This window comes from Pomacea canaliculata, linkage group LG7, assembly GCF_003073045.1.
Source record: "Pomacea canaliculata isolate SZHN2017 linkage group LG7, ASM307304v1, whole genome shotgun sequence".
Lineage (NCBI taxonomy): Eukaryota > Metazoa > Mollusca > Gastropoda > Architaenioglossa > Ampullariidae > Pomacea > Pomacea canaliculata.
The window spans coordinates 18359828-18861105 of record NC_037596.1 but is presented as its reverse complement, the minus strand read 5'-3'; the positions used below and the strand labels follow the sequence as shown (position 1 = coordinate 18861105).

The 501278-nt window shown below is 43.0% G+C and overlaps 29 protein-coding genes and 2 long non-coding RNA genes across 76 annotated transcripts; 22 read left to right on the top strand and 9 right to left on the bottom strand.

Annotated features, from left to right (window-relative positions):
• The first annotated feature begins 41321 nt into the window (after positions 1–41321).
• Positions 41322–43251, top strand: LOC112569272. The gene is made up of 2 exons (XM_025247012.1): positions 41322–41639; positions 42902–43251. The coding sequence occupies exons 1-2, from the start codon at positions 41546–41548 to the stop codon at positions 43231–43233; spliced, it is 426 nt and encodes a 141-aa protein (XP_025102797.1). The 5' UTR covers positions 41322–41545; the 3' UTR covers positions 43234–43251.
• Positions 43252–48359: 5108 nt separating this feature from the next.
• Positions 48360–49758, top strand: LOC112567494. Its single transcript, XM_025244186.1, has 2 exons — positions 48360–48453; positions 49316–49758. Exons 1-2 carry the CDS (start codon positions 48360–48362, stop codon positions 49729–49731), a joined length of 510 nt encoding a protein of 169 aa, XP_025099971.1. The 3' UTR covers positions 49732–49758.
• A 12828-nt stretch (positions 49759–62586) lies between these two features.
• LOC112568945 lies at positions 62587–260269 on the top strand. Of its 9 annotated transcripts, none has more exons than XM_025246525.1 (8): positions 62587–63163; positions 64065–64414; positions 72606–72950; positions 245926–245988; positions 251045–251092; positions 254216–254311; positions 254601–254780; positions 255407–260269. In XM_025246525.1, exons 2-8 carry the CDS (start codon positions 64225–64227, stop codon positions 255574–255576), a joined length of 1092 nt encoding a protein of 363 aa, XP_025102310.1. In that variant the 5' UTR covers positions 62587–63163; positions 64065–64224; the 3' UTR covers positions 255577–260269. The 9 variants fall into 9 exon arrangements, with proteins under 9 accessions (XP_025102310.1, XP_025102316.1, XP_025102315.1 ...); XM_025246522.1 differs by lacking the exons at positions 62587–63163; positions 64065–64414; positions 72606–72950 and adding exons at positions 219851–220433; positions 221063–221404; positions 224645–224986; XM_025246523.1 differs by lacking the exons at positions 62587–63163; positions 64065–64414; positions 72606–72950 and adding exons at positions 219995–220433; positions 221063–221404; positions 224645–224986 and having other exon boundaries at positions 255413–260269.
• On the top strand, positions 76513–164660 carry LOC112568946. 2 transcript variants are annotated; one of them, XM_025246532.1, is made up of 4 exons: positions 76513–76908; positions 80325–80665; positions 85974–86351; positions 164113–164660. In XM_025246532.1, the coding sequence occupies exons 2-4, from the start codon at positions 80374–80376 to the stop codon at positions 164457–164459; spliced, it is 1017 nt and encodes a 338-aa protein (XP_025102317.1). In that variant the 5' UTR covers positions 76513–76908; positions 80325–80373; the 3' UTR covers positions 164460–164660. The 2 variants fall into 2 exon arrangements, with proteins under 2 accessions (XP_025102317.1, XP_025102318.1); XM_025246533.1 differs by lacking the exons at positions 76513–76908; positions 80325–80665; positions 85974–86351 and adding exons at positions 138549–139102; positions 145243–145584.
• Positions 105325–111205, top strand: LOC112568951. The gene is made up of 2 exons (XM_025246539.1): positions 105325–106920; positions 110803–111205. The coding sequence occupies exons 1-2, from the start codon at positions 106830–106832 to the stop codon at positions 111132–111134; spliced, it is 423 nt and encodes a 140-aa protein (XP_025102324.1). The 5' UTR covers positions 105325–106829; the 3' UTR covers positions 111135–111205.
• On the top strand, positions 128202–130762 carry LOC112568950. Its single transcript, XM_025246538.1, has 2 exons — positions 128202–128637; positions 130294–130762. Exons 1-2 carry the CDS (start codon positions 128541–128543, stop codon positions 130641–130643), a joined length of 447 nt encoding a protein of 148 aa, XP_025102323.1. The 5' UTR covers positions 128202–128540; the 3' UTR covers positions 130644–130762.
• On the top strand, positions 154305–158828 carry LOC112568948. Its single transcript, XM_025246536.1, has 2 exons — positions 154305–155304; positions 157954–158828. Exons 1-2 carry the CDS (start codon positions 155205–155207, stop codon positions 158403–158405), a joined length of 552 nt encoding a protein of 183 aa, XP_025102321.1. The 5' UTR covers positions 154305–155204; the 3' UTR covers positions 158406–158828.
• On the top strand, positions 196811–212520 carry LOC112568947. Its single transcript, XM_025246534.1, has 4 exons — positions 196811–197646; positions 198790–199131; positions 211263–211491; positions 212186–212520. The coding sequence occupies exons 1-4, from the start codon at positions 197559–197561 to the stop codon at positions 212196–212198; spliced, it is 672 nt and encodes a 223-aa protein (XP_025102319.1). The 5' UTR covers positions 196811–197558; the 3' UTR covers positions 212199–212520.
• On the bottom strand, positions 259202–288805 carry LOC112568952. Of its 2 annotated transcripts, XR_003100258.1 has the most exons (6): positions 288679–288805; positions 286236–286292; positions 277723–277959; positions 263230–263291; positions 262550–262805; positions 259202–261300 (listed from the first exon to the last, which is right to left on the bottom strand). It is a non-coding gene; the product is annotated as an uncharacterized LOC112568952 (long non-coding RNA). The 2 variants fall into 2 exon arrangements; XR_003100259.1 differs by lacking the exon at positions 286236–286292 and having other exon boundaries at positions 288679–288783.
• Positions 263317–274656, top strand: LOC112568943 (zinc finger protein 37 homolog). The gene is made up of 5 exons (XM_025246521.1): positions 263317–265322; positions 265748–266687; positions 270211–270293; positions 272041–273811; positions 274521–274656. The coding sequence occupies exons 2-4, from the start codon at positions 265913–265915 to the stop codon at positions 273475–273477; spliced, it is 2295 nt and encodes a 764-aa protein (XP_025102306.1). The 5' UTR covers positions 263317–265322; positions 265748–265912; the 3' UTR covers positions 273478–273811; positions 274521–274656.
• Positions 282258–283654, bottom strand: LOC112568949. The gene is made up of 2 exons (XM_025246537.1): positions 282996–283654; positions 282258–282658 (listed from the first exon to the last, which is right to left on the bottom strand). Exons 1-2 carry the CDS (start codon positions 283180–283182, stop codon positions 282333–282335), a joined length of 513 nt encoding a protein of 170 aa, XP_025102322.1. The 5' UTR covers positions 283183–283654; the 3' UTR covers positions 282258–282332.
• Positions 288806–301082: 12277 nt separating the features above from the next.
• LOC112567859 (highly reducing polyketide synthase cla2-like) lies at positions 301083–351761 on the top strand. 5 transcript variants are annotated; one of them, XM_025244718.1, is made up of 14 exons: positions 332877–332925; positions 333078–333168; positions 333522–333656; positions 333831–333991; positions 334477–335184; positions 335447–335643; positions 337886–338368; positions 338590–338999; positions 339460–340090; positions 340937–341097; positions 341273–341475; positions 341703–341884; positions 343059–343233; positions 351494–351761. In XM_025244718.1, exons 3-12 carry the CDS (start codon positions 333533–333535, stop codon positions 341868–341870), a joined length of 3246 nt encoding a protein of 1081 aa, XP_025100503.1. In that variant the 5' UTR covers positions 332877–332925; positions 333078–333168; positions 333522–333532; the 3' UTR covers positions 341871–341884; positions 343059–343233; positions 351494–351761. The 5 variants fall into 5 exon arrangements, with proteins under 5 accessions (XP_025100500.1, XP_025100502.1, XP_025100503.1 ...); XM_025244719.1 differs by lacking the exon at positions 332877–332925 and having other exon boundaries at positions 332927–333168; XM_025244715.1 differs by lacking the exons at positions 332877–332925; positions 333078–333168; positions 333522–333656; ... (9 more) ...; positions 343059–343233; positions 351494–351761 and adding exons at positions 301083–301316; positions 301429–301583; positions 301856–302059; ... (1 more) ...; positions 323615–323789; positions 344238–351467.
• A 3077-nt stretch (positions 351762–354838) lies between these two features.
• On the top strand, positions 354839–361216 carry LOC112567860. Of its 2 annotated transcripts, none has more exons than XM_025244721.1 (9): positions 354839–355002; positions 355146–355232; positions 355743–355939; positions 356095–356255; positions 356986–357669; positions 357869–358065; positions 358332–358811; positions 359059–359468; positions 359952–361216. In XM_025244721.1, exons 3-9 carry the CDS (start codon positions 355810–355812, stop codon positions 360344–360346), a joined length of 2457 nt encoding a protein of 818 aa, XP_025100506.1. In that variant the 5' UTR covers positions 354839–355002; positions 355146–355232; positions 355743–355809; the 3' UTR covers positions 360347–361216. The 2 variants fall into 2 exon arrangements, with proteins under 2 accessions (XP_025100506.1, XP_025100505.1); XM_025244720.1 differs by having other exon boundaries at positions 354840–355002; positions 355800–355939.
• A 635-nt stretch (positions 361217–361851) lies between these two features.
• LOC112568702 lies at positions 361852–363823 on the top strand. The gene is made up of 3 exons (XR_003100154.1): positions 361852–362254; positions 362971–363035; positions 363708–363823. It is a non-coding gene; the product is annotated as an uncharacterized LOC112568702 (long non-coding RNA).
• Positions 363824–364213: 390 nt separating this feature from the next.
• LOC112568701 lies at positions 364214–368911 on the top strand. The gene is made up of 6 exons (XM_025246137.1): positions 364214–364292; positions 364843–365567; positions 365898–366099; positions 366253–366725; positions 366872–367272; positions 367838–368911. The coding sequence occupies exons 4-6, from the start codon at positions 366286–366288 to the stop codon at positions 368158–368160; spliced, it is 1164 nt and encodes a 387-aa protein (XP_025101922.1). The 5' UTR covers positions 364214–364292; positions 364843–365567; positions 365898–366099; positions 366253–366285; the 3' UTR covers positions 368161–368911.
• Positions 368912–369353: 442 nt separating this feature from the next.
• LOC112568123 lies at positions 369354–374938 on the top strand. 3 transcript variants are annotated; one of them, XM_025245234.1, is made up of 8 exons: positions 369354–369525; positions 370647–370749; positions 371141–371300; positions 371720–372465; positions 372604–372809; positions 372957–373415; positions 373747–374126; positions 374363–374938. In XM_025245234.1, the coding sequence occupies exons 3-8, from the start codon at positions 371141–371143 to the stop codon at positions 374764–374766; spliced, it is 2355 nt and encodes a 784-aa protein (XP_025101019.1). In that variant the 5' UTR covers positions 369354–369525; positions 370647–370749; the 3' UTR covers positions 374767–374938. The 3 variants fall into 3 exon arrangements, with proteins under 3 accessions (XP_025101019.1, XP_025101020.1, XP_025101021.1); XM_025245235.1 differs by having other exon boundaries at positions 370605–370749; XM_025245236.1 differs by having other exon boundaries at positions 369355–369508.
• A 516-nt stretch (positions 374939–375454) lies between these two features.
• LOC112568121 lies at positions 375455–381369 on the bottom strand. Of its 2 annotated transcripts, none has more exons than XM_025245228.1 (9): positions 381116–381369; positions 380635–380724; positions 380337–380454; positions 379759–379919; positions 378704–379576; positions 378307–378521; positions 377501–377989; positions 376779–377149; positions 375455–376354 (listed from the first exon to the last, which is right to left on the bottom strand). In XM_025245228.1, the coding sequence occupies exons 1-9, from the start codon at positions 381137–381139 to the stop codon at positions 375954–375956; spliced, it is 2742 nt and encodes a 913-aa protein (XP_025101013.1). In that variant the 5' UTR covers positions 381140–381369; the 3' UTR covers positions 375455–375953. The 2 variants fall into 2 exon arrangements, with proteins under 2 accessions (XP_025101013.1, XP_025101011.1); XM_025245226.1 differs by having other exon boundaries at positions 375456–376357; positions 381116–381280.
• Positions 381228–384418, bottom strand: LOC112568125 (GTPase IMAP family member 4-like). Its single transcript, XM_025245237.1, has 3 exons — positions 384316–384418; positions 383845–384067; positions 381228–383247 (listed from the first exon to the last, which is right to left on the bottom strand). The coding sequence occupies exons 2-3, from the start codon at positions 384016–384018 to the stop codon at positions 382705–382707; spliced, it is 717 nt and encodes a 238-aa protein (XP_025101022.1). The 5' UTR covers positions 384019–384067; positions 384316–384418; the 3' UTR covers positions 381228–382704.
• Positions 384419–384649: 231 nt separating this feature from the next.
• On the top strand, positions 384650–391231 carry LOC112568122. 5 transcript variants are annotated; one of them, XM_025245233.1, is made up of 8 exons: positions 384650–385083; positions 385257–385383; positions 385614–385774; positions 386172–386876; positions 387408–387610; positions 387997–388485; positions 388804–389201; positions 389643–389846. In XM_025245233.1, exons 2-8 carry the CDS (start codon positions 385260–385262, stop codon positions 389714–389716), a joined length of 2154 nt encoding a protein of 717 aa, XP_025101018.1. In that variant the 5' UTR covers positions 384650–385083; positions 385257–385259; the 3' UTR covers positions 389717–389846. The 5 variants fall into 5 exon arrangements, with proteins under 5 accessions (XP_025101018.1, XP_025101016.1, XP_025101017.1 ...); XM_025245231.1 differs by having other exon boundaries at positions 384659–384911; positions 389663–391231; XM_025245232.1 differs by having other exon boundaries at positions 384659–384911; positions 385230–385383; positions 389663–391231.
• A 1956-nt stretch (positions 391232–393187) lies between these two features.
• On the top strand, positions 393188–402433 carry LOC112568376. 2 transcript variants are annotated; one of them, XM_025245658.1, is made up of 8 exons: positions 393188–393465; positions 397283–397408; positions 397739–397899; positions 398211–399032; positions 399234–399436; positions 399706–400173; positions 400420–400811; positions 401003–402433. In XM_025245658.1, exons 2-8 carry the CDS (start codon positions 397285–397287, stop codon positions 401371–401373), a joined length of 2541 nt encoding a protein of 846 aa, XP_025101443.1. In that variant the 5' UTR covers positions 393188–393465; positions 397283–397284; the 3' UTR covers positions 401374–402433. The 2 variants fall into 2 exon arrangements, with proteins under 2 accessions (XP_025101443.1, XP_025101442.1); XM_025245657.1 differs by having other exon boundaries at positions 397270–397408.
• A 1587-nt stretch (positions 402434–404020) lies between these two features.
• On the bottom strand, positions 404021–408442 carry LOC112568323. The gene is made up of 4 exons (XM_025245576.1): positions 408330–408442; positions 407628–408008; positions 406871–407152; positions 404021–406531 (listed from the first exon to the last, which is right to left on the bottom strand). Exons 1-4 carry the CDS (start codon positions 408406–408408, stop codon positions 406200–406202), a joined length of 1074 nt encoding a protein of 357 aa, XP_025101361.1. The 5' UTR covers positions 408409–408442; the 3' UTR covers positions 404021–406199.
• A 1367-nt stretch (positions 408443–409809) lies between these two features.
• LOC112569064 lies at positions 409810–414897 on the top strand. 3 transcript variants are annotated; one of them, XM_025246716.1, is made up of 9 exons: positions 409810–409899; positions 410367–410561; positions 410869–410992; positions 411277–411402; positions 411571–411765; positions 411912–411959; positions 412641–412763; positions 413396–413420; positions 413916–414897. In XM_025246716.1, exons 4-9 carry the CDS (start codon positions 411288–411290, stop codon positions 414106–414108), a joined length of 699 nt encoding a protein of 232 aa, XP_025102501.1. In that variant the 5' UTR covers positions 409810–409899; positions 410367–410561; positions 410869–410992; positions 411277–411287; the 3' UTR covers positions 414109–414897. The 3 variants fall into 3 exon arrangements, with proteins under 3 accessions (XP_025102501.1, XP_025102502.1, XP_025102503.1); XM_025246717.1 differs by lacking the exon at positions 409810–409899 and having other exon boundaries at positions 410550–410688; XM_025246718.1 differs by lacking the exons at positions 409810–409899; positions 410367–410561; positions 410869–410992 and adding an exon at positions 410664–410688.
• Positions 414898–418558: 3661 nt separating this feature from the next.
• On the bottom strand, positions 418559–429653 carry LOC112568459 (patched domain-containing protein 3-like). Of its 5 annotated transcripts, none has more exons than XM_025245764.1 (7): positions 429341–429653; positions 428813–428847; positions 424452–424559; positions 423121–424134; positions 422780–422986; positions 421158–421957; positions 418559–420927 (listed from the first exon to the last, which is right to left on the bottom strand). In XM_025245764.1, the coding sequence occupies exons 3-7, from the start codon at positions 424486–424488 to the stop codon at positions 420124–420126; spliced, it is 2862 nt and encodes a 953-aa protein (XP_025101549.1). In that variant the 5' UTR covers positions 424489–424559; positions 428813–428847; positions 429341–429653; the 3' UTR covers positions 418559–420123. The 5 variants fall into 5 exon arrangements, with proteins under 5 accessions (XP_025101549.1, XP_025101550.1, XP_025101548.1 ...); XM_025245765.1 differs by lacking the exon at positions 429341–429653 and adding an exon at positions 429235–429319; XM_025245763.1 differs by lacking the exon at positions 429341–429653 and adding an exon at positions 429181–429298.
• A 523-nt stretch (positions 429654–430176) lies between these two features.
• Positions 430177–438361, bottom strand: LOC112568460 (patched domain-containing protein 3-like). The gene is made up of 7 exons (XM_025245769.1): positions 437540–438361; positions 436731–436926; positions 434934–435920; positions 434330–434536; positions 433121–433914; positions 431669–432177; positions 430177–431139 (listed from the first exon to the last, which is right to left on the bottom strand). Exons 2-7 carry the CDS (start codon positions 436810–436812, stop codon positions 431070–431072), a joined length of 2649 nt encoding a protein of 882 aa, XP_025101554.1. The 5' UTR covers positions 436813–436926; positions 437540–438361; the 3' UTR covers positions 430177–431069.
• A 1344-nt stretch (positions 438362–439705) lies between these two features.
• Positions 439706–441632, bottom strand: LOC112568379 (transcription termination factor 4, mitochondrial-like). 3 transcript variants are annotated; one of them, XM_025245670.1, is made up of 2 exons: positions 441506–441632; positions 439706–441099 (listed from the first exon to the last, which is right to left on the bottom strand). In XM_025245670.1, the coding sequence occupies exon 2, from the start codon at positions 441053–441055 to the stop codon at positions 439784–439786; it is 1272 nt and encodes a 423-aa protein (XP_025101455.1). In that variant the 5' UTR covers positions 441056–441099; positions 441506–441632; the 3' UTR covers positions 439706–439783. The 3 variants fall into 3 exon arrangements, with proteins under 3 accessions (XP_025101455.1, XP_025101454.1, XP_025101456.1); XM_025245669.1 differs by having other exon boundaries at positions 441462–441568; XM_025245671.1 differs by having other exon boundaries at positions 441527–441546.
• A 92-nt stretch (positions 441633–441724) lies between these two features.
• LOC112568381 (39S ribosomal protein L37, mitochondrial-like) lies at positions 441725–448237 on the top strand. 2 transcript variants are annotated; one of them, XM_025245672.1, is made up of 9 exons: positions 441725–441852; positions 442159–442344; positions 442790–442948; positions 443120–443217; positions 444144–444280; positions 444805–444923; positions 445372–445554; positions 446655–446797; positions 447628–448237. In XM_025245672.1, the coding sequence occupies exons 2-9, from the start codon at positions 442221–442223 to the stop codon at positions 447919–447921; spliced, it is 1257 nt and encodes a 418-aa protein (XP_025101457.1). In that variant the 5' UTR covers positions 441725–441852; positions 442159–442220; the 3' UTR covers positions 447922–448237. The 2 variants fall into 2 exon arrangements, with proteins under 2 accessions (XP_025101457.1, XP_025101458.1); XM_025245673.1 differs by having other exon boundaries at positions 441735–441852; positions 442187–442344.
• Positions 448238–448382: 145 nt separating this feature from the next.
• LOC112568378 (nuclear receptor subfamily 1 group D member 2-like) lies at positions 448383–455917 on the bottom strand. Of its 9 annotated transcripts, XM_025245660.1 has the most exons (5): positions 455165–455917; positions 454354–454440; positions 453831–453941; positions 451411–452363; positions 448383–450254 (listed from the first exon to the last, which is right to left on the bottom strand). In XM_025245660.1, exons 4-5 carry the CDS (start codon positions 451991–451993, stop codon positions 449260–449262), a joined length of 1578 nt encoding a protein of 525 aa, XP_025101445.1. In that variant the 5' UTR covers positions 451994–452363; positions 453831–453941; positions 454354–454440; positions 455165–455917; the 3' UTR covers positions 448383–449259. The 9 variants fall into 9 exon arrangements, with proteins under 9 accessions (XP_025101445.1, XP_025101448.1, XP_025101444.1 ...); XM_025245663.1 differs by lacking the exon at positions 455165–455917 and having other exon boundaries at positions 453770–453941; positions 454354–454876; XM_025245659.1 differs by lacking the exon at positions 455165–455917 and having other exon boundaries at positions 454354–454876.
• A 1445-nt stretch (positions 455918–457362) lies between these two features.
• On the top strand, positions 457363–461448 carry LOC112569081 (peroxisome proliferator-activated receptor delta-like). The gene is made up of 3 exons (XM_025246748.1): positions 457363–457841; positions 458667–459601; positions 460018–461448. Exons 2-3 carry the CDS (start codon positions 458695–458697, stop codon positions 461010–461012), a joined length of 1902 nt encoding a protein of 633 aa, XP_025102533.1. The 5' UTR covers positions 457363–457841; positions 458667–458694; the 3' UTR covers positions 461013–461448.
• Positions 461449–462808: 1360 nt separating this feature from the next.
• On the top strand, positions 462809–469332 carry LOC112569083 (nuclear receptor subfamily 1 group D member 2-like). Its single transcript, XM_025246750.1, has 3 exons — positions 462809–463167; positions 465691–467007; positions 468151–469332. Exons 2-3 carry the CDS (start codon positions 466649–466651, stop codon positions 469145–469147), a joined length of 1356 nt encoding a protein of 451 aa, XP_025102535.1. The 5' UTR covers positions 462809–463167; positions 465691–466648; the 3' UTR covers positions 469148–469332.
• A 2286-nt stretch (positions 469333–471618) lies between these two features.
• Positions 471619–477375, top strand: LOC112569079 (retinoic acid receptor RXR-like). 3 transcript variants are annotated; one of them, XM_025246745.1, is made up of 4 exons: positions 471619–472467; positions 473345–473474; positions 473860–475168; positions 475799–477375. In XM_025246745.1, the coding sequence occupies exons 1-4, from the start codon at positions 472421–472423 to the stop codon at positions 476782–476784; spliced, it is 2472 nt and encodes an 823-aa protein (XP_025102530.1). In that variant the 5' UTR covers positions 471619–472420; the 3' UTR covers positions 476785–477375. The 3 variants fall into 3 exon arrangements, with proteins under 3 accessions (XP_025102530.1, XP_025102531.1, XP_025102532.1); XM_025246746.1 differs by having other exon boundaries at positions 471622–472464; positions 473343–473474; XM_025246747.1 differs by lacking the exon at positions 471619–472467 and having other exon boundaries at positions 473343–473478.
• A 1699-nt stretch (positions 477376–479074) lies between these two features.
• On the top strand, positions 479075–501077 carry LOC112569078 (monocarboxylate transporter 14-like). Of its 4 annotated transcripts, none has more exons than XM_025246741.1 (12): positions 479075–479231; positions 491828–492538; positions 492810–492953; positions 493510–493658; positions 493833–493999; positions 494379–495015; positions 495276–495374; positions 495637–495930; positions 496124–496337; positions 496541–496720; positions 497108–497233; positions 497422–501077. In XM_025246741.1, the coding sequence occupies exons 2-12, from the start codon at positions 492139–492141 to the stop codon at positions 497649–497651; spliced, it is 2640 nt and encodes an 879-aa protein (XP_025102526.1). In that variant the 5' UTR covers positions 479075–479231; positions 491828–492138; the 3' UTR covers positions 497652–501077. The 4 variants fall into 4 exon arrangements, with proteins under 4 accessions (XP_025102526.1, XP_025102527.1, XP_025102528.1 ...); XM_025246742.1 differs by lacking the exon at positions 479075–479231 and adding an exon at positions 479349–479818; XM_025246743.1 differs by lacking the exon at positions 479075–479231 and adding an exon at positions 483527–483830.
• Positions 501078–501278: the final 201 nt, after the last annotated feature.

The following is a 501278-nucleotide window of genomic DNA, read 5'->3' as shown; positions in this document are numbered from 1 at the left end:
CTCATCTGTCGGTGGTGGTGTGAAGACAATGGAGAGTGTGCTCCTGTCTTGGGGATGCTCTGTTCAATGCACAGTCTGACCATATGAGAATTAATTCATGCAGTTTTTGTTAAAATTTAATAGAAGGAGTGTTTTTGTCCCTCACCGAACATTTTTCACATGATATTCTGCGTATAGTCTGTTCATCTAACACAAAACTAGTCAGCTCTGGAGACGATTTATCTACAAGATGAAAAGACCGACTGACCTCGAGTCCACTCGTCATCTGGTCGAGTTGATGCTAAACAATGATGTGGCAGCAAGAAGCACCAAGTCGACCCACCAGTCTGATGATGTTTGAGTTGAGGGCGTTGCGAAATAGTAGGGTTAAGTCTCACATGAGAACATTCCACGACATACTCTGGTATCGACTTGTACACATGTTCCAAGGCCCTACATTTCGAAAATAGGAAGGTGAAGAACGCGTTGAACTATCGTGGGGAAAAAAACCAGAATCAATAACAGGAACCAGCAAGAAATGGTGGAAGTTATTAAAGAAGCCAACAAGAAAATATGTGAAAGACGGCAACTAGAATAAAGCAATTGATTGCAGACGGCACCTGCACAAACCAAACAGAAAAAGCCAAAGAAGGTAAATCAAGTCAAACGAATGCAACAGAGCTCAAGTGAGAGCATTGACAGACAGCAAGAAAATGTCAGACAATATACAAGTAGTCCATCACAGACAGAAACAACAACAACTTGAAGAAAGAGCAGATGACTGCGTAGTCTGCCACAGCAACAGCAGCAAGAGGAAACATGGACAGACAGAAAAACATCGGAATGAAAGGGAACGAATCACAGCTCAGTAAGAAAAACAACACGATGGAGTGAGGATTAAATACCAAACTATAAACATCTCCAGAAGGTCGTAAACTGACTGCATCCCGAGACCCAATGGAAATAAAAATAAGACACACAGCACGTGTAGCAATCCCTAGGATGTAAGGACACCATGATAGTGCAGACACTAAAGGTTAAGTGTATTTTACAAAGTATAATTATATATACTCCAGTATTTCATGTATAGGGATATAGGCATTGAAAACAATTTTTGAACTCAGAAAATAGTGATCTCTTACAACGTAATAAGTAAAGAGGGTTTGTATACCATCGACTAAATGTTTGAAGATAAGATTTATTTTTTGTAACAGAAGAAACCGTTGATGATAGACAAAATACCTTCTTTCATTGATCAAACAGCCACACCTTGCGACTACAAACAATGCTTTACACGTAAACAACTGAGTACACTTTCAGTCCTCGTTCTATCAGTCAGTAGAATGTTACTTTGCCCTCGATGACCTTTGTGTACAAAGCACGTGGTGCCGTTGGCTTGAGGTTCTGCTAATCAACAAGATGGTGGTGCGGGAAGGACACCAGTTGCATGATGGTAGCACGTGACACAAATTATTAGTGAGTTGTATAAACCATTCACGCTATCTCGGATTAGGATAGGAGGTGTCCAACAGATGTAGAATGGATTTACTAGTTATACAATTTACAGGAGGAACTTCCAGTGTTACTAGGTGCTACCCAGGGTGAGAGCCAGACCTGTCAGGTCTCTGGCTGCACTTGACTGGATGATCACCAAATCTCGGGGCTCACACAGAAGGTCACTCAGTGAGCGAGCAAAAAGTCACACGGCAAGAGTTTTACAGATGATATGGCCTGGTAACATTTGCTTCTTGTTCAAAAAATAGAACAAAATTAATAACGAACTTGTTGATGTCAATCATTTGTGTTCTGTTTAGTGCATCGCTCTGCTCGTCGACAAATAATCGATTTTTTTCTCAGCATCTCAAGATAACTAACTTTTTTGGGTGGGGGGTGTTTTCAGGGGGGATGACTGTTTCATCGTTTCAAGGCGCCCCCCGCATCTGGCAGCTGCAGTGTTCTGACGAACCGTTGGATGCGAATGTCGACATCTTCTCGATGACGTTATACGAGGTGGGCACCAACAACCCCGTGCTGGCCTCGGTCAACCTCAAGACACGCGAGTGCTTTACCTCCGACCACTTCTCCTCCTGCGACCTGGACGAGCGAGGTGCACGCAGGTCAAAGCTCAAGACGCTGATTATAGGGCTACGAGTGGAGGAGACGCGGGTGTACGGGTGCAACCTCACCTGCCTGCGAGCCAAGGCCTTCGGGGGCGTCATTGCCTGGACCTACGTCATCAGCGCCAAAGGCCAGTCCAGTTGTATATGTGTTTGTTCTCTTGGTTTGTTTGGTTGTTTATTGTGGGTTAGACTGTGTATTTACCTAAAGGTATTATCTTTTTCTCTTCTTCTATCTGTCTCTCTCTCTCACACACAGAAACATACACACGCACAGACACAGACCTGCGCTCATGCACACACCATGCGATATTATGTTCACCTGCTTGTCTGTCCACCTAGATATTCCTGCATTTATAAACATCAGCGTAAATACTATACAAATACTTTTTTTAAAAGAACTGGATGAAGACTCCGTGTCAGTACATCAAACAATTTGAATTTGTGCACGTGACCAGGTGTGAGTACCGGGTGCAATACCCGGGTAGTTGTTTGTGATCCACTGTTGTGTACTTCTCCTTGAGGACCTTCACCCTCACTGCAAGCACCATCATGTCTGCACTAAAGTGCTGCTGAACTGTGCATTTCTTCTTCTTTCTTCTAACCCTTCATCACCGGTGCTGCGCCATCTAACGGCAGATATTAATAAGAGCCAGTGAGCTCCCCTGGCAGACGGTCGCTCGTTAGGACCTGCAGTCGTCTATTGATTCATCTCGCATCTTCCCGTCCACATGAAACTCGAGAACCAATTTCTTCCCGCAATTTTTCTTCTCAAGAAAAATAATCCGTGGCACTGAGATGGCAGGAAGATTAATTAACATTAAGGATTGTCTTCACTTTCTCACTGACTCTCACTCTCTTCTTCGTGCATTTGTGATTATAACAAACAGCGCCCCCTGTCAAAAACACCATCTTCACACAAGTCCACCCTGACACAGTCTCCACGCTGCTCATGTACTCAAACAACAACTGGTCACGCTTCACTGGTCACTGGTTTCTTGTCCTCACCTGTGGGACGATTGTCGGGTTTGTTTGTCAAAGTAACAGAATTGTACAGTTTGCTCTGAGTGAGTGAGTGAGTGAGTGAGTGAGTGAGTGAGTGAGTGAGTGAGTGAGTGAGTGAGTGAGTGAGTGAGTGAGTGAGTGAGTGAGTGAGTGAGTGAGTGAGTGAGTGAGTGAGTGAGTGAGTGAGTGATTGAGTGAGTGAGTGAGTGAGTGAGTGAGTGACATTAGTGTGAAAGTTGATCAGGAATATTGATAAGGCTGTCAGACATTAGGGACGCACAATGACACATTTGCACATCAAAATCTGTGCACAACATTTTTATCAGCTCTAAATCTCAGACTTTTTAAAAATTTTTGTTTGTTATTTTGTTGAGATTTTTCATTTGTTTTAAAGTAGAGTGGTTGCCGTACAATATACAAGCTAGGTTATCTGACCTCAAAAGAAGCTGACAAGTGTAAATGTTTTAGATGCTGTGATAATTTAATTATTCTGATTAAACGATAACAAAACTCCAACAAAGGGACGTAACTGTGTTAAAATATTTTAGCGGTTATTTCCTATTTTCGCGAAAATGATAGGAATTCGTGTGCGAAAAAGGTTTTACTTGGGATACAATTGCACTGATCGGGGTACAGGTATCGATCTCGTGGAAAGTCAGAGTTATAGTTCTTGAAGACATGAGAACTCTGGCGGGCAGATAACTGCTATTTTCTTATCTGCATAATGGCGCACTTAGTGGCCCTGACTGCTGTAAGTCATCGCTGATGTTCATGTGGGCGTTTCACAGTATGAGGATGTGGCAATATTTTAAATGTTGAGTCGATCTTTACAGTTCTGTTTGTGTGATGTTGGAGTTCACTTTTGTTAGAGAGGACGATCCTTGGAGCTGCTGGTGCTGCCACCCGGATATTTGTATGTCGGTGATACCATTGCGGGTGTGTGAGCCAGTCGTTTACTACTACTATTATTTTATAATAATAATAATAATAATGATGATGATGATGATGATGATGATGATGATGATGATGATGATGATGATGATGACGAATTCTTGTTTGGTTTTCTGCTATCTATAGAACTGTGTGTACTATTAGACACAGCTACATGCTACAGTCCGTAAATCAACATCCGGATAATATTCTTTCATTTGTTTTAAAGACCCTCCCGAAGCTTACCTCCCTGTTTGTTTAACAGCTCATTTTTTTCTCTTTTTTTTATTCTCTTTTTTCTCCGTCTCTCTTCATGATAACTGTCGTGCAGCAGTCCCCACATACCCGCACACACCATCAACCACAATGACCTGCTGTACACAAGATACAATGGTGTGGAGGCACATCACGTCTGCGGTGATGGAGACCGTTAGAAGGTGCCCCCGGACCAGTCTGCCAGTAGATGTTGCCACTGAGTCCCGCACGAGCAAGATGCTCTCACCACAATGGAGGTCAAGCGAAAGGTCGAAAGTCCTTTGGTAGTGAGGCGCGCCTAATCCGATAGAGACATGCCTGCACACCCGTCTCGCTGTACTCCCGTCAGGATCGATAACAACGACATCCCTAGCTCACAGACCCCACAGTTGCGCCCCTTAAACCGCTCTTCCTCCAGTAAATTGCTCACCATTATCTGCAGACTGCGGCAGAAAGAAGACATTTGACTCCGTCTCTACCCTGTTGACCTTAACTACAGTTAATATTGACCTTAACTACAGTTAATATTAACATTAATTACAGTTTTAACTACATCCTAAGGTGTGCCTTCATCTGGCTTTACAGGCTAACAAGGAAATGTTTCTTAACTCATCATTTTACTATTTAGGACTTTTTTTCCTTTCTAAATTTGAATTTCACCGCTAACGATGTATCTGAAGAAAGGGTTAACAATATTGGTATTGTTATTAATGTGTGGAAATTATACTTTCCCAATAATTGTTATTAATATTAAAACATAATATTATGTGTATTAACACACACACACACACACGATATCGCACGCACACACTAGTCACATGCACGTGCACGTGCCAAGCTATAATATTGGAGAAAGGGGGGAGGGAGAGAGCTGAGTACGTGAGAAAGGGATGGAAGGAGGGGAGGTCAGTCTGAGAGCCAAGGGGAGAGCAGCCTCTTGCCATTCAGTGATTAGCTTCGTTTAATAAGAAACGAGACTTGCTCAAGGCAGAACATCAGCCGACCATCAAGATGAGTTATAAATAAGCCTTTTACGTGTCTATTCCGTGATTATGTGTGTGAATGTGTGTCTGTGTAAATGTTTGTGTGTGTGAATGTCTGTGTGTGAATGTTGGTGTGTGTGAATGTGTGTGTGTGTGTGTGTGTGTGTGTGTGTGTGTGTGTGAATGTGTGTCTCTGTGTGTGTGAATATGTGTCTGTGTGTGTTTGTTTGTGTACAGTGTCACCTTTGTACTGATTTCGTTTTTGCCTTTTTAGTTTTTTTCTTATTTTATGTTCATTCTTTACTTTACTTCGATGTTTATTTGTTTCACTGTTTATTTGTTCTCCTTTTTTCCATTTCTTTTTCTTTTTCTTTTGATTTGTTTGTTACTCATTTGAAGAAAATTGCGAAGTTCATACCGATTACTACGAAGGATACTTTTTTCATATCAAGAGCGAGAAAGAGAGAAAAAAGTATAGCGGGCATCACCAGCATTGAACCACGAAGTTGATGTAACGTTGAGCTGAAGATAAGTGAGCCAGAGGAGTGCGTGTCGGTCGTATCGATGTTTCGATACACACGACGCCATGATGTACACGTCCAGCAGGTTCTGCTGCATATTTTTGGAATGTAGGATTCGGTGTCACATGCATAAAAACGTGCCAGACAATCGGTTATCATTGACTGCCAGCCTTTGTTTTTGTCTCCTGACGCGGTCTCCGAACGGCGCGGGCCAAAGGTCGGATGGTGGCAGTTAGTGGGGAGGGGGAGCAGTTTGGATGTGTCTGGTGTCATGGGTGAAACTTGTTTGTCTGGACGCGTATTTGTCTACACTTGTGAAAAGTAGAAAAAAAGGACAATTGAAGGTCCAAGAGATTGGATAATGATTGAGAGAAGGACAGGCAGACTACTGTGTCACGTGTCTGGTGCATCCTCTATTACAGACACTAAAGATATTTATCCTGAATGTGTTACCTTCTTGTAATGTGTCTTCTTGAAAATCTTAATAAATAGTTATGGCTGTATGGGTTACCTACATTGATAACATTTAATATCAAATATAACTAGCCATTTCGATGTGGTTTTAAGTCAAGGAGTTAACTATGTGCAGTTTCCGTCAACCCCATCCTCCAATCTGTCTTTCTATTTATCTTTTTTTAGAGAATTGCATGCGTTTCTATGCGTTTTTTTACTGTTTGTGTTTTTGGTCCACTTCAGTCTTAATATTCGTAGTCAATAAGCTTCAGCTTTTGCCCTGGTCTTCCTTTTAAAATCAAAGCAGAATACTAAATTGCTTTGCATCACCTATTTTATTCCAGTCAATCATTTATCAAAGCTAAAAAGAATTAAATAGTTACAAAAAAACATAAATCCCAAATAACAATTAAATTCCAAATTATTACTGTGATATGTTTTATGCAGACCTTATCATTTAACAACGATTTTGCTTTCACCCGAATAAAAGCTAACTTTTATTTTTCGACCATTAGCTGCTTCCTTCTTACCAGCTATTTTATCTAAACTTCTTTCATTAACCACTACAGATATTTTTGATATTAAAAAAATCCCATCGTCCCTCTCTCCAGAACATCATAAGGAAACGCGTTGTTGCACGTGGATAATATAACAATACATGGCGTTCACATTACATGGGCGCGGTCCCAACACTGTAGCAACTTTACCTGTAGTTAGAAATTCGAAATTCAGTTCCTCCGATTTTAGCGAGGAAGTTTAAACTCACTTTGCTCATGTTGTAGCTTTTATTGCTCATCGAGTGGCGATAGGCAAGTCTTACAAGGTATGACCAGTCCATGCCTTCATGTAAGGAGCCAGAGTGTCAGGTCACGTGGCCAAAGCAGATGACTTGGCGCTGAAATTTTGGTAAAAAGCTAAAACATATTTTTTTCCAGCACACGAAGATGAATGCCGAGTTAAAAAACTGCAATACATTTCCTGAAATAAGCTTTCATGCGTGAGTGAAAAAAGTCTTTCATAGATGAGTTTGATTATTCTTTCATTGTCCATGTACCTTTATGTTTATTCATCATCAGTCATAAACCAGTTTATGCCTGTTTATCTGTCTGGTATCACAAATGTAATTCCCCATAGCCAGGGTGTAGACATTTTTCACTAGCAGAAGGAGGTATAAAATCCACGAACAAACCAAAATAAAGAAAAAGACATTTTTTTACTCGAGAGAGAGTTAGGGTGAGCTCCAAAGCTCAGAACTCGTGGAGTAGTTCTCCGTCTGTTCACTAGTATTCTGTTTATTTATTTGTGTTGTTGTTGTTGTTGTTGTTGTTGTTGTTTTATTTATTGAAGCCGCTGAGACTAATAAACAGTAAGACACATAAGCAATGGTGTCTCCGACTAGACTCTCGTGTAAATATATCGGCTGGTGTCTGCCTGTGGGTCCTGTTGTGGCGTTGGCTCGCTGGATGTTGGCGATCGGATGGCGGTTGGCATGTTGGGATCAGGGGAGACCACTGCAAGTCGATTGTGGGGCTTAAGTTGTCAGTGCGCACGCGCGAGGCGCTGTTTGTTGTCTAAACAGAGTGGCCTCCCTTCTGGCCGCGGGCTTAGTGCAGGCTGGGGGCCGTCACTGCAGGCGGCCTCTGGTGGTGATGTAGTGGTGTGCGTGGCTAATGGCGCTACACTGCTACTCAAGGTAGCCTAGCATGTCACGCCATCTGTCACCTGTATGCCGACACAGGGGCCGCCACTGCTACAAATCTCGTCACCCTTGTCCTCTAGATGGCACAGTTCAGCCTGAACAGACACTTGTTGTAACCTTTGGATTCACTTGGAGAAAAGTTCTGAGTGAAATTGTGACACGAGTAATAGTTTGATAACCCAGGGACATTGTTGGGGATCCAAATGATGGCCTCGAGACAAATATCTCACTCATCCTGACATCTCAATAGTGATATTGTTTATAAATACTGATTTCAATGTATCTGTGTCACTATTACATCTTGATTTTAATTCCAAAATAAAATAACATTCTTTGCATTCATATTTTAAGTTAAACGTATCAATAAAAATATTGCATTTACATCTTTATTTAAAAAATCACAATGTTATGTCCAAAGACTTATTCAGATATAACAACAATATAAGAAAGCCGGGGATTGATGAGTGGGATTACAGTTTAACTTCGGTTCATCAATGAAGGACACGTCATCACAAGCAACCTGCCCTGTAACCAGCTGCTATATGCAGTGAAATAACATGGTACCCCAGGCGGGATCTGATCGCTGGACTTCAAAATTTCAGTGATGACAAAACACTTAAATGTATACACCACCAGACCGACTGTAGAGGTAAATCCCATAATAATATACAGCAAAGCCTGTAATGAGGGTTTCAATGACATCACCACTGTAGTCCATGTTAGCACTGGTATGTAGATGAGGTAAGAGAAGAGGAGTAGCATGCATTGTCAACACTCGCCACTGCCAGCCAAAGCGACTGATGTTGTGAGTGAATACATCCACTGGACAAATGAACATGTGTACGTAAGACATCACTTGCTCGTGATTAAATCGAAATCGATCAACGAACACAGCGGCCATTGTCAGCAAAGAAAATGTTGTTAATATTTTATGTTTCTGTCCATGATATACTGTGCTGATAATAAAGTTGCTCAACTTGTGGGATGTGTTTGTAAGTGAGTGAGTGTGAGTGAGTGAGTGAGTGAGTGAGTGAGTGAGTGAGTGAGTGAGTGAGTGAGTGAGTCAGTCAGTCAGTCAGTCAGTCAGTCAGTCAGTCAGTCAGTCAGTCAGTCAGCCAGCCAGCCAGTCAGTCAGTCAGTGGATTCATTTAGTCCTCCAGTCAATGACTCGTTCAGACTATGTTCGCCAGCTAACCACTCTCCATGCGTATTTGCACGAAAGAAAAAAAAAAAATCCAGACCTGGGGGTATTCGATTTTCTTGACTCGGTTTTCGTGATCGCAGCTCGTGATCAAGCCTTCTGCTGACTTTCCCCCCATGTAAGCATTTATCTCAACAGCTGTTCAAATATTCTCAACTTCTTCCGAATCCGCCAGTGTACATCCGGTGTGATCAATGTCTCTCTTTTTTCATGGCGCAGTGCTTTGCTGGCGAGCGACTTTTTCTCTCCTGTCTTTTATATAATGCGTAAATGACGGTCTTGGCTGGAGCACACCCACGGCTCTCAGCTTTGATCAAGAGGGTATTAGGCTCGGGCTGCTGGCATCGCGTGCCCCAAGACTATTACTCCTCCGCCAATAGAAAACGGATCAAAGGGGCATAATCCTCTTTATCTGGCCAGCGATCTGGCGAAGACAAGACCTGCAATTGCGCGCGGGGCATGAGGTCTTGGAGCCAGATACTGGCTAGATGTGTTCCGCCATCATGGTGCCATGCAAGTCCAGTGCAACTTGCTGCAGGAGCACTCGTCTTGTACTCATTGTTGCAGCATCTGCACTTCTCATGCAGCGAGGATTTGCAGCAAGAAACGGTGAGTACAGCTGACAGCAGCTCACGTGTTGTTTGGGGAGGATGGTTGGGAAGGGGGAGTTAATCTGTCACAGTGTGCGTGAGAGGGATTGTACTCCATCCTCTTGTGTCCGTGTTACCGATGGCTGACTATCGTGTAGATAACAAAACAATGATTTTAATGATGTTAATCAGATATTCGTGTGTGAGGCAGAGCAGGACACTCTGTGGCAATGTAGTCTTAATCTTCTTGTCTTGGGATGCAGGAGGAGGAATAATGTTGATTTTGATGTGGTTACTGCTGTTTCAATGTGTTTATTGTTGCTGATGATGATGTTGAGGAGGATTAATAATCGCGTTTAGAACTGCATGTGAACTATTTAGGAAGTTCAGTGTAACTAGTGCATACATATGAAGTAGATAGCTTGCAATCAGCTAGAATGAGGTTGGATAAGAAATGAAATGTACATAAAGTAATTCAAATCACATTAATATTTCTCACAGAAGTGAATAGTGATGTGAACATGAATTTGACAAAGCATTAGACGATAGCATGTTGTAAACCATTTGCCTAGGACACAGAGAACTGTACACACGATAGTTCCACAATAACGATATTGTGTTCAGGAATACTTTTTCCACCAGGATATATATATATAGAGAGAGATGAATGTAAAAACATGAATGCTTATGGGTAACCAACATACAAAATCGATGTAATCACAAATAATTAGATATGCATGATAATACACAAAATGCCATCACATCAACATTAGTCTCTGCAATCTTTATCTCCCGTTCACTGTCCTCACCCGCTCCTTCCTTTCATTATCACCCACTGACTACTCTGTTAAAGAACGAACAAACAAACATATTGCCGTGTCTTTTATAGCAGTAGCAGCGATGCCTTTTTACTTTAATAGTTGGTCATGTGATCCGGCTGGCTTGAATGTCACCGCAGATGTTTCTTGAAATTAATTGTAGTTAGAAACAAATCTCGTTCTGTGCCAGACTGATCAAAAACCTTCAAGAATAAAAACTCGAATGAGTGACGGGGGAAAAAAAGGCAAAGGAAAAAGTAAATATCAAGATTTAAAATAAACTGAAAACGTGAGTCACTGATGAGCAAACAGATATACAAACAGACAGACTGGCGAATAGTCTGTGTTGGTAGACAACGGTGCACAAGTAGGCAAACAGAACGATCGGCATCCAAAGGCAAAAGAAACAAAAATCGACAAAAACGCAAATTAACTGCGCGAGTGCTAACACATAAAAATTTGGGTGAGGAACCAAAATATCTTTCTATTTCAGTGCCTAACGGGTTGTAACATCAACACATCCTCCATCCTTTTCAACCAATAGAAAACCTCCACGTTTTCCAGAGCACGTGGTTCATTTTTCTTTAAAAAAAAATGAAACCATAGCTTATCGCGAGACAAAGCTTTGAGAATTGGTGACTGAGGAGAGGATGTTGTTAACGACTGGCGCACATCAACAAAAAACGCCGTCGTCTTCATCGATTGGCTGAGTCCCGCTAGGCGGCGCGCGCACACGACACTCGGGTACATCCGCGGCGACTGATCATCGCTCCTCTCGATACCTTACAGGTTGCATCGACCTTTCGTGCAAATACCACGCTGTGCCCACGGTTACAGGTTTTTTTTTTTTTTTTGTAAAGGATCGTTGATTTGATTTTGTTTTTATCACTTTTAAACCTTCTCTCTTTTCTTTCATCACTCCCGTCTTTATTCTTTTTTTTATTTCTTTTTGTTTTTTTTAAATTTAAAACAAAGAAAAGGAAGGGTACAGACATGTTTACATCGCATACACGTGCGTATGTTTGCGAGTGTGTGAGTTTGTGTGTAGGATATTATCGTGCAGGCCTCACCTTAAAGAAGTAGGTTTTTCATTTTAATTATGGCCTGTTAATCTTTAAATTGTCAGTCCACCATCCACACTCTCATTAACAAGCTGAGTATTGTCTAAGTAGGATTCGGCAGTGAAATATTGATGAGGCAGAATGCGAGGGTTAAACTTTGATGAGAGAACAAACAATGTTAAATGATAGAATAGAGGGTGAGTAGCATTTAAATGTGGCTCCTCATTGAACTGCGTTCCCCCTGACCTCCTACCCCAGAAAATGGGTTGTGTCTTCACTGTGCCTCCCTACTGCAAAATAAATTGCTACCATTACATTTAAGTCGATTATGTCTTCCAAGGAAAGCAGGTTTCTCTTTCTTGAACTTCTCCAGTTAAATTCCTGACTCCGCCCCCTGCGCTCCCTCCGCCCCTGAGACATTTTAGACAGATCATTTTCTTGGGAACAAATTTCAGATACATTTTCTATTGTAGGCCGTGTACAAGTTTTCCAGGACCTGGAAAATAAAAACAAATTTAAAGAGAATTGGATTAATTTCCCGTAAATCAGTTAAGGTAAAGCAAAAAAAAAAAAAAAAAGAATGTCTTCTGGTTTTGATTACCAAAATACTAGACCCACAATCACTAGGATGGAGAGCTCAGATTATAAGACCAAGAGTGGGGTTTACCAGGTATAAGTACGAGGATGAGAGCTGTACCTGTGTATTTTAGTGAAATCCCTACTTTAGCTTTTCTCTTGTATGTCTTTGACAATAAAAGATAATGCCAGTTCCCCAAAGTTATCAGTGCTGTCATCCCCAGTGTCTTGCAAGTCTTTGTTGCTTTCTACAAATATTTGTAAATACTATTTAAATAGGAATGACAATCATCGATAGATGTATGGACGGATGGATGGACAAAAGAAGTGCAGACATACAGACACCTAAAAGAAGTTCTACCCTTTCTTACCTTCACCTCGACTCCTAGAGGGTACTGCGACAAACATAGTATATTTCTCTATGGGATAGAAGTAAACAATGAGGAAAACACGTCTGTAAACATTCAAGTATCAGATATGTAGACACACAACCCTCAGTAACAGCCAGTGAGCTTTACTCATCACAGACCATCACAGAATGAGAGGAGTGAGTGGTTCAACGGCGGACTGGCAGGCTACTCTAGCGTCCTGACCACGGCGACCACGAGTTATTTCTCTCTCTCCTCCATCAGACCCGCCATAAGGCCCGCCGTCCAGACACCGTGAAACATGCATCATGGGAAGATGATCGATGCACTTGGACAAAACTAGCGCCATCTAGGCTGCTGGTCGCTAGGCCGCTAGGGGGCGCGGTGTGTGCGCGAGACCTGATACCTCTTATCGACCTGATCAGCAGTTACGCTCACGTCATCAATCGCAGTGCCCTCATGTCCTCTGACCATTCTCTGAGGGTGGCGATGGAGATGGGGTGGATGGAATGTGTGGAGGGAGGAGGAGGAGGAAGAGGAGGAGGAATGTCTGTGGAGGAGATATCACAGCACAACAGCCCTCATCAAGTGCATTTTCAGGACAACAGCTAAAAAGAATCTCAGCGATAAATGACATTCCGAGTTCCGAATATTAAAAACTATTTATTTGTATTACAAAATATATTTGATTTTAAGTAAGGCAGGAAGCAAATTAGGCAATTGTCATCCCTAGGCTGACATTTTGTAATCCTCACGAGCTTGAAAGTTCTGACTTGGTAATTCATCTCCTCCAGTAACTTTGTGTACCTGGTTTTTTTTTTAAGGGTAAGAAGTTAAAATATGTTAACACGTTTTAAATGTCGACTGTCATCTTCCATCCCCTTTATCTTAGATAACATCCACATCATCGTCAGCAGTAGAGGTGCAGAGACGACCGGCCTACAGGTGATGGTGTGTTTCAGGTCTGAAGTCGGCCATGTTCAGGGATGTACCCACCCTGCAGGTGCTGGAGTGTAGCGGGGACGCGGTGGAGGCAGGACTGGACTTGCTGTCCATGACCATCTACCTGGCGGGGTGGGGCCGTGACACCCCCTTCCTGGTGTCTGTTAACCTACGGAATGGCGAGTGTTCCATTGCCGAGAACACCTTCTCCATGTGTGATGTCAACACGCTGGATTCTCGAAAAACATCCCTGCAGACCCTGGTTTCGAACCCCGAGGATGGAAAGTCTAGGCTGTACGGATGTAATGCCACTGTCTATCAGGTCGGTGGGAGGACTCACACCATGTCCTGGTTTCTGACCGTTGTTCCGATCAGTAAGTGAGACATTTCTCTTATTTTGTGTGGTAATCTTCGGCATCCTGCATTCTTTGAAACTGGGAGGAGAAATTACACACAAAAATGAATCTATCCCGAAGCTTTCACACATAAACCACCGGGCTTTAAGTCTGTCTGTCTGTCTGTCTGTCTGTCTGTCTGTCTGTCTGTCTGTCTGTCTGTCTGTCTATAATGAATACTAATTGTGTTTTCCTAAATACTTATCTTATTGTATCCGTTCAGCTGTTATTGTTGATGTAGTTACTGTAAAGAAAAAAACAAAAACAAAACAAACAAAAAATAACAGAAAGAAGCAAATGTTCGTCACACAATTGTCACAAACTTCTCTCTGTCTCCATTTTTCCCGTGTGTGGGAGGCTGGCGGAGGCTGGCACAAGACTGTAGCGCCGTCCGATGTGTACAAGGGAAGTAACCCGGTATATTGCATGACGACAGGGTAGTCTGCTCGCTGATAACGGCTGCTGTCAAGATTGATCTCCTCTTGTCTGCATCGGCCTCACCGGGTCGCCACCACAATCATTTGTCCATATTCCTGAAAATACGAGAATGTTGCCAACGTTCTGTGGGACTGTCTGGCTGGCTGGCTAGCTGGCTGGCTGTTAATCATTAGCGCATGAGTCTAAAGTCAAGCGCTGAGCAGATGTTTGTCTAGCAGCAGCAGAGATGACCAACGGAAGCTGCTGAAATATGGTGAAAGACAATGCACACTCTGACCGACACATCACAAACCAACTGAAACATGACGTCATGATTTTCAAAGAGAAAGTTTGGTATAGGTGACGTCACAGTCCGCGTGTGAACTCAGCTCCTTCATGAACTCGGCTTCTCTCGCCAACAGTCTGTCTCCCTTACCCGCATTGTCTATTTATTGTCGTGTTATAAATCAAAGAAAACCTCTCTTTGCTCATCGTATTTACAGTCGCACTGAGTGCATCGCAAAGAGAAGTTGAGACACTATACAGCTCAAAATTAAGGAGACAGACTGATATATTATGTCTGACAGTCAGCACTCCAGTACAGTCCTGCCACCGCCTGAACAATCACATCGTGTGAAGCATTGTCTAATAAAATAATAAACATCATGGCCATATTAGGTTTATGTGGCCCCCTTGATACGTAGAAAAGCAGAATAGAGTTCGTTGTAACCAAAGAAGCTAGTAATAAACAAAACTGCAAAGACTGTGACAAAATATTAAACTTTTAGTTTTATGTTACGATAAATTAAAAATAGGTGTTGGGGCATAAATAGACGAGGAATTTAAAAAGAAAGAGCTTTAAACTAAAATTAAAAACTGAAATTTCGGCTTTTGTGTGAAGACAGTACAGTATACAGTACAATATACAGTACAATATACAGTACAGTATACAGTACAGACACTGACTGCCGCTGTACGTGACCCTGGTGACCTCACTAAGCACAGTTACAATGATGTCAGACCACAAAACATTGGTTTCAAGCAGTACAGAGTCCGGACAGTGTCATAAAAATAATAGCAATATGACAATAAACAACGTGTTCTCCCGGCTGATAAGCTTCATAAAAAGATATCAGCAAATACAACAAACTAAGCCATTTACACAAAATATGAACGAACATTATTTGTACATAAATGTCAATGGTTATCCTGTTTTTCTGGTGTGATGTTCCCTTGATAAGACACCATAAACGAAACGTTTTAAGAAATATATTTTTATGAACACGAGAATGTCGACAAACACGAGCGCAAGCAAACGGACAAACGTTAATGCGAGAATGTTGACAAACAACAATCTCAGCGATGCTCTTCATTCTTTTCTCCGACTTTGTCAATAAGAAAGAAAGAAAGTGATTTAATCCTCTTTGAGTTTTCCGTTGAAAATAATGACACAAAGCGTCTTTGGTGGGTTGTGAGACCACGTGTTGTTGACGTCACTAGCTCCGGGTGGGTGACTCCTCCTGGACGAGTGATTCCCTGGTCATGTGACATCCTGCAGTCATAAGACTTAAACAAAGCGTGACATTTTCACAAATGTGACATTGGAGCATTAATGTGACACTTTCATGGAACGTTGAGCAGAATGCGACACCTCCATAGACTGTGTCAGTCTGCCATGTCAGGACACGTTGCAGTCTTGTCAGTCATCATCAGCTCATCAAGGCGCACACTGTAACAGTCCACAAGTCACGGCTGAAGGTTTTATTTTCTCTTATTATCGCTACAGTTTGTTTATCATCATTCAAAAGTTGCCGGGTAAGTCTACATCAGGCTGGCAAGCCTTCTGCTCACTGAAGCGTGACATGTCATGTCATATGTGACACACTTTGCTCTCAGCAACAGGTCACGCCCACCTGCTGTCATGTAACGGCAAATCACTTTTATGAAGTTGTTATTAATTTGTATTTGTTTGTATGTTTATTTTTGATTGTTGAGAGAAAGATGGTGAAGTGCTGGTGAGGACCACCTGTACATGTGACGTAAGAATGTTCTGGAAGGTGAGGAATCGTTGTGAGCGGCGTGACGATGCCGGCAAGTGACACAAGTGCTTGTTAGCCTGCTTCAGCAGCTTTGTACAGCCCGGAGCTTGTTAGAGTGGTGTGAGTAATCCTCTCATGCTCTTTGTCAGCATCGCGGGCCGCGTCTGTAGGAACGGTAACTGGTCACGTGGTTGTTGTCTCATCGCCTTTGTATTCGCTCCAACACGCTTGCAGATGCACCAACGCGCGCGCGGACAAACACACACACACACACACACATGACATTCACACACACACACACGAGTGCATGTACGAACGCACATACACATTCACACGAGAGCTTCATCATCATCATCATCATCATCATCATCATCGTCGCGGTCGTCGTCGTTGTCGTGGTTTTTAACAAAAGATAGTAGCACACACACCTTTCACCCAGGCGACAAAGATGGGGGTGACACGGGATGGTGGAGAAGGTTACCTAGATTTTCTCGCTGTCAAAGATGTCAGAGAACGGGAGACCAGATGTGTCTACTTATTTACTCTAGCCATTGTGTGCACGTTTGCGTACTTAGCCTTGGTTGATTTATCCGAATATGTTTTTTGTTGTTTTAGTCTAGCTTTATGATGTAGCTAATTAAATGGTCGTTGGTCAACAAAATATCTAGTGTGTAAATATCTGATGTGACAATATTTTATCATCATTCTGTTGGTTTCGGACCTGGACTAAATAAAGATGGTTTGAGTTACAGTTTGTAGCTGTCTGGACCTGCAGCTGTAACAATATTTTGATATAACTCATCTCGACCTCAACCATACTGTAACAATCCTGAACCTGGGTCTTTAGTCTTTTGTCAAGATAGTTATGTTTTACATTTTGTATCAAATTGTATCCAACCATCTGAGAGTAAAAGAGTAAAGCTAGGTCGGACTGTGATGGAGATGAAGGTCGCTAGTAGGTGTTAACCTCACTTGTGCAATAAAATGTTTTTCGCCAGTTTCCTCCGATGTAATAAAACATTTGGTGTGTCACTAACACATCCACACCGTCTGTCTGTCGGCCTCTCATCATTGCCTCTAGCACTTGAAGGAACCGTGGAACCAGAGAGCCTGCAGTTCTCGCCATCCCCACTCCCTCCATCCTCTTCCCCCCAGCCTCGCCTGAAGTCGAAGATTTCGTTTTGAGGCGCGAAAAATTTGCAAATGGTTCTACGATTCCTGAAAGTGGTGTCCATAGCAACGGCTCTTTGGGGGGTCACATGTGGCCACTGATCCGACAGCGCGACAAGATCGCTCTCCCTACACAGCTTTCATCTTTGTGGGTGGTTATCTCCGCTTGGCTTCGTCCGTTGGCGCGCTGAGCTCCCTTTGGCCTATTACGGTGTTGCAGGAGACGGAGTCCTCACGGGGGTGTGTGTTACACGTCACTGCTTCCCCATTTGATTCCCCGCCCTTTGGCATCACAAGAAAACTGTTACTGCAGCTGACTGCAACAGTGACGAGATGGACTGTAGCTGGGTCGTGGATGTTAACCGCCGAGCCTGTTGTTATGTTCGCATTTAGACGAGGGTTTGCCGAGAAGTCATTACTCAGCCCGTCCTCTCGGGGTTCATTCCCGCAGTTTGAAGGTGGAGTTTGATGGGCGGGTATGAGTTTCCCGGGGATTAGCGCCGCACAGACCAGGGAGGCGACATGTCATCCTGCAGTACTAATTACTTCTCTCCACTCGCCCATCGATGTCTCCGGAACAAAGATCTACAGGTCAAGGAATCCATTCTTCGGGGTCAAGCACTGAAAACGGCGAACTCTCCATGGTGCAGCAAGTGCGGCTGGCGCAAACAACGTTTCTTTCTGCAAGTTTTGATGTTCTATATATGGAAAAGGTCACTCACTCACTCACTCACTCATCACTCACTCACTCACTCACTCACTCACTCACTCACTCACTCACTCACTCACTCACTCAAGGAAGTAAAAACTACACAAAAAATTTAGGAGGGAGACATTTCAAAGTCTCGCTCACAAATCCACTCTACATTCCAATCACTGACGAAAGGTGTGAAGCCTACTGGGTCGTCATTTCATGACCTAGCCTCTGGAGGACTCACCATTTTCACGTTTAGTTCCCTTGCAGCCTGATTTTACCTAGTCACCCGTTCCTCCCACCGCGAGCTCGTTGTACCTTCCACCTGACAAATTGCGCTGCCGCTCATGTCCGTGAAAAATTCGATTCGGAAATGGCAGTGTTCCCTAAAGGATAGATTGGCAGCACGCTCTGAAGCCAAGCCTTCAAACACATCCATCGTGTCGTCGAAGCGGCCTCAAAATCGACTGACCTGCGACCTCCACAAGACGCTGACCCTGGGTGTGCCAGCCACCCAAGCTTGATGGAGCTGCTTTGTGTTTGGCGGGCGCCGGCAGCTGCGTTGCGTACTTGCATCACATGATATGCAGCATCTCGGGATATGCATCATGGCCGCAGTGGGCTCTTCCGGGCTAATGACAGCCGTGTGTCGCTCTAGGTCCCTATGATATGTTTGTTTGCCTGTCAGTCTGTGTGCCTGTCTGTCTGTGTACTGCCTGAGGGTGGAACGCTCCATTTCTTTATGATGTGTGTGACAGAACTCACACATAAATACACATACAAACTAACACACAATTATAAACATTCACACACTAACACACATAAGTACAACTAACCACTAGCAATATCAATACACATCGATACCTTCATACAAATTCACATTCACATAAATACCAGCACATATAAAAACTATGCTCATTGTAAACAGCAAACACATCAACACATGAATGTACATAAATGTATACCTGCATATACGCATGCGCACTTGCACATGTACTTTACCCACGTGACCACCGTCGTGTATACAGTTGAGGTTGACCTGACCTTTGGTCAGAACACTTGACTCTAACCTTGTTTCCTGTCATACAGAAAGCGTCTGCTTGTAGCATTCTTTTTGCCGAGACTCGTTAGACGTTTTAAAATTCGTTTTTAACCCCTCGCAATCCAACTTCGTGCCAGCATCACAACCATCTCTAAGCCTGGATTCCACCCTCCCCCTACACTTCTTCCTTCCACCCCCACCCCCTCCTGTTCCCCCTTCACGTGACTGACCCCCAACACCCACCTCCTCCTCCCGGCTTCTGTTTCCCGAAAGGGAGTGGAATCTGATGGCCGTGTGTTGTGACCAGAGATAGGGCACGTGAGCGTATGCTGGCGCACGCGAGCTGTTCACGTTCTGGGAGGCACGAGCATCTGATCAATGGGCGGGTAGGAGCCACGCTCAGCCTCCGAGCCCCTCGCTCGCCTCCCACCCTTTCCGTTGGTGCCCCGCGACTCAGACGGGTGTCTCCGGTTGCTGGTGAGGAACATGCAAGCCCCCTGCTTCCTAGCAATTTAGCGTCTCGATGTCCACCGCTAGTCCTCCTCCTTGGGGGTGGTAGGGGGGGAGGGGAGGGAGGAGACAGGGGCAGTCATCCCCTGCACAACGCCATTGGGCGGGTAGTTGGGAGGTTAGGCTAGTAAGGGTATGTTTAGACGGGTGGGCGGCGTGGGCAGAGCACCTCGTCCTGATGATTAGGTCAATGGAAGCTGAAACTTTTGTTGTCATATTTTTATACATAAGATAAAGAGGTAGGTCATATGTACAAGGGTTTACTAAAGTATTTTAAATTCTAGTCTAAAAATTGTTTAATACAAAAACTTTTCCGCTTTCACTGGAATCTGTTTTGTTAACTTTCCTAGACGACATTGGCATGCCTGCGGGTGGTCGACTGGAGGGATTAGTTGATTAACACAAATGAGGAATGCACGGCCAATCGACTCTGGAGTTAAAAATACCTTTAACGGCCGCTCCGTTTAAAATGATTTCTGTGGCCAGACGCCGAGAAGCGGATAGTCATCAGTGATTGCAGATGAAAGGCCGCGAGATACCTGCCATTGACCGCCGGGTATTGAGCTCTTTGAGGGCGTAGTTAGTCCTCATTGAGGGGGATGGTATTGCACCCTCTCTCTTTCTCATCCTTCTCTTCCCTTCTCTGTTTTAAGGGGATTCTTTTTTTATGTGTGTGTTTGTGTGTGTGCATGTGTACGTGCGCATGTTGTCTTTTTTCTTATGTCTCTTCGAGAGACAAAAGAAAGGCTGAAGGACAGACAGGCTGGTAGAAAAACTGTTCTAAGAGCTTGTATTCAGCCATTGCGTGTTTGTCATTATTCTTCCTTCGGACTGATTGTATCTTTAACCTAGGACTCACAAGAAATCATTTAAGTTCTGGCAGATTTTATTTTTATTGCAAAACACTTTTGCACTCAATAAATTTGATTGGTTGCCTTAGGACCAGCTTTGCTGAACGTGAATGGAAATTGTCTCAATTCATTAGCCGAGCGTGGAGAAGTCGTTTAGACGCCATTTTTATGACGGTTGGTGTGTGTGTGTGTGTGTGTGTGTGTGTTTCTCCGTGTGTGTCTGTGTGTGTTTGTGTGTGTCTTTGTGTCTGTGTGTTTCTGTGTGTGTCTGTGTGTGTCTTTGTGTCTGTGTGTGTCTCTGTGTGTCACTGTGTGTCTGAGGACGGGTGGTGGGTGGGGAGTGAATGGGTTGGTTGGAGGAGGGCAATATGGTGACAGGTGGATGAGGGTGGGTGTGGGGATGGTAGGAACTAAATGTCACCAAACATAGAAGCGTTGACACAGTTTCACCAGCCCTTAAAGTTTATGATGAAGTACTCGGGATGGATGAGGTTTTCTGGGCTCGGTGAACCACCCACCAGTGCTTGCTGAAGACCTGGTTTCCAAGCAGCGTGTGTACAGCCTCCAAAGCTGGGGCGACACCTTCAGCTGCACTCACGTGATGCTGACGGCCATTGTTTCATATTTCCTGGCAGCAGCTTCCTGATATAACATTTATCATTTTGATAACAGTTTGGGTGTTTGCGGCTGCAACACCAGTGAGAATACCTCTCTCATTCTTCCCTACTGAAAGGCTTTGTGGTTGTCCTCTTTGTCTCTGTGTAGCTTTTGTATATTCCTGAATGTTACAATGAGTGATTCGAAATGTGGCTTTTCTGTAGCTCTTCTCTGTTTTTTTTTTTTAAATGCAGCTATTTTTATTTATAGAAAACATAAAAAGATATAGATTTTAAAGATGTAGACAACATCTTAGTTATCAATGTGAATCCTTATGTTGCACAACCTCAGCAAATCTTTTTAATTGAATTTTTTTATCATTGCTATTAACATTGACTTTTATATTTTGCTCTTGATTAAGTTTTGGATATACGTTGTGGCATTTGATGCTAAATCTGTAAAGCTGCATTGTGATGTATTGTCAGTCGGTTATTGTCCGCCATACGACCTCCGCCATACTTTCTTTGATGACAGGCTGCTTCTTCTCTTCCCTCGTCCAACATTGCTGTCTTTATTGGTTGGACACAGTAGTCAATGTTTTATCCAATCTTCTTCTATTTTCGTGGAATTCTGTATTCACGCTTTCAAAGCAGCCATTAATAATACCCGATAATGCAGTGATATCGCAGAAGAATAGTTGCAGGAGAAAAGCAGGCAGCGAGCAGCATTTTTCTTAATCCAAAAAGTTTTCAAAACTAAAAAAAAAATTGTTAGCAAATAAGATTAGGACATTCTCTCCTTGGAGATGGTGGAAATGTGATTAAATGGCACCTCGGCTAGCATGCAGGAAACATTAGCGCGTGCTGGCCACAAAGCGCACGGTGCGCCACTGTCCCCGGGTTAAAGTGAGCCTAAAATAAGCCTAAGATAAACCTAAAATAAACCTAAAATAAGCCTCAGAAAGTCCGGAAAAAGCCCACAAGGACTTAGTCCGTAATAATGCATTGTTATCGGCTCTCATCTGACGAACATTGTCTCGCTAGACGTCAGCGGGCGAGGACTGGACACTGACATTGACACAACGCCAATCACGTGCACCACGTGACGTGGGGTCTTTACGGACAAGGGGCTGTCACGTGTCTGGTTGGGGTCATTATCCCATCACAGATCACGAACGCTTCACCTAGGCTCCCCCTTCCTCCCAGTAGATATAGTTTAGTCTTGAGGGATGAGTGTCCTGACGAAGACGCCGATTGTTGAAGGAACGTCAGATGTTTACACAAGCACTTGCGTTTGTTTACTAACACCCAGACTTTTGTCTACAATTGTATTTCTTGTGTAAAGGTTAATACTGTTTTCACGGAGCTATAAATATTGGTAGGAACATCATGCTAATGATGTATTGATACTTGGCAAGGTGAGAGTACGTACATTCTTCAGAAACCTGTCATCAGTAGGTTATATTCAAGTTGTTTTTGTTTGGTTTGTTGTGGCTGCTTTTATTTTAGAGGGAGTGATGTGCTTTTTTGTAAAATCTATTGCCATGTTCAAAAAAGCACATCATAGCACTCAGTGAGTCTCTCGGATATGTTAATATGCAGGTCAAAGTTGAAAGTGAAGGCCACATTGTCATTACGGATGTGCAGGACATGACAGCGCGTGACAGTACCTGAGTTTGATCCCTTTGATGTGCAGCGCACCACGAGTGTCGTCCCGCAAATTATTATCTGTCAGAGGTAAAGAGTTGTTTGCCTGACAGATTTTGTTATTACCTGTGTTTCAGGGTGTCACGATGAGGTCACCAGTGCGCTCTCTCCTCCTCCGTGACGTTGACTATCACTACTCATTACCTTTGATAAATCACAAAGTATACCGTCCCGGCTTAAATATCATTCAAGGAGAGGGTTCAAAAGTATTCAACTCGGCTATGTTTTATCACTAACAAGCAGTTAAGGAGTGGAACCAACTTACATCTATGACCTTTTGACCTGCAGACCCTGCTCTCTCTCTCTCTTTGTCTGTATCTGTGTGTGTGTGAGACAACAAAATCAAAACATTTTCCACAAAGATACGTTCTTTATAACCTTTTAGAAACAAAACAAAAAACAAAAACAAAAACAAACTGATACCATGTACATTTGACTTAAAATCACATTAATAAGCTCAAAAAAGGAACGCCGTTGTCATGCAAGTGCATTGATGGACCGATGTCTGTACGCCGAGACTCACTCTTGGCCTTTTGCGAAGTGATCCGCTGTTAGTCTCGGCGAGCAGTAACAAAGAATGTGAATAAACCGGAAACTATGTCGTCTAATGCCTCGTTTGAGCAGTTAACTGGACAAAATCGTCTGCCAGCAGTTCAGGGATATTATTTCGTTCCGCTGTTATCTCCCTTGTGACGTCACGAAGCATGAAGCCCTCGCGGCCATAACCTAGAAATGGGTACGTGACCACAACTCGGGTGGGTCCCCTCTCCTGTCACTTACTCTCCGTGTGACTATCAGATTCTGGCCTCTGTTCACTCAGGCACACAAAGAATAATAGCTTTATATTTCTACATCAAGGGGGAGATTATCCAAATCAGTTGGTGTAACTTTGTTAGGACAACGACAGGTGCGACTCTAAACTCAATAAAGCTAGAAGTATTGTTTAATGTCATCATAAATGTATATTCAGTCAATCATTGTAAGAACATACATTCGGAATAATGAAATCAGCCAACGTGGCGCTGGAAAAGCAGCTCCATCTATCGCCCTGGGATGATTTATTTAAATGGTTGAGCAAGGATAGCAAGCTAGGTTTAAATAGATAATTGTGTATTGTCCGCGATCGGCATCGTAAATGTCCGAATGTTCTGTGAGAGTAAAGGGTCCCCCTTCCTGATATACACACGTGACCATGTTGTCCTAAACATTACCACGTGAATCGCACATTTACACCACAAGGAAAACGATTATACACAGGTACGTGAGTTGTACGTCCTCCGTGTGTCAGTGTGTCAGTGTGTCGGAGTATCTAAATGCACCTGAAATAGTAGTGCGCCATTCATTGTCATCAAGTGACGTATATTGATGAAGATTTGTGTCGCCTCTCCTTCAGGAATGTCACAAGTCTTTGCTATACTTGGTTTTATGTTGTTGTCACTACACAAACCCTCCTGGCATCTGACACAAATTGTATTTTACTGAGCAGCCGCAGCCAGCAGGTGGCCGTGACGTCATCACAGACCATGACACATCAAAGGTCAACATTATAGTCGTCGCCCTAGGAATATGGTCAGGAACCCAAAGGCTTACAGCGCCTCAAACGCCTCGTCTTCTGGGAAAAAAAAATTTAAATTACACGCACCTACAATACACTTCATGCTTTTGACTAGTTAATTGTTTTCTTGTACTTTTTTTTTTCGGCGAGTGAAGGGGGCGAGAGGTATATCAAAGGGTGTTTAATACTGCATGGCACTTTTGGAACCACCAGGGTGTGTTTGGTGTCAAGCTGTAGCTATAAAATGACACACCATGCGGTATTATGCAACTGTCTTTTGTACAAAATGTAACCCTGTCTACTATTGGGTCCTTGTATGATGTGGTGTTAAAGATTTTACTTCGTCGGATAGATGCCTGTCTCCTCTCTCTTGCTGCCTTTCTTTCAAAGAATTGTGTACCCGTTTAGCAGCTGACTAAAGATATCAAAAGGTCTCTGCGCCACAGGGGTTTCGAACCGGAGATCGTGCGCGCCTGTCACTAGATTTTATGGAAACTAAATTTATTGTAGCTGAGCCTATGCAATATGTGAGCTTGCTGATCTTGTACACTAATGTTATACACTAATGTACGATGTACACTGTCCAGTGTACACTGTAGATTGAACGATGTGCATTCTGGACTGTGTTTGATAGATTGTACACCGTAGACTGCGATTGTTGATAATTTATCATTTAAAAAAATATTTATCATTATCGTTTCGTATTAACTTATTTTTATTAACTTATACGTGATGTTTTCTAAAAGCATATATTCATTTAAGATTTGTATTATACCAATTTTTATCTCACAACATTCATTGCATTTGCCGGTAGTGTTCTCATCATTGGTTGTATTTGCCGGTAATGTTCTAACGAGTGGTTGTATTTGCTGGTAATGTTCTAACGAGTGGCTGTATTTGCCGGTAATGTTCTAACGAGTGGTTGTATTTGCTGGTAATGTTCTAACGAGTGGTTGTATTTGCTGGTAATGTTCTAACGAGTGGTTGTATTTGCTGGTAATGTTCTAACGAGTGGTTGTATTTGCCGGTAATGTTCTGACGAATGGCTGTATTTGCCGGTAATGCCCTCGCTAGTGACGCTCCAGACGAAAGACTCGAGAATCTTTCGCTCGTTATGACGTAATCCGCTTTCATCTGTCTGCGATTCAACTTTCCTTACATCGCTCTCCAGCGGCATCTGCGACATCTTCTGCCTGTTCTAGTTCACCGACCACACCCATCCACTCTCACTCCTTTTTTGAAAGCAGAACTGAGTCTGAAGGAGGGGTCAGAGGTCGCGGGAGGAGGCGCTGAAGAAGCCGCAGACGTGGCGGCAGGCCCGACCCCGGCGTTTGGTGGGAGCTTGCTTATCAGTACGGTGTGCATCGCTAAGTTTCATTTGACACGCTTGTATTGAGCGGTTTCTAAGCGCTTGGGCTGCTGCAGCCTCGCGCACGCGCGCTGGCCCGCGAGAGGCGAGAAAAAGAGTTCGCCAAGGGGAGAGCAACATCTCGTGCAAGAGCCGCGGAACTCTCGCGCCGTCCTGCGCTCAGCTGATGTGTCCGAGTGCCTGGGAAATCAGAGCAGCAGGGAGTTAATTGGCGTGGAGTTTTGTAGTGCTTGGATTTGGCGTGTACAGAGTTATCTTTTCTTCGCACTAAGCTCGCGGAAACCGGGGGGCTTCGTGAGGTGGGTGAGGGTTGCACCCCATCTGGTAACTTGACTACTGAGTGAGTGAGCTGCACGGATCAGTGGTTCTCTACCGTTAATTTTAATTAATAATATTAGTTAATTTCAGAATTTAAAACAAAATAAAACGCGACATGCTTTGGCCATTATCTTAAAATTTGTTTATTGGTTTCCTCCTCGCACGGCATCACTACGTGGCTCCAGAAACCCGTTGTCGCTAGTAGTCCCTCCTGTCATTTGCTTTTCATAACTTTGAAAGATTTATGCCAGGCATTAGTCACCCAGCTCATGTTTCATGCAAAGAGAAGACATTGAAAGAGTGGACGAGAGGAAATAACTGCAGTTGACTAGTGAGCATCGGCAACTTGGTGTGGCGCGTGCGACACTACGACATTGCCAAGTCGAGGTTGTTGCTGCACGACCTGTCATGGATACCTCCATTGTCACCCACAGTGCACGTAGTGTGGCACTCACTTTGACTCTCATCAAAGTTGTCTCCGTGTTGGGCGAGTCTTCTTTCTCCGAAAATGGTGAGTATTTTGTCTTTCATGTCGTACAAACATTAAAAACTCGTCCTCTTCTCTCTATTCACTTTATCTAGTTTTTCTGTGCTTATATTCTGTCACTCGGTTACTGCATCATGATTCATAAACATCAGCCAGAAATATGGCTTTGAATGTAGCTTGGATTGGGGTGGTGACGCTACCCAGGGTGTACCTACCCCGGGAGGTGTCATTGGGATGAGGCTGTGACGGAAGGGAAACCACTCGTCTACAGTCAGCTGCTAGTCACTGGGTTGACCATGTGAATACAACATTTCTTGTCATTATTGAGATCAACATTAATGGGTGAACAATTCCCAGTCTTCACCTGATGTTCATTTGATTGCTTCCGCATATAAATCTGTTATGGTCTTACTTTACTCTTTATTCATGTACGTGTCTACTTCTCTCCTGATTTTACATATCTTCTTGTAAGAAGAACCACGCCTACAGATTTGCACCCGCGTAAAACATCATTCTCTCAGACTATGTACAATTTTCCATTGAACTCACAAAAAGCAATAACGGGTACATCTATGTATTCTCAGTCAATGAGCCATAAGTATTTACAATATATTCATAGATAGACAGATGGAATAACTCCCATTTTCCTTGTCGCAGGACTAACTTTCGAAGAATTCAGAGGAATTCCACATTTACAACAAATTGAGTGTTCCGCCCGACCTCTGGACCTGACCTATAACCTTTACTCTATGATCCTGTACTCGCTGCCCAGCAAGTCCGTGCTGGCGTCACTCAGGCCGTGGATGGACGAGTGCCTGACGTCATCCAGCTTCTCCTCCTGTGACATCGACAAGCGCAGCGTGCGCAACACCCGGTTGCGGACCATCGTTACCATGGGAGACGAGGTGGACACACTGTGCTTCGGGTGCAACCTCACGTACTCCAAGGCAGACTTACCCATACAGGTGGCGGTGTGGACGGTGCTCGTGAAAAGTAAGTGATGACATGTCCCCTCTCTCTCCTCCTTCTTCTCTCCTCTTCCTCCTCCTTTTACCGCCATTCCTGCCATCCTTGCTGGGCCCACAAGCAGTTGGTGTGGATGAGGTCCGTTTCACCGTTTTTCAGAATACTCACTCAGATATTTTTGTTCTCTGTCTATTCCTCGATTTCTCTCTGTCTCACCCTCTTGCCTCGCGCTGCATCCATCAGTCAAACTGTTATTCATGCACTTCATTTGGCGGAATTGGCCAAAGCTTTTATAACATTGCCCGCCTTCGATTCCTGGTTCTTCCCTTTTAAACCTCGCCATGACTTTGTATACCTTTGACCTGCCGCTCACCCCATACGCTCCACAGTATACACACAATATGTAAATATAATATGTATATTTGATGTATATATCATATATTGTAGAGAGAAAGATATGGAGAGGAAGGAAAGAGAGACTAATGGCTTATGGAAGTAAAGTATGACCACGAAAATAAAAACAAAGCCACAGTAAGAATCAGGGTGGTAGATGTCATGTAGACAGACACATGACGTATGTGTCACGTGATGGCTTGCACGTGCATTAGAGAATGTATTTGGTGACTTTGTAGTTGTTACACTTTTTGACATGCTCACAACTCTTTTCTTTGTCTTAAAATTATTTATTTCCTTAATTTGTTGTTCTGTATTGTAGCTATACTATTACTATACTTATTAATCCTTTCTTCTTTTTTTTTCTTTCTTCGATTCTTTCTTCCGTTATTCCACATTCTTTCTTTCATGTATACCATTGTGTGAACGTAAGTATAAAATCTTGCTTTGTGGGGGTTGTATCGATGAGCATAGACATACACGTATAATATACAACTTATTATGTGACACAGCAGTGAATATACACATCAAACAGACACATAGCCATCTTTGAGACTTGAATGTGTATCCAGCAGTGCCGTAACCTGTAACCTGTAACCTGTAACCTGTAGTCTGTTTACCCTGTGTATCCTGTTTACCCTGTTTACCCTGCTAAGTTCTTGCAGCTTGTTTTCATTTAATTTGACAGGCATCGTGAAGAGTTCTATTAAAACATGATCAAAGTTAATAATTCCATTAATTTCAGTTCATCTGTGAAGCCAATGTGACAGACAGGCAGGTGTTGCGCCTGCAGGCGACAGACAGGCAGGTGTTGCGCCTGCAGGTGACAGCTGAGAAATGTGTTCAACAGATTGCTGATCATTCTCCTCTATCTTCCCATTTGCACCCTGTTCCTCCAGGCGGGTGACAGGGCCACCCAGACTATGATTTGATGGTTGCAGTGTTATTATTGATGCTGAAGCTTTCCCAACAATCTCCAAAAGTCACACATAAACATGGCTGTCTGGCTACTCCTGTTACTATGACAACTGGCCAAAGGGTACTTTGTGCTAATGGAGACTTGGTTGCTGTGGCTATCAATCATTTTTTTCTTTCTTCCCACCACTAATCTATCCGCAACACACTCACAGCCAGCGGGGTGCACCGGACATTGTATGTGCATCTGACTACAACATCTACACATACTAGTCATATGTCTTTTATTCCTTCATCTACTCACTATTCTCACTAAATACAATAAAATAATATTAGTTCCCCCTGACTGAATGTCTGTTGAGGTGAGCAATGTCGTACCCACGCATTTGAATATAAATTTCTCCGAGCACTCAAAATTAATTTCAGTAGCAAAAAAATCGCAAAGCTAAATGGTTTTCTGTTTTTTAAAAATATTTATTTCTCTTATAACAGAGATTTAATGACCCAGAGCATTTCTGTATTGCACTCTTGGGTATGTAGAGAAGAGCTGACAACTACATGTCGTTTTTCCCAAACTTGGGACAGCAAATGGAAGTCAAGCCTGGGTGTGTGTTATGTGAGTCAGTAATGTGTGTTTTGTATGGCTATTTGTATGTGTGTGTGTGTGTGTGTGTGTGTGTGTGTGTGTGTGTGTGTGTGTGTGTGTGTGTGTGTGTGTGTGTGTGTGTGTGTGTGTACAAGTGTGCGTGTAAGTGTGTATGCCTGTCATGTGTGCCAAGATCTGCATGATGGCGAGATACTCATATATGGCCCTGGTGTTGCTGTCATCAGTCCACTTCTCAGACATCAGTGAGCTCTACTCAGCATCTCTGCTACTGAACACTACCCTAATTATCATTTTTATACAGATCATTTTCTACCCTGTGTTTCAAGTTTCAGTACAATCTTGCTAAAGATACTAGAGTCATCTAGAAAATGACTAATTATTATTTTTTTACATATACTTTCCTTTCACTATGTTGTTGAATCTTCTGTTCACTTGTCTCTTCCAAAACTGTTTTTGTAATAAATTCAATCTTTCCTGTAAACTCATTTTTTACATACACGTTCGTCCATTCTGGGGACATTGTTCAGCCATGTTTACCGACCCTGGACTAGCAAAGACCGTTGTATCACAGTTCTGATGTTTTTCTTGTGATGCGGCCGAGATGTTGGTGCTGCTGCCACCCGACTGATCAGCTCAAATAAACCTCAGGTCGACAGAGGTATAAATGTGTGGACATTGAAAAACATAACTGTTGTTGATGGCGACATCCAATGGTGCACACAGATGTGTAGAATCATTATGTTGAAATATGAAGACTCACCCGCTCAAAGCCATCGGTTGTACCGTGCACCTGATTTACCTGTCAGGTGTTGATTATACCTTAAACGCGTGTACTCTTTGTCGGGTGATTTTCTGAATAATTGTCATTATCTTAACTGAATAAGGTAAATAATAGTAAGGTAAATATGTACAGAGTATATGACTTACTAGTCAGACTAAATGGTGGTCTACTCTGATGATGACGATCTTGTCCTGGTCTCGTGAGTTGCTTGTCACACTAACTAAACAATTGAACTCTTTACTGGCTTTTACACATTGTGCTATACATCGAATTATCTTTATTAAGTGTTTGACGAAATACTTATTTGTAAGGTTTACAGACAAGTGCTTAGCACTAAATTCTCGTTATTGTATATACACAGCCCCGTCACTTTATATTTTATTACTGTATTACACTGTGTGGCAATGAAACCTCTGTGGCTATTGTCTATTCATCGCTGTGTCCTCCTCATCACTGTCTCCAGCAGACAGCTACGTGACCGCCGAAATCTTGTTACTAATGTTTCTTCTCATTCTGCGTGTCCATTTTTTCTCCATTTTTTTGTTCATACATTCCGAGGATGTCGACAGGAAGGCCTCGGCGTTGTTTCCGGTGACATGGAAGCAGGTTGCTCCTTGTCCAGATTATCGCCTCTTTCTTGCCACTAATGGTGGCTGTGACGACATCCGACCTTCACCCTGGTGTCCCCATTTACCTAGATGAGTCTCATTTTGTTTCCTTCTGTTTTTGGATGGAGGAAACAGCGGCACGTGCGTTTACATGAACGCTGTCATCTTACTCCTACTTCATCGACATTTTAGGCACTGCTCTTATCGATTCAGATTACCGAGCTTCCAACTTTCGCTCCTGTTTCTATTTTTTTATCTTTTTTTTTTCTTTTCTTTTTGCTTGTAAAAGAAGGCTAATGCATATTTCAGTATTCAAGGCCCAGTGGGCTTCATTCAAAGTTGTATTTCTGAAGTTCAGACAACTACATTAAGACATTTCTTCCGCTTATGAGTATCCACACGGGAGGCAACCCTCCTTTGGAGTTGTGGCCCGCCAGTCATTTCCTGCAGGAGTAATCAGGGGGAAGGGGCTGCAGAGGAGAACTTGACGACCAAAATGGCGGCCACTCCAGGCATGTCTGGCTTCGTCGTGACGCTCTTTCTTCTTCTCTACCGGAGCCCCACAAGTGCTGAAACGGAGAAAAACGGTGAGTATTTTTCAATGCATTATTATGTTTTATCTTTTGCTGTAATTAGGGTACATTGTTTAAGAAACCCGATTGGCCAGCTCATTGTAAGATGTGTGGTGTAGTGGGGACCTAGGATGTGGAGGGATGCTACCAGCCTCTTTCTGTTTCGATCTGTCCTCTCCTCTCGAGTCTTTTGTTCTTGTCCTCCTCCACTATATCTGTGTGTGCCTGTGGTTACCGTCATGGCAACTGCAACATGAGGATGATAAGGACGACGACGATGATGACGATGATGATGCCATACAGGAATGCATCTAAGTACGAGAGCAGCTTGATAAACACAAAGTAGTGGAGATAAACAGAGAAATAAGCAGAAAGCAATCAAAGAAGAGGTTATGTAGGAATTCTAATAAATGTACACAAAGCTAACAAAAGACCTCTGGGAATGCTCTTTTCAGGCATTAATTGTTATTAATATTTTAATGATGTAAGTGATCACTAGCGAATTAGTTGATTTCTGTGGATCAAGTTAATCTAAGCCTACTAATTTGAACTGAGCCACGATATGTTGCCCTGACTAACCTCATATTAACTGTAAATGGGAATAAATAATTAGTTAATAGGAAGATCCAATTCATCCAAGTTGAAAAAAAAAGATATTCACAGACCAACGATTTTTATTTTGTCAAAGCTGTGACATGACCCATTGCAACGCATGATCCACATTCCAAATATTTCGAAATCATTAGTTCAGTAGTGTTATCAGCTTGGTCCATTGGATTACATAATCCTGTGTAACACAGTCCAGATACATATTATAATATGTACAGTTGCTTGCAACACGTGTACCTGTTACCTGTGTGCCTCACAGAACACCTGAGGTTGGGATGCTAGACAAGCCGCATGCGCACAAAGCCTTTAATCTCCACAAACAGCCTCCGCTCCCTGCAAGCTGCTGCCATCTGGTCGGCCTCCATCAATCCTCCTTCTATCCCCAACTTAGTTTTCGCTGTCTCTGCTTAAAACGTCGATGAAATACTTGGTGGGCTGTCTCTCTGCCTCTGCTAATATGATCTATCATTATGCCTTCGACATTTTGAAACTATCGACCTGCCGCTAGGGACTGTGGGATGCTCTCTAAATCATGTCTCCCAGACTTCACCAGGCATCGAGCATTAAGAGCTTAAAAACCGAGAGAATCGGTCTTCATAATTATATTTATTAGTTTTATCTAGGAGTAAATTAACCAGGATACATATTCAAACATTGGAAAGGTCATGTTTGTTGTATCGATCACGTGTAGTACGGAGGGACAAGGACAGTCGCGGTTCGTTTGGAATATCGTGTTAGCTTGAAGAATCCTTCTCTTGACAATGTCAAATTTTCTCTTTTTTGACATTTAAAAAATATTTCCTTTGTGGGGACACATGAAGGACAGTATGCTGCGCATGTACGATGCAAGGCATCGTCAGTAGAAGAAAAAACTTATTGTATCGATACATTGCACTGTTGCAATAAAGACAGGTCATCAAAACACAACCGAAAAAAGTTATGAAAAAATATGAATGCTACTAACATAGTCAAGTGTTTGTGTACTATCAAACACAAGTAGCCAGAAAAATTGACTGACAATAGCAGACGATGGAATGGCTCCTCGTCCGACTTTGCCAGCGTTGACATCAAATGCAGGAGGGAAACAGATGGAGAGGGGGGAGAGGTCCCTCCTGATGTTTGTTGTTGCTTGCGTTTTTGTTGGTCTTCATTCTGCTCGCTGTTGATGATTGTTGCTGTTGCTCAGCTTGCCAGTCCTTTTTCTGTTATCTAATGATGCTATCTTGTCTGAACGTATTCTCTATTGGAGGATTTTTTTTATTTTTGCTGTTGTTTTTTGCCGACGTTATTTTTAGTCTACATGGTCATACAGCTCGCTTGCAATTTTCATTGTAGCAGGATCACGATCCAATGTTACTGTATAATACTGTATGCAACATTGAAACCAACAGACTAGAGACTTTAACAGAAAAAATCAGAGCTACTTTACAACAATATACGATTTAAATTAAAAGAAAAATAAAAAAAATGAGAGGCATCTCACGACAGACAAAAGTAACTGCTGTCTCAATGATTTCACGGATCTGCTCAGCAACTCTCTATGGACACAGGTTTATGTCTTTGTTGGTCTGCATACACAGTATTGTGAAAACATCGCTGGCTTAACGATTTAACAATATTTTATAAATTCGGCAAACATTTATCAGAAAAATTGTATCTTTAGCTCTGAATGGTGTAAAGAAAGTAAGACAGACAATAATTTAGTGGTTAGAGACCATAGAGAATAGATGATGAAGACAAAAGCATCAATGTCCAGCTTCTAACACTCGTGCTACATCCTCAGAAATCGTACCTCTCCACACAAGAGCAGCCAGTTATTTTCTTCATTTAACGACGATTTCCTCAGTGGAGGAAGGAGGGACCAGCCGGCGCTCTGCTGGAAACCATGTCATGTCCTTACTGACCCTGTCCCCTCACACCACTCACTTGATTGCTAGAAAGAGTTTATGTTCCTTTGCCGTACAGCAGTCACATGACTGTTGGAGAGTGTCATATCTTTTGTTTCAACATCTTGGTGTCTTTGTTCTTTTTTCACTTCTTCAATATTGTTTTTAGTTTGTTGTTGTTGTTTTATTTGTTTCTTGTGTACTATCGTTCTTATTTTCTTTTATTATTTGGTCTTTGAGTTTGTGTTTATGTTTTATGGTTTTGTTGCGTTCATGTTTATTTTTTTATTATGTATTTTTAGTTTTTTGCTTCTAATTTTATTTCTTTTTTGTCTTCTTTGACGTCTTCTTTGTGTTTTGCATTCTTTTCTTCTTTCCCTTCTTACTCGTCGCCCATGCCATTTGTCATCTTCTCTCTTTGTCTCTTGCTCATTTCTGTCTCTCCAATCCTTTATCTCTAAGACTGTTATGCCAGTCGATCAACTCCTCCATTTAATTTCTGTCCACATCTCATTTTTCGTTTGAAACACGCGTGGCGCCAGGCTGAGTGGCTGGGCGTGCGGTCAGCGCCATCTCAGCCTCTTCATTGCCGGCCAAACGTGACAGTCGCAGTCCGCTGTGTCTCACCATCCTCTCACCGCAAGAAAAGGCGGATAGAGTCACGTGCTGATCACGTGCTGGCATTGTGGGATTGCGAAACGGACGAGTGAGTGAGGAGAAGGGTGGCAAGACTTGCAGGATGGCATCTCTATAGACACCAGGCAGGTCAAGCTGGACGTGGTGCCATCTGTCGGTACATCCCTTGGTCTTTGTTGTCCTCCATAAAATATTGTCTACCTCGAGTGAATACAATATTCTGTATGTCACATAAATGCAGTCTTGTGTACACTGTGCAAGTGCAGTGGTGTGTACGCTATGTAAATACATTGTTGTGTACAATGTTGATGATGAACAGGAGGACAGTAGTCAGTCAGTTCTTATTGTTGTATGTAATCTCTGGAGAAACGATAATGTAATAAACTTTCACTTGTTCAGTTACGAAAAGCTGCATGCAAAAACAAAAACAAGTTGATAAATCTGCTGTCATATATGTCGGTATCTCTACTTTAAGACCTACAGCCAATTGACTAACCTTCAAAGTAACAAATATTGTTGTTGCATATCGTACCATCCTATTATTTTGTCCATACTCGGCACGAAGAGATATCGTGGCATTATTTAAGTCCAGCAGTCAGCATGCCCTTATAGACATTGTTTGTCTTTTTTTCCTGCCGTCTGGATGGCAGCACCCTGACCTCCTTCTTCCGCCCTGACTCTCATGTCGACCACGACTACAAGAAATGCCACTCTGGTCGCCAGCCACTAAGCAAATAAGGTCTTCAGTGGCGGTGCGAGGGAGGACTTTGTATTCCGGCCACGTGTCTCTTGAGTAGCTCTTGTTTCCTCCACTGACTGCCCCGAGATGTCGGCGGACCACCAGCGAGTGTTTAGCGTGGACACAACAGGCCGCAATGTGCACTGGGACACGAGGGGGACAATACACCAGGGACACGGACAGACGGACAGCAGGCGTCATCATCATCATCATCATAATCCTCATGAGCATCATCGTTATCGTCATCGTCGTCGTCATTACATGTCGTCTTGATGACTATAATATTTTGTTGTTGTTGTCACCGACACCATTCTGTTGTTGCTGCTGTTGCCATTCATTGTGCTGGGTGTGACAACAATCCAGATGCTTCGCCTGATGTGACGAATAACACATCGAATTTTGTGTCCTCATGTCTTGCAAACAATTTATTTTAAGAGTCAATTGGATCTTGATGTTTATGTTTTTATTTTCTTACAACATGCTATCGCTGTCCATGACAACGCATTTTTAAAAATCGGTTTAAACAAGGAAGTGTAATATGAAACTTCTTAGTCTTACAAAAATTAAGCTGCCTGTATTATTTCTCCACATGTTGTAAAGATATACAAATTAAAATCAGTAATCTGTTTTTCTTCTTTTTTTTTGACTTCTAGGTATGTCAGTGACGAACTTTCGGGAGACTGAGACAATACAGGAAGTGCAATGCTCCGGGGATGTGCTGGAGCCTGACGTTGATCTGATGACGATGTCGTTGTTTCTGTTCAGCAACAAAACCATCCTGGCCTTCGTCAATCCCTGGAAGAGCGAATGTCTGACCAATACCGGCTTTTCTTCGTGTCACGTGTCCTCCGGCCGCTCACGTCAAACGCGCCTCAGAACGCTGGTGATGGCGCTGCCGGACCGCGCATCCGTGACGTACGGCTGTAACGTCACCATCGCCAAGTCCGGGGGCGTCACCGGTACCGTGTCTTGGTTTCTGACTGTTCGTAACAAACGTAAGTCGCTCTCATTGCTGACCGAAATGGTCATGGCTGCACATCTAATCTTCCTTCATTTGTTCCCCTTGTTATTATGCGTTCATTGTTTTTCAATGTGTGACATCACGATTATAATACAAATGTTACAGTAACCGGCCTGTGCCATCATGACTGAGGTCTGAACGTTGTCCTTGCAATACCCAGCAAAACATCCGCCAAATCATGTCCATGCTCTGTCAATGTCAATCCTTTGCAGCTCTGATCATCTCTCTGCCAGGTGGTGGGTTGTGTACAGGGGCGAGGTGAACAGGTGGGCGAACTGAATGTAAAACTTTTGCAGGACAGACAGGTGTAACTCTGTGAGAACAAACTACATGATTACATTCATACATCAGTTAAGCAGACACTGCGCTCGCGATGATGTAACCAGGTGCCAAACGGTTGTTTAACGGTTGCTGATTGTGTGAGACCTTAGTGATGAAAGTGTTGTGAGCAACAGGGAGTGTGATGCACTAGTGGCACTCAGAATATTTTACATCTGAGACGGTTACAGCTGTTACTACTGCGGGCTGAATATTGCGAGCTTATCCAGTTCCTGTCTTGTGTACTTCTGTACAGGTTGTTGTACAGGTATGTGTGTATGTGTGTGTTTCTAGTAACTCCTAATCAGGTTGTGCAAACTAATTTACCTTACAGCTTCGGGTATGTGCGTTATTTAGGGATACGACTACTGTAAACATGTGTATCAAGGTACAAATACACCTCTTAGAATTTAGGTACTTGAATGGCTCTGTACAAATCTCTGAATTAAGATATATATGTACACAATCCTATACATCGTTCCACCTGCGTTGACTGTCAATCTACTTTTGTAAAATCCTGGAAACACACTCACTATATTCATGCCATATCAGGAGATTTTGTCTCATTTTCTCAGGTTTACCCAAGTATAAATTGGTGGGCATCGGTGCTGCCGTTGTACATACACACCTGTTCATACAGGTGTAGCTGGATGCGGCGGAGTGGAAGGTTTTGGTGGCTGCGAGTGATGTTGTCCTTTGTGAAACAAGAGTTGCAGGCGGTCAATAGTGTCATCTACACAAAATGATATTTACTTTACAGAGATAACAGCTGTAAAGCCAATTATCGTCCAGCCGCCATATACGCAGTCCGTGAGCAGGTCTGTGTGTGAGAGCAGGTGGACGCAGTCAGGCTGCCAGACTCACCAGTAGCACCAATATTTTTGTAACTCAGGGAGATGGATCGTTAAGTCTGCAACAATCCCAGTAGGGATTGAAGGTTCTTTGTAGATGGCAGATGACACATGGCACAGTCAGTCTGCTGGGATCTTATATTGTCAGTGTGTCTGCTTGTCAGTGCATGCGTGGTTGTGCGTGTGTACGTCTTTTATTCCTGGCTCGTGTACTTGTTGTGAGTCCTTCAATTGCCGTGAATAATGAGATGGATTTTTGTTCATAACCAGCAAGCAATGTATAACCCCGTTTCTTTGTAGATAAATAATATTTGCCATCATGAATCTTTATTTTCCACTCTAAACATTTTAACTAATAATCCGTTGACACTTTACCCGTAACACAATCAGATCAGGCTGTTGTCATAACCTTGAGTTTTGGAATTGAACACTGCCCACGTCTGTTACAACACTGCTTCTTAGTCACGTGATGTTGAGCAACACTGCTGAAGTGTCCTCACACCTGTTCTGTGACACAAGTACAGCACGCAGGCAGCCATCACAGCACCGGATCACATTTCCAGCCATCAAAATTCAATTAAAGTCTTGGATAAACCTCACCCCAGCTCACCTCCCCTCCTCCCTAACACCTCCACAACCTCATCTTTAGATCAGGGCACCAGAGTGGTCTGCCCTTTGTGTTTCTCCTGCCAGCTGTTGTCACTCCTGTCTTTTCACATCTAGCTTGTGTTTCTGCTGGTCCTCTACCGACGATTTCTGTAGCAACTCTTGAATCAATTTTTCTCTTTCTTCTGTCAACACCAGTCCCTCCACATATGTAAGCAGAGCGATCCTCATGAAACATTTGAGCAAACTCTATCCCGGGGCAAAAACCGTTGGAAAATCAATAGAAAAACGTTAGCATTCATTACACGTCCCCCTCATCGCGTCACAGGCGGCGCAGCGAGAAAAGGGCAATAACTCGTGTTTGCGGCTCTAAATTATCTGTCAAAATACAATCAGGGGACATAATCGCTTCTTTGCGTGGCCTGCAAATGAGGCAGGGAGGTTGAAAGCGTGTAGACTGGCTGACCACTCACTAGGGGCAAACTTCTGTATGAGGCCGAGTCTCAGGCCAGTAGCTCGGGTACGTAGCTTGCCTCACCAGTCTTTTGTGAGGGCTTCGTGAGGGTCCTGTGAGGGCAATTTGAGGGCTTCGTGAGGGTGAGCACTTTTGAGGGATTGTGTCGTGTGCATAACTAGTCTGTCACCTTCTGCAATATTTGTAATTGATGGATGTCTCAAATTTTCATTAAAGTCTTCTCCTAATTTGTTGTACGGGTAGGATGAGGTGGAAGTTGGCATCGGTGTGTGATATGACAGTAGATGTGCTTGTAGGGATAGTGGTAATGGTAGGTGATGCAATATTTCATAGTAGACTATAATAATGGTTACTGAACATTTGGTTTGAACCACCCACACACACGTGCCGTTTTTTTTTTCTGACTGAGAAGTAGGGAAACAATGAGACAGAGAGCAGTTGTATGTCGGAGACAGACACAACAGGGCGCAGGTGTCAAAGACGAAGTAACGGTTTTTTCAAACTTGCGGAGGGAATAGGGGCAGGGTTTCTTCTTGAGCCTCTTGGTGAGGCAGTGTTTATGTTTGTTTTAATGTCCTGTCTTAGAGTGAAGTTATTTATATCGCAAGGATTTTTTTCGTCCTTCCCTTTATGATGTTTTAAAAATCCCCATTTTAGTAGAATTATTCATTTAGTTGTTTAAATGTTTATAAGTCTTTGCAGTTTAGATCGTGGATGACATCTCGAAAATTATGGTACATATTTTTCATTTTCTTTGAATATATTTATTTTTAAGCTTCTAAATGTTTGCTTTAACGTACAGCGAATTTCAGAAAATATTATGATAGGATAGAAAAAAAAACCTTTGTTTCATTTCTAAATAAATCACACTGGTGTTAAGAAAGGGAAGCTTCTGAAACAGGGCAACAGATTTATTATCATAAGTGCACTAGATGTTGAGGTCTCCCGTCATATTACCAGTCACGCCTGGAAGATCAGAATTCTTTCATCAGCATCCACACAGACATTTCCTGTCAGGCGCTGCTCGCGTCACGTGCATGATGGCGGCTTCCATCTCTTTGAAGTGCAGGCGCTGGCGTCGGGACCGTTAGGCCTGAGCGAGGCTGGATGGCCTGACACCGTGTCAAAGATCGTCTGCCGGCGACTACCTCCAGATTGGAGAAACTATTTTCACTGGCCTTTGTCAGCCTTCAAGTGCCGGGGATTATTACCCAGGCTCCGGCTGCTGCATGTTAAACTGCAACGGTCAGAATTACAGGGCAGACAGCCATGGTCCAGTGGGCTAATGATGTAGAGAGAATGATGGGATAATTTGTACATCAATCAATTATACACCTACTCAAATACTATCTTCCTCTCTCGGTCTTCCCTATGTGCACACACACGGACACATGTACACAGACATACGAAGACATGTTCACACAGGTGGAATAAAGGTGTGGTTTGTGTGTGTGTGCGTGAAAATGTCATCACATGACTTAATATCTAACATCGGCCTAACCTCTAGCAGACATCAGTAGACGATGTTCATTTTGTCACCACCATAATTAATTATAATTTTTTTAAATATCTGGCCAAAGAGGCATCGGATGATGTTCATCTAACTGACGCCAGTTGCCTCAAAGATCCGTTGTTGTGTAGAACACACTGATGAGAGGTCATTCCATTGTGAAACCTGTCTGTCCATCTCTTTGATTGCCTCTTAGCTTACCGAACTTTCTGCAATATATATATATGTATAATGTAAATTAATTTATATATCTAAAACAACGTGCATGCAGTGTATGTTACTGCACATGTATATTATTATATATTGTATACCGTGCATTTATAGTCACCTAATGGTACAGAAAATCATTGTATTACTCCTTCAATAATAATGTTGTGTATCACGTGACAGACTGAATATTCTCACATGTAAGTCTATGCTCCTAGCTTGCACCGAGAAGTTCCGAAATAGCTGGTGAAGGAAAAGCCGAGTTTTATCTAATAACATCGCATTATCGCCACGCTTTCAAAAAGGCTGACAAATTGTAATTTGATCCCCGCTCAGCCCAAAACATCTTGCAACATTTACTACCTCCATGTGCTCGAGATGAGAAAAAGCCCCGAGGCCAGCGAGGGTCATTTGAAGAGGGTATGAGTGAGAGACAAAGACAATACCGAGTGAGAGACTGAGAACAGGGCACACATTTGTGTAATAAAGAATTAAGCAGTGAGAGAGAGAACAAAAGAGAGAGAGAAAACTAATAGACAAAAGACAAAGACGGTCAGATAAAGAGAAACACCAAAGTAAAAGAAAGAGCGTTGAAGACAATCAGTTTCAGAAAGACAATAGAGAGAGAGTGAGAGAGAGAGAGACAGAGACAGGGAGTCGTGCCAAATTACAGAGAGCGAGAAGGAGAGTTCATGTTTTAATATTTTAAAAGCTAATGGCTCCAGTATAAATGAGTGGCATCTCTTCTGTCTTGGCGGAAATTAAACATTGGACTAAGTGTTCTGTTTCGCTGTGCACACTCGCCATTGCGCGTGCATGTTGGAAGGAGCACGCTCTGGCGTCTGTGTGTGTGTGTGTGTGCGTCTGTGTGTGTGTGTGTGCGTGCGCGTGTGTGTGTGTGTGTGTGTGCATGCGTGTCCCAGAACACATATTTGCAAAGGAACTAATACCACCACGAAGTCGGGTTTAAAACATGGACTCTCTCTTTCCTCTAACCTAAAAGCCATTTTCCCACAAGAAAACAAATGCTCCGCGAACTATCCCAAAGGGAGGACACAGCATTTGTCAGGCTTCTCCTTTCCTCGCCTTTCCCTCTGAGAAAAGAGCTCTTTGAAAGGGAGGTAAATCCAGCTGGAGAAACCAGAGCGACCGCGCCTTATTAAGACGGATGCATTCTGTGGTGTGTCGTTCGACAAGATGGCTGCCCTACAAGACGGGTCTTCCTGCAAAGGAAAAATCTTCATTCTGACCGTTCTTTTAGCCTGGACAACAAACCAAGTTCTTGCAAATGGTAAGCGAACTATTTATTTCTTGTGCTTTTCTAAGCGCAGGGATACTTGCTGCATTTCTGTGACTTGTAGTTCGTGCTGCCACACCTAGTGAACAATGGACAGTCAGTCCTCTAGCAAAGTCAGAATGTGTAGAAAGATGCAACTGATATGGTACAACTCCTGCCTTGTCCACGATTTTGTCTCTCCGAAATAGTCAAATTATGTTTATTTGTCAAAACTAAAACAGTTTCATGTTATTCAAAAGCTGGAGAGTTCTTACAGTCTGCACATTCTCTTTATCCTTCTCTCCTTTCTTTCTCTTTTTCTCTCCTTCTTCCTCAAATACCTCTCTGTCTCCTACCCTCCTCCATCCCTTTGACTCTTCAAAAGAATCCTCAGCAAACAATATTGACGTGGGCCTCTCAAGTCCTCGGTGGCAAAGGAGCGTACGCCCGCCATGTTAAGAGAAAGTTCTGTGCGATGAATGCCTTTAGACTCTAGCAATTCCTCTCTGGGCGACATCATTCTTGAATGCAGAAAAGATCAGAGAAGTTCCATGCCGAGGATTTCTAATAAAATTGTGTCCTTCACTCTCTTCCGCCTCGTTATGCCTGACCATGAAAAAAAAAAAAACACGCGTGCGCACACACACACACACTGTCACAAAAAACAGTCATACCTTTTCTTTCTTTTCATCCCCACACACAGACAGACACAGACACATATGACATGGCATCTCTGATGCTAATGATTCATGATGATTATGAGATGGAGGAGATACAAGCATATTGATAGTACAAAACAACAAGTTCAACAATACTGATAGAGAGAGTGGGAGAGGAACGCAAGAACACACCAATTCTTGAGAGGCAGAGATAAACACAGTGAGAAGCACTCAGTGGATGTATAAACACACGTTCTTTGTCGTTTTTAAATACAAAATAGCTCACACACACACCTACCACCACACACCACCACCACACCACCACCACTACACACATCTAGTTAGGCGGGTAGCTATTATTGTCTATCTATCCGGACTCTTTTTCGTCTTCCAATCTGCCCACTGACATCTGAGCCTGTCTGAAGATGTCTCCAGGTGTCCCAATGTCTTTCGCCTGTTTCAATCTGTTTAAAGTGTATTTACGAATAACTGTTGACGCTTACAGTAAGCATGACCTGGTCATGTCCAGTATTGTCTGGTCACAATATCAAGTATTGTCAGGTTATTATGTTGAATGTTGAGCCTGCGTGGCCTTTCTGATCACACTCACCTGTACAGGACTCAGGGCCAGACCATTCCCACCTGTCCCGTGGATCGTGGAGATCGAGTGCTCGGGTCGCACGCTGGACGCTGATGTGGATGTGTTGTCGATGTCGCTGTACGACAAGGACGCCAACGAGGTGTTGGCCACGCTCAACCTCAAGACCGGGGACTGTACCACGACTCGCAGGTTCTCGTCCTGCACGAGAAGTCAGCGGGCTCGCACGACTCCCGCATCAGCATTCTCTTTGCTGACATCGCTGGTGACGCCACCAAGTCAGTCGGTTGTGACGTCACCACGCTGCGCTCCGGGGAGAGGCCGAGCATCACGTCATGGTTTTTGTCGGTGACGCCGCCACGTATGTATTCTGCTGTTTGATTGGTTGAAATAATCTGTCCACGTGATGGTTCAGCATCAATGATGTAATCAAACTACCTAATGAAACTACAATCCTGCTCTGTCAGACACTTCCCTTGTCGTCGTAGTCGTAATGTTTTCAAACATGTTTTCCTTGTCACACAGAAGTACAGGTGATTAGCAGACTTTGTCCATGCAGTTCACTTTAGACAAAATGAGTTTATTTATATTGCACGTGCACATCACTACACTTCTACAATCCAGTCATGGAAATTCCAACTCGTGGTTTGTATAAATATTACTGTCACAATCTGTCTGTCATAACATGGGTCTGAGAATGTTTCAGTTAAAAGAAAGAAAGGCAAAAAAGCAAGAAAGAGAGGCTGGCACTCAATATGCAGAACAGAAAAAAAATAGTTCCATACAAACTGCGCATCTTCTTTGGTATCACGGAAAGATGGTTTTTCTGTTTACAGTGGGAAATGTTGCACTCCACCCCTAGGTGTGTTTACCTTGATGACTTTGCTTGCTTCCCCTGTCTGATAACGGTGATCCCTAGTTACTGAGCTTCTACCTGTATGACCATGTGTAGTGTATCCATTAACTGATATACTCGCGCACATGATAATGAATAGGAATGTGTGGACAGGAGGAGGTCATAGTATAGTCATAATATAATCTGTACAAAAATATTGAGATTTTCCCAGTGGGTTTTATACACAGTTTACCCAAATTTTGAAGACACCTTGCACTTGAGAACTGAAACTCATGACTCACACACGCTCAATGTGTTTATAACTAACTTCTTTTTGTTTGCTTTATTTTATACTCAAGTGGTCCTAGGTGTCAATTTAGACAACTATAATTGTAAATTAATGAAGGATGATGACAATTAAAAGAGAACGAAAGGTACTAATTACTAAGATATCTGGAAACTCCTTCTCTTACTCCTATCTGTCTCGGTAATCCAACATGTCAAGTAAATAAGCTTTGGTTCCAAGGTACATCCTACAACAACATTTCTCTCACTGAAGTTTGAGGTTTATTCTGGTTAAGTTATTTGTAAGACACGTGTGCATGTGTGTGTGTTTTGAGAGAAAGAGAGGGACACAGTGCTGTATTTTTTCAGAGACCTTTGCCTCCCCCTCCACTACCATCAATGTCTATTTGCGTACCCTTGACGAGTACCCTGGTAACTGAAAGTGCAGACCACCTTGTCACACAGCACATTATTTTTATTATCATCAGTGTCATCGTTTACTCCAAGGCAACATCCAAATTCAGGTCCTGGGACCATCACCAGAGAAAACAAAAAGTCATGTCCTCTGAACGACCGAGTTCCCTGCGTATTTCAATATTTACTAGAAATATTACTTATTTATTTGTTGACCTCACTTTTCTGAATCTTGTGCAGTTTTCTTAGAAGTTTCGATTGAAAGCTTAAACCTTGTTGCCTTGCAATATTGTCTCGCGGACTGACTGACCTTTCTTGAGTGGGAGGGTCAACTGTCTGTAGTCACCTCACCGATGCCCATCACCACGTTGATGTGAGTGAACCCGACGTGTCCCTCCTGTGCACGATCACACATGGTCATTTTGCTTCCCTCCCATTGATGGGTCCCTGGTGTCTAAATAAAATACAATGTATTTGGTGGCAAAGGGGCCCCGGGACACCCTCCTTGACATCGTGCACGTCAGCTGCCAGCACGTTCATCATTCATGCACTCTGTGTTCCTCCTCCTTCTCTGTCTTCCTGAATAATTGAAACGACAATGGCGGTTATGTTTTGGGAGGAGTCGATTTATGGCCACGCGCGCTTTGATGTCCTGCAGTCATGTCCGTCCTCTTATGAAATTAGATGGAGAAGCTTAACAACAACCAATCTAACACCACAAAAAAAGTTTTTCTTGCGAGTGGGAGACATGGTCACACACTATTTTATTACAAGAAGAGACATTTTGACTTTTTTGCTTTCTTTTGTGGGCGGAGGGATGGTTTGTTTGTTTTTCTTTTTGTCTGTGTGAAAGCTTTTTGTTAGTCTCTTTTTTCAAATATGCCGATTCTCACTGGAGAGGCGTTCTGGAAACCTTGTCCGAATTTCTTGCAACTTTATTGTTGTCCTCACAAATGGTTGTAATGACACTGGAGCATGAAGCAGTACTTGATGGAAGACAGATGAGAAGTTTGCTGTTACAAGTTCTCGTTACTTGATCTTGAAATTCCGGGTGTCCTTCTCTTACAATTCTAAATCTCCCAAGGGTCGGTCTCCATCATGGAGTCCAGTTTCCTAGAATATTGGTGTTTGTGAAGAGAGGGTTTCCATTGTTTCCTCTCCATTTGTACCGATCATGCCGCACACTGTTCACCTGTTCGATGTTTGAACCGACACCCCGTGTTATGAGTTGCACATGTTTGAGGACATTGCACAGAAATATATTTCTGTTTGATCTCTGATACGATAGAAAACGTGACTTGGCCGTCCTCTACCATCCAAACAACAATCCCAACTTATGATAAACCACCTTTCTTTGACTGTGATAACGATCAAAGGACCATCATTTATTTTTATTTATTTATTTTTTTTTTTTTGAACTCTGAACCGCTTAGGCCGTGCGTACGGTTGTGTGATGCCATTCCACAGTATTGCCATTATGGCTAATAACACGTGTCATTCATCATTTTGTTTCAATAAAGGATGCTGGCTGACTGAAATAATGATATTTTTATGTACCAAGTACTTATTATAAAGTCTGTGGGAAGTTGAAGACACAGTTATCGCACATCGCTGTCATCACACTGTAATATAACATCGTCGTACTGTCGCTGCTGACGAGATCTTTTATGGATATATCAGTCCTTCTCTCTATTTATCCATCCATCAGCCCACAGTTCATTAGTGCATCCTTCTGTCTGTCTGTCTGTCTGTCTGTCTGTCTGTCTGTCTGTCTGTCTGTCTGTCTGTCTGTCTGTCTGTCTGTCTGTCTGTCTGTCTGTCTGTCTGTCTGTCTGTCTGTCTGTCATCATATGAGAACGACTTTCATCTCCTCCTTACACACGGTGGATTAGCCAACTGGTCTGCTGTCTCAGACTCTGTCCTGTGGCGCCACCAATCGAATGTCTAATAAGCGACTGAGCCGCGGAACAACACAAGGGTGACACCGCTGGTGTCTATGGTTGACCTCCCAACCACAGTGACTACATCCGCGCTATTGATTGCAGACCTTCCCCACCAGCTCCCTCACCCTCACCAGCAGCAATAAATATGGAGGCCTGAGTCTCGTTTGTGAATTCTGCTCACGACCACAGATTGTAGAGAATGTGGCTGAAGTGAGCAGCATGAAAACATCCCGCGCTGACCTCATCACAGCCATTGTTGTTTTTGTTTTCGTTGTTTTTGGCTGGACAGACACTAAAGCTTGACCTTTAACACCTCGTCAAGATACCTTTAGCTTCTTCAAAACGGGAATAATAATAATAATAATATAATAATAATAATAATAATTTTAATTTTCTGCACACATATTGATTTAATAATATGTTTATTTGTTTTTGAGTTCACGCAATAGTTTCTATTCGTTGTTCATTATAATATGTGGAATAGGTCGTTGTACAAATACATTGTACAATACACATCGTGCCTTACAAATCCACATTCTTTTAATTTTCTTTGTGAGAAATGATATCTGCTCTCGCCTCTCTCTATTCTCACTTTCTCTTGCCGTTCTCTTACTATAACATTTCAAGTTTCCTCCAGTAATTGCTTTTCTCATCGCTTTATGATGCTACCCGAGGTCGCTTCCACGTTTGTCTAACGAAATGATGATACGAGTCCAGTTACATGAGCTGAAGGATGTGACAAGAGTACATACCTGCTCTCAACTTCGCTTTCTGCTGCAGTGAAATGAGGGAAGAAACTGTGTTTTGGCTGCTACTTGACACGACAACCACTCCAGTTACAAGGCACATCGATCGTACTCTCATATCCAATATTTCCCTTTCATCTTGATGGTCCTTACAAATGGGTGCATGTTAGGCGCCATATTACCTGTCATCTAGCCGCTGCCCGTTATTGAAAACGTGACTCAGTGTCTTAGCTTCTTCATCCTTCTGTCTTCTTGGTCCTTCTGTGCGGGCTTATCTTCCTTCCTAGTACTTACTTCACTTGTACACGCACGCACGCAGGCACGCATGAGAAACATGCACACACACACACACACACACATGAATACAGATGTAAACAGACAGACAAACAAGTCAGTATGGCAAGAAGGAGGGTACAGACCTGACGTCCCTCCCTGTCAGCCTGTAGAAGCAGACGGCAGTTGGCCAAGGCAGACCGCCATACTCTCGCGCTGCTCGCTGCCTCAGCGGGGTCTCCCGAGAGACGAACAATAAGGCAAATAACGCGGCTAATTTTCTGCAATAACACATCAAATTATCTTCCCAATCGCATCGCCAACCACTCCGTGCAGCTTTCAGATATCCCCGAGATCAGGCGCGGCTGTGACCAGGAGCCGCTTTGGCTGGCGTCAAACACAACCGACAGTCTTGGAGTCACGTGGTACAATATTGGTAATTTCACGCTCTGATTAATCACTGGCCAAACTTATAATATCTTTAACATTATATACTTTCTATGTTTTTAGAAATAAATGTTTGATATGAAAATATTACAAATTTTCTTGTTTGGTTGCTTTCGTATAAACAGTAAACTTTATTTCTTTATTTTATTTATACATTCCATGTACATTTTTAACATTTATCATTTGCAAGGCAGGAACCTACTTTTCACGGAATGAATTATTTATTTAAGTGTTTCACTTATTGACGGGTCAAGAGGTCAGCTAATATTTATTTTAAAATTACAATCGTGTTCCCCATTGTTGTGTTACTGTTAATACTGAGCTGCACAATAACAAATGGTTCTCGCGGTGCACGGTGTCGCGTCGGTCGCCCCAAACGTTTACAACGCGACACCAAGCGGAACTTTTCTTCTTTCTCGTCACGTCGCCTCCTCTGCAACTGACGACCAAAGGGAAATTACTCTTCTCCCTTTTTCCCCTCTTCGCATCTCTACGTCATAGTGGGTGCGAAGTTCCACAACGGAGGTCAGCCATCATGGAGGTACCCGCTTCCTCGGCTGCTGTGAACGCTGTGTGGCTTCTCGTCGCCTGTTTCTTGGTGTTGCTGGAGGGAACCTTCACCACCAACGGTAAGCTTGCAACGGTTGTGTTTGTAATTACTCTGACACACATTCCCCCATTGCCTACCCAACCTACCTACCTACCCGTCAGCTTTCTTGATAACAAAAAGTCTTCTCACACTTCAGACATTGTTTTACATGACGAGGTGACGAATGGTCAGCCATGATAGACGATTTCCTTGCTGTATAGTTGTTTGTATTTACTCTAAACAAACATCTTGCCTGTGTTGTTTGTGAGATGTATTGTTGTAGCTGACTTGGTAGACATGTTGTCAACCCGCTCAGGTACCCAGTGCCCGCTCTGTCTCTCTCTCTCTCACATGACCTCACGTGACATATTATTATCTGCCTCAAAAAGCTGCCATTGGATGTCAAATTAAGCAAAGACAGCAATTTTTAGCAAACGAAACAATTAAGAGGCTGTGCCAGCAGCTGCGGCTCCCAGGATGTCAGCATCTTGATGTTGGTGTCGTTGTAGAAGCTTGGTGTGTGAGTAGTTGTAGCTGTTGGTGTGTGTCTAGTTCTAGTATTGCATGCGAGACTAGCTCTAGCACTGCTTGTAGGGCTAACTCTACACTTCTTACAGGACTAGTTCTAGAAGCTTCATCTTTGACTAGTTCGAGCACTGAAATAAGTATTTTAGCAAAGTAAGTATGACAAGTTTTAGGGCTGCAAGTGTGACAAGTATGTATGATCATCTCTAGCACTGTACGTATATCTCTCGCATGTATGTATGTATGACTATCTCTAGCAGTGTATGTGTGTTTTGGTTGTTTTATCTGTTGTCAGTTAATGCTTTAATATTTTCTAACACGTATACCACATTAGAAAATATTATTACCTTCATACTGAGCATCCACTTGTTTGTCAGGCTTCTCGTCCGGAATATTCCATGGCATGGCCACCATCCTGCAAGTGCAGTGTTCGGGCGAGACGCTGGACGCCGACGAGAACCTACTGTCGATGGCGCTGTACACGCTGGCGGACGAGGTTGTCGTGGTGTCGGTGGACCTGTCCAGTCAGGAGTGCACCACCAGAGGCGCCTTCTCCGCCTGCATCATCGACAAACAGGATTCGCGCAGGACCGCCATCAGGACGCTGGTGCAGGACTTGCCTCAAGACGGGTCACGTGAATACGGATGTGACGTCACTAGTGTCAAACCTGGAGGTCGCACGCGGATACAGACCTGGTCCTATACACTTCACAACGAGAGTATGTACATGGCTTTTGTTGTTCAATGTCTCAGAAACAATGGTTCGGTGTGTCTCTGTTTTACTATCACGTGATCACAACGAATGTAATGTTTGCCATCATTAAAGCGGCCTCGGAAATTCCGCAATTAAACAAAATCAAAATCCAAACAAATCATGACATACATTTACACAGGTAAATATCGCCTCATTGAATGGACTATCTGTAATTTAATAATTACTTTGCCATGACTGTGGGTCAAAACCCGTTCACTCGTGTTCATAACTGTCGCGGATCCATACAGACACGCGCATCAAGATCTGGGGCACAGGGACGGGGTCTCATCACAGAAGGATAAAGAGGTGAACGAGTGGGTACCGGAATGACCAGACACCAAGTATCTTTATTTCGGTATCTCTGTCTGGTATCAGTGTATTTAAGCACTTTTATGTTGGTGTCTGTCTGGTAAGTCAGTTCCTTGGTATCGTCGCTGACTATTTTAGTCTCGAAGTGCGGTGTGTTATCTTGATGTGTTTTCCTGAGAGTAGTTATATCCCAGAGGTCACTAGCACTACAGAGTTGGTAGCTATATTGCAGTATAGCCATGTGGCTAGAGGTAGTAGGTAGAGGCAAGACACGGTGGTCTGTAGGAGAGGTTGTGGACGCCATTAGTGTTTGGTGTAAAGACAACGCGAGTGTTTCACCAACACAGTGTCCTCGACAATGTTCATCAGAATAAAACAAAGTATTGCACGAGGATGATGTAAAAACAAGATACATTTCAATGGTTTTACGATCCTCTAAGTTTATTGGGATAAGTATATTACATCGAGTAAACAACAACAAACTATCTAACGGACAAAACGTGTTGTTGACTTTGCTAAGTGGAAGACAATTAACAGGTCACACAATTCTAAAGGTCAAGGTTCATTACTTTTACGGGAGTGCATGTGATGTCACGTTTGTAAACGCAGGATTTGTTTTGAATGTTACAACAGACAGACAAACAGACACACAACACTAGCGCCGCGTCTTGCCGGTACAAGGGAAGCAACTCTTTAGTTAGCGAGAACATTTATTTTTACCAGTGAACGTGTGGGGCCGGCATAGACTTGTTCTTCCTACAGGATGTGTGTGTAGACTGTAACGATGTGTGTGTAGACTGTAACGATGTGTGTGTTGTAACAATATGTGTGTGAGTGTGTGTAGGCTGTAACAATGTGTGTGCGTGATGCTACTATAACAGTGTGCATATGTGTGCGTGCGTACGTACGAGCGAACATAATCTATTCGTCAGTATTAGCGGCTGATGTGTGTCTATGTGTCCGAAGTGTAAGTCGTTTTCATCGCACACATCATCTGTAAGAATAGCGGACCTGCTTTAGTAGCTAGGTGTCTGTCGTCCGAGATTTATCATCTAACAAGGCCGCTAGTTCAGGGCTAGAAAAGAAGAAAACAAATACAAACACTGATGACGGGAAGGTGGGAGAACACAAAGCGGTGTTTCTATTGAACTGAGTGAAAGTGGGAACAGTTTGTGCTTACTTCATCTCTAAAGGTAAAGGAAGACCAGAGAATAACGGGACTACACGAGATAATTGACCCCCGGACCTGCCATGCCGTTTGTGTCGGTGGAGGATGAGCCTTGCGGCATGGCGACCACACAACATCGATTTTATGTGTGGACCAGGAGGCTAGACAGTCATTTGTGCCGCCTAAATATACTGCAGGAGGCAGGGAAAACAAAGAAGACCTTGTTAACGACTGGGGGATGTAAGAAGAGACGAGAGGGACGACTCGGTGAGGAAAAAACAGTTTTTATTACGAGCAGAGCTTTGCCAACATGCCGAGTGTTCAGCGAAATTATGGGACAGCTGCGTCACAAACACAGGAGCAGACAGGAAGTCAGTGGCTGCCTCACTGCTAGGTTTTAGGAAGTGACGTCAGACGTTCCCTGTTTGACATATTTTTACCTCCCCTGTCGTTCAGTTATTGCAATCAGGTGAATTATTGATAAGACACTTGTGCACCTCATATCCGTTCCAAAACAGTTGAATGTCTGTGATAATCTGTGAAGCTAATCAAAAATAAATCAAAAATAAACAGCAGTGTCATAGCTGGCAGGATGTGAGCGTTCCGTGTGAACATTCAGACCGGAAGATGCTTCAAAACCTGCTCTACCCTGCTCATCCAAGTGTTCACAACACGTTGCTGTTATCTATGCTCATATACACTACTCCTGTTCTCACGCATGCGCTTTGCACGCTCGAGATGCTCTACAAAAACTTTATTTCGCCTTGTTGCGTGCATGGCTGATAAATACCCTGCACCCAGCGGGTGGCAATATAATCACACACAGACAGCAAGCAGTGGAAACAAGAAAAGTAGAATAACACCGAATCATTAATATAACAACCAAACCTTTGCCTCATAACAAACTCAGGGCTTAAAGGCGTATAGTCACCTAACAATAATTAATAGAAGTTAGAAACATTAACACTGATAACTATATATTACAATAAAAAATTATCAGTTACATAAAAGTATAAAGAAAAAAACGATATCAACTGTAATGTACGGATTGATAGAGAACAAAGAACATCAATGACATCGGGTGGTGTCAGCAGGTAGACGTCACGTGAGTCAAACTCACCTGCTGACAGTCTCCTGACTCAAACTTTATCATGAACCTCCTAAACTACCTCGTGTCACATTTTCTCTTGTGTCACCTTCACCTGAGATTACTTTTCATCGACCTCGTGCTGCAGTCAGCTGTGTGGAGGGACTTTAAAAGTGTAATTACTCATTGAACGTGACTTACCTCCACCGTTGCCAGGAAGCATCGCCACAGGTGATCCCGTTACTGTGCCTGTCTTGTGACTGCTGTACTATACAGTAGAGTATGTCTGCTCTACTACACAAGTTGTCATGAAACACACGGACTATCGTCTGACCTTCCATTTAATCTCTCGATCTTTCTCTCTCCGCCATGTTTGATGGAGTTATTTCCCTTAGCACTGGGGGCAGGAGGCCTCGGATGCTGGTTATTGTTATTTTACTGGGCTCATGGTGCGCTTCTACAGAAATTTTCTGACTTATATATTAAACACAGTATTAGCCCTGTAGTGTCTCATGTGCCTGCGTTCCATTTTTATCCCGTGACTGGAATTATTTTCCGTTGGCTGCGTAGATGATGCTGTCCCTAAGATTCAAGAATGTTTTGTAAAATCTCGGTAATTTATTTTAATACATAGCAAAGGTGTAGTATTCGCACGTTCTAACAACCATTTGCAGGTAACATCACCACACCTGTCTTAGTCTACATGTAACTGTATTATTCATCATCTTATTGAACTGTTTGACGTTTGAAGAACAGAGAAGTACACACACACACATAGAAAGACAGACACACAAACAACGCCGAAAAGATAGTATAAAAGTCTGTGGCATACAGTTTTATGACTATCAGAGAGAAACACCTTGCTACCCTGAGTATCGATCATCTTGATACACCCTCGCATACCGTGCCCCACAGTGCATCGCGCGCTGTTTATGACGTCATTACGTCAGAACAAGATGATCGACGCATGCGCCGGTACACGCACGGATGTGTGTGTGTGTGTGAGAGAGAGAGACTCCTACCCTACTCACTTTTCTACTGTCGCTCTCTCACCCATTGTCACTCACTCTCACTTTCATACTCCTTCTCTCTGTCTCTCACTTTCTCTCGCTCTCTCTCTCACTTCTGTCATTTACTCGACTCTCTCTCTCGCTCATTTTCAGTCCATTTCTCTTTGTCTCTACCACAATTTTCCTCTCTGTGTTTGTGATGTTAAGAGTTCATTTTCCATCTTGTTTTTGTTCACTTTTTAAAAAATATTTCTGTCCTTATTTGCTTTAACAGTTGCATTAATGTTTATGTTTATTATCTGTTCTTACCTTTCATGTTCTTCTTTTTCTCCTCTTGTCGATGTTTTTGCTGTTTTATCTATTCCTCCTCATGTTCATGTAGTTTGTTTTTGCTGACGATTAAATTTGTGTACATGTTCATTTTTCTTGTCATATTTCTCTGAACCTTGTTTCATTTTCTTGTCATTCTGTCACGAGAAATTGTGAGAAGTATTATATCGGTATCAATCGCATCTTCTCACTCACTTACTCACTCATCATCCACTTTCCTCTCACGCAGATACACATTTTTCTCTTTCTTTCATTTTCTCTCACTTTATTTCATTTTTAAATCATTTTTCTTCCTTCTTGTGTTTTGTTTCTTTCTAACATCTTTTGCCTCGCCATCAGAATTTTGCTCAGAAGTAGTCAAAAAAAAAAAAGAAAAAAAAAGTCGCCAGCATCTTTGCACATTACAAGTATCTCAGTGCAGGCATCTCCACAAGAGCGTCTCAAATTAATTTCACGGCTGCTATAAAAGAAGGCCGCTATGGAAGAATTAGATTTATGGCAGCTTTTTCAAAGCTGCTCCGTACACCGGCCTGTGATGTGCGCATGCGTGCGAGATGTCTCCATCGCCCGAGTGAAATCAGCTTTAAGCACGCATCCGGGCATGCGCACTGAAATGGGATCGATGTCCTTTTATCTTTTTTTTCTCAAATATGAAGAAGTCGGTCATTACTGAGTACCTGTGTGTGTGTGTGTGTCAGCATGCGTGCTTGTGTATGCAAGGACATGAGTCTGGGGTCCTGCGAGTCTGGCTCACAACATGTGCTTTGCATATGTATTGACATAACATCCGGTCTCTTTCCACTATAAAGTGCCGAACTATATTAACAATTTGTACTATATTTACAATTAACATTATATTAACTATATTTACAATTTATACTATAATTATTATATTTACAATTCGCTCTGTCTCAGTCAGCCGATCTCGGTTATTCATTCATCCCGTGTAAGATGAACACTTTTTGAGGGAACCGCCCTAATGGCAGGTGTCTGGAAGGAAACATCAGGGTGGTGGTGGTGTGGGTGTGTGTTTTCTTTCCTGTCACGTCTGTGAAGGTTTGCGGTCAACGACGACAGACATCTTCACACACCTGATATTGTCCTGTTTCTTCACTTTTCTTTCTCTCCTTTGGTCAGCCTGCTTCTCTATCGTCTCTTGTCCTTCTCCCTATCCTGCGTTGGCTTCCTCAGACCCCCAATCTGCCCCAGCATGTGTGCGCACCCCAGGATGCGCGGGGTAATAGACTTGCCAGGGTAGGGGGAGGGGACTCTGGGGGTAGTCAGACCGCCAACAATAGACTGAACCCTCCCACCCCAACAAGACATCGATTTCTGCGAGAGCCGGCGAGGAAAAGCGCCTTAACTGCAGGCGATGCCATCGTGTAACGCAGCAATTATCTCGCAATTCCTTGCCACCTCACTTACCTCCCCTGTTCATCTATCAGCCGCGACGCCTTCCAAAGGGAAGCAACTCTTTTCACACTATCGCCCAGTTTTCTCTCTCTCACACAGGTTTCCATGAAAAACGAGTTTTCTTTTCTTGCTTGTGCTCGGTTTGCCACGCTGCGCGTCTGACAGACTTAATTTGAGCCTCGAACTGACGAAATTTGGGTTACACGTGCCGAGACTTCATGAAGCTACTGAGCCAGGTCTTCTCTCCATCTTAACTTTCCCCTCCCCAGTCCCTCCTCGTCCGTGGCGCCAGACCCGTTTCTTCTCTAGCCAAACCCTCCCTGTGCAATAAATTGTTTCTCAATTTAAAACAGTGACAATTTTTTTCAGTGATACAGATTCCTCTATTTATGCAGTTTTTACGATAAATGATGTTTTTAGCAATAAAAGTGGTTTCTAAAGCAAAAACATCTTTTGTGTTGTGTTTGAATCGCATTTGTGCTTGAGTGAATTTTATGTTCACACTGTGTGTTTCTTACTGCGTGTGTGCATGTCTGTACATTTAGGTGTCAATGTGTTTGAGAGCGTGACTGTACAACAATGTTTTGAATGATTGCCTGCCACACTTTAGTTTATTCTTCTCCTCTCTGTCTCCGTCTCGCTCTCTTTCCCCAAGGTATTGAATCATAATGTACAGATATGAGAGCCTACATTGGTGTACACACTTGCCCATATTTTATACACATCTACATTTTGTACAGATGTGATGTTTGTACATTGATTATCCTATAGCTTGTGCAGACATCATTTAGTATTTTGTACAGATAATATCAGACATACTTTCCAGACATCAGTTTATGTGTTGTACTAGAAACGTGTTTATAATTTGTTTACAGACTTGAGCTTACATTGTCTACAGACATATCCCTACATGGACTATCCATTGCTGTAATTATGCTCTCCTTTGTCTTACATTAATTGATCACTTTCAACACATCAAAATTACAAAACACCCTAATGAGATGTACGGGTGGCTTCATTTCCGTTGCTAGGTACGCGGTAGTCCCGCAAGGGGCGTTGACCGTGAGGACGTCCAGACAGGTTAACTACAGCCAGGAGACACAGCACGTGACATCCGTCTATCACCCTGACCTTATCGATAGTTTGATCGATTTGTGTAGCTGTTTGTATCGCTTTCCCTCAATCACATACAGGGTCTGTCTGCACGTGAGTGCGTGTGTGTGTCTCTGTGTGTGCTTTTATCTGTGTGTCTCTCTGTGTGTGTGTGTGTACTTTGTGTGTGTCTCCTTCTAAGAAGTCTGTAGGAGGATGTGTGTTGGAGAACCAGTGAGGACACACGGACAGGACTGTCGAATATTCAGTCTGACTTCGACTAAAGACCTTCTTGTCTCTTAAAAATCTTCCAATATTCTCCGGAAACTAACAGTTTCAATCAATGTACAAACATCACATCTGTACAAAATGTAGATGTGTATAAAATATGGGCAAGTGTGTACACTAATGTAGGCTCTTATATCTGTACAAGATAATTCAATACTTGCGTATTTTCCGACTGTTTTATCTTATCCTGCTTTCCCCTCAGTCACACAACCTCCTTTAATTTGTGCAATTTTTTTTTTAATGTGACCATGGCTATGCAAACTGTGCAACTATTTCCAGAGTGTGACCTTTAAGCATGAAAATTTCGATTCTTTTTGCGGAAACCTTCACCTTAGAGTAATAAACACAAGAGTTTTCACCAGGCTGGTGTAATGTGTTTAATGTAACTGCTTCACAATGCATTTGTCTTTCCCAGTCTTGTGGATTCCATGGGTCTGTAGTGAGATGAATGTTACTACTCACCTATTGCTGTCAGTAGTATGTATCCCATAGTAACCGGACATTGTGGAAGTTGTGTTTAGCTTTCGTATGAAAGGAAAAATAGATAAATTTACCATAAAAATGAAAGCCTTAGTAAAACCTTTTACACGTGTAAGAAACAGTTGCAAAACATAAAAAAGAGAATACAAATTAAGAATTCATGACTGGATTAGTTTGAGGACTGCAATGTATCTGGTTGGACAGTCCCTTCATAATAAAAACAAAATAGCTTAATTAGAAGATAATCAATCTTAGTAGAATATGGAGAAAAAAATACAAAACTGATGACGTGTCTAATGCTGATAGTAAGCCACAAAAAGATTTGAAAAACCCAAAGATGACCGGGCAGACACTAGTTATAAAGCAGCTACTGTCAGTTTGATATATTGACAGCGGAGAGGGACTGGAGAGAAATCACGTGAGTGAGAGAAAGAGGAAGAGGAAGAGAGAAAGAGCGGGGTGTGTAAATACCGTAAAATAGGCTCACAAATATATTATTTTCTCCTGTCATAAAGATTTATCCCCCTTTTCCGAGGCTATGAAGGTGTTGCTGGCATCGTAAATCGTCCTGCAGCACGTGGAATATGGCTGCGCCAGCTATTACCATGCTGCTGAAATTTGTCTGACATTCGCCGTCAGGCATCGAGACTTGGGTTCCCCTGTGATGACTGAAGACAAGCGGGACAACCATTGGTCCCGCTCCAAAGTGGTTCTGCTAAAAGGCACTTGATTCTACTTCACACTGAACCCATTTAATTTCAATGACATTTCACTGTAATGTAAGACCATTGTAGTAAGCCAATAACATTCAACACTATCACAAAAAATGTCGCAAACATTTACAATAGGCTCCTGCTGAAACCTAGCTATTTAAATATATTTTATTATTTTAAATTTTATTCTTCTATTACTTGACATCCTTAACACAGGTTGGGAGGCCGGAATGTTAAACCACAGGAGGATGGGTTGACTGATCTGTTTTACATCCTTCAGGTGAGTCGCACGTCTTTAGGGTCGGAAAGGTCAGCGCAAATATGTCTGCCTCCACCGCTTCACCCTCGCCGATCAAAAGCAAAACTGTTGCGTAACGTCACCACACCGCACGCTACGTCACATCAAAGCCTAATGTATCGGCCTGGCTTTACTCAGGCGGAACTTTCCCCTCGCTCCACCTCGGCCTGAAGCAAGGAAACTGCGTCTTTGTCGCCGCCTGTTTAAACCCGGGCTTTCACGCGCGCAGGTGCTCTTCCGTCGCCCTTCCTGTGGTTTCCTAGCAACCAGACGGTTCTGTTGTTTCAGCCATGGTCGGCAGTGGACGGCTTCCCAGGCCACGTATTTCTGTCAGTCGACACCATGTGAACGACCGAGGGGACAACCACTGACGCCGAATGATGAGTGTACACAGTGAACACGTTTGGAAAAAAGGGAAGAAATGAAATAAAATGTGTCAAGAACAAAGAAATAAACAAGAAAATTATCAAAGTTACGTCCAGCAAAAAAAATGGTAGACGAAGTAAAGTATGAGAAATGAGGAAAAAAGGATGAAAGCAAACAAGAAAGAGAAAAAGCGCACAAATAAAAAGAAAGAAAGAAAGACTAGAAGTACGGGTGGGAAAAGGTTAAGAATGAGATCGGAGTATGATTTAAGAGAAGGAAGAAGGAAAATGAGAGCTATCAATAAATGTGACCTGCTGTTTGTCCCACACGCCTGTGGAAAGCGCGCCACCTGTAAAGAGTAATGAAGGAGATAAATCACCCAACATCTCCCCCTGCCGCGCAAGAGCCGAGTGCGAAAACACGTGTCCAGTCTGTCACGTGACAGTGTGGTCACCTGGTCATGGCGTTTGCGGTGTTCCAAGCTAATCTCTATGACTGGTCACGCCCTTCTCACCGGTCAACCTGTCTTACCAGTCAGACCCTCTCTCTGACAACCTGTGTGACTGGTCCCCCTGTCTCCCCTGTAATCTATGTTGCTCTAAAAAAACAACCGGAAGTATCCGTCACCGACCTCTCTAGCTGCCATGGCAACGAAACGCTGACTGTTTTAACTTGTCTTATCTGATGATGTAACTCGGTCTTCTCTCTTGTCTCTCGCTTTGGATGTGGTCCTACCCCTCGGTACCACACATTTGTATCCTCTGTAGAACCCGAAGTAAAGGAGAGGGAAAGAGTGTGCTGCTGCCGCTGCTGCTGTTGTTGTTGTTTTTGTTGTTTCAATTGTTGGAGATTTGTTATCACCTAGCAGGGTAAGGGAGACGACACTCTGTATGTTTGTCTCTAAGTTTGAGGAAAGGGTCAGATTTGTATTGCCATTTTCTCCTTTTTATGTGTGTTCGGCTCCCAGCTCAGCTCTTGCGTATTTTTTTTTCGCTTTATTCACTTTTGCAAATCCCGAGCAACGATATCTTCATCGCTCGTTTACCTTTACCTGAGTTGTTTATTCACTCATTAATTTACTGTCATGCTCGGTGTTAGAAAGGTCGCCCCGGACTTGTTTGCCCAGAGACTGCGGCCGTCCTGTAATCACCTGGTATACAGGGGTCTGCGCATGTCGGCCTGTAGTGTTTGTAGTCTGGTAGTGTAGCTGATTGAGTGTTTGTAGTCTGCTAGTGTAGTGTTTGTAGTCAGGTAGTGTAGTTGTTGGAGTGTTTGTAGCCTCTGATAGTGTAGCTGGCTTGGCGCATGGGGTCAAGATCATCTTCTCTAAATTTCGGGAGTCTGCGGCACAAATAGTCCTGACCGTTTTACTTTTCATATCTTTCACACACACACGAGAGAATTGCCATAAACAGGCTGAGGTTGAAACCCGTATTTACTTCCAAGAGGTCATGGGCGCTGTTTCTGTTGTCACGCGATCTAAGAAAAAACTGTGATCATAGTTTCTAGAAAAAACTATTTTTGTAATAAGTCCGACTCGTTTTTATCCTTAAATTAGAAAGTCTTATTAAAACTAAAGAAAGTTGCGCTTTAACAATGAAATCCTCCTCCTCCTCCTCCTCCTCATCATCATCATCATCATCATCATCATCATCATCATCATCATCATCATGTCAGTCAGTCAGTTGCTAACCTTACCTTGTGCCTTTCGCAAAGAGACCGCTATCCTTGTCCTTTGTTACTTTCACATCGTCTCACATCGCCATATTGCAAAAGGTCGTCTGCAACCGCCATGATAGTAACATTACACAAGCAATAGGATGGAGTCATAAGGAGTGAAGAAGAATCAACCAAAAAAAAGCTAACTCTGGAATCCTGTAAATAAACGAAAACAGTCTTCAGATCCTTAGTTTATTGCCCTCCCAGAATTGTGCTTGACAGACCAAAACTGTCCCCAATACACAGTCTAGACCCTCAGGGCGTCTCTAGGGTTCGTTGCCCTATAAAAAATAGTTTTACACACATGACATCAGTCAAATTCCCTGTATCTTACAATTTCTTTTGTTGGCTCATGCAGTCTTTCCTGATAGTTATTATTACCACATTTCGTACATTTTATTTTAACCTGAGACTATGTGATAGTGAGCACAAAGAAATGTCTTTAAATGCTACCAACAGGGTGACTTGTTTCCATAGTTACACATTCTCTACTGCAATCATTCACCCAGCTTTGAATACTATCTCCACAGTCATGCTTATTCACACATCTACTTTAGTTTCTTCTATGTCTCGTCCCGTCTTTCTTTCACGCACACAAACCATTTTTGTCCCTCCTCCCCCACCACACCTTCTCTCTTTCTTGGAAACCTTTTACACAACCCCCCGTCCTCCCCATTCATTGGCAGGCGCTAGGTGCGAAGCGGCTTGCTTCCTGCCATTCAATTTACAGACCGAGTCACGGACCTTCATATTAAACAGAAAACCGATCTGTATCGAGCGGCTTTTTATCGGAGCGCAACACTATGCTTCCGTAAATGGACAGACCCATTAAACAAGGTGCGCGAGCCGCAGGAAGCGCAGCCCAGGGGGGAGGAAGCTCGACCCACGTCATCGCCAGACACACGGAGGGCTGGGGCCTCGTTCTGCTCCCATGTTCTTGGCTTTTTTTGTTTTGTTTTTGTTTTGTTTTTGTTTTGTTTTTGTTTTGTTTTGTATGTTTTGTTTGTTTTGTTGTTTGTTTTTTGACATCCTGTGTACAACAGCAAGGAGTCCAGTAGCCTCGGGTACTTATCGTGCAGTACACGTTGTACATTGACAGTTGATATACATCACACAGTGAACTCCTTACATTGATATTGTATGTTGTGTGACGTGCGTGTATCACACAGTGTGCACATTACACACTTGAATATTCAGACTGTACTGTGTATAGACTTTATGTTTACATTGTATGTCTGTAGTACAGTTTATATACTGTATGATGTATGTTTTAGCAAGGTGTGTGATTATGAGGTGCATATTGTGCAATTTCATGTTAGACAGAGTACTAGTGTCTTCCATGCTATACAATGTACATATTCATATTGTCTACACTGTGTAGAGTATTCAGTTGCTATGTGTAGAGCGCCTAGCTGTACATTGTACATATTATTGAGTGTATCTGCTGTACGGGGACTACAACCGCTTTAAACACGATGATACTTGTCCAGCTATTGTTAACCATTGTTAACATGATTAGAAAATGCGTGGTTTTGACACCACAATGCTGATCTCAGTTTTGGAAAGAGCTGTTCAACCTTCTACAACATCACAAAAGTTTGCTGAGTGTGTAAAACCTTATTGCCATGAGTTCAGGGTAAAGGTCATTCTGATAATGTATCGTGGGTGGCATTAGTTGAAGGCAAGGTGTATCTATATGCGGTTATAAAAAAAAGGAATTCACAACATATTTGGTTAACAACCTTTAAGCAGCTCCATCGCTAGTAAGTGTGCACTACCTTTACAGTCGTGTTTGACTTGGGCTCTAGCGAGGGCAACTCTTTTAATGAAGGCCTTTGTAACTTGGCAATGTAACTCGGTCTCTCTTTCTTTCTCTCTGGTACAGTCTTATCATTTTTTCTTCTTATAAATGCATTTAGTGTGATTTCCTGTAATTGCTTGGCTTTCTTTGACTTACAGTGGAAACGGTATTAATAACAGTGGAAACATTAATAAGAAACAAACAGACCACTTTAAAAACTATAACACACTATGTGTTTATAGACGTTAGAATTTTTTTAACATTCTTTTTAAAACAGCGTTATATAATGATCCAGTAGCTTAAAAACATTATTATATAGTAATATAGATAAAAAAAATTATAATTACTAAGTAACACTGCTGTAAAAGTACAAAACAATGTCAAAAATTGGATTTATTGAGATTTTTTTAGTTTTTAGTCAGTAAAATGTTTGCAGCTGTCAAGTTACACACTAGGAGAATGATTTTATTACAATGTAGTCAGCCTCTTATCACGAAAACAGGGAACACAGAAAGGGAGGGAATCACTTCAAAACAGAAATGACGGGCTGCAGACACGAACTCAGAAATTTTTAAATAACAATTCGGACAACACGCAGCTTGCGTGTTCAGTTTCCACGATGATACAAATCTTTTTTATTTCCATTTCTTTTACCTTCTTTCTCGTCTTTCGATCTCTCTGGTGTTGTTGTTTTTTCAGACATAAATATATATTAACATCATTGCCATGGAAATAGGTACAGTTTTTTTATAATTTTTTACTAACGATATTTAAAGAAATTAATTGGTAGTATGGTAGTGAAGGGTGTGCACACGGCGGTTTGCTGGCGCCAGTGAGTGTAGAGGAACCTGTAGTGTGCGACACCACACAGTAGAGCCACACCGTGGTGTTCACAGCTTTTAACCGTTGGTATCTGTATCAAAAATGTTCTGAATGTTTCATGTGAACAGGGCCCATGAACGCTGTCAACAGGCGACCAGCGACAGCTTTGCGGGTTGGTTTTTTTTTTATTTTATTTGTTTTGTGGAGTTTTTTTGTGACCAGCGTCGGTAAGAAAGCGAGACATATCGCGATCTACACGTGAGAGAGACAGAGAGCGTGTGTGTGTGTGAGTGTGTGATGAAGACAGAGGAGGACAGAGTGAGACAGAGAGAGAGAGACGAGAAAGTCGAGGCACAGCGCGCAGCCTTAAAAAAATGGCGCGACTAATGGCACTAAAGCACTCAAGGGACGCCACTCATTTCTCATCGGAGAAGGGGCCGATAACTGCTGCCGGCGGTGGGCTGGCAGGCATTTGCAGGAGATGGCGAGGCGACTGGACACTTTGTGCCCTGTGCTTCTTCTCGCCGCATGGCCGCTCTTCTTGCGCCACGTCCACGCCTACAGCAAGTCCAATGGTAAGTGACACCTGTTCCTCCCACTCTTGTCAGTGCCAGACCTGTGTGTCACTGTCAGTGTCAGGACACTGACACTGCCGTTCATTACTTCAGACGCTGTCTGCATCCATGTTCCTAGCATCTCTTGTGTTTTAGGAATTAATGAAAAAGGCTTTGAAATACCACATGATGATGTTCACTCAGGTAAACGATGTTGTTTACGGCATTTGAGAACGGGAGGGATTAGAGGGAGAGAGGAGGAGAGAAAAGAGAAAAGGATTGTTGGGACACACCCTCCAGTGGATCGTTAGGTACAAAACAAAGTCGTGAGTACAGCCATGTAGGTAAGCAGGTAAATATACATAAGTGCTCGATCATACAAGTAAACAAGGCGGTGGGCTATTGATCAGAGGTAAAGGACAGATCTGAGAGACAGCACCTTACAGGTGGTTGTTGCTGTTGCTGTCTGCAAGATGTCTAGCACGGCATGTCTCTTATCACTTTACATTCCTTCGTTTCTGCGCTTGCATGCTTTTTATTCATTACTTCCGCTGTCTGCAAGTGAGTAAATTAAAGGAATAAGGTCAGGGACATTAGGTGCTCCCTTTTCTGCTTGTGTGTGTGTTATGTATGTTTGTAAGTGTTTATTTATGTCTAAAAACATTACTGACGTCACTGCAGTACCCGTATGTTTACTTCTTACTGTGTTATACTCTAACCCTAACTCACACCCGTCCACCTGTTAGTGTTTGTGGCACCTCTTTCTCTGTCTGTCTTTTTTTTAATTATCTCTTTCTACACGTTCCTCTTTGCCGTTCTGTCTTTCTGTTCCCCACCTGTAACTAGGACAACGGACATTATGGCCTTTGTCCACGTCCCATGTTGCCATGCGCGTGCTGTCACCCTCTGACCCTCATTTCAGCGACGGGTCTAAGGTCAGGAGTGTTCCGTGACATTCCCTTCATCCAGGAGGTGGAGTGCTCGGGCGCGGGGCTGGACTCCGACACCAACCTCCTGTCCGCCTCCCTGTACCGCCTGTCCGACAACGCCATCTTGGCCTCCCTCAACATGGGCACCAAGGAATGCACACTTCCTCCAGCTTCTCCTCCTGCGAGATTCGCGACACAGACTCCCGGAAGTCACGTGTGCGCACCCTGGTGATGAACCTCAGTAGCGGCGAGTCGCTCAGGTTCGGGTGCGAGGTGTCGAGCATACGAGCAGGGGAAAGGGTTAAGGTGAACTCGTGGTTTTTGACTCTGACAGGAGCCAGCAGTGAGTACACTCAGTTTTCTCCTAGAGTAAGTTTTGTTGATACAGAAACTCGTCTGTGACTATGTCACAACGCCTTTGTTTATTTTTTTACATTTTCTTATTTTATTTTCTTTCTCTCTTTTTAAACTTTTTTTCTTTCATTCCATCCATCGTTCTTCTTTCTGATGCGTGTTTCTGCTTTCTTTACTTTCATTTACATTTTTATCACATCTGTCGTGTGTGTTGCTGTGGTGATCATTAGGAGAGAAATAAGGAATGACACGTGAAGACAACTTTCATCACGTCTCGTCTACTGATGTTATCATCACATGGTGCAGCAATCCATTTACATTCTTTCCCTACTTCCGTGTTTCTTTCCTTGACACCAAGCATCATGAAAAAAACACGAAAGTTAGCTCAGACTGTGTCTTTGTCGGTGATGGTCCCCAACTGATATATTTTGACTCAAAAATAACTTTGTGATGTTAGAACAGAGCGGATGTCTGGGAGACTCACTGCCATTTGTTTTTCTTTGTCCCTTTTTCTTGTTTGCATACTTTGAATATACTTTCTTGCAGACTAACTTTCCTTTGCACGTGTGATTGATTGTACCTGTCTGCTCTGTCTGCTCCTGAGAAAGAGCTTTCGTGAAGAAGTGTTGTTGTGGGATGGAGAGAGGGAAATGGAAAGAGAGATGGGGGAAGGTGGATTGAATGCATCTTAGGACAAAGAAAACCTGAGTCACGTTGATCTTCTTTAAACACGGGAATGTTTTTAACGTTCCAAAAACAGTGTGAAGGAGTGAAAAAAGGAAAGAGAGAGAGAAAGTTTATCTGTCAACCTGCGACGCGCCTCGTGTGTGTGCGTGCGTGCTCGCTTATATATATATAGAGTAGTGTGTAAATATATATATATAGCTGTGTATGCATGTGTGTGGTGGGTGTGTGCGCGCGTGCCTGTAGATGCATTTTACGGTTGAACCAAACTGAACGCTTGATCCGTTAAGTTAGACGGTGATTACAAGGTTTCAGGGGAGAAAACTGCAATTCCTATAATTACAGAAATCAACGGAAGGTGCGTCCCGATATATGCAAAGGGAGGTAATAGCATAGCCGCCTTCTCGGCTGCGGGGACTTGAGGCGAATAATCGATGGCCGGCGATTGTTGCTGGTGTGTGGCGCACAGTGCTGTCCTCGTGTGACGTGCTCAGTGTTGTCCTCGTGTGACGTACACCGTGCTGTCCTCGTGTGACGTGCTCAGTGCTGTCATCGTGTGACGTGCTCAGTGCTGTCCTCATGTGTCGTGTTCAGTGCTGTCCTTGTGTGACGTGCTCAGCACGCTGGCCACGCCTGACTCCTCTGACCTCATGTGGTCACTGAGAGGACTCACTGTTCACTCACATTACCGTCATGCTGTGTCCATGTTCACATGTGCGATCACGTGATGGTGGGGACGGTCACAATAGTGTCACGTGGTCGCTAAGCTTGCACACATTGCCTCTGTCTCTTTCACTCGTTGTCTTTCTCTGACTCTCGCTTATTGTCCCCCTAGCGGTGTGACTTTGTCTCTCTGTCTCCCGCACTTCACCTGAAAATCACGTAACAACCTGTAATATCAACAAAACAGAAATGTGTAAATAAATCGTCTATAACGTGACATATTTTTGACACATATGCTGCTGTTACATTTACACGTGCGACACGTCAATGTCAGAGTTTGTCTGTTTTACACAGTTACAGGACTGTTGGCTCGCACCTTACTTAATCAACAATTACTTTGATGTAGTTACAAACGACGTGTCTGACGATAGCGAATGACGAACATCATTAATGAAAACACCTCCTGGAGAGGAATCCTAGGTGCATGCGGTATCTTAGTCTTTAAACTGTAATTAATATTCTCTGTTAAAATTCGTGATTAACATTCACCTAATGTTGTTATCATGCCGCGTTGTAATAATTACAATTGAAAAGTTTCACTAAACAAAGGTGGGTTATGGTTTTAACCGTCTGTCTCTAACATTTTATGGGTGTATGATATTTTACTTTGAGCTGAAGTCAGCGGGTCTGTGCTCACTAACATTGATAGATCATGCTGAAACATGTCGCCATAGTGTTTAATAAAACTGTAACATTTAAAAAAAAATAGTAAATATTTATGTATGTCACTCGCACAAACACAACCCTTTCCTTGTGTTTTCTTTGTCGTTAATGTGTTAATCATTACGTGCCAACTACGGCTATCAGTAAGACAATAGACTTAAGCTTATATATATATATATCTAACAGACAGATACACACTCACCCGAACACACACAAAACAAGCACGCACGCGCACGCGTATGTTCACAAGTTTCCGGCCTTCTAGTGTCTAACATCTCAGAACTTACCTGTCGTGCTTTGTGATTTGTGACATCACCACCTGAATGATTTGTTACGTCACAGCTGTAAGCCTATGGCATGGACTTTATTTAGAATAGTGACAGCATTCAAAATAATATTCTGATTAGAGTCTGCCTGAATACCATTCAGTTAAACTAGTGCTCAACATTCCACTGATTGTCTTTCCTTGTGTGTGTGTGTGTGATAATTATGGCGTCTGACAACAACTAAATATCAGGGTGTAGTAAAACTATAAACACATACACACATCTACATTTAGAGTGAACAGTTCAGGTCGTCAACAATGTGTAATCAGTTCGTTAGGACTACCTTCAGAGTTGGTCAAGACTGACTTTAACTGGTTATTTTAAAACTTCAATCCGGGTCTTTGTCGTTTTCACGGGTGTGTCCACGTCACTTTCATCGACAGCAACAAGGAGGCCGTCAGTGCAGGTAACCCGAGCCCCTGGCATCACATTCGCAAAGAAGTTACCCGCCTAAAGACATTAACACCTCAATCCATCATCATGAAAATGTTGCAGGAAAATTACTTTTGCAATCGGGCGGCGGACTTCTGAAACAAGGCGCGATTATAGACTTAGATTTCTACAATAGCAAGGGAGACAACCTGACAAGGGAGATAATCACCCAGGGTGACTCACAGCCAAGGGTAGAGGGCGCTCAGTCGGAAGAGAATGGACAGCAGGAACAAGGCAGGGACTATGGAAGGATGCAGTTAACGCACTTCGTAACTTTAGAAAAAGGTTTACAAAAGTAACTACTCTGTAAAATTTTTAATCTCATGTTAATGAATTATTTTAAGGTATTCTACTACGAGAGAAAAAAAACTACACATTCGACATATTTTGCAATATGCACATTTTTATGTCAATGTTTACCATACAAACATAAGTGTTAAGTTATTTCAGATTATTTATTGTCTGTAACTTTGAAGTTAAAGCTCGGGTACGGTTCAAGGAACTCCAGGCATCAACACACCCACCAATCAATATCAGTACACAAGACTATACTCCGGCAAAGTAACGGAAACAGATTGACTTTCAAAGGCCTTTCTTTGCATCATACCTCCTTCTTCTTCTTTCCTGGTCAAGAAAGACAAATCTGTTTTTTAAACACCCGCCACTTTGGTTGTCTGCGCTTTGCTCCATGTTTGAGCTCTGGAGAGCGTGAGTTGGTCTGTGCCTGGTGAGACTATCATAGCTAGTCTGGTCATTGAATGAGTCATGGTAGGTCTAGCATCTTTCTAGAATGAAAGGAAGTCTGACACTCAAGTTCTCCGTTTGCTGAAAGTCTACAGGTCAGAGGTTACAGAATGACATTTACCTCAGACTCCATTGTGGTTTCTAACGATACGCATTCCAATCGCAACAGCAACAGTGATTTTTGTACAAAATTTTAGTGGAATATTCAGATTCCTTAATGAATCGATGGCTTGTAATGCATTTTTTACCCGCTGACACTCCCTCAACATCTCCTACACACCTCTATTCAGACACGCAGCCTGTGTGTGCGCGCGCATGCGCATAAAAAGTAGAAGTGGTAGTGAGCGAGAGCAAAGGGAGAGCACTCCAGTTTCAGTGTCCCTTGTTTTCTGTAAGGCGCTTACGTTTCTTTCAACAGTTCCCCGGAACACCATTTTTTATGCCATCGAATTTACAAGAAAGAAGGAAGAGCATGCATTTGACATCTGATCTCATTTGATCTCATCTCACCTCATTTCAGAAGAGAGGAGATGGTAGTGAGAGAGAGTGAGAGAGAGAGAGCGAATGAAATAGCCGGAGCCATGGAGACGCAGAAATAGAGATAGAGACAGAGACAACTAGAGATAGAGACAAGAGACACAAGGGAAAGACACAGAGAGAGAGAAGAGTTCAAAGCGTACTTTTTCCCCTCATCACAGCTCCATGATCTCTTTCAACCTAAAGTCAAAAAGCCACAACAGTGTTATGCAGGGGAGAGCACTTCGATCATACCTTTATTGGCCTTTTGCGATTTTTCTAACCAAAACGAAAAAAAAAAAAAAATAAAGCAAGAGCACAGAGAAAGAGAGAGAAAAAAAACGAGGAGGGATGGCGGGTGTAGGAGGGGAGGAGGGGCAAATCGTTAGCGGTGCGATCAGGGAGCGCGGGTCGCCGGGAAGTAAAACAGAGTGACTGCCGCTAGATCACAACATGGAGGCCACGCCGCGCCCTGCCACTCGTCTGTTTGTGGTCGTCGTCTTCCTGTCGTCCGCCAACTTGGTGCTGTCATCATCAGACGAGAAGAGCGGTAAGTGCATCTACTTTTGGTGTACAGTTTCACCGATTTTTCTGTTGTTGACCCCGTGTTTGGTGTGTTTGTTGACTGAGTTGACGCTGTAGTCGAGTTCTGCCGAAACAGCTCTGAGAACGGACAAGAAAGTTGTTTTTACTTCTTCATTTCTGTTTGGAGCATCGTTATTATCTGCATGTTTGAATATGTTGTAGTTTCACCTCTTGACCTTTGAATGTAATACTTAGATGTGGACATATATATATATATGTGTGTACATTCACAATGTTTCTTGGTGAGAGAAATAAAACACTCGCTCTATCATCACCAAATCACGTTTACCAGATAAGACTGTGTGCACTTAAATGATCTGAAATGACCTGTGGTCAAATAAAACAAAGGTTCTACTGAAATGATAGAAAACAGACAATCTAACGTACATCAAGGAACAGCATTATTCCCCAAGTACTTGGCTGTACAGTATCTCCATGATACCTCCTAAAGAGACGCACAACATTTTTAACTGTTGTTGTTTGCACACGACACTTTTTTTCCTCCAGGCCGTGCGCAAATAGGCGCGAAAGCGGTTCTGGAGCTGGAGAGCCCTCGCCTCAATATTTCCCATCGACCACCGCACATACCGCTCGATACGGACATCCGCTTTCAATTTGTAAATTGTTTTCCCTGAGGTGTTGAGTGTCGCATATCCTTGTGTTTCTCCCACTCTCAAGAGCTTCAAGCGGGAGGCAGATGCATTCCCCAGTCGCCACGATTCCACCCAGCCCCGCGCTGCCGGCAGCAGTGAAGAAAAGGAAAGATACGAGGGTTAATCTAAGTGTCGGCCAAACAGCCAAGCAGCTTGCCCCCGGGCCACCAGACCGTAACCTTACTCACTATTTTTCATCTTCATCTCAACTTGGCAAAGTTACAAAAAAGTAGTGCAGAACATGATTTTCTTCCTTTTAACACACAACTCTGATATTTTTTATTCGTCCGTTTGTTCCAGCGCTCCTTTGATCACTTTTAAATCATGTGTTCGCTTATTTGATTCTTTAGTTCGCTCGCATGTTCCCTTGTTGTTCGTGTGTTCGTTTCTTTCCTTGCCTACTTGCTTGTTTGTGCGTTCGCCCACTTCTGCTGTATTTTTGTTTCGTTCCTCTTCTACCACAAACAAGTCTCGTGCTGCTGGTGCAGGCCTCCCATCTGATTGGCGAGTAGCACCCATGTGATGTGGACGCACAAAGCGATTTTTCTTATTAAGATCCTTGTCCAAATGTGTCTGCTTGATGTCAGGGACACTTAGCAACTAGTTAGGAAGTGATCGAAATCGTTCTGCTTGTTATCAACAGCATCGTGCCCAACATCGTGCCAGCTTTTTCATAAATTTTATAGAGGATCTTTGGAAGGAGAAATGGTAGCCACGTAAAAGCTTACCAACCGATCATCTAGCTCTCCTAGCAACCAGCTAGTTCTACTAGCAACCATCTGGCATTCCTAGCAACCAGCTAGGTCTACTAGCAACTAGCTCTACTTTTTAGCAGTAAGCTCTGCTACTATTCTGCACGTTTGCAAACATCTAGTGCTGGCGGTGACAATACTTCCAACAGCGTTTTCAAACCTGTGTTTTAGGGGAGGAAATCCATTGTGATAATTGTTTCCTAACCCCGAAAGCAGTTGCATAAAGCGAGTGTAATTGATCGATGGATGCATCGCTTTCCTATACTGAATGACTGAATAATCGATCAGCTAATTCCTCGTCTTTTAGCTACATCCCCGTCCTTTCTTGTGCTGTAATCGTTCTCTTTCAAGGGGCATAACTGCAGCGGGTTATTTCACGGGGGGATAACCATGCAAGTCGATAGACGTGCGCGGCCAACTTCAAAGCGTTTTGCAGCACGTGAAACAGTTCGTAAAGCAGTTCGCCACAATCAAGTTCAAGGCAATGCTGACATTTCGAATTAGTTTAAAACAACACTTATTTGATAGCATCCGGGCCTCGTGGTTCTACATGACATAGAACTGTATTGACAAGTGTATGACAACACAAAGATTGTTGTCTGTGCACAGAAAACCTTCTGTGATGATCGTGGTGGTCAGACATCACAGGTCTTTGTGTCAGTGAGAGAACAAGAGTTTGTACAATCGCCATGTTGCTGATGGTAATGGTGCACACAACGAAGACACTGCGCATGCTCAGTCGTTGATATATGACTTAAAGGGAAAAGCAAGTCATGTGTAACAAACTGACAAACGACTTTACAAAAAGAAATAACCCTCGAATGGAGTGACATGTGTTGACACAGTTTGTACTTTGTGAAGTGTGTCCACACAGCAGGCCCATCATCCACACCCATCCTCCATTCTCGAGGTGGACGCAAGACAATTGTGTTGTCACGTGTCGTCAGCCCTGCCATCCACAGACTGCCAGCCACTCAGGCTTGTGGCAGATGAACTAAAAGCTGAGGTCATTTTGGCCAGTAGAAAAAAATCTGCTAACAATCCCGCAACATCGCTGATCACTTTTCTTGTCAAACTGGTCCTCAACAAAATTGTGACGACTGCTCCAACCTCGATCGCTGCTTTTCATTTTGTTTTCTACCTTGTGTCCGCCTACATTGTGGATCAGAGTGTGTTTTCTTTCACAAATATGTTTGGTTTTATGAACTGTGTTATGGGTGCTATTGTCACAAAACGATTGACATGCTACCCACAGTTTTGAACGTACATAATTCATAACATTTATTTCTATCTTTTAAAGACCAACATGAATAGTTTCAGTTTTCTTTCCCAGATGTCAGTAGATGTAGGCGATATAAACCTCACTTGTAAAATTCATCCTTTAAATCCCGTCTGTTATGATAGTTCTAGAAATGAATGTGCATGAGCTTTGCATTGTTGTTTCCTTCTTGTGTTTCTTCCAAGTCTTCTGTGTACCCAGTACATAGTTATTTTTAGTAACCTCCCTATTATTTCTAGATATACAGGTTTTGTTTTTAATTCTCATTTTCTCATGTCTGTGTGCATTATTTTTATTTACTGTTTATTAAACTGTTACTGACCCAGTTTTTTTTAAAGGGACATCAAAAGAAAAAAAGTCCAGTTTAAAGAGCTTCTATTCTCGTGAACATTTATTTTCTAAATATTCTTTCCATTTTTTTTTTTTTACCTGCCGTTGTTTCTCATTCACTTGTATTCCGTTCCGGTCATTACGCTGTGAATGACAGACGGTACAGACTAATCACAGACCGGGTAGGTCTTCTCTCAGACATTTACACTCTTGGTCTTACAGACTTATTATTACAGGCGCCTACTTATCCAGCAGCCATGTTATTTGAGAATCTCAGACGCCTTGTTATTATTAATGTCCTGTTATTTTAGACTGGTAATTGCAGGCTCATGTCCATGCTCAGCACAATTCTGTAAGAAGAGAATGTCGTCCAGATATAAATGTTGTAAGATGTTTATCAAAGCGTTTAGTCAACAGACAAATGTAAGCAGATCGTATAAATCCTGATAAATAGTTCCACACCTGTTCTAACACCTGTCTGCCCTCCTTTCAGCGTTCAGAGTCCACCCGTTCTTTGACGAGCCGACCATCCTGGAGGTGACGTGCAGCGGGGAGGTGCTGGATGCTGACGCCACCCTCCTGACCATGGCGCTGTACCGGGTGGACAACAGCTCCCACATCATCGCCACCGTCAACCCTCTCAAGAACGAGTGCTCCACCACCGACGTCTTCTCCGCCTGCGTCATCAGCTGGCCGGACTCGCGGCGCACGCAGCTCAAGACGCTGGTGCAGGGCGTGACGCACTCCACGCTGATTGGCTACGGCTGCGACGTGACGAGTGTACGGTCCGGCGAACGCGCTGTGACGTCAGCGTGGAGGATCGATGTGAGGGGAGTGAGTGAGTACGGTTACTTCCGCTCGTGCGCGCGCACTCATTCGTTCGGTTAGAAGGGCTGTGATTCATCGCACCTTTTTTCTGTCTTTTTTCTGGTGGGGGAGAGGTTGTGGTAGGGCGCCAGCCCCACAGATTGCATAACTAGTCACCCGGTGACGTAAAGCAGAACACGGCAGTTAATGCTCGTGACTCGGGTTTTTGGAGTAAACACACGGCGGCAAGATATCTGTAGGCAAGGATGTGGGAGTGGTTCAGAAAACAACAAAGCTCTGTAGAAAATAAGTAACTTACACATCGTGTGCTTTGATGTATTTTTCTGGAACGTACCGATGTCTAGGCCGTCACTCCCCCCGACACATACAAGCAAACAACAACAACAACAACAACAACAACAACAGTCGATCTGCCAAAGTGGTCCGAAGGGACCGTCAGTGTCACTCCTCGCCATTGTGACGTTCCCAGTGTCACTTATCACGCCGCCCATCCATCCAGCGCCATCTTGTGACGTAAGCGATAAAAGGCAACTGTTACTCCCGCCATCATTTGCTATCTGCGCATTAAGTCGCGTGTTGCTGCCAGTCCTATTGATCAACGGCGTCGTTTAACTGCTCCTCCACCCTCCCCGTATTCTTGCGAGGGCTTGGGCAGGTCATGATTCGCCCCCACCCCACTTCCTCTCCCTCCGCCACCCCACCCCACCCAGCATCACACCCTCTTCTCGTGTGCGCGTGTCCATCTCCGTGAGTGCATGCTCATTTGCATATGTGTATATCATTTGATAATGAAGGGAGATTTTCTTTATTTGGTAATTTTTCTTTCGTTCTCTCCAGTCGCCAGTGCAGTGAGGACTGCTTGTCTTGGGTCCATTGTCGTCTTCTTCTTTCTCTCTCTCTGTCACCTGTTTACATACCTGACTGGCAGTGATATTCCACTTGCTGATGGATCAAATCATCCACTTCAACCTCCCTCTTTTATTATTTCTGTCTTTTTTCTGTTTCTTTTCTTCTATTCTTTATCCCTCTTTTCTTTCTATATTTATTTATTCCTTTACAATTTCCTTCTTTTCACTTCTTTCTCTCTTTTTCTTACCTCCTGGATTTTTTTATCGTGACGTGCACAATACGAGGAAGTGAGGCGACAGTTATGCAAAATTTAGAAAAGATTAGCAGCTAAGTATAACAACAGTTTGGAGGAATCAAAAGGTGTATGTCGGTCTGTGACAGCCAGTGACACTAGCAGGGTAGGACAGTCATCAACTGTGAGGGAAAAGTGCAGGAGACCGATGCCAGGCGGTGTCGATGCTGGCAACGACGGAGATGATAGTTACAGGGATGTTGGTCGACATAGTTTAAGTCACGTGATTCATTCCCTCACATGGGATTTCAAATTTTTGACCTCGTGTGTAAAGCGAGCGTGTGAAGGAATGAGTCAATGAGCGAGTGAGTGAGGAAGTGAAAGAAGTAGACATAGAATGGGTGAATAAGGACTTGCGATAAAATAAAATGCAGGGCGCGTGCAGTCTTTTAGTGATCGCGCACGTTCATGCCACGGCACGTGCATCCTGCGCTGGTCGTGTCGCCTGATGCGGTGCCAGGCCGCGGTGGGGGCAGGGTATGGAGGATGGGGGTCAAAGGGGACAGGAGGGTGGGGAGTGCTGGCATCGTGATGGTGGTGGTGGTGGTGGTGGTGGTGGTGGTGGAGGGGCAGGAGGCAAGGTGGCGGTGGGAGGTGTAGGAGACATATCACGTAGAGGCGATAGTTGCCTCGTGAGCTGTCATCGATCAACATGGCAATCTGCATCCTCGCTTTGATGCTTTCTTATCCACTGCAGCCCCACAACTGCGTGTTCATCCCTCTGTCTCTGTCTCTCCTCTTATGTCCTTTTAAACTCTTTTATCTCACTCTCTCTGTCTCCTTATCACACAGCTCTCAAGTCTATCATCTCCATATTTCTAACCGCAAGTAGATGACACATTTGCTAGAATATTCTTGCTATATTCTTTTTTAGTGAAGAAACAGATAATAATTATAGTTCGTTATATAAGGGTTTTGCAGAAGTTTCAAAACATGTTGTCAACGGGGCTTGTTGCAATATTAAATGCCTCTACAGAAGTCGAGTAAACAAAGTGAAAAACAAAAAGACTTTCACCCTGTCTCTCACATTGTCATCACTGAAGGTATTAAGTAAGACAGACTTTTCTGATACAAATACTCCTTACAGTGGTGAGAAGAGAGTTCACACAGCTATAAACTCATTATGTAGGATGTGACAGTATCATTTCAATGTATTCATAAGGTTTGACCCCGGTGGTCCCTCGTGCGCTGTCCGAGATCCCGGGGTCATTTGAGGTTTTGAGTCTTACCGAGGATTTGTGTGACTGCTTTTTATAAATTCTTTTTTCCCCATTTTCACCGCTTTGATGGCCAAAGCCGTCTTCAAAGAGAACTTTCCAGGTCCCGGAGTGAAGCAATGAAAGGATTTGTCGCCGTGAGCGTTGCGCGACTTGACGGCCAGGTGAGGACAGGTGAGGACAGGTGAGGACAGGTGCACGGCCTGTCAAGACGCAACTTTAAAGCTGCTGCAGAATAGTGCAAGGGTTCACTTCTCTTCAAAGTTGTATCCCTGAAAATGTCAGGGTGCATCTGTCTAAATGTGTAGATGATGTTTACTTGGCAACAAGTATTGTCGAGATACACAAGTAGGAATGTGTTGTGAGCAAATACTTGTGGATGGGAGTCGCGATACAGTGTCCAAACATACATATCGACATGCACTGTACAGATACCGGTCTCCATATGTATTGCTAACATATCGACTGTGTAATAGTGGTCTAAGTGTATAATTCTCATAATTATTCTCCCTATATTACTGGTGTGTTTCTGTCGAAATGTTATATCAAAACATAAGGTACAAATACTCTGGTTGTCATGCACTCGAAACTGCTGCGGTCAGCAGGTGTCAGTCGGGTGTTAGTCGGGTGGTCAAACAGTGTTGGTCGACAGGTGCTCCTCCACTAGACTAGATTGTAGAAATCCTCGTGAACAGTTCGATCTGTGGAGAAGAGAATGTATGAGATGGTTTGTAAAAGTGTAAAAGCAAGTGTTAAGAAATTACCATTTATAGGGCCGTGTGCAAACTAAAATAATAAGATTTAAATGTCAAAGGTCAACCGTTCAGAAACGTGTGGCTCAAGGCATGCATGTAAAACTGTTATTTGTAATATTATCGGGTTTCGTGTGTTGGTTCATGCACGGACACCCTCTTGTGTCGACATCAAACTGTTTACTATAACACCGTGCATCAAGTGCACGCTGACAAACGCTCCTGGTCATGGACTCAGTCCACTGACATCAGAAGGCAAGGTGTGAATACCTTCGTGCACGCGCTTAATATCAGGTGATATGTTTCTGTTGCCTAATCAGTCAATATCTTGTAGATGATGATGATGATGATGATGACGACGACGACGACAATGATTGGTGTATGGCTTTCAAATGAGGCCTAGCGGGAGCTCCATAGCGAGGCTCGCCACAGCGCCATCTGCAATTCTGATGGCGGCCCCGCCCCGTGCCGTTTTAATCCCGCATTAAGCCCCGGCCGTCCTCCTCCTCTCCTCATGGATTAATTGACGTGAAAGACACGTGCGGCCGCCAGTTAAGCGAGGGAGAGCGCGTGCTCTCAGTCCACCACTACCACCACCAGCATCAGCAGCAACGCCATCGCACGGCCGACAGGGAGGCTACTCCTCGCTATCAAGACGCGGAAGAGGGAAGGGACGATACTCTGACCACTGCCGGAGCCGGGGCGTCGTTGTCGCGGAGCGTTATCTACTCCTGACCCGGGCGATGCGGATCTGAGGGTAACTAGTCGCAGCATCACTGGTGGAGATGCCGAGGCTTGGAGGAGTACTGGTGGCGTTCGTCATCTCCCTCGTCAGCAAAACAACCGACAGCAAAAACGGTTAGTTGTTTTTTATTATTATTATTTTTCATAATGTAATGATGTCCGTGCGTTATCCAAAGTACTGGGTTTTTTTTTTCTGTCTGCATGTTTACAGTTGATCAACCTCTGTTTCTTTGCTCCTTACCTACCGGCATGCGTATGAAAATATTTTAGAATTCACGGCAGGAAAATATCTGATGAACTGCATGTTGCATGTGTGTTTATTATTTCGATGGAATACGTTTCCAGATTAGTTTTTTTTCTGAACATTGTATGTTTATTAGATATTTGCATAGAATGTATGTTGTGCAGAACTGGTTGTAGTGAAGTCTACTTGTGCAGTTAAAAACTGTTAGTCTGACTCGCAATGTTCCGGTAAAAATGTGATATAGATCGCGGTAACCTCGCGCTGCTAATATTCACAAAAGAATACTCGGTCAAAGAGAGACAGAGACGTGAGCAGAAAAGGAGACAGAGAGATGAGGACATGTTTAAAAATGTTTGAACAGTTCGAATTTGTCGGTCTCCTCCAAATGCGCCATAAAACCGCTTTTGCCAGAATCTTTCTTGGAGCTCTGTGGGATGCAGAAGGAAAGGGCATCTGGCAATATATAAAACTAAAGGTATCCATCTTGAGGGAAAGTTCGTCGATAGAACCTTCAGTGCAGCCACATGGTGCCTCCTGGAAGGCAAAACACAGTAGTGGGCAAAGATGTTTGGCCAGAAGAGCGCTGGTGGCGAGACAAAGCCGTGGCAAGCGCGCTTTTCGGCAACTTCTTTCATCTTCGTCAATCCCAGTATAAAAACATGTTTTTCCATTTGAGGGACAAAAAGAGCGCGGTATGTGTGCAAACACCAGGGCGGGCGCGCTATTCGAGGCCGAGGTATAGATCCTCCCACTTGCAAGTTCTCTGGAACCGTCTCTAGACTATTAGATCAAAACCCGGCGTACGTCATTTTTCCTCCGGGTGGCAACGAAGTTAGAAGGTTTTACAAAATTAACCGTCCTAGCTCTGTCCCGGTTGCCATGGCAGCCGGTAAGCGGGAGACGACAGTACGGCAAGATTCTTTCTAAAGCTTCCAAAGAAGACAAAATCCCAACCTGTTGGTTAGCTTGATATTCTCATTCACTCGACACCCTCCACCAAAAACAAACAAGATGGCGAGTGTTTTTGTCGACTGGCATCTTATGGAGGACAGGAGAGGAATGCGACATGGCGGCTAAATTAAAAGTCGTTAAGCGGCCGCGCACTGCACACATGTTTTTTTTTTTTTTTCAGGCTGAATCGAAATTGAGATTCTGGACGATTTGGAATCGTAAATGAAGCATCGTTATATCTATTACATACCCGATTGAAGATACGATTTCTTGGCATATTATTTGTTGTGTTTGACAGTTCGGACTCGGGTACTGACCAGTCAGGGTCACTACAAGAGTCGCTGCTTGTCCATCTTGTGGCCAAACTGTGTATTTGTGAAATTACCTGAAAATTGTGTCACAAACCAAAATTCAGAGCTTGCTGTGTAGCTAGCATGGTCTTTTGTGTATTAAGTGTTTTGTCCAAAGTTTAGTGCACGATGAAGTGGATGCGACTTCCTGTTGACTGTGTAACCTGTCTTCACTGCGTGTTGTCTCGCCCAGTGTACTACCCTGCCATGTGCTTGGAAATAGTTCTTCGTGTGTCAGACATGAGATGGTCTCCCAGTCCAAACATTTTTCTTTTTCACCTTACAGTAAATGTGAAGTTTTCATAAACTGTTTTCTTCCATCAAAATCAGCTGATGACATGGGTTCACAGGGTTTGATAATTTTCATCTGTGGTTGAAAAAGAGTAGCAGATGGATGAATTAAAGTTTAGTGTTAGTTTACGACAACAGTCTCTTTAATTCAATATATTACACAAAACAAAGACGAAAAACAAATTAAGGATCGAAGAAACGATGCAAATAGAATAATAGATTATTAAATACCACGAATGTTTGTTTGTTTGTTTTTTTTTTTTTTTGTCTGTCTGTCTGTCTGTCTGTCTGTCTGTCTGTCTGTTTGTTTGTTTCCCTGGGTATTTGTCTGTAGCGGATGCGTCATGCACTATGTCAGGTCGGAAGTAATTGTGTCGAGTGCATGTCGGGACCGTTAGTCGTGTGCTGGCTATCACTGGATGGCGAGCAGCTGCTGTCCGTGTCGTCTGTCACGACGATGCTAAATGAGATGACTGCATGCTGGGCCACTAGCACTAACCTCACAGCAATGTGTGTTGGTGTGTAACGAATAGTCACAGCTCGTCAGCACGTGTGCCAACCAGCAGTCCCATCCTTCGTGTGATCGTTCGATTCCTTTCGTTTACTCTTTATTTCTCCTTTTGTATCTTGTCTTCAGTTTTTCCTTCCTTGTCTGCCCTTTTTTGTTTCTTCCTGTGTTTCTTCTTTCTTTCTTTCTCTTTTTTTAGTTGGTTTAGTTTTGTCCTTGTTACTCCTCGAGGAGCATATGGCCGCTTCTTCTTTTTATTTAGTTAATCCATTTATTCGTCCCATTTCCGTTTGACCTTTATCACTACTCTCCTTCTTTCTGTTCCTCCAGTTGTCAGCACCCACGCTCAGGGCGCACTCTCTTTCTATCCCTGGTGAACACACAAAACACCCCTAGTCACAAATACAGCAAAATTACATTTATGTAAATCTTCATTAGTAGAAGTTTTTCCCCTGAGACATGTCTCAGTTTTCTTGGTTTTTGATAGTATTTGAGAGAAACTAGGTTGGGTAGATGTTCATGTAGTCTTGTTAGTTTAGCAATACACGCCTATTATTTGTTTTTTAAATTGGTGTGAGTATTATTTAATAAATATATATTATTTACTGTAGAGTAAGGCGGTTTCAATGTAAGTGTTGACCGATTGTAAGATATTTGAAGCTAGTTTTTGCTTTTTGTGACACAAGTGTGTCTCTGTTTATCTACCTGTAAAATTGTTTACCGCTTAAAACGGGTGGATGGTCTAAGCAGTAAAAGTCTTTCGTTTGCTCTGTCTTTGACTGCTAAATTCTCCTTGGCCTCCAAGCTTCGTCATAATGGATGAATAAAACTAATGACTGTTCACTTAGCGGCTTCTACCTGTTCGTGGCATTGTTTATGAATGACAAGCAAATTAGTGTGCATGCGTGTATGAGTGTTCATGTGTGTGCTTGCGTGTCAGTCCGTGCGTGTGTGATGCATACACTTGCATCCATTAGCTGCTAAGTTCACGTGTGAGTTCATATTGGATCCACGTTCTTCGTCATGTAAGTCCAGGATAGCGATAAAACATTGATGACTTTGCTCTTGTTGTTAAAAATGTTGCTACCACAGTAAATTATTAATTATCTGTAAAACTGTTTTGTTCTACAACTACCCACCCGCTCCCGTTGCCGTGCTACATGGGTACCTGCTATCTCTGCTGCAGCCCTGAGCGCCACGCCATTCCTCGGGATTCCGGGAGTTATAGAACTGGAATGTTCTGGAGAAGTCTTGGATTCGACAAAACCTTGGTGTCCATGCTGCTGTTTACGCACCGCGATGACCGTATCCTGGCAACGGTCAACATCGTCACCAACGAGTGCACCACTTCCGCCATCTTGTCGGCCTGTGTCATCTTCAAACAGGACACCCGCAAGACGAAGCTCAAGACTCTGATCATGGATTTAGCGCCCAACCACACCCGCAAGTACGGGTGTGAGATCAGCAGTGTGAAGTCTGGAGACAGGGCCAGGACCGACACGTGGCAGTACGAAGTCCTGGGGCTCCGTAAGTTCCTCCTGTGTGTCTGTGGTGTCAGGTCTGAGACCACACACAGATTTTTATTTATTTGTGTGCAGTGCTCAGACTCACTATATCTGGTCAGTACAGTCCGCTAAATATATAAAATATGATTCACTGACCACCACCCCACCCATCTCTCCCTCCACTACACTTTTCTTGTTTGAGAACTTTCACGTTTCCGATGTTCGCAATACCGACTTCATCAAATTAGAAAAAAAAAATGGACAGAAGGACGAGGGATTGCATTCACTAGAAAATCAGGCTTTTAACAAACGATGTATTCTTAAAATGTGAGCTTTATTACAGCCATTTGTCGTTGATGAGAAGAAAATGGATTTATCCAACTCCCATCTTTAAAGCTTCTTTCCATAAAAAAAATGGTTCGTGAAGATGGTCCGTTGTTAATGACTCCTCCATCTTGTTTGTCCTGGTTACATGCTAATGAGCTGTGTGATACTTACTGAATGTACCGAGATGTACTTATGATGCTGCGTGCATTTGATCTTTCTCATTAATTCTGTGGATGACATTCTGATGGATTAATTCTGTGGTTAGTAAGAGGAACATCCTACAGCTTGGTGCCCTTTGACCTTATTGCTAGAATCACTTCACAGGTCTGACCTGCCTCCTGTGTGGTTGCTAAGGTGACATCTACATCAGTGTAGATAGCGAACAGATTTCCTGTCTGAGCCGAGAACTTGTGTTACTTTTTTGTCGAAGCAAAGTCGGAGAGATGTCAGTAGAAATAATGTTTTTCTCTTCTTTGCTTTGTGCTGCATTTGATACTTTGCAACTTTGAAGATTCATTTTGTTTTTTAATCCAAAATTTGAGACTCGCACACCGTGGGACTGGCACACCATTAGCTAATTAGATAATTACCAATCATTAGCTACTTTTTACGATGGCATCGCATATTGAGCATGGTCATCTGCAACTATTGATATTACGAGCAATCCTGCGGGGAGTGAGGGAGAGGTTAAATTCTTTGTCTGTCTGTCTGTCTGTCTGTCTGTCTGTCTGTCTGTCTGTCTGTCTGTCTGTCTGTCTGTCTGTCAATAAAACCTCACTTTATTTGTTGACTGTTTACTGATGTACTTAATGACACGACCATGTGAAAGTTACATGTTATAAGTCAATATTTAAATACAGCAGTTTTATAACTTTATATACGGGGAATGACAAATACAAGTTTGTAATCGCTTGCACTAAAGTTCTAGCCTCTACATCTCATTGACTAGTTGCGATAGAATAGTTTATGTCTACTTCAGTATGTTACTGAGATGACCAGATCACCCGTATGTCCACCTCACTGGCTACAGGTGGGTGGCTACTATCACATTTTGATTGGTTACACATGGCTACAGAAAATTTACTAAAAATATTAGTTTTTACATGTTTAAGTACTGAAATAATTATACACATTAGTCAATGATCACACAAACAACACACAGTCATTTCAAGATTTGTCACTTGTGACATTTAAGGAAACTGAATAATTTTATCAGCTTACAGTTTACGCAAGAGGTTAGTAAGCTAATGATGTTAACGGTTTGTCACTGGTGATGATTGGGTCTGTTAACCTGTCAGTGCTGAGTCATGTACAGCCTTCAGTCTGCATCCACCCGACTCTCCTTCCACCCGGGCATCGCTGTCAGTGCAGGCGCACTGAGCTTTGGTCTTCTGTGGCTTTGGGGACACGAGACTTTCTGTAATGATTGGGTGGATACCCGGTCCTTGGTCTTGTAAGTCGACCGACTGGGATCATCTTTAACTAAACTGTTTATACGTGTAGCTGAAGGAGAGAACTGAGTATCCATGGGTACTCCATGCAGCTAACGACTTGTAATGACAACACACATCTCAACTCAATCCATTGAAAGTTCAAAAGGTCATGCATTACTGCATGTAAGAGACAGGTACCCGCAGTCATCTCTGTCTGTCTTCTTCACTCTGTGTTCGTTGCTCGTAGCTGAGCCTCCGTCGTCTTGTCACTCGATTCGGCACCGTGTGACTCGCCATACATCCGGGTATTGATCACACCCCGCCATGCATGCATCCATGCAGGAATATAGATAGTGAATGGGTGGGTCTATTTATACATCTGTCAAAACCCTGGACTGACGCTCCATTTAGACATTTCCAAAATGACGAGCACTTTTCCCGCATCCATTGACTGTCTTTGTCATGTTTTTTATTCTTCCTGAGTGAGAGAGAGAGAACAAATACTGAGTAACCCTCTAGTACTCTAGGTACATGTGAGCTCTGCTATTCATTTGTCAAACTACGAAAACATGTATGGTAATGATTATATAGAGTGGAGTTTAGTGTGTAGTGTATAGTATTGGTATCTATATATAATTTTACATACAGTAGTGTTCAGCAGATGATCGCTGTATCGACATTGCTAGGACTTCGCGAACATTCTAATTTGAGAAGGCAAATGCAGCCAAACTAGAGAGCGGGACACTGCCGTGCTCTGTCCTGGACATGATGAACCACTCACTCCACTGTTTCTATAGCCATTAAAGTGTTTTAGTGTAAGAGGGTAGCGTAAACAACAACAAAGCCAACTTCCGCTGTGTGTAATATCGCGGATGAGCACTTTACCAAAGTCTTCACACATGTCGATATCACAGACATCATCAGTGCCAGCCTTTCACGGTCAGTCGGTGCAAACACTGGCTGGAGCCACTGGTCAACCACACTGTATGGACTGTACGCATGCGCAGTTGGCCGCCAGGATCGGCGGCTGACATGTCATTACTCTCTTCCTGCGTCTGGGACAGGAAGGAGGGTTTCTTTGTTACCAAGTCTAATTAGCTTTGCTGAGGAGGACAGGGGAAGACGGGGCCGGATGGTGGCAGGAACGTTGACGAACAGACGTCTTCCTGCTGGAGGCGATATTGATTGCTGATGAAAAGATAGGCAAGGAGATGTATGTTTGATATGTGACGGCCATATCGCAAACACGGGGAGAGGGACAAGTAGTGGGGTGACTGGTGCGACAACTAGTGGGGCGAGCTGGTGAGACTTGTGGGGTGACTGTGAGACAACTAGTAGGGCAGCTGGTGAGACAACTAGTGGGGCAGCTGGTGAGACAACTAGTGAGGCAGCTGGTGAGACAACTAGTGGGCAGCTACTAGCGAGAGAACTGGGCAGGGATGTGAGAACTGCTGGTGACATGGTTTTACTCGCAGTCATCTGCATACACGCCCCCTGGTGTTGACATTGTCTTGAATATAAACAAAAAAGTGAGAGGGAGAAACAAAACGAAATAGAATGTGTCATAACTTTGTTTACAAATGTTTGCTTTGTCTGGTGTGAAGACAAAACGACTGGCAGGAATGGGTGACGAAAGAAAAATTGAGCGATTGAAAAAAAAACAAAAAAACAACTATTATCAAAGCTGAACGAGAAGGTCAATAGACAAGCACTGAGACACACACACACTATAGACATATAGGCGAACACAAACGTATACGTTTCTCGGAGTGGTGGTACAAACACGCGATCGGAAGTATACCTCCCCCATTCCCCCGTCCCTTCCTGCCCCCACCCACTCCTTCGCTAAAGACGTTCGTGATGGCAGCCACACGTCTGAAGCACTACCTGTTAAAAGTCGTTAATAATAGATGTCCTCGGAATTTTCCGAGTTGCACTGGTCCACTCCAATCACACTATGGCCAGCTATTACCACGCAGTTACTGCTTTCACCCCTGCTTGCTCAAAGAAGTCCGGGCTTTGATCTTGGAGCAGCTGTCCCCTCCACGCACACACACACCACCCCCAGCCACCCTACACCTCACTAGACCGCCATCATGACCCTCCCGACCTCCCAGCCTCTCTCACCCCCTCCTCCCTTCTCCTCTAGCGTCATCTGTCGAAGGTTGGTGCACGTACTCTTCGTCCGTATCGACGTTGTGGCAACCAGGGGAGGCCACTGCTGCCTCGGCTTCCTTTGCTAGGCGCCGGGCAGATGAATATGTACAAAGTGCGCACACATTACGCGCATTCTTCGCTAATGGAGGCAACGATGCCAGCGGTGGTGCGCGGGGCCCGTGCCATGATTGCTTTGATTATCGTGGCTTTTGTCGACCAGGCACGCGCCAGTAACGGTAAGTTGAGATCATCATCTCTGGTTGTCGTTTAACCCCACTTTTAGTCATTGTCTTTTCAGCGATGACGTCACACTTGACAGTTAGTATTTGCATGTTGCGGTCAGAAGGAGGCCTGCCCACCCGAAAACCTTCTCTCGTAGCTGGTGTTAGTCAGGACTACGGCGTCGTGCGGTGTGAAGAGTGAGGTCATCAGGCTACAGACATGCATGTTCTCGTCAGCGATGATGGTCGTTATCACTGTGTAGTTTGTTTGATGGATTGATTATAAAACTATTTTTTGACACAAAGTAGTTGTTAACCCGATGCATTTGATACTCGGTGCTTGTGAAACCATCTGTGGCCAACCATCATCGGCAAAGCACAGGTGAAGAAGAAGCGATCTCCAGTACCTGTCGGTGTGTGAGATGAAGCAGTCAGTATCCAAGGTCCTGACGTGGCAGTCAAGATGTTAAACTACTTCGTGACACCGATGTCGCAGGAAAAATTCCCTTCTTTATGATTCTGTATTTGTTGTTGCACAAATTTGATGTTCGGAATAGAAATACAAAGCAAAACAAACTTGTCTTCAGCTATCTCTGAAGCAGTTTGTGCCGTGCATGTCTGTAGCCCTGCTGTTCCTGTCCTTCCTCCACTCCCCCATCCTCCGTACTCCCATCCACCTTTCTTCTTTTGTTATTTGTCCTTATCTGACACTCCAATCGTCTTACCACCTGCCGGTCGCCTCATACTTAGCTTTGTCACACACTGAGTGCTCCATCCTATTTTTGCCGAAAGGATTACGAATATAATTACCATTGTTATAGGAGGAGCTTAAAATTGCATTTTATTTTTCATTATGAGAGAAGAAAGACTAAATAAAACCTGTAACATTTTTGAAATCGAGTTTATTTCTTGCATCTTTTGAGATATCCTAAATACTCATCGTTTTCTTTTGTTGTAAATTAGACCCTAACCTGTAAGAATAAGCATCTTGTAAAGTTGATGTCATATTTTGTCCATGTACTAAATAAAATTTAATTAGACGCTTTTAGGAGAGGATAGGAGATAAAAATGAGAGAAAGAGTTTTTGTGATGCTATATTCTTTCTGTGATCGTAGCTAGAGGCAGCTAGTCTTTCTTCTCTTTACTTTGAAGATTCCCACGTCCTTTAAAATTGTATATTCTTCACATCAAGGAATGAGTGTCCGACCATTCCAAGGAATACTGGGAATACAAGAGGTGCAGTGCTCGGGCGACGTGCTCTCCCCTGACACCACGGTCCTGATGATGGCGCTGTACACCATAACCAAGGGAGGCAATGAGATGCGGAGCAGTGTGAGGAACAGTAGCATCGTCTTCGCTTCTGTCAACCTCATGACAGGGGAGTGCACCACGTCGGGAGTTTTCTCCTCCTGCTACATAGACCGGAAGGACTCCCGCAGAACGAGGCTGAGCGCGCTGATCAAGGACCTACCCGAGACTGAAGTTCGCAAGTATGGATGCGAAGTGAACAACGTCCGCACGGGTCAACTGTCAAATCTCATTTCCTGGGTACTGGAGGTCAAGGGCGTCAGTGAGTACCTCCAATCCATTGCAGGAAGCAGGGAGCGGGGGAGGGTTGCGCCCATTAACTCGGGCCAATTAATGTCAAGTGATAATTACCGATCGATGCTGGTGTCATTTAAGTGGTATTAATAATGTGAGGTTGATGTCATGTGAGATGGGTTGGCTGGGTTTCGCGGAGCAGATGACCGGGTACGTGGATAACGAAGTGCGTTTATTGTCAGTTGTTTCTTTCCTCTAACGTCACCAAGACACATGCACTCAGTTAAACCCTTCATTACGGGTATCTGACGTCACGGTGCAGCTCGGTCACTGAACCGTGGCTAATGGCGTTTGCTTCTCTCTCTGTTCACGGATCATTAGCTGGGGTCATTCTAATTTGATTGCATCACACTTACAGCACGAACTCACTTTATTTACTGAGTCGATGTCTCTGACGAACGTGGATTTCTGTCCGTCGGTACATTTAATCGCGAACGTTCGTGAGGTTTAAACTGTCTAACGCAGGGTATGTAATGACAGGAATCATTGAGTGCGATATTCTATAGCAGACAGACAGACAGACAGACAGACAGACAGACAGACAGACAGACAGACAGACAGACAGACAGACAGACAGACAGACAGACAGACAGACAAACAAACAATACACTTCAATCATTATCATTGAGATTTTTCTCCCTCTGTCTCTCCCTAGCACACACATTATGTATATAAACATATGTGTGTTTTGAGATATATATATATGTGTGTACGTGATTGCTCTCAAACACACACACACACACAGCGCGCATACCCATGTTGATCTTACAAATAACAGCTCACACACACACACACACATACACACCTATGTACTTGCCATGTTACATGTAGGCATATTCTAATCGCCCCCACATGTTCATAAATCTTGTTTTTATCTCGGTCGAGCTCACGGTCTTACATCTCACAGCATTACGACAGCGGCTGTCGGAGGAGGAGGATGTCTCTGCTTCTCCAGATACAAACTGGGTTTCCTCTTTTTTTTCTTATTCCTCTGCTTCAACAGACGTAGACTTAAAAAATAAGAGTGACAACCTGCTTTACGAAGATTATCTAATATAAAATATGTTTTCTAGAAAGTCTGGCTCTCTCTTTCTCTCTCTCTCTTTCTCTCTCTCTCTTTCTCTCTCTCGCTCTCTCTCTCTCTCGCTCTCTCTCTTTCTCTCTCTCTCTACCTCGTTACCGAGGAAGCAAAATGTCAGTGAACATGATGTCTATAGAGAAGAAGAAAACCTGGATGTTGTTTGCGTGAGTACAAACCATATTTACCGTCAACCCCTCGTCTTACTTTCACTCCGCGTCTCTCACATTACCTCCCCAGATTTCCTGGCCGGCAGTGATGAGTAAATATCTGCTGTAATCAGTAATTTACTTGCGGTGCCGTGCTAACAGTCCTCCCAGTGAAAGCTCTGCACTCATTTGTTCGTTCATTAATACCTTGTTCTGTCCGTCCGTCATCTTACCTAATCTCACCATCGTTTCCTTCCTCTGCTGCCAGCTCGTCCATCCCGTCGTCCCCCTCCGCCCCCACAAAAATAAGTTCATCCTCCTGTCTAACCGATTTCTGGTCAGCTTTGTCTCTCTCCCTCACCCTGTTTTGGAACGAGTCGCTTTTTGATAAAACAACAGTAATGCACTTGAGCTTTTTCTGGTCTTTGTTGTTTACTAAACATCTCTTGTATCAGCCATGGACGGGGAGGTAACTCCTGGCAGGCAGTGAGGTCAGGCAAGGGAGGGTAACACACAGTCGGAGAGAAGGTGACAGAGGCTGTAATGTCATCTAGTCACAGGAATTTTATTAGTCAAATAATTTTTAAGGCAGTCTGTGTACACCTGGTGGTATTTACCGCAAAAATATTTTTAGATGACACCAAAGCGGGTTTCCAGCATCAGCGCTCGCTCATCGGAAAGAAGAAAGAAAGAAAAATATGTTTGTCACATAAATTACCATGGTTTCATTTTTGTTTGTTTGTTTTTCCTTTCTTTCTTTCTTCAGGGCTTTCCTATATTCAGTTTTTATTCATGTTTTCTCTCTTTGTCTCGTCCTTTGTTTCTGTCAGCGTCTTCTGTCGTCTGCTCTACAAGACTACAGAAGCCTCGCGACAGGTAAACATGAGCCGTACATCAAGCCATGGACACAAATAGCTTGCTGGCTTCTGGTAGCAGGCAAACACCAAACTTTTTTGTCAATACGAACTAACTCAAAATCGCTAAGAAAGTCGCAAAATGAAAGAAAATTCCTCCTGCTTTTTTTAATTGCTTCGAAATGGGAACATCGAGCAATGAATGTGTCTTTTGAACTTCAGGCAACCATCGGGTCTATTTTTCTTGTTGACTTCTCGCGAGGTTATCCTCTCCTACCGGAAATCAGAAGCTCGCGGTCTCTTGCTACGAATGCAGATGTTCATGCCATGGGGATGGTGGGGATGGAGGTGAGGTGATTCTCCCATCACCTGTTGTCTAACAGGTGTATTAATCACAGGGCTGGAGGAGACGGGAGAACCAGTCACCAGGCAGAAAGAGAGCTGATGTGACTGTGTGAGACTTGATGTAAAGAAAGATGACGACGATGAAAGAGTGTGAGCCTTGATGATTGGGTGGCTGGCTTTTTACTTTGGAGTTGTTATGGAGACGGGTATACTTGCTTGACCGCACTTTGGTGAAATAGAGCTTTTGAAAGATGTGAGATGTGGCTTTATTATCATCTTTCTTTTTATTTATTGATCTATCAACTATCGACCTACTTATGCAAAAATTCGGTGGCAGTGTGTGCGTGCTTGTGTGTGTGTGTACGCGCGCGTTCGAGTGCTTACGAGATACATAAGTACATGCGCGTGAACTTTTGAACTTGATATAGATGACTTGGAGGGTGGAAATGCCCTTATGTAAAGAGATAAGAATTTGGCTGTCACTTTTTTATTTATTCCCATCTTCCTCGAAGAAAAAATTGTTTCTGTGAAAAATTCAATGCTGTTTTCACCATGTTTACCTGAAAACCGGAAGTGATATTCTTTGCCCAGCTGCTTGGCCCACCAAGCCTTTGAGAAGACCCAGCGAAGCGCTGGCTGCCAAACTAAATATTCGCCCTCATGCCAGGGTTTTTGACTGGGAATGCAAATACTTCACTTGGTATGCATGAAGAAGTGTTACTCCTTCTACCCGCTGCTAGCCCCGGGAAACGTTCAATAATGCAGTTGCAGGGGAAATCATTCTCTCTCACTGCCAGCCATCACAGATGCAAGCGAGGTAACTGCCTTTCTTTGAGTCTTTGGCGCCAGTCGCAGTGCCGCACCATGAGTGCAGCCGCTTGCGTCCCTGCAACATGGCTGCGTGCGTGTGGACACCATGCCGGAGGTCTGTGCGCACTCCCGCACTCCTCCTTCTCCTCCTTCTCTTCCTCCTTCAGCTGCACAGCACAGGTGGCAACGAGGAAGGTAAGTGTCATTTCGAAAATATTTTTTACGACTTTTTAACAAAGAAAAGTTCAGACTTTTGTGTTTAATGATTTCTTCCTCTACCTCTCCTTCCTGCAAGCTCCTCGGTGTTTGTCTTGAGTTTGTCTTCAAGCGAGCAGATGCAGGGTGCAGCGTTGCCAACGAAACAAACAAACAACACGCCTTTCATTATACACACGATATGAAGGGACAGGCAACAAATAGAAATCCTGTGTATAGAACACTTTTTTTCCTTAGAGAACATTTTTCACATGCATCACTCGGTCTTTTATAAAATTAATTTATAGAAAAAGCTGTTTCTACACGTACCAAGTCTTGATGGAAGAAAATGAAGCAGGAATTTAATGTTGACAATGTGGCGGATAGAGAAGTGATAGACTGAAGGAGGGTACAGTAAGCTGTGGGTAAGAATGGCAAGCCATTAATGTCAATAAAAACAATTTCCACAACATAAACAGTCGGCAAACAGCCATTGTATCAGCAGTTTATCGAGTTACTTGACATCGTTAGCTGCTCCGACAAGACTTTATTCACACATCACATCGGTTATCTACTCTGTAAACATCCATCTGTTACTCCATGTAGTAAACTGTCTTGTCTACCAGCACTTCATTTGTTACAATTCGAGTTGCAGTAATAATAGACAATTAGTGGTTGAAATTTTTTTACCTTTTTATCGTCAATATTTTCTAAGCTTAGTTATCTATCCCATGAGTAATTTACTATTACTTTAGGGTCATCAGAGTCGTGACCTATGACATCAATTATTCATCACAACACTAATCATTGAGTCAGGTGTCAATGAGACATAACGATAAGTCAGCACTCAGGTAATTTATTCCTAAATTGTTGCACCTGTAATCTCCTACATGACCGTGCATGACCGCACCATTCACTCAGATGAAGATAAGGCTTCACTTGACTCTGTCACGTGACCTGGCAACACGTTGTAAACAGTTACCTTGTCACCTGACCCCAGTGTTATGAGGCTGGTTACACCGGCATCTGCAGCTGGCCGGCGGTTAGCCTCATAGACGCTGATTGGTGCCTTATCGATGACCACTTGACAGAGTGAGCCATTCCTCGACACGTGACTCACTCCTTGTTTAGACATTAGTTTTGACTGGTCACGTGAGTTGATTCAAAGTCTGGAAACACACGCCAAGCAAGTGTTGGCTACAGAAGTTTAATGTTTAGCAAAGGTTGTTGAGTGTGTTAACCTTGTTGATGACATGGTAGATGATTCTTAACATGTTTGCCAGTAAATACGAAATATGTCTTCACGATAAACACTAGAACATCAACATCGGAGGATTAAAAAAAATTACTCAGAATCCAAAATAATTCCGGAGTTAACTTTGATAAAGTTGTTATAGTAAGACAGGAAATTATCTGGCTATGATAATGATGATGATTGATGATGATGATGATGAGGAGGAGGAGGAGGAAGATTGTTGATTGTTGTTGATGTTGATGATGACGATGATGATGACGATGATGATGATGTACAGTCAAGGAAAGCACTGTGAGCTAAACGCTTTGTTATATTTTTCCAGGAATGACTGTTCAGACGTTTCAAGGGATACAATCCATACAGGAAGTGTCGTGTTCCGGCAAGGACCTTTCCTCCGACACCGACGTCTTCTCGATATCGTTGTACTCTGGCAGCGACCTCCTTGCGCAGGTCAACGTCATGAAAAATGAATGTACGACTTCCGGGTCGTTTTCCTCATGCATTATTAACGAGCGCGACTCGCGGGCCACCGTGCTGCGGACTCTGGTGACGGACCCCGACCACAGGAGGACCCGGGACTTTGTTTGTGAGATCAACAGTCTCAAGGCGGGCAGCAGGTCGCAAATCTTAACTTGGAAAAGGGCGATAACCAGGCTGCGTAAGTTGCTATTGGACTGAATTCCCTCCGCTTTGTTTGTCAACACGAAATCCATTCCCTTCTCAAGTAAGGCGTGTTACTCAATACTCATAGTCTTTGAGTGGAGAGTATAAATATATAATTTACTGAAAACTTACATTTTGTTTTAGTGACTGTTACGATGCTGAGATATACTATCATGATGTTAGGAGAGGGTTGTAGTTCGTGATTTATATTTGCTGAGTCCTTTGTTACGTGCGATGCTCACCCGATGTATCGCGGCTGTAGTGACCATCATGGCGGGTAGGTGGACGTCTTCGCTCGGACACACTCGCGACATCTGTTGGCAAGGATGGCAGTCGCTAGTTTTCTCGGGGCATTGCATATCCAACCAACCCGTATTGTATGATGGAGACCGAATTCTCTGGCATAGGTAACCATGAAGGACAAAGCTGATACGTCCAATACCTTTAACATCATCATTATTTGAGGTATCATTGGTGATATCGTCTATGTTTTTATCTTTATGGTCATTATCCCTTTTAGTTCAGATGTTGATAGTGCGCACACACACACACACATGTACATACACACCTACACACATACATCTGCGCGTGCTAAGTCGTTTCATTGTTATCCATTTAATGATCTTTAATGTATCACACACAGGCATGGATGCACAAAAAGAGACGAGCTCACATCTGTTAGCCAGCACACAGGAGGTTGGGTTGCGAGCTGCATGGGTCGTAAAGATGAAAGGATGGCGAGGTCTCAGGTGGCCGGCATGTTTACGGCGGCTTTGTTTCTTAATGCTCGCAGATTACTATTGTTTTCACAGCGCCGACACAAAACAGCCTCGTGTTCATCAAGACTTGTAAACTAATGCACCCAGCGATCTCAGACCTACATACCCTGTGTTTTGTGCCAGCAGGTCTCGGCTTGCCGACTACCACGTGTCTTTCCTGCGTGCTGTCTGGCACTACGCGCACCACCAGACAGTGCATGCCGGGACGGTCGTTTACTGTTTGACTCCAGCAGTTTCAGGTCATCCCCTTTCCCTTTCCCCTCCCCCCAACCAACCGCTTCCTCCATTTTGCCTGTCGTTCTGCTGGAGGCGGGGTGGAGCGGAGCCAAGAGGCCGATGGCTTTGTTCTGAGAGATTGACATTTCGGCAAAGATCAATATTTCCTCACAAAGTCACAAATATTGCCCATGCGGTTTCCCCAAGTTTGACAGAAAGAATGGTCGCGAGTCTCAAGCAGGATATGGCTGGCTTTTAGCGTCAACTGTTGTTATCTTGTCCTTCAGGATGTGGAAAAAGCAAATGTAAATTACAAAGAGTTATTTCGCAGCACCGAAATATTCCTCCATCCATATGTTTCTGGTGTGTTGTTCTCAAAGAATAACGGTCTCATGAGAATCATCGAAACCTTTATTTACTTGTTTATATGCAGATACCTATTTCTCATCCTCTCTCTCTCTCACACACACATTATTTTATATATCTCTTCTTTCTACTTTATGTACTTTCATAGATTGAAATCGTGGAAAGGAATAGACAATGATGCAGCTTTATTGACGATATCGATAACGGATACAGACATGCTTCACTGGGATGTCTGCTAGTGACTGGCAAATGGTTATTATTAACCTAACCCTATTCCTGCTAATAATTTTGAAATGTCGCTGTTCAGAAGGTGACAGCGCAGAACATTTCAGTTTCCTATCGACCTTCATGACAACGACAACGATGAACGTGGCATCGCCACGAGACAGAGCTCCTACCAGTGACAGGGGCAGATAATTCGATATTTCTTTTTTTTCTGAAATGCGAGATACGGAATTATTTAACTTGGTCTGTCGCCCACTTTGGCCCATAAATCGATGGTGTTTGAAATTCAAAAACCAAATGCCATGGCACCTGCAAGTGAACCGTGTAAACACACTTCATAACGGCTACGATAAAACTCCGCTTGGGCGCTGGGTAAATGATAGGGGTGGAAAAGCCCCATAGGCTCTGGGGAAATAACTCTGCGCTCCTATCAGCCACCTAGGAATCAAGGGGGATTATCTTGACGGCGCGAGGACGTCAGTACGGCAGAAGACTGGCACAGTGGAACAAAGCCACAGAACTCGTGGACCGACCAGCAGCTAAGAATGCTGGGAATGATGCTGCCATGTCTGGCGCTGACATTTCAATTTTCCTGCTCTTCTGCACAAGGAGAACGAAATGGTAAGTACATGCTCTTCATATTTCTCTCTTTTCTAAACTCGTTTCTAGGGTTAGGAGGAGCCTCGCGAGTAAATTTCGTGAGGACAAAAATGTAGGAGAGAAATTCTCCATTTCAGAAGACAAGGCAGGGATGGTAGGAGGACAGTCTCGACCGCCAGTGTCTCTTGTCTCTAGAATGCTAATCGCTTGATATGGATATGGGACAGTCCTGAAATTCAGTATGGAATCAAACAGTTTTATTTTTTTCTTGAAACCTGTTGGTTGACTGAAGTCTCTGCCGAGGATCAATGTGAAGCTTCACCAGGAGCCTGGAGTCACGATGAAGGTCGAGCGATGTGTCAATATTGCTTCACACAGTTCTCGCAGTTTCTCGTGAAATTTCCTCCGAAGTTCAAACGATTATTAGCTAGTCTTTCTTGCTGGCAAAAACTGAATTAAATGGATTATAATATCCAGCAAAGTCTTTCCGTCTGTCTTACAAACGGACTGTCCACTTGTTGCAAAAATAATCTTATATTTATTTATTTTATAGAATCCTCTCTATACCATTGTGTCTAGTCGTTGGCGTTTCCTCTTTCCCATTCTTTTCTCTTTTCCTGAAATCCTTCTCCATCCTTTTCTTGTCCACCATGTCTGTTTGCAGAACGTATGGCTCTCACGTTCATTTTTCTTCGCCTGTTTCGTTCACCATAGGAAATAAAATAAATAGGCAAGTAAATATTAATGATCGCTTGAAACATAATCGTTTGACATAACAGGCAGGAGTGCTCTCTAAAAAAGCAGTGTAAGCCGATACCTATGTTGCAAGATGATGGTACATTTGACAACTGCGCATGTCAAGACGGCCAAGCGAATTTGTGGCCAAATGTGCAAAATCCAGTCACATACTGTATGCCATGTGTCTGGCTTAGAGTGGCCTTAAAGCAATTGGATCCCTCGCGGATATTTCGAAATGACCACGCCTGTCAAAACGCGAGAAAGAGCGGAAAAGAGGGATCAGGCCGTGTCAGGAGGGCCAGCCACGATGTTGTCGATATTCTAGAATTTCCAGAAACAATTCCATTATTTTCTGCATGGGTATCGGAACACGTTCCATTGTTGTATAAAAATTATTAAAGCTACCCGAGCTTCAGCATTTTGTGAGAAACGAAGACTACTTCATCTAGCTTCGTGGTCTGTCGCATCCCATTATTTCACCTCCAGGCCGCGTTGAGCGTGAAATGTTTGCTCGATAATTAGCGCTCGTTTAATTGGTCAGCTTCTCATTTCGTGTTTGTAGCTCAGACTAACATTTCAGAGGAATTCACAAGCGTGTTTCTCTGTATTTTTAAATGCATCCATCTTTATTTTAGTCAGTCAGTCTTCTTGGATATATTCATGTCAGAGTCTAGACATCGCATTTCTTTTTGGCTTTGCGTCCATCTTTTTTTTCTCTCTATCTCTCTATCTCTCTTACCATTTTTCAAAACCTTTACAAGTTATTTACTCTTCAAAGATCTAACAAAATAATCAGGTACCTATTCCCACGTCCTTTGACCTTTGGTGTTTGTCTCACAGGCATGCGCGCGCATGCGTTCGAGGGCGATGACACGATCGTGGAGGTGGTGTGTTCAGGGGAGGAGCTGGAGTCTGACGCCACCCTCCTTTCCCTCATCCTCTACGCTGACGACAACGACAACCGCATCTTGGCCTCCGTCAACCCCTTGACCGGCGAGTGCACGACCTCTGACACCTTTTCCTCCTGCGTCATTGATGCGCGCGACTCGCGACACACCCGGCTGCGCTCGCTGGTACTGGACCTCAAAGAAGGGACTTTCCGTACCTACAGCTGTGAGGTCACGGCCGCCAGGTCGGGTCATAAGACAAAAATTATTCTGTGGAAGATCCCGGTGTCTCGCAATAGTGAGTATTTAGTTACCTTGGTCTTTATATCCAACCTGTGTTGAGCTTGGTCAGCATGTCGATGTTGATGCGATGGTCGGTCTGGGTGGTCATGCTTATGTTCTTGCTTGGTCCTGGTCCTGGTGCAGTGTTTATCCTGGTTACCATAACAACCTAACTGCGTTTACCCTGGTCGTGTTCATTATGATCATCTTTAAATCCTGATGATCATGTGAACTGCTGCTAATCCTGTGCCAGGTGTTTATTTTGTGATCATGCTAAATCCGGTTCACTGAGCGATAATTAATACCGTTCATCAAATTTGTTAAATTAATCGTGTTTAACATGTAATAATAGTAAACTTGGTGGGTTTTATTAATCCTGATTATCGATTACAATGATCATATTAATAATGTGATTTCATCCTGGTTACCATAATTTCTGTGGTCATAGAAATAATGTGATTTAATCCTGGTGACCTGCTTCATCCTGGTAATAATGCTGATCCTTATCTCATACTGAATCCATAGGTGTTCAGATGAAAATATTTTAGAACACCGTGTATGTAATACATTCAGCAAACACTTGGTGTGGCGATAGTTTGGTAGACTTGGTGACATGAATGAATTATAATGTGGACCGTGTGATTTCAAGTGAATAGAGAATGTGACTTGGAAGCGGAGCAAATTGATATTCACATCGCTAGGATGACTACAACTTGATATTAATGTCTCCACAATCACTCCGATATACATCCACGAAATGCTGCATCACTACAAACTGATACACACGTCTTCATACTCTTTATTAGTTTTATCTTATCTTTTATCTTTATTTATTACTTATCCACAATCACTATTTTCTCCTTCGCTCTCAACCTACCAAACACCTACTATCCTCACTTTATATACGTTTCCAATTTTATTAATACTTATCCTCAAAAGATGTACTTGCCATAAAACTTTTTTTTACATTCCAGTTAAAGTGATAATTAATCAAACTTTGTCATTTCCGATTTACAAACGGCTTATTGGTCTAGCGTGGAGAATCCTATGGCGCCGCCACAGAATGTGGATTATTCACGCTCCAGTGAGCCGCCGGGCCGTCAGTCAATCAGACAAGCAGGCAAGCGAGGAATAAAGGAAGCAGACATGCAGTCAAGCAAAAAGCTACATACACGACGATTTGAATCCACTAACCTGTAGGTCACAGTCCGCGCGGCAAGTCCGCCATTTCTCATTTTCTCCCCTCGGTACCCTTGGGTTGTCGTTGTCGCTGTCGTGCTCGGGGTGGTGGAGATGAGGCGGTCGAGATGACGAGGAGTGGCCAAGACGGGGATGACAAAACAATTTTAAAAAGTCTTTTTTTCTGTGGGAGGTCAACTTCAGTTATGTCCACTTGTATACTAGGATCTGTCCGCACCACTACCTATGGGAATCTCCCTCTGTAATGTTTATTTATCAATGACAACATATGCGCATGTCTCTTTGTTTTGGTTGGGCTGGTCACGTGTCATATACTAGTATCGTGTTCTTATGTCAAGGAACGCAAGACCAAGCCAGTGGCGTGAGATGTGCTCACCATCGTATATTGTTTCTAACACCCAGTCATCAGCTGCAAAAGTCCGAAACTTCTTTCTCTTACACAGACACACTGCCTCTCTCACTTCCTCTTGTCTTCCTAGAGTCAGGAAGGCTATACTCTTACCACGATATATCTTAGCTTTGCTTTTATAGTATAACCGTTAAGTATAATTATGGCGGTGGCCTCAACGATTTATTTCAATTTAACCCTGTCTTTCTGTTTGTCCTGTTTAGTTGTCTAACTGGCTGCCTGTCTGTCTGCCTGTCTGTACGAGAAAAGTTGTTAGTTCTCGATCGCCACTAGGTCAGGGGATGAAGGGGGAGGGGCATTGCAACTCGACTTTTTTCACCGCGTCTGTATTTTTTCCCCTAAAATCGTTTATCTATTTTCCTCTCCAGCAAATTGTAACATAAGACTGGAGGAGGAGAACACTGGGCCTGTCCAGCGGTTGCGACTGTTGCAGTGATTTTTCCCCTTCACTCGATACTATCTCGCTCTTTTCTCTGCTGTAAATTCTATTTTCTAAATCATCCTTGCTTAAGTCTGTAGTGTAACATGGGAAGGATTTTCAAATACTTGGGCATAACTTCCTCGTGGCCAGCTGTAATTAAAACCTCAGCCATAAACACGGTTATCCACTGGTTAGATGGCGCGCCTAGCCCAGTCCCCCTTGTTGGGCTTGATTTTGATGTTGATGGATCGTTACTAATCTGCTGCGAAGGATAATCAGATCGCACGAACAGCGGGTCCCTGCTTTCTAGCCGTTCATTAATCACACGGGGGCGGAAGGAGGGGGAAGGGGAGAAAACTCCAGGGACCAAGTTGCGTGGCACTCGATGGCGCACTATTTCAAAAGGCAAAAGGGGAAGACAACGCGTTTTACTATCGAAAATTGAAGGGAAATTACTCTTGCCTCCCCGCCTTACTGGAAACCCCCCGGACCCTCCGCTCTCCTCCTCACAGCGGCTTCAGGAAGAGGACGGCCAGGACTGGCTTGTCAGTTGCTGTGCATCACGCAGGCATGATAAGGCTAGGACATCCAGCAGCAATGGTGGACATTCCCAGCAGGCCGTTGCTGCTGCTGCTGCTGCTGTTCTGCATCCTGGCACCGCTCGTCATCAGTGGACTGACCGACAGTCACGGTACGTACTTCTACTTTATATCTCCCTCCCACGCTACCCCATCATCTTGTTCTACCCTCCCTTCTACTTCAATGTTTTGTGGAAATTATCCTGATGTCGTTCAGCTGAATAGCTTTTTAAAACATTTCACTCGGTAGCCTGGAGTAGTAGTAGCTGTGTGTGTACTGAGTGAGAGAAAGATGTGTGTGAGAGAGAGAGGGAGAGAGAGAGAGAGAAGAAAGTCTGAGGTTCAACTTAATGTTCCACCATTGCCTGCCAACCTCCAGTTTCCATCTTAGGATTGGAAAGTGTGGGTGGGGGAGAAGGTCGAGAAGTTCATTATTCTGTGACAGTTTGATGAGCTCAGACCAAAAGAGCCTACAGATATATTTGTCCCGAGTTTTATTTTTAAGTCTTCATCATTCCAGTCTCTAGGCACAAATCTGCATATCGACACAATCTGGTTTTCTGGATTCTCTTCCAGAAAAGAAAAGGCAAAAAAAGAAAAATAAATATAAAATTAAAAAGAGAGTTAGTTGCTCACATCTCTGGTTTCCGTCCGTATGATCTGGAAAGAATTAGTTTTTAATTAAAATTGAGAACTGCCATTGTGATTAGTGGATTTCGTTGACCAGTAGTAACATAACAGAACTAAGATCATGAATATTTATATATAAAGTACGTATAAGTACTAACCGTACTAACAGTGCTAACATAACAAAGGCATGAGTATACGCGGATAGGACATTGCCCTCTCCATTGCTCCTATTTGTTTCACTAAATTATTTACTATGTTGTAATCGTCTAAATGTCAAGTTTATTATCGCCATCACTCACACCACTGTTGTCACTGACACAAATGTCACCTCTAAATGCTGACTTTGTAGTCATTCTAACGATCCTCCTCCTACTCCCTCCTCCTCCTCATCCTCCTCCTCATCATCATCTTTATCATCATCTTTATCGTCATTTTCATCTTCTTCTTCATCATCATCATCATCATCATCATCATCGACGTCGTCGTCGTCGTCATCATCATCATGGAAGGAATATACTCTCTCGAGTGACATTGTCTTTTTCGTTGCACTTCATCATCGTTGAAGAGTGCTAGAGTTTCCTCTCGTCTGCACAGCGTTTTGCGAGAAAAGGGAAGCAACTCTTACAAGGGAGCAAATCCAGTAATGTAGAAGCTTCTCGCTTTGACAAATGCTGGAGTTATCGTCTCCTTCGTCTGGAAGCTTTTCTCGCGATGGATGGAGCCTTCATGGCGTCTGTTTGCAGGACACAGGGCTTAACACTAAAATGTGTGTGAGTTCACAGGTGCGGACATGACTGGTGATAAACGATTACAACGGAAAGAAACAAAGGATAAACATTTTAGTCTGGATTTTCCTTCGCTTTAATTACGAGCGAGCGAAGAACACCTGCAGCCAAGCACCTTTTGTTTTCCCATAGAGTTGTTGATATGTGTGCGTGTTATTGTTTACTAGCGCTTCACATCTTGTAATCAACTTCGAAAACAAGTAAGGATAGTAAAACCTCGAACACAAACACCTGACCACACCTGTGTTCCAGCATTGCAGCAACCCTAGATGTACGTTTTACAAAGTTTTAAAGAGGTAGACGCGAGCGCGCGCGCACACACACGCACGCACGCACACATACACCAGATAGCAGGAAGAAGTAAACAAAGTTAAAAATAACAGTTACACATTCTGTTCAATTAGTACCTTGATGAGAATCGAACCCTGCAGGTAACAGTGCCTGTGCTACAGGAGCTCCTGTCAGAGTAACAGTGAAGCTGTGGAACTGCTCTGTTATGCTCAAGTCGTGAAACTTAATAGGGGTCAGAGGTCACTGACCAACATTACAGGGAGGCTTTGATGTGGGACTTTGCAAACGGTATGGCAGATTAACTGCTTCTGCAAGACGACGATAAGACTGATGCAGTGGTCGTAAAATGCGTTTAGCATAGGCTGGCCTTAGCAGCTAGGCTTGCACAGGGTATGTAAGGCAGGACAGCACGCACACACACACACGCACACTTAGATACCCACACCTACACCATCACTACCACCATCACAACACCTACGACACATCCCGCGCGCGGATACACATACAAACACACTGAAAGTTTTCAATTACACAGATGCGCATGCGCATAGAAGGCTGCCTCTCCAGCAATTTGTTTCCTAACACCACAGACTCGGGTATCCTGCAGGCCTGCTGTGCAGATTGCTAGATTGTACAATAAATCAATCGGGTGGCTCTTTAAACTTTGCAGGACGTTGTTTGAGCCGTCACGGCCTCGGTCACGTAGCCACTCGGCGGCAACCGTTAGGTGACGTCACTGTTGGACACCCTGTGACGGTGCGTGACGTGAGCTGGTTACGGTAGCGCTAGCCTAACATCTGATCCTCGGGTGGAAAGCTCTTCCATGATTACACCTTTTGTCTACCCATACCTGTAAATAGTCCCGAGACAAACACCAGCTACCCATGGAACGGAGTACCCTTCCTTTCTACCTTCGGGTAAAAAATGGTTAGACAAAGAATAAAATCACGGCAGTCATGCACAAATAAGTATTAAGTCTGAGAACATGTAAGCAACAGATAGTAAGGAACATCCATCGGTCACGTCAGCACAACGATCAAATGTCATGTGAGACGTAGGACTGGTCGCGTCAACACATCATCATCATCATCTTCATCATCATCATCATCATCATCATCATCATCATCATCATCATCATCTCTTATTTAACAACAAGGTAAAGTTGAAATAATGTAGTGAAGCGTGTTACACCTGTAATTTTGACAGTAATTTTTCTTGCAGGACTGATAGTGAGGGCATTTCAAGGAGTGAGTTCCATACCGGAAGTGGAATGTTCAGGGCAAAGGTTGAACCCTGACACATCTGTCTCGGCGATCGTTCTCTACCAGTCGGTGAGGGGGATGGTGGCCTCAGTGAACTTAATGAACCGAGAATGCCAAACCACCGACAGCTTCTCCTCCTGCGTCGTTGACGACAGCAACTCGCGCAACACCCGCCTGAGGACCATCGTCATCGACATGCACGACAACGAGCGCAGGAACTTCTCCTGCCAAGTGACCATTTTCCGCTCGGGAGAAGGGTCCAAGATTATTTTCTGGAACCTCCAAGTGGAGAAGTTTAGTAAGTACAGCGTTGTGCTCGTAAGCTCGTGCTAAAGACCGGGTGCTCCAGGTGGGCGGTGCCTTCTTCTCACCCTTTCCGAAACTAGACCTCGGGTATGTGCGTACATATGATTGTGGGTTGGAAAACGTATAGCGCAACTGCTGTAATGGTTAAATTTATTATTCAACATCTTTCACTTTGTACAAAAATGATGGTCAAATTTTGGAACTCTCTTCCTCATCACATTCGCCACTCGGACTACCAGGCTACATTCACACGCTCTCTGTAACAAAATGCCAATCTGTTCACTAAGTGCTATCCCTGAATTACTATCTTAACTGCCTGGCAATGTCGCCTGTCGTGCTAACCGTCATGTCACGACCCCATCTTACACTGTTTATATTATCTACATCCCTGCATACCTTCATCATTGCTTTACCTTCTACTCTTGTACCTCATCTTGATGCTGTTCAGTGTGTCTGTAGTACCTCACTGTCTACTGACTGTTATCTTTCATTTATCATCATTGGTCTGCGCAGAGAATTTAAATTTATCTTGTCATGGCGGTGCGCATATCAGTTAACATTTTTATTATTATCATCATCGTGATAGAATTAATATACACTTCTCGAGTTAGATTGTCTTTTTCGTTAGACTTAATTATCGTCGATGCACACCCCGGATACGTGTGCAGACCACGTGACAGAGTTTCCTCTCGTGTACACAGCTTTTTGTGAGAACAGAGGCAGCAACATCGTCATAAACATTTCCTACAGCTTCTTTACTAAACCTTGTGCCGACATAGAGATCACATGCTATCAAATATGCAGCGAGTATGGACAGACATCAGGTAGTACACATCACCACATAATGTAGTCACGTGAGTAGCTTTTGTATTATTATCATTATTTTCACGTGAGCTTCTCCTTTCCGTCTAGTTTGCTAGACAGCGTGCGTGTATGTGTGTGTGTGTGTACATATGTATATATGTTGGATTTTTATTCCATATCACGCCTATAATATCATTCATATTTACTGTTGTATATTTTTTGCTACGGGTTCTTGTCTACTTTGATTGAACCTGAAGGTGACCTAGACCTTGCTCTCCTGATTCTGGGTCATGCTGTCTTTTTTTCTGATTTTATTCTAAAGATACTTTCGCTACAATCATAAGAATAAACTAAGAGAATAAAACAAGGGAGCTGATTACTACTCCGGTCCTTCGTTTCCATTTGCATGTTATTTTTCCTGCATGCATTTGCGATCAAATTGTCGCCCCTTAGCGTCCGCGCGAGGCGAGGGTGGGAATCGATGATGGACGTTCACATCACATGACTGCCATGTGACTTCTTTTTGCCCTCAATGCTCAAAAATACTTCTCTTTTTTCTTATTGACCCACGAAGTTCGTATTTTGCCTGTGGCTCAATAGGATCTCTCTTACAGGGTTATTTCTCCTTCCGATGCTTTAGCTGGAGTTTCTCATAAAGACTAGCAAATTGTAAAATAAATTATATTATCGACTCGGTTAAAATAGAAATAAATTTCACTAACTTCAGTTGATCTCATTCCTTACAAAGTAGTAAGTCAGGCCTGTCTATACCACGCTTGAATTCCATTCTCCACAGTCACTGTACATAGAGATGTGCGTTCCTTTCCTTCATATGCCATGTGTACATAGCTTAGTAAATCTGTGTACTATGGCATGTCTATATGTACATAGTGGTTATATACAGTCTTCCGTTGTTTGGTGCCAGTCGCTTTGGGGAGCAGATGAATAGACCCGGAGCTGCTATTCTTTTCTTGGGCGAGAAAAAAACAAGGTCCTGCAAGGAATGACTCCTCCCCTTCTTGACCTTCCTATTATCTACCTCCATCTCTGATCACCAAGGTGTTAACCTACATCTCAAAGGTACCCTAAAGAACAGTTTTGAACAATTCGTGCCGGGTGGCAGTCCAACCACACCAGCTTATCCTGCTTGTAGGAGTTCCTGGTGTCCTGCCACTGTCTAAACTAACCATATTACCATGTCTTCTGTACATTCGTACCTTAAACCACTTTCTTTTCATTTTTTTTAATTTTAAATGATCTATTAAACGTAACCTTCATCAATGCCAGATTTGATACCTTGCTGTATCACGTAATTATACTTCACCTTCGACACTTCAACACTTGCTTTGTTGTTATACGGCTAATGACAAGTCTCCTGACACAGTTGGTAGCGATCTACCCGGTTGTGATGCCATACACTGTAAATGTCCTACCCGTTGTCGGTCGATGTCGAGGCTAAACATTGAGCGAGGGAAGGGTGACATCGATCGTGCCAGTCGCTCATCACGAGACAAGTGGCGAGGATAGCATCCTGCTATTTTCACGCTTTGTGCTACAAGGGAGACAATCCTTCAATTTGGCGGTTCACGTGGGAGGGTGGCCAGGATGTACTCCGGCAGTAGCTGCCCTGTCACAGCTCAACGCATCACGTGTGTGCCCTCATCACAGAATAACGCGCTCATCAGCTGCAGTTGTTGTGAGACCGCGGCGGGCGCACGTGCTTGTTACACGCAGGTCACAGGTCACAGGTCACGGGCGTCGTAGACTTTTTGTTGGCTCCAGGCTACAGTCCAGGCTTTAAAGGCTGAATTTCTTATCTGTCACGTGACTTCACCGAAAAAGGAGGGATAGTGCTGTGTGTCTCATCAACTCGAAATTTGGAGTAAACGATTGCGGAGTGATGTTGATGGTGTTGATGATGGCCAAACCTAAAGGTGCAAAAGCCTTGTGATGTGCCTTCCACATTTGCCGAGCTTTGACACGGCAAACCACTTTCATCCGAGTATGTTGGGTGTGCATGTGTGTGAGAGAGAGAGAGAGGAGTAGTGAGAGGAAGGTGTAAGAAATTTAATTTGTGTGTTTGTGCGTGCGTGTGTGTGCGTGTGTTCGTGTGTTTGACTGCCTACAGTGGGTGTCGTAACCTTGGCAACATTTTAATTCATCGAGTGATAAGAAAATGGCGCTGGAGAGGAAGGGAAAATCAATTTCGTCTCGGTCTTTTTGACTTTGCTGTTTCATTATTCATCTGATAACAAGGAATTTAATTCGAAAAAATAGCATTTATTTGCGGAGGTGCCATTAAAACATTGTTTATATCCTCGTCTGAATCCTCATCGACATTTAATTGGTTTAGCGAGAAGAAATTATAATCGTCCTGTAACAGAGCATGAAATATCTTTGTCATCCACTCACTAACTATTCAACCATCATGGATACACTGGATATTAGTCTTGTGTCAGTACCATCACACGTGTATACTGCAGCAATGCCTACCTTCTGTTGCTACCTGTTCTAGACTGTTTCCTATCTCTAAACACCTTGTGTTGCTACTTCTAGACTATCTCTTATCTATAAACACCATTCTGTTTTTACTTTCTAGACTTCCTATCTATCAACATCATTCTTTCCCTATCCAGTCAGGTACAAATCCAATACCAACATCCTGCTTCTGTCAAAGTCTTGCTGCAGACAATTGTGCAGCACCTAAGGTAATACCATCAAACACTGTTGGATAAACAATGTGTCGACTACATATTTTAAACATAATTTTATAGTCAACATAGTTTATACAATATTTTCATATACCGCTACACATATAAGCGTATATCTAACATATCTTGGTGTAGTGTGTATCGGTAGAAGGTGATCTACAGATGCACCCTGTCAGCCAGCATCATCTACATCACAGTCGCTCCTGGTATTGGAAAATAATGACAACTTTTCTAACACCACGGTTTATTGCTGTTAATTGGCATTTAATCAACGGTCGATGTAGAGGAGTGAGACAAGCACAGTGTCAGTCGCTGGTGGGGAGAAGGTCGGTGTATCGGCGCTGAGACTACGACTGCAGCAACATCACAAATGTCATGTTAGCACCGTGTCCATCTCTGTCACTTGCCGGTTAGCGTTGCTATGAAACCACGTTTAGTTTTCTCCTAATTATCACATTGATTGAATCATCAGCGCGGGCGACATTGCAGTAGATGACAGAGCGGCTCTCAGTTGAAACAGGTCTTGTGGGGCAGCGTGTTGGTGAAGTCTCTGTGATGGTTGTTGATATTGAGGCCAAACTTTTTTTTTTTTTTACTTCCAAATATTTCTGTCGGTTTATTGTCATTGTCTTTAATGAATCTTAGGTCACAAGTCTCAAATGGGGTGTTCAGAGGACACTTAATGAGGACTTGAGACCTACAAACTCACACTAAACAGCCTTTGATTCCTCGGGTACTTTTCTTCAGCAGGGGGATGAGGGAGGGGTGTAAAACATTGTGCTTGTGTAATTGTTGCCGTGTACTTGCAGCTTATAAAGATGTGCACAGATGTGATATTTAATGGTGGATTCAACAGAATAAATTCAAGGTGTTTGACAATATTTTGGTGATCGACCTATGGACTTTTAAAGTTCATACAAGGGTCTGGTCCTGACACTAACTCAAGAGAGTCAAATATGTGTCACCACACACACACACACATTTATATATAAACACAGACACAAGCACACATATATCTGAAATCTTATCATCATCCTCACCACCGGTGTACAGACAGCTTCCAGTGCCCGGATGTGTTTTTGTGATGACTATTGTTAGCAAACTCCGTGACCCCAGCTCACGCGCCTGCTCTTAAATCTACCCGTGACCTCACTTGTCAGCGGCCTTCGTTTCTTCCAAACTGCATCTGCACACGTGCGGTGAGTGGCATTTGATGATAGCACCACCCATGCAGGCGTGCGCCTGTCGGCCCCACTCGTGACTGCACCGCACCATGGCGGAGCTTGCAGGGCTAATCAATAGGCTGTGCGACTTGATTGCTTTATCTGCCTAATTTAGTTTGCGCTCAAAACGTGAGCCTGTGAAGGGGGGTATTTACACTCACAGAGTTACCAAGCTCCACCAGGCACCACCAGACATATGCATCGATTTCCGTTCGATAAATTTCCCGCCATCCTCCGTCGAAAGCTACGGGCTTATTAAGGGGGGATAATTGCTTGGGCCTGACGTTCAAGGGAAGTAAGCAGGGCATCGTGCGCGCTCGCTCTCTTCCTTCATCCACTGCTCGTCTTGGGTGTCAGTCCAGCGCGTGCACTTCGCGTGCGGTGATGGCGGACAGACGCCAGGCCAGGATTTGGGAGTTTGTGCTTCTTTTCGTCTTCCTTTTTGTCGGATTCGACGTCGTTGCAGAGGAAAATGGTAAGTGATATGTTTCTTGTATTTATGTGATTTTTGTTTGTTTGTTTTTACACTTATATTTGTCTCTTGCAATGCCGTTCACGTTCCTTCCATAGCTTGTTTTATACATTTAGAACCCTTCATTCCTTCCCCCCACCAAAAAAATCTCTTTATATGAACTTCGCTTACCTCAGTAGTGAAAGGTCTGAAAAATCCACTCTAAAACGAACTTCACAATTATTATTTTTTTTATGGTCGAAAGTAAATGTAACACTGTTGTGTTCAGACATAGTGACATGTCTATTTCTTCACAGAGTTTGCTTAAATCAGTCACAAGAAGAGCATCCACCCTGTATTCTCTGTATAAATAGGCGGTGACATGGCCTCCCGGATATCAATTAACGAGTTGTAAACAGGATTTGTCTCCATGGTGTAGCATTTGTACAGGTGAGGTTATGCAACCCAGCAGAAGCCTACATAGACCTGCTACCCTAGAAAATTTGATTAAAGTCTTACCGGTTTACAGTAATTTACATATCACACAGTGTCCTGCAAAAAAAAAAAGAGACTAAATTCTTGAATGTTTTCCTTCTGTCAGCTGGTATGTCTGTTGTTCCTGATGGTAGTGCAGTTAGTGGTGCTGTTGCTGATAATGTTAGCTTAGTTTTGTCACTGTCCCGTTATTTGTTATTTAAATTAGTCGTGAAATTAATGATTATCCAGCACTTAAAAAGATGGACATGTCATCATCGCATTCTTAAGACATTTTTCCACTAATTTCTTGACTATTCATAACTTCGTATGCACAGGCTACAAAATTTAAAACAATAATAAATAATTTTCTTGAATAAATAAATAAATAATTTTCTTGAATAGGTCATGGCGCTTGACTGCTGAAACATTCCCCTATGTAAGATAGTTAACAATGTTGTTAATTTTATAGTAGTAATTTTTTTAATTTCTTCCCAGTAAATTATCTATCATTACCATTGTCAAGACAAAATTAACAAGTGTGTCAGTTGGCTGTGGCTTGTGATGTTGAAGAGACTAACCTCCTCCTCTCAGTGCCTCCCATAAGTGCTCCTCGACTTGTTTTTGACTTCCGCGTGTTCGTCAGGTGCCATTAGAGGTGTCAGCTAAAGATGAGGTGGTCTGCCCTACCTAACCATCTCCACTGTGCCAATCAATAGTTCATTTCCCACAATTCAAAGCAAACTGGATTCAGCAGCTGAGTCTGACTGCAGCCCGCCCTCTAGTGGAGGCCACTTGTATGGTAGTTGCATTTCCTGTCGGAATTCACCTTCTGAAGGAGGGGAAGTCGCTTCGTTTAATGCTTTATCAAATGGCTGGCAGTGTTTCCAAACTCTGCGATATTCAATGTCGTAACTGCTATCAGGATAATTGCCATTCCACCGAAACTGTAGAGAAGGCTGAAATAGTCTGAGAAAATGTTAGCAAAATTATGGAACTTTTCTTACAGCCATGGGAATGAAGTTCAGAAATGTTTCTATCGTCTGAGGTGTATTCCATTAGGCATCTCAATGTACTCGGGGTATGCTCTCCCTCTCTTCTAAGCTTTCGGGATGAGCGAATCTAAAACAAGAATTAATTTTTTTTCATACAATGTAAGGTTAAAAAACCGAATGACATTTAAATGTATTAAAATACAGGGATATTTGCCAAAAATCGAACATAGCAACTCATTTCTAGCATTTCTTCGGTTAAAATATTTCGTTTTCAGTTGCAAGAAGTTAAAGTATTTTGCAAGTAAATGTAAGATTAAGAACGTTTGATGCCATTGCTAAATTTTCGTTCAAAAGTCGACAATATCATCGAGGAATTGATAATATTTTTCTATGGAAAAAAATTGGATTTTAACTTGGGAATCACAGAAATGTATTCTTCATCTTTTATTGAAGGTCGCATCTGGCATGAAATATAGATCACTGTTCTAGGTGCTGTTCCATCTTGCCTGCACAAGAAGGATGTTGTAATGGAAACTGAATTATTAATAGTTTTCTGCCTGCATGGATTTCATCCGCCCCCATTTTTCTTTCAACAAGGCATTAATATTCCGAATCGAAATGCAATTTAGGGGCGTTTTTGAGCGGAACTCTTGCAGGATATGAGTTCACTATCGGTGTGTCGGCACGAGAGCGTGTCGTGGGTAGACAGGAGGGTGGCCACAGGGTCTTGTGTGCAGGAGGGAGTGTAGCAGATGTAGCAACACCAGTCTCCATCCTGTGCTTGTGTAGCACAATTTGTCAGGAACCTGACTTAGTATTTCTATTCTATAATTTGTTTTTAAAGTGTTTATCGGCATTTTTCCATAACTCGCAAATAAAAAAATTAATAACCACTAAATTGAATCGACAGAGCAGCAAAGAGTTAAAAAGGAATAAAGATTCAGATACAGATACAGGGTATGGATGTCATGTGTATGTATGAGCACACACACAGTTCTTTCCCGATGGCGAGCTCTTACATAAGTACACATAGCATGTCCATATATACACATGCACACACATGAGAGAGAGAGGGAAAGAAAAAAAAAATAACGGCAACGCCAGACAGAAAGGAAAACAGATTGTGACAGAAATGAAGATGGATGGGAAAGTAGCCCGACAGTTGCGCAGCCAATTAGTTGGATACTCAGGGAGGTGAACTGATAGGCTGACATATAGACAGACTGACTTCCGAATAAAACTTCATCCCCTAATCTTTCTCTCCTTCACTTGTTGTCCTTATTATTTTACCGCCCTCTGTCCGGTACGCACCAACATGACCATTAGTAATGAAAGAAAGAAGGAATAAAAAAAGAAATGTACCCTGCAGAAGGAATAAGGAAATAACTGTAACCTACAGAAGGAATAAAGAGATAAATGTACCTGCAGAAGGACTAAAGAAATAACTGTAACCTATAGAAGGAATAAAGAGATAAATTTACCCTACAGAAGGAATAAAGAAAGAACTGTACCCTACAGAAGGAGGATAGGTTGACCCTGAGGATCACAAACATCATGGTGCTGAGGAGATTTGCACCCTGGGTGCACTGACTGGCCTGCTGGTTCATTTGGTGAAGAGAATAGAGATGTCAGCGACGGTGGCTTTAACGGTCTTGGCGAGGACAGTTATCGATTAGCATCTTAAAGATTTAGTCTCATTGTTCTGGTTCTTCACTTGCCTTTTACACCCTTTTCACTTCTTTCCTTCCGTCTTTCATAATCTGTCTTTCTGATGGCTGGTTGGTCTTTCTTTCTCTTTCTTTCTTTGTTTTTCAATTTTTTCAATTATTTCCCTTTTGTTTGATTTTCTTTTTGTTGTTTAAGGATTCTTAGTGTAACTATATATTATCTTTTTTGCATTTAGATTTTTATCTTCTTGGCTAGTTGTCTTTCGTGTATCCAGGTTAAATAGTAACCCATCTTTTCTCTCAGATCTTTCATTCAGAGAAGGGTAACTTGAAGGACCTCCAAATACACAAAAATTTCATTGGTGAACGTTTACCAGTTTTTAAAATGAACTAAATTATGGCCAGTAAACCTTTAGCTTCTTAGGATATTTAGGACAATTAAAGCAACAGTCAGTGCGTGTGTGTGATTGTAAGCAATAATCTTTTTCTTTATTTACTCTGTTTTTCTTTATTTACCCAAAACATATAAAAAATACACACAATAGCACATATATGTATGTACGTAAGCATGCCATATGTTGTGAAAGAAGTACAGTCTGTTTGATGTATTTGTGTCATCAAGATGTCACCCATGGTGTTGAACACAAGGCATGGTGATCTTCCTCATGGGAACTTTATTTTGATATTCATTTGATTTTCATACCCCTTTTTTAAAACAAATATTTACAATCGTGCTTATTCCTAATTATTTATCCTTCCTTTCTTCATAGGAATGAGTGTATCCCCTTTTTACGGCCAGCCTACCATACTGGAGGTGCAGTGTTCAGGATCCGGTCTGGAGGCCAACTCCAAGCTGGTTTCTCTCGCTCTGTACGGGAGCTCCAAGAGCAGCATCGTGGCCTCCGTCAACTTAGTGAACAAAGAGTGCTCCACCTCCGACACTTTCTCGTCTTGTGAGATCCACAGCAACGACGACCGCAGGACGGCAGTGAAGTCGCTGGTGTTTGACCTGCGCGAGGGCGAGGAGAGACAATATGGCTGCGAGGTCAACAGCCTCAGGCCCAGAGGCGGTCGCAGATCTCCAACTGGTCGCTGCTGGTGAAAGCGATGAGTAAGTGATGAGTGAGTAGAGGAGACAAGTCATGTGTTACAGAGGAAAGAAAGCTGTTTTGATGATTTGTAAGAACACTACTTTTCCTTCAGTTTTTTTTTTTTTTGTGTGTGAAAATGAGGAGAACGGTGAAGTGTTGACAGGCAGCTTTTCATCTCCTTATGTCTCTTCCTCTTTCTCAAACACTCGCAATCCCTCCCCTCTCCACAAATACGCATCCACGTACATCACACGTACACAGGTAAACACGCAAACTCGTGCTAAACCAGGTGGCGGTCATGTCTCAAACTATTTGCTCTGGTTGCAGACGATGTTAAGACAACTAGTTTTACTTCTATTGGAGCTCTAGGTTACGAATTCTTGTCTCGCCTGTTGTACAATTATTAAAACTTCTAAAGGTGCGTGTGTGTCCCACACAGGTACCCGCACCTGTACGGCATGCATGCCATGGACGGCGCGCGCACACACACACAAACAAACAGACCTACCGAATAGAATAAGAAGAATCGTGCATTAATGCACTCGGGGTGACTCAAACATGCACAAGGCTGTAGTATTTGCTTTGAAAGCTAATTAATTATTGCAGTGAATTTATTGTTGTACAGGGATGCTGCTTAAATATACACTTGAATGTACTTGTACAGGGATGCTACCTAAATATACAAAACTGTAGTGTTTGTACAGCCAGAACTCAAATATATACATGGCTGTTACCCTTGTACAGAAATACTACTCAGGTAGACATATACATAAATACTGTGTAGTACTTCTACAGTTCAGTATGCTGTCAACTTTCACGGAGATAAACTCGTTTTATCCAAAGTGGTTAGAGCTGTGTTTTTAATCCACATTCTTGTCTGCTCCTGGTAAATACCCCGGAGGCACCCGTTGTAGAATAGTGCATTCAGTAGTTTGTTGTATACAATAGGTACCGCCTGTATAGTAGGTCCTGTCTGTACTCAGTCGGGTGGCTGTAACCTAGTCTACCACCTCGTAGGTCGACTGATACACATTGTATACAGTCACTGATGCCTGAGGTACGGTGATGGTTGTAGATGGTTCCTATTACATATCCTGTACACTAACATGTGGATCATGTAATGTATTGTGTGATTGCTGCTACAGTCCATGAACACAGGGACGACAGTTCCGCTTGCGTGCTGTAACCCGGGTACCTGTCATCTGCCGGAACTGACTCCTACAATACATCTGTTAGCTGATATTGGGATTCCTACCTCGGGTGGACTTTAGTCATCAGCTATTGATATCCATTGGCTTTAGATAAGTCGGTGTCGCTGGTTGGCTGTGTATTTCTCTGATTTCGTCATCTCAATTTATATTCGTGTGTGTCTGTGTGATGGAGATGGAGGGGTAAATATTTTGTGGGAGGGGGAGGTATTTTTATGTGTGATTGTATCTGTGTACACGTGTGTTTGTGTGTGTGGTTGTGTGTGTGTGTGTATGGTGGGTGGTGGTTTATGTCTGCGTGTGCGTGTTTGTGTCTGTGTCTGTATTTGTGAGAGATAGAAAGACAAGAACTGTGTCTGTACGTGTATCAGGTTACGCGCGTCTTGCCGTTGCTAACGATTGGGCGACGTCACGGCTGCAGCACGGCAAGTAGACAGCAGCTCGGGTTTCTGCTGTACACTACACACCACAACCACTTTTTTTTTTGGCCGCACAAACTGCGGGTGGAAAATGTGGATTTATTAGTGCCGTTTGACTGATGGCGCGAGAGTCCGAGAGGGACTGCGGGATAATTCGCAAATCAATAGAAATAATCCGGCCAACCTTCCTCCTGTCCATCTGCTTTCCTGTTTTCTAAACCCTCCCACCAGGCAGTGTAGGGATCGTCCGCACCTCCTCCCCTTCCTCCGCCTCCATCTCCCTTCTCAGACCCGCCCAGCGATGATCGTAGTCGGCTGCAGAGAAAAAGATGAGGCAAGGGGCGCAACCGCGTTATCTACCTGTTTGCTTAAGGGGAAGTAACTCCTAGCGACGGCCTTCTGGCAGTCCAGGAAAGCTCGATGCTGTTGGGTGTCTAATGAGGGAATAATACGGACTGCCTGGCCTGGCTCTAAGCGCGGGATGGGCCCAGCACCAGTCTCAACAGTGACTCCAGCCATGGCAGTGTCGACACTAGCAGGCAACAGCAGCATCGTCAGCTGCCAGATGGCGCGGGTGTTGATGGTGTGTCTGCTTCTTCTGTGGACGCTGGGTTCTGCGGAGACTAGAATCAGTGGTGAGTCCAAGAACGCAATTTTCTCACTTTAATTTATTGTATGTGATATGTCGAGACTATCTTCAATCAAATCGAGACCAGATTTTTAAATTATTTCTTAGCTGTGGCGTGCATCGTGTAGGGTTCGAGTACAGAAAGTGTAGTTATTGCAGTTTTTAATTTTTGTGATCAAAATGGCTTTTAAAGATTTAAAAAAATTATAATGATGGAGGTAAAATCTTTGCAGTTTCTGGTCTCTCGAGCTCATCCATCAAGTATATACTTTGTTTTGTCCGACTGTACATAATGGGAGGATGCGCGAGGGGCTAAGACAGTCTTTTCAATGCGGCGGCACGAAATGTGTCGTCTGCTAAACCTACCCTGACGTCACGGAGCGTGGCAGATATTGACGCAGGCGCAACAAGACTGGCCTCATTACACTCGCCTTGTTGACGGCCTCTCAAAAGGGCGAGTGTCTGCAAATAACCCTCCCAACGATCGGCAAGCAAATATGCAGATGAGATCGTGCACGTGCGAAAATGAGAGAAATCACGGAGCATGCGCACAGAAGTAGCTGTACATTATGTCAGTCCCCTCCTCCTCCTCCCAACATCGTTGTCCGCTGTTCTTGCAGTTTATTCTTTCTGACATGCATTGTAGGTTATAGTGGTGTCTACATGTTACTTCTACAGACAGACCGACACACGGTGGGTTATGAGACATACGCTGCCCCTCATGAGAGAAAATCTGTTTCATTGTGATTCGTATCTTAATGCGGCACTCATTAATACCTCGCAATATTGAGATTCCATATAACAGTCTGGGATAGAAGACTTCGATTGTTTGCATATACGGATGCTTGTTTTTTACATATATATATATATTTATCCTTGTTATTATGAGAAATTTAATGGGTAAAGTAAGTGAGTCAATATATTAATTTATTTAAATTATTGACAAGGACTGACTCTGTAAACGTTGTTGACATTGTGGACATTGTTGTACCTGCCATTGGTGCTATTACAGGATTGACTTACCGTCCCTTTGGAGGGTCCCCCTCCGTGCTGGAGCTTCAGTGCACGGGGAAGGTCTTGCCAGGCGACCTGAACCTCGTGTCCATCTCGCTGTACGAGACTCGCAACAAGAACAAGAGTCTGGCCTCCGTCACCCTCCTCCTCAACTCCAAGTGCACCACTTCCGACATGTTCTCGTCCTGCGAGATTGACGCCCAAAACACCCGTAACACGGCCGTCAGGGCCCTCCTCCTTGACCTCCGACCCGGCCAGGTCCGAGAGTTCGGGTGTGACGTCACCGTGCTGGTGGGCGCCAGGTCGCAGACGTTAACGTGGCAGCTAGACGTGAGGGCGCTGCGTGAGTAGAGTTTGAGGTCTTGAGGCATGTGTGAGTAGAGAGGGAAGGTCTACCCGATTTTTTTTTCGCTGTATGTGTGTGAAGTCTGTGTGTGTGTGACATCGTGTGTGATTGTGTGACATGGATGCCGACAGGTTCTACGCGTGTGTGTGTATACAATAAGCCGCTGCCTTCGTCTTGAATTTCCAGCCGTTGACAGAAATGGCGCGAGGTGTCACCCGGAGCACTGCATGACATGAATGTTTTAGCGCTGCATCTCGCTGACCTCTAGCCCGGCCTCACCCACCCGCCTGTGGCTTCTCAACACGTGTACACGGCCCAGGCTCCATCGTGCCAAAACTCGCCCCAGGCGGGAGACAACCCAATCGATAATTTGTTCGGGGGCTTAATCCGTCAGGCTTCAAGTTCTCTTTAAATGACCCTCCGTGTCAATGTGGGTGCACGCGTGTCTACGTGTCTGTGTGTGCGTGTGTCTGTATCGGCGTGTCTGTGTGTGTGTGTTGCGCGCGCGATAGAATTACAAGCAAGCAAACACAAATACAGACATACAGACAGACAGAAAGGTTGTCCTGCGATTGTCCTCCCTGTTTTTTCTGTGCAAAGTCAGGACAACATGGAACTGTTATCGTCAAGATTAACACTAATCACTCGTTTTTGTTGATTATGAGGTCTGATTGTGTTTTGAAGGAAGGCTTTTTGCGTTAATGAGAAGATGCTTCATAGAGTCACCTCCCTTAGTTGCCTGTCACGTTGCGTACAAAGCTGGGTGCAGCCCCCTGGCAGGCAGTCTTACCACACTTACATCGTCTTTCCCTGGGTGAGGTCAGCCAGGAGAAGTGCATTCAATATTAATTGTATGGTATGTCAGTTGAGGAATGTCATCATATGGAGTCAAGGAGTGCGACCCTCCATCCTCATCACACACACGCGAGCACAACCACGCAAACATCTATTCACGCACACACGCTGTCTGACGTGTAGGCCGCACGTGCACACAATGCTTTGCACTGCTTGACTCGCACACTGATGCCCTCGTGCACTCGCTTACCCAGTGGAGAGAAACGTAAAATATAAGAGAGAACATGGAAATCGATTAAATAGGACGAGCGTGGAGCTCGGCAATGATGTTTCCTCTTAGGACATCTTAGATGATATCTCTGTAGACCCCACTCTCCCCGCCCCCATCTTGCCTACGTCACATAGGCATCCATGCACGTGCACACGTTTATTTCTATTTCCTCACTCAAGATGAAACAAAATGTTTCATCAGCATTCGTCAGCCAGAACTGATTAAGGAAATGAGTGAATGGTGACCCTATCTAAAAAATTCTCAGTAAAAGTAATTTGCTTTGATTTAATCATACAGGCTTTCACACAAACATCACTAAACTCATTTTTTTTCTCACGTTCTCTCTCTCACACACACAGTAGAAAGAGAGATGTAGAGATATCTGCAGGGCATTGTCAGTACTTAAAAATTAAATTGACTTTTCGATTCTGCAGACAATTTTGAGTCCGATCGTGCCATCTCATTTAATCCTGTTCGGAAATTTATTTCAAAGTTGACTGCGTTTATTTCCTCGGCATAAAATCTCTCCAGCAGAAAGTTTTAATGGCACTTTCCTGTGCAGACCGATAGGTGTGCTTTGTGTGTCTTGCAAGGCCGGCCTGTCACGTGATTCTTATTCCGTGTTGAATGTTTAAAGACCAAGGTTAGCGATTTGGTGTTTGTCGACCTCTCCTTGTTCACGCCGCGCCATGATTACGTGTCATTTGGCTGTAAATAATCAGCAACTAATCGATAGTCCGGGGCTGGTGATGGAGAGAGGAAATGATTGACATGAGTACTGCGAGGGTGGCGACACCACAGCTGCTGGTACAGAGAGTTGCAGGTGTGCAGGTACAAACTAGCCTCTTAGTGGTATACACACCTACACTCAGTGGCATACCTCAGGGGTATACCAGCATTCAGAAGGTTGACTACCTTTATTACCTGAGAAATACCTCACAGCAAGAGCTGAGGGCAAATGTTGAAACAATAGAAACAAGTGAAATGTTTAAGATATTGAGCACATGCAACAAGGCTTGATGCTCAACATGTGGGTAGGAGGTAGATGGTAACAATACCACATCTCCACTTACACATCGAGTCTTAAGGTAGCATGGAGCTGAGTGGATGGGTGGGTTTCTTCTTTTTCGGCCTTTCTCTGAATTACGTTCTATTTCAAGACATTTGCCTACTTCATTAACATAGTATCATAACATATTAATTATCTGCAGATCAATCACTGGGTGATTACTGACTTTGTTGATATATGGGTATTCTGATATATAGATATAAGGGTAGACGGAGGTTAGACATCAACATGCTAACGGTTTGCTCTCTCATTGCATTTGGTCAAGAAAGTCAGACCACGTCCTTCTGACTGAAATACCCGGCTTTTCCACTTTCCTGTCTTTTGGTATGGAACCACATCTGCTTCTCCTTCTGTCACTAAAGGGGTCAAATAAAGAGCAAGTTAATTATAGAAAGTTAAGGCCAGACACCGGTCGAAAAATTGTCAAAAATTTTACATTTTGGCCATTTTCAGATTACTTCATACTGTCAAAGTTCATATTTTGTTTCTATTCACTCGCCAAGTGGTTTTTCATAGAATAATCTAGAAATATGTCTATTTTGTCAATGAAAACATCTACTTCTATCCTATTTACTTTTCCCGAGCGCAGAATTAGCGAGAATAGAGAATGTTTGAGACATAGCAACACACCTCGCCACGTGGGCAACTGTGTCACATCGTATATCGGTCGAAAGGTCATGACATGAATTTTCAAACAAAGGCTGAGTCAAAACCCTTAGAAGGCCCCAAGCTATGATACAAGCTCTTTTCTAGACGACACAAAGGGTCGGAAACTTCCTTATATGGACGCATGCGTAACATACTTTGCATATAGCCAATCAGAATTCACTAATGCCGACCTAGACGGGGTCATAGGGCACACGAACACGCTTCGGCTGTGCTCGGGTATCCCACAAGGCAACTGTCATGGCCTCCGGATGTGTAAACAAATGGCGACGCAATTCAAAGCTTGTTCTGGGATATTTTCTTTTCTAAGACATTAACGTTAATATTACATGTTCATTGTGCCTGTCAGACGCTCATTTCTTCTCACAATACCACGTGCAAAAAAATAAAAACCACGTGGACATTCTTAGACCGTCGTAGCAGCTAAAAAAAGTAACTTAGTGAACCGAATTCGGCTGTCGAAAACACCATCAGTCATGTGGTAAGCGAGCTGAAAATAAAGCGAAGTTTTCATTTCTGCTGCAAACCTCGGTAGTAATCAGGACTAGATGCGAACATTTACACATTTGAGTCAACTTGCAATACTAGTTATTATGTACTTTGTCAGGAATGTAGGAAACAGAGCTTACATCATTTGCACAGAAAACAAAGGTTGGGTGGGGGTTGGATGGTCTTACTCCAACCAAATGTAACAGAATGTGAAGACAATTATGTATAGCATTCCTAACAAACAATGAAAACTGCTATCTAGTCAAGTTTGAAGCCATTCAGTGTCTAGAGAACACATCATTGTCAGCCCCCTAAAAGGCCATGCAGACAGCTGGTGCTTTTCCCAGAAATCTTTGACAGAAAATAAGATACCCCCTAGCTACAAAAATCAACCATCTTTAATCCATGTGACTACAGATGTAATTCATAAAATAATCCTAGCATACAGAGGAACAGAACATGAGCAGCTGCTTAAATTCTGGTGCACCAGTGATGTATCTCTAGATTTCATGAATAGGTTATTCTTATTCCTATTCGCCCCCAGTGGAGCATAGGGCTGCAAGAATTGGTTATACTCCCCTATAAGCTTTTGAAATAATTTCTTTAATTGATGTTCATCCCATCACCCTGCAACTGAAGGCTAAGAAAGATAAGAGTGTTTCCTACTAATGCTGCTACTTCAGTAGATGCTCGCAAAAATTGGAAGCAATATGCGACATCATCACTAAATGTTAGAGAGCAAAAGACCAAAGATGGCAAAAACCATGAAGCTAGTGGACACTGAACTTTTATATAACTAACTAAACCTATAACTGTGTTGATCAATGTTTGCAAACACCATTGTTTTTATTACTGTGTACTTCTCTGAAGCCTGGTCAGCAGTTGGGTACACAACACAACCATGTTGACTTTTCTAAATGTGAATAAAATAATTAATTTTATTAGTAATGTTAAAGTTATATGTAGTAACACATTGAAAGATGGTTATATTTTTCATTCAGCAGGTAAATTACATGAAAGGCTTAGAGAAAACAAAGTTACTAAGCTTGATATTTCTGCTCGCGCTTTTTCCATTCATTGTTTTTGTTACAGTTAGTTTACTTAAAATCCCTATAACTTTATATTGACATGTGATACAGGCCTAAAATTTGAATGAAGTTTTCTACATACATATGTAAACATTTCAGTGAGAGCTTTTTAAAAAATATTTAGTGGTTTAGTAGTTACTAAGCTTTCACTTTGTTTTCCTTCGCTTTTTCAGTTTCTTGTTTTAGTAAGCTTGTTTAGTTCAAAAGCTTATAACTTTATATTGGCATGTGATACAGGCCTAAAATTAGGTTGAAGTTTTCTTTATTCATATTTAAACAATTCTATGAGAGCTTTTAAAAAAAATATTGAGTAGTTTAGAAGTTACTAAGCTTTCAGTTTTTCTTTCCTCGTTTTCTCAGCTTCTTGTTTTGGTTAGAGACTGTTTACTTCAAAAGCTTACTCCTTCTTTTTGACAAGAGATATAGATCTGCAATTTGGTTGAGCTTTTCTTCATACAAATTTAAACATTTGTAGGAGAGCTTTTTACAAAATATTTAGTATTTTGGTAGTTATACCGTTTTAAATCAAAATTTCTTAAAATTTAACACAGTGTTTTACAAAAAAATTCATAAAAAAAAAACTAAGCCGATTTTGCAAAATCCCCCTCCTACGTTTGTAGATCTTACTTTTAGGTAACTATTTCAAACAGAATTTTGAGTCTACTCACAAAATTGGCAAAGTTATAAGCTTTTTAAAATGTTTGTTTGGGCGCCATTTTGGATTGTTTCCATGGCAACCGATCGCGCGACGAGTGCAGTAAAACAATTTTTTTAAACTTCATTCAAAGGCTAAACAGCTGGTAAAAAAAAATCCGCGCTATCCCGTGAAACAAAAAACTTTTTTTTTCGACCGGTGTCTGGCCTTAATTATTGAAAGTTAATTATAGAATATTTTCAGTCGTTTCAAGCCTTATGTGTTGTCCTGTGCGTGTTACTGTGGGAGGTATCAATGAATTGTGCATTAATCTTTTCTCTTGCTCCTGACGAACTACGTGTAATTTGTTTTTCGAAAGAGGAAGCTTTTACACAAGTTTTAAATAAGCTTTCTTGTTTTGGCATGAGTCAGCTGTCGTAAAGGTGTAAGAAATACTTCTTCTGCATAAGTAAACTGTCTTGATTGGTGTCAGAAATACCATTGACAGCTGGTGGGCTCTTGAAGACAGGCAATTTTTAATTCTGGAGGGTTCTTAAACACTTAGACCTTTTGTTTTGGTCAAAATCTCTGAAGGTTCACTGTGACAAGTTTATCAGTAGCTTGATGCTCGGTGTGCACTGACCCGCTCTTCAGCTGTTTGTCAAATTTATTAATTAACCACTTCTTCCTCTGTACTACCTCCCCTCCTAATCCCCCCCTCATACCACCCCCAGCCTTCCAGTCTTCCTCTGTGTGCTCTGTCCCCTCCCCTCCACACTTACCCCCTTCATAAACCGTTCTTTCCTCTTCTTCCTGTCTCTCCTCTCAGTGTGGCATCTTGGCTCAATCATCTTTTATCACTCTAGGAACAAAAGCATGAAGGTTATTTACCTTGGCAGGTGAAAGAACACCTGGATCGAAACAATCATTAATTATTCACTGTGCTGCTTGCTTGCCTCCTGCCCGCTGCTACATAGCTGCCAGAGAAAAGAGAGATCAAATACAAACTAGACTTTATCCACCCCGAAAGATTGACAACGAAAACATATTTCCCATGAGCCATGGCAGCTTCTTGGATCGATGGCGCGGTGTTGTTGTATGATGACAGAATACCTTCCCATAATACACTCGTTTCTCCCCCACTTTTTTTTTTCTTTTGTCCTCACGCACTCGGTTTGTGTGGCTGCTCCAAGGCCTGGGAGAGAATTCAAGCGGTTCTTGATTAAGTGTCGAAGCAGATTCAGATTGGCTCGTATATTCCACAGAAGCCGGGGGTAGACGAGGGTGGAGGGTGTTCAACCCATTTTCCACCTCGCTTTGGCGACACGCACAAATCAGGGGCAGCAAATGCGTTGTACTGCCCTCTCCCAAGGGAGGCCACTCCAAGTCTGGCTTGCGTTTCAGGGGGAGAAAATCAGTTGCAGGCACTGAGCCGTCATGAGCAGACGAACTGGGGAGACGATGGTCCAGCGGCGGTGGAGACACAAGGCGGTGATGTGGTGGACTTTGTGCATCGTGAGTGGCACAGCAGGACTAGAGGCTGACAGTGGTGAGTTGCGTCTTCATCTCCCTTCAATTTTCGCCAGACTTAGACAGCAGGAAATGTCTTTCTCACAGATGTCAGTCCATACCAGAACAGTCACTTCCACACCATCAGCTATACACCCTTCAGCTTTCTCTCTCTCGACTAGATGCCAGACGAGCAATTCCAGAAGAGCCATTTCAGAAGAATTTAAATAATAGCACAAAAGCTGCGATAGCTAAAGACAGTGATCGCCAGCCATAAACGGCCAACAATGATAGCCTGCAGAATGTCATTTTAAAACTGTCGTGTCCTGTAAATACAACTCAGAAATATTGCAGTTTACAGAAGCGGAAAGCTAGCTTCGCGAAGCTCGAAAGATGTCTCGATTATAACAAACTAAAATAATTCAAGGTTTTTATTGACACTCACCAGCTCCCTCCTCTCTTCATCTATTCCTCCAATCCACCAAGAAATGGCTCAGAATGTAGCCCAGCATTCATGTTAGGGTAGATGGCAGTGTTTATGTACTGAAGTCCATCCTAGTACACCCTACACACGACTGGAAGTCGCACTCAATGTGGTTTCTTAGCTAGAAAGTCACTGGTAGGAATTGTATGGAACTGTGTGTCCAAGTCCAGTCGCAAGTGGTTGATAGTTATCTCAGAATATCTGTAAATCTTAAATGCATCGTGGAAAGCTCTAGTGTTGAGGGTGGAAAGCACTAGTGTTGATGGTGCCTGTAGTTTCTCAGAGGAAAGCACTCAGTGTCCTTGCCATCCTCACCGAGCAGTTAGCAGTAAGACTGTCGTTAAAGTCCTCAGTAAGCCCGTCTCACTGTCTGTAGCCGACTATGTTAATACATTTTTAACAAGCAGTCCACGGAGACCTGTGCAGGTGTTTTTTTTTCTGTAGAAACAAGTAGGTGTTGTCAGAGAACAGAGAAAAGGGAAGAAAACAAATAAGAAAACAGCGGCGGGCAAATCCAAGGAGAGATATACACATCTCGTCCTTTACAGCAGTAATCAAAGATTTATGGTCAGCAGTTATTAGTAATCCGCTCGAGGACAAAGCACGATCTCTGTCTGGGTCATAACAATCATGAATTATAGAGCTTAGAGAAGCTTTTGGTCATTGTAAGGACTTTGGCTCAAGGACTGTAAACCTTGTGTAGGGTGCACTTGTACCTTTGTCTTTTACTGGCATTATTGTCTAGGAGATGCTAGTGGCAAAAGTATTATAACTTTCTCCTTTTAGACAAGCGTTTACGAGGATTAAAATGTTTATAATGGAAAGATTTGTATTTTTTATATGTAACCACAGGTTTATTGTACATCAGTTCACGCACTTCCTTTAAAAGTACATACCCGTGTATATGCATGTTTATTAATGCAGAATTTGTGTAAAAGATGATAATAGAGAATAATCAAATTTAAATTTAGCCATTGAAAGCTAGAAACTTTTGGTCGATAATCAATGCTTACAAAAATGTCTCATCTAGAATATTCCTCCTGTTCTTTGTCACTAAATTCATTCGCGATGACCGCAGTGTGGAAATGTTCTTCATCTCGCTTGATATCAGTTCATGTCTGCTGTTGACTGACAATTATTTACAAAGAAAGCAAAATTCTCACAGGAAGTTATTTTACTCTTTCATAGGGATGAGCACGCAGACGTTTCAAGGCGACTCCTCCATTCTGGAAGTGCGCTGTAGCGGGCAGACAATTCCTCGGACGCCAAGCTTGTCTCCCTTGTGTTGTACACGCTGAAGGACAACAAGATGGTGGGGTCGGTGAGCCCGATGGCTGGAGATTGTTTCACTTCCGAGAGTTTCACCTCGTGCGACATTGACCCAAAGACTCCCGCCATGTTGCGGTTGCCACCCTTGTGCTTGACCTCGGGGAGGGGGAGTCGCGAGAGTACGGGTGTGAGGTCACCTTACTTGCATCCGGGGGTCGCTCCAAAATCACCTGGTGGTCGATGGTAGTGCGGGCGGTAGGTAAGTCGTATCTTTTGATCTTCGCCGAGAGCAGGTAGCCGTAAAGTCGGTTTGTGGTGTGAAGTTTGTATTTTTCTCTTTGTATTCAGTCTTACAGGCGGTGTGAGGAACACTGCAGACATGCATGGAAATACTACCCAATCTGTCTTCAAACATGTTCGCTGGGGACGTTTTGGTGAAGCCAGGTGCAATAATTACTTTATTGAGGTGCAGGGGATGCTGATGCGGTAGTCTTCCCCTTCAAAAAACAATTTTCACCGCTTTCCCTCATCTTAGCAAACAGCATCCTCGGGCTACTCAGATAGAAAAGATTATTTTTACCTCAGTCAGACACCTAATTATATCTGACAATCAAAGTCAATTTAAGAGCAAACCCCACAGCAAACCATGCTCTGCCAACAAACATGAAATGTGACCCTTCAAACAATTGAATCACAACTTTAATGTGACAACATACTTCAGTCTGACAACAAATTAGTGTGACAGCTGCGAAATGTTGAAACAAATGGTTAGCTCTATTCAATCAAAATATCAGTTCTGTTTAGGTAAAATATTAACTCTGTTCAGGAAAAGTATTGGCTCTGTTGGGTCAGCTCAACCGTCAGATGTGACTTCCACTTGTTTTCGTGGAAGACCCTGTTCGCCGGTCTACTAACCGAGCCCTGGGTGCCGTGACCTGTCGAGTGTTAGTCCTCGGTTCACTTGAATGCCTCGTGATCTGTTATGGATGAATGCTTACAACTTTTTTGATTATATAATAACTTATATACTTTCTGTCTCTCTTTCTGCCTGTCTATCAATTGAGACTTAAAATATAGATAGTAATGTAAAAGTTACAGTTGACAGATGACCGTCCAACTCACTAGGAGGTCAGTGTAGAGTTTTGTAGAGAAAGAAAAGCTTGTCTACAAGGTGACCACAATATCGACCAGTCTGTTCACACATGCGCAGCATGTTGTGTTACGCCGTGGCAACCGTACTGTTGGCGTCAACCGCTGCCATGGAAACAATTAATGGCGAATGATGCAATGCCAGCGCCTGGTCTTTAATGCCATGAACACAACTGATGGCAAGCGATGCCGCGGGGTCAAGTCTCTTAGAAGTTTGAGATGTTATGTCACAAGTAGAAATGTTATGTCACAAGTGGAGATGTTATGTCACAAGGGGAGATGTTATTAACAAGGGGAGATAACTAACGACTCAGAGTGTCTCATAAGAAGTGGAGACAACTTTACCTTTTATGAAAGTTAGCAGAACAGAATAGACTAGAGGAAGGTTGATAAATTTTACAGGTGAGAACAGAGGAGAATGTGACGAAACAAGTTGTAAAAAGGATAACACACGTTAGCAGGTGTGACAATGTAGCACAGGTGAATAGTTTATTACAGGGTGACGTAACTCAGCAGGATGTACAAGCGAAATGTACTTGTCCTTTTCTCGCTCTTTCTTTGCAAGTTTTTTTTTTTCTATCTTTCTTTGTTCTTGGTTATTTTTTTTCTTTCATTCTTTTATTGTTTTTGTCTTTTCCCCTTCCCGATGGCTACAGTTCACATTGCTGCAAAATAATGCATCGCCTGTTAGGATGGGTACACAGACACTGGTATCGACAGACAAGTGAGTTTCAATTATTCAGCAACTGAAGGCGATACAAGTCTTCCGGTGCCAGTCCGCTTCCCCCGTAATGCGGTGCAGCCATGCACGACAGGTCTCGTGACCACGTGTGGAGATGGTGATGTCGGCGTTTGCAGTCGCTGATAGAACACCTGTCAGGTACCTTATCTTTCCAAGCTTTGATCATCTAAAACGAAGTCGTTTGAGGAGTTATGTCTGATGGAGAAAAGGAGGTATACGAAGAATAGAGATTAATTGCTGTTTACTGTTGTAGGGGGCTTAGAGAGGATCTGTGGTATGTATATCGTGTTCTATATTTGTGTAATTTATATTTATATAATATTATTGTCTAACTACAGCTGGGGAGGGAACCGAAAGTCAAGCTCACTGTGAATAGGGAAACGACAAATATGTAACTAACGGCCTCGGGTCCTGAGGATACCTCGGTCAGTGCACACGATGTTTGGATACTGAAGGGAAGGGAACAACACTCTTAAATTAACGAGGGTTAGTGCTAATTAAAGTTCATGTTTTGGATGTTGTGTAGACACGCACTGTGACGCACTTGTAAATGTTCCCAGCAGTGACGTGTGCTACAACGGTTATAGCACTTAGAAGATTGTGACTGCACTGACATGAACACAAAAAAGTATGGAGTACTCGGAGAAGAATCATCCACATGTCACACACACACACACACACACACACAGACACACACACACACACACACTCACACACACACACTCACACACACACCTTCTCCGTCCTCCACGCATTTCCTTGCGCGCGGTTACTGCCCTTGTCTCGCAAACAAATTGCATGCAGTTGCATGCGCCGCGGGTCGATACCGAGGATTCGCTTTCTTTTGTGAAGGGCAGTTTGTGTCTGTGCCTACAATCGTTACCTTCAACGTGTTTCATGTTGTGAAGTATAGACGCTTGATGTTAATTGCAGACAACTAGTAACAAATGAGTCGTCATGGTAGTGCATTCCAGGGCGTGGTGGCTCGTGAGGTGAGCTGCACCCTCTGCTCGCCTCGCTCTCGACACAAAAAGCAAGTGGTACCTATTGTTGTGACTAAGCGTGTGGACGTTAACCTATGCAGCCTGGCATCCTTGTCGCCAGTTTAAGACCGTTGAAGGGCTTGTTTCAGAATAACATTCAGGAGTTGGTGAACCTAATGTCACCGGTGCATATCGATAGTTCACTTCCACAGTTCTGGGAAACGAGAGGCTGCTGGGTGCCGAGGCTCCGCGACTGCCGCTCACGCGAGAAGGCATCACACTTGATACTGGCCTGAACTCAACTCACACTTTCACAATTTGGTTGCTACGGCTCCTAGGAGAGAAAGAGAAATCTTAGGACAGACATTTATAAATAAACAAAAATTATTTATTTATATTTATGTCTGTTTGTGTAGGTGTTTGTAACGGCGTATAGGTTGTAAATACCTTTGTTCGCCGATTTACATACAGATATAAGAAATATATATATTGATATACACACAAATGTGATTATACATATATATCAGAGCAAGAGTTGCTAGACCTGTACGATGTGTTTATCGTGTGTTTGTCATGACCACACAGGCTCTGCTGTCACGTGATGCTAATTTCCTCCATGACTTGCATGTGTTCTCTCTCGATGCTGACGCCAAGCGAGAGACAGATTGTCATTCCCCCAGCATGTGGGTGTTAGTCCCTCCTTCCTACACTCCACACCACTCCATGACCACAGTGGTCAACATGGAGGTGGGCATTCACAGACGACCACGACATCAGTCAACGTAATGGCCGGCCAGAGCCTCTGGTGGGGCAGAGTTCAACCAGTGTTGGTCTGGTTGCCCCTAGCAACAATTCCCAGCAGTATAGAAACCTTGTTTCATGACAATAGTGAGTGCTAATATGTCAATTTGCTAGACACTAAATCATTGCGATTTGGCTGAAATGCTGGAATTTAGTCTCCAACCAGTACCTCTTTGTTATCTCCCTTGACACGCCTTGGACATTTTTATTCTAGTGGAGTGCAAGTGATACTACAGAGAAAAAGACAGAGACTGAGAATGGAGAGACAGAGAGAGAGACTGAGAGTGAGATAGACACAGAGGGTGAGAGAAAGAGAGATAAAGGGAAGAGGAAAGGGTGAATGGAGAGTAGAGAGAAGGGGAAGCTACCGGGTACAAGGGGAGGGGGCGCAGGCTGTTTGTGGCCGGTGAGGTGAGTGGCTTTGCGCTGACGGCAATGCAGACACATGGGAGGAAGATGGCTGCCGCTGACACTTAACCCTTCAGTGGCTGACATCCGCAGCACGGTGCCCAGCCTCCTCACTTCCCGGCTGCTGCCAGCCATCCCCATGTGTCGTCAGTCACAAGACAGCTTTGGCCCTCCATCCTCTCTCACTTTGTCCTCCCTTGTCCAATGCGCGTGCACGTGCGTGTCTCTGTGTGTGCGTGTGTGCGTGTGTGTGTGTTTGAGTGTATATCTGTGCATTATTTATGTATATATATCCAATATATCGATGTCAGGAAATCATATAAGCGCATATTTACACATGCACACACCTGGCTAGTAAAACGTCTTTTAATGCAAGTGGACAGTTAACATGTAACGCTGTAACGTCTATGACGTCATGGTTGCTGGTCATTGTTCCGCTCCTACTAGCCGTGACCTGTAACATTAGCTGTAATGCATTGGTGTTTAGGTCGTTACTAAAACCACATGCTGTGTAATACAGTCTCAACGAATTTCACATCATTATTACTCCTGTGGTTAGTCTTCACATGAATGGAGTTGTGACATGTCACTGGAACTGCAGCCTGGCATAAAGTCCTCTTTATTTCGAGATGCAATACACTCTTGTAATTGAGTCAGGAACAATTACCGGGATTCTCCTCTTTCTCCTTCTCATCATCAGCATAATCATTATCATCATCAGCAGCAGCAGCAGCAGCAGCAGCAGCAGCAGCAGCAGTAGCAAGACATCAGTAACAACACACTTCTAGGTGGGGGGACCAGCTAGGGGACCCCGCGTCCTGTCGTGTTATTACTTGCTGAGTGTCTCAGTGAAAGTAAGTTACCGTCAAATAACGAGGGCCGTCTCGCTACTTTTCCCATCTCTCCCCCTCTCATGGCCTCTCACTTCTGCTTGTAGCACGCTTACTGCCCTCGCCACACTGTGGTGTTGGTAGTGGCGGTCGTGGTGATAATTACGGTAGTGGTGGTGTGAAGTGGAAGTGTGGCTATCATTATATGACATAAACCATTTGTTTGTATTTGGCTTTGCATTCCTATTGTCAACGCGCAAACCTCCCAATAATACAACATAATATCAAGATTGGCTACATCAGCAACATCAGGACAGAATGGTTAGGAAGTGGGAGAGACAGAGAGAGGGAAAGAGAGAACAAAAACGGTGTTTCGATAACGATCAGTCTTCCGCCCGTTTTGAACCAGATGGTGTGCTGTAGTTCCCCGTAGTCTCACAAATTCAGTTTGACGCGAGCGCCTTGGCCAATCCCCGACTTTCGAGAGCTCATTAAAGGGAAGCAACTGCAGACAGTTTGCAGTTTGTCTCAAGGGGAATAACTGGAGCCGGTGGCCGCGCGGACGGAGAAGACGAAGAACAGAAGCTATCATGCTCTCAGAGCGAACTGGGTGTCATGGCTGCCACAGCATCTTGCCAGGCCTGCGTTCGTCGACTTGCTGTCCGTCTGGTCTGCATTCTGGGATTATTCTGCGCTGCGGAAGGCAACAAAGGTAGGTGCACATGATGTTTTCACAGGTACAATGTTGATTTGTAGTTACTCATCCCATTACCCACCCTTCCACCCACTTTCCATGGAATGTTGACTTCCTCTGTACACAATCTTCAAAAGCTAGTGAACAGGTCAGCCATCGTCCAAGTGTAAGACTACCCGTCCTGCATGCTGGTTGCCCACCCAACTATCAACACCCAGAGACTTGTAGAACCAGTTTGCTTTAAACCACCTCTTCTGATCAGATGTCAAAGGCCTTTCGTGCTCTTGTCATCAAATGCAACATCATCACGGACTCTTTTGTGTGTCTTTCCTGGATGGAGATTGACGATTTGATGACTTTAATTTAAAATGAGCATCTTTTTTTCGCTCTTGCTTCCCCTCACGTGACGCAGCTTACAGGAAGGCCTCTGTTTCTAGACAACAGAAAAGAGGAATGCAGAACAGGTCAATAAAACTGTAGTTTTCATCGGTTTTGACATTTTGAAGCACAAGACAAAAAGTGATGCCAGGCGAAGCTTCAGCTCACCAGCTGCTGTTGCACAAACAGGTTTTTGTGGCTCGGTGATTGGGAGACGTCAGGTCGACTCTGTCCTGATTGTGACACTGAGCATGTCACCCTCAAATGAAGGAGGATTTTAATTGTGTGGTAACTGCTTCCCACCTCTTTTTTTCTCGGGTATCTGAATGTCCAACCCTTCCTGTTTTCACTCGAAGAATGCCTTTTCTATGCCCTGTGCAAAACGATAAATATCTAATAAGAGACAGCTCCAGGTTTTAGCGAATTTTCGAATTTATTTTCACATTGTTTTGTGGATTTTCCAGTTGAGTTTGAGTCCCAAGCGAGAAGTGAAGATAAGCTAAACTGCTTAGCAAATTTTAAATAAAATGTTTTAAACTTTTTTTCTGGAATAAATATGAAAAGATGAATCAGCACGCGCACAAGCGCACTGGTCGTTATCAGCTGTTAAAGGCACAAAATTTCTTCTTACTTTGTGAGTGTGTGGTTAGTTACCTCAAGGACTCATAATGTTTAAAGTTTATAGCCGAAAAAAAATTATAGACGCTAGGATTTTGACAACCCACTGCTCTCCCTTGCCTGGTCAAAGTCCTAGACTACCAGGGTAGACCAAGTCATTATTTTCAGCCATTTATGATGTTGCAATATTACTAGCATATCTGTTCATATGTTTTTATTTTGTAAGTGAATTTCCCATTGATGTCATATACAGTTTAGGCTAGCTTTTTGACACAGTCCCTAGAGACTGTATTTTAGGTTTCTGTGCGAAACATGCATCGATTGGTGGCGCTTTGTGAATGACAGAGCGACAATAAAGGGCAAGCAGTGTTATCAGCTTGGTCCCGCCATATTGTGTCCCTGCTGCACCTCCATCTGTTCTTGCTGATGCTTTCCGTTAGCAAGGCACGTGAAAGTATCTAAGAAAGTTCCTTTTTTATATTTTTTTTTTTATTCATTGTTTTTTTTACCTCAAGAATCACGAAACTGAACGGTAATTATTATTCATGACTGTCATAATATGGTTTCAAAGGAAAAGTGAGACAAAATTTCTTCCAGTAATGTCCTCGAACACCAGAAAACCCTTTTAAGTTAAGGTCAAGATACTGTAAGTCAAAGATTATATTTTTTACCTTCCAGGAATGAAAGTAAGCTCCTTTCAAGGCTTACCCAATGTGCAGGAAGTGACGTGTTCAGGTGAAGAACTTGACCCGCAAGTTGACCTCTTCAACATTGCCCTCTTTACCCTGAAGGACATCCACGTTCTGTCGTCCGCCAACCTCAAGTCCCGGGAGTGCACGACATCGTACGAGTTCGCATCCTGTGAGATCGACACCAAGAACGTGCGCAGGACCAAGGTGACGGTGCTGCTGGTGGGGCTGCGCGACAGTGAGTGGCGCTCATTCGGCTGCGAGCTGACGGGCGTCAACCCCGACGGTCGCTCTCACATCACCTCGTGGTCGATGGAGATCACAGGGACTCGTAAGTAGCCGCCAGAGGGTGCTGCTGCTGGTTCTCCCGACTCTCAGGAGACCCTGGGTAGTGAGCGTCGTTAATATTTCACTCTTCTCCGGTCGACTGCGGTCAGCTCCGGCCTTCCCACGTGACATTTCCCACTTCCTATTGCGTCTGAGAATCTCTGTCTGTGTATCTCTATGCATACTTGTATACACTTACATCTTGATATTATAATACACGATTTTAGTTCGAAATGCTATTTAGCATTTAAAGAACGATTGGGTGGGATTGGTGCAAAATAGGTTTGTCGTTTTGATTTGCCTGTTAATAGTTAATTGCCAGTGAACTAAATTAATATAAATGAAGTAAATGTGTTAATCAGAGGACAATGATTCAGTCATCTCGCGATGTGTGATGGGACATAACACACCAAACTTTTTCTGTTATTTTTCATGCATCATTTAATGCTGCTGGATGACAACCACGAACTCAGAGGCTAACTCTGTCCTGTAGTCACTCTCGGTCCTTGCGGTGTCTGCATCTCGTCAAACGGTCCGATGTGTATGACGATGACAGTACACGGTAGTCGCAGGTAGTTATGATTCTGAATTTCTCCTCCATCCCTTACTCTCGGAGAAACCATGCAGTGGATAAAGGGACATAACCCATGTCCTCGTACCGTCATGGCTTGCGTCCCTTGTCTTGAAATGTTCTAAGAAGCGCCATGCATTTCTTATTATACTCGCCGCTCTTTCTTCTGCCCTTCCTTTCATTCCAGCTTTCATTTTCTCTCTCACCTGTTCTCTAATCAAAAATGGTTTTCCTTTTCTTTACACTCATCCAGGGAAATCACAGTGTCATTGTAAGAATGTTAACCCGGGTACTCTGCTTTGCCATGCCAAGTTCAGTCGTCATGTGATTTTCATTGTCAACATTCTATTCATCATTTCAGTTGAGTCAAGCTTATTTATGCGTGTTGTTGGTGTATGAAATCGGTGGAACACGTAGCATCAACATTACCGGGCCCACCACGTGACCAAAGAAAAAGTTTTAGCGATAGCTTCTCATTCGTCCTCATTCATCTTCTCTTCTCACTATCGATGTTTGAATTTTATTTTGTTTTTTCGCTCACTTGTCATTGTTTTCTCTACATTGCTCTATTTCTTGCTTCTATATAACATTCTCTCAAACGATGACCTTAAACGCGTTTGTGGGCACAAAATACGGAGGTTGAAAGGTCTCGAGCGCAGCCTTCTTATTGTGGAGCCAGTGGTATCATCCTTAGAAAGACGCGAAAAGACGTTTATTTTAAAATAAACATAAATACGCTTCTGTGAAATTTGCACTAATCAGATATAAATTTGACATTTAAGTGATTGAAACAGTATATTAAGACCGAATTTGGATGGTGTGCATGTGATTAGAAATCGCGCGTGTGCGTACACACGGACACACACACACACGCACTCTTTTTCTCTTTCTTTCTTTCTCTCTTTCTCTCTCTCTCACACACACACAAACGGCGATCTCGACGACAAATGTGTTTGTTTGCTATTAGAGTTAATTCATTTTCTTTTTTCTCCTTGTTACAAAAGATTAACGATAACATGTGATGTAGGTTGATATTGTAAAGGATTAGTGGTGACTTGTCATGGCGGAGTTCATCTGAATGGTAGTCATGGTGACAAGAAAAGTCGTTATGGATACCGATATCAAAATCAATCTGATTCTCGTGTCAACTGAAAACTTATCAGACAGAGAAAAATGTCCGTTCCTGTTTTATTATTCACTAATCCCTACCAAGGCAGTTGTTTCTGTTTTGATTTGTGTTATTTCGTGTTGTTTCGACTCCTGTAACATGTCTAACTTTCATCTTCAATCATCAGATTGTGTCGATGACATGTGTGTATGAACTCAAGACCGACAATTATTTAATTGCACACAACTAGATGACACGAATGACCCTGGCATGTCTGTCATTAACTGATAACTTGTGATCATCCATGCATTTCACAAGAGGAAGACAGAAAAGAGCAGGGAGGGAGAATGCTGTGTATTGATTTGCTGTAAAGATGCTGTAACTTATTCTTGCTCCCACACACACTGCCAGCCACTGCCATCATGTCTAGTCAGGACTGTACTCAGACATCAGTGAGCTGCTGGCCGGCAAGATGGAAGTTGCGATTGAACAGTAGTCAGCTCGGTGTCCAGGGAACTCTGTAACGTTATAATGTTTGTTTTCTAGCTTTGCTTTTTTCCTCACACTCTGTATGCGCTGAGTCTCTGTCCAGTCTCCTGTGGAATATGTTGTTTCCCTGTTTATGGACTCCAGAACATTCTTGTACACGCAGGCACACGAGGTTGGTACACACCGGCGTACACCAGTCCCACAGTCACGTGACAAGACGTCGGTGGCGTCCTCTGGACGTGAGAAGTTTCACTTATGACTACGAGGAAACTATGAGGATATAAGAGCGATAATTGGCATCAGAGGAATGGGAAGATAATCGTTCATTGATTCACGCTAACTGCTCAGATGCACTGGGCTGTAGCCGGTCAGGAAGCGAGTGTAAAACGCTCCTCCACTCCCCATATTGGGCGTTACCTTTCACATCACATTTCATCACGTGGGCTGCCTCGGTCTCGCTAACTTCATTCTGAAAAAACATTCTGCTGAAATGCACGAAGTCCACTGTCCGGAGCAGAACACTCGAACAAACAAAGGTATACTGACAGACAGGCAGTCACATACAAAGAACTGACAGTCTTGTTCCAAAGCAGTTTTTATGATTTTGCATAATAATGTTACCGTCTATCATTTCCTTGTATATCAATCATGGAAGCCAAGAAAGGTGAATGTAGAAGATTTATTTATTAGATACGAAGATGATTTAGTAGATACGTAGGCTGTTTACGTGATTTGATTAACGGGAAGGACGAAATAAGCAAAACGGTGAAGTGATTGAAAGTGGGAAAAATAAAAGAGTAATTGAGAGCGGAAACGATGGAGTAATGCTAAATAACGGTTTTACTAAAACAACTTGTACATCATGCACGTACTTTTACTTTTATGTGCATGTGTGCGAGTATGTTTGTATTCAAGACTGCGCGAATATATCTCCCTCAAAATCATTGCAAGCACAGAATTACATTACGAATAACCACATTACAGCCAAGAACCATTCCTTCTACAAGTATGTCAGTCTCCTTCTCAACATAGGTCTTGGTTTATATCCTTCCGTAATTCTTTTCATCTTATTGATTCGTTGGTGCGTATGATGGTTTTGTTGCAACTCGTCCCTCCCTGCTCCTGTCTGCAAAATTTGTTGATGTCCCAAAGGCAAATGAAGGCGGATGTTGGTGTATGTGTACAAGCACGTGTTATAGGGAGAGATTAGCGGATTGATTTCTTCCCAGACAACCCTTGTTCGTAATTTTCTTTGCCCTCCACAAGCAAGTGTACGCATGTGCTTTCCATTGATCAGCGGCACTGGACTTGGGGCAGGGAGATATTTAGGAAAGGGAAGCAACTGGTGCATAAAACGAGACCATCGAACACGTATAATCAAGGGAAATAACTCGCGGTTACTTCCTTTTTGAGCTTTCATCCGCTACTCGCCGCTGGTCGCGGGGATTCGCGGGACATAACCGTGCTTTACAAGCGCTGTCAAGCACGCCCAGGGGAAAGCACTCGCGATGCTTTCCCTTATTCACTGTTTTTTTCGCGGAGGACCAGACGGTCAGTCGTTTTGAAACATGGCTGCGTGGCGGACGGACGCGACCACCGTACTGTTGTTGCTGCTGTTTGTCTGCAAAACTGAGCAAGGAAACAGTAATGGTAAGTAAAACACTTTGGATTTTCCTATACTTGTATGCTTTTGTTGATGTGTTTTTTTTCCTCTCCATTTTGCTTATTGGGTTGTAATTTTTTTTGGTTGAAATACGAACGTTGCTAACCTTCATACGGGATTTTGAAAACAAACACATTTTACTGGTTTTTACATTGATTTATCTCCACCAACCTAACGATATGAATGAGGGAAAAAAATAAATGTCATTATTGGCACATGAAGAATAGGCACGGCAAGTATCGCAGGGAGTCAGGAAAAAGCCTGAGTGGATCTTATGACTGTTATCGACCTTCAGTCCTTTGAAGTCGTACCGCGGCCAGGCCATCACTGTATCATCGTGCGGGCCGCCAGCCTCACTCTTTGATTCTGGGCTTGGGTTACTGGCAACACCGACACACTGCCTGGGGACAAAGCTGCTTTCAATTAACCACAACTGCTATGGTTGACTACTGCTTGCACTCTGGGGGCGACGATGGTGGGGTGAGGCTGGGGAGAAGGGAAACAAAGCGAGACATAACGAGTGGGTTGTTGCATGTACATTGTTGTCGCTGTGAGCTTTCTATCTTTTGATTATCGTTTTACCATAAAAATGGTGTCATGCATGTCAACTTTTGTAGATGAGGATAAGTGATGGATGTCTTCCCCGGTTTCTCTTCCCTCTTTTATTAAAAACCAAATTGTGCAGACTACGGTCACGTTTGGAGCAGCCTCTGTAACATCAGACCAACCTTGATGCTATTTTTAAAAAATAGACTATATCTACAGGCATCGGTCTTGTCTGACAGAACCAGAAAGTCTGTAAAATATGAGACTACTTCTGCCATCCAAGCCATCCAGCACGTAGAGAGGGGAGAGAACCTCGCTCTACTTTCCAGTCTTTATTTTCAGCTTGCGGACAATTTTATGAATTAATATTGGAACGTCTCCGCCCATAATCCTGTTTGATCTTCTTCTTTCTTGCAGGAATGACAGTCAGGTCTTTCCAGGGAATTAACTCCGTCGTGGAGGTGGAATGTTCTGGCGAGAGTCTGGCAGCAGACGTGGACATATTGACGATGTCTTTATTTGCCTCCAGAGCGCGCGACTTCAACGCCTTCGTCAACCTCAAGACCAACGAGTGCCGGACGGCTGGTCAGTTCAGCTCCTGCAGGATCGATGAGCGCAACTCACGAAAGACCCGGCTGAGCACATTAGTGCTGGACCTGAAGGTCGATGAAGTGAGATGGTACATTTGTAACATCACCACCCTGAAGGAGGGCCGCTGGGTAAATGTATTACTGTGGAGCGTGGAGGCCAGTCGCGAAAGTAAGTGGAGACGTGGACGTGTTGGTGGTGTACGCGGTGTTAGCACCTAGTGACGCGGATTACAGCTGCACACGGCACTAATCCACTTATTACATTATGTACATGTTTCTATGGATACACTCAGTCCTGTTCATTCTATTGTACACGTTCCTATGGATGCACGCGGGTCTGTTCCTTCTGATGTTACGTACATTGTGCTTTATTTGCACACGGCTCTACTGATTGTGACGTTCATTCATTGTTGCACGTGGTTGTACTGCGTTACTACATTCCACGTGCCTGTTCATCTGTCTGATTGCATATTGTAGATTCTCTGATCATCCTTACATCTTCTCATTGTTTAATGTGTCACGCGAGTGCTTAAAAAAGTTTTCTAACGCAATGGAAGACATGTCACCACAGTCCAATCAACATCCACGCTAACGGCGGGAAAAAAGCAAAATAATAAAATTATTCATGTCCCCCGTTTTCGTTTAAAAATAGCTGTACAATCACATTTTTATCAGCATGATTATTGTTCTATAAAAAGTGCTCCCCTCACACATAGTTTCATCAAAGTCGCTCACTCAGTCTTCTGCAGTGTCATCTTTTCCGAAATATTCTGTTATCTTCCGAGATTTTACTGTTCTGTCCAAGATTGAATTAGTAGAGCTGGTATATCTTAATTAGTAAGATGCGTCCTTGCCATTCCCTCGCTGTACGCAGCACTTTGAAATTTGGAAAAACACACGTGAGAGGGTAAAGGTCAGCCTCCCTGTCAGCCAATCGCTGTGCGTTTCTTCTTGTTACCAAAGACACGATAATGTTTATTTATCAAATATACCATCAAAATTAAAAACGGAATTTGATTACTCCTAAGAATATGCCGAACAGATTTTATAATTGATTGAGTAATGTTCGAATCAGTAATTACAGCGATTAAAAATATTGACTCCGGGCTGTCTTTGAGCATCTGAATTCCGCCATTTTCCTGTAGAAGTCGGGATGATTGCCGTGGGCTACCTTGATTAAACTGTACCTTATGACAACAGTGTACTTTCCTATTATTTAATTGACATAAAAACACACTTTCACTAAAATGAACCTGTACAAAATTTGCCCTCATTGTTTTTGCGGACCTGTGCTACCAAACTTGCTGTCTTAGTTGTTGAAAGAAGCTACTGGATTCTTTTGTCATGGCCATTGCTGTGGAAGAAGCGGTTGGAGCGACGACCTGTGTGTGTTAGAGGAGGAGAATGTTTCAGCTGCTGATGGGTCGGCAGGTGCGGACTTTTCTCCGGGTGGCTATTTACTGGGTGGGCTGGTAGGTGAGTGTGGACTGTTGTCCTTGTCACCCCGCAACAGTCTCCTCATTATCTCGTGAAGTACATCACCAGACCCTCCTAGTGTCAGCGCACAATCGCGATGCACGCTGGAATATGCAGCAGGTTTCCCGGCGTGCCCCGCGCGAATAGCTGGAGAAATCATAGCTCTTCGATTGGTTTTCAGTGCCGTTCATCAATCACCTTTCATGTTGACGTCCCCACTTGTCAGAATCGATCTTGTTTTAGATGGTGTAATCAAATGGTTCGGGTCTTTCATCTCTATCACGTTTGTTTGTGCAGATAATGTAGTCTGCCTTTGGACTAACTTCTCTCCCTTCTTTCTGCATTCCTCCCCCTTTCGTGTGTATGCGTGCATACGTGCGTGTGGACGCGTGTATTTATGTGTTTTTAAATCTCTTCTGAGTTTTCTGTCTCCCTTTCTCACTCTCTGTGTCTCACTGTCTTTCTGTCTGTCCTTCCTCTGTCATTCGTCAGACCAAGCGGCTGACAGCAGGAACATCGCTAAGCTCACTTCAAGCATCCAGGACACGCGCCCAGTCAAGTTTCTCGCCGTCGACAAATATTATCTAACGAGGTGCAAGCATGTGATTGTCGTGCGACTGTCCCAGGCGCCAGACATTGAACACGCCTGCTAAAAGCCTCGCCACAGTTTGTGCTCCTCCATAAAGTCGGATGCGGCTGCTGCACACGGCCAGTGATGCTGAGAGCTTGATTGCCGCTGGCCATTAGTCTTGATAGGCAGCACTCGCGCCTTGCACGTGCGCTACAGTCCATGCTCGCTGGCTGGTCGCCCGGCTGGCTGCTGACGTCACGCCCTCGACTGATGCGCGTTGGTGCGTGGTGCTGCCCTTCCTCCTCCCTGTTGCTGAGGCATCGCCAAACCCTTGCCTGGCATGGGGTGATTTTTAGTTTTGGAAGTCACTTTTGCTTGGAATTGGTTGCTAGTTACTGTCACGCATGGCTGGTCACATGGCGGCGCTGCTTACTTAGTCGCTGGCTGAGTCTGGTTATGACTGCTTGACTTGACTACTGCAGCCACGTGGTTACTTGTAGCAAATTATTTTTATTTGTCTTTCTTTCTCCGAAGCCCATTACCTACAGCTTGCTTACCATTGGTGATTGGTAAAATAGTTTTTGGCATTTGTGGTTGGTTTAAGCTGCTTGTTGCTGAATGTTGCCGATTACACGCTACATTGTGTTTGTGTCTCTTAATGAATACTGATCACTGATTGCCTGAGGTCGGCTATTTGTTAAGGACTTTTGAAAAGAAGAAATGAATGCAGGGATCGAGTTTGTTTCTCGGTAAATGGAGGAATAAAACAGGGTGTGGCAACAGTAGCATTTAGAACAATGGCTGAGCCGTAAACTAATGACGATAACAAAAATGATTACGATGACGACAATGATCCTGAGGATGATTAACACAAAAGAAAACTTTTTTTTGGGGGTTGTACCGAAGGATTATCGTATTCTCTCTCTCTCACTCTCTTGTATATGTATACAAAGGTAACTCCATTTACCTAACACATATTTACACAAATGAATCCATGCACGGTTGTGAGCGAGCAGCCGAGAGCAGTTGGCTGAAGATCAACACTCGGGTGGAGGAGGTGGGGTGTGGGGGAGGAAGGAAAGTGTCCTCCAGCATCTGGCTGCTCAAAGGAAATCGAATGAAGGCCGAAACGCGACCGAAACTTGATCTGAACTCGTCATATGTTAGCGTAGCGGCGCGCTGGCTTGGCGACTGGAGGCGAGTAACAAGTCTTTGCACTTTCATGCTGGCACGCCCACCCCGCTAGCGCCATCCAGGGCCAAGCAAGGGAAGCTACTCTCAGTGCTGCCACTAGCTGTGCGTGGCTGCCTCGCTCCTGGCGCCCAGTGCTTTCTACAGACGATGTGAACGTCCTGTCATCATGGTCGCCACGGCCGGCCACACTCTGGTCACATTGCCACCCCGGATACTCCTTCTGCTGGGTGCGTGCTGCACCGTCGTCATGGCCGCCAGTAACGGTAAGTCTTCCTCGATTACTTTTCTTATTTACCTTCTGTGAATATTTATCGTATTTTTGTTCTAAGCGACTGCTGCATCTCTATATCATACTTCGATAAATAAGTTCACGAACACAATAACTTTCATCTTTTCTGTCATCATCTTCTTCTACACCGTTACATCTTCCGTTACAGTCCTCCGACTGTTGTGACCGAGCCATGAAGACAGGCTTTAGCTCAAAGACAAAAAGGAAGGCTCGATAAATTGTTACAGTAATTTACTGATGCTAGTGTTTGAATAATTGAGTCCTTTTGATGACGAGTCTTTGGTAAGTAAACAAAGAAATATAGATCAACAGCTACCTACAGGATGTGATGGTATGGATGAAGCTGATGACACAGGTGTCTGTGTGTCTTCATTTCTTTGCCTGCAACTGTTGATCTTAAGTTGCTGGGCTTTAGATGTTGTGTTTAGTAGTCTGTCATCCTTGGCATGCATTTATATTTATATTTTAGCTGGTCGATTTAATTATGTATTTATTTTCTTGGTAAAATATGTTTCCTTAGTATATCCAAGTACTCACTCACACAAACCTGTGCGCGCACAATAAATGCCTTTCGTTTTCACGAAAAAAGACGAGCAGCTACATTCAGAAGCGAATTGCCAGTGAATAAGTCTGTAAAAGGGAGATGTGAATTCCTGATTATCAGTGATATCTCTCTTGTCATAAAATGTTGATGGCGGGTAACGAACTCACAAAACGCACGCGCGCTCCACGCTCAGTAAACAGTCTGTAGGTCTCGCTGCTGAAACTTGCCACAAAAAAGTCCACACGGACAAAATAGAGCAGCAGGCCCAGCTGTGTATATGAGGATATATTTATTTTCTTGTGAAGAGAACAAGCAGGAGAGAAGGAAAAGCTGCTAATAAGACAGCCTCCCAATCAATGACTTTCTCCTCCGATGAGAAAATAGGATTCTGGGTGGCCGTGTGGGTGACTGCGGCGGACACGCGATCCCCAGTGTTGGGAGATGAGACTCCACTTGTTAGTGTCGTTCGTATTGTCGATGCTGGAGGCAGATGAAGCCAATTAGCAGGGATGCAGACGGCGGAAAGCACAGCAAAGCAAAATACCTTTATACGCGCATCGATTGCGCGCGCAGGACTTCCGGCCACGTCACGTGATCTCTTCCTGTCTAGAGGCCTTGCCGAGGTTGCTCCAATGCAAGGAAAAGAGTCTCAACCGTCAATTAATCGATCAGCAAGAAGTTTACTTGTTTGTCTGTCTGTCATCTTGGATTCTTCTATTGTATGTGTAGGATGTTGTGTTTACTGAACCTGTGTCTTACAGATCGCAGTCACATGACAGTCCTAACAAATTGTGTAAGATGTTGTAGCTACTAGAGAAGTTTGTAGTGTTTCAACAGAAGAAGCAGGAGCTGTTGAAGGTATCAGATGAGGTATCAGTAGCTTCAAGATACAGTCCAAGAATGACAGCGAGGCTGGCATCTACTGAGTGTCACAACTAAAAATGTCGCTTGTGAAGAAAGGGTTCATCGGAAGCACAATGTCTGTCTACACTCAAGAAAACAGTTTTTCTATCTCTTCAAACTTCGATCGAGCAAAAACAATGCAGATGACACATGTATTGAAGTTTGACATCTCTTTGGAAAAATACAGATCGTGTCCTTACAGACACAGTCACAGCTCTGTGGGTAATCCTTTACATCCACATGACTATAGCTGTGGTAATGTGAATACCTACATAGCTAGAGATGAGAAGAGTATTCGAAACTGTGTTTGCATTGATCGAAGGACGAGAAGACTGTAAAGATGTAAAGATATAAAGATGAGAGAACTGTGGTTGTACAGACCCCAGGGTAACAATTTTGTGGCGCTGTACAGAAGGTTGGAATCTTGGTACAGAGACAGCTGGCTCCAGCTGCAGCTTTCTTGAGATTGATTCTGCACCACCAGCCATGTGGACTATTTGTGCACCACCAGCCATGTGCTGTATTTTCGATGAGCTTTTCTTCTTTATTCATCTCTCCACCCTTTGTCATATAGTTGATATTTGAAATTTAAAACAAATTATATTCTTGCGTAAACTTTCATATCGATAGTAATGTGAAAGACTCTCGTAGTGGATATCATAGTTCGTTTGCATTTTTTTCCGTGGAAAAGGTTTCCACTAACCCAGACACAGTGAGTAGATTATGTAAGCGTCTTCGGAACTCACATCCTAACACGAATTTTTAAAATAACTAAAATATTTATGTTTCTAAATGGCATAAACACCGGTGTACCTGACTACCTGTGGGAACCCAATACAGTCCGTACACGAAGACAAACATGCATGAGCTGTATGCACGTAAACATTGATAAACTTTTTAGACAGGAAACACGTGACTTAATCAAGTACTTGAGGATGTGTAGGGGCGTGGTCTTACCCGCTTATTATTTCATTAAAACAAAGCGACACAACCATGCCGGGTGGCATACCTTAACACAAAGCTGGCAGAGAGAGATTACACCTGAAGCAGAAGCCAGGTGGCAGTGAAGACATTTCACGTCCTTACAGCAAAAATCCGCTACGTGACGTGAACACTACGTCAACATTACGTTGTCAGTGAAAGAAGCTGCCTTAGCTTCAGCTAGCTGCCCTAGTCACCATGGAAACCATTTTAAAGTTGCGATCACAAAAGTGATTTAGCAAGTTGGCTCTTTTTTAAATTATAGTTTGAAAAGTTCCAGCGAGTATTTTCTTGAAACTAATCGCTTTAGTCTGCAAGTGAGCGCCGTGACTGGCGGCTCCGTCTAATCACTTTAAGCCCATGCAATGCCTACACGGCAATATAAGCTGCCACTGGATCAGGGACAAAAAGTTGTAGAGAACACACTTATTTCAATCTTTGAATAATGTTTTGTATGAAGATGTTGTCTTCTCTGACGCATGTCCATCCAACTGACAATGTATGCTTGGCATTGTACCGAAATAAATTTCTCATCGGCGTGTTAATATTCACACACAGAATATTGTTGACATGACTAAATTAAGATGGATTTGTCCACAAGAATAAAATGTCGCAACCACAGGTGACTTTACTCATTAGAGTTGGGTCAGATATTTTTCTACATCTCTACTGAGTAGCTTGCTTGCATTCCTGCCCTGCTGTGGCAAGGAGACTTTGTGGACAGGTACCAGGGTTCAGTTTCCTAGTTACACTGCATTGCATGGCCTCCTGTTTGCGCCAACACATTGGAGGAGTATGTCGTTTGTCTAGCACGGGCCACGCCATCACGTCCTGCCTTCCTCTTGCTTGAAAATGCCCCAGAAGGGCTATTGATGCATTTCGAACAAATTGGTTGCAAATCAGATTTGTGGTCACAGCGCGGAAATTGCCGGCAGAAGAAGGCGAGGTTCTTTTTAACAAGGAAAAAATCATTGCGCCGTTTCTCTGCTCTTGCCCATTGCAGACCCAGTTATTTCCCTTCTCTTTGCAAAGGAATGGTATAGATTTCTCCAATATCGATAGACATCTAGATTTTTCGATCATTTTCCCCCTTGCTTGTCTTCCACTTATTCTTTTTTTCCTGTTCACTAAAAGAGTTGTTTACTTCTGGATCAACACTATGGATGCCAGCAGACTTTCAAGGAATGTAGAAACACTGGGCATGGGGAGTAACTTTGAGATTCAAGCAATTGAAGAAACCATAATTTGCCAGCACAAAGGGGGATAACACTTTTTTGCCTGTAAAGCAAGAGGGTGACCTGTCGACACACTCGCAGTGGCTTTAATCAAACGACACAAAGCTAACGAATAATGCAGGCTGACAAAGATTATCGGATCATCAGTGGAGGAAAAAGCAGTCAATACCAGGCACGTGGACACAGAGGCATCTTTGCTGCCCCAGTGAACACGGAAAACATGTTGGCTCACATCATGACCACCAGCTTCTGTTTCACAAAATTGTCGCTGTCATTGATCGAGCTTGGAGATGCTGTTTGCCGGTGCTATTGCATGGCGGGAAGAATGGCGGTGTAGCAGGAAGGGACAACACTGCCAAGTCCTGAGCGCCTGCTGGCCTGCAGCAAGTGGCCAATGACATCACAGCTGGATGCTGGACCACTCCTGTGGCTTTTGCTGCCACCATTGTCCATTGTTCCCTTCAGCATCACTTCTTTCACAATCACATCTTCCTACCTTTGGAACGACAGTTAAAGCCTGCCTTCAAAACTACAGTTATAATACACCTACATAAAATATACATCAAAAACATTAAACAGATCATGAATAGAATAAACATCTATAACAAACAAGAGTACAATAAACATCTGGCAACACCGAGGAAACAAAGAAGCACACAGTAGTAGGCATCGTCTGCTAGTGGAGCTCGCATTGCTTGTTAATATTGTATTCAAGACGTATTGACATGATATAGTTGTAACACAACTATTGTGGAGTAAATCTGACAAAAAATATGGTTTCAGGTAAAGTTGTTCATAACTGATGAAAATCTTTAAAAAGCTAATCAATCAGTTAAATTAGTGAATCGCGACGAGGGAACAGTATTTCTTCTTGATACGAGAAAGTCATGTGTCATTTTCCATTTTCTGTTTTTTGTTTTACTCAGGATTTGTTAAAGTTATTGTCTTTCAGTAGTTTCACAATTAATGTAAATACATATTTTTATATAACTTGATTAGATGGAAAAAAAAACTAATTCCTAACTGTAATTGCTGGATCCTCAGCAAAAATGTAGGAAGGCAAACATTTATCAGAACGAGAACCACGACACAAGTTATAATAACAGTACTCATAAGCTATTGCTTCTATTGATAATATCAATCCTTGCCGAACAAGACTTGTCAGTAAAATATTCAACATAGTCATGGCAAGGTGTTGCGTTGGTCATTGGAGTCAAGACTTTCAAGGTTTTCAAGCTTTATTATTATAAAAAAAGGAAAAGTATAACCAAATTTATTAATAGAAATAATTCAAAGTAAAGTGATCAGGTCTACACAGTGAGATAGAATGTTTACAAGTAAAATGCACTATGATATCGAGTGTCCACCATTAACATTTGTTACAATCTTTCATGCTTCTTCACATCCAGGGTGGAGGCCTCGTTCCTGTCTTCAGCTGGCTTTTCTCTCCCTACTCTTATTTTCTAAACAAAAAATCCTGTTTCTATTCATCGGTTTGAGTATGAGACCCGGTTTGTTGTTGTTGTTTTTTTTGTTTTGTTTGTTTGGTTTTTTTTTTAATTTTTTGTTTTTTGTTTTTTGCTGTTCACTAGGGTTTCTGTTTTTAACTGAGAGGTATGTGCTTTTCTCACAATAGTCATTTGTGTGTTTTTTGACGATTGTTGATCTGTTGCTTTTGGTGATGTATTGTTGTGTCTTAGGCTGCTCCTTTCTTTGCAAGTGTGTGTGTGTGTGTGTGAATACTTTAAAACTATTAAAATGCAGTCGTCTACAACACTGTTTGAAGTAAAAGAGTAAGATGGGGAAATAAATGTGTGTAAGTTGTTACCATAGCTGTACACAACGATACACAACACTTCACAACGCATTCACACACACAAACCCGCACGTATAAATAAAACCACGTGACGTGAGCACAGTCATCTCGCAAGGTAGCGAGGTGAGGTCAAGGGTCAGACGGAGTTTACCTGCAACCCCCAGTGACGTGGCACGCGCCACCATACCTGTCTTGTGGCCTTGTGACATGTGCATCTCGTGATTCCGACATCGATCAGAGAACATCTGACTATCATCGATTGCTCAGCAGTAAACATTAAAAGAAACGAGTGGAATAAAGCAGTTCTTTCTGTTTCTTAAAGAACAAATTGCTAGGAAATGTAGACGTATTGAGGATGTCTTATTTGAAAGCGTTTGTTTACTTTCAAAGTTTGAGTTTTAATCTTTCATCTTTTGTCTCCAGCTTTCGCAGTTTACGGAGAGAACACAATAACATTGGAACCTTTATCGCTTAGTTGAAGAAAGTATATTTTGACGATAGATTTCTCCATGTATGCACATATGAATATTTTTATGTTTATAGAAAGTGCTGCTAAACATCTGTGGAATAGATTTCATAAAATATTGTCTACAATGCATCTTCGTTTCACTATAGTTTTCATTTTTGTCTTCTAGGAATGAGTGTCAACAATTTTCAAGGCCTGCAAGATGTTCTGGAAGTGGAGTGTTCCTCAGAGAGAGTGGAAACCTATTTCGATGTGTTCACAGTGTCGCTGTTCTTGCTCAAGAACGATAAGATCCTGGCCTTCGTCAGCCCCAAGTCCCGGGAATGCACAACGTCCAGCTACTTCTCCGCCTGCGTGGTGGACTCGGTGAACCCTCGCTTGTCGCGGGTCAAGACGCTGTTAGTTGACCTCCCGGAGGGTCACACGGAGAGCTTCGGCTGCAACGTCACCAGCCTCAACCCCCAGCGCCGCTTTGTGACGACATCGTGGTCCCTTGACGTCAGAAAAGAGAGTGAGTAGGACTGCGGGAGACATGAGCATGACGAGGAGTGAGCAGTGCTCAGCGGAGTTGTTCTGGTGTAACTGGGCAACTGGCGTGTCGGAGTTTTTATCTAATATTTCTTATATTTCTGTTTATCTGAATCGGTCTGACTTGCGGGCTGTCTGGCTGGGTTTCTGTCAAGGAATATTTCTAAAGCTAATTTCCTATAATTTACTCTCAGCCATAATCACGAAAGATAACTCCCTCTGCACACTGTGTTGTAGTCTCCCCTGAATTTAACTACGGCACGTCTTCAAACTCTTTCTTTCTGGCGAGCTGTCAGTCCATCTCTGTCTCTCTCTCTCTCTTTCTCCCCTCGCTCTTTCAGTCGACATTTTACTACACCATACCGTGAATGGATAACTCCTTTGTCAATGCCAGAGCTACATCGGTTATGTTCCCCTGAACTTGTCTGCGACATGAGAGCTTCAGCTATCGATCAGTAGAAACGTTTCCTAAATGTGAGTAAGTCATTTCTTGGCATAAAAATACACTTAACAGCAATGTGGATGCCGAAAGACAAATCGATCAACTGTAGTTTTTAAAATAACAAACGGATACATGAAAAGCATTTTCTGAGGAACATGTGCTCTGGGCTCAAGGGAGGAGCGAGAGATGGTAGCTGTAGGCTCAGTCCGGGTAAAGCGATCACGTGACTGTCGTTAGCAGGAGAGAAAGCATGAGTACTGGAAGGTATTTGTCATGTAAGGACTAGGAGATGGCCACGTCACTGTAGCCATGAAGGAGAAGAGTTGGGAGGCAGCTGCAGAATATCGACTGACAAATTGCCACGAGGCAGGGGACACCACTCCAGTCCGGAGCTGCCGAAGTTCTTTAACTTTTTTTTTTGAATAAAAGGGGAGAGCAGAGCGCTGGCACCAACGATCTCTAATGATTGGCTTGAGGGCCTTGTTAACCAGCGACGCATTGTCTGATATTGCGACTGTAGGGAGTATGAGTTTTGAGACTTGGCGAGTAGAATATGCGACTATTGCGACATTGTTGATAATATCACCTCTCGTAAACACAAGGCGAGAGTATAGAGGGATGTGAGGTTTGTTTCAAGATTTGTCTGCCCTAGGGCCTTGTGAACTTTTTCTTCCTGCTGTTTCTACTTTGGAATACGATTGCTCCATTTGTATCTGCAGCAGACCACATATACCGAAGAAGACTTAGTATTACTCGATGCAGTTTGATGGTCTCGCGGTTGTGCACTAAATGAAATCACTTTCAAAGAAAAAAGATGAATGATGGATGATAAATGTAGATTAAATTACAAGAGAACAGGGTATCTCAGTGATGTTTTGCCCCAAATCGTGTCTCGTGCATGACTGAACTGATTTTCTCATAATCCCGCTGCGATCGATGCTCTGTGTGAACAAGAAAACAAATGTGTTTCCTCTTTTGTCCTCTGTGGATTCCATCTCCACATGCTCCTCGATTTGTGGCTTCTGCTCCATCGGTCAGGGAATTCTTTCAGTGCGCAGTGCAGAGGCTGCTTCGTCGAGTGATGTTTCAAGTTTTCTTTTGTCCTCGAGATGGCGCCTGTGTGACAAGGGGGCTGGTAACAAATGTCTTTACACAATTCGTGTCTGGCTGCAAGTCACGGGAGACGACTGCTGACTGCAGGCTGTTGTCAGGCACGTCCAGCCAATCAATGCAGTAGATGGTGAGGGCTACCTGGGGACATGCTACCCTTTTCAAAACTCACCTACACAGCAGGCGGAGACAACTTGTAAGATCCACTCACAGATAGCGTCTTACTTTCTTTTTCTTTTTGTTGACACTCAAACAACAGATGTAGACCCTGCCGGCTCCTGACTATCCTGAGGGATGTTGACCCTGTATGTCACACACACAACTGCCCTGTACACATTTCATCATAGAGCAATTCAAAAAATAAAGCTGTACCAAGTAAGGTCAAAGGTCAAAGACCATGGTAAGCTCACTAGAGTTAGGGTTAAAAATGTCATTCACAAGCAAGAGGGACATGGGTGATGAAGAGACAAACTTTTTGGAAAACTCGGGAGTAAGTTCCTAGTTGGTGGGAGGTAAGTTTTTTTCCCCCCTTGAATCAGTCTTGGAATGCTCCGTTCTATGAAAAAAGTAAACGACTCTTTTCATCAAAGATCCATAGACTAAAGATATGCAGAAAAGTTTACATATGTATCTTATTTTGATATAGATTGGTGTGAATGTTTATTAATATATATATATTATTCATACATACCACGGTAAACAGGCAGATAGGTAGACTACCGTGATTATGTGTGATTGTATATGCATGTACGTATTTGCGCAAGAAGACCAGTTCTCATGTTTTTTCTCTATCAACCTCTGGTCTCCGTCTTGACCTTTCACCCCGTTGTTTCGTTAATCAGGAGAAGCAGGATGTCAATATAGTGACGAACATCAGTCCTCAGTGAAGGGCGATAACTCTGTGAGAGCAGCACCATGCCCGCAATGCTCCAATCACGCCTGCAGCCATCGCACAAAGCCGCTAGTCACTTGACAGGAAGTGACGTATCGGCAAACGTCACCCCCGTCCCAACCCCACCTCCACTCACCCGCCGCCTGTCTGTGAGTCTCGTCGCCACGCGGTGATGGTTTGTTATCGATCTCCACGTTGATGCCAACAGGGTCGCTGACAAGTCTGTTTCTATACGGCGAGAGTAACAAAAGGGAGATAATTAGTGCGTTTTGTATGCAGACTATTAAGTAGCACACGTAGGGAGACAATCTGACCGGACCTTTCACGTTACTTGACCCCAGCGAACCCCAACCGACAAACATATAAAAAATAAACAAACACAAACACATATTTACGACCTCTGCCTATCGTTCAAGTTTTATTTACAAATGTCGGCGTCTCTCGTCTCGCGATGACGTGGAGTGGTCTGCCCCTCCAAGCAGACGATAACGGTTATTTATGCTGGTTACCCTGTCATGTTTGCTTGAACATAGAGTTGTCTGGCCACAGAGTGCACCAGTTATTTGCTCTTCTTCCTCGTCGTCGTAATCGGGGTCTAGAGTGTTTAAGCTGTCTGGTCAAAAGGCAAGCAACAAGCTGTCCAACGCTGACGTCATCTGGATATTGTCTCCCTTTTCAGTCGCGGGCTGACTTGCATTGTCTTAGTCTTTCTTTCCTTTTCTCCTGTCCTCTTCTTCGATAAGAAAGTTTTCTCTCCTTCTTTCTTTCTGACTTTTTTACGAAAGTATCTATGAAAGGTAGGACGAGTAGCAGTAGTGATGATGCCAATAATAATGCGGACGAGTTTGTAGGTGTCTTGTGACATGACTTTTTCTACAAATTTAAGATTCTTTGAAAATTATACTGTCAAAAGTCTTTAGTATTTTACGATAGTGTGGATGATATCAACAATGATGATGACGACGATGATGACAGCGAGGAAAATGACAAAAGGCCGATCTACCGGGTGTCGTATCTTCGTTTTATGGTTTGAGACTAATAAAACCTGTAAAGGTCATCTAGCACTTTGAGGTCTTTGGGGAGGTGAGATGCTTGAGACCTCATTTTTCTGAGGGTGATGTCCTTTTCTTCTACCTTGTCCTTAATCCTAATCCGCTGCTTTATTGAGAAATAAGAAGATTTATTTTTTCAAGGCCATGGTTTCATTAATGCTTAAACGATAATTGTTTCCCTTGGCAAATGTCTTGTGGATGTCCAGTGGCTGTTCTGAATGTTTGCAGCGCCGCCTACACGCATTGTCCTCCGATCCTGGTGTCCTTGAACGTAGAAGTCTTTCTTGACTTCTTGTTTACCAACTAACCCATTGTCCCATGGCTCAACCTTCAGAATGTATTTGCAGTAACAGACACACAGTTGATTATCTTCGTTTCTTGTTGTTGTAGCAATAGTAACATAAGTAACACTCCTTATTGTTTCTTGTTGTAGCAAGACCAACGTGCGAGACACTCCTCATTATCGCTAGTTTTAACAAATGTTGCTGACATATCTTTTTATAAAGTTCATTGAGTAAATTATGCAAAGCTACCTCGTTCTGTCATGTAAAGACATTATTAGTGACTTGAGACATATTTTAAGGTGAACTGCTGGAATAATCACTTGAGAGCTTTGTTAAAAAATAACACACGTGGTCTGATTATTGTGTTAAATAAAACCACAAACCTCGGAGGCTTGTTGAAAAAAGTGAATACTGTAGTAGGATCTTGCCTGTAGTTTCTATTTGAATAGTGTGACTATAGTCAAATACTTGCAGTTTGTTGAGCTGAGCATCCAGTCCTTGTCCTCTGCGCTGAGTTTACGACAATCAGCATTCAATTTTGCATTGTCTTACTTGTACAAAGATACTACAGAGATAAATTTTGTATAGTCTCCTGGTGCACGAAGGCCACCTGGACACCTGACTTTATAACTCAGGTTCAGTTAATCTTACAGAATACCTTTCTATATTCTGTCAAGACTACCAGGTACACTATTGCTGCCTCGTGCACTTAAGCAACACCTCTCAAACTAACTTTTTTTCGCATGCTACCCAAAACTGCATGTTTCTCTATTTCGTTATCTTGAGACAAAGAGGAAAGAACTCGCGACAATTCAATCTGGCGAAGGCAGATAGAAACAACTGCGCTGAGCTAGATGTTAGTGTCAGGGGAAATCACTCACAAGCCTAAGTATGTCCCCGCTGGAGTTACTTGCCTGTCGGGCACGCGCCTGCACATTTGTTGTCGGAGCTGCTGTTGGCCAGGATGTGGTTCGCCGAGAGGCAGTGGACAGACAAGCTGCCAAGATGCAGCCTCCTCTTCATCGTCATCACAATGGCCGTCTCATCGCTTGCACAGCCAAACGGTAAGTCTCTTGAAATTTGTGTCCATCTCTCTATTTTTTGTCGTCAGTTCTTCGTCTGAATTGTTTGATATTTTGTCTATGTGTCTGTCTTGTGTCTCCATTGCTGTATCTCCCCACACAGCCAATGGACACTAGGAGCCTGCGTTTTCCCTCCCTCAGCTTTTGGCCTCTCTGTCACGCAAATGTCTAAGTTGTCTGAGGGACCTATTAGCAGCCTGCACAGGTGGAGATGGGAGAGATGGTGCCAAAGCCTTTCAGCCCCAAATGTTACTGTAGTCTGCGGTGCAGGGAGTGGGGGAGAGAGGTGCTGAGCGACAGAGAGGGGGGATGCTTCCTGTGGAGTGAAGTCTATTTAATGGACACCAACACAAAGGTGTAACCAGGATGTATAGTGTTAGTACAGACCCGACCTTTTAGCTTGAGATCACAAAACCAGGACAAAATGCCTGAAAGCTTTCCCAGTAATGATTTTTTATTGACGCAGCTGCCATCGTGTGCGTTTTGCTGTCTGTTTGCTCTTTGCGAAATTGCAAAGTCCATTGTGCCGCCACCTTTACAGACCGCCATATCTTTACCTGCTAACTCCTCCACTTGCACAGTCTTTGTGTCCTCGTGTTCACTGGAAACACACAGACACACATACATGACCACACACACAAACACACACTGCACACATATACACACAAACAAACACACAAACAGACTGCACGTTGTAATAAATAGCAGTTGTGTAGACTGCAATGAATAGACTAAAATGCTAGGACAATGGCGGTTCTTAAAAATGCCGGGTCGCCTTAGACATTTTTTTGAAACCAGCTGCAGGGCTCATCTGCACAAAAGACAAAAATATTCCTTTTTTCTGTCCACCTTATTGATTCTGGCTGTTATGAAAGCAAGCAGTCAGGTTAATGTAAAGATTTAATGATGGCGACATAAATAAGGTAGGTACAGCACTTGCCGCTGTAGACAGATCGTGGTAAGTATATGCATCACTAGGTAAGCTAATGTAGCAAAAACCCACCAATCCACGTCAAGCAGCAGGCTGAGAGACAGAGACGAGAGACCTTGAGCAAGGTAGAGACGGAAGGACATGTTGATGGCAGCTTTGTGCAGAGAGAGTGTCTGGCACTCCCACACAGATAATACATGATACAGCTTACAGGATAAAGATAGACAGTTTCTATGTTTGTCTTCTATCAACCATCAGGAAAAATGACCATACCTCCTTCACTTTAATTGTTGTCCTCGTCTTGTTGTCTGAAGACATGACAGCACGCTCCGTACGAGTCTCAGTATGCGCTGTACAAATCACACATTATTATTATTATTATTATTATTATTATTATTATTATTATTATTATTATTATTAGTAATACTGGTAGCCATAATGTCAACCAAATCAAAGTAGTTTTATTTTTCTATTCTTGTTAACACTGTTGCAAGTCAGAGAAGGTGGTACCCGGGTTCTTCAGCTCTGGCTGTGTGCGTGTGTCGGTTCCATGCTTTTTGCTCATTTATGTTCAATCACTCGAATGGGATTAATTAACTAATTACATTAACTACATTCTTCAAAGGCGAGCTTTTGTGAATGTTTTATTTGGAAGTGCATTAACACTCCACTCGCCTGCCGAACTGTGATAAGATAGATATTGTCAGACACAATACTACTGCAGAAAAATGTCATGATAACTACTGTCATGCAGAGTTTACACGTGTAAAATGTACTACTCGATATAAATGAGAAAGATGCTTATTTATATCATATACCTCATATTATAAAATGTTTTTTAAAAGCATGTTCCCTATACATCCCTATATATACATATATATATATTGTTCAAAAACTAATTTTTCATTCCTTTTAATTGAAATCGCTATATCGTACACGTCTTTATCAGAATTCCTGTGTTTCATTCATTTTGGTTTCATCCGTCCTTCATTCTGTCTTTCTGTGTCTTTTCTGCAGGAATGACAGTCGGCCCATTCCGGGGACTGCACAATGTTCTGGAAGTGTCCTGCTCCGCAAACTCACTTCCGCCGGATATGGAGGTAGTGTTGATGACGCTGTTCACGGTGCGTGACGGTCAGATGACAGCCTATGCCTCCCTCCAATCCGCGGAGTGTCAGACGTCACGTGCCTTTGCCGCCTGCGCCATCAACCCGCGTAACTCACGCGCAACGCACCTGCGCAACCTCGTGCTAGACCTGCGTGACGGCATGTCGCGAGAGTATGGCTGCAACATCACGGTGACCGCCAACCGCCAGGTCAAGTTCATCACTGGACCATCGTTGCTAGTGGCCGACGTAAGTGGAGTCCTGCGGATAGGGCCTGCCACCCGGAGTTCGCGCACCCGGCCTCACAGTAGTCTTTGTTCCCAGCTTCTGTCGTCGTCACAATATCTTTTTTTTCTCTTGTAATGTGGGGAGTTTAAGGGTATGTTATAACGGATCACGTGACCAACTGGCGAGCTTCACGGGGATGTATTTATTGGCGATGCATATCGATGTGTTGTATGTTTGCATAGCGAAGTAAGAAGGTAGTGTTGTTTGTAAACAAGCCCTGGTTTTTATATGAGACATCGTGTCCTTCATGTCCAGGAACACAGCTGTTGACATTTGGACATCACGGTCTGTCTAGTACCAGGTGGCAAAACCGACATTTTTCTTTCAGAAAACTTACCATCTCGTAGGTCAAATTTCAGTGTTTTGCGGTCAACACGTTGGTTGCTGGACACAGCCAGCTCTGTCTCACTTTACATGGTTAATGAAATTCTCTTGCTTGCCTGTTGTCGCCATGGTAATTTAAATACCAGAGTCTCAGAACACATTTCTTGTTCAGGAAGTTATGTCACGAGTTTGTGTAATGTTAGGTTAGTGTCACCCGCCAGTCGCTCGAGACTCACTCTCTCTCACACACAAACACATGCATACACAAAAACAAAATCATTTCCATTGTTAATAATGTTAATAACCTGAATCAAACAGAGACCGAGAGACATAGTAGTTTTTTTTTATTGATGAGGAGTAATCTCAAACCTGTTGCAAGACACAGACAGCGAGCTGTGAAAGTCTTCTGACCGCCAAATATTCAGTATCAGTGGATATGTGAATACTAAGTGTATCAGCTGCTATTTATTGTCTGACCACAAATCACATCTGTGTCGTGCAAGATGGATAAGCAAGACGTGGTGCAGGGTCTGGGACCAATTATTAACCTTTCTATCTCCTTCCTTTCTCCTCCTTTCCTTTTAGGCCTTTACTTTTTCAGTTTTTATTGCCGTTGACATCTCTAGGTGATGACGATGATGAACATTTCTTTGATTTTGTGCAGGCGGCACTTTTTTGTAATAATCTTTTTGATGTTGCAGGGAGAACCACATTGCAGACCTTCACTGTCACTTGAGTATTTTCCATCGCTTGTGACATCGCTTGTGACATCGTATATTTTAACAGTGACATATTTAATGCTGATCATTTTCTTCCTACATAATATTCACAGTGACGTACTGTATGCTTAGCATGCTTCGAGGATACACGTGACGTATTGGGGCGTGACCAGGCTGTTGCGTGTCGGTTGTATATTTAGCAGCTACTCACACCACGTGACATGTTGGGACGTGACCAGCACGTTGCGTGTCGGTTGTATATTTAGCAGCTACTCACACCACGTGCCTCGTGTCTCGGACTTAGCATATTATCGGCATCGCGTGCCACTCATCGTCAACTTAGCAGCGATGCTGACATTGCCTGTCTCTTGTGATGTATGAGGTGTTGCTGACATCGGGTGTCTCGAGCCGTTTGTTTATCTTCATCAGTCCGCTGACATCGCGTGCACTGTACACTTAGCATGCGCCCGACATTGAATGTAAGTTCTTGTGTGTGTGTGTGTGTGTGAGTGAGTGAAGAGAGAGAAAGAGAGAAAGAGAGAAAGGAAGACAAAGATGGAGTACTCTCAGAATCAGAAACACAAAGTGTGAGGGGAGATGGGAGGGTCAAAGTAAGAGAGGCCGCGAATGCGTGAGACGATAGTACTGGGGGGTCCGTCACATGGGTGGCATGTCACGTGACATACACTAGTGATGTCATACAACACGTGACGTTTTGCCATACATGGCTAGGATTACCATACATGGCATATCCTTCAATGGCTGCAGTAGGAAGATACTCGAAGGGACTCGATATTCACCTCGCCTTCACATTATGGTTTTTGAGGTGCTCGTGCCCTCCTTGTCCCCTCCCCAGGTTCCCACACCACCGTGTTGCTGTTACCTGACTTGATTTCTGTGCTAAAGCTTAGCAAATTCTTCGTTAGAAGCCCGTTTAATCCCAGTAATATCCCGAGGGCTGGAAGACATACGGCTTCCTTTGTTTTTCCGTTCCTCGAGTTAGTTTTCTAATCTCCCTTGTCCTTATCCGGTGACATTTGTCATGGCTCCTGTATCTCAACGACTACTGCTCCGACTGTACATCAACATCTTTCTGTCTTCCTTCTCTCTGTCTCTCCCTCCTTTCCTCCTTTCCGCGCGTCCATTGACTGCAAGGCGCGCACAGCCTAACCTATCATGTCTACAAGCCGCAGTAATCCGATTTCAAGACTAGCATTACAATGCTGCCTCCACCGCCAAGGGTAAGCAATCCCGCCTTCCCCAATGAGCACCATCACCAAGGGAGACAACGGCCTGCTGTACCCAATCATTTTCGACAAGCGTGAAAGAAGACCCGTGGGTGCGTTTCCACGCGCAACCACTTCTCCCACATCATGGCGGACGCACGGCAGCAGCTAGTGGTGCTGAAGCCCTGTCTCGTGATGCTGCTGCTGCTCTTCTCCTCCTGCTTCTGCTCCAGCAATGCAAGCAATGGTAAGTCACATTGTTCAACATTGTTATTCCCTTATTTATCTTTGTTCAAAGTGTATGCTTCCACTTTTCTTTCCTTTATTTCTTCTGCTTTCTTCCATCACTGCACCGATTCTGATTCTGCGAACGTGGAAAAAAAAAGAAGAAAAAAAGTTGAGGTTGAGGAAAGCTTCCAGCATAAGCTTTAGTGCCGAGCCCATTATCTCAACATTTTGCGTGCAGAGTGCCGCTGGACCACCGAGAAATTCCTTTTAGACCTCACAGAGCTAGCTAAACCATTAAGCTAACGGCTTTTGTCTCATAATCTGCACAACCAGCACCAGTCTAGCTCTGTGGTCTAATCCCATCAGCGACTGCGATGTCTAGAAGAAGTGTTCGCGCTTTGCTGGTCAAGTACGAAAGATAGCAGCAGGGGGGTGGATGGGGTGGGAAGGAGATGGGGGTGTGGGGGACAGTTGCAGGGAATTGAAAATTGCAGGGATTTCAGGATATCGACAACTCCAACACGTCACTTGTGGAGAGCTGTGTCAGCCAACATCGTCTTTTGTTCCTCCTTCTCCCCTGGTCGTCCACATCTCCTGACAGGAAAATCAAGAACGCATGAGAAATTGAACAATGGCGGCGCGCTTGGAAACAGAACAAATAACATTGAATGCCTGGGAGAGATTTGAGCGCAAGGGTTCAGAACAGGACAGAATATCTCCAGTAGATAAAATATTCTAATTATAAATCATAACGGATGCATAGGTCAGTCTATGTTTACCTACAGATGACACCACTGGTCACCACCAGCTATTATGACACATGTATCTCACCAGGACTGACGACTTCCTCAAAGGAGAAGAGAAACTGCGAGAAAAAAGATGAAATTTCTGAGAATCTCGGCAGAGACTTCCGCCTACGGTACGCGGTCGACAAATTACAGGTGATAATATCAGGTGTGCGTTCCTTAAATGACAGCTGATTTTTATCAGGTGGAAAAATGCTTTGCACCCTAGAACACGAGATCCAATTATGAATTTTTTTTTAAATCCAGAGGAAGATGATTAATAACCTGACGGAGTGAGGGATAAAAGCTGGCAACAAAAAGCTGGACCGCCTATCGACCGCACGGCGTTCCGATCATTAAGTTGACATTTACAGTTGAAAAAGAAGATGGAAATCAACAAATAGCTTAGAATTTGAAAACAAATGCAATTTCCAAGCTTTTGGTGTTTTCTCCTGCGCTGTTGTTTTGTGATCTGCTAACCTGCCTGAACTTTGCATGGTAACCAGGAAACTACAGGAATAAATAGTCTGACAGTCGCTGGCCGGATAATCACGAATATTTTATTATGTACTGTGCAAAACTACAAAGCTGTGTCTTTTCCTTTCTTCCTTTTTATTTCTTGTTTCATTCATCATTTTTTCTTTACTTGTATTTAATGTTTATCGTTAGTTTCAAAAACAAAGCATTCATGAGGTTTATAAACGATCCTTTAAAAATTCCTACACGGGCATCTCCATCGGTACAGGAGTTGAGGTTAGCCAAGTTAATTCTGGATTTCCTCCATCTTTACACTCTACAACAAGCATAAAGGCCAAACGAAGTTTCTAACAAAAAATTACCCATAGAAAAAAAAATTAGATCGATTTTCAATTTAAAAATGAGATCGGAGCGAGCTTTGTGCTCCTACAGGGGCAGATAACCAGATCTCTTCTCGATTCGCGTGGTCACATGACCGTGATGCGGATATTTGTTTACAAGGCCGTGCGGTTAATGTTTGTTTACAAGTCCATTCAGTGAACGTTTGTTTACAAGAGCCTGCTGTTGATAGTGAAGGTCCTCGCGGCTCGTGATTGGAGGAAGACGGACATTAACCCCTCGGCTCATCGGAGGTCGAAGTCTACTCAATCAGCCCCCGCACTGACACGTGACATCCTGCCTGCCGTCCGGCCGCCCAGCAGACGTGTCTGAAATAATTGACAATCCTCGCACCACCGCAACGTGCAGGTCATGTCCGCCATCATGAGACCTCTGAGGTCAAGGACACTTCACTACGAGGCTGCGAAATCTGAGAAGAGACACTGGTCCACACTTCGTCGTGTGTGTTGAATAAGTTAAAACTCCTCCTGGAAAGGTTTAGGGGGATGTATAGGTGATTGTTGTCAGGACTGTGTCCTAGCCTTGCCTACACGTGACCTGTTCAACTTCAAAATTAAAAACATTTCAGATGCTGTCCGATGTCATGTGACTAATATCCAGAAGTGGATGTCAATGGCATCGTCGATACCAAACGATGATTAACATGTTATCATGAAAAAGAGTCAGAAGACAGAACAGTTTGCATTTCTTGACTGCTAAGGCTACCTTTACTCAAAGTCTCTTCATTTTGTTTCTAAAGTTGCTAGCTTTGTTGTTCGTCTGTTTATATTGTTGTTTTCTATATTCAGGTAAACTTTCTACAAAAACCGACATGAAAAATATCTAGAACCAGCGCGGCTACCTTTGTGATTAAACTGTTAAAATGTTTAGTATTTTTGTTTTTATTATTAGCATAACTATAATGTTTTCAAGTCTCATTATAAAAATAATATAATTGTTTAGTTTTGACAATTTTAATAAAAAGAACGAGTTTAAATTAATTGAAAGTATTATTATCGGTTTTGCAGGAATGTCCTACAAAGACCACTTCCATGGTGTGAGCAGCATCGTGGAGGTGGAATGTTCGGGGGTGTCGTTGCCGTCCAACGTGGACCTGATGTCCATCACCATGTTCGCGATGACCACTAGCCACTCCTCTCACACAGGGGGCATCATTGCTTCGATCAACTATGGCGGCCGCAAGTGTCTGACGACAGATGTGTTCAGCTCGTGTGAAATAGATGAACGCAACTCGCGGTCCACCCGACTCCGGACACTGGTACTGGACCTGGCGGTGGAGGCCACCCGCTGGATTGGCTGCAACGTCACTGGATTCGAGTCCAGTAGTGGTTTAGTCAAAATAGTCTCGTGGTCGCTTAATGCCAAACGAAAAAGTGAGATATTTCTATCAAGTCGATGGTTAATTATTCATTCCTTCAATACTCACACTAACACTCACACTCTAAAAAGACAATGGTAAAAAAAAATAATAATTAAAAAAATTCTTTACTCAAAACATCTAAGTACACAAACTGAAACTGATTTTATATTCTAAAATGTGTTGCAGTCTCTATGCTTACCTCATACCATAGTTATCTCGACATGACTATCGCTACTTTAATGGCCTGTCGTCTGCTAACAGACGGAAGAACAAAAAGATCAGAAGAGGCATCAGTCCACAGAAAACAAAATCTCGGTCAAATATGGTTTCAATTAGAGAGCTGGCGCAGTCCTCTCGTGAAAGGACATTGTTATTTCATTAGTCTGTTTTCCATTACGTAGGCCGTGCTAAAACCCACTCCATGAATAATTAGTCAGTGTTTTCTTAGCGCTCTCCTTGCTGCGGAGATCGATTGTGTATATCACTGCGCACACGTACCACCGCCTGCCCGCACTTCTTTTCCTCCACGTCACGACGCCCACTCACACCTGCTGCTGACACACACGTGACTCGTCAAGTAGTTCCTTTACTCATGCAGGTAAAGACATGAGTCTGGTCCTACCTGACGATGTCGACATGTTCGGTCTGTTCGTGAGTGAGTGTGAAGACGTGAGGCAGATGACTGAGTGATGCTGTTGTAAGATTGGTAAAAGGAGGATGTAGGATGGTGGTGTTGTGGGGGTGAGATTAAGTAGAGTATTCATGAGGCTTGGGTGTCAGGGATGGAGACAATGACACAGGGATGAGTGAAATAGTCGGTGGTCACTTTGTTTTGCTTCCCGTGGTGTATGATGCAGGGGGTCTGCTTAGGGGAATATCTATCTATCCGGTCTCTCCTTCCTTACCCTTGTTTCAAATTACAAATAAGTAACTTTAAGAGTGGTTGAAGGCGGAAAATGTTTTGTTTAAAAAGTAAAAAAGATAAAATAAACAGGTTTGATGTAGTATTATAACAAAGTTCTATTCCTTTGGTCACCTGCGCTCTTGGCAGCTTGCGACCAGCTCTTCTGCTTCGTGTTCGTAAGATAACCTTTTGTTTTGCAATTAATATTTTCCTAGAATTGCTTAGATTTTTTTAAAAATTCCGTTAATAACTCTTACTTACATTATCCGTAGTTTTAATTAGTTTTAATTAAATTGCGTCTTTGGCCTCGTTTACAACCAGATATATATCCATACCTACACCTGGATCTTGTCTGAGTGTTATGGCTGTTATTTTACTCATCATTGGTATTTAGTGTACAGTTAGTGGTGGTGAAGATATTGTAACATCTTTCACTGTGATGTTAGTTCTAGAGACATCTACTGGCTGTTGAGTGATGTGTTGGTCCTGATGTAGAGACGATGACACTAGTCAGTGCGCCTAGTGCTGGTGGACATACCTTGGTTTCTATCAGCTGTCTGTGGTGATACAGATATCATTATTATTTACTGTACAGGTGGTGAGGATAAAATACCGTGTGTCTACTCACCGTGTGTTTAATGATACCTTGATTATAAAGACACTCGTCATGTAGTCAAGCTTATAACGATACCGTGACACTACTCGCCGTGTAAATAATAATTATACAGATATTGTGAAGTTACTCCTAACTTAGTTAATAATTTTAAAGATACTTTGTTCACCGTGTTATCATTGTTACTAAACAACATTAATGTTACAGACGTATCTTGTCTCTGCCTACTTTAGTTGCTGTTTACAAGTATGTCCTGTCCATTCAGTATACAGAAAGACTCGCCAATGTTATTATTGTTGTATCGACAGCATCTTGTCCCCGAGGTGACTGGCTGTTCATTAGCCTCCCCTGCGTTTCCCCAGCAGCGCCTGTGTTTGTATTACACCTTATTAACGAGTGCAGGTGAAGGAATTCGATTTTGTCATTTGCTGTTATGGTCACCACTCGGCACGCACGCCTTGGCACTGCTCTCTTGGAGAGGCCGGCTATTCTCCATGGTCTTGTTCGGTCCCTTGATGGGCGCGCGACACGAGCGCCACCTATTGGTATGCAGCTCAAACGAGCTCTTCAGCCACGGCCTGTCTCCTTTGCAAAAGGGAAACAACTTCATCAAGGCGTCTCTCACCTCCAAGGGCGACCACTCTGGTGAAAGTCGATCTCTACCGCCGTGTCTCCTATTTAGCTCCTCCCTCCTCTCTCCTCATCCCTCCTGCCCTCCTTCCGTCTCGTCAGCAAGCAACTGGACTCCCGCTGACGTCTATGTGTAAAAAAAACATGGCGGGGATACGAGCAGGAGGCAGACTGATGGCAGCCAGGCGGCCGGCGTACATACTGATGGTGGTGCTGACAGTCTTCCTACGACCTACCCCAGCGCACGGAGACGCCAACGGTGAGTATCATTCCTCGACATTTGCCTCTAGAAAAAAGTTCCATGATTAGCTTTATCGATGTTTGATCTCGAGCAATCTGCGGGAGTTCCATTGTCACCTCGAGGCTGTAACGTGCGGTGAAGGTTGTCTGGTCCTTGGGCAGTTGAGTGCAGTCCTCACCACAGCCATGAATAGTCATCGATGATTGGTCTATAGACGATGTCGATAGACGGACAGAGGAAAACTCCAGCTGTTGGCAGATAACCACTGGTGCCTGGCGCCACCATTTATTTTCTTAAACTTTCTTCTCCTGCGTTGGAGACTAATCAGAACTTGTAGTATGTACATATTTTTCACACTACACTAAGAGGTAGTCTCCGAACACATCAGAGCTATCGACAACGGCTTTATTTGTTATCCCTTTCAGTTCCTTTTTCCAGATTTATTTTCTTTCTTACTCATGTCAGAATATGTCTCCCTAAACGTCTACTAGCCTGTCTTTTGTTTGTTCTTGTTCTCTACATTTATCACCTTGTGTTCTATTTCTTATCTTGTTTTTCCTTGCTGTCTACCCCCGTCTGTTCAGTCTATTGACTGTAGAGGCAGGAGGCAGCAGCCTGGCCGTTGTGCCTGCTTGTGATGGAGCACAGATCGACGCTGCATCGTCTCCTCCATGACTGTACCATAAATATTCACGATGCCAGCCTCCCTCGTCTGCAATCCCATCTTAGAGGATCTCGCTGACATCTCCCCACCCTCCCTACACCACCTCCACCACTCTAATCTTTCCCGACATCCCCTTGAACAAACCCACACACAAACAAGATAAACAAACTACACAGCGTTTACTTTTATCAAATTTAACAGTTTTTTTTCAAACTTAAAAAAAATCAAATTATAAACCATCATTTCTTATTCATGCTTAATGGAAAACAAAATAAAAATAAAGATATGTTTAGGAATAAAACAGAAAAAAAGAAAATCAACAAAAGAACGCATTCTTATGAACTCTGCCCACATTTCTATTTCACGGAAACATCGAAGAATGATGGAGCCTTGGTATGTGGTATAAACTTCTGTACATCCCTCATTAATCATTCTATGGTTGACCAAAGGTGGTGTCTGTCACACTTTCTTAATTAGGTATGTTCATTATTCATTTTAATTATTATTTGGTAGATATATCAATAGGTTATGAAGTAGGGCAGTATACAACTATTTAAAGCCATATTGTGGGAGAAGGGAGTGACAGAATGTATTAAGGGGGGATGGGCAAGTCAATTAAAAAAAATACTGAGTTTTTTCAAACGTGCATATTGTGGTATAGAGATGTTGTAGACAATGCAAATGCATTTCTCATCCTGTAGGAAAGTCGCTGCCTAACTTACATGCAATGTTACATATCAACAACTCGTGACAGACAACATTTAAATGTCCCTAAATATTTTTTGCTCATATTATGGACAAATAATTGCATCTGCTCACACGTGTTCGGAGAGTATCTTGTTACCCAAAATGAATCTGAATCCCCAAAGTTTGCTGAAGGTTTTAAATACAGACAGTAACATAAGTCCAATGTCCTACATTTATTTTGTCTAGCTGTTTTCTGTGGAATACATTTTCTCTTCATTTGAATGCAGTAAAAGGAAGTATCATTTTGGCATTTATTTTTTTTTATTTATTTTTGAACAAAATTAAAACAAAGGATATTGTCGTTTTCTGTTCGGTGATTTCTCGTTCAAAACGTGTGAGTTCTACAGATACTAAATTACTTTGGATCAGGTTTCCTGTCTTCAAACACCTGATTAGTCGTCTAGTCCATTTTTTAATTAGGGAAGTCCGATGTTTTCAACGGGGAGTCGTATTCCGCTCTGTAACCGACCTCCGTTGCTTACTTACTCCTGCGTTTTTAGGGTTTTTAAAAATCATTACTGTCTGATCGATTACATTTTAATAGTTCTCAGATTAAATTTTTAAAAAATCAGTTTCCCTTTTACATTGTAATGGCTTTTTTAGAATCCAGTATGAGCGAGGATTGCTAAGGTGTTTGTGGAAACCTAAATACATGTACTGCTGAAGTAATATGTTGCATAACATGGAATCAAGATGAAACTTGTTGGAATAATTGTGATTTGTTTAATCTAATTTGATTCTTTTGTACCCAATACACTCTGCTGACTTTGTTAAATCCGTAGAAAAAATCCATACATAGGACAAACATCTAAAAACATTGCTTGTAGAAAGATAGTTCTTCGAAACAGAATGGTCCTTAATTTTTTTATGAAAACAAACGGACGATAAAAGATGGATGCAGGATGAGAAAGCAAACAGAAAACCTTCAGCCAGGAGATTATCATATTTTTTATTAAAAAAAAACCAACTGAGTAACAGCAGCAACTGTAGGACAAGTGGAAAGGCATCGCCATCATAGTGAGTTCTAAAAGACTGTCAGCTTGAATAAAATCATTATCCTTTATGGACAGGTCCATGTCATGGGGGACATAACAAAGCGATCAAAGGTATACACATAAACTATATAGCAGGCAATAATATTGTCATCAACAATAAGCCATTCACATTTATCTCACACATCGCTTTTTTTACAAATACAGAAAATGAGTAGAGAGTACTAGAAGATATCTGGTGAATAGTTCTCTGATGTAGAGAAATGCCTATTAAAGAACAGAAGAGAATTCTTGTATAAAGGTCTTCAGGCTTCTTGCCTACAAGAGTGTTCTATAGTAAAGTTGATTTGCTTGACTATACCATTATTCTAGAGCAGATGTTTTTTTAGTTGACTACAAGAGTATTGTAGAGCAAAGATTCTATACTTGACTACAGGAAATTCTAAACATGAGCTTTCTTCCCTGACTACACGATATTCTATGACATAGATTATTTTAGTCAAGTTACAAGAACAGAGACATCTCCGGTAATGTTAGAGGCTAGAGAGAAATTTTTATTAAAGAAACTCCTGTAGGGTTGAGAGCAACTGAGCAATCTGATGAGTAGTTAGCTTGCTTGTGTGTGTGTGTGTGTATTTGTGTTTGTGTTTGTGTGTGTGTTTGTGTGAGAGTATGTGTTTGTGTGTGTGTGTGTGTGTGCATGCGTGCTCAGCGCTTGTGTGGAGTAAGTGCGTGGGTGCACGCAAGGAGGTTTAATTGCATACTGTGTCTTTGCCTCAGTGGGGAACTGAATACAGTGTTCAAGGCAGTAAACGCGGTATTAATGCTGTCACAATCCCCAATACTGTAATTAAATCTTCAGCTTTCTAAATAATGTGCATTTATAAACCTAACTCTAAAAATCTCTAGCCTCATATTTTGGACATATCGTGTGCTTTAAAAACTTTCGACTGTCACGCGAAGGTTGTGCTTTTTTCCTGTTTCTTTTTATTTTCTTCTTTTTTTTTCCCTACAGGGATGAGTGCACGAATCTTCGAGAACATTCCTACCATCGTGGAAGTGGAATGCTCAGGAAAACCGTTGAGCTCTGGCAACGACCTGCTGACCATGACGTTGTATACGTCTCAAAATAATCAGGTCTTGGCGTCGGCAAACCTCAAGACTCACAAGTGCGTGTCGTCACACCTGTTCGCCTCGTGTTTACTCAACGACCGCGATTCCCGGGGGACGAGTCTCAGAGTTCTCATTCCGGACTTGCAAGAGGAAGAAATTCGCAATTACGGGTGCACCGTTGCCTTCGAGTCTTTCGGGTGGACAAAGTCGGAAACGTGGTACTTGAATGCAAAGCGGAACAGTAAGTAGTGAAAAATGTGATTTGTTGGGACTGATTACTGAGCTTGCCGAGGTGCAGGTTGGTTGACTGATTTTACCGTTCACGGGCAGTTAAACTATTCGCAATGTTTTTGTGTCTTTTTTTTTTTTTCTTTTAAACATACAATTGCTCGCTGCTACACTCGAGTAGGTTCCATGGCGGCCATTTTGCTAGGACGTGATCTGCACGCGCAGTCATCGGGTACTTTGTCAAATACACTCATCTGCTAGCCAGTCATCCTTATCGTACTACACTGACACCATTATTATAATAATCGGCGTTATCGTTGATAGATTAGGATCGATTCTTAGCAATAATTATTTGATAATCTAATAATTTAATTGATTACAAATTCTTTTTTTTATTATTTTCGGTGTTTGCGAACACCAGCTCTCATCCCAATGCCTCATCGTCAAGTGGACATAAGTAGACGGTCATAACATTGATTTAGCATTATAAGGCTACAACATGGAGTATTTATACGTTTATATGTTACAGCATTGAGGTTCATCTGTCAGACATCCCGGTGTCGGGAGGCATCACACAGTACACAACATCACTCGTGAAATGGCTCACACCTTCTTCACTCTGCTCTTCACTCCAACCATTTAGTTTCTTTTCTTTCTTTCACACTTGTCCACCTCTCTCTTTCTCTCTCACGCCTGACTGCTATCTTCTTTAAATATATATTGTTGGGGGTTTATTTTGACCGCGTGCGTCTACCATACATTTTTTCCATTTTGATGGACCCCCGCTCCCACTCACTATTTTGCAAGAGACAATCGAGATGAAGCTGGTCATCTTCAGCTATTCGCTGGCCTGAAAACATTGCCTTGGATATTTTTTATATTATTTTACCCTCCAGGCCAGTTTTTTGTATAGACTCGGTTGCAATGACTGGAGTATCGCACAGAAAGGGAGGCGAAAAATCGAAGATACAGGAGGAGGTGGTGCAGGCTCGTGCAGCTGTCAAAGACGGTCCTTACAGGGGGTGGGAGCAGGGTGGCAGCAGGGTGGGGAGAAATTGAAGTGAGAAGGGAGGCGAGTGAGGCAATGAGATTTAGTCAGTTGCAAAAGGAAACCTCTTGTGAGAAGGATGCAGTCAGTTGTGTGCCACATCCACTTTGTCAAGGCGGTCGGAGGAGGAAAGAAAAGATAATCAGCTATCCCTGCCGCTCCTTTCAAGCTTGAATGACGTTGCACGTCGAAAGGGAGAGAACTGTGTCAGGTTTCAAGGTATAGGGAAGGGATCTAACTCCTCGTGCGTGCCTTTTTTTTATTTATTCCTGTTGCTGGTGCTGCGTGCGCATTTGGCTGCCTTTGGAGTGATGTGCCCTTGGCATTCTAGCAGTCGGAGCTATGCGGTGGACACAATGGCTTTACGAAAACGGACTCTCGTGTGGACGAAACAACACTTACTCGCTTTTGTTTTCATGGCAACGCTGGTGTCACGCGCGCAGTCAGACTCTGGTGAGTGTTGATCAACATTTTCTAAACATTTCTATAATTAATCTTTTAATTGCCTTTTGATGGGAGTTGTGGGTGAAGCCATCAAGGCATGGAACAAAGTGGCTGGAGCGACCACCAGGCCGTATTTTCCCAACATGTCTCGCGTTCTTGTCGGCATGTCTGAAAGGCAGAGCAGCCGGCAATTTTTGCGCACGCCACCATTGTAATGTAGTTGTGGAATCCAATGGCGTGTTGGCGCCATATTGAGATTGCCATATCGACCTTGGTTCTTTCATTGTGCTCCCTCGCCAAATATCAATCCCTGCTCTCCCTGCTGCTCTTAAAAAACTGCCCGCCTTGGCACGTCAGCACATGTAGCCACTGACTACACGGGTAGGACTGCACCCTGTAGCACCTTCTGCTTCAAAAGCTTTAATTTAGAGGACCTAAACATTTCATTGAAAACCACCCACGTTGTCACAAGTAAACACACACGCACATCAAAATTGAAATAATAAGACAAGTTTGATAGTAAGTTACTTCCCTGATAGAGTCTTTCTTCTTTGATTACTCTTAATTGCAAGAGAAAGAAAAGTCAATAACAATGTGTTTTGTGTGAATTGTACAATTGATTTGTATTCTTGAAAATATGTTAGGTGGACATGTCCTTTTAGTTGTAGCTATCCTTGCTTATATCTATACTCCTCTATATATATATACACGAATGTACTTTTCTGTGTCTATCAAAATACCTGTCTTGTACGAGTAAGACTAATACTTTCTCAGTGGTCTCGGGTACTTTCAGTACCCGCTTGCCTCCCCAACTCAAAGACTGCTCAGTTGACAAAACTCGAAAACCATTCAGGTCACGTACACAACAAGCGCGCTCACCATGGAAACACTACCTGCCTCCTAACTTTGACATTTTTGTCTCCAAACTCCCTCGGAGCCTGAAAGAACCAAGGTCAAAGGTCAAGAAGCGATCTTTGCAGGGAATCAATGACTACTGCTTGTTATGTCATTTGTTAGAGGCTTGTAGAGAGGAATTCTAGACACGTCTTGTCAGTAGAAACGTGTGCAATCTCTCAAGTCCTGCAAGGAGTAGGCTTGTGTTAACAGTTCCTCCTTCTGCTTGCAAAGTGCGGTGGCTGGAGGTCTGTCAATATTATTCGATTTGTAACGGTGGTGCTGTAGCTACGGGTCTGTCAATATTATTCGATTTGTATCGGAGGAGCTTTTAGCCATAGGTCGGTCAATATTACTTGATTTGTAGCTGTGGTGCTCTAGCCACGTGACTTTCGCTCGGCTTGCTCGATAAACGACCTTAAAAACGCTTTGCGCGTGTGAAGAAGGCTTATTGTTCTTGTGCAATTAAAATGCTGTTTGCAGGAATGCGTTTTGGAGAATTTTACGACATTCCCTCCATCTTGGCTGTGGAGTGTTCCGGAGAGGCGCTTGACTCCAACACGGTGCTGTTGACGATGACGTTGTACTCACCGGCTCATGACGTCAACAGTCGCTTGGCGTCGCTCAGCTACGTGCAGACAAAATGTCTGACGTACCGCACGTTCACGTCCTGTCTCCTGGACCCCCGAGACTCCAGGAAGACTCGCCTGCAGGTGCTGGTGATGGATATGGAGGAAGGCGAGTCCAGGACTTTCGGGTGCACAATAGGGTATGAGACAAACGGGTGGACGCAGAGCGTGTCGTGGTCTTTGGTCGTGAGGAGGAACGGTGAGTGACCCCTGACCTGTAGCTAGCGCGCGCTCTCCACACCTTTATAGGCTCTTACAATAACATGCCGCACAACAAATACTTGGCATTATTGTTTGTCTGTGTGTGTGAGAGAGAGAATGAGTGTTAGAGAGAAAAACAAATATACAGTTAATTAATGACACATTTGATGTCTATTAATAGTATTTGCTCTCGGGCAACATCGTAAATGTCAAACACGCTCAACTGCCTTCCTTGCTAGGGTAGGCACTGAAAAAAAATTTTGCCTCAATTATCATCATCATCATCATCATCATCATCATCTGTGAAGAGAATGAAATGCAAAATCAAATCATGTAAGTAGGTAGGCATTATTTTAATAGCTTAATCTCTTAATTTTTGCCGGTTCTTACTTTCTATTCACAAACGATTGCAAGCAAATGACAGACGATGACATCGTCATGTTTGTACACGGTCGGTGGCCATTACAATCCACTGAATACACGACTACATATCGTAATGATCTTTAATCGTATTGTCCACAGAAAAATGTTATGTTTGGAAACACATTCGGATCCCACTTCAATTGTATTTACACATACTACCACATGTTTGTCTGTACTTGCTGCCACACAAAACCTCTACAGTTGCTGTATACTACACCATGTTCGGACTAAACTTTGTCAAACACACAAAGGGTTCTGAGTACGACTTGTTTTATGTATTATTTACTACACCTTGCTCCGTTGTACTTATTGTCCATGCTACACTGCACTGTTTCCTGTTACATTAATACACCTTGTTACATGCTACATTATTACAATGTACTACCTGTTACAGTACTTACTACACCTTGTTGTAGACGACAAACCAGACAACTCTTCTGCAGCTTCGTTATACTCGACAAAAGTATTCAAGTGTTTGATGGACAGCAGCTGTATTGACAGACATGAGTGAATGAAAATGCTACTTGTCTTCTGTCTTTTCCTTTCGTGAATACATTTCTTTCTTTCTTTCTTTCTTTCAAATTCGCGCTAGAGCTTATTTTATTCAGACAATGCAAGTGTTCACTGCTATTAGAGAAAAGCTCTAAAGCTTCGAGAGGATGTAGTCAACATTGCATAAACAATGGTTAAAAGCGAACGCGAGGGAAAAGGCGCGCACACATACGCACAGACAAAAGGAGCCGAGCGAGAGAGAGAGATGCGGGTGGGAGTAAGGGAGAGAGAGAGGAGAAGATGGAGATGAAGATGGCGTGCCAATTTACCGATGGGCAGCAGCGATGTTAATAAAACATCCATTCATCTGTAATCCGCTCTCAGACGAGAGAAGTTTATTTCATGTACAGACCGGCTTAGTCGTGTTCGATCAGCAACGGTTGCCGGCCCTGGCGGCCAGAAGCGGTTCTCGCGCAGTTCTGTCCCTTGGCTGAAATGGCAGGGTGTGCCAGGCCCTCCCCAGGCTCTTGCCAATGCCCAGTCGATGTGAGCACGCGAGCAGCCGTTGAAATCAATCTTGTCGTTTTCATGAGAGAAAGAGAAAGGGTCACGTGGAAAAACATTGCAGGCGGCTGAAGGCTCTTTTCTACAGGTGGCCGCCATCTTTGTGTGCGGCCACCACGATACAACTGTCCACTGATATGTGCGGACAGACCAGACTGCTGCACCTGCGCACCTATCCATCAGTGTGTCTATACAGACCAGCTAGAGCCAAAGATGAACCAAACACACGGCATCTTGTGACGTGCTGACTGGTGTATGTCACTGCGGCCTGTCGCCATCTTTACTCGCTGTTACACAATATTTCTATAACTATTAATATTTAGGTGTTATTTCAGCTAAAGGGGCCCTTAATGCACTCAGAACCAATTTACTAGTAATCACCAACAATAACTTGTAAAGACTTTTCAAAGCTACTTTTTAAGGTGACATGACACAGAGCAACCTCCTTCATTACTGTGTCATGTCATGTCATGTCATGTCATGGCAGTACATTTCCGGACAGAAGTGAATTTATTATGGTGCTGACAGTCGGCTTGTTGCAATGTTGCAAAGACCTGAAAACATGTTGTTCTTGTAATTAACACAGAATAAATATTACCGGACTGTCCTCCCGCGTGACGTCACAAGCTTCGTTTGCTGGACTCGGTGACGTGGATAGGGACGGGGATAACGCACCTTGACGTGGGTGACGTGGGTTCGGATCTGGGATCCGATACTCCTCTTTATGTTTACAAGATACTCCTCTCTCTATATATATATGTTCATACAATACTCATTACTCTGTATATGACATCTGCTTGCACGGAGGGTTTATTCGTGTTGTCTGTTCCACTCTCTGTGTGACTCGTGTATGTCAACTCGTTTTTTTTTTCTACATTTGCTTGTGTGTGTGTGTGTGTAGGATGGGGTGGGGGACGGAAAGTGTAAGTGTGGGTGTGAATACTTATAAGGCTACATTTACTCTCCGCCTGATGTGTGTGCTTGTGAGCCTTGGTGTGTGTGTAGGTGCTGTGTAAAATTATTTGATGGGAAAAGGCGGTGAATAAGTAAATTTATTTGTAAAATACCCTGCTTACTGCTGATTACTTGTTTCTCATGAACTGTGGGAATTAGACCAGGGTCAACTGTGTTTTAATTTTTAATTTTCACCCGAACACTAATCAGTTTATGAAACCTATTTTTCCCGTGATCTACTATATAGCAACTATCTCATGTTGTACTATATAGCCAGTATCCCATGATGTACTATATAGGAACTATCCTGTCCACAAGATGAATGTATGTTTTCTTCCATTTATCTGGTCCGTTACAAATATTGTTTGTTGTTTCCTATCAGTTAAAACTAACGCAAATCACTCTTTCTAATTGACCACTTACAAACACTACCACTACTTCTAAATTCCCATCACAAGCACTGTTTCTCTTTTTTTATAATTCCTGTGATAATGACAAAGTGTCCAGCGGACAGCTGTCGTGTGGCTTTGTTTCCATGCTGGGATTAGAACTGTGCTGTGCCAGTGATTAGTGCGGGAGACAAAGAATTCTAGTGTTTCGCTAAAATAAGCTGCAACACTCGCCAAGTCTCGTGGCCCCCATCCAACGGTGGTCAGGGGGAGGCCATCTGCCGCTGGCCACTCCTCGCCGTAAGCCGTTATGCAAATGTTGAGGGGAGGGCACTCCATCCGACTTCAGCCGCCGCCAGGACTCAAACAGTCGTGTGTCACGTGACAGCTTGGCTAGCAAGCACGTTTGACGACAAGCCAGGGTTCCAGCGGACATCGTCAGAACATCGCTCAAGATGGCGGTGCGAGGCGTCTGCAGTAGCTGTGCGTGCGTGGTCATCCACCTGACACTGACCATCGTCTGCTCCCTGGAGTCTCCCAACGGTGAGTTGTCATCGCTGTTGTGGTGACTGTGGGACTGTAAGACTGTCTGTCTGTTCATCGTGGCTCTGTCTCTCTGTCGCTCTCTCTCTCTGTATAACAATGCTCAGCTGTGTGGTGTGGAAGATGGCGTGTACTGTGGATGCTAATGGACCATCACAGGACGACTGTTTGCAAACACCAGACTACTGTTCATAAATATGCAGCCTGACGCTCACTTTCCTATCGATCCTTACTTCCATTTCGGTTGCAGTAGTTGTGGGGAAACAAAATCGGCATCGAATTTCCCTCCTCATCACACATACACAAAACCTCCTCAGTGCAGTCTCTCTCTCTGTATTTCTCTCACTCTCTCCTTCACATCCCCACCACCACTTTCTCTATCCATCTTTCCTCCTATCTTCTTCCTCTTTCTTTCTGTTTCTCTCTCCTGCCCAGTGCTCCGAAGTCTTATTCACAGTATCAAGAGACTGCCTCTTGCTGGCTAACCTCCCCTGACGTCGGACTTCCCTGCTCTCCCTCGGTTAGACAAAAAAGCAGCCAGTCTGCAATTACCGGATTGGAATAAGATATTGATTTATGTGGTTTTTTTTCTTTTGCTGAAGTAATTTGCCGTAGTAATTATGGGTTACTGTCCCACAGAACATTTGATAACCACATACGTCTTTGTCGCTGTAATGGTAACGGTTACCCTGTGTTCACAACAGACCACCCATTAGCATATAATCGCTTATACGGCCACGCAATATTCAAATGTATAGACGCATTTTGGCTTACACAGACTGATGTAAAGTGTGCGAACTGACAGACAGAGTGAGAGAGGAGCGAATTTATTCAAAGCAATACTTCGTGCAGATGTCCTTAAGAAAGTGCAAAATGAAAGAACTAAAAACGAATGAATGTATAGCAATATTTCAGACATTAGTAGTCAGGATGGATGAACAACAAACAAATGAACCCATAGTTCAGTAAAGTCTAAACTATAATATTACATTTTTTACAGGACTTTCCGTAAAACTGTTCGAAAACAACCCCGCCATATTGGAACTTCAGTGCTCTGGCGATGTTTTGCAGCCGGCTTCCAATATCGTCACCATGGTGATGTACACCGCAGAGGACAAGGAACCAATAATTTCCATCAATGTTGGCAAGGACCAGTGCCTGTCCTACAAAATGTTCGCCTCGTGTGCCGCTCTGGGCGAGAATTCTCGAAAGACTCGTATCAGCGCCCTCATCCTCGACCTGCTAGAGGGTGAGACGCGGCATTATGGGTGCACGGTGGGGTTCGAATCCCGGGGCTGGACGGACAGCGTGTCATGGCGGCTGCAGGTCTACAGAAACAGTAAGTCCCGCCTGACCTCTCACCCCATCCTGCCACCCATTTCCCACAGAAAGCGATTTATTTCCCCTGCGCTGCTGCCGGCACTGCTCACTGTCACAGCAGCTTCATTAACCGGAATTGTCTGCCCATGGATCATCGGCTGGTGTACTAATTGTTTCCCTTGCTCGATAATATGGCGCCGGTATTAAGAAACTTAACTATGGGAATGGAGAGGCTTATGAAATGTATCTTGTCGGAAGAGAGTGATATGGAAAAGTTTCATGCGAAACTCGCATTCGTGTTCAGACACCGTGGGACCTTCTGTGGGTGGTGCTGCGAATCTTTTATTTGGGCGGAGAGGTCTGTGAGTCGGTGTGTGGTCTCTTGTGGGTCTCTTGTAAAATAGTTATGTGGGTCTGTGAAGTCTAGTCTGTTAATCGCTCCGGTGGTGGGTCTGGGGTCTCTCAGCATTTGTAAGCTAGGAAACAATATATAGGCTTTTGGTTAGATGTCTACATTATAGACTATCAGTGATAAACACATGATACGATTGTGTGCCTGGGTGTGTGTATACTTGTGCGTATGTGTGTGTTCGTGTGTGTTCGAGGGCATTCGTTTGAGTGAATAAGAGAAGCGCATGTCTTGTATATCGGTCATGTTTCCCACCTTTGCTTCAAGAACTTGTCATGCAAGACCTAATTCTCTTGTAGAAGGTAGCAAATCTCATCGACTATTGTGCCAAAGGAGAACAGTAAATGGTTCAACGTGTCTAGACGCGGCATGAGGAAGGCGGAGCCCAGGATTTGTATTGTGATGCCCGATCTATCTTGACAGATGAGGAATTCATTGTTTTGATGCCTTATGTCCCCTGACTTATCATGAATCCTCTTTTAGTGGACTGTTGTTGGGTGGGCAGAATGAGCTTGCTAGCCACACCACCATCAGGCCTCACACCAACCGTCTTATGTTCCCCAGTTGACCACCATGCTCCCCAGCTCTTCCATTGTCAAGTACTGTAATGACAAAGTTTTCTTTTTTGTTTGAGGAGCCTGATGATGATAAAAAAAAATGTCTTGTCATAATGAACAAGTGTTGATGCATGACGCCGGGAGACAAGTCCCGAGACCCTCCATTGTGGTCAACACTAATGCACTGAACTCGCTGACCTTTGACCTCGTCTTCTGGCAGGCCTGTGTACGATCTTGATGCCAAGAGTGAGTTTTGGTCCTTGAGCATGGCCTCAGGTGACAACTGTTATCAATCTGTTAATGTTCGTGGAAGTGTCATTGCTTTCACCTCCAGGTCCCTGGTGACGTTCAGCCAGATTAAAGTGACGCGCTGCTGGCTACACCAGTCGTCAACATGGCGGCCCTGTCATGCAATTTATCTTCCCCACAATAGGAGTTATCAGCCCTGACACTGCATTTGGCCAACTGCAGAATGTCTTCCTTCATACTACCCCCCATTGTCATTCGTCCCCCACATGTTCCCCGTCCCCACATCATCACCGTCCCCCACATCATCACCGTCCCCCACGACATAGCCGTCTTGCCAAGAGTGACGTTTGTATCAGTTTAGATGAGAAAAAAAACCACTTTGGCTTATTTTCTTCCAATGGCGTCACACGTCGCACCTCTCATCGATCGATGACATTTTTCATAAGTCGCCGTGTGCGTGCCGGACTGAAACAAAGAACTGTCTTCTCGCCATTTAGTCTCCTCGTTCTTATTATCTGCTGTCGACTGTGACGTCATGTTTCTGGACATTTCTTTTAGGTCAACCGGGGCTGAGTGGGAAATCGCAGATAATTGATTTTGAAACCCACGAAGGCTATCACTGAGAACGGAAATTTGTGTCAAGGCCAGCTACAGAAGTCGGGGGGAGACTGAGGGGAGGGAGGAGGGAGGGAGGGCACCGTTAGTGACCCTAGAGTTGTCTGCCAGCTGTCTTCGGAAGGAGACAAAGCAGCCAAAAATTTCCGCCGGCTGGAACCACTGGACTTTATTAAAGCGGCCATAATTAAGGGATTTGGGCTTTTTGTAGGGCCGGGGCTTTCATGGCTTGAGAGTGATTTGACCTCTGCGTCTGAAATGTTGCTTTTCCTTCTTTTTCCTGTTGTTTTTCGTTTCTTACTTTTTTGAGTTCTTACTTTTGGGCTTTTTAAAATTCTTTCTTAACTTTTTTCTTTTTTTCCGTTGTTCTTTCTTTTTCTTTCTTTTTTTTTTTTTTGTCATGTTTTCTTTATGGCTGCTACTGTTACCCCTCCGTTGTAGGCTGGAGGTTCCTGTATTGACGAGGGTACTGCAATGATAGCTCCACACGTTCCTTCATTGTTCCTTCTGTTCGAGTTTAGAGGTTGCTATGCATATCATTCACTCACACAAGCAGCCCTCATCTGATGCAGCTTTTATTCATCTGGACATCTCTTGCATACTAACAATATTCAATAGAAGCTGATGGAAAAATCTTTCTTTTCCTACAAATAATATTTGATGCTATATCGTACTCCATGAATGTTAAATTTGATCGTATCGTACTACATACGACTCTGTTCTTCCCCACTCGTGATTAAAAGTGAAACTGATAATCTTGTTAGAGAAGCAGACGATAATAATGGCATAACGGCACTTTAAGTACACCATATCATTGCAATAATATGGCTATCTTTGTGATTATTTATGAACCGTATTATTTCTCTATTATAAGTAATTATTAACATACTCATTAACAATCATTAAGACAATTATGGAGTAATTATTGCACTGCTTTGTTAGTCCTAAGAAACATAAGAGCATGATGACTGTAACTCTAAGGTCTGGTCACAAAGGTCATTACAGTTGGGTAGTGGATTCAAGTTTCTATGATCACTCAGTGATCTTTCAGCTGATGGGCAGCCTGTAGTGACCGTGGTTGTATAGCTGGTTCATGAGGATGTGAGTAGACATCTTTCCTGACTATCTATAGTCTGATGTTTGTGCGAATTAAAACGAAAGGAGGCTTGATGACTTCTCAGCTCTAAATAAGTTTGTAGATGATGAGGGTTTTTTTTTTTAGAGCAGTCAGGTTTAGACAATGAAAAGTGGTCAGTGAAATTTCGTGCTGGAGACGAGATGCGAGTGTATTTTCTGCGCCTAGCCTCTAGCTGCCATGTCCACACAGAACTGTTCATAAAATGTTCACGTTCACACAGAGTGGAGACACCCACCTATTTCATCGCCTCTCAGTGTCCACGGTATCGTCTACTGTCAGTGGGAGTGCATGCCAGGGGGAGATAATGTTTATGAGAACTTCGCAGTGGGATTCTCCTCCTTGGTAATGTGCTGAACTCGGCGCCGGTCTATTGATCCCGGTGAATGTAATATCATTTCACGTTGACACACTTCAACTCTGCGTGAGAGACTGAGAGAAGGAGAATAGTTATACCTCCCACTCCCTGTCCTTCTCTCAGCCTTTCTTTCCTTCTCCCACTCTGTCTTCTCTCCTCATGCATAACTCAACATTAAACACAGGCCTGTCCTCGCACCACGTGATACCCGGACTTTGCAACACGTCGCAACCGCTGGCCCAAGGGAGACAACTGTGTCAGCTTGGCTTGCGTAAGAGCGCAAGGGAAGTAACTGTAGTTTTTCAAGGGACGTCAGCGAGTGCGAGGCGCGCTGTGGCGGAGGCTGTCAGTCGCATCACAGCGGGTTGAGCGAGTGCAGCAGCTACACACTTGTAGCTATGAGGTCGGTCTTCCTCCTCTTGTGTTGTCTTCCTCCAGGATACGCCGCCACCGGTAAGTCCTCGCTTTTCTCCTGCTGGTCACGTGGTTCATAGGAGACTGCGGTGACTGATGTTTCATTATCTCGATATTTCATGTGACAGTTTTGTGGGCGACATGGCTCTTCACAACCGGCTCAGATAATTTGTGATACCTTAGACAGGGGAACTAGTCTGGTGCTGAAATAATTGCATTTCAATTTGCTTCATCCTTGAATTATGTTGTTGTTGTTGTTGACAATGTGACGGTAAATATCGCGACAATAAGTGACGCAAAGGTAAATATCGCTAAATAACATTCCGCCCTTTGTAGTTTGTTGCAGTGAAATTAAGGTTGTCAATTTGTAGTTTAGTATAGTAAAACAATTTAAAAACTTTGCAGTCGAACATTTTCTGTAGGAAATAAAGTCAAACTAAGTGTTTATGATCATGGAGCTGCAAGTATTGGTTGAAACCAGAATTAAATCGAAATAATTCTGTGGTTTTTGGTTGAGATCTCGGGTGTTTCATAAATTAAAATTGTCGTCCTGAAATATAAAAAAATAGGGTCAGACATTTATCTCGAAAAGACATCTAACGATTCAGAATGTTGCAATTTTTTTATCAGAAGACAGAAAACAATTTCAGAGATCAGTTTTATCAGTAAACATCCATGTCAAGATTATGGAATCTTGGACAGAAACAGAGAGGTGAGACAGAGAGTAGTGAGATACAGAGTGGGAAGCAGGGAAATCATTACTGAGCTGAGTGGTACTTTACTCATTAACCAGAAAAACTGTTGCCATGATCGATTCATGCAAGGAAAGTTAATTAATAAACGGGTGGATCATAAAATGAAGGAGAAAGATATGAGTAGCTGACAGGCTATTAAACGTAGGAGATGACAAAACCTAAGTAAGCGGCTGACTCACAGACATGCGATGTATATAAAATCAAATATGTATACATCTATACATATCTACATTGTAGAAAAGCGGAAGAAGGAATAAAAGACAGGAAGACAATACTAACGCTCGTCATAGCCTTAAGCCTAAAAGAATTAAAGGACAGTTCACAAGACCTCGGGGCTGTAGTTATCAGCTGTCGTCGCCCCTGAACGACACTGTTGAGTAGGTGGCAGGAAAGGTTAAAGGGCGATTGATTGCAGTAGTCGCCTGCATAATGAAGCAGCGACTTCGATTTCTGCTCTCGCTTCCCGAGCGTGGACTCGGCGAGGGACTGCCATTTTAGGGGACATAAATCAGTCTTCAAATTTCGTGAACCAGCAGAATTACCGTGGCGGTTGAATGCACTTTTTTTTCTTCTTTCTTTCTTTCTCTTTCCTCCCCAATTCCAGGGCTAACGTCGAGGACTTTCGAAGGATTCCTGGCGTTCAAGAAGTGCAGTGTACGGGGGAGGAGCTGAAGGGGGACGTGGGGATCTTCTCCCTGACCCTGTACGCTGCTGACAACAAGCGGTCTCTGTCCTCTGTCAACCTTGTCACCAAAACCTGCTCCGCTTCCAGCGTCTTCGCCTCCTGCTTCATCGACGACAGCGACACCCGTAAGACTCGCATCCGGGCACTGATCACTGATCTGGTGGAGGAGGAGGTGCGGGAGTTCGGATGCAACCTCACGACCTTCGTGGGCTCGTCTAAACAAACAACGTTCGTCAACTGGTGGTTGCCGGTGAGCAGGCCCAGTGAGTATCAACTCAGTATCAACTCAGTATCAACTCAGTCTGCCGGCATAAATGTTTAATGGCGTCAGCTTGGGTCGACCTCAGGGGCACCCAGTGCACTTATACAGAGGTCACGTCGGCGGCACCCTGCTGCGCATGCTTCCCTTACTGTTTTCTTCCCTCTGTTAATCCGAAAGCTTGCATCCAAGCATTGTCACTCAGTGTACACAAAAGACAGAGCATAGTAAACAAACAACTCTCACGGTCGCTGGTGTTTTGGTAATTACATGGTACCCAGGTTATTTATAGGCTATTCCTACCTCATTACTCACCTCATTACTTCTATAATGGTGTCTAATTACCTATAAAATCACTGTCGCCTTACTTACATAGTTACTCTCTGGTTATACTTACAAGGACACATAAAATCAATCTCTTCCTTGCAAAAAAAAAAAACAAAACAAGAAAAAAAAAAAAAAAAACAACAACAACATAAAAACAAAAAAACAACAACAAAACAAACTAAAAAAAACACCCACACACAAAAACAACTTTAATCAAAATAAATCAAGACGAGACTAAACAGAAACACCAGCAAAGGAAAAGACGATTACACACTGAGGTCACGTGGTAGTTGTTTTCCATTTTTAGCCTTTACTCGTTCTTCTAAACCTTTATCGTCCTCATCTCTTTCTTTCTTCCCTTATTCATTTTCGTCTTATTCATCACCGCTGTGGTGGTAGTAGAAGTAATACTCCAGTCATTTGGTGTGTCGGCGATGTTAGTCCCTTATTGCAGTCCTAACGTCACTGCCGCTCTGTTATCTCCCTTCTTTACGAGGGTTGGGTGGCTGGCGCAGGGGGAGGTAACTCTCTCCGCGTCCTCCGTGAACCGTGGGGCGCCCGCAGCGCGACTATTGATTACGTGCAGTCGCCAGGCCGGGTACCCTGCCTGTCCTACCCCTTGCATGACGACAGTCTTCTCGGTTCTCTCCCCTTGGCACCTTGCCATCTTTGCAGACTCCAAGTAGCTCGCCTGGGTATTTTTTATTATTATTCTTGAGAAAGAGTGACAGAGGCAGACTACTTTAAAAAAAATGTAGATAGTGATAAAGCTGGAGTGACAGAGCGAATAAGTGAGACTTAGGAAGGAAGGGTATTGGAGGACAGAGAAATGAAGCACGGACGAAGGGACAAACACGCGGACAGAGGGAGACGGACGAGTGGGGCTCAGATGCGGAAGATGGCCGTCTCTTCATGTTCTGGGCGGCACATGTCGGCTTGTCGATCGATGTCGACAGACAGCTGAACCTAGCGGTGCAGTTTGACAAAGCTCTTGGCCGGGTGCGGTGGGTGGAAAGAAATTATTTTTGAAAATATCGGAGTGAAGTGAGTGCAACGCGTGACTTGCTGACTGTACCCAACCTCACCATGATGAGGATAGTCCTCCTCATCACGACAAGGAGAATGAGGACAGTGGCGACGAGTTCGCGATTAATAAGTTTTCTTGCTGATTTTGCAAATATTTTTTTTAAATTTCTTTTTTTTAGTTCTTTCTTCAAAATATCGATCATTCAGAATGGATTATTCTTTCTAAACAAGCTTCTGAGCGAATTATTTAATCAGCAGCATCTCTCTAGTTTGAAAGTAAACGTCTGTATAAACGAATGATATTGGACAACATAATGACAGACAAACACAGGAAACAGCAGAGACATGCAGACAGGTAGGAGACACTGTGCCAAGAGGGAGGATGGAGAGAGAGGGACAGAGAGGGAGGATGGAGAGAGAGAGGGAGGATGGAGACAGAGGGACAGAGAGGGAGGATGGAGAGAGAGGGAGGATGGAGAGAGAGAAACAGAGAGGGAGGATTGAGAGAGAGAATGGGAGGATGGAGAGAGAAAGAGAGGGAGGATGGAGAGAGAAAGAGAGGGAGGATGGAGAGACAGAGGGACAGAGAGGGAGGGAGGAACACACTGAGTGGTGGCACTGCCGTCATTGTCCAATACAATAAGATATTGATTCGCAAACTGGCGGAAGTAATTAACATCTCTTGGAAGCATGAATATTTCATTTGCGCGGCACACACGTGCAGTTCTAGTCTGGGTGTAATCAGGGTCCTACAACAGAGATTTATTGTCGGGAATTTTCTTGGCCTCGTGTTGTGTCTGCAGTTGTCCTCGATTTAGCGATGACGTACCTACACGAGCCTCGTTTTTGTCGCTGAGGAAATCAGAGAAAGCCGCAAACACAATGTTTTCCTCTCTTTCAGCTTCCACAGAATTTTTCCCTTGATTGACATCTAAGAAATCAGAAATAATGAAAACTCCAAGGTTTGTTTGTTTTATTATCCGCCGAGATAAAAGCATCCACACAATATATTCTACCCAAAGGGCACGACCCGTATATGAGTGCATATACTTGATGTTTTAGTTTTTTCATTTATGATTTTTTTTTTCTTAGTTTTCTCTCGACTAACTCCACAACGCAAGATTGCAGATATCGTTTGGTAATCACCATTTCTTTAAAAATTCGTGAATTTTGTAAACATATGTTTGTACGTATGCATGTGTTTTATATATATTTAAAGTAATGATGAAGAGAGATAAGACCTGCATATGTATTTATTACAAGATTAATCAAGTGATGTGTTACTAGGCCTTTGATAAGTCGCTAGATATGTCAGTGGACTATACTTGTCACGGATGTGTCAGTAGTCGTCTGATTAAAGCCGCTGCCTTAACATTTACAGATGTCGAAATGGATTTAGTCTGTGTTTATACTGTTAGCCCACGTTCACTTAACAATATTGATAAAGCGGATCTTAACGACGAACACATTCTCTCTATATATCTATATATGGCTAATCCATCTGTCATAAAACCCTGAAGGTATTCATAGAGTGTATCTACCTGCTTTGCTGAGATATTATCAGTTCTATCTGTCTATCTGTCTGTATGTCTTTTTGTTTCATACCGTTTTGTTTACACGCACAAGCGTCGGAAGACGATTCCTAACCCACACTTCCATCACATCCCATGGCAAGACTCAGTGTCTGTGTGGACAAAGCTTTGTCCATCATCTACAGACACGTGACAGCTGCCGGCGACACTGGATGAAATGAGTTACACCGAGGTCGTTAGACTAATTATATTACTCGGAGGTAGAAGTTCTCTAGAAAGGTTACTCTGCGTTAACAGATAAAATACAGTACTGTGTATTATTTTTAAATACAGAGCAAAAACCGATTTTGTATATATTGTTGTTTGCCTGTTTGATCAACTATCTTTTATTTATCAGAATTCTATCTTCTGTCAAACATATGGTGTTGACGTGGATAAATAACGTGTCCATACTGAAATATTATTGTTGAAGCTACTGAGATACCTTTATTGTACTTTTGTACACGGTGTTCTATGTCACAATGGAATTGTCACTGAGTCTGTGACATGAAACAAAATGGCATCCAGGAGGTGATAAGGGGTCAGATATAAATAGAGTCTGTGACATGTAACAATGGTAGGACATGAAGGGGTCGTATTCTGTAGCAGAGAAGTATGTCCAGGTGTGATTCGCGAGGTGAGCTGTCATCAGACAAGGTGACTGCGATGCCAGGTTGTACCTGCTGTACTGCTGTGTACTGCTGTACTGCTGTACTGCTGTGTACTACACTGTAATGCTGCCGACTCCAGGCTGCCCGTTGTCACAGGCTCAGAGCTGTGATGCTGAAGGAGATGCCAGACGCATCATCCAGTCCACTTGATGCTTCGGTCCCATGCGACAGTTTGCAGGGATTGGCTGCTTGTCCTCTCTCAGAGCCCGGATGTTCACTACCGTAAACTAACGGCTCCCGAGATGGCTCTCAAACGTGGCCCTAGGAGTGTGGCAGGCAGTGTTCCGGAAATCGACTGCCGCCATATCTTCTCTCCCCCCTCCTTTCACTATTCTACTTTCTCCTCCCTCACTCTCCTCCCCTCCTCTCGCGCTGGGCTTTAGCCTCCAGCACATGGCGGTCAAAAGGACAAGACCCAGGAAGGATTGAACTACATCTTTCTCTTTCATTAACGACAGAATTTGAAGTCGAGAGACATTTTCACCTTAATGAATGCATAATTCATAAGATTTAACTCGTCGTGTCTACGCATACATTGAATATTCACTTTGTAAAGGACATTTTGTGGTATGTCAAACTATGTCACTATGTAGCAAATCTTGACATCACTAAACGATTGAAGGAAACTATTCCTTCATGCTAACCTATACAAAGTACATAGATTACTGAACACACTACTCTGAGCACTAATACTTGAAAGAAAATGATTTGAAATTTGAATTCGTTCTTGACTATCTAAAATGTTAAAAATGTCGAAAAATATTTGCTTGTCTGGGCTTTTACAACTTGGATGGCATCTGTACTCCGTGCAGAGGTAGGTGTGACAGCAATGGATAATAGTTTTATATTCTCTCGATGCCTGATGCTGTTTAATGGAGATTCATTTTTCATGGCGGGAGTTTGATTTACCTTATCTCGACATCAGTTGACAGGTGATTTATGACGACAAGGTAGAATCAACAGGCTGCATAGTATTACTGTAGTGTTGAGATACATCACGTGATGGCAAGCAACCACTTAGTGAGATTACCAATATATTATGGTTGAAAACATGAAAACAGTAGCTTGATACTATGTGACACAATGTCCAGCCGGCATTGAAGGCAAGACAACAAATATCTTTCTCGTCTTCATCAGCCGATACGTGGTCTGTCCGACAAGTAAATACGAGGCAAGTCCGGGAAGCTGAATGTATGAGTTATGTCCCTTGTGTAAGGATGGATTGAGTGTGATTGTGTGTGTGACCATCACCACTCGATCCCCCCATCAACACTGGCTGATTGCTTTTGTTCTGTCACAAGACTGGGTTTGAGGGTGTCGATGTCACTAATGGAAAAGCCGGGTGAGATTGTGGAAGAACACTCACTGGGATGGACATTCGGGTGCACGGTGCAGGTAGCACTAGAAACTCGGGTACCGCGCTCTTCTACTGAAAGCAAGTGATAGTCGTGTTCACTAACCCTGACCGACCTAGTCTGTCCCATCTGAGCCTGTCTGTCCCATCTGAGCCTGTCTGTCCCATCTCAGCCTGTCTGTCCCATCTGAACACGTCTGTGTCCCATGTGTTCCTCACCCAGAGTTCCACTGGGTGCACACGTGTTCGTCACGCACATTGCAACATGGCTCCACTCCACTACACTCCTCGTCTCGCTGATTCTACCACAGCTACGGTGGGCTACATTTCAGTCACATGTCAGCACGACTACAACGACTGCCGCTCAGCCAGTGCCGGGGGCATGGGATCGAAAAACGGGTTTCAAGAGTGACGCCCCTTGAAATCAGCTCTTCGTGGCGGTTTCCTATGTCGGTGGGAGGGGAAAAGATGAATGGGGCGGCTGAGAGAACTTTCTTCGTCTTCGAACCATGTTCGCAGAGGTTCCGGAGGGAAAAAGCTGTGTGATAAATGGCGGACGCTGCGCGGTAGCTTACAGCACTCCCCTCCCTCCCCCCTCTCTCTCTCTCTCGAGTCACTCAATTCACGCGCGACCGAGGCAAGGACGAGAGTTCCTGTTATTTGTGGCGAGAGAGCACACCTTTGGAGATGCGATATCGATTTTCATAGTAAGGACTAGATTTTTAGCAGTGCCAGACTCTTGATATTTTGCGGGGCCTGCCGTTGGAGGAGTTACAGAGGGAGCTAATTACAGCCCTTCTGTCTGCCGGTGAGAAAAATAAAGAGAGGGGAAAAAAAGCGACTTTCGCTGCATCCAATCCAGAAGAAGACTGCGTCTGGACACGAGACGATCTGGACAGCTGACAGCTGCGGTCTTTGTGTGGTGGACCAGCACCAGAGAGCGCTGGGTAGTGGCGGTCTTTCTGTGGTGGACCAACACCAGGAGGCACCAGGTTGCTGGCCATCTTTGTGTGGTGGAGGCAACACCAGGAAGCACCGGTTACTCGTGGTTACAATGGCTGCAGTGTCTTTCATCCATGTTCCTTGGAGTTTCGATCTCTTGCTGCTGTGCCTTCTAGGCGTCACGCTGTCGGACACAAAATCTGGTGAGTTTATTTTTGGTTCTTTATTCTGTAAGTAGTCATGTGTTCAGATGATCGGGATAGCTACTTTGTTTTTCTCATCTTTATGCGTCCACTCATCCCTCTTAATTTGTGGGTTTATCAACTATCGCTCTATGTCTATCTCTAGCTTTCTTCTGTATTAACTATCTCTCCTTGTCACTGTCCATCTTTTATATCAATGATCTCCCCATCCCTACATCTGTCTACTATATCGACTATGTACGTCTGTCTATCTCTAATATCAATTTTGTCTCTATCCCTGTCTGTCTACTATATCGACTATTTACTTCGGTCTACCTATCTTCTATATCAACTATCTCTCCTTGACTTTGTGTAGGTGTTTCTCTATGAACCATCGTTATGCTTCTGCGTCTATCAAATCTCTCTCTCCCCCTCTGGACATCACCACACACGTTAGTGTCTATAGTTATCTCCCCATGTCTCTGTTTCTACCTGTTTTTGTCTATTTGCCTCCCTTCCTGTGGTATTGCGTATTTTTCTTGTCCCATTTTTATTATGCTGGTTCAGTGTGCTGACAGCTTCAAGACAAAATAAAAAATAATGTTCTGCTAGCTTGCCCACTGACAATATTAAAAAGGATATAAATAGACATTTCGGAAGTTCGCATTTCGCAGTAAAGTCACACAGGAAATGAGTTATCAGAGAGGAGGAAGAGAAAAAGGAGGGGGTAGAGGTCATGGGGTGAAAAAGAGATATTTTTTTAGTGTTGTAACTGCTGGGGAGCGAACACACGGAACTGTATCCACCGCACATTGGAAGCAGACGCCGGCCATTAATTCTCTGACAGCCACAGAGAATTCTGATAAGTGCACTGGCAAACTTGGTGCCGACATTATCGACAATGTCGTCAAACATTCAGAAAAGAAAATCAACGATTGCAGCGGCAATACAAACACAGGGTCCAGCTGACGGCCACTTCCGGTCGCGCACGCTCACCTTTCCCAGGCTTCCCTGTCTGACTTCAGAATGCCAGTGTACCTCCATAGATTGGGTGGTCGGGGGTATTGTACTTTCCAGCTAAATGCATTTTAAAAGGCAGATCAACGTTCTTTCTAAGGGATAATTTAAGTTATATTCTCAAACTTTAATGTTTTTAGCTCGAAAAAAGATTGAGTTCTGAATCACTCCTCTCTGATATCCCAGTCGTAGTAGCCAGGAGCTTTTAGGTGAAACCATGTCTGCAATAAATATGTCAACATTATGTCAGCGACTAACCTGGAGTCCTGTCAAACTTACAAATGATTTATTTCCACCATTTTCAGGATTGTCGGTTGCCCCGTTTCAAGGTTTGTACAACGTACAGGAAGTGACGTGCTCTGGAGAGACCCTGGACTCTTCCATGAGCCTGATGTCACTGACCATTTACCTCGTCAGCGATGACAAGCTGCTGGCGTCGATGAACATCGCCACCGGTCATTGTCTGACGAGCACAATGTTGTCGGCCTGCGTTTTTCACGCCACCGACAGCCGCCTGTCGAAGCTCAAGCTGCTGGTGCTGCAGGCGGAGGGCGGAAAATCGAGGTTGTATGGATGTAACGCCACGGCTTTCATGTCGGGTAGATCGAAAATTCTCTCCTGGTCACTGTCAGTAACAAGCCTGGGTGAGTACAGGGATTGGTGTTTCTTCTATCGATCTCCGCATTGATCGTTTTCAAAATCTCTTGTCCATGTTTTTTTTTTTCTTTTCTTTTCCTTCCTTTTTTTTTTTTCTGAGTGTGTGCGCGGGCCGTTTTTAAGGGTGGTTGGGAATACAAGGGATGCTGTATTGATCCATAAACACAGGAAACGTGCCAGTGCCAAAGGCGCTCACAGAATGGCTGAGTCGGCACAACTTCAGATTACTTTTGCCATGTAGAAAATGAAATGGACCGCTCTGCCCGAGTTTGTTCCCGAGTTGGATGGAAGTGATAGTGGAAGCTAGGTGATGAGGCTTGTAACCGACCCACCCTGTCCCTGGCGGCTCCCAGAGATGTTTGTGTCTACTCCATGGATGCTTGTGCGCCATCCACATCTACTGATGGATGGAATTTCCTACAAAATCTAGCTTTCTGTCATGTGACTATGTCGCCTGCATTCAAAAGCCTTTTTCTAGCTCGCTTTTCGGGATTAAATCCCGGACACATTGCAATGGTAACACATGGGGATGTGGGGGATGGGATGATGGGTCTGCACACTGCAAGCCACTCACAAAGGAGTCGTGGTCTTTGTTCAAATACGAGACTGCTGCTATCTCTGTGCTGCTTCTACATTCATTGTTGTCCTCCTGTTCTGTACAAATCGCAAAGTGCCACGTGTCTTTGTACAATCGATTAAATGCAATACACTTCGCAGTCTTTCACACATGTGATCTGGCTTGAACATGGCTTGAAGTGATTGGTGAATATGGAGTGATGGGGTCTAGTGTGTGTCAGCGCGGAGAGTGTTTTTGTAATGTGAGGATATCCATGTCCCTTGGAATCTGGTGTTATTACTTAACAAAGAAATGCACTATATAGACATGGTGCTACTTCTGTGGGCTTTTTCTTTCTAAACACATGTTTATCTTTCATTACATTTTTTAAAGCTACTCGCGCCATGTTGATTGTGATTGGCTGGTTTTCCAATAGCACGTAAGCGTGAGAGTGACAAGCAATCCTTTATTCTCTTTTTTTTCTTTATGGTAATCAGTAAAGTGGTTAATAATGTGAATGCAGTTATGTCTTAGCTTGCGGTTTCATGGCTTTATACTCGGATAATTCCTGGTCACGGCTCGAAACACTAACTGCAGAAAGAATATGGTGGAAGAAGGTCCACGGTAAGCTGGCGGTGCAGAGGATGGTCGGGGGATGGCGGGGAAAGGGGGAAAGAAATGGGGAAAAAACAGCGGCAAAGATATCCCTGCCTGTGTATAAGGTGATGTTTTTCCTGTATTTTTTTTAAACATAGCATTAAAGGGGAATAACCCACTGTGGTTGCTGCCAGCGGCAACCGCGATTGTCTGCCTTGCTTTCAAACCATTTCCTGCGATGGCAGTGCGGTCGCATTTCCAGTGTTTAACTACGCAGCTTCCTGCACGCGGTGCACGCTGGGAAAGAAGGTGGAGGAGTAGGTGGTCTCAAATGCAAATGATACAAGGGGAAGCAACACACACACAGGCCGTCTGGCTGTCAGCTGAAGGATTCTGTTGTCGCCGCCAGCTCCATGCAGACTTGAACCAGTGGCTCAGCTCTTGTGATGGCGGTTGGTTTCTCCTCTGTGTGGCTGCTGGGCCGCTGGTTGCACTGGTGTCAGTTGGTGGACCACTGGCATGCATTCTGTAGGTCGGTGGTCCAGTTTGCTCATCCTTCTGATGAGTCCGTGGGCAAGTTGTGTCTTCAGGATGATAACTCTGGTAAGAATGTCTTCCTTATCAGCCGCTGGAATTTTTTTTTTCTATTTAGTATCGCTTTTTTCTTGGCTATGACTGTCAGAAGAAAAGAGAAGCCTCAGTTACCTGAGTAATGATTATGGTTTAATGTCAATGCAAAATGAGTGATTCAATATTGGCAGTCCTGTCAGAATTGTTTTCCTTGAATTTAAAAGGAATTTGCAGGTGTGCGCTGTACAAAGTAGTGCTTATTTTTTCAACAATTAGAATGAAATTCGCCATGGAGTCTGTCAGTCTGCAAATGATTTTTATGGAGTGCACACTGTTTTAACTGAAGGCGAGAACTCGTGCTGTGTAAGACAGGTAGAATTGGCAAAGTTTGGAAACGTTAAACTAATATTTTTATAAATTAATTTTCGCTAGCTTCTCCTCCACCTGAATTAGTCTGTTATTTACATCTTCCTACCACACTACCAACCAGCAGGTCTGTCGGTGAGGCGCTTTGGCGGAACTGACGTGGTGCAGGAACTGGAGTGCAGTGGAGAGGGCTTGGTGGCAGATGCCAGCCTCGTTTTCATTGTCCTCTACTCCGCGTCAGACAACGCCATCTCCTCCGTCAACGTCGCCACCAAACGTTGCTCTACAACTGCCAGCTTCTCGTCCTGTTTCATCGACGAGAAGGATTCGCGAAAAACTCGACTGAGGACCTGATCATCAACGAGGAACTCGATGTTACTAGGAGATACTCCTGCAACCTTTCCTTTGTCACTTCCGGTTCCAGGTTAAAAACTGAGTCGTGGAGCCTAAGTGTTGAGAGCCTGCGTGAGTCCTGACTAATTTCAATATTTTCTTCTTTGTACGAGAGACCTTCTTTTTTTGTTTTGAGATCGCATTACCTAGAATTTATAAGTTTCTGGGGAAATGTCAGATTTTTAGTGCTAAAGATGCTGATATCGGTTCTTTGCTTGGCTTTCACCTCCTACTGACAATTGTTTTTGTTACTAAAGGTTAGGTATCCTTTCGCAGCTTAGCTTTCACCTCCTACTGAAAATTCTGTTCAGTTATGAGAGATGTTGATATATGATCTGTTGCTATCCTTCTGGTACTTTTTTCCTTTCTCCTGAAAACTAATTTGTTGACACGCCAAAAAAAAAAACTCGGTAGACAGGTCGTTTTTATTATTCTCGTCATGTTCCGTGTCTTCTTGTAAAGATCATTGACTTAATACAAAAAGAAAGAAAGGAAAGAAGGAGTGTAGGTCGAATTTTCAACCAAAATGTTTGATGAGGCATGCTCTCTCACTCTCTGTCTCTCTGCCTCTTTTTCAGTACATGTATTCTCTCTCTCCTTCTCTATGTATTTCACAGTCTGTCTTCGTCTTTGTCTATCTGTTGCTTATCGCTCTGTCTGTCACTCCATCTGCTTTATTTGCCGTCTCTCTCTATATATATAATCTTCTGTCTCTTTCATTATCTCTATGTCCTTGCCTCTTTCTTGCTCTTCATCTCACACGCTTACTGTGTTGCGACAAGTGGAAGGTAAAGAGTTTAAAGGGAAATAACCGTCGTATGCTGCTGTTCGCAGGTTGTCTGTGGTTGTCTGCCTTGGTTTCGTAACCGTTCCTATTCCGTTACCTTAATGTCCGGGGTTAGAGGACGATATATGGAAATAAATACTGATAGGCTATATTTGACTATCTGAAAAGTGGATTTTATTGCAATAAGTTAATTATTGTTGCTATAAAGCAGACGTCCAAGCAAAGTCTTCGGTCGCAAGTTGATCACTGGGCGGGGGCTGAGAAGGCAGGCATTAGCTGTATTAACTTCTGTGTTGTCAGTAAGGATTTTGTCCTTATCTCATGAAGATAAATGTTAAAATAGAAATTGTCATTGATCTTTTTTTTTTTAATCTGTAAAAATATCTGTTTACATTTTATTCCAGTGTTATCGTTAACTTTAAAAAAAAAAATCCGTCTGGGATTTAGACTTATTTTTGTTGGTTTGCCTGCCTGGCCTGGGTATCAGAGCTAGCAGACGCGACAAATGAGATTTCTCTATTGCAAGGGACAAAAAGATCACGGGTGGTGTTCCGTTTCTCCCTTGTTGCTACCTTAGAGATAAAAGTGGGCGAAAGATAGTAAGCTGAAACCGAGCTTAAAGATGGCGAGACAAAGCTGAAGAATGTGTTAGGTTTTTTTTTTTAATTTTTATTTTAGAATTACATGGCCACAGAGCCACAGTTTATGCTGTGTTTAGTCTGTGGACATGAGGGATGCGTGTAGTTCTGTGGTCTCCGTGGCTTCCCGCCAGGCGCCATGTCACTTCCAACATGTCACGCGTTTCGGAAATGGCGGAAAGTTGGTTGGAGAAGTTTGCCGCACGGTCTGATGGATGATCAGATATTGTCGTAGAGCATGATGGATGATCAGAGCGAGTGAGGTTTGGGCAAAAGGTCGACGAACCACCCTACGAGATCAAAGGAAATCGACCGTGGGCGACTTGTCGTGTCCTTGTCGCGGGAGACGAGGAAGATCAATGAACGGACAGAAGATCGAAAAAGCCGCACAGTGACCAGTGGAGCAGACAATAGAAACCCTCCTCCCTTTCTCCTTCTCTCATCCTCTCCCCCTGTCTTTCTTCTCTTCTTTCTGTGACCATCGTGTGTGCAAACATATCACTACCACAACTTAGTCAAAGATTACAGTCGCCGGAACTAAATGTTTGTTACATTTCGTGACATATCCACAGACAATACAATAACAGCAGAACTAGAATAAATGTTCTCTTCTTTGCTGCTGACGCAAATTCAGACAAAAGAAGAAACAGCTGAACAGATAGACAGCAGGCACGCAAACCCAGAACAGTCGACAGGAGTGTATTAACAATTCTGTATTAAACTGTCGCAAACACCACCAAGTCACGCATGGCTGCACCAGCGTCTACACTCTAATGGCGATGTAGCGAGACCTTCACATTATTGCCGTCCACGCTTGGAGTGTTTTCATTATTGACTCTGGCTTTGCACGCCTGGTGAATTTTCATTGTTAGTTCATCGTTTACACGCATGGAATGTTTTCTCTATTGACTTCGAAAATTAGGTGTACTTAATTTGTCTTCCCTTGTTCTGGGGCTTAGCTGAATATTTTAAATCTGTTGGAATATTTTTTCTTCCTTTTTTTCCTTATCCTTTACATTTTTGTAGCAAACACCGTCCATCATTGTCTGACTCGGTCCAACATCTTCAATACCTCAGTTGGTAAGGGTAGGAGACATAATACAACACTAGTCACTAACATATCAAAATGTATTAAATTACAACAATAGCCATAAATGTTTAAAAATTTTTTAAATAACTTAGTACAAAAAAATAGTTTTTGTTTTGGCTGCTTCAGATGTACTAGTGTCTACACTGACATGGTGGCTCGATGCCTCGTGAACAGTCTAAGCCTTTCTGCTTTTAGAAAAAAAGGAGTCTTCTTTGTTAGTATCTCCAGTGTGTGTGTGGTTTGCTTTACTTTTGTTTTGTTTTGTTTTGTTGCTTTTTTTTTTTTTTCTAATTTTTTGTTGAATGATGAATCCTGTGTCATGCATGCGCGTGCCTTAGTGAGTTTGGTGTGCATGGTTGAGTGGGTAAGGCGGGAAGGACAGAAAATTTACATAAAAGATCGATGGAGGTGGCTGAAGATGCTGCAGTAGAAGCTCTTTGCTGATAAATGTCTTTGCCTGGAACCTCCGGCCTCTCCACTCCTGTCGTCTTTCAAGTCTGGCATCCGCCTGACTGCGAGTCTGCGACACGAGTGAAGAGGGCCAGGGACTTGTAGTCAGGCTCCCAGTTGCTTTTCATTGCCTTTCACTTTGCTTCCTACATCTTGATGGTGTCAGTAAGCTTGGAAAGTTGAGAAGCAGACTGTGAGTTCTGCTTGGTAAAAGGTCATGAAGACGGTTGTGCATGCTGGCAAACACACCCGGCGAGCAATATTTCCTCGGATTTTTTTTTTTTAAATATTGTCATCTTCGAGATGATTGCTGACTTTATGTGTAAGAGTGTGTGTCTCTTGTTATTAATAACTGGAAATTCCAGAATATCGCGTACATTCTTCTGCATTTTCTTTTTGTATTGCTGAATATCATATGTACATGCGAAAATTCTCAAGATCATCCTGAGCACTCCCAATATTTTCATCTGTTAAATTGATACATTAATTTTTAATGCATCCTCTTAGTGCTCATCATTATCATCATCATCATTATCATCATCACAATCTACTTCAAAATTATCACTTATTTGCTTTGCTAGCTGACATTCGTGTTGGCATTTTCACTGGCATTTTTTCTAAGATGTGTCTACTCCTTCTGTCTGGAATTTTATTCCTGTGGTTTCTTTCTCTGTTTCTTGGTTATTTAACAAAGGTGTTGCAACTATACTTTGTCCTATGTAAGCTAATGAAAGTTGTAGAAGTAGGTCAGGTGAAATTATCCTGTTCACTCCATGCTACGTCTGCTACACACCCAGTCTGGCGAGAGAAAAGACATCGTTTAAACACGGAAAGAGAAATAAAAGGAGCCAGTAAATGTCACAGAAATTTCTGCCTCCCAACAACATCCCTGAACTGCTGTCCGTAAATACAGTGACAATCAGGCTGCTGGCGGAGTGGAGGAGTGGGGGAGAGTGTGTGGGGAGGAGGGTGGAGACTGTTTTCATCCAAAGGAAATGAACTCGCAGGCTGCGCGACAAAAAGGGAGGTAACCCCCAGCCGACCTTAACAAGCGGCTTTCCTCCCTTGAAGCAGCTGCGAGGTGGCGAGTGGTTCACCATCGCCGTGAGTGTAGTCTCGGCCAGCCGTTGATGAAGTGAACGACGCGTGTAGTCTCGGCCAGCCACTTCCACAGAATGGCGGACCGTTACATGGCAGCTGTCAGCCTGCTGGCTGTCGTGGCTCCGGCGGTGCAGTCAGTCACAGGTAAGGCCAAGCTTTTACCTCCGTCAAGCAGGTGCTTAGACAATCTTTTCTCTATCAAACCGAGACTTGATTTATCTTCTTACTTTGATGTGCTGATCTTCCTTCTCCTTTGATGCGCACAGAGCGAGTGAGTGGGCACGAGAGAGAGAGAGAACTGTTGGTTGAGGGTAAATAAATCCACCAAATCTTTGCAGATATCGACCTCGTAAGAAAACCTAAATCATGTCTTTGAATTCTTACTTTTGAGTACGGGGAGGGCTGTTTTAACAGATTGACTGCCTCCCTTTACAGATCAACAAAGCCTGTTAAAGTCCGGCCTTCATTTGCAATGCATGAATTGATAATGTGTCAAAAAGAACCCTGGTAGAAAGCGGAAGAGGGAGGAAGGGTGGAAACACCCGTATGCAAATCTCTTTCACCCCCTCGTTCGCTCTGGCTGTTGCCTTCATCTTGTAGAAGATAATTTCTCCTGAGTGCACTCGTCATGTCCACTCATTACTATTTGTTATGATAACCAAAAATCAGTAAAGTGTTGACTGTAGGATTTAGGTTTCATCACTAAAACTCTTTCAAGTAAATACTGGATATAGTTAGGCTTTCCAAATAGTGTTGTTAAATGTATGCCACCCGCACACACAGCTTGTCGCTAAAACAAATACAGTAAATATAGTGCACAGAGGAAAAACAAAACTTGAACTAACATTATGGATTCCCTGGGGAATGTCAGGAGGGGAAAGTCTGTTTAAAACAATCGATGTGCCGCGCAGTGGGCTGCATGTTTCTAGTTGTCAGCCTGATTATCTTTTCTTGTTCCTGGTTATCACCTGAAATATCTGTGCAGGACTGACCGCGCACACCTTTCTGGGCTTTGAGCACGTGCAGGAGGTGACGTGCTCGGGTCAGGGGCTGGACGCCAATGTCAAGGTCCTGTCCATGGCCCTGTACACCAAGCTGGACGACGGGCTCTTGGCCTCCGTCAATCTCGCTGACGAAGAGTGCATGACAGCAGGCGGTGGGTTTTCTGCCTGTTTCATCGACGAAACCGACCCCAGACGCACGCGGTTGTCGTCGCTGGTGGTGGACTTGCGGGAAGGGGAGAGCAGAGAGTATGGATGTAACGTCACCGGGTTTGTAGGCAGCGGGCGAGTCCACATCCGATCATGGAGTGTGGCTGTCCGGCGTTTAAGTAAGTATACGCAGACATTTTCACGTCTACCCTCGCCCCCTGCAGGTCCCAAGGCGACTTCGGTCGGGCAGGTAGAGTCTGTACGCTAAATTAGTCCGGGTGGATCTCTGGCTACCACCCGCCCCACTCCCATCAGGTACCCTCACCGCATCCGCTTCTTACTCTCGCCGCTTAAGCGCCGCTGGGGAAAAAAAAGATAATTTGGTCTTTTGATGACGGAATGGTAATTTCCCTGTCGATTAGTCCCATAGGCGGGCCGCAGTATTGATCCACTGGTGGCCGCAGTTGTCGGCCTTGGTCGGTAGCCATCTTGATAAGGGGGCTCCCTTCTCCCGACCTGATGATCGGGCGGTTTCCCTGGAGACCCCACCCCAACCCTCCTCAAACCCGCTTTCCTCTCATTCTTCTTTCTCTCTCTCCATCTTTCCTGTCTTCTTTTCATGGCTGTTCACACGTGCAAGCTTGTGTTCATACGTTCAAACTTGCAAGCTTGTGTTCACATGCTCCAACTTACAAACGAGGTTTACAACCCTGTCTGGTATGTTGTCAGCTGGTGTGCCTGACATTTCTGCACGTGCAAGGGACTGGATGACGTGTACTCAGCTTCCCACAATGCCATTTGCACCACTGGCTAGGTGTTTGCACTATAAGCTGTCTCAAGACAACCTACTAGCCTATACTGCGTGTGTGTATATATATAATAGATCAACAGATTACATAATCATTCCAACATATCAATGTGTGTACATAAGTAGATAAATGTTTATACAGGAGGATATGTTTACATAAAGACTATGTGTACAGATCTGCTCACAGGTAATGCATGTCATGCCAGGTGTACACCCTGGGTACCTGTGTGCTAACATTGGAGAATACAACGTGCACGGCTTCACTTGTATAGTTCTTGTTTGTTTACCTGCTCGTGAGAAGGGATGGTAACTAACTCTGAAATGTTTAACTGACGGTATGTTTATCACAGACTTTCGGGTCAGATGCCATATTGACGGTCACGTGATGAAAGGCTTTTCTCCGATCGACATTGTTATTAAGCTGATTATTGCATACTGATTATACTGACATACATGTATATGGTATTTCAGTTGTACGGAACATACACAGAATTGCAACACTATTGTGTAGTGTTTACAGTGTTAATAAACTAGATCACAGAATATTGTGCGCAGCTGCAGGTGTACACACACCCGAGTACACACTGCACTCTGTGGTTCTGTTACTCGTGGTCGCCAGTAATTACTCAGTCACACCAGTCACGCACCACTGACTGCCCCATGTTTCCATATCACCAAGTGTGATCGAGAGGATCTGCCATTCCACCCAACACAGTAACGCGCTTGTCTCCCCCTGTGAGCTCTCCGCTCACGTGACAAGAAGACACGATGGTGTGCTACGATGGCGATAAATGATTTTTTTCTGCCAGCAGTGGTAATGAGCGTTTCTAGGACATGGTTAAACGTGTTTATAAGCCCAGTGCACACACGATTACCTTCTGATTTGTGTCATCACAGGCCAGTTGGTGGTGGGGAGGAGGAGAGGGAGGGTTACATCAGTTAGTGGGGGCGAGAAGAGTGCACGTGACAGTTGGTCGGTGGGGAGGAGGAGGAGGAGGGTGGCTACATCAGGTGGAGGGGGCGAAAACAGTGAACGTGACAGTTGCGTGCGGAGTGAGGGAAGGTCACCTGTGGACAGGCTTCCTGATCGTCCTCAGTACCCTCCCTTTGATATGGGATCAGAAAGTAAGGTTTGCCCAGAGCTGTCCACTCGTACATCCCTTTGTGTCGAGAAGCCAGCTTCCAGTGAAGCAAATTACAGCTGTGGAGACACGCACACAGACACAGAGCAACATAGCAACACACATATAGACTAATGTATACACACTAATTAATTTAGACATACTAATGAATATATTTTAAGATGCAACGAAAATGCAGTTTCAGCGTGGTGCTACCTAATTTCGATATTTTTCTATTCTGTCGCTGCATGTAATTTTGACAGAAATATTGCTATTTCAAATTGATATTTTAATTTATTGTGGCTCACGCGAGATAATCTAATCTTTGTTGTGTAAATTGTCTGCCCACTTGCCCACAGCATTGTTGCAGCATGCGCGGCGATGAGAAGGTAAATATGTTGCAGGTTTTCCGATAAAACTCCGTGTTTGTCGTCTGTACACATCTTATTAGACAATCTTGATTGGCAGCACTTTATCGATGCGGACTGTCTGGCACTGGCCTGGCCTGTAATGCGAGCTCTCTGCTGCTAATAGCCTCTCTCCAGTAAACACGTTTTTCTTGCGTAGAAAAGGCGCGTGGCTTTGTCTTCCACCGCAGCCCTCCTTCCTTCAATGATTAACATGTTCGCACGTGCTCATCCGGGCTCTCGGGCGAGTTTACGTCACAGATTTCCGAGGCGTTAGGAACAGGAGCGGTTGTCATCAAAAACGGTTACTTTCTGTCCTGCTGGACGTTTTCTGGCGCACCATAGCAACACCATAGCAACACCACGGACGTGACGTCAGAGTAAACACGACCTTGACCTCGGTGATTCGTTTCCCATGTCGGTGTCTTTGTCAACGCCCAGCGCCGGATCCTCGCTACTATGGCAACGTCCATTCTTCCCGAGATGAATTTGTCTTGTCGCTTGTCTGTTCAGGTGTCTGTGCGATGTTTGCGCCTCATTCACACGTGTTCACATCGTCCTTGTGGAGGCTACAAGTGCACTTAGCAAGTCTCGCCATTGTAGCTAGTCACACAGCAGAAAAAACATTATTTAAAATACAGAGCATTAAGAAAGTAAAATAACAGAAATAAGATTAAAAATAACAATCAATAAAACTTAATGTGACGGTATGATGCTGGCCACTCCCATGCACTTCGTGTTTTGTTTTCTTTTATTTATATTCTGTTCGCGTTTTATCCTTGTTCACTTCCTTCTCGGGTAGACTTTTCTCAGACAATGTCACGTGGTTTTGTAAGGTTCCTTGGGTTTACCTGTGGCTTTGACCACCTGAATGGTTTAGCCTCGTATTTCTCTCTGCACTGTAGGGAAGGCGTTACCTTTTAGTCGTCAAGAGGACCTCGACATTCGGAGGTAGTCCACTGCCTATGCCCACCCCTACCCCCTTTCACTCTCTCTCACAAACAGACAGACACGCACTCATGCACATGCAAAGTCTCACACGACACCACAGATGACAAACACGTGAGTGCTTACGTCACAAACTTTTTTACTATTTACTATTTTTACCTCGCCCTCTGCCTCTCACCATGTCTCTCTATCTTTCTTTCACTCTGTCTGTCTCTCTCTCTCTCTCGTTAAATAGACGCCATGTTTAACGACTGTGAAGGTAGTGGTCCGAAAGTTATCTCTCCTTTTACAGCATATAATCTATATTCACGTCCCTAGTTTTGTCCTGTCTTCCGACCTTTGAACCTCCAATCCTACACCACCTCCCTCTCCGTCCATCACCGTCTCCCTGTGTGCTAGACAACCCCACCCCTGCTGTCTTCTTTAATTAAAATCTTGTCCCCATTGAAACATAGAGGTAATAAAAAAAGAAATTACTAGAGGGCAAGGGCAGGCTATTCTTCTTGTACTAACCGTGGATAGATGTCTGGAGACACCAAGCTGTTTTGATGACGTCCCTTGATGAAACTGCCCCTGTGTGCTCCTGGCTTGGCGGAGGCTAAAATTGAACCTCGCCTCTCTGGCTCCTGTTGAGTCAGTGGCCGTGTCGCTCACTTAACGAGGGCCTCCCCCTAGATTACCCATCCACAAAAGGGAGAGAACTTTATGGCTTGTCTTGAAGCCGGCATTTTTGTCACGCGCTGAGCGCAAAAAGTGTCGACGTCATCATCACGCCCACTTTACAGACGTAAATTACCGGACTTCCTACTGCCTCCACTAGACGGCGCCTAGTTTCAGCCAGAGTGATCTTTTCTTCCACTACATCCTTGCCTTTCCTGCTTAGATTCTGCACGTGTCTGACTCAGGAGGTCAGGGGTCAGGAATCGCAACTTGCTTCGGCGACCAATTAAATTTTTGTTCAGGGTTTAAAAAAAATGTAACAGCGTGCGATGAAAGGGAGGCCACGCTGTAGTGCAGAGCTCTCCTGGCAGCTTTAGCTACACTCTTGCCAAGATGGCGGACACGAGATGGGCTGCCACTGCGTTGGGTGCTTTTCTGTTGCTGCAGTTGCTACCACCTGCAATCGGATCTTCCAGAACGGGTATGTTTGCCTGCACTGCCCTGACCTGTACGTAGTACTGGGTGGCAGATGACGGCGCATTTAACTGACTTTCTATGCTCGATGCCGAGTGCTGTTCTTCTGGTGCGGTAATGTAGACAGGCAGGCAGAAAACATTTTTGCGCACGGCACGCAGACATCTCGGTTGTCAGATGGAATCTATTGATGTGACTGATGAAGGAGTGCAGTGCAAACAATAACTGCCAATTGTATGATATTGTCGGGGATGTTTCATATTTCTAATGTGTCACACTTCATTGATTAACCGGCCGGTGCGGACGTTTTACAATAGTGTATCGCAGGAGAGAGAGGCTGGCACAACTCTGTTCTGTTGCAACTTGTTTTTTGTTGTTCTAAAAACGAGAGCTGCTAACCTCGCTTTCACTTTGCTTACTCACCGTTTCGATCGAAGGACACGGATTTTTTGTGTGATTAACATGTTTTGTATTGTTTGCACTGCCTGCTCCATGATCAGTGAACATCTTGATATTCAGTTCAGTGGATATTCAGAGGGTTAGTGTGACGTCCACAGACGTTACTTCCGCCTGATGGAGAGGAAGAGGTTGATGGAGCTCATGCAGGAGTGACAGACGAGTGACAATGTTAGCAGCAGTGACAAGTCAGTGACAATGAAAATAAAATAGCAATGACAAACTTTCTTCCTTCCCTTCTTTGCATAGTTTTATTACAGGTAGCATGTCCCTATGGCAGTATTGTGACAGTGTCATGACAAGAAGGTAGCAAGTACTGCTATATGACAGTAGCATGGAATTCTAACTCTAAAAGTAGTGATTCCATCTGAACACACACAAGAGCTACTGGCAGTGGTACCGTCTTATTCCTTTGCTTCCTGACGAGATAGTAACAAGTAGTGCTACTTCAGGTACTTCCCGTTACCTGATACGAAAAGACAAAAAGTGCAGTCTGACAGACCACCTAGCAGGTCAACTAGCTCTCTGTCACCTAGCTGACGGGTCACCTAGGTCAGCTGTCTGACACAGTCACCTAGCAGATTGACAGGTCACCTAGCTGTCTGACAGTAACTAATTCTGGTGCCTAGAGGGAGCAGTATTCGTGCGCATGCATGCGTACGTCCAGGAGTGTCGGGTGCTGTGTGTCTTGCAGGACTGACCTGGGGTCTCTTTCGCGGTCTGCCACACGTGCAGGAGGTGCAGTGCCGCGGGGACGCGCTCCCCCCTGACAGTAGCCTGCTGCTGATGACGGTGTACGGGATGTCCACCCACCCGGCCCTGGCTCTCCTCAACATGGCCACCCGCCACTGCTCCACCGCCCACGCTTTCGTCTCGTGCCACGTGCACGACTCAGAGCCCAGGAGAAGTCACGTGACGGTCTTGGTAACAGACCTACAGGAGGGGGAGAGCAGAAAGTATGGTTGCAACGTCACTTCCGTCAGCGCGGGGGGCCAGGTGCAAACCACGGCCTGGGCTGTTTCCGTGCAACGCCTTAGTAAGTGTTGGGGTCACGACACTGGTAACTTATTTGTAACCGGGTACTGTATACCCGTATGTAGCGCATTATTTTGGACAGTATATTAACCTCGTTGACAACATTATTTTGCTGTGTATGTGATTGTGTACAATTCTCACCATCCTTTCCTCTCCTACTTTCCGTACTTGTGAATGCAGCTGGTGCTCCATCTGCTACACCAATACATTTATTAACAACACAGTTTAAAGTGCGCCGTTGTTTCCAGGTTTTTTACAAGGATTTTTTTTTTCTCTCGATTTGTCTTTCTGCCCCTTGCCATGGTTCTTGTCGTCAAGTGGCACGTGCATCCCAAACCCAATTTTAGATGGAAATTAATGATGAATCTATGAACAGTTGACAAAAACAGGGTTGTCTGTTTTAGCTCAGGGACTGCAACCGCCGCATGAGCGAGAAAATAAAACGGGGAAGGGGGGATAAAGGGAAGCAACTCGGTGATGTTTGTACTCTGGTTGTCCGCTCTTTGAGCGAGACGGCATCAGTCTCTTGCTGGTCGCCATCATGGCTGCTCGCCGCTTGGGCCGAGCGCTCGTCTCACTGTGACTGTGGCTGCTGGCGGGGCCAGGGAGGCGCCATCCTCTTGTACAGGTTGGTCACTTCTTTTCCTGCAGTCAGACTTTTGTCAGACATCTTGTCTTGCCAGTGGGTGGTGGTGGGGTAGGGGAAAGATGGAGAGGAGTGTATTTTGGTTTTCTTTCGCTTCACCTCCAGGATTAAGATTTTTTTTTAAGGGAAACACATGCCCTTTGCAGACGATAATTTGGCGAGTCAGTTCATCGAATCATGAAAGATTCGATCGAGTAAGACTTGTGTGCTAAAAGCTAATTTCTATGGTGTTTACACATGAAATTAATATTTCAATCACCATCAATATTTTCGCTTGTTTTGATGGTTATTATCTTTCGTCAGTTGTGAAATCAGTGGAGTGTTCGTCTCTAAGTTATCCTGACTGCCGGCTGTCTGGTCGATTAAGCCTTTAACAGGAGCCCGCACTCAGCTCGGGGAGCCATGATGGTGGTTGTGTTTATGTGTAGCATCGTTTACCCTCCCCAGGGCTGACGGCAAAGGCGTTTCACAGCTCTCAACACGTGCAGGAGCTGCAGTGTGCAGGAGGATGCCTTCCCCCCCAGGTGGATGTCCTGCTGATGATTTTGTACCACGTGACCAGCGGGCAGGTGCTCGCCCGCGCCAATGTCGCCAAGAGAGAGTGCACGATGAGAGGTCAGTTTGGATCATGTGACCTGATGCTGCTGACTCCAGAAGGAGTCGCTTGAGCGTTCTTGTCGACGATTTGGAGGAAGGGGAATGGAGGGAATATGGTTGTAACATTTCCATGGTAAGGCCAGCGGGTCTTCGTGTAGAACTTCAGTCCTGGTCTCTGCCTGTTCAGCGTTCAAGTAAGTGTTTGTGAACTTTCCTCTTCTGCCTTGAGTAATATCGAGAATGTGGCGTATAATTCCTTTTTAAATGTTATGAGATGTATTGAGAAAAAAGCGTAGAATTTAAATAAAAAATGACAGTAGTCGCGGGATCGTATCTGTCAAAGCATTTCAATCAAAGCCACACAACACAGTTCCACAGATGGTCACATTCTACAGATAAAACCAACTTGTAAAACACATTTCACCAAGTTGAGCAGTCTCCTTATGCTGTTATTTAAAATGGTGTTTTATGATGGTCTTTGCCAGCAGAGCCGTCTTACCCAACTCTAAGCATAAGAACCACTTTTCGTCGCGAGTCCGTGGCTAAGAACATTAGACAAAGTCCGTAATGCTGCTGATGTTGTATTATTAAAACTAGCTCGAAAAACAACTTCAGTGGCATTAGTCGTGGCTGAAGTTTTCCACGAAAAGCCTTTCACCAAAAACAAGAAAGAAAAACTCGACAAATGGCGTTTTAGAAGGCTGGGTTGATGCATCTTTCTCACAGCTCAGACTCACCTGGAAATTGGCAGGTAGTCATACGCTTCCTGTGGAGCGAATTGAGCACAAATAGAAGAACTCATTCGCTGTTACCACGCGGAACCTCGTTCAGCAGCACACTTCAGACTTGAACGATGTTGCACACCTGCCCTCCAAACTCGTGGCCTTTCTTGCTCGAGTTGCTTTGTAATAGTGAATAATAAACTCAGTAGGAGTGAACATACCTCTAGAGTACTCATAGAAAGTGAAAAATTGTTTGTTGAACACATTTTATCTTACTTGACGCACGTATATTCCTGACTACGAGATGAAAGGTTTTATTGGCCGCAGATGTCAACTACAGTTAAAATTTGATGTTTCCAGGTGTCAAAACATTTTGTGAATCTCTATTCACGAACTTGTGTTCACTGTAAGAAGATTGCTTACCGACTGAGACTTGCTGTTGATGGTGGTGTAGCAAACCTTGGACGACAAGGTCTTAGCCCTTGTCAACGTTAAGAGACACCTGTCCTCCACGCTGGGTAACTTTGTTTCCTGTCGTCTAGACGACAGCATCTCTAGAAAGGTTGTGGTGAAGATGCTAGTGGCTGACCTGAGGGATGACAGGTCACTGGTGTATGGCTGTAGTGTCACAGGTCTAAAAAACTGGGATAGGGAGGGATGGTGATGACCCAGTCGTGGTGACTGGTTGATCATTTCGAGGGACCTTTCCACCCGGTCACTGTATTCGTCGCAGCTTATAAATGTTTCAGTGCCACTGTTCTAAATAACTATAATTATGTTTAACCCTAATTAGTGTATAATTAATTAGCGTTCACTTAACTGGTTTTGAGCAAATGAATGTTTTTGCATCATTTTTTGTATTTTCCGGCGACTTGCTGTACAGGGCAATCAGGTGATTAAAGGGAAGCTACTCGTCATTCCTTACGCACGTGTTACGGACTGAACTGTCGAGTAGCGTCCCTTTGCGACGTATATTAATTTTTCATGCGCCGTGGGAGAAATCGTCAATTATAGTCGACATTCTACCAGGAGGTAAACAAGATTTTTTTTTAATATATCGCCTCCTATTGTTTGTAAGATATACGAATGAGATGACGTAGATACTGTAAAGGATTCCTGTTTTCACGAAGCAATATGGAAAGGAAATTCTTGTTAATTGTAATTTGCGCTGCCCTGGGATTTCTTTAGTTTGTTAATACTCTGCAATTGATCTGTGGTGTAGATATGCGTTTTAAGACTTATTACAAGCGAAGTATTTACGGATAGTTAAGGAAGAAGAGACTTTTATATTCAATTTACAGTTGAAAAAAAAATTAAAATGTTTCTGATTTTACTGAGCAATCCAAATCTTTTACGAACCGTACAAAAAACGATGTTACGTTTGAAGTTTTTATCGTGTGCTTGTGATTGTGGGTGAACCAACTCAAAGAAAGTTTTGACTTTTCTTTCAAAAAGTAACGAGAAGCGGTGCATAAATATTACCCGTGTCAGTGTCAAGGAGTCTTAGTCACTGCTCAACACAGGTTTGACTATTGTTGGACTAATAGGTAGATATTCCGACAAAGATTGTTATTGTTGTACAACTACTACTGCTGCTGCTCCCGTTTTTTTTTTTTTACACGAATAACCAGTGCGACATAAATGCTTACCAACTCTTACTGGACTTCGCGTGTCTCCTTAGAAAAAAAATGTTCTGTTCGAGGACAGGATACATTTCCATACACAGTTCACTGCACCAAGACAGGTTGCTTTTTCGCACGGCACTTACATGTTGGAGGAGAGATGAGGAGGAGAGGCGTACTTGTATTGATGCATGCTTCACAGCAAAAGGTCAGGGTTATTTTGCTCCTCCCACACATAATATTATGGTAATTTGAGACACAAGACTGTTATTTGCATTAATTTACGTTTTGCAATTTTTTTCGAAACTCGATAGAATAGAGAAGTAGGCCTAGTCAATTATTCACATTATGATGCGCCATTTAGTTTCGTATATTTCAAGCAGAAGCAAGATCTTTGCAGGTGCTGGTTGCGTTAGACAGAAATATTTTCATTTTTGCTATTTCTGTGAGCGGAAGGAGAGAAGACAGGCCGAATATGGTTTTGCTCCCAGTGTTGTCAACAAGGTTATTTCGCGGATATACACAGGGTATGGTACACTGGGCGACCTCTGTCTTCAGGCACCGATGTGTTCTCGGTGGTTTTGTTTGAAATGATGACCACAGAGATTCTCGCCTTCGTAAATCAGGGACGGTGCAAGTGTTTTGGTTTCAGTTTAGGTCTTAGAGGACTGACGAGACGGACTGGAAGAAAAGTCGACTGACACTTCAAGCAACCAACTTACATGAGGACAACTCCTCTACCTCCTCACTTGCACCCGTCATACTTAATGACAGAAGTGGTTTGTGGGAAGTCCCTGAGTTGACTCAACACGTGCCATCCCTGTCATCCTACCCTCTTTCTTTCTTTTTATGATGTAATTTGTTTTCTGCATTCAGAACTACTGAGTGACTGATCTCACTCCGGCCTCACCATTCTCCTGATGCTGACACATGTTTTGCGACTTATGTCAAACCATCTTCGTATATTTTACTTTTGCTGCGAACGCACCAAAACTTCCAAGGGGGACAACTCGTGAGATCTTGTGCCTAAGGGAGACTACTCTTCTTCAATGCCAAGGCCCGAAACTCTGGTGAGGCAGTGTTCCCGCCATGACGTGCCCAGGGCTGTTGAGTTGTTGGTGGTGTTGCTTCTTTGTTGTCGTGTCGCTGGTGGGGATAAAAACCGGACCTCACAGTCGTCCTCACACGGTATGTAAAGTGGCCTCACGCCTTGGTTTTCTAACACCTGTGAGGCGGCAGGATTTGAGTGAAGCTGCCATATAGTTCCTGACTGCAACTTTCTTTGTCAGTCGCCATGAGTCAGTTTTGCACACGGCACTCTAGTTTTAGGAGCGGTCGGTGCAAAGCAATATCATGCCAGTGGGCAGCATATTCAGATGTCTATTAAATGACAAGACACACAAACTCGCTAAATTGACATTTGTTGTTTCAACAGTTTATCAGTAAATCACTAATAACCGTAAACATATAACTATTCAAACCATTTTCTATAGGCAAATGTTCTGATATAAGTAAACACAAAAGTTTGTCATCCCGCGGGCTGTCATAGTTTAAGTGCCTCATAATATCGACGAACGATTTTGTTCGAACAAAGCAAGCAATCGATACTATTTTCAGGCTTGACATCCGGGGCTTTTCGTAGAGAGCAGAGCATACGTGAAGTGGTGTGTACATGTGAACAGCTTTCACCAGACATTGACGTGCTCTTCATGATGGTGTATCAGGTACCCAGCAGCCGAGTCCTGGCCTCCTTCAGCTACTACAAGCGGGAGTGTTGGAACTCAGACTACTTTGTCTCCTGTGTCATTGACGAAGCCGATTCCAGAATGAGTCGCCTGGCCATTCTAGTGGCCGACCTACCTGAGGGCTCCTCGAGGGCTTATGGGTGTAACGTGTCGACGATGGCGCCAGGGGGGGTCCTGAGGGTACTGTCATGGCGTGTGGACGTCGTCCATCCCTGGAGTAAGTTGCGATCACCTTGGTGGGGTATACAAGTACCTGCTCCTACCCCATATCGGCCGTCATCCGGTCTCTCTATAACATGTTTCTGGGGTATTTTCATGTTTAGTCGTCTCTCGATGTACCTCAAATTTTCTTCTGCTTTGTGAGTTGTATAAAAGGATGCCAGCAGGTCTCTGCATCTTCACTTGTCTGTCTTTTTCTGTCTTTTTGTGTCTTTATAAACTCGCTTTGATGATCTGCTAGCGCAGCGGCAAAATGATTCCATCCAATAGAGAGAGATGGGTAAATGAGTTTAGGTTTTGGTTTAGATACTTTCTTGAGCACAATATGTTTTCTTTATGTGACTACTTAGTCGAGATTCATACTTGTTGCCTCTCTGTTAGGTCACTGAATCCTCCCCACCCACTTCCACTCCGCTCTTTGTCTCTCAGTCTCTCTCTGTCTTTCTCTTTCAGTTTCCACATTTAGTCATCCAATCTGCCATCAAAGAAACTGTTTAACAAGCAACCCCATTACACAAGTCTTCAATAATATTGTGCGTTCAAACTTGTTTCCACATTTGTCGATGACACTCAAGCTGCTTTTCATTAATTATTCAGACAGAGCGGGACTCTCTTGGCTTGTAACTATTTTCCGTTAATACCTCCGATGAAGGAATTGAAAATGGTGCTAATCAGTCTGGATTCTAATAACAGTTCATGTAATCGTATATTCTTGTTAATTATTTATTGTTTGCTCGTAATAAGGAAAGCTATTAATGTGAACAGCACTGAAATTGTTGTTCTGCTAACATTTTCAGGTCGTTAAGGGGGGGGGGGGGTATTAGAGACATTCCCCAATACCTCTGTGGGGTCAGGTACCCAGTCCTTTCAGCTGGGGTCAACTGGGGGACTACAGACACAAACACTGCAACACTCATCTCGGGCTTAAGTCGCCGATATTTGTGATTAATTATTCACATTAGCTTCAGGCGTTAATCTGTTCTATCAATATTATGGGTAATCATCTGTGACAAGCAATGTACGCACAGCACTCGAGGCTTACTGAGGACCGACCACCCGCCGGTGACAAATACGTACCGTGCACGTTGGTCAGTGAGGTCAGCAGCTATGCGTCATGGTCACGTGATAATCAAATCACTGTAAACAATATAATCTTACAATATAGTCTACTGTTCATAAGAGACCGTTCATATTATTGTTATTTATTTTAAACTGTCAGTTCAGAGTGACGTTGTATTATTCTTCCGTGTGCTTACTCCATTCCGCTCTTCCTTCAGTTTTATACTCCTTTTCTTTTCACTCCCTTTTCTTCTTTCCTCGATTATCGTGATCGATAATTGATAAACCGCCCGCAGACAAGGTTGCAGCTGTGTGTAATGAGCACCTGAAAATGTTGGGAGAATGAAGAAATTTGACTCTGTTCTCGATATGTTCTGGTGGAAACAGACATTGATCGCGCCCTCTCCCGGTGTTTGCCTGGGAACGTTAATATTGTCATTATCGCAGTTCAAGGGCTGCAACTCGTACATCCTCCCAGACCTCAGGCAAGGGAAGGCACTCTTGCCGTTTATAATCACGACCCCAAACTCGCGACTCTGGGTTAGTTCTAGACGGCGCCCTGGCCATGGTGGAGGTGCAAGTGTCACTTCTCTCCTGGAGGAGACATTTTCACACTCTTGTCTTGCTGGCAACGCTGGGATGCGGCCTGCAAGTTTCTCCAGAAGGTACGTGGACAGATTTCATACTGATGTCTTACAAACAGCTTTCAGAAAGCGTGGTGTCTGCAAAATGCGACTGTTGTTCTGTAGAAGAAGCGATGTATTCCATTGTTAATAGTGCGACGAGGGTTGTTTTTGCACACGGCACGCTATGGGTTGGACAGGAGCGAGGCCATGGAGGTATCGACTGCTATTCATTACCAGTGTCTGGGTGCCGGCATTGTCTGAGTTGTAAAACTTATTATAGGTCACTGGGGAGCAAGATGTGCGTGCCACAAATTAATTATTACTCGGTCGCCCGCAGCTGTGCTGATGAAATGGCTGTGAATGTTGAACACGGACCAGACACTGGCTTTTGTTTTTCTAGCATTTCACTCTCACCAACGTTTGAGCGGGTTTTTTTATGGGGATTTCTTAGTGTCAGGAATTTTCCCAAATTGTGTTAACCCCGGAGAATCAATTCGTTTCCAGGCTTGACATCCAGACCTTTCCAGGGTTACTCCGGGGTGCAGGAGATGCGATGTTCGGGGGAGATGCTGACCTCGGATGTGGATGTCTTGTCCTTGGCATTGTATCGGGTGCCGGATAATAAAGTCATAGCATCCTCCAATCACCGCAATCGCAAGTGCAGAACCTCGGAAAACTTCGTCTCGTGCGAGATCGACGATGTGGACTCGCGCCAGAGCCGCCTGACGATCCTCGTCACGGACCTGGCGCCCGGCCACTCGCGGCCTACGTCTGCAACGCCACGACGGTGGAGGCCAGCGGCGAGACAAAGGTCATCTCGTGGAGGATTCATGCGCGGCACTTGAGTAAGTCGACATCCGCCTCTCCCCCAGGTGATGGTCTCCCTCGCGACAATGTCCAGCTTCGTCTGTCTGTCTGTCAGTCTATCTCACCCCCAGTCCGATGTACTTTACCTGTGATTATACTCAGTGTGTATAGAAGCTCCATTTGTGTGTGAATCAGCGAGAGAGAGAGAGTCAAAGGAAGAGTAGGATCTTTTGTGTCCTGATGAAACCTGGCAGTAACTGAGATGTAAGATAAAGGATGGAATTAAATGTAAAAGGTGGAGTAGAAGAGAAGCTGAATTCTGATGTTTGACAATACGGACTGTCATCAGGCATTAAGAGTGATCATCTTTAGTCTCTAAGTGCATAAAAGGTCTTCATTGACTGATACAATATCGTACCACAAACATGCATGCCAGTGAAGAATAGATGTTTAAGGTTCAAGTCTCGTCTCGGGCACAGTGTTCTTTTTTCTGTTTGTGGCATCAGTTTACTGGGCTGTCTGCCTTGCGGTGATATAGCCTTAGTTGCTGGCTCGGCGTAAAACACACACACACGCACCCTCACCCACAAAAACACACCCTACACACGCACACCCTACACACACACACACCCACACACTACACACACGCACACGCTACACACATCCTACACACACACCCTACACACACAATATGTATGCCATAAACGACCAGCCTCACTCTGTCTCTGTGTCTCGATCATGTCTTTCTTTACACTGTTCTCGCTAATAATTAGATAAATTATTTATGCTTGATCTGACCGCGTGTATATTCAAGTGTTTTCCTCTCTGTCGTTCTGTTTGTTTACCTGCATAAATATAAACAGCCGCTGTGACAATTACCCCTAAGGAAGTTTATGTCGAAAAGAACAAGACTATGCACACCGTGTGTTTGCTTCATGATAAAGATGATCGACTAACGATAATGCTGATCTTTAATTGATATTGGAAATTATGCGACCGTGAAATGGGATGCGACCATTCAGGGGACGAAAGTCGAAGATGGTAGTAGTCCAAGGGAAGCAACTAGTCAGCCGCCAGCTGGCAGAGAGAGACAACTCCAGTTTTCAGTCGAAGCTGGCGTGTGAACCTCCCGAGTGATGGCCGCTCCGTCCCGGGCTCCTGCTTCATCTGTCTTTCTTTTCATCGCCGCTTGCATCGCACACCTCGTCCACTCCGACACAGGTGAGTCGTCTGCAAAGTTTCAATAGTCGTTGTTGATGGCAGGTGAAGCACTGGCAGCACTGGAAGTCGCAGAGTTGAGAAGTAGGCAGCCATTTTGCCTGCAGTCCGTCATTGTTGAAGTTTTGAGTCATCCTGTGCTCTAGCTTGCCTTTTGCACACGGCACGTGATGTGGCTGATGGCAGCGAGGAATATTGACCTGGCTGCAAACGTGTGATTCATACCTGGACGTCCGCGCTACCCTCGGTACTTGCAGACACCGCGCTCGTAAAAGCCAATCTCTGCAGGTGTCGTGTTCTTGTACCGACAAAGGTTTGCACTCAGGTGGACTGCTGTAAAATGACAAACAAATTTGAATTCATTTATCCAGGTAATGGTTGTTAAAAAGAGGCTAATAGAAATGCGCTTTGAAAAAAGGTTAACTTTCTGAGTTTAAAGACATAAACTATTTTTATTTATATCCGCGTTCAGAAACAGAGGTGTTTATTTATTACAAATGCTCGTTGTTGACATCAGGATGACTGTTGATGTCTGTTTCGTGTCTTGTTCCAGGCCTCCTTGCAACATCATTCTTGGGCTCTAGCACGATCCACGAGGTTCAGTGTACGGACGAGGGCTGCCCTCCGACCAGGACATGCTGTCGCTGTTGTTGTACCGAGTTCAGGGGGACAAAGTCCTGGGGTTTGTGAATCTCAAGAATCGCGAGTGTGCCACCTCCGATGTGTTTGTGTCGTGTTATGTCGATGCCACTGGTTCGCGCAAAACCCGGCTGAAGGCGTTGATCTCGGACTTGGTGGAGGGCGAGGCCAGACATTATGGTTGTAATGTGACCACCATGCAGCCTGGTGGGCGCACCACCATGTTGTCCTGGTTTATAGTCATTCATCAGACTAGTGAGTACGGCCCTACTTGTATTGTACTGCCAGCCCACTCATTCTTTCCGCTCTTCTTCCGGTGTGCATCTCTGTCAATGGCACGCGCGCACACACACAGACAAACATATCTTTGCTTTCTTTATGCTTATATTTTCTTTCTTTGTCTGTCTGTCACGCTGTCTCACTGTCTGATTTAAAATTTGCTGCTCGACCTGTTTTCTGAGTGGATTCTTGTAGTATATATTTGTTTTCCACCGCGAAAACAAAACTAAGGAGATTGTGGGAGGAGAGGTGGAGAAGGATGGAGGTTCATCACGTAAGAAGCAAACAACATATCTTGCGGTTACTACCTTCCCACCTCTTTAACACGTACAAGCCACGATTTCTTGCTCCAGACTACCTTTTCTCGGCAAGTTATTGATCCTCCAACGTGCGAGACTTTTAAGTAGGAATCGACTGACTGTTCTCTGTCTGACTGTCTGGCTGACTGCATCATCAACAACATCCTCGACATCTTAAAGACTGTTTACGGTCTTTCTGCCTACATGACGTGGCGCTGTGATATTTATGTTCTGAGTCTCTCCATCCATCGATCTCTTGATCCAGCCATCCAGCCATCCAGTCAATTTTGTTCATTTGTCAGAACTCCCGTTGCCCATTTGCCCATATACAGAGGTCTGAGCCCTTACAGATACATCCACAGACATCAACGGATAGAGACACTCTGTTGGGGGGAGGCAATACCTTGGTCAAAAAACACTCAATACCTATGTGTCAAAATGTATTTATGGGTCTGTGTTGATTCATTTATTGACACGATCGCACCGAAGCTCGTTAGCGCCGACTGACCTTTTGTAAGGTCAGCAGTCAAGGGTCACTAAACACGGGTGTGACCAAAGGGATGTGTGAGAAATGACAGGTGTGGCCACTGTTACTTACAACAGTTGTGTTGAATGTGGCAACCGAAGGTGAGATGAACTACTATAACCTATAAATACTATAACACCCTGACGCGGTGTTTTTCTGTGGTGATGTTGCAATGATTGTTTGACCTTTACGGTACGACCTTTTTGCCGGTAGATGACGCTGCAAACTTGATTGAGAACTCCTAGAATATGTGCCAGCTGTGTGACTGCGGATGATTTTTGTCCGATGTGTGAAATACTGAAATATTTTCAGCTTATTGCATAGTACTTGCATGCTCCGGTAGACAGAACACTGCTTTTTGGGTTTGATTTGGTTTGAGAGATGGCAGTAACAACACAATGTTGTATAGTATTAGATGAAACAGTAACAATATTATATGATATGAGATTGAACAGTAACACAGTAGACTGCTTTCAGGGATGAAACGTTTGTAAATGTTTGTGTTTTCGTAAAGACACGTGACTATGGACGATTGATGTCTGAAGCCAGAGATGAGAAGCACGTGCTCTGTTTACCAATCGGCGGATGTTTCTGATTATTGCGGTCCACCGCGAAACTAAAAGATGGGAGGATGAGGGTTACACCAGTCTAGAGAAATCCAGTCATAGGTAGGAGTTCGGGTACATTTCACTTCTTCTGTAACTGTAGCGAAAGGCGTATGACAATTTTTATTTCTTAAAATAACTCATAACTGACACCTTTCTTCCTCGACTTTCTCCTCGTCGACACCTCGATTATCATTGTTATCACGATGGTTATCAGTCACAACTACTGCTGCTTGTCCTCTTTCCGATGCTACTCGACTTTCTTACAGATTATATCCATGTTTTGTTAATGTCAACATGCGGCATATACCGACATGTATATAGACTGGTTATTTATCTGTTTCTTTCCATTTTCACACCTGTACAGGTCATGTGAAAGAAGAAGTAGTTATGTTAGAAACAAGCTGTAGATCTGACCAACCTCTCACGAGATCTCGCCATTGCAGTGATGTTTGCACGAGATCGATACTTACCTGCCTTATTTAACGGTTTTTACTCTCGCCTAATCCGCGCCCACCGCCAGGGTCTCGCTTGTTGCCGGGAAGCACATGTGCAGGGGACGCAACCTGCTGTAACATTGCCACCTCAGGGAGGCAACTCCAGCTCCCCCGCCTCGCCTTGCAGTTTGGGGAGGAGAGGCAGTTGCTGGCATCTCGTCGCCATCATGGAAGGATGCAGGCTAAGAGAGCGGTCCACGGTTCTCTTCGCCCTGTGTCACTTGTGGACGGCAGCTACCCGGGCGGCGGACACAGGTAGGGTACCCCTTTCGCTCATCGATTTGCAGACGATGTCATTTTTGTTTAATAATTCTAACTACACCCGGCCGTGCCTGTTGTTGTCGCTGGTTCGGTGTGGCCCACAGTCCCACTGGAAGCCGCCCTGTTGCGAGGCAGGGTTGTATTTTGCACACGACACGCACCGAGATGGCGGGAGATTTCTGTGAACGTTCAATCATTGAAGTATGGGCGCTCCCAAACAGTTCACAGCGCGCCAACATGCTTCTTGCATTTCATTTCACTCCAAATGAGAGTCAGGTGCAATCGATTTTAAAGGAAAAAAAAAGGAAACGCGGTGTTATTGATCCATACTTCAGAATATTATTTTCTTAATGAATATTAGATAGCAGGCAGTGGAAGCAGTTTTCTGGGTTAATTAAATTTATTGATCGCCTTGTTTCGCTTCTCCTATGACGGCGCTTTGAAGTAACCGACACTTGATATGATATCAGAAATGCAGGAAAAATCCAGCTACAAATCGTGCTGGTTTTAAAAAAGTGCACTTCCGGTGGTGGAAGTAATCTGCACCCGCCATCTCCTGTGTGTGTTTCAGATTATATTATTTCTTTTCTTTAATGATTCCTTAGCGATATTAATGCTGAAGACCAAATCGTTGTGTTCCTGCTTGTTGCTTCATGAATTGTGTTTCAGAGACATTTGACTTTTTCAGGGCTCGTTTCTAAATTGTTCCTGGGGTCGCATGACATCCAGGAAGTCGAGTGTAGTGGAGCAGCCTTGCCCACCGACGTCGACCTGGTAACCATGGTGCTGCACTCTCCTCCCTCTGACAGAGCTCTTGCCTATGTCAACCTCCAGACCCGCCATTGCTCCACCTCCGAGATGTTTGTGTCGTGTGTCATGGATGACCGAGACTCCAGGCAAACCAAGCTGCGCGCCCTCGTCACCAACCTCCCTCAGGGCGCAGCGCGCATGTACGGATGTAACGTCACAGCTGTCAAGGACGGCTGGAAGGTCAAGGCTTTTTCATGGTCCTTAACAGTCATACACCAGACACGTGAGTAGCGTCACTACGGCAACAACATGGCGGGACATAAGGCTGTGACTGAGAGAAATGTAATGGAAACATCTCGAACATTAAACAATAATATAAACATCGACTGTACCGATTGCTATGTCCGTGATATGAACTATGAGGGAGAAGAAAAAAATCACTTTTGGTGTCCTGACGGTCTCTGGGTGTGAACATGGGGTAGAGGAAACTGATGTGACGTGCGTGGCGATAATCATATGCCGTAACTGCTGTGACGTGCGGGCTCGGTTACATACCGTACAGACGGTGGTGTGTGCAGACGAATTGCATGTTGTATGTTATTCGGATGAGGGGTAATATGTATGCTGAATAGGTTGAGGTGGGTGTCGGGTAATTGCATGTTGTACATTATGTCACGTGCGGGGACGGCTGTCGTCGAAGTAATATTTTATTACTTTGTCTGGCGGCAGCGTCTGCTCTCCCAGGTCCTGCTCTTTCATTTCTCTCTATTCCGCTCTCTCCTCTCCCTCTCTGTCTCTCTCACTGTCTCTTTATCCCTCTTCCTGTCCTTTTCTTCGTTTCTTTCTTCTTCCTCTCTTCTTTTTCTCTTCCTGTTCTACCTGTCTGTCAGGCTCTCATTCTTTCTGTCTCTCGGTTTCCTAGCCCCCGGCTCTGGATTATGTCCCCTTATCAGACAGGGACAGTGCCGCGGGTGGGTGGGGCGAGGGCCGCTGCTGACATTAATCATCATGATAAAAGTGTTTTGCGGCGGCCAGACTGTACGTATCAGGGCCGATTATCCACTCCAACCTTTTGATCTGTGCGCGTGGAGTATTGACGTTGGTCCAGGGGATGCAACTTCTCAAACAAATACTGACGGTAGAATCGAAGGGAGAGAACTCCTTAGTAATCATGTTGCTGCCGAAGTAGCCGGATCGGCTGTGAGGTCTGGGAGTTGAAGACTGGGTCGCCATGATGGCTGCGGAGCAGTGGTGGGCGCAGGTCTGGGTCGTCGGCGCTGGCTTTTGTGTCTTTGGAGTTCGCTCGACACCCACAGGTAGGAGTCTGTGACTTGCTTCAACCGCTTCCTTTCACACTAAGCTCTCGGCAACGCGCTAGTATGTCTTGTTTTGCATAATTATCGTGCATTTTGCGCGGAGGAAGAAAGTTCTATTTGCACCAGTCTTTGCTAGTGTTTGTGGGCCACAGCAGAGTTACGGGCCCTGGCGCTGTGCTGCTACATGATGGCGACTGTATTTAAAGTGTAAATATCTGTTACAGTGTGTGTGCAGCAAGTTGCTTTATATTTATTTTATTTTGTTATAGAATAGACAACAATAGCAGGTCAGTAAGAGCTCCTGTGTGTGTTAGTGCGTAGTACAGTCAGCGGGAGAAGCCAAAGGCCGGAGTTCAAGTTTGGAGTCGTTGCTGGGAAGGGGTTAGTTTGAGTTAAAAGTTCGTGAGGGTCAAATCGGTTTGGAGTACAGATGACAATATAGATGATCCCCGACTACAGATGGCGCCCTTGTTTCAGGCCTGACGTCACAGGCCTTTCTGAGCTTGCCCGACATCCACCAGGTGGAGTGTAGTGGCGAGCCCTTAACCCCGGATGTAGACTTGCTGACGATGGTGTTGTACAGGCTGACCGACAACAAAGAACTTGGCTACGCACTGGTCAAGGACAGGAAGTGCTCCACCACCGACACCTACGTGGCGTGTCACATCGACAGTGGCGACCCCAGGCGGACGAAGCTGGTGGCCTTAGTGTACGATTTGGCTGCGGGTGAGTCGCGCGCATACGGGTGCAACATGTCGGTGAACGTCGTCAAGTGGCAGGTGCAGACACTGTCGTGGTCCATCGTTCTTCACCAGGCCGGTGAGTATCCCCTAGCTCACGTGACGTCTCTGTCTCGTAATTAACTTTACCTGTCCTGTGTCTCTAGTCGCACATCGCCTACCTCCGCAATTCTCTTCGCGTCTTGTGAACAATACCTCACCGTCCACATCACGTGACTACCACCTGGGTAACCTTGTCACGTGACCAATAGCTCTAATCAGGGTCACAAATGATGGTCATTTCTTATCACGTGACTTGTCCAGGAAGCAGCTCAGATGGTTACAGTATGTGACCGACTGCTGTCACGCTCACCTGTACAAAATTCCTACATCCATGACACGTGACACAAGACACACGCAGAAAATCTGCAGGTCGACCAAGAAATTCTTCAAACGGGTGTAATGCTTAACATGGACTCCTGGGACCTCATCTTCCTAAATAGTTTGTTTTGGAAGTAGACGTACTATTCGGTGGGGTGGACTCGTGTGGTTTTCATGTTCAGTCCACCTTGGAGCATCTGTAGTCACCCATCTTGCTATTTCTTGATTGTGGTGGATTTTTTCGGGAATAGTTGATTTTTACTCTGCTATAGGTGAGCCGTGGTTAGAGTAACATTATGTGACATGTTTATAGTCCACAGGTATGATAGCTGTGTAAAGTTTACCTTTGTGTCCTGACTGTCTGTCACGTGTAAATACATCCACACTCTATAGACGCACCATCTACATTGTGTCTTCACTGATGCTGTAAACAAGTAGTTCTGTAGTCCACCTGTACTTTGCAGACAGGGTTTCTGTGTAGTGTAGCTGTACATTGTATGTGTGACATGTGACATCACACATACACACATCATCTGCGACAAGCTTCATCCATTCGAGTCTCAGCTGTAGGCCTCGTTACGGGAGGTGATAATGTCACGTGACACTCTGGGGGCAAGAAGCGTCTAATCGCATATTCTGATGAACTGTTCCTTTGAGAGGAGAGAGCCAGGATGTGGGTGGTGGGGTGCAGGGGTCGAGGGAGGGTGTAGACAACACACAGCTGCACAGCCAGCGCCAGCGATCCTCATCCATGCCAACAACAACTCGTGTATCCAGGCTCGCCATTGGCACGCCAGTGGAAGGCACTACAGAGTGGTGGCTGTGGCAGTTTTATGGAAACTACTTCTGATCACCGCAGCTCTCCAGAAACCAGCTGTCATAAACGGCAGCTGTTATTACGGCAACTGCAGCTGTAACAGAAATGAGAGGCTGCTACCCACTGGTTCAGACTGGAGAATGATAGCTTGCAGCTGTAACTGTAAACTGTTCGTCATTTATTGTTGTTTACCGTTAGAAAAGCACTAAGTAGCGATGAAATGGATTGGTATGAGGAGAAGGGAGGTGTGTGAAGTAGGGTGGGGGGAACTGTTGATGTTAGGACTCGCGATCGAGTGTCATGTGCACAGAACTGTGTCTAAGCTGTCGATTTAGCTCGGGATTAATGGCTGGCTGAGCGAGTGGGGTCCACATGCATTTCGGGGAGGGGAGTAGTCGCAGCCCGCTGTTAATAATAAATGTCCTTTGTCGGGGAACCATGACACGAGTCGCTGCCCTTGCCTTGGTGGCTGAGGTGTGGCATAACGGATGTCATGACGTCATCAGCCGGTACAAACGGGTGGCAGGGCCTTTGTAGTCAGTTCCGGGGTACATCCTGTTTGACGATTACATACTTGGGACTGTAAGCATCTCCTTACCTGGTGCAAACCTCATTGTAATTGTCTCAGGTGCGGGGCAGCATTTTAAAATACCAAGCTACTACAGCAAATGATCGATGATGATTGATCTCACCAGTCAGCTTCGGGTGTGCATGCGGGTGTCAAAGTACGGCGATGATATCCTTACTGACATATACTCAGTTTGATTTATTTACTATTTATTTTCTTTAGTCAAGTGGAAAGACGAGTCTCGTGTAATCCTTCCTCTAAAATTTAAATTGGTTTTTTACAGTTTAGAGGATGGAGTGAAATGTGACGACTGCCGTGATGTTGTCGAAGACTTTGGAGTATGGACGGCGTTAGCTGCTTAGACATTGTGAGGCGGCCATTTCACACAGCATAAAGTAGTGCCAGTTAATTCCCATACGAGCTTTAGCCGAGAGACAGTTCAGTGATGATCCCTTGAAGTATAGATTTAATTCACTTAAATTACGGTAAGGGTGAATGGTCCTCTTCCCTCCCCTCCCCCACGCTAACCTTTCCCTTCCACCACAGGGCCCTGACAGGGGAGACAGTGCAAGCAGGTCCTTGATCCCTTCTCCTCTCCCTGGAGAATCCCTGGCTTTGGGATGTAATTTGGCTGCCAGTGCTTGTGGCCGTTTCCTTTGCTTCATTACGGTGTTTCAATGCGTGTGCCGTTCTGCTGGTTACCAGCTCTCAAACTGCAGGCCTGGGGGGCAATCTCCATTTTGTGACCAGTCCCCCAGGACAAGTCTTTCAATACATGCGTGCGCGCGCACACACACACACACACACTCACATTCACACACATTCACACACACACACACACACACACTCTCGCATTCATACACACATTCACACACCCCACACATCAAGCCCCGCATACCTTCTCCTCAGTTGATTACTCGAGAACCATGGAAATCATTCTATTATAAAACTTTTTCTCATTCAGCCATTTTTAAAAACTGTTTATAATATTGAAAGAAAAAAAACCACTGGCTTGTCTTTTGTGGTCGATTTCGATTTCATCTCGCGGCCTCGCGACACAGAAGCTATATAGCGCCATGCTCATCGATCATGCCGACAGTAAGGGGATGCAACTGTTTATTCGCATCTGACTTTCCGCGCTAAGGGAAGTAACTCGTGTTCCCGACCAGTGGAGCTCTAGTCAGCAGTACAATCGCCATGATGGCTGCACGGCTGGCAACACTTGTTTCCGTCACTCTGGCTCTTGTGTGGATTCCGATGTCGGTTCAAGCCGAGACCTTTTCATCAGGTATGTCGTCAGCGACGAGCGTTCACATTGTTATCAGTTGTTTGTTCAGAGAGACAGTTTTATTGGCGACGACCAGTGCGCTGATGTGGAGTCAGGTGTAGTTGAGGGCAAAGCTAAGTTAATGACGCTGTTGCTTGCCTTTTTGCGCACGGCACATTTCAAAGAAATAAGTTTCCATGTTATGATTTGATTTTCAAATATTACACAGATACCATTTTCTGGAACTGTTGTTAAGATGATAGTATGAGTAAACATAGAATGTTAGGTTGTTGACATTTGTACAGCTTGATGCATCTTTTGTTTTTTAAAAAAGTGGTGATGACACAGACGATGCTAGTCAGTTGAGGGCATTGATGAGAGGAATGACTCGGGAGGGTAACGGTATGCAATGTGTTCCCTTCGTTGCAGGCCTAACATCTCGACTTTTTTTGGGCTTCAGCGACATTTACGAAGTGACATGCGACAGTGACACGCTTCCACCCGAACTGGATACCTTCTCCATCGTTCTCTTTCGGGTGGGCAGTGACAAGGTGCTGGGTCACGCCAACCTCAAGAAGCGCGAGTGCTCAACTGCCGACAGTTTCGTGTCCTGCACTGTGGCCGAGGGTGACACCAAAAACAACAATATCCGAATCTTGATCTCTGACCTTGCTGACGGCGAGTCGCTGGTGTTCGGGTGCAACCTGACGGCCATGACCTCGGGAGGGATTATTCGCTATTTCACGTGGACACACAGATTGACGCACTCAAGTAAGATGACTCTTGTCAGGGTCCCCGCGAGCTTGTTGGTAGTCCTCTGACTTAGCAGTCTGCTAATGGGAGGCTTAAGTTGTCTCCCGGCCCCAGACCAAGTGACCCGCCTTGATCACCATGTCTGGCTGGCTAGCTGCGTGGCTGTCTCCTCTACGTGTGAACGTTTCTACCCTTCAGCTGTGTTTGCTCTTTCACTTGCATTATCATACAAATATTGAAGAATGCGGATATTCTTTTTTCTGTCTATATTTCTGACGCGCGCGCTCTGGGGCACATTCCCTCCTCATCCACCCACTCAGTGGAGTTATTGTCCATCTACCCTCCTACCCTTATTCCTCGGTGTGTGCATTTAGCTGTTAATATTGCTGTCATATTGCAGTAGCCGCCATGTAAGGCCGAGTTTTCAAACCTCGTGATTTTTGTTGTGGTATACCGTGCTGGCTTCAGAGAGAGGCTATGGCCACCACAGCTCGCTGTTATAACCTCACCCGATAGCCGCGACTCCTTTAGGGGATGTGACTTAAGCCGCCGCTAAGCTGCAAGGGAGGCAACTGGCGCGGCTTTACCAGCATCACAACGAGTCAGACTATGGCTAGTGGCAGGAGGGTGTATACACCATCATGGCTGCCAGCTGCTGTCTCCTGCTGATGCTCATCTCTGTGTCTCTGGTCACTGACTGCTTCTGGGTGGTCGCCGAGGGCCAGTTGCCGGCCAACGGTATGTATATTGTGGTTTTTCCTCTCGCGATGCAGGAAGCAAGCCCCCGGCCATTACTTTGCACACGGCACTCATGCTGTCCGTGTACTGCGGGGCGCAGGTTGTTGACGCTGAAACTTTAACCTAAACTAATCTCTTTTGGCTTAGTTATTATGCTATTCCGTCTTGTTGAAGAAGGGTAGCCTAGTCATACTTTGTGTGCTGCCAGGCGTGGCAAATCCTAACAGCTTTAGTGGATGATTAGCTGTCGTTACACCAGTGACTGTCGCCCTCGTCGTGATACCTCGACACGTAGTCAGCTTTTTTAACCTGTCCCTGTCTAAGAAACGCCGCTTACAATATCGACCTCAGGGCGTCGATTTAATGAATATAACATTTATGCATCCAGTGAGAGCAAATCCTACCTGGTTATTCTTTCCTTCAGGTTTGTCTTCTAGGCGTTTTCTGGGATTGCAAGACATCCACGAAGTGGAGTGTAGCGGGCAAAGTTTGCACACCGAGCTCGATTTGCTGACCATGGTGTTCTACGAGGTAACGAGTGACGAAACACTTGGTTTTGTCAACCATGGCAAGCGCGAGTGCACGGCGGCGCACGTGTTTGTCTCCTGTGACGTTGACGACAGAGATGCGAGAAGAACTCGCCTGAAAGCTTTGATCTCGGATCTCGCCGAGGGAGAGTCGAGGGCTTATGGATGTAATATTACCGCTGTCGGCACCCGCGGCCGATCGAAACTTCTTTCCTGGACAATTTCGATTCATCAGATCAGTGAGTAATCAGAAAATATGGATCTTTTTGAAAGCTGTAGACTCAGCTTTTGTAATTACTAAGGATGTTTTTTAAAACTTTTTTATATTTCATTATCCATTTCATCACTGTTTACTTTTCTGTCTTTAAAAAAAAAAACACGGTTAAAGATTTAATTTAAAGTTCTTGCTTTCCTCCTCTTTCTTCTAGAATGTCTGAATGTGTGTCTGCCTGCCTGTCTGCTTCTCTTTTCGTGTTACTCTCTCACTCTCTTGAATTGAATCGTAGATTCGCTCGATATCTTCATCTCGCGATGATAACTATCATAATCATCTATCTTGTTTCATCGTTTTCATTCTCTGTTATTTCGCGACCCTTAAAAATCGTCATTGTCATCACAGTCACCTCTTTTTTGTCTTCTTCCTTTAATTAGCGATGCTAACGCTAATTGGAGATGCTAGCGCCGAGGGAAGAACACGTTCACACCGGGTCTTCCTAATTGGTGCAGTGAGAACTCCTTGTCATGCTGAATGTCCAATCACCAAGCGTTTTGAAACGTGTTATTCCTGGCATCCTTTTTTTTTTTTTTTTTGCACACCCGATCGTTGCTGTGCAATTTCGCCGTGATCGATAGAGACAGCGCCAATACTGATTACGGCGGAATTCAGGGGCTATAACTACTTCTCACTTACGATTGAATCGACAAAGGGGAATGCACTCTGGAGTTTCTGTGCTTTGGCCTAGAAATGAAAGCAGTGGAGAGGTTTGCGAGAGTAACTGCCGTCGCCATGATGGTTGTGCCACTCACAATGTTCAAGACGGTCGTCCTCGCTGTTGTCGTCACGTCGTTGTCCTCGGCTAACGTTCAGCAAGAAACGCAAGGTAAGTGCTTTGTACCTGTGTAGTGTGTAGTCTCGCTGCTTACATATTCGATAATAAATTGTCACAAGTGATCGGGGCTGTGTGAGCTATCGGCAGTTGGTAGCGGCAGGTAGCGACAGAAGCTGTTTACCCACAGGCATGAGGCATGCGGTGTGCTGGGGTGCGATCGTCGTTTTATATCCAGTCTGTGAAGCGCCTTTATAACGGTCTTTCCACACACAGAACTGGTCAGTAGCTGCAGTTGCATTATTAATCACTTACACGTCAGCTGCCCTGTAGGAGAGTTTATTTTCAGTGCACACTAAGCACCGGTGATAAATGAAATGGAAGGGACGTGAACACGTCCACAAACACCTGGCTTACCGCCAGGTAGGTTAAGGTTCAGGCTGCTTCGATTATGGAATAGTCTGTGGTATTAAAGGAAGACAAAACATTTAATTATTTTCCAATTATTTTGTGCTTTAAATTATAATATTATTCTTAGATTTCGTCCTCCTATTTCTTGTTCTTTATTATCCTCGTTCGTCTTCTATTCATCCACCCGAAGGGTAGCTACTGTTTTCTTGTGTGGTCAGTAGTTTTCTCCACCGTCCAATACTTTTATCTAACGACAACTCCTAATATTTCAGGCTTGTCGTCTGGTCTGTTCCTCACGTTCGACAACATCCACCGAGTGGTGTGCAGTGGAGCGAGCCTGGAGGCCGATGTTGACGTCATGGCTATGGTGCTGTACCGGGTGGCGGACGACCGGGTACTTGCTTACGTCAACCAGGCCAAACAGGAGTGCACCACGTCCGAGTTGTTTGTGTCGTGTGACGTGGACACCACGGACTCCAAGCGCAGTCGTCTGAGTGTTTTGATTTCGGACTTGGCGGAGGGCGAGACTCGCACCTTAGGTTGTAACATTTCCACCATCGCCGCGGGTGGGCGTTTCCGCACCCTGTCATGGCGCATCGTGCTTCGGCAAGCCAGTAAGGATCAACACAGAAAGTCAACAACCACCTTCTTCATATTCTTCATCACATGAAAGTCAACAAATATAATTTTTTATCATCATCATCTTCTTTCTCACGCAGCCTCACTTTAAATGTCAACTGTTTGGTTAAAATAACCTTGGAATGTTTTTGTCGTTGTCATACATGCATCACATGTATACTGTACGGGTCTCGTGATGATTTCCTGGCACTGACCTCGGATTTCTAGACTGGCTAAAATGTCTTCCATTTGGCTGACTGTAACACCGCTTTCGCTTCTGTACACGAGACCGTGCCTTCAGCACAGTGCTGCCATCTATGCACGAGATAAGTCCCTGAAAACCACTCCCATTCTCTTGCTTTCGCCTCATTTAGCATCTTCACCCAGGCGTTGGCGCTGGGCTGCTGTCCTTAATGGGAAATAACTCGGGAGCACCAGCCTACGCCGACCGCAAAGGGAAGGAACTCCGCGGCCGCGCTTTTGTCCGCATTGCAAAATCCGGTCGGGGTTGTGCATGGAGGAAAACAATTCGCCATCATGGCTGCCCAGTCCTCCAGGTCATACATTTGTGCGAATTTTATCTGCCTGCTTGTATTGTTTCTTCCTTCGGCGGCAAGTTCTGGTATGTAGACAGAGTTGTCATTTCTTGTCGGTACCCGACTAGCAGTACTGGGGTAGACGGATTATGCTTAGCCTCGCTGCACACATATGGCCGGACCCACGTAGCGGGCTCTTTCCAACTGATTCGTTTTTCTGCTGCAAGCATCTGTCCTTAGGATGTTATTCAGGACAGACTGTGTGTTTGTGTGTGTGAACGCTGTCTTTATCTCGGGGTATCCAACCACACTCTTAGGTGAATTTAAGAGCCAAGCTAGTAATTAAACAAGCTTATGTCGCCAGAGTAACGGTAGTTCCGAGCTTTGTTGCGAGGGTAGAGTGTGGAATTGTCAGATAGGTTTGGATCAGAAGACCTCGTGTTCTTACATTTCAGTAGATTATGGTCTGGGGAAAGTTTTCTTATTGAAGGGGGGATGTTGTAACAGCGAAAGGAGATTTCTGTAACAAACATTTTGTTTGTCAACTGACTAGATAGCTGAAACTATTCTAGAATGGGTGTTATGGGAGTGGTCACATATTTGATAAACAAAATGGATGAGGAAATAGGGTTGTTCAGGATTGGAAGGGGTGTGAGTGAGATGATACAACATTAAAGCTCAGTTATAAACGGCGATAGAGGACAAATTGCTAGTGTGATAGAAATCATTGGTTTGAGACGAAGTTGATTGAATAATGTGTTATTTAATAACTAACACTTTGTGAGTGCGGTGAGATCAATAATGGAACTTTTGGGGGAGCCCAATCGTTTAATAGATAAGGCTACTCGGGGAGTTCAAGTTCTGGGGATATTGCAGAACTCAGTCTGGGGAGCCAAGTAGTTTAGATAATGATGTTATTTTAGGACTGAGAGTTGAGGGCGGGGAGTGCTTCAGGTGATGGGACTGTTGCAGGACTGACAGTTCATTCGTTCCGAGGCTTGCCGCACGTGCAGGAGGTGCGTTGCTCTGGACACAGTTTGCCCTCGGACACAGATCTCTTCTCTATGCTCGTGTTCGACGCGGGTCAGCAGAGCGTTCTGGCTGTGGCCAACCTTAAGAAACGAGAATGTTCCACGTCACAGACCTTCACGTCCTGCGACCTAGGTCACGAGGACTCCAAGCAGGACGCGCTGAGGGTCTTGGTGGTGGACCTCAAGGAGGGCGAGACGAGGAATGTATGGATGTAATTTGTCTGTTCTGGCTGAAGGCGGCCGCCGCTTTGAAGTCTTGTCCTGGTCTGTAGTCGTGCATTTTGTGAGTGAGTATCCACGCCCTCAGTCTTCTACTGCTTGTCTCGTCTTCTTCTTCTAGTCTTTATCTTCGTTTGTCTACATGTCTACTACTTAGTCTTAGACCTTTGCATACATATCTGAAATTCTTCAGTCGATACTGTCTGTCTTTCTGTCTGTCTCCATTTCCAATACACCAGTCATTATCTTTTTTCGACATCTGTCTTCATATTTCATTTGCTGCATTTTTCCGTTTATTGCGTCCAATCTTCCGGTGAAGCAACAGGTCTCCCGTGCCAGCCCCTCACTGTGTAGAGGGAGGATAAGCACTCACCTCACCGCATCTTCCTCCCGCCCCACCCCATCCACTGCCCCACCCCTAAGCCAGTGTCGCAAGTTGAAGTGTATCGATCGCCGTGCCCGTGTAGGTACACGGGATAAGTACAGCTCTTCCCTCGGCCTGCCTGTATCCTGTTTCCACAGTGTCAAGAGTAAGGTATTGATCTTGGCTGCCAGCATTTGCATGCGATAGGTCTTTCACAGTCCAACCAGCACTCCTCCAGCACTCCTCCACTCTCCCCTCCCTCTCTCATCCCTGGCTGCCCGATTATCGTGCTCATAGTGTGTGGAGGAGGGGCACGAGGCTGTAACACCGCTTATCCTCCATTTCCAATGTTTTCTGGAGGGGGAAGGAGAAAGGGAGGGAGGAAAAACCTTGCTTTGAATTGCGGAGCCGTTGCTTCCTGATCTTGTATCCCCTAACAACTGTCCAGTTTCCTGGAGACTGGGAGATAATCGTCTTATACGCGCTCGTTTCAAGGGAAACAACTCTTATCGCGACGTCGTCTCAAGAAAGCCGCAAGGGGAGCGAACTCTCTAAAACATTTTGCTGCTGGCTGTGATGTGTTGGAGACAGGGTGGCCGCCATGATTTGCAGGATGGAGCGGCCACTTCTGCTGCTGGCAACAGTTGTCTGCTGCTGTGTAGGACTGGCGCAGGCCAGACAAGTGGGTATGTGACCTTTTGTAGTCTACTGACCCTTGTTTCTGTCCTTCGCTTGGTTTGATGCCAGTCGCGATGCTTTCTCGCGGCGAGGTTAGACTAGTCTCGGCATCGTCAGTCGAGGGCTTACTTTTGCGCACGACACTCTGTCAGCATCAGTTAGGCAACAGCAGTAGCTCACAGTAGCCACAAATAGTGGGAGGTGTTTTGGAGTCAGTCGTTTCCTCTTGTAGTTTATATTTGACACAGATACCTTCGCTGTCTCGCAGTCAATGAGTATTTATTCTAAGGTATTAAATGTCGAGCAAAATGATTTGAAGAGGATGAGTAGGGTTCCTTGCGGTTAGTAAGAACGTTTAAGAAGTTAATAAGAAGCATGAGACAAGCATGTTGACATTTCCACTTGCAGGCCTGACATCGAATTACTTTCGAGGCTTCCATCATATTCAGGAAGTGTTGTGCACGGGTGAACCACTCCCACCTGACTCGGATCTGCTTTCCATGGTTATGTTCGACTCTCACCACAAGAACCTTGTGGCTGTGGTCAACCTTCGCAAGCGTGAGTGCTTCACGTCTCACAGCTTCATTTCCTGTGAGATCCACGACACCGACTCCAGGAGAACCAGGCTGCGAGCCCTGGTCCTTGACCTCCCAGAAGGTCAGGCGCGCGTCTTTGGCTGTAACCTGACGACCCTGGCGGCGGGAGGGCTGACCAATATTGTCACGTGGTCTCTTGTTGTTACTGGAGCTAGTAAGTTGTAGACCATTGCACACGCAGGACGCGTTTGAGCACTCGTGCTCTCTCTCCTCTCTGTCTCACACACACACACACACAACCATACGCACACAAACACACACACATAGCGAACAGAGAGAGAGAAACGAGGACAGCATGGAGAGTCGCAGCACATTGCCCATTCATAGTTTTGCTTAAATACTTTTGTTCCCTGAATAATACACTGATCTGTGCGATCGAAGTTTCATGTAAAAAGAAGAGGTTTTCTTTGTTAATTTTTTTTCTTAATTAGCTTGACTTATTACTGACTTTACCTATATCTTTATCAGTTTCATTATCCATTTCTTCTACAACTCGTCTTTCTCTCTGTGTTATCTCTGTGTTATCTCTCAGCCCATCGTGTTATCGAAATGCAGACGATCATTTGGTCTTCGTTTTCAGGCTGTTGCCTGCGGTTTTTTTTTTTTTTCCGTGTTTCCATCTGTGACGAGTACCTAGTCAAAAAGACACTATCTTACCAAATAACCCTCGGTTGTTTATCAGAAACCTTAGTCCACGTGCATATGGGTTTTCTTCACTGCACGTGCGTGTGTGTTCAATGCTGTGAATTGTTCGACGCTAGCCCTCGTCATCAAGGGGCGCAACTCTGCATTGCTAACCCTGCTGGCAAGGGAAATAACCGGGTTCATGTTGGGTGTTGGCTAGTTGACTCTGGTTGACACTGGTTGACTCTGGCAGGGGTAGGAGGAACACTTTGGGAGGATGTCTTGCTTGTCGTGTTGGGCCAGTGCTGGTGGTGGTCCTAGCAACCATCTTGGTGCCGCTGACCACAGCACGTGTGTCGCAGTCAGGTACGCGGTTTGACTTGTAGAGGGATGAGGATGGAATAATTTGGGTCATGAACCACACAACTCGCCATTTTGTCGCATTTCAAGGGTCAGGAGGGAAGTAAGTGTGTGTGTGGTTGTGGAATGTGTATGCACAGAGAGTTTACAAGCATTTCTGCAACAGCCTCCATGAAGTTTTGAGTAAAGTGAGAAGTTAACAGCCTTGCACTGTTAATATTACTCGAATATATATTCCGTTTGTTATTACATCCCTTGTAACTCATTAATGGAGCCACTAGTAATAAAACTGGGGTCTACTTACAAATCCACAAGATGGCTGCTGTTTTGCTTCTTACTAGCGCCCGTTAGATGATCTGAATGCACAATGGTGTACGGGTATTGTAGTGCTTAATCTGTTGACCAGGATTAACATCAAGACCGTTTCAAGGCTTCTCAGAAATTCAGGAACTGGAGTGTTCTGGAAGTCCCTTGGAGTCCAATGCTGAAGTCATTTCACTGACGCTGTTCAGGGTGGAGGACCAGAGCTCGATGGCGGCATTTCTTCCTCGCACGAGCGAGTGTCTAACATCGGATGTCTTTGTTTCCTGTCTCATGAACGACCAAGATTCCAGACAGGCAAAGCTTCGGTTCTTACTGACCGACCTGGCTCCTGGACAGTCCAGAGCTTATGGATGTAACGTGACTAGTGTCCATCACGGTAGACAAGCCCGGATAAACACGTGGGTCCTAATCGTCGAAATTCCTAGTAAGTTGTTTGTCTACATGCCTTTTTATTTTTATTTGTTTGTAATGGCGATCGCAAACAAATTTGAGTGCTTTTGTCTGATAATCCCAGTATATTTTCAGAAACTTGTATTTAGTCCATGTGAATGGTCTTAGTCTTATTTCTGTGTCTGGGGTCAAAGGTCTGTGGTCCGGGTTTGAATCCAAGTACTGTGTGTGTAGTCTGTGACTGAGGTCGGAGGTCTGTGGTCTAAGGTCCAAGTACTGTGTGTATGTGTCTGGGGTCGGAGGTCTGGGGTCTAAGGTCCAAGTACTGTGTGTATGTGTCTGGGGTCGGAGGTCTGGGGTCTAAGGTCCAAGCACTGTGTGTGTGTAGTCGGTGGCTGGGGTCTACACCGGACTCTACTGTCGTCCCGTGTTTTCCTTGACCTTCTATCGTGAGAACACAGTACATTGATGGAGTGTGAAGGGCGACCGGTAATCGATTCTGCCTCCCTCACCTCTCCTGTCTCCTCACCGTCCTCTGGCACCGGCCTGCAAACTGCTGTTTAACTGTATCAGACCTTCCTGCCCAATCCGTGCGTGTAGTAATAACACTAAATGCTAGCAGGGCCCTAGTGCCGTCTTGACACGCGAACATGCGCAAGACAAGGAGACCGTGGCGTGTGGACCACTCATGAAGAAGCCAAGCTGTCTCCACCAACCACAGAATCTGTGAAAACGCTTCACTCAAGGGAGCTAACCGCGCTGTTGCGTACCATCACAAAAGACTGGCAGGCTGTGGGCGACAAGGGGAGGCAACTCTCACGACATAGCGCTGTGGCTTGTTTATGAGCCTGGAGTGTGAGGGCAGCGATGAGCAGACACACAGAGATCAGGCAGAGAGTGAGAGACGGTCGGCCATGATGAGTCTTCTGTCAACTTCCACCACCCTGCTTACGTCACTGCTTGTGGGCATTGCCCTCGCTGCCCCCGACACAGGTAAGATTTCATTATTCCCCCGGAATCATGTGTTCATTATGGGTGTACTAGAGTAACAACTCCACCATTGCTCGCTTGGCAGGTTAGCGTCCTGCAGATGTTAGTGGCAAGGTTGGTTCACATAGTTTCCACCCTAGTAACTGCTTGTCACTGGAGGGTCGGGTGGTTCTGAAGTGCCGGAGGCTTGTGTCTGACGCTAATGTTTGCTATGCCATCAGCGGTCCCTCGTTCATACAAAAAAAAAAAAAAAAAAAAAGCCCTGTCCTAGTGGCAGGTGATGTCCCAGGAAAATAGTGCATGAAATGTGGATATTGATCAAACTTGAGCCTGTAAAAGCCCTGTAATCCTCTGCCTCTCACTTGACACTTTTATGTCTGCACAGGTCTGAGAGCTCGACAGTTCCACCAGTCTTGGCACGTGCAGGAGGTGGAGTGCGGTGCCGGCGCCCTCCTGGCGGGGGCCGAGCTGCTGACCATCATCGTCTTTACTCCGGCCAACGACAGGGTCGTGGCATCGGTCAATGTGGCCAGCGGCAGGTGTCTCACCTCCGCACTATTTTCCTCCTGCGTCGTGGCGGAAGGAGACGCGCGTAAGACGGTGGTGCGGTCGCTGGTGGCGGAACTGTCCGAGGGGGAGTCGCGAGTGTTCGGCTGTAACGTCACGGTTGTGGTGCCAGGGGGTAGGCTTCAGACTGTCACGTGGCTCACCACTGTCACCCTCCCCAGTAAGTGTGAACCGTGCCGCGGGAGGGGTCAATACTTATTTAAATGTCTTGTGGACAGACGTCATCATCTGTTCCGCTTTGTATCATTTGTAAGTCTTCATCATCTCCTCTCAATCTTTTCTTTCTTCTTCGTTTTTATCGTCAATCCCTGTCTATATTTTTCTTGTTTATTTTTCTCATCCTCTTAAATTTTACAAAATCCAATTTCTCGGGCAAGAAAGGAGGGTAGACAAGCGACACATCATATTGAAGTAAACAACATTTTTTACAATGTAGTATTTTCATTTTTTAGGATTATGATTAACATAGTGGTTGCCACGACAACGTAAATCACCTTCTAAGTAGCTGACACTTTTTCCTCGGAGGGATTTTGAGAATGAAATAGCCGTAAATAAGAGAGATAACCCCGCCACACAAATGCTTGAGAAACGCAGCATCAGAGAAAATATTCGCGCAGATGACGATAGGGTTGATGTTGGTGGGAAACATGAGGTACAGGGCCGTGTGCAGCAAGCAGACGACAGAGAATATTGCCATTAATCGTATGTTACATTCATTTCATTGTTTACACAACAGTCCACTCCGAACAGTCCTGATAAAAGCTAGACCGTTTGGTCGGATTAATCTCATAGAATGTAGTCCATGTTTGTTGACGGTTTGAGTCTGGGTTAAAGTGCAATAAACTTTTGTTTTGGGTCCTCGCTGGTCGCGATGTGGTATCTGTAAGCAGCGAACCGGAAGAGCACAAAATTGTGATGTCAGCTGTAAACAGTGGATTGTCTCGTGTGACTGGCGGTGTGATGTGAAAATTAGACACTCAGGCAGACGAGTATATTGACTGTGGGCTGTCAAATCAGGTCTGATGAAAGTAGAACAAATTATTGTCATTGAACTCAATTAATTATTGTGTATGATTGTGTATATTGTCTGCTCATACTCAGTTTTTCGCCTTGGTTCTGTTTTTGTTCATAAACTTTCCCTCGAGACTTGCATAAAAACATTTCCAAGAACTGACGAGAATTGTGTAAACACCAATGCTTTGAGAAATTAATTAGAATGAAGGCACTTGTGTTCTTACCACCTCAGATTACTCTTTGATGTCGTCGGCAGGTGTTTGTATGTGCAGGTGCTACACCTCCACCCGTCACCTCGTGTATCTGTGACGTCACACACTCCAGCAGGCTCGCGCAATCTTGGCCACCCGTTTATCGGGTCAAAAAGCTGTTTTTTAAAAAAAATATATATTTTTTATTATTTCCGTTTATAGACAAAGATAGTTTCCTTCGTGGAATTACCGTTTGTACCATTTAGCTCTTCCGTTTGTAATATTCTTTACATGCTACTTGTCTACAGCTATTTACTTACATAAACAGCATCCCAAAGTACTACTTGTCTACAACTTTACATCACTGAATCCGTTGGTTTATTCCTTAATCGCTTTTGTGTCAAGTCGTTCACTTTATCTCCATCTCTGTACAAGTGCGGAATGCTGTATGCCTGTAAATCGAAGTATTGGGAAGGGTAGACTGTTGGTGAGGGGGGAGATGATAGCCGAGTGGTTAGAGGGCCGGCGTCTGACATGAGAGTAGCACAGCAAACTTCCCCCAGTCCACCCAGGTGGCGGCAACGGGTACCTGACTCCATAGACTGGCCTAGAGGGTTGGGAAGGTAAAGCACTTAAAAGTAGTACAAGGAGATGTAAAGCTGGCCCCAAGAAAAGTGAGTTCTGTAACGGCTGACACTGGTCATGGGATGAACCCTTGACCTTTCTTACTGTTGTTGATGAGTGCAAGGAGCTAGGTGTCTGCTGATGCCAGGATGAGGACACAGCACAGTGACTTGATTCAACATGACATGCTCACCATCGACTGGTGAATGTTGTCGCCTTACCTTGTACTGTGAGTGTGTATTAACAGTTTTTTTCTCAGTGTATTGAATGTGGAGGTTTCCAACAAACACAACCGGAAATAATCACAGCAGATTATCAAATTGCTTTCTGCAGTTTGACATATGTACAACACCTCTGTGGCTGTATGATTACAGGAAATTAATATTCATTATGTGTCAGTGGCATATGACCTGATATTTCCAAGTAATTAATGACGAGGGCGATAATGTCAATTGTTGCACAAAAAACTGTTTTGACGGTGCGACCATGTTGTTGTTGTCGACTGTCACTAGAGCTTTGTTACTTCAGTTAAAGGTTAATATTGAAAATTCCAGTGTTGATACCTTTAATGTCACAAGGATATGGCGGCTGTTTACATTTCATCATTGTGGTCAAAACTATTTCCGCCTATCTCTCCACTTCTCATTCCTCCTCTCTGTCTTCTCATACCTCTTTTCTCTATAATCATTTCTCTACTGCCGCGCCTGGATTTCAAACCTGTCCTTTGTCTATCAATGTCTCCATGGCATGCACAAGATAAACGTGTAACAAATACAGCTGTGACATGTATACATATACAGGAAACTTGGTCAAGACAGGAGAAGATAATTTAATCATCATCTCTTTCAGTTTGTTTACCTTGCGGGGTTAGTCGACCTTGTGGGTGTGATTTATGTGTTGGTCGGCATCCTTCTCTCTCTCCTGTCTCTCCCCATCTGCTGTCCTCCTTTGTCTGACTGTATTCTCGTCTTATTCGTTGTTTATCTTGTTCTGTATTTTATTGTAAAACAAACACTTATTTCCTTCACTTTATTGTCGTGTGCGTTATATTGACTTCCTTACTATGTGTTTGTGCACGCGACCGTGCGTATGTGTGTGTGAGAGAGAGAGCAAGGATGCATTCACATATGTATCTGTGTGGTTGTAAGAGAGACAGACAGCAAGGATGCATGTGTATGTGTATGTGCGCGTGTGTGTAGAGAGAGAGAATAAGAGTAAGGATTATTCACACGTGCATGTGTATGTGCGCGCGTGTGTGTATGTAGCTGTTCGCCAGCCTGTGCCTGCTGTACTGACATCCCGTCCTCTCTCCCCTCGTCAGTAAACTTGATGGCTTTCCTATCGATTACTGCGCCTGACATTTGCGGATATTCAGCCTCCGTCGCTGTGTTCTCTCGGTACCATCCCGCTGGCTGCTGGCGGCGATGATAGTTTACATGGAGATCCATCTCTCTACAACTACACTCTCCTTCTCCTCCTCCTCCTCTCCACTCCTTCGTGCAAGGGGAAGGAACTGCAGTCCTCCCTCCTGTGACCTCTTTTTTGTGTGGGGGAAGACGGACATCACGAGCGGTGCATCACAGTAGACAGTCCATGAAGGCGGTGTGACCCGGGGGCGACCGAGCGCTGGGCGAGCGAGGGGCCGTCACGGTGAGGCGTCGCCATGATGGATTGTCGAGAGTGGACAGGGAGGTGGCGACGAGTCCTCACCTTTGTCGTCGTCGTGGGTGCGGTCAGCCTCGGTGCTTCAGCTGCTGCAGGGATGAGTGGTGAGTCGTTGCTGTTGTTGTTTTTGATGTTGCTGGTGTATTGTAGGGGAGGAGGGGTGTGGTGACAGGTGCGTGTGGAAGTAGGTTAGCCTGCGAGTCCGGTTTGTCTGTTGTCATGAGCGTGTACAGGATGTACACTGAGAGTCATGGTGCTCACATCGTGGACATCAGGGTAGAGGAACACACGGGTGTATACACCAAGCGACTTAGTAACACGGGTGGGTGTGATAAAAATGTAATCCAAAGGGTGGGGTACAGAAATTTATGCCATAAATCTGAACAGATTTGGAGTAATAATGCTTAAAGATTGTAAAGATAGTACACTCTGATCTCTGTACAATGAATACAAAACTTAGCTGAGATAGACCACGGTCATCTGTGAAATTTTTGTTTTTATTTACCAAAAGGGTTTTTTTCCTATTTTGCTATTTGTTACATTATCGGGTCTCCCTTCAAAAGCTAACACTTCAAAAAGATGTTAAACGTTGTCTAGCATTAGTGTGGGGTCAGGAAGTGCAAACAGCTTATTCTCCTTCCTATTGTGTGATTTAAATTGTCTTTGGATTGACTGAGGTAACATTAATTAATGAGCTGATTTTTATTAGGGCAATAAGCCAATATACTCCAGTCCCTATGTTATTGTCCTCCGTCTCACACACGTGGCACTGACAACAGGGTCACATGGCAGCAAATTGTTCAAAGATTACTTTTTTAAACAAGTTTTAACCCTTGATTTTTATGTTTTATGGGTGAGCAAGCGACCGATTATTTGACAGTTGATTTCTCCCTCGTCTGCAGGAATTGAGGTGCACCCATTCCAGGGACACCCGGACTTTTTTGAGCTGGATTGTTCTGGTAGATCGCTAGATGGCGACTCTGACTTGCTGACCCTCGTTCTGTACTTACCTGACTCGGACCGCGTGCTGGCCTCAGTCAACCTCAAGAACTCCGAGTGCTACACCTCCAGCCTCTTCTCCGCCTGCTTCATCGACAGGAGCAACTGGCGCGCCAGCCGCCTCAAGACTTTGCTCACTGACCTACCCGAGGGGCAGACTCGGGTATTCGCGTGTAATGCCACCAGCTTCAGATCGGATGGCCGCTTGACCACAGTGACGTGGCGCAGTACTGTGGTCAAGAGGAGTGAGTACATTTTATTTGTTGGGGATGGCAACCGAAAGAGGGCGCTGCTCAGAAATTGGCTTCGCGTGCGTTGGACCGTGAGGTGGTTAAAGGCTGGCTATTGCCTGTTTGCCAGGATAATGGGGGAAGTCGGTATGGAGTTATGTAGTGTACCCCGGATGGGGCGCAAGATGGCGCTGCTTACCTATTCAATTTGCTATGAACCATAGACTAGCGGATGATGATTGTGCTGCGTTGGTGAATGTGTTGGGGATGGCAGGTGACTGGACACTGACTGAAATGTGTTGAGTGTGTCTGCTGAATTACTTCGTGCTGAACGTACGGGTTGTCTTACTTGTTGACATGCGTGACCACGTGGTCTAGTTGTGAGAGTTGTGTGACGACTGCTGGGTGACGCAAAGACCTACGTCATAATTCGCTCGCGTCATTTCCTTACGTCATTATTATACGTCTTTGCATACTACGTCACTGTCCTCACTCTCTTTCTTGCACGCACCACACACAGTTCTGTGATTGTTTATTGTTTACTTATCTGACGTAGCATCGCAGAAATATTACTTGCACGCACTCAGACATCTCATGTTTGTGTTTATTTATGTATTTGTCCCAGTTCTGATTCTGCAATTACTTCTAGTCAAAGTATGTCAGACCGTCGTTATGCCTGACCTAGTTTTGTATCTGCACATCTGCTGACTCTTTGACCAGCAAGACAGTGTGGTGCTGGGGAGGGTTAATTGTCACGATGATGAATGATGATAGCTGAGTCACGTGCCTCGGTTGATGACAGCACAGTAAGACTGGGTGACTGTCTCTGCCTACGTGTACTACAGTAAGGCTATCTCTGTCTACGTGTACAGTAAGGCTGACTATCTCTGTCTACGTGTACTACAGTAAGGGTGGCTATCTCTGTCTACGCTGACTATCGCTGTCTACGTGTACAGTGAGGCTGGCGGCTAGTTGTGTTGGCTACTTTGTCTCTGCCGGTCTATCTACATGCAGTCTTCACTACTGTCGTCATTAGGCTGTGACAGCGCCGTCTTCGATCGCACCAGCAGGGGAAGTAACCTTGATTCCGAACTGCCTTGCCTCCAAAAGGGTAAACAAAGACTAAAGGGAAACAAATCCCGCTCGACATGCGGGCCCGCATAGCTCAGCAGAAAAAGTGCAGGACGCCATGATGGCTGGCGCGTTGCTGCTGGTGGTGAACATTCGATTGCTTACTGTCCTGGCCTCTCTTTTTGCCTCTGGCACCGCCATCGACCTCCGGCCATCCGGTGAGTGAAATTTGTGGCCAGTTTATTTTCCATGACCTGGCCTTCGATTTTCAAGCTGAGTTAGACGAGGGCTGGGTGTAGAAGTGTCCTCTCCCTCACTGTCAGCTGCGCCAGAATGAAGTGCCACCCGCAGACTGAACAGAACCCACAGCCACAGCGGTCAGTCCTGACAATGCTGTCTGTGACTGGGGGTAGGTCTGGTCTGGCACTACTTCTGACAGCAGGTCAGCCTCGTGTTGTTGAAGATGACATTGTAAACGTGAGCAGCTAGTGCCGGTGTCAGGCCAAACACGTGACTAGATGAATGAGTAGATATATGTTGACCCACTTAGGCGGGTTAGGAAGATAATGTCGATATTTAGCATAGTTCCTTGTGAGTGTATCTAGCGGTGTGTTGTACACAATCGTGCACTAATGGACCCACTAATGTATTGTACATGAGATTGTGTGTACCTACAGGTAGGCATGATAATTAGGATGTAGAATGAGACGACGAGTGTCCATTAGAATAATGCACGTGTCAAATAATCTGATCTCGACTGTATGACACTGAATTTCGCTATTTAACACAAAAGTATATAATTTGGCACAAAATTTGAATAAAAATACAGCAGGAAGTATCGTAGAGAATGACCTATAGTTGTAGCTAATCTGACCCTGGAAGTGCTATGAGCAGTCAATTGTAGCAAGGGACGTCACCCTGACACATGAGGTTAGAGTTCAACGTTTGGAGGATTCCCTGACAGTGTGCCATGTCAGAAGTTGCTATTAGGACAGAACGTCCCCTGATAGTGTCTGTGACACATACATGTCCTGGCACAGTCTGTTACAAGGTTCGCTGTCCCCCCGGGGCCCGTGGTCCCTGACACAGAGTATGTTACAGGAATGGTGATGCGCCCCTTCATGACGTCACACACTATCCTGGAGGTGGAGTGCTCTGGGGAGGGGCTGCCTGCCGACACGGACCTGACGTCCATCGCGCTGTACAGTGCCGACGACGACGTCGACCACCACGTCATCGCCTCCGTCAACCTGGTGCACGACCGCTTGTCTGTGCGCCAGCGGCTTTGCGGCCTGCCACCTGGACCGTGGCGACTCGCGGCGCACCAGGCTGCGGGTGCTGGTGCAGGACCTGGCCAGGGGCGACAGCCGGGTGTACGGGTGCGACGTGTCCACCTTCAAGCCCGGAGAGCGCCCTCAGTTTGTGTCGTGGAAGCTGAGGGTGCAGCATCCACGTGAGTTGACCCCTCACCTCGCGTCCGGCTTGGGTGCTGCGGCGGAGGCTGTCACGGAGTGTGAAGTTGTGTGTGTGTGTGGGGGGGGGGAAGGGAAGGGAAGATATATTGGTAAAACCACGTGCTTAGCCGTTACATTTGAAAACCGGAAACTAATGTGAATTATTTGTATTCAGGCTACGCGAGAAACATGTAGAAGCAAATACAACTCACTGTTCTGTCATAGTCTACCTGGACAGGTAATTACAGGTAATGGCTTGTTACAGGTAGTGAGTGTTGAATGTCTGACTGCGATCTTAGCCACTGGCTATCAACTCAACCTGTCTGCTGTCCTTCTGTCTGTACCTCTTGTTTCCCATCTTCACACATTTTATTCCGAGGCCAATAAGTTGTTGGTATGTTTGTCATCAGTGGTACACATTATGTTTATTATAATAATAAGACGTGATCTTTAAACGTGCGCACACATATTAACATATGTACACTCAGAGATGTACACTTGTACTACAACTTCTCCGTAGGTGGGTGAGGACAGGTGAGCATCATGTCATTCACCAAGTCGCCGTCTGTACAACCGTTAGTACAAAGGTCATCGGGGTCTGTCACAGGGGGCGTGTGTACGGGTCATTGGAGGGAGCTGCCTCTCACGTGATCAGCATGTTATCAATCACTCCTCACATATCATCAGCTGTCATACTCGAATGTTATTGACTGGGGAAAGGGACCTTGAGAGATTATGACCAGCGGTCACGTGGGTGTCACGTGGTTATTGTCATCCATTTATGTGTCGGGGCTGTCAAATACAACATTCGTTTAACCACCAGTCACCTGCTTCTGCCATCAGATATGATGTATCGGGGGGAGGGTAGGGACAAATGTGACATCTGAAGCAGGTGACAGATCGCGAAAAACATGCGCTGGGAGGGCCGGCTGTTACACGAGATGAGTATTGTCTTCCTCCTTCTCTCCTTCCTTCACCCACACGCACGAACAGGTAGACACAGTGCCGGCAAATGTCACGGTCAGTAGAGCACATCCCAACTACTGTGACTTGACTTGTTAACCACTTCTATACCTTGTGTAGTGTGTATAGTAAACAAAGTATCTGGCTTTTGTGAGATTGACTCTACTCTATGGTTGGTATGGAAACACATTCCTGTGGACAACATCCTCATGTTGTTCAATATGGTTCGGCTATGTGGAGTGAGTGTGTGGAATTGTTGTAGTTGCGATGTCGTAGATGAAAATCAGGGGTGCGCTCTTTTTAAAAAAATTTTTTTTAAATATCAGTAAGATAGCAATAAATGTCAGTATTGTAAAGTATACTTTGGAGCAAAGAAGTCCTGTAGTAAATAAATCATCTCTTGATGTAACCAAGATCATCCCGGACTTAAAGCAGACCAAAGTGTGTCACAAAAAAAAAAAAAAAAATCACAGCAGACCCTGACACCATGACACACCATGACACATCATCGCTGTTACACGACACTCACAGTTGCGAGCTATCTCGTGACCCCATTGTGACCTCCGTAAGTCCCTAGCAAAGTGCGTTTCGTGGTTCCTTTATTCCGGAGAGAGAGAGAAGGAATCAAGATACGGAAGCAGGCGAGTGGACGGACACTGGCTTCACGGGCAGCGCCTCGCTTACACTCTCCCGGTTACGCAAGAGAGACAACTCGGCGCCAGTTCTTCCCCTTCCTCGCCGCACGACTTCTGCCTGCTTGGTTTCCTTGGTTTCCAAGAAGCAGGGGAGATAACGGGCTCGTCCCCCTCCCCCAAGCGCTATCAGCGCCACTTTAGAGACAAACACAGATCGTCATTGCCTGGCTGTCCGCAAGATGGCAGCACTCACGGCGCTGGCCGTGGCATCGCGCTGCTCTCTCCGCCTCTACATCACCTTCATCGCTGGCTCTGTCGTCATCGCCTCTGTCGTCAATGAAAACGGTAAGTACAAACTATTCTCGTCTATTTTACCATGTTGCCTTCAATGTTGTTGATTTTTTTTAAAGCTAAAATGAAAACATTGTATTCTTCGCCTTTTCCACTTTCTTTGTGTTTTGTGGAAGAAGTCGCAGTGCCAGGCTGGGGAGGTCGGTGGGTGAGGAGGCTGTCAAGTTGCCGGAGGCGGAGGGAGAGAGAGGGAGGGACACGGTCGTGCTAGTGTCTTGTCGTGCCGTGTTTTCACGCGCATCATCGGGCCCTGGTGTGTTGACTGCCATTGATCCCTCCGCCACTTCAATCGCTTCCTTTTATTGCGCAAACACTCGCGGCCGCCGCCTCGCTCCTGCAGCCGTGCGCGCCCTCTGTGGAAACGGTTTGCAGGACCTGACCCTCGGGTCACAGCGATGCTACTGAATTCAGCAAGTTAAGCTCCCAGGCTATTTGTTTGAAACAGTATATCGTTGATATTGAGGAGGGTTAGGTCGCCGTGTCTAGAGAGAAAGAGTGCGAACTAAACCTTTTAAAGTTGGCGGCGAGAAGTCTTCAGTGTGGCGAGATGAGATTTCTTCTTAACTGTCAAATACATGAGTTGAGTTGTATGTCACCCTCATGACATTCAGTTGGGGCCATAAGGTTAAGAAACCCTTTAACCCTTTCCTTGAGTTTTGAGTGAAGTGAGACTGGGAGAACAAGACACCAGAAGATGGTGGACAAGGACAGGTCATGGAGAACAAGAAGCGGTTAGAGTTCGGGAGAGGGGAGAGGAGATGTGAAAGGAGAGAGACAATGGGAGAGAGGAAGGAGAACGTGTGGCAATAATTGCTGATGCAGGACGGATAGGTTATCTCCACAGTCCAAAGGAAGTTATAGTTTTAATTTATTATAATGAGCAATTTCTGGTATGAGTAACATTATAAAATCCTAAAATTTGACCTGAATCGGCTCAATTATTGTTGGAATAAAGGCAACCACGCCAGGGTATGTTGTACATTGATCACCACAACCGATACACATGTACATTATTTGAAGTGAAATGGGAGGCGTGGGGAGGGTAACTGTTATTGTTTGAGATGCAGCCTCTAACAGTTTGGGTGGTTACAGTTAAGGGCAGTTTAAAAAGTAGAAGAAAGACACGGAAACACTGTTCTTCCATTTGTCCCGCTGGCTGGGATGAGGAGCATGGTTGGGATGCTGGCGGCGGGAGGACTGAGGCAAGCGCTCGCTGCTCGCAGTCACGTGAGTTATCGAACTGCAGGCCGTGTAGAGAGCTCTCGGTGCCAGTGATTCATATCTTAGATCATTGCTTCTTTTAGCTGCAGTCTTCTCGTGTGTACACTCTACTCGCGCTTGCCTGCCTGCGGCTTCTTCACCACAAAATAATAAAAAATAATAATTGGACAGGCCACTCAGAGAGTGTGTGTGCGCGCGCATGGGGCAGCTTTATGTGCGATTCTGTGTTTGTGATTGAATGTCCGTGCGTGTGCATGTGTGTATGTGTGCATCTGTGAGAGAGAGAAAAAAATGGTGTTTGTGGAATGTGTGAGCAGTGTAGTGTGTGTGTGGGCGTGAGAGAGAGAGACTGATTAAATGAAAACAAGAAAAGTTAAACCAAAAATGTCGCCACATCAAATCGTTATGCCAACGCTTCCGTTTTTATGATTACTTCGTTAATTTAATCCAGAATTGTGTGTGTTTCTCTCTCTCCAGGACTGAAATGGGGGGCCTTCCAGGGCCACGATCACGTGCTGGAGGTGGAATGTTCTGGAGAGACTCTGGCCTCTGACAAGGACCTGCTGTCCATGGTGCTGTACAGCGCACGAGACAATAAAGTGTTGGCCACGGTCAACCTCAAGACCAGGGAGTGCGCCACCTCCGACAGATTCTCGTCCTGCGTCTTTGACGAGCGAGACTCGCACAGGACCCGCCTGAGGGCGCTAGTGCTGGATATAGCGGAGGGCGAGACCTGGCCCTTTGGATGCAACCTGACCACCTTCAAGACTGCTGATGGAGCCATCTTCGTCTCCTGGACGGCGGTGGCCGTCAAGTCCAGTAGGTAGCCAGCCCTTGCCGCTAGTGGGCCGCACCCATCTGATGGCATGTTGGCCGCACCCCGCCGTCTAATAATGTGTGGGCCGCCCCACCATTCCGCGTATTCTAACGGTCTGTACTCGCGATCGTGTGTGGGCCGGCCGGTCGGTCTCGTGATTTAATGTTTACTCGCACACCTCGCACAGTCCGGCCACGTCAAGTAAAGTGAGTTGTAAGGTCCGGTGGTTGCTATTGGAACGTTGTGTGTGTGGGTGTGTGTGACGTCATACCAAACGTCTCTGTGGGTTTGTCCTCAGTGATCTCCCTTCAGTAACATGTTATTAGTGGAGGTGCGATTATTATGAGACAAAGAGAGATGAGGGGTTTTATGACAAAATTAAGGAAGATGTTGCGGTACTTTGATGTATAGTGTATATATCATGGAGTATCTTATGATTGCACGTATCTTTAAGTTCACCAGACTTTCGTCAAGCCGGTGTGCCCTTTCAGGGGCAATAATTTTTTTAGCAGTTTCAACATTTTTTCATTCGCAAAGTCAGCATTTCTCCGTAACTTATTGTCTCACCTTTGTGCTTTCCGCACCGACCTTTCACCCCTGATACCTTTCTATTTTTTTTTTTTTTTTTTTTTTTAGTTTCTTCCAGGTATTTCGATACAAATTTTGATCAAATACTTTGACATGGTACATTATTATTTAAACTGACAACGAGTGTACAGTGTCAGTAGTTCATCATTGTATACATAGTCAACTGTCATCAGTGACAAGGATAGTACACTGTCGGAATGTAAGGGACACCCAGGGTAGCTGTCGGCCATTGTGCCAGACCAGCGTGACGTCAAAGCCCTCGGTATAATCTCGATCAATACCCGGACACATGGCGCAATGTTGTCGTCATCATCATCTCTTCCTTTGTCTCTCTCTCTACGGTTCTGTCGTTCTTTTTGTCTCCGCTCTCTCATTCTTTCAGCTGTCTATTGACCTCTTTCTGATGATTCTTCATCGTAGCCGCTGTCATCGGTGTCCTCGGCCCATCACCCCCTCACCACTGCGTCCTCATGCTGCATATCAAAGCCTCTCAGAACTGCTGGACATGATAGATATCAGCGGGATGGAAATGATGGATGTTTACTTTTTATTCCTCCTCCTCCCTTTATGTCTTTTTTCTTGTTCGATTGCTTGTTCTGGCTGTCTCGCTGCGATGTGCAATGCTCGCTATTGATGTCGACGAGTTGTTGAGTGCTCGTGACTCTCGTGGTGCGTGACAACAATTTCTCATTGATGATTGCGACCTTCATGTTGTGTCACCAGAGACAACTGTTTGCCTACCCTTTACTGCAGCTTTCTGGAGGAAAAATGCTTTGTCTGTCAACTTTTTTCAATCTTATGATAATTTTGGAGAATAGATGTTTGATGACAGCCACCATCACAAAGAACTTGATGTGTCTTCAGCAGTGACTAGCCTTATAGACAGCCTCATCAAGCAAACCAGCAGTGACGAGGCTGCTAGCATTTGTCTGCGAATGTTTGACAGTACACTGCTTCGTTCATTTTCATCTTAATGACCACCAGCTCCTCTTCTTTGCCATTCTGTTCTCGATGCTTTTACTTTCAGACGGTTGAGAGTTGTGGTTCTGTTCTAAATGACTTTGCCACTACCTAGCTACGATAGCATCATTAAGAATTGTCAGTGTTTCAAGGAACTTGTAAAAGTGTTAATCTTAACATCATATATGATTTTTCTAGCCAGATATAGAAAGCAATATGTTGACATTTGTCACATGGGGCCATCACATGCAGCCAACATCACTACAGTCACACGATTGGTGGTTGAAGAATCCTCACCCCGTGACCTCTTGATTTAGCATATGGTTGATGGTCTTGTCCTACCACCAGGCCATCCCACTGACAGACGGCTGTCCGTCCAGTTGGGTTTTGCTCGTCGTCCTTCTGTGATGATTGGACAGACAGATGTCGTGCAGGAGGTCAGGAGGTCATGGGTCTCTAGGCCTGGTGCTTGTCTCGCAGATCGTAGACCGCTGTCGACAGGGCGAGGGCTGGCAAGAAAGAAAGAACCCAGTGACCCTAACCAGAGGTGACTCCAGGCGGCGAAATCCTAAATCCTTTCTGGGTGTGATGAGGTGAGGGTTAGTGGCCGCGAGGGCCGCCATGGAAATGAGGCTGTTGTCAGCGGGCTTACGGAACTGACGTCACTGAGGGTCACAGCCGATTATCCCGTTTGTAACCTCCGTCTTATTGTGGAGGGGGAGGTCGATTGTTCGTTTGTTTATTCAAATTCACCTGCTTATCAGCTGTCGCACGGCCCACTTGCCATTCAGCTTGTCGGTGAGCGCTATTCACCATGTTATGACGACAGTCCGACACAAGACTGGAACAGGTGCGTTCAAACCCCACATCGGTCAATATAGAAGAATTAATTCATCTTTATATTATTTTAAAGGGCGAAGGTTTTGTAGTTGCTAACTCGTACAGGGTCCCACATCAGAGATCCGTTGCCAGGTTAGTCACGTGGTCAGTGACGATCTACAGTTACTCTCAGAAATAAACTTGTGGAGGGAAAGGATGCACTGAAATGATTCACTGGTTGCCAGAAATTTCCGAATTTGCGTCTTTGAGTGACCAGACTCCAGTGAAATAGTTGTAAAGACGAAGAAGCAGTTTGACACATTGGAAGTGAATCTCACACACACACACACAGACACACACAAACAGACACACACACACACACACTTTTTCCACTTGTACGTCTGTCTCTCTCAACCTAACACTCCGTGTTGTTAATTGGACTCATTAAGCTTGTTACGCAAATACATTATGTTTAGAAAGATGGTTTGGTGAAAGGGTGTATACCTTGTGAAATTTCTGATTTTCCCATGAAGGATGTGATTATTTGTTGTTTTGCCTGTAGGAGTGATAGTGACTTTGTTGTTTGAGTGTTTACTTCACTATTGACAAACAACGGTGTAAATAAGTATTGTCTATTATTTTTATTGTAGAAACGGCCTGAGAAGTAGCCATACAAGTAGCAGCAGGTCATTACAAATGTCTAAGGACTATATTCATCCAGTTTCTAAACTTATTCTGTCCACTCCTGTGGGTAGAAGCCATTTTACACGTGCACGCCTGTTTACACGCAGACGACAGACATGCACTGATGTAAATGACTTGAGTGTGGTGCAGCGGTGTGTCAGGCAGTGTGTACAGCACCTGTACTTGCTGGTCTCGGTGCAGGAGCACCGTGGGATGCTCCACCTCACGGCAGCTGCCGACAAGCCCTCGCATCGTGTGATCCTCGCACGTGCAAATGTCGCGCACAAGGATCGCAAGGAGCACAAGACCGTTTGAACCGCCTGCTCCCTCCCCCCTAGCGAGGTCAGGTAATTACAGCCCTAATTTATGGAGCAGCAGCTGACGCCAACACTGCACGCGCCTGTGACCTTTTGCCGGAATGACCCGCTTGCAGCGCGGCAAGACTCGCGGACTGTAATGTCGTTATCGACCGGCCAGCGGCAGACCTTCGCCGTTTTTGTTGCTGCTGCTGCTGCTGTGGCTGATGGCGTGGCTTTCCTTGGCTCCCAGAGATGGAACCTGGATACTGGGCGTCACGTGACACTGGACATTTGGGGGGGGGGATTGGGGGGGGGCTGGATACTCGGCGTCACGTGACTGGACATTGGGGCGGGGGGAGAGTAAGGGAGGGAGCTGACTTTCGTGTGGTCGAGAGTTTTAAAGCCCACGCTCTCCCAGCGGAACTCTATGAATAAATAATCGCTACCGGTGTATATTTATTTAATCATTGCCTCTCCATTCATGTCATTTGTGTTTGAAGTAGCAAAGTAGCTGAGTAAGGTAGGAGTCTAGTAACCTAGTGATTCGACATATTTGTGTTGTAGGAAAAAGTTATACGTCAGATAGCACACGATAGCAAACCTTCGATTGCTATTCGATCCCATCACCACCCGTACCTAAAGGGTCGGGGTACCATGTCGACTCTGGACCGTATCACACTGTGTGATGTTTCTAGTAGCGAACAGCCTGTCAGTGCGAGGTCGTTGATGCTGAGGTTGACATCATCTGCATATGTGTGTGCCGTGTCGCCTCATACCCTGGGTGGCAGGCTGTGTGGGAAACATGGTGTAGGCGGGTAAGAGGAGTGGATGCTAATGTCAGGATCATCGGCATAACGACTTGTGGCCACCCCACACAGAGACAATGACAATTGTAAAGACGAGCTGTGGCTGACAACTCCCGAGTGTGACGTGCGCGACAATGCATGGCGAAGTTTCCAGTGACGTAGTTAGCTCTTTAGAAAGCAAGTTGTGGATAGTTTTTGAACGAATGTTCGTTGTACGATGTACCTCACTCATTCACCCACCCACCTGAATGGTCCGGTGGCACAGTTAGAGCCTGTCACCTGTACAGTTAATTAATTAATGTTGGTAGCTGTGGGTTCAGCTCCGTCTTGGGCAGTCTCTTCTTTCTCTGCACATGGCATCTGTTTACAAGTCTGGCTGTCTTCCATATATGGAATATATATAGAATCTTTGTTGCTGGCTCGGTGTAAAACACCAATCTACCCTCTCTCACCCACTTTCCTTATCTCGCTCTTTCTCTCTCTCTCCCTCGCCAACTTTATTTTCTATTTTAGTGTATACGTCCATCAGACGCATTATCTGTTTTAAGAAATGTTTGTTCGTGCGTGACTAAGAACAAGTTCTATCAATAACTTTAGTGGTCATTAGCAACTCTGTCTCCCACCTGTCAGACGACCAGTCTGAGTGATGCTGCATGGCCAGCTGGCATAAAAAGAATGAATGGTGGTGGAAGTCGTCTGCTTTTTTGTCCATCAACGTCATCAATCATCATCATCATTATCATTTTTTTTTCAATTTCCTCTTCAACATCCCCGTCCATGGGGACGATTGTCCTGCAGGAGTTGTCCACTTAACCGCAGTCTTTTCCAGTCTATTTCTGTCTGTCAGGTCTCGGCTACAACGAACTATTTGTTTTCGTATGCTCACAAAGCGTACAGGTCGGCGCCTTAATTAGCCAGACACGGGTGGGACGAGTCGCGGTTAATTAGACCAGCGAGTGACAAGACCGCATGCACGTGCATTATTCATGTCCTACACACCCGCCTGCACGCGCTGCACTGCGACCCAAGAACGAGAACTGCAGGTACGTTTGTGACTGAGTTACTCCTCTTTCCCTCCCTCCCTCGCTGTGCTGCCGGGTACCCACCCTCCCCAGACAGAAGATGGGAGCAGGGGAGGTGGCTGATAGAGATTCGCAATAAACCACATCTGGCCGCCCTTGTCCTCCTCCCTCACACAGCGTGTCCCACCCTCCCACACCAACGAAGTTGTTGTTCATACGATGATGGTGTGTTCATGATTATCTCATAATATATATTCGCAGCATCCTTAGGTGTGTCTATTGTCATTTACCAGATTAATAGGCACATGCATCCAATGTACCCCACTGTGCCAATGCACCATGCCATGCTTAAAATCAAATAATAATAATAATAATAATAATAATAATAATAATAATAATAATAAGTGAACCTGTAGCTTTGGGAGTTTTGCTATTTTTATGGTGCCAGTGAGGAGGAAGGATGCTTGTGAAATATGTGGGTAGTGGGTGTAGGATTCTTCCTGCGTCTTCTGTGTTGTTCAGTTGACATCATTGTGACTGGTATTTCTTTACTTATGATTAGAAAGTTCATGACCTGAAATATCATAGATTTGTTGTAAACATGTGACGAGGGTTCATGAGATATCGTGCGACATCAGAATAGAAACTATTGCCATATAAGTTGGCTGCCAGAACCCAGATGTTGCCTGTCAAAGACTGGGTCTCAGTGACAACACTCTGTATGGCGCATTAAGGAAAAAGGTTGTAAACTAACAAAAACAAATTTCTGTTAACTGTGAATTTCTAAATTGTCTGCTGAACTGTGAACGTGAACACAACGATGAATGTGAACACATCAGTGTGAGTACACCATTCAATAAAGGGCAGACAACTCTGCTGAATGGCGTGTCCGTGTTCTTGTCTTGTAAGCCGTTGAATGATGCTCAGTGAGTTTGAATGTTCCCACACACACACATCCCCCACACTGTTCCACCTGTCACGTGACTTCTCCACTGACCCCCACTCTTACACATCCCACCTCATTGTGTGTCCCTCGCCTTTCGCCAGCACGTGGAACCTGGAGGATCGGACCTCGTATGTTTTACACGAGACTTTACACTTTCTACTTCTTTTCCTTCTTGCCATTTACAGTTATTGTTATTGTTGTTGTTTTTATTAATATTATAATGAACTGAATGCATAAATGTTTGAATCTTTTATTGTGTATACAAGTCTGTTATTTTAGAGTGAACTGTACTTCACTGTAAGTGTATAGAGCAGGTAGAAGTGACTCAGTGCAGGCTACCTGGAGTTAATGAGCGCACTGTTAATTAGCTACTCAGGTAAACCCTTAATCAGCGAATGTTTCTGTATTGAGTGGAGAGTGACACGCTTGGTGACCACCAAAGATGTTGCGATTGTAACAATTTCTTTTTTTACTTTCAGAAACGACAACCACCACCACACAGTCCACGACAACAACGTCGACCACCACCTTACCACCGGAACGTGAGTTGCGTTTGTGAACGTGGCGACACGTCTGTACACAGCTTGTGTCTCTCACTCTACTCGACATTCAGTCTGTCCGTTTGTCTGTCCCTTTTGTCATGCGTCTGTACGTGCCCTGCATGGATGTTCTCTTTGTCTGTCTGTCCGTCTGTCTGCTGCTTTCGATAATTCTGTCTGTGTGAGAGAAAGAGCTCCCAGATGACCTTTCCATGATGACAACATATTTTTTCCCAGCAGTCTTTGCGAGAACATGGTACCCCTGTACCTCAATCACTGTAACCAGTATTCAGAGGTCAAAGCCGAACATCCTTATCGGGGATTATCAACAGGATTATCAGCATAATCAGTGATTATCAACAGGATCAGAGAGAGCATTTCCTGCGACACTGGAGAGTATCAAAGGGTCTTTGTGTTGGACGGTCTGCACCAGCAATGGTCGTGGGTGTGGAGACAGGCGGCCTCTTGTTTCCATCAACATGAAGACTGGACTGAACCTCGAAGCCTGCACGTGTTTATCAAGCTCTGCAAGCAACATCTGGAGATGAATGAGTGTCTGTGGTGATGAGTATGTGCATACAAACCACTGGACTGTAGTACACGAGGGACCATTAACCATCTGGTATGCAAGAGGTTTGTCACTGATGCCTTATAAAGTTCACGGGGTCAGAGACCAACACATCCAAACCCTGGGGTGTGCAAAGAGCGAGTGATCGGCGTCTGATAAGTCTGGTTGCTGTGGAAATCACTCTGTCCTTGTAGGCCCGTCACTCTTGTGTATGTGGACCTCTGTTTGTTTGTTGATGTTGTTGTTTACGTGTACATCTCTGTCCCTGGTGACGTGTGACGGTCGTGTTGTACCATTCATCGCTTCCAGATCGTATGTACAGGACACACACACACAGACACACATACATACAGACGGCCTGTACACGGCCTATGTTTACATGTGAACTGCTCCAAGTGACATTCTAAGTGTACAAGCGAGATAGACGATTCCTGCTACAATAAGGTGACTACAGTATTAGTGTAGACATGGGTGGGTGTAGGACTGTCCTCACCCAGCCACAGCAATAAAATCCTTTGCTCCCATTGGCCCACTGTCGACACTACCAACATGGCGACGAGTGCAGCTCATGTCCACACAATGGTTTGTGTACAATGCTCGCTGTCATGCTTGACCGAAATCTCAAATAGGTCAGACTAGTATCGACTGGACTAGCTTTCTGACAACGCATGGGTATAAATATTTGCCAGTATCACTCGACAGATTTTTGTCAGTAAGTGTCACTCAAGATGGCTGCAAGTGGAGGTAGTTGAGTGTCACTGTCGCTCAATTATCCAAATCCTAACAAGAGTACATCTTGAAAATGGCGTGGAGCGGGGTCAGCAGTCTGTGAGTTGTCCTCACTGTGTGGTGAGTGTGGTGTATGTTGTGTGAGGCTGTTGTGTGACAGACTGCAGGGCTAGCTGTGCATCACATTCCCTTTTCATCTTTTTATTTGAAACAGTTTTATAGAATGTCTAAAGCCAACTCACAACACAAATCAACGGACATTTTGAAAGGTCAGGAAGCACCAGGCCGGAGAAGTCCTCGCGGTGACAATTCAAATATAACCCAAGCTGCACAGAATGCCGAGAACATCCAGGTCCTGTACTTAGTAATATGTGACCTTTGTCCTTAGCCCGGTGACCTGTGTAAGTTTGACATTATGTGTAGCTAGAGCTTGCCTGACATGGGAAGGTGCAGCACCACGTGTTCACAGTGTCACTGCAGCACACACCACACATCGCTCACTGCGCGGGGCCTACCCTCGGGGTGCGCCTCGTAGTTACACGGGGTGCAATGCAGGGATGTGTAGTGCCAGACTGGGGAGGGATGGGATGAGGAGGAAAGGGGGTTGTCAACTTGAATGGCCGTGTGCAGCACACCGTGGCTAGACTGTCGTGGCTGCTGGACAGCATCATGTCGCACGCATCATCGTGGAGCTGGATCGGGTTGAGCGTGCAGCAAAACAAAAAAGAAAGAAAAGAAAACCAAGAACACAAAACACAAGCTTCAGCTTTCAGAGGGCCGGCACCAGCCACCAACTCCAGCATCAACACACACTTGCATGCGTGTGTGCGTGTGTGGAGTTACAGGGATGGGCGGAAATGTAGTTCGGCTCACGTGCATCAAATCCCGAAGCCACATCATGTGGCAGTTACTTGCAGGAGACATTCTCAGCAGCTTTGGGTCGGTGGGAGAGCGGGTATTTCATCGCTTCTTTCGTTCGATAGAAAATAGCGCCACCACAGGCCTCCCACATCATGCTACCAGTCGTAGACTGGCATCTTCTTCCATACCCTGCTATGTACCACGTACAGCCTCCTCCCCACACATCCTTCTACCCTCGACAGACTGTCATCTCTTCACCTCTTCCTGCATCCCCCACCCCCATGGGAGGTCTCAACGACGTCTCCACACGAGCAGGGCTTGCCTGCCCCTGCCTTCTCTCTTCCCGCACCCGACACCATCTACTCGGTGTTCACTCGGCTCAACCTGCTCATGCGGGTATCACCGCTACCTCTGAGTCACCGAGGATCCGGACAAACACAAAGATGAAGGGAGGAGGTTGGCACCGGGTGCCTGGTGCTGTACACGTCGGTAAGCTGGCAGGTCGGCCATTCCCAGCAGCCGGCAGTACTGTTTCCATGGTGCCAGCGGTAGGATAATTCTGCAGGTCAGGAGTTCACGTGCGTCGCCACCGTGTAGCTGGCTATAGGTTGGCTCTTTTACTTTGCCGCATTTTGGCTACAGGATCCCGTTGTCAGCTTGTAAACAATAACAATCGCTATAAACAGAAAGCATGGACACGAACACCGTCAGTAGCACATTCAGTAGCCCCAGATGTGTGTAGACAGATGTCTGGCATGCGTGTAATGTCCTCTGGCATACCAGCCTAAAATCATTCCAGTCCAGAATAACCTTCTTGACATGTTTGTAACATCAGACATTCTAGCCACTAGATATTGTTGCTGGCAGGCTTGTAACATCGTCGGACATACCATCCAGAACATACTCTTTGTTGCTCTTGTATACCTTTGGCATGATTGTAATACTTGTAATGGCTGCCCATCATCGACCCTTATATACATTTCAATTCTTTTTCTGCGTCCGATGAGATCAAAGTACAGTTCTACCTCCAGTAATGAACGACTGATTGGCTGCTGCAAGTCTTGCAGGGCCTGGCACCAAACTCTTGCCCTCCTCCGTGACTGAGGAAGCTGTCAGGTAGCCACATCATCACTAGTGCTAGCTTGTGGAACACAGCACCGCAAGATGCCAACACACTTTCGGCTCCCTATAGGCTGCCAACCTCCTGTCTCTGTGTCTGTGATGAGGAGTGGCTCGTCGGTCAGGCCTCGCTGACGGTTCTGTCAGAACCAGAGGCGGATGTTGCACTCCCGCTGTGGTACAGAGCCGCTACAAGACGATGTAGGTGGGCTTAGGGCTCATGATGGGACTAGGAGTGGCTAGTCAGCCAAGGGAGGATGGGTGCGACTAGCAGAGTGGCAGAGCGGCATGTATCGGGTGTATCGGTGTATCGGTGTGTCAGTGTATCGGTGTATCAGTGTATCGGTGTGTCGCGGCTGCAGCTTCCATCGATTAGCACGACCTTGCTCTTTAAGACACGCGGCCATTAGATAGTTCAAATCAATGTCATTAAGGGGTACCCGGCCCTTAGCTCGTGCATCGCGTCTGTCGCTTCCAGATGGATCTGACAGGCGCTGTGTGAGTTCTTCCTTGTAAAGCTGTGTGTGCGTGTGTGGTGTGCCCATAGGGCTGTGTACTGGACCAGAGATATTTCAACAATTGTTATTCTCAACCCCTAAAACGACTAGTCAGATGATGCGAGCAGCATTTTCTCCTCATCAACTTTCCCTTCCTACATGCGTTGTCTATTGTTCAAAGCATTTTATCTAAAAGGGAAAGACCAACCCCTAACTTTTTGAGGTCGTTTGGAGGGAGGGGGAGGTGTGAGTGACCTCACTTTTCTTGGGGTCAGCCCTACATGAGGTCAGTGTCCATCTCCTCTTACTTTCTCCTACCCTCTATGGATTCAGATAAACACTAGTACCTACAGGTCTAAACACAGTTGGCCGACAAACCCCACTATTACAGGTTGTGTTAGTCCATGCATCTACCAGATGCCCCACTCGTGTCCTGGAGCAGAGGGCGCTGCTGGGTGAAGACAAGGCCCCAGACACTCCTGGTCTCAATATAAAATGTTTGTCGTCTGCCTCTTTAAGACCCTGACTGGGTGTGTGTTCTCCTTCTTCTCTTCCTCTGCTCTAACCACAATCTTTTACTGTCAGCCTCTATGTGTGTGCCCTCCTGTCTTCTCCTTTATTCTAACCATGATCTTTTTCTGTCAGTGTGTGTGTTAGTGTCCTCCTGTCTTCTCTTTAACTTTCACCATACTCTTTTACTGTCAGTCTCTCATCCTTACTTTCCTTCTGTGTTTCTTTCTTCCCTCTCTTCCATTACTTTAGTTCTAATCTTTCTTTCTGTCAATCTCTCACCCTTATTATTTATATGGGTGTGTACTCTCTCTCTCCTCATTGTGTGTGTGTGTGTGCGCACTTGTGTGAGCGAATTCTTCGCTTGCACTGATTTGTTTTGTTGGCAAGCAGCACTGGTTCACAAAGTGTTACTGTACATACTGTGTTTGTCTATGTGTTTAAGAGTAGCTCCCGTTATTATATGTAGGATTGTCAGTGTGTGTCTGTGTGTGCCTACGTGTGTGTGTGTGTGTGTCTGTGTGCCTACATGTGTGTCTACATGTGTGTGCGTATGTGTGCATATGTGTCTGTGTGTGTCTATGTGTGTTTGTGTGCTTTGTTTATGTCCATATTCATGCATCTCTTTCTCTCTGTTAACGTCAGTGACAGAAATAAATATGCCTTTAGTTCACAAGCTTTAAGTGTAGTGTGTGGTTTTGATTTAACTCTGTCATCTCTTCTGTGTGGTTTGTTTGGTGGCCACAAATATTTTGTCCTTTTTACCTTTTTCCAGCGGCCACCCCGCCTCCCCGTGCTTCGGGGGTTAAAAGCAAACTGCAAGGTAAGACCAACACTATCACTGCTCGAAAGGGAAGGGTTAAGTTCAGACTAACAGTATTTCATAGTAACAGTGCCTGCTAGGTGGTGAGGGGTTAAAGTGGTATTAACAGTGTGTCATACAAATAACATCATATACTAACGCTGTTTAACCGGAGATTAGGGTTAAAATGAAATTAGCAGTGTTGTGTACTAATGATGCATGAATATAGTGAAGGGTGGAGGTGAGGTTAGCATGCTAATGTGTATTCATGGGGTTAAAGAGACAGGTGTAGTATCCCATAGTAACACTGCTTGGTAGGAGGTGAAGGCTTCAGACAAACTTACAATATTTCCTGTAAACACATTTGATAGGAGATGCTTCTCACCTGCACAGCTCAGGTCCAAATACTATCCATAAACAAAAAAGACTTCGAGCTTAAGAGCTAGATAGGAAAGAGCTAATATTACTCCTGTTACATGTGCCATGGGTCAAAGACCGTGCCTAAAATTGCAGACTCGTGAAAATAAGTTGCAATATTTGGTAGTATCTACAAACATGAGGACTCTTTTGAAAAACAAAATCACCAATATGCTCTATACATATTGAGTGCAATGACACTACCTTGTTTTAACACAATAAGAGAAAGTAAATCCCTTAACATAACTTTCACTTTTAAACTAACTTTTAAGTGTTACACTCCTTGCTGTTTTTTTTTTTTTTTTTTAGTGCTGCTTTTCTCAAACTTCTTGCAGCAACAACAGCACTGACAAGCAAACCAAAGTTGTTTTTTTTCTGCACAATCATTGGCAGGTGTTTGTAAAATTTGTCACTAACTTTGATAAGGTCCCCAACAAATGTCTCTCCTAACTTTGCTGTGAGTTAGGCAGTTTCCTCCCATCCCCTTGTTTTGTCAGTAATCTTTAAAATAAACGAATTGAACTATATCTAGCAGTTTGTAAAAATATATTAAGTACTGTTTCAAAGTGCAATCATAAACCATTAAAGTCTGTTGTACAGATCTTGACATGTGTGCTAGTGTTGCATTGCAATCAAAGGTCATGTATATTTGTGACTTTTTTAAAAACTAATTTTAATTTGAAAAATGCTACATTCAACAGAATTGCCAGTGCTAAAAGATAGTAAAAAAAAATTACAGAAATGGTGTTCAGTACCATTTTGTTATTCTAATCACAACTGTCGGGTGTCCACTGGATTTGATTTCTTGAAAAAAAACTATTTTGATAATTATTACAGTGCAAGTGTCACACTGTTATCAAATATTAGTAAACCTCCGTAAACACTCATTCCTGGCTCGTGCTCGAATTGTAACCACTCGTGCGAAGGGAAACAAACTCTATTTTCTACCAAGCTCTTACCCTTATTGCTTCCCCTGATAGAGTTTTCTCCCCTCTAGTTACTCGCCCTACGTTGAACAACAGGCAAAACTAATGTTTAGATTGTCTTCATGTAAAATAATAAAATGGCAGTTAAGACTTAATATTTCGTGATGCGGTGTTGCTCTGGGCTGGTTGGTTCTAAACGGGTGGGTTGAGGGTGGGGCAGGTAACTCGATTGTTTTGTAGCTTTCACTTGCCATTCATGCGGAAGGTTAGAGGTCAGTAGCCGGGCCAGTTGGTTGGTTGGTTGGTAGGGCTATTGTGCAGTTTGCTTCCAGTGGTGTTTGACTGGCCCCGCCACTGCTCTTTGTACCCCAACCCACGCCCAAAACAACTTCCACCCTTTTCTTGTCATTTTCTGTTCTGTTCTCTGTCCTCGAGCTGCCATCCATGATTTAGCTCCCCTTCTGCAGTTTCCGGTTACACCTCCTTCACCCGCATGTGCTGTCGGTCTTGTATTTGTTTATTTATTACTTGTGACTGTTAGAAGCTAGAGCACGTGGAGTAGTAGGCTGTGGAATGTCGTTATCTGCCTTGCACACAGTCACGTGGCCTACAGGTATTTGGTAACGTGTCGTGACCGCTGATTCAAGCATTGCCACTAAGGGAAGGAATTCCTAAATTGAGAAGTAGAGTAAGAAGGTAGGGGAGGAAAAAATTCAAAATATATACAATAAGAGAAATGAAGAAAATATTAACTGGTTTGTGAAGGTAATCGGAGAAGATGACTACCGATGTCATCGACGTTTTAGATGTTAATATATTTTACAGTAGGGATGGGAGTGAATTTATTTTTCTTAAAGTGTCGTCTTCGGAGAATTACATGTTGTAACCAAAGAGAGAAAAAGTGACAGAGATAAGAGAGGAAAGGTTACCGGGATAGTCCGATGAGAAGAAAAAGAAGAGGGGAGACGACTTGGACGAAAACTAAGAAACTGTTGACAACTGGACATCATTGGATGAGAGGGTGGGAGAGACTAGTTTCTAATTAGTGATAAGAACAGCAACAACGCAAATCGCAACCTCGACCTCACATGGCAAAGTTCGCCAGCAGAGGGCGCGACACACTTTGACGATGTATCACGTGCAGTAGCAAGGTCAGATAACGCCTAGAGATGTTGTTTACTTTGTTTTCTCGTCTCCACCGACCCTCATCACCTAACCTCACTATGACCTATGTGACCCAGATCCTTTGCTTTCGTGCTGTCGGCGTCATCTGTCGCAACTTTTCTTTCATCATTTCTTTTCTCATTTTTCTTTTACGGAACATGCTCACCTGTCCGCTCCTAGGTGTTAGAAGCAACCTGTACTTTTAGTTACGATACTAACGGCTAACATTTTTGTTTACTCTTGCCTCGTGTGCTATTGGTGTTTGAACGGTTGGAGCATGCCCTTGTGCACAATGAAAAAAACTTGCAGAGAATGACAGTGAGGTGTCTACTGGCCGGCCGACGACCGCTGTTTCTGTGGACAGAAGTGTGGATACGAAACTGCAACAAAGGCATGGTCGAACCTGATCCTGTCCTAGTCTATAGTTCTCCGTGTTTTCCTGCCACTTCATTGTCTAACCCATCATCATCATCATCATCTGCTCGTCTTTCGACTGTGACTTGTCTCAAAGTTCATGCCCCCTTCACTCGGTGTTTGAGTAGCACGAATTCTGGTTACGTTGTACCACTCATCATTTCACGCCCACCCGTACCCCACTGCCGTCAGCACTAATGACGTCACCAGCTTGCTGTTGCAGAGTTTCAGCTTCCAGTCAGCGTCATCATCATCGGTCTCGTCCTCCTCATCTTCTTCGCCGCTCTCTGCGTCATCCTCATCATCCTGCAGTGTCGAGGTGAGACAACGTGACAAAGAGTGTGCTTGCTGATCCTTTTCTTATTATTATTGCTTATGAATATATACTTTTTTGTTAATAAAGAGAGAGTAAGATTTCAATAAAATCAGAGAATGTTGTAGATGAGCTCATCAGGTGAAGATGGTAGCACGTGCATTGTAAAGCAGTGTACAGGTATAGGCTCTCCTATCAATACATGACCCATGGAGGCTGCCCTAGAAAGGTATGCATAGTGACCTATGAGAGGGAGGGGAGATGATTGCACTTAATGACTTGTCTTCACTTGCAGGCAGGAGGCGGCGGCGGTCAAGGGCAGCTAACCGCGAGTCGTTGCTGTCGGCCAGGAATGAGCCCGTTGGAGGGGGTGGGTACCGAACCACCCGCAGCACAACCACTTTCCCTGCCCCGGGCATGCCACCCGACGGCTCGGGGGGCAACCTGGCCATGCGCTATCAAAAGTCGATTCCAGGTGAGTTGGAAGAAGCCCTTTCCTGGTCTGTGCCAGTCGGGTACGGCTAACCTGCATGTACCCCGTGTACCCTCTTGTAGAATGGGTACAGACACGTGCTCTCCTTTCTCTCCCTCTTTACTTTTTACTCTATTACATGTATTAGTTTCTCTCCCTCTCTTTCTCTCTCTCTTTTTCTCGTGTCTTTTATCAGCTTGCCTTGTCTCTTATCAGTTTGAATCTCTCATTACTGTTTGTCGAAACCTGTTGTCTCTCCCTCCGCCTTTACCTTAAACCATTACTATTAATATAAAACTATTGTTTGTCTCTCTCTCGCTCACTTGACATGAAGCCATTATTATTCATATAAATTATTGTCTGTCTGGCGCCTTTCTGCCTGCCTTTCTTTTCCTCGATTTTTTTTGTAAGAAGTAGCTGTCCTCGGTTCACATCTCATGTTAGGCACACTATTTTTTTCTGCCGGTGACACCTTTTCAGGCTTTAATACAGCTGGTTCAGTAGCTTCACTCCACCTTTACCTGCACTATCCTGTCTGTCAGTCAGTCTGTCTGTCCGTCTGTCAGTCTGTCAGTCAAGACCCAAGTAACGCCATTGGGTGTGTGTTTTTGTCTCTGACTGTTGGCTAGACACAGGTTACGTCTCGGGCTCCAGTGTGTACTACTCGGAGCCGTATGGGACGCTGGACGACGAGATGAAGGAGCGGCTACGCCCCAACCCCCGCATGTGTCACATCCCCTACGACATCAAAGGCGGCCCCCTCGACCCTCACGCTCAGGCGCCCGAGCACTCGGCTTGATGACGTCACAGCCGCTCGGCCTCACGCTTTTGCCTACGTCAGCGGTTGCCATGGCTGCCTGCGTGCTTGCAGTTTCTTTGCCTCTTGTGAGAGTCGTGGTAGTGCCAGTCGCTGCCACCCCGAGTGCGTGGCGAGTTTGTGAATGTGTGTGTGTGTGATTGTGTGTGAGTTCGAGAGGTAGTGTGTTTGTCGAGGGATGAGGGAGGGGTCAGTTCACGCATTTGTACAAGTCGCCATCTCCCATGCCTGGTACACCTTTTGCTTTCCATTGTCGATGTTTTAATCAACAATGCCCACCGTTCTCACTTTACCACCAAAATGAAAGAATGAGTCCAGTTGTTTCGCTGTTGAATGTCCATTCAAATAAAAGTAGAAATGTACCCAAACATATTTTTTTTTTCGTTCGCGAGAACCCCATTGCCCCCTGCTCCCATTGTAGCCTCATAACCGCTGAATTATTGTTGAGCGCTTTCTGATGTGAGTGGTTGTACAGAGCAAGGCTGAGTATTGTTGAGGGCTGCTTCTCTCTATCGTTCGTAACCCCACCCCACCCGATTCTCATCAGACATGTCACTTGAAGGCTGCTATTTTTGGGTGTGTTGTCATCAACAGATGATGTTTTCGAAATGGCATATTGGGTTGATTGTTTGTCCAACGACAGTTTCAATAAAAGTGACTAGAACAGCGAGCAGACGGTTTAACAAGTGACTAGACCTTGCTGCATCCAAGGATCTTTTTTTTCTAGCATCATTTTCTTTTCTTTTTTCCCCATCCAACCCTACCCCCTAAAACTCCCAAAGGAACCCCCCACACAAGCATTGTCAGTGTATTTCTGCTTGTGGTCAGGTAGCAGCAACAGAGCTAACAGAGTGCTCTCCTCCTGATTTTGTCAGTTCAAAGTGAGTACTCAGTGAGTACCTCTCCTACCCAAGACATTTTTGAGCCCGAGATATTTTGGTCAAAAATAGTTCGTCGCCATCTTTGGTCGCTAGCACGCGACGTCACAAAGGGGGACAAGAGATTAAAGGGAGATAACTGTCCAGCTCTTTTTATTAAGAATCCATTTTAAAATAGTTCTTTTACTCTTCTTTTAACACAGTATTTTCATTTGAAACTAATTGTTAGTTGTCTTAGACTGTTGTCAGGGCTGTTTGAAGGGTGCACCATCCCATACGATGACCTTATCGTGGTGTTAGAACTTAGCTGTTTTTGTTGACCTTAAAGCTGTTACGTTGACCTGGTCACCTCCCGCCGACAGTGTGATCGTTTGTTGGATTCTGTTGAGACAATTACTGTGGATTTGGGCTGAAACCAGTATGCATTATTTACTCATTTGTACAGTATATTGTTACCTAATTTTATTGAACGTTCTCACCTGCTTCTTCTGGGTGTCAGCGCGAGAGAAGGCATTGTGTGATGGGAACTTTCAGTGCCTGAACCTCTGATGACGTCACAGATACACTTTGTAGCGTGTCAAAGGTCGCGACCTTGTCAGGCGGTTTTCCAATGTTGCCTGTGAATTTTATTTCTAATTCTTTTTGCATTATAGAGTGAATGAGAGTTTGGTTTCAACTGTCGAGATTAACTGTACCTGAAAGACTGAGACTGTACGTGAGAGACTGAGACACGCCATTTCAGCCAAATGTTTCCTCGCTTTATTCATCCGAACTTCATTACATGTCACCCATCCATCCTCATTCTCAGTCACCAAAGGACGTCGCAAGAACGTTTTGTGATGTCGCCAAAGGATACCACGAGAACAGGTCCAAGATGTTTTTGTGACAAAGACCAAAAACCAATCAAGCAAGGTCGTCTTCGGCAACTTGTTATAAATGTACATACTTTATTATTAATTGTATGATACAACAGTTTGTGTAGTGTAGTCTATTACAATGTGTGTATATTGATTATTATAGGCAACAGTCGGTCTGTCATATAATAGAGGGTTAAGCTGATTTGTGTTTTCTGTTCTGGTTTCTGCCACTGTTGAGAAACTACACCACAGAAATGCTTGTATTTTCTATAAATGTCGTTTGTTGACTTTTTGAAACTCATTTGCATTGAGATTAGTCTTGTCCGCATTTTTATCTTTTGGAAAAGAGGTTTGACATTTGTTCTGAATCTTGCTACATGGGAGGCAACTGTAGCACGGATGTTTTATGGGGATAATCCGCTGGAGTCCTGACAACTTGTTTTGTACACAAGCCTCGCATGGTCGTATGGCGTGTTTGCAGGTCTGTCCAGTGTGTGGCGAGCTTACAATAGTTCGTGTAGCTGGCTACCAAGCACAGGGCCATGCCATAGGCTCGGGCCCAAGCTTCCAGGGAAGTAACCCGAAAGGTCAAGTGATCGGTTGCTAGGGTCGCCAGCAGAGAAAAACTAGACTCCCCGTATTTTAGGAATATGAGTTTTGTTTTTGTTTGTTTTGTGTTATTTTATGGGGGTTTGTTTGTTTGTTTTTTGGTTTTCTAACAGAAGGTTTAGAGCTTGAGCGTACACGCGGATGTTTGTGCTTGGGTTTTTTGTTTGTTTGGTTTTTTTTTTTTTTTTTTTTTTTTTTTTTTTTTTTTTTTTTTTGTTCTTGCCTCATTAATATTTCCTTGTGTCTTGTTTTCGATTTATCTTGAGCCATGGAGCAGATCACTTTAAAAAGGAAGAGGTGTAAGGAGTTTTAGTACCATTATTGTCATTAGGTGCGATCTGTATTTTTATCGCTCTTATTCTCACCATGGGCGCAACTCGCACGGCGTCTCAAATAAAACAAAAATAAAATACTGCTGGTGCTGTTTCAGATCTCTTCCCCTTCCACCTCTTGTTCAGCTCTGTTTGATGAGTCCATTAATTTTTAAAAGGGTTGGGTGGTGTAACTTTGTATTAGAGAAAAGTGATTTGGTATGGACACCTGTTGAGTTGGATATTGTAAACACGTGTTTATACTCCGAGCTGTGTGTTCAGCAAGTTCGTAGATTTCAGGGAGAGAAAGATATTGATGTTCACACGGAGAAAAGGCTGTTTCAGGTTGTTCTTCATGCATAAGATGCATCTGTGCTGACCTCATTTTTTTGTTGTTACCTTCTCTTCACTGTAAAGTCCGATGGTCATTGTAGACAGGTCTGGTCTGTTCTCTCGTCCCACTGGTTGATTCCGTCTTCTTTCCTTTTTCTATACCTCCTGCTTGTCTTTCGTCTGGCCTTTCTGTATTCCAGATCTTGTCAGTCTAGGCATCTGATTGCAGGTGTTGTTCGCTACCTGTACTAGTACATTTGTTCTTCGTTGTTTTGCTCGCAGAGCAATCCTATATTTCTAGTTTTCCACTGGGATTCATTTTTGTCTACTTTGTATGTTGTAGAGGGTGAATGGGTCATTTAAAACCTTGACACTGCCCTGGGATAGTTTACTAGGTTGTTTTTCATCTATAACTGTGAAAATTCAAACCGGGAAATTCGAACTATTCAGACATACTTTGTCGACTTGTTTCACAAACAAACGCTTTTTTAATGTCGGCGTTGTACACACTGTAGTCATAACTGCGATCATTGTGTATGTTGCTGTGTGTCTGTCATCAGCCCAGTATTCACAGTCTTACTCATGTTGCATCTTCCGTTTCAGATTTTGTTCTTTTAAAAAATATAATATTGCAAAATGTTTAGAAAATCAGATGATTCGTCGTTGTCAAACCCTTGTTTGCTCACGTAGTACGTTCTTTTTATATGTAAGGACGGTAGCGTGTAGCCTACAACTGATTTTTTTTTGTCCTAAACATTTTGCCAATTTTTTTCTGTTGACTTATTTCAGGTTTATAAACATAGATTTTTACATGTGTTGTTTACAACGAGAGGTATACAATAAATTCATCGTTTCGTATTCATGGCAAGAATCCACTCTTGGCCCGCCTACGAGTTTCTATCAAAATAATGCAGACACAAATATTTAGTGTTTCCGCAATGTGTTTTTTGATATTGTTTTGAAAACTTTCTTTACAATTCTCACACCATGTTTATAAACGGAATGAAAGTAGTTTTTGCTTTTTTTCTCGTTGTTTAGTTTTAATTTATTCTTATATCTTCATATGTGCAATTTAGGAAGCTTGTGGATACCTTTGTGCATAATTTGAAAGAGTCGTTCTGGCCAATGACGACAATTTTTTTAGATTTTTGTTCTATTAACAAGAAAAAGCATTTGTACCTGATGTCCCCTCAGTGGTGGTGTTGCTTGTGTCGAGATGTGCATTACTACTAACTCCTCTCGTCTTGACTGTATTTTATTGCGGGATGCCATAATACTGACTTGCTCATTTTCTTTTGTTGTAAGCAGCGTGAGATGTTGTACTGATCGTGGCAGACAGGGAACACAAGCGCCACCACCCATAGTAGCTGAGAGTACCTAGTCCTTTTCTTTCCGTACATAGCAATATCGGAGTTCTCGTTACACCATCTTTAACGGCTTTCATAGCAAGAATTAGCTCATTGGAAGTGAAATCACAACAATTAGTCCTTGTCACATTCAATTATGAAACTTGCAGCTCTCGTGGGTCTAGTCGTGAAGGTGTAGCAGCTACGAGTCTCCATGTCCTGCCTGAGTGGAATGAGTCGTTGATAACCCAATGTTTTTGATGGCGTCTTGTGCTTCGGCTTGTCTTCACACTCGTCTTGTACCGTTTCCACTTTCTGGACCATTAAATCTGATTTTGTAACAAAGGTCTTCAATCTGTCAGTGTGTGAGCGTGCAGGTGTAAACATGTGATACATCTGTAGTTAGCCGAGACTGTAGACAGTGAACGTCACAGGACAAGACGTGTTCGAGAGTGTGACGAGTCCTTACAGTGTGCATGCGCGCGCACAGTCGTGACAGGAAACATTTACAAGCGACTTTTCATTCTTAAATGAGGAAAGAGCTCATGTACAAGAGGTTACATATTTATAACCGATATTATATCACATTATACAACAACAAAAGATTTGTTCGCCACGCTCTGAGTATTGTGGTGCGTGTCCAAGGGTTCACATTGTTTTTTTTTTTAAAGTTTTTGAAAATAACAGTGGGGAAAGTGTGAAAAGATAATTCTTCGGCACGCCATAAGTTGAGTTTACACAACCATGCAGCACTCATACCAGCCCTACAGCGGAGTTCTTGGCAACACGTGTTAAAAACACAGAACATATCCTCTTTAAGGCACTGCAACTGACACAAAGAAATAAAAGCACACGAAGAAACACACACGCACACACGCGCGCACGCACACACACACACACAGGGGCGGACTGGAGCTTTAAAGCGACCCGGGCATTATTTACAGAGCTGCCCTTCTCACTAAAATAGGCCTAGAATACTACTCTATTGAACAAAATAGGCCCACCGGCACACCGGGAATTGCCCAAATGCCCGACTGGCCAGTCCGCCACTGCCTGCACACACACAGCTAATGAGTATTCTCTATTAACTGTGGTAAGCAAGACATGCTTTCTGCGAATTAACCCTATCCCTTTACTGGGTATGAATAAAATAATTTATTAGTATAAGAATAATTAGTAATATATATATAAATAAGGTATGATATACATACAAATAAAATAAATAAAATTATGATGTGTGTTTAATCAAACCCAGAATCTGCTTTATTGAAGTATGGCTAATCTCCAGCATTTCCAATACGGCTCTTCGACCACTTGGATTGTCGCTGCATCATGACGGTTTGTTGGCCCGAAACCTGTATACTGTAACTTTCTAAACAGCAAGAGTAAAAGCTGCTTTATTTTGTGTTAAAGTCATGTTTCGTCACATTTATGAATTATAATTTTACTAACAAAGAACCACGAAATCGTTCCAAGAGTACCAGTGAAATATTTTTTTTTTAAATATAATTTTGTTTGAGAAATCAAAAGCCGACAGGGGAGATAGAAACCTATTGCTCTAGGACTAGTAAACAATAGGTTATCCCCCTCGTTCAGACTGTAAGATGGGAATAAAGTCCACAAATAAAGCAAAAAAACAAAACTCGATAATAAAATTCTTTGCAATAGTCACTTGCTCTTGATTTTTGCATTAAAAAACACCAACTTAAAGAACATAAGACGAAAGACTCTATCGTTTAGAGACGTTTTAAAATAACTCTGGCATGCGGAACCAGGATTTAATTGTTTGCTGTCACACTGTCCGAGTGCTAGTCAGCTTAGAAACATACACGAGCACAAACGTATTGTGCGGACAGTTTAAACTTGTTTGTGTGTCTCGTGCTTTTCGTGTAATGTTCACCGAGGTGTCACGAAGATGACGTCAAGATATACGTGTACATAGAATGGCGCGGACCTCAGTCAGACAGGCGGATGATAAACTACCAACCGTCACGTTGCGACGATACTCGACCCTTTATTAACTCACTAAACTAACTTAAAATGGTACTATCGACAATGCTTATCGCTATTGCTGAGTTGACGATTTCATAATTGGACGCTTCGACCACTGCTTTAAGACGAGTCGACCTTATCATCAAATTGATGCGATCATAGCTGTATTAATTAACAGAGATATTAAAATGATGGGGGACATTTGCGTGCAACGTTAGACGAACCTTATAGTTATTGAGCATGTTGGGCTCACCTTTTGGATATACTGGAATGCACGCCAATGCTTGTGGTCGAGTCGACCGACCCCACTCCCTATAGCCCCCCCCCCCCACCCTCCCTGTGAAGAGCTGGTTCATGGGGGATATTTTTCAACAAACTAAATTTTAAGACATTTTTAAAGGAATAAACAAATATAACAGCAAAAAGTAATACAAAATGAAACTTATAACATTTATTTCTATCGATTTTTCCGCTCTCGTGCAGTGATGTTTCAAATATCCGAATTATTTTTGCATTGAATGTATTTTGTAATTAAATTTTAATTATAATTCTAAATTTTTTGCTGTACTTATGAATTTCTTAAATAGAATATAAGCAGATTGTAAGAAATCATATTCAAAATAACAGACCTCTATAAAGGATTCTCGATGTTTGCCAGTGTAGCAAGACTTGACATTGAGCGAGACTCGATGTTGAAGCGAGGCATGCGAAGAGAATGTACCCGGAGACAGCTAGTGATATGTGCTGCAAGGAGCTCTTCCAGCTTTTTAATGGCAAGTTTTCCAGCAGGCTGCAGCGGAAGACGCGAGGGAGGAATACCTGATAAAATGTATTCTCCCTTCTGAACTCTTTGATAGGGAAAATGATTTAGTCGCAGTTGCTCTTCTGAAAATACAAATTAATCTTTAATAAAAGCAATGAGATTCAAACTGCAATCTGCTTTGATTTACAGTATCAGAAGAGAAGAGACAACCTTAACAAGTACCAGTTTTTTTTACATTTTTATGGTTTATTCTTTTCCAATTATTACTAACATAGAAATCTACATAAAATTTGCCAAACTGTACCATTATCTGTGACTAAAATCTGTTAGCAATCTGTTTTTCATAAATCTTCCACAAAAGAAAAGTGCAAAACATATAGACGAAATTAGGTGAGTGCTTTGGACTTTTAATGCAGCTAACTGTACTAAAATTGATCTCCAGAATATGTTAGCACAACAGCACATGAATTTGATAACAGACATGACACTTTCTTATCCCCATAGGTTGGGGTTAACCAAAAAGTGAATATAAAATGATTTATTTACTTGCAATTTTGTACCATTTTTTTCTGTAGCTTTAGCTCTCTTCTCACTAATGCCTTTTTTAACTGCAAAACAAACATGCATCTTAACAAAAATGAAACATTATTTATATGATGTATAAAGCCAACTGGGAAAGTTGCCAATGATCACTAATTTATTACAGCAATACTGGAGTAAATGATGCAAATATTACTAGCACTTAGAAATAACTATGAACAAATTCTTATTTCTAAGTTAAATTTAAAAATAAAACATTTTAAAACTTCAACAGCATTCGCTTTTTCTATGATTTGGATAAGACTAATGGCTTAAGAAAAATGGTCCACAATCAGGACATCCATATAATGTCTTCAACTTCACTACAGCAAAAAAGAACACTGATTTCCTGCAGGACTAAAATTTTCTATTCTAACATGAACTATTTCTGTTCATATTTCATGCTTCACAAATCTTTCCCTTTTTGTGGCTGCTGTCTTCAATAATATGTAGTATATCTACTAACTTCAAAAGTGCAAGGTAAGCAAATGTACAGGATGAACTGATGACATAAGATGGTTATTAACAGTGTATGATTAAAACTACAATATTGATAAATTCCTGTAAGATAACAGCAATGGTGCATTTTAGTATTGTTAGTTAACATGGAAAACAATATTATAAAAAATTAATAAAAAAAAAAATAAATAAAAATAAAATAAAAAAGAAAGAGAATATGCTGAAGCATGTGCCACTCAAAGAAATACAGAATAAAAAGTTCTTGCAAAATTTAAAAAAAAAAATTATAAAAAAATGAAATCCTGGAACCACTAATTTCTAATTGTTTTATTTCACGCTTGTTATTATGGTACATTAACCTTTTTAGCCAGTCATTCACGGTTTATTATTGCGCCAGCCCTATGCTCCTCAAGGAGTAATAAGGACTAAATTAAAACTAAACTAAAGTAATTAATGCAGGATGGTGGTACAGAATTACAAAAATATGAATGTACCCACTGAAAAAATATACACAAGTGTATGGGGCAAAGTATATTATTTAAGTCAGTGACATAATCTTCAGTTCAACATGTTAGCAGCATATGGAGATAATACAACTCTAATGTCTCTGATAATGTACTGTTTCACCCAACCACACTGTTCAAAAAGAAAAAAAAATAGTGTAAGCGCATCACAAAGAAACATCCCTGGAATCATATTACCAAATGCAAAAGTGTCACACAAATATTTGAAATAACAAAGATGAATGGAAGACGGCTAGTCCAAATAAAAAATATTAAAGAATCTGTATTTGCATTTGTTTTTATCTCTTTTCAAGTCTTTCATGGAACCAAGAATCAGATATGGAAAAAGCCCAGGCATATTTTTCTGTCACAAACATAGTAGTAGTGTGTTTGTCTAAGAAGAGGAGAAGTAACTTCCAGGGGAAATGTCCTCTGCTACAAAGGGAGAAATGTCAATCAGTCCTGTTCTCTTTTCTTAAATGTGAGACAGCTGCTCAAATTCAAATCCTTGCGCAGGTGTCACTTCTCCGAGCTAGAAAGCTGAAGGAATTAGCGGGAAATGACCGCGTTTCCTTGTGCAGTAGTAGTACCCTCCCTTGGTAACGCTCTCAATATGGCTGACAGTAAGGCATTCTGGGATGAATCTTTTGATTTCTAATTTTTGTTTTAATTCAAACACAGGAAAATATTTACTAATAGATAATAAGATTGGAGGACTGTTATCCCAAGGACTATGGCTTGGCAATAAAACATTCGACTTTCTCTACTGGAAGAAAATATATTTTAACTACATTTTCACTTTTTTTAACATCATAATGGATGCGAGCACGAACCATGGAGCGGTGAAAATGTCTTGGACAGACGGCCTCAGAATTGTTGATATGTGTGAGCTTGCAAGACAGATGTACTGCAAAAAGTGTCTTTCTCTTTTAGATTTAAATAGCACTAAAAAAGAGACAAGAATAGGTTTAGCTAGCGTGCTGTTTATTACATGTGGCTGCGGGGTTGTTAACGAAGTCCACTCAAGTAAGAAACTGCTATGGGAAGGAAAGCAAGGCCACATCGAAGCCTACCAGATCAATGTGTCACTGCTCAAGAGTAAGTTATACCACTTTTTTTTGCAGTTAATCTGTACATATTGTTTTATGTAAACGTAAAATTTTAACAATAATTTTAGGTTCACGTTTATTTCTGGCCGCGCATGTAATGATACTGTCATTGACTATGGTGAGTAAAGGTTGACTATCACATTTTAGTGTAGCGAATGTGCTTATTTCATTGAAAAATTAAGTAATAATTTTCCTGCAAAGGTATACTTCATGTGAAAGAGAAAGTGTGTGGGCATGAGGATGTGTTTGTATGCCTATGTGGAAGGAGTCATTTTTGGTTGTACATACAGTAGCACGAATTGTTACGTCTGCAAGTGTGGGTGTACCTGTATTCATCGGGTAAGTGGCATGCATCATCAAGACATATTCCTTTTGCAAGGTCACTTGGTGAATAAATGGATTTTTCTTCAATAGGTGACTCAGTGACAGTTAGAAACTTCTTGGCAGTGTTTCATATTCCATGGGAACCTCTCCCAGTATCTGCAGACATCACAGACAGCATTGAAGGGGTTTTACAGCAGAGTGACCAGGCAATTAACAAGTCAACAAGGTCAGGCTGATCTCCCATCGAATAAAAATATGTGTTTTCAAGAGGCATGTTCTCAAGAAAGCTTGGGTCTGCAGTATCATCTTCACTGTTCAGCAATTTCAGAGTTGCATAAAAGCTCTCATCTAAATCATCCTGCATCAGTTTCTCATGAACGAGCAGAGCTAGTGCATCTGAATGAAGATGATATTGAAGAAAGCCTGCATGATGGTGAAATAATAACGGACAATAATGATAATGACTCCTCTAAACCTAATTGTAGTTCAAATTTATCAGTATCAGGAATAGATATAGACATAGTGGACAACTCTTCATGGGAGTCTGAAAACAGTGAATGCAACCAGCACTGTTTACCACTAGCATGCAGTTTGTCAAACGACAAGAAGTCAACTGTAATTGTTTCCAACAAACATCAAACAACTAAGGTCAAGCAGTCAATATGTCCATCAGCAAGGCATGGGAAAAGAAAACTACAGAATGCTGTGAAGACGAATAATGAACTGGGTCTACATAAAGATGATAAAGTCACTTCTCCAGCATTTGCAGATAACTTGTCAACATCTCTTGTGGGCTTGGCAAAGTCTTGCAATCATAAAAGAAGTATGAGGCGGGCAGGCCAGTTGGACAAGATGCTCACCTTGTCTGAGAAGAGAAAGGGAGGTCAGGCCAGACACAAGCATGGCCCACCTTCTGCAGAGTTCAAGTGTCTGGAGTGTTCCAAGATAATGTGCTCCTCAAGAAGCCTGAGAACTCATCTGAAGAAAGCTCACATAAAATTGCCAACAAATACTCTAAATGCATCTACAAGTGGGTATAGTTTCATAGTTTTCTTAATGAATTTTTTTGTAAAACTCTGTGAAATTTTAAGAAATTTTGATTTAAAATGGTATTACTACCAAACTACTAAATATTTCTTAAAAACTCCTTCATAGAAATGTTGAAATATGTATGAAGAAAAACTTAACCAAATTGCAGGTCTATATCTTTTGTCGATAAAAAGTTTTGTCCTTTTGAAGTAAACAGTCTGCAGTGGAACCTCGGTTAGCGAATGCCTCGGATAGCTAATATTTCAGATAGCGAACAAAAATTTTGTTAAAAATTTGTCTTGGATAGCGAACAAATTTTCGTATAACGAACAGCCACGTGAACCACACGTGACCGACCAGCATGTCATCATTTGCGCTCAAGACACAATTACGATCGGTCGTTCCTTACCTGTGCGCATCCTTCTTATTTAGTGATTTTTGTGGTTTATTTTAATAAGATAATCCTCAATCATGGCTCCAAAGAAGATTAAGTGCAATAGTAGTGAGGTAACGACAAGGAAGTGGTCGACAATTGAATTGAAAAAAGGAATTCCCAAGTTCAATGAATAAAGAAATGTGTGCGTAGTGGGGGTAATTGCAAATGTTTGTAGAAAAGTCTTTCACTAATAGTGCGATAGGAGCTTAAACATGTTCAATGATAATGTGATGTCATATTATCGAAGAGTTTTACAAAAAGGCAAAAGCAATACACTGGACAAGTTTTTTCCTTCAACCTCATAGCGACAGAAAAGGGAGTTGCCCCTAATTTTACAATGTCACGTGCTCATCTAGGGGGAATCCAAGTGGTAATTCTATCCCTTCCTCCCCACATCTCCATCCACCCACGACGTCAAAATAGCAAGTTTTCTTATGTTTAAATGCTTTCTTAATATTTTTATGTTTATTTAACTCCATTTATATTGTATGATAACTGTTCTCATTAAAAAAAAAACCAACCTATATAGCCTGTAACTTTCAAATATTAGCGAGTCACCAGGGGCTGGGAACCAATTACATCTATTTCCTTTATTTCTTATGGGAAAAATTGTTTCAGATTGCGAACATTTCGGATAACGACCAACTTTCCAGAACAGATTATGTTCGTTAACCGAGGTTCCACTATATATCCAAAACAAGAAACAGAAAACGACGAAAGAAAAACTGAAAGTTTAGTAACTACTAAACTACTAAATATTTTTTTAAAAGCGCCCCCATTTAAATGTTTACATGTGTATAAAGAAACCCTCAACCAAATTTCAGGTCTATATCACATGTCAATATAAGCTTTTGAACTAAACAAGCTTACTGAAACAAGAAACTTAAAAGGCAAAGGAAAACAAAGTAAAAGGTTAGTAACTCCTAAACCACTAATTATTTCTGTAAAAGCTCTCAGGGATATGTTTAGATATGTATTAAGAAACATTCAACCAAAGTTTAGGCCTTAATCACATGTCAGTATCAAGTCATAGTGATTTTAATTAAACTGTAACAGAAATAAGGAACGGAAGAAGCGAGAACAGAAAGTTCAAGCTTAGTAACTTTTTTTTCTTTAAGCCTTTCATGTAATTTACCTGTTGAAGGAAAAATATAACCTTCTTTCAATCTGTTACTTCATATAGCTTCAACGTTACTAATAAAATTAATTATTTTGTTCACTTTTAGAAAAGTCAACATGGTTGTGGTGTGTACCCAAATGTTGACTAGGCTTCAGAGAAGTACACAGTAATAAAAAAAAAAAGGGTGTTTGCAAACATTGAGCAACACAGTTATAGGTTTAGTTAGTTATATAGAATTTCAGTGTCCACTAGCTTCATGCTTTTTGACATCTTTGGTCTTTTGCTATCTAACATTTAGTGATGTTGTCACATATTGCTTCCAATTTTTGTGAGCAACTACTGAAGTAGCAGCATTAGTAGGAAACACTCTCATCTTTCTTAGCCTTCAGTTGCAGGGTGATGGGATGAACATCAACATATTTTTTCATTAAAGAAATTATTTCAAAAGCTTATAGGGGAGTATAACCTATTCTTGTGGCCCTATGCTCCACTGGGGGTGAATAGAAATAGTATAACTTATTCATGAACTCTAGAAATATGTCATTGAGTGCACCAGAATTTAAGCAGCTGCTCATGTTCTGCTCCTCTGTATGCTAGGATTATTTTATGAATTACCTCTGTAGTCACATAGATTATAGATGCTTGATTTTTGTAGCTAGGTGGTTCCTTATTTTTTGTAAAAGATTTATGGGAAAAGCACCAGTTGCCAGACCTTTTAGGGGGCTGACAATGATGTGCTCTCTAGACACTGAATGGCTACAAACTTGACTAGATAGCAGCTTTCATTCTATTTGTTAGGAATGTTATACATAATTCTCTTCACACATTCTGTTTATTACATTTGGCTTGAGTAAGACAATCCAACCCCCACCCAACCTTTGTTATCTGTGAAAACGAATGTAAAGCTCTGTTTCCTTACATTCCTGACAAAGTACATAAATAACTAGCATTGCAAGTTCACTCAAATTTGTAAATGTTCACATCTAGTCCTGATTACTACCGAGCTTTGCAGCAGAAATCAAAACTTCGCGTTATTTTCAGCTCGCTTACCACATGATTGATGGTAATTTCTACAGCAGAATTCAGTTCACTAAGTTACATTTTTTTAGCTGCTACGACGGTTTAGAATGTCCTCGTGGTTTTTATTCTTTCGCACGTGGTTTTTTGAGAAGAAATGAGCGTCTGACAGGCACAATGAACATTTAATATTAATGTTACAGTCCCAGAAAGAAAATATCCCAGCGTTAGCTTTGAGTTACTGTCGACATTTTTTTTAAATTCTGGAGGGTATGACAGTTGCATCGCGGGATACCCAAACACTGCCGAAATGTGTTCGTATGACCTGTGACCACGTCGAAGTCGGCCTTAGTGAATTCTGATTGGCTATATGCAAAGTATGTTACGCATGCGCGATCCCTTGTGTCGTCTAGAAAAGAGCTCGAAGCATAGCGTGGAACCTTTTATCGGCCTTGAACCAGCCTTTGAAAGTTCACGTCTGCGATGTGACGATGTTTCGCACGTGGCAGAGTGTGCTGCCATGTCCCAAACATTCTCTATTCTCGCTAAGTGTGCGCCCAGGAAAAGTAAATAGGATGGAAGTAGGTGATTTTATTGACAAAATAGACATATTTCTAGATTGTTCTATGAAAAGCCACTTGGTGAGTGAATACAACAGACTTTGAACTTTCACAATATGCCGTAATCTGAAAATGGCTAAATCTTAAAATTTTCGACAATTTTTACCCAGGTGCTTGGCTTTAAGAGTTAATGATGAATTCTGTTAAAGGATAATTTGTTGTAACAGCTTTTATTCCATATTCGTTATTTAAAAGCTGATTTAAACTTGAAATTAAGCTTAAAGGTAGTCAGGCTTTATTTTGAAAGAACTACATATAAAGTGACCTGTAATGCAACTGTTGATGTACTCACTAAAAACTGAAGTGCAGCTTGTGTCCCTTCATATTCCAGAAAATGCCAATGAAATACAACTGCCAGACCAGACTAGAAGTGGTATTGCTGAACCTCTCCAAGAAGGCTGGGCATTACAGAAGGTAGGTGTTGAATTCCTAGCTCTAGCATCTAGCACCTTTTTTTCCATCTTGTTAAAAGTGATGTGCAGTCCCTCTCCATCTCCCAGCAAATGACTTGTTATAGCTCCATATAAGATAGTATAAGATGGTCTTAATATTAACCAATAATAGTAAGGTCAATATCTTGGCAAATTTTTTGATGAATATGGACTGCTGTCTCTTAGTGGGCCATGGCATTGTTATGAATTTATTGCCTGGTGCAATGATAATTTCTTAGAACATAGTGCCAGTGAAACCAAAAAGATTCTTTAATTTTCATCCAAATTCTCCACAAACTCTTATAACTGTCCTCTGTGATGAGGAGGTGGAAATTGTTGGCATTGTCTCCCAGAGATTTCTGTTGCTATTTCATAAATCCCAGTGTGCTGTGCTTTTGGTTCATCTGCTTTTACAACAATGAAGTAAAGGAGGGAATCAAATCATGTTATAAATATGTGCTTTAAAATTATTGGGAGAGCCAAGAGTAACCTTCAGACTCTGGTTAACAACAGACACTTTTGAATGTGTATGTAATTCTATGTGATGATAGGCATATCCTGTTGGGAAAGTTCTATCAACTTCTTTTGGGCCACCAATTCTGTGTATCTGTACATATGACAAACAGATTGAGGCTGTCCCTTGTTGTTTTGAAAGCTACTGTGCAAAAATAATCTAGATTGTATGCAAGCCTAAATCACGATTGTAAGAGGATCTGTTTGGTGGAGCAGGTGTAAATCAGTGATGCCCAACCTTTTTCGGCCTGCGGGCCATACACATTTCCGACATACGTGTCACGGGCCGCTTCACCGCAAAAATACAAAAAAAAATGGAAAAAAAAGAGCAGATACCATTTTTATTAGAAACAAGTTGTACTTACCATTAATTATGTAGTAATTAGTGGGATATTTGAAGCTGTTTATCCGAAACCAACCTCTGAATGTCTGGCTGCATCGTAGAGACACCAAGTCAGAGCACTGAATCAAAATCTTCATCTATCAAAAAAAAAAAAAGATTGAGAGACGCCCCTACGTAGGGATAAATACTTCTTCTTCCCTATTTTTCGTTTTTTTTTTATGTCTTTTTTGTATTACTAACATGCTGATTTCCTGCACTGTGGGCAGAAGTTTCGCGGGCCGTAGGTTGGGCATCCCTGAGTTATGGCATTGTCTCTTGTTTAACTTCCATATAGTGCTGCTTCTATATTGCCCTCTGGAATAAATAAAGTTTTATCTTAAAAATCTGGGTAAATGTACTGTCCCCTCCTTTTGAGATATTCAGGATATATATATATAGGGTGACATATTTTTAGACTAAAGCAAAGAGTTATTTTTGCAAAGTCTTGCAGCATAAAGAGTGCATTTTGTGCAATTCGTACTGTGCACAAAAATTTTTCAGTTTTTTTTTCAGTTCATAACCTGCATGTAATTAAGCACAAAAGTAAACATATTTCATGCAGTAGGATTGCCATTTTTCACAACCACATTAGTCATAGCAGTTTTGTTTGCTCTATGTAGAAAATTCACAAGAAATACGGATATGTATGTGAAACTGAAATTAATGTAGGTTGCTAATAATGTTTCGATTATTTTATAAGGCTGTTTATGTATGTGGTCTTAAATGCAGCTGTAATTTTATCCATTTTGAATTTTAAAATTATGCTAAGTGTACTTAATAAAAAGATCAACATTAAATATCTTGCTTCTGAACTTTAAACTTTTCTTTTTTCAAGGACCAGACAGTTACTTCCACAGCAGAACAAGGTGTGAATGGAAAGTGCCAGGAGAATATTCTAGACTCTCCAGATAAAAAAAACATTTGCTTACATAATGCACAACTTAAACATATTTCTCGGAAAAGCATAGTTCACAAATCAGAGAACCCCAAAACTGTGCATGATCGTTTGAAGTTGTGTGGTGGTCGAGACCTTCACTGTGGCAGACAGCAAGAGCAGCCGGTGCGAAAGCAACATGTTTGCAAAAAATGTCCTGCAGAATTTCTTACAGCAAGCCAATTAAAAATACACAGCAAATCCCATGCAACTTCTGAACCAGCCGAAGTTCATGAGTGTACCATCTGCTTGAAAACATTTCCTAACGGAAGGAGATTGCGGGCACACAGAACAACACATACCAGAGAGGAACGGCTATGCCCTCTAAAGCGGTATAAATGTGAGTTGTGTGGTGAAGAATTCAAGAAGAACTATTTCCTCCAGATTCATCTACGGTATCATAAAGGGGAAAGGCCATACAAATGTCCAATCTGTGAGCTGACATTTGTGACCAAGCCTGAGCGCCGTGCACATTTCAAGAAGTGTGTTGTGAAAAAGAAGACTTATCTATGCGAGCAGTGTGGCAGCAGGTTTGGCAGTGCCTGCACTCTTCGCAAACATGAACGTGTTCACACAGGAGAGAAACCACATCGCTGCAGATACTGTGAAAAAGCGTTTAGCCGCACCAATACCCTCAAAATCCACGAGCGACAACACACAGGAGAGAGGCCCTATGTGTGTGATCAGTGCACAGCTGCATTCAAACAGCGAGTGAGTTTGGTGACACACATGCGTAGTAAACACAACATCAATGTGACATTATATTCTCAGCCACGGGACGGCCCACGTTACACACACTCTGTTCTGGCATGGAAACATCACAGCAGCGATGGCAAGCCAGCAGCTACAGATCCAGAACTTTGCAAACCATCTAGTTTTGCAGAGCATGCCAGTCCACAATGTGTTAGCACAGAGCATGTAAACACAGTTCATCAGCATGTGTCCGTAAGTCTTGCCCCGAATTTCAAGAACGAGTCCAGTGATATGTACACCCTTTCGCATGTGGCTGCAGACATTGACCAGACACCCATCCCTGATGCTCCATTGCCACAAGCCATTCTGATGCCACCATCAGGCATGATTCATTTTAGCTCGTCATCCAGTGAGAACATTGTTGAGCTAGGCCCCGCTGCTCGCATTGTTAGTTTGTCACAAGATGTCCCTCAGATGAGAGCTTCTGTGGACCAGCAGACAGCAGTTTTGCAAGAGAGCCACATTGTGTCTACTATTCAAGCACCCGAGGCCCAGATTCTTGCAATCCCATCTCAGGAAACTGGCATTTTCACCTTATGTCATCCAAGCTTGTCAGCAGCACTGGAAAGTGTGTACTACAACTGAAATATTCCGTCACTGCAATGGTCTGTCATCTTGTGTTCAGCTGATTTGCCCTGCTGAATGTGTTGATGCAGTATGATTATGTTCGGATAACAAATCAAATCTAGATATGACCTTGAAGAAGATTGTGGTGGATACCTGGTACTGCTTGTTTCCATTGACATCCCCTGCAGCAGTGATATAGGAAAAGCAAGCATTGCCTTCTTTCAGTTTTTAATGGGAGCTCAGTGCATTGGGCAAATCAGTTTGATCACTTCATTTGAAAACAAAATGGGGAAAAAAAGGAGAGAAATGATATTGAAACTGCTACCTATCCTCATCAAAAAGAACATAAGAGGTGAGAAAATGCTATTGCTCATTACTTCTTTTCATAAAACCTTGTTTGAAAATCTACTACAGTGTTCCCTCGTTTATCGCGGGGGATCGGTGCTATGATCAGCCACGATAAACGAATTTCCGCGAAATAGGGACATACATGCAATAATAATATATACATGAAAAACAATATCATGTGAGTGTAAAGTAATATAGTAATCATGGTATTAATACAGTACAATAACAAATTAGTGTAAAAAAATTATAACTGTACTCGGAGAAACCCAAAAAACTGATGCTAACTGGCTGGCTCGTCGCTTACGCATAGCAATGGATTTCTCATACGCAATTATTTCTTTCTTTCTATCTACAAAATAACCATGGTATTTTAATAGAAATACAAATATAGCTGCATTTTTCGTCTTTTTCCTGTTGAAGTATCTATGGTATTTTGTAGAACGATCATTCCCAGCACGAAAATATCGATCGATACTTCACTCAAAAAAAACCCCGCGAAGTAGTGAATCCACGATAGATGAACTGCGAAGTAGCGAGGGAACACTGTATATAAACATCACACATTTAAATGATCCATAAAAGTTCAGGGCTAGAGAAAGTTTTATCTTCTATTATCTCACACAAAGCTGGCCTCACAAGACCCTAAAACCATAAGGTCACTGAATTACCACGATCATTTGCCCTTACATTTAACCACTTCCTTTGTTTTCCAGGAAAGGAAGATGAAGAAATGCTTTAGCTCTACACATGCGGTTCAGAGTTCCTTTATTGTATTTCTTGGAGTCATCTTTGCTTCAAGCCTCATGGAGACTGCAGAAAAATAGTTGCCACCGGTTTTCCCAACAGCAGTGTCAGACATGTCAGCCTGTGTGAATATTTTAACACATCTGAATGCTGTGCAAGATACATCCTTGCTAGAAGGTATTGTTACACCATTTTACCCACTCTGTGTGAGGATTTTACTCCCTTGTGGTTCTTTATTTGTAAAACAGTAAATATAGCTTATATCAGTTTTTATACAGACAGAATGATGGTGAAAATATTAGGAAAAGCTTGCTTTTTGAGTTGTTGCACGCATATATATATATAGAAAGCTTTGTTATGAAACAAGAAGTGTAATTTAAAACAATATATAGATATACAAGAGCAGTAAGGCTCTGGTGTCAATTTCAGGTCCAAACATTTTGAATTGACCTGTCAGTCAGCAGTATTTTAAGATGATTATGTCACTTTTGGGACTTCAGCCATTTGAAATTGAGGGACTTTCAGACGAGACTTTATTCAGCAGGCTCACACCCATGACTAAAGGGAAATAAACATTTCACATGCAAACAGTTCCATTTTATGTTTGCAGAAATAAAAATAATTACCTAAGCATATATAAATATAGGTAAATAAACATCAGGAACAGTGTACAAAAACCAAGAATGTTTCTGTCAGACAGTGGGTTAGCTTGAAAGCTTGTAAATATTACTGTACTGAAGGTGAGATCCCTCTCTGAACTAATGATTTTTTTTTTTTTTTTCGTACACATGCTTGAAACCTAATTTATGGATAGCCTTACATTAGAAGAGACAAATGACAGATTTTTAAAATTTCAGGTAAATTTATCTATCACAATGGACACCATTTTGAGAAATTTTGCACAAGACAAAAAGGATGGGGGGGCCCCACCACCTCTCAGACGGTTGGCTCTATCTATATCTGTGTTGCTCTCCAACTTAAGCTTATCTTTGAGGAAAGATTGTTGGCCCCTTCACAGTCTGCCCAGGTCTCTATTTGCCCCTGTGGGATGGGGATATTATAGATGAGAATTTTACCTCTGTTTCTTCCCTTAATTGTGTTCTAGCTTTAAAATTTTTTTAATCACTCTGTCATGTCTTTAGAGCGGTCCATTGGCGCAACGGTTAGCGCTGTTAGCGCCTGTCACCAATACAGTGAAGGTTTGCTGCCCTGAGTTCATTTCTCGTCTCGGGCACGCTGATCTTTCTCTGCACGTGGCATCTGTTTACAGGGCTGGCTGCTTGCCGTAATATAGCGTTAGCTGCTGACACGGCGTAAAACACCAAATCTATAAGGAGTTTCTCTCTAATGGCCAAGCGAGCGGTGAAAAACAACAGTTTTTACCCTCCAATCTGCAAATCAATCAAATCAAATCGACTTTATTTTCTGTCGAGGAAACCCAAGTGTAATGGACATAATGTGGGCCCTGCCGTGCAATGGCTATTTCGTTCATACATTCACCCACACACCTAATTACAACAAATTCACTGCAGCTCGTGATAGTTATTAAAGAATATAATTTTAGCAATACATGAATAAATGTAAACATGTCATACATCCGGTTACTAAATGAATTATGACACTTATCTCTCTAGTGACCCTTCATATTCCACAGAGTACATGTTCACCCAAGTCCACATGTAAGAGTTCACAAAGTCCAATGACGTTTAAGTCCCATAAAGATACAGCTCACTACTAGTTCTCAAGCTTGGAGTTCACACACTCACTACAGATGATAATACAACTCCCTTAGACCCTTTTTACATTGTTACAAGACAGACTCTCTGTCGTGGCCACTCTCTAGCCAGCCGCCCAGAAAAGTGAGTTTTCTACTTGTTTCCACTCTGTACCTTTCTCCCTTCCGGTGGGAGTATCTTTGTCCCGGTGACCTTGGACTTAGTAGCAAGGGTCTAAAAGCATTATTTAAGGGGCGTTGGTCGCCTTGGGCGATACCCAGCCTTAAGCTGGACAATGAGGGACAAACCTAGTTGTCTCCCCTGGCCATAGTTGAATCGCGGCCGCTTACTTCGATGTTGTTAGCTCCTGACTGGCCACCGGTGAATTGGGCAGCCAGACGGGTGGCGCGTCAGATGGGCTGATGTGCTGCCGGCTTGACCCGTTCATGACCTATTGTCCCTTCTAATCAACCTACCCCAACATTAATAACTACACACACTAAATACGCTAAAGACAACAAAAGTAGAAAACATATTTTCTACACCAAGACAGAAATTTTTCTTTTGCTCACAAACACATTTAATATGATGGGCAGGCATACATACTCGTACATACATTTAACACACGTGCGCACCTACACATTCTCACACACAAATAGGTAACTTCACAGGATGCCAGTAGACCTACGAGTCCTTGTATCTGATGGATATTGTATCAAAGCTATTAGATCTTGGCATTATGCTACAATTTTATACTTTGAAGTTGATGTTTATGAGGTTGGTTTTTTTTGTCTTTTGGTGGTGGGAAAACGGATGCTTGGATTTGGCAATGATAGGGTTTCGTACTTTCTTAGTTGATGCTGTTTAAATTAATGTAGAATTTGAATAGTTGCTACCATCTTAACAGTGAAAGAGAGTACACTAAGCCATAGTTCTTAAGTGGCTTGATAGGACATGTTTATGCTTGATGTAAATGTACATACAAGCCCTTTATGAATTCTTCTCTTTCTGAGCTGTCTTTATTGCAATAGAAGAGCAGAGTTCTTTCACAACTATAAGTAAGATGATGGTTTATTTGTTTTGGTATTTCTCCTCCCAACATGCTGTCAATGGCATTTTTAAAGGAAAACTTTGTTATATGCTGGAGAAAACAAACTTAATATTCAGACTGTTTGATGGATCCCAGTTATGAGAGCTAAAATGTGATACATTATCCAAGGATTGTACGAGTTGAAATAGTTTTGAGAAACAACAGAAAGTGACAGTAATGACAGTATCTAAAGGGAATTGCAACCTATGAGGACAGTAAAATGGCAAACATGAAATTTTAGGTGGTTATCAAATACAGACAATTTTTTAAAATTATGTTTACTGGGTGGGGTTAATAATGACATATTCACATACATCACTGATTACAAACAGCTCACATGTGAAATATATATATACTGATCCATACCTGTAACCGTGTCGACATGCGGTTTGGGTTGATTATCCATAAACCAAAAAGTAAGATCCTGTTGCGAATGAAGTGTCCACTGTATTTAGGGGAACTAAACCACAGCCACCAGCTTTGGGTTCATTGTTCATCGATGAATGTTAATCCACTGCACTGTGGGAGCCCTGCCTGTTGTCTGCCGCTGGTGATGTGTGGAGATCCTGCAAACACCTTGCTGTCCAATGGACCCTCCTTGTCCTGTTGACAAGCAAATGTAGTACTGACTAGCGACATGGTTTAACACACTGATGGTAGACGAGTACTGTTTGTAGTGGCAGTAGGCTGTGAATAATGAACTTGTATTACTATACACATCCATGGTGTCATGAATGGCCATCTATGTCCTGTAGTAATTAAGATCACAATCTCCAAACCGAAGTGCAGCTCACAGCTCGGCACCCACATTCACAGTATGAGGCTAACAGCGAAAGACACCTGTAACCGGTATTGTAGTACAACACTGGCACAGCGATGTCAACGGTTCTTCTGTAGGGCCGTTCATCGTAACTGTTGTAAAGAAGCATAGAGTCAGGATGGTGATGACTGCTGGCATGAAGGACCTTTGGTAGGCAGTTTTTCGTACACATGGCACTTTATAGAGCCTGCCTGAGGGTGTAATGGATTGAATGGGGGCTCTGTGGGCAATGGCTAGTTTGATGCATTCGTACAATCATCTGGCATGCGCCCACACACATCTAATTACAACGCATTCAGTGCAGATCTTAATAAAGAGACTTCAGAACAAATGGAAAGAGTATAATTAAACAAAAGAGTGCATATATATATATAAAAGAATAGTTTACAAGTACTGACATAATCTAAGAAACTTATCTCTCGGCTGTCTCATCCGTTAGCGTTCGCACAATGGTAATTCCATTTGTCGCTGTTCACGTGTCATTGGTTAAAGTTCACAATTCAAGTTCACTGTTCACTCATTACAGATCACAATTCACAGTTTCAGTCCCTGGTTCATATACACCAAATACGCCGGTTACTCTGTTCTCTAGGCAATTAATTCGAAGTTCTCACGTCCCATGAACACTTTTACGTCTGGCTATGAATCCCTCAGACGGACCCTCTTGCGGCCGCTCATCAGCTCGCTACTTGGAGAAGTGACGTGCTCTGCCCCTCGCCAGACTTGGTTCCTTCTTCCGGTGGGCGTTAACTTCCTCCCGTTGGCCTTGGAGGTGTAGGAAGGGTCTGGACGCAGGTGTAAGGGGCGTTGCTCGCCTCAGGCGGTCCCCGACCTTCATCAGCTGGACAAAGAGGGGTCGGGCTGTTATCCGATGGTCCCCCCCTGGCCATACACCACTTGTGGCTGCTTACGTCGATTGTTGTCGTTAGCTTCGACTGGTCCACTGGTGATGAATAGGGCGGCTAGACATTTGGCGCGCCAGTCGGGCCGATATGCCGCCAGCTTGACCAGTTCATTGCTTTAACATTTCAAACAACCTTACCCCCACCCGACTAACATACCAAACTATACTAAATACACAAAATAGCTCAAAAGTAAAAACCTATTTTCTACAGAGGGCAATGGCTGGAAGTTGGGATGGAGAGGGTGTTTTAGGTCTTAAATGATGCTATATGCCATCTTTCTGACTGCATTAAGGTACAAGTCAGAAAGTGGAAGCTGTGATATACCAATAATCTTTTTTGCCTGGTGGATGATTCTGGCTAGCCTTGCCTTGTCGTTGATGAGGAGGTGACCATACCAGGCAGCAATGTTGAATGAGAGGATGCTCTCAACAAGATACCTGTACACAGTCTCCAGCACCCCAGAGCTGATTTTGAAGCTGCGGAGTTTCCTCAGAAGGTACAGCCGTTGCTTTGCCTTTTTGTACACTTGGTTCACGTGATCACTAAAGGACAGCCTCCCATCGATCACTGTACCAAGGTACCTAAACACAGCAGCCATCTGCACCTGCTGTCCCTTGATTTGGATTGGTGGGGAGAGAGGGGTTGTGCCACCTCTTCCCTCGTGTGTTCTTCCAAAGGCCATCTCCTCTGTTTTTTTCAACATTCAGCTCCAGAAAGCTATGGTCAAACCACTCCTCCAGTTCCGTCATCTGCATATTTCACAAGTTTGAGAATAGCACTGTTGATAGTAATCTCATTTGTATACACAGAGAATAGGATGGGGAAAAGCACACATCCCTAAGGGGTACTTGTGTTGAGGATCTGCTCATTACAGAATCATTCCATCCACTGACAGATTTACTCCTTCAGATGAGCTGCTGGACCTGACAGTACCTGTCGGTGAAACTCTTAAACCCACCCTCTGTGGTCAGTCCTTCAGGAATGATCTGATCCATAGAACTAGACTGGTGTTTACATCCAGGTCTAGTAGGCGCTTTATCAGAAGGTGTGGCTGGACTGTGTTGAAGGCGCTGGAAAAATCCATGAACAGGACCCGAACATAGGTGGCAGAGGTGTCCAAGCGTTGTAGGATAGCATTTAAAAGTGTAAGAGTTGCATCAGACACATCCCTACTTTGCTTGTAGGAAAACTGCAAAGGATCCAGGCTATCAGCCATGGTGTAGATTAACAATCTTCCCACAACCCTCTCCAAACACTTGACCACAACAGACATGAGAGCCACAGGTCGAAAGTCTTTCAAGTTTGTAGCACTAGGCTCCTTTGGCACTGGTATTATTGTGGATGTTAACCATATGCGGGGGACTCTAAAAGTGTCAAGGGAGAGCTGGAAAAGTCTTTATAACTCAGTAACATTCCTCTGAACTTGTGCCTTTTCAACTTGATTCACCTACAAATCTCTCCATCCTCATCAGCAAGGGCTTGTCCAACTTTTTATTGTGTGTGTGTAATTGTGTCTATGCAAGGTAAATATACTTGCATCTTATTATAACATGGTTGAAAGGAAAGCTGTTTGCAAAGGTGATGCACGAAAGCAATTAATCACTTACAACACTAGGAAAGAAAGTGCTATTGTAACTGGGTGAAACCAAATCACATTTTGCCTCATCACTAAAAGTTTTTCTATGGGTAAAAAATCCTAAGATTAAGGTGAGAGGCATCACAAGAAAATAGTTATGATGTGTTACATCATAACACCAAATATGAATGATTTGATACACAAGATTCAGATGGGAATTCGTTGAAAACTTTTTTTTTTTTTTTTTTTTGTTGATGCTATATAAATTCATTTTTCACACCAACTCTTTCAGAGTTTCTCACGCTGATACCGAAAATTGCTCTTGTTTAAGCCTGGGTTATGCAGACAATGATTATGTGGATTGTGGCATGTTGTATATGGTTGGAATTAACAATCTTTATTTGAATTCAAGGTCTATGTTTTCTCTGGTTAAGTGTTTTTTTAGCTGTCTGTCATTGGAGTTGTGAACAGTATAATCATCACAGGGTGCTTTTTTGATCATGGGCAAAGTCATAGGCAAGGGCTGTCTCCTAACTATTACAAAGTATACAAAAGATTACCTTGACGGGGATAAGAACTCTTTAATTGGATGTTACATGCAGTAACAACAATTGATATGATTGTTGAAAAAAAACAATGAAATTATTATGAAAATATGGAAGAAATGTAGAAGAAAACCGAGAATACTGAGGAATACTGAAGAATATGTTGCCCTGAAATCAGAACAAGAAGTCACTAGTTGAGTTCTCAACCCATTACATAAATGGTGTATTAATGAATCATACATTGCATAACCCCGACACATGGGTCTCAAATAAAACTCGTGCGGTCTCACACGTTTACCTTCCTGCCCCCTTTGCACGTGTAACAACACGCACATACATTATATTCTGCATGGGCATTTTCCCAAACATATACAAAATCTTACTACACAAAATCTCCTAGAGCAAATTCCATACATAAACCTCAATTCTCCCTCACAAAAGTTTAACATAAAAATCTCACATGACATTATCCGTTTCACAGGATCTTGCTACACGTGAGGAACACGTGGTACCTTCTCTGTACCTAAATCTACAACCTACGTATTTTAAACCCAAAGCACACAAAACTACATCATCCTATCACAATAGGGTCCTAGATACTTAACTATAATAATATTTCCTTAGCTAGTATCCTCATTATTTCAATCAACGTCGGCCATTGCCTCAAAACGCTAAGATGAGAGTAGTCCTCCCCCTAAAATGAATCGTAAAACATCCTACTAATACTAAATACAACCCCCCGCCCCAAAAAACTATAATATTTCTTTACGCCAAGACCTTGGCAACAAAATACAAGGTTATTTCCTACTAACCTGAACTAGGACAACTTGTACTTGCTACCCTCTCATCTCCGACACTCAACAGAAAGAAGTTTTACCCAGACCGGAAGTCCCTTATACATGTCAAACTCTCGCGACCGCGAGAGTTGACATTCAAAACTAAAACTCTTAATAATTATGTAAATACACATGACATTTTTTTTTTAAATGTCATGGGTATTACAGTCACACCCCCCACCCCTAAATAAAATGTGTGCTGTTTCCCTAGAAGTGCGACCATTTCCTATCATTACCCTAACAAATAGACTTCAGACCCTCTACCCTTACACATCTGTTTCAATTACTGCTGCACTAAGCCACTTCTCCATCATTTCGTTTATTGCCCAGTATAAGCAAAATACTACTTTTGAGGGATTTCCCTGATCCGAGCCTAAAAGATTTTTTATGAATGTTTTCATTGTAGTTATTGCAGGAGACACTATTTGGTCCACAATCAGGACACCATATAATATCTTCAATTTCCCTACTACAAAAAGAACACTCATTTCCTGCAGGACTAAAACTTTCTATCCTGACTTCCACCATTTCATCGCGTATTCCCTGCCACACTTCAGCTTCACAAATTTTTCTCTTTTTGTGGCTGCTTTCTTCAATTACATCTGGTATATCTACTAACACTGCAAAATGAAGCAAAAGTACAGGTTGAATTAATGACACAAGATGGTTACTAACAGTGTATAATTAAAACTACAATATTGGTAAGTTCCTGTAAGATAAAAACAATGGTGCATTTTAGTGAATGATGTCAGTTAACATGGAATGCCAAATCTTACGATCATTTGGTCCAAGAGTTATTTATTTGTTGAATGCTACTAGAATAACTATAATTTTGCTTGGACCCATTCTCCACAACATGTACTGAAGGATTCATCTAAAAAACACTGAGTTTATCTCACATAAAATCTTGCTGTTCTCATTTCTCAAAAATAAAAAAAGGGAAGAATATCTTTATACTACTTTCCGTCTGTGGAATCTGGTTATTTGCTGGCTGCTCCTGAGGCTGGTTTAACCGACCATTTTGGTTATTCATAAAATCCATGATCTGCTGTCCAGTATATCGCACCCTGCGTCTTACTCTCCGCCCCTTTTCATTTGTGACAATGACCATACCAGCTGGTTTCCACTTTTTTCGACGTGGCATTCTTATTTCCACGTTTTTTACAAAATCTATCGACAAAGCAATGGGAAAGTACCCGTCCTTTAACTCATACAATACGCAGCTGCGGTAGCCCGTTCGACCCCGGTGTACGCAGCAGAGAATGACCGCGAATGAAATCTCGACTGGTATTTTTTAAAAAATTATATTTAATATCCTACATTAACAACAACTATGTGTGATACTACGTTTTAAAGATCATTTAAAATAGATTTACGTGGTGTACATTTTAACAAATATACGTTTTGTTGTCTTGTAGTAAAATCAACTGAAAGACTGTAACTGTATCGGACCGAGAACTCACAAAATGGGGCCGTAGGTCAAAAGTTTGACAATCAGAAAAAATATTTATAAAATATATACACACACAAAAGCACAAAACAGGCATATATTTAATGAGAATATACCTTTGAATTTTAATATTACTTACTGTTTTCTTCTCATTTTCGGTTGTTTGAGTACAAATCCACGTCGAATTGAGTAACCTGCTACGAATGTCAAAATGGCGCTGAAGTAAACAAACCTTCGCGTGGTTTTAACATGGAGAAAATACCCGATTTGGTTGATTTTTTTCAGACTTTAAAGGGAAGTAATCGAAAGAGGAACAATAAACGATGAAACTCATATTTTAAAATGCTTGGATAATAATAATAACAACAACAACGTAGATAGCTATCGAGGATGTTCGTAAACTGTTTAGTACTTATTTCAATAATAGCTCCCCCCCCAACCACCACCACTCAAAAGCTAAAGAGACAAAAATCGAGAATACTACAGGTCTGTTATTTGGAAAATAATTAGAGAAGGTAAAATATGGCATATAAGTAGTACTTCTAACTAATAAGTCTGACTAGTATCGTGATTATTGCGTAGGCCTTGCATTGGTTATAGCATCGAGCAGTCTTTCGATGGTCGCCTTCGCTTTACTTGGCCTTAACCCGACATTTGCATGTCACATGAGAGCAAGGTGGTCTTAAAATAGCTCAGCGCTACTTGAGTGGGCCGCGGTCCTTCACTGCGTCCCGCGGGACCATGCCTTGTGAGCAACCCCTGAAAACCACGAGATCGTTCAGTTGAGCAGGCGTGGACCGGGTGCTCACTTCATCGTCCCAGTCTCCTGAGACATCATCCTCTTTTGATTGCTCTTTCTCATGTCTCCGAGTTTTCTCCTTGCTGACAGTTATCCTGGTCGGCGTGTCGATATCTAACGCCCCCATAGGCAGTAGATAATTCCTGTGTAGAGTCCTCTTGTCGTGTTTCCCTCTTTCGTCATCGACGGTGTACACTGGTAATCCCGGTGACTTGGCAACCACGACATATACTGTCTTTTCCCATTTGTCTTCGATTTTTGAACCGATTCAATGCCCTAGACACCTTACTAACGCACGGTCTCCTACCTCTAACTCAGCAGCATGGGCTGATTTGTCGTAATGAACCTTGTTACGGAAACCCATCTTCTCCATGTTGGTGACAGCTTTATTGTAGGCATTAGAAAGTTCTTCCTTGAAGTTTCGTATGTATTGCCTAGTACTTCCTTTCTGCCTTCGATTTAGCTCTGTTCCAAAAGCTATGTCCACTGGTAACCATGGGTGACGGCCAAAGAAAAGATAGTATGGGCTGTACCCAGTACTCTGATGAATACAACAATTGTAGGCATGAACTACTGCTGGTAGGTTTCTCTTCCAACTTGCCTTCTTGTCATCTTCTAGACTACGTAACATATTCAAAAGGGTTCTATTCCATTTTTCCACTGGATTCGAACTTGCATGGTAGGGACTGGTTCTGATCTTCTCTATGCCTACAATCTGACAAAGCTCCTTTATGAGTTGTGACTCAATGTCACGCCCTTGATCTGAAAGTATAGTCTTGGGGAATCCATACACCATGAAGAAATTCTTCCATAGAGTCCTAGCTACTGTCTTAGCTGTTTGGTCCTCCGTACAAAATGCCGCTGCAGACTTCGTAAAGTGATCCATCACTACTAGTATGTTTTGCTTTTGGTTTTGGATCGTGAGTATGGGGTGCTCAGTTGACAGAAAGAAACTGTATTAAAGCATGATCATTTGACGCTGATGGAAGGTCTATAGTAGTGACATGTTGTTTTTTTTTATATAGCGGCACATTTCCAAACAGTGACAACAAATACAAATAGCACAATCAATGAAAGAAATGCAAAATAATTCACAAAAATATCAATCATACACATTAACATCATCAAACATTAGTGCAATTTTGTGACACAATCAATATAAAAAGAAATCAGTGCCTACCTGTGCACTAAATTTCCGAGTTCAGGCGAGTTTCAGCGACGTCCACAATCCGCTTTTAAATTGTTTGTGTCTATATTTAGGCCATCTCTAGGCCCATAGCTCGCCATGGGAGTTAATTAGTTCTATTAAATGAATGGTCTGGTCCTCGCTGAGGTTCGCCAGAGGCCCTGTTGCTTTCACAGCCATGATCTACAACTTTAAGCATGCGTGGAAAAGTAGAACAGGTTCTACAGCACGAAGCAGGCCGCAAGCTAAATCCAAGCAGGCTTACTAAGTCGTTTGGGGATAGCTTGCAGTGTTGGTCACACAGCAAGCAGGAAAAGCAGGGTTGCTTTGGAAAAGTTTCGTGCTTTTGGCTTCTTGTGTGCCCGCCTCTTAAGCCTAGGGGGCATTTTTGCCCATAACATCATATCAAAAACAAACACCCAATAACAAACTAACATCCAACAAATGGTGACAATATGGCAATATATATATGAGGACATAAGACAAAACAATATATCTATATAATTTACTTCAACCGTGGTAAAGCAATTTGAATCAATTTGCATACATTTATAAGTATTCTGTTGGATGTAATATTCATCAGCCGATTAAATTTTAATTCATTTGGATGATGCACAAAATAAACAGGAAGCAGCACTGTCTTGACAAAGTAAACAAAGAGTGAGCACAATAATAAGCCTAAGTTAACACAACAAGAGCACAATAAAAAAATGCCAAAAGCCTGTTCACAAGAAATGACACAGGAAATATTTTCAGTCTTACTTTTGGCCTTTGGGAATTCTGTTAATGGAACTTCCAGAGAAGTAGTATTAGTCCCATCTGTAACAGATTAACCACTGCTTTTATAAGAACAGCCAAGGCAACAAACTGATGAAATTCAGTATTGAAAAAACCTGAAACCTAGTGAAATGTAGACTCAATTATACCCAAATTCAAAATAATTTTACACTAACTCTTACACCTTGATTGTATGACTAATGTACTGAATGCAGGCCCTGCCGTGCAATGGATAACTATTGCATTCATATACTCCTCTCGCATTTGCCCACACACACCTAATTACAACACATTCAATAAAGATGCTTCAATACTAATCAAAAGAATATAATTAATACATGAATATATATATATGTCATACATTAGTGGCTACACAAATCATGAAACTTAAAACTTATCTATCAGGCGTTTCTTCATGTCACTGTTCTCCTGGTGATGATTCCACGGTGCACACTTTCACCAAAGTTCACAATTTGGAGTTCATAGATTCCAATGTTCGCAAGTTCACTAAAGGTAACAATAATACTCCAAGTCCCTCAGACACTTGCACGTCTTCTATAAGACGGACCCTCTGTCGGCCACTCTCTAGCCAGCCGCCCGGAAAAGTGAGGTTTCTACCTCTGTACCAGACTTGGTTTTTTTCTTTCTTCCGGTCACCTTGGACATGTACAAAGGGTCTAGCAACATTACTAAAGTTGATCGCCTCGTGCGACACCCTGTTATCCCTGACGATCACTCCTGAAGGTCTGGTACCCTCTGATCTTGAAGGGCTTTTCTTTTTGTAGGTGAGTTTCCTGTATACAGCAGATGTTAATGCTGTTCTGGTGCAGAAACTGTTCTAGTTCTGTCTTCTTATTGGTAACCCCTTCTGCATTCCAATGCATGATGTTAATGTTGGGGTTGTCCTTGGCTTTGGTTGTACGCTGGCCAGTCGCTTTCCTTCCTCGTCCCCTGGCTCCACGAGACGAGTTGAAGGGACCTCCAGTAGCTGAGAGTGGGCTCCTTTGAGGCACGGAGCCCGGCACTGCACCTGCCTGGCGGATCTTCACAGGGTGAGCACCATTTCTGTCAATTCTGTCTCCAAGTGTCATATTGGGAGTGTTGCATAGTGATGTGGTTGTTTTGGAGTGCGCCTTGCGGCCCACCACCTCCGACTTCAGCACTCGTGGACCACTCTTCGACCTGTCCAACATGGGTGACCCTGCTAGGAGCTGATGCTCCTGTCGGCATAGCTCTTAGGGTCATCGAGACAAGCAAGCCCCCCGACCGCGGCAAGGTGGTGATCCAACCCCCTGTTATTAACTGGACTATTTATGTCCCCTGGCCGTGCTTAGAGTTTCACCGCTGTCGACTGGCCACCGGTGCTGAATATGACAGCGAGACAGCTGCCACGTCAGCTGTGCCCGATGTGGTGCCAGTTTCACTAGTTTGCGGCTAGTTTTCCCCAACATTAATAACAGTAGAAAATATATTTTCTACAACGACACAGAAAGAAGAGAATGAGTGGGTGTAAACAAAAAAAATCATGTCATGATCAGCAAGTTTAAAGGTATGAAAAATAGCAAACATATCTATATTGTATGGCAGTGTTACAGCTAGTAATCTATTATGTGAATGTAATGCATTTCATGTTTTCATCAGCTTTCGCTGTGATTTGGAAATTAGCATTGTAGTGGTACAGGGAAAGCACCAATCTCAAGCTTTCGTAAAATATAATAAGGTACTCCATTACTGATTTATATAACTAATCAATGGCAGTGACTCAGGCCTACACATTACAATGAGTATTTTATAGGACAAGTGCCTTTATAGGACAAGATCATTAGATCTGCCCTAAGGACCACAGTTCTAGCATGTGCTGTTGGAGTTCTATGTAAATGTAATGTTTGGGGTAATGATGGTGCTCTGCAAGTAAAACAAAAATTTTAGGTACAGCCAGTTATAATTTGTTTAATGTCCACAAAGGGGCTTACTACATGGCTGTTCTCAAAACAAATAAAAATGCAATTAACCGTAGAAAGAACCAGATGAGAAGAAAAGTGCTTCACTATTCTAAGTAGGTTGTCTTTTATATTACATGCATCCTTTATTTATCATTCAACATATTTTTGAAATTTTACGGCACATGCACACTACATATGTACATAAAATGTACTGAAATTTGTAACCCGGACACAAAGGTTACTAATAAAGAAAAAGTTAAGTGATAATACAATACCCATTAAAGATATTATTTCATAATAACATATCATAACAATCAAACAAGCAATACACCTCCACAAAGTTTAAAGTGCATGTAGAACAGATGCACTTCAACAAAGCATTTACAACAGAACTTCCTCTAATTAGAAGAAAAGATTTACAGTGAGCTACAGATGAGTTATTTAATCTAGTTTATTCTATAGACCATGCCCAAGTTGTTAAGTACCTGGTGACGGTGACTTCACAGTCAAGGATTTGTAATAGTTCCTTTGTGGTCAGCCTTCCAGGGGGCTTCAAGGCCATTAAGGATGGGGGAGTTCCTTCTATAATGACTTACCCCTTTCTGACCCTCTCATAGGGAAATTGGTTCAGACCAAGTTCTGATTCTGTTAATATAAAATCCTTGTCAGTACAGTCACGCAATATTTCTGTTACCTGTAAAATCACAATATCTGGTGACAAAAAAACCAACACAAAACGAATATGTTACAGCTACTACCCTTACATAATGTGCAAAGCTTATACTAAGTTTGTGATTGTTTTCATCACGAAAGAGGTAAAATAGGTACTAGAAACAACACCTCCGGCAGCTCTTGAAACAAAATATTTCACATACTTGCAATTTTTGACATTTTAGCGATGACTTTAACACAAGTCTCGCAAGTCCTGAATGTCTGCCTGCTTCACTGCACGACAAGTAACTTGTAAAAATAAACGTGATGACTAGGTACTTCAACACACAGATTTTTGTTCAACACCTTAAAGATCAGACACTTGAAATAAAGAGACAATACCAGTACTCTCATTTTTAGCAAGCAAAGAATGAACTAAGCCTTGCATATCAATGTTCTGTTTAAACATTATGATTATGCAACATTCTTTTTTTAATAAACAAAATGTGAACATTTCAATATTCGACATTATACATATCTTTTATGTAAAACACAAAACAGTAATAGTTGAACATGTAAGATGACATTCGACATGTACTATTGTGCAGCTTTCCGGCTAAATGCTTCATAAGTGAGCTGACGAAGCTGGGGTTCTTGCTAATACCTTTTAGGCTGCCAAATTCAGTGAAATAGGTGGAATCGTTCTTGCACACGATCAGACACACCCGCTCTAATTGCAGTGTGTCATAATTATCAGCTTTAGTAGACTATGTCCAAATGAACAACATATCTAAATTGAATAATCCAAATGTCATCTATTTTGAAAGAAAATAAAACGCATCTAACTGTTCATTTTTCCATCGTCATGGAAAAAACAACTAATAATCTATCTACACTTAAAAACAAAACATAGCACGAAAGTGTAATAATATTGATTACTTACCATATTATTGATGTTTTTCATTATTGTTTTAACATCAATATTTTTCGTCCTTTCGGCAAGAGCCTTACATTCATATTATTTTTTGGAGGCATCTGGCACTCTTCTCCATTCGTTGCCCCATTCTGAAAGCCACCTTGTGAGTTGGCTGGGAACACCAAAAAACACATACACACTCTACTGCAAGGACATTGTCAAACAGATGATATGCACTCAAATACATTTCTGAAATTAAACACAGTCAGCTGCCAGGAACAGAAGGATTCATAATTAATTAAATACTGCTTAAGTCAAGCAGACCGAAAGTAGAGAAAAATATTCAAAATATTCAACCAGGATTGTGCACCGAGAGCTTAGTAGAATTTATACATATACGCAATTTTGTCTAGCCAATTAAAAGCCTTCATTATCATACAATACACTCAGGCATCACCTGACATGGGAATAATCTGAGATTACTGAATCCATCCCTAAAGCTTCTCATAACACTTTAAATTATTATTAACTTAATAATAATATGTGATGATGATAAGCCTGAATCGCTATGTAGATGAGCCCGTAGAACGGTAGAATACTACAAGCAGCCTGTAGGCTGAGATACATTCATCTTATGAACATGTCTTTTTTAGGCATTGTGATTATGCAACATTCTTTAAAAAAAACAAACAAAAAAAAAACAAGTGTAAATCTCAACATTCGACATTACACAGATCTTTTATGTAAAATACAAAACAGTAATAGCAGAACATGTAAGATATCATTCGACACATACCAATTCCCAGGTTTTCGGCATTTGAATATCCCGTAATCAGGTTGAAGATTTTGGGGGTTTGGCTGAGACCCTTAAGGTTGCCGAATTCAGTAAATTGAATCATAGAGTTCTTTGACGCAATAAGGCAGAGGCCCTCTACTCCACATCTTTTAACTTCCTCCTCGTTTTCCTTCAACAGAGAAAACTGTAAAATGAAATGTTACTATAATATTCACCACAACCAATATAATCACTAATGTTTCACATAAATGGCTAACGGGGCACTGTACAAATGAGATCTATCTAATCTAATCCTCTTTGTGCATCAGGTTGCACATAAGGCCTCGACCAGAGTCCGCCACTGATGTCGAGCTAACATCAATATTTTTATCATCAATGATATGCACTCAAATACAGTTCTGAAATTAAACACTGTCAGCTGCCAGGAGCAGAAGGATTCATAATAAATTAAATGCTGCTTAAGTCAAGCAGACTGAAAGTAGAGAAAAATATTCAACCAGGATTGTGCACTGAGAGCTTAGTAGAATTTATACATATACGCAATTTTTTGTCTAGCCAATTAAAACCCTTCATTATCATACAATACACTCAGGCATCACCTGACATGGGAATAATCTATGTAGACTTGAGCAAAATACAGTACAAAAGTTTAATAATATTGATTACTTACCGTAGAATGGATGTTTTTGACAATACGTCTTTATTGTCTGTGTCTGGTCGCAACAGAGATAGAAATTTTCCTTTGTTGGTGGGAGCTCCCACAGTCAACTGAGAAAAATATACATAATAAACTGAAGAGATTACTCAGGCAGTTATACTCATGCCTAACCCCCTCATATGACACAAATGTCAGATACACTTCCTCTTACTCTCTTATACACACACACATTCAGACTAGGTACATTTGGGAGATCTGTTTAAGAGTGCTATTGCGGTCAGTAAAAATGACTTGGCAAAGGCACTCTTCTTGGCGACCACTTGCTTCCATCTACGGCCGGAGGGTAGCATTTGAAAATGGCGATGTAGTGGGTGAGAAGGGTCTGTGATGATGCTGACCGCTTTTAACCTCACAGCCCTCATGACTAGTTCACCGTATTTAATTTTTAATTAATAAAAGTTAATAATAAATTAATTTAAAAAGTATAGAGGCAGGTCACAAAAGCAGAAGGAAAAGGGGGGAAATTATATATTTTATGCACTATAATACTACTTTTCATCCTTAGCCTTTTTAGGTTTAATAATTTTTAAATCGTATTTACTGTCGTTCTATCTTGAATTCGGCCTTTTCTATCATCCTCTAAATATTGTAGTCATTCGTGATATGATCCGGTTGAATCGGTATGTTGCCCGCAGTGGTTGCGTGTTGCGCGCAATGGGCATCGGCTCAGCCGAGAACTGTTCATGTTTACTTTTACGTCTAAGATGGGGTCAGATTTTTCTCCAGATTGTGCCTGTGTTGCTTCCTTCCATTTAGCAGCAAGGAGGTCCATTGGTCCCCTTGCTTTTCCCCCAAACAGCAGTTCAAAAGGTGAGAATCCAGTAGAGGAATGGATAGATTCTCTATGCTACGTTTTGGTACGAAAAAAATGAATGATGAAGCATGAACAGGGGAGAGAAACGATTTGGTTGACGATTCTATTCCCTATCTCCCATCTGTCTGTAGCTTGACTCGTTAACGTCCGGAATCTTTGTTGTCAATCTCTCCAGTAACAGAGATACTCCAGTCTCAACGTGTGAACAGGAAAACCCTTTATTAACACTTTGTACATCAGTCCTCACTGTAATACACTCTGGTGGCAAAAAAAACCTCGGCAACTCCTGCATAAAAAGTTCATGGTAACGTTTCAGTACATATTTTTTTTCTAATAAATAGTTGACAGCAACATTGTGTACTTTTGTGCTTTCACACATGATATATACAATGTTCAGGTTATTGCTGACCATCAACAAAAGGACCGGCTGTACTTTGTTTCTAATGTTTATTTATAACAATCTTATTTGACTTACCAAGTTTGTAATTGTTGGTTTTGTGATAGACATCACAGGCAGCAAAAACTGCAGATGGTCGAAATAAGGCCATGTAGAGTGGTAGAGATCATCAGCCCCTGCCCTGCTGATTTTCGCTTGTTTCTTTTTTCGGAGCTCTCTGGAGAATATATTTCGTAAGCTGGCAAATTTTGCCTGAAGTTGTTCCACTGCAAGATATTGCAATAATCATCAATCAAAGCAGTGTGCATACACAAGTCTCAAATCCAAATCTGAGTATATGCAAAAAAGCCCACATTGGCAATTTCTCTCTAGAGATGCAATAAACACATAAGCAATCCCAACGAGCAAAGAAAGAGCAGTCAGATTCTTTAATAATAATATTGTCAACACTACTGTTCATCAAGAGTTAAAGTTCAATATAGGTTTGAGGAACAGCCACAAAATTTCTTTTTTCTTAAAACAATAGAAAAGAGTGCCTAAGGGGGAAATAATCACACGCTCAGACACTACTAAGCTTCTTCCAATAAACACCACATTCAGGGGTAAGGTAAAGGTAGCAGGGAAAGTAAGACAGAATACAGTAGAGACAGAGGCTATGCCCTTACTACATGTGGAACTTTGTAGACCCATGGAACTGAAGGAAGATTCTTTATTGAGTAAACCTTTTGGTTTGTTTCATGGGAGAAATTACAGAAAATAAACAGCAAGCAATATTCCTAATAGCGTTATCAGTGGATACTAACATTTCTTTATGTTTCTGACATGTATTCATTTCATGTCTGTTTCTCATTTATAACTGCACCAGCACTCTTGAGTACTTCACTTACAGTTTCTTGGCGACACTAAGCCAACATTACACCCAGTCCACACACTGCTGGGTGTTTCACCGAAGGCGATCAAGTATTCGTCTAGATCTAATCCTCAATCAGAAGGTCTAGTTGTTGCGAATTCTTGAGAGAAAAAAAAAATCAGAATTTAATCCCAAAACTTATTCTAGATGTCCTTCAGGCTCTCCCTCCATTTCTGTCTCTGGCATTTGAAAGCCACTTACAGGTTATGCTGTCAATGTCAGCTTTTGGAGTGGTGTGCAAGGTTCTTACTACAGCAGTGCACAGAAAGAAGTCATAATGGGAGGATGTGAATATAGATGCATTTGTGAAGTAATAAATTTGTAAATGAAGTGAAACTAAAAATTTTGACTCGCTAAAAAAACTTTACAGACTTTTGTACATGTCAAAGCAGTCCGATAAAACTAACCATGCACCAATTAGGACTCCTCTTATCTGAATTGGGTGGAATTGTTCTTCCCTTTTACTCCACTGAAATTGTAGGTTAAGGCAAGCTCTGCACTAGATTTTTTTTTTTTTTTTTTTTTTTTGTATCACTAACATGCTGATTTCCTGCACTGTGGGACATCGTCGCGGGCCATAGGTTGGGCATCCCTGCATTATGCAATATCACTATTGTAGCCGTTGCTTCCAAAAGTATCGTCGTCGTTGAGGACAGCGCTGCTTTCCATCCCTTCTTTTCCCTTTAAATCAATAATGGCATACTTATGTTATTAAGTAGGACTGCCGCCCATATGGGAAATACTTTCGGAAGCAAAAAGGCAGGAGTAACCCCATTCTGCAGAAATCATTGTTTTCTGTTTATGTTCAAAGTGCATATCCTGTATTAGATAAACTGAAAAGCTTTATTATGTAAGTAGTGAAAAACATATCTCCTCTTACATGTGTCACCTAGGCCCTGACAGTTCATTGAAGCTAAAATAATTAGTGAGTTTGTGCTCATGTTGAAGTAATTTTAAAGGAACATTAAGCAGCACATAACATTAATTGGTAGAACTTTTAAATTACAGTGAAGAGCACTGTAGTCAATACAAGCATTCCATAGATGAGCCTTCATTTGATGATCATAACCTGATTTGTAAGTATTTGGTGGCAAAAGAACAGATGGAAAATTTAAAAAGCATAACAAAGGACATACACAGACGAACAAAAACAGATGAATGAACATGTAATTTACTTATTGGGGACATTGGTGCTTTCCATCCCTTCTTTTCCCTTTAAATCAATAATGGCATACTTTTTCAACCAAAATCAATCCAAAATCATCTCAGAGTAAAGTGCACTTTCTGATTTGCTACCAATGTCGCAATATTCTTGTGGCAGCTGCCCTCAGATAGTCACATACAAACATTAGTACACATAAAACATTTGAGTTTTTTTGTAACATGCAAAGTTCAAAAGAATTTTTTTCACACAGCATTAAACATGCTTTGAATATACTTCCCAGTCTCAAACTTTACAAACATGTGTGGAAAAAGATCCCACGTTTCTTCTGGTTCCTATGACCGACTTTATTGGGCCAGTAGAATTTCTGGCTCTCACTTTTTTCATCCAAAATCATCTCAGATTAAAGTGCACTTTCTGATATGCTACCAATGTCTGAGTATCCTTGTGGCAGGTGCTTCAGCTTTTTAGCTGCCTTCAGATAGTCATATACAAACATTAGTACACATAAAACATTTGAGTTTTTTGTGGCATGCAAAGTTCAAATGAAATTGGTTCACACTGCATTTAACATGCCTTGAGTATACTTACCAGTCAATAATTGCACACTTTTTGCATTAAAAATCACCTGTATGGTGTGGTGCTTGTCATTTAGTGAACTGGACATCAGCACGTAGTGGGGCATTTACACAAGGAAAAGTCATCTTACCGTCCCAGACACCTTTTCTTTTGCAAACATTCATCACACCCATAACAACTTTTGTGACTTTTTCCTTGCTCGACAAAGGCTCTAGCAGGTGTGTCACAAATAATACATGATTATGGATAATGATACTTTTGCAGCTACTCCCGGAAGACAGTTATAGCCTTCCTGCAGAACGCACATCTCTGTAACAAAATTCTGCAAATAATCTTAAACATTACTTGGTTTTTCTTTGCCACGGTAAAGTAAAATAATAAAAGAAGCAGTGACAGAAGGACCAGAGACTCGACCAAGGATGGGCTAGAACCGAGTCCCTGATGACTTAAAAAGTGGCAAGCCATCAATATTAACTTGAAGCATTAGATGGCAACTACCTAAATTTAAATTCAGACCTGAAACGGCATCAGTCAGTGAATTCAAAATACCTAAATGATGATAAGAACCAGATCCAACAGCTTTTAGTAAGTAATCTATGGCGTTTTCATTAGTGTTCTAGGGTCTTTTGGACGAGATGGATGAAATTGTCACAGTAGAGACAAAAGTTCTCCAACTGCTGTCATAGAAATGTTTTTTGACACCCATGAGCTCAGACCGATGTGTAGCTTTTCTGACTGATCCTCATCATCAGAATCCTTCATTTGACTTGCTGTTACAGCTCTCAGAGGCAGAAGTCTCCTCTGGTGTATCAGTCTCCGAAGGAGGCCCCAACTATATACAAGGTTCATAGGGTCCTTACAGGTCCTTACAAGTCCTTACATAGAGAATTTTTGCCGTAAGGCCTTATAAGTCCTTATATTTGCCATGCGGTCCTTACAAATCTTCACACAGGTCCTTACATTTTCTCTGTGACCTCTACAATGAGGTTAATATACTTAATTTTGGGAAAGAGGCTTTAACCCTTTGAGGACCAATTCAATTCAATTCAACTTTATTATCTCAACGAGGAGAAATTGCAAGACGTAGTGAAACAACTGGCTTATAATAAAAACTTAATTCCAATCAAACCAATAAACTATCATCTCACACAAACACCTACAATCCATGTAAATAACCCAACTAAATAAGACAGAAACATCACTAAAACTATATTCACAAAAACACACACCCACACCCACACACTCACAAATCCTTACAGCACTTATTAAGCAAGACAACAGACTTATTTATAAAACTATTCCTAGAACGGGCAGTGGATGCTCTTGGAACATTAAAACGTCTCTTGGACGGAAGAAGATTATAGTACTGTGCTAACACGTGTACTATCTTTCACAATCACTCTCGCTTTCCGTACTACTCGTCTTTCATACAACTTACTCAGACACTCCTGTTTCTCCCCAATCACACTCACACTCACAGCTCTATCTAACACATTCCTATTACTAGCCCTCAATCCTCCATACCAACATAAAAATCCAAATGTCAACACAGACTCAAGAAAACATCTATAGAAAGAACTTAAAACCTTTTTGTTGACATTCAGGGAACGGAGACATTTATCCCATACGTTTAAGTTGACATGCATCAAACACTTTCTTAATAATACAGTATGTAAACAGTTCAAGTGATGTTAGTGAGAAAATCTTTAGAATTCACATAGTATTTTTGGTGGAAGTTACCCTAAATAGTACCGTAGCATAAATAAATAGGGTAGGATTTGATATATCGAGCAAAAAAGACCTCAATGTGGCTGGAGTTCAACAGGCTGCAAACCTACTCTACTCTTGCATCTACAAGTTAGCTGTTGGGCTGCAAGTTATTTGTTGGGTAGTGAATAATTTCAATGTGGGTAAGGTATGTTGTAGGTAAAATACTCATGTTATTTTGATGGATCTGCTACTGCACTTGGCATAGATACTGTCACAGTTCACATGGTTATCAGCCATTGATATGACAAAAAAGTTCTGTATATTTTTTTTTAAAGGCCAAGGACTTGTGTATAATCTTTTAGTTAGACCAATGATAGTGGTGTAATTGTACAGGATAAACCAAGACTGAAGGAAAGTTATTGGGTCTGGCATGTTACTTGAAAATTGTGGAGACAAAAAAAAAAAAAACAGTTTCACTTGAAATTTGTCATTGTACAGTTTATCATTTGCCCAGTGGAATGTCACATATTTGCAAGAAGCTGGCTTCTGCTGACTTTGATTGTTGAAGGTAGATGATGTCGGGACCATGATGCTAAGCATGTAGTACTCAGGGTCATTAACTCATTTCAGTTTTTATAATGGTGGGCAGAATGCTGTCCCATATGTCATTTGGCATTGCACAGATTGTTTTATTCATGCAAGATGGTTGTGTGAATCAATGGGCTGTGACTGTGATGTAGATGAAATTTCAGTCTTGTAATCAAGCTAGTACGATTGCCATTTTTGTTTTTGGCATAAAACATTATAAGAAATTTGTTATTTATTTCTTAATGTATATCAGTAAATTTCTCAAATAAAGTTATTTAAGCCATTGTCAGATTTTTAACAAAATGGATTTCAAAAGATATTATGACTGTGTGTGGGTGTGTGCACGCATATGTGTTTGTGTGAATCAATGTGTACATTTTTAGTGCCTTGCCTCCAGCCGTTTTAAGATGATATTAAAAGCGGAACCTCACCGTTCTTTGATATACCACACATCAAACAATAACGATGATAGTCACTTGTACTAAGCCGTTTCTGTACACAAGGCAACTCATGCATGCAGCACAGTGTGACTAACATGCTCTTAAGGTGACCATATACAGTGCCATTAAAGGTAAAGATGCTGTTACTCTTTTTCTAACACGTGCAATAAAATCTCCATACACCGCACCTCCGTCATAATAGTCTGAGACCCACCTGTGTGCGGCTTGCCTCTGTCGACCTGATGGGGGACAGTCACGGTGACCTGCAGGAGAAACAGTTCAAGTGCATGAGGGAGGGACATCCGCACTGACAAAAATAACGACGTTAACAGTTCTGGGCATGGCCAGGCAGGGTGAGTGGGAGGTCCACCTACATCAGTGAAGTTCAGCTCGAGAAGGTTCCAAGTGTCAGTTGAAACCAGGTGCGACCGGGGCGTTCCCCCTCTCCCTGCAAGAGGGAAAAAAAAGTTAAACAATTACATAAAGCCTTCAATAATGGATATGTTCTGATTGTGAAATTGAGGCTTAAAACCTTCAACAGTTAATGAATCATCAAGCCAAGGCGTAAAACTTTTTTTTTTTTTGAAAGTTATATCTACATTCATGTACCATCAAAAATGATAGCTATTAACTCCTGAGAAAACATTGACATTTTGCATGGGATGTCTTAGAGCTGTTACTGAAGGCAGGGTAAATAATAAACTCGCTTCTTCGTTTTTTCGGAAAAGAAAACAATGGAAAACCTTTAGTTCGAGAGTTGACAACGCGGCGCGGTGCACCATGAACCTCCCGGCGTCCTCCGCCAACGACAGTCGCTACAGGAGGTCGTGGCCGCGGTCAGCCTGGCTTCACTTTGAAAATGTGAATAAAGCAACCCCAGAACGAGAGAGAATCTCTCACATCCAGTTCTCAATAATTGGGTATTTCCTAAAACATTTTTGAGAAAATATTCTATAGACTCACGTGTCGACGATCATATTAATTGATCCATCAAACAATTCCCTCTCCCCATCTCTGATCTATGTGTACATAAATACAAAACATTTATTTAACAAAAATGTTTCAAAACAGAAACAAGAACGAATAAAGCTGACACAGCCTGACAATCCGTGAAATAGTTTCGAGAAGTTTATTGAGCAGACTGTCTTCAATGAGTTGTGTTGCCCTGTCCCGTCGCATTTCTTTCCCTCCTCTTTAAGGACAATTTTGTCTCCACATACGCAAAGATATTAATAAAGCTTTGAGTTCTTAACCAACTTGTCATCACCAGCTGTTGTGGTCATGGATAATGTACTTCCTAATTGACGGCAGGTTTCCAGTTAACCCCGAAAAAAAAATCCGCAGCAACAGCAGGACTTGTAAAAACTGGAAATCTTTCTATTAGCTATTTTAAATATTTGACTATTTGCCATTCAATGAAATCGAAATTGCATTTTTTTTTAATAAACATGAGTGAAAAAAATTTTATTATCTTTATAGATAACAGATGTTCCGCTGCCACTTATCAATGACTCCATCATATTCAAAGCGTAATCACAATAATTACATTACATACTATAATAAACTTTTTTTTTTAACAAAAAGCTTACTTGTGCATTAATAGACCATGATACAGCATGCAATAAAATTAAAAGATCTTAGCTCCAGGAAAAATTTCCTGAAGTAGATGTCAGTATTTTCAACAAACAATGAAACGATATGTATGCCAAGAAGACTTGCCTTTTTTGAAGACAAAATAATTGTTTTATGAAATTAAAGAAAGAAATCTGTCACTCGCGCGGCGCGCACCCACACACACACACACACAGACATAAAATATGGAATAAAATAATTTTGTCTGTCGATGGATGGATGCTGCACACGCAGGTTTTGAAGCATGGAGTTGTTGTTAATCAGCGTTCAAACAGCAGATACACGATCAATGAAAACAACGATGATTGGTGATCGTGAGGACATTCGTGCTTCAACGACAATAATTCACATACACCGACAACATATGTTGAAATACAAATAAATAAGAGAGCGAGAAAGTTCTGTAGATGCGAGGTGGTACGATGATAGTAAATAATGGATAAGGTAATACGGGGAGAGGGGTTCATGGCACTGAAATCTTGTCAAGTGTGAATAAATCTTAACGAATCTTGAGGCCAGCCTTGGGTATAAAAGTAAAGCCACATCATTCAGTGATGAGTTAACATGAAGCCCAAGCACCTGGCTATGTAAAAGCCATTCCTCCCATTGCTCGAAAGTCAATCACTCGTTAGTGAGAAGTGTTTACTGCTTTTGTTTAGTGATTCCAGACTTGCCAACAATATGGCGTCGTATTTCCTGAAGAAAAATTCTCCTGTCAAGACTGTGGAAGGTAAAGTTCGTGAAGTGGAACATGATGATACAACTGATGCAATTTGCTTAAAGCTTTTGCAGAATATCTGAGAATATTTTTTGGCAAATTACGATTTTTAAAAACTGTTTCTAAGAGGTTTCCATATCTGTCCATATCTCTCTTACTTTATGAACAAGAATATGCACAATGGTAAATAAAGTTGGTAACGAGAAATAGCCAACTGTAGCCTATTGACAGCCAGCCACGAAAGTGCTTGTCATAGGTACAGAGGTGAGAGGAGAAAATCTGTTGCACTAAAGAGTTCATTAGTTAGGATGAACTTGAGGGGAATGTTTTAACTTGCGGTGGGAGGGTTTGAACACTGCGCACTAGCCCAGTGTAAGAGGTGAACTCTATTTTTTTTTTTTTTTTTTTTTTTTTTTTTTTTTTGGTCAACAAAATAATCTACCCTAGTAGACAGCTAAGCGAAAACATCCACTAATTGTGTAGATAATTATCTACTTTATGCAATTATAAAAGCAAATGGTAAAACGACGAGCAGAACGGATACCACAGGCGAGGTCACCTCGAGTTCTTCAGAGCAGACCGCAGACCCTGCGCGTCCTGCCGTCGAGAAGCAGTCAAGTGAAACTGCGGTCAGCATGGTGACCCCTTCACCCCAGGAAGGAGAGACTTCTGGTGTAGTCTGTTCTCCAGAGCAGACCGAAGACCCTCCCTCTTATGACAGGAACAGTGTGGCGGTGAGTCTGTAACGCCAAGAAAAGTTCATTTGAATGCTGACATAAAATTTTGGCGAGATTCACAAACCCAGATGTCATTTTTTGTATAAGTAACCAACAGCCAGCTTTTAACTTACTAAGGTTAAAGTCATTTGCAGAGATCAACCTATGAGAATATAGACAACGCTGTGGCTATAGTTGGTATCGCCGCCATCACGCCAGGGGCTGAGAACATCCGGGACTTTTGGAGACTTCTCAAGAACGGCGAAAGCCACATCACGGACGTCCCGGCCTCCAGGTGGCATATCGACGCCTTTTACGACAGCGACCCCCTGAAACCAGGAACAGCCTATGTCAGGAAAGCAGGCTTTGTCAAGGAGTAAGTCCATCATAAAGAAGACTTATTTTACTGAAATGTTTCTCAGTGACACGTTCGCGCACACATTCTATTGTTTCAGCCATCTGAAGATTCGAAGTTCATTTTGTTTTAGTGCAGAGAAGTTTGACAACGCCTTCTTCGGAATCAGTGAATACGAGGCAGCTTCTATGGACCCCCAGCAGAGCCTTCTCCTGGAGTGCACTTATAGAGCTCTAGAAAATGGCGGCATTACCCACATCTCTGGCACAAACACTGGCGTCTTTGTAGGTAAGTGGATACAAAACTCTACTCACAAACAAGTAAGAGTCGATGGTGTTCAAGATGCCAATCAGAACGTCATGTAGGACATAAATAACACTAGTGTCATAAACTGAATGACGATTAATCTGTCCGCCAGATAATCAAAGAGATGCCGCCATTTCAGTCACTCGTCATAATTGTCATTTTATTCCACAGTGGTTAGCCTCAGTCTTTACTTATACCCCGTGCCATGTTCCTTAATGTTTATGTCAGACAAAGTAGGACTTGGTGGTTTGCAGGAGCAATGACGTCAGATCACGCCGTTTTTTATCCCGCGGGGTCACCGGAAGTGGACAGCTACACGGCTACTGGGGTCAGCAGCTCCATGCTAGCGGCCCGGGTATCGTACGTGTACAACCTGCTGGGTCCCTCCATGGTCATCGACACAGCCTGCTCCTCGTCACTCGTGGCCATCCACCAGGGCATTCAGGCCATCAAGAACGGTGAGGACTGGAAGACAGAAACAAATGTCATAACCATCCTTCTGTCTCTCCGTCCCTGTGAAGTCCAGCTGTGAATATTTTACTTAGTTGTATTTATGTTCCCTGACGACAAACTTCTCATTCGCTTCATTTAAATGTTTATAGACGTAGCATCGAGGAGAGACATAAAGTTCTGAATCTTGTCTTGTAGAACCCGCTGTGTATACGCCGAGTCTTTCCTGCAGGTGACTGTGGCATGGCCATCTGTGGAGGGGTCAACTACATTGGCGCACCAACCATGTTCGTCCAGCTCTCCAAAACAAAGATGTTGTCTCCCACCGGTCAGAGCAGAGCCTTTTCAGCTGATGCCGACGGTTATGTCAGGGGGGAGGGCTGTGGGATTGTGGTCCTGAAACGCTTGAAGGACGTGAGTGTTGACTGGAGTGTTAGGATTCCAGAACTTATTTCAACTTCGCCTTTTGGACACAAAAGTGTTTACTGATAATAAAAGCTCGTTGAAGGTACTTCACTTGTCTGCATCAATCTTATGCATACATGTACACATCTATGAATGTTCGCGCACAGACTTACATTTGTTCATTCAAGTAAGAGCAAATATCAACCAAAAACTTTTATTATTTGAATAACAATGAATAGCATAGGTAACCGGAGACATGGTGTAAACGGCTTCGTATCTAGGTTGTTGAATAAAAACATTGACTGCTAACTTATTCGATTTTTCAGGCACTAGACAACAACGACCGCATCTGGGCGACCGTGGTGTCAGGGGTCAACCAGGACGGACACACGGTGACGCCAGTGACGGCTCCCTCAGGGACACAGCAAGAGAAGCTGATGACAGACATCTACACCAAGTACGGCGTCGACGTCTCCAGGCTGGACTACATCGAGGCTCATGGTAGATGTCACTGTTTGTTGTTTGTATATGCAAGTATTCTATATAACATGCATAATTTTACGTATTACAAATATTTCATTATGCACAAAAAGTTATTTAATATTCTATTGGAAAGTCTTCAATGTGGTGCCCGCATAGTCAGTTGTAGTCGGAAATAAACATCCATCTGTTTTTACAATGACACATTGCGCATACAAACTTACAATAATATTAAACTTATTTTATTTGTCTATTTAGAAGTAATGTCAGAAGAAAATATACGCTACATAATTTATTAAATACAAAAGTAGATTAAAATGCTACTGTTACACTTACATTGGACAAGATAATTTTTTAAGAAAAGATGTACGCCCTTGGGTACCAGTAACACTTGGATGTCAGCAAGTAAAAACACTTCCCACAGGTACAGGAACGCAAGCAGGAGACCCGGTCGAGGTGAAAGCCCTAGGGAAGTTTCTCATGGCGATGGGCCAGCCCCGCACTCGCTACATCGGTTCTGTCAAGACTAACATCGGTCATCTAGAGGCAGCCGCTGGTGTCATCGGTGTCATCAAGGTTCTGCTGATGATGAAACATGACACTATTGTCCCCTCCTTGCACTGCAAAGAACTCAATCCACTCATAGACCTTGACAACCTGGGACTCGTCATTCCCCAAAGTCTTGTCAGCTGGGAAAGTGAGGACAAGATGGCGTGTTGTAACTCTTTTGGCTTTGGGGAACCAACAGCCATGTTGTTCTGAAGGCTTATAATAAGAAATGTTTAAACCCTGTAAAATCGAGTATAAATGTCGTCTGCTTTTCTGGAAAGTCAGAGCAGGCACTGAGAGGGTCGATGGCGACTCTGCGAGAAGTGGAATCCTTGGGAACGAGCGATGCGATTAAAGATCAACAAAACGAAGAAAGTCTTCTCACCAGTGTAGCATATACAAGTTCTGTCAGGCGAGATCATTATTCTTTCAGAAAGGCATATGCTGTTGATGGAGTGCAAGATCTTTTTCAGATTGTTTCTCAATCCATCAATGAAGGTTTACCGCTCCAGCCAACCATGCTCCGACATGTTGTCTTTGTTTTCTGTGGCATGGGCACAACTCGACCCGGCATGTGCAAGCAGATGATGGAAGAGTTCCCTTCCTTTCAAGAGACAATTCTGAAAATTGACGCCATTCTTTCAGATATCAGCAAGGAGAATCCGTGGTCACTGGTAAACAATCTTAGCAAGGAAGCTCCAACAGACGATCCTGTATTCTCTCCCATTGCAATTTTTGCCTGCCAGGTGGCCTTAGTGGCGTTGTGGGAAAGCCTCGGAGTCAGTCCGGACTGTGTGGTTGGGCAAAGTGTTGGAGAGGTCGCTGCGGCCTACACTGCAGGCTGTCTTAGCCTTGAGACTGCTGTCAAGATAATTTACTTTAGGTCCAAGATCCTCTCACAGAGTGTTGGGGGCAAGATGATGGTAGTCAAAAACATCAGCGTAGAAAAGGTTCGAGAAATTCTCCGTGAGTTCGACAAGGCAAGCATAGCTCTGGAGTACAGTCCCTTGGCTTGTGCTGTGAGCGCTGACAGCGACATCATGACAAAAATTCAAAAGAGACTGGCACCTCATCTATACTCCGGAAAACAGCGAGTCCAAATGATTCCCCTCAATGTCCCTGTGGCCTACCACAGTCAGTTTGTTGAATCTTGCCAGGACAACTTGCTCGAGCACTGGAAAACCTTGAGGCAATACCTCCTAAAACATTCTACATTTCTGCGGTAACTGGAGAGAAAATGACCAGTGCTCCTGGTCAGGGTTACTGGGTCAACCACCTTCGGGAACCGTCCTTTTTCATAAGGCAGTTCAGGCCGCGAAAAAAGAAAGTCCCACGAACACCGTGTTCCTCGAGATCGGTCCAAAATCAGTCCTGAAGACACACATGGCAGACATCTTTCCCACTGAGGACGTACCATTGATTGAATCAATGCACAAACCTCCCGAAAAAAACTTTTTTTTGAAGTCAGCTACTTCCCTTTATGAGCTAGGCATCGATGTGAAATGGGCGGCACTGTACAAAGGTTGCCATGACATCGTTGATGCTCCCAGGTATGCATTCGACAAAAAGGTACATTTGAAGCCAACAACAGAGCATGCTTTGATTGCTTCTGGGACTGGAAAGGTGAATCATCATCTTTTCGTTTTCCCTATTTCCAGTACAAACACGTTCAAGATCTTTCTGTCTACTTCCACGACATCTTTCGTCTATGATCACACCGTCAGCAGTAAAATTATTGTCCCCGGGGCTCTCTACCTGGAGGCGGGATTGGCCATAGCCAGCAGATCGCGGTGTGACCCCACCTACCAGCCAGTGGTGTCAGCCACTTTTGTAAGCCCCTTGTCAGCAAAGAAAGACGAGTTTCTGGAACTTGAAGCAAGAGCTGGCGAGGTGTCTGGAGAGACTGTGGATCAGCTGCAGCTGTCAATCAGAAAGGACGAGCGGGATATTGCACACATCCACATCGAGTGGCGCCCAGTCACACACGCAGGTCAAGGCATCATTAACCTGCAACACATCTGTGACAAATGCCCTGTTCTTGTCAAGAAAAGTGATATTTACTTTTCTTTGAAACGTCTGGGGTTTGAATACGGGCAGACATTTGCTTTGTTAGAAAAGGTCTACCGAGGTGAAGGTGAATGTCTTGCCCACATCAATGTCATCTCGAAGGTAGCCAAGGACTTCGTCAGCACGACCATCCACCCGTGTGTGCTGGACGCCATGTTCCAGTCCGTTGCTATCTTAAGCAGCAGCAAAGGCACCGGCGATCTGCATTTTCTTCCAAAGGAAGTGAAGGGGCTGAAGGTGTTAAGCGAGCTGAAAACACTCATGTACGTTCATTCTCGCCTTCTCCGTGACGAAGGTAAACGTATAAGCTACAAGCTAACCCTCCTTTCACAAAATGGACTCGTCTTAGCTACTGTGGATGAACTTGCTTTAATCAGAATCAACGTGGAGGATCACTCTGGTCTCCCAATGACAATGGCAATGAAGTGGATACGTGTTTGTAATACATGGGGAGCAGACCTCCCACTCTCTGAAGATGCTTTTATCCTACACACAGAAGCACGTCCTGACAGAAGCGATGTCAAGACTGTCAAGACTATACGCCTCACTGACCAAGCCAGGGTGTGGGACGAGATTCACGAGGAGGTGACGACTCTGATGGAAGGTGCAAGCCAGGCCCCAGCCATAGTGGTTGTGTGTCACACTCAGGTCTCAGAGGACATGACATGTGACGACCTGGACACCATGATGCTCAACACTTGCGGCGCTGTTCACAGTGTACTGAGACTTGCACGTGACCTAAACTATGTCATGCCGGTTTACATCTGCACGTATGGAGCGTGGCCAAAGGTTGAGACGTCCGTGGACCACATCCAGGTGAGCCCGGCCGCGACAGGTGTTTGGGGGATGATGAGAACCGCGCAGGGCGAGCACGTGTACCCCAGCCTCGTCACCGTCGACCTTCACCTCCCGGCTACACACGTGACCTCCACGTTTCTAAGCCTCATGGCCCAAAATCTTTCGAATCGTCGAGAATTTCGAGATAACTCAGAATTTTTAATTACAACAGAAGCTGTTTATGTTAATCGAGTGACTCGCATCGACAAGCACACTAGTGTGCCTTCGCTCAGACACGCACCGTTGAATTTAGACGAAAACTTCCTGGTGGTGACAGATGATGCAGAGGCTGCTTTGCAACCGTTTGCTGTCAAAGTTTCAGCTCCTGCGGACCTCGACACATCCAACGTCCTCATTAATTCTTTCCTGTTTGCTCTACCATCGCCTTCCCTTACGAAAGCCACCATGATTTATAACGAAGACACTGGTGGCTCAAAGCAATACTCGGTGTTTGCTCTCGAGACAGTAGGTCGGAGGGTACAAGAAGACGATGAGGTGACCGTTGCTTGCTGTCTAACTCAGGCTGGAAGTAGGATATCCGTACCTTCAGACACAACTGTGCCAGCTTCACTGATGCCAGGCTATCGACTGGGAGACTTGACAAAGCTCGTTCTTCTGTTTGCGCTGTCCGAGAAAGTGTGCGCTGGTGACGTCACCATATTGACCTCTGAGAGTCACGTGGGGCTAGCACGTGTCCTGAAAATGAAACTGGATTCAAAGGAAAGACGAGTCACCATTGCAGAGTCTCGAAATCTGAAGTCTGTCACTATCCAGTCTGAAACGATTATTTCTTTCTTCCTACTCGATTGTGATGTGACCTCTGCGTTAGTCAAGCGGTGGTCAAAGGCCAAGAGTCTTGTCACGTGTGATGCTCTTCTAACATCCGAAGCAATCACATATCTCACGGCTGTTTGCCCCAAAGTTGAAATCGAATCAGTTGATACACAGCTGCTGTTTCGACCTTTGACACTGGCGCTGATTGTCGCAGACGTGAAGGACTGGCTCACAGAAAAGGATAAAGACACGCTGGCAAGTATCTTTAGACATTTGCATTTCTTAAAAAATTCTGATGCAACGAATTCTGAATTTGATGCCAGCGTTGACAGACTCAGCAACATGCTGACGTTCACAGAACTGATGCCGGGTAGCATGTTCGCCAAAGTTGATTCCCAGAATATGTTTGATGGTAACTCTGTGTACATTGTTGTCGGCGGACTCACCGGACTCGGGTGGATCTGCGTGAAATTCCTCGCCAGACAGGGAGCGAGGAACATCGCAATAATCCAGAGAAGAACACCGTCGGCAAAGCACTGCTCAAACATCGAAGAAATCTCCAGCCAGTTCCACTGTAACATTCGCGTTTTCCATGCGGATGTTACTAGTCTTCGATCTACCCAGGAGGCCTTGTCTTCGGTTGGGAAATCGTTTGTCAACACAGCTTTGAAGGGAATATTTTTTGGTGCAGCCATTCTTGATGACGCGCCATTTTCTTCAATGAACAGAGATAAATTTGACAAAGCTTTAGCACCTAAGGTCAAGGGTGCCTGGAATTTTCATCTTCTGACCAAGCATCTGCCTCTGGACTATTTTGTGATGCATTCCTCCGCAACATCTGTTTTAGGCAACCACGGGCAAGCCAACTATGCTGCAGGAAACGCGTTTTTGGATGGTCTGGCCTACTTTAGGCGACATCTCGGCTTGTCTGCTCAGTCCTTTAGCTGGGGTCCACTGTTGACCGGTCTGCTTGAAAACAATGAGAAGGTTCAGCATAAACTGGAATCTTTAGGCTTTCTCCTTATGACGGAGAAAGAGATCGACGAAAGCTTGTCTCCTTTGTTGATGCTGAACTGGCCACATTGCGGTCCAATGAAAATGGACAAAAACCGATACCTTGACCGGTTGAAGGCCAGTGAATTGGGGCATCTTCAACGATTTCAGTTCTCTGCTTCACCAGACGTGGATCCTACGACCTTTGACATGCACCATAATTTTTCTGCGGCGCAAGCAAAAGACCCGCAGCTCGCCTTGAGGTGTACCGTTCCTACATCAGACAGCTAGCCAGTAGAGTGTTAACGGTGGATCAGTCACTGGTGACACTCGACACCAACCTGGCCAACTTTGGCCTGGACTCTGTGTCCTCCACCATGATAATTGACCAGATCTTCCGCGACACCAACATCAGGCTAAGCGCCGTCACTCTCATCTCAAGCGAGGTAACTGTTCGCACTATAGCGCAGGTCCTCACCGATAACTCGTCGTCCTAGACACATTAGGACACCGAGACAGAAAAAAACAAGAAATGAAATGGTGGATAGGAGTTCTTCAACGATTCTGTGCTTACCCCCCTGAATATATAATTCAACACATATTCTTTTCTGTCTTTGTTCACTTTTCGCACTGACTATTGTTTTTTCTAATTTCTATCCTAAAAAGTCATTGCAATTTGTCTCTACCAGAGTCAATGATTTCTTACATGTTTTTGTTATACAACATTGCCATATATACTTAAGTACTATGTACCTTTATCCAAGCTCAACATGAGGAAATTGTCTTGGTGAATTGGTGTTTGTGTATAATATCAATGTTTCCATACTACTCAAGGGTGAGTGAATAACATTAATCTCTAATAATGGTGATAATTATAATCATTATCTGGAAGATACTTTAGTGCCACTTTTACGTTACCTTATTTTTATGAATAACCTTAAATTCACTTATATATTTACCTGTTTTTCCACATGAAGGATTTCTTGTTAACAGTAATATGAATTTTTTTTTTTTGGTTAATTATACTTAGTGTTGTTTGCTGTCACTTTTTAACCTATTTTCTATTGTTGTCAGTTTATTTAAGGCTATTGTTAACTACTGTTACCACGTACTGTTAAAAGCACAAGGCTGTGGGTGTCTAAGCAACAACAAATAATATTAAAAGTAGTGGTTTGTAAATTGATACACTTACATGTCCAGTTTAAAAGCAAATGTTTCACCAGGGTTTTTTTTGTTTACGACAAATGTTATTTCTTTTTTGATGGTGTATATGTAATACGTTATGTGTCAATCTATGTAGATATGACCTTTTGTAAATAATATTACATGATGTATTTTGTTCGTGTAAAACACAGGCAAACGCTTTTCATGGAGTAAATAAGCAAATGAGAAAGCCTATCAGAAGTGAATGAGTAAATCAGAATAAAAACGAAGATTGCAAGAAGACAAAGTATGGTGGACCCTGCATCATAGAGCTGGTGATCATTGTTCCACTTACTTGGGAGGCACGGGGATGCAACATGTGTACTTATTGTATACTTTGGGTTTACTTTCTATTAGGTACAATGAACACTTATTTGTCATTGTCATTAGCTGCCTGTCACTTGACTGTATGCTAACAGGACGGTGGATTCACATTAAATTTCACGTTGAATGTTGATTGTTCATTGTACGGAATTATGAACCAGATAATTAGGTGCTGGAAAATTTAGTTTTAACAACATTAGTGGCTTAGTGTTAGTGTCACCTACAAATGTTTCTCAGCTCATGAGAATTGCGCATCCTTTCAGCAAAGAACAGCGTTGCCTTAGGTCGCCCAGGTCGTGTGTACAGCCTGGTCAAAGGGTTTTCAGAGCGTGATTAAAATTGTTTAAACAAAAGGTTTGAAAGACAGAATAAGGAAATTAGTTTTTATACAGCATAACTGTAAAACACTGTAACAAGTGTTCACAAGTCGTAAAGTAAGATAAGTCTACCCGCCTTTTACACCTGCTTCCCAGTGAACACAAGAATGCGATCAAATGCCGGTCTCTCTAAAGGATCCGTTACTCTCGTTGTTTAAGCAATTATTTTGTCTGTTACACTGCACTTTGTAGACCATCTTCTGTAATCAAACCTTTCACTTTCCATCCCGACACTAAGCTAAATCGCCGCTAGGTGGAAGTCTTTACACATCTAAAATGTCACTATAGAGGGTAAGAGCAACAGTGACGACGAAGATGAGGATCAGGAGAACGACGATGACGATGATAATGATCTCGCTGGTCAGCTACAACTTTAAACACTATGTCAGTACCTGCTCCGGTATCAATTACAAAAATATCCTCCGCGGAAATGGAAAATGAACGGTCTTGGGCGTAAGTAGCCTATTGCAACGGGATCCGAACCCGCAGGCGCGCACACTACTCTTGTTCATCTACTATTGACGCAGCATCCTTCGACCCATTTGGCACAAACGTGAATAGGAATATCACTCTTCAGAGGGTTGGGTAATATAATGTAGCAAAAGGAGAAGGGACAAAGTCACCGCCCTTCAAAAACTAGCCCCGAGATAAACGTGGCATCGAGTCCATAACATGAGAACAACAGCCACGACGATGATGACGAAGGATGTGGAGACTTATCTAACACCTCACTCACCTGTGACTGTAAAATTATGGAATGACGTGTCAACATAGCTTAACTAGGCTCTGACGGAGGGTAAAGTGAGTGAGTGATTTGAAGAAACTTCATCGTGGAATTTTTAAACGGATGCACTGTTTATCTAAATTTTAGTATGTCGGTATAAAATGTTTTCTGTGTCTGAGGGAATATCTGCTTTCGTGGAATTATGAAGTTGTAAAACAAATATAAAATTTGGAGGAAAATCATACCTTCGTCACTATATCGTTAAAGCTAAGTGTAAATAGCACTACAGGACACACTTTATTGAAGCCTATGTGGTGAATGTGTCGGCTAGAATTGCAAAAGAAAGTGGTTCGAATTCACGGTTGTTTTTCTTTAATTTTCAAACAGCTGTAGCTTAACTCAGCAAATAACACTTTTCTTCACTATGATGAGACTGTAAATTCGCAAAATATATATATTTTTTTTAGTTTGTGCTGCCGACAGTGTAATGTTCTAATGAATTGACGGGTATTACTTGTTTTTCAACAGTTTTAATAGTGCGGTCATTATCAGAATTAGACATAATAAACTAATATTAGAAGATGAGATGAACTCTGTTATCAGCTGATGTGAACAAAGCGTACTTAAACGTTTTGGTGAGTGGCCAACAGTCTCCCAAACTGGTTTGTGAAACAGTTGCCAAACCGCTGTTTTCGAAAAACATGTTTGATAACCCGTTTTTGGTTTCTGGTGTGCCCGCTGCTTAAGCTTCTGCCTGACGAACGGATACGAAGCTCATTTCTTCTAAAGAGATCTTTCGCGAGAAAAAAATATGTTCGCGCTACCCATAATTCATGATCAATTTATAAAAAAGTCACTCCGTGAAAAGCGAAAGGTTTAATGTTCGGTCAAGCTGGCAAGCGGTCATGGAAGCCATGTGGACAAACTGAAAAGCGACGCAAAATCTTTAGCACGGAATTCATAACGGAAACAGGCCGCAGACAGAAGTCACACAGGTTTACCAAACCGTTTGTGGAAAGTTTGCATTGCTGGTCACACGGCAAACAGAGAAAAACAGGGATGTTTCGGAAAATTTTAGTGTTGTCAGTTTCTCGTGTTACCGCTGCTTAAGTAAGATCATGGGAACTTGTGCTGCTTTATGATATGGTATTTATATTAAATTTGTATTTTCTTTTTGCAGTTGCTCTAACATACGATTATATACAATGTAGTCAGACTGATCAGCTTTTTACAAAGCTAACTACAAACTGCGACCGAACCATGGGTTAGTCGCGACTGGTAAAAGCCATGGTGCCAATCAGTCCCTTCCTGGCCTTGCTTTCTGCAAAAAGTGTGTTATCTTCGGTGCAACGTTCAGCGACCGATCAGTGGTCTAGTCATTGTCTACCTCATGCACAGGTTTTCTGGAAAACGGGTCTGTGATCCTGACCCTAATCAGTGGCCCCGCACGTGGTAGTTTCTCAAAAAGCATAACACTAGAGGTTGATCAAAGAACTTTCATTATATGTGATTATGTGTTTTTTCATTATTCATCTAGAAGTGAATAAATGGGAACGATGATTATATAACTGGAGAAACTTTGTTAACTAGAAAGGTGTATTTTATGTGGATTTGTGGATGTTCATGAGCTACTAGGATGCAAGCTGGAGAACCGACACGTCTATCGTCTTGTCGACTTTGAATGAGAATATAATAAGTGGGTACGTCTTAGTGATCATTCAGTGAACCAGGAGGATAAGTGAGGCAGCCACCCATTTAAAACATATACTGAGGAGGCAACGTCGAACAGCAAGTACACGATCGATGAAAACAACGACGACAACAATTGAAGATCAGTAGGCCTTTTTGTTTCAGTGACGATAATTTACAAAGCACTATATATACGATTATATTCAGCAATAAACAATTAAATGCAAAGGTTAAGGAAGGAGATCGTTGCACTGAAACTTGATAAAGTATAACCGAATCTTTACGAGACTTAAGGACAAGTTTATGTATGATAAGAGACATAGCATTCTTTTCCCGTTGAGGAGATAACTAGTATCAACATTGTTATCTAAAGGTCATTCACGCTATTTCTCGAAAAATAAAAACGCTGACAACGTGATCACTTTTGTTGAAGTAATCTGTAACTCAGAAGTCAAAGCCTTTCCAGCGTTTTCTGAAAAAAGATTTTACGTGAAGGCTGTGGAAGATAAAGCGCTTAAAGTAGAACTAGTCGACATAAGTGGTTTAAAGCAGTTGGAGAATTTCTGTCTTGGGAAATATCGGATTATTAACAACTGCTTCTCAGCAAGCTATCCCAGGCTAAATCCTTAGTCTTTCCTACTCATGGCTTGGATGCAGGCTGCTGTCTCCGCTTAGAACTGGCCATCCAGAGTCTAGTGATAGTAGCAATTTGGCGACAAAGTCAACTACCCAGCAAGGACACGCAACAGCCATCATACTTCTTTTGATCCGGTGGGAAGAAACACTATGTAGCGAATTAAAAAAACAAAGAAAATATATTATCACCAATCATGAATCAAGTGAATGTGGTTGAAGTTCAGAAGCAAAATTCTGATGAAAATATCGAAGACGGCAAGACAAATGTACACGCCCATTCTGACCAGTTCTGCCAACCTGAAGAAAACAGAGGTATGGACGTGTTTCTTGAATATGTCCTTCATAAATACCATTTACACGGAGGTATCTAATTGATTTAAGAATATGTGTTTTTTTATAAATACCGGTCCGATTTTAAAAAACCCTAAAAAAACGAACATTATTCAAATTTCAAATACACTAGCGAATTCGGTAGCTTTTAGATGCAACACATAATAGAAGGCATTTGTTTTGTATTTGACGAAGTGAATAATTGTTTCAATTTATTATAGTTGTTTAAATTTATTCAAATGTTTTCTTTGATAATCGAAATGTTAAATGTACTGAAAACAGTCATTCGAAAGTCGTAAATATTTTATCTTTCGTGATCGTCATTGTCGTCGTCAGCATCTGTGTCTGCTCGTCCTCCTTATCCCTTATGTTTTAAAAAGTGCATATCCAGAAGAAAGCTTTTTATCGTTTTGTTGTTATTAAACTTAATAACTTTTATACTTGTGTGTTTCTGTATCTCTTTGTCAGCTTATAGCGGGCAGACTTGAACTTTATGTACCAGTACCGTTAGTGTCAGAGATGAACTCGCTGATTTCACTTTCAGCTAAATATGTAATAAAAACTCATCTCTCCTAGTAGTTAGCTAAATAAATCAGTGTCTGGATGTGTAGATGATGACTCACATAAGGAACAGTCTGGTGAAACGGTAGACAACAAGGAAACCCCTTCAACTCAAGAAAACATCACTGCTCAGTTACCGGTAGACCTGAAGCAAACAGAGGTATGGACATGTTTCTTGGCTATGTCCTTTATAAATACCATTCACACGGAGGTATATGAGTGTTTTTGACTATATTTTCTTTATAAATACGATTTAAACAAACAAACACCAACTTAACACTGATCAACAAATGTTTTACAAAAGACATGTTACTGAAATAAAATTTGCAAGTTCTCATCAATTATTTTCAAATACACGCTACGTATATTACAATCAATCTGCAAAAATTGGCTTAAGTTCAATTTTGTAATCTTTACTTATTATTGTGTACATCACGAAAAACCAAGTGTTGGTTTTGCGTGTCTCTTGTTCAGCTGTTCAGGAGCATCTTTTGGAGTGTCCTGCTGTAGTAACCCAGTATGATAGTAGACAATTTTCGTTGGTATTTGTATTTCCATCGTTGCGATATCTTGATGAAAACGTTGGCCATTCATCATTAACCATACCACAAGTTGTCAGGAAAGAAATACAGATTGGAAGAAAAGAAATGTATCTGATCTTTAGAGACATTTTGCAGTCAAGTTTTTGATACTGCATCAGCATGTCTTCTACTAGTTCCTTGTAGTTTTCTGCTGTAACATTCACGAGAACGTTTGTAGACACTAGACTAAAGGCAGTCCATGTTTATTTCGCATCAGCCTGCAGCAAGTTGTTGAACCGGTCTTCTGTGAAGAGCTCTCGAATCTTAAGACCTACAAAACTCCCTCTTTGATGTTTGTCTCACTGAGTCCACAGACATTTTCATGTGGCTAATGGAAATGTGGTGAAGTCCGGTCCATGGTTTTTATGAAGTTCTTCATCAAACCCAGATTATTGGGAAGGGTTGGTATTGCAGGATTTTGTGAGCCTCAACGAGAGCTGGGTGCTGGGTATTCTTCTCTCTAACTGCTACATTTTTTCTGCGTGTCCATTCCTGCCGCAAGTAGTGCAATTCCTTTTGCTCTGCTATTCTACTAAAATAAAAAAAACGTGTTTTTTGTGCATCCCTGCTTAGGTCCCGTTGAATGGGCAACTATCTTAAAATCACCAAAGAGGACCAGCTGTACTTGTTGTACTCAATAGAATTCAGTAGTTACTTGACGTTATCCTAGTGTCTTTTATGCGGACAGCATGTGCTATTGGAATAGATGGAAGACGGTTTCCATTGTTCAAAAGCAGAGCCTTAAGACTTCGAAGAGTCTAAAACTAGTCTCCATTCTTGAGGGTCATGAGCGATTTCTAACGCATTCATCAGACCCTCAATATCGGAACAGAATATCAAATGACCTTTTCTGATGAAAGTCTCCAACTGCTGGCGGCACTTTCGATGTGAAGTAACTGGGACATCTTCTTCTAGAAGATCCCATTGCTGGACTCCTAAACCTAGAAATTCTGCCTTGTTCTTGGATAGGTCCAAATCACAAACCTGGTCAATTAGTTTTTCTTGTGTTATTTTGTGGTGGGGTTGATGATGGATCACAGTCAAAATGTGGATGACTGAATGCTGACTGACAAGAAGAAGAACGGGTCGACTCACCCTCATCCCCATCAGCTGAATCAAGAGAATATGCTGTTCGAGATTCTAGAATATGAAGTCCTTCATCTTGTAAAACTGGTCTCAGTGCAGACGGAATGTTGGGGTAGACTATTCTCCACTTCTTTTGCTTTGTTATCCTGCCACAAATATGAGGAACCAAGCAGAAGTAACAGTCACTTGTGTGGTTCCTTAGCTTTCTCCACACCATGGGGACTGCAAGGGCATTGATGGTCTATTGGCATTCACCCACTGTGAAAGCTATGTTTCACATGTATCACGGCATATACACGGGGTCCAAGGCTTGTCGTGGTCCCCAATGTTGCATCCGAAGCAAATATGATTGTCCTTCTTCACTTGAAGAAGATACTTCTCTTCTGGTTTGTAAATGTCAATCCCCGACAAATAGTTATCAAAACACTGTTGCTCGTCTCATTTTCCAAACATTAGTGTTGTGTAGTGTAACTAAATGATAAACTAATAACGGTTTATGTAACAGTAGCTTATACTGTATCCCACGAAGTGTGAAATATTTTTAAATGCTCAACAGTTCCAACTGGGCTATATATAGTACACTGTGACGTCATCTTACTTCTGCAGCTGCCTGGCAATAGCACTGCATTACATCAGAAAATGACGCAATAAACTCTGGATGACGTGTGCATCACTGTATTATGCAATGTGATGCAATATGACGTCGTTGTAGGCTTATATAGGATGTTGTCACAGTCCTACTCTGACATTGACAGCTAAGACATAGATCAGGGGTGGGCAATTAATTTTCCCAAGGGGCCGCATGAGAAATTGGGATGGTTTTAGAGGGCTGGACTAATATAGTTAACTTAGTTTTACCCAATACTGTATATATAGTATATATAGCGGCGGGCGGGTCAGCGTGCGGGTGGGTCAGCGTGCGGGCGGGTCAGCGTGCGGGCCGGTCAGAGACAGGAGGCGGGCCGCATCCGGCCCGCGGGCCGGCCTTTGCCCAGGTCTGACATAGACAATGGACGATGTCAAATGTCTTCACAACCGCATCCACTACCAACTCTTATGGTGATATTCGTGTTCAACACACAAAGATGCTATACATTAGCACATTGTTAAGTCAGTAATAATTTCAGTGTTGACCAGTGTAATCAGTGTCTTAGAGTTACGCCCGCAATCAATTTAAAACTTCTATTGGTTGTCTGAACTTACTTGTACAGACAGTAGCTTTGAATGCCAGTATGAATATTCATCTTCTTATCCCCTAACTCTCATCTGTTTTTCTGAGACGTTCTTTACACTAGCACTTTGACTTTTAGGGTTATTTGTTGGACACATTGCCGTCGCAGTCATGCCAAGGGAGATAATAATCTTCTCTGGCAAACAGGATATAAACTACATTCTGCTAAGCGAAATAAAAGACAAAAAAATATGTTTTAATCATTAATGATATACCAAGTAAATGTAGTTCGATTTCAGGAGCAAATTACTGCTGGAAAAATTAAAGACGAGAAGGAAAATGTCCAGTCCCATTCTGACCAGTTCTGCAAATCTGAGGCAAACAGAGGTATGGACGTGTTTCTTGAATATGTCCTTCATAAATACCATTCACACGGAGGTATATAACTCTGGATGAATACGTTTTCTTTATAAATAACATTCCTCTTCTTATTATTCCTGTTCACCCACAGTGGAGCATACGGCCACATCTTCACCACCCCATTGGAACCGGTTCTTGGCGTCATTTCCAAAATGTTACCGTTTAATTTCCAGCTGCCCCAGACTCGCAAGGGACCGATCTCCTCGATGCCGTTCAGAAGATGGTTCGACAACCTGTCGTTCAGAAAGCTTCCACCAATACGGGCCATAGGCCCATCCGACGGAAGACAGTTCAGTCCAGACCTTCGTTGTGTGAGTGTTTCAGTTGCAGTTTCTGTAGCTGGGGTTGTTTTATACGTTAGGTTGCTAGCCTCAACACCAAACCCTCCTTCCCGGCTTGGGACGAGCAGGTTACCCTTGAGGGCTGGAGGTTTCTAGGCGGAGTTTATATACAGGATGTATATAAATGATTTATGAATATGTGTTCTTTATAAATACCAGTCCGATTTTTAAAAAAACCCAAAATACTAGGATTATTGGAAATTTCTATGCAAATACACAATGGCATTTCTGTAGCTTTTAGATGCAACACATAATAGAAGGCATTTTTTGTATTTGATGAAGTGAATAATTGTTTCAGTTTATTATAGTTGTTTTAATTTATTCAAATGTTTTCTTTGATAATCGAAATGTTAAATGTACTGAAAACAGTCATTCGAAAGTAGTAAATATTTTATCTTTCGTCATTGTCATTGTCGTCGTCAGCATCTGTGTCTGCTCGTCCTCCTTATCCCTTATGTTTTAAAAAGTGCATATCCAGAAGAAAGCTTTTTATCGTTTTGTTTTTATTCAACTTAATAACTTTTATACTTGTATGTTTCTGTATCTCTTTGTCAGCTTATAGCGGGCAGACTTGAACTTTATGTACCAGTACCGTTAGTGTCAGAGATGAACTCGCTGATTTCACTTTCAGCTAAATATCTAATAAAAACTCATCTCTCCTAGTAGTTAGCTAAATAAATCCGTGTCTGGATGTGTAGATGATGACTCACATAAGGAACAGTCTGGTGAAACGGTAGACAACAAGGAAACCCCTTCAACTCAAGAAGACGTCACTGCTCAGTTACCGGTAGACCTGAAGCAAACAGAGGTATGGACATGTTTCTTGGCTATGTCCTTTATAAATACCATTCACACGGAGGTATATGAGTGTTTTTGACTATGTTTTCTTTATAAATACGATTTAAACAAACAAACAAACACCAACTTAACACTGGTCAACAAATGTTTTACAAAAGACATGTTACTGAAATCACGAAAAATCATGTCATATTCTACGTCTTAGATGGCTTAGTGTGTCTCTTGTTCAGCTGTTAGGATTATCTCTGGGGAGTTTCCAGCTGTAGTAAGCCAGTATGATAGTGGACATTTTTCGTTGGTATCTGTTTTTCCATTGTTGCAATATCTTGATGAACTGGTTGGACATGTCTATCACTAACCATACCACAAGTTGTGAGGAAATAAATCCAGATGGGAAGGAAGTGGATCTTTATGATCAAATTCCAGCTAAGTTTCTGCTACTTCATTAGCATGTCTTTTACTGGTTTCTTGTAGTTTTCTGATCTAACAATCCCAATAAAGTTTGTTTACACTAACCGAAAAAAATTGCATGCTTATTTCGCATCAGCCTGCAGCAAGTTGTTTAACCGGTCTCCTTTGAAGAGCTCTCAAATCTGAGGACCATGAAAAAAAAAACTCTATCGTTAAGCTTTGCCACGCTGAGTCGAGGGAACTTTCCCTGCGGGTATCGGAAAGCTGGCGAAGTCCGGTGCATTGTTTTTAATGAAGTTCTTTATCAAACCTAGTTTAATGTGAAGAGTTGGTATTGCAGGAGATTGTGGGACCTCGACTACAGCTGGGTGCTGGATATTCTTTTCTCCAACTTGCTTCCTTTTGTCTGCGAATTCATTCCTTCATCAAGTAATGCAATTTCCTTGCTCAGCTATCCCATTCACATCAGAAACATGATGAAATTTTGTGCAAGACGGTTTCCAAAACGCAGCCTTAAGACTTAGTTTATGAGAGTGTATAAATAGTCTTTATTCTTGTGATCATGAGGGATTTGTAAGACATTCAAGACGCCCTCAATATCGGAACAGAATACCAGATTATCAAGGGAGATAATAATCTTCTCTGTCAAACACGACAGAGACGCGGAATAACATACAAAAAATATGTTTTAATCATTAATCAGATATCAGTAAATGTTTGATTTCAGGAGCAGAATTCTGCTGGAACCATTAAAGACGAAAAGGAAAATTTCCAGGCCCGTTCTGACCAGTTCTGCAAACCTGAAGCAAACAGAGGTATTCAGTGTTTCTTGAATATGTCCTTCGTAAATATCATTCACACGGAGGTATATAAGTGTTCTATCGAAGTGTTTTAGTTCTAAATATTATCTACACTGAGGTATATAAAGAATTTATAAATATGTTTATAAATACGTTCAATTATACAAAAAAAAAAACCCTAAAAATACGGGCACTAATCAAAGCTTTGTTTATTCAAATACACTAACCGATTTCTGTAGCTTCCCGATGAAACCCATTATAGAAGGCATTTGTTTTGTATTTGACGAAGTGAATGACTGTTTTAGGTTTTTAATTCATTTAAATGTTAACTAATCTAAATGTTAATGTACTGAAAACAGTTATTCGAAATTCTCGTCGTCGTTGTCACCTGTGTGTCCTCCTTTTTCCTTTATCTTTCAAAAGGTACATGTCTTGAAGAAAACCTTGTACTGTTTTGTTTTTGTTCAACTTCATAAGAAGTGTATTTGTGTGGTTCTGTATAAATTTGCCAGCTTACAGCGGGCGGACTTGAACTTTTTATTTACCAGTTCAATAAGTTTCAGAGATGAACTCGCTGGTTTAAATCTCAGCTAAATATATAATTAAAACTAATCCTACCTATTAGATAACTAAATAAATCAGTCTCTGGATGTATAGATGATGACTCACATAAAGGACAGCCTGGTGATATAGTAAGCAACACGGAAACCCCTCCACCTCCAGAAGAGGTCACTGTTGAGTTACCCTCAGACCTGAAAGAAAAAGAGGTATTGAAATGTTTCTTAAATATGTTTTTATATAAATACCAGCTACACAAAGAAACACCAACATAATCAATAGAATACATGGCCAGTATTATGATTTATCTTTCTAGCTTTCCCCTACCTCTCTTCTATGTGTCTCTTTTCAAACTTTGAAGTTAGTTCGTGAACCCTTTGCTGCTGACCTCAAGTTTTTTTTTACCTTTGTTTCCGCCATTTTAACGTTTGCTACAGTGAGTCGAACTCATGAAGATGCTGCTGCATGTTGTTTTACTGTTTGACGTTTTGTTTGTAAGTTAATTAATTGTATTTTAATCCTCTACTGTATAACACTTAAAAAATTCCTGAAAACGCAAGTAAATTTACTAACTGAAAGAACTAAGACACATTTATGCGACAGTCAGTGTTTAACTTACATTAAAATCCTATTTGCAGAGATCAACCCATGAGAATATGGACAACGCTGTGGCTATAGTTGGTATCGCCGCCATCACGCCAGGGGCTGAGAACATCCGGGACTTTTGGAGACTTCTCAAGAACGGGGAGAACCACATCACGGACGTCCCGGCCTCCAGGTGGCACATCGACGCCTTCTACGACAGCGACCCCCTGAAACCAGGAACAGCCTATGTCAGGAAAGCAGGCTTTGTCAAGGAGTAAGTCCATCATAAAGAAGACTTATTTTACTGAGATGTTTCTCAGTGACACGTTCGCGCACACATTTCTATTGTTTCAGCCATCTGAAGATTCGAAGTTCATTTTGTTTTAGTGCAGAGAAGTTTGACAACGCCTTCTTCGGAATTAGTGAATACGAGGCAGCTTCTATGGACCCCCAGCAGAGCCTTCTCCTGGAGTGCACTTATAGAGCTCTAGAAAATGGCGGCATTACCCACATCTCTGACACAAACACTGGCGTCTTTGTAGGTAAGTGGATACAAAGCTCTACTACTCACAGACGCTAATGGCCAGATAATTGCTCTAAGAGTTTCGTTTGTAAACAAGGTCTATTCCAAGATACGGGCAGTCGAACAGCTCAATTCCTGAACAAAAGATGAAAAGAACAGTGCACAGTGACTTGGAAGTATTTAAAATTAACTTCCATTTGCTTCCACATTCAGAACATCTGACATTCATGTACTAAAGGACTTAAAGGATTACATAGACACACCTGTTGATAGAAGGGGACCAGTTGGACCATACATGCTTCTTGTGCTTGTTCGGCCTGAACGTGGCATCCACGGATGTCATAGACGTGCTGAGAGTCAAGTCAGGTGAATGCAATGGCCAGTCAAGACGCTGCTCTTAGGAGTTGGTCACCACACGAGCTCGATGGGAGATATAGTTGTTATCTTAGTCTAGGAACTGAACCTATGACCTTTAAAGTGGCCACGATGAGAGGCTGCCCATTCTAGTTTCCATCCTGGATGCCAGTCAAATCATCGAAAAAGAGACGAAGAAGGGTTATGTCATGATGATGGATCCTTCCTTAGATCATTCGACAACCGCAGTCACAACGACCGTTTTCATAAAAGGAGACCTCCACGACTTCAACGTCACCACAGTTGTTGTCTGCCATCGTTGTGGAGAAGAGTGAGATTTGATTTGTCAGTAAATTGGTCGCATTAAGCTTATGTAACATCGAAGACGATGCACTCTTTGAGAGGTGTAAAGATTAGCTCACCGGTAAAGTTGCTTTTTTCAGGGTTTTTAAGTGATTTTCATGAATTTTAGAGGACACTTAGCAAATACTGTAAAAGTAAAATACAAGTACAAAACATCTTTATACTTTTGAAAAGGTGTTATGTCTGCCAACTATGACATTAGTACATCACTTTACATATAACGTTAACATAAGGCATACAACGTCTGCATCACCTTCTCTGTTTGCAATCATTTAGGCTGACACTTATAGTTTCTCTCACAAGTATTAAACCTCTATGTGCAGTCACTGTGCCACTCAAAAATAGAAAGAGATGGATATTAAAAAGGACAAAACAAGTATTGCACATTCAAATACACTGTTTAGTCACATGTCACAGTTTCCAGTGCGTTCCAGAATGTAGAGCGGTCCGGTGGCGCAACGGTTAGCGCCTGTCACCAATACAGTGAAGGTTGGCTGTCCCTGAGTTCAACTCTCGTCTCGGGCACGCTGTTCTTTCTCTGCACGTGGCATCTGTTTACAGGGCTGGCTGCCTTGCCGTGATATAGCCTCAGTTGCTGGCACGGCGTAAAACATCAATCCCCCTCCCCCTCGTTCCACACTGCTGTTCAACAGGATTTGATTGACAGTCCGTACCCTAAAACTGCTACTGGCCTTTAATTTTTTTTCGGAACAGTTTCTTTAAGCAACGTTTTGCAAAAAAAGATTTCACTGTAAGATCTCGTGGACAATGGGTTCAAAGTCGTAATTGGTCTTCTTTAGGAGCAATGACGTCAGATCACTCCAGCTTTTATCCCGCGGGGTCACCGGAAGTGGACAGCTACACGGCTACTGGGGTCAGTAGCTCCATGCTAGCGGCCCGGGTATCGTACGTGAACAACCTGCTGGGTCCCTCCATGGTCATCGACACAGCCTGCTCCTCGTCACTCGTGGCCATCCACCAGGGCATTCAGGCCATCAAGAACGGTGAGGACTGGAAGACAGAAGCAACTCTCTAGCTCCCTTCTCTCTCTCCCAGTGAGATCCAGCTGTGATATATTTTCTTCGATTGAATTTATGTTTGCTGACGACACACTTTTCTTTCGTTTCATGTAAATGCACATTAGAGATTGGCTTTAAGAGAAAGGACGAGTGTTGGTTCTGTCTTGTAGAACCCGCTGTATATTCGCCGAGTCTTTCCTACAGGTGACTGTGATATGGCCATCTGTGGAGGGGTCAACTACATTGGGCACCAACCATGTTTGTTCAGCTCTCCAAAGCTAAGATGTTGTCTCCCACCGGTCAGAGCAGAGCCTTTTCAGCTGATGCCGACGGTTATGTCAGGGGGGAGGGCTGTGGGATTGTGGTCATGAAACGCCTGAAAGACGTAAGTGATTGGTTGATTAAAAGGTCAGCATTTACGTTTGTTTATAACTACAGCATTTATACCTACATTTATCTATAGATACGCCTACCGATAGTTTTTATTACTTGAACATTAGAAATAATAGGGATAGATATAGTATACGGCTACACACATCTACCGATTGAATAAAAGCGTATGACATTCTTCAAGTTGAATGATGATCTACACGACTTTCCTAAGGCACTAGACAACAACGACCACATCTGGGCGACCGTGGTGTCAGGGGTCAACCAGGACGGACACACGGTGACGCCAGTGACGGCTCCCTCAGGGACACAGCAAGAGAAGCTGATGACAGACATCTACACCAAGTACGGCGTCGACGTCTCCAGGCTGGACTACATCGAGGCTCATGGTAGATATCACTGTTTGTTGCATCTGTATAATTTTATAGCACAGTATCCCCGCCCTATGAGAAATCTCATATAGTGTTTTATAAATGATACTAATTATAACAATAATTATGATAGGGAGAAATTTAAGAAACCAACATAAAAGACAAGGAAATAAAGGGGAGAACGCGTGTGTTACACCACACAGGTAACACATGCACATTCAAAAAATGAACACGAGATCGTTTTATAGAGAAGCGTCCGTGTTAGAATTATTTTCGCTGCAAAATTTCAGTAAAATCATCGTGTGAAATATGATCTACATTCTAACAATTCCAATTCTCCTGTACACTTAAAATAGGAAAGAAACATTTAATTTTTAAGTAGTGCACGCCCTCAGGTGTGAGTGGTATTTGGATTTGACAAGAGGAAACTTGCCTCACACAGGTACAGGTACACGAGCTGGAGACCCGGTTGAGGTTAACTCCCTTGGTCATTTTCTGAAGACGATGAGCGAACCCCGCACGCGATTCATCGGCTCTGTTAAAACTAACATCGGTCATCTGGAGGCAGCAGCTGGAGTCATCGGTGTTATCAAGGTCCTGCTGATGATGAAGCATGACACTATCGTCCCCTCTCTGCATTGCCAGGATGTCAATAAGGACATTGACCTACAAAACTTGCAACTGGTTGTTCCCCAAACTTGCCTCCCTTGGAAGGGTGAAGACAAAATGGCGTGTTGTAACTCTTTTGGCTTTGGAGGAACAAATAGTCATGTTGTTTTACGGATGGAGTGTCAACCAAACATTGCTAGTTCCCTGACTCTTAGATTAAATGTAGTCTGCTTTTCTGGAAAGACAAAGCAGTCGTTGATAGGGTCAATGGAGACGATAAGAGAGTCACTGGGGAAGGGCGGGGCCGTGAATGATGGACAGAATGACGAACGTCTTCTGATGAACATAGCATATACCAGTTCTGTCAGACGAGATCATTATTCTTTCAGAAAGGCATTTGTTGTCGACGGAATGAAAGAACTTTATGATTCTGTTTCTCGCTCTCTTGCAGAAGTTCCACCAGCTTCTCCAACAAGAAGCCGACATCTTGTCTTTATTTTCTGTGGGATGGGCACAGCCTGGCCAGGTATGTGCAAGAAGATGATGAGAAGGTTCCCTGTGTTCGAAGAGACGATGCAAAGAATTGACCAGATTCTTTCAGAAATCAACGAGAATTCCTGGTCACTGGTAGACCGTCTTTGTAATGAATATCCGACCGAGGATCCTGTATTCTCTCCCATTGCGGTTTTTGCCTGCCAGGTGGCTCTAGTAGCTTTGTGGAAAAGCCTCAGAGTCAATCCAGACTGTGTAGTGGGACAAAGCATTGGTGAAGTTGCTGCAGCCTACACTGCAGGTTGTCTTACTCTTGAGGTTGCTATAAAGATAATTTATTACAGATCAATGCTCCTCGCACAGGTTTCTGGGGGTAAAATGATGGTAGTTAAAAACATAAGCGTAGAGAATGTTCGAGAAATACTCCGAGAGTTCGACAAGGCAAGCATAGCTGTGGAAGTACAGTCCCGTGTCTTGTGCTGTAAGCTCTGATAGTGAGACCATGGTGAGAATCCAAGAGAGGTTCACACCGTTTAAATATTCCCAAAAACGAGTTAAGCTGATTCCACTCGAAGTTTTTGTGGCCTACCACAGTCAGTTTGTTCAATCTTGCCAGGAACCACTTGCTAGAGCGCTTGACAAACTTGAGGCAACACCTCCTAAAACATCGTACATTTCTGCTGTTACTGGCAAGAAAATGACCAGTGCTCCTGGTCAGGGTTACTGGGTCAGGCATCTTAAGGAACCCGTTCTTTTTCACAAAGCAGTTCAGGCCGCTAGGGATGAAAGTCCTACAAACACCGTGTTCCTCGAGATCGGGCCGAAATCAGTCCTTAGGGCGCACATGGCAGACATCTTCCCAACTAAAGATTTGCCAGTCATTGAGTCAATGCACAAACCTCAGGAGGACAAAGTTTTCTTGCTAGCGATTGCTTCTGTTTATGAGCTGGGTGTAGAGCTAGCGTGGGCACCACTGTATAAAGGTTGCCATGTGACAATTGTTGACGAACCTAGGTATGCTTTTGACAGAAAGATCTCTCTGAAGCGAACAGTAGCTCAAGGATTTGGTTGTCTCTGGTACAGAACAAGTGAATCAGCACCTCTTCGTCTTCCAGATGACCAGCAAAGATTCATTTAAGATATTTCTTTCTACGTTGACAACATCTTTTGTTTATGACCATCTTGTCAGCAACCAAATTCTTGTTCCTGGGGCTTTGTATCTGGAGGCAGGACTAGCCATAGCCAACCGCTTGAGGTACGATCATTCCTGTCTTGCAGTGTTGTCAGCTACGTTTCTAACTCCCGTTTCTTTAAAGAAAGATGAATTCATTGAACTTGAGGTCAGATCTGACAAGAAGTTAAAGCTGGCGGACCAACAGCAAAGTCGACTGACAGTCAGCAAGCAGGAGCTGGACATTGCGGTCATCCACATTGAGTGGCGCCGGGTCCTACTCACGGGTCAACGCACCATCAACATGCAGTACATCCGTGAAAAATGCACTTTTTCTATAAAGAAAAGTGACATTTATTTTTCTCTGAAGCGTCTAGGTTTTGAATATGGACAGACATTTTGTCTATTAGAGAATGCTTATCGAGGTGAGGGGAATGTCTTGCTGAAATCAAGGTTATCTCAGAAGTAGCCAAAAACTTTTTCAGTACGACCATCCACCCGTGCGTGCTGGACGCCATGTTTCAATCTGTTGCAATCATGAATGACACTCACAGCACCGGTGATCTGCAGTTTCTGCCGGAGTCAGTAAAAGGGTTGAAAGTGTTCAGCGCCATGGAAACAGTCATGTTTGTTTATTCTCGCTTTCTCCGGGGCGAAAATAAGCGTGCAACCTACAATTTGACTCTACTATCAAGCAATGGACTAGTCCTAGCTACTGTGGATGAGTTCACATTAATCAGAATCAACGTAGAAAGTCACTCTGGTCTCCCTATGCTAGTTTCAATGGATTGGGTTTGTGCCTGTAAGAAGTGGGATGAAAATACCCGGATTTCTGCGAAATGCTTTCGTCCTAGATTTAAGAGCAAGTTCTGAAGGCAATGATGTCAACAATGTCAGGTACCAAAGTCAAACTATGGAATGGGAAGACATTTACCAGGAGGTGACGACGCGAATGCAAGAAGCGACTCATGCTCCTGCCATTGTGATAGTGTGTGACACCAAGGTCTCAAAGGACGCAGCGTGCGACGAGGTTCAAACACAAGTTCTCAACAACTGTGGTTTTGTTCACAGCGTGTTGAGACTCGTACGCGACTTGAACTTTGACATCCCGGTTTACATCTGTACATTTGGAGCGTGGCCAGCCATTGAACCTTCGGAGCAGATGCCGATAAGCCCGGTGCGACAAGTGTCTGGGGCTTGACGAGAGCCGCACAGGACGAAAATGTTTATCCCCGACTGGCAACCGTTGACCTTCACATCCCAGAGAACCTTGAGCTCTCAGTTCCTCAGTCGCATGTCCCAAAGGCTGTCGAGTTCTCGTGAACTCTTGGACAACCCTGAATTTTTTATAACAGCAGAAGCTGTTTATGTCAACCGAGTTCGTCGTGTTGACAAGCGTACTTCCGTGCCTCTGTTCAGGGAGGCACCGCTGGACCCAAGTGAGGACTATGTGATACTGACAGAGGACGAAGAGGGAGCTACCAAACCGTTTTCTATCAAAGACTTCACGGTTGTAAATTGCAATTCCGCAATGAAATCATCAGACCTTCTCTCTTTGCCCTGCCTTCACCCTACCTTATAAAAACACCTATCGTCCATAAGCAAAGCGTAGGTGGTTCTGAAAACTATTCAGTGTTTGCCCTCGAGACTGTAGGTAAATCGACAGAACATGGTTGATCGTCTTGCTCTGTCGTTCAGACTGGGAGTAAGGTCTCAGTTCCTCCTGACACAACTATTCCAATATCACTGGTTCCAAAGTATCGCCGGGGAGACTTGACGAAGTTTGTTCTTCTGTTTTCTCTGTCCGAGAAAGTCTCTTCTACTGAAGTCACAATATTAACTCCTGCAGCTCACGTGGGACTGGCACATGTACATGAAAATGAAATTAGAGACAGACGACACGACAAGGATAGTCACCGTTGAAGAGTATCAAAATCTCAAGTCTCTGACCATTCAGTCTGAAACAGTGGTTTCTCTCATCCTCCTTGACAGGGGCGTCGTCTCTACGTTAGTCCAAAGGTGGAGAGGTGGTACTCGTCTTGTTACCTTTACTGCTCTTATAACACCTGAAGCGCTCACTTATCTTGCCTTTGAATGTCCCGAGGTTCAAATTAAATTAGTAGACACACAGATGCTATTTCGACCTTTGAAGTTAGCACAGATTGTTTCAGACGTGAAGACGTGGCTATCCAGACTAGATGAAGGACTTTTGTCAAATATCTCACAACACATGCATTCCTTTGAGAGAGCTGATGAAGCGAGTTCTAATTTTATGTTGACAGACTCAGTAGCATGTTGGCATTCACAGAGCTGATGCCCAGAGATATTTGCGCCAAAGTTGATTCTGACAATATCTTCAATGTCCGCTCTGTGTATATCGTTGTGGGGGGCCTGACGGGACTTGGGTGGATCTGTGTGAAGTTCCTCGCTAGGCATGGGGCGAGGAACATTGCAATAATCCAGAGAAGAACACCATCGGCAGAACACACTTCAAACATCGAAGAACTCACAAAGCACTTTGACTGTATTATCCACGTGTTCCAGGTGGATGTCACCAAACACAATGAAGTCAAACAATCTTTGTCCAGCGTTGGGGAAAAATTTAACAACGCTCCATTGAAAGGTATTTTCTTTGGCGCAGCCGTAGTTGATGACGGTGATTTCTTTTCAATGAGCAGAAACAAATTTGATATAGTTTTAGCTCCTAAGATCAAGGGTGCCTGGAATGTTCATCTCCTGACCAGACATTTACCTCTGGACTTTTTCGTGATGCATTCCTCCGCAGCATCTGTCTTTGGCAACCAAGGAGAGGCAAACTACGCTGCGGGAAATGCGTTTTTAGATGGTCTAGCTTTTTACAGGCGAAATCAAGGTTTGTGTGCACAGTCTTTTGGTTGGGGTCCTTTATCAACCGGACTGCTTGATAACAATGTAAACAGCTCAGCGAAAACTTGAATCTTTGGGTTTCCTTCACATGACGGAGGCCGAGATCGAAGATAGCTTGTCTCCCTTGTTAATGCTAAATTGGACTCATTGCGCCCAGTCAAAATGGACGAAGAAAGATACTTTACTCGTCTTCAGGCAAGCGGTCTGCAACCTCTGCTTCAACGATTTCAGTCTCTAGGGTTGCAAAGGGTAGCAAAAGCAACTTTTGACAAGATTGATGTCCTGGCGGTGGCCAAAGCAAAAGACCCTGCAGCTCGGCTGGAACTATACCATTCCTACGTCTTGCAAATAATCAGAAGGGTGTTTTCGGTGGATCAGTCACAGGTGACGCTGGACACAAACCTGACTGACCTTGGTATGGACTCCGTGTCCTCTTCGATGTTACTTGGCCAAATATACCGAGACACATCAATCAAGCTGAATGCTGTGACCCTCATCTCGGGTGGGGTGACAGTTCGCAGTATCGCCCAGAATCTCAACGATAACTTTGTCCTAGACACATAAAGACACTCTAGACATACTGAGACACATCGTGGCATAGACTGTTGGATCATAGTTCCTGCCTATACCCTGTATTTACTCCCAGAGAGTTCCAATTCCTGTTTTCTAACAGTGTTTTTTCTGGGTGTTCTACCTGTCGTATCGCAATGATCATGAGTAAGGTCAAGTAGATGTCGCTGCTGGACTATAAATGAGTGCCTACCACATCATCGACAACTTTATCTTTATGCCTAATGTCTTATCCATGTATTGTCTTACTCGTGATTTGTTGTGAGCTGCATATTCAATATACTATAGCAACATATGTATAAACTTTAAAGACAGTAACTTTAGTAAAACATGATAATATAACTTGTGGTTGATGCTAGATGTAGCTTTCGTAATCCCAGCTAGATGTGCGCATTAATTTAGCATTTTTTATCATCTCTGTGATTCGTAAACGAACATTGCAAATGTCTGTACTATAATTACTATAACTGGGACTGAATTTCTGGTATCAAATGTAACCTGGTTGTGCCTGATGATAAAAGAAAGCTATATGTCTAATATTACATAAGAACAACTATTTTCTGTCAACGTTTTGCAAACAAGAATAGTCTTTACATATTTTAAAATAACTCTCCCGTTATAGCTATTACTTGGAAGATATGTTCAGTTGTAGTATTCGTCGTTTTATCTTAGATTTATTCCTACTAAAATTTCACTTATTGATTCATGTATTTGTAAAGGTGTGATACTAATTGCAATGATTGTATTCTCAACTTCCTGTGTTTTTAGTTTGTAATTTCTGTAATGTATAACGCGTATATTTTATTAAACATTTTGTCTTTGTGGGTGGCAACCACGATATAATAATAGGGATCATTAAAGAAAAAAATATTTTTGCCATTTTATATAACTTTGTGTCTGTTGTTAATTACCTAACTTCTCAAAATATTGTTAAATGATGACAATTTACACCTACTGTATGCGTTTGTTATTAACTGCTGACTGTTACTGTGAATTTTTGTCATTTATTACTATTGTCAACTGCTGTCTTCTTAATTGTTTTTTTTATTTGTGAATATATGTCTGTTTAAATATTATTAATTAATTAATGCTAACTCCTGCTATTGAGAACAGTAAGAATATAACTATGTAAGGACATACAAAAATATTGTGTTGTTTGCAAATTGCGATACTAACATACAACATTTTTTTCATCAGTTTTTTTACTTTATAATTATAAACAGTGTCTTCTTGTCATGGTTACCCGGATATGTTGCTTTGTGGAGAATATTACACAATATTTTTTGTTCTTTGTGAAAACGTAGTCAGACCTTCATAGGCCTGAGTAGTATCAGTGAATTTATTTGAAGACAACAGTACTAGTGTACAACATGTAAGTACTAATTAGTTTCATTTGCTGTTACAACTACTAACTTTTCATTACTGTGTTTTTGGTTATTGTTGATTTGCTTATATAAAAGTAAGAAATCATTTGACTCTTCATGCAGAACAAATCAAAAGTGAATAGGAAAATTTAAAAACAGTCAAGAACACAAAATACGAAGTTCTATTAAAATATATCAAGAAAAATGCTTGAAATAACCAACATATATATATAATAAATCAACCAAAATCTAGTGGACTATATGAGACCAGACACACTTTTAGTAGATTCAAGTGTGTTTAGTAAGGTCATATACCACTGAGTGTATGAAACTTAAAGAAGATGCAAAGTGCACGACTGTGCCGCCGTTGGGATCGTAACTCGGGGTACAGACAGCAGTGAAGGTATGAGTTGCTGATCTTTATTAAACTTACTTCAGAGATATGGGCGAAGACTTGTCTCAAAGTGTTTGAATTATGTAGGTGAACTGTTTTATTAAGTACACTATATATTTTTACTTTTGTTATTCTTTTGTTTTGCTTGACTGCATGGTAAAGCCTTAACCTTAGATGTTAGCCTGACTTTTAATTTTCATGTTCAATGTTCGCTAGAAGATATTACAAAACAGATAATCATGTGTAGAACAAAATTTAATATTTTGTAGTTTCTTAGGATCAGAACAATGGCAAAATTTATACCTATGAAGTAAATAATTTACATTTTTGTTGATTAAAAGCTGACCAGGCCACATCTGATCATCAGGTCATTTACTAGGGCGTGAGTTCATCCAGGTGATGCATTATTAAAAATAAATATTAAGTTGAAGAGAACTTTTGTTGTTCAGTGTGAGATGCATGTCGAGTTGTGTGATCTGATCTGAAAAATAATGAATGGATTTCTCTGATGTACCCGCTAAAACATAATTGTGCTATAAAAGTCTGTGTCAGCAATGGAAATCTGTTGTATACAATCAAGTAATACAGAACCAGCAGCCTATTTGCCATCTTGATACCCTGGGGTTGTTTGTTCACTTACTGCCAGCGGTTTGTTGTGTTTGTCACCAACAAGAAATGACTACAGTGTATATGTTTTACGGCCACTGGACATGTTACAAAAACAAAACATCAGTAACTTTGCTCCAGACACAAATTCTCACATTCATTTATTGAGTGTTCATTATATCTACTGTTCATTATAACTTTTAGTCTTCTGTCTTTTAAATTTTCATGTTAAAAAACGCATAGTTGTATAATTTTTAGTTGAGTTTACTGATAAGTTTGTTTCAATAAAATTGACTGAGGATGTTTCATGTAATGAATAAAGAAAGGCTTTAATTCAATGTTATGTCTGTGTTTCTTGGCACGAAAGGGATCGTCTATACAGCCTGCCTTTGTTTTGAGCAATCTATTGTTTTGTATTTTGTTTTACAGTCCTTCTTCTGTCAAACTCGGAGTTGACAATGTTGCATGATACCTCCATAGACGACTGTAGGCCGATGTCGTGCTGGGCTCATTTCCAAGACATGCACGACACAGAACACGAAAGCAAACTGATGTACCGCAACTTTGTTTATAATAAACAGGATATTGACATTCCCCTATACTTTGAAAAAAGGGAAGAGAGTGAGTGTATGAATATATTTATATACATGTGAGTGTGTGCCTGCGTAAGCTAGTGTGTTTATTTGAGTATGGACGTGTGTGATTGTGTGTTCGTGTATATGCTGTCGCAAGCTTGTTTGTGCTTGTGTGTCTGCATACCTGTGTCCACGTGAGTGTGGTTGTACTGTTTGTGTGCTTGTGTGACAACGTGTGTACAGACAGAGAAGTACAGAAAGGTTGGTATGACCTTGACATTATAGTCTCGTCAGCCCCGCACAACACTCAAAGTGTTTACCTGGCAATAACAACCCTTCGTCAACCCCTTCTACCCCGGCGTGTCGGGTATTTTTAGATTCTCCACCCGTGTACCCCTTTACCGTGCGATCAGCGTGGTGTCGTGTGCAGACTGCTTCTAGTCACAGTTCGCTGGCCAACATGTCTTGTCTAGTTTACCTCAACTAGGTAAGTAAACATCTTTTGTCTACGTAACGATTTATGTGTAGTATACAGTTATCGTAATTATACAATCAAAATGTCTCAAGGCTAAGCTTCGTAAAACGTTTCACAGTGTTTAGGAAGTGTGAATGTGTCAGTAACATTTCTTTACTGAGCAGTCACATGACCCAGGAGCAGGGGCAGGAAACATTATGGACTTCCAGTGCAGGTTGTTATGATCAAACTGGTTACATACACCCCAGTGAGGAGGTGAGTGGTAACACAGAAATGTTTTAGTCGCTAAGGCAGCCTTGATACAGATTTTGTGTAACCGTCTTCTACACTGATTGTTAACGCATGTTTCTTGTGATTGAGTAATGTGACATGTTGACATTTTAAATTTTCTGCACACGAGCGAGAGTAACGAAGAGTCCTGTCATCAATTGAGACCGACATGACGGACAAAAGATAGTTTGCAAGATTACTACAACGGGCAACCAAGGGACTCGACATAAATTTAAAAAAAGCACATTATCTATCAAGAAACATAATATTAGACGTGCAGTTGATCATCATGGCGAAACATTATCTTATGTTGTCGAACTCTCAATCTCTTGGGGCAGTTCTCCAGACAATGAGTACTACATCCGGGCACTCTGGCCATCATGGCGCCGGACACCGCGGACGTGGGAGAGGCTCACTGGAAGAATGTCGGTGCGCGGTGCCTGCATCACTTTGCGAACTGGTCATCGGGAAAGGTAAGAGTGAGCAGTGTTTAGTCTTTCGTTCAGCTGTATGAGTTTGCTTTTCAATGAACTTTCTTCCAGCCTTTGCAAATAGAAAAAATCCAACAAAGATTGAAACAAATCTTTTGTAGAGAAACTTTATGTTGTATACTTTAGGTTGATGAAATTATTGGAATCTGATTTCAGAAAATAAGTCTATACAAGAAATTCAAAAATTGTCTGGAGCCGATGTTCGAAAGGATAATAATCAATCACCTGTTCCTGGATTTGAGATATTCATTATCAGTGGGACTCGTCCTCAAATCATGAAAGCAGTGAAGCTGGTGTATAGCAAAACAGATATTGCTGTAAGTATCAGTTAAAATTCACCACACGCCAAGCATACTATGACCATAAGACTTACATCAGTTATCATTGGTTTTTCAAAAGTTCTCAAGCTCTGCACATGAGTGTCGCATCCAGAGGAAATATGTCTGTCCTGAACTGAGATCATACCTCAAGACCTTTTGCTTCTCAATGCAGTAGTGACATCTTCCGTCTCTTCAAAATTTCATGTGATTTACTTCCACTTTATTGTCCTAAACTAAAAGCAAATAAATGTGGTTAAATAAACTTATTTCAGACAAGGGACATGGGTTGCAGACTTTAATCACACATAATTTTTGCTTCTAACAGAGAGGATCTCTAAACTAAATAAAGAAGTAAATAAATAAGCAAATGGGTCTGGGCATCGTGATGATAAGTGGTCATGAAACTTTGTGTTTATGTATGCAATGCTCCTAGCATTATATTAATGAAGCTAAGAAGTCATTATTTTCGTCCTGTTTCACAGAATCGTCTCGCCAAAGAAGCCCAGGCTTTCTGGTTAAGATGGGTAGAACATACCTACCCTAATCTGGAAACACAAGCCTATTTTGTGCCTCCTGCACACATAAACCGGGTTCCTATGTCTAAACGAAGAATTTCAGGTGCAGACGTGCACGTCCTTGGAAGAATGTCGACCATCTTTGAAAGGGACTCTACTCTTCCCACACGCAATGTCCAGGAGACGGACATGGCGATTGATGCGGCCGTAGGACGTGTTGTGTTTTCTCTACACAAGATGGCGGAGACACACAAAGACGAGGTCTTCATGGCCATCAGTCAGCTGAACTTTGGCGACTACCTGGGCGAGCCCTGCTATATGTCAGTCGCTGCTCTGCTGCCCCATCCTTCGAACCTTCCGGAATCACTGCCAAAGAACTGGAGACAAGGAAGCTTTGATCTTCTTATTATTCACCGACACTATGGTATCATCGTGTGCGAAATAAAAGCTTTAGGTGACAGTGAGCAAACCTCGAGTGAGGCAGAGTCTGACTTCTCTAGGATAGGGGACAAGCTCAGAAGGTCTGTGTCACAGCTGGACAAAGCCGAGGCGATGCTGTCATACCTGGTCTCTGATGTTGCACCTGGACTCAGTATTACAAAGACGATTGCTTTACCTAACCTCACTTCAGGTGAGATACAAGAAGTCATTAGCGCTGATCCAGAGCTGGCACAGGTGAGATTGAAAAGAGATTTCTGGAAAACAAAAACAGAATCCTAATATTTTAAGAATTAATTTTTTGGACTGCCTACCTGATCGCGTTATTAACAGACAGACAGACAGACAGACAGACAGACAGACAGACTGTGCCAATCATATTTTGGTCTTACGAGTCGCTGCAGTAATGAATCCACGTTCGACATCGCTACTACTTACTCTCGGAATACGAATAAAGTGAGACATTTTTTATTTACAATTTTAACACCTGCATTTTCAGGAATTGCATCGCTGCCTTAACACGGATGACATCACTGGTGTTTGCATTTTCTCTGAGCAACTGTCCAGTCCCAGAGCTCCATGGGAACTAACAGACGACTTTTTGTGGCGATTTAAGAAATGGTGGGAGAAGTGTGTGATTTCTTCTCGAGTGGATCCCTTTATGAGCTCAGATGTCTACAAGACTCTGGTTGCCAGGTACATCCATTAATCAGTTCATCTATTCATCTATACATTGAATCCCTTGTGTGTTCGTGAAACCTTCAGCTAGCCATTAAGCTACCCACTCAGCTATACAAGTCCAGTTCACTGGATTTTAACCTTGTGTTCAGGAAGCCTGACCTTTTAAAACATTTAACTAGCCACTCTCGTACAGATAACTAAATCACTCACAAATCGGGGGAAATCATTATTTACCTTCCCTCCTACTGATAAATAATCTAATTAATGAATGTCATTCATCTACCTACCCTTCTACTAAATATCAAATGAACTAATCAGGGAAAAGTTGAGAAAATATGTCATTTTAGGTCGCACACATTATTTGAATCTTTTCATAACCTTCGATTCATAGAGCTGTTCATATTATACAATATTTGAACCAAGTAACTGTCGCGAACTCCTGGGGAAGAGCCCGTGTAGATGGTAGAGGTTGTGATTCCGTCCCTCAGTCTATCACACTCTCGATACCTCTACCAAATCACGTCGACATTTACTGCGTGCTCTCACACTGAATTGCTTATCAATTTAACACTTCTAATTAGCTCGAGCCCCCAGCACGCATAACCCCAATGAATAACTCAAGGCAATTTAGTGTATAAAAGAAAGTTATTAATCATCGAGAGATTACACAATTTATGGCAAAAGATACAATTTCAAATGTAACCATACGGTCGTTTTCTAGGGTGTCCCGTTATTCTAAATGTTCTCTTTCTTCTAGTCCAGATATCTAATGAGCCACGATTTAACTAATCTTAATCAAACTACACACTGCACACACCACACGCCACTTATCTTTACACACAAGTCTCTAGTCACGTGAGGGCCCTCGTTGATTGACGTCCTGAAATCTTCTTCTGTCTTCCGTCGTTCGTGTCGGCTTCCTTCACGCGCAGAGATCCTGGCACCACCGCGTGCCTACCTGTACCTCGTCCCTTAGGCCGGACTGCTGTCTCAAGCTTAACAGCGCCTACAGCACCGACACTTATCTACCAGCCTTCCTCTACTGTTTGCGACCAAACAGATGCTGGAGATGAAGCGTCGTACACTCTGCGACAGAGCGGGTCTTCCACACCTCTGAGTCGGTTGTGCTGGAGTTGTCACGATTCCCAGACAAACTCACAGCAGAGAATCTGAACAGCCTTGAACAGATTTCGGCTACAACCTTTCTCCTCGAGCACCAGTGCGAAAGACCCCGATCCTTCGCCGATCGTGATATTAAATTCTCATCTGCGCGGGTTCTTCTCTCTCGTGATTGGTCCAACATTCCACAGACTCACTTGGACTATTCCACTATCTAGGTTTATCCAATCACACTCAGCTAACACGTGATGGACAGGTGGTCATTTTGGCTTATTCCAGCCCACATTACACCCCCTCACTTTACCCCCTCTCACTAGTAAAGCAATCTTCGACTATGGCGCCATCTTGTCTGATTTCCCATTCAGTACCTGCGTCCAACGGGTGGCCTAGTAGGTAGCGCTGTTATCCTGTTTCAGGTATGCGGCGGAACTTCCGTAACTAACGGCGTAGGGTGACCGACACTCTTCCCTCCTCTGAGGGATTCCTTGCAACGACACCTACCATTCCGCATTCCAATCTGACCTTGATCTATGTCCGTCGTGACACCTCGCCGCTAACACGTCTCCTCACTTACCCGTTTCACCTGATAGTCTGCTTACCAGCGCGTCCGCCTGTTTCGTAGGGGGGGGGGGGGAACTGAAGTGAGACACCAACACTATAGCCCTATACTAGTTATCACATGACAGTAACAATGGAACTCTCTCCCTTTCCATGTCCGCCACCTACCCACTATTGAATCCTTTACACGTGAACTGAAAACACACCTCTTCTGTAAACAAGACTCCTAACAACCTTTCCCGTAATACTCTTCGTTTGTCACACCCTTTCTTTTGTAATATCATGTTACTCTCAGCACTTGTTCTTGTTGTTTGGTTCCTCTTTGTGTTTTCTGTATTGGTTTTATTCTTTGTTTAGTACGGTTGTTTATTCTTTTATAGTTCGTATGTTATTTTTTTGTTTTGCTGTCCCTCGTATTCTGTCCATGTTTCGTTCTTGTTCTTAAGCGCTAAGAGCATGCTCCTTAGGATGGTGAGTATGCGCTTTACAAATTTTACATTTATTGATTAGACATTCCCTTGTTATTATAAACATAAGTTTCTTGTAAATTGAAAGCAAAGCTGTCACTGTTTTTTTTCAGGTTCTGTGGACCGGCGACATCAGTGAAGGTTCCCTGCCTGTGGGAGCCCCGTCTGTGTGTCAAGACCCTGGGGCAGGCCGTGTCCGAGACAGGGAGGCGCTACGCCCTCTTGACCTTGTTTCCAGAACAAGTCGACCTGCTCACTTCACAACCACCCAGGGTGTTCCTGGCCGGCCCCCCGGGTACCGGCAAGACAGTGGTACTTGTCCTGATAGCCATGCACTGGCTGAGGTGTGGTCACGACGTCTACGTGCTCAGCACGTGGATAAACAGTCGCGTAGTGTGTCGCATGCTGTACCACCTTCTACTCCAGTGGCTGAGAGATCAGGGCGACTCATCACAACACATGGGAAAGGTTCATTTAATACATTTTAACTTTAGAGGAGGGAAAGAAACCGACAAAGCCTTTGATTACCTGAAGGAAGCAGCAGGAGGTTGCAAGTCCGTGTATGTCATCGCAGATGAAGTCGGGCCTGATGAAGTGTGAGCACTCTCCAGTTATTTAAAGACTGTCATTCATGGTTTACATGTGTAGTAAAAATGTAACTTTTTAAAATTCAGGTAGAAATTGAGCACTCAAATGTATACCATCAACTATGCAAAAATAAATATTCAGGGTTATTGTTATACGTCTATTTATCCACTTCCACTCGTCCATTTATCTATCACTATTCTCCCAATTGTACATTTAACTATTTTGACAGTTGGAGTCCTGATCTAGATTACCCTTCTGTATGGAGTCAACAATTGTGGAACTTTTCTCATCGTCTTCTGCAAGAAGTTCCCGACCTCCATTTCTGGGCGGCGAACTGTAAGCACGGGGTTGCTCCTCCACACGACTGGACAGTGAAAATATTCACTCGACCCCTGCGCTCCCCTCCGACAGTGGTGACCGAGGTAGCCTTGTCAGAGGAGCTGGGCGATGATGTAGCTGCCTACACAGAGCGGGGTGTACCCGACCACACGCACGGTCCACCCGTGAAGTTTGTTTATCATCATGGACCCTCGCACGAAGAAGAGCATCCTCGCAATTGTGTGCAGTGTGGCAAGGATGTTGCCAGCTTCATCAGGAGTCTTGGTGTTGGACAAACAGACGATAGCAGCAACCTCAGTGGTGAGCATAACAATCAGTTTTTTGCTGTTTTGGCAGTTATAATCATGGTCTAAGGTTGTACTGTCTATACAATGGATATATGAGAAGATTTACTTGTGATTATTAATAAAGACTGAATAATCTTTCTGTAACATGACTATTCTTTCCTATTGGTTTTCACGCTATTCTTGCTCACCAATGTTTTTTTTTCTTATTTTATTTCTAACCCTGAAATATTAGCCCATATTTTAGGAAGAACCTGATATTTTACAACTGTATGAATCTTTTCTCGCCAAGACCACTGAGACAATAGAAAGAGCGTGAGCACACGAGAAAAGCAAAAAGAAAATTCGAATGCAGTCATTAAATTAAGCTTCCACTATCACCACCAGCACCATCACACAACTACCACGACCACGTCCATACCGACAACAGTCTTTTAGCTAATTCATTAATAATTTTCTTTTGCCTTTGTTGGCAGAGCCTTTAGCTGGCGTTTCACCACCTTTTCTCGACAGCAGGCTTGCTGCCTGTCCTCCTGCCCTGCAGTTCAAGGACGTCCTGGTATTGTGTCTCGGTCACGTGGACGACAACTCAGGTGTGGTGGTGGGGCTAAAAAGTGCCAACATTCCTACAAGAGTCATGGAAAGCAAGGTGGACATGGAGGACGTAGCCACGGCCCGTAGTGACGTAGTGTGGGTGTCCTACGGCAACGTAGCTCGTGGTATCGAGCGTAAGGTGGTGGTGTGTGTTCGCGATGATTACCACGATGCCGATAGGTACAACAGACTCTACCCGCTCTCACGATGCATGGCACAGCTCGTGCTGGTCTTGCCAGCTTTACCGGGTGCACAGACACAAGATCAGACAATATTATCGTTATCTTCACAGACGACTAACATAGAGCCTGTAGATGAAGCAGTGGCTATAGTTGGTATCGCCGCCATCACGCCAGGGGCTGAGAACATCCGGGACTTTTGGAGACTTCTCGAGAACGGCGAAAATCACATCACAGACGTCCCGGCCTCCAGGTGGGATGCCGACGCCTTTTACGACAGCGACCCCCTGAAACCTGGAAAAGCATATGTTAAAAAAGCAGGTTTCGTCAAGGAGTAAGTATGTCAAGAAAAATTAGTCACGCAATCAATCGGTCAAAACATGCAAGTTTTACAGATTAACTTATTTGTTCCTTGAGCCATTCAAAGAGTCACTTATCATATTGTTTTCTAAATGTATGTAAATATGTGGATCTTACCATATCTCCCTCTTGGAGATTAACATGATCTTTCCTCAGAGCTCATTCACGTGTTTAAATTCCCAGTGTACTTTGCTCGTGAACAACATAGACTAAAAGTTCATGTTCTGGTGTTTTTGGACCGTCCCACAAATTAAAGAGTGTCTAAAACATTTTCAACAGCCAGAAACATTTGAAATATCATGAACGTCATTATTCTCAGCATTATTCTCAACTACATACAGTGGAACCTCGATTATCCGGTCTTCGACTAATCGTGCATTTAGCTATCCGGTATCGCCTTTAAACAAAAACCAACTACAATAAACTGGTAAACATCACAAGACTGTCAAGATTGTGCTCTTTTCTTGGAAAAGATTGTGTGTGGGTCGCACCGTCCGTGAACGCGACACCTTGTTCCGAGTTCATTTAGTTGATATCCTCACCTCGAGGGTAGAAAGGCAGCTTCCTGTAAATTCGTGTGAGATGTTGGGGTCCCGTGCTGCTAAACTGCAAATTGTTGAACTTGCAGAAAAGGGGGAATCAGTTGCTTAGCTTTCATCAGAAATTAAACAATTCGTGATATTGCACCTATCCTACATTTACGAATGTTTAGAATTTGTTTTCGATTATTCGTGATTTTTGATTATCCAGATGATGGGCGTAGGTCATTACACCGGATAATCGAGGTTCTACTTTAGTTGAGATCCTCCTCGTTTTTCAGTGTGGAGAAGTTTGACAATGTTTTCTTCGAGATCAATGATTACGAGGCTGCCTCACTTGACCCGCAGCAGAGCCTTGTCCTGGAGTGCACTCACATGGCTCTAGAGGATGGTGGCTTCACCAGGACACAGATGTCTGGCACAAGTACTGGTGTGTTCATAGGTGAGGGTCTGCAAAGTAAGAGACATGTCGCTTACACATTTCTATCTTTTTATAAAGTGTTACATGTGTCTATTTATATTGAGATAGGCTGTTATGTTTGCTGCCCTTTTTTTGGATTGTAAGACAGAGATGCTTTTTATCCTTTGCCCTATTAGCCAAAGATGTCTGTTTTCAGGAGCAATGACAACAGATCATGGCTCTTACTATCCCGCGGGGTCACCGGACGTGGACAGCTACACGGCTACTGGGGTCAGCAACTCCATGTTGGCGGGACGAGTGTCCTTCGTGTACAACCTGTTGGGTCCTCCATGGTCATCGACACAGCCTGCTCCTCGTCACTCGTGGCCATCCACCAGGGCATTCAGGCCATCAAGAACGGTGAGAGCTAGGAGAGACATTAAAGCTCTCTATCCTTGTTTCTCTCGTTTCTATCTCTCTATAAAATTCAAATCGACTCTTTACTGGTATATTTTTTATAATAGTTTGTTGACCCTATGTTTGTCTTTGGTTTTCTGTAAATAAATGCACCTATATTGCGTGGTAGAGAGAGTGCCTTGTTTGTTTTTTCTCTTCCATAGTACATATAAATAATGTACTTTCTACAGGTGACTGTGACATGGCCATCTGTGGAGGGGTCAACTACATTGGGGCACCAACCATCTTTGTCCAGCTCTCCAAAACAAAGATGTTGTCTCCCACCGGTCAGAGCAGAGCCTTTTCAGCTGATGCCGACGGCTACGTCAGGGGGGAGGGCTGTGGGATTGTGGTCCTGAAAAGCTTGAAGGACGTGAGTGTCTACTGAATAATTATCACTCTTGCACCATTTTTATTAACGCCTACACGCTTTCGTAGAACATTCCCTCTTCTCAATAAATGGGATCCAAAACTGCAACCAAACTTATTACCATTCGGACAGAAAATATGTGTAAGATTTATAAAACACTTTTGTTGCTAAATATCTGTAATCTCATCTGCGATTCTATAGTTAACGATTTTGTATGTTATGTTGCGTTCGTTCCTGTCTATTTTGGGTTGCCATGAGCCTGTCCATAGGACAGGGATATCGCGCTATGCAAGTTCACCATAATAATAATAAATAATCTAATGCTTATTTACCTGTTCAAGCACATCAGTACGTAGTACCTATGACTACAATATACCTATACCTGTATGTATATCTATATATAAACACACATACAAAAACACTGACTGTTGCATCTAGTTTAAGTCTAAGACACTAACAAGAATATTGTGTAACTTTTAATCTGTCACTTTAATGAAGTCATAAATAATGAAAGTGCACAACCTCAGTGTAGAGAAGAAGAGAAACAGTTGTACACTTGCATTTCTCATACTTTTGATAGATATTTTCTAACATTTCTAACGAGGTTGACAGATCATTGTGAGCTGCCAAATAGCGGAGTAAAAGTGGAAGTGGTGGTTAGAATCAAGAGGAAATAATTCAGTAATGTACCTGTCATGTCTCCTGACTGCGGAACAGGTCAAAGTTCGTTAGGCAGGATGGAGAGGGGTTATAAAGAAAAGAGAAACAGATCTCGCAAAGATGCTGTCTCCTACCTCTCTCTCTTCGGGTACCGCCTAAAATCTCTTGTCCTCACTTGACCTGCCTAGTATACAACGCAACTGGTTCTGCACAGTGCATTTTTTTCTGTTCCTTAGAGCACTGGAAACATCACCACATATGAAAAGTAATAATAAAAAATAAACACCCTTCTGAGACAAATACACAAAGCCTAGTCCATGACTGCATGATTTAGCGAAAGAGGATAAGACAATTGTTTAAAAATGGGGTAACTCTCGAAAAAAACGAGTTTTTCATAATTAATAACACAGTACACACAGAGACATCCACTGTTTTATTAATAAGATAAAAACCAGAAACAGTAAAACAATGTTTGAAAAATAATATTGAGTCATTTATAAAAGACACGGGTTTTCAGGCACTACACAACAACGACCGTATCTGGGCGACCGTGGTGTCGGGGGTCAACCAGGACGGACACACGGTGACGCCAGTGACGGCTCCCTCAGGGACACAGCAAGAGAAGCTGATGACAGACATCTACACCAAGTACGGCGTCGACGTCTCCAGGCTTGATTACATCGAGGCTCATGGTAGATATATAGTTTTTGCTAGTAAATCCATGTTTTTGTATAACTTCGATCAGATAAGTCTGGACGGTAGGATGTCACAAACACACACAGCAAATAGCCATAAACGTATGTGTGAAATTTCCGGCTTGGAGAATGACGAAACTCTTAAAATAATACTGTATGAAGTTACATTTTCAAATAAACTTACGGACATTTAAGGTAAAAGAATCATCAGTACCATAGAATGATATCTACTAGGTAGTCTAAGCTGATTATTGGAACGAATAAAAAGCAAAAGGAAAAGTACATAGACATTTAGACTTTTGTGTCACAGAAACGATACTTTTTTTGTGACTAAACTAAATTGCAAGTTATGAATATCTCAGTTATGTTAATTTTATGCTAAAAATGATGATTAATAAAAGGCTGGTTTTGAAAGGACAGAACAACAACAATTCAATTATAAACATCATCTGACAGCACTGCCCAGCAAAATTATCTGCTCTGGTACTAAAAAGTATTCGTTATGTCATATGAAATTAAGGATTTCAAGCAATGGCACTGATTCTTAATCATACGATTTATCTAATCAACATCATTTTCTCTCAAGCTTAAGAATTAAACAAAGCAGGGTGGTCTCTGACTACGGCCATGACTGGCTAGTTGGAAAGAAACGCACTTGGGTAGTGTAGTTCCAGGTTGTTTTATGCTATTTTTTTAATTCAATCATAGTAAATTGATCGAAAAAAAATAAATATTATTTTTTGTTTTTGTAGAGAATTTTAAAACCAAAATGTCCAATGTAGTGTTGTTTTACAAGGCTGTGTGACACACATCATCATGCTCAGTTGAGACCAATGATATATATATAAGTTTGGAGTAGATTTATAAGCAAAAATCATGATATTGATAGTGAATGTACTGTCATAATAAACTTTTATGAAGTTACACAATCGTGGATATATTAAAATTATTTTTGTATACATAAAAGATATCCACTGTAATAGATAACGTTTGATATACAGGTACAGGGACACAAGCAGGAGACCCTGTCGAGGTTAACGCCATCGGGAAGTTTCTCAAGGCGATGGGCCAGCCCCGCACTCGCTACATCGGTTCTGTCAAAACTAACATCGGTCATCTAGAGGCAGGCGCTGGCGTCATCGGTGTCATCAAGGTTCTGCTGATGATGAAGCATAACACAATTGTTCCATCCCTGCACTGTAAAAAGGTCAACCCGCTTATTGACTTAGAAAACCTTGGACTTATTGTTCCCCAAAGTCTTGTTGAATGGGAAAGTAAAGACAAGATGGCGTGCTGTAACTCTTTTGGGTTTGGAGGAACTAACAGTCATGTTGTTTTGCAGACATTTCATAAAGAAAAAAATCTTGTGATAGAGACACGCAGTTCAAATGTCGTCTGCTTTTCAGGAAAAACAAAGCAATCGTTAATTGGCTCGATGAAGATGATAAGAGAGATGGACTTTCTTGGAATGGTCGATGGCCCTCAAGATGAAAAAAGTGAAGAAAATCTTCTCACAAACATTGCATACGTGAGTTCAGTCAAACGGACTCATTATGTTTTCAGAAAAGCATTTGTTGTCGACAAAATTCCAGACCTGCGACATTCCATTTCGTTCTGTCTTGAGCAAAAACTACAACATGATTTTTCAAGACGCCGACATGTTGTCTTTGTTTTCTGTGGCATGGGCACAACTCGGCCAGGTATGTGCCTTCAGATGATGAAAGAGTTTCCTGTCTTCAAAGAAACAATGCTGAGAGTTGACGCCATCCTTAAAGAAATCATTAAAACTGATCCTTGGTCGCTGGTAGACCGACTTAGTAAAGAGGATCCAAGTACAGACCCTGTATTATCTCCCATTGCAGTTTTTGCTTGCCAGGTGGCGTTAGTGACTCTATGGAAAAGCCTTGGAGTCACACCTGCTTGTGTTTTGGGGCAAAGTGTTGGGGAGGTTGCTGCGGCCTACACTGCAGGGTGTCTTAGCCTTGAGACTGCTGTCAAGGTAATCTATTACAGGTCAAAGGTCCTCGCACAAGTCGCTGGAGGTCAAATGAAAGTAATAAAAAATTGCAGCGTAGAAAAGATTCGAGAAATACTCCAAGTTTTTGATAAGGCGACTATAGCGCTGGAGTACAGTCCCGTGTCTTGTGCAGTGAGCGCTGACAGCGACACCATGGCAAAAATCCATCAGAGTCTGGCACCGCATCTGTATTCCGAAGACAAACGAGTCCAGCTGATTCCTCTTAATGTGCCTGTGGCCTATCATAGTCAGTTTGTTGAATCTTGCCAGCCGGAACTTGCCAGTGTACTGGACAATATTGAGGCAAAGTCTCCTAAAATACCGTACATTTCCGCTGTTACTGGAGAGAAAATGACCAGTGCTCCGGGTCAAGGTTATTGGGTCAACCATCTTCGCAAGCCAGTCCTTTTTGGCAAGGCCGTCCAGACCGCGAGGAAAGAAAGTCCCACAAACACCGTGTTTGTCGAGATAGGACCGATATCAGTCCTCAAGGCTCATCTGAAAGATATTTTCCCAACGGAGGACATCCCGTTGATCCAGTCGATGTATAGTTCTTCAGAGACAAAAGTTTTCTTGCAGTCAGTTGCCTCCCTGTATGAACTGGGTGTAGAGGTGACATGGGCGGCACTGTATAACGGTTCTCATGACATCGTGGACATTCCTAGGTATGTATTCGATAAAAAGATCTCATTGAACCGAAGTACAGCTCGTGCGTTGATTCCATCTGGTACACAGCAGGTGAGTCATCATCCTTACCTTTCTCGAATGCCAAATACAAATGATTTCAAGATAACGTTGTCTACGGTGACAACATCATTTGTTTACGATCATAGGGTCAAAAATCACGTTCTCGTACCCGGAGCTGTCTATGTGGAAGCAGGACTGGAGGTCGCCCTCCACTTGAGGTATGATCCTCACAACCAGGCAGTGGTGTCAGTAGATTTTATGAGCCATGTGTCTGCGAACAGCGGAGAATTTATGGAACTTGACTTAAAATCAGACACGGATTTGAATACTGGAAATAAACAACACCTTGGAGTGTCAGTCAGGAAAGGAGAACGAGTCATTGCAATTGTCCACATTGAATGGCAACCACTCTTACCCACAACGCAGAGAACAATCAACCTGCAACACATTCGCGATAAATGCACTGTTTGCGTACAGAAAAACAAAATTTACTTTTCTTTGAAGCGTCTGGGTTTCGAATATGGTAAAACATTTTCTCTGTTAGAAAAGGCCTATCGAGGTGAAGGTGAATGCCTTGCCCAAATCAAAGTCATCTCAGAAGTATCCAAGGACTTTGTCAGTACGACCATCCACCCATGCGTACTGGACGTTATGTTTCAGTCCGTTGTCGTCATTAACGATAATGAAGAAAATAGTCATCTGCAGCTTCTTGCCGATACAGTTAAACGACTGAAGGTGTTTGGTGCAATGGAAACAGTCATGTATGTTCATTCTCGCTTTATTCGTGATGACGGCAAGCGCTCAAGCTACAAGCTGACCCTCCTGTCCACAAAGGGACTCGTTCTCGCGACTGTGGAGGAGTTCATCTTAATCAGAATCAATGTGGAGGATCATTGTGGTCTCCCAATGCTGATGGCGATGCACTGGTCCCGTGTTTGTAAAATGTGGGATGTAGACACCCGCATTTCTGAACACGCTTTCATCCTGCACACAAAGCAAAGTCCTGGAATAACTGAGGGCAAAAATGTCACGTGCTTGAGACTGTCTGATCATGCCAGGGATTGGGACGAGATTTACGATGAAGTGAAGACGGTGATGCAAGACGCAGCTTGTGCTCCTGCTATAGTTGTGGTCTGCGACACAGAGTTCTCTGAGAACGTGAATTGTGACGACCTTGACCTCTTGGTGCTCAACACTTGTGGAGCTGTACACAGTGTACTGAGACTTGCACGTGACTTAAACTTTAAAATGCCAGTTTACATCTGTACAAATGGAGCCTGGCCCACGGTTGGCAGTTGTGAACAAATTCAGGTGAACCCGGCTGGGACCTGTGTCTGGGGCATGATGAGAACCGCACAGGCCGAGAACTTGTACCCTCACCTGGTCACTGTTGACCTTCACATTCCGGCGAAACACCTGACCTCTCAGTTCCTCAGCCTCATGGCGCTAAACCTCTCGAGCTCCCATGAACTTCGGGACAACTCGGAAGTTTTGATCACGACAAAAGCTGTTTATGTCAATCGGATTAATCGTGTTGACAGACATACGACTGTGCCCCTGCTCAGGGACCTACCGTTTGATTTAGACGAACACTTTTTGGTAGTTTCTAATGAAGCAGAAGTTTTGTCCAATGCGTTTGCTGTCAAAATTTCCGCTCCAATGGACATGAACACATGCAATGTCACCATAACAGCAGATAGCTTTGCACTTCCATCGCCTTACCTTACAAAATCCCCCATTGTCTACAATAAAAACATAGCTGGTCCAAACAAATATTTAGTGTTTGCCCTCGAAACAATTGGTCAGTTAAACCAAGGAGACAACACTGTGATCGTTTCGTGTTGTCCTGTTAAGGCTGGAAGAAGGGTCTCAGTTCCCATAGAAACAATCGTACCAGCGTCATTGATTCCAGACTATCGCGCGGGAGACTTGACGAAGCTTGTTTTACTGTTTGCGCTTTCTGAGAGAGTTTCCACTGATGACATCACCATCTTGACCTCTGACAATCACGTGGGATTGGCACGTGTCATGAAAATGAAATTAGAGACAGACAACAGGACAAGGGTAGTCAACGTTGAAGAGGCTCGAAACCTAAAGTCTGCGACTATCCAATCGGAAACGGTGGTTTCTTTTATTCTTCTCGACAGTGACGTCATCTCTACGTTAGTCGGACAGTGGTCAAATGCCAAACGTCTTGTTACCTGTGATGCTCTGATAACACCAGAAGCAATTGCTTACCTTGCTTATATGTTCCCTGAGGTTGACATTCAATCTGTTGATACACAACTTCTGTTTAAGCCTTACAAGCTGAAACATTTTGTTGTAGAAGTGAAGTCGTGGCTTAAAGAACAATACAAAGAAAAATTGTCACGCATCTCTCGGTATATGCACTCTTTTGAAAAAGCTTATGTAGCGAATTCTGAAATTTGCGAGAACATGCTCAGTAGGATGTTGTCCTTTACAGAACTGAACCTCAGAAACACGACCGTCAAGGTTGACTCCCAGAATATGTTTCATGGTAACTCTGTGTACATTGTTGTCGGGGGCCTACAAGGACTCGGGTGGATCGTTGTGAAGTTCCTAGCCAGAAATGGAGCAAAGAACATTGCAATAATCCAGAGAAGAACTCCGTCAGCAGACCACTGCTCAAACATCGCAGGAGTGTGCAGCCAGTTCCACGTCATTATTCATGTTTTCCAGGCCGATGTCACCATCACCAAGTCTGTGGAAGAGGTTTTATACCGAGTTGGGGAAAGGTTTGCCAACGCTGCTTTGAAAGGCATTTTCTTTGGTGCAGCTGCTGTTGATGATGGTGCTTTCCCTTCAATGAACAGAGACAGATTTGACAAAGCTTTAGCACCGAAGGTCAAGGGTGCCTGGAATTTTCATCTCCTGACCAAGCATCTGCCTCTGGACTTTTTTGTAATGCATTCCTCCGCGGAATCTGTTTTAGGCTACCAGGGGCAGGCAAACTACTCTGCAGGAAATGCGTTTCTGGATGGCTTAGCCTACTACAGACGCCATCTTGGGCTACCTGCTCAATCGTTTAGCTGGGGACCCCTGGCCACAGGACTGCTTGACAACAAGGAGGATGCCCAGCGTAAACTCGAATCCAAGGGCTTCTACTTGATGTCAGAGGCTGAGATCGACAAAAGCTTGTCTCCCCTTCTGATGCTGAACTGGCCTCACTGCGCTCCCATAAAGCTCGATGAAAAGCAATATTTCGCTCGGCTGAAAGCAAGTGGAATACAACATATTATCAAACGCTTTCAGTTCTCAGTGTCACTAGATGTCACAACACCAAATTTTGACAACATTGATGTGGCAGCGGCCAAAACGAAAGACCCTGCAGCTCGCCTGGAACTGTACCGCTCCTACGTCAGGCAACTAGCGAGCAGGATACTAACGGTAGATCAGTCACAGGTGACACTGGACACCAACCTGACCGACCTTGGCTTGGACTCCGTCTCCTCTACAATGTTAATTGACCAAATATACCGCGACACAAATATCAGACTGAGTGCTGTTATCCTCATCTCTGGTGAGGCGACAGTTGGCAACATAGCCCAAACCCTCACTGATAACTCTGACTCCTCATCTGAGACATAAACTGACACACACCATGACAGACGATGTATTGAATGAGTATGTAATAACCTTTGAACCCTAGCGTTTCCTGTTCTCATACGTATTCCTTGTAGTGTGCTATTCCACATCTGACTACTTTATTCTTTGTACATTTATGAGTACACTGAAGCAGACGCTATTTGTGGTTGTCCCTGCCGGACTGTCAGTGATTTTCTACGAAACTATTTACAGACTATAAGGTCATTCAGTTGCTGTCACTGTAGATATGCTTCATGTAGCATTTATTGTCCAACAGTATTATTTCTTCACAATTTCCAGCCTCCTTAATTATGAAAAATGAACAGATTGAGTCGACTGGTAGGGTTGCAGGATACTACAGAGTTTTTACAAGACTGTTGAGCTCTCTTCCTTACTCTCTATAAAGTGCTTCATCATTCTTCTAAATAACAGTCATAATGGTGCACATAGTGCGTAATCCGACTTTATTCCTCATCCATAACTATTTAGTAAAGGCAAAAAATAAATTATGAAATATGTTTATAAAGAGTAAACAAGGCAGGATTTTTGTATAAAAATGTATTCCAGAAATGCCAGCGTTGTAAATCTGTCCTGCAGTATTGCAAATAAAGAAAATGCCAAGTCAGCCAAAAGTAACTCTTGGTTTATTTTAAATGAACTGCTAGTGCTACAACAAATTGTATAAAGTTTGGCCAAGTATCCTTCGTAATCCGTTTGTTTACAGACGTGTCCATTACTTTTTATAGTTTGTAAAACTTTCTCTTAAGCCGAAAGTTGTTTATGGAATTAAGCACGTTTTTGGAACTGTTAATCAGTCTATGTCTATTATGTCTACTATTTCCAAGTAGACTTTATATTTGTTTAACAAATGTATTTTTGTGTTGTGCTATAAAACTGTTGTCAAGGACATTTATTGATCGACTCGAGAAGGAACGAAGGACCAAGAGACTGATTGATAGTAAGAAGTAGCGGGCGTGGAAACAGACTTTCCCTTTGTTGCCACCTCCGTCCTCACCTCGCTAAAATAAAGTTGTATATATATATAGATAAAGAGTAATTAAGAGGGAGGTTACAAACAGAAAGAAAGCAGACAGGGAGAGGACGAATCCAACCAGAATTATGAAATCTCATGTACCCGTATTTTCACAGATATACCATATGTATGTGTGTATCAGAAGACAGTCCGTCTCTGAAGTTAAAAAATTCTACATGAAAAAAAAAAAATACTAATGTTCGTTGTTTAGATTGTTGTTGTATGCTTACTATCTTTCTAAATCTTAGTAGACTTAATTTTAAAAGTACTTTAATGCTGTATACAAACCATCTCACTGTTGCAATGTTATTCATGGAAGCAGTTTCTTGTTTCAAAACTCTTTGTAGAAACATAATGACTACATATTTGCATGCCAAATGCCTGGCCTAAATTATATTCACATAGTCGCTGTTTTTCACTTAAAATGTATTCCGTTGGCTGATATCCGCGTATATCAGTTAAACTATTTTTGTTGTAATTTATTATGATTTAATGTAAGTATTGTATCGCATGTTTATCTAGTGATAAACATGCTTAGACTTAAAAAAAATATGTTTGTTTTTTGTAAGGGCAAACTAGTATTTTCTTGATTGATGCCTTACTGTGCGTACTATTAATTTCCGTCTACTGTTACGATTGGACAGCATTTTGCACTTAATTTCAATATTTAAAATTTTAAATTGTAATAAGCATGAAATGCATGTAGCTATTGAGATACACATGAGATATTACCCTTTTTATTCATTGTATATGTTTTTTTTGCATAAGTGAAAGTAATAGTTTTGCCTTCATATGCCCACATTCTTAACACTTATTAATCGTTTAAAGTAATGTATTCTAATCCTCTGTGAGCGTCAGTTATATTTTTTCAATAAAATTGGACTTTTCTGTTGCCTATTGTCTCATTATTTTAGGTTCGATCCGTGAAAGTTGCTGGCACGGGTACACGAGCGCTCGCATTGAAAAAAAATCAGGTGACGCCTGAGGAACACTGCGAAACATAAAAGAAAGTTTGCAGGAACAAGTTTTATTCTTGCATGTTTAATTGGATTTAAATATAGACCAAGAACTTGATTATAAAAATAAGCCTCGCATGTTTTTACTTGATTAGTGGTAAACCAGACTACTAAAGCTGAAAGGATAACTGTGGTAGTAACATAAACTCTTTGTCAGTGTCAGGGACGTGTTCACTTCACAATTTCATACACCGTCACACATCACTCGAACTCACTAACGGCCACATGTATGCACGTCCCCACGCGTGTTCTTTTCACACAGATATCACAGAGATTTGTCGTGGGCAAATAAGAGTTATATAATTCAACAATTAACATTAAACACATACAATATTGAAAATCATATACGGTGTAACATCAGAATAAATGTCTTGTTGCGGTGTCGTTCAATTAAGTTGGTCGTCCGTTTTTCGTTCGAAAAGTTCTCAAATTGCTACTTACAGTTTGGCTTCTGCTATTCACACTTATTCATTACTTCCACACTGTCCGAAGCGATCGCCCAAGAATAAACTTTCTGGTAAAATCCTCCCTGAATTTCACAGACACTATACTGCATCCCAATGTTAATGATGTAGTCACTCTCCTTTTCTGACTTCACATTGAACAACGATAAGTCTTTTTACTTTACGACATGTCCTTTCTTAAAATCCGCAGTTGTAGGATTTTTCTGTTCTCCGTCTGAACAGAGTCGTACATTGATTAGTTTGACAGTTCTTCTCTTCTTCAAAACTCTCACAATTTTCATTTCTTATAAAGGGTAGATGCTTTCTTGGCCGACATCTAGGTGGCGACCACGAATAATTATCGTGGAACAACACACAAGTTCCCAAAACGGACAATCCATACACTCTGTCGGCTACTCGTCCCTTCTCCCAGTCGTCTGCTCTCTTCCAAAAAAATTTCACTCTCCAATCTAAAATTACGTCATAAAATGACGTCGGGTTCTGACGCGAAACCACAACGCAGCAAACACACTCGCATACTGGTAAGGGCAATAATCTCTGACTAACAACAGACAGGGGCAACAACCCCCTGTTTCTAACACTCAGTTTGTCAGAAACTGTTTGTTACACATATGTGCGTAGTGTAATTATGCAATTTTTTTGTTGTTTTGTTCATTTAATACAAACGGTATCTCCTCTTTAAAGATGACATTGTTTTGATATAATGATTTTAGAATGCTCCACTTCAGCCCAGAGCACTACAAACTAGCTTGTTCCCCACAAAAAATAAATACATCGTTTTCATTACTAATTGACACTTAATGCTATTATTAAGGAAAATGTGTTTTGCTAAGGACGAAAAACACAATCGTCCACTGTTTTCCATCTGTGTTTGACATTCTGTCTCGCCGACAGTCTGACAACATACCCGGAAGAACCGCTTTATGCAGGCTGTCGTGCTGGGTCACATTTCCAGGGTACGACTGAAGCTCGAAAACAGCGTTAAATACATCAACTTTATTTACAATTAACAGATCATTGACATTCCACCATGCTTTGAAAGAAGGTGTGTGTATGGATATGCATGTGTGTATGTGTGTGTGTGTGGGGGGGGGGGGGGGTACTGAGGGCTTAATTCGCTTGGATACCCTTGACCTTTTCAAAGTGAACAATCCAGGGACCTACCCTCCTTCAATGGACTTGTTTACTCCCCTTTGGGAAGCAGCTAAATATTGGTTGAAATGAAATGTCAAAATTTCTATTCATCTACTGCGGCTGATGAATGCGGTGCCATTGGAATCTCTCATTAAGCGTCAGACACGCTATAAACGAAGTGCTTTACGTTTGAAGTTGACTTACTAATCACGAATCCTGCTTCCTGTTTATCCCGACATTGCTGAAAACACCTAATTGTCTCATTACCCGACAGGCAGCAGCCTTTCTTCAGGAAGCGGTAGTGAAGCAGACAGTGCACAGAGGGCAAGGGAGGACACCTTACACTACCACTCATACCTTGGGAGGAGGACAGAGGACAGCACAAACACCACCGCCACCCTGAAACTTGAATAACTGTGGCAGAAATATAGTTATTTCTCGTTTGTCAGGAATTATTTCTTACAAATAAAAAAATTCTTTCTGGTTTTGTCCATTTATATTACAAACATTATCGACCCTTATCTTAATTTACTGATTTATAATGTTCTGTGACGTTATAACCAAAATTCTGCATCAAAGTATTAAGCCGACCCGTTGTCAACCCTGTCCGGACACCTGCACACCTGCATGGGCAAGACGCCATCTTGCATGGACAAGGCAACAGTGGCACGTGGTCCTCTTTACTAATAACGGCAGAGAGACGGCGGTTGATAAGAATAACTACTGAGGTTTGTCCCGAGTGGTAGTGAGCAAGACATCCAGGGTATGACCAGTCCATTGTTTTATATTTTGTATTACAGTCCTTCCTTTGTCGGCATCGACAATCATTCATGGTACCTCCATAGACGACTTTAGGCCGATGTCGTGCTGCCTCACATTTCACAAGACATGCACGACACAGAACACGAGAGAAGACTTCTATACCACAACTTTGTTTACATTCAACAGAATATTGACATTCCTCTATACATTTAAAAAAGGTGGGAGAGTGAGTGCGTGCGAGTATGAATGCAAGTGCGTGTCAGAGAGCTAGATGAAAATTTGTGTGATGATGGAGGAGATCAAAAATGAGAAAATATCAGCATGACCTTTTTTTCAGGTCACGGCACACCGACCCATGAAGGAAGGTGTTGTTCTGTTTTCTCAAGGACGTTTATTTTAGTCGTCAACTAAAAGGGACATTATCTGAAGCTGTTGTTGACAAGAACAGGCAATTCCGTGAATTTATGATGCGGACATGCAATAAATAACACAAAATTAACTTGCACACCCACCAACACACGAGCGAACACATACACACGCAGGAACAAACGCACGCACCTTTGCACACAAACACGTTTGATGTTTTGAACGTGAGTGCACAGGTGAGTGTTTTCCTGTGCGCTGAATGTTGAGTGTGTGATGCTGCTATGTGCTAGCTTCTGCGTGTGATTGTGTGCATGTATATGCTATTACATGCGCGTGTGTGTGCACGTGATTGTGCTTGTGTTGTTTGTGTCCCTGTGTGTGTCCTTGTCAAGGTGTGTACATATTTGTGTGCGTGCGCCGGAGCCACTGAGTACAGGTGTCCTAGTGTAGCCTTGACATCATGCTGTTTACGTCTCAAGCTTACCACCCCGCCTACCCTCCTCTCCTTGCGTGTCGGGTATTTTTCAAATGAATTCCCCTCCCGTGTCCCCCGTATACTGACAAACACACAGTTGCTGCTGACTAACATCGTGGTGTCGTGTGCAGACTGACTTTGCTTGTAGTCAGTGCTTGCTGGCGGGCTGTCTGTCCTGTCCTGTGGGAAGAGTTGACTTCAACAACGTAAGTAAAACGTCTTTTGTCTTCTGAACGATTGATGGCGAAAGTTGTCCAAGGAATTAAATATGTCTCAAGATAAATCTTCGTGAAATGTTTTAAAGTGTTGAGGAAGTGTGAACTTGTTTATTGATATGTTTACTACGCAGTCACATGACCCAGCAGCATGGTCACAGCACTCAATGGTCTTCGTGATGGCTTCTTGAGACAAGCTGGTGACAATATTGTGTGAGCAGGTCAGTGATTTCACAAACTTGCTTCAGAGGTCAAGAAGGTAACGTGGGTACAGAATTTTTGTATCCAGCTACATGTACTACGCTTATTGTCAATGGAAAATTTGTCTTGCAATTGATTAATATGACTGAAGATGACTTTTTGAATTTTCTTGCCGTCAATTGTACCCTTCTCGACCTTGACCCTGCCATGTCCTTTATTTTGCTTACGAGTTAACATATTTTTGCTTTTGTTTTGTTTATATATATATACAAAGACAGCAAAGAAAAATACTTAAACGTTTTTTCTACATTTCACTACATTGTGTTTTGAATCACGATAAAGTATACACACGTAATTTTAAAATTATCGGGAAACTAAGTGTTACTTAGAGCAGCCAAATAAAGTTTCTAGCCATAAGATCAAATCAACATGATGGACAAGGATAGTATAGAAACTGAAACAGCGGGCAGCCGAACAAATCGTAACTAAAAAAAAATCCCCCATCATAAAATCACATATTAAACTTACAGTTGATCATCGTGGCGAACATTACCTTATGTTGTCGAACCCTCAACGTCTTGGTGCAGTTCTCAGACAATGAGCGTGACTGCTACATCCGGGCACTCTGGCCATCATGGCGCCGGACACCGCAGACGTCGAAGAGATTCACTGGAAGAATGTCGATGCCCGTTGCCGGCATCACTTTGCGGTCTGGTCATCGGGAAAGGTAAGAGTGAGCAGTGTTTAGTCCTTCCTTCCCCTGTCTGAGCTTAGGATTCAAACGAATATCTTGTGAACTCTGCTGATGAGAAGATTTAATTATGTCTTTCTTTAGAAACTTTATGCTTTAAAGTCAATGAAGTAACTGGAATTTCATTTCAGGAGGACAGTCTATACAAGAAATTGAAAGATTGTCTGGAGCTCATGTTCAAAAGGATAATACTGAATCACGTGTTCCTGAGTTTGAAATATTTGTTATCCGCGGGACTCGTTCAAAAATCATGAAGGCAGCGAAACTGATATATCAGAAAGCAGGAATTGATGTAAGTATCCGTGAAAAGGTCTCAACACGTACTTATGTCTTTCCCTAAAAATTATAATCTTCTCCTTTCACCACTGTCATATCCAGAGCGAAATATGTAAGCCCCGAGCTGAGATGTGAACTCAGGACCTTTTGCTTCTCCCTATAGTGGTCACAAATGATCAATTTTCCTGCCTCTTTATAAAACATCTATAAAATACATCTGCTTGTTGCCATAAAAATTAAAACATAAATTTTTCAAAAAACCTAGACAATGGACATGGGTTGCTAACTTCACAGAGTAATCATTGCTTTTAAAAGGTAGAGAATAAGGATAGGCAAGTTTGAGGGTGATCCTACGAAATCCTGTACTCAACTTATGGTGCAAATTGCACACAAAAAAGAGGTCGCACCTTTAACACACCTGATCTTCTAAATGCTAATTATGAACCTGCTTGTTCTACCTGTGGTAACCAAAAATATACTAATCTGTTAGGGCATCCCATACCTTTTGGCTTCATTTCCCGGCGCCTGGGACTGCCTTCACCTACGCTTGTTCAAACGCTTGCAACAATCTCCCTTTGGCCCTACACAAGTATGCCTCTATGGAGAGTTTCAAGAATCAGATACACTTCTTTAAAACACATGAGTATTTTACAAGGAACACATTTCAACAGCACCTTGGACTGTTTCACAGGATCAGTGTATTATGCAATTGTTCAAGTATTAATAATAAATCTTTTCTTTTACAGAATCTGATCGCCAAAGAAGCTCAGGATTTCTGGTTAGAATGTGTAGAACTTACCTACCCTGAGCTTGAAACACAAGCCTATTTTGTGCCTGCTACACACATAAACCGGGTACCTCTGACAAAAATTCCAGATGCAGACGTTCACGTCCTTGATCGAAAGTCGACCACCGTTGACTCACCCAACGTCCAGGAGACGGACATGGCGATTGATGCGGCCGTAGGACGTGTTGTGTTTTCTCTACACAAGATGGCGGAGACACACAAAGACGAGGTCTTCATGGCCATCAGTCAGATGAACTTTGGCGACTACCTGGGCGAGCCCTGCTATATGTCAGTCGCTGCTCTGCTTCCCCATCCTTTGAACCTCCCTGAATCTCTGCCAAGGAACTGGAGACAAGGAAATTTTGATCTTCTTATCATCCACCGACACTATGGTATCATCGTGTGCGAAATAAAAGCTTTAGGTGACAGTGAGCAAACCTCGAGTGAGGCAGAGTCTGACCTCCCTAGGATAGGGGACAAGCTCAGAAGGTCTGTGTTACAGCTGGACAAAGCGGAGGCGATGCTGTCATACCTGGTCTCTGATGTTGCACCTGGACTCAGTATTACAAAGACCATTGCCTTACCTAACCTCACTTCCGGTAAGGTACAACAAGTCATGAGCGCTGATCCAAAGCTGGCACAGGTGAGAATAAAAGAAGAACAATGGTAAGCTAAAACAGATATTTGAGACTTTTTCCTATTTGACGGTCTGACAGAGACAGTGCCTCACTAATATTTCAGTTTCACGAGTTGCTGTATGTTAAGTTAAGCTCTCGTTATGCTGATGAAAGCGAATGAAGTTTAAACATTTTTTCTAAAAATTATTGACACTATTCGTACAGGAGCTGCATCGCTGCCTGAACACTGATCACATCACTGGCGTTTGCATTTTCTCTGAGCAACTGTCCAGTCCCAGAGCTCCATGGGAACTAACAGACGACATTTTGTGGCGACTTAAGAAATGGTGGGAGGCTTGTGTGATTTCTTCTGGAGTGGATCCCTTTATGACCTCAGATGTCTACAAGACTCTCGTTGCCAGGTACATGCATTCTTCAGTTGGTCTATTCATCGATGCATTGAATCATCTGTGTGTTCGTGGAGCCTACAGAAAGCTATTCCCACACCCACTCAACTATAGACATCTAAGTCAATTGATTAGTTAAAAATCACATTGTCAGTTTAGTACCTACACATTATTTCGATTTCTTTTCATACTCTTTGATTTTTTTATTCTTTGTTGTCATAAAATATTATATGCGTTTAAATCGAAAGCAAAAACTGTCACTGCTATTTTTTCCAAATCAGGTTCTGTGGACCGGCCACATCAGTGAAGGTGCCCTGCCTGTGTGAGCCCCGTCTGTGTGTCAAGACCTTGGGGCAGGCCGTGTCCGAGACAGGGAGGCGCTACGCCCTCTTGACCTTGTTTCCAGAACAAGTCGACCTGCTCACTTTACAACCACCCAGGGTGTTCCTGGCAGGCCCCCCGGGTACCGGCAAGACAGTGGTACTTGTCGTGATAGCCATGCACTGGCTGAGGTGTGGTCACGACGTCTACGTGCTCAGCACGTGGATAAACAGTCGCGTAGTGTGTCGCATGCTGTACCACCTTCTACTCCAGTGGCTGAGAGATCAGGGCGACTCACAACACATGGGAAAGGTTCATTTCATACATTTTAACTTTAGAGGAGGGAAAGAAACCGACAAAGCCTTTGATTACCTGAAGGAGGCAGCAGGAGGTTGCAAGTCCGTGTATGTCATCGCTGATGAAGTCGGTCCTGATGATCTGTGAGTAGTCGCTTGTGAGTAGTCGCTTAAGGACTGCCATTTATGGTATTCAAGTGTACCCGAAAAGTCACTTGTTTTGTTTATTCTTAGATGCTAATTGTGATTACATTAGGAGGCCATCAACTTTGCGAAAAATAAATAGCAAAATACAGATCTTTCATGTAAAAGCATCTATCAATCTCCTTCAACACATCAATCAAGCTATCTATCACTGTTCACTGACTTCTACATTTAATTATTTGGACAGTTGGAGTCCTGATCAAGATTACCCATCTGTATGGAGTCAACATTTGTGGAAATTTTGTCATCGTCTTCTGCCAGAACTTCCTGACCTCCATTTCTGGGCGGCGAACTGTAAGCACGGTGTTGCTCCTCCACACGACTGGACAGTGAAAATATTCACTCGACCCCTCCGCTCCCCTCCGACAGTGGTGACCGAGGTAGCCTTGTCACAGGAGCTGGGCGATGATGTAGCTGCCTACACAGAGCGGGGTGTACCCGACCACACGCACGGTCCATCCGTAAAGTTTGTGTATCATTGTGGACCCTCGCACGACGAAGAGCATCCTCGCAATTGTGTGCAGTGCGGCAAGGATGTTGCCAGCTTCATCGGGAGTCTTGGTGTTGGAGAAACAGACGATAACAGCAGACCTTCCGGTTTGTATAACAATCAGTTTTTTTGCTGTTTTGGCAGGGATATTTATGAACATTTACCTCTTCCCATGATTCTAATGTTAGTTACTAAGCAATAAACTATTTACTATTGATGATGGTTTTGCTGTCTTTACGGTTAATGTCTGCAGGGATTTACTTGGTACCATTATAGAGACTTCGGGCACACTTCTTCTGACATAAATATCATTTCGTATTGTTTTCTTTTTCTGTTATTACTGATTACTGACGTCCTTCTTTTGATTACCTTTTCAAAAATCAAAAATGTTTGTCCATATTTTAGGTAGTCCTAGCGCTGTCACCTTTTTTTTCTTGCTAAACCACAAAAAGAATAACATTCCTGAATACAACAAAAAAGATGGAAAGAAGTAACCGATTGAGCTGGGCAACCATCATCATCACTAGAACATAACCACAACAACATCATTGCAACACATTCAATTATCTCCTTTTGACTTTTGTTTACAGAGCCGTTGGCTCTGGTTGCTGCAGCTTCTGCCAGCCCTCCTGTTGTCTGCCCTCCTGCCCTTCAGTTCCGGGACGTCCTGGTCCTTTGTCTCGGTCACGTGGACGACCATTCAGGTGTGGTGGTGGGGCTGAAAAGTGCCAACATCCCTACAAGAATTATGGAAAGCGAGGAGGACATGGAGGACGTAGCCACGGCCCGTAGTGACGTAGTGTGGGTGTCCTACGGCAACGTAGCTCGCGGTATCGAGCGTAAGGTGGTGGTGTGTGTTCGCGATGATCACCACGATGCCGATAGGTACAACAGACTCTACCCGCTGTCTCGATGCATGGCACAGCTCGTGCTGGTCTTGCCACCCTCACCGGGTGCAGCGACACGAGTCGAGGAGGAGTTGTGAGATGCCGCAATCTTCCCTTTTGCCATTTTGGGGAATCTGGGGTGGATGTGGAAGAACAGTTTGTGACACCTAGAGAAGGTTACTCTTTGTTGGAATTGTTGCAGTGCTAGGAAAGATTAGTGTTAGGTGGGTGTGTTTTAGTGATATTACATTTGAAGGAATGTAACAGCGAGGATACACGTGTGACAGATGGGTTTGTTCTGGACACATTGCAGTCTGACTTATTATTGTTCGGCATTTAGGGGACATTTGTAATTATTTTACAACAAAATCATGGCATGGGATATTGCTAGATAGTAGTACGTATGTTTAGTTATTAGCCGTGCTGCTGTACTATCTCACGATGTATACCAGTGTGTTTTTTAATGTTTTTGATGTTTGAATATTGAGGATTGGGATGGTTTAAGTTAGATGTGTTTCATTTTCAAATTTTACAAAAGGTTTGTTGTACAAAGCATAGAGAATATCATGTTGCACGTGTATTTCAGTGACTAATTTTTGTTCATTTGAATGAATATAGAATAATTACCATGGCTACAATGTCTTGTTTGTCATGTTTTATCAATCATGTGCGTTACTGAATGAGTATGACAGCTTCTCATTATTATTATTCGATGGGAACAAACCGTAGGAATTTCATATCTCGTGTAGGAAGACTGTCTACATGCGACACTTGTTGGCATGGCTGACCATCGGAGGTTTCCCTCCCTCTCCCTTTCTCCCTATCGCCTCAAGGTGGAAGCACTTTCCTACTGAATCAACCAACCCAACCAAGGTGCACCCAGAATCGCGTCCCGACCAGAGCTTGATGAAACTTTCCCGATATACCATACATGTCTATGTTTGGAATTAAAGATGCTTTTAAAAATGTCTACTTGTTATAGACGGACTGAATGTCACTCCGATACAGATGACTATATTTACTATAATAATCAACGGTACAATTTACACGCTGAAGGTAAACAGGAAGACCACCCAAGAGATAGACCAACATATCATTCATATTTATGTGTCATTAAGGGATAATAATCAACAAAGGCTGTGTGCACTGACAAGGTGAGAACCTATATCAGTAATTAATTTCTTACACACCATTTCCCAGAAGCCAGGGAAGACGATTTTATCTCGAGCCACGTGTACTTCTATGAAATGCACCTGTAATCGCCAGGTAAGCTAAGCAAGGGAGACAGGTAAGTCAAGGAACCGGGGAAGGAATGATGAGCAAATATAAAAATAAGTTGCGACGTCTGGCTATGAGGGAGAAAGAAATAAACTTCAACTACTGGATTGTGTTTTATAAGCAAGCTGTTACACATCCAAGCTCACATTGATATTCAGTTCCTCAGAACTAAACATAGCATCACAATCACACGTGTGCGATGTACCACGTGACAGACACACAGATGGCAACAGACAGATGATAATGATTCACTCATGTGCGCTGCAGCTTTTCATGAACTCAAAATCACCCCCTGAAGATATAAGCCGCCCGTTTGTAGACAGCTCTGTGTACTCCTTTCATTCACTTTTTCGGAAAAGAAAATATATAAAAACATGGCGGCTACATCAGTGAAGGCTCGCAGTGTGCAGCGATCTGAAGAAATAAAGATAAAAACACAGTCCGGCCTCCTTTCCTGACCCCACGAGCTGTGAGTTTCTGAGAAACAGGATACAGAGACCAGGGGCTGGGTGTGGGGAGGGACACGTCGTCTGGTAAACAGGTTCGGAGTTTACCCCGCGACTAAAAATAGATATATATCAGGGTACAAGCAGCTGTCTATCAGGTTGACATCATTGAGCACTGACTCGCATCGTGTGTTCACCTGGCAAGCCGAGCTGACTGTCGAGGGGGAGACCTCGACCTCTGGCCTTCATATTAACACATCCTCCCGACAGCATTGCACGCCGGTAAGGATTTTATTTTATCCTTCCTTCTAGCTTGGTTTTCATGTCTAATTTGTACTTTTGTCTAATAGTGGAATCTGCACGTGACTAGGTCAGACATAAATATGAACAAGAGAATGTTAGACGGTCAGGGTGGTAAGCAATCAGTAGACAGAATGGAGGGTACGACCAGGCTGACAAGCAGACAGGTAGAAACTTAGAGGAGCTAACTGATAACGAACATTTTGTGGGATAGGAATGTGGACAATGACGAGGACAACGACGATGTGATGATGATACGACCTAAACAGATACACTGCAACATATTTAGAAAAAATGACTAATAAAACGGATTTTCCCAAAAACAGGGAACAACGAAAGTTCAGTGAAATAAACCAATCAGATTTCACCAATAAATCTTTCATGCGATCTTTGCAGTTGAAAATAATTACTCATTATTGAAAATGGTAATTTTAATCCATTTAACTTCCTGTATCTAATTGATACTGATATTATCGAATGTTTCTTTAATTATATGAAGATGCATACGCACAAGTAAGCAGCTAGTATCTGTATAATTAACAAGCACATATTTATGTGGATCGTGTATTTTGACTGGCTGGCTGCATGCTTCATTGACCTCGCTGCCTGATTATCTGTCTGAGCTTTAATGAGATGCAAGATAACATTTAAAGTCAGTGAGTGAAAGGTGAATGTATTTTATTTGTTGGTCCTACCAGTACAAATGTCGGGTCAACCCTCTCCGCGCCATGTTTCTTTTGCAAAGGAGCATCATTCCGAGAAGGTAATGTTCATCACCATGTCATCTGCATGTCCTACCTTCACTTCTTCCTTTCTTCCTTCCTTCCAACCTCACCTTATATCTTGTTGTAGAAGTGCCTCCACACTTCAGAAAATAAACATACAAAAATAATTATACTCCTACCTATATGTGAATAGGTAGTAGTATATTTTTGTTAGTACGTCTGTGTGTATGCGCGTAGTCGTGTAAACCTGTGCAGGTGTGTATCCTTGTCATCCTGCTTCTCTGTCTGCACGAGAACTTGCATGTATCTGTGTTTACATAAGATTGTTTATTGTGAATACGTGTTAGATAAAGCAATCTAGAAACTAGAAAAGGGGAAAGAAAAAAAGATTCATAGAAATTTTTTAATGAAATATACAAAAAGTATGAAAAAGTGTAACAGCGACGGAAGACGAAAGGGAAAATTTAAATAAAGACAGAAAGAAAAAGAGAGCATAAAAAGTTAGCTAATGAGAAATTAAGAGGAAGGAGAAGAGGATAAAGATAATAAGTTGAATGTCGATGAGAGAAGCTGCTCCAAGGAGAAAACATCGTGTGTCCTGCTTCACAACTAACGGACCTGAATTAGTTCTGCCTGTGTGTTTGTACACCTGTATAAACACTCAACCACAAACAAAAACACGAGATAAATGTTGTAGCATTTTTTTCAAGTTTAATGAAGAAAAAGAAAATAGTTCGTCTACTGGATCCGGGATCCTGAAGGAGAGCCAATCAGGACTAGGACAAGATGTTTTCAACCTCACCTGGGACAAACTCCACACAGGTATGTGAACTCTCTGTGACCTTCAGCAGTGCAAGTGTACATGCTTTGACTCTCATTAAAGTTTACTTAGCTTAAAACATCCTCCAGACAATTATACATTCAACTCAAATGCTATTAGCTTAGCATTGAGCAGCTGCTTCGTCAGGAAAAAATTATAAAATTTAAAAGCAAATTTTAATTACTCAAAGAACTCCTCCCTTTTTCTTACAGATTTTTCATCACTTTAAAATGACAGATGAAAGGGTGACATTATATATTTATAAAAAAGATTTAAAAAGCCTAATTGTGTGGATTTTTGATTGATTGATTAAGTGAGTCAAGGATGGCATGTATGATTGACCCTTAATGAGCGATGTTGTCTAACTTTTAATATTCAACATACTTCAGGTGCTTCCTCCCAGGAAAAAGGTGGCGCGAGTGTCTCAACCTCAGATGTTCCCTCCCTAAATGAGACCCCTGATATACCCATCAAGGTAAAAATAAAAGCAAGGTATGTATATCGAATGTCAGGTACGTCCGTGGAACTTTGGTGAATGTCGATAGAATGTGGTGAATGCTCGCGAAGTACCAGGTGTGTAGGTGCTCTCAAGTCACAGGTACACATGCATCCTAACATCCTCTGCCTTCTTTCACCCATTTTTTTCAATAAGTGAAAAAGACAATGAGACTGACAAGTAAGCGAACTAACTGGTGACTAGAGACAGAACAATGCCCTCGTGCGCCTTTAATATCAACCTCACGTGCTGTATATTTATAGATATAAGTAGACTCTGTATTGTCATTACTCATACACTGTATTGTTTTGTCATTAGTCTCACACTGTATCTTTGTGTTAGTATGTACCCTGTACTGCTCTGTTGTTATTTATATCTTTACTCTCTTGTTATCACTTATACATTGTATTCTTTCGTTATGACTGTATTTTGTTGTCACTGTGTTCTATTTTTTAATGTGGTTTTGCTCAACAATATTTAAAACCAAATGTGTCTGAGTAATTTTCATGTGTACAAAATTATTTGACAGAATCTCTTTCCGGCGAAGCTGGAGGCGTTTTGGGTACAGTGGGTGCTGCAGACCTTCCTCCATCTGGAATCGCAGTCCTATGTCTGGCCTGAGGGCATCTTTCAGAACGGCCAGCCACACAACCAGGCCTTGGCTTGCAGGACAGAAACTTCGTCCAAACCTCGAGCTTCCAGACCCACTGCGCATGCGCCGGGTGCAAACACGGTGTTCAGCTCGCACAACGGTCTCTTGCCTCTCAGAACAGCTCTCCGTCGAGTGCTGCAGTGTCTGTGGAAACTCTTTCATCTGAACCAGGAGGCAGTGGTCATTCTCAGTCCTGTTTACCGCGATGTTTACAGCCCGGGGCTGTAGGAGGTCATGAACCCACACCGGCTGACAATCGTCCTTGCCCTTTCTGGGACGGTGACTTTGACTTGCTGCTCATCCACCGGCACCTCGGACTCGTCGTCTGCGATGTCAGGGTGGCTGGCGATGTCCTGCAGCAGAGGAGAGGGTCGCGGACCAACGGCGTGCATCACAGAGACGTGGCGCGTGTTGACGTGCTGCATGACGTCACGTGTGTTCTTCACGACGTTGTGCTGCAGCTGGACGCAGCTGGCGGGTGGCTGTCGCGCGTCGTGTCGGACGTTGCACCTGGACTTCGCGTCATCAAGATCGTGGCTTTACCGAACCTCCACGAGGACTTGCTGAGGGAGGTTCTTACAGGGGACCTGCAGCTGCAAAAAGTCAGTTTGGTGGTTCAGATGACGTCTGTCTGTCTGTCTGTCTGTCTGTCTGTCTGTCTGTCACACACACACATCCATAAGTTAACCAGGCGACAATAAATAATCATTGGCAGCTCTTTACGATGTTTGATAACATGATATATGCGTGTGTGTTTGTTTGTTCGTATGTTCTGTATAATTTAAAGTGAGTTGTCTACTGTTAATGTTCTATATTTAACTTCCTGCTTCCACGATTATTTCAGTGCAGTTGAAGAGGGTAAATATTCTCTTACTTTTCCTCTTCTCCTCCTCCTTCTCTCCTCTTATTATTTGCATGTTCTTGTTACTCAGGATTTGAGTCGTTGTCTGGAGGCGGAGGAGGACACCGAAGTTAGCGCCCACTTCCTCACATCTGACCACATGTTTGATAAAGTGCCGCCCAATGAAATCAACAAATCGCTGACAAACTAAAAGACTGGTGGCGCCACCTAACGGTTCGACATGGTCGTGACCACAGCATGACTGCTGACGTGTACAAAACTCTGATCGCCAGGTAACAATACGTTGCTGGTCATGTCTGCAGCCGCGCATACTGTTGATTACCTTTAAGTTCAATAAGTTTACGTTTAAGTTTACCTGTCGACAGAATGAACTCCGTTGTGTACAATCTGTGACAAAGTTAAACCACTTACCATGTTCGTGACAGGCTCTGGGGGTCAGCCAGCACCGTGACAGTGCCATGCTACTCACTGCCCAGACTCAGTTTGGAAGCAGAGGACGGGTCAGACCAGGTGCTGGACCTCAAGACATCACCGCACACATCCCGCTGTCCCAGAAGCAAGCTCACCTCCTCAAGATGGCTCCACCCAAAGTCTTTCTGGCCGGACCCCCGGGCACCGGCAAAACCGTGACGTTGCTCCTGGCGGCCAAGGAGTGGCTACGTCATGACCACGTGGTGTGCGTGGTGAGCACGTGGGAGGGCAGCTGCGTGGCCTGCATCACGTTGCACAGCTTGCTGCAGCGCTATGCGGAGGTCAAGGGGCGGGGTGAGAAGCTGAAGTTACTGGAGTATAATTTCAGGGACGAAAAAGAAATCGAGAGGGCGGTGGAGGAACTGGGGTCAATGGTCAGGGACGGAGAGCTGTTCATCGTCGCGGACGAAGCGGGACCTGACTTACTGTAAGTCAATGAATGAAAGTATGTGAATGTGTGAATGTGAAAGGAAGGGCAGAAAGTACATACCTGACTTACAGGTAAACACAGAGTGACAGGTACATACCTGACTTACAGGTAAACACACTCACGGGTACATACCTGACTTACAGGTACAGGCCTGATGACTACTTTACAACCTTCCCAAAGCCGCGCTTCCAGTTGTTCTGCGACAAGCTGCAGTCACTGATCCCCGCCTGCACCTGTGGGCCGCCAGCTGCCGCCAGGGGGCGGCTCACCCGGATTGGGACGTGCACGTCTTCACAAAGCCCTTCCGGTACCCGGCGTCAGTGGTGCGGGAGGTGGCCAAAGGCCAACGAATTTCACGCCGACGTGGAGGAGTACGACAAGGAGACTGCGCACACTCCGCGTGACCCCTCCGTAACCTTTCTCTACCATGAAGGTGAAGGTCACACCGGCGAGCACCCAGGAAGCTGCTTTGGCTGCGGGATGGAGATAGCAGAGGCATTGCGCCGTCTGGGGTTGGGGACAAGTGACCTTTTATGCTCTGGATGTAAGTCAACAAGTTTACTTTGATAGTAGGAATGTAGATTAAGAATGTAGAATGTAGAATAGTAGATTAAGATGATGATGACAATAACAATGATAATTCTTTATTAATGGGAGGTAAAGTAAGCGAAACATTCTTTTTTCCATTTAGACCCTCGCCCTTTAGAGCAGAAGAATAAGCCAAGTAATTTCTAAAAATAAGTTGCAATAAACATATCAAAATATCAAAAGAGAGTGGATGGGCCACATGTACAAAAGTGGTTGTTAGATATTTACAAGAGATGAGTAGGACTTGGTGGTGGGGGGAGAGAAAGAAAGGGAAAAAAATAGAAAACAAGAATAAAGAACCAGCAAAAGAAAAGAAACATAAAAAAGAAGGAAGGAACGAAAAACACACGTAGAAAATAAATAAAGAATGATTCAGATAAAGTTATAGGGAAGGTAAGGCAGGAAAAAGTAAAAAGCATCAGACAATGATTGACAGTGACACTATGACATCTAGTTTTACTGACAATTTGTCTAACAATCAGTTTTCGTTGTTTATTGCATTCCTTCATTTCTGTTACTAGTATCAACCAGTGACCTCCCTTTATCTGACTCCATGAACATGGACACACCAGTCGTCGCTGCTAGCCTCATCAGTGATGCAATGATGTCTCAATCTTTCACAACCACTTGGCTGCCGACACACCCAGCAGTTCACCGCCAACCACCACCTCCACAACTTGCGAGCCTGGTTCAGCAGCAGCGCCATCTACCGCACGCGATGGGAGCTGGGTTTCAGGGATGTCGTGGTCATCTGCACTGGTCACCTGCGCAACAACAGCGGTGTGGTGGAGGGTCTGCGGAGGGCAGGGCTGCCGGTGCGAGTGATAGAGGGCGGCAGCCGTAGTGACGTGCAGGACGTAGCTACGTCCAGCAGTGACGTAGTGTGGGTGCTGAACGGCGCGCAAGCTCGCGGCTTGGAGAGGAAAGTCGTGGTGTGCGTTCGTGAACGAGTATCGCCACTCCGATGTGTATCACCGCCTGTACCCCATGTCGCGATGCACCTCTCACCTGGTGCTGGTGTACCCCTCCTCACCTGGCGATGGCCGCCCAGTCCCTGACGTCAGCGCTGCTTGACTTTATTGAAGATACGGTTTGAATCTCATTGGATGGCGCCAGTAGCTGCTGCTGCAAAAATATTACACAAGATGACAGAAAAATCAAAATAACATCGCATTATTCTAACCACCAGGTTCAGGAAGCTTCCGTTAACTTATTGATAAGTTCTTGTCATCCTGGAGTGAAAGAGAGATGAAAAAACACAATCGCATTCCTTTGTAGACTATTCACATTCCCATCCATCTTTCTCTACAACAAACGTTTGTAGACAAATTTCTCACCTTTTCCAGTTTTGGTTTTTTTTTCTTTCCTCTCCTTATTTCTCCTCTCCTCTGCCTAGCATCGCTCATTCGTTCTTTTTATTTATTTTTGTATACACACAATAATACACAAATAAATATACAGGAATATGTGCACATATGTAAGATTTTTTATTAACTCATTTTATTTACTTTGTCGGGGGTGAATGGTATCACTCTATGCAATCTTTCTCAGTAGAATAAAAGTAAAAATAAAACTCGCACTGTGTCTGAAGCCTTGGTTGAACTTTCTGTGACATTATTTTTATTGTTGACTGAAGCAAGGGAATAGAATAAACGCATCAACTCATACTAAGATCTTTAGTCCACACATGTAAACAAGATCTCTCTCTCTCTCACACACACACACAACATTTAGGGCAATGTGTACAACCACATAACACTGTCAACTGTGAATAGCATGCACCCGTTTAAGGCAGTGCAGTCAAACACACCGAGTACACGAGACTCTCAGGCAATTTAACTGTCGGCGCGTGATACATTATGTTGTCTGCACTCAGCGGACTTGGCTCCCCTCCTGCTTTATGACATGGATAAATGGGTAGGTCAGGCGGGGTGCGGGTGGCTTTTTTTTTTCAAGGCCCAATGCTCAACAAGGACAATCGCACCAGGAAGTGGATCACGAGGCATGCGCAGACCACTCACACGCCTCGCGACTTCCACAACGTTTTTCAGTCCCTCACGAGAGCAGACGGAGGGTCTCACACCTGATGGCACTTGGGACGAGGCTGGGCAGTGTGTTCGCTTCTCGGCACGGGGCACTGGGTGGGCGTCAGGAAGGAGTGACAACAGGGAAACTGTACACAACTCTGTCACGTGAGACAAGCTCTTTGGTATGTGTGCGTGCAGGTGTTCACACGTGCGTGTGTGCATGTGTATTATGTGTGCATATGTTTATTTATATATACTATTGGATCAAATGTAATGATAATCGGGTCAGGCTTTAAACTGAATGAACATTTACTTTAAACCCACCCTGTGTGTGTGTGCGCACGTGCGTGTGTGTGAGAAGTTTTTACTCGGCTGCTTGACATCCTTGATTATAACGACAGGTACAATATCAGTACCAATTGCTCAATAATTTGTATTTGATCTCATACTTTGAATTATTTTTCTATTGAGATCCCCTGTTTTACATGTCTCCATGGTTACTAACATCAACAGCTGTGCTGTGCACGGTATCGTAGTTTCAAGCACAACACATCAATAACGAGGTATCAGATGACTGAGCCAAAGTCAAGCTTCACCGAGTTACAGGGAGCAAACCCTTCTCAACAATCTGGTGTGAAGGGTGTGAGGGTGGGGGGAGGGCGGAGTGACCTGGTTAGCTCCCCTACCTGTTCTCCTTTCCCAATAAATATGTCAGTCCTGAGAAAAATGGGCTTTGGCGACAGAAGACTCAAATATCAACAATTCGTGTGTGTGACTGTGTGAATACAGAGCGGATTCCTTCTTTCATAAGTCACATTCTATTTTTAACTTCCAGTCACGTAAACAGACTTGTGCACATGACAGATCTTGGTAGCACATAGAGATAAGCATGCTTACACGTATATATATATGTACAAATATAGAAGACACTCACATAAACACACACATGTGCAGGCTGCAAGTAGGGACTAATTCCTCTCTCCAAATCGTATTTTCAGTCAACTGTCAATAGGACACATTAACATGTTCCTGTTTACCTTTTCACAAGGATAACAAACGTGAGCACAAGCCCATAACTATGTGTCCAGGTGAGAGAGAGAGAAAGGTGTTGTACTCCGCTACACCATGACACGCCTGTACTGTACTGTCTGCGGAAATAATAATTAGTATTTATTTTTTTTATTTATTTATTAATTTTATTTTTTTTGCTATGATCAAAGTCAGGTATAAGCTATGAATTTTGTAACAAACTCTGTTTCAGGTTAAAAGCAAAACAAACTTGAGACTATAAACTCAATTTCAGACCATGAGTAAGGGGGAGGTCGGCAAACGGAAGAGACGGACCCCCATTGAGGAATGTCTGCACGCGGTACCCGACCACCTGTGTGGACTGGTCATCGGCAAAGGTACTGGTGTGCGAGTACCTGTATAGTCTTGCCCTCTGACCTCTAGAAAGTTGCGCAGTTTAATCTCAGAGTTGGAAATAAAAGGCAGTCGAAATATCCAACAGAAAAATTACACAAAATATTATAATCGAATAAAAGAACGCTAGAAAGTAACAGATGATATATGTTTTAAATGATTACATGAATGAGTGAATGAATAAATAAAATCCCCCTTCTCTATATATGTTGAGAGACAAAGTTTTCACTGCTGAATTAGCCACTATAAGCAAAGATATTTTAGACTGGTAATTTTTGTCCTTGATACTCTTCAATTGGGAGACAAATATTTATGTTAAAAATATATTTGAATTTTGTTCAATTTTACCTTATAATCATCTGCGATGTTTTTCAGATGGCCATACTATCCGAGAGATCAAAACTATTTCGGGTGCCTCTGTTTACAAACAACACAGTCCACCCCAATACCCGGCATGTCTGTTTTTGCCATCCGTGGGACTCGAACTCAGATTATGGAGGCCATCCGCCTCATTTGTCAGAAGTCTGGCACAAAGGTCAGCAAGTGTTTGTAATATTCCTTTCAATCAGTCCTTTTTTCTTTAAAAATATTTCAGCATTTTGAAAACATTGTGTGTGAACATGGTCCATGAATCTGGCTTTTTATTTTCAGTATTTATTCGTCCTCTGTTTTGTTTTGTTTTCCTGTTTGTCCGTCCTCAGATGGTAGACATTAGGACTATGTTTCCTAGTTGACATTATAAGATAATTTTGATGAACCTCTTCATCTGACATTTAATTGGTCAGACGACAAGAGACAATTAACGGACGAAGCCTCTTTCATGTGCCTAAGTCAAGAATTATTTTTATTTTGACCTTAAACCTGTTTTCAAGTCTTACATCGTTCAAAACTGTGCGACTGTTATGACGACCTGTGTGTCAGCAACTGAGACTTTGCATCCTTTTGGTATTTCAGGAAATGATATCAGCGTACGCCGAAGCGTTCTGGCAGCAGTGGGTCAAAGACATGTTCCAAAGCTGGAATCCCAGGCCTACTTTCTTCCCGCTGTCTTCGTCAAGCGGGTCCCGGTGGTGGCTCACGAGGTGGCAGGTCAACACGTGCTAGTTCCTCGACAGCCACGCCCCCAGGACCAGGCTATCAACGCCCAGGCCACGCCCCCTTCCTTCAACGGGCTCGCGCTGACCCCTAGGCCCCTCCCCGTGCAAGAGACTGACCTCTCTGACGACTCTGCCTTGGAGCGTGTGCTGAGTTGCTTTAACAAGATGGCGGAAGAATATGGCGACGTCTTCGTGGCGCTCAGCCAGCTCAAGTTCGGCGACTACCTGGCTGAACCGTCTTACACCGCAGTCGCCGCCCTGCTTCCCTCCCCTTCAAACCTGCCGCCATGTTTACCGCAAAATTACAAGCAGGGGGACTTCGACATCCTCATCATACACAAACATTACGGGTTCGTGGTCTGTGAGGTCAAGTCGTCTGGCTATAACCTGGACAGGATGGGCATCTCACACGAGGCTATGAACGCCCAGATTCAAGAGAAACTGCGCAAAGCATCCAAGCAGCTCGACAAAGCTCAGGCGGTCCTGTCGCACATCGTGTCCGACATCTGTCCTGGTCTCCGGGTCACCAAGGTCGTGGCCTTCCCCAATCTCACCAAAGGGATGGTGATGCAGGCCATTGCTGCAGACCCGCAGGGAATACAGGTGGGTGATACCAGTGGGGACAAGGGTGGAATACAGGAAGACCACTATGATTTGCCAGTTTCCTGATCGACTGATTCATTGATTGATTCGTAGATTACATTTATACATGAATAAATCTCAAAGGGAATTTTTTTTCAGGATCTTCACCATCTTCTAGGAGCTACAGAACCCTCGCAAGTCGGGGAAATTTTTCTCTGCAGCGACCATGTTCCTGACGCCGGTGCACCGTGGGACGTGGACGAAGAGACGCTTGGAGAGTTCAGGCGATGGTGGGAGCGAGTAGTGTGTAGTGGAGGACCTGACCGTCAAATGTCAGGAAATATGTACAGGACCTTAGTGGCCAGGTAGGTACAGACCATAAAACATTTAAAAATATTGCAACATGACTGTCCTAGCAGAAATGCTCTGGACGGCTTAGCCTGTTAACATTGCGATGTTTCCATCATTGTTTTCTATAAAACTAATAGAACAGGGGGCTGTATATGTGAAAGGTTCTGTGGTCCAGCAACAACTGTCACCGTCCCCTGCATCATGTCCCCACGCCTGGCCCTGAAGACCTTGAGTCAGGCCGTGTCAGTGACTGGAGAGTGCTACACCGCGCAGATCACCTTGTTCCCCGAGCAGGTCAACCTTCTCAACTCCGCACATCCCCTCGTCTTCATCTCTGGTCCTCCCGGCACAGGCAAGACCGTTGTGCTGCTGTTGATGGCCATCGAGTGGCTGCGGAAGGGGCACAGAGTTTACATCGTCAGCACCTGCCACGAGAGCCTCACAGCTTGTCGCATGCTGTTTTTTCTGGTCCAGCAAAGGTGTGGCTCTGGCGACAGACTCCGTCTTGTGGAGTACAGCTTGGAGACGGGGCCAGAGCTCGCCAAAGCTTTTGACGACATGAAGGGGAAGGAGGATGGCGACCTACACATCATCGCTGATGAAGCTGGACCGGACGACAGGTAAGGTGGTCAGACTGCTCTTGTCATTGGTTGATTATAAATGTGTTTGCAGCTATGAACGAAATAGGCAATAAATAAATAACAAAATAAAAAAAACAAGTTAACAAACGAATAAACAAAAGAATTATAAAAAAAATAATAATATAGAAAGGGGAAAAAAATAAAACATAAATAAAGAAACGACAGAATGAACGATTAATGAGTGAATGGAAGAATAGCAACGAGAATAAATAAAAGAAAGAATAAAACTAATTTATTGTCAGGAAGGATTGAAAGACATCAGACATAAAATCAAAACAGGAAATAAACCTAAACAAATATATTGTAACAGATGGAGAACGGCGCCTCACTTTCGCACATTCTGCGAGACTCTGCTGGCTACGAACCGCAGACTTCATCTGTGGGCTGCGAGCTGCTATCACACCCTGGCTCCTGCCGGGTGGCAGCTCCACGTCTTCACCAGGCCGCTGCGGAACCCACCGGTCGTGACCCGGGAGGTGGAGCTGTCAGACGAAATTGGTCGTGACGTCACAGGATACACCCATCTACCCGTTCCTGCCCCCACAGACGGCCCCTCTGTCAAACGAATATTCCACCAGGGTGCAGGACACTCTGCCACTTCTCCTGGCGGGTGCAAGGTGTGCGGGGGGCAGGTGCGAGACTTTCTACACAGTCTCCTTGTTGGTGCCAAGACAGAGTTCCTGACACCTGGTGAGTATGTGACGATCTACCCTGAACAAAACTGTCATCATTTTACATCTGAGTTTCTCGTCCACGATGTAACACTTTTTTTGCAAGGTTCTTCTTCATTCTCTAGGCATAGTGAGCTTCTGTGTATAAGTAAAGAACAATCAAATAAAAATGTAAAATAAACAAATGAATTTTGATGACAGGTGTTGCAGTTTTTAAAATACTTTACCGATATGCAAGTGGATGATTTGTCACAGATATAGCCGCCACCAGCGTGAAGACTGTGGTGTACAGAAGGCCGGGTGACATGCCTGACGTCTCCAACCCACCCGACCTGGAGTACAGAGACGTCCTGGTGCTGTGCGTTGGCAGCGCGAAGGACAACAAGAAGTTTATTCAGGGTATGAAGAAGGGCCTACCTGTTCGGGTGGTGGAGAAGGACGCTGACGTCACCGACGTGGCCACGGCCAGCAGTGACGTGGTGTGGGTGACGTGCGGCTCGTCCGTGCGCGGGGTGGAGAGGAAGGTGGTGGTCTGTGTCCGGAATGAACAGAGGCCGACAGACAAGTACAACCGCCTCTACCCGGTCTCCCGCTGCGTGTCGCAGTTGGTACTAGTGGCGCCCTCGCCGGTCAGACCTCGCTCCAACTCTATTTCATGACAGCAGCTTCCACTAGAGTACGACGTGAATACTGTGAGGCCATCACGTGAACTTTACGTGGCAATCACGTACACCCAACAAAAAGCAGTGGAGAAGCTATCTTATTCTACAAAATGTTTGCCTGCATCGCAGAATTTATTCAGCTTTTCCTCCTCTTAGAATATACTTTGGTTAAACCATGATAAGAATCAAAATTTTCACACGGACAAAACATTGTAACTGCTGCCAATTACTTTATGTTGGAACTCATGTCAAACAAGAAAGATTTGGAAACAAATTTTGTAAATCAAGGGGAGAATACCGCGACTTACTCCATGAGACACTTTCATTTTCCCAGTCCGTGACAATAAAATTCGAGGATGGTGAAATTAAAAATGAAAATAATGTGACTTTCTTGTCGACTTATTTTATGAAAGACATTTGCGATATTTGTAAGCAGTGTGTATCAATTCTTTTACTTTATTTCCTTTATTTCAGATTTAAATATTTTATTGTTTCAAACATTTTGCCTCAAGTGTCATGTGTTTTCCCTCCTACACATGTTAATGCGCATGTCGGATTAGATGAAAGAGAGAAACACTACAAGTCTATTTATGTAATTTATACACAAGCAATATTTAATATAATACACACATATATATATACTCTATAAACACATACATACGTACGTACAGAAAGACGGTACAAAATAAATATAATTTAATTTTATTGACTACATAAGAACAAGGACATGTACAGAGGATACACATTCATGATAAGAAGAAAGTTATTAAACTTACTTATCACGGTCACTGAGATTCTAGATTGTTCTTTTCAAACAATAACAACAAAAGGAAGAAGAGGAGCAATGACTGTAATTGTCTGCTTCCTTTTGGGAGGGAAGGGGAAGGAGTCACACTGAGGATGAAGGGAGGTAGTTAGCTACACGAACAATACTTAGTCATGACAGTCACGAGCCACACAATGTCACGGGTACAGGTACTAACGGCTAGAGGAAGGGGAGAGAACCGTTTGACCTGAAATGTTTAGAGAAAACCTTTGACCTTCCAGTCACTGTCAGCGTCTCTCGAGCTGTAAGAGCGGGATTGTATCGCCTTGCTTCATTTATGTAACATTTTAAATACCATTTCGCTTTAAAGTTACATTAAAAATTTTTGCATCTCCTTTTAAAATGTCGTGTAGTTTATTTACGACGGGTGGATTTCTTGAGTTTCTCCGTTTTCAACTAACGGTTTGTCGTGAGGGGAGATGAGCCAGACGAGTTGTGAGGAGCAGCGAGACGGTCCGTGTAGTCGCACTTGAGTGGCCTGCCCCACGTAGTCACGACCCACGCACACCACAACTTTCTTCTCCAGTCCACGCACGTGGTCGACGTCCGCTACCCACACCACGTCACTGGTGGCCGTTGCCACGTCATCGGTGTCGGACTCCTTCATCACTTTCACGGGTACGCCCTCGTCTGCCAGTCCTTGGATCAGTCCGCAGGTGTCCCAGGCCGCCTCCACACACAGGATGAGGACATCTTTGTACCTCAGTGAGGGGGGACTGGCAACAAAGGGCGGTGTACCTCCACTGGGGTTCCGTGCAGCTGCTGGCAATCACACACACATACACACACACATACACATAGACAGAGGAGCGCACATTTGCACACACACACACACAAACGCATGTGCATTATAATCATTTAAATAAAATATGTGTAAATACTGATTTTGAAAAAAAGAGAGTGAATTCAGAATTGATGACCAAGAGAATGATATCAGTGATCCAATAATTTATCTTAAACAGGTCCAGGAAAAAATCCGAAAGGAAATGCGTTGACCCCACTACTGTGTTTATGTTTGTCATAGCAACAATTTTTAAACAGTAATTTTGGAGGAAAATTATTAACCTTTCTCTTTTGGACACGAGTTATCCCTGTCTTGTCACAGAGTTTAATGTAAAATTTATCAATTCTGTTCCTTTTACTGCGTGACTTAATAACGGGTATAAGTGTTTCCTATACTTACTTGTCGCACCTACACGAAGAGATTTCTTCAAATACCTGGCCAGGTTGGTGCCGCACTGACGGCACTGCAGCGGACCGTTGTCCGAATGGCCATGACCTTTGTGACACAGCGTCTTGACCGGAGGTCCCTCCGAGTGAGTTGACCCCCACACCTGCTCGTACCGCTGGATTCGGCCCACTTGGAAAATGGCTTTTTCTTGCTCCACCTCCCGCACCACCACTGGGGGGCAGCGGAGGGGCCTGGTGAGAATTTCCAGGTGCCAACCGGAGGGTGGAACTACTTCGTGAGTGCAGCTCGCTGCCCAGAGATGGAGATCAGGAACAGCTTCCTTCAACTTTAGGCAGAAGTTCTGAAAGTGAGTGTCTGGCCATCTGTCCAAGAAGATATATTCTTGTTAGCTTTGTGTGTATGAATGCTAGATGATAATTGTTAGTTTTTCCTCTCTCTCTCTCTCTCCCCCTCTTCCTCTCTCTCTCGGTATCAATGGTAGATAGTCTCATTACATGCTATTTTCTTTATTTTTAACATGCTGTCCGTGTTTACATATTTAATTTTCATACCATTTGTCATTTCGTTTGGACAAAGGCAACCATTTCATTTCACATACGTTTAAGCTCTCACTCCGGTATTTATGAAATCAATAGTTAAGATATTATTGATATACTTAATATGTACAATATTATTAATATACTTATTAGTTGCAATATTATTAATATACTTACGAATAGTCAGGCCCCACTTCATCAGCAACAATATACAAGCAGCCCTTCTTTGTAGATAATTCTTTGAAATAATTCAAAGCCTTTTTCTCGTCTTTCCCTCTCCAAAAATCGAAATGGTGGAGTCGCACTCGGTCAGCATGCTCTGGCTCTGTCTGATTTTTGTTTTGTGTCGAAACAGTCAACAAAAAGTGATAAAGAATGCTGGATGCCAGACGACTCTTCTCCCAGGTGCTGAGGACGTGGACTTCATGTCCCCCGCGTATCCATTCCGCGGCTCGCAACTGCAGCATGACAGACTTGCCTGTGCCTGGTGGACCTGCCAGAAACAGTCTGGGGCAAGCTGCATGAAGTATTTCTATTTGTTCCGGATATAAGTTGATTTGAGCAAAGCACTCGCCAATCGCGGACACGCCCTGGTCCAGAGTCTTGATGGACAGACGAGGGTGAGACAGACAAGGTATGGTCACCGCTGTGGCCGGCCCGCAGAACCTGTTATTTCCATCAGGGACAATAGCAAACAAATGTTTGACTGCATGGACCAAAGATATCAGCGAATGAAATATTTAATGCAAGAAAGTAGTATTTTAAGCCTGCCCCAAAATGTATCTTTATGACAAGAATGTAAATTGTTACAAGAAGTGGGTCAGAAATGTCAAAAACGAGGCACGTGTTTCTTACAGCTTTCATCTACCTGAACAAAAATTGAGATTAAAAAAAGTCTATTTATTTTATGCAAATTAATACATACAACATTTGTACGATTTACTGAACAAGTTCTTTGTTTTGATCGATGACCTTCCACTCACCTGGCTAGAAGCAGTTTATAGAGGTCAAGGTTGCTGCTGATGACCGGGTCAGGTCCAGGTGCAGTCACACGGCGCTGCCACCAGTTCTCAAGTTCTTTTTGTATTTCCTGTCTGATATTCCAGGGTTGTTCCGAGATTGGTAGCTGGTCAGCACACAGGATAAGTTCAGTGATGTCTGCAGGATCTGGTTTCGCTCCAAGGCATCGACTCAAGTCCTGCAAAGCGAATACGCAGCCATCAGACTACATTACATTTCATTGGAACAACTGAAACTGAATAGAAGAAAATAAATGAACTGCTTAAAAACTATTTTTTTCAGTAGTTCCACCGAAATGTAATGTCATCGCCTATCTTTACAGGCAACATTTAGGCGAAAGACCATCTTTGCTTCTCTGACCTGCTTCAAGTCGAAGTCGTTGGTAATCGCCCGTTGAATGCTCTCCGATGTAAGATGAGGAACAACGATAACCTTCGTGATCCGCAGCCCAGGTGCGATATCGGACACCAGGTGGCGCAGCACGGCTTCAGCCTTGTCCAGCTGCCCTGCGGCCTGTTTGAGTTTTCTTGTCACCTGCTTGTCTATGTCCAGCTGCGACAGTTGCAGGTCTTGAAAGTTGTACCCGCAGATTTTTATTTCGCAGGTGATGATGCCGTACTGGCGGTGGATGATCAGCACATCGAAGTCGCCTTGTTTCCAGGAGCTCGGCAGGTGTGCAGGCAGGTTGGACGGTAGAGGGAGCTGCGCGGCAGCAGCTGTGTAACAGGGTTTCCCCAGATACATTCCAAACCTGAGCTGACTCAGGCAGAAAAAGACTTCTTCGTTCTTCGCACCCAGTTTATCGAGGGCCATCAGAACTTGCTCTAAAACTGCATCATCTCTGATGTCGGTGTCCTGCACAGGAAGTGGCTGAGGTACCCCAGGCACAAAATTAAAAGGATTCGTGTCCAGAACATCAGGCACATGATTATTGTTAGTCACACCTTGAACGACATGGACTTTGCAAACTCTTTTGTCCTCAGTGCCCTGTGGTTCAGGACGAGTACAGGAAGGGAAAGTCGTATCGGAGCCTGAAAATGAACTGCAGTGTGAAGAACTCTGATGTTTGCTGGACCTGAGGACAGAAACTGGTTGACCAGCAATCGTCCCTGTCGTCAAAGGAACTCTTTTTAGAAATATTGCGGGAAGAAAGTAGGTCTGATGTTCCAGTTCTGGAAAAGCATGCTGAATCCACTGCAGCCAAAACTTTTGAGCTTGGTGTGAAATTGTACCCTGTAAAAAAAATCATCATCATAATCATAATCATCCAAGCGATCCATCCATCATCATCATCATCCATTCACCATCGTCCAATCACCATCATCGTCCAATCACCCTCATCATCATCATCACCACCATCAATCACCACCACCACCATCGAGTGAGTTGAAAGCATGGGCTACATGTATGCTCACCTGAGATCCAGTTTTCTGGGAAATCAGGCGGACGGCTTCCTCCACCTGTGCAAGGGTACCACGGATGACAAAAATGTGCATGCCTTCCACAGGTGTCTTGTCTCTTGCCAGGTAGACAGATGCTGAAGACTTGGCCTGGATCTCGCGTATGAACTGACCACCTGAAGTTATACATGATTGAAGCATGACCAACATAGCATACGACTCATTTATTTAACAGAGAATTCTATTCTTTTTTATGTGATAATGCTGCAATCCAACCCCTGAGATCAGGCAAACACAAAAAATAATTATGTATATGTCTTTGGCCCTCATTTACTTATTAATTAATCTACTAGTCTATTTTCTGAGACATAGTTATCTTCTTTATAACTCCGGTAGGGCATCAGGAACAGACAACTAGAGTCATTGAGTAATGATAGACATATTGAAGTAATAATTAATATATAATAAGATTAAATTGCATTACAATAATAAACACATGGACATTTATCAGTGGAACTCATCGAACACTATTCGACAGAATTTCAATGTTTTTGAGTTCAGATGTTACAGGATACAGAGAAAACCATACACACCTGCACCAATGATAAGTCCACAGAGAATCTCAGGAACAGCATGATGGTATGTCAAGTCGGAAGAGCTTTTTTCTTTATTATCTCTTCTTCTAGACAGTCTTGTGGCGTTTGCAATGAACTGAATAAAAAAAAGCAAAGAAATGGAGTCTGGACACAATGCACCAGAATACCGAAGAGCAGATTTCTAAAAAAAACAACAAAAAAAAAACAAAAACAAAGGCAATTGAAATAAAGCTTTAAACTCTCAAAGTTTTATCCCCAAAGCTTGATAGGTACCCGCTTACAAGTAGAGACCTACCTGTTTCCTAGGACTAGGAGCCTCCTTGATCTCAACGACTGTCTTCATCCACCTGTCCATTTCTATGACCATTCTCTTTTGAGAAGAATTCTAAATTTGAAACATGGTTACAATGCATTAAACGCAGCAACAATTAGAAACAGTAAAAACATTTTCAATTTTTCTTTTCATCGAAAGTGCTGAATAATAATCGTTAAAACAAGCATTAACATATCAAGTGTATACTTGGTACAACATATGGACATTACTTTTCTTCAGAAACACACGCCTTTAGAAATTAGGGTAGAAACGCACACAAAGGTACATTGTCTACCTACCTGATACATAGACATATTCACATATGTACACGCATACAAATTACTATAAAAACACACATACTAATATTCACAAAAATACACACATCAATACATAAATACACACACATAAACACGTATACATACATACTAGGTGAAACATCACAGAATCTTGTGAATTGTATTACCTGTAAATGTGTTCCATCCCTCATACCTGTGCCGGTAGTTTCTTGTCACCACGAACTACATCACTGAGCTGATCATGAGCCTATAAATAGCACTGTCGTGGCACATTTTCGAGAAACGATAGTGAGCGACAGGTAATATTTACCTGAAAGGTTCTCACCTCGCTCACCTTGCATGCAGGTGGTGTAAATATTTTTAAACTCGTCTTTCACAACACCTTGATAGAGCGGAGTGAGCAGGTGAACGACTGCACAAAGTCGTGTGACTGGATGTATTGAGCGAGCAACTGCGAGCTTTGTTGGTTTTATTTTTGTATTTTTAGAAACGAGTTTACGAGAAATCCTGGTGCTCCTCAGAAAACTATCCGCACTGATGAGCAGGTAAACAAGGTCGCACAAAGCCTGATTTTTCAGAAAGTCGATACAATCCATGCACACACTGAAGTGTCTTTAAAAACAACAAACTGAACGAGAAATATTTGTATCCTCGTATTGTCAAAAAGCAGAAGACATCTTGGTATTATTTTCAAAGAAAAGTCTGTTTCTGATAATCTGTAGGTGATAAACATCTCAATAAAAACTCTTCATAAACCGTTCTGCTCAACATCATTGCATACCAGATGGATGCGGCACATAAATGCCATTTGTCTTTGAGCTGAAAATATTCACGTTTGACTATTTTTTAGTTATGATGCTTTGCCGAATTTGTAGTTAATATTACAACATCAGCTTCTCAATTCTTACATTACTGTTTGTCACAGACACTGGCATCCACGTACTTTCCTGGACATTTGCGCATTCTTCTCTTCCCCAAACAGCTTTGTCTCTACTGCAGACCTGTATACATCTAATGATATTAACAAAAAATACACAATTAATGTTAAAAATAATTTCCCAGTAAACATACATCAGTTAATCCTTATTACTGTATCCCTGTACTTGTCGTGTCTCCTTGGGAAGTGAAGACTGGCTGGCGACAGTCAATTAAATGGTCTTCCCTCTTTCTTTCCCACTTTATTACAAAAGACACTCAACTCTTGCATGCCATTGTGGCGCTTTTATTAGAATTCACAAGTGTATGACTGCCCACAAGGCTTGAACCTTTGCACTCCAAGCAACAGCCTAGGTCAAGAAACAATTTTTAAACTATAAAAGAAACAGTGGTCTCTCTGGAACCCATTAAATATCCAAGGGACTCCTTAAAACCCTAGGGAAGCTGTCACCCTGGCCCTGTAGTCGTCACAGTTGTATATATATATTGTCTTGGGTGACAGCATTTAAAAGCCTGAAAACAATCTGAGAAGAAATGTCTTTTTGAAGAAAGCTTTCTTTGGCAACATAATCTGTGTGATGAGCAGGTCTGTTGTGAATGTGTATTCAGGTTGAAGAATTATGCTTTGGTGAGGCGCTACATCTTACTGTAAGAAGTAAGCCTTTCTAGCTAAGACCACAAATAATTTGTAATTAAGTTCTAAAATAGAACTGTTTCTACGTGGCCTAAATAACTAGTAATCTCTGTCACTACTAACATAAATAACAGGTAATGAAGTGTCTTGAGAATTATAAACTTGCAGGACATTCGACATCAAACATTATTCAAGAAAGCACAAATCCCTTTCTTCAGCCATGCTTTTCTTTATCTCGTGAATTTTAATGTCGCTGTTGCCCAGTTTTTGAAGCATTTTTTCATGCACACATCTAAAGTTTTGGTTCGAGTGAAAGGCGCCATTATTATGTTTCTTAAGATTTTGAATGCTGCTGAGAAGTTTTTCAACTTCGTCCCTGGAAGAGGTGTTAGTCCGGGTGTCACTGAAACAAACCACACGTCCACCCGCTTCATGCATAATCCTCAGTAGGTCTGCAGGAAGACAGCTTATTTCTTTATATTTCTCTTCGAAATCTTTCTGACTGATACCATTGAACACAAGGATGAGGAACCGTGTCAGGCTCTCTCCAAACATGGATTTCATGTCCTCGTACATGAAGTAGTCTTCACGGGTGAACCTGCAGTCAGCTCGCACAATGAACAAGATGGCATGTGGACCTGGGGATGCCAGACACACGGTCTTGAGAAACTCACGATCTACCGATTCTGTATTTGGGTAAGTATCAAAAATGCCAGGTGTGTCTGTTAACTGGAAGGTAAACAAAATAGGTCCAGGTAATTTGCTAGGCATTATTATACACGTTGCAGATTAGAGGCGATATAGAGATAAACTACTCAATAAAGTTTACTTTAATTGTTTACTTTGAACAATAATTAGCACTTCTTTTCTACTTTAAGCCAACCCACTCTATTTCCATGTACACTTGAACTTGTTTTCATATCAACTATAATTTACATTTTGCTTATGACTTCAAGCTGGACAAGGTACACAGATAAATGGTGTTACTATATTGGGGATATCATTGCTTAGAAGGCTATAGTAGTTAGTCATTGAACAATAAAAATAGTGGAAGACATCTAAATAATGCAAATTAATAGAAGTCTTATCAAGGTGATGAGAAAGGACCCTCTATAGAGGATTGGGGAGGGTAAGGCAGTGGGCGAGGAGATGCTCACCTCCATGAAAGCTGTCCCTGACACAAATGTGGTCTCTGACACCTGGTGACCTCATCACCATCGACAGAAAGGTCAGGGGACTGCCCAACCCTTTTTAATGTGTCAGTAGGTCTAATAAATTTATGTCTTTAATGTCAAAAAACTCCTAGTAAGAAAAGAGACAACAAACCTCGATTGACAATCTGCTTTTTGAGACGCATCTCCATCCACACTTTTCACTGGGACTACAGAATCCAGAGGAGGTTGTAAAGTATTTTTCCCCGAGAAGTGTGTTTCCTATAGTGCTTTTTCCACTTCCGGTTTTCCCAATAAGGATGATCCTTAATGTGTCCATCTCAATCATCACTGTGAGTGCTTTCTTTCAACAACAATCTGATAATCAACTGGAGAAGCTGAAAGGGAGAAACAACTTGTATCAGATCTTTACCACGAAAAAGGAAGAAAAATTGATGTCCGCTGGCGTAGTGACAAATATACAGGTACACCAAAAACATTGTCTGTCAAACTGTCCTTATCTCTCTATCTCTATGCACCTTTCTGTCCAGCCTGTTTTATCCCACAAAGGTAAAACTTTCTACTAAAATGTCGAAGGGGTCAAAATAATTATTTCGTTCTGATTAGAATGAAAGTGTAACTCCACCTGGACTCCAGTGTGTTACAGGTGTGACTACCTTTACTGCATTTGCACACAGCGTGTATTGCCTACACACACAGGACAAGCTCAGGTGTCAGTCACGTGATGTATTTCTCAAAAATACGCCGGCGGCAATCAATGAGGCGGTAACGAGGCAATGATATTGTTGACACTATTGCAGTCATACACGAAATAAAAAGCAACGCTCTCTCCTACCTCTGTCTTCCTTCCTCTCTCTCTCCCCTTCTCTCTTTCTCTGATTGTTGTGTTGAGCTCGTATGCATATTAAACATTCATACATCAATGCACTGTTTTTATTTTGTTATAATATGGCGGGTGGCCCTGAATTGAAAGACACTTTTATGTACTCAGCTCCTCGTGGCCCTGACCTTAGACTGATCAACAGGAAGGTTGTTTACCAAAAGTAAGCACCGATTCTTAGACCACCACCAGCATGCGAGTCAGTCGCCGGTTGGCGAGGTCAACAACCAAACACTTCTGTGAACACTGTCATGGCGCAGACGGAAAATACAACTGACCTCACGGTTACAGTAATAACAACCTGTGAATAATGGCGGCTGTACTTGTGTTTGGCTTTCTCTGTAAGTAGCTTTATTTTCACATTTCGTTTTAAGTATTCAGCGCAAATGAAGAACCAACCTCCTGCAAGCCACTGCACTAGCCGATGGTCTTATCGCCAATTAAAGAAGCCATTTTCAGAATGGGTGAGATAGGAACACACCTAGGGCCAAGACGTCATCCACCTCCATCATAGTAAGTGGTTCTGTCATTGCTTGTGAGAAATTTTAATTCTTCTTCTAATGGTGTAGATGATGTAGTCAATGCTGATAGCCTTATTGTTGATGTTCTTCACGTTTTTCCTCGGTTTTTATCATCATCGTCAACATTGTCGTCGTCAGCGGCGACGTCATTTGTATTATTTTTAGAAAATGAGTGCAGAGTCTTCCGGGCGTCCACGTAAAGTCAGCAGCTCGCGGAAGTCCCAACATCCTCCCAGACTTCATTATCCGCTCGGTGTTCCCCCTGACAAGTGTGGCCTCGTTATCGGTACAGGTAGGTGTAGTCGCTCATGCAAACACAGTTTGGCAGACGTGACGGAACTGCATATACCTGGTCTTTGGTGTCATCAATAAAACATTAATTAGCCCGAATGTGTTTGTGTGTGTGTGTGTTCTCATACCTAATACGCCTTTGTGTGATATTTGTCTGTGTTTCTAGAATGAGATATTTGTACAACTGCACGATATCAATGTAATGTACTATTATTAACTCGTCTTCTAAAGGTGACCAAAATTTAAATGAAATCAAGAGGGTGTCTGGCGCCAGTGTTCGCCTGGTGGATTCCGTCACGCTTGGATGCGGATTACGAGAGTTCCGTATATCAGGCAGACCTATACAGATCAGACAAGCCATTCGTCTGATATATGAAAAAACAGGGGGAGAGGTAGGCGTCTACATTTTGTGTTTTAAAAATGTCCTAAGCGACGTGGTGTACACACAATGATGTGTGCAAATGGAGGGATGTTATTCACTCATGGCTCACGCAACATTCTCCATTTGGATTAAAGTAGCTTACAAGCTGTAGTAAAAACTGTTTCTCTGACAAATGAAAATGCTCGAAAATAGCAAAAGATTGACGAATCTCATTGCATTTTCTTCACAGTTTCACGGGTTTAACATCTAAAAAGATGTAAATTATATCAGAAATAGAAAGTTATTGAAACAAGTCTGACTCAAAATGTTTTCTTTAAAGCAAGTTCATGTTCGCAATTTTTTGATGCTGTTATTGGCTGCACAAAAAATTTTAGTAAAATGCATTTTAAAATCTTTATTTATGACAGAAAATCATCAAGGAAAAGGCTCAGGACTTTTGGAAATACTGGGTTTCTGAAGCGTACCCTGATTTCCAGTCACAAGCTTATTTCCTGCCAGCAGTCTTCATCAACCGAGTGCCTAGGGTCAAATGGCGACTCGAAGGGCAGGACATTAATCTTCTGACCTTACAGCCACAGGCTCCACCTGTGTTCCAGTCGCGTTACCTTCCAGGTACTGGAGCGACAGGCGAAGTTCCACAACCACCCCGTGTACAAGACAGTGATATCGCTAAAGATGCCGCCCTCGAGCGGGTCCTCATGTGCCTCCACAAGATGGCGGAGGTTCACAATGAAGTCTTCATGGCGCTGAGCCAGCTCCACTTCGTGGATTACCTAGGAGACTTCGCTTACGCCGAGGCATGCGCTCTCATGCCTACAGTTGCCAACCTTTCCCCTACCAGGAGACAGGGAACCTTTGACCTGCTTCTCATTCACAAGCTGTACGGCCTTGTCCTTTGCGAGGTCAAGGCTACTTCAGGGAACATCTCAGGGCAGGAGATCGGGAAGAAGCTCAGGACGGCTGTGTCGCAGCTGGACAAAGCCCAGGTGGTTCTGACTCACCTGGTGTCTGACATTGCTCCAGGAATCCGTGTCACAAAGGTCATTGCACTGCCTAACCTCACGGAGAGAAGGATGAAGACGATTCTTGCGACCGACCTTGACCTCACAAAGGTAAAAAAACAACCTCACAAAACAAACAGAAACAGTAATTAACCGCTAGTAATAACGCTTCTCGCCCAGCCCCAGGGACGCACGCGGTATCGTGTGGGCTAACCTTGGAGAAACACGACTTCCTATTAAACCAACCTCTTATCACTACCATCTCACGCAGCTGGTTCTTAAAATTTTATATTATTTACATTAACAATTTCACTGTTTTCAATGATGCATGATGTTTTAATACGCGTGTAGTAAATCACCACTTCAACTTGACCTCATGATGTGGGTACAAAAGATGGTAGAAGTCAGGGCGTCAAAAAAAAAATTCTAGATGATGTGTCAGGTTTGCATAAACAAGTTTATAATTATTTTTGTCTAAAATTGTATTAATACCTCTCCGATCACTGACGTTGCCACAGGTATCTTATTTTTTAATCAATGTAATTTAGGCATGTATTCAGCATTTTGTGCGCGTGGGGTGCATTACACCATCTATCTTTCATAATGTTTATTTATCTGTTGACTTATTTCATACTGTCACAGTTGCTGAGCCATTGTCTGGGATTGGTTGATTCTGATGTCATCAATGGATTGATCTGTTCTGATCGGTTGCCTCCCAGTGAAGCCCCCTGGGATGTAAATAAGTACGTGCTGCAGGAATTTTGGGACTGGTGGCAGTTCCACGTAGCCTGTCTGGAACCGGACTCAGTGATGACCGCGGAAGTGTATGAGAACATTGTCGCCAGGTAAAGAAGTCAGCTCTCATCCATTCCATATCCACAGACCTGCTCGGCTTACATATACTCGATAAATGTTTAAAAATATTACACTGTTAATAATTTTCTGAGGAGAAAAATGCATGCTGTGCTTAGCATGTTCTAAGAAAGAGAATGTCCATAGCTTACTATTATATTCACCTCTTGCAGATGCTGGTTTCAGTTACTGTTACTATTTTATAACGTCCCCTGATTATACACTAACACTCCAACCTTTAGACTGCGAGGAGTCTGGAATATTATTATTAATATTTTTAATAGTTTTATAGACCACCATAGTCACTAATATTTTTGCCATGTATCAATAGTATCAAGATAATTTATCAGATTATCTATATACCTATATAATGCTGTAGGTTCTGCGGGCCCGCCACGACTGTCACAGTTCCCTGTACATCTACTCCTCGGCTGACCGTGAAGACCTTAGGACAAGCGGTGTCCAAGACAGGGGTGTACTTCTCTCAGTTAACTCTCTTTCCCGAGCAAGTCGACCTCATCCACTCGAAGGAGTTGCGAGTGTTCCTGGCTGGACCCCCAGGCACCGGCAAGACGGTCGTGCTGCAGCTGGTGGCCCTCAAGTGGCTGCGGCACAACCACGACGTCTACGTCATGAGCACGACGGAACACAGCCGCATGGCGTGCTGCATGCTGCACCATCTGCTGCAGCACGAACTGGAGAGGATGCGGCAGGCAGGGGAGGAGTGCGGTCAGTGCGGTCAGCTGCACCTGCTGCAGTACAACTTCCGAGGCGGCACTGACGTTGACAGGGCGACACAGGAGTTGACGGATGCAGCAAAGAACGGAGAGGTGTACGTCATCGCTGACGAAGTAGGGCCTGATGATGTGTAAGTGAGCACGTGACTGAAGAGTCCTTGTCGGTTGAAAATAACCACGTGACATAATCTAAGTCTCTAGGTACATTTTTTTACAGAGCACACAAGGTGTCATGTTATTAATTATGATATTTTTAAAATCTGAAAGTGAGAATATAAGTAACGACAGATATCATCTACACTCTTCAGGGTTAGTAAAAGGGAAACACAAATACAAATTAAAAAAATTCTTATTAGCGAGAAGTTTACTTTTCAATAAAGCTGCTAGAAAATGAGTTTAATTTCATGTAAGATAGACAAAGCCTAAATTATTAAATCTTCATTTAACAGCCAGCCGGAGAAGGATTTTCGAGCTGTCAGTAAAACGCACTTTCATTCGTTTTGCGAAAACCTGAGGAGATTCGTCCAAGACACCCATCTCTGGGCTGCCAGCTGCAAACATAAAGTCGCCCCAAAAGGTTGGAAGCTGGAATATTTCACCAGGCCCCTCCGCTCTCCTCCAACCGTCGTGAGGGAAGTCGAAAGATCGGAGGAAATGGGTTCCCTGGTTCGTTCATATGAAAGTCGGGGTTTGCCCTATCCCACCCAAGGCCCGGACGTGAAGTGGATACATCACGAACGTCCCACCCACCCTGCGGAGTTCCCCGTAGACTGTCAAAGGTGTGGCGAGGAGGTCGCCATCTTCCTCAAAGGTCTCCGAGTTGGTGATCAGGACAACCTGGTGACAGGTAGGCTCTTGGTATTTGGGCACAAAGGTTTACAGCACTACATAGGTAATTAATATAATTAAAGCTAATTTGATTTAACTAATTTTTATCTTACCTATTTCGTTTCAGGTTCTCTTTCTTTTTTTTTTTTTCTTTTCTTGCAAGCGTGCTTGTCATGATTTATTTATAAGCTACCTTTTTTTGTGCACGTGACTCGTGCTGGGAGTAAACATGTTGACCAGACTGCCACAAGACTAGTGGTGCGTGACGAGAGTAAACCAAAGACCTTGTCACAGTTTGTTGCTGACGTCCAGCAAGCGATCGATAGTCGACGTTGACACGTCAGTGTTGACGTTCCATGTGTGCCCTAGAATGCCTTAGAATGCTGGCAGACTGCACGCGGTTAGACATGTTTCTCTCGGGGTGGTCATGGATTGTCTCCAGGTGTGCAATTTATCACAGATGTTCCTGACTGTGTGCAGCACCGGCACCAGCAGCAGCAGCAGCAGCAGGTGAACAAACGTCAGCAGCTGTGACGACGTCCCACAGACTCTCTGACGCCGAGTACCCGCCTGCCCTTGAGTTCCGGGACGTGCTGGTGCTGTGTGTTGGGCAGGTGTACGACAATTCAGGTGTCGTGCAGGGGCTGAGGACAGCTGACATTCCTGCCAGAGTCATGAAGAGCAATGACACGGAGGACATGGAGGACGTAGCCACGGCCCGTAGTGACGTAGTGTGGGTGTCCTCCGGCAACGTGGTTCGCGGAATCGAGAGGAAGGTGGTGGTTTGTGTACGTGGCGAGTATCCGGAAACTGACCGCTACAACAGGCTGTACCCGGTGTCCCGGTGTACGTCACAGCTGGTGATGGTAGTCCCCATCCCACCTCACCTTTAATCTGTAGTATGTACTCCTGCATTTACTACTGCATTTGTAACACTGCATATTGCAATGTTTGTAAATACTGCTGTACTTACTCCTGGGGGCGGTTTTACATCACTTGTCTAAACGCTGGGTTGACTAAGGCACTGACTACACTACACTTCGCGTGTATATGTGTGTGTGTGGTGCATGTGTGTCGGTCTGTATCGGTGTGCTAACTTTCACTTACCCACCAACACCCGACGACCAGTGCCAGGGGACCATTGTTAGGAACAGGGGGTTGTTGCCCCTGTCTGTGGTTAGTCAGGGATTATTGCCCTTAACAGTATATGAGTGTGTTTGCTGCTTCGTGGTTTTGCGTCAGAACCCGACGTCATATTATGACGCAATTTTAGATTGTGGGTAGAGTGAAAATATTTTTTGGAAGACAGCAGACGACAGGGAGACGAGATAGAGAAAAGACAGGCGGGAAAGAGGTCTGACTGTACGTGTGGATACAGGGACCGGTAATAAGTAAACTAGTTGCTTACCTAGCCAAGGAACTACTGAGGGACCCACTGGGAGGGAGGAATCCCAAAGAAACCGCCGAGACGGCTGGGAGAAGTGACGAGAAGCGGACAGAGTGTATGGATTGTCCGTTTCGGGAACTTGTGTGTTGTTCCAGGATAACTATTCGTGGTCGCCACCTAGACGTCGGCCAAGAAAGCATCTACCCTTTATAAGAAATGAAAATTGTGAGAGTTTTCAAGAAGAGAAGAACTGTCAAACTAATCAATGTACGACTCTGTTAAGACGGAGAACACAAGAATCCTACAACTGTGGATTTTAAGAAAGGACATGTCGTGAAGGAAGAAGACTTATCGTTGTTTAATGTGAATTCAGAAAAGGAGAGTGACTACATCATTAACATTGGGATGCAGTATAGTGTATGTAAAATTCAGGGAGGATTTTACCAGCACGTTTTATTTTTGGTTTCTAAGACGATAACTTCAGGCAGTACGGTGTAAGTAACTAGGACTTTAGCGAACTATTCGAAAAGACAATCGTCAAATTTGATTTACAGGCCGCGGCGTGAAAGACATTCAGACTGTATGTATATCGTTTGCAGTAACGTGTGTGTGTTTAAGGTTTAATGTTTAGTGATATAAAATGTTTCGTTGCCCACGACAAATCTATGTGATTTATGATTGAAAGAACACGTGTGGGGACGTGTGTATACAGTGAGTGCGAGGTGTGTGAAGCCGTGAAGTGAACGGCTCCCTGACAACCATCACAACCGTTCGTCCACTGGTACCAGTGAATCTTTAAATAAAGGAAAAAATTGAATGAAAATACTTTCAGCCTGCTGCAAAAGATGAGAAAAGGCTCTATAAATAAAAATATTTGAGAGAAAAGGATGCAATGTGTGTCGCTGCTTTGGTTGGGATACAGGAGTTTGCTGCCTTTGACCGGTTATGGGAAAAGGACAAAGCGCTGATGAAGGGGGAGGTATGCGGACTGCAGGATATCCACTCATGTGAACAGGTATGAACATATCCCGAAAGGAGAAAAAGTGTGTCCCGAGACGAGATCCGAATAAAGAAGCATTCACTTTCAATCCACAATACAATGCTGACAAGCGAGCGTATCATTTAAATCTTTATGGCTCCTAGACAGCGCCGCTCCCCTGTCACGTAGATACTGAAGTGATTTCAGGGAATCCATTAAAGTAGGCCGACCTGTCTGAATCTTTCATGACACATTGCACCGCTGCACAGAAGATAATCTGATTATTTGCCGTGCAGCGAGGCCAGGTCACCAGGACCCTGACACATCAAACTGTGGATAAAGATAGGAAAACTGGGTCGAAGCTCGACACCACCCACTGATCCAAAAACAAGACTCGAATATCATTTACTTATGTCAGCCGTTTCGGTACATTATTTTATTTGGGTTACAATTGTACCCGCAGCGTACACCTACCTGTCTCTGAAGCAGCTCTGCCATTGGAAATGTTACTATGGGAGCAGAAAACCGCTGACAGGTGTAAACACCGGTGAGTGAGAATGACAGATGCCTAGAGAAGCTTTGAAAACAAAACAGTTGCCAGCAGTAACCAAGGGCTACTGGGTAAATATTTAATGACTGACCACAAAGATGTTACTAAACAAACAACTCTCCCTCCCAAAGGTAGGAAGGTCGAGATGTACAGACTCTGTGGTCGAGATGTACGGACTCCGTGGTCGAGATGTCGAGATGCATCTTTGGTCACTGATATGTCACACGCTTCTGTCTTCATACTGAAAAAATACTTGAGCTTCAAATTCGCACAACAACAATGTTTTATTACATCAGGTCTCTGTAGATATGTGTTTACACGTGTAGCTCATGTGAGAGTGTCCGTCCGTGCGTGCGTGTGCGTGTTTCCCCGCACGTCACAGCCAGCAGCACAATAATGGCGACCGTCCTGTGTGCGTCCTGTTTGCTTGTGCACACATGTCACAGTCAACAACAGGGAATAAAGGCGACTCTGAAAGTGTAATTAGAACGCAATTAAATGTTGTTGTCATGTATTCCATGCACAATTAAGACGGCAATCTGCCGGTTACTCAGAGAGGCTTGCATCAAAGTGAGAGAGAGAGACAGGAAGTGTTGACAAGATAAATGTTCCGATCACATGACCCTGATTTATGTCAAGGCCGCCTCGAGGTCCACGGTGACACCCAGGAAAGGTGAGGTTGACAGGGTGCAGACGTGGCGACAGGGAATGTTTTGATGTTGCTTCGCACGCACGTACTTAAATTATGAATGCATGAGCGCTCATGCCTGCACACACACAAATGCATGCAAAACTATCCAAAGCTGCACACGAGGTGACCGTGTCGATGTATCAGTTCATAAATGTCCTGAGGTATTTGAAGGGCAACATTAATTGTTTTCTATTTATTGTCGCCATAGCAACCGTAAGCAGACCTTGGCGTACTCATAGCTAGCCCATCTCGAGTTGACTTCTCGCCAGCTACACTACCCTTCCTGCATCCCCCTCCCCACAAACCCCTCCCCACTGCAGCCAAACCGTCAGACGCAGTTTCCCTCCCCGCGATCGTCAGACCTCGACTACAACAGCCTCCGCCGCGGAGACTTGCGGCGCGCACTCACGTCGGTGTAGCGCCACGTTAGAGGTGGTGACCCGGGGCTCAGGTCACGTGTCAGCTGCAGCGGCGGCTTCAATACTCGGCGGCCTCGTCAGTCAGTCGTCGCCAAATGAAATTCCTCTCTCATAACTACAGCCTCGCACTCATAGACCTTCTTGCTGCTTGGCACAGTCAACCACTTGCTGTCGTCGGCCGTCACGTGACAGTGAATGCTGTTGACAGGCTGTAGATCGAAGCGCGAAGTCATCCACCCTTGACTGGCAACACAGAGGTAAGCTATTCTTGTTTGTTGACTGCGGAAAATACTAGAGTTCGAAGTTAAGTTGTGCTCATTATGAGGGACTGTTGACGATGAGGTAAACAACGGACGTTTTACGCAGTCACGTGAATAAATAATAGAATGCAATCTGTGAAACACATTTTCCTCGCGCAAACTCTGATTGCGTTGCACATAAAATGCACAAATGAACCGACAGTGGACCACACACGAGACAAGCATCAGTCCACAGATAACAACACGACATGAACAAGCACGGATGAAGATGAGGAGTGAGTGAAGTAGTCTCCTTGGTTATGAAAGATGAGATGGCTTCTGACACCGAACGAAAAAGCTGACAGTTCAGAGAAAAATGAGGCAGAGAATTCCAAACAGCTGGGATGGGGGTAAGGGTGGAAAGGAGAAGGAATGTCTGTCGAATTCTCCAGTCTAAGGTGTGGCAGTGAGAGAGGAGGGCAACACGAGAGACCGGGTGGGAAGGTGTGCACAGGTGTGTACAGGTGTGGTAAAGTGAATTCATGGTATACAACTACAGGTGCGATGTGAGGTTGGTTATTTCTGCGGTTTTTAGAGCCATGCTATAACATTCTTTTACAGTTGTAACTTACTTGTTTGCTTGATCTTCCCTTTGTGACTATGAAGGGTAGGAAGTGAACAGAGAATTTCTTCGTAAAAATTACAACCAAGTGAATAGGCAGTGGACAAATTATTTTTTTCGTAGCAGAATACCGGAGTTGTGGTAATTTATTGAAATAGGCGATAAAATGCAGCAGTGACAGGTTCAACAGGTTTTGTTTGTTTGTTTTATCTCGGACGAACTATTTGAAATTCACCTGAGCCAGAAACAAAAGTTGTACACGAGTGATAATGACATTCATTTGCATCTGATTTCAAAAGAGCAAAATGAAAGTCTTTCCTTTCCTTTCGCAACATTGAAGCTGAAATAGTTTCACTCCTAAAACATCAATGCAATCACTTATTCATTAACCTCTGTGTCTGTGTCACAACAGTTTTCAACTGTATCATCGTATCCACAGTTTCTAATAAAATCTTTTTCAGCCCTCCATAACCTGTAGTTCTCGTCAGCTACCCGCCACAGCCACAAGCTTCTGTCGTCTGACAACCTGTCAGTCTGTGTATTTACGACCACCACATACTTGTGTCGTCTGCTGAGTGGCCAGGTTCAAAGTCTGTTATCGCAGTTGCTGGGTGAATCAACGGTTACAATTCTGTATTCAGTATTTTCACACCGATACGATGTAGCCATGGATCCCATTGTTTAAACTGTTTGGATAGCTGAACACGATATAAACATCTCATTAATCAAGGACCTCGACTGACCTCAAGCTGTCTGCTGACAACAATCACTAACCACTTCAAGTGATATCATCTTTAGTCTCAACGAGTTCTTACTCACCCGACATCCTGAGGTCAGAGATGCGGCGACATTCAACACTAAGAATAAGTGTGTTGCTGGGTGTTGTTATTTATTCCTGTATTAATATCACATGCTGACTCACTCTGGGTCATGTTGACGATAGACAAACACAAAGCTTGAGATCACATCAATCAACTTCAGAGCCTGCTTATACTCCTCCCATCGATCACAAAACCCGATGCCCATCCACAAAAGAGTACCGCGGAGGAATTCATGCATTATTTACTCACTTTCTGTTTATATGTTTTCCCCAAGAGGTCCATTCCCATTCCGGCCCACTCCTCGTAACCATTACTTATGTAATACTTGCAAAAGAATCCGGTTCCGAATATGTTTAAATGTTTTGAACTGAGATCGAGTTCTGTTGCGGTCATAACACTGAGACATAAAACTGACAAAAACAACATAAAAGTGGCAACAGTTGTGATCTGAGTGGGGTGGAGAGTGCCCACAGTGGGTATCTCACAGGAACAGTGAAAACAGAGACCACACCATAGGGTGGGTGAGTCTTGGTTGTTGTTGCTGAAGCAACTTTAAAGGACTAGTGAGGTGCTTAATGGTTTTCCTGTTGACTGGTTACAGCTCAGTGCAAAACATTATTTTTTTTACAAATTTTAATGAGTGTCGAGCTACCCGTCTACAAACATCACATCGTCAACAACACATACGTCAGAGTTGTACATGGGTATGTTCACCTTTTGAAGAGAGAACCAGTGAGAGAGCTGGAACCAAACGTTTCAAGTGTATGTCGATGTTTTCCTTGTGTATTTATCCACATTTAAGAAAATAGTGTCTGGCACTTTCTTTCCCTAATTATCAGTGTGGGGAGGGTTCCACCCTGCTGAGTATGAAGGACATGCGGTGCACGCCATTACACACACAACTTTCTAATGCGCGGGTGGAGGACATCAAAACATGTTTACCTTTCCTCCATGCTGCATCAACTGGCATCGTTCCACGGAAAACACCTGTACCACCATCATCTCGGTGCCACATTTTAAAAAGTAAAACTGACCACACCATGACTCAGTTGCAAAAGGTATCCCAGGTATTCACGTATCGTACAAGTATAACATCTCTTACATAGATAATTCAACAAAGAGCAAAACTGTTTACATATATGCTACTGATGAATGTGAAGGACCACTAAAACCTCATTAGACTATCTCAGCAAGTAGGAAAAACAAGCTCTCTCCATCTCACTCTGTCTCCTTTTGTAAGGTGCGGTGCAGAGAGGTTAAAAAAGAAAGAAAAAGCCGCAGTAGATGTCCAGTACAAAACAAGTTACAACAAGTACGGGAGAAATAAAACTGCTGGACAAATCCAAACCCATTACCCTTAATGTCCTTTTATTGCTCCTTCTTCTCGAGTTCCATAAGCTAATGAAGTTACCGGCATACGTCTACTTTGGCTGAGTTCGATTTTCTGTCTTCTGCTCATCTTGCGGAAAAAAATCCGCGTCAGCATCTCTTCTGGGTGAGGTCATTATCTCGCCTCGACATCGCTCGTCAACAAGTCGGAGATGGCGGTGCTGGTGGATATAGAGGTTATTTTCAGACCCTATTATTTTCTGTAGACTTTTATTTGGTAAATTCGTCCAAATAGCTGACGAGGCGTGAAATATAGATGTCTGAGTCTGTATACAGAATATGGTTCAGAGGCAGAGGACTTGTGAAAATGTCCATATGTCTACTAGACGGAGGTGACGATGACCGTGCCCCCAAATAAGGACAGACCACGTGACCGTCTGCTGGAGGCTCATCGATCTCACTGAAGACGCAATACGCCGTATCGACCGCCGGCAGTATCGTGGAATTATTGCAGGAGGAAGCTGGAATCCGATCAACATCCTTGCGGAGGCTGACATTTCGCAAGGACCTTCCTGCAATCTTACTTTGTATAAAACTGCGCAGTAGCATCGCGGTTTCTAATGTCGATGGTCGGCAACGCTCGGTGTCAACATTCATGTCGAGGTTTTATTGCTTTTTTCGTCAGGAGTCAGATTTTATTAGAAGCCAAGCAGGTGCTGTCAGAGACTGGAGATTCATTGATTATCCAGTTCGAACCCCGTGGGGCACAGAACAATTCCATTAGGCAGCTGATGCAGCTGTAAAATGAATAATGTTTGGGATCTGTGGAAGTACCAGAACCAAAACCTATATCCGGCGTTAGAATAAGCTAAAAAGAAAACTCTATTTTTGTTGTTATTATTGTTGTTGTTGTTGCTGCTGCAATGTTTGTGGGATATCTCGATAATATATTTATTTTTATGCACAACCTAGCAAGCATTTTATATAAATGAGTTTAGAAATTGTGATTTCTAGAAGTATGCGGTGCTAAACTTTGGTGTGTTGTCTTAGTTGTTGTTTACAGCCATGAGTAAAGAGGAGGGTCACCTTCATGGGGGGCACGGCCCTGCAGCACCGGGGGAACGAGGTCTGTGTGAAGATTATTGGCTGGCGATACCGACTGCACTGAGTGACCTCCTCCTCAGCGAAGGTTAGTGTGATGCTCGGTGAACTCTGTGACCTTCTGTCCGATCATATCGGCAAACACATTATTTTGAACTCGTGCAACCTTCTTCTCTTTAGAAGTTCTGGGACTTATTCCGGTACTGGTAATGTTGTCTTGGGAGACTTGCACTTTTCTTTTTTTTGTTGTTGGTACTGGTGCTTGCTAGGCTCACTTTTTTCTTCCACAATCTTGTCTCTCTCTTTTTGAACAGACAGCCTTTCTCTGCTCTTCTCTTCCTCTCTGAACCTCTCTTGCTTGCCGATATTTCTACCTGCAGGTGGTTGAGTGAGCACCTACCTGCCTTTTTTTTTCTAGGTGGTCGTTATATGGACGAGGTCAAAGAGCACTCAGGTGTGACTGTCACTCGCAAGGATGCTCACTCGTGCGTCCCACACATGGAGAACCTCGTGCTGAGTGGTTCGCGGAACCACATTCCAGAGGCAGTTCGGTTCATTTCTCAAAAGGCAGGAATAGAGGTAAGTACTTAGACAATAGTTCACAACATTCATAATATTTATTATTTATTTGATTTTATTATTTCACTTTGTTGTACGTTAAGAGCCATTTTCTAAAATACTTATGAAGGAATGATGTTAAAACCTTTAAAATTTCTCCAGAGTTTCATATGAAAAGATTTTTGTGACCATTGCAAATTGTGAGAAAAAGTAAAACAATATTCAAAACTGTTCTCAAGGTCTCGTCAAGACAACACGAATCAAATTGTGTCGGAATTAATTATTCGTATTTTACACCTGCCATACCGAGGTCTTTGGTGTTCTCTTTATAGAAAATCATAAAGGAGGAAGCCCAGACGTTTTGGTTGCGCTGGCTGGAGAAAGCCTACCCTGAACTGGAATCTCGGACCTATTTCTTACCTGCTGTACCCGTGCAGCGCGAGGTGAAGACGAGACAGAAGCTGGGCGACAAGTTACTGGACGGAGCCATACCCTCAAATTTTCTGGGTGTGTCTCCCCACCCGTCTCCCCGAGCCTCTCCTCACCCGTCTCCACGACCCTCTCCTCAACCGTCTCCACTGCCGTCCCCAAGGGTCTCTCCTCAACCGTCTCCTCGCGCTTCGCCTCAACCGTGCGGACATCCCGAGAACGAGGCCAGAGATGACGTCACCAGCGACGCGGCGCTGCAGCACGTGCTGGTGTGCATGCAGAAGCTGGCGGAGATGCACAAGGAAATATTCGTGGGCGTCAGCCGCCTGCAGTTTAGCGACTGCCTGCAGGAGTTCTGCTACACCTGTGCTGCCGCCTTGCTGCCCCAACCCTCAAAGCTTCCTCCCGCCCTCCCCAAGAAGTGGAAGGAAGGTGACTGCGACTTCCTGATGATCCACCGCTTCTACGGACTTGTTCTGTTCAAGATTAACGCCACACGAGGTGGTAGGCTCAGGCAGGGCGAGGCCTGGGACAGTGAGTTGGAGGCAGAGGTGGCCGACAGACTGTCAAGGGCCGTAACTCAACTGAGGAGGCAGGAGGCGCTGCTGGCTCACCTCGTCTCTGACGTCCTTCCGGGAGTTCGCGTTGTCAAAGTGCTTGTCGTTCCCAACCTGAGTTCTAAGCAGCTGAAGAACATCCTCAACACAAAATCCGAGCTGACACAGGTGAGGGAGTATCTTGCAACAACTTTTTGAAGATCACGTGCTCCCTGCTCGTTAATGAGCGCGCGCGCACACACAGACATACTGTCACTAACACTCATTTACTCAATCACACTCAAACACTGTCACGTGTCTGGACAATACTGATCCATTCTACTTTGTAAACACTTCTTTATACCAATTCCTGTATTTGTGTCTTTCAAGGAGTTGTCTCAGTGCTTGGGAGCAGCAGATGAAGATGACATCACTAGTCGTTGTCTCTGTGCCGACCACCTGCTGACCCCGCACACACCTGGTCACGTGGGTAACGGAACCTTGAAGAAGTTGTTGGACTGGTGGCAGCGATGCGTGACGAGGGCGGGGTCAGTGCAGATGTCTCCAGAAATGTACAAGACCCTTGTGGCCAGGTAAACCTTTTTTACAGGCCGTCATTAAGCGACACCCGCTGAACTGTCCGATGACTGTGACCCTTATCGGCATGGGCTGACCTCACGTGATAATCAGAACTTATCTGAATTACCTTGCCAGGTGTAAACCTTACCTGCAATAACATAACTCGCTCATTTTTGAACTGAACGAAAAGACTGAATTTATGGTCAACATTAGAATTGGGTTGATCTGATGATGATGATGATGATGATGATGATGATGATGATGATGAAGAGTTCCTATTCAGGTTTTGTGGACCAGCCGCGACTGTAGCAGTGCCCTGCATGTCTTCCCCTCGCCTGGCCATGACGACCATGACCCTAGAAGGGTCGCTCTACGGTCTCTTCACGTTGTTTCCGGAACAAGTCAACCTCATCCACTCAGACCCGTTGCGAGTGTTCCTGGCTGGTCCCCCAGGCACCGGCAAGACGGTCGTGCTGCTGCTGGTGGCGTTGGAGTGGCTGCGGCACAACCACGACGTCTACGTCATGGGCACGGCGGAGCACAGCCGCATAGCGTGCTGCATGCTGCACCACCTGCTGCAGCAGGCGCTGGAGAGGATGCGGCAGTCAGGGGAGGAGTGCGGTCAGCTGCACCTGCTGCTGCACAACTTCCGAGGCGGCACCGACGTTGACAGGGCGACACAGGAGTTGACGGATGCAGCAAAGGACGGAGAGGTGTACGTCATCGCTGACGATGTGGGACCTGATGACGTGTAAGTGGAGGACGATAAAGCAGGAGTTGTTACCTGTGTTTGATATTTATACACAGGTAGCTAGTTCTTTGTAGATAAATGTTGTGTGCTTGTCTTTTCTATTTCTTTTTCATTATTATCTTCCTGTATCTCTAGATATTAGGCCCACAGTGACAGACAGACAGACAGACAGACAGACAGACAGACAGACGCGTTCTTATGACTGTCCTGATATTTTTGCTCAAAGCTTTCCAAAAATTTGTTTAGAAGCGGACCTGTGCAGGATTTCCCAGCCGTGTGGAAGCCTCATTTCAAGGCGTTCTGTGAGAACTTGCTCACCCGTGTCCCTCACCTTCATCTGTGGGCCGCCAGCTGCAAACATGGCATCGTCCCCTCCGGCTGGCAGATGGAGTGTTTCACCAGACCCCTCCGATGTCCCTCTGCCGTGCTCAAGGAGGTTGAGATGGCTGAACAGATGGACAACGTGGTTCTGAAGTTCGGTTCTCAGGGTGTACCCAGCCATCCCAGCGACCCACCCGTGAAACTCGTGCATCATGATAGCCAGCATCATGCCGGACAGCAGCCAGTCAGCTGTGTCCAGTGTGGGCAGGAGGTCGCGAGCTTCCTCCGGGGTCTGATGGCCGCCAGCCTAGACAGTCGTAAGTACGGCAGTGACCTTTGTCTGTCAGTCGTGTTGTCATGTCAGGGCAGGTGAGATGATGTCAGTCTTTTGTTTCAATGTCTTTTGCTTATAATGTCGTCAACCGCTCAGAGGTATTTTAAAAATAAATTTTCGTTGCTATTATGACGTGTCACATGTTAACAATTTGATTGACGTTACTATTAATAGCTAGCGACATCACGGACGCTTCCGGCTCGTGTGACACCGGAAGCAGTCCCAACGCCCTGCAGTTCCGGGACATGGTGGTGTTGTGCCTGGGCCGCGTCACCAACACCAGCGGCGTGATGGAAGGTCTGCGCAGCCAGGGACTTCCGGTGCGCATGGTGGAGACGGTGCAGGACATGGAGGACCTGGCCACGGCCCGCAGTGACGTGGTGTGGGTCTCCAGTGGCAACCTGGTGAGGGGCATCGAGCGCAAGGTGGTCGTGTGCGTCAGAAACGAGTTTCCGGACAGAGACAAGTACAACCGCCTCTACCCGCTGTCCAGGTGCATGTCGCAGCTGGTGCTGGTCGTCCCCTATGTATCGGGGCTACACTAGGAAGTAGCACCTGCAGTGTTTGCGACCACGTGACAGAAGCTACATCTGCCGAACACCATCTTCAGTTTTATTTTGAGCACCGGACATGACGTTTTAGAAAAAAATTGCGCATGCGTAAGTAGGTTGATCTAAGTATGCCTAGTTCGCATCCTAAACCGACTTCTACTGTCTGCTCCTGTGATACACCTGCTGCTCACTCCGCGTTACATACCAAGATATAATTATGTATCCTTAAAGTATCTTGATATAAGTTTGCTTTTACCTTTTCTTTCAAAAAGCATCAGCTGTGAAAATCAGGCTGGAAAACACTGTTTATTAACTCTCTGACATAGTCAAATAGAAGATGAATGAAAGTTGTCGACAGAGTCGATGAAGGGAATGATAAGGAGCGTGTTAATGTCCAGATTGTCACTATTGCCAGAACACTGTGCTGAAAAAATTGTTAGTCTTAATTTAATAGTCAACATTCAACATTTACTACCCCATCAGAAACCGGGGTTTGTTATTTTGTACAAACATAATATTCCTTGCTTATTTAAATCAACGTCTTTCTGTGGTGTATAGATACAATACATGTTGTACAGGTACCCTGCATTCTGCAACTCCCACCCGTCCCATTGTTTCATAGTCGCAGGATTGAAAAGGGTAAATCGTGTCCGGGTACATTGCCTTTGGTAACCTTTAACCCTGCTTCCGCCATATCTTGCCTCAGAGAATCTCAAAAACTGTTCAAAAATCGAACAAAAGTATCAAACCTACTGGACAATAATAAGACATGTTTGGATTTCATTTCTCGTCTTTTCTTTCTACACCTTGCAATCTTTGCCTTCAGTTTCATGCATCGTTTATGTAATGTAAGTATACTTCCCTACAATCTGTTTATTCAGTGGAAGTGTTTCATGGAAGTGTTTGTGTCAATGTCACTAAATTACATATATACTATTATACTATTCTACTATTCTACAAATGCTTGCTTATCAACGCTGAAAACCGATGGTAGGAGAAAGATGATATGTACGAAGAGTGGTTCTCTGGCGCAAATAAATTATATAAAGTTTTTGTTTTACTTACTTTGTTTTTATATTGTACTTGTTATTGATTGTGGCTTTCAAGAAGTTGTGTCTGTGCTTGGGACCAGCAGATGAGACTTAAAAATAAATGTAGTGGGTGAGGTTTATTTACAGGTGTGCTCAATACACAGACATTTACGGTAATAATTGTTTCCGCTAATTGTCAAGAGAACAATCCCGAAGCTTTCTTAATAAAAAAGAAATAAAAACATGTGTCGCTAGTATCCTTTATTTAATTTTAAATTTATATAATTATATTATGATTAATTAAGTTGACAAGAGGGAGTTGCTGACAAAAGTTCACACAAGGTTGTATTTCTCTGAAAGAGCATTGAGGTTTGTGGTATAGTGCACGGTAGTTGGTAAAATAAGAATAGAACAGCATATTACAACAATAATAAAGTACAGTAAAATACAAACATTATCAAAATGCACTGATTACACTTCACAGCGTGATTGCCATTAAAAAAATTGAGTTCAAATCTAGAAATATATCTACTTCATGGTGTAATAAAAGGTGTATTTAATGCACAATCTTATAAGAAATTTATTGTAAAAAAAAAAAAAATCCCAAAAGACGTCTACATGAAAAATAAAAATAATTACAATTTTTTTGGTAAATATACTTAGCAACTATTACAGTAAATTATTAAAGTAACATGTAAAAAAAGACATCTTTAGATGCCCAGAGAAAATTAGGTAAGCTACTTAGATTTTCTGCGCTTCTGCATATCAAAACAAAGGCAAACAACAGTTTGAATGCTGTACATGTATGAGGTTGGCTTTGACAAACTGTCAGCTGCGAATTGGTTGCCAATATTTTGAGCTGATCAACACATTAATTATTATTAATGATTATCATTGATGGTGAATCATAAGCGATTGACATTAGAAGACTAACACTTCTCTAACATTTCTAAAAAAAGAATCACCTTACATTCTCAATATTCTCAAAAGTATCTCACTATGCCAATGTCACTATGACTGTCTTTGTCATATTTAGGAATTTTATGTCGTATTTTCAAAAATGGCTTCTTGTGTGCCTGTCTCGGGGTCGCAGGTTACTTGGTTTTTGTAAAAGTGGGTCACGACCCATAAAAGGTTAGCAGCCACTGGTTTAACCGGTTGTAGGATGTACTTGTCAGATGGACTGAAGAGTGTAGTGACTGTCAAGGCTCAGTACTAAGGTCTGTTTCATTTGTGTAACAGGAGAGGGTTACAACGAGTGCGTCTGAACTCAAGGCTGTGTCGGTTCGATACCCACAGTAGGCGCAGCGAACTCCCCACCCCACCCAACTGGACCCAGCTGACTGTCATGGTTACCTGACTCCATCGAATGCTGTTGTGCACCACCCTCCCCCTCAAAACCTGACCCCAAGGGACGTCAGTGGGGTCGCTTACACTCACACCCCGAACTACCTTGTAAAAAACGGTTAATGGGTGATGTTAACCTTATTCCTTTCTGGGCGGCGGTAAGATCTTTTCCTGGTGCACTCAATGCTTTTCTTTAAGGTTAGAGGAAGGAGAATGATACAGGGGTGGAGTTAGTCTGAGGGGAAAAAATACTGCAAGTTTCAATGTTGATGCAGAGCTTTAGTCCCTTTATCAAGGGGATATTGAAGTGCTGTAGAGTTAAATCAGTGATGCATGCACAATCTAACTCCATTTCCAACCAGTAATTTAACCGCCTCTTCGTTTTGCAGAGTGGATAGTCAAGTGGTTAGAGCGATGGTGACCAAACCATAAGGCGCACAGGTTCAATACCCGTGTAGATCAGCTCAGTGTCGCCACTTGACCCCGCTGGCAGAAATGGGTACCTGACTCCAAAGAAGGTTGGGGAAGGTAAGGCAGCGAGGGAGAAGAGATGGGCATGAAAAGTGAGATCTCAAACAACTCACTCCTGACAAACTCAATCTGACAAAGGTCATGGTACGACACTTACTTCTACCATACAAAGTTCTTAGAAGTACTGGAATTTAGGTTAAAACACGGGTATCACATAATTTAAAGGAGACAGTTTATGCATGCTGAGTATTCTTCCTCAGAGTATGCTTGAGTTGGCTTGATGCTTTCTCAAGTACTTCAATGTAGCCTGACAGCTAGTGGGACCGAATAGACACCGAGAAATAAAACCTCTCCCCTGTGACTGTGCACTGACCCCTGACACTACCCCCCACACTGTCTTCCTCCCACCAGGAAGTCGCCGTGAAACGGGAACGAATCGCTGGAGATTAGGTGAAGACCCGTCCTTCATGACCTCTGAACCACAATAGGTTAACGAGATCACGTGGTCTCTTAAACCAGCTCCATCTATCTCTCATTCGTTGCACTTTCCCTTGGGGTTAAGCTTCACTTTTTTTCCAGATCCGGTGATTTTTCATCAACGTTTATACCCAGTAATAGCATTCCTAAAACAATCTGTAGATACTTAAAAAAGGAATTCCTTTGTAGTTTCGATGGCAAAATGTGTATGTACATGCATTTGACACGAACAGACTACCTACAAGAACGACGAGTGCTAGACTGCCCCGTCGACCCAAGGTCCCTTTTACTTATCCCCAAAGACCTTGGGGTGGCTGGTAACATTCTCATAGGTGACCTTTATCCTCCCAAAAATGAAATCTCTAGAAAAGGTTACTAACAGCTCCAAGGTCTTTTGGGCAGCGATAAAGAAATACAGCAGACAGTAATTTATAATGGGAGAAATAAGGAGATAGTAGGTAGATAAGTTCAGAGTCAAAAGGTATTAAAAAATTCTACATTCGAATATAAGCATACCACGTCTGTCACACGATGAAGTTTGGCCCTCGTGACAATCTTGTCAATAAAATAAAATAAAATGTATATCGGGCGTTGCAAATCCAAGGACAGAAAAATTGTGTATAAATAGCCTCAACTCTTTTGAATATTCAATATTATAATATTTTTCAGGAACACTCTTACTTAATTTTTCAACTCACTGCGACTGCGATGGACAAAGCGGTTGCTCCAGGCGGCAATGGAGCGGGCAGGGTGTCCAAATTCCTCCAACTGGCCAGCGATTCCGGCGCAAAGTCCGACCGCGAACCCAAAAATCCGAGATACGGTCATTATTATGGTCATTATTTATGTGTGACTGTTAACCTTCTTGGTAACTTGGCCATCTAGGAGTAGTACTGTCCGTACACCGCGGTCTTGCCCCTCACCTGCCCGTACTTAGTGCGAGCTGGACATTTTCAGTGTCTTTACTCTGGACCGGCATCCATCCGTAGGTGATGGTGGCAGACAAAACCAGCACAACCTCAAAATATTGCTAAAATTGTCCGCTGGTGAATGATAGTCCCATCAATGTTCATACAGATGTACTGCACGCGCGTTTTCTGGGAAATCAGCAGAGGACGCTGAAGACTACAAGACAGGAAGTCTTCTAGTGTCTACGGTCACGACCCTTTAGTTCTACCCGAAGTTCTGTTGGGGAGAATGAATAGTTCTTCATGATATGGCTATCTTAGACTGAGAACTAGACTCCACATGAAAGATAGAGGAGAAAAAAAAAGGAAAAAGATGAATAATCATGTGATGCTCAGACTCATGTCTTTTGCCTCCATTGCCTTCCATTTCCACGCGAGTCTTTCGTTTTCATTCGGGGGTTTCCATACTCATATAAATCAGCTCTATGCAGTAACCCCGATTCTTGTCCTTTTATTCTAAAATGTCCTATAAAATATCCTTATTCGAAAATGACAAATATTTGCATGCAGTAACCCTTGTTCACATTTAGCTAAAGACTAATTTCAGAAAGCCGGACTTACTGTCTACAGTGTCGGATCCTGAGATTTTGCTCGAGTATCCCTTTTCATGGCGGAGGGTTAGTGTCCAGTGCTTTCTCTCAGCTTGTCCTTCCTTCTCCAGACGAACAGTCAAGACGAGGTGAGGAGGATCGCCGTGCAGAGTGCAGTTCACTTCTTTTGAGCTCATCTTCCCTGATGAGCCTGTCGTCAGCAAACACTTTTCAATTGTTGTGGTGTAAGCCTTGATATTAAATGTCCAATCTTCGTGTGATGAATGGCGGGTGATTTTCGGATACATGTCAAGAAACTGAGGAGGACCTGAATAAATAAAAAAGATGGCAAGAAAAGGGAAAAGACAAGCAGCGTATTTTTAGTAAAACTTGAAGCTGAACTGTATCCTTGCTCTAAGAATTAAAAGGAAGTGTTTTGATAATACAGAGTATTTTATACGAACCCATAACTGTGTCTTCCTTTCTAATAATAGCCTTGATTTGACCTGGAACTGCATGCCTTCGTTAAAATAAACTTTGAAGCGTGGCTGTTGTTTAGTTGCAAGAAAATGGAAATATTTTATGCAGTGTACACACACATTGTTACAGTAGAGAGAGCATTGACAACAAGACATTTCAAATACAAAGTATAAAGTTTGGAACTTACATCGCACAAGAAATGACACAGACCTATTGACCTCCGACCCTTCCCCTTCACACCCAATGATCGGCCACTCGTCTTCACACTCGACAGAAAATGAATGGCTGATAGTTTCTTCATTTCTAGTAATTTGCAGCTCCTGTCCAAGTTTGTCCACCAGGTGGAAGTGAGATGGAGGGTATCCTTTGTTAAAAGAACAGATGACAGTGACCTTCTCACCCTCGCTAATGACGTAGTCGCTACCGAGCTCGTGACTATTCACAGTGAGACTCGTGACTTCGGGTGGATCTGTTGAATATATAAAACACAAAATATCAGCTTATTTAGAGTTACTCCAAGTTTTAAAGAAGAACTTTTGGATGTCATGGTTACATTAAGATGTAACAAAGGAGAACAATAGTTTAAGGAGTGTAACATACTTCTAACAAATAAACTGATGGACCCAGCATCTGCTAGAATGCTTTTATAAAAAGGTGGCATCAGACTTTTTGTAAACATATATAAAAATTGTTGTAGGTGAAAGTTTCTGTCTGAAAAGAAAATGAAAGAGAGACACTTTCTCCCTGAAAAAGGACAAGTTTGACGATGACATTTTATTTTGCTGAATAGTGTTGTCTCACTGAATCAAAAGGCTTTCTATAATGTTGGAATGAACTGATTATATTTTTTTGTTTAAAAATATGGGGAATCGGAAATAAAGTCCATTGTGGATTTGTGAAAATAAGTCTTACAAGCGTAAGATAGACATCACATAGGGACTTACATGAGACCTCCAGGGCTACCAGGCGAAGGACCTCTAATGACTCTTTGCTGTCGGTGATGGACAACTTCAGAAGGGTCAGCGGCCGACGGAATAGCTGGACAATGTGGATGTCGAATGTTACCACATGTCTGCTAAAGCTGAGATGTTTGGCAGAGCAGAGAGTATCTTTGTCTTTTCTCCAATTTGTCACACTCATTTGGTTCGACTGTTTTTTCCAAATAAAGTTACACAGGGTCGCCAGCTTGTTTCCCTCGCACACATCAAAAATGACATTGAACTTTTCTGAATAATTTGAACCATCCGTGATGTTAAGAAGATAGAAGATATTTAAAATCTCATTTTCCCTTTTATTCCATTTTTCATCGAATGTATCGATCTCACCTGAAAGAAAGGACACTCTTGTACTTATTGACAGAAAGACCATGTCGCTGCCTTGATGTGTTTTGTCTTCCATTAATCGTTACTTTTCTAAATTCAAGTTCACTGAAATTATGGCGAAACAACTACTGTCGATGGATTTGGTCTACGTGCACCAACATAAGGCAAGGACAGTTGTTTTTTAAAATAAACTCAGAATTTTGCATCTTTCTGTTTTATTCCATATTTTTAGCGTTTTATTTTAGTTGTTTTAACCTGTAGGGCAAAAGGTTTTTAATAATTACTTTCTAAACCCCAAATACACTGGTCTAATCCAATACTTACATGTACTGGCGTACACTGTATCATGTAGCATTATAAGAAGCAGGGAGAGGTAGCAGAATTTGGTAAATGTTGTCATCATGGAGCTAGACACTCCTGTCTGTTTTGCCTCCCGATGTCAGTCCGAATGTATTTGTTGGTCAGTAGGTTGATTGTTATAAATGGACATCTTTGTAAAATGTTCCGTTTCGTTTTCCTTTGACCTTTCGTTTACTGACAAGAGGAAACTCTTCCTTCTTTAAACACGTGCGTTTAAAGTGTTTACAGAATAATTTTCAAAAGAGCTTGTGTTGAAGCTGGTAAGGGGAAGAGTTATGAGTTATCACAAACTGCTTGCAATAATCAGTCTGCCTGCTTGTGTCCTCTCACTGACGACAATTCCTTAGTTTCACTAATCTTTTGCTCTGTATTAGTTTCAGAGTCGAGTCGTTTCAGTAAGGTCGAACCGACATGTAAACATTTAGACGGGAAAGATGAAAATGTTTTCTTGGTAAAGCAACAGTTAATCAGCAGTCATCATAAAAAAATAAATATGGATGGCTTCAAAACACTTTATGTTAGACGAAAACAGTAAAAATGTCATTTATTTGGAGAAAGTTTTAACAAAAAAAGCATCTTGTTAAACTTATAGTGGGCAATAGCACTAGTCAGAGACATTGTAATGTTTGAACGAACTGAAGATAAAGTTAACTCGCTCTAGAATGATAACTAAATTAATTACTATAGTTCATTTTTTCTTCGCTTCCTGCCAAGGCCTGGATTATTTCCACACGGAGAGCCTCTGACAAAGGAAAGGCGGAGGTTATTGTGGTGGCAACGGTATTCATGTCTTCGTGACAAGTCCGCCAGTCACACTGGCTAACTCTTACCTTTTTTTTACGCCTTTATGTCCAAGTACTATTTATTCCAATTGCAAATGAATAGTTTGTAATAATACTACTAATAATACTAATATTAATAATATTAATAACAATAATTTTATAGCGCTTTCCCAATGATTTGCTCAGAGTACTATACAGAAGTGATATACAAACCTATCCATGCACCCATATTTGCATGTAACAGACACTCATCTCTCACCTACTCATACAAAGGTAAATACAGACATGAGTTACCATAACCATATATAAAAAATGTGTCTTAAGTTTGAACTTAAAGGTGAAGACAGGGGCTTAAGCATATATCTCACAAACATGATGAAATTGTTATATTATTCAAAACGAAATAGCTGAATAATATTTAGCTAACCAACATCATTAACCTTTCAGCATTTTTAAGCCAACAGTATTCTAACATAATTGGCATCGAATAAAATAATTTTTTGAAAACTTAACTTAATAAATTAAACACAGTCTGCGATATAAGGATCAGGACTAAAAGAGATAATCGCATTTCATGTCGTCTGTCATGCTTAATACCCGCTGCAAAGTTTTATGTTAAAAACCGTTCATTACTCATCGGGGAGCTACCCGATTAAAGAAAGTTATTTATAGTAACACCAGCTTATCTGCGTCAGTGTTGAGGCAAAGTGTGAACAGAGAGGACGTTCAAGAAACCAACTGCACACAGGAAGGTAGGCTATGAAAAAATACTTTTCTAATGTAGTACATAAACAGTTTAGAATGATTTGTTTAGAGTTTCTCTCTACATATATATATATGAGGGAAACAAAATTTTGAGCAAATTCGCCAAAACAACAAATGACATTTGTTTACAGAAACTAGGGAGTAAAGCAGACCTAAATCGTTTCTTATATATGGTGTAGACTGTAGAGTATTGCATATTAAGATTCTGTGTTTTTTTCTTCACCACATCTCGTGTATCAGCGACATACATTGACAGCATCTCAGGTTTACAGCGACACTAGGAAAACTGCGGTTTTTTCATATAAAATAACGAGCACGCACCCCAAAGTTAATCTTTGGAATTTGTTGTAGATTTATGTTGCCTTTTAACGGACTGAGAGAGCATGAACAGAAAGAGCACGAAGATATGAGTATATTTGATACGAAGGTGTACGATTACATCATTTGTTTACAGTCTTCTCAAAAGGGTATCGTGAATCGAGGTCAGACCACAAATCACGAGACGACGCAGCACACGTGACACACCACAAGTCTTGAGTCGACACCCGAGTACACACACGAGAATAAACAAACACAGTATCGGGCCTAAGCCGCTATGAGAAGAACCACAAAACCTTTTGTGCTGATGTAACCAATGCCGTGAAGACAGGTGGACGCTATACTTCATATTTAAATATCATTTGAAAGTGCTGTATCTCAGGCCTATTTGTAACACTGACCATTAAAACGAATAACTGCATGTTGTCAGGTGCTGATATGCTGTTCAGAATTTGCGAGTAAGTGTATATTTTTGAATTAATGCAATCATCTGGCAACTGAGTAGAGCGAACATATCGGTATGACATAACCCTCCATCTTGTTTGTAAGAGGCTGAGTTTGTATTTCTGTGATACAGGAGCTAGAAAGTTGAGTCTGAATACATTATATCTGCAATACGTATGTTGATCTTGTCACAGCTTTCTTCAATATACATCGCTGAAGAACCACATCTATGAGTCATTTTTCTGGCTGAGCAAGAAACATTAACCTGTAAAGATGTAAAGAGTTAACACATTCACACTCCGCCACGAAGCCACTAAGGTACGCCATTGAATATCGATGATAATAATTATTAAGGTAGATACTTAGGTATTTAAAAACTAATATAACACTTTACTCATTGGCCAGATGTTAAGAGTAAACACTCATAAATCCTAGGCATACAGAAATGAAGAGATTGTGTCGTTGTTTAAAGATTTGTATTTGGCATCAAGATGGGGGTTACAATGGTCAGATTGTAAGTAGTTACTTGTCACTTTGCCATTCTAATGTACATTGTGTATCTGTGTATCTGTGTCCGTGCGTGCGTACGGTGTGTATTGCAGAAATATGAAAAATGAGATGCGCTTCCACACGTACAGCACCATTTCATGTGGACTGCATTTTTCCTGAAACTGCGAGAGAAGTAAATGGCCTATCAGTCCAGTTTAATCCAGACAACGGACCACAAAGTAATAGCAAATGCTCTTTGTCCTCTCTGATTCTCTCTCAATAAATAATTTGAATATTTATTTATAACTAATCAAATGATGTTTGTTTGCCCCTCCCCCCTTCATTGGGAATTAAATTGTTACACATTCGTGTTGTTTTCTTATCACTTCTTTAAATATTGTTTGAAGGGTTGGTGGTAGGCTGCACACTACAAGATGGGCTGGACTGCTATCACGAAGCTGGATTTACCACCAGTCTGAAAGATTCTACACATGCTGAAATCACATTGCCTGAAAACTTCATACATGAGTCTGGAACCTTCTCTTGCCAGATACCAGGCTTGTCTATAGATGAAATAACAACATGCCGATGGCCTCCTCAAGGTAGAATCTCTTGATCTTTGGTCAAAAGATTTGTTGTTGTATTTTTTAATGAACAACATGTATCATAGATGGATGACATCAAGGTTCCTCTAGTATCTTGTTCTAGGTTTTGTGAATGTTTTGAGTCTCTTTTGATTCTTTTTCAGAAAACGTGACTCACTTCATCCCAGAACTAAGTCAATCTGGAAATGGAGGTAAGTCTGGCAAATTGAAATGAAAATAGTTTTAAGCAGAAAATATTTTTAGACTATTGTCTAAAAGAACAAGGACAGCATTCACTCGACTCAAACATCAAGGGTAATTTCATTTTTAAACAATTTTGAGATCGGATATTAAATGTATTGTATCCTGTTGACCTTTGGGAAGTTCATATGTTTCTTATAATATTTTTGCTGTTTTTTTCTGAAATCAAATCTCCTTTTGATTACAAAACAAATCCATCTGGAGATGGAGGTGAGTGAAGGGAAGTAATAGGAGGATTCAATGATGAGGAAACAGTTTGAAAACTCTTGTTTTTGAGTGTCATTACTGATTAAGCATTAATGTTAGTAAAGATATGTATTATTCGATTATAGTGTTAGTTTCTTGTTTTCAAACACTGAGAATAAATTAAATATTGTGGTAGATTAAAAGTAAATAAGTGTAAATTTTAAACAAGTCATCTAATTAAATTCAAATCTGTTAATTATACATCACGCGAATTATGTTTAGCGGAGATTGTGTTAATACAATTTACTGTAAATGTTAAGACGTTAAAGATGCTGTTCGTAACATTTTTATCAGTTGTAATTATTTTCTAAACTTTTTTGTAAGCTAAGTGCTTTAGTTGAACTGTAGATAATGCATTTATTGACAATGTATCAATACATTTGCAGTCACCAATGGTATGGTAGCAGGTGTCGCAGTAGGAGTAGTTCTTTGCATAGTTATTTTCGCCATCGTTTTTCTGGTGCTGTACAAGAAACTTCCGGCTTTCAGGAGGAGGCTGACATTTCTGGGTGTGTAAATTAAGATTTGAAACTTTTTTTCCTGAAAAATATAAAAAACTTTCACAACCTAGATTTAGCATTTGAATTTTTTGTGTATTTCATAAAAGCAACATTTATTTTTAAATGACAAATAATAACAGAAATATTATTTGATACAGAAAGTGGCTTCTGTATCCTATATACCAATTTAATGGGTTAAAAGTTATCCTCCCTCTTGAATTCACTCCTGCCATGTACAAAAGGAAAAACAAGGGAGGCTACAAGTACTCACGAAAACGTGTACCATAGTTATTTCCCCTGCTGTGCATGTTTCTAGGATTACAATATTTATTTTCATTTCTTTCTTGCAAGAACCGATATTTGTTCTTATGACTAAATGGCATATATTACAAAGTAACGTAAAAACCTGCATTTTATTTCGTTCATTTTTAACAGTTTGAAAAGACACTACACCATTTAGCTATTTATTTTAATTCTATTATTGGAGCAATTTTACAATAGCCATTGGAACGCGTTTCTTTTATCATATTTGTGATATAGTATGCTATTACTCCAGAAAACATGTTAACATGGAGCGGAATGAAATTTAGGCCACAAAATAATTTGGAAACAAATACAGCAACTTTTTTTTTTAATTTCAGGACGAGGGACAGATAGATCAAGAGGGTATGTGTACATTAGTGTTATGTTTCTGCTTTTTACGTCTACGGTCATGATCATGTATGGACTCCTTTTATTAGGTGTAACAATGCTGTGTGCACACATCGGAAAAGATGTCCATTATTTTGTGTTATTTAAAGTCATAATTTTTGTAATATAAAATATAGAGTGCATTAAAGTGATGTTTTTTTTCCGTTATATCACAGAAAAGAAGGGACGAAAACTTCAAAAATGTTTCTAGAAATCACTTACCTCTACCTCCATCAATCCAGGGTACACACAGATGGATAAAAGCACAAATCACAGCAAATGTCACACACACTCTCTCTCTCTCACTCTCTCTGTCAAGGGGTTACATTCTTGTTTATGCTTGTAATGTAATTACCTTTATTACTCTGAATTAATCGATTGCTACTTGTTCAGATAAGGATTTATGTCTAGATATACACTCATTATTAAAAATATTCTTTGATTTATAATAACAATTGTTGTCTTTTTCAGAGATATAATTGTTGTCATGGACGGGAACAATTCCCCCCAGTGCAATGATCAACCCGAGCAAGAGAAGATTAGTGTGAATAAATCGGAACAAACAAACTGCAAAACTGAGACTCCCGTGAGCGACTATTCATCAAATGAACCTTTATTAAGCAGTGACGAGTCTCTTACTATTGCACCAAGACAAAATAAGTAGTTCCAGCAGAAGTTACAAGTTATTTTGCAGGTTAAACATATCAGTATTGGTTGATCTCCAAACAAAAGTTTGCTGTGATGAACTGCCTCTACACTCTCTAAATAATTTTCCAAAAGAAACAACTTTACGACATTAATTGATTTCTGTTGGAAGGCTGATCAGCCTTCATCAGTTGACCATCTTGTCATGGAATATCTGTGTGTATGAAGGATGACATGTGTGGATGGTTCATGTTAATTATGGTGAGTACTATCTGTTGGTTAGGCTTTCTTAGTCAGTTATGAGAGTGATGTCCTTTTGTCTTACCGGTGTGGTTTTAAATGTGTGTGTCTGTGTCTGTGTGTGTGTGTGTGTGGTGGGGGTTTTGGGTTCATTTGTTGTGAATCTCCTTTCTAGTTGTCTGTAGTCTTCTGGTTTTCATCTACAGCCTTCAGCTAAGCCATCGGTTGTCTGCCTCCTTTTTTTTCATGCACGAACGGTTTCTCTCTACAATTGGCTGGTGAGAAGGTCACACATAGTCTTGTGATATAGTCTCTCTGCTTTGTTGTTGTATTCATCCAAGCAATCTCGGGTTGTTTTAATGCATACAAAAGACAAGGTCCAAATATTAATTGATTTGCTTTTATCATCGATTACTTTTGACCTTGTTGACCTGAACAACGTGAAACTGAGAACTGTAACCCCAGTTATCTGACTCTGAAAAGATGCTACACCACTCCACTTGCTATTTTGGACTACTGTGATCAGTTGAACTGATTTGATATTCTTGCAATAAAGAAAGGAAAATCTGTCATGTTATTCGTTTTTGTGAAAGATCGATCAGAATGACAATGATACAGATATACGTAAAAGATAATATGAACAGAGTTCGCATCAAGCGGTCAGTGCTTGCTATGATTGTGATGTTTTGCTATAAAGTGTACCTGCCATACTATCAATAATAATAAGAAGAAACAAATATTAACAAGAAACATTGTGAACAACTTTATTTTCTGTGGAGTCGTCCAATCCTTTATTCACCAATGGCCGGGGTCTTGTACTCAGCACCCCTACCCCCAACCCCCTTGCCTTAGAAATCCACCTGTATACTGCGCATGCGTCATAGTTAGAGATATTTAAATAGGGCGGAGTCACGTGCCTCGAACTCTTACCTTGCATATATTATGACGGAGGTCGAGTGACGTCCATCTTATAGCTCCGCCTCCATGTCCGCCATTTTTGTTGTGGCTGTCGCGCGTGACGCGATAAGAAAGCTAAGCTTCAGGTTGTTTCAAACTACATATTGAAGATTGCAGGTTGGTCATAAGACCAAAAAAAATAAATAATTACCTGACAGAGATCAATGGAGTGCACGAGTGTAGATGGTGAGTAAAAGCTCAGTCAACAGTCACGTGTCTGTCCGGATCTTCTGCACACATCAGCTCTCTAAAATTACAGACCCAGTGAAAAGATGTGTTGACTCAGGTTCGAGTTCAGGTCAGTCACATATTTTGCACATCCACCAACGATGCAATCACTGAGTCCGACTGAGGAACACTGTTAACTAAGGCAGGCAGACTCTCTTCCTCCAGTGTGCTTACCACCAAGAGTCCCAACATTATTGTATATACACGCCTACTCTCATCTCTCTTTATTTCCCCCTCCCCTCCATCTCCCCTTCCGTGATAACTCAGGTACATGTTGCTGTAGGGCAGGTTCACCAGTGAAGTTATATAGAGTCTCAGTTTCATTTTACTGTCTTTGCAATCGTTGTGCCTGACAAAGGTTTATGGGAGTGTGGGGCTGGAGAGTTTTATTCGGCAAATACAAAAGAATGTAGCAGAGAAAACAAAATCTTGGTAACAGCATTTCTTACTAGACGATGATGTCGTTTTAAAATTCCTTACCCACCTGTAGTCTGTATAATAGGAGGGAGGCTACTTTTAAGAGGTTGACCCTATACAAGAAATACACAGCTTGTGTCACAAATAACTAAACCATGAGAAACAAACTATACACAAGCTCTAGAGAAGACTGTTCTGTACAGTGGGAAGCAAAACCTAAAAAAAAAAATCAAAAAAATTTTTTAATCCGAAAAAGTATTGTTAGCAGCAACTTCCAAGTAGTATGTTTACTTACATGGTGTCAAGTAAAATGTTCGGCCATGTTTAGACGAAGACTATAAAGATCTTGACAACCAACTTTTATCTGTGATGGCAACATAAACCAGAATACAGTCACTGGAGGTATTCTTCACACTAGTCACGGTATCTGACTTTGGAATGCTGGTGGTATTAACACATAAAAACACAAGAAAGGTTGTTTATGGAGGACATTTTAAGGTGAGGTAAACGAAATGAAGAAAACGCAAGAAAAAATGCAATATAGAAGGAAACAAAATAAAATGGAAAGAAGAAAGAAAAGAGAACGAAAGGAAAGAAAGAAATGTGTAAAGGTGGCGGTCGTTTGATAATAGTTCAACACTTTCTGTGTCCGGTTTGGTCGTGAGAGACTTCAATCGATGATGAACAAAATGTCTGGTCGTCACCGTTCACTGTCACAGTCTGCGATGGAGACGTCGTCAGAATCCTCACTCACGTCAACCCTCAGACCTGACGACATGAGAGGAGAGGTTGTACAGGAATGACTATACTAGTCAGCTAGGTGGAGTAAAGTGTCAGTGAGTGTGTCTAGTCAGCTAGGTGGTGTCTGTAGTAGACTTGTCCAGCTTTTCCTTGAATCACACCTAAAATTTACTTGCTAAATTTGCTAAACCCAACAAGTGCCAGAGAAACCTAATGCCAGCCAATGGAGGGCGATGTCAAGTCCCACTATAGCGAGAAGACCTGTATACCAACAGCCATCACCCTCCTGGCATCATTTTAGTCCCGTTTAGGAAGCAGTCGATATCTTCTGAACCGAGATGTCGTAAATTCTGTAGTCCGACTGCAATCACACGATGCAGTGTAATTCTAATCTCGTCCTAAGCACCCGCTTGGCTATAAATTGCGATTTATAATTAACTTTTTAGTTGGAGAAGTAATCGAGGGGCTTTTTGCTAGCCACCATTAAGTTAAAAAAATTAAAATAAAAAGCACGAGCCAACATCCGGCAGACATTTATCACAAGTTGCGCAGGTGTGTGACGGACACACAGGTAAGCTGTCACCTGCGTCAAGCGGCGAGGACAAAGGGGGGCGTGTCCACCACCACCATTCTTCGCCACATTCACCGTAACCACCACCACTACAACTCCTCCACAACCCAACCCGCCCACCCACGTGGTCACATGATCTTTCCCATTGTCTCTCTCTAAAAAACAAAAGAGTGATTACGTGTTTATACGAATGACTCACCTTGTGTGCTTTACCAATACATTTACCTGATCTGTATTTTTATTCTCCTATATAAATATTAACTGCATTAGTTTATTCTTATAACATCATGTAAATAATCTTTGTTTTGTTCTGTCCACGTTAATATTTATATTATTTTTATGTTCATATTTGTGTTTTTCATATTTGTGTTGTTCGTTATATTTTTGTTTGGAGTAGATGTTTATGTTCATGTTTTTTTTCTCATATTTTTCTTCATTGTTCTTGTTTGTCTTGATGTTCTTGCTTATGTTAATGTTCATGTTCTTGCTCAAATTTTTTATTCTTGCTTGTGTTCATGACTACGTTCTCATTCATCTTCTTGTTAATGTTTGTGTTCATGTTTTTGTCTATTTGTTCCTGCCCGCCTTCATGTTCATGTTTCTCTTGTGTTTGTTTATTCTTGATGTTTTGAGTTGTGGTTGTTCTTTTCTTACTATTTTTTCCTTCTGTTCTGAACTCTATTGTTTTCCTCTACTTTTAATCACGAGACTTCGCTGTGTCGCAATCGTCAGAGATATATTTGGACTCGGATGTAGTAATGGGTATTTCCCAGAAAGGTGTTGGCAGTAAACTGCATGCGTCTCTGTCTCTCACAGAGAGAGGGAGGAACGTGCGAGAAGTATCAAGGTGACAAATTAGCCCCGTCACATCAAATTCCAGGTGTGACATGAAACATTCACGGGAATTGCCTGGCATGAGATCAGGTGCCTGGAAAAACCAACGGCAGCACCTGACATTTTTATTACCATATCTTAAGTGTGCGCGTTTGTGTACAAGCGTTCGCGCGTTCGTTCATGAGTGAGTAAATGGACAAGCAAACCAGTCTAACAGTATGCATGATGATGATGATGATGATTAGTTCAGTTAAAAATTGTTTTTAAAGAATATTTTTAGTGTAAAATCGGAGATTGTGAACTTGTGAAACGCATGATTAGTAATATCTCTTAGTATCCGACACTACCCACTCTCTCTCTCTCACGCACACACACAAACAGTTACACAAACATAGACATTAAATTGAATAAATAAAAAAATATCTATAAATAAAAACGAACAGAAAACACGAAGACAAAATCATACAAATGAATGCCGGAGTATAATACAAACCAGTTTATTATTTAATATTTGTTTCTTACAATGTTCACACGTGTGATATGACAGCCAGTTAAAATACTGTAGGTATTCCCCATCAATAAAACCATCACGAAGTATATTCTCTTCCAACAAATGTCGCAGTCAGACTGTAATGAGGAACATCTGTGTGTGTGTGTGGGAGGGTGTTCGGGGGGAGGAGGGCTGGATGTTGTAGTGTGTAATGTGAAGGTGTGCGCGTGAGTAAAGTATGTAGATGAGTTTTGTCAAAGACACTAATTAAATCATTAATATCAAACAGCAATCACAGAAGACACATGACACTGTGGTAAAGCTGTAATTACAAAAACAAAAAGGATGCAGCGAGTTGAAATCTCTTTGACAGAGTTTAGTATCTCTCAATGTGCCATCTATTAGCATCTTTGGCAAGATATTTCTGTAAACCTTCTGACTCGGTGTAACACACCAACAGTAAAAACGACAAAGTCAATAATGACACCTATAGTGTCCGTGAAGTGAAGAGCTGTACATAAAAATGTGTTTCTTTACATAACTCTTGTGGAGTGGACGTTACTTTGAAAGTTGAATACTATTTGCACGACCAGCATACTTACCCCAAGCAAACAAACAACAAAAGCGCAAAACAAATCGACGTAAAACAATAAAATATTTACAACATAAAACACATGAATGTAAATATAAAATCTATTTCACATTATGAAACATCAAAAGTAACGCGCTGGACAAAGTAGAAAATGAGTTTTCTAAACATTTATTTGGCTATACAATTAAGCATACCTTTAATACATATGAATTTGACAAACACTTGACAGAATCCACCCCATGACTATGTGCATATGGGTTTTCTCAAACACCTTAGAATCAACCCCTGACCTTACAGTCCTGTGGGTGTGAGGGTTCGGGTCTCACTTATCTCACAACCAGCTGTTTTCTTTAAGTCTAAGTTTCCTGCGATTTTTACCGAGCAATAATGGGCCAGGTAACGAAAGTAATCTTCGTCACATGGGTATCGAACCGACTAGAATGGACGCCTTCAAGTTCGAACGCATCTGCTTTAAACGTGAGGAAATCTGTTTTCTTCCAATCCATCAGCTGAATGAAATAAGTATGTTACAACTCCACATGTGTAAAATATGGACCATAAACACTGTGTGTTTACATGTCTATGTTACAAAGTGTGTGATTGTGTGAGACAGAAGTCTATATCAAGATACCCATATATAAACTCCCTTCTATCTATTACAGCCCTTAGTCGTGCCCATCAGGGTACTCTTGTGGTGATAATGTTTAAGCTATTGAGCAGAAACAGAGAAATCACGGTTAAGTAGCTAATTAACATAAAACTGTTTCCCTCACGATTTCCTTTTCATTTTTTTTTCTAAATATTTCCTTTTTTTAAATAAAGGATTATGGATTGTTCTAAATGTTGTACGACTTTGACGATAAGTGTAACTGGTTGCACACGGACTGAAGGAAAAAAATCAGACAGGTTTATCTGTAGCCAGAAAATTGTGCATCCTAATGAACAAATAGACAATGTAATTTGTTTATATTACAATAGTTCTTGTACTTTCACCATCATAAACTGTGTACTCAGTAAGCTTCAGTCTGTTTTCGTGTTTATCATGTTGCTCACCAATACCTTCTGAGACTTGCTCCGACAAGGTTTCTTTAACGGAAATGTTCGGGCAGATGTCATTTTTACTTTCACTGAAGGAAGCAAGGTCCCTGTGTTCGTGTTGAACAGACCTTACGTGTAAATGGCCACGAGGCGAATGGTGTCCATCTTCTCTTTGCTCCTGTCCAGGAAGGTCAGATTTTGCCGCATGCGCGGTGACCTGGTTGCTCTGGGGACCAATCAGCGACAGCACCGCTGGCAGGAAGAGGACGGCGTGCAGCATACCAAAGCCGATGACCAGCACCATGATCCTGAAGAAGGAGACGAAGATGTAGGAGTCTGAGAACACCAGCAGGATGATTCCCAGGAGCGAGGACACGCCACCGTTAAAAATAGGACTGGCCGCGTGACTGATGGCGTCATGCGCACGCTGTGTGCGCGTGCTGGCGTCAGAGAGAAGGTAGGCGGAGCAGACATGCGCAGAGAAGTCCACGGAGAAGCCGACGCTCATGACTAAGTGGATCATGGTGATGGACGATAAAGGCGTGTCCCAGTAGTACATGAAGCCGAAGATGCCCACGAGGATCATAGCAACAGTGATGGTTACCAAGACAACCATGAAGGGATGGGGAAGAAAGATCACGCAGACGACAAAAATAACGGCAACTGCCACCCCCACCATCTGGAGGGTGGAGGGTAACACGGCGTGGTACTGCTCTAGAGCGACGAAGGACTGAGAAGAAAACAAAAAAAAAAAAAAGAGGAAATAAAACATTCGCTGAATTTTATTCATCCCTTTCTCACGGATACAGGAAAGGAAGCCCAGATGTAGTCAAGGACAAATTCACCCACACACATATCAAATACATATACACGTGCACACACACACATAATGTCCTAGCAAATTTAAATAATAATGCAATAATAACGCAGGAGAGGGAGACAGAGAGAAGACTAGCATACCTGGTGATAGGCGAAGACAGGTAGAGGCGACTCATCAGCAAGCTTCCTCATCCTCGTCATGAGGTCGGCCAGGTCATACTGACTACTGATGGGCGTAGAGATCACGTAGCACCTGGAGGCCGTGAGGGACACGTTGTTCGGGCCAAACACTACGTCGCTGTAGTACCGCTGGTTGGCTGGTAAAAACACGTCCGCCAGGTTCTTCACGAATGTCGTGTTGGTGAAGTTTGCAGAACGGACAAAATCAGTCAGCCAGCAGCGCTGGAAACCTTTGGTCATCTGTCTGTCTTGCTGGGCAGACGAAATCAGCTGCCGGAGCTGATCGCCTCCATCTCCCGCGTAGTTAACCTCCCCATCAACGACAAAAGCAACAGGTATGCGAGTAGGGAAATATTTTTCGCTTGCCAGGAGAAACGAATGGTAGTACGAGGACTTTGGTACCAGTTCGTAGAGGACCAGACCCTGTGGAAGGTTGAGGACACCGTAGATCGCCGCCGCAAGGTATCCCAGAAAGCCGACGATGATGACAACGCAGCCAACAGAGCTGATGACCAGCTTCGGCAATGTCAGACGAGGAAGCTTCTCGCAGATGCTTTCGTCATCGCGGGCGTCCTTGGGAACTGTTCCTCCGCAGATGAGAGCTCCACAGGAGGACTTCCCGTCAGACTTTAACTCCTGTCTGCTTTTTGTTCTCAGGCAAGTCAGGAAATGTCGCGACGAGAATACCCGGTGAGAGTGCAGAGCAAGGGATCCCCCGAAAAGTGTCGCTTGACAAATGTAGCAGAACAAGACTGCAACACCTAAACAACGATGGAAATAAGTCTTTGATGTGATTGTCAGATGATACGTTGCCCATGTCCAAGAGGAAGAAGCTAAGTACTTACATTTTTTCAAACCTCAATAGTATTTGTTTCTCGTGGACAGAAAACTAAGCACTTTAAACACATAAAGTCACTACATAATTCGTCCTTCCATATCAGCAATTATATTTTACCAATTTATTGTCGATCTTCATTACTCTCGGTCTTAGCCACTGTCAGACATGATTACTGTCAATCTTAGCTAATGCCATTCTTGAGTATCCTCTGTCTTAGTTATGTGAATCTTAGCTAACCTCAATTTTAGCCAATGGAACAAATTATGAAGAAACGCGAGACGGTGTCAGTCTTTTTTTTTTTTTAAATTAAGAATGAACCACTAAAGGAAAACAAATCAACCTTAACAACCATTCTGACAATGTGAGAAAAATACGACAAATCAGTTAGAATGGTTCAAGCTGGCTGGAAGTGATATAAAGGATTTCGATTATGAGGAATATTCATAATAAAACAATAATATAAAATAATAATACTACAAAAGAAGGTAGAGCTCTCAGATGAATGACTATAAAGGCTATGAACTGTAAGTGGTTCATTGTGTCTAAATACCTTTCATCATAGATTAGGAAACCAATGTGGGGAAAGAGTTTGTTGTCTGTTTGAGGGCCTGGGCTCAACAGTAAAAAGTAAATATCAGACTAAACATTTGCCTTGAATACATCTGTTCTTGTAACATTGCATGGTGGTTTGTTCTTGCCTTACAGCAGCATCAACCGATTATCTTTCATCATACTCTTTTCTCACCTGTGTAGATGGAAAAGTTCGTGACACTCCGAAATGCCGATGAAGTTCCGATGATGAAAGAAACGAAGTCTGTGAGAGATGTGACTGTGATGCCGATGCCGGCGCTGGCGAATGTTGCCCCGAGACGATCTGGCACGCTCATCACCCGCTCTGAGATGGTCTCGCTCCACGAGGACATGAGGAGAAACATGTCATCAACACCGATGCCTGTTTGCAAACCGGTAGAACAGAGGGTTAGTCTGTTACAAAAGACATGAGACAGAATACCAAGAAGTGTACTATTCATTCACTCATGAACACATCCCAGCACACATCAACGACATTTATCACAGATGACCTACCGATGATCAGAAAGGGCATGACGCCGACCAGGTTGACGAACTTGACCCCACACAGACTGACCAGTCCCAGAGACCCCACAATACCCAGTCCCGCGGCCAGCACCCCGGCATTAGCCAGCATCGCCCTGGTGGACACCGGGTTCCCTCCAGAAGAGACTATGGAGGCAAAGGTGATGCAGATGGTAAAGGTCAAGGCAAAAAGGTAAATGTCACCCTTGGTTCCTTTGTCGAGTTCCTCGTTCAGAGACTGGGTCGTGCCGTAGAAAATCTCTGAGAAATTTGACTTTAATTTGCCGACTGATGAAAGAAACTCTTTCACCCATTCCTTTGATGTTTCCTTTAATATAAATGATAATTTAAAAATTCCTGCAGACTGAAGGGTTTCAGAAGCATTCTGGGGTTTGTTCGTCTTTGTGTCGGAGATATAAAAAGAAAGATCAACTACTTCCGTTAAATTAGGAAGTGGCCAGTACGGGAATTGAACCCTATTGGCCAACAGTAGTTTCTCAAACTCAGGGGATAAAAGTTGCTCCCCCTCTATCACGCATCCAGAAGCTGTTCTAGCGCAGATGTCTTCGTAGGTGTGAGGTTGTCCACTCTTGTTTACAGAGATTTCCTTCACCTTTTGCACGATGTCTCTTATTTCTGCCAGAGACTTTTTCTCCAGAATGTTGGAGCCATTCTTTGACTGAAATATCAAAGTGGCTTGGTCCACTGCATCACTCTGGGCAAACGCGTCGTAGCGGAGGTCATTGACATTAAGAAAGAGGTCTCGAACTTTCTGTCTATCGGTGATCGCTCTGCTGTTCCTCGGAAAGTAGAGGCTCTCCAGGTCTGTTTCAAAGTCGAGAGTGAACAATCCGAAGCCCAGACCGCCAAACACCACGATGGGGATGATGATGAAAGGCAGAGGGTGAGTGCCGACGAGAACTCCATAGCGTCTGAACACACAGGTGAACTTTACTTTCATGGATGTGTAGCACCCAGGCATCTTGCAATCGTGACAGGACGCCTCTGAAAAATATTCAAGATTTTTTCAGCAAAAATAAAACAGCGAAAAGGACATGATAAATGATGGAACAATGTTTCTTTTTATTTGTCTGACAGATCATAAGAACACTGAAATACTTTATTCGTTTTTCATGTGTCTGTGGTACGTTGACGTTTTTCTGCCTCTGATGAACGGAGTTCTCCAATTGCATTTGTCAAAAAAGTTTTAATCTTTAAAGAAAGTAAACATTAAAATAATACTTTCAGAAAGAGAGGTTCCAACGAAATAAACAGTCTCACTATTCCCATAAATATAAAGAATTCACAGAAAAGTTCCTTGCCTTTCTCCGTCAAGGCTGTTGTAGATGACAAAGACATGTCAGAGAGCCGGTGTTAATGTAGGATCCTTTTCACATCCGGGTGAACTGCTACTGGGTAGAGCTTGATTCCTAAGACAGTGTCATAACAGCTTCAATTCACTAATATAAATTAAAGTAGCAATTAAAATTTGCTTCTGAGAAAGGAAGAGAATGGAAACTTATTATGAATCTTTTTGACAACTCGCTTTGCAGCCTACTTTTGACACAACAATTATCTAAGCTGTTGCTACTGCAGATCAGGATGTTGTCGCTGCTGTTACCATCACGTCACTGGTGGTGCGGTGTCCACTCACTACCGTACACAGTCATACAATACCTTACAGATGATCTACCACACATGTATAACACATGCAAAACACACACACACATGTACAATCACAATACCATACACTTAAGTACACTCTACTGCTATTGCAAATTACACACATATATAAATAAACTATTTTGCTTTATTGAAGCTGTCTGCAGATATTAAAGCTCTAAAGAAAGTTCTCTAACATTAGTCGTTGAAGCAAGAAGTTTTCACACTTATGTACAAACATTCGCTGTACAAACACAGACACATGGGAAGACAAGCAGCTGCAAACGTGTGGACAATAATGTTGGGTGGTAAATCATGATGTTGTGGGCAAATTTTGTAATTCTTCCTTTTTATTTATCTTGTCCGGGTGGTCCTGCTGCTGTCGCTCTGTTGGCTGTACATGGCACAACACTGTCAGTCCAGCAGACGCATGATGCACGTGTCTGTCTACCTGTGACATGAGGCCACACGCTCACCTTCCTGTCACTAGTAATGAATGGCATGGCATTGCCCAGGCCTGAGCACAGAGACACGTGACCTGCACGATGCGAGTGGCAAAGGATGATTTACGACCTTGGCTACGCCTACATGAGATTGGGGTCAGAGGTTATCTCCAGAAACGTGTGTGTGCATTATGCGCTTGTATTGAGGTTCAGGAAGAAGGATGCAGCTTTTTCAAGCTTGTTAATTAGTAAAACAAAGCTTGTCTGTGTGCATGAACCTCTGTTTGTATGCGTGCATGTCTGCGCGCGTGTGTGTGTAAAGGAGAGAGCATTGTCTATGACATAAATGTGTTTTGTAGAAGACCTTCAAAGCGCACTGGTCTCGTGGTCAGGACCCACATCCACGAATTTTTCTCTCCAAATGTCTCCTTTACTTTTTCTTTTACACGCTGTTCATGTCTTTTTACCATTAAAAGTCTTATGAATAGCTTTAAAGTGGCTACACCTGTCATAATTTTTTTTTCAAAGAAATTGGCAAGGTTTTGTCTTTTTATTATTTCACAGGACGCAGACTGACACAGCAGTGGTGTAGGTATGTAAAACTGCAGACGCTATTGTGGTTAAGAGAAAGGCTTTCCCCTAGTCAAAATATTTCATTCTTCTCGGAAAAATATGTTTATTTCCTACAATAAAGCCTTTCCCGCCACAACCAAACAAGTCTTTACACGAGACAGCCAAGCTGGTGAGTTCAGACAGGACTGAGCAGTCGGTCTCTTGTCCTGTCAAAAGGTCTTAGGATCATCGCACAACCTTAATGTTAGCTTGCTCTTCTTCACCTTGTCGTCAATTTGACGATAGCTGCGCAAACCTGAGTCTTTTGTGACTAGCTTCATCCTTGGATGCTCACTTATTTCTCAGTTCATTATCCGCTCATGTAGTCTCAATCTGTCATGCCGTTACCATTATCATATTCAATGCAGCAGTCAGGCGTAAATTAACCTGAAATTATTCATTCGTGCTTGAAGAAGAGATATCAATACAATCAGAAAACATTTCACATTTTAAAAAACTTTTTGAAACAGCAACGTTAATAAAGATGACTTACTTGACAGTGATCTCCAACGAACTTTCAAAGAAGAAGGTATGCAATGTTGTCTTTGTAAGTGTGTGTGTGCGTCTGTGTCAGGACATTGTGGCTCATACTTATGGCCTGCCAGACCCGGATTTACAGCGTTTTCAGCTTCATTTTCGTCTAATTGATAATGACAGGCATGTATTTCAGAGTGGGTGTGGCTATGAAAATCAGAGGCGTTTCATGACAATAGTCTTTCCTTTATGGAGCAAGAGGGTGTACCTGTGTGGACTCGATGACGACAGGTGTTAATAAAGGTACTTCAGGATCTAGAAGAGGATCAGACTTCCTAATATTTAGCTTCATGTTTGAAACAATTAACCAACAGACAACAAGGTCGCTATGTGGAATGCTTCATAAAACTTCAAAAGAAGGTTTACAGGGTCTGATTATGAGTTACGATCCAAAGAAGAGAACAGAATCGTTTAGTTAACAAGACAGACATGGACTAGTCAGTGCGCACAGTTATCTGCTCTTCACACAAAGCAAATGAGGCAATGGATGACAATTTGTGAAGGCCCAAGCAATCCCACTGGACAGCTTCAAAGCACATTCACAGGTACAAAAATAAGGGAATTTTTCCCAAAGATAATTACTCTGGAAAGACAATGTAAAGTCTCAGAGCTTGAAGAGAAAATTTGATACCTGCTTCCCTCAGCCAATGGATTGACATATAGTCCTGATAACAAAACAATGCATACGCTCACTTCTAAAACTAAAAGTGTTTAAAGTGTAGTTTCCCGTTAATTAAAATTGTTAATGAACACATATTCACTGAAGCTATCACATTCACTTTTTGCTGTACATCCCACGTGATTATGGGTGAGTAGGTTATAAATCCACACAAGTGATTTCTTCGGATAGAGGTAATTAAGAAAAGTATTTTTCATACATACGGAATGCTGAAGATGAAAAGTACTGGCTGACAGTGGCACCGCCACGGAAAATTGAAGTCAAGCTAAGAAATAACACTTTGCGTGATTCCCACGGAAGGACAGAAACAAAGCAGGAACTAAAGCTCAGTCAAGTATGAACCCACAGGCACAAATTATGTAAACTGCAGTTGTAAGTGCATCACGAGACAGAGAAGAGGACGGAAGTTGTCATGCCGGGCAGGTGCAGCCTCGTTCTCATACACACGAATACATAATAATTAGGCAGAGCGTCTCCACTGTACGATCAATACGCTTATCACAAATAAAAATAAATAGCATCTCAATACACATTTAAAATGCTCATATATTAAATGCAGATTCAAACACAGACCAATCATATAAACAATTATACACCATACAAAAAAAACAAGACAGAAATAAATGCTACACCCAGTCGGGCCAAACGAGATTCAGTCAGTCGTCCCATGGCTGCCACCTGTGGTTTGGGGGATTACATGGACAGACAGACTAGCAGCTGACAGGCCGCCATCTTGTCTATTGTGGGCAATAGTCAGCAGGTCCTGTACAGGACGACCTGTCCAGTCTTTGTTCGTAAGTCAGTTCTTCCTCTGACCAACGCGGCTTTGGCCACCCTTCAAGATGCCTTAGAGGACAGATTTCCCCAGGGTGTCTTGCCGTCACGTGACCAAAGAAGACCAGCTTAAAGTCACTTGACTGTTGAAAATAGTTCATTGCCGTTGATGTTCTTGCGATCCTGGTGTAGATATCTGGCGTGGAGCTGCCGTCCTTAGAGAGGGTGGCTCCCAAGTATTTGAAGCTGCTGACTTCTTCGAACTGTACCTCGTTCATAGAGATCTCTACTTTGCCGCTGCCATTGACCATCACTTTGCTCTTTTGGTGCTGGTCTTTTAGTCCATATGCATTTGAACTGTCTGTCAGTCTGTTGGTGAGACGTTGGAGTTCTTTGTTAGTGCCTGCTGACAGGTCTGTGTCATCTGCAAAGTGCATGTCGCAGATCGGTCTTCCACCAATTGAGATGACAGTGTGGTCGTCGTGGATAGCTTCGAGCATGGTATTCTCCAAGAAGATATTAAAAAGAACTGGTGACTGCATCAAAATGATTAAAGTATGGCTGGAGATTCAGGGCGAGGTGGAGTCTACAGGTGTGCTGATCATATTTCAGAAGACACAGGAACAATAAAAGTGCCCACAGCCCCAGATGGCCAGTGCAAGGGTTCATGCTAGTCCAAACGGCGGCAAAGATGAATAGACAGCAATGCCGCTTGGGTGTCCATGTTTGGCGAGCACACAGGTCATTAGAGATGTATAAAATCAACAATATCATAGCACAGAGAAGATCACAGGGTCACGGTGCATGCTGTTGACATGTAAATCCACCATTGGAAAATGAAGCAATCAAGTGGTCCACAGATAAGCAAACATCAAATTGACAAGAGAGAAGATGGATACGACTGAAGAGGTCTTTAAGTGATGAAAACAGAAAACAAACTGCCGCAGGCATAACAACATCTGGACCAGGATATACTCACGTGTCATTTTGTACCTCCGGTGATTTCTTTGTTACCTGGAAGATTTAAAAGCCCGCATGGTGTTATTCGGATGCGCATTGAAATTACACACATGGTAACACTAGAAACATTTACAACAGACAATCACACACACACACAGAGGCACCGTAAAGAATATTCATTGATGTTTCATCTATCGTGCTACTTCTGATGGAGAAACAATACACGCTCGTCAAAGAGGTTTCTTGAGTTGTAGGAGTCTTTAAACCCGTATAACATCAGAAAGGTATGGGAAAATTTGATGCAAAGCCTAGCTACCCAAACGCCTATTGATCCCAGCACAACATAAAATACAAAAATACAACAAATATAGTTCTCAAAATGCGTACGTTATTCGGAGTTTCCATAGCAACTCGGACACAAGAATCTTACAATTGCTTTACCTAGACTGACCACATTCTGAAACATCTAGGATGGTCTCTTGTGGTGCCAGGTGATGTCAGGTGTTGTGCACGCTGTCTAGGTCACGTGACAAGCTGTTCTACTCACTTGTTTACGTGCATCCACGGCGAAGGGTCAAGGCCGACAGCCCTCGGGTACGGAGTCTGATCCCCACTCGTTATAGGTTCCCTCGATGTTTTCCATGTTTGTAGGTAAATTTCTCTGCTCTATTGCTTCCAACATATTTCTTGCGGACGAAATTATATATTAGAGGGTAAAACAGGTCATATACCTGTCGGAGTCTATTTTACAAACAGTTTTCAGGTGGCTACAGCAGCTGCAATTATCGCTAGCGGCTGATAAACCGACGCGGGAAAGATCAATAGAAGGAGGCGGAGTCTGTTGCTGATGTAGGAGAGGGGGAGAGAGGCTTTAGGGAAAGGTAACCCGTCTGCATCCCCCCATCCCCACAGGTGTAGCTGAGGGATGCATGAGGCACTAGTACAAGGCCACAACAAAAACCAAACAAAAAGTGTGACCTGATGTTCAATGCCCAGACAGTCCGCGTGGAGGTCACAAGCTGAGCGCAGACCTGTGAACGTTGACTGTTTGCTCCTCCGCTCACACGAGAGCTCTCGCAGCATGAGCACTCCGATAGTTTTGTTAGCTTTGACAGCGAGCTTTCAAACAGTTGTGGAGGTGCCAACAGCAAAAAATAAGCTAGGTTTTAAAGATATTTTGTGATATCATAAACATAAATTGAGTCTGTTGGACTGCATCACAGAGAAAGCGTTCACACATCATCGTCTTTGTTCATGTAGCTTTTGATTGGTCTCAGCACGCGCACGCGCTAACACACACACACACGCACGCACGAACGCATGGCGAACATTAATAATGACTTGACAGCGACGTTTTGATTGTTAATTATATGTTAGCATTGATTTTTCTTTACTGATTTTGTTGTCAATGTCGCACATTCCGGTTAGAAATTATGCTTTTGATAAATGAATGAGATAATAATAATTATAGTATTTAGCTTACACTATCACTTTAATATGCGAAATTCTTTCCTCAGCAGTTACGTTGATATTCGTAGAAACATAAATGATGGTTTTGTATATATTTTAAAATATATTATTTGAACATACATCAACACGGATATCCTAGACTTTGTAAAACATTTTCAAACTTAAGCATATGTACAATATATGTGTATAACATTGTTGAAATCGGTAGAGGGCGGTAAATTGTGAAGTTTTGTAATAATATAAAATCACCCAAATCCTGAATCACTAAGTAAAAAAAAAGAAAACATAATCTGGAATTCATTTTATTATTTTATAATAACATCTAGATAGTTTTGTGGTCAGTTGTAATGGTTCTTTTTCAAGGATCGTCTTTATGTTTTAACCCTCCCACATTTTGCTACTCAAGAAACGCAACTCCATTTGGAAAGTTTAACTTATAATAGTCGTAGCTGTTGTCTCCCTCACCCACATCGATGAAAAGCGCGCAAATAAAATCATTATAAAAAATTGCGTACAAAATCTTTTTCCAAAATAATAGGAGTAACAATAGAGGCATCATTGTAAATGCTGACAAAGAACTGTTTGGATGTTAATAAAAACTCTCTCTCTTTTTCTGTATATTTCGTTAATGCCCTCGAAAGAGTTGTCCACATGAAAGACAGAGTGAAGGAAGCGTATATATGGATATCTTCCAGACAGAGAGAGAGAGTGTGTGAATGAAGCAAGGAAACTTTGGTAGATTTCACAAGCCTGAAGTAGCGATGCTTCGCTATACTGCGTTGAATGTTCTTCGAATGCAAAGCTCCTCAGACTGTACCTACAGACCCCCTTGCGCCGAATGATTTCCTTGACATCCTCCTCACCGTGAACACAGACCTTGAAAAAAGGACATTGCTGGACTTAGGATTCTGTTAACATGGAGACTGCCCAGAAGTTTCATATTTTTCTACAATATTTTTATGGCATATCTGCAGGTGATGTGATGTATGTGAGGATGCATGACAAAAGCTCATTAACTTCTCAAATGACGATTTCAAAATGGTATTGTGATGAATAATATTGTCATCAGTAAGTAAATTAGTAGAAATAAGGAAAAAGGCATAAATGTCGTTCTACCAGAACACCTGAGTTGAGGCTACCCCCATGTCAGAAGGTATACACATGCATAATCAAAGGAAGTTTTACACATTATGGACCGCAGTTGAGAAGCGTTTCTGATGTCCATACGCCGCAGATGTTGTTTTCACTGATAAAGAGGTGCCAAAGGTGTCCTGCGCTAAAAAATATAAAGTAGTGTCTGCTTTATAAGTTCTGAAAAAAGAAACTTTTCTTGAACTTCCCCGTGTTGCCTCAGGGCTACCCCTTACCCTCGCTTCATGACTCCAACCCCAGTAGCTCAACTTACTTGTCTTCTGGACCAATCAGCGACAGCACCGCTGGCAGGAAGAGGACGGCGTGCAGCATACCAAAGCCGATGACCAGCACCATGATCCTGAAGAAGGAGACGAAGATGTAGGAGTCTGAGAACGACAGAAGGCAGACGCCCAGAAGCGAGGAACTTCCGCCGTTAAAAATAGGACTGGCCGCGTGACTGATGGCGTAGCGAACACGCTCTCCGCGAGTATTGGAAGGGCTCTGGAGATAGGCGGAGCAGACATGCGTAGAGAAGTCCACGGAGAAGCCGACGCTCATGACGAGGTGGATCATGGTGATGGAAGACAGGGCAGTGTCCCAGTAGTACATGAAGCCGAAGATGCCCACGAGGATCATGGCAACGGTGATGGTTACCAAGACAACCATCAAGGGATGCGGGAGAAAGATCGCGCAGGCGACAGTAATTACTGCCAAAGCTATTCCCATGAGCTCTAGTGTAGCTGGTAAGATCTCCAGGAATTGCTCAAATACAGGAAAACTCTGCATCGAGAACAACAAATATACAATGATACAGTAAAAGCTGAGCTCCTTGTAGCATTGATACACGTAATTGTACACGAAATAAAAGTGAAACGGGCTACCGATTGAGTACAAGTGCAAATTAGGTATAAAGGATATAAATGAAATTCTTCAAAGTGAGTCTTCTCTATAATCACGCGTAAATACTAGGGTTAGGTTTGGTTAGGCCTACAAAGTGGCAATGACAAAAACATTTTAGCTGGTAGAATCGTGGGGCAGATTTACTCACCTGGTGGGTTACCTGCTGGAGTAAAAGTACTTTAATTAACAAGAGGTTTGATTGTTACTAAAAAACAAGCTTGTTGAACCACTTACGTTCGCTACCTCTATGGGACATATATATATATATACTTGTTTATAAACTGTATTATGTGCTTTATTTCAAAGGTTGCGGTGGTTTCACATGGATGTATTTATCAATCAACATTAATATTTACTGTAGCTGCTGCTCTTAACTCCTATTTCGTGGACATATGAATGTTTCGTTAAGTTTGTAAGTGAAGTGATAAATAAGTACAGACGATAAACAATCCCTTCAAATGCGGATTTTTAAAACATTTAAAATGAAGAAAGCAAAGTGGAACAGGAGGAAAAAAGCAAAGGGAAGTCTCTTGCAAACTCATGGTGCAGACAACTAGCTGTCCTTTGGTCTCAACACTTGCATAAAACTTCTGACACAAAAAACAGCGTAAACATGAAAATCATCATTAAAAACTATGCTTGCCTATGCACTTTTTGTTTGTTATTAGTATAGAAATATATAAAGGCTCCAAAATAAGCAAACATCAACAATTAACTTTCCAATAATATCGTACTACAGCACAGAAGTGTGAAATACGGTAAGTAAAAACTCTTACAATCAGGGATAATTAGAAGGATATAATCCAGCTAAAAGTTACAATACCGGGTGAAAAGGGAAGACTGGTAGTTTGGAGCTGTCTGCAATCTTCCGCATTCTGACCATCAGGTCGGCCATCTCGTACTGGTTCTTCATGGGCTTGGATAGCACGTAGCATCTGGAGGCAGTGATAGAGGAGTTGGTAAAGTCCAGCACTACGTCTGTGTAGTACCGCGAGTTTGCGGGCAAGAACCGAGTGGCCAGGTTGGACATGAAGGACTCTTTGGAGAAGTACGGCTGCAGGACGTAGTCACTCAGCCAGCACCGCTTGTAGTCAAACTGAATCATCTTGTCCTCTTGAGCTTTTTTCAACAGGTTTTCCATCAGAGTCTCGTAGCCATCTTTGTAGTCTCCCGAGACGACGAACGAGATAGCCAGTGATGACGAAAAATATTTATGCTGATCAGCCAAGAAGGCATGGTAGTAAGAAGATGGAGGGACTAGGTCGGATATGATTAACCCTTGGGGTAAGTGAATCGCTCCGTAAATGGACACAGCGAGGTAAGCCATAAAGCAGATGACGATTGCGATGGACACGAAGTAATGGGCGAAAAGCTTATGCAAAAGCAGGCGAGGCAATTTTTCACACATACTTTCGTCGCCTCGATATGTGGATGGAGTTTCGCCTCCACATAACAGAGCTCCACACCGGGACATTCCCTCTTCTTCTAGTTCCTTCCTGGGCTTGGTCCGTCTGTACGTCAGGAAATGGCGTTGTGAGTAAACGCGCATTCCATGCAAAGTAAGGCACCCGCCGAAGACAGTAATTTGTAATAGGTAGCAGACCATGACAGCAACAGCTACAAAAACAATCGAACAAATGTTAATGTCGTAACATCATCATCATCATCATCATCATCATCATCATCATCATCATCATCATTATCATCATCATCAATCTTCAATCAATCATCAGTCAATCATCAGTCAATCAATCATCATCATCATTTCTACTACTACTAGAGGATTTTATTGTACAAGAACATTTTGCTGACCACTGCTACATTTTTTCACCTAGTCCAAAAAAGAAAAATGGATGAGGATACCGGAGTAGGTCTTTTACCTGTCAACACATTTTTAGAATTGTATTTTCTAACTGATAAGCTTCTAAAGATTATGCAAGGTGGAAAGTCAAAGAAAAAATTAATAGGAAACATAATAAAGCAAACAAAAAATAACAAAACGAAAATCAGGCTTTGTTTACAAAGGTATTACCTGTGAATATGGCGAAGTTTACGATGCAGCCAAATTTTGACTTTGTTCCAATGACAAAACTCGCAAAGTCGGTTATTGAGGTTATAGTCATGCTGATTCCAGCGTGAGCAAATGTGGCCCCCAGTCGTTCTGGAACACTTAAGCCCATGTCCTCAAGAGTCTCGCTCCACGACACCATCAACAGAAACATGTCGTCCACGCCAATACCTGCAGCAGACGAGCCATCAAAGGTGACACTGCCACAATATACATTCTAAGTCACTCAGTGATGCTACCTTTTTAAAAGTACCACAAAGGCTTAATATGTTGCCTTTGCTATTTTCATTAAAATTATCTCAGACTAGCGGTATAGATTGCTTGAAACTTAATAACACTAGACATTAAGCAATTTTTTTAGCATGCGAAGTATAAACAACTGTAACTACATGTATCTTAAAGTAAGTCGTCAGACTCGGCCATCGCTATTTAATTATTCTGTAATTTTCAACAATAATTTTGAAAGTATTTCAAATTCCAGCTTTACTAAATTGTATTAACATTTTACTAATTTTCCTCTAGAAATTAAGCCCGTCGCAAAGTCAGTAAGAGAGAACATTGAACTTGCCTATGAGCAGGAAAGGCATAACACCAGCAAGGCTAACGAACTTGACACCGAACAGAGCGACAAATCCCAAGGAAGTCACGATGGACAGTCCTGCGATCATCACACCACAGTTAGCTAGCACCGTCCTGGTGGACACCATGTCTCCTCCACTTGACACCAGGGACACAAAGATGATACTGACGACAAAGGTCATAACAAAAAGCTTGACGTCTCCGATGGTTCCTTTATAAAGTTCTTCGCTGAGGGATGAGGGAGCTCCGTAGGACATAGTCGTGTTTTGGGGTTGAATGGCTGCTGCAGTGGACAGAAAGCTATCGTCCCATTCACTGGATTCTTCCTTCAGAAAAAATGTTAGTCTCAGCACCTTTGCTGCAGTAAGGATGTTTGGAGGTTTGATTGTAGGTTGTCCAATAAATGACGACAGATCAACCCGCTCTGCGCGTCCAGGTATAGTAGAAAACGGATAAGTGATTAAACCATCCTTCAGCCTTTTTTGTATTGAAGGTGAGAGGAAGAATTCTCCATTAATAACGCAAGTGGAATTTCGCCTTGCACAGAGGTTTTCTAACGATTGGTTTTGCGAGTCCTTCTGTATAGTAATATCCTTTATTTTCTGAATAATGCTCCGAATTTCACTGACAGACTCTTCCTGAAAAACATCTTTGTTGTCATGAGCCTTGAACAACAGTGTTGCTACAATGAGCATATCACTCTGAGCAAATGTGTCAAAGGCCATGTGGTTAACATTTGGGAACAAGTCTCTGACTCTCTGGCGGTGCGTGAGAGCGGTACTGGGGTTTGGGAAATACAAATTCTCAATGTTTGTCTCTGACTCAAGGAGGAAAATTCCACAGCTAAGGCCCCCACATATCATTGAAGGTAGCAAGATAAACAATGCAGGATTATGCCCTACAAATATCCCCCATCTTCTAAACTTCTCGGACATCTTCTCTTGGATAATTATGTACCAGGGAGGGCTTGCAATGCCTTCAAGAATAAAAAAAAAGAAAGAAAGTTACTTGCTATTATGAGAGAGAAGGAAAATATAAGAATAACATAACGCGTTGACTGTAATTAAAAAGTACCAGAAGGAATTATTATTATGATTATTATGATTATTATGATTATTATGATTATGATTATTATTATTATTATTATTATTAGGCAGTTATTTTAATTATTCATATTACTTGTACCAGTGGGATTCACTATGACGACAACATCTAAGATGATGGTGAAAATAAGAGTGCCTTTAAAAGAATTATTCACACATTCGTACAAAATGATTTATAAAGTTCGTTACGAAAACGAAGTTCTGTGTGTGTGAGAGAGAGAGAGAGCAATAAATATAGGTATATACTATGCATGCTAGAAATGTATAACCAGTTTTGTATATTGACGAATTTTAATTTTCTATATAGTACAAGTTTAATTATTTTTAAACAGACTCTGATTAATTTCAACTCTTAAACCTCAAATTGTGAACTGTAGATATTAATTTGTACATATGTGTTTATGCTGATTTTCACTAAGTAACTGGACTGGATTACATTTAGATTCTGTTTAGTGACTACGCGGCGATATTATGAACACTAAGATAATTATCATGCTAACATGCCAGAAAAATGCACTCTTGCCAATTTGCGTCCAGTTTCCTCTGGAACTGGAATATATTTACTCGTGTGCATTAAAATGCTTTTATTTAATTACGTTGTGATTACCTGAGAACCTGATGAACCGACACACAAATGAAGACATAGATGAAAGAACAAATCATAGGTTTACAGTAAGAATCACCTGTAGGCATCAATTCAGCTGAAGTAATAGAGTCTGTGTGGCTGGCTATAGTCACACGGGGAACACCAACCGAGGATTCCATTTGAACAGAAAAAAGGACTGATCGCTGGAGGGAGGCAGTATCACATCGAGAATCTTCTGTGAACTTGATGTGGCAAGAAGTACCTCAGCTGTTTTTTTAAAACTTGTGCTTGTGCTGTGAGAATTCAATGAATGATGAGTACTAAAGAATATTTTCGTCAAGAAATTTCCTTACAATACGTTTATGTGAAGAAATAATAATAATAATTGCACAATTTGTAAAGCGCATACTTATACTCGTAGGAAGCATGCTCTTAGCGCCTAACAAGAAGGAAACATACGAGGGACAGGAAAACAAACAAATAACATATGAACTATAAAATAATAAACAATCGTACTCAACGAAGAATAAAATAAAATACAGAAAACACAAAGGGGAACCAAATAACAAGAACCAGAGCTAAGAGTAACATGATATTGCAAAAGGAAGGGTGTGACAAAGGACTAGCATTATGGGAGCAGATGCTTTGTGATATTTTCAAATTGTACTTTCTATCTTCAGTCCAGATAAATCAGAATCCAAGATTGGCAGAACTATTTTAGTTTTGATGGTTAGCAAATATATCGTAACCTGCTTAAAACTCACACACAGACAATTTTCAAGTGAGTTTAAGAGCTAGGTGAAGAGAAACAGACAGCGAGGACTGTGCAAATAATAGTTGGTCCCTGGTACTACATTATTATCGTCATCTTCGTCATTTTCTGTTTGTTTACAATTCATTACTTGCCTGTAACGCCAAGAGCCTCTTGCAGACGTGATAATGTCTTTGCTGTGACATGCTCCAGTCGGTTATCAGCATGACTGCCATTCACCGGTCTTTGAACATTTCGACATGAATGTCACAAGTCTCAGACATGAAACCTTTACAGTGAAAACTCGTCTGCAGCCAGACATCAGTGATGTCCAGGTAAAGCTGACGTCAGGTGTTGTATGACGTGTCTTATGACGTGTTTTATGACGTATCATCACGTGTTCTCTCTCTCTCTCTCCACTCAACTTGTCCGCGGAAATATTGTCTGCCAACAAAGTAGCGCCAACGACATCCAACTTCGTGTTTATCGTTCGTGGCCGGAACCTGAATCTCGCACATGCGCAGTCTAGTCCCACGCACGAACAACAAATCCTCTGCGATGGCAGTCTGGAAGTCGTCTCCAAACGAGGTCGAGATCGCAACTATCAACGAATGTCCATGACACTGGATAGTAACTTTTGTACTTGGTGGTCGAATCGACTCGTGCATGGTCGAATAGACTTGGTCAAAGTGGTAAATAGTTAAATAAACCGGTAGCCAAGAGACCGACGAGGAGGGTAAGGCATCAGCAGTATTATGTCAGACAGGTTTGTTGAGGCCGTGAAAACAACAGAAGCACAGACTGCCGATCTTGTCATCATCTGAGCTTAGACTGCTATGCCTAAGCCTGGAGTAGGATGGGTGTAGAAATACTAAGTCAGAAATACTTTAGCTGTGTTCAAGAACTTGTCCAGATATTTGCACAGTGGACTAATCAATTGTATTGTAACAGCAGAATTTATAAAGAGGCTAATAAAAACATTGATCATACTGACAAATGTAAGGGAAACTATTGTTCATAAAAAGGAGTTAAAGATTTAGAGGTGACTGGGCTAAAATCATGTTTTCCAATCTCACATATTTCTTTTCCACTTACAGATCCTAAAAATCTTCATTTACCTAACTGCAGTAACTGTTTACAAACTGATCATTTTGGATGATATATTCATATCCAAGACTTAGCAGCTCCTAATATCGTTGTGCTGACCATCAACTGTGGCCTGTTCTACAATATTATTTCTAGAATAAAAATTCTAATCACTTCTGTAGGCAGTGCAGCAAGTTCATACTGATGTAGTGTTAGTCTGATTTATGACCACTCTCCATTTTGCCAACACCCTGCTGTCATCACCAGGCGTTACCGCAGCTTTTGTCACATTTCCTGAATATTGAACTTTGGATTAATATTTTGAATTAATATATCAATCTCCAAGGAAATTAATGTATGCCATTTGACTTACCACACAGTATTCTTTCTTGATAAACTGACTGAAAAGAGGGTTTAGTTATACCATCAGGGTGCATTGATTTCAAAAGAACATGCTTTAGACTTATAGCAAATTGTCCAGTTTTGCTAAGTCTATGCTGTGATCAAAAGAAGGAAAGAAATGAAAAAGACTCCTGATGCAGCTTCCAGGTGCATCACATTGAATAATACCGTCGTGCACACATCATCCAGACTTTATTGCATATTTTATGATGCACTGCAGTGCTACTGCCAGGCGGTTGCTGAAGTAAGCAGAGGTCAGCAGTGTACTATATATTTTTATTTTCCTATGAGTAACTTATATGATAGTGCCATTATTTTTGGTCAATAATGAAATTTCAAAGTCTTGTACATACAATATAAAAATATCAACTGACTTGAATAAAGGAAAACTATCTTTTGCTGAATGCAGTGTGAGTAAATGCAGCCAATTCACTAAACTACTTACAAAGCGGAAGTTTGAAGCATAACTACAAAATTCAGATACTGAGGTTACTGTTATGGAGCAGATTGACATAAAAGACTTATCTTCTTGCATGTCAATTGAAAAAGGACTTTAGGTGTTAGGCAGAAAATATGAGGCTACTGGTAATATGACGGATAAACTGATCAGTAACATTTCCACAATTATGGATATAAAAGTTTACAGCTTTTAGCTTTAAACATGCTTTGAAACAGCTATTGACAAAACAGTTGTTTCATATGTTAAAATCAAAAGATCCTTGCCAATCTTTCAATATCCAAAGTGAAGAGACTGTATATAAAGCTTTTAGAGATTGTGCATGTGAGCTTAAAATGTTTTCCACCTGAAACTGTGTGAGACAAGCAAAGTAATGTCTGACTTTTCACAGTTTTATTTCTTTACTATTTTCCCTGTACAAATGCTGAACAATGCATAACATAAATACATGTCCTCACATCTCTTCATCAGGATCCATCAAATGCTTCTTTTCATTCAGTTTACAAAATGTTCTATATTCCTCTACACTGAATCCACCAAATCTGCGGCAAAAATCTTCCTCTGTTGTGTCAATGATCTTGTCCAGAGAATCATTGGAACTTTTTTCATTTTCCCTTATCTTACTCATGTCAAAAAACCCAGCATGGACAAGAAACATGTGTCTGTTCTTGACATGCTGAAGAGAGTGATTGAACAAAGAAGCATACATCATTTGTTTTTGTGACACCTTCATTGTATGGAAGACATAGTCAAACTTGGCTTGAACATCTGCCCACTCATCCAGTAAAATATTAGGACAGGATCTCAAAACTCTCACTGCATCTGTGTTAGTAAATAATCCCTTCACCATCTGAATTTTTTGACTGATGGCTTTTTCTTCAAGGAGAAACACAGCTGGACAAGCAGCCAGGATGTGAGAGAAGGACTTCTCATAAAACCCAAATGATCGAAAAATATTGATGACATCCTCAATTTTTTTTACATTCAGAGAGATTATGGGATCAAAATTCTGAACTATTGCCACCACATGGACTTTAAGCAGGCCCTGGTTCAACAGACTGTGGATACAGGGAACAAGTTTGTTGGAAGTGAAGTACTTTGGATGCCCTGCAATGATGGAAAAAATTTCTTCAGGATTGAAGCCACAGTTATGCAGATTTAAAACAACCTGCTCAGCTCGTACGATAGGTACTGATTTGATCATCACATCAAGTTTGCTGGTCTCTTCCAAAAGTTGCCTTGTTAGCTCATGTAGATCCTCTTGTTTTACAAGAGGCTCAGGACTTTTATCCACAGCACAGAGTGATGTCAATGAATGGAATTGGTGATTGGACTTGAACAACAGGTCTCCAATTCTACTGTTCTGCAGGATTCCTTTTCTCTTGTATTCATAAGCCTGATGCCAACTATTCTTTGAAATCTCATGCTGCCAAAAACAACAGTGTGCTGTTTTATTTTTCTTTGAGGACAAGACTTGCAGATCAGCTAAACTTTGAAAATGAGAATAAGTAGTCATGCAACACAAAGAATTGAATTTTTCTTTGCTTTTGCTTTCCACTAAAGTTCTGATTTCTAGCCCAAAATTTGAACACGGCCAATATAAACTATGATGATCTACTTGTGAGCTTGTAAGCCATCTACGTTGACCATTGAGAAAAGTTATTATTACTCTCCATCGACTGCACGCTGCTGTCAATAGCGGCATTTTCTTGTAAAGGAAAGCCATTTAAGCAGCCTCCTCTCCAGAGATACCATATGTCAGGTAGAGATCTGTAAAGAACATAAGAATAGTTTAAAACAACAGTTATATGAGGCAAGTACCAATACAGGTTGTATCTTCAATTACTTTGATGGGTTTTATTTCCCCCACAGATCGTCCTCAACATAATTTATACATTGTCTGGAAGTTTATAATCAGTGCATTTTTAAACTCATGAGGCTATTCTTTGAGTAAATATGGGAATGAAACGCACCTGTGACACTGCCTGTATCTGTTACCAACGCCTAAGACAATATTGACTTGAACGTAATGGTATATTATCTATCATATATATAAACACAGTGAGAGAGTAATAGCAAAAACAGTTTGAAAATCCTTAATGTAGTGATATATATGAAATAAATCCATTTACTTGATTAAAAACTGCTTGTATTTGTGTCAACTACGAAGATTTACATAGTCATACGAGGTCGTTACCTCACGAGGAGAGTCGAAGAGTTAATGTTCCTGTAGGGACCTGTCTAATGATAATATATATATAAATCTCGATTTTTCTCTCAGGCATCAAACAGTTATAACAAATAAAGTTACTAAATATTTAACTTATAACTTTAAATGAAAGTATATTATGGTTGTGCATTTACTTACAAAGTTTAAAAGTACCTTCAGAAGTTAATATAATAAACGATCCCTTAACATGGCGTCAACATGCGGTAACAGCTTAGTGACTGAAATACAGGGAACTCACTAAGTTTCATGTCTTGATAGGAAAAGAACAAGAAAATACACACCTAAAGGACCAGGTACGTGACATAGCGTTCACATTTCTCCATTTTATTGCAATGATTAACTGCTCTCATTTTACTGACTTCGGCTTTGCTGACCGCGAAGGTCAGGATGTGGAATATAAATAATAATAATAAAAAAATTCTCAGAGCATACAAGTTAAAAAGTTATTAACAAATTATTTTTGCCAGTAAAGGACAAAATCAGTTTCAAACAAATGGTAAATTCTCATTTTTTAAAACGCAGTTTCAAATTCAGCTTTGGGGAATTTAAGTTTGTTTGGCACCAGTTACCTGTAATGACATTCTGAAAATCATCCATAGGAAAAAAACAAAACAAATCCGATTGTAGAAAGTATACAGAAGAAGCTACAGTTTTAACGAAAATGAAGCTCACACAGACGTTATGCAAGCAACGTATGCCATTAGCATGGCGGCGTATATGGGGAAGCAAAGGCGGTCAGTTCGCAGACAATCCACCATTGATTCTCCAGTCACTTGTCGAGAAAGGTAAGCAAAGCATTAAAAGAAGCGACATATAGTTATGAAATAATCGACTGGCTTTTCTGAGATTAAGGAACTCATTAAGAAAATATTCGGATGTAATGCAAGCTGTCAGAGTCCTGATTTACAGCCAGTGTCCTGATCGATGGTTAATGTTAATCGATGTACAGGTTAATTCAGAATAGACATATCCTGGCTGAACATTTATTAATATAGTAAGTTCTTAATTGTGTATACAGTATCAAGTACAATTTAATTTACAATAATCATATAATTTCTGAGCATTTTTTATTAAGTTAAATAATTTTGGAATTGTGTATAAATTTGCCAAACACCATAGCAGAGATAACAGAAAAATATAAAGACAAGCAATTGAAGACCAAAAGCTAAGGTGTTTTATAGGAATGCATTTTTATCTTTCATAATTTCAGATTTGTCTTATTTTTGAAAGGTACAAAACTTATAGACCCAACAGAAAAACCCCCACTTGCTAAATGGCGTCCTCCAGTAGACGATCCTCGGTTCTACCAGCATCCCAAACCAGAGGATTTAGCTAACTACCATGAAGAACCTGCATATATCTGCACTCCAGCATGCCGCATCTATGAAGGTAGACTTCAACTTTAAAAAAAAACCCAAAAAAGCAGTCACCTGTATTTTTTTTTCAGATGCCAGGATAATGGAGATTCATCTAACAACAACAGTTTTAATGCTGCTGATCACATGACTCAGTGAGTTTTTGTGCTGTAATTTTCTGCAGTTGATTTAGTTTACATTTCAGGTACGAAGCAGGCAGCGTGTCTAGCCAAAGCTCAAATATTTGAAGGATTCCCTCCTGTGGTAAAGCAGCTGATAGGTGCTGTTCAAATTCCTGACAAGGTAAATGAATCACTCTTTTTTTAAACATTTTTACCGATGGTGTTTCATTTTGATACTTGACAGTGCATAAAATTAAACTGAACCTGAGTACAACATGATTTCTTAAGATTATTTTAAGAGTATTGTCATAAAGATAAATGAATAGTCTGTGAGGTAAGAACTGTTGATTGACTTACATTTTGTCAGAAAGTTTTACTTTAACCTGGGTAGATTTTTTGAATGTTTGAGACTGAAGAGACTTGGACCTGGACAATAGCTGGAAAATAAAATTCGGGCTTCAGAGATGAGATGGTAAAGATTATATATCTCATAAAAATCTCCTCACTAATGAGGATTCATAAAACTTCAACAAATAACAAAAAATATAGTGGCACAGGAGCTTGAGTTCTGGCAGAATTGCAAGAAACAGTACATGGTGTTAGAAAAAGAGGTGGGCAGACAAAATCCATGAATAAACAGGCTTTTTATTTTGTAGATCCCATAGAACAGCAACAACAACAACCAAAAAAAAAAAAAAATGAGAGAGGTTGTAAATGTTTCTTGTATTATTCTCAGGATTTCCCATTTCTAACTAGGGTAATGGACTATTGCTATTGTTGCCATTGATGATAATAATAGGTCAATAAAGTTCATTCACTTAGATAGTAAGAGCAGATATTTAGTATTTTACTAGTGTTCAGAACTGTGAACTTTAGTAAGCAAGGCATGGACAGAAAAACTCCTTTCAATGCACAAATCACTGCTGTTTAGCCTTTTGTTGTTTTATCTGTAACAACGATTTTGTTTGCTTGCATATCTGTTTGTATGCTATTAGTATCTGGCTGGAAACTAAATCAAACTGGAAAAAAAAAGTAAAAAGAAGCCCCGAAGCAATATTTGTGTATGGTGTCATAAATCAATTTCTAAGGTTCTGTATCTTCTGTCAGGACATGCTATTACAAAGATACATCATGCAATCCCAATACTGGAATACCACTTCAAAGAAACTTCCAAAACGCATAGATCCACGAAAGCCAGGTTATGTATTTCGGCGTCAGTATGGGATTCCATCCAAGATGCAGGGGTCAGTTTGCTTGTGATATAGTGTCTCTAAGTCATTTTGCACCCTCTCAATCACGTCTCCTGCTCTTTTAATGCTTTTCTCTTGTTTGTTCCTATTCTGTTTTGTATTCTCCCACTCTAGCACACTAGGCCAAAAGTCATGGTATTGCATATTATTGAAAAGTCAATCGATTCTTTATGTTCCTTTATCAGTTGTCAGAAATGATGACCAGCATATATTAATTTAATATTCAATATGTCCAGTTTGTGCCACTGTAATTATAGTTTATATTCTAAAATTGCATATGAAATTTTAAGCTAGAATGCGCTTGCAAAATTGTAAATGTTTTCTGCACATTACAGCTGTGCTTAGATCCTTTTACACTTGGATGTCATAAAACTGTCACTGCACAGAGGTTGTATTGCATCTGCCAGAGTTGGGTATTAAAGTCCACCCTTTTGGCTACAGCTCCTGATGCTTTGCTTTACAGATACAAGTTTTACCAAGCCAATAGAATGATTCTTCGATATAATTTTTCTGTTCAGAGAAATCCTGGCTCGCAACTTGTTACGTCTTTGCCAGTCGCAGGTGTCAAATTTTCCCAGCCTCAGAGACCGGCGCCATATCTACAAACCCTATATTAATTCTCATTACTATTACAGAGGTAAAAAGCATTTTCTATTCTGTTACCAGTTATAGTTGACATGTGACCTTTTGTAGGTAATGATGATGCAGTTGTGGTTAGTATTATTAGTTGAGAGTCCTAATTAACATCTTGGCAGGTAGTCATCCTATGATTGTATTTTGTGCAGTTGACAGTTTGTCATATTTAAACACAAACATCTAACCAGCTGCAATGAAGACAAGAATAATTTACACAAAAGAAAGAGTGTTTCTCTAATGAAATAATTTTTCTTGCACCATGTTTTTATTTTTATTTTTTTTCCTAATAAATAGTTAAACAAGGGTAACTGAGTGTATTGTAACAGTGCAAAATTGGCTTTGAGTTAAAAAAAAAGTGTCCCACCACACAAATGCTGAAATGCATTATACAAAATACTTCAATATCTTATTAGTGAAATAAATTCTTGTTTTCCTTCTTTTTCTCCTAGACAAAGCTGTCGTTGTTCGAGGATTAAACGACTGGTTGATTTCATCAAACCAACCCTTACCACACTTTGCCGATGAAGCAGTGATAGACATGAGTGTGAATCATTCACTTCCTGACTTGTTCCCGATATCTCCCACCATTGACTTGCTTGTTGAGCATAACTACGAATTGGAACACAACACAGGTGAGCCTCAGGATTGTGACAGCAACTGCAACATAGACTAGCTGTGCAGGGTTTGTCTCAGCCACAGCGTTGGGTCTACTACAAAATATAAATTGCAGTTTCCATCCTATTGTTCAGATGTGAGGAGTGAACTCCACTTGCTGGTACAAAGAGGAGAATCTAGGCATTCAAGAACAGGAGCCTGAGGAGGCTGGTCTGAATATGGAATACAAAACCCGTGACTGTGTTGTCCAGTCACCACTCTCGTGGGACACCACAACCCCTTTTCTTGCAACAGGGGTGGCTGCCTTGCTGTGATACAGCCTTAGTTGTTGGCTCGGTGTAAAACACGAATTCCCCACTCATGGTGGTCTGGTTTGGTCATGTGACCTGGCATGACACTTTATCTCAGACTGTTCTTCAGAGTAAAATGGATTGGGTTGATGCCAAGATGACCAGAGGAAGAATGGTTTGCAAATGTAAAGGAATGGACTGGTCATTCCATCTGGGAATTGCTCACCACCACTTAGGACAGGCCCGAGTGGTGAGCCTTGTCAGTTACTCTGCCAGTCTAGTTGATTCTTACCCATAAACCAACCTTAACTTCCCAACAGCCAGTCCAGGCAGATCAGGATAACCAATTGTCAGCTGGCATCAGTCAGGTGATTGATAGCTCATGCCTGCTTGTGTTATATTTCTAATAATTTAGGGTTAGGGTATTTTATAAAAAGCTATGAACATCTCAAGATAGATTCCTATTAAAGCAACTGATTATATGGCTTTTTGTTTAGTTCATAATCCTTTCATCATATTGTTATAACTCATTGTTGATGATGTGCTGTGGAAAAGACTTTAAATGACTTCAGCTACATGTAGTAGGAGATTGCATTCTTTTTGCGCATGAAACCTGTTTGCTTGACTATTTAAAATCTAGTTCTGACCACTGTGGGACTGCTGGATTATGGACGTTGGTAAGGGGAGAGAATGCATCACGCAATTACTATTACATCCCTTTGCTTATAACAATTATCAAGTATCTAGTCATTCTAGAGGGAAAGAAAACCTCTGATGAGCAGGTCAAAGAAAGATTTTATCTTATTAATGAATGCTATTTTATGTAGGTATGAAAACAGGCGGGAATCATGATCACCTGCATACTCTTGTGATTGTTGATGCCAACCGTTTGAAGAGTGACCAACGCATGGCTCGTAATCTCCTACATTGTCTCGCATATGCGATAGCACAGGCACATCGGCTATATGGGGTAAGTATGCTTGGGCTGGTTGTAGATGTTACAGTGCTATGTAATTTTCCATCAAAGTTTGTTTTAGAAGCCCGCAAGTCTTTAGTTTTCTTTACCAGATCATGCATTAGTACAAAGGTAGGAACCTTTTCCCCACCAACTGCCATTTGGATATTTATAACATCATTAGAAGGCCATACAAAATTGTCAACTTAAAAATTAGCCAAATGTACTTGCTAAAGCTGTAGTCTTGCCACAGTGTGCTTATACAACATGTACAATCCTAGCTTGTCTGATACCGACTGTCCTCTGAGACACTGCAACACCATCAGACAGGTGACAGACAGCTAACGAGAGGCATAAGTGTATGTCCTGTCATGTACTCATGTGTCCTTTCTATCCCATGATGAACGGTCCTTGTTTGTCCCTCAAAATTTATGCTTTTATTATGATTCACTAAATAAAATATATGTTGCTCAGAAGAAAGCTTCTATATTTATTGAATTTCAAGTCCTGCCTAGGCTGCTTTGTCAGGGCCAGACCAAATGATTTTATGGACCTGTGGGGCCAGATGTTCTCTTCTGCATTGGCAGAGACTTTGTTTTGTTGAATTCAGACAAACATTATGCTGTCTCTATGAAGAAGATGGATTTTTGATTGTGGATGCATGAGAGACTGATGTGAGACTGCATGTTTTTGTGTTTGCTGTGATGGTTTTACCCTCCTGTTGTAACTACAACTTTTTCTGCTCTTTTGTAACTGAGCACACTTCCCAAGTAATAATTAGCTGTTAGAATTAGTAAGGTTGTTCATTTTTTATACATTGTTTTTTCTGTTTTGTGCTTTTTTAGAATGTCAAGGTCCTCCCAAAGCCCATCTGCATCCAGAGTGTCTCAATGGACCACGAAATGTTCAGCTTTGTTTTCTTCCAGCTCAACACTTTGTCCTTTGATTCAGACAATGGCATCAAGAATTTTGCATGGATCGATGGCGAGAACTACCTTTTCCGCAAAATCCTCTCTCAGCCATGGATGCCAAAGGCCATCCGATTTGAAAGACTTGAGGACTTTGATCCAAACGTATTTGACAAATTTATGGCGATGTATTTAAATGGAGTGCCAGAAGTAGGAAAAAGTGGTAAATAACATAGCCATGTAAGTCTTCACAACAATAGTTACCTGGCCTTTTGTATGTTTGTATCACAATGGATTCATAGAGCATTTTCCAGATGTAACAGTTTTGAAAACATGCCATAGGCTTTTAAAACTAACCTGGATAGTAAAATTGAGTATGCCTCTGAACTTTTATGTGAGCATCATCAAGTGTGTGGACCTCGATTGTTCTTAAGCTCTGTTTATTTCCATAGCCTATGCATCAGAATGTCACAGGGTTACATATTTTGTTACTTGTGTCTTCTGGGGCAACTCTCATGAAATTCTAATAAAGGATTGAAGTATGTAATTTGATAGTGAATGTGAGCTTGACTACAGAGGGTGCAGTCCAAACATTTCCAAAGTGACGCTGTTGAAATATTTCTCTTTTTGAGTACTTTTACATATGGCTGTTGTCTCCAGCCTCACCTGATTCCATCCCCTTTAATTAAAGGAAGAAGGAAAAGTCCAAAAGCTTGATGTATTATATGGAATTTATTTTAAGCATTTTCATCACATTCAGTAGAGGAAATTTCATGGGGTTTTTTAAATGTAAGAAAAAGATTGTGTTTAAAAATTGAAATAACAAATTAGGAGAGCGGGTGCAATAAAACATCAGGTCTCCCTTAGCCCATTACAGAGAATGACAAAAAAATGCCACACAAAAGTAATAAATGAGTATCTGATGGCTGAACATGGCTTACATGAGCCCTTTTCTAGTAGATTATTAATATAACCATCTGCTGCCAAATACAACAACTTCATTGGGACTGTAAATTGTTATACAGAAAATGTCCCCAATGACTCCTTAATAGAGAAAAAACATTTTTAAAAATCAGGGCTATTGTCTTTGTCCACTTATTACTTTTCTTAAAACTTCACCCAATATAAATATAAAAATGACTTGCCCGATTGAAAAAGAACCTTTTCCCCTCCCTGATTCCATCAAGTAATGCATGTCTACCATTGTTTACTACCAAAAATTGTCACAACTGATGAGCAAGGGTGTCCAACTGCAAACTGAATATTGTGTGGGTATATGCACAACTGGGCGTCTGCTAACAAGATGTTAAGCATTGTCTTAGGTGAAACTGCTTGCTTGTTTATCTCAGTGGGGGCAAACACTATTTGAACTAAAAATCTTCCATTTCCAGAGAATTTGCTTGCATCGTAATGGCTTCCATTGAACTCCTGACTCATTGAACTCTTAGTACCTTGAATCTGTCGTATGCAGAGCACAACAACCTGTCAAGTACCCTGTAGGTACAAAAGATGAAAAAAAAAATGTCCCTCAATACCTCATGCAAAACAAAAGTAAAAATAAGGTGAATGTTATGATTTTACAAGGATCATGTCTCCCAGATCAGAGTTGCTTCTTATGGCGTCTGAAAAATGAGTATTCTGGAGTGCTTTCCGCGAAAGCTCTGTCAGGTTTCGAACCGCCACGGTCCAGCTCATGACCTCGTGAAAGAGAGTCTGGTCGTTGCTGTGGTTCTTGCGGAGGAGGTACAATAAGCAGCCAAGCATGCGCCACTGGACGGCGTCCACCGCGGGCCCATCCTCCAGCTCACACCTGTCGCTGAAGGTAAGGCACACCCCTTGCAGGACGATCACCTCCTCATTGGTCAGGTGCAGCTTCTGCAAAGCGGCGGCGAGATTAAAGGCGCATGTCACGTAGTCGGGGCCAAGCAGCTTCTCCATCTCGTGGCGATTCTTGCAGTTGCGGCTGGGAGGGTAGAAGACCTCCAGGTCCTTGAAGAAGCCCCTGTAGGCGCACAAAAACCACACCTCCACCCTGGCCAGCTTCAACAGGTCGGCCTGGTCGTTGAGTGGGAGGTCGCTAAAGCCAGGCACGCTCTTGCCGAAGCAAACGTAACTCTTCACAAAGATGTCGATGCTCTTGGCCGTCTCGTCCATGTGTCGTCTTCGCTCGTCCACGTCCAGCCCCGTTGACCGGTAAATCTCGTCGTACTGGTCAGGGGACAGGACGGCCTGAATGCCAAACATTTCTTTCTTTAAAAGAAACTCCTCGTGCAACTCCACGGCGCGGTTATACATCTCTTCCAGCGGGAAATTTAAATTAGAAATAACACGAGCATGTGCAGAAACCATCTTTTGAACGATCTGGTTGACTTCCTCGTCAGGAGGGGTCAGTTTGCTGTTGGTTCCGACTCTCTGGATTTCCAGAATGTTCTGAGCTCGCTTTTCATGGGTGTAGCGACCGGTTTTGATGTTGATTTTCGACATTCCCACGGCCAAACATCTTTTGTAGCGACAATAGCCGCATAAGCTTTGTTTCTTTCCCTTTATCGTGCAGCTCTTGTTGCCTGTGCACAAGACCAAGTCACATGAGAATTCACCCAGCACCGAGGGAAAACAAAAACAAAATAAAGATAAGCACAAATAATGTCTACAAGAAAAAATGAAGTAGTGCTTAAAGGCCTATTGGGGTACACATTTGTTGTTATGGCTTGGCAAAGTTCAGTTCAAGATGCTATTTCCAAAATATACGTGAATATTCTTTTTTCCGTTCTCGACACGCCTACAAATTTCACCAGGGACAGAAAGAGGGCAATGGCATTACATTAGGACCGAGCATCAATGCATAATTAACACTGTTACAGCCTGCGGGAAAAATGGGTCAGTAGGCGTACATCTGGACAAACATGACGTCATGGATGTGACCTACTTGGGAAATAATACCGTGCACCGTACTTTATCCAGTCATTAGGGAAAAAAATCTGCATCTCATTACACCATTACAAAAACATATCCTTGTTGATAAAAAGCAGATGCAATATATTTCTTAAAGTTTTCTACGCGTATGTGAGGGGAAAAAATCCCACAGGGAATAAAAGCAGTTTTAATCTTTGATGGAAGAAAAATGTTTCCCACTCACACTACGACAAAATTGTGATTCAACACATGCATTGTTGTTGATAGACAGATGTGGTTCTTACCAAGGTCAGTCGCCGACATAAGTGGGAAAATAGGTTTTAATTTTTTTTTTCTCAGGGTTGGTTGGTCGACTCTTTTACGCAGTGCCAGGATTTTTGCGGGAGGTTAGTGATCATTTATTCGGATGGATCAAAGATTATGATAAAATTAATTCCATAAAGATATGGAGTTAAACACTAGGCCATGTTTAAAATGAAGTGGTTTTCCATATCCTTGGCTTTTAACAAAACAGACAGTATTGATTTTTAATAGCTAGCCTTATTTTATGCATATTGGATATTAGCTAAGAGTAAACTGTCAATCATTACTTTTAAAGATAAATGGAGATGTTGTCAGAAAAGTGTAATCTATACAGTGCTGAGAAACAGATTAGAAATTACACTTAATTTACCAGTCTTCGGGATGTAGGTGTACAAAGTCTTGCTTAATACACCTATAAGGTAAGCTGACTGGTGTATGAAGGCTAAAAGGGAAAAAGTCCTGGCTAGGAAAAGTAACTTGTCAGGTCAACGATCGTCTGCTCACCTCTACATTTGAAATTTCTCTTGCGCCTCAGAGCTCGGCGAAAGAACCGCTTGCATGCCTCGCAGGAGTTTACGCCATAGTGAAAGCCGGAAGCGGGGTCTGCGCAGACGCGACAAGGCGGAAGCTTGTTGCTGGAGGACGTTGGAAGCACTTTCCTCGATTTAGTCGCCAGCCGGGGTTTTCTCTTTCGCTCTCGCCTTTCGGACGTTGTTGCTTCGTCAGGACTACAGCTACTACCTGACGACGAACTTCTCGTCTGCTCCTCGCCCTCAGTTGCGGCAGTTGCTGTCGTGGCGGTTGATGCCGCCGTAGCACAACCGGAGTAGTCGCTTGCTGAAGGTAACACGTCCGAGTTGGTGGAATCTGCCTTCCCCGTGCTTCGCTGAGCTGAGGTCACCAGCGACTGCTCCACGCAGGTGTTTTCAAGAAGCGCATACTCCAGTAGAAAATCTCCAGCATCAGGGGCATTCACAGTGAGTGCGTTGTCCGACGTTAGTGACCACGACAACAGTGACATGGGCGACATGCTCAAGGACTGAGCAAGTGCATCTAGGTCAAGTAGTGTGTTTGTTTCTTCCACCATCTTTGTACAAAAGCCAATATGAGATTTAAAACCATGTAATAGACTTAAACATAATAACTCCTCTTGTTTGTTCACTTTTCTTTTTGTTGTTTGGGGAAAGAGTAACAGATCGGTTCGGTAGAGCCTGGTTGTCCTCGTAAAATGTACTTTTGAGAGAAGCGAACACAGTAAGAGATTAAGAGATAAATGTCCCAAAAATTACACTAGGGCACACATGTTGTGTTCCTTGCTGGGAGATTGAAAATATAAAGCTAGATACGTGTTAGGGAACAATACACATGGAAACCATGGTAAGACTTCTTCATGAACTGCCCCTTGCTCAAGTCCTTCAGAACCCAGTGCCAGTCATACTTGGGTGATCAACGCTAATCTGCAACAAACAGAAGTTACTTTGTGTACGATCTAGTAAAAAAATTATAAGTGTAAAATCTAGTATATACTCTTAAATATTCAATCACAGGGTTGGAATCACTTGAGGACCGACGTGACACAAAGATGCTCGTCCAAGCCGCCAAGTTCAAGAGACTTCCAAATCACCCCATGAGAAACAGACTGGCTCAGCCGACGAAGGGAAGGTTGAAAAGGGGAAGTTTCATCCACCAGGCTAGGATCCTTGAACGAAAACACCGAGACATCTTGGAACACGACCTCAGAGAGATCCCCCTGTGCCGGACAAACCCAGCATGGAATGAAACTGCTTTCCCCCTGATTCACTGCAGCATCCCTGGTGTCAGCAAGAAAGACTCCCTAGACGCTGTGAAGAAGTCCTGTACTATGGAGTATATCCACAACAACTTCCCACAAGATCAATGGACTCACGTGTTCACTGACGGGTCAGCCGAACAAGCCGTGAAAAATGGTGGCGCCGGAATTTACATCAGGTACCCAGGAGGAAGAGAAGACCGTCTTTCTCTCGCAACCGGCCTCTACTCCACCAACTTCAAGGCTGAAGCAGTTGCCATTCAGACCGGTGCCACCCACGTTGAAAACAGTCCAGACACCTCCAACAACGTCGTCTTCTTTACGGACGCACTGTCTGTCCTGCAGGCCTTACAGACTGCCAGAGACAAGAAACTGAACGACCTGTCCACTGCTCTCTCCTCCTTATGCGGAGACTGCACAGTCGTCTTACAGTGGATTCCCTCCCACTGTGGGATTTTTGGCAACGAAGCCGCAGACACTCTTGCCAAGGAAGGATCCAAAAAAGAGCAGCAAGACAGGTCCACCACCTACAGCGAAGTCAAATCCATCATCAAGGCCAAACAGCACAACAAGTGGCTGCAGCAGCACCCACGTTTCAACCGAAACGACCCGTACTACCTGCTTACAAGAGCTGAGCAGGTCATTATTTTCAGGCTGAGGACAGGCCACAACCGTCTCAATTACCACCTTTACACCAAGCTCCGGATCGGCCAGACAGACCAGTGCCCGTGCCAGACAGGCAGTCAGACAACAGCACATCTACTGCAAGAATGTCCTATGCACGAAGAACTCAGGCACCGCATTTGGACTGATGAGACGCCAGTATTGAGGAAGCTACACGGCAGCCTGGAGGACCTGCGGCGCACAGCATCATTCGTGCAGGAGGCAGGCGTGTCCATTTGAGTGAACGACGAAGAAGAAAAAAAATATTCTGGTATATGATCTGCAATATTACTTATATTTGGCGATTTTCTCATGTAATCCGTAATAAACCTGTGTGGTATAGTTATATCATCTATAGTATTAGTCTGTCTGTGAAGAGGGCGTTTAGAAGTAAGTTCGGTGTTAGCTGACCTGTGCAGGTCGTCGGGGAGAGTGAACGAATGCAGCAGGTAACAAAGCTCGAAATAGAAACTTTTACTGAGTGGTGGAAAGCAGGTCTGCCATAAAAGATTTGTCCACCTCTTTACGTTCGTCAGCCAGTTCTTCTCTGTCCTTGGCTTCCATTGACTGGATATGTCCACTGCTGACAAACGGAAGTAAGGAAAGAAGCATTAGAAAAGAATGAATGAGTGAGTGGCAATACGATACCTCATCGCTTATTTGATCTAGGCAAGCAACTGAGATGAATAAACGAACGAAAGAATACTTGAGCAAATAGATGAAACATTTTTTTTTCTGACATCTTTCACCCCCTCCTTCACTTTCTTTGTGAGTATATTTCATCGCATCATCTTCGTTGCTTCGTCCATTTCCCTTAACCCTTTAAAAAAAGTCACATTCCGCCACGGAGAGAATCCAGGATCACTGTTGTCGGTCATTCACAATCAATCAACGCCTCGCAGACATGTTCCCCTCTGCCCTCCACCAATCTCTAAAGGACAGCTGACTCAGGCTGAAAGGAAAATCAGACTTGACCTAAGGATAAAGTCACTTACCTGGGTCAAACAGTATCAAGCAGTCCCGTTCCCATATCACAGACAGACCTGTCCCCAAGGAAGCTGGATGCCGACCATCATCGCCGACTGTTAAGGAATGAAACAGTTTGTGAACAAACCGTTTGCAGCCAGCTCGACCGTGTAAAGATCATTCTATTTTTACCTGTAATAATGCAAATTATGCGCTCCACCCGCAAAGTACTGTTAGCAAAGCCCGAATGCACACTACATCTTTTCTGAAAACAGTGGCTCGGGTATAGAGAGGATCAAAGGGCGCTTTGCTCTACATTCTCAATACATTGCGACAGTGCGCGCCGCCATGTTGTCTCTATTCAGGTGTGACGACTTCATCTACCTGAGAGCAGGCACGTAGTTCAGGTATTCAACAGCCAACTCTTGGCACTCAGGTAGCGAGGTGTCCGGTCGATGACATTTTCTATGAATGGATAGCACAGGGGATAGGAACTAGAAATAGCTGGCAGCGTTGATGAATTGTGTTTATTTCATCTCTCTCACTCGCTTGCTGTTCAACATTAATCGAAGTTTTGTCAGGGCCGGGTGGACAAGCACGAGAGATCGTTAAGCAAGGCTGTTGTGATTAAAAGGAAGGTTCACCCAGTCCATGACGACCTTCATCACCCCAGCAACACCACGTGTGCCTCGCATGCCGATTAACGGGAAAAGCTTGACTCAAATGATGTGGCAGTTGCACAAATAAATATTAAAATTCACAGTTGGAAATAAAGTTTGCATGAAAGAAGTTGTGATCATCCCGGGGAACACCGGGTACTCCTGCAGGTGTAATAGTTACCTGCAGAAGCTGCCAATCAGAGTGGAGATGGAAGGTGGTCTGCATCCTCTTACATCACAATCGCGACAGAGGTCGCTGCATTATTTTTCCGTGTGACTGGAGTTCTATCACCACAGCATCCCTCTCTCGACCCTCCACTTCCGCTGTTTGGTTCACTAGACCAGTTCAAAGTGTCCTGTATAGCATGTGTAGGACTGGTAGGACATGAGGTTACTTTAGTCGCAAACTTTCCTATTTCTAAAGTCAGTCGTGAGCTGCTATGGAATTCGACAGACCGACTTTCGGATATGCTGTGAGGAGGTGAGGGGTAGGGGTAGGACTAACGGCTAAATAATGTGTCAAGGGTTTGAATTCTTTTGCGCTGTCACCCAATCCACCCGCCAATGAGTCGGTGTATGTGAATATCTCTCTGGGACTTTTTCTCTAATATTTAAAATTATTCTGCTTGCTGCTCCTAATCTTTCGTTCCCTTGATTCTTTCTAAATAGTCGGGTCATGCTTAGCTATTTTTCACCATATTTATAATCAGTGAGTCATCTGTTCGTGATGTTTGTATTTGTATGAGTTGTTATCAAGATATTTTCAGTCCAGCTAATCTATTCAGTAAATTCTTCTACGTGAATTTCATCAATTTCTTATTTCAATATCCTTTGTGGCTAATAATAAAGAAACTGAACCTGAAGCTTGACCCCCAACACCAGCGTCAAAGCTAGTCGTGACAATTTTGTATTATCCTCGTTGTTCGCCCTTTTCAGCAGCAACGGCATGCGCCGTTTGTTGGACCCAGAAATGTACCCGACTAAGGGAAAGGAATCGTGACCCACCCTGAAAAGAGTGAGTCGATGACATCAAGATGAGTCAGCCGGGTGTCTGAGTGGTGAGCGTGACTTTGGTAGAGTGTGACGCTCGGCGATGAAACACGATGCCGTGAACGTGCGACCTTCTGGCGAGTTCAGAGGTCAGCTGAGTGCTCAGAGCAGGAAGGGTACCCTGACTTCTCCTATGAAAGACGAGGACCTTTTGCGCATTGTGTTCGGGTAGCGAGGACGCAAGCTCTTCCGCCTTGTCTACCTTCGCTGATAAATCACTCATTACTGGAAAACAGTGCTGGGTGAGAAAGGGGAGCAGCTTTATTTTTTCTCATCAAAAGGCCTTGAACCAAAGACCTGCTTCTCAGCCAAACAAACTAACCACCGGGCAAACCAGTTTCGTTATAGATTGAGAAAAAAAAACCCAACAACACAGTTTTTTTTTTTTTGCACTACATATTCCCTCCCGGTGTTTGCGCATTTCTTGTCTGTCTGTCCATTTACCTCCCCATCCCTTTCAGTGTCCTCTGGTGCGGTCGGGTGGTGCAACGGTTAGCACCTGTCACCATATAGTAAGGATTGGATGTCCTGGGTTCAGCTCTCGTCTCGGCCACTTTCTGCAGGTGGCAACCATACATTTGACCATTTCCACTACATCCCTCTGTCTCTCCACAAGCAGCCACGGCAAAGTCCCGGCTGTCAAGCCACTTACACTGAGCTGGTTTGTCTAAGTGTTTGTGCAGTGTGTACAGGCTATCCATATCGCATCTGTGTACACAGCTTGCCCTACTTTAGCTGCAGTTAGTCTTGTCCACCCATAATGCATCTGCAAACAGGCCTGAGCTCACAAACGTCGATGGCAGTTGGGTCAGTCTGCCCTCGTCTGCCTGAAATTCCTTGTACAGACTTTCAGTTTTTCTTGTAGGTCTCAGAACTTTCCTCAGTCTTATGATTTTTTGTTATAATATTTTAACATCGTTTTATGATTTCTTATTGACATCTTTGGGTTTTTTTAAAAAAGTTTTCTCAGTAAATCATTATTAATGATTATAACTGTCTTCAAGTTTTTCATTCAAAGATACCGCGGGAAGAATAAAAAAAGAAGTATAAAAGATTGTATAAAGGGTCAGTTGTATACTTGTAAGTAAAGGTTCTTATCAAGGTGTTTTATTGTTGCACTCAGTGTAGTCAGGTGTAATTTTTCACTTTCTTCGGTGTGTTATAAAATATCGCATTGTCTGTAAAGCTTCACTTTGAGGATGTGTTACAGCTGTAATGTGTCACCTGTTTGATATGTTACAGTTGTAATGTTTTAAGTTTATATATGGATCGTGTGTGAGATTGTCTCTAAAGTAAGCGAGAAATCCCTTGGCTGCTTTGTACACAGCTGTTGACTGAAGTGGGAAGGTTGGATGTCTTGAAGACAAGAAGATCATCTGATCCAGTAAGACAGTCTCGCCAGGAAGTTGTTCAGCTCTTGTCCTCCCCTTCTTCCTCGCTGCCTTTCTCTTGATGACAATCAGCGGCACTGCTCGACCATCTGACACGCATGCTGCACGACGAAGAAGAGATAACCTTTGACATCCTCTCCTCCACCCGCCCTCGGCGCCAGCCGCTGATGTACGTCACTCCATTGCCTCGACCTGGTTTCCCAGCACTGCTGTGACATCACACGGACTGGCAATGTCCACATCAGCTGATGTGAGGTCGTAGTGCAGGTTTGTGGTGTTGTCGCAGCGATCGGAGAACTTCGGACGACTTTACTGGAGTCCCTGCAGCTCCTCCTCCTTGTGAAGGAAGCAGTCTTCATGTGACGACTACCTTCCACTTCAAGCCACATGAAAAACACATTAATCTTTCACCTGTTGGTTAGTAGCTACTTTTCTGCTTGTCTGTCACATTTAATTTGTTTGTAAGTCTGTCCGTTCGATGCATTTATACCTGTGTAAATGTATGTAATGCACATATGTATACGTGGATTCATGCATGGTTGTATTTATTTATAACGAGTGCATTCGTACATTAGATAAGAATGGATGTCCTAGTTTTTTTATGAATATAAACGAATGTATAACGGATGTGTAATTGCATTGCGTGGTTGATGGAATGAATATCGCAGCTCGGTGATTATAAGTTCTTCTTTAAAGTTGAATGTCGAGTGTCTTAACTCATAATCTTGTCTGCTACTGTAGGGGCTACCTAAGAAATTATCAGCGCGAACACACAAACACACAAGCTTGTACACACACATATGCAAAGACATACTCAGAGGGCAGCTGAGAGATAGAAAAAGTTTTGTCACACACTAGTCAACATGAGTCTAGAGTGTCCTCGAACAGTGGCAGGGTTATTCATCGTCATTTGCATAAATGTTTCTAGATAAGCTGCCAGGGGTGCGCCTTGTGCCATGACGCAGCCTTTTCTTTCTTTCTTTTCCTTAAAAGACAAAAGTGCAGGTGGTGACCCCAGTTTCCGAACTGTGAACCCAGAATTTAAAACCTTTTTATCAGTACAATTTTGTAGAAAGGCGCTCTAGTTTGATAAAATAACTAGTTGTGTATGTGAGCGTGTGCATGTGTGTGTGTGCGTGTGTGTGCGTGTGTATGTGTGTTTTGTAAGCGTTCCTACTGTACCAATGTGTGTGATTTCAATGCGCATGTCAATAATACGATGCGCGCTTTTACTTCTTGAAGGTAACAAAGAAATCATCAAAAATACAAGATGGCGCATGAGCATATCCGGCCATGGTCCGGAAGTGATGTAGCCGACAGCGAGCAGATCGTGAAGCCCCTGTTGAAGACGCTGGACGACATGGTGTGTCACGCGCTGGCGACGTCATGGTGCGAAGACGCCGAGGGCTACACGTGCATGCGCCAAGCGCTCGTGACGCAGCTCGACAAATTTTACGACGCTTACAGTAAGCGTCCTGCGCAACCAAATCTCGCTCAACCCTCGGCCATCGATGAGCAGCCTACCCCGGTTGACGGAGTGAGCAACTCAACTACAGCCTCTTCTGGAAATGAACAGTTCTTACCATTGTCTCCGAACTCAGTTCAGTTTTTGCCAGACGAGCAAGATGGATGCTGCGAGAGTGTCATAGAGGAATTGGGCAACACGTTATCTTGGAACAGCACTCAAGATGGAGAAACTAATCAACAAACAAATCCGCAGAAGACGCATACTTTGACAAGTCCATCTGCTTTCTCTGCATTCATAGTCGATGTTCCAATGACTAAAGACTATTCTTCGGTGTCCCATACAGGAAGCTCGTTTGAAGCTGCGGAATTTTACCAAGGGTCCGATGCCTTAACTCGTGGAACCACAGCAGACTTCTGCAACAGTCTGCATCCAGATGCCACAAATCGCAAACTAGCAGCAGAATATTCTCCAGCCTTGTCATCACCGAGTGTCTCCACGTTGCATGTCAATCATAATGAAGCTCGCGCTCTTCCGAAGGAAAATGTTGAGAAAACAAGAAAATCACCCGTGCATGCGCAGAAGGTGCTTCCGCCTTGCCGGGTGTGCGGAGACGTAGGTACTGGCTTTCATTACGGCGTCAATACGTGTGATGCATGCAAGGTCTTCTTTGGGCGGTCGTTGTCCAGGAACCATCCTTACCAATGCACAGGCAAGTACTTTGCTGGGACTCTCACTAACCAATGAATTTTCAGTCTGTGAAGCTGCTGACAAGTAGAAGACGATTTACGATTTCTCTAGTCAACCTACTGCAAGCAGTGGATTAAATTTTTTCACCCTCTTCAGCAATGTCTTACTTAAAAAAATGTGTCACCATAATGTTTTCACACATAAAGAAGTAAAGTTGACTTTAGGCATACAAGAAGCGAATATTTAAATTCTCATAAACAGCTCGTCATATTTTCTCACTTATTCACTAATTTATTCATTCTGAAAACACACATACATATATATTGAAAATATTTATTCATTTTACCTTTGTAGCAAATGTAAGCTGAGTTACATCATAAACCGATTCTACAGATATTTCACAAAATAATTATATTTGTGTCTTCTTTTCTGTCCTAGGAAAAGGAAACTGCTTCATCAGTGGGAAGCAAAAGAGAATTTGTCCGTCCTGCCGACACAAGCGGTGCTTGGAGATGGGCATGTCCCAGAAAGCCATCAAGACGGGTAGATACACACACGTCAAGCGCACCCGAGACTACCAGGAGAGTGTCCGGCTGCAGACGGCGTCCAGACTGGAAGGCCCTTGTCTGAACGACTTCGACGTGGACGTCATCGTCATGGACCTGCTGACCGCCAGCCAGCACGTGCTGACCAACGCTGACGTGCCCTCTGACATCATGAGTCTTCGATGTGAGGAGGCTCTGGCCGGTTGTCACAAAAAGAAGGAAGTTGCTGGAGTCGACTGCCTGACAGCGGAGGAGTTCGAGGAGGTGTACAAGCTGACTGGGACAGACATCGACGGCAGGCAAGAGAATCTACGACAGAGAGCATGGTGTTTGGAGAGGTACATCCGGGGCTATGTCCAGTTTGCCAAGGGTATCCCTCGCTTAAACGATCTGTCCCATTCCGACCAATGCTGTCTCCTGAAGATTGGACGGAAGGAATTCTGGTTCCTGGGCGCCTTCAGAGGCTTCCTGCGGAAACATGGGACATTCTATGCGCCCAACGGCTTGGTGTTCACCTACAGCGACCACGTTCGAATCATGGGCAAGGAATACAGTGACTATGAGTTCCGTCTGGCGGAGAACCTGCAACGGTGGGACATCACCAGGGAAGAGCTGGTCGTGCTCAAGGCCATTTGCCTGACCTTCACCGACCGGTGTGACCTGCGTGAACCCAAGAAGGTGGAAGAGATTCAGACGCTGCTGCTGAAGTGTTTCTACATGCTGTTGTCAAGGCGACACCAGAACGCCAACATCGCGTTTGCTCGCGCCATGGACAAGCTGGTGGCCATGAGGAACCTGACGGAGTATGAACGAAGACATCACTCCTTCTCCTGGGTGAGGTCCGCCTTCAAGGAATACCCGATCATGATGGAGTTCGTCCTGTGTTGACCCCTCGTTCGATCTCATCCCAGTGCCTCTTGTACTGAGAGTGAACTCACTGGGAAAGATTTCAGTATAATGATGATATAAATTTTATCATGCCTTATATTAAGGAATTTTGAAATCAGTATAAAAAAGTAAGAAGGAATGAATAAAAAATATAAACGATTAATCAAATAAACTAATAATGTTCTAAATTTTTTTGTAAAGCCCCGTAGCAAGATGAACGCTAAAAAATGTGATCACTGTAAATAGACATAAATTAGTTTTGCTTTGTTCATTATTTTAATTGTTTGAAAGGGAGAGCAATCCAAAATAAATTTATTGTAAAGGGAGTGATCATTAAATTTGAGACTACGACAATACAAAAAGACTTGCCTAAAGGTTTGTAAAAACTCGACATGTTGATGCCAATTAAAACAGATATTAAAAATATATGTAGTGCCCGGGTGTCTTTTGTTCTGCCTGGAGCAAAGGATGATTGTGATTGTGTCACCAGAAAACATTGTTTTTTTTAAATTATGAGCAATCTTAGATAAAACGATATATGTTATACAATCAGTTACACAGATTTTTGTTTTGCTATTGTCTAGATTGTGCAACACACAACAAACAGTACATAGAATAGCACCATAAAAATGTAACAATATTAAGCAAAATACAGGTAGCATCACGTGATGCACGCAAACACAGATAACATTCGCACACGTGTGCACACGCACGCACACACACATACACACACATGCACACACACATACACACACACTAATGCATGCACACACGCAATAGATTAGGTAAGGGCGAGCCTTAGTGTAACTCTGTGCATAATGAGACAAGTGTTTATCCACGCATTTAATTCAGAAATTATTTAACTGACATGATCGTAAGTTCATAACTCAAGACAGCCAAGAAAAGTAAACATGTTTCTCTAGCCTCTCTATTCAAAGTGACTGGTGGGCGAGAGCATGTTTTTTTGTGTGAGTGTGTGTGAGTGATAGAAAGAGAAAGTAAGAGAGAAGGGATGAGAGCAAGTATCTATCACATAAAAGCAGCCGGTCCGGTAAACAAGTGCCACATAGCAAATAGAAACGAGATCTGAACCAGGGCAGTCAACCCTCACTGTGTTGATGATAAGAGTTGTCGTCCACTGACTGCCAAAAGACAATATGAAAGAGAGATAGAGAGAAAAACAGAAAAAAATGACAAAGAATAGTTTATTTACGAGGATAACAGACTAAGCAAAAGTTACGATTTATAAAATGTAGCCGTGAAAAAAAAAAAAAAAATTAGATGACTACAAAATTAAGGCTCGACAAAAAAACAAGATGACCTGCACAAAATGGATATCGATATCTCACTTGACGAGGATTTTTGAAATTTTTGAGTAAATAACAAGTTACCCCTATAAAATTTGTTAAATTTCATTTTTACATGGTTAAGGTTTATTTATTTTTTGCATAAAGAGACAGACGGAGGACAAAGAATGAGAAGGATTGAAGAATATGTAGTACTAAAGAAAAATTAAAATGGAGTAATCCAAATGTCATTATTGCTCCTTCACACAATATTGGTAGTAATATTAGCATATTATTAGTATACCATCATATCTGTTCTACACGACTCACACGATTATTTTCGTAAATCCAAATTAACAATCATCGATGAAAGAATTAATTTGCTACGCTAGACGGGAAGGAAGAAACATGATTTTAAAACTTAAATTTGGAGAGAGAAAAATACCAACGCCAGCGGGGTGGGTTTTGTTTGGTTTGTTTGTTTTTGGTAGATGGGCGAGACTGGAGTTCGCAGCTGGAGGTCACCGGAGCGGCCCACTGTCGGCTGTGGGTAGGGCAGGATGTCAAGTCTCGGTGGGTGCAACTGGGTCACGAGTCCCGTGAGGCTCAGTCACACATGACGTCACGACAGCACAGTGAGGCTGTGGGCTTTTCATGGTATCAGTTGGGCGGCAGGAAGTTAACCCACCCGCCTCGAGGCCGAGGGTAGGTGTCCCGACTGGACAACGTTTGACCCCGGTGAGAGTTGTGAACTTTCATCTGTCACCTCCCCGCGCGGATGCTGCAGCAGACGACAGTGTGTACGGCGTGGTGGACCCTCCGTCGTCGCTGTCGCTAAGTAGGGCTGAGGTCTGCTGGTTGTTGCCAAGGTCAGTCAATGCTGTACATTATAGGTAAGATAAATCAGTGTGCACCGCGCCTCTACTAACGAATTATCTCGAAAGACATGGCAGCCGCCTGGTCGCCCAGGATTTTGTAAAGTTTTTTACCAGCACACGTTGAACGATGTTGTTTAAAATCTTCTTTATTCCTTCCTCTCCCTGAATCTTTAGTTCTTCCCTCATTCACTCCGTCTCTCTTATATCTACACTCTTCTTCACATGCGTTAAGTATCTTAGGATATCAAATACGGGCTTCTCTCTGTAAATGATTGATTGTGTGAGAAAGACCGATCGAAGGAGAAAGAGAGGGAGGAAGAGACAGAAGACAAATTAAGAAAGTGAAAAGTTGACATTTTAAATTCTGCCTTAAAATTCTTACCGAAGCTAGTCGTTGGAGGACACATATACTTAGACAAAAGACTACAGTAAACAAGAAATTAAATCCTAGTAAAAATCACATGTTGGGCTTGTAACACGTTGTTAAATATCGGTAAACAATCTAATGAAACTGCTGTAAACACTGATGTGTAACGCGAATCACATGTAAGTGTCCTATAAATAACTTGTATCTTCTGTAAATAATCACATGTAATGCGTGTAAACACTCGATCGTCTCGGACAGCTTGTGTTCATGCGCTCCGAGCGTCTGTCTCTACCGCCAGCGCAACCTCAACGACAATCATCAACGTCGTCAGAAGTACACCAACACCCACCACAACACCCACCACAACATCCACCACGCCTTCTACCTCCAGCTGTGACGTGCACGTGCAGCTGTATTGTCTTTTACCTCAAGCAGCTGGCTTCAGGTCTGTGAGCTGCCTGTAGGTGAGCTCGAGAGATGAATCACTGATAAGCAGAAGAGGCTCTCTACGAAAGGTGTGGAGTGGTGTTGCTTCACACCAACAAGTTCTTGCTGGTCAAAGTCGAACCGACAGGGATGCTGCCACACACCACAGCAAAGCAAACAAACGATAAATAACAAACATCACAGTAGACAGACCAACAACTAGCTGGACCATAGCACTGTGAAAAAAAAAAAAAAAAGGATCGGCCATTGAAAACCTTAATTCCACCCACCCCACCCGTCACAATTCCTTTCATAGCAACAATGCACTGAAAAGAACATTGTCACGTGACTGATTCCCAGGTATTTTATTTATGGATCAAACAGGCCATTGTCTCGACAGGAAAGTTGACTAGAAACGCACACCTGGTGAATATATGGCATCTTGAAACCTGGGTGAGGTAAGAAAGTAAAAGAGCTTCTGACCTTCTGTCGTCTGCAAGTCCATTTTGATGAATTCCGAAAGTCCTCACTCTACACTTATCGAGATTAAGGATCGTGTGCATGGAGGTAACAACCAGCTTCCTGTTCTCTGATGCAGCTTCAACATAGTGTGACCTTTGGAAGTTTTTGATCTTTTGGAAACTTGATTTTTTTCTCTCGCTCTTTGTTTAAGTGTGAGCTATTCATCGTTGTCACGACGATGCTGTGTCACGTGATGAAGAGACATGACGGGTGAGTGACAGCCATGACACGGAGGGAGTGGTCAACACGAGGGGAATCCCCCGTGACCAGGACAGTTCACAGATGAGTTCCCCTCTATTGAAGTCGATATTGAAATTTCTGTTCTTTCAGCTTGTAAAAACATGGAGAATCTGAAGATCAGGCTGTTTCATCTTTAGGAAAGTTGCTGATATAATTTTGTAATGGTGGAGATGAAAAGGGACGATATACGTACATAAGTAGAGTAGTAGCACAATTGATTATTTCATTTGTTCAAGAGAAATGGGGCACTGGCAGTTTATTCTAAAGGTATAGTGATAGTAGAGACAGAACCAGTAATTATAGAGAAAATTATTTAGGATAATAGCAAAAGTCAGTCTTTCTTGTCCCACCATAAAAAACGGACAAAGTCGGCAAGAAACTAACTAGCATAGTAAGTAAAATGTTTGCACATATTCTGAACTTGAGGCTAACAAGATGGGTAGAGGAAAATGCCAAGATACCTAAGGAGGAGAGAGGATTCAGTGAAAGACATTCCCACTACAAATATTTTTATACTGTATTCTGTCGTACAGCGATATTTACTCCAACGATCGAAGATGAAGTGCACGTGATATTTGGATGGTCCTGGCTATGACAGTTACAGATCGAAAGTTGATGTTTAAAAATCTACAAAACCAGAACAGGGCACAGAGGGAATTACACAAGTGTTTTATGAATAATGCTGAAACAACCATCAAACATATCTCAAGATATCTGTATAAAGTATTAAAAATTATAAATGAATACATTGTAGAAAACATAAAGAAATGTTAATATGAATGGATAATGTTATTTGTAAACATTGCTGATGATGTATTTCCTTTGATTTCCCCCCTTGAAACAAACCAAAGAGTTTCCGCAATACAGAATTTGTTCATTCGTCGCTCTTTGTTTAAGCATTTAAACACACACGGGAAACTGAGAAAACTGAAAACTGAAACACATTTCATTTTTGCTAGGTCTGGATCACTTGTAAGGCTCGTGAATGGCAGAGGGACCTGCAGGCCATTTCCAGATGGATGACGATGCAGTGGAATCGTTGCTGCGGACCCTGGAGGAGATGACGGACTCCGCCATTAACAAAGGGAGCCCACTGAGTGACGAAGGCGAGGGGTCCGAGATGAGCAAGTGGCTGGAGGCTCCCCTGGGTCATTTCTTCGACGCCTGTGCGTCCATACCTCAGTTTACCTCTTCCTCCCATCTTCAGGACAATGCCACACGCAGCAGACAGCCAGGCAATCCATCCTTTGCCTCGAGGTTCTCTGAAATCCGTGTACAAAGTGAACCAGGAACATCTGCGATTCCTGCGCCATTGTCTGCAGCATCTGTGAATCTTGGTTTCCAGAGCGTGGGGTCACCGAGCGTAGATGGGGTCTCCCAAAGAGTGATTGGCTCTGTAACCAATAGCAACAGGTCCCAGGGTGACACTGAAAGCTCCATCCTTTGCTGTGACACTAACAGTTTTGTTCCAGCTTGTGACAAGCAGGGCATTACGCTTTTCCGGGACATCCACGACTTTGCGCCTTTTCGTGACCACCGAAACACCATGGCAACCAGTGACCATCCTGGCACAGTTCACTCTCGTGACCACCGAAACACCATGAACCAGGCTGACCGGGAACTCGAGCCACGGTGGGCATCATCCACGTCTCACTTGACGACTTTTCTTAAGAATGACGTGACTGCTAACGAAGAAAGTGATGACGACGTAGATTACGTAGACGACAACAGCCGTGCAGCTGTCGGTAACAGCTGCTTAGCAGACAGTTTCTTTGCCACGAAGACACTGACAGCAACCATCCCCGATGTACACCTTGATGGCGAGACTCTAGACAACACGGACAATTCCCGCGAATCGACGAACTCGACAATGTCCTCGTGGGATGACCTCTTGAATTCGATTGACCAGGAGGAAAAATGCTCCTCCTGTACGGACAGCAACCGGTTCGGCGGCATGACCGTCCTGCAGGTCTTGGCGCAAAGCCGCCGCCAGAGGTTGTTCTGGAAGACTCTCCATCAAGACAGTCGCCCAGCCTCAGCCCGGTGCAGAACACACGGTCAGCCAAGAGCACAGAGTGGACAGCGGTGTTCGAAAAATATGTACCTAAGGAAAAAAAGACGACGGCTCCAGCTGGGCATGCGCAAAAGCTTCTTCCGCCTTGTCGCATTTGTTCGCAGCCGGGAACTGGCCTGCACTATCGGGGTCAACACATGCGAAGCCTGCAAAGGGTTTTTCCGGCGGTCGCTGGTGAGAAAACGTCCGTACGTGTGCAAAGGTGGGTGCATCATCATCCTCATCATTCATCCTCCTCCATCTCCTCATCCTCTTCGTCATCATCATCGTCATCCTCCTCCATCTACTTATCATCCATCATCATCCCTCCTTCATCATCATCCATCTACCACCACCACCACCACCATCATCATCATCATCAATATTAAATCATCGCCACACCACCATCACCACCACCACCACCACCACACACCACCACCACCATCATCATCATCATCATCATCTATCCATCCATCAATTAATCATCACTCACCATAATCCAACAATCATCACCCTCATAAATCGTCCATTAATCATCATCCATCATCATCCCCATTGTCAGAACAATGTAGTTCTCGTCACCATACTTTGCTATCGTGCTGCTCACGGCCTCGCCCACAACCTATCAGTTTGGGTTTGTGTCGCCCTGCCATCTGGCGGACCTGTCCGCTCACCCACCTGACTTTCTGTGTTCCGCCTATCACACTGAAGAGGTTGGGCCACCACTCATTCTCTTTCTCTCAACCAACATTTGGAATGCCCTGCCCTGGAATGCCCTGCCTCTGTCTCGTCGTACTTGCTACTTGTTTTCTGAGCTGACTTTTCTCGTTTGGAAATATCTGCTGCAATAGGGTCTAACCTACTCCTACTTTTTGCCATTGTCAGTGTGATGTCCATCTTCTCTCCCCCTACTGACCTCGCTCTTGTACAGCATTGAGCCCCGTGCGGGAAAAACACTATAAATCGTACGAGGACGATAATGGTGATCGTTGTAGTTTTTTTAATACACAGAAAGTCTTTATCTCAAGCATATTGGTCTATAATATACATGTACTCTAAATTTTTTCTGTTTTATTTTCTGTTGTTCAACACTTTTCTGTTACTAAAACGGCACGTTCCTGAACGTCAAATAAATCGCAATAAGGACATAAAGTACAAATTTAAATACATTTATATGTTTTCAGACATTCAAAGTTAGAATACAATGTCAACTAAAGATATATACAAGAATTTTCAGTTTTTGTAACAAACAAAAAAAAAAATCATTTGAGAGTACAGCATACTTATAATATATGTCGACATCCATAAATCCTTGTGTTGCGAGCTTCTGGTCTCGATTTAGACTAACTTGTTTTTGTCTCGACAGGTCGAGGAACACGTGCGATCTCAACGGAAACCAAAAGAGAATCTGTGCTGCCTGCCGTTACAAGCGTTGCCTGTCCGTGGGGATGTCACAAGAGGCCATCAAGCAGGGCCGCTACACCTATCAAAAGCGTACTCAAGATTACTACGAGCTTCAACGTCTGGAGGCCGCATCGGGTCTGGACGGCCCCCACCTGACCGACGTGGACGTGGATGCCATCGTCGAGGGCCTGCTGGACGCCAGTAAGCACGTGCTGACCAACGCTGACGTCCCTGCTGACGTCATGGAATGGAAGTCTCGGCAGGCCTCTGAGAGCTGCGAGCTGCGCAAGCGCACCTTCGGGCTGCACGCGCTGTCGCCGGAAGAGCACGAGGAGATTTACCGCACCACCGGCATCGACATCGACGGCAGGAAAAGCCTGATCGAGTTCGTCGCCACCTGCCTGGAGCGGTACATCAAAGGATATGTCCGCTTTGCCCGCGGCATCCCGCACTTCAAACACCTGCCCTTGAACGACCAGGCCAACCTGCTGAAGGCCGGCCGCAAGGAGTTCTGGTACCTGGGTGCGTACAAGGGTTACTCCAAGAAGTACCAGACGTTCTACGCACCCAACGGCGTGGTGTACACCAAGACGGAACAGGCCCTGTTGCTAGGCAATGAGTACTGCGACTACGAGTTCAAGATCGCAGACCAGTTCCAGCGCTGGGACGTGACCAGGGACGAGCTGGTCGTCCTCAAAGCCATCTGCTTGGCCTTCACCGACCGGTGCGACCTGGAGGAGCCCAAGAAGGTGGAAGAGATCCAGACTCTGCTGTTGAAGTGCTTCTACATGCTGTTGTCACGGCGACACGACAACCCCAACATGGCGTTCGCGCAGGCTCTCGACAAGCTGGTGGCGCTGCGAGACCTGACCGAGTTCGACATCAAGAATCGGTCTCGAACTCTGGTCCGGTCAGCGTACATGGAGCATCCTGTACTGAGGGAAGTGGCTCTGTTTTGACGAGTCCTTCTCGTAGACCTCGAGTATTAGAATTCTCTGCAGCAACATGGCATACTTTGAGACAGATTGTTCTCTGGATGATGCGAACTAATAAACTTTCTAAACGCATGTCCTGTCTGCACTAAGACGAAACCATCCTGAAATCATGTGTGCATTTACTAATGTGAAAATAAAGGGAAACAATAGCAAATAAACTGCAGTCTTTGTCAGTTTATGTGTGAAAAAGGAAAGAAAAAGACACATTCAATGATTTTCTTTTCTGACCTCTTTTTAAACCTCAGAACTGACGGTTGCTGGTTCGATTCCTACACAGGTCTGTGACTGTAGTCTTCGTACTCTCAATGTCCTAGGATTCGGTAGAAACAGGCTGGGTAGACACAGTTAAACCAGCTAAGACTACTGGACAATTAATCGTTTATTGCATCATAAACTGTAACCTGGCCGCCATGTTTGGATGTACCGGAAGCTGGGCAGCGATCACGTGAGAGAAAGAGAGTAACAGGAAGAGAAAGGAAAGATAGAAGGAGAATGAAGACAGCCGATTCACGGTCATTCTAGGGCAGCATCTATATACACGAAAATCTTTTAATAAACTTAAACTAACAATTAAGAGAAGACAAGTCCGACCACCATGTCTAACAACTGACCTCAATTCAAAGCGTGGAGCTGTTTGTCTCTGTCTCAGCCCAGGGGTCGAGTCCCCTGAAGGGAAAAGGGTTATAAAAAAAGAGGGCATTAGACAGTGTGTTACAAAGATGACTGGTGTTTGTTTATTATTCTTATCTAGTTGTATTATCATTCTTGAGAGATGGTTAATACTTGCATTACTGAGCTGGGAGTGCTTGAAAGTTCTCGATCTTTTAATATTGGTATGATGGTGTCTGCTAGGTGTTACAGGATTTGTAAAGACAATCGACCCCAGGTCCATGTGTATTTCAGAGTATTGTCCAATCCAATTCTGAGCATGAAAACATGTTACCAATCTTACCCTTCCCATAATTCCCATAATGTTATTTAGAGGCGAAATGAAAGATGCCATCCCCTACGGACACGTAGAAATACTTAGGGTCAAGAGGTCGTGGTTTGCCGTGTCTAGGGGACGGAATCTAGGTCTTTTCCTTCCGTTATTTCAAAAGTTATTTATTTGTTGCTGATGGGAGTCATACACATGTTTTTTATGCTAAAATATTTGCATTTCACATTTACAAAACAAGGAAAATGACAGATAGCAAAAACATAAAAAATACAGTAAATAATAATAAAATTATGTTTTTTGTAGTTTGTTTGTTTGTTTGTTTGTTTTTTTTTTTGTTTTTTTGCTTTACCGAAGTTCCTACAAGGGGGCAAAAACTAGCGAGTAAACAATAAAAGTGGGTGTGACTAATGTCAGGTGAGGCCCTGAGGGTACCTTATACAGGGTGGCGCACGCTAAACAGACCTGTCTCCTTGTCTCCTTGTACCCACGGCTCTTATTTCTGTTTGCGTTCATGGAAGGAGACAAGAAAAATTGACTAAGGGGTATCTCGTAGTGCTGTGCTTAGTTAAAGAAATAAAATGTTCACTATCAAAATATGTATCAATTCACATATGATTAAGTCTCTGCAGACATGTCTGCATGTATTTAGAGAAAGAGGCGGGTACAGAGAGAACAAAAAAATGAGAGAGCGATTAAGGGAGAAAGAGTGTGAGAAAGACAAAGTGAGAAAAAGAGAAAGTGAGGGAGGTGAATGCTTATTTAAATACCTACATTGCATGAGTATTATGTCAAAATATTTATTTTTTTAAAAAGCTGTACTTAATTTGACTGTATTTAACTCCTCACAGAAGGGTTATCTCGATGGGAGGAGAGGAAATGCAGGTCTGGTCCTGCCGACGGGAAATGTCAACTTTCTCCACTGTCACCCATTCACATGCAAACCTCGTCAACCGCCGCTCGTGACCCCCGCCAGATCCGGTTTCGACCACCCCACGCATGCGCAGTCCCACATTATCACCTTTCATTCCAACCTCCCCTCTCTCTCCCCCAAAAATATATATAAAAATTAAAATAAACAGAAAATGGCGCAGAGCTGTTGACCGATCTTCAAGCCCTTTGTCAGTCTGATTGACATAGGATACATTAACTTCTCTTTTAATCCTTTGTTTTCTATTTGTTTGTTAGAGTTGTGTATGGCAACTTTTGTTTGTTTATTTATATCAGTTTTCTTTTATTATTTGGCTGTTTCATTTTACTTTTCTCTTTAATTTACGAATAACTTCTGATTATACATTCAAAGTAAACTGTAATTCCTGCATGAATAAAAAAATTCTTATTACAAATGTCCCTCAAAACTAAATAAACAAATAAATAAATAAATTACAATAGCGTTGTGTCGACCTCACATTTGCAAAGAAGAGACACAGGTAATATCTGTAAAGTAAACAGGTTGCTGTATGTCTTTCGATAAGATTTCAAGTCTGTGTCAGTGACACGAAAATAGTCTCGATGTGGATGGGCACTCGACTTACATGATATGACCGCCTTCTGTCCCCATCACACCCTCACCCATCCACCTCCCCCACTGCCTCACATCCCAGCAAGAACAAGTGTTAAGTCCCAGGCTGCAGTGTGAAGCACACCCGTGCTGATGTCAGAGCCGGGGTGTAGGGTCTTCCATTGGTCAGGTTTCTGGGTTGAGTACATACGCCAGTCCTCCCGAGTACACTGTCTAGTCAGGGCTGCCTGTCACTCCCCTCCCTCTCCAGTAATCCAGTTCACAACCCCACCTCCACCCTCTTGACCCTCACCACCACCACGACCACCACTACACCACCACCACAGGAACATGGCAACCACAACTCTGCCCCTTCAATCGTGGTATTTGTGTCCTGCTTTGTGGTCAGGTATCCATTAGAGGACAATTTTAAGAACGCGCACACGCACACACCGACACACATGCAAACACAAGAGCAAACTGTCGAGAGATGATAAACTCAGGTCCTGAGACCTGCCTCTCGACTACACACGACTCACTCCAAGCGACACATTGCTGTGTGGAGATTGTGTGTTATCTCAAAGTGCAACCGATTACAACTGTGTGGCTCCCACCACCCAACACACCCGCCACCCAACACACCCGCCTGTGCACACCAGCTGCTGTTTGGTTTCCCCGACCAAGACCCGAACTGGGTCAGGTTGTGCCATCAGTGGCAGTCAAGCTCGCATCAGGGGGGAACACACCAGAAATATTTGTGGCTACAACTTCCAGCAGCTCATTAAGGTCAGGGTGATGGATGCCGACCAGAATTAGGCAAAGGAATAAAATATTAAAAAAAAAAAGGTAAGTGTCATTGACCTCTTGGTACCGTGAAGCCGTTAGAGAGTTTTGCTACTTGTGTGATGGTGGTCTACATCTCTACTGGTAGCTTGGACAGAGGACTGACACACCACTCACCCCTCCAACGACAATCAGACAATCATTACTCCTCCCTCACTATCAGACCTTCAAAAAATCATCGCTCCTCATTGACAAACTCACTGTCGTAACTGCGTGGCAAAGTGGTTCTCGTACTTATATAATGTTATTATTATTACTTATTTCAGTTTTTTTTTTATAGCCATTAGGTTATGATGACTTTCAGTTTGATATGCGAGAGATATCTGTCTGTCAGGCCATGTGTCTGTAGGGACTCGCAGCAAAGGGGAGTAACACCAGCCAAACTGCTGAGTCACCTGCACGGACATTTTCTCGTTTATGTGTATTTTTATATAGCTCTACACACATGGGTGCAACAATCTCTTTGTATAATGTTTATTATATTACACACACACACATATACCATGTATACACTTGTCCACAACGTGTCTGTGGTGAGTGGGTGGGTCTGTGTGTGTTGGAGGGGTGGAGGAGTAGAGCGAGAGAAAGATCAAGAGATAGGAGACAAATAGAAAAAGAGAAAGAAAAAGCAACGGTGGTCGAGAGAAAAACAAAGTAGGTGTGATAAGTGGAAAAGGGGAGGGAATAACAGACAACAGAATACAAGGAAATAATGAGCTAAATAAGACAAAAAGAAGAGAGATAGAGAGAAGAAACTGGAAGTGAGAACAGGTGAGAACAGCCAGTCCCCTTCCATTCAGTGCACAGCATCTAAAACTATGGTGAACGAAGTCAGTCATAAATGATAAATTAATTAAAATGCTTTTCTCCCTGATTGCAGACTACAGGAATCTTTGTGGTACAACATCCATCTGAAGACAGTCAGATCACGTGTGTGTTTGCTGACGTCATTGGAGATCAACCCAATGAGGGAATTTCGAACATTGACCAATCAGCGAGCCTGCTTTAGAGTGTGTATGTGTGTAAGGCGCTTTGGTAGCAAGAACATATGCCACACACACACAAAGAATATTTATTTTTATGTCCAGAGGGGAATAGTGAAATGGATAATTGTGAACAGTTTTTGCCTTGTAATATTCATCACTTAGGAGAAAGTTAGTATCGTGTGCACATTAAGCACAGTCCTTAGAGTTAGATTAGAGGCTGGTGAAGTTTATGTTAAATACATCGGGAATGTTAGTACTCTTTAGTGTTTGAAAATAATTTTGCCAGGCGTATCCTATGATCATGATTTTTTTCGAAACTTCTCTAATAAATAAAACCGAAAGAAATATTTATACCGGATGAACATTTTGAATGCAGTGCGAATACATATTTCATGCGGCTGAGTTTCAGAGGACAAGGCTGGGCAGCAATATGGCGGAAGAAGATGTTTTGAACAGTGAGCAATTAGTCCTGGAAACCGATATCGACGTCGTGGAGTCTCTACTGCGGACGTTGGAGGAGATGACCGACACTGTGGTCAGTTGCAGCGAGGACCCAGACGACAGGGAAGCTTCCAACCTACACAGACTACTTGAGACCCCACTGCACAATTTTTTCAACGCAATGGCTGTGCGACCCAAGCAAGAGACGGGTGCTTCGTGTCTGTGCGAGGCCGGAAGTGCGCAAGAACGTGTTAGGAGTCCTCTTTCTTGTGGTGATGTCAGAGGTATTCAGAGTGAGGTGACCGATGACATATTGTATGAGAATGTCGACAACACGCAAACTGTGATGATGAATAGCCAGTGCAGTGATCTTGACAGTTCGCCACCCGTTTCTTTCAGGGTTAAGGTCGTCAGCAAGGATTGTTCACAGTCGTGTCATCAACTGAACATACCCGCCATGCACATGGGGGCAGATGACGACGGGAGCGATCGCCGGCAGACGGCCTTGTCTGACCTCTGTGACGGCCAGGTACCTGACAGTTTGACCTTTGACCCATTTAGTTTATCCGCGAGCTTATATTGTGATCCGGTGGATGGTTATGTCGGGTCTGGCGAAGACCTTTCCTCTTTACTTTGCGACACCGCAGGACATGATAACCTTACTCAGACAGCATCTAGAATGCCACAGCCCGGGTATGATGTTCCTTGTGGTGACACCCAGTTGTCAGGCAACCAGAAGCCGAGCCCATCACTCTGTGAGAAAGCAACGACCTCGATTTCAGAATCCAGCGCTCGGCAGCCATGTTGTGATGGCTACTCCAACGGCAGTGACTCTAATACCAGCACAGAGTCTAGCAACCCCTCGGCGATCTGTCTATCCTCGTGGGAAAAGCTTCTCAGGGCCATAGACGTGGAGGGAGAACAAGTGTCCGAGCCTCCTACCAACAGCATCCGGACGGAGGACGACATGCGCGCGCAGCACAGTTTGGAGGACGGGGCGTCTCCACGTGAACCGAGCTCTGAGTCCTCGTCGGACTCGTGCACCAACAGTCCCGGCAAGTCTGCTCGCACCTGCTGCATGCCATCACACCAGGATGCAGGTCAGGGCCACGAGACGAAAAAACGGAAGAGACTGACGTCAGCAGCTCGGCAACTTCCGCCGTGCCGCGTTTGCGCACAGCCCGCTGCCGGGCTGCACTATGGGGTCAACACGTGCGAGGCCTGCAAAGGGTTCTTCCGGCGCTCGCTACTGCGGCACCTTCCATATCAGTGCAAAGGTTATTCATCTAACTCTGATTCTTTTCTATTCCTAGTTGTTTTTTTGTTTTTTTTAGAGACAGAATCATCCACATTAATGCACTGACACAAAGTCTTTACTAACCCATTCTGAGAAGGGATATTTTTCAGCAAAAAATTGTAAATATCTAAAAAAAATCAAGGCAGTTCTTGCTTAAATTTTACAGAACATCCTAAGAACATAAAGTTCAAATGCTTGAAATAATATCTTTCTTTCTCTTTAGTTTACTTTTCAGAAGAAAAAGAGTGCTAGTACTCTAAGTAAAGAAACGAGGAAATGATAACTTAAGAGTTAGCAACAGAAAGTACATATTAATGTAAAGTTTTAACAATGTTCAGATTCAATTATTTAGTGACAGAAACTACCTCAGATGGTCCCTAATAGCTGAAGTAAGACAGACGATGAGAAAAGAGGATGCGATCAGCGACGATTCTTACAAACTAGCATAAAAAGAAATGGAAGGTGATAAAAATTTGTTCACTTAGGTACGAGAGCAGGGCCAAGAACGACAACCATTGACAACTCAGAAAATTGCTTTATTGTTAGACAGCAGTTACGGACCTTAGTTTCTCCACAGCTCTCCCATACACTGACTGCTCCCTCCATGCAGGAAACGGCAGCTGTGACGTCAGCGGCAGCCAGAAGAGAATCTGTCCTGCGTGCCGCCACCGGCGGTGCCTGGTGGTGGGGATGTCCCCCGAGGCCATCAAGACAGGGCGCTACACCCGGAAGAAGCGGGACCAAGACCTGCGTGAAATACAGCGCCTACAGACCGCCTCGGGGCTGGATGGTCCGCCCTTGACGGACCTCGATGTCGACGTGGTGGTCGCAGGCCTGCTTGAGGCCAACAGCCACGTGCCGACCAACGCCGACGTGGCACCTGACGTCATCGAGCGCAAGTCTCGCGAGACTTACGAGAACAGCCTGATGCGCAAAGACCCCTCGGGGCTGTCGGCGGAGGAATATGACGACATCTACCGAACCACGGGCCTGGATGTCGACGGCCGGCGGGGACTGATTGAGCACATGGCTCGGTGCATGGAGCGGTTCATCGTCGGACACGTCCGGTTCGCCAAGGGAGTGCCCGGGTTCAAAGACCTTCCTGTCGGAGACCAGGCTAGCTTGCTGAAGGCGGCCCTGTCAGAACTGTGGTTCCTGGCAGGTTACAAAGGGTTCAGGAAGAAGTATGGAACCTTCTACTCCCTGAGCGGCGTGGTGCACACGTACACGCAGAATATTTACATGTCTGGCAAGGAGGCCAGCGACTGCATGCTCACTTTGGCCGAGAGCTTCCAAAAATGGGACATAACCAAAGAGGAACTAGTGGTTTTGAAGGCCATTTGCCTGACCTTCACTGACCGCTGTGAGCTGGAGGAGAGCAGGAAGGTGGAGGAGATCCAAATGGCGATGTTGAAGTGCTTCCACATGCTGCTGTCCAGAAGACACCACAATGCCAACATGGCGGTCGCGCAGGCCCTCGGCAAGATTGTTACTCTGCGGGACATGACAGAGATGGAGAGACAGCACAACACACGCTCTCTAGTCAAGGACGTGTACAAAGACCATCCCATGCTGGTGGAAGTCATTCTTTACTAGGGTCACGTGCCCCCCACGTGGTCATTGACCGCAATCAGCGAGACAAAGTGCACAAACAAGCGAGACAGACGTGGAGGAGATCGGTCCATGACGAGACGGAGGAGAAGAACCCAACTGAAGGACACATAGTACCGGGTCCCATGGCGTGGTGTGATCGAGGCCCTGTGCTCCACTGGAGGCAAACAGGACTAAGAACGAAGAGTGTAGACAAAAATATATCTTTCTTACGACTCAAATAGTTCTCATGTAACTCCTGGATAAGAAATGTTTTTACCTGTCTGCCTGCTTGTGTTTCAATCTATAATTGTCTAGATTTATATATATACATATGCACTCAAAGCGAAGAATTCTCAATTTAGAAATATTTCTGTCATTATTTCACTATTTATTTAGAATTGTTATCAGACAAAAAAAAAGCAAACTAAAAGAAGCATTCTTAGTCTATGCAAAGACATGAAGACATTGTTCATTAAAATAATCAGATATTATCGTGGAACATGTTTAGAATACTCCAGTTTGTTTGTTTTTGCTTTTTTACTCCTTTACCTCCATCGTACGTGTATTTTGTTGATTAAAACCTCCAGTCTGGGATTCGTGATGGTCTGTGAGGAGTGCATCTCATTAAATATTGGACTTTCTCTCGAGAGAGATGAGATTGCCGCCGCTAAAGGGAGGCTATTCGTCGAGTACAGCTCACACGGTTGCTTGGCAGAGTTTCCTCCCTTACTTTCTGTACGCGAGGCGATAGAGAGAACAGTTATCTCTCTCTCACACACACACACCCGTACAATCACTCGCTAGCTCACCCACATCGCTGCCCACACGATCACACACTAATTGACACTACCCACTGTACAGGGCCGTGACTTGCACACTCTTCTGAAAACGGACTCACTGACCGTTGACCTGGCATTCAGGTCTGCTGACTGTTGAAAGACAAGCGAGGTGAAGGAAACCCCGTGACCTTACCGTGGCAAGGGCGTGAGTTCTCGAACACTCGCTTATCTCGGGGCGGTGCTTCTCTCCCTCTTCCTCTCTGTGTTTTCCGGTTGAGATACCCATGGAATCACTGGAATGTCCGGCTGTTCATTTGCCCCACACACGATTACATATCTACCGATACTATTCCATTCAGATAATAAAGTTGCATTGTTGACTTTCGCATTCTCCGTGATAATAATATCATCATCATCATCATCATCATCATCATCATCATCATCATCATCATCATCATCATCATTATCATCATCATCATTGCCTACTCTAAGCCTAAAGAAGATGCAGGGACTATTTGCAGAGATTTAAACATTGCTTTTTATTTCATAGTAATAAAAAGTAATAAAAATAAAAATAATCGTCCTGGCAGGCTTTAAACAAACGTTACTTGATGTCCATTCCTTTCTCTACCCCTACACCTATACGGGTGGCGCACCTTTGCTTATCACAGATCGCCTGTAATCAGGTGTTCGGACAGCGTGACCCACTGTCAAGGTCGCTGGACAATGTAGAAGTCGTTAGACTCAGGTAGAACGGTTTCCTTTCTGTAAGACACCTGCCTTATGGTCATTACTACTGGTGAGAACCGCTGCTGGAAAAATGGCACAGTCCTGGTGTTTGTTTGCTTTGTTTTGTTTTTTGTTGGTTTTGTTTTTTTGTTGTTTGTTTGTTTGTTTGTTTGTTTGTTTTTTGGGGGTTTTTTTCTCTCGATCTCGACACTTTCTTCTCAATGTTTCTCCACCTCTTGGACCTCTCTAACCCACAAACACATGCGCAAACCCGAGCGTGCGTAGGCACACACACACACGTAGAAATCACCTACACACACACGCAGGTCCAGAGAGAAAGAATCACAACAGGGTCCAAGTCTTGACATCGTCTTTTGCATCGATCAGATTATTACAAGGGGTCAAAGGTAAGCACGGCAATGTCGGACACGGTTCGCGTCCTTTTCCTCGCTTTACCGCAGTTTCACACTCGTAGGCTCGGCGAGGCTCCCACAACCTCGACAACCACGAGCCGATTGATCCTCGCTGACGAACGGCCCACGTGATCCGGCAGCCGCGCGCGTACAGCGGGCTTGTAAGGAATCTCAGTTTCCACAAAAACTAAACTTGTACTTCTACCACACAAGAGAAAAATATTAGTCTCTTAACATCTTTATCATAATAATAATTTCTTTCACAGTCGTTAGTTTCCAGACATTAACCACTACTAGTAATCGATGAATTAAATTTTCTCGGAACTAAGACATGTTTCCTTTACGGCCACAATGGAAAAGCCGAAAGACCGCTGCTATTTTTATCCTACACCAGCTGATCTCAATGCCTTTGTGATGTGACACATTATTAATACCCGGCAAGGAAAACAAGCCGGCGTTCGACATCAAGTCTCTGCAATGTTTTAACGCCCTCAGCCAAGTGTGGAGCCGGTTGGGAGGATCTGCCATGGTACGTTGCTTTTCATAATTTTTGATACCGGTCTTTGCTGCCTTTCGCTTGCCCAGTGCCCACATAAGCAAAACGGAAGTCACACAATCAGCTGTTTGTCTAGTTCCTGTTTGGACCTGGCTGGTGCTATTGATCAAGGTGTACACCCCCAAGCAAACGGGTTACCAATAACAAAATATAAACAGCGCGTTACCAGTGCATTATGCACAGTGTTACATTAGCTTTCTTGCTCTCAGAAATGCACTGAGCATGACACTTCAGTGCTGCGGGAAGTTGTGAGTATTGAATGAAATTTGCAGCGGTTCCCATATGGCCAGGCTTTGGCACGAAGCAAGGGTTGGAAAGGAGAAAAACAGCTATTTCGCACTTCATGACAGTGTATGTCCTCTTTCACCTTGCTCACCGAGGGCCGTTTCCTGCTCGCGGGCGAGCTTCACTGTTGCCTCGAAAAATGGATTTTCGAAAATGCGTTGTTTTTATGGAGAATGGGTTCTACCGGAGTGGTTTATGAGAAACAAAGCAAGTACAACAAGTAAACACTTTAATTTACACTTGTGAGGCGCACTGCGACACAGGGGAGGATGCGGGTAAGCTGAAAGATTTTTTTCTATCTCTTTGTATTTCTCCTTCTTCCTCTCTCCGTCACTTCTCTGTTTCTTTGCCTTCCTAGACCCGTATTACGTGTTCCTTTTAAATCCACCTTTTGAATTACACAACAATGAACTCTGACCTGTGGAAGTACTTGAAGTGGCGTGGTATCCTCTTTGTCTTGCTGTGGCAGCTGACAGGCGCCCTCTGGGCGATGATAAAAGCAGTGGGTGGGTGTGTGTCAGGTGGACGCCCCTCTGTTGATCACTCGTGCGTGTCAGCCTTTCCGCTAATGAACCTTTCAGAGCCCTTTCGCCCTCACAGTTGTTTGTACAAGCTTCTACGCAGTTACGTGTACAGACGATCCGTCACACACACGGATATACACACCTCTACGCATCCACTCGCACAAACTAACAGCAGCAGCAGCGAAACTGAAGACACAATTCGTTGACCTCTGACCCCACGCATCACATTCGGGGCACTCTCACTGTCATTTGTTTTACGAGAAACGCTTTACGGCGTGTTGGTATGTAAGACTACGACAGATGTCTGCCGGAAACTTTAATTCTCCATCAGAAAATTGTGTATGTAACAACTGTAAAGAGTAACCTGATGTTAAAAGAAAGAGTAAAATCTTGGTCTTTCCCTGCTCAATCCAAGCTTAGGCACGACGGACCACTTGGAGTCGATTGTTTAAATATTGTGTGGAGGTGATCGTGAAAATATTATTTGTCGACTGGCTGATTGGTTTGGTTTTGGAAAGGAGGTAGTTGATGGATCAGTTCAGTGTTCCTCACCATCCAAGGAGCCTGTCGTTTTGTCTTTGTCTCTCTCCGGATACTTTCACAACCTGACATTGTGTAAACCGATTTGCTTGCATGTACCTCATAGGATGTGTAGCATCTACAGTGCGGAAGAGGAAACAAAACCTGCTTACGCCCTCTCTGGGCCGTGATCTTGACGGAACAGAAGCGATTTATTGTCCTGGAAATCGAACTGTTTACAGAAGAGAAGACGAGAAAGCACAGACCAAATGAGAACGAGAGAAACTGCAAGGGACAGGTCGAGAGATTTGTATTTGTTTGTCGTCAGCAACCCTGTAAGCTCGCCCGCAACAATCCAAATTTTCTTCATCCAGATATCATCCAGGCAAATTTCCTTCCTGGCATCAGCATCCTTGAACTTTAAGTGTTGACATTTGCCAGACTAACACCCATACAATGCACGGTGTGTGAAATGCTGTATTATTTTCTGTTACAATAAATGATAATAATAATATTTTTTTGAAGAGTACGGTTCTTGGTGTGGACCCGAGCTCAATATGCTATAAAATGCAAGTAAACCTTACGACCAGCAGTGAAATAAATCAGCATAAGGACCTGGCAACAACCTGGCAAAAGTGTGCAAATGGAAACTGAGAGCTGAGTGAACAAGTTCACTAGATAATAAAAGGCATTTCTGAAAGAAGTGGCTTTGTAGACTTGACTTCAAGGTGTCGAGCATAGTTACAACACAAAGAAATCAGGGTAGAGAAGTGTGGGTGTCAGAAGGCAAAGGATCGTCTGCCAAATTTCTGCCGTCTGCACCATGGCACTCGGCAACACGAAGAAGATTGAAGAGACTGGTTAGGGTGGTCAGGCATCGGTTTGTCGGGGTGAGGCTGTGAAAACATCAGTACCAGTATAGCAATTTTGTAATCAATGTAGCATGGTTCATTTTCGTTTGTCGACCACATCAGCATTATAGTAAGCTTGTCCGGTAGTCGGCTAGGGAAGTCAATGTGTAGTACTACAGAAATCCAACCAAGACAACACAAAAAGCGGATGTGAGCTTTTGTAACGGAAGCTGACAGCCTGGGTCGACTGTGGTTGATCCTAAGCTCAAGGAAGACCAGCTTACAGGCTGCATGCATGTCAGATTGATGAGGCAGTGATATGTTCATGACATTTCTGACAGTCTGGAGAGACAAAGAGAGATTTTCACTCACGAAATAGCAAGTACCCGATTAATGTGTCCCAAGCTGCCCCAGTCGCTGTTGCCTTGTAACCCCGTGGTGCGACAACTCCATTGTTCATTGCTGTGCTTCAAGGCAATGAAACAGTCCATGAAAATACCAGACCTCGCATTTGGATTTATAGGTGCATTCTTCTTTTACCTTTTTTTTTTAAACAGCACACGCAATACGGAGAATGCACAAAAAAGAGAGACCATAAATACCACGTGACCAAGAAGTCTGAAAGGCATAGAAACAGAATATGAAACCCGCCGAGGTATATGTCTGCTGCAAGCCATGGCGGAGAGATCAATCAGGTATATGCAGGACATGAGTTCAGCAGGTCAATAGGTTCAAGAGGTCAATAAATCCCACAAGTAGTTCATGTGTCATCTTTTTCTGAGCAGTTAATAGTTTCGTTGTAACACTATGATATACGCATTTTTATCTTGGAATAACTTCATCGTCTCGAGTGGTTTGTCCAGCAACCTCCAGCAGTTCCCAAATAATATCTTGTATCCAGCTTTATACAGTCACGAGAAAAAAAAATTCACCGCAACCAGTCCTTTATATTACATTCTATTTTTAGAAAGGTGATTAGTAACAAGTCCGTTAAATCTGGACAAACTTGAAAGAACAATCGGCCTTTATCCTCATACTCCGGAAGTAGCATCACGTTGCCACCCTTCTTAAGTCTACTTCCTAACGGAAATCGAACTCGGTTACTTCCGGTTTGCTATGCCACTGAGTATCTTATCACGAGATTCAACCTCAAGACCTGTGACACATTCAACATATGTTATTATCATGCTTCTTTCTTTTTGTGCCAACCAATTGTATAATTATATAATTGTATTATATTAACGAGTAGTCATTAGCAAATGTTTTCACGCGCGCATACATGGTTGGTGTGAGCCACTAATGCATCCCCCAAGCTGATAGACAAAAAACTGTCAGCTTTGTTGGACACTTTAGACATCCACGCTGAAGGAGGGAATGCACTCGCTAATGAGCTCATTTGTAGACAATGACAATGGTTGGGCCATGTCTGCATCACATTTGGTAAAAGCATTCGGTCGATGGGTAGTCAGGGGTACTTTAAATCTTGTGTTCAGTTTTATGTGAGGCTGAGTTCATTTCTCATCCTTCGCTGCTTTAGCATTCAGAGGAATCAGATACCCTTTCAATCCAGTTATGTGGTGGGGGAAATGTTCTGTGCAGTGCGGAAATCGAACTGTTCGATGGTGAAAATGTGTTTCCGCACCGCTTGTACTATCCTTCTGAAATGTGGAAAGTAAAGTGCATTGTTATATAAGATTATTGTATTATTCATGTCCCTTTTTATAAGGGTTAAGGTTGAAAAGTTCAGGGAACTGAACTGCCAGTCCTAGGGTCACGACCTGTATAGAAATGAGTAATAACATGTGATCACCACCACAGAGCTCAGCTGTCTGCAGCACGAACATTGCTCGGTAAGGCAAATACAGTCGAGGGAACAAACACACCTTCGTGCAGTTTAGTTCAAGTGCAAGCAAGCAAAGTACTTTTCCTTCTTTCTTTCTCGCCTCACAATCGCGTGCAAGTTTCCGCACAGGCCACGTGTCACCTTGACCCTTTGTCGCAAGCGATGACTGTGTCAGTCTTGACCTTTGTCTTGCTGCACGCCCTGTCATCAGCAGTTTAACTGCCTCGTTGGCCGGGAACCGCAGCTAACCCGTCAGTTGTTCTGTGGAACTGTGTAACTACCCAGCCTGCAACACATTCGGAATTTTGAGGGCCCCGCATGGGAGGAGGGGCGAGAATGTGGGATACGGGTAGATGCGGTAATAATTGACCAATCGCCCTACGGGGGTAGCCGTAACATGACCCGTATGTTAGGATTTCGCTGGTTTAAAACATCGCACATGATTGGCTGATTAGCTGCGCGGTCATTTGGACTCGTTTCCGGGTCACTTCGGGGATTTGTTCGTCACAGGCACTGGAGAGCACCAGTAGTCCACCTCTGGAAATATAAAGTGAGTTGAAAAGTTAAGGTAAGCTCTAAGAGTCATAAACAATTATAGTATCAGATATTTACAAAAGTTGAGATGTTTCTCTAATATTATGCTTGTTCGTACTTGTCGAACGTTTCTGTCCGCTCGAGCTATGACGTAATAGTTCTGTACCACGTGCTACGTCTGTCGACTTAACAACAACGTGCTCGCTGTGTAAGACACTGGTGTACGTGTGCTCTGGATAAAGAACTTTCTGTGCAGTTTGGCTTTCCAGCTTCATTTAAGGTGTATTTGACTGCTAGTTCAGTGTATTTAATTTTTTGTGTCGAAAATTTTAGCTCCTTTTATAGATATTTCATAGATAAGCAACCGTATGATAGTCTTAGGCACGAGTTCGTATCCATGGACTGCAGGTAGACACTTTTTCCAGTTAACTACTAAAACGAGGTATTAGATGACAAAGCTTCCGGTTTATTCACATTTCATATTAACAACTAAAATGAGGCATGCTTGTTGAAAGCTTCCGGTTTAGTCACATTTCTTGTTAGGCTCGCCGAGACTAACATCGGAGTCTAAGCATTGGTCTTGGCAGACACACCAATCCACCTGTACACGTCCGATCTTGTCTTTTGAAAGCTCTGGCATATAATCGTATGTTAACCTTTGGATTTTTAATTAGAACTAGAGTTCAGCAAAAGTTGTCTTTGCGTATTATTATTATTAGTTACTTAACAAAGCTTTGGTTGCTTGGTGGGGTTGGGTTTGCCTGAGGTAAAGCTGCAAATAGTTCTTTTGAGTATCATTACTTGTCTTTCTCTTCCTCTACTCATTCTCGTTCTTTCCGGTGTGAACGACACGCGGGTTTCCTCGTTAGACGATGTTGTTGGTCCATGACAGCAAGCAGTCACACGAGAGTGAGTTACTCTCATATTAAAGGAAGATGCTCGCTGCCGACCGGTGAGGCTGGTTGTACACACCTGGCCAGGTGTTGCTCGCCTCTCCAGGCCCGATAGCGCTATCAGGTTATCAGGGAGGCACGCGCGTTGTGACATCATAGTGCACGTGACTGGTGTACGGGTCACAGGCGTAATACCTTGCACCTTGCCTTCTGGGATACCACTGTTTCTTTCTTGCCTATCATTTCTCCCTCTGTCTACCTGCCCAACAGAATACCACCTGTTTAGTTTTGTATGTGTGTGTGTGCGCGCGCTCGGATGACGTCCGGTGGCGCAACGGTTAGCACCTGTGACAAACACAGCAATGATTGGTTACCATGGGTTCAAATCTCGTTTCGGACAAGCTGTTTACAGGGCTGGCATGATTCTGTCTTTGTTGCTGACTATGTATAAAAAATCCTATTTTCACCCCCTAGACACACCGCCAGTGTGTGTGTGTGTTTACCTGCCTTTTCGGAACTTTCATGCCCAGTGTATGCGTGTGCTTGTGTGTCTGTGTTTATTTAACTATAAAACTACAAAACCTGCATCATTGACTCATACCACAACAATGTTATTACAATATTAAAGCAACATGACAATACAGCAAAGTGTATTGCGACATTCGCCATTATACACAGATTTGTTTACATCAAACCAGTCCGTAATCTCACTTGCAAACAACCACTCTCTTACACGTCTGCATGAAATGAAAAGAAAGACGAAAACTAGTCGGTTCTGTACCGGGTCGGGACACACCTGTCACCAAAACAATTTCTGTGATTTATCAGTGCAGTCAACAGTGGTCCACAACTCACTGACTGGTTCTGTCAGGTGTGTGTTTGTGAAGCTCTCCTCGCCTCGCGAGCGAAGGTAAGGTGCTGGGAGAAATCAGGGGATTGTTACACTTTGCCATAGGTATCAGATATTGTTTATTTATTTTGTGATTTCTTACATTGGTGTGCATCAAGGCGTGTATCAGTTGCAGGTGGCGAGCATTACATTACATTGGCACATGTCGCTGCCCCTGGCAGGACTGGTCTCGCGCTGAATTAAGCAGGTGAAGCCCTCGCCATAACGATCGCACACTGCCATGCGTTGGCCAGACCTGCAACCCCTCCCTGGCCAAATCACTTACAGCATGCATTGGCAGAAGACCTTTATACCTCCTCCGACTAGCTTCAACACCAGGTGAACTGTGCAGATTAGGCGCGAAGTCGGGTGTTCAAGGGTGGGTGGGGTAGTGTGTGTGTGGAGGGGTGGGGGAATGGTTGTTTAGCAGACGATAAAGCTATTTCAGGAGCTGTTTTCGTCCTCTCACCTCTGACCTCAGTCCGTGATTCACTTCCGCTAGATTCACACGGCGATCCATCATGAAAAATAATTTCTTTCTCAGTTTATTTAGGATAGATCGTTGCTCTCTGACCTTGTGTAGCAAGGGTCGATGTTTTACTTCCAGACAGGTTACCCGGTATTGAGCAGGCTGTGAGAGGTGGCACTGCTGTATCAGAGGTTATTTTCAGTCTTTAGGGCGAAGAACAGCTGTGGTGGCATCAGTAAATAACGACTGTAACTGTTCACAATAGTCCCCGGGGTCTGTCAGGGCCCTGCATCGGAATAAGAATCTTTTCAATGTTCGAGGATAAGCAGGTCCAATGGGATTAATTAGGATTCGGAATTATTTTTGAGTTTTAGTTTGTCCAGGTTGCTTTTTGATACTGGCTAGACGGTTTTCCTTAAATTATTATTACATCGCAATATATGATAACAGAGATGAGCATTATCTGTGCATATATACTTGGCCATTACTGTTTGTATGGGAAGGCGGGTGGATGTGGGGGATGGAGTAGAAGAATCTGAGAATGGACGAAGAGAAGAAAACATTGCTGGCAGTTTGCATGAGGATTTGGTCTCGATGTGATGACTAAGCTGTCTCTTGCTTGCATATCGATTGGAAATGCTTGTCTACCTTGACATCTCTCATCGACCACATGCGCTGCTGTGGTGATGTTGCTGTCGTCTTCCGCCTTTGTCCTATAAATAGCTTTTTTCCACGTCATGACACTGAATCTGCTGAGCCACAAGTATTGGCGCTTTCTACCCGTATGTGCTACCTGTCTGCTTCTCTCTGTACCCATCTATCCATCCCTCTCTCCACACCCGACTGTCTACCTGTGTTGCTATTCCATCTGTCTGGCTGGCTGGCCCTCTTCTCTGTGTGTATATTTGAATTGCATGACCCACCCCACCACACCCCACCCCGATCTCAATGATCTTTTAATCATATATGCCACTATATATGACTATATATGCCACCTCCAGGCTTATCGTTCATTCTCTTTGGTCTGACAGTCTCGGTGTCACCACACTCTTCCCCAGGCCAGAATGTGGGAGGAACAATGAAACATAAATAATGATGGCGATGGTGGCAGTAAACTCGATGGCCCTCGGTAGTGGCCCTGTGTAGCTAATGTTATTGCCTGCTCGAGTGCCGGCACTAGCGGGATAAGCACCCGAGAAGTGGCATCTTAGAAATGCACTTTCATATTAATATATTACCTGACATGTTGCCTGTGTCGGCTGTGGTTTAATGCCAGCCACTCGGTCGATGAGAGAGGGAGAGGGATACACAGATTTAGATAGAGATATGTCAAGGAGAGAGACATGATTAAAAATTCACAGGGAAAGAGAAAAGTAGAGGTGGAGAAGACCAATCATAAGCAGGAAAGATGAGGTTAGGGGTGTGATGGAGATTAGCAGTGAATATCAAGAACCACAAGCTGTCGAGGGCTATAACCCGTCAGGTATGGTTTGCAGAGAAACGTTTTCATCTCGCGTATATGAGTGACCTTTGAACTTTAAATCACTCCCTCGCTCAAAATTAGTGCTAGCATAATAGAGAGAAACTATGACTATGCTACTTTAATCTTATTTCTTTGTTAAATTCCCTGTCCTGAGATTCAGGGGAAAACTGACAACTGGCTACCTATGAGAAAAAGCAGCTCAAGTAATTTTACAGGAGGTGTTAAGAAACATTAAAAAATGTCTTTTGAGGTGCAAACCAAACCACTGTGAAACTTCTGTGCCATCTGTGAAGGAGAGGGAAGGCACCTGTTTGAGACGACCTTATGTGAAAGGTAGAACAGAAAGGGTTTGACTCATCGTCTCTTGTAGACAGGAAGTAGGGGGCGTTTGTAAAAACTGCGCGCGGACTTGACAAAGGGCTCGAAACTTCCCGTAATGAAGAAAAGATGAAAATTTACCTTTTACTTTCTCTCAGGTCGATATGCATGTCAGGGCGACATTTAGGGAGGTTCACGGGGGATCGGCCTGTCAGAGCGAGTCAGTGGCAGCTATAATGAAACAAAGAGAGCGAGAGAGAGAATGGCGGGGAGAGAGGTGAGAGGGAGAGAAAGAGAAACAAAATGTGCCTACCTCCGAGTAAGGATTTCTTGAATACAAGTTAGCAAGAGGACAAAATGTTTAAGGAAAGAAGTGTGCGTGTGTGCTTTTGAGAGATAGAGAGACAAGAAAATTTCCTACCTCCGAGTAAGGATTTCCTTGATGGTATTTAGCAAGAGGAAACAACCTCTAGGGAAGGAAACAGCAACAACAAGAATTGGCTTGTTGGTCAACACATAGTAGCATTTTATAATAGCTAAAAATACATGTGATACAGATGACTGACTGAGTAAGGCAGGAAGGCAAGCGGTAAAGTGGAAGAAGAAAGAGAAATCGGAACATCTTCAGTATATGGTAAGTACATGTCATACTTGTATATCGACAAATGAACAATGAATTCTTAATACCGGATCTGTCTCGACCAAACATCGCACAGTCTGAGAGGTCCTTTAGTGTGACCCCCCCAAAATCGAGGAGAGAACAAGGGTCATCGAGGGCGTCAGCACCTGAAAATCGCCCTTTGACCGCGAGGGGCGTGAACTAGCTGACCTCGATTCTCTAATTGAATTTAACGGGTTTTGTGTCGGTTATTACTATTCTTAATTCTATAGTATACTGTTCACACACTTTTGAGAACGACATTCAGACAGATGATAACAAATTCCGGTGTGGCTGGATGAAGATGAAATCACTCCAAACAGAAGCCTGGTAATCGAGAAGTAGTCTAAACCAACTTTTATTTCATTATTTTCTAATCCCGGGGTATTACTTTATCCTGTTTTGTGATCCCTAAGTGAATTATTTCGTCGATAAATGAGTTACTGAGCTCTTGTGTAAAAGGTTTCATTTAAAATTATTATCATTCTGAGTGTAGTAAGTTGTAATTTCGTTGTGTAGACACTGGGCTCTTAGCCCTGTACCACAAGTGAAAAGTTGTTTTGACATGGTAAACACAGTTTTAGATATTTGTGGCGGGTACCTGTCATTGCTCCGTTGTTAGCGCATCTGGTATTGCGATAATTTTTTTCCCAGGATTTTTTTTCAAGATTGACAATGTTCTGGTCAACTTGTCACTGAGATATCACATTCCTTCGGCTGCGTAGTTTGTGTATGTGCGCTGTCCTCTTGACTCACTAGGGGCAAAGTTCACGGGAAGCATGCATACTTTTTAAGAGGTCAGAGGTCGAAAATTTCGGAATCCTCAATCACCATTGACTGTTTAACAGTATATATATTCATTATACTTGGCTATATGTGCATAGAGAATTAACACTTGTAATGCATTTTGCATGAACAGTTTCCGCTCTCAATGCGCATGTCTTCGTTTTATTGTCTTTATAAAATGCCTTCTCCAGGGAAGCAGCTACCGAAAAGCTGGGTGTCCCTCGAGTACAACTTAGAACCGAGTCTCATTGAAGTACAGTTTAGAACTGTCCGTTCTTTAAGTACTACCCAGAACTACTTAGAAATTTAATTCTTGTCATATTATTGTCCTATCTCCTATACAGTTTTCTTCCAGAGGTCATTGCTGAACTCTCTGACCTTTTACATGCGGGTCGTCTCTGTTGAGTGGAGAAGACAATGGAAAGTTTGTATTTAATGATCGTGGGTTATGCACAGCAGCACCTGGGGTGGTAGTAACTGCTCTCCATGCCACAGGACGTGAGACAACATTAATATTTTTCTCTCTATGTACTTAGCTCCTTTGTCCAATTTCCTTTTATTAGTTTCACTTGCACCATGTCGACCTGGGTAGTTCAGCTGGCTGCTCGGGTGGTGAAGAGGCTGAATACGATTAAAGGATCGCAAGGTCGGTGAGAGGTGGAGAGGGGGAACATGGGGAGCATGAAGGAGAAGAAAGGTGAATGGGTCAGACATTTAGAGTTGCCAAGGAGTGTTTGTGCATAATTCTTTTTCTGGGAGGGTCTTCATGACTGACAGAAGATTGTTGGGGGGGTTTGATAGTATCCCAATAAAGTCGGTTGTTGTAATAGGCGAGTGTTTTGTGTTATTGTATGTTTCTATTTTAATTCTAACATGAAGAAGTGCAAAGACGGCTATTTTGGGTTTAAAGGGAATAAATAGTGTGCCTTGCTAACCGAACAAACATTTTTCAAATATCGAACGATAGAAAGGTTTAATGTTATCGTCACGAGCGTTCTTTGAGTAAGTAATCAAGGGTACGACGATCGGGCAGATGATGCTGTGGTGATGGCAGACAAATTTAGTTAAATGTTTGACTGTGTTTGACAAAATAGTTTACAAAGGTCACATATTTGTCACACATACCTGTTCGATGATAGCTTTTTGGTCTGTAAAGCATGCAAATGTGACAGACTCCTGACCTAGACATTTCCAAGAATTCGTCTCTTCTGCCACTTCTGTCTCGTCATCTACAACCATCTCTTCTTAACATCGTGTGGACATCAGTCAGCACATCTCAAACCTCGGGGCACACGAAGAGTAGTCAAGGGAGCTGGGGTGTCCACCCCTTACGACTGCTACTAAGTGCTATGGGTCCGCCTTCAGTTAACCTAACAACGATACTGTCGGACTAATTCTGTTTTAGAAGTTTTAATTACATGGTAGAATGAAATTAATTATTGCTTGGATGGTGGTTGCTTATATAAAGCTAAAACCTAAGGCAATGACTTTTAACCTTTCTGTCGGTGGAGAGTGAGGTTTCAGAGATTACATTTTCTCGGGACTATTTGTGTGTGAGAGGGTTGTGACTATCTCACTGTTTTTTGCCTTTATTTGCCCAAGACAGGGTCAGGTATCCAGTCAGGAGTACACTGTGCTACAAGGGTATCAAACAGGTGTATGTGCACTACTCCAACTGCCAACCGCCGGGCTATCGCCTCCCCCTTGTATTTCACACAGAACAGAACGAGGATTAAACTGTAACAGTTAGCCTCGGTCCCGAGAGAATAACTTGCTGTACAAATGGCCCACATCTTGCTTCGCAGTGAGTGCTTAGTGGGGAAGCCATAAATATGTAACGAGGAGAGAAAAGCTATTGTCGAGACCCACAGACAACGAGTCTGGCAAGCTACTGGGAGTGAGCGAGCAACAACAAAAGGGTTAAGGGTTTGTTGAAGGAAAGTAATATCTACTGGGTGGAGGAACTGTGTTCACCTACACAGAAATCTATTCTTTATGAACGCGTTTATGTGAATAGGTATCAAAGCTTTCCGAAAATGTCATCAGGAATAAAAAAGATAAACACAATTTCCTGGCAGGTTTGAACTCTAGTAAAAACTAAACTCTGGATCCTAAATCGGTGAGGTTTTTGATTGGAAGACAGAAGAGGGAGTAAAATGCGATGTCACGTGGACAATTGAGAGGAGTGTCCCGACCTTTAGCTCGGAAATTCAAGCAACAATCACACATCACCGGCGAACTTTGTGCACTGGCTTCAGTGGTTTGTTGCTCACTTTGACCCGGGTTCAATGCCAGTCTGTGGGCTGTACTTACTCCCCACAACTCCCCTGTAACAGTTGTTGACTTCAATCCGCTGCAGTTATAACTGTTGCTCTGTCAGTAGCACCTCCCCAGAGAGGATTCTTTTTCTGTAAGGGGGCATTTAAAGAAGAGTAATTCTGGGGTCTGATTTCTCCTCCCCCAAAAATCTATTATTTTGTTCAGTTTTAGAGATTTTTTTTGTGTGTGTGTTTTCAGTTGATGTGTTCGACGACAGAAAAAGAGATGTGGCCGATGGTGTGGAAGCAGAGTGTCTCTGAAAGTTGTATGGGGACCACTGTAAGACAGTAAATATTCATCCTCCTGGGATTTCTCCAGCCAGACCTTCACTCCATGGGCAGAAGTCGAGGTGACTACATGCAAGACAATCAAACAGAAAGACTAAATTAAACAGTATCGCTAACAGGGGGTGAAAGATGTCATAAAAGGATTTACTGCGAAAGTGAGAGTTCGAGGAAACAGAACGAGGCTTGTGGAGAGAGATTTGAATTCTGGGAATTCTCCTCACAATGCCTCCCGAGGAAAAGAATTCGAACAATAACAAGACAGTTACTCCGACAGGAAGCCCCTGTCAAACAGCTCTTCAGGCAGACCCCGAGAACCTGTCATTGTCCAAACCAGCCTCACCCACACCCACAACACTGATGGCAGTGACCACAGAGAAGCAGCGGCGTGACTCTGAAGATTCCGACGACAGCATTGACAGCTTCGAGAACTACATCCCGACACCGCCCGACGGGGGCTGGGGCTGGGTCATCGTCGCAGTATCCCTCGTCAACAATCTCATCGTGGATGGCATCGGGTACTCTTTTGGGGTGTTCCTGTCGCAGTTCACCGAGTACTTTCAGGAGCCCAAGGGCAAGGTGTCGTTCGTGGGATCCTTGCTGTGCGGCACATACCTCATTGCCGGTAGGTGACATACCTGTGTGTCATGTGTATCTTGTCGTCTCTGTCAGTTGTCTACAAAGTACCTTTATGTGGCCTGCACCTCTTTGCGAGTGCAAATGTTTGTCTTTCTGGGCACTAATTCTACAAATTTTCCTGATGTTTCCTTAAGTGCGTGGAATACGTATATGCGCGCGTATGCGTGAGAAAGAGAGAGCATTGCATGCATTACTGAGAGCCTGAGAAGCTAACAGAATAAGGCTGTAAGATACTTTGGGTATCTTGTGTCGCCCAGGCCCACTGGTCAGTGCCCTCACCAACAAGTTCGGTTGTCGCGCCGTCGCCATCGTCGGTTCCATCATCGCTGCCGTCGGCTTCATCCTCAGCATCTTTGCGCCATCGTTGGAAATCCTGATGTTGACCTACGGCCTCATTGCAGGTAAGGACTGTACTTTGGTTGACCGGTATCACTAGAGGCCAGGATTACTGTCTTGGACTACCTTCATGAATGTTTGTGGCAGTTCGATGTCTGTTGTAATATTATCCGAATAAAATATTATTTGAAATTAAGATAAAAGTCCGAACGAAAGTATTAAGGTCTGGAGCTGAGAGTTGCTGTTTAAAGATTGGGTACCTTGTACTAGAAATGTAATCACAGCTTATGTACCCCAAGACTTCAAGACTAGGTCACTCATGCGTAAAAACAAACAAACAAAAAAGAGAGAAAATTCAGCATTTGTTTCAACATCAAATATTGTAATTTTACAGCAACATATGCAGTCCTTTGTTTATTACTTTTAACAATCAAATTCAGTGGAAACCTAAATACTTACTTATCTAATTAAAACATTACAAACTTCAAATCTTAAAATATTATTAAAAGTTCTATTGGAATATTTGGGAAATAGCTTTAAATGAACTGTTTAGTGAAAATGTGGTTTGCAGATACAAAGCATGTACATCATGATTTCGTTTCTTTATTAATTTTTTTACAGGCTTTGGACTTGGAATGCTTTATCTCCCTTCAATTGTAAGTGTCGGCTATTACTTTGAGAAGAAAAGAGCTTTGGCGACTGGTCTTGCTGTTTGCGGGTCAGGTATCGGGGCTTTCATCTTCGCTCCTTTGTCGGACTTTCTTCTCTCGGTAAGAATTACTGACCACAGCACAGCAATGCCAAAATGTCCAACCACACAAATATCCAACCTTATGTTACTGACCGTTTAACTACAGCTGGTCAATACTTATTTTTCTTCTTTCCTCGCAACATGTGTGTGCTGTTTCTGTATGTACACATATTTTTCTATCTGTGTGTGTTAGGAACTAGACTGGAAGAGCGCGCTGATCATCATCGCCGGTATCACACTGCAAGGCTGCGTGTGCGGAGCGCTGATGCGACCTCTTGAACCCACCAAGCGCGTGCGCAGACCGAGAGCAAAGAACCTGCTGGACCGCATCAAAGAACAAGCCAAGGGCAACAGAAACAGGTACAGAACAGGCTTCTTGGTAGCATGACATCGCTAAGTTTTGTGTCCCCCTGTGACATCCATAGTGTCGTGGAGAAAAGAACATACCACTCAGTTGTTTGTAAAGTTGTTATTAATAATGTATTTATTTTCTTTGCTATAAATGGTTTCCAAAAATTTCAAGACAATTTGCTTGCAGCGCTTTTTGCTAACATCGTTTCATAGACGTTCGACAACAACTAACATTACAATATTTGTTGACTTTTGTGGTAGGACCATTATATTTGTCAAACAGTTTCTGAATTTTCTAATAGGCCAATTATTTTTGTCAAGAGTTAGAAAGCGAACAACTGCCCAAACAAAAAAAAAATAAGACTGTATACCTTATATTGTATGGCAGGACTGTTTCGGAGACCAGCGGCATGTTCTCAGGCCGCGACACCAACAGTATCCTAGAGCGCTTGATGGCGGCCAAGCTGCAGCGAGAGAGGCGACTACAGGAGGACGACTCTGAGCTGGGCTCACTGCCGAGTATCTGCTTCATGAAGCAACAGCTGCGCAAGGACTCGGCGGCGCGTGACTCGCGCATCCACAAGCTCTCCTTCTCGGACCGAGGCGACCTGACCAGCTACATGGGCAGCCCCATGGACAGCGTGCCCCGCATCGTCGTGCACGACGGCATCGCCGAGACAGAGGCCGAGACATCGCTCACGCCAGACGAGAGTCCTGAGAAGGCCAGCGAGAGCGAGATCGAGGGCAGCAACCTCGTCAAAGCCTCCAAAGAGGTGGCTCTGACGTCGTCACGTGGACAAGAGGAGACAGAGCTGACGAGGATCAGCGCCGACGAAGTGACCTCCAACACCGGGGACGACCTGTTCGTCGACGCGGAGTCGATGATCGTCGGTGATGGAACAAACACGGAGAGGTCTGATTTCTACACCCCGCCAACTACCCCGCCGGACAGCCCGGAGCCAGAGGGCGCCACTCGACCCATGTCGCAGTTGAATGGAGACGTTCACAGAAAGAGTGATTCAGGGGTAAGGGTGGCTCACTGTGCACTGGATATTCTCATTATAATCGGGTACACAAAATGCTTTTTAGAGCAGTGATGTGGAAATTCCGACTCGCGGGCCATTTCGTCTGAAACCAACCGCAGGCGAGACTCCGGAGTCGAACAAAATCAAAGATTTATTATTTATTGTATTACAGTATAAATTGATTTTTAAGTAAATCATAGGAATCACGTGCAAGAACTATTTATTATAGACAGAACACATATTTTCTTTATTATTTACAGGTAAGCAACATTGTACCTGGGCAGATAAAGGGCTTCAACAACGGCAGCATTCCGTCCATCATCCAACACCATGTGCAGGAGGTTGTGCCCCTCATCAAGGTGAGGGTCATTCGTAGAAGTAGTTGCTATAGTCTGCAAGACTGGCACATGATGCATGACAATTTACCTGTTTGTGTGTGTGAAGACAAACTTCAGGTACTGTTGTCTTTAAAATCTCATCATTAAGTCTTCTAGTACATGATTTCATCTTCAGGTCTTTGTTCGAGTTCTTTTCTTCGTATCTTGGGGATCTCATACCTGATTTCATTGTCAGGTCTCGCATGATCTCACTGTTAGGTGTCTCTGTGGATCTGATCTCCAGGTCGCAGAGAGCAAGACGACAATAGTCAACATCGGAAGCGAACGAGCTCTGTGGAGGCAGAAAAGCATCTCATCCTCGCACCACCTCCCCGGCGCCCACAACCCGGATCTGGTCCTCCACTCGCTGAGTGTGTCCAAGAAAGACCTGGCGCGCCCCCTGTACAGGAAGGACATTTTCTACAGTGGCAGTGTCCTCAACATACCCCAGTACCAGTCGCAACCAGACATGAAAAGCTACATCACCAGCATTACCACCATCCCCGGCGAGGCGGCGTACTTCAAAGGAGAGTGCCGGGTGAGTTTCTGCAACACCCGTTAACAGTGTTCAAGGGGATGTAATTTATTGCTGAGTGGCTTCCCTTGCAACAATGCAATCTGAAACATTGACCCCTAGGTGCTGACAAGAAGAAACAGTATACCTTTCTGTGTTTGTGTAATGCACGTGCAACCATGTCCTGTTCAGTTCTGCTTGGCTGAATGTGTTTCAGGCCTGGCGCTACCTGTGTGTGCCGCAAAGCTGCAAGGACACACTGCAGGAGATGATGGACTTCTCGCTGTTGAAGGACTTCGGGTTCCTGCTCATCTGCATCGGCAACATCATGACTTTCCTCGGCTTCTACGTTCCTTTCGTCTACGTCGTCGATTTCGCCGTTAGCCATGGCATCGACAAGGGGAAGGCAGCTTTCCTCATCTCCGTTATAGGTCAGTAGGAGATTTCTAGCATCGCCAGCCAACCATGACAACAGTAAAGCCCTCTGTGTACTTTGTGTCAACGCAGTATTACTTTTTATGATAGGTCTCCACAATTTGAGTTTGGAACTTATTTACAAAATAAGCATTTTTTGTGTAGAGACAGCCTTATTAAAAATTTAAAAATTGACAGAAAGTGATTTGTCTGTGTGCAGGCATCACCAACACAGTAGGCAGAGTAGTGACTGGATGGTTGGCGGACATGAGGAAAATTAACAGCCTCGTCATCACCTACGTCTCCATCTTTTTGTGCGGCGTGTCCACCGCCATCTTCCCCTTCTGTACCACCTATGAGGCCCTGTGTGCTGTCTGCTGTTTCTTCGGCCTCACTGTGGGTAAGTTTGGCCTCACTGTGCGTACCTCTGGGACAGTTTGGCACCATCGTACAAAGACAGCTGTAAGGCTATGTTAAGACCATGTTGCAATTTGAGCAAAAGTCTGAATCAAGTGATACATAAATTTTATTTGTAGTCATTTACTTGCTACTGCACTCTTCCAATTCAGAAAATTGTCTTTAGTTCAGGAGTGGATTCTCGAGAATTGTCAGATGGCAAGCCCCAGGGTTCCAGTCTTCCTGTGGGAATAAGCATGTTGTTCATACTAGAAAACCATGTTTACTGAGCTCGGGAAAATGAGGACTACTTCAAGGGTTTGGACTTAATGATTCTGTCATTACTAGTTTTATTCAACTTTCTTCTCCTTTCTTTTTTCCCCCATTAAAGCGGCCTTCATTTCCCTATCGTCCATCTTGATCTGCGATTTAATGGGTCTGGAGAAACTGACCAACGGATTTGGATTGATGACCATGTTCCGTGGTGGGGCAGCTATGGCGGGTCCGCCGTTGGCAGGTAAGTTTAGTCAAATCACACATTAAAACGAGGCACTGATAATGTATTGCTAAAAAGAAGCGACACAACATGGCTTCCTTGCATTAAGCAGAAGAAAAAATTGCTGTGCACATGATTTTTTTGATTTATTGACTATATTTCCTCGATTGCTTGCATTTATTGTGTGTCACCTGTTGACTTATTTGCAGGGTTTGTGTACGACCTAACATCCTCCTACGATGCTTCCTTCTACCTGGGAGGAGCCTTGCTGGTTGTGGGAGCCTTGTGTCACCTGGCCTTGTACTTGCCATGCGCGAAGCAGAAACAACCGGAGCAGGCGATCAGCGAGTACGGGGAAGAGCTGCCGACCTTTGACCGCAAAGAGAGCTCCATGCTGCCAGAGCTTGTCACTATCGAGGAGATACCAACGCGTGTGTAAATGTCTTGAGTGCCATACAGAATGTCATGAACCGAGCGAGAGCGAGTTTTATAGGTGAACAGACTAGGTGTAAGTAATGAATGTGTTATTGTTGTCTTGAATAAGGCGTGAAGTGTGAAAGTGCACAAAATAACTGCGATGGATGGACAGTGACAAATATAATGGCTGAGTTGACTGTTGTAAATGGCTGCAGTTGCTGAACTAACAGACTGTGCTCGACATAAACAGTAAATATTGGAATGCAAGCAACAGACAGAACAGGGTAGTTTTTGGATCGTGGATTTTGTTAAACACTGTGCACGATTGTGTATATATTATATCTAAGCGTTCGTGCGTGCGTGTGTGTGTGTTTGTATGTTTGAAATTTTGTACCAAATCGTCTGATGCTCTACTTACTTCTTGTTTGTGATTTTGTGAACCAGAAAGAGAAATAAAGTCTAGTACTTTGTGAACCAAAAACACTGGCACAGACATAAATAATGTGTACATGCCATTTGTTCCGTCAGCTCTGCAAGCTTCTTAGTGGTCCTGATGTGGGTAGGTCTCGCATGTGTCCTTTAGCTAAGCTTGTGGCAACACATCAATTAAAACCTGTTTGTCATGACAAGTCAGAACAGGGTGCCTTCCAATGTAGTGCAGGCTGGAAATATTCTTTGCAGTTGGACATTGTGAGACCGACGCCTATAGAAAGAGTAATTGTCTCTTAACAATGGTCTGTCTTGTAACTGTTGGACCTTGTCTGCCGAGCACTGAGATCGACTGTGCGTGACCTGATCGGTTTAAATATTGGTCAGGCTGGTCATCATGACATTATTTGCACAACACTTACAAGTTCATTTTTGAAAGCCACAAAATATTTCAGCTGGATAGCGATAACTACGAGACTTTTCTTAGCCAAAGAAAACTTTGATGATTCGTCAATATTCGATGTCTTTCAGGTCGTCAGACTGAAACTCAGTGCACGGCTAACACATTTTAATCGAACCTAAAATGAGAGTAGATATATATATATATCCACATATATGAAACAAGTTAAGGGGTTGTGGAAGTTAAGGAGGTACCGGGGTAGATGCTGAAAGCCAATATTTATAAATGTCCCGTGTCGTTACAGACACAGTGTACAGGCGATAAAAGAGTATATTTACAATCAGACTATAATAACCAATAGGATCCAGTCCTAACTACACTTTGAAAAAAAAATGCTCTCTTCAGTTTAACTGTCTTGTGTCCTATTTTAATGGAGGAATGCTACCAATGAGAGTGAGTAGTCGTTACCTGTAAATAATCCGCATATGTCCTCCTCTCTAACTCTTACCCCTTTCCTCCCTCACCTGTTGTTAACACCTGTGAAGTGCAGGATAATTTGACCTATTTGCACTTTCCTCAATTCTGGCGGGACCTTCCTTACCTGAGGTAACGGTAGCTCGTCAGGTAGCTTCGCTGGCCGTCGGCATTTTTCTCTGCTTTTGCTTGCTGAGTCCCTCCTGTAACAAGCTTTTAAACTGCGAGGCCGTCCCTACATTTCTTTGACTTCTTCAATAGTCCAATCATTTGGAAAGAAGAGACTGTTATCCACCCGACCCCTAAAAAAAAAAAAAAAAAAAAAAAAAATCATGATGCAGATTTATATCAATGAATTATTTCATTCCTTTTATCTTCATCCTTTTATTAGTTGGGGTTTTTTTTCGTCCATCATAATCATGTTAAGATGAAAGTGGAGAACTTTGCCTTTGTCTGCTTTGCACCAGTCGTCATGTCTATGTAGCACACCTCGAAACAGTGATTTCACTTGCATAGCTGTTTGTACATCTTTTTGACCTCTGACCCTGTCTTTCAGCTCCCGTGTTTTATGTAGTTTGGATGTTTTCCTGGCTTTCAACACGTGTGTTTGTTTACGACATTTTCACAAAGTTTGAAAGATATTTAAAAGTGCACATTCTGGAGTGTTTGCCTTTGATGTTGCCGATAGAAGAATGTTGATAACATTGTTGGCAACTTACTCTGTGAAATGACTATGTCGAGTCAAGGAGTTTTCCCTTTTGTTGTTGTTGTTTTTTTTTTTTGTTTTTTTTTTGTTTGTTTTTTTTGTTTGTTTTTTTTTTTTTTTGATTGGTGGTGGTGCATTTTATTTTGAGATCTTTTTTGAAACCATTGTATGACATATTTCTTACAATTCCATTTCTCATTTTTAAAAAGTTACATCGCAAAAATTATCACAAAAAGTTATCGAATTTTGTATATCAATTCAAAATATCTTGATGGGTTGAAATGAAGTCTTAAAGAACGATACCTTTGCTTATTTTCAGTCAAAAACAAGGATTTATACATGTTTAATATATAAAAAAATGTTTTATAACCATTTTTACTGTGTGCCGAGAGGATGGCTAAACGAAAAAATAACACATTACCTCATTTTCACACGATACTTTGCTGAGGAAAAAAGTGAACATGTGAGAGAGAGAGAGAGCTCACGCAGGTGTGTGGGTGTGTTTGCTGGTGTGTATGTGTGTGATCTCCTCACCCACGTGATCTGATGTTTATGATTGTATTGTCCACTCAAAAAGCGAACACATGCAGTAGACATCCACCCTTTGTCCTGCCAGCATCTACCTTTTCGCATATAAAATACTTTTTTTTTTGGTCTCATAATATATTTTTTGTCTCTTAGTATAAATACCGTATAATAAAACACATGCCAATGATAATAACACGTTTAGCACCCACAATGTTTATAGTTATTATTTTATTGTCAAAATACTCTTCTTGAAAATATTTTTAATTTCAAAAAAAATTTTTTTTTTCATTCTGGGTATTAAGAATAAAGGGATACGTATATGGCTATGTGAGCTGACAAAGCAGTTAAAACCGAAGATATGGACCGGACCAATGTGCAGAATTGTGTGTGACTACCTTCATGTATACACCCTGGAAGGACAGACTTACACCTGCTAGTGTCCTGTGTACAGTTCAAATGTTGATGCTAGAAAATTCCCTTGAGCACTTGGTAAAAATTATATTTCTGTCTTAATAAACCTCAGTGATCTTTAATATTTAGTATTCATGAGCTGTGATTAACATACATATATATGTAAAGACCTATACCTGTCGCTGAATTTGTACATCTGAAGTGTATATGTCATGTTTCTACATTTCATATACCAGTTTGCAAAATAAAATCTGAACGGCGTTGATGAACTCATGAAACATTAGCACGTGCACGCTTGACATTTGAAAGTTTAACTGTTTTACTGGACTTTTCAAGTCGTAGTTTAGCATTAAATAGAAATATTGTTATTTGTCAGTCAGGGACATGTATTTGTCTCTAAAATGTATCTTTGAATGAACTTTAATCGTGGTCTTTCAAAATGTCATTTAATACATTCTAATGTTTCTTAAAATAACAACATCAATACACACTTCGGTTAACTTCGACTTTTGTTGTTCTTCAGTATTTCATGATGAGTCCTGGTATACTGACCGACATCTTCGGAAATGTGGATAGTCTTATCGACAGACATCGAATCTTTACTGAAATACTGAAGCAAGACTCCGAGGACGAGTTTGTCATCCCTACCACTAACAGACCGAATGATGATGAAATACAACAATTTCAAAACAACAAAGACG

Excerpts from the sequence above, each read along its gene's own strand:
- LOC112569272 (XM_025247012.1), top strand. The coding sequence starts at position 41,546 with ATGGCTGCCCTACAAGACGGGTCTTCCTGCAAAGGAAAAATCTTCATT. Across the intron at positions 41,640-42,901 it reads AAACCAAGTTCTTGCAAATG|GACTCAGGGCCAGACCATTC; the intron begins GTAAGCGAACTA and ends TCACCTGTACAG.
- LOC112567494 (XM_025244186.1), top strand. The coding sequence starts at position 48,360 with ATGGAGGTACCCGCTTCCTCGGCTGCTGTGAACGCTGTGTGGCTTCTC. Across the intron at positions 48,454-49,315 it reads GGGAACCTTCACCACCAACG|GCTTCTCGTCCGGAATATTC; the intron begins GTAAGCTTGCAA and ends CTTGTTTGTCAG.
- LOC112568946 (XM_025246532.1), top strand. The coding sequence starts at position 80,374 with ATGTTCTGGAGAAGTCTTGGATTCGACAAAACCTTGGTGTCCATGCTG. Across the intron at positions 80,666-85,973 it reads GTACGAAGTCCTGGGGCTCC|GAATGAGTGTCCGACCATTC; the intron begins GTAAGTTCCTCC and ends CTTCACATCAAG. Across the intron at positions 86,352-164,112 it reads ACTGGAGGTCAAGGGCGTCA|GGATGAGTGCACGAATCTTC; the intron begins GTGAGTACCTCC and ends TTTTCCCTACAG.
- LOC112568951 (XM_025246539.1), top strand. The coding sequence starts at position 106,830 with ATGGCGGACAGACGCCAGGCCAGGATTTGGGAGTTTGTGCTTCTTTTC. Across the intron at positions 106,921-110,802 it reads CGTCGTTGCAGAGGAAAATG|GAATGAGTGTATCCCCTTTT; the intron begins GTAAGTGATATG and ends CTTTCTTCATAG.
- LOC112568950 (XM_025246538.1), top strand. The coding sequence starts at position 128,541 with ATGGCTGCCACAGCATCTTGCCAGGCCTGCGTTCGTCGACTTGCTGTC. Across the intron at positions 128,638-130,293 it reads CGCTGCGGAAGGCAACAAAG|GAATGAAAGTAAGCTCCTTT; the intron begins GTAGGTGCACAT and ends TTTACCTTCCAG.
- LOC112568948 (XM_025246536.1), top strand. The coding sequence starts at position 155,205 with ATGGCGGACGCACGGCAGCAGCTAGTGGTGCTGAAGCCCTGTCTCGTG. Across the intron at positions 155,305-157,953 it reads CTCCAGCAATGCAAGCAATG|GAATGTCCTACAAAGACCAC; the intron begins GTAAGTCACATT and ends TCGGTTTTGCAG.
- LOC112568947 (XM_025246534.1), top strand. The coding sequence starts at position 197,559 with ATGGCGGACACGAGATGGGCTGCCACTGCGTTGGGTGCTTTTCTGTTG. Across the intron at positions 197,647-198,789 it reads AATCGGATCTTCCAGAACGG|GACTGACCTGGGGTCTCTTT; the intron begins GTATGTTTGCCT and ends TGTGTCTTGCAG. Across the intron at positions 199,132-211,262 it reads TGTTTCCGTGCAACGCCTTA|GGTCTCGCTTGTTGCCGGGA; the intron begins GTAAGTGTTGGG and ends GCCCACCGCCAG.
- LOC112568945 (XM_025246522.1), top strand. The coding sequence starts at position 220,298 with ATGAAAGCAGTGGAGAGGTTTGCGAGAGTAACTGCCGTCGCCATGATG. Across the intron at positions 224,987-245,925 it reads TCTTGTTGTTACTGGAGCTA|AAACGACAACCACCACCACA; the intron begins GTAAGTTGTAGA and ends TTTTACTTTCAG. Across the intron at positions 254,312-254,600 it reads CATCATCCTGCAGTGTCGAG|GCAGGAGGCGGCGGCGGTCA; the intron begins GTGAGACAACGT and ends CTTCACTTGCAG.
- LOC112568943 (XM_025246521.1), top strand. The coding sequence starts at position 265,913 with ATGTGTTTTCAAGAGGCATGTTCTCAAGAAAGCTTGGGTCTGCAGTAT. Across the intron at positions 266,688-270,210 it reads TACTCTAAATGCATCTACAA|AAAATGCCAATGAAATACAA; the intron begins GTGGGTATAGTT and ends TTCATATTCCAG. Across the intron at positions 270,294-272,040 it reads AAGGCTGGGCATTACAGAAG|GACCAGACAGTTACTTCCAC; the intron begins GTAGGTGTTGAA and ends TCTTTTTTCAAG.
- LOC112568949 (XM_025246537.1), bottom strand. The coding sequence starts at position 283,182 with ATGCCACGTCGAAAAAAGTGGAAACCAGCTGGTATGGTCATTGTCACA. Across the intron at positions 282,659-282,995 it reads GATTCCACAGACGGAAAGTA|TGTTAGTAGATATACCAGAT; the intron begins GTATAAAGATAT and ends TTCATTTTGCAG.
- LOC112567859 (XM_025244715.1), top strand. The coding sequence starts at position 301,484 with ATGGACCCCCAGCAGAGCCTTCTCCTGGAGTGCACTTATAGAGCTCTA. Across the intron at positions 302,060-302,283 it reads CATTCAGGCCATCAAGAACG|GTGACTGTGGCATGGCCATC; the intron begins GTGAGGACTGGA and ends TCTTTCCTGCAG. Across the intron at positions 302,466-323,614 it reads TCCTGAAACGCTTGAAGGAC|GCACTAGACAACAACGACCA; the intron begins GTGAGTGTTGAC and ends GACTTTCCTAAG.
- LOC112567860 (XM_025244721.1), top strand. The coding sequence starts at position 355,810 with ATGAGCGTGACTGCTACATCCGGGCACTCTGGCCATCATGGCGCCGGA. Across the intron at positions 355,940-356,094 it reads CGGTCTGGTCATCGGGAAAG|GAGGACAGTCTATACAAGAA; the intron begins GTAAGAGTGAGC and ends ATTTCATTTCAG. Across the intron at positions 358,066-358,331 it reads TACAAGACTCTCGTTGCCAG|GTTCTGTGGACCGGCCACAT; the intron begins GTACATGCATTC and ends TTTCCAAATCAG.
- LOC112568701 (XM_025246137.1), top strand. The coding sequence starts at position 366,286 with ATGCTACTCACTGCCCAGACTCAGTTTGGAAGCAGAGGACGGGTCAGA. Across the intron at positions 366,726-366,871 it reads GAAGCGGGACCTGACTTACT|GTACAGGCCTGATGACTACT; the intron begins GTAAGTCAATGA and ends CCTGACTTACAG. Across the intron at positions 367,273-367,837 it reads TGACCTTTTATGCTCTGGAT|TATCAACCAGTGACCTCCCT; the intron begins GTAAGTCAACAA and ends TTCTGTTACTAG.
- LOC112568123 (XM_025245234.1), top strand. The coding sequence starts at position 371,141 with ATGGCCATACTATCCGAGAGATCAAAACTATTTCGGGTGCCTCTGTTT. Across the intron at positions 372,466-372,603 it reads CAGACCCGCAGGGAATACAG|GATCTTCACCATCTTCTAGG; the intron begins GTGGGTGATACC and ends ATTTTTTTTCAG. Across the intron at positions 374,127-374,362 it reads GACAGAGTTCCTGACACCTG|ATATAGCCGCCACCAGCGTG; the intron begins GTGAGTATGTGA and ends GATTTGTCACAG.
- LOC112568121 (XM_025245226.1), bottom strand. The coding sequence starts at position 381,139 with ATGAGGGATGGAACACATTTACAG. Across the intron at positions 379,577-379,758 it reads CCCAGAAAACTGGATCTCAG|GGTACAATTTCACACCAAGC; the intron begins GTGAGCATACAT and ends TTTTTTTTACAG. Across the intron at positions 376,358-376,778 it reads TCTTCGTGTAGGTGCGACAA|CAGCTGCACGGAACCCCAGT; the intron begins GTAAGTATAGGA and ends TGTGATTGCCAG.
- LOC112568125 (XM_025245237.1), bottom strand. The coding sequence starts at position 384,018 with ATGATTGAGATGGACACATTAAGGATCATCCTTATTGGGAAAACCGGA. Across the intron at positions 383,248-383,844 it reads AAAGCAGATTGTCAATCGAG|TTAACAGACACACCTGGCAT; the intron begins GTTTGTTGTCTC and ends TTTACCTTCCAG.
- LOC112568122 (XM_025245231.1), top strand. The coding sequence starts at position 385,260 with ATGAGTGCAGAGTCTTCCGGGCGTCCACGTAAAGTCAGCAGCTCGCGG. Across the intron at positions 385,775-386,171 it reads ATGAAAAAACAGGGGGAGAG|AAAATCATCAAGGAAAAGGC; the intron begins GTAGGCGTCTAC and ends TATTTATGACAG. Across the intron at positions 389,202-389,662 it reads TCAGGACAACCTGGTGACAG|CACCGGCACCAGCAGCAGCA; the intron begins GTAGGCTCTTGG and ends GACTGTGTGCAG.
- LOC112568376 (XM_025245658.1), top strand. The coding sequence starts at position 397,285 with ATGAGTAAAGAGGAGGGTCACCTTCATGGGGGGCACGGCCCTGCAGCA. Across the intron at positions 399,033-399,233 it reads CAAAATCCGAGCTGACACAG|GAGTTGTCTCAGTGCTTGGG; the intron begins GTGAGGGAGTAT and ends GTGTCTTTCAAG. Across the intron at positions 399,437-399,705 it reads TACAAGACCCTTGTGGCCAG|GTTTTGTGGACCAGCCGCGA; the intron begins GTAAACCTTTTT and ends GTTCCTATTCAG.
- LOC112568323 (XM_025245576.1), bottom strand. The coding sequence starts at position 408,408 with ATGATGACAACATTTACCAAATTCTGCTACCTCTCCCTGCTTCTTATA. Across the intron at positions 407,153-407,627 it reads GGTAGCCCTGGAGGTCTCAT|ATCCACCCGAAGTCACGAGT; the intron begins GTAAGTCCCTAT and ends TATATTCAACAG. Across the intron at positions 406,532-406,870 it reads TGTGTCATTTCTTGTGCGAT|GTCCTCCTCAGTTTCTTGAC; the intron begins GTAAGTTCCAAA and ends TTATTTATTCAG.
- LOC112569064 (XM_025246716.1), top strand. The coding sequence starts at position 411,288 with ATGAGATGCGCTTCCACACGTACAGCACCATTTCATGTGGACTGCATT. Across the intron at positions 411,403-411,570 it reads TCCAGACAACGGACCACAAA|GGTTGGTGGTAGGCTGCACA; the intron begins GTAATAGCAAAT and ends TATTGTTTGAAG. Across the intron at positions 412,764-413,395 it reads GAGGAGGCTGACATTTCTGG|GACGAGGGACAGATAGATCA; the intron begins GTGTGTAAATTA and ends TTTTAATTTCAG.
- LOC112568459 (XM_025245764.1), bottom strand. The coding sequence starts at position 424,488 with ATGTCTTTGTCATCTACAACAGCCTTGACGGAGAAAG. Across the intron at positions 422,987-423,120 it reads CATGCCCTTTCTGATCATCG|GCATCGGTGTTGATGACATG; the intron begins GTAGGTCATCTG and ends GTTTGCAAACAG. Across the intron at positions 420,928-421,157 it reads CTGTCTTCGCCTATCACCAG|TCCTTCGTCGCTCTAGAGCA; the intron begins GTATGCTAGTCT and ends TTTTCTTCTCAG.
- LOC112568460 (XM_025245769.1), bottom strand. The coding sequence starts at position 436,812 with ATGGAATCCTCGGTTGGTGTTCCCCGTGTGACTATAGCCAGCCACACA. Across the intron at positions 433,915-434,329 it reads AAACTTCGCCATATTCACAG|CTGTTGCTGTCATGGTCTGC; the intron begins GTAATACCTTTG and ends TTGTTTTTGTAG. Across the intron at positions 431,140-431,668 it reads CTGATTGGTCCAGAAGACAA|GTCTGTGTTCACGGTGAGGA; the intron begins GTAAGTTGAGCT and ends CCTTTTTTCAAG.
- LOC112568379 (XM_025245670.1), bottom strand. The coding sequence starts at position 441,055 with ATGGCTTTCCTTTACAAGAAAATGCCGCTATTGACAGCAGCGTGCAGT.
- LOC112568381 (XM_025245672.1), top strand. The coding sequence starts at position 442,221 with ATGAAGCTCACACAGACGTTATGCAAGCAACGTATGCCATTAGCATGG. Across the intron at positions 444,924-445,371 it reads TTCTCATTACTATTACAGAG|ACAAAGCTGTCGTTGTTCGA; the intron begins GTAAAAAGCATT and ends TTTTTCTCCTAG. Across the intron at positions 446,798-447,627 it reads AGGCACATCGGCTATATGGG|AATGTCAAGGTCCTCCCAAA; the intron begins GTAAGTATGCTT and ends GTGCTTTTTTAG.
- LOC112568378 (XM_025245660.1), bottom strand. The coding sequence starts at position 451,993 with ATGGTGGAAGAAACAAACACACTACTTGACCTAGATGCACTTGCTCAG. Across the intron at positions 450,255-451,410 it reads GAGAAATTTCAAATGTAGAG|GCAACAAGAGCTGCACGATA; the intron begins GTGAGCAGACGA and ends TCTTGTGCACAG.
- LOC112569081 (XM_025246748.1), top strand. The coding sequence starts at position 458,695 with ATGGCGCATGAGCATATCCGGCCATGGTCCGGAAGTGATGTAGCCGAC. Across the intron at positions 459,602-460,017 it reads CCATCCTTACCAATGCACAG|GAAAAGGAAACTGCTTCATC; the intron begins GCAAGTACTTTG and ends TTTCTGTCCTAG.
- LOC112569083 (XM_025246750.1), top strand. The coding sequence starts at position 466,649 with ATGCTCCTCCTGTACGGACAGCAACCGGTTCGGCGGCATGACCGTCCT. Across the intron at positions 467,008-468,150 it reads ACGTCCGTACGTGTGCAAAG|GTCGAGGAACACGTGCGATC; the intron begins GTGGGTGCATCA and ends TTGTCTCGACAG.
- LOC112569079 (XM_025246745.1), top strand. The coding sequence starts at position 472,421 with ATGCCGACCAGAATTAGGCAAAGGAATAAAATATTAAAAAAAAAAAG. Across the intron at positions 472,468-473,344 it reads AAAATATTAAAAAAAAAAAG|ACTACAGGAATCTTTGTGGT; the intron begins GTAAGTGTCATT and ends CCCTGATTGCAG. Across the intron at positions 475,169-475,798 it reads CCTTCCATATCAGTGCAAAG|GAAACGGCAGCTGTGACGTC; the intron begins GTTATTCATCTA and ends CCCTCCATGCAG.
- LOC112569078 (XM_025246741.1), top strand. The coding sequence starts at position 492,139 with ATGCCTCCCGAGGAAAAGAATTCGAACAATAACAAGACAGTTACTCCG. Across the intron at positions 494,000-494,378 it reads GCCAAGGGCAACAGAAACAG|GACTGTTTCGGAGACCAGCG; the intron begins GTACAGAACAGG and ends ATTGTATGGCAG. Across the intron at positions 495,016-495,275 it reads ACAGAAAGAGTGATTCAGGG|GTAAGCAACATTGTACCTGG; the intron begins GTAAGGGTGGCT and ends TATTATTTACAG.